This window comes from Topomyia yanbarensis, chromosome 2, assembly GCF_030247195.1.
Source record: "Topomyia yanbarensis strain Yona2022 chromosome 2, ASM3024719v1, whole genome shotgun sequence".
Lineage (NCBI taxonomy): Eukaryota > Metazoa > Arthropoda > Insecta > Diptera > Culicidae > Topomyia > Topomyia yanbarensis.
The window spans coordinates 55294104-55870819 of NC_080671.1; the positions used below are offsets into that span (position 1 = coordinate 55294104).

At 37.8% G+C, this 576716-nt stretch overlaps 3 protein-coding genes across 3 annotated transcripts; 1 reads left to right on the top strand and 2 right to left on the bottom strand.

Moving 5' to 3' along the window:
- Positions 1 to 14846: 14846 nt before the first annotated feature.
- LOC131685319 (leucine-rich repeat-containing protein 15) lies at positions 14847 to 478320 on the bottom strand. The gene is made up of 13 exons (XM_058968963.1): positions 477327 to 478320; positions 108834 to 109556; positions 62968 to 63170; positions 51807 to 52132; positions 50002 to 50145; positions 49752 to 49856; positions 34739 to 34865; positions 34262 to 34458; positions 33995 to 34150; positions 16639 to 16785; positions 16379 to 16535; positions 16160 to 16288; positions 14847 to 16048 (listed from the first exon to the last, which is right to left on the bottom strand). The coding sequence occupies exons 3-13, from the start codon at positions 63164 to 63166 to the stop codon at positions 15876 to 15878; spliced, it is 1860 nt and encodes a 619-aa protein (XP_058824946.1). The 5' UTR covers positions 63167 to 63170; positions 108834 to 109556; positions 477327 to 478320; the 3' UTR covers positions 14847 to 15875.
- LOC131679476 (uncharacterized) lies at positions 82703 to 83410 on the top strand. Its single transcript, XM_058960207.1, has 3 exons — positions 82703 to 82819; positions 82933 to 83274; positions 83336 to 83410. The coding sequence occupies exons 1-3, from the start codon at positions 82703 to 82705 to the stop codon at positions 83408 to 83410; spliced, it is 534 nt and encodes a 177-aa protein (XP_058816190.1).
- Positions 128189 to 128650, bottom strand: LOC131679478 (uncharacterized). The gene has a single exon (XM_058960209.1). The coding sequence runs from the start codon at positions 128648 to 128650 to the stop codon at positions 128189 to 128191; it is 462 nt and encodes a 153-aa protein (XP_058816192.1).
- Positions 478321 to 576716: the final 98396 nt, after the last annotated feature.

The following is a 576716-nucleotide window of genomic DNA, read 5'->3' on the forward strand; positions in this document are numbered from 1 at the left end:
AGTTCACCTGCAACGACCTTCCACACATCGCTCGTCTACACCGGGTAAGACGGCGGGCTTGGTATGACTCCGGATCCAATACCGAGGACAGCCTTGCTCGCAAGATAAAAGTCGGCGATAACCCCTGCGCAAACTGGCTAAGTACAGACAGCTAGTTCACCGAAGATACTTATATCGTACTCAAATCTTCACCGACGGCTCCAAAGCGGATGACGGTGTAGGAGCGGGGATCAGCGACTTGGGAAGTAAGATCTCCTTCCGCCAACCTCTCTCCTCCTCAGTTTTCTCGGCGGAAGACTCACCGACACACTGAAGATCATATTTGCGGACTCGCTCTCGGTCCTGAGGGACGTCGCAAGTGGGACCTTTCAACATCCCTTCGTTCAGGTCATCGAGGTCACACTTCGTAACCTACTGGCCACCATCTGCTGGATTTCGTGCTAAAGTGGCATCATGGGTAATGTAGACTCCAACCGCCGTTCAGCACTCGACGGTAGATGGGCCCGCACTCAGCTTCCACATGAGACAACTATTGATATCATAATTTCCTTGATGGTGAAAAAAAGTTTTTTTTTCAAAATTTTAAACTGTAATTTATCTTTATTTCATTGTCGAATGAACACTAGGTAAAAGCCCTAATAAACAATAGTAATAATAAAATAATATCCTTCAACCTTAATCGATTAGTAGATACGCGGAGACGGTATATATCTTCCATGAACATCAGCCGCTTGGTGAGTTGTCCGTTTCGGATTTCCTATGTCGGAAACATTGAAATCATTCATGGTTGGCTGAATCGCGGAAGCTCACCCGGAACTTAATTAACACTGATTGCTAAGATAATTTACTTTTGTCTATTTTTAATGTTTCCCCGTTTCCGGTGGATTGAGAAAACAATTTTCGAAAATGAATTTAGATTTTTTTCGCTTTTCCCTGAAAAATAGCTGTTTAAACCTTATCTATCCGAAAGTGAAATTGAGGGGGCTTCTTTCAGTTAATTACAGTACAATTAAATGGTTCCTACCGAAAATGAACAAAACCTATTGCGACACGAACGACCTTCTAGCTTCGGGGAAGGAAGGAAAGGGCTGACAAAAAACAAAGTTGATTGTCCCTTATCTCTCTCTCCGTACTCAGGTGAGTCGGGTCGATCCAATTTTTATCTTGATATACTTGAACTCGAGCGTAAAAGTGTGACGATTTCCCACTTGGCCGAATGAAAGACGATCCTATCCCCCCATGCATCAGGTTACTGGAGCTGTCAGGGAAGTCAGAATCTATAAATATCTTCATTGCACTCAATACCAATCGTATCCTACAGGTATTTGATGTAGTCACAAGTCGAGTGGATTACATAGCTTAGTACAGAAGCACACAAAATGCCAGTACCGGGACGGGTGTCCTGGCGTCGCACTATGTCGTTGAGTTGGACATAACCTGGAAAAAATAATTTTAGATTCCCATAATTTTGCAGTTTTTGGTGCTTATATAATTGGTTGAATAGAGTATTGATTGCGGAGGAAGATAAATCGATTTATGTGAACAGTTAACGATTTTTGAAAACTGTATAAAAACCATTGTTATTTTTAACCATTTTCATTTTTTATTAACGACTTTCAAAAAGGTAGAGATTAATAAGTAGGGGAAGTTCTGTTTCACCATGATAGTACTCAAGTGAGAGCAAGGATGTGAAACATATTCATCGGAAAACTAGAAGTGACAGGGTCGCTTAAAATCTTATGGACTAATCTTTTGTCTTCTGCTAGCAGGAGGCTTAGGCAGAGTTACTACGAATCGTTCAAGTCTACCAACATGTCTTACGGTAAAGACTGACTTGTCCCTCTTTACCATGAGAACCGACAATTTGAGCTGTACTCTAGATAAGGGTTCAACAGGTTTTTATCATTAAGTTTATACTAGCTATTCGATTTATTTAATAGAAGCATTTTCACTCTCTCTAATATGTACGATAAATGGTAACTCGTGTATAGTATGACAATCAAAGCAGATATGCATTTTTTAAAAACATCATATTCATGAATACTGAATCCCATGCAATTGTATTGTACACTGAAAATCGCCTGCAAAGTCTGTCGCTCCATATGATAAAGTTTCGTCACGGCATGTGTAATGAAAAGGAACTGGTTTGTTTTTCCTTTGAATATTGCATTTTTGAAGCTGCCTCCCAAAAAAATTTAAAAAAAACATAAAATAATTCAGCATCCACTAAGATCGAGTTTTCATTAAAGTTAGGAAAACTTGCCCGACTTTTCTATGCAGGATGCACACAGTGCGTCGGCAGCGAAGTAGACTGAATATGCGTCAGCTCGATAAAACTCAATATATTCACCCGAGTGGTGCTAAAATATGTTGAATGGAATAGCGTTTCGGAAAGAATCGGTACCGAGTTGAGTTGAATGAATGAGGGATGACTCTTGGCTCTGATATATTCAGGATTGCAATTTATTGTATTTCACTTGATGACTGTTAGCAGATCTACTTCTAACTTTTGATATTAGCATCGATGATATTTGGTTAAACTTCTTTGTGACGACGAATGTTTCGAATTAGATGAAATTTCGATCATGAATCGACCAAAGGGCCGAAGTCACAATGATATCGAATCGAGAAAAATAGCTTTGAATATTCGGTTCAGAAAATTAAATCGTATTTTAACAGTGTTTGCATACTGCGCTTTCAAATGTATTGAAACACTTTGAAACAATACTAGTTTTCGGAAGCATAACTAAAATGTTTTATATAATAACGTTTTCGTTGATAAAATTGAAAACAGATTATTTCGCCGAGTGTTGTTATGAAATGTTGATTAGGCCATTTTCGAGTCGCCCTCTTGTTTTGACGACTCTCAATTTCGCCCTGCAGTGTCGCCAAAAAACAAAAATCAAATGTGGCTTTCGCCGTGCTCGCTGGAGGGGAAAATTTGTTATTCCCCCTGGGCGTAACAAGCACTTGGTTTTTGTTTAGGGCGATTCTGTTTACGGACCTTGTAAACAATGATTCTGTCAATTTCGCCTGTATACACTACCTTAGAAATGCAGAGGCGTAACCCGCCTGGCATTTTGTTTACAGTTGAAAGTCGAATGCGCCGTTTTGTTTTTTATTGATTTTCATGTAGTGTGGAATATTTATAAATGAGTTTTTATATTTTTTATAAAGTATTTTTACTCCTCTTTCAGATATTAATCAAATCTCTGTTTGTGTACATTTGTTAGTTTCGCCCATTTGTCGGTTCACGATCGATTTCAACAATTGCATTCAAGAAGCGTGTGATACATTAAGGACTTAGACCTCGGAGACCCTTTTTGACGTATTTTTTAAATATAATAAAGTATTGTAAAAAAAAATTAAGAGATATGCTGGAAAATTTTGTGTTCTTTTGTTCTTTTCTTGATTTTAACAATGCAATGGCGATAATTCATTGGTGCTGGTCTCGCTTGTCTAGTCTAGATACAGGATTATCGGCAGGATTAAAATTCATATCAACCAGCTCCTGCATTATGTTTTGTACGTGGCGGGTCAGGTGGGAAGAAAACGGTCGGTCCGCCTATATTCTTCCTACAATTAACAGAAATACCTTAATAACAAAAACCACCAGAGGAGAATCAACCTAATTAAAGTACTGGATAAGAGACTATTCCACACAGAATATATTTGAAAAAGTAATTCAAAAGACTACCCGTATATAGAAATAAATCCTCTTTTTGAATCTTTTGAACTATTTCCAAACTATTCATATAATGCTCACCATATTGGGAAAGCTTTTGATATAGGGTGATGAGCCTATTTTGGCACCATTAGGGAGAGGGTCGCACTATTTTTTGAACAACTTTAAAAGAAGCCATAATATCTATAACCTTTCTCAGAATAAAGTATCAGCAACGACACGACCTGAAACTTGATGAAACAAACTGACGAAAAAGTGCGCCAGTTATTTACCGCCAGTTACCTCTACATTGAGTCACCCCTCGATAAAGATGAAAACAAAGTTCTCGGGCAACACTGATGGAAATCAACAAACAAGTTGTCATGCAAATTACCTGGTAACGGCAACGGACGAAAAATTATTTGTCCCCAAAACAAACGTAAGTTTACGAACATTTTTAAAAACGGCTGTTCCACTCTTATATTATTAATTTCAGTTTCTGCATCTACCTCAGGGTATAATAAGCACTGAGTAAATTTATCTTGGGGTGCAGTTCGTTGTGACCTGTACCAGTTTTTGCAAAAATGGAACAACTACTCTCCAATCGAGCATCATGTTCTGCGGGGAAAAAATCTCGCTTGTGAAGGAAATTACGAATCTTAGACTCCGTATGGTCAAAAATCTCACCTGGTCACACGCAAACGCTAATGCCTCAAATGCTTATCGACCGCTTCATAGGTTTTCTGCTGTTCTGACGGTCTAAACACTCAAAAAGCTTGTGCAAGCAATAGTAGTGCACTTCTCTATATAATGCGATGTGATTTATTACCCAGGATTAAACTCATTTCTAAAAGAGCTTAGTAATACGCGAAAGAACTTGCTGATATATAATGCATCACTGTGAAATGCCTTCCCGCTCTCGACTAAGACGAAACCACCCGTTTCCCTTTTAAAAGCTGCCTTAGCAGACTTTATTAAACATAACAGTGTTGTGTGGTTTTGAGATTTTCATCTCATTATTAAGGGCCGATTTCTTCATCCTCACTTAACTTTTAAACCAGGTTAAACGCACCAGTAAACCAGGTTTCAAAATTGAGAGAAGGTGAAGAAATTGGGCCTAAAACATGTATCTTCCTTGCCCTAAATTAAACACATGTAATCAGTTTGTCGCCAAGCGTAGTATTGAATGGTCTCAGACACGCCAAATAATACCAAGTTCGGGACAAGATGTTCTACTACCTGATTATAGTCACGGTTATTTAATCGGTATTCTGCTAAACAGTTTACATCCGGTGATCATTACGGCTTCAGCTGTTCTGTTCCATGAAAGGTTGTAAGATAGCGTAAGACTTTTAAGGAGACAAGTATTAAGCGATTGAATATAGTGGATAATAATTACGTTTATTTTGTCTTGTTAATTCATGAACTCATCAGAAATATTCCTAAGGCCTAGCGTGTACTAGCTGTTACTCTCTAAATTCATCGGTAAAAATAAAACCAAAAATCTATTTCGTCCTTAAGGCTAGTTTACAGTTCGGAAAACATGTCACTGGATTTGGGTCCCTGTGTATTTTAAATGGAGTTCGGGATTTCAAATCCCGTGGCGGAAAATGAGTCTACACAAACATCACGGGATTTTAAAACTTTCCACACAAAAATCCGTCCGGGAACAATTCAACATAAAATATTTCCGACGGAGAAAATAGTATTTTTATAAGGTTTGCAATTCGTTGCAAGTTTGATACTGTTTGTATTTTTAAGAAGCAGAAGAGTTTTTTATTTGACAGTTGGAAAGATCTTGGCGGGAAATTTTCCCTGATCAAATCCCGACACAAATCCCGTGACCCATTTCCCGAACTGTAAACTAGTCTTTACGACGTTTCTATTCCTTTTATTTATCTCCATATTCTTGTCCGCCAATTTATCAGCATAATGTTCTCCTGCTCGGTTTAGCCAGTAGGATACTGGACAGTTATCGGGGTTCGCTTCCGACGATACGACTGGCAGAATTATTTAACCGAACAGTTTTGGTTGCTTTTTAAGGAGTGTGGTTTTTGTGTGACAGAAACTTGAGTCAGTTTTAAAACTACAATTTGGAAATGATTCAATTTCAGTCAGTTTGTGGTTTCAGTCTCAATCAAAACTGGCATCACTCCGTAACGGGATGGTTGCTTGCACTATTGAATGAACAAATATTGCACAACAGCAATACAGTGCCTTCGAGTAAATAAAATTTCATTTAGGAGTTTTCTCGACTAATGTTGTTATTGATTGATAGATGTGTTGGAGTTGATATTGGGATGGCGCTATCTGGACCGTTGTTATCGTCATTTCTTGTGTATATGGACTTGTTTTTGAAAATTTCTTAAAATTGTTTTAGGAGTCCACGTTTGTTGTTTGAAGTTGGGGAGGAGGTCAAGAGCGGGAATAAAATTGTTTTATCATCGTTCCAGAACCTTGACGCTAGACTATTTTGATCTATGTTGGCAACTGAACAAGATTTTGATAATCCAGAGCGTTTTGTTGATTCAAATGGAAACCAGAGGCGAACATTTTCTTGCACATTTTGCAGCAACATTCAGACGACGTGGCCCTTATCGCTGTGGAAGTTGGCGTCACATGTTATGTATTTCCCTTACACTGCTCAGTGCTCATAGTGAAGTTGAAACTGTTTTGAACTCGCAGGGCATGCACATGATTGGCTTCCTCCGGATTTCCGAGCCGGGCAGTTGCTGCACCATATTACTGATTATGTTCGCCCCGTTGCTTAGTCGTTACGGTTTTTCCCAACTAATTCGCCATATATATTTTCAAAGACTTATTTCAGTGTTAAGCGAATCCGGCAGTAGGCATGGGCAGCACAGTCATTTGATTGAAGGAATTTCACGCATGTTTTGCTCAACGAAGTCCGGTCGATAATGCAACAAAACATCGGTTCTTCTTGGATATAATCATTGCTCTGCCTACCAAAAAATCATATCCTTGGTTTCCCCGATGTGTTTAATTCATTTAGCTGGCGAGGGAAGATATTTTGAGTTCAGGAAGCGATTTGTCTGTCAAAACAAGTATCGATCATTCAAGGGTGCTGAAAGCAAGATGAGTCTGAGTAAATAGCTAGCTCTAGATAAAAAAATCACTTACCTCTAGAAAGCAGCGCTAATTTTGCAGTTTATTACAGAATATTCTTTTCATCTTTGTAGCCAACGTTTATTTTGTTTCTTTGTTTTTGTATGCGTAACCAGGGGCTGCAACGGTAGCTACATATGAGCATAATCGTTGTTAGGAAAAAATAACAGCTTCATTAGTGCTGCTAGTTTTATATATTTTCCAACCACATATCAAATTTGACATTACCAGTTACCTGAGTCACTGAGGGGTAGTCAGATTTGAGATACAGTTTTGGGAAGCAAGTGTCTAGTCGTGTCGTTGGTATCAGTGTACTGTTTCTTAAACATCTATATAATGCTTATTTAGCAGAATTGCCTCAATTTTCAGCGTAAATAAAAATAAATGTTCCATTCTGTGCATCTATTCCCACCTCAACGATCCAAATATCGCCTCATGGGTGTGCCAATTTCCACCTCATCGAAAAACAATCTAGTTGAAACGCAATGCCTCATATTCCATTTGCGTCGATTCTAACTAGGTATCCAGATCATGGACGCCATCGTGTGATTTGTAAAACGAATCATTCTGCTATTTTCAGCCGATCAAAACAAACGTAAACCTGACACACATCAATGAAACTCATCAGCTGTTAGTAGAAGAGCGCCCAGAATTGCGCACGCAGAAAAAAACCATTCGAAGGTTAGCAACTGGAATGACAAGTTTCACATCACACATTGCTTTCTCCCGTTCCGAATTGTATGTGCAGATGAAAATAAAATATCTGCAATCAACAATTAGTTGAATAACTTGAAATAATTGATTACTTATACCTGAATTTGCATTACATTATATCTACAAGTTCATGTTTTGGTTTGGCCGCACTGGTGATTCTTTTCTGTATGATGGATGCAAAAAGTTGGTTTTGATTGTGGTAGTGTATCAGCAAAACATGCCGATAATAGGAACCCCCGTATTTGGTTTTATCCTATTATAACACTAGGCCTATTCTAGTGTTTGACGAGTGATTTTAAAGTGAAATTATCGTAAAAAGGTTCTCCAGCTAAAATAAAGGTATGTATCAGTGCAATGTTTAGTATATTTGTGCCGGAATAACGAGATATGAGGCGGTAAATGCTGGCTCGTAAGTGTTTATTTTGCTAAGCGCCGTTGCATCCAGTTTCGGTTCACTACGTGAGTGAGGCGGATTAGTAGGGTGATGAGCCTGTTTGCGCCATGTTTCTATTATCACCCTACCCATTTGAAGCCGTTGGTTAGAGCAGTGTCTGCCATCTTTGTTCAACGCATTGAGTCAAGTGGTAGCGCAACAATAGGGGCACTCGATTCGAGTTTTCATTGTGCTCAAACACGAGAATTTTACTGTTTTCAACGCATTTGTGTTATTATATTGGTTCTTAACAACGAAGCAAAGCGGTTGATGTAAATTTTTACGCATTCTATTGATTGTAAGGCAAGAAATTATCGAATTAGTGAGGCACCTTGCTTAGTATGGTGAAAATAGGCTCATCACCCTAGATATTTCAATAAGGTGATTTTGTTTTAATTAAAAGTTGTATTTAGAGGATAGTTCTAAATACATATGAGCACAACAAATAAAGAATATAACTTGAGCTTATTTTTTCTCACCTGTTTTAGCCAAATCGATAGCGTCATTATCTCATATGCTTGGTTCGAAACCAAGGGGTACGAAATAGGGTCACAATAGGGTCTACTGTCATAATATGCACATCACCCTATTGCATTCATTTTAACTCAACTATTAAACAGTTTATGCACTAGCTGATGGGAGAGTGATCACAGCAACCTGAACCTTAACCGCTCGCAATTCTATCGTTTATTCCTTCTTTCATTATTGGCCGTCAATCGTGTAGCTTTTTGTAGCTTCTGTGGGAATTTTCCGAAGAACGTCCAGTTGGTGATCAGTTCGCCCAATAATGTGATCAGTGAAAAACAAGCTCAATCTTACCTCGAAAACATCTCAAATACACCTTGCAATGGCAACGGAAACACGGCAAGAAAAACGGATATTTTTATTTCATCTGTGTCGGACTTACTGATTGAACAATAAAGAATTAATATTTATTTTCGTTCATTTTCCAGAGCATTTTGATGGTTCACGGCACCATCTCCCGGGTTCAGCGGATACACAATCAACCAACCATCCAATTGTTAGCTCAGCGCTCGTTCGGTCAGGCTCAGATGGTGGGATGCTATTACTGAGCATTCTGTCAATATATGGTTTAAACGGTTGCAGCTGTTTGCGCTCTTCTTGGGCCATAGGGTAAGCACTCCCGTGCCATTATTTGAACAGTAAAATTTTATTTTATTTTGTTCCATTTTATATTTTCTGCGTATTCGCTCAACACGATTATCGGTTAATCTTTGCTATCGCGGATGATTTTTATCGTTATTGGTCTTACTGCATTGTTTGCTTTACTTATAGGAAGGGTGCAGGATGGTTGAAATATCCAGGTTTAATTATTTCGTCAAGGTGCTGTGTTTTATATTGCAATAACTAAAAGGCTGTGGGAGAAGGGACAAAAAGCGCAATAAAGGCAAAACAAAGTAGGAAGTGAATGCTGTATGCCATTTTTATTGAAAAGGAGGCTACGAATCAATAAAGCTTTCCAGCACTGATTGAACGGTGACAGCTCTCTTACCCAAATTAATTTTACTCCAAAGTTACGTGGCTATCGATAATACGCGACGTTAGAAACGCGAATGAAGAGTTTGATGAAAGGCAAGAAGCCTAGTTACTGGCGCTGGTTCGTTGAGGGACTAGCGAGAGAAACATCGATGAGCAGTCTTTGGGGCACGACCCGATGTTTGCGAAACCGAAACAGTACACGAAAGCGTGGAATAATCAAACCGTTGGATATTTGATTTCGCCAAGAAGTTTGTCTGGATTCCGCCCCGGCACAGAAGATCTACCGCGCCGCGTCCCCTCACGATAACGCGAACGAAACACATTTTTCGATGGGGGAGCTCTCACTCTTTTTCTTGTCGTGAACCAATAAAACTCCAGAGCCAGACAGAGTCCAATTCAACTTGTTGAAGAATCTGCCGGACTCGGCTAAGAGTCGCTTGTTGAACTTATTTAATAAGTTTCTTGAGGCTAGCATCGCCCCACATGATTGGAGACAAGTGAAGGTCATCGCCATCCAAAAACCAGGAAATCCAGCCTCCGACCACAATTAGTATCGACCGATAGCAATGCTGTCCTGTATCCGGAAGTTGTTCGAAAAAATGGTCTTGTTTCGCCTGGACAATTGGATCGAAGCAAATGGCTTACTGTCAGATGCACAATTCGGCTTTCGCAAAGGCAAAGGGACGAACGATTCTCTTGCGTTGTTCTCAACCGAAATTCAAATGGCCTATACTACTATCAACATTCTTTCAGAGAAGCTACACCAGCATGGTCTCTCAGCGACTTTAAAAAACTTTTTTTTTCACGATTTAGTTACATGGGCCTTCACCAGGGCCCATGTCTAAGCCCCCCGTTATACAATTTTTAAGTCAAAGACATTGATGAATGTCTTGACAATTCCTGCACGTTAAGGCAATTTGCAGACGATGGCGTGGTTTCTGTAATGGGACTCAAAGCTGTCGATCTACAAGAACCATAACAGAATACCTTGGACAAATCGTCTGCTTATGCTATTAAGCTAGATATCGAATTCTCCACGGAGAAAAGTGAGCTAGTTGTATTTTCTAGGAAGCGTGAACCAGCACAACTACAGCTTCTATTAATGGGACAAACTATCGCTCAGGTCTTCACAGTAAAACATCTAGGGGTCTGGTTCGACTCGAAAGGTACTTGGGGAAGTCACATTAGGTATCTGAAACAGAAGTGCCTACAAAGGATCACTTTCTCCGTACAATAACCGGACCGTGGTGTGGTGCTCACCCAGAAGACCTAGTTAGGTTGTATCAAACAACGATACTGTTGGTAACGGAATACGGATGCTTCTGCTTTCGCTCCGCTGCGAACATACATTTCATCAAACTCGAAAGAATTCAGTATCGTGCAATCGACCCATACGGTGAGTCTCGAAATCCTGTCGGGTGTTCTCCCGCTGACAAATCGATTATGGGAACTCTCATACATATTGCTCATTCGATGCGATATCTTGAACCCGGTGGTGATTGAAAATTTCGAAAGGCTTGTTGAGCTCAATTCTCAGACCCGTTTCATGTCCTTCTTCTTGCAATCCCAACCGAGTGTATTTCATAAACACTTCCGATCTACTGTTTCCTACGACACATCCATGAAAGCCGAGATTTGTGGAATTCCAGATCATATACGTCCGCAAGTGGTTCCAAACATTTTATATAAAAAAATCCGAGAAGTCGACTGTTCTAAGATGTTTTATACTGACGGATCCAATCTAGAAGCAGGGGCGGCGAAACTCTTTACGCCCGAGTGGGTAGAAAGCATATGGTGAGGGTTCCATTACTAAGGATTGTTTCCCTTTTCGCAATGCACACGCTTACATTACATTCACATTAAATCACGTTTGTTTATGCAAATGATATTGTGGTACATCGATGTTTTCAAATGTGTGTAGTGCGATATACATGCGTTGTGCATCTAAATTTTTTGAAATGGTTCAAAATTTCGAGTGGGTAATTACCCACTCGGTTATTTTCGAGTGGGTAGTACTACCCATACTACCCACGCTTTCCGCCGGCCCTGTCTCGAAGGATCCACTTTTCGATCGAAAGTTCACCACCTCATACAAACTCACCCTACTTCAGTTTACGTCGCAGAAAAAGCTGCTATTCAGTATACTCTTGGTGTCATTGACACATTATCCGCAGACCATTACTTCATCGTCTCGGATAGTCTGAGTTCTATTGACGCTATTCGCTCGATAAAACATGGAAAGCACTCCTCGTATTTTTTAGGGAAAATATGGGAGCCACTAAGTGCTTTATCTGACAAACCTTTCCCGATTACCTTGGTGTGGGTCCCTTCTCATTGCTCCATTCCGGGCAATGAGAAGGCGGACTTAGCTAAGCTGGGTACCCTAGAAGGTGACGTTTAGGAAAAATCAATTTGCTTCAGCGAATTCTTCGGTATTACTCATTAGAGAATCCTCGAAAGTTGGAAAACTTTGTGCAGCAGTGGGAAGCTAGGAAGGTGGCTACATTCGATAGTCCCTAAAGTATCGACGAAACCTTGGTTCAAGGGGATGGATGTGGGCCGTGACTTCATTCGTGTGATGTCCCGACTCATGGCAAACCATTACACGCTGGATGCGCATCTCCGGCGTATTGGGCTCGTGATTAATGGTATCTGCGCTTGTGGAGACGGCTATCACGACATCGAACACATTGTCTGGGCGTGCACCGAGTACAGTTCCGCCGGGTCTCGGCTAAAGGATACCCTGCGGTCTCGAGGAAGACCAACCAACGTCCCGGTTCGAGTTATACTGGCAAGCCGCGATCTCCTCTATATGTCTCTCGTATACACCTTCCTAAAAACCATCAATATACAAATTAACTGTCCCTTTCATTTTTCTTATCTTTCTCAGAAGTGCCCTCTTCCGCCTGTACTATACATCCACGATGGTTTTATGCAACTCAAAGGGGACACAAAACGTCTCTGCGAATGAGCCAACAGACCTACAGCACGAACATCACACGTGCAACTCGAAGTGTTGCCGATCTACATCTGTGCCGTACTACGAAATCGTCTGAAGAAACCTCTGCTGTCTTGAGAAGGACCACCCAGCGTACCAGTACATGATTCTTCCTGATGAAGGCCACCCGAGTCTGTAAAATACTTTGATTAATTTAATCTGATATGTTCGACTAGCGAACCCATCCTGCAATGATCATAGCTCTCAGACATGATCGTCAGAGGAACTCACTCTCGCAACACACTTGTACTGTATACACTGTACAGTAGTAGTGAGATAAGAACGGTGATAACCGAAGGAATATATGATAGCGCACACGAGTATACCAGAATCAGTTGCAATAAAATTATCACCTCGATCGGTCCTGTTTTTAATGTACCCGCGATCTTTCACTGAAGAAAGAAAGTGTCCGTGTAAATTCAACATAGAACCGTCACGTGTTGTTCGATTAAGAAGAACAGGAGGTTTCATCGTAATCAGTGTTAAATCGAAGAAGATACAGAGTCTGTAATATATACCGTTGATCTCCCGATGCCTAAAACTGAAAGTTTAGGGTCATTCCACGCGAAGTGATCAAGGCACGTGTAATCGACCTTCACGGATTTGAACCAAATTTGGAGGATTTGTTCATCTAGGGTCAATATATAAAAACCCAATTTTTTGTGTCAATTGAACCACCCCTCGGGCCATGAGAGCACTCCCCTTTTTGACAAATTGCCAAATTGGTTGTGCTGCTCATCGTTGACCGCTATGTGACAAGGCGGTTGGCGGTTTGTTATGGTCCAGTGACGGACCACGGCATTGAACAGACGCCCCGAGTAGTTTTGTTTTTCCGGAACAGTTTCCAGCCATAATAACAAGTGCGATGAAGTGCGCGTGTGCGACGGTGACAATCCCGTTCGAAAAGTGCCGACCCGTGGTTCGGGTACTCGAATGTTTCGGTGTCGGGTCGCCGGAAAAGGAAGCTAAGCGCCAAGGAGCAACTCGCTTTCGCGGCTAAGTATAAGGACCCAGGAGATGCTTTTCCGCTCTCGCTGTGGAGGATCAGCCGAATGAGCCAAGCTCTCCTTTACAGCTAAACGTCAAGTAGAGCGAAGCAGGGTGGCCAAAGGTGTCCCTTGGGAAGTTCACTGCGGTGACTTCTGAGATCTCTCGCGGGGAGCGAGTAGATCCAGCGATAATTCGCCATCGTCGCTAGGGAGGTTCCAACATAGGTGCCAAGCTCATCTCCCTAGCTAAAAGTCGAGGACCGCTGCCGGAGCAGCCAACGACACCAGCAGGAGAACGCGGCCGTTGTAGTCTCGGCCGATCGGAAGAAACCGTCCGCCTTCCCAACAGCAGCAGTTCGCCGAGCAGCGCACAGTGCAGGAAGATGAAGTGAGGAATACAAGTCGGTAAATTTAGTAATTTATTTGTTTACTTTTGTTATTTGTTGTTACGAAAATTCGAAATTCTGTAGAGGCACCTAGGCCGCCCTGAGAAGAAGGGTCCGCTGGGCAAACAAGAACCCGGGTAGTGGGCAAACCCCTACTTACATCTTTCCAGAAAAAACACTTTTTAGTTTATCACACCGAAAACACTATAAAAAGTTGTCCGTAATATGTTTTCAACTGTGGCTCAAAGGAAAAACGAAGTTCCTAAATAAAATTGTGTAGTCCAAAATTAGCAAAATGAGCCCTCAAGATTTGTAACATTTCCAGAGTGTATATGTTCTTTTAACGATTTAGAACACTAGATTTCGAAAATTAAAGATGTAGCCGCACAGCTTGGCCCGTAAAATGATCCAGATTGCTTAACCCTATCGTATTTCTTCAGAATTTTTTCATCCTGAAGCGGTGCAAAACACCCCTGTTACTCTACTCTTCTCTATTTTTCCTTGTTCATAATATATCATTGGAGCGCAAGAACCGATAGATTCTGGAATTATGCTTTTTCTGCGAAAAGGTGGTATTTTGCCAGCACCAAGATTATGTTGGAAATAAACAAACCATTTTTTACAAATGAAAATGTTTACTAACTAAAAGACCACGTGCGACCTTTAAAAACTGATAAAATTTGAAAAGTTTTCTTGGGCGATTTAAATGGATTGGTAGTTTCCTATAAAATTGTACATCAAATTCTAATTTTAAGCAATATTTAAATGTTTATTGAACCACCTTGTGTCAAACATGTGAACCGGTTTCATTGTTAAACTTAAGTTTTCAAACAAACCTTCTTGTTTTAGAGATGCTGTTTTTTTTGAATAAAATTGTTCTGCCGAACACACAGTGAATTTTCCTAGTTCAGACCATTTCAGAATCTTTTAACAAAATAGACTGATTTGCACTGATTCAGTTTTTGACGAAGCTGACTACATACACAGATTAGAAAACCTTTCCCTCTATGGATTGTCATCAAAATCATTCCGAGAATTTCTTACAAAAATCTTCTTTATTGATATCATCAAAAGTACTGAATGAACGGGCAACCTTAAGCTTAACAATTCGTTACTCTGATATCGAACCTATCTCTGCGCTATCTTGATACTCACACAATTTATGCATATATAAAGCCCGCTTTGTATGAAATCCTCCTTCGCCACACTTCTTCGCTTACATAGGGTAGTGGCTGAGATTGTATCCTGACTGGAGGGAGGGGGCCTCTACTCATTAATCTTGTGCGAACCCAACCAACAATTCCCTTATGCTCTAGCACCCGACAACAGGGAGCTTCCTTTTTCCTTTTCGCTTCTATCTTTGAACATTAGACTATCGACTAAAACACCACAATCGGAGTTTTGTGAGAGCTGGGGAGCTCTCCTACTAAAACCGTTATTTGCCTTGAGAAAAGTGAGCGAAAAGTGGGAGTGTTACGAGAAGTGGCGGAAATAAAGAGGGGGTACTTCTCCCTATTACTTGTACGTACATCTATTTACAAATTGTCTCACTTAAGAAATCGTTTGTCATCCGCCTTCCTCGTGCGTGGGCAGAACAACCATTAATAGCTAATTACAATTACTCAAGTTTAGTCGACGAGGCACTCACGCAATCACGCTCACAGACTCACACCCACTCTTTCCAATAACGAGAAGTGGGGTGGGATTCTTACAATAAATACAAACTTACAGACCATCTATGTACACAATACTACTGATTACTTCTTCTGTCTGTCGACTCTTAGTCGTCAAGTGGTGCGCGAGGGTCGCATTCCTAGAATACGTCCTTCTTTTTGTTGTTTCTTAAAATACCACGGAGAGGAACGGTCCCGCCTCCGGAAGTACTGCTGCTGCTGCCGCCCATGCTGCTGCTGATAGTAATGGCACTGGATGGGGTGCCAATGCCCACTATCGACGTGGATGAAGAATCGTCACCGATGATGGCAACCGTTGTGATGGCGGTCGCTGCTGGTCCGGAAGTACTGGGACCATCACAACCAGGTTTGCCAACACCGTGCTCCGTTCGTTAATCGAACCGTTCGATGACGTTGGCGGTCAGTTTGCCGGGTGGCGGTGGTGGAGGAGGGATGCACATTTCATCGATCGTGCAAACCCGGTCAGTGTACGGAAACTTGAAGTTGATTTCACTGCCTGCGGTCAGCAGTGACGTCTCGGTGCCATTCTTTTCGAGGGTGGAATCTGGAAATAACGGGATAGCAATTTTTTTCGTTAATATATTTCTGTTGTGAAACAGACGCTTCGTTAGAATAACAAGAACAATACCTAAAGGGATTGAAACTGTTAGCTTACCTCTTTTCTCCTCGTGTGTGTAGTATCTTGCCCGATGTCTCGAGAGGCAGATCGCTGTCGAAACTACAATGATGGCCAGGACGACGAACAGAAGCAAACCGCAGAACGCGAGCACACTGGCACTCCCAGCTGTAAAATCGAAAACATAAAGTGAATTATAACCTTTGCCTGTCCCCGACACACCATTAAAACACTACTTCACAGTGTGGCCTCCCTTACCTTGCTCCAAAAAGTTGTGCGATGTGCTTGCGGCATCATGGTCCTCGTCTACAATCACCTCCATGCAATCCTCGATGGCAAAATGTTCCAGGTCATCAATCGGTATACCTCGCAGGCGCTCCGGCAGAAAGCATTCCGGTTTCTCCCTCCACGGCAGCTGAAGGAAATGGCAAATGAGATTGAAAATTCGATGACATGACGCAGTTGTAAAATTAAATTCACGAAATGTTCATCATCAGCAGAAATGGTCAGTTTCATACCTCGTTGGCCATATCGATGATGGCACCCATATGACAACGGTCACATATGAGGGGATTATTGTCCATCCGTACGTCACCGATCCGGGCCAATTGGGGGGCGTAGCGGTCCTCAATTCCGGACAGTTGATTGCGAGAAAGGTCCAACAGCTAGAGGTGGGGGAAAGAAGACGAAAGGGAAAATTATAGCAAGTGATAAGAGAAGGGATTCCATTAAATTTCTGTATGTAGTATGCAATCAGTTTGGTATTCAGTCAACGAAGGAATTTGTACGAATAATCGACCCATCCGCGATTGAATAGGATATTTTCAGCGGGTGATGTATCGCTACGTTCAGACAATAGCATAAAAAGAGACACATTTACTGCAGCATTGTCAGAACAATATGCAATCCCAAATGCATACGCGCTTAGTGCCGTCAGACTAGAGCAAGAAAACCTTCCAGAATGCATCACAATGCATTCATCATAATAATGTCGTCGATTTATCGTTGGAGCTCGACTGACTGCAGTGATAATATTCCGCGCATTGTATAATACGTGAATTAGGGCGACCATAGCAGGCGAGTAAAAACCCATGACAGTCGAGGAGAACCTCTCCCCTCCGTTATCTCTTGCTCGAACTGAATATCATTCGGTTAATTCAATTCGATCACCGAAAACTTCTTCGGATTTACAACGCGATTCTTGTTGCACCACAATTAGTGAATGTGTCCAGCTGTTGTCGAATAAATCGGTAATCCTCAACTTAGCGGATGAAACGAAATATTTTTATATTGTCTGCGAAGAACCTGCGCGTCATTGAAGGAAAGTAGAAACATCAACGGTTCCAAGAAACTTCTCTGGGATATTCTTGACATAACAATAAATATAGGTGCCTGGCAATCTCCAAGGATAACCATTACCTTTCGATCTGTGACCTACGATCAAAGCAACTGCCATAACTACCCATGATATCAAAAGCGGCACAGAGAATGGATGAATCCATCTCGAGGTTTATAATTTGTGTAAAAAATAATGGCATGTTCAAAGGATATGTGGATTAGAGGTATGCGCCGATGCATTTTTAATCGGCGGCGGCGTAAGCGACATTTTTGGTTGGCGGCGTTGACGGCGTCACGCCGTTGGATCCTATCGGCGGCGCACTCTGGGACGGAATAAAAAAAAAGCCGGACATTGATATTTGCGTCGAACCTATTGGTTATGGCACTTTGATGTCTTCGGAAAGGTTTCTTTATTTTTTAAGTAGTTTAATATAATGTTAGAAAAATTTTATTTAAGGGGGTATATACGCAGATAAAAAAAATAACTTTGCAAGTTGTTGCCAAAATTGATAGTCATGTATGGAAAGTTTGTAGACGATATGATTTTATGAAACTTTGTAGAAGTAGCGGAATAGCTATCTGTTAAGCGAAAAAAGTTATTGGGTGAAATTGAAGTACATGTCGGAATACCCCCTTAAAAAGTGGGAAATTAAGCAACTGTAAAACAATTTTTGTTGCGTTTCAGGAAATTAATTGTTGTTGTCGTTTCATTGTTTTTTGTTTCCATTTAGTCATCTTTACCGTAAGCCCGGGGATAATTGACAGCTCCCATATATTGAGTTCATAAGCAAATTTTGGGGTGATTTGGTGATGTCATGGCGGCTCGAATGGAGCAAAATTTGAAAAGGGCTCATCCCATTTATTATTTTTCATATCTGTGGAAAATAATCAATTTAAGCATTTCTACCATTTCTTTTTGCTGCTAGAATTCTGATAAAAACACAAATTCTGTTCAAAACGAATTGTTAAGCTTGGTGGTGATGTATTTTCATTGGCCAAAATGTTTTTCATTTACATTTCTCGAGATAAAAAGCACTAATGATTTAACGATTTCAAATTTCACACAACAAGAAAACCAAAACATGTTTAGGAAGGAAGAGAGCCGGTTGTTAAAAATAACGACTTCCAGCTAAATATATAATAAGATTTATGTAACTTTGCTGACGGTTTTCAGTTAGGGATAAATTTATTCTCTAATAATAGTTTTCTTTATTCACATTTTGAAATAAGCTTTTTCTAAATGTTGTTCTAGCCACATTGACGGCGTTCATAACACACGTAACGAAACACGCTTTTCTCTTGAAACTTTTTCGTTTCGTTGTTCGTGGTACTCATATAGAGAAGGCATACTAGCGCCACCATCAAATCGGTGGTGCATATATGAAACAAGCACTATCTGTCAAGTTGTCCCTGGGTTGTTTACCATCGCTCTTTTAGGATCCCGCAGATATCAGGAACCCTAATACGAGGCGTTTTTATTGGCATTACTGCGCAGAAATGTCACTTTTAATGATCGTGTAAGGACACCTTTCAAGGTAGACACATTACTTCATTTTCTAGGATGGTGTTCACTTTTAGTTCTTGTAAGTACAAAATCGCCACGATGATAAGGAATACGATTCCCTGGCACTACATTTTCTTACAACGTACGGTCTGCTTCTATCTTGAGTGCAAAGTGTGCTCGATGTGCTGGAATCATACAGATCTACACCCTGACGAAACCTAAATATACAGTTACTATCAATCATAATCATTCCACGACTTGACGTGTTAGCTCCTGTTAGGTTGAAACTGATCACTAAACAAGTCTGATTGAAAATGGTCTGAGTGTATCTCTACTTTTCGTAGCACCTGCACCCCGCCCTCCAGCAGTTCTCCAGCAGTTCCGGGGACCAACAAATTCTAATCCATTGCATACATTCGATACACCGAATCAATTAAATTACTAACATCCTGTTATGTGCTTACTCACAGATCGGCATCGTGTTGTAACTTAAGAAATGGTTGTGAACAACTCCCATCTTGGGCACTTCGACAAGAACGAATTTCACATTTCCGGCCCATATTGTTTGTTTTGGTTTGCATTAGATTAAAAAGACCGTAACGTTTTCGGGTGGGTGCGGAAACTAAGTAACGCATTTAGCTCTGTGTCAAAATCTCTTCACTAACGCCACCGATTTGTAATTGAAATCAACCGTTTTTTCTACGAGTGATGAAAATTCATCTCGTGTTACGTCTTATTTGTCTGTGATTCCGGGCTGGTGCAACTGACACTGAAAATCTTTCTTGATCACACGATGAATAATTTATAAGACTAGAAATCTTACCCTCAGCATCTCCACATCTGTGCACCAGCGTCGCGAAAAGTCAAGATCACTTTGCTCAACTATTCTTCGAGAAAAAAATTTAAAATAGGTCACGATTCAATCAATTATAAATAAACCTCGCATTGAAAATAATTTTTGTGTTTTCACAAAACTAGTTCACGCAAAAAAGATGGCATTATACTGAAACGTTTAGTAGGTGGTTGTGTCTGAATATGTTTAATATTTTTATGATTCTAATTCATAACTCGATGAAAAATTGATTTGTATTAACTTTATTGACTAAAACAGTCAAGAATTGAACGACGTGCAACGATTTTCGTAAATTCTCGTCGTGTTATCGTCAAATTTTAGTCTTGAGCTTACCGTTGGATTTTTTACACAGAGTCACGTGTCTTATAGTTTTCTAAATTATTTCACGGACATGAATTGTGGCTAGGTATTGTATTTTGCTCAGCGCAGTTTCATTTAATTCCGAACATTTCTCTGAATTTTAACAAAGGAATAACAGGGTTACAGGTCCTAGTAATGTCTTTGTATCTAATGCTCGCGCCTATGAGACTGGTTGCTAGCAGTTGTACACCGTAGCTCACATAGAAATTTCAAAACCAAAAAGCAGAGCGAATAATCCATGAATAATAGTCTGAGTTCCTTGTAATTGTTTACGTAAGTATAATAAGATAATGTGGAAAATTAATTATTTCATGAATTACTTCATGAACAGTTTCACGAACTCGACTGGTGAATCGTGTGTAGCATATTAGGAATTAAGAATCGGTTAAAAAATCAATGAATAATACACTGCGTTCCAGTGAAATTGATTACGTGCAAAGATTAGGATCAGGCACATAATTGTAAATTTCAGGCACATATATCTTGAAAGTGGATTTTTTTTTAATTTGTGGACCATTTCACGCACACGAATGGTGAATTGAAACTTATATGCTCACAATCATAACCAGTTGACGAAGCAAGAATGGATCTTTGAATTACATAACGAGTGTCGTGTAATGGTTTTCTAGAAAATATCAAAATTATTTTAATTTTGTAATCCAATTGACGACTACTAATACCAAATAATGATCAAGATGCGATAAATCATCAATCAGTTAACGTCGTATATTCGGTCCATAGACAATGTTCCTAGATTTGTGGATAAAATTATGAGTCAACAATTTTAGAGTTCGCGAATTATCGGCGCGGGAAACATGCATCGGCGGCGCGCCGCCGATCTACCGTTCGGCGTCGGCGTACGTGATTCGGCGGCGGCGGCGGCGCGCAGGTCTAATACGGATATCAGTTGCAGGTGCGGTTTTTCATCATTTCGTAAAGTAGGTGTGTGTGACTGAATTTACAGCACATAGATTTTAAGATATCTGACATAGTTACGCCTCTAGTTGGGATAAGCTAGTATGGCGACGTACTCTGCTTGAGAGTTAGTTTACCTCGGAGTTTACGTTGCAGTTATGGTTGCAATCGGCCGTATCTGAAATCTGGACCAGTGAATAAAATGAAGACTCGTTGAAAAAAAAGTCCTAAAGGAAAAAAAAACAGTACAATTCAAGCGTTTTCGTCGACATCCCAGGGCACCAGGACAGTCAGTTCAGTCAGTCAGTTGTACTACATGTCCTAAAATCCAGAATGTATGGTCAACCTACGTGATTTTTTTTAATGGCCACACTTTAGAGTGTGTATTTGCGAAGACTCGATTTAAGAAGACGCAACTCTCAACCACTGAGTGATACTGAAAACAGAACCTCCTGCGATGTAAGCTGGTGTGAGTCTCATTATCCGTACCAGAGCTGCAAATTTTCAACAGGTAGTTTTGATCTTGAAGGAAAGACAAATCTCAAATCATGCCCTACTATGTTCAATTTGCAGTCTTTAGTTGGCATCATTCATTCAAACAGCCGAGCTGCTCAATCATTTTCCAATCATTTTCAATTTCATCGACCCTGGGTATCGACTAGGTTTTTCAAGCGAAACTACTCTGAACATACTTCTTGCTGTTCATGTAAGCTTGAAAACGCATAACATTCCAACATTTGACCTAAACTGGCATCTACAGAGCACATGACAACTTTGGTTAGTGAATGAAAAAGCATCAATTTGAAATGAAGACGTACGGTTTGGTCATGAAAATCCCGCCAACTTGAAAGTGAATGATTAAGGGAGGCTTTGATTTTGAATCACAGTTGGGGTTGAATTGAACTAGAAGTTGGCATTTGAAAATGAAAATTTGCACCACTGATCCGTACACACATACACAGTTGCTATCAATTTGATCTTTTCGCATCAAAGTTAGCGCTGCCGTCAGCCGTATACTAGGGCTCGTCGCGGGAGCGGTTATTACCTTTTTTTATCGCAGTTGTTAAATGCTGTTTTATATTGAAGATTTTATTAGATATATGTAAAAAATGGCTAAAATATATTCCTTTTTTGTTAGGAAAAACTTTGCCACTGCGACCACTATTCAGGTTATCTTTTGTGGCTGCCCCTGTTTGCTCTACATGTTACAAATTGCCCGAATCCAATGTAGTTGGAAGCGAGTTGTTTGTTTGCACAATGGCAGAGAATATGTTCAGAGCTTGTAGTTACAGAATCGACAATTGTCATCTTGACTTTTGCTAATTTTTTTCAGATGATACTTAACAGGATAATGTCCCGTAAATAAACCTGTGATTATACGTAAATCTTTTCATTTTAGATTCATCAGGGTTTTGGTTCTCGTTGTATCTGGATGTATAAATTACACAGCTTGTCGAGCGCCTTCTAGGTTACGCCAGTCGATTAGTAGTTGGTATGTTGCCCTAGCCGAAAGTTCTAGTTTGATGGCATAAGTAGATATACCTAGACATGGTTCCGGTTCAACATGATATGTTTGATGAACTTCGTTACCATGGATTCCTTGCTGGCCAGGTACCCAGAATATCATTACTTTAGTCCGAGTTGCCAGTTATTGTAAAGATGTGATACACTTCAAAACCAGTTTGGACTCACATTTCGTCGATCTTAATGCTAACAGTGCTGCTTGGCTGTCTGAGGAGATTGCGATTCTCGCATGCATGATGTGGTTTCGTTTCCTATAGAGCAAGTATATATTGCATATACCTCTGCCTGGAAAACTGTATGCCATTTTTGATATTGTACCTTGAGGTACTATGGGGCCCCGTACTTCCCATATTTGACGTTCTACTATGTGGAATCAGGAATCAAAATATATTGGCTTAAATGGCACGTTCCCCGTATGAAGTCGGGGATTTGTGCCTTGCCGTGTGTTTTCATCATTTCCTGAGCGGGAGGAAAGGACAAAGAGGTGTGGGGAAGTAGAATTGGAAGGCTAAGAAAAATAACCGCCCAAAAGCAAAAACAAACAGTTGGTAAGTTAAACCACAGATAACAGACGTTTAGGCTAGAACAAAATTTCTTCAAAAACCTGTGTAAACTTTCAAATTGATATACGTTGAAAATCCGTGTTTCACTATTGCCATCTGCGCAACTGTTTGCTACACGTGTTTGACAGCTGCACTCTAACTGCATTGTAGTGATCACTGCGCCATCTGCAAACGTTTGCCAAACATGTTTCAGGTGTCTGATTTATTCGGAATTTCAGCAGCGGGTATTTACACACGATTCAAATCGAGCCTAAACGTCTGTTATCTGTGGTTAAACTCACAAGTAGTTCAACTCGCCTGCGAGTAAGCCTAAAGCTCTTTACCACATTGGATAAGTAAATTTAGTATGTCTCTGAGTTTCAGTCGTCAAAACATGGTTTCGTCTTCTTAAGGACGGCCGAAAACTCGAAATTGCAATTGCGCTACTACTGGGTAGTTGCATATCAAATGATATGAGATTTCGTAGTCGGATTCACAAAGATCACACGAAAAAGACTCAGCGGAATGAATAGTTTCCATGTGATAATTAAGTTTGCAGTGGCCTGTTAAAGCCCTGGTCAGCATGCCGCAGCGAAGCTTCGAAAAATGTAGGAGATTTTTCGAAACCACTGGGCACGGTTGTTCTAGAAACGCCTTTGTTTGGCGACACGTTTGTAGATTTCTCCAATAATTGCGGCGCTCGGATGAAGCCCAGATCCGTATTTTTTCTGTTATCCAACTTGTCGAAATTGGCAGGGTGCGCTCAGGACCAACGATGTCAATCACTGAACCTGCCCTGGCCAGTAATACCGGAATGTCAGGGCACCCAGACAAGGTAAATAATATTGACAATGCTTAGTTCTTCGATTTGGGTTCGGCACGCGATCACTAGACCGTGATTTGTCTGAGCTAAGGGCCTTGATTGCAGCCTGACTATCGGAGCAGAAGTTTATAACTCTACCGGACAAACTCAGTTGAAGGGTCGATTGTACTCCGCATATAATCGCTAAGATTTCTGCTTGGAATACAGTACAGTATCTACCTAGTGAGTGAGATTGTTCCAATCTCATTTCACGACAGTAGACACCAGCACCAGCACGTCCTTCCATCAGAGAACCGTCAGTGTAACAGACCAGTTGCGTTTGTTATTGTCTTTCCATATAGCCAGACAACCACTCCTCTCGAGAGGGAATCTTCACATGGAATGTCCTGTAAGGAAAACTACATGTGAGTGTAATATCGCTGGGAGCAAGAATATCATTTGTGACCACCAGTACCGTCTTTACGCATGGGCACACTGGGCCAGGGCCACGGGCCCCGAGCTTGTTGGGGCCTCCAACTTAGAAGGAAAAAAGAATCATTTTGAAGGCTATATTCCAAAAAAATAGTAGCACTGAATTATCATGTGAGTAACAATGGATCAGTTGCTCGGATTCGTACATTGCACTTTATCTCATGTGCAGTGTTGGGAAATTATCAAAAAATCAAAAATCGGTAACGCATAAAATTACTACTGATTCTCTTACTCGATATTTATTATCAGCAAAATCACGGATGAGTTTAGCAATACAATGAAAATGTGAAATCCATTACGCCTTCTTCGATCTCATCATCGTGATAAGTTTTTCTTTCACACGCACTCATAAAATCATCTAAAGAGAAAATCAATCTCACCAATTATCAATGATGTATGATATTGATGATTTTATTATGCGCATAAACTGCTATATCAGTTTCGTTTGCCATTTTGCAGTAGCTGCGATTGAACAACTAGAGCTAGATATAAAGGGAGATGCGGGAAGTTAATTAGAGCCCAACACATTTGTTTAGGGGAAAAATATTCTCGTATGCAGCGAACCAAAATATCAATTTAACGTTAGTACAAATAGTACATGTCCCTATACTATTAAACATGTTTGAGTGTTAGGATTTTAGTTGACCAACAGGGCTTACATCGTGATCGCCGAAGCCGCCAAAACACTAGAAACCCGGAAACTTCACACGGTTTCTCTGCTTTAGGGAGTTTGAGTGAGTGTAACACCGACTACACCAGTGTAGTGCATTGTCAAAAACGAAAATGTCATTAGCTGTGTCTTCTACTAATAGAGCCTACAAAATACGATGAGAGCGTTTAACCAGAGACAGATCATCCAACGGTGAGAAAATTTGTTCACGATTTTTCAATAAAATTTCTTCTACTCAAATGTGTAGCAATCACGTGATGATTTTATTTTGGTTACCGTTGCGTGAACAGTTATGGGTGACAACGGGCACATAAAATTGAAAACGAGAATACTAGATCAATATCGCTCTCTGTATATCAAGTTATAAGGTTTGTGATGTCAGGTGGTAATAATGAAAACGATTATCATCGATGATTTTTTTCGACGGTGATCATTGATTTTTAATTTTTTGATTATGATTATGACAACACTGCTCATGTGACGTTTAAAGAGCACCAGACAATCAAGCGGAATGATGGTAGCGCTAAGAAACGAGGCACTGCATGACCAGAATGGTATTGGACAAATTCTAACGTCAATCCAACATTTCGATTAGGGATGTCCGATTACGATTCGATTAATCGATGAATGGCTATGGAAATCGAATAAATTTACTTAAAATGTTTACTTTTAAAATACCTTAGGAGAATATAGCTCAATGCGTTAGCTCAACGGAGTCGAGGGTCTTTTCCATATTTACAGGTATAGACAATGAAAATAACAAAAAAACGAATCTTAGTGGCTGTTCGTCCGATTTGAGTTGTTGTGCTATATGAACCATCGGCAGACCGTATTTGGTTGGAGCTCCACTTCTTGCTCCTGCGACTCACTCATTTCGATAGTTCACCAGTAATCAGTAATTGTAAACCATTTAGTTTATGAATAGCACTATACCTAACATTGATAAGTTTACGTTTCAATTTCCTCTCATCAGTATTTGACACTGATTTAACTTCAGATTGTTTGCACCCAGCTTGGGCTAAGCTTTTTGTTTAAATTGGTGGGAGTTCGTGATAGACTTATACCACTAATCGTATTCGTTTCGAAAGGCACCAAGCAAGAACGGCAACCAACAAGGTGGTAAAATTTGCACAAGGAAGCTGTGCAGAAAGGGGAAGAGAAAGATTTCGAAATTCGGTACACAATCCTTGTTAGGCAAGCGATCCGCGCTTGGGGCAAATTTTCATTCTCTCGTCACATCAGGAATTGTGAAGGCACAAATCTACATGAAAACCTCTAAAAATGACTCCTGGACTTCTTGAGGTTTCCTAATATTTTTGCGGCCAGAATAGGCGTTTTTCACTCGTATTCTGATACAGAGCCAATTATTTTATTATTGTTCGACACTCCGCCTTATTAAAATATTTCAGACCGTCAGAATCAGAAATCAGAATATACTGGCTCAAATGGAACGTATCCCGTTAGTAGTCGAGGGTTTGTGCCTCACGGCAGCGTGCATTTCATGTGATTCCTATTTCGACTGTTTTATATGACTGGTATTAAAATGAATTTTTTTAACTTAATTTTTTTTCATTTATATTTGGGTTTACTTTTCGTATAATATTGTACTCTAAGTGATATAGCATTTGCTTTTCGTCTTTGATGAGCTTCGTTGGATGGTTGCAGTTGTGTTTTCGTCTGATTATGAATGAACTGGTAATAGTTGTGGTAAAGAATTATTGAAATGAATTGTGTTGGCCATATATATATAGCATCGAGTAATTTTGATGTTTCGCTATGTTTATTTGTTTACGTAATAATGAAGGTATTGAACATATGTACTTTCGAAAGCTGAAAAGGCTAATTATTGTTATCATTTAATTTTTTTTCTTCGGTCTCTTTCTGAACTGAGTGCCTATCACCAACATCAGTTAGGCGGCTCTACCATCAAAACCCTGGACATGCCACTCCACCGGCGTCGTCGTTGAGATACTAATTCGTTGAATATGAAACTATTAATATTGCTTATAACGTACTTGTTTGCTACCTTCGCCTCTCCGAACCGTTCACTATAAAAGAAAGCACGAAACTTCTGTTAGAATATATAACAAAAATCTACCTCACCAATAATTTGTGCATGACGAGACACTATTTCAAAGAATCGTTCTATTCCTGCAGCGAAAAATGCGAATATCTAAAATGAATGAACCTTGAATCGCGCACTTAGATTCGACATAATATCGCTTGATTTCAATGGCTGCAGTATTTAATATTATCATCTCTAAAGATAGTTGAATTTTGATTGAAAAAATGTGGCTTTTTTAAAAGCTGGTAATTGACTTTTTCCAGCTGCACGTCATCAAGAACAGTAAGAAATTGAGAACAACATTGTATAAATCAATGAAACTTTTGTGATTGACGTAGTCGTCATCTATAAACAAGTCGAATTTTATTAGCATATAGCCAAACTATTTTCCTTGATTGGCTTAGATTAAGGAAAATTATTGAATGAATCGTCGACATTGTAGTGTTGACGTTTAACTCGCTTTACTCCATCATTCCTCATTATTAACGGAGGCACTCTTCAGTCTCAAACGACGTCTTACAACGATGAAGGTCAGATTATATCATATGGGGAGGGAATAGCGCAACTAGAGATCGAACTCCCATAAGCGCATAATCAATTAAAAAATAAATCTTAATATGGCATAGACGGCTCCTTGATGCTAGGGATCATTTTTTAACCATCATATTCTACAGCAGTGTATACCTGTTCAATTATAGGGCCCCCTCAGCTCAGTTATGCCCACGGGCCCCGAGTGGTCTTAAGACGGCCCTGGTGACCACAATTGTGTATGACTGGTAGCAAGATCAACATGGTTACTGTTTCAAAGCCCAGTAACCTGCAGTCTGTATGCACATGAAAGTGCTTCTTGTTTGATAATGTATGTGTAATGGTTTGATATTTAGATATTAACCCTCAAGAGCAGCAGTCGCAGTTGTGGTGAAAGCACCAGTCAACGCCATGAGCGCCATTCTTTGCAGATGGTTTAGCTTTGACTGGACTGTCATCACCTCTCCCCTCTGCCACCACACAAGGCATCCGTATGACAGTATTGGACGTACAATTGTCGTGTAAATCCAATAGATGTATTTAGGTTTGAGACCCCAGGTCTTTCCAAAAGTTCGTCTGCACTGCCCGAAGGCCATGCACGCTTTCTTGACTCTGAACTCAATGTGAGCAGACCAATTCAGTTTGGAATCCAATATGACTCCAACGTATTTGACTTGATCTGCACACAGTAGCTCAGAATCAAAGAACTGCAAGGGACGAAGCCCGGTTGTTATTCGTTTCTTCGTGAAAAGAACCATTGAAGTTTTGCTTGGGTTAACTGATAGTTTAACTTGTCGACACCACTGTTCGACAGCTCTACCTGTTGCATTACGTGAAAGATTGTTCCAATGCAAAGTTCAGTAATTAGTATTTGGTAATCGTCATCAAACCCGTAGGTTGGAAATCCAAGCTCATTGAGTTTCTTCAACAAGTTCCATAACAAAGGTGACAGAACGCCACCCTGAAGACAGCCGCAAATACTCAACTTCCGTATGTCAGCCTGTTGCAGTGACGAGCAAAGTATGCGGTTACTAAGCATTGCGTTTATCCAACCCGAGATACATGCAGCTATCCCATGACCGCGCGTCGCTTCCAGAATAGACTGGAAGGACACATTGTCAAAAGCACCCTCAGATATTGAGGGAATACAGCCAAGCTAAATTGCTTGAGCAAGAAGGCTTTCTCAATGTTTTAAACAACATCGTGAAACAGAGTGATCGTGGATTTCCCACACTGATATGAATGTTGCATTTTGTTCAGTGGATATTCAACTAAACTAACGTTCCTGATGTGATGATCGATTATCCGTTCCAAAACTTTCAAAAGAAAAGAACTTAAGCTGATAGGCCTAAAACTCTTAGCTTCTTCATAGCTTGAGCGTTCCCCTATGGGAATAAATTTAACAGTTATTTCTCGCCATGCTTTCGGGATATACCCGGTAGCAAATCTGGAAAGCATAATCTTTTTCAAGACATGTTCGAGAATATCAAATCCCATTTGCATCTTTTCCGGGTGATTTGTATGGAGCAAAGCTGCCCACTTGCCCGATTCAGTGGAAACCAGTGTGCGTGCTAACGTCCACGAGTCCGAATCACCAGAATGAGATCTGTGAACATTGTTCAACTCCGGATCGATACAACCTGGAAAGTGTGTGTCGAAGAGACAATTAAGAACATCTTTTTCGTCCGTCACATAAACACCATCTCTGGTTTTTAAGGAGTTCATCTGAAAATCATTCGATTTCGAGGGAATTTTATTTAACCTGCTAGCTTCGTTCAGACAAGAGACATTAGTGCATAGGTTTTGCCTGCCAGCTCGCTCTGCAGATCTAAGACATTTCTTACATGCACTACGAGCTGACTTGAAAGCCCTGGCATCATCGCGCACATTAAATTGGATTGGAAATTAACAAATATTTCAGATTAGTAGAACATAAAATTCTAGACAACTTAGAAATAGATGGAGAAATAGCAAAATAGATAGGAGTCGTGACAGTTGCCACAAAAGAGAGAGAGATACAGAGAGAGAGAGAGAGAGAGAGAGAGAGAGAGAGAGAGAGAGAGAGAGAGAGAGAGAGCGAGAGAGATGGAGGGGGAACGTGCGAGATAACTGCTGTTAATGTGAAGAACCAGGAACGCATGCTTGTTGCTAGGCACCGACGCGCTTGTTTACATTGAGAAAAAATGGAATTCGAAATTTTGAAAATTCAAGCGCACAACAAGAGTTTTCGCACATTTTCCTTCGGTCATCTGCACATTGGCAGAAAACTTGAAGTTTAGTTAGTAAACGATTAAAATGCATTTGATAAAGTGTTTTAAAAATGAGAAGAAGAAAAATAATAGTGTTTCGAAAAGAAACCCCAAGTTAAGAGGTATAATATTTTCGTACAAAATAAGAGCTACAGATGGAATTCCGTTGAAAGCTCAAGTAGATTGTAAAGGAAAATGTTTTAGCTTCCTCAAGTAGCAGTTTCGTGGTACACCAGCAAGGTTAGTGTATTGAAAAACGTATTTTTATATTTGCTCATGTCAGATACATGGTTAGGCAGGCGAGAGGGGTGTGTGCGGCGTAGGAGCTATGATGTCGCTCGCATCTATAATGTCCTTAAGTGCAATGATATTATTTTTTAATATTATGTGATATTTTATTCCATACATGATGCAAGTTGTAATTTTTGCACCATGATCAGTATAACATAACTCTTGCAAAAGAAGTCAAATTTTCACTAGAAATCTGGGATTAAAAAATGAAATTGCTTCGGTGATATCATGAGTATAACTTGAGTATGAAATCTATTATTTCACTATAAGGTCGATGACTTTGTGAACTCAGTACCTATGTAGTATCGGTTTTCACGGTAAAGAGAAACAAGTCTGTTTTGTTATTGGTGTTGGTTATTCATAGAAATTTGTGGTTCCCACATTTGTTTGAAAATTAAAGGGTTGTGTACAGGACACGACCACGGTGACATTAAAAATATAGCTTTTTTATCTATCACACATATTGACACACGCTCTTGTTCACTCGCCTGTTTTCATATGTTACAACTTGCTATATACCCTCCCCATTAAAACATAATTTATTGAAGGTCTTTTAACGGTAATCTATTAATTAATCAAGTATCTCACTAGGTGATTGGCATTATTTGGCTGATCCATCTAGTAAAAATAGGCTGGTCTGTCCAGAAAATATATTCAAAAGAAAAGTTCCATATTGAGAGCTGTGATGAGGAAACCCACGCCCGCCAACGGAAATATACAGATTCTCCATAAAATATGAAATTTCATTTTCCATTTAAATTTTCAATAATGTACTAATGAACTTAAGTAAACAATCTTAAGTGTAAGTATTTCTTGATCGATTAGTGGTGGAAAAATGAAATTATTTGATAAATTACATTGTTATGCAACGTTCGCACTACCAGTTAAAACGGGTTTTTATGCTATCTTGGTGACATTTTTCTTGTTGCTAATTATTAAAACGTGTTATAACTCTGTAGTGTAAACATTGTATTATTAAACCAATTCTGCAGCGTTTCATGTTATATAGGTGTTTTATGTGGTAATAGGACTGACATAATTATATCTTCAGTACAGCGGTTTGTTTCATAATTTAAAACAGATTTATTTTAAAATTTAAATTAGTATACCCAACCGTATTTGTTGTATACCTTAAAACGCAATTAGAACTGTGTTTTAAATACATAGGGTAGGACAGATATTCTGTCTGGTTAAACTGGGAAAACAATTTTAAGTCCAGTAACGCTTAAGACATGGCTTGAATTTGAATCGAAAAAGAACACCCGCTTCAACTGCTGCTGGGACGGTAAGTTCTGTTTTAAAATTTTCCGTTGTGTGCAGTACGAAACAAAAGTGTTTGAAATTAGAAAACAAAAAGTTCTGCTGGGAATGTGATTGTTTCCGATGCAATTACACTCAGATTTTTCACGCAGGGGATACAGGCCGTGTAAATGAAAACCGCGTAAATTAAAAAAAAAACGCGTTAATGAAAACCGCGTAAATTTCAAAATCCGCGTAAAAAACCTGAGTGTACTCTCCTATATAAAATACTACGCTGCTGAACAGTGCAATAACTACAGAAGCACGTTGTCAGATGCCTTACTGATAAAAAACATATAACCGAAATATGAAACATGAAAACCAATTGGCTCTTTACCCTACGCAGCTACAGAGCGCCGTAAACATGGATTAACAAGTTACAACGCACACGCATGCATAAAAATAAATATATTTTTTTCAAACGCAACACTCTTAAGGTTCAAGTTACCTTTTTTAAGCATGTGTTAGAATTGAACGCTTGGTAGTGTGCGTAGGAAAATTTGTGTTCAGCTTTCCCACCGGATTATCCATTTAAAGCTTTTTAAAACTCTAAAAGAAGAATATCAGTCGATTTATTAGATCATCACGATTCAATTCATGCAAAATACCTGCTGGAAAAACCATCGGCTTAGCTAAATGGTGCTTTTGAAAAAGTGGCTGTGATTTTTTCATTGCGCAGTTGTGTTGCGTACCCCAGCTCGGTGTGGTAGTGTGATAAAAAATCACAGCCACTTTTTCAAAAGCACCATCCAGCTAAGCCGATGGTTTTTCCAGCAGGTATTTTGCATGAATTGAATCGTGATGACCTAATAAATCGACTGATATTCTTCTTTTAGGGTTTTGAAAAGGTTTAAATGGATAATCTGGTGGCAAAGCTGAACACAATTTTTCTTACGCATACTACCAAGCCTTGAGGTAACTTGAGCCTTAAGCAGCACACACCGTATTGAATTAAATCCAAACCACCCCGCCCACCCACTTTGCAAATCATTCTGTGACACCATGCTGGTACCCGACAAATCCGCACACGGCCACCGCTGCCGAAAATGCATAGCGTCTACCGCTTATTGTAGTGCCCAGACGCTGCAGCCATAATCTTACCCGTTCGACATAAGAACAAAAACTGATTCAAACGGGTACGCGTCACCTCTATTTATAAACTAACCGTATATGGTTTAGTCACTTAGGTGCGAGTGTGTGCAAATGCCAACGTTACCGAAAATCGATAGCGCTTATTGCATCGCCCGGAGACGACGTTGCTCGTGTGGGATAAGAGCAACAACTGATTTAAACGGACATGCGTTGCTTCTATTTATGACTTTTCGTGTTTCATTGAGCAACTAAGCTGCCCTCTTTTGACGGCTGTGTCTGAGAAATCTGCCTCACGAATGGTATTTTTCCCGTTTTTGTGAACTTTTTAATTTTACCAATTTCCAAAAGTCTACTTTTATTGGGGAGATATTAAATTATTACCAATATTTAAGTTAGGTGTTTCTGAATCGGTTGGTGTATGAATGATTAAAATCCATCTAGTAATATCGGAGTTATAAGCGTGCAAACCTTACATAGTTTCGTTACATGGGAGATAGTTTAGATTTTAGAATGACACCTAGCCCCAGATAGTGGAGTAAGACATTTTTAATGTCAAAAAAAAAACAGATTTATCTTTGTAGACCCACATACCCTATATAGATGGTTTCAACTATTTTTATGCATCGGTAGAAAATATATATTGCGTCAAGGCAACCACTTCCCAATATTTGTAGTAATAGCTCCCCATTTCAAGCGATTTCGCCGGATCGGAAGTGTGTTTGTGCAAGGGAGAGGATATGAATGATAGATTTTTACTTTCGCTGTTTACATTAGAGAATGTGAGTAATGCAGGTTGCGAAAAAGAGTTTGCAAAAAATCAACACGCAGCACTTTTCTATTGAAATAGCACAATATTTTGCAGGTAAATACTATTAGGTATGATTTGTGGTGGCTTGAAACGGTGCTAGCTTTTTGTGAACTTTGGGAAGTCGCTGTGGGACAAAGGTTGATGGAGATGACATAATTGGTAGAATTTTCATAAAAACCGATCATTAAGAAGTATTATCAGTCGCATTTTATTGTAATGCGCGTCAGTTGAAGTTATTGTGTTCAAATTGACATAAATTAGTAAAAAGTTAGAACGGAATGGTCAAACTTATGTATTTTTAACATTAGACTAAAGGGACAATAAGAATGCACCGTGACTGAAATTATTATGGTTTCGGGGGAGGGTTAACCTCCAAAACCTCCCTTGGCTACGCCACTGTACATGCTCTCGACCTCGTGAATATGAGTCTAATTCTTTCCGTTTATGTGCGCTTTAATGTGTCATAATGTACAAAAAAATCATCCAACGCTGACTGCCAAAATTCATGACCTTTCAAGCATTTCCACCAGAAGAACACTCACCTGTAAATGCGCCAACGGTTGAATGATCTGCAGCGTGATGTTGTCGATGTGATTTCCGGAAAGATTAAGAGCCCGCAGCTGTTTGAATGGTCCAAACAACTTCATCGGCAACGGGCCCATGTCGGCAACCGCCAGAGTGGAGACATTCGGGATCATCTGGTGAAAATGGAGCGGTACAACAATAAGAACAAATCATCGGAATATGTCACGAGATGGGAAAATGGGATTAGCCGTACAGTGGAAAAAAAGCCGGATGTGATAAATTACCTGAAAGGTTGGATTCACTTCCATCAGGTCCAGCTGCAGATTGCCGCTGATGTTGAATGTTTGCAACTTTGCTAATGGCTCCAGACAATCTGGTTCAATGCGCGATAATTTATTGTACGATACGTCCAGCTGTGTAAGGTTCGATAGATTCTCGAATGCTTTCTCCGATATTTTTGCTAATCGATTAAAGGAGAGATCTGGAAAAAATGAGTTTGTTGTATTGTTTATCTGTTTCGAATACATACAAAGAATGAAAAGGGTTCGGAAAAAAATTAACTGTTAAATTGAACAACAGGTTTGTCTAGTAAAAATAATCTACAGAGAATCCAAAAACTCGAAAGAGATAATCACTTCTGGCACACCGTGTCGGTCGTGATGGAAAATAATTTCCAAGATAGATGCAACGGAAGGCAGATATATTCAATATTCATTGCACTTATATTTTCCGGGAAAAAAAACAGATTGTTGTTTACGTACCTAGAAAGTTGAGTCCCTTCTGATACTCGAACAGTTTGTCGACGACGACTGACAGCTGATTGCCATCGAGCCGAAGCACCCGCAGTCGCTTCAGGTCCTTGAATTCCGTGCGCACAAAGTAGGTGAACTGGGGGCGGTAGAGAGAGAAAAAAAAGAAACTGTTGTTAGTGTGAAAAATTCATACGGCGAGCAATTTCACTCAAGAGCTTCCGCGCTTCGGTCGTTTGGAAGCTATTAGGTGAAGAGCTTTCGCGTATTGAGTTTTGATAAATAATTTCTGCTCTATCTGGAAAATGGATGAGAGATTTGGTGTTATTGTCAACAAGTTCGCCAATGGGCAGGAGCAGCAAGGTACAGTTGTGATTTCAATTGTACTGGAATAAGGTCGCTTTGTTCAATAGATCATTAGTTGATGCTCTGTTCTAATAATACTTAAAATGAGCAGATTTTGTTTGTTTGCTCAAGACAGTTTCGTATCCAAAGACTTGAAGATGCTTAGTGGAATTTGTCGATGTTTTAAAAAAATGTTCATAAATGTATATTTGAAATATATAAAAATCTAAATCAAAAACAAGAAGATCTAAAAGATTTAACACCCTACGCTACAGTGATCAGTTGTTTTAAGAAAAAAAAGCGGGACACGCTCAAGAGACTTATTGAAGATGTACAAATTCGAAATATTTGTACAACTTGTGTAAGACTGAAATACTTTTCGTAAGAATTCATGACCTGGCTCATATTGGAACTCGAAAAGGGCACCTTGTCAATCAGAATAAACTAGCTCAATTCGCACGTTTTCCACGTAGTTACAAGATTACATAACACAACTCAAACTTTTATCAGTTTGTACAATATGCATGTAGAATAGGGGTATTGGAATAAAAATCAGCATTTGGTAAATGCGGGAAACTTCCCGGGATGTTTTACCACGCGGGACAAGACCTCAAAATCCGGCACTGCCCCGTCTAATCCGGGACGTCTGGTCACTTAACTCTACACTAAACGAAAAATCGTAGTTTATGTACACTAAAGTGAGAAGAGGAAATAAGAAAGGTTGGAGTAGGCTATGGCCGAAGCAAGTCGTGAAAAATTTTGACACATAATTTTCTTCCGCTAAAAAATCTAAGTTTTTAATTTATTTAATTTGTTAGTTTTTACCTGGTTTTTAATAAGCGAAATGTTACAAAAACGGAAAAATCTGTTGATAAACATGTGTTGATTGCACCGCTTTAAGTATATTGGTTCTGATGTAAAGTGAAATGATGCAAAAATATCAAAATAAATTAGTATTGATAGTGATAGCTTGAAATCGGGAAACAAGGAATTGCAACATTTTGGAGTTTGTGACTGTGCCACGAAGAGGAAACATCTTTCACTCAGAGCGCAAGAGTTCTCTTTACTGTTAAAATCGGCCATGACGATTATCGGGTGAGAAACTTCCAGTTATTATCTTATTGTTTCACTAAAACACAGGATATTCTACATTTTGGACATAAAACGTATGTTTTGCGCTGGGTACATGTGTCCTTTTTCGCATATAATTCTTGAGAACGTGACGCAAATGATTGATACAGTTGGATTATTATCAGTACATCTCATTATATGTATTACCTACAAAATTATTTTTAGGATTTTGTTTGCGTATATTATATTACATTCATCATCCACATTATTTATATGGTATATTGAGCTTGTTGGGTGGAAATAATAAGCCTTTTAGCGGCTGTTTATTAATTAATTATAAATGGTTGATCACCCTGAAGATCATTTGTTAAATTTTCCACTTTATACTTTTTCTTTATTCTAGAGAGTGAGCACAAGCGCAAGGCTGATTAGCCAGGACAAGATGAAAATACCTCTGTCCCATCTCAAGAAGCCTGGACCAAAGGAGTGACATTAACCCTCTTGGCAACGTCACTCCCAACCTTCTACTAAATTCCTTTAAACTGAAACGGCTGGTACGGTTGTCCTCGTTTCTTCATCATTCAAGACTAAAATTCGCTCGTTGGTTAAATGATTCATTAAGTGGATCATTTAATTACCGTTTAATTTTGAGTCATCTTCAAACCCAACTCTGCACAGGAGGACTGTCTGTTTTAATATGTGTATTATATTTCAATATACTGCAAATATTAATATTGACAAGAAAAACACTAAAGCATAACTTTAGTGTTTCCGAGCGAGTAAAGGCGCTTTATCCTAGGCTTATTAGCCAGGGCAAGGTGTAAATACCTCTGCCCAACCCAAAGGACCAAAGGAGTGACAATAACCTTCTTAGCAAAGTCACTCCTAACGATTTATCATATCCCCTTCAAACGGAAACGGTTGGTACGGTTGTCCTCGTTTCTTCCTCCTTTGAGATTCGAAATGATTCGTTAATTAAATTATTCATTATTTGAATAATTTAATTGCTTTTTAATTTTGAATAATCTTTAAACCCAACTCTGCACAGTAGGCCGTTTTAATATTTGCGACATATGAAAATATGCTTCAAATATTAATATTGACAAGAAAAACACTATAGAATAACTGTAGTGTTTTCCAGGATGCTTTTCAATACTGGCTGTGTAAGGGTTAGAATAGAATAGAATAGAATAGAACTAAAGTGACAAGAGGAAGTAACGCCCATCGAGCGACCCCTAAGTCAATTCCTAATCCCATCAACTTTGAACCAAATCGAATAAGTCTAGCTACCGGACTACGTGTTCGAACTATGTATGGAATTCTCCAACAATTAACATGAAGAAGTTACTAACAGTTTAACAACTTTTCCCTAGATTGATTTGCAACCCTCGAAAAAGTTGTAGAAAAATAAATTATCTTTCTTATTTTTACTTTCAGAGATAAATTGATGCATATAGTGCCATCTAGCGGTGAAATGCAAGTTGGTGGGCTTTCTCCATTGTAAATTGTTGAAAAATCCTATACGAACTACGAACACGTAGTACGATGATCGAGGTTCTTAAAAAATCTTATGAATTCTTAAGAATTCAACTTAATTTTCAGTCCAATTTTTGACTCAGGCTTTGTATGTTTACATTCGTATTGATTTACATGTCGTTTAAATTTAATTATTTTTTGTGTGTATGTTTCGACATTAATTTGATTCAGTTGAAGTCCTTTAGAATACAATCAATATGGATATTTTCGAAATGGTTTTGACGAGGGTGCCGGAGGACAATGTTTAGCACCATTTTTAAATCCAAGATGGCTACTTCCGGTTTAACGAAATTTGCTTTCAGGGGGAGGGGTGGTAAAGGATTCAGCGTAAAAAAAATATTTCTTTGCGATTTTTTTTAGAACTTTGTGTGAAGCGAATTGATCAAAGCTTTTGTACATTATAGTGTATTATTTCAATAAGATGCTGTATTTTTTCTAGGCAAAACTTTGGACAAGCAACTCGGTGACGAAGCTTTTTGTAGAACGTCCCTAGAAAAAAATATTTGCGGTGTTACCTGCCATTCAAAAACTACTCAACCGATTTATTTCAAACTTTGCATACACATTCTATGTAAAAGATATCTAACTCCTACGTTGAGTTTTTGAGATAATTTTTCGATTAAGGTGGTGTTTACTAATAAAAAGGCGAAATTTTTCATGAAACAAAAAAAAAATGAGTAAAAACCCCTTAATTGAAAATTTGTCTTAAAAACTCTACGTAGGGGTTAGGTATTTTTGCCTTTCTCATATAAAGAAAGGCTATGCAATCACTGTAAAAATCGACTTTTTAACCGAGGCCCGGAGGGCCGAGTGTCATACACCATTCGATTCAGTTCGTCGAGATCGGCAAATGTCTGTGTGTGTGTATGTATGTGTGTGTGTGTATGTGTGTGTGTGTCATTTAAACTCACACAATTTTCTCAGAGATGGCTGAACCGATTTTCGCAAACTTAGTTTCATCTGAAAGGTATAACGCTCCCATAAGCTGCTATTGAATTTTTAGTTGATCCGACTTCCGGTTCCGGAGTTACGGGTTGAAGAGTGCGGTCACACAGCAAATTCCCATATAAACTGGTACCACCATGATGTTCAAATGATGTAAAACATATTAAAATTGATGTAACATTACTCTAGTTTGCGGGTCTGGATCACTAATGATCAATCAAAGCAGCTTTGACCAAATTGGCCACCTATGACAGGTCATGACGCCCCCGGGGAACTCGCCAAGCTCCTAAGCTAATATCACACCCATTCCCCAACGAATTCTCTACCGATTTTTACAAACTTGATTTCAAATGAAAGATACAGTAATGCCATTGACTGCTGCTGAATTTCATTCGGTTCTGACTCTTGCTTCCGGAGTTACAGGGGTGTTAGTAAGGATACACTGGAATTTCCCATATAAATCGGTACAATCGTAATACCTCAGAGGCTAAAAACTATTGAAATGGTCACCAAATAACTTCTAATCGCAGATCTAGATCACTGATTGCCAATCAAACATTCTTTGAATATATTGCCTACTATCGACGATTCCGGAAGTCCGGAATTCCGGGCATATTCCACAATTAAAGTCAAATCGGTTCTTCGGTGATGACTGAACCGATTTTCTCAAACCAAGTCTCAAATGGAAGACAAAATATGCAGTTGAGTATTGCGTCGCCGCCCCCCTCCCCCCCTCCGTCTTGCCCTTACACCTCCATCCTTCATCACTCCCCTCCCCTTGGACCACCCTCACGCCCGCATTTCCTTCATCCATCCCGTATACCGAAATAAGATGAAGGATTTCTGACGCATCCTCCACTCCCACTCTACTAACCCCCCATTCCCTCCACTTTCAAACCCATTCCACCATCATTTCAAAATATAATCACATGAAAATACTATTGAACTCATGCTGATTAAGCTAAATATTATTCTTTTGCCTTTCTCATATAGAAAGGTTATGCAATTGTTCCAAAAACCGACTTTCTAACCGACTCATAACATTCGACTCAGTTCGCCGAGATCGCAAAATATCTGTGTGTATGTATGTGTTTATGTATGTATGTATGTGTGTATGTGCGGATTTGTTAACAAAATGTCCACATCGGTTTCTCGGAGATGACTGAACCGATTTTTACAAACTAAGATTCAAATGAAAGGTATAATATTCCCATAGGTTGCTATTGAATTTCATTTTCAACCGACATCTTGTTCCGGATTACGAGTTGAAGAGGATGGTTACAAAACAAAATTTGTTGATTTGTCCACATCGGTTTCTCGGAATTTTCTGAACCGATTTTGACAAACTTGATTTTAAATGAAAGGTCCATCAGCTGCTGTTGAATTTTGTGTGGATACGAGTTCTGGTTCCTGAATTACAGGGTGATACGTACGATCACGCAGCAAATCCCGATTCTAACGAATTCTCCGATGAATGTAAAAAGGTGATTTTTTTCAAAATGTAAACACAACTGTTGAATTTGTAGATCTAGGTCACCAACAGTCATTCAAAGTCTCTTTGGCCACACTGGCCACCATCGACGGATCCGGAAGCATCCAAATTCAGAATAACGGTTATATTGGTTTCTCAAAAATGGCTAGACCGATTTGATCAACTTAGTCTCAAAGGAAAGGTGTTGCGTCCCCGGAAACTGATATTAAATTCCATCTCCATCAGACTTCCAGCTCCGGAGTTACGGGTTGTGGAGTGCGATCACATAGAAAACTCCGATTCAAACCGATACCGCGATGAATGCAAAAAGGTGCTCTTATATATACTTACCAAGTGTAATAAGAATGAAAAACATTACCATAATGTTATATTGTACGAACCAGCTACTAAATCATAGTTTGGAGAAATGAGAAAGGCACAATTGCACCTCTAGGTGGATTAAAACAGGTTTTTAAATAGAATGTTTATGCAAAGTTAGAAAAAAAAATCGGTTGAGTAGTTTTTAAATGGCAGGTTACACCGAAAATTATGTTTTTTCCAGAGACGTTCTACAAAAAGCTTCGTCACCGAGTCGTTTGTCGATATTTTTGCATAGAAAAATTACAACATGTTATTGAAATAATTCACTGTAATGTATAAAAGTTTCAATCAATTCTCTTCACGCTAAGTTTAAAAAAAATCTCAGAAAAAGTTTTTGTTTCATACTGAAACCTTTGCAACCACCGCCCCCCCACCCCCGTTAACACCATGCGACGCAATGGGATGTACACGTCCTACTTAGTTCTACTAAATTTTTATTTGATTTCTAGTTAGCGTTGATGTCTAAATAAGAATTCTTTCTTTTAATCTACTCTTAGGGATGTAAGGAGTATAACTAGCACAAAAATTATGTGAATTTTTTAATTGCTTATTAGTTATAAACAATTAAAACTCGTTTTTTACAATAAATTCAGTTGTGCCTGAACTAAAAGTCCTAGAGACCCAAACATGTTTTTGAAAGTATCTCAAACATTGAACTAAATAATATATTTTTTGCAGAATTTTTCGTAGGTCAGTTTTTTCGAAAAAAAAATTATAAACATTTTAACGACATTCAATTAGCTAGAGATTACTGGGTAGGAAAAGTTATGAAAATTAGAGCCATCGTTACCAGGACACATGTTAGTGAACTCGGGTGATTCGTAGTTAACCCTTTCATGCCCAACTTTTTTCTAGTAGATGTAGGGTTTCAAAACTATTTTTCCTTGAAAACGGATGGGTTAAGAAACACGAAAAGCCTATTTTCATAAAGATAGGTGCTTCCATGGCAGTGCTAGAAGTTGGTCAATTTTTACCTTCTAATGCTCAATACAATTCTCCTAGAATAATTACAATAGTCCAATTATGTGGAAAATGTAACCAACGACAGTCTAAATTGATAAGTTTTGTCAATTTTCAATAATATTGCACTAAAACGAAGGTATATGAAAAAATCATTTTCCGTCGTCAACGTAAACTGTTCCTGGCAGCACTGCTCCATCGGAATCCAATCAGACTAATTGCAATAACTTCAGTTCTAGAGCTGATCCTTTTAACTGTTAATACTCAAATTAAAGGAAATAATCACATTAATGAACCTTACTTGTTTTTGTGAGTAAATCTCGTCTCAATCAAAAGTTATAGCTGTTTAAAAACGTTGTTGTCCACAAACAATATGGGTATGAATGGGTTAAACTCCCTAAGCTCGACCCTCATTAACAGAAGACAAAGATTAAGCCCGTACGATATTAAGCCTGTTCTAATGACCCTGCCACTTCTAATTTTCCGATCTGTTTACTTCACATCCTTGCTCTCACTTGAGTACTATGGCTCTAATTTTCATAACTTTCCCTACCCAGTAATCTCTAGCTAATTGAATGTCGTTAAAATGTAAAAAAGAAAATGTGACTAACATAGTCGAAATAAAAAAGGAAAAAAAAATATATTAAAATATGCAAAAATGGGGTTTATTATTATGTTGATCTATAAAAAATTCTGAAAGACAGGGATAACTTCTCAACTAGCATAACAATAGATTATGTGGTTTTTTAAGTCTTAGGTCGCTGATTACGATTCTGATAGCAGAATTTGAAAATTCAAAATGGCGGCTACACAATGACAGTCATTTTTTTTTACGAAATTTGCGAATTTTGTTACAAAATTCGAAATAATTCGAAATTTCGAAAATTCGAAAGAATTCGAAAATTCAAAATGGCGCCTACAAAATGGCAAACCATTTTTACGAAATTGATAAATTTTGTTACCCTCGATTCACGGTTTTTTTTGGGTCGCATAGTCATTATACTGGATCCGAATTTTGCATTTTACATCAGAATCAGCGACCCTGAAAACCGATATAAAGCTAAAAATAACAGTATTAACAATGAAAAAAAAATTGTCTTGACGTTTAGGTCCAGAGGTCTATGGTGGATGCTATTTTGAAATCCAAGATGGCAACTTCCGGCTAAACAAAATTCTGTAACTTATTCTGTATAATTGTTTTCGAGTAGACTTGATGAATATTTTCCGAGATTTTTTCCTTAATTCCTACCCTTGGCTTATAACAATTTCTTGTTAGGAATATATTCCCGTAAATGGAATCTTCTTGTGCAAATTTTGCATCTATAAGTAGTGTAAAATGTGCTAAAAAATACTACGAATTTGGCTTTATTTGTCAGTATGTATGGAGTTGAAGTTGTATCATGTGTATAGCTTTACAAAAATTATAAAACGGTTTGTCATATGATTTGACTAGATTTTCTTCTATTTTAATATCCGATTAGTTATCTTCAAGTCGTAAAACGTAAACCACAAACTTTGACAAATATTCATTACTTTAATCTGTCATGATTTCTGGACTAATCACATAAAACCCCAAACAACATCGACCTCTAATACCTATTCGTCACCTCCATTTCGAAAAAAAACTGTGATTGGATTATAGAATTTCTCTTAACTTAAACGCAGAAAAAAGATTAGTAGGTTCAATAAAAATATGGATTAAATTCAATAATAAAATTATTGGTCCGGAGACAAATTATTTATTTATTTTGAATTCAATAAAATTTATTTACTGTTTCAATAAAAAATATTATCACATTTTTTAATAAATATTTTATTGAAATTAAAACAAAATTACTGAAATTAAAAATGATTTTATTGAAAACGAACCACTCATCCAAACCATTCCTAGAATAACCTTAATGATTAGGGTTTTCCGAACTTCGTTAAACCGAAAGTCGTCATTTTTAATTTTGAAATGGCGCTAAACATCAACCATCTACGCTCACTCGTCAAAGTCATTTTTAAAAAATTCCTATACTGATTGTATTGCAGAAAATTTTAATTAACCGGGAGTCGCCATCTTGGATTTCAAAATGGCGCTTAGCATCGACTTCTGACACCCACTCGTCAAAAAATTCCCGAAATTACCCATATTGATTGAGCTATAGCAAATTTCGTTAAATCGGAAGTCGCCATCTTTGATTTCAAAATGGCGCTAAACATCGACCATCGATTCGTAACGACCATTCCAAACATATTCCTCTTGATTGAGTTATAGTAAATTTTGCCGAACCGGAAGTCGCCATCTTGGATAACAAAATGGCGAAAAACATCAACCGCTGACACCCCCACTCGTCATAACAATTCCGTAAAAAAGCTTCTTAAAAAACGCTTAAAAACCTTTCAACATCTTATACGTTGGGAACTAAACGGACGTAAACATGCTAAATAAATACATTATGCGATGATACTATAATTGTTCCACTGACATTAAGTCTTCTTTCTTCACAATACATACATTGTCACAATTTCAGACCACCAGGCCAGAATATAAGAGGAAAATAAAAACTTACCACCATTTTCAACCAAAATACTACTCTTTTCGTGGACAATTTCATGCAACATTAACTTCTCATTTTATCTGTGCACTACTTAACTAAAACTAAATAACGTTAATTCACAAAATATTTCGTGCACAAATCTGCCACAACACCAATTACTAGCAATTTTTTTTTGCTCAAGTGAATTTGACATGAGCAAAAGCTGTTCTGTTTTTAACAGTGGCGTAGCCAGAAATTGGGTTTGAGGGGGGTTTTGATGAAAATCGTTACTTTTTCGAAAACGCTAAAATTCAATGTAACTTGGATAAATTAGTGAAAGTTCAGGAACAAAATTAGTCTAACAGATGCTTTTTATATTTTTTTTTGTAATATGTCAAAATCAAAGTCAAAGAATCCAAATACAAGGTGTAATTTTCAAAGTTCAAAAACTTTTCTAACGGTCAAGATCACATAATTTCGAACGCTGAAGGTTTAACAACTTCGAAAAAGCTTTCCAACATAAAACGCTCATATTGTAATATAATAATTTAAATTTGAAAACTCCTAGAAGTGATTATGGAAAAGTAACTCTTCAAAAATTGCACAAGATTTGGTGTCTTCAGGAAAGTTATTTTTTATATTTTTATTTTGGAGGCTTTCAGCTTTGAGCTGGTTCACCTTCAAGCAAAGTTATTAATGGCATTTTAAAAATTTTTGTAGAAAATATGAAGGCTACATAAATGCAACATATCGATATAGAAAACAATATTCAAGAAATTTTCTTAAAGCCAGTTTTTTTCTAATAAAACTTTAGAGACTACCTTGAATAGAATTGTATTGCTTGTACACAGCAGAAGAGATTTATCAATTACAGTAAGATCAGAATAATACGTTTTAAAAGTTTTGTATCCTAGGGGCAGATCATTTCTGATGTATTTTTTAAAATCAGCGAAATTAAATGCATTTCTTTCCGTCAAAATAGAAATTCAAAACCCTACAAAAATTTAGCCCTACATTCAGCAAAACATCGCACAAAGTGTATCATCGTAGGACGTTTGTTAAACAAACTTTTCTGCGAGGGAGTTCAAAGTTGATGCAAAAATGGAAATGAAATGCAGTTAATGCAGAAGTTAATAATTTGATACAAATTTGTTATACATTCCTAGAGTCATCTGCCCCTAGTTTGCATCACATATGGTGGGTGTTAAGTTAGACCGGGCTGAGTCGCAAAAACCTTAAAAAGAGATAATCATAAGGCTGGATAAGTAATTTTTTCAGCTACATTCGGCTTTTAGCTATTATGAAATATGTTACAATGAGCAAGAATTATAGCAAAAATTAATTTCAAATTTTAGTGTAAACGATGCTGCGATTCAAACTCGTTTTTCTCGAAATCAATACCATGCCACTTAGCCCGGTCTGACTTAACACCAACCATATAGTCTAATATATTTCAATATTCTGAACACACGGTCTTCGTCAAACTTAGTTATGGAATGTCTTCAATAAAGTTTTTCTTTTCATTTTGATTATAGGGGCGTTAACCATTGGGTTCTTTTTTCAGGTTAGAAAAAATTCCAACCTTATGTGTGGGGATTGGGAATCGAAGTCAGGTGAGATGCGTACACGGCAATCGACTTACCAACCACGCTTTGCCCGCTCCATTCGACAAAGTTGTTTGAAATAGCATTTTCGAAGCTTTTGCTGAAGGCATTAACTCTCGAACTAAATTTGTTTGAAGAAAATATACTTCATAATTACTTCTAGGAGGATTAACCTACAAAATTATTTTATTAGAAGATGTGCTGCTTTACGTTGTAATATACTTCGTACAATACTAAACATCAAAAGTTGAGAGTTCCGAAATAATGTGATCGTGACCGTAAACATTTTTTTCGAGCAGTAATTTTACTTTTCTTCAGTATTAAAGCTCGCAAATCCAAAACGAATACAACATTTTATTACACCATCCAATTGAACACTCAAATATACACCATTTATAGCCACTAATTTGAAATATTTTGAAATTTTATTATTTATCATGCTGCTTAAAGGCTATTTATATAATTGATTACACAACAAAAATCAAATGCTCATAAAAACCATTCATGACCAAACGGAAAAAGTAATTTTTCCTAATTTTCCTTCTATTTTTCACAATATAGTTATCGTTGTAAATCACAGTGAGGTTTTATGTCAACTCTACGCATTCTCAAAAAAAATACATTTTAGCAAAAATTTAAAATTATCCAATTTTTCGGTGGTTTGTTTTAAAGACAATCAAATTTCGCTTCCCATTTGACGCATTGTCCCTAATTCATATTTCGGAACATCCCTTCAAAAAGAACTCATGATAATTTGACAACTATAGGACCCCGGCTAAGAGTTCAGTTACATGATCGAATTCCCACTGTTTTCCAAAAGTCCCCATGATGTCAAAAACAATAAATTCTTAATGTAGTGATCAGACAATATCCTTCCAAAATTTGTATTGTGCCATATTTAATTAAATGAGTCAGCTTTAATTTTTTTTAATCCAAATATTTTGGTTGGGGGGGGGGTTTCAACCCCCAAACTTCTCCCCAACCCCATGGCTATGCCACTGGTTTTTAACAATGTTTCTGGTTATAAAATTCAGTAAAGGTTTTTCTTATTAGCCGTGCTAAATTTTCACAGCATATATATGTATATTATACACAGCTCCGAAATAACAATATAGCATTCTTTAGCTATTTGGTTGAGAATGCTGTTTTCTCTCCTAAATTCAACCGCAAGTTGAAAATGCAAATTTTATTTTTAGTTTTTGTTTTGCTGGACTTCATTAGAAAAATAAAAACTGAATTTTAACTAAATCGCTTGTTATTTTTAGGAATTTGTTGTTAAATTCAACTAATTTGAAAACAGAAATAGGATTTAGCACTAGTGCTGATTTCTATCTTTACGTGTAGTAATAGTATTGACATATTTTATTGGAACAGTTCATGCCCAGATCAATAGTGATGTTTTACTTCGAATTCTGTGCAGGTGTCACATATATCTCCGTAGTATCGGAGCGCAGTAGCGATTTTCAAGAAACAAGTAAAATGAGTGAAGTAAAATAAATCTGCGTAGCCCGAAATCACGTAAAAAGAGCATCCAGTGTGTTGGAATCTTCATAGTTTTGCTTCTTCATTAAATTATTCAAGTTTTCGAAGTGCTGGTAACAAAATAATGTTCAAACGTCCTGCATGAGAGCCAAGTATTTTGCACGACTGCTGTAAACCAACTAATTGAATATATTTCACTCTAAATATCTACTATAACTCACGATCACAAAAGGAAACAGTTATTTTATACAGGGTGTTTGGTTCATGATTAAGAACCTCTCGAGGAGTGATTGACTATCCTATTTGGAGAAAAAATCGTTCTACACATACCATCAATTCTCAACCGTTACAGAGTTATTGAACTTTTCGTGTAACAAACATATTTATCTTAAAATATCTCTAACTCAAAAAGGATACTTTGTATTTTAAATCTTTTAGTTCCATTGGAAAGTTGAGAAAATTTTCTAATGAATGGTGTCCTCATACCTTTCAGTTAATTAGTTTTAATTACCTTATAGTTGTAAAGCAGTTAAAAGTTGAAGTTTTTAATGAGGTTTTTGTTGATTTTCTCAAATTAATGAATTATGATTATAGCAATATCAACTATCCAAAAGTTTCATAATTTGTTCTTTAACATCATATTCTTATCTCTTCTCGTTTTTTTGCAATTTCATTACTAAACTTTTCCTGTAATCGACTGGCAAGTGCTTAAAAGTATCTAATCTGAAAACTATGGTTTATATTGTTATTTCCAAGGTTTCATTGGAAAGTTGATAAAATTTCCTTTCGATGTATGTATAAATATCTTTTAGTTAAGTGTACAAAATGACTTTTTACTAGTAAAATATCTTAAAAAGGGCGTTTTTTGAAGAGTTTTGTATTATTGTTTATTTGGTGCCCCTTAACATTCTCTATCACTTGTTATTTGAAACTTTATCCATATCGCTTTTCATTTCGCTGCAATTTAATAGTTAACACAGCATGACCTCATCACAAATGTAATGGGTTCGAAACCGTTAATTTTGCATATGAAACGATGTGATAGAAACGATTTTGCGTTGAAACAAAAAAGAGATAATTGAATGGAGTCAAAGAATTGTAGAACATGCTGAGACGCATTAATTCCATGATAATAATGGTGGGTGATGTTTATTATTTACTATTTGAAGGAAATAACGAAAATGCTAATAGTAACACTAATTTTTAACTAATGTACTTTTAAAAGCATACATTTTTCTCTGCCAAATTCTCCTGGCTTTCGAATGAAAGAAGAAAAGGTACAATAAGTGCCATACTTTTTCAATTCGAGCTAGTATTAGTGAAAATGAGATAAAATATCCAAATTCAACAACCCAAACACATGAAAACAAGAAAAGTTAAGTGTATCATGCCAAAAAACTAATTATGAAGCTCTTCAAGACTAACAATCTGAATTATTAAAATGATGATGTTAACTATTAAGATTTTCAAGAAATCGATCAAAATTGTTAAAATCGATCAAAATTGTTAAATTTTAAATAAATTACTTTAAAAAGGTTCTTTAACCTCATTAGCTGAGACGTGTGAGGACATCATTCAATGGGAAATTTTCTCACCTGTCCAATGGACCTATAAGATTTCAAATACAAAGTATACTTTTTGAGTTAGAGGTATTTTAAGGTAATTAAGTTTTTAACACAAAAAGTTCAATAATTTAGTAACGGTTGAGGTTTGATGGTAAGTGTAGAACGATTTTTTTTCTCCAAATATGAGAGTCAATCATCCCTCGAGAGGTTCTTAACCATGAACCAAACGCCCTGTATCTTGTTCTGGCATAGCTAAAACTAGCATCGATTTAATATTCTGAAGTTTCAGTGATGCTGTTCAGTGTTTTGCATAAAGTTGTTCTATCAAACACATCGTATGGGAACAAGAGCTTTTTTGTAGAGGTTATACCCTAATACAAATATGTATTTGGGTTAACACCTTACAGTCATTCGCCTCTTTTTCGGGTTAGAAAAATCTCTTTTTGAAAAATCTCTTTACGTGCGGGGTTAGTTATCAAACCCAGGTGAGCTGCGTACAACCAACCACGCTATGCCCCCCTCCCCAAACATGAGCTTCTTCAATTTTGAAAAGTGAGAAAATCTCTGTTATTTTTTTCTATTTATCATAGTTCTATAAAACTGACATTTTTTAGAATACATAGGTACTATTTAAACCAACATGTAACCCTGACCTTGGTTTAATAAATGCATGGGTAACTTTAGTCTGAACAACTCGCTCGATTTTTAATTAGCCAAGTAGAATCAACAAAAATCTACCTTTGACAGTTAAAAGCGTTGTCAAGCTTTACTAATGTCGTTTTTGCTTGAAGCGGAACTGAGTTAGTTTCTAACTCGAACTGCTGTCAAAATGTATGAACTGACAGCGGTTGGGGTTAGAACCTGACTCAGTTTCGGGATCAATCGAAAACGCCATAAATTACACAACATTGCTGCCATATTATACATGAATGACTAGAATACGTAACGATATAGTATAATAATATTGATAACGATTTCTGAAATTTTGAATTTTAACCACCGTTTTCAGTCAAATCCTCGTATGTGCAGCACTTCCAACAGAAGCACCCACCACAACTGGCTGAACACAGGCACTTGGCACCCTCCAACAAATCCTACTGTGGTCCATTATTCACAACCAAAAAATCTCATAAAGCGACTCACCTGATTTTGGCCCAAATCCAGCTCGGAGAGATGTGTCAGCATATTGTACACCTGCGGGTTCACGTTCAGCAGATGGCAGCCTCTAACTTTCAGCACTTTCAATTCCTAGCGGGGAGGGATTCCGGCAGCGAATGTAATAACAATATGAGAACATGAACATCATTATATATGCAGTTGGAAATGTCACCCGAGCGGAAATTAAACAGCACTCGTAACGCTCAGATACACACACACACACACATACACCCACCTGTACGTCCTTGAAAACCTCCGGCGGCAAATCCTCGATGGGATTACGGCTCAGATCCAGATACTTGAGTTTGGCCAAGTGCAGAAATAATCGCGCGTTCAGTTCGTCTATCGAGTTGTCCGCCAGGTTCATTGATTTTAGGCTCTGTGGATGAAAGGCGGAAGCGTCAAATGAAATACAAATATCAGATGAGGTTATGTTGATTTCGCTTGGCAAACAGTCAACTATTTGCTGAGCGAACGGAAATGGAAGAGTAGATGTTGGATATGATTTACGGTTGCTTTGTCAGTATGTAAACTAAAATCTTACCAACAGTAGAAGATGTCTACTATTTTCATTCGTGATACCTACGGCTCAGAACTTATGTGGTGCTTACTTAATGGAATTCTCCATTTTTATGGGCATTCACGTATTCAAACGAGAGGCATAATAAAAATCCTCAATCAGAGTTTGAAATTTTCGCACTCGTGAACAGAAAGAGGCGATATTCCAACTACTTCGACTAGCAAAGCCATCATCCTTTTGTGGTAAAATATGCGATGATATTTTCGCGTACCAAATAAAATAGTAGAATAACTAATGTTTCCGCGAAAACTACATAAATGAGTATCAATATCTATTCTATAAGAATCACAAAATACTGTAGAAATGTTAAAAAATAACTGCATGATAAAATGTATTAATTGTTTTCCCTTCACTTATTTTATCACGCCGCGAAATTATCACGCTTTTCTTCTGCATTGTCAGCAATTTTCCGCAACTTCTTAAACAACGAAAAGTTTGGTCCCTTCCTACCAAGGAAGAAAAATGAGCGATAAACTGCTTGTCGTTGAAATGAGTCCATATTACAACTTCTGACTATAACCTTTAAATAAAGCGCTAGACAAATTTACTACACCGTTTATTAAATTTGAATAGATTCAGAAAAAGCAAAAAAACGGCTGCCCTTCGCAGGCAGAACCGTTGCGTATCGTTGCGAACTTTTTTGTTTGTGGAAAGAAAAACTTGTTTGGCAGTTTTGTTTTTCCACAGTCACTTTCGGTCGCTGTGACTTGCGAGCCTACTTTTCATTTTTCGAAATATTCCGAGGGTAAAGTGAAAAGGGTCGTTCTCGTAAAATTTAAGCACCCATTTGCCAATTTTACACTGGATGAACAGGCCGAGGGATGCACATTAAACATAATTGTAATCAATATGGAACGAACAAAAAAAAAACTACCGGCAATCGTGGCCAGTGTTCCCTGGAGCAATTTTTTCCATCGATAATTTTATTGGAATGAAAAAATAAATTATGGTTGTACAATATTGTATCGTGACCCGATTCACGTACGTTGTAAAAGCCTTTGGGAATAGTTTGTCAATACTGATTGTGATAATAATTCCTTCGCCGCAACTGACAGCCCTGCCAATCGATGCCACCAGTAGCGGTGAAACCGGTTTGGGTATCGTGAATTGCGAAATTAAATTACACCGAGCATAAGGATCTTAAATATTTTGCAGCACGGTATAGCAGTTTGTTTTTTTCAATTCACATTTTCCGCCACTCGAAGATAGAGCGAACCATCATGTGATGGTACCTTCACTCTCTGGCAAGGTACCGGGTGCAATTTAGCAAAAAATAATATTCGACTTCAGAAGAAATTATCATGGGAATTCGACTGCTATTTACATTTTTACGAGTCTACCGACATTGCTCCGGCATTATTTGGCTACTATTCTAGATGAGCACTCGACGACCGGGGCTCGTTCGGCAGCGTCAGCTTGGAAAACGGGAGCTGAGTTTTTCTCGTTCGTAAAACACTCACCTTCAAATGGCCGAACGTCCCGCTGGCAATCCGTTCCATCCGATTCTTTGACAGATCCAGTTCCAGCAGGTTGTCCTGACCGCGGAAGTTGTCGACGATAATCTGGGTGATGTTGTTCCGGGAGAGGTCCAGCGTGCGCAGTTTGACCAGACCCCAGAAGGAGTTCATGCCGATGGCCGGCACGTTTGCGTTGGTGATTTTCAGCACTTCCAGCTTGGAGAAGGTCTGGAAGATTGGTCCGATGGTGAGCGAGTTTTTCGAACCCCGAATAAGAATTACTTCCACTTCCCGGTCGATGTCCGGCACTGGAATCGCTTTCCATTCAACTGCAAGAGAGAGAGAGAGAGAGGAAATGGGGGAGAAAAATTGGATTTACTGTTATGTTGATGGCATTTCTCTGGGCTGTGCTATGTGTGCTACTGACTGGAACTATATGGATCTTTTCCCCATAAGCTTAATACTCGGAAGTAATACACCATGAAGTGGCTATAAATTAATTTCGGGTCAATGCGAAAAATGTGTAATGGAGTTGTTTTTCTAAAAACGCTCAATATACCCATTAGTGGGCTGTGTTTGGCTCTCGATTAGAAAGTGTGAAAAACTGTGGAAAACTGTTTGAAAAATATCTTGTTTTCTTTATATAGGAGGCCCTCAATTCGTCTGGAGTCTCACATTTTTAACGTTTCATACAAAATAAATGGATAGTAATCGCCAAAAGCTTTGAAAAAATATTCTGAGGCCCGGAGGACCGAGTTTCACATACCAAACGATTCAGTTCGACAAATTGGGACAATGTCTGTATGTGTCTGTGTCTGTATATATGTACACTAATGTCATGTACTTATCTCAATAATAGCTGAACTGGTCTTAACGAAACTAGTTTTTAAAAGAAATGCCTAACGTGATAATTTAACGCTTTTATTTTTAATTTTTGGTTGTGTTGTTACTTTCCGAGATATGGACCATTTTATCAAAACGCCACATGTCTTAAGCATATGACTTTCGAGCAAAACAATTTAGTTATCGATAGGAAAAATTAATTGTAATACTATTCTAATAGAAGATAAACAAGTAAAAGGTAAAGCACCAATTAATCTCGAAAAAAAAGCCTTAAAAATAGTAAACAAACTGAGGCTACAACTGAGAAGGTATCGATTGTATTCGCTACAAGAATATGAAATAATTTTGAGCGGCACAAAATAAGCATAACTAATAGTCAAAACCATACTTTGCATGAAGGACATACTAGCAAATTCCCGCGAATGTCGTTTATTATTCTTCTAACTACTACAAAGAGAAGCAAGTAGGTTTATTACGAAGAAATAAGAAGTACGAAAGAGAAAATTTACTAATTTAACACACTTAATACACAAAATTAGAAAGACCAGTTGCCTCCATATTGTGAGTGAAATGACTGTTGAGGATAGGATGCCATTTCTCCCAACTTTCCCTATTTTTAAATGCTAAGAATGTTTCCTTTAAAAAAGTTATAAACTGTAATTATCCCAGTGCAACTTCAAAACTTTATTTTCCCATAGTGCCAATAATGTCCAAAACTTGGGATGGGTTCTGGATTCTGCCAGATGCCAAATAAAATCATTAATCTAAAAAACTGTTCATTTCATTCAACTTTTCAGATTATTTTAATGTATGAAACTGATTGCAATAAAAAAATTATAAAATTATATTTAAATCAAAAGAATTAAATGATTAAACAGATTAAGTGCATAAAACCAATAAAATTTAATATTTGATGTATATGAAATTGAAAATTGATAAAGTTTTTAAAGCCGAATAAATAATTTAATAAGCTGAGTTAATTTTCCAAAGAATTATAAAATATTATATTCTAATATTGTGTTATAAAATGAATGAAGTTATCAAATTGAAAAAGATGTGATTGGTGTAACCCGTCCGGGTAACAATTTAGCACTGGTTGGAAATACACCATTTTTTGGGTATACACTCCGTAGAGTGTATTTGTTTACATGAAATTATGCTCACCGCTGTTCGCATTTAGTTATAAATTTTCGTCCATTTTTGCGTTTGTGAATGGTTTGGTTTGTGCAGATAGGTATAGTAATTTTTGTTTGACATTTGTGAATAAGTAACATAGGGTTAGCTAGGCTACAATTCTCCCTTGCTGTCGAAAAGTGTGCTGCATTCATGAAACGAAGGGTGTCAGCGACGGCGGTGGAAGGCTGAAGGTTAATTTACATCTTGCAAGCGGGGGCCATCGTAGTTGATCCAGTTAGTTTCGGACCACGTTGCTGTGCAGGTCAGTTTTGTTTTCGGTGATGACCAATTCGTTGTTGGAAAAATCCAGCCCGCTAAATAACGCGTGTGTGCGGAAGCAAATTCCCGCAAAAGTTCCGGCTCGTGGTTCGAGAACTCTATTCTGGTATCGGGTGGCCGATTAGGGGAGCTAACCGTTAAGAAGCTACTCGCTTCCCCGATTAATTATAAAGGACCCAGAAGACGTCAAGCTGCTCTCGCAGTGGAGGATCAGTCGAACGAGCCTTGCTCTCCTCCACTGCTAATCGTTAAGAAGAGTGAAGCAGGTTGGACATCGTAGGTAGGTAGGTCTCTGCGTTGTCTACCAGGGCCATTCACGGAGAGTGGGTGGTCCTGGCGATTATTCGCCCGGTCGCTAGAGAGGTTCCTACAAAAGAGCCTTGCTCACCTCCCTAGCTAATCGCTAAGGACAGCTGCCGGAGCAGCTAATTCCAGGAGAGCTCGGCCGTTGTTGTACCGGCCGGTCGGACGAGACCTCCCCGCCTTTCGCCCGCAGCAATGAGTCAAAAGCAGCAGCAGCAGCAGTGAAGTGGAGAATCGGAGGAAATAAACGCGGTAAAATTTATTAATTTATTTTGTTTGTTTACGCCTCTCTTTACCTACGAAAATGGGATATTCCGGTAGGGGCACCTAGGACGCCCTGGCAAAAAGGGTCGCCGGGCAATCAGAACCAGAGTAGTGGGCAAACTGCTACTTACATTTGGCGCACAGCGCAAAATACACTGAAAAAAAACATTTTCCACATCTTGGAAAATATTTTTTTTCTTCCGGTGTGTGGGGTGGTTCTACTAAAATTGAAAATTTTTCTAGAACAGTGGTGAAATTTCTTCCGTAATATTTTTCCGCGGTATTGTTTATTTATTTACAGTTTTCATATTTTGTTTTGATATTTTGCTTTTTGTCCAAATCGTTGAATTGTATTGCTTGTGATTGGTCTGCCAGACGAGTTGTTTGAAGGTTGTTGTCTTACATTTTGTCGTGGTGGCCAATTGCCTTGTTCTCTCGATTCGATTTTAGACATTATTAGTGCAATTCGTTTTCCTGAAATTTTAAGGGAATCGTTAGTGGGCGAAATATCAGAAAATTTACCTGCATGCTTTGTGTCTTGGTGATTTTTTCCAATATAGCGCGTTGAAGAAATTCATTTTCATTTCTATGAGCTGGACTTTGAGTTGATATCCCGAAGCATTGTTATCTCTCTTGATGCGGGTGCCCCGCGGCAGCGGCGTCTTCGGAGAATTTTGTCGCATGAGCGGTCGACTCGGAGCGAATTAGTCCGCACTTTTACGCGGTGACGTAGCGGAACAAAGGAGATCTGCCTTGGTAAACTACTAGCAATCAAGGAAGATCTCCAGTATCGGTGCCCAAACAAGGAGGTACCGAACACGGTTGCTTCATTGGGGGTCCTTCATGTTATCCGGAATTATGTGGCAGGGGAGGTCAATTAGGAAATTTCGGAATTGTTGGAGGAAGTTCATGCAATTTATGACAGTCATTTCAGTGACGAACAGGCAGCACTTCCTCCCGACAACCAACAAGGGGAGGATGGAGAAATTTTGGGAGATTTGTTGAGTACATACGTACCTGCATTTCTACAGGGATCCTTCCGATAATGAAGAATCTCTTTTCGAACAGCTCGTAGGAGACGATCTGTTGCGTGTCTTGTGCGAGATGAGGGACGAGATTCAACAGTTGCGACAGCAATCCAACGGTAATAAAGCTCTAGCGTCTCAGGGGTCTGATGCTTTTTCAAAAGCTACTGAAACGCTAATGAGCAGTACTGCTTCACTGACAACAATTTTGTCAGTTTTAAGAAAGACGGTTCAGGAAGTTGTCTCACAAGCGAGTAAAGGCGCTATAACCTAGGCTCATTAGCCAGGACAGGGCTAAATACCTCTGCCCAGGAACCAAAGGAGTGACATTAACCCTCTTAGCCAAGTCACTCCCAACGATTTATAAAATCCCTATCAAATTGAAACAGTCGATACGGTTGTCCACGTTTCTTCCTTATTCAAGGTTCAAAATGGTTTGTTGCATAAATTCTTCATTAAATGGATAATTTAATTGCCGTATATTCTTGAATCATCTTCATTCTGTACGCTGCACAGTTGGCCTGGCCACTTTAATAATTGTGTAACATAGCATATGTACCACAATCATTAATATTGACAAGAAATATTGTAGGTGAACATCTGCAATTTTCCAGGATCCCTACATGCATTGGCTGTGTATGTGTAGCCTAGACTAGACTAGGCTAGACGGTTCAGGAAGTTGTCTCACTTCGTGAATCCGTCAGTGAACTTCGGGCACCAGTACATCAGAAGGAAAGTGCTCCTGAGATGGATCTGCAGACCGATCTGTAAAATTTGCGTTTGATGGACGTATCAATCAGTCCCGATCAATTTGTGTTGAAGGGAGGATTCTTGGGTCAACAAAATCTATGTCCATCACTTCCAATTGCGAAACCGAAACAAAACACCAGATTCCTAGCCCCGTACCAAACTCAGAACCAGCCTTACGTTCCTGAATTGACTGAACAGCTGGCTGGACCATCCTATCGGAACTTTTCGATATCCACCAACGCGGGAAACGGATCAATGGCAGCCCCAAGGAATTACTCACGAAATACGTAACGCGTTGTTGATTGGAAGATTCGGAAGTATGCTGGAACTGACGAAGGAACGGGACTAAATGAATTCTTGGACACCGTAGCGAGTTACGCTGCGTGTGAACAAATGTGCGAAGATGAACATTTCAATTCTGCGATTCATTTGTTCACTGGTATCAAGCTATGCGTGCGCAAAACCGATACTTTAACTGGAACCATCTTGTTTGCGAGCTCAAGGTAAATTTTGTACATCCTGAGCTTGATGCTACGCTCAAGATGGAGGCTCTCCAGCGCCCGCAGATGCGTAACGAAACTTTCCAGGAATATTTCCTGGAAATGAAAAAAAATATTTCGTGCTATGATGGTTCCAATGGCACCGAGCGAAAAACTCGACGTGCTCAAGCGGAATCTGAAAGCCGACTATACACAAATGCGAATTCTCAGGCCAGTAAACACGCTTTCAGAATTGATGAGTCTTGATAAATCGATCGACGCCTCCAAGACGCCGATTTATTAGAAAGTTTTCGGTTCTTCTCGGGAAGTTGCTGCTTCTTCTGATAATCCTCCACAAAACAAACAAAAACAGAATCAACGAAACCAAAAGCGAGGTGGACAGTATAAAGGCAACGCATGATCCAAAACGTTTTGAAACAAGAATGCCCAACCGGCCGTTTTTAGTTCCTGACAGCTAGAAAAAGAAATAGCAATCAGGACGGCAAGAATCTCGAGGGAAACCATCAAAACCAAAAACAAGTCGAACCACCGCAGAAACCTCTAATCTGTCTATTTGGTGGAAAAGCATCGTCCGCCCATGCTCAGCGTCTGCTACAGTTGTGGAGACGAAGGACACGAATAACAAGGTTTACGACAGTTTTCAGCCAGCTCGTGATGACGACTATGATAATTCGTTGTCTGTCAAAACAATCGTCCTTGATGACCCTTTCGAAAACCGTCCATTTGCAATTGTCGCAGTGTTTGGCAAATCCTTCAAAGCATTGCTCGACAGTGGTAGTAACGCCACGATAGTAGCTAAAAAGCTATACCGAAAGTTTGGAACGACCATTCGAACTACGTTCCGTAAACGGTCAATCCTTACCAATCATTGGACAAGCGTATCTCCCGTATACTTTTCAAAATTTGACAAAGGTCCTATGCACTCTTATAGTAGAGTATCTGACCGTCAATTCCATTCTAGATATGGACTTTTGGCGCGCCTTTGGGATTTCTCCTGCGGTACAAAACTGTGCTCTGCTGAACTTAGGTCAGGAATCGGAAGACGATGAAGAAGATGAAGTACCGCGTGAGTCTATACTCACTTCGGAACAGTTAGCGCGCGTAGAAGAAGTAAAGAAGTATATCCAGGCAGTAGAGCCCGGAAACTTAAGCCCAACCTCATTCACAGAGCACAGGATTGTCATCAAAGATGAATTCCAAGGTGCGGCACCCGTTTGCCGATATCCTTATCACATAAGCCCAAAGAAACTGTCTGAGGTCTGGGAAGAAGTTGACCGATGGCGGTCTGTGGGAATTACCGAGGAGATTGGTAATATTGTGACTGTCACGAAACGAGACGACTCAATTCGCCTCTGCTTAGACGCTAGACCTCTCAATGAGCGTACTGTACGGGATGCATACCCTCTGCCCCACCCTGAGTTTATTCTTCAGACAGACGCTAGTGACGTAGCCGTCGCTGCTGTTCTGGTACAGGAGTATCGAGGGTGAGAAAGTAGTTGCCTATTTTTCGCACAAACTGACTACTCCCCAAAGGAACTTTCATGCAACTGAGAAGGAACGTCTGGTGGTGATAATGGCGGTTAAACACTTCCGAGGTTACCTGGAAGGTTATCATTTTCGACTGATCACTGATTCGTCAGCGATTACACGTGTAAGTAAATGTAAATAGGGGTTTTGCCCACTACTCGGGTTCTTGTTTGCCAGCGGACCCTTCGTTTCAGGGCGGCCTAGGTGCCTCTACCGGAATTTCGGATTTTCGTAACAACAAATAACAAATGTAAACAAACAAATAAATTACTAAATTTACCGACTTTTATTGTCCTCCAACTTTCCACTTCACTGGTGCTGCTGATGATGACTCACTGCTGCGAAGGAAAGGCGGGCGGTTTTCTGCGACCGGCCGGGACAACAACTGCCGAGTTCTCTCTATTTACGTTGGCTGCTCCGACAGCGGTCCTTAACAATTAGCTAGGGAGGTGAGCTTGGCTCTTTTGTTGGACGACGACGTTGGTGACGAATCACCGGATTCCCTTGCTCCCCTCAAGGAAAGTGTTCTTCCCAGGTGGAGCTGTCGTCCTACCTGCTTTCCTTTCCTTGACTGTTAGCTGCAAAGGAGAGCAACGCTCGTTCGATTTATCCTCTGCAGCGAGAGGGGCGAGTGCGTCGGATCCTTAACGGTTAGCCGGGAAAGCGAAAACTCCTCTGCACTTAGCTTCCCTTGGCACCACAAGTATCACGAGCGCCCAAACCACGGGCCGGCACTTTTGACGGGTATCCTTCCGTCACATACGCGCACTTCACAAAATTGTTGCTGTGGCGGTCAACTGTCCCGAAACTGCGTATCGAGGACGTCCTTTCTTCACCGTGGTCTGTCACTATCTTCCAAACTCGATGGCCACCTTCCACCTCGACCGAGAACAAACACCAACATCAAAAAACCGTACCGCCACATAGCTGTCAACACCTATGCGCAGCATAGCCAGTACACTTATTTCAGCAGTAGGAGAGCGGTGGCCTATCTAAGCCCTATGTTTATATGTTTATACGCAAATGTTTAACAACATTTTATACACCTATCTGCACAAAAATAACCGTTCACAAACGCGAAAATGAACAAAAATTTATAACTAAATGTGAACGGTACAAAACAGTGGTGAGCGTAATTTGCGTAAACAAATACACTCTACGGAGTGTATAGCTAAAAATAGGTATTTTTCCACCCAGTGCTAAATTGTTACCCTGATGGTTTACACATGAATACTGAAGACTAAATGAAAAACCAGTTCACGTTTGAGTCGTTGGAGTTTAGAATTACAACTCTACGACATGTCTTTTGAGCACTGGAAAGGCAAGGACAATGTCGTTCCTGATGCGTTATCTCGGGCCGTAGCAGCCGTTTCAGCTTTGTCCACCTAAGACTGGTACTGTTTGTTTTCAAGTATGTAAACTCGAAAGTTGTTCCGTGCGACTCGTGGTTCAGTTGGAAACTCGTCCCAGCGCCCGAGCTCCGTCAAGATTTGATGCAACGTACCCACAAAAATTTGCTTCACGCGGGATATGATAAAACGATCCACGAAGTGCAGTTGCGATATTACTGGCCTCGTATGGGATAGGAAATACGAAAGCACATTCGAGAATGTGGGACGTGTAAAGATATAAAAACTCCTTTCGTTCCAGTCCAGCCCGAAATGGGTCAGTCGCGTGCGACTAATGCACCATGGCGAATGGTTTCTGTGGACTACATTGGTCCCCTTCCAAAAAGCAAACGTGGCAAATGTCTTCAGCAAGTACGTCATGTTAACCCCAGTTCGTAAAATCGCTAGTACGTCACTCTGTGCGATACTGCGCGAACAGTGGTTCAATCGCCATGGTAGCCCGGAAATTCTGCTGAGCGACAATGCCTCCACTTTCACCTCGAAGGAGTTCAGTCAATTCTTAAAAGAAAACAACGTCAAACGTTGGTTGAACTTCCGATATCACTCGCAGGTTAACCCAGTGGAGCGAACAAATCACTCGATAAACACTGCAATTCGGAAATTCGCTCGAACCGAGCAGCGCAACTGGGATGTCCACATCACCGATGTGGAGCGCATCTTAAATACTACCGTTCATTTCTCCACTGGTTTTAGTCCTCATTTCATTATACACGGGTGTAAAATGGCATCTGCCGATGACTTCAGTAGGATTTCCGGTGAGGGTGATCTAGAAACAAGACACCAAGAGTTAGACAAAATCCGGGAGATTGTGGTCAAAAATTTGCCAAAGGTAAGCGAGGCGATTCGACACCAATAAAACTTGCGACATCGAAAGTTCGCCAAACCTTTTGAAAACAGTCAAATGGTTTACCGTCGAAACATGAAGTTATTGAATGCACTCGAGTCTTACAATGCTAAACTTGGACCACATTACTTACCGGTAAAAATTTTCCCCAAAAAGGGTGCATCTTCCTACGAGCTGGAGGGTTTAGCAGGTAAAAATCTGGGAGATTGGCCAGCAAATCTCCTCAAACCAGCATAATAAAAACTTTTCCATGTCGTCCGTGGGTATACTTTTACATGGATTACTCACTTGGGAGTTTTCCAAAAACAGTCGTCAGTTCCTGACGATAACATCACGGACTTCGGTCCGAATAAATTAATTCTCTGTCCTCTCTATATTATGCAAGACCAAATCTACCGCAGAGAGGATTCTGGTAACCCTCGCATACATTTTCTTCTGTGCCTCGCTACGGCTAGGTTAAAATAAATGATATACTAATTCTAAAGCTAGGTACTGTTCTTTTTATGCACCTTCGGCCAAATACGGACTTTTCGTACAAAATCGAGTGTTCGTGATATGGAATACTTACGGAATGTTACAATGGAGGATAGGATTACGGAAGTCGTACACACCTAGAAAAAATAGTGTAAATTTACGTCTCCTGACCCTGACATATACGAGCATCAAAAATGGCTTAGTTTTACGTTTGATTTTAATTTTACATGACGTTTAATTTCGTAAATCATGTAGTTTTACTCCACATACAGCGTTTGTTCTGAATGGTAGGATGTGTAATTTTATGTCATTGCGCATGTAAAGTATATGTTTCATGTAAAACTGAATGGAACACGGTAATGTTCCGTAATTTCGTAAATTACGGTTTGTTGAATTGTGTCATGCTTTCAATTACGTCAACGATAAAATTCAGATTTTTTTGGAGTGTAGGGTTACTGCGCCCTAATTCATCTTAGCTCCTCTATTCATCTCACTCATTTGACCACATTAGTTAGAGCAGTGTTTGCTATCTCCATTCAATGCAGTAGCTTAAATGATAGGATGCATAAGGGTACGGTGTATTCGACTTTTTGCTTCACTCAAACGCGAGCTTTTTTAAATTTTCCATGCAAAAGTTTTAACTGTACTGCTTCTTAGAAACGAAGCAAAGATGATGATACCTATTTAAGTGCAATCCAGTCACTCTAAGATGAGTTATCAACAAACTAGACGCATCCTTTCATATCATAAGTTGAGTGATTAATCCTTCTAAAAGTGAGATAGAAAATTTATTTCCCCAAATAATTTAGCTAGAAGCTCGCAGTCTTCAGTCAAGTTCTAGAAAATATTGTTTTGAATAACTTTACTGAAGATATTAAAACTCTACATAGCAACGGTAGTGAGATATGTAGGGTTGCTTGAGATAGACCCCTTAGAACAGTTTTTCTAATATAACATTTTACGATTATTTTTTATATTAAAAGGGTCTTCTACAAAGTTGTTAAGAGTGATAAAATACACATGTTTGATGAAGACAATGAATCTGTAGCTCTTGAAACAACAAATTGTCAATTTTCGAATATTTTTAGGTCAAATTATACCTTAAGCAACTTCCTTAATCGCAGAAATTCGCAGATGGCTTTGATTACAGTTGAAAGTACTAACTTTTTGCGAACTTTGACTTTTCGGCGGGTTTGACCTATGATTATGGATGTTTTCCTTGAATCTCTATTTATTCATTGCAAATTAGGTTAGGGTTTCTCCAAAGACACACGTCGTGTTGGCGGAATCAACCGAACTCTGAGTCGATGGGTTTTCCATCCACATAGTCTTTCTAAACGAAAGGAATCTCCTTGCGGTTGTCAGAGGGTAGCAAGACACATGTCTGCTGCATGGGAATATTGATTGAAATTCCAGAGAACTAAAACGAAAAATGAGTGGTGACTAGCAGATCGTACATATGTGGGCATTCGATAGAAGTAATATGAATCAAAATGTGCAGCTCAAATTCAATACTACCTGAGTACAAAGCAATTGATTTAACCTTCTATCTAACAACCTCCACATTTCTGAAAAGGACAAAGGCACCGTAAGAGATTTCCTCAAAATAACACAAAAGGTCAGAGTACAACAAAGCACCCGGCATACCTATACGTAAAACCGACAAACCCAACCCCCAGTTGAGTCGGCTAGACTTCCGTTGTCAAGTTGTCAAGGCAAATGACAAAGGCTTATAATGATAGATAAATCCTATTTACTAAATAAACTCACCTTTGGAGCAGCTCGTCTGGTAAAGCCCTCTCTGATCAAGGCTACATTCACAATCCGACGGGCATCGTTTAAGGGCCTGGCTGTCGGTGAACTGCACACAGGCGACCGTTAGCAACAGTAGCAGAAGGATGGCGAAGGTTGATTTGCTTCGTGCATCGGTGCTTCTGCTGAGGGAGCTCCTCGTCAAGGATGGATCCATTTTGCTGGAACGATAATAAAGCGAAATAATCTGTAAGAAAACTTTATTGTGGCTACAAATGGAAGATTAGTTAAGGCAACAACGCTGCTGGAAGTTTTGCGAGGAAACAAGTGGTTCAAACATTGAATGGGGGAGGGATTAATCCTCATTGATCAAAAATGAAGTGAAATATTTGGGCGAAGAATCTATAAATTATAGCAATTACAAATATTTTCAGTTAAGATCGCACGTTTCACATAAGTGCCACAAATAAAGCAACTAATAAGCTATGAATTGCATTTGAAATTAGGTATCTACGTCAGCTCTACGAATAACACTTACAACTGTTAGTGCTCAAATGAAAGGTTGTAGTCCTTTTTGTTGTAATTATCTTTGTAGACCAATCTTGCCTAAATCAAAATTTATAGCTGTTTGAAAACTTCATTGTTTATAAACAACATGGACATGAGCGGGTTAAAAACCCCAAATCCAATCGGAAGAACCTCACAGTAGAGACATTGTGACGTTTTGATCGCTTTAATCGCCTCTAATAAATTGAGCTCCGATTGCGGTCATCAAAGTCTGTGTCTATGTGCGGGCTGATGATTGCAACCAATTTACGCAAATGATTTCCAATTAAGAAGGCCTTCAGGGGGCTGAGCAATAATTTTCCTTCGAAAGCGCCTCGATGCTGACGACAAACGCACATATTCATCACTTTGAAAGGATGCTTCGAGAGAGAAAGAGAGCACGAATATCTTGACGGGATTTTCGTACCCTTGTCATATAAATGGAAGAGATTGCAATGGGGGAGGGAAGGGGATGGTATTCGTTTAGATTGTGAAAGTGGCCTCATCCAGATCGCGATCGTGATTAATTGAGCAAGGTGGCGGAAATCCTGTTAATTAGCATAATTGTCTCGCAATCGACCGCGTTTCTTGGCTACGAAGAATCATCGTTCAGTAAGTAATGCATAGTCGCACTCAGGCGGGAACGTATTTTCGCGTTTCCCAAAAAAGAATAGAACATATTTTTGGATAGTTGAAAAGGGTTTTCGATGCGATGTTAGATTTTGATGAGTAGGAAGTGTGGGGAATCTAGCCGATGTGCACCAAGCTTGAATAAAATTTAAATATATCTATCCCACAGGAAGCACGCAATGACAGCACTGCTTCACATAGCTTCAGAATCCTCCAGACTAACAGAATAAGCTATTACAAGCACTCCCAGAATTATCATTCGGTGGCAGAACAAGCTTAATAAGACTCGAGATTGTGCTGAATCTCACTTGTAAACGCTATGATTCCTGGAACCGCATGTTGCTCTGACTTCATGCATACAGAAAATGAACATGGTGCCTACATGGCCCATATTTTCACGTATTTTCTACTTAGCCTCACATCCATATTTTAACGTCAAGTCTGTGGCATGTCGAAAATACAAGAAAATCCTTTCGCTTTAACTACCCTGAAAACGGTAGCCTATAAAGATGATGGAAGTATTCGCGCATAAGCATGGCGAAGGGGCAAAACAGACAAATCCTTTCTGTGCGGGTGTTTGCTTCGTGGCTGTGTCATGGATGATTACGATAGCGTACATGCACGTGAAAACCAACCACGAAAATTGTTGGAGATTCTCACCAGCAGCAGCCTGCCCAAACTTACAACACCAAAAATTACGTATCAAGTATGGTGGTTGTATCTTCGGGGGAGATAAAATCCGACAGTTGCAACATACTGAGATAATCAGGTATTTTGCTGTCCTTCTACAATGTCAGGTTGGTTGGATGCATGCTCATTCAAAGCAAAAGGTCATATTATTTTTATATTCAATCTGATAGCAGCCTTTTTCCCTAATTGAGAAATAAACTATGTTTTCTCCACTAAGAAGAATATTGTTTAAAACCATATTTGTACGTAAAGGGCACAAAACTTGGCTAAATTAATTATAGAGATGTGTTTCAAGCTCCTCTCATCAGAATCTGACACTAACTTAGTGACAGGATTAGGCTAGTGTCGGACTGACGCTAGCTCCAAAACCGATTGTTTGTGTTTCCGAGTCCTGCGTCCCGCAAGAAAAATATAGCATAATCCATATTGCAGTTTCGGTTCCAATAATTTTCATCAGCTTAATCATAACAGCTTCTCTTGTGGGACGCAGGCAGGGCCGCCGAGAGGGGGGGGGGGGGGACCGGGGTGTTTCCTCCCGGGCCCGGAGTTCTGAAGGGGGCCCGGATTTTTACCAGAAACTAAAATTTTGACAAATACTTTTCCGACCAAAATTTATTTGAGAATGCAATTAAAACTTCAATATCTTGTGCATGAGGTAACTAGAATAGCGAAAGTTCTAAACTACTGCATATTTGGTATCAACTATGTTTATCCCAACCTAATTCTCGCATCGAAACGAGATCAGTCTCGAGCGGGCATAGCGAAATTTGTACATTGAATGTCATGTACGCAGCTCACCTAGGTTCGAATCCCAACCCCGTACACAGGAATAGAGATTTTTTATAGAAAGATTCATAACCTGAATGAAGAAGCGAATGACCTTAAGGTTAAAATGTCTATAATCGAAACAAAAATATGATCAGACTTGTAAGAGTTAAACAATTAAATGGTTTGATTAGAAGTCATGAAGTTGTCTTCAAATTTCGCCAACATGAAATCGATATTTTTGATCTATTCAATTCCAATCTTCGAAAGCGCTGGATTAGAATCGACAGTAATTATTGAAAGAAAAAACCCTGCTTAGGGTTTCCACACCGGTTTTTGGGGGCGAACTCCGTGTCTTCGTTCAGGTAAATCCGAATTCGCCAGGATGCCTTTTTCTCTATACCAGGAATCGTCCAGCACCCAGTCCTCTTAAACATCATCCTCGGGTTGCAGGCTGTAATTGTTAAGGACCGTCTCTTCAATGGATCAATGTTCCTTACAAAGATTCTCGAAAGAAACTGGAGTGTGATTTCACACCCTGTGTTTGTTTACTGAGGAGTGAGCGTGAGATTTTGAACGTCGCTTCCTGAACGTACCGATCTTATTTTTATTTTTGATCTATTTACTAGAAATCAGTTACAACATTCTTGTAATATATTTTAAAGTGTGCACACCAACACAAATGAAAGATTTTTCCTGTTTTTATAGGATTATGAATGTTTTTAAAAGCAGCATAGCGTAAAATCCAACCACAACCCTTATTTGAAATTTGATCCATGTTTCTCATTTTTTTCCATTTTTAATTCCTACATGGATTTTTTTTATTTTGTTAAAATTTCATTGATCTATTTTTTCAAGTCGTGGATTATATTTGTATTTCTACAATTGTAAGATTCTGCCTTTCTTATACTTTTATCTTATCCATCTTTTCACGTTCCTTACTTTTGCTTTTTTTTTCTATTGCTATCATTATCACTTACTTTAATTTATAGTTCCCTCTTTGTTATTTCATTTTATTCGCAATTTTTCGAGAAAATTCTTCTCTCTTTATTTTATTTTTCTTATTGTTTCATATTTTAATACCATGCTTTTTTATTTGTTTATTTTGTCATTCCATCTAATTTTTATAATTTGTTTGTTTACTACATTTATTTTTATCATAGCCTTTTTCTATTTCCTTTTTTTATATTTTTCACATTTCATTTTTTACCTTTCTCCTATTTTCTTCCTTATTTCTAGTTTTTAGCTTTTCGTTTTTCGTAGTTTTATTTTTTTTCCCATTGTCCATTTAATATAATTTTATTTATTGTTTATACCTTAAATATCTTCATATTTAATTCGTTATTGTTATTTCTTCATTGTTTCCATTTAACCTATTTTGAAAGTACTTTTTTGTTGACCATTTTCCTATACGTTTACATTGAATTTTTTTTATTTTCCTAAAAAACATTTGATTTATCTTTTTTGCCACTATACGCACTTGTTCTTCACTTTACATTTAGTTCGTTGTTTGAATTTCAAATTTAAATTCTAGTGTTTTTTTATGTTCTTTAAATAATTTAATCCAATTTATTCATTTTCTTCGTGTTAATTTTTCATTTTTTTGATTGTATAGTATACCATGTCGGCTTTTTCTACTATTTTTTGTTTTCCATTTTGTCTGTTTGCTCCGTTTTTGTTTAATACTTCCAATTTTCTTTACTTTTTCGTCTTTTCATCATTCCAATTTTCCAGTTTTTAAAAATTTTACGGATAGTCCATTTTTTTAAATTTCTCTATGATTATTTTATTCTTGTCTTTTATATATGCTCCTTTAATTTTATGCATTCTTATAGTTTTATTTACTTTTTCTATTGTTTTAAATATTACTTGTTTTAATGGTAAATAAATTTTATTATTCTTGATTTATCGAGTTATTCAGTTTTATGCATTTTTTATATTAATGTTTGTATTCTTTTCAGTAGTTTTTTTTCATTGACATTGATTCTTAAAATTTTTCCAACTTTCCTATCGATTTTTCATTATTTTCACCATTTGTTCAATGTTCGACTTCTTTAATCTTCGCAATATGTTTTTCTAGTTTCCTGTTTTCTTTTATCAATTTTTTATAGGTTTTATTTTGGTTTTTCTCGATTTAACATTTTTTGACAATTGACATTTATTTGTTTATTTGGTTGATTTTGTTGTTTTTAGCAAATTTGTACATTCTTTTAATATTTATTTTCCTATTGTTTTTATCTTTTGCTGTTCATCTCCGCTTAGATATTTTTAATTTTTTTTAATTGCTACATTTTTAATCTTTCCATTTTCTTACTTTTATAAATACTATTGACAAAAATGGTGCTTTTCAAAGTCGCCAATACTCTCGAAGAGGTATTAAAAAACTCCCAAAGTATAAAAAACTCTACGTTCTTTTTTTCCTTCATTGGCACTTCAAACAACTAGAGCTAAAACCTGGTACATAAATATAAAATTTCAGTGTACTATACATAATATCAGTGAACTCCAATGGATTTCAAACATTAACTTTTTTGTACTCAGGCAATACATAGTGGTGGGGGCCCGTACGTTGGACCCCCCGGGCCCGTATTTTCTCTCTGCGGCCCTGGACGCAGGACTTGGGGTTTATTCAGAAACACAAATAGTTTTTTGTTTTTGGAGCTAGCGTCAATTCGGCGCTAGCATAAGCCTGAACAAAAGATCACGATTTCACGAAAATAGTGACCAATTTCTAGAAATTGTGAGTAATAAATCTCATATTCATGAATCTATTTGTGTTTCCAAAAAACTAGTTCGCCTCGACTATATACATGGCGTTACACTCGAATGTTTGGTTGGGTTACTGTTGTTGTTCCCTGGTCATGTTTTTGTTATGATTCTTGTTCATAATTTGAGAATACATAGCCGCCAGTTACATGATATTCATGATTTCAGCAGCTAATTCGCGATTTTTCTGATTGCTCAACACGTTACCTTGCTATTGTATTCATAAGTTTACTATCAGGTTTTTCTGTCAGATTGGCGGGATAATGATTCCAGGATTTTAATCGCGCATTTCGTAATTTCTATTCACGTTATCGTCATATTTTAGTCATGTGTAGAGTGAGTCATATTCATGATTTCAGGTTCCTAGTCACGGGTTTTAACATTTTTGTCACGTGTGGTTCGTGTTCATGATTTCAAGATCGTAGTCACGATTTTCGAATTTATATTCACGTTATCGTAATATTTTATTGTAGAGCTTGCTTTAGAATTTGACACGTGAAATAATATGGCACATGTTCATGATATCGGCAGTTTCAAATGAATAACGATGTTCGAGGTTCTAATAGTTTTCTCATATCTTCCTATTACTGGTCACTAGCAGCTTGGCATCTCATGAAGAAGTACACAAAACAAAAAAAAAACAAAAAAGATTCCGTGATTAATACTCCAAATTTCGCGAAATAATTCACGTGAAAATTTCATTACCATGTTGCATTAAATTGAAAATAATTAGAAATATATTCGAAATATTACAAGCACACAAAATAGATTGCAAATCATGTGCTAGGAATCATGAACTAGTCCACGAATACATGAATAATATTTCATGATTTTGTGAGCTATTTCACGATCAAGGACTATCATACTAGGTATCATGAACCAGTTCACCAATACATGGAAAATATTTCATGATTTTATGAACTATTTCACGAGCATGGAACCACGAACCAGTTCCCGAATACATGAACAATATTTGGGATGATCCATAAATGACGAAACTCTGCGCCCCCTTGTCCCCGCAAATTTTTAAAAAAATCTATTCTATTCCCCTTTAAAAAAAGCTACGTAGCATGACATGACCCCTTACCCCCTGTCGTCACACATCATCACAAAACACAAAACTCCCTCCTCCCCCATATAATGCTACGTCATTTATGGATGATCCCTTTGATGATTTTGTGAACTATTTCACGAGACAGAACGGTAAATCGTGGCTATTATACTAGGATTCATAAACTAGTTCACGTATACATTAACATTCTTTCATAATTTTGTGCTTTATTTCACGGGCAAGCGTGGTCATGACTATTGTATTAGTAATAATGAACTAGGTTACGAATTCAGAAATAATATTTCATGATTTTGTGAATTATTTCACTATTTCGTGACTAATATATTAGGAATCACGAATTGGTTCACGAGGATTGAATGGATTCATGAATAAAATTCCGAGTTTCGTGAAATAGTTCACGAGAAAATATCCGAAATGTTTTGATTTTGTGAACTAATGTTCCTCAATATATGAATAACATTAAGAGTCAACCTTTGGTTTTTTAAAATAATGTTCATTAAGTTATGAGTTAGTTCACGTACAGAAAATCGATTTGGCGGAAACAGTGACTGAAATTTACAAAAAAAAATATTTCCAATAATAAAAGCACTATGCTGTTTGCTGAAGGGTAATTGAACATAACATTAATTATAAAACAAATGATTTTTGTTCATGTTCCTGTTTTCGTAACGTTGAAACGTGATTGTTTAAGAATTCATGGCACTTTATTCACGATTTTGGGAACAATTTTTTTCCGTGTAATGTAGGGTTCTGATGAGCGGAACTCAAAACCCACCTCCATAACTACTTTCTGTTAGTATCAGCTGACTTCTAGCTGACATAATTTAATCGAATTTCACATTTCCATAATGGTAAAACATGATGATGAGTTATGTTCTACCATAGACCATGCGGTAGACTTGGGTACAACGCCCTACTCCTACTTAGCAGAAGGCAAAGAATTCTTCACATTTCCTTTCGATCATGTCCATATGAGCCTGCCTAGTCCTAGTTTTCCGTTCTAAGTTTATAACTGATTCACTTTAGAATACCTATCCGTCTTTCAATTTCGTTGCTTTCGTTTCTCTTAGTCTCAAATTTGTCGAAAATAGCCAACAAAATCGATACATTATAATTATTAATTCCTTACGAAATTTCGCATCTTTTAGTGGCTTCTGAAACCTGAAAAACAGAATGATGTGAACTAGTTTTTTTTTTGGAAAAGTGACTGTAAGGAATAGATAGTACCGCGATCAATAGAAAAGATGTGTCATGAAGGAAACTATTTAGTCTCACGATAGAAAACTCATTTGGGTGCTTGTTTGTTGAATGGCAGAATCCTGCTTCACAATGTTGGTTGGCGAAAACTTAAATTTCATCGATTCTGTTGTTTTGCTTCGCAAACCTCAAATCAAAGCCATCGGTCAAAGGAATTGAAAATACCCAAATCTAAACTTAAAAGATAAAAAAATTGGTGGGTAATGTCATAGGCATAACCGAAGTGAAGTAGAATATACTATAGATTCTTACTACAAATAGGGTGACAATACCTGACGAATGAAAGTCGTAAGATAATCGCGCTCTTCGCTGATGCAAACTCGATTGTACCTTCCACTCGAACATCCTTGGCAGAATTTTTTCCAGATTTTCAACAGAAAAATATCGCGTTCAATTTCTGCAGTTTATTATGAACCAGTTTTTCAAAATTTTGTCACTAGTCGTATTGATGTGTTCCGATTTTGATGAAAATTTGTGCATATGTGAGATTGACTTCGGCCAAGTATTAAGATCCTACTTTGAGGAGAAGTGGGGTAAAACGGGCATTGAAAATTGGTCCGAAGAAATAGAAAAAAAATCTTTCTAACTCTGGTTTACCTTCATGAAATTCTGTATAGTTTTTCTGAAAGGGCTTTGAAAGGGGTTGAAAATAGTATATAGCTTTTTGATTTATAATCAATACATTGAAAAGCATTCATATTTATCTTGAAAAAATGACAATTTTGATTTTTTTGCGATTTTATTAAGTTAAACCAAAGTTAGAGAGATTTTATAATTTCTACCTATTTCTTCGGACCCATTTTCAATGCTCGTTGTACTCCACTTCTCTCAAAGTAGGATTCTAATATTTGGTAGTAGTTCATCCCACATATGCACAAAACAAACGCTGAAATTTTCATTAAAATCGAAGCACATCCATACGACCTCTCGAACAAAAGGGTGCCACCTTTTGAAAAACAGTCTCTTAGAAGAAACCGTGTATTTCTTTCGTGAGTTCTTTCTACACTAACCAACCAAACCTGGAAGCTGATTTTGAAAAAAAATTCAATCTTCAACTAAGCGAATCAGGCGAAACATCTTGAGAATATCTGCATAGGACAGTGATGAAGTCTTAGGCATTAGCTATACATCATTGAAGTACAGCACAAACATGAACGGTGCAAGGTGCCTTACTTGGGGTATACTTGACGTGGAAGTAAATGCTGGCGCCTAGCAATTGTCGTTGATTCCAAATTTCTGCATTTCGGCATTATTATTATAACGTGATTCACTTAATCAAAAGTAGTGGATAGGTTGGGTAAATGACATCAGCTTTACTGTGACGTTCCATGGTCTTTGTTATGTGCGATATCATAGGATGTTAGGCACATAAAGTTAGTCGCTGTCGGACGTCCAGACATAAGGCCATATTGATCATCACTTAGGCAATGCTGGGAGTAAACTCGAAGAGGTTCGATGATGAACAGCTCGAACAACTTCGAGCACAAAATTATTGTTATTGATGGCTTCTTTATTTTCCATTTTTGGACTGGAAACATGTTCGCAGATTTCCAGCAAAATGGTGAAATGCCACTGGTGAGAGATGTCCTTAGATGGAAATAAACTACGTCACTAACTTTTCAGAAGTAGTGAAGGAAATCCCTCGGGTCCCGAATTCAAAGGCGATTTAAACCGTGAAAAAGTTCTCGTAATTGACGTTTTATCGAAATCGACAGCCCTCCGAGATTAGTCCACGACCAGAACCAGTTCGATTGTTTCTTACATTTTTTTCTATTTTCAAATTTTAAATATGTTTTAAAAGGTTTTTGGCATAGAGGAGAAAACCCAGGACCTGACTGACGTTAAAAGCCAGGGTATGTCCTGCGAAACCATGACGTCTGGTCACCCTAAATACAAATGCTGCAATATATTACGACCTTCTGAAATATTGCATTAAACCAGTTATTTCAGTTTTTCTAATGGAAATACCACAATATCGGGGCCCGCAGGGTTACAGTGAAACACATTTTTCCACGAATTAATTTTGATACATGTTAATTTGGGTAGTGGTAAATAGTTTTACTCTGTTGCGACCTCTTTTTCCCAAAAGGAAGTTGTCTTTAGTTGAATTGTTCGGTTGGGAACAGAACAAAATGCTGCATTCATCTGTCATTTCAAATGGGTTCAGCTATCCAGCTATTCGTATAAATTAATAACACTTATTTTAACAATATCCGATACGCTATCTGTCCAGTAAGAATCATTAATTGTACAATAGACCAATGCGGTTGACTTTCGATTAATATGAGCTGAAAAGCATAGTCTCTGTTAACCCCATAACAACCCAAGTAACAATTGTTGTTTTTATATCACGCTACAAGTGCAATCTAAGGTTTATGAGTGACTATAAAACTAACATAAAACCTAAATTGTTACTAGGGAAATAGCGGGCCCGTAGCGTTCTGGTGGCCGGGTTGGCGCCCGCCAAGTGCGCAAACTTTGGAGGGCGCTGAAATCGTGATCTTCTTTATAAAATAAGTGAGGATTAATCATGAAATAAGTCACGATAGGAGTGCAATTTCCACTATACACACTAAATTATTGTACGAAAGCCAATGTAAACACCAAAGCAGCACACAACTGGGACTCCACCAAAGGCGCTAAAAGTTTGCGCTACGGTCCTGTCGGTCCCATTCAGATCTATTCACAATATTTTGTGTTGACCTTAAATGAAAAGTAAATAAACAACGAACGTGTTTGAGTAGCACAACACAAAAATTTCCACTGCAAAGACTTCAAATTAAAAAATATCCAAAATTATTGCAAACTACTTTATCGTTAGTTTATTCAGTTTTATAGAAACACAAGTGGAATTGACAATAAGTGGTCATGGGCAGTAAAGCAGTCTTCCTCCTTAACCCTTTCATGCCCAACTTTTTTCTAGTGCATGTAGGGTTTCAAAACAAAATTTTCCATTAAAACGTGGCGAATGACCCTGTGCGGTTAAAGCCCAATAAATAAATAATAATAATAATAATTCCTTTAAAACGGTGAGTTCAAGAAACTCGAAAAACCTTTTTTCATAAAGGTAGGTGCTTTCCTTGCAGTGCTAGAAGCAGCTCAATTTTTACCTTCCAATGCTCACTACAATTTTCCTAGAATATTTACAATAGTCCAACTGCGTGGAAAATGTAGCCAAAAATAGTCTAAATTTATAAGTTTTATCAGTTTTCACTAATATTGCAACATAACGAAGTTATATGAAAAATTCATTTTCCGTCGTCAACGTAAACGGTCTCTGGCAGCACTGCTCCATCGGAGTTCAATTAGACTAATTGCAATAACTTCAGTTCTAGAGCTGATCCTTGTAACTGTTAATACTCAAATGAAAGCCAATAGTCACATTTATTAGCCTTACTTGTTTTTGTGAGCAAATATTGCCTCAATCAAAAGTTATAGCTGTTTAAAAACGTTGTTGTCCACAAACAACATGGGCATGAATGGGTTAAAGCTGTAGCAAAAATCGTGGAGTAAGCTAGATCAATTGTCATCTAGAAGTTAACGCCATGCCATGCTGCGGAAATTGAAGTCTTCTCGATGCCGGGAAAAGTTCCACAATATCACCAGTGATCAACGTATCCTGCACTAAGTTTAATCTCTGGTTGGAATGACACATGAGGCTTTTGACGTTCCTGGAAGCGTTGAAACTCTTTATTTTATCTAAAATTCCAAAAACCAAGAGCTGTTTGCTTCGGCTTGGTATTGGAGCTGATAAATCGTTACAAGTAATCTCATCTGCCTATAGTTTTTCACACTTCTAAGCCAAGCGAGCATAATGATTTGTCCATGGTGAGTAGCGTAGCCCTTTTTAGTATTTCTGTAAAAAAGTAACAAAAGCGTTTTTTAAAGGCATGCTTCAGATTTCTTGAACGTTGTTTGTACGCGGGGCATGGTTGTGTGGACTCTCTAGCCAAAGGTTATCTAGCACGAGATGGAAGGACACACCATTTTGTCCCGTCCAGTGTGATTGCCATTCAAAATCTTTGCTCACCGGAGCAAGGGTTCTTGAAATAACTAATGCCGTGTTTCAGTATATCCACGCACGACAAACTCGAATCGGTGACTACACCGTTGATCTCAACTTTCTTAGAGGAAATGTAAACGTGGTAGTCGTTCGTAAAAGGCTTGTCGCCAGTAAGATAATTTGTTTGGTTTAGACAGATTATCATAATTCTGAGTTTATCTGTGAGAACTTTCGATCTATCTGCTACGACTGAACCTTTTTTCGTCAGTTTTTGCGAAAGAATTAGGATACTTTGCGGTTTATTTTTGATTCGAAGAAGATCAGGTATGGTACGACCGAACTGAATGTGTATGATTTTAAACGGAAAGTCGGAGTCTTTGATGACGAATCTTGTTCGATAACTATTTTACCAAACCTTTAAACGGAAATAGGTTTTGGAAAGAGCTTTGTTTTAGTCGCAAGTGCAAAAAGATCAATGGATAATATCTGGGACATAACCGAATGTAGTGATGGCACTTGAACTGGTCATTCGAATGTAATGATATGCACCGTATTCAACAATCTACACTGCCCATAAAAGCATGAGAGTCCCATATTGAAAAACTGCAAGCCGAGAAAAACGCTGTTCAAAATTTACATTTTTGTTGAGCCTTATGGATGGGACAACCATGTTTTGGTATTTTTTTCGATAGTTTCTGAACGAACCTGGTAATCTTATTTGTGCATTATGATTCAGTGGTGATACACAATACAATCCAATAGATAACTCATTTTCGACAAAAATCCATATGGGACTCTTATTCTTTTATGAGCAGCACAATGCACGTCACAACTACTAAAAAATGTCCCCCCAATATATTTGTTTTGATATACAGATATAGCGCATCGAAAAAATCCCTAAACAAAATTTGAGCTCTATCGAAAAAAAAGTCTTATAATGTCATGAAACATCGAGATCTGGTGTAATCTCATCTCGAAAAAATGCCTTTCTGGGACATGGATTTTTTTAGTTGAGATGCGTCTTGAGTTCGGGAATGCAGCTTTTAATTTTTATATCTTGTAGATATTCAAAAAATGTCCAAAATCTGGTGATTTTGAAAAATTGATTTTATTTTGAAAATTTAAAAGTTTTAGAGAAAAAAACCCTTGAAATAATCACGAGACGACTGGTATGATACAAGACCTGCGTTTCGTACTTTTCCAAGACATTTTGCATCAAAACGAAATTAAAAGCTGACTTCCCAAACTCCAAAATTTTACTAGTTCCTTAAAGGCTATCTACGAATACCATTTTTATTTTTCGAGGTGACATTAGATCTAGACATTTTATAACAATCTAAGACATAAGATTCCGTGGTGTTCTTTTCACGGTTGAAAATTTTCACCATTTGACCGCTAAGCGCTACACCTTAATCATGCCTGATTGAGCTGAAATTTTGGATACAGACTTTTTTCGAGGTGTCGGGTTATAAAATTCAATGGTTACTTTTTTCCATACATGCTATTGGCACCCTAATATACAGTCTCCTGAATAGAAGCTTACATTAATTGAACGGCAGTCAAACACGAGCAAATTTTGGTCGATTTTTTTTTGGAAATCGGTACTTTCGATATTTTTACAAGTTTCCAACCTTCGGAGATAAACATAACGGTTGGTGAAGGAACAAATATTCAAATAAGGTCTTTGTATTGGTGTACGATAAAGATGGATTGAATTGCTTAAAAAATTGTTAGTTCAGTAAACTGATCAGATAGTCTTGGGAAACAATCCTGTATCTGCTGCCTTTAAATGCCTAGGGTTAACCGGTATCTGAAAGTCTCCAGAAAAAATTCTCCATCCGTCACCTTCAAACACCTAACTTCGAACGATATTCTGCATCGAAACTATATTTGAAATTTTGGTCAATTCGCTTCACCCAAAGTTCTAAAAAAACTCCTAAAAAAGTTTTTTTTTCAACCTGAACCCCTTATCCCTCCCTCCTTAAATAATTTTATTTGGAAGTCATGTAAATAGCTAACATTTATTGGTTTGGCAGATGATTAAGAAACTTGCTTAACTTTTATTCTCCAGTGATGATTATTCTGCTCCTTCGACATTTGAATGAGGAAATACCACCAAATGAACAAAATAATCTAATTATGACATGCATGCAATCCTGTAATATAAACAGGCTTCAAGTAGATATGTTCGCCAGTGCGTCGATTTTTCACCGACACAAGGGTGCGTCATCACATCCGTAAACAATAATGCGTCAAAAGATCCGAAACAATTCTTGTGTCACAACGTCTGAAAGAAGTGCTGCGTCATAATGACCGGAATCTTATGACATTGCGTTATGAAATCCGGGTTGATATGACACACTCATAGTTTCGGTTATTATGACGCATAGGCACCACGACATAACATCCTAGGTCATAAGCTGAGACGAGACATGCAAATAGCAAAAAATCACAGCCAGTTCATTTAAACTATGTGAGGCAAAAAGAGAGGCTATGTGAGACAAACGATAGAATGAACAGAAAAAAAAAGAAAACATCTTTCGGCAAGTCTTGTCCCAGGTCATAAGGTCCCAAAAGAGGGTCTGGGATATTGTGACGCAGAAGGGGTGCGTCGTACAATGACGCAGTTCTTATGCGTCACGTAGATTGAAAATAACAACTAGACCTTATTCTACGATTTTTTTTCTAGTACTTATTTGTAACCATGATTTTTGCAAAGATATCCCTAATAATACTCACAAATATTTCGATGAAAGGTAAAGGAAACTGTGCCACCTTCAATTTGAGTGCTCGATTGATGGTTCTTGAATCTAGTTGAGAAATTGTTTTATGGTGTTACAATTCAGTCATGGGACTATTTTATTAATGAGGTATGAGATGGTAACGAAATATTACAAAAAAGGAAGGGAGCATTAAAATCATTAAAAAATTTGCCATTTTTTCACAACCGACTATTCACAAAGAAAAATGTCATAGTATCAAAATCAACGGCTTTAAATTGTAGGACGAGAACGGTTTTTCTGGTGGGTTGATATACCTTATTAAGGCTACGATCGTATATGAGGATAATTTTATGGTATGAATAACCACGATTCCATACGAGTGAAATTAAATGTAACGTAACATACAACGAGCTTCCTTACTACACGTTGATCAGCTTAAATATCATAATCGTCCAGTTGAACTAACGTCCTGATGGAATTCCTCACGGTGGATGATATGCACATGGGTGCATATGCCCTATATAAGCTCAGCTGCACACCCATAAGGGTGTATTGATTGATTTGCCATAGAATGATGAATCGAACATTTTCCCATAAAAGAAACGATTTTCTAGAATAGCTATAGTCACTTGAAGCTCAAAAACCGACATCAAACGCATTTTCCAAGCATCAAAGCAATGCCTCTTCACATCTACCGACAATGGTGACCACCAACCGACACCGGGATGAAAGATTGTCCATCAGTCGATTCATCTCCAGTGAACCGTTGTCGGTGGAGAATTCTTTTTCCGTTCACTCTGCATACACTTTTCAGTTACTTTAACCCTTGCATGTTGAATATAGATAACAAAAGGTAAGCAGGATCCAATCACTTCTCGCCCCAGGTAAAATTTTGCCGTGAAAGTGTTATATCGGATACATCGATTTATTATTGCTTTATTTAATCCGTTTCTGCGACAAATGAATAGCTATATTTACCCGGAAAATGATCCCACTACAGTGGCCCCTACACTGCGAAATGTAATAACGGCTTGATATTACTGAACATGTTATTACTTTCTCCTTCATGATGCCGATCATATGTGATATAATGGCAGCTTTATAGAGAAGTTTGATTTTTTGTATGTTGTGTACTCTACTCGTCAGTAACTGACACCAAATTGACACCAGTTAGAAACTAATTGAAAACATTTCATACAACATATGTGAGCGCATAAAGCACAATTTGCATCATTCAGAACCGTTTCAGTGACGGTTCAATACCGTGCATGGGTACCAATATTTCTCCACATATTTCATATACGCGCATTGAGGCTTGAGGTACTGTGCCGGACAAGTGTGAATATGCGCCTTTAAAATGTAGTTGGGGCAACATTGAGATCCGTGCACGATACTGAATCGGCTCAAACAGGAGAGATGTGAAATTTGCTTGAAGCAACTGTCTGGTCCAGAACGATGTCTTGGGTAGTCAAGCACAGAAGCTTTGGTTTGTTGACGAGAAAGCGAAAACGAATTCTGTTGGCTTGAGAGTCGAGCGTCCTGGAATTATGTGAATTTTGTTTTTGGACCTTTCTGTAATCTCCCTGTAATATTCTAATCACTAATTATGCAGAGTATTGAGAGTCGACTAGAAATACTTTCAAAATATAAGCGCGTCTTCCTGGCCAGGACGTGGAACACAATGACTTTGTTTTGGGAAAGATGGGGCCAATATTCGGACACACAATCAAAATATATATATAAAGTTTCATAGATGTCACGCTAGACAGCTTGCATGTTTATCGAGAATTAAAATAGAGACATGGAAGCTTGGCAGAACGAACTTCACCACATTAATTATAGGTTTCCTAAAACAACAAATATCAACGTAACATGTGTAAATTTTTTTCGTGGTTCTATATCTATAGGTAAATGTCGAATAGTTTATACCCGACTCCAGCGCTGTAAAAACAAAACAAAGTCAACCCCCAAAATCCAATCAAGCGGCATTATTCGATCAACATTAAATCATATATATTTTCTACTAATCTTATCCAAAAAATGTACCACACTGCGTTTTTTCTTCTGCCAGTTGCAGCCACAGTTGGATCCGGAATTGCATCGTACTACAATTCGCGTGGTGCAGCAGTACCAATCGTAAATCCAAAATGAAATGTAAAATGACTGATGGAACGTGATTGGAAAACTGACTGGCACGGGATCGATTGTTAGTCACCGAAAACGGTTTTACCTTTCGCGGGTGAGGAATGGTTCTCGAATCCGTGGGAAATGTATTGAAAATTTCATAGGCGAAATGTGTTTAAAACTATTTTCGTTTTTTTTTCTTCTAAAGTTGGGTCTTTAGAAAACAAAAATAATTTGATAGAATATATAAATGCATTTTTCTACGTGTAAGATAACGGTGCAAAGATACAGCGTTGCAATCCTGCACAGCTCCTTGGAAAAATCATTAATATGGTCCGTGCAAAATTTCAAAAGCAGCAAAACACCGCAAATCCTACAAATAAATCAAAATGAAGTTATAAAACCACATTTCGGGTTCCTTATTTTTGGGATCTTCCAAACCTTAGTGATAGTATTTTCATGACTTAAACTCTTTTCTGAAACGTATGCCAAACACCATGAGGCTTTTCGTCATCTCTACTGAAAAAATAAATCCGTAAATTGAATGAAAATGATCGTACAATGCACGAAATAATTTGCCGTTTTCTACAACGAAGAAATTTCGTATATTGTAAATAATTGTATATTTAGTTCAAGTTGCACGAAAGTTAACGTTGATAACAACGGCCGAGATACACGTGACAATTAGAACGAGTGCCTCGAGGAAATCTCTAGGTTCCGATGGTATCCCGAAGGAGATCTACCCCCTACACAATATGCAGAAACACAACGTCATCTACAAAGTAGCCTGTTTGAGTGGTGACTAGCGCTATATAGGAATTCCTAGTAACAATTCAGGTTTTATGCTAGTTTTATAGCCACTGATAAAACTTAGAATGCACTTGTAGCGTGCTATAAAACTTCAAATGTTACTTGGGAATGACTACTACACAGCTAAAAACTCACATGTATGGACATCAATCACTTGTAAACAAACTGGCTAAGAGACTAGCAGAGATCCACGACTATGCTGATAGCGTGATACAAGATCTCAAAGAGAGCACAGCTCTAACCGCACATTGTATCTCACATCAGTGCCGATTCGCTCTAAATGATCCACAGGTCGTCGATAACAGCTACAAACCAGCGCTCTCCCCATCGTGGAGATGTGCCACATCGTCACTACTTCTCACACGGTAAACCGCCGGACAGACGCCGACAATTTAAACAGTGCTTACTCTAACATTCTTGCATCCATCAATGAATTGAGAGTGAGAAAAGACTTAATTTCCATCGCTCTCCAAAACCAGACACCACCCATGCATCCATAACAAGTAGCTAGAAAACCATTATAGAGGAATTCCACGAAGATCCGTCCGAAAATATTTAAAATCGTAACCGACCATCTTAGATTCATTTGAAACATTACACGTTTGATCGGCATGGAAGACTAAACATTTTCCACAATTAGAAAGATTATGTTGACTCAAAAGCAATTTTTTAAAAGGGCGTAAACATTTCTACGTGCATAAATTTCAACATTTTTTTAAACAATTACTGTATTTTATACAGCAAAACTTTCTGTGAGAACGAGTTTTAGCGAATGAATATTTATGTACAAAAAAAATATACACTGAAACAAATGTTGTGTCATTTTTCACAAAAACAAAAATTTGTGTTAAAAATTTAAATGGTAAAAAAAACCATTTTTCTAATTTTTTATATTTTGTCAACCAAAACCTAAGGGGAAAAGAAACATTTTGAATATAGTCGTATGATGGAGAACTTATCAGTAAATAAATGCTTCCAACGATAACTTTATACATGTTTTAAAATGTCATACTAATTGACATACAAAACTGTAATTTTAGTACTGAATATAATTCTAAGAATCATTTTAAATCAAAATGCATTTAACAAAAATCTTTCAAAATGCAATAATTTTCGATATATTTGGAATTTTGTCCCAGCGAAACAGATAATTCGTGTGATTATGCCATTTTGAAAACTTATTTGCGTTACCCCATCATAAAATGTCAAAAATTTAATGTTTATCGTATTAAAGGCGTAAAAGTAACTTTTCAGTGTATTTGGATCATGGAGAAACTTTCAATAAAAAAGATTTTCTAGCAACAACTTTTGACATATTAAATTAATTCATACTATTTGCAGTCAAAAATACAAAAATATCATTGCGGATTCACCCACTAAATTTTACAAACAACGCTCTCAGTACACCATCTGCAGGCGAGTAGCGAAAAGTGCTTCCTATACGCCAAAAAGGCGGGTTGAAAGTAGCAATGAATTCTGCTTGTAAACCATGTGACTCTCCTGTTAATGGGATCGATAAAATTGTATGTCGTGGCAATTGTGGATCGGTTTTTCACAGCAGTTGCATTCCTGGTATGCAGCGGTCTGTTCTGGATTGTCTGAATTTAATAAGAACTTGTACTGGCTGTGCGATAATTGTGCTTGCAGTTTCAACAAAAGGAAGGAGCAAACATATTCCGCTGCTTCCACCGTGGACACTAAAAAAATATGCGAGGCGGTAGATAACCGAGATGAACGCAGTCGTGTCTTATCTCTCCAACCGCATTGAGTCACATCCGTTTGCTGCGCGACGAAATTGCACAACTGAAAGGAACAATCTCCAATCAAGCACCCAGCGATAGCAAGGATCGCGTTATCTCAAAGCTGAATGAGCAGCAGCAGATCCTCAACAAAGACTTGATGAACGAGATGGCTGCTCTACGACAAGTCTTTGTTGAACTCAAACGACGATTCACCGCAAGATCTCCTTCAATCGGTCCCGCTCCCAAGCTCACACCACCGACGGTCGAAAAAGTGGTCACATCTTACCAGGGGCCTCTGACAACGGAAATTAAGCGACCCACTTTCGTTGCTCCAGCACCGACAGAGCCGGATATAGGCAGACAATGTCGCCATCGTTCCCAAAAGCCTCGAGAATATCCAGACCAAGACAAATCAAGAAGCTCACTTCTTAAACGAACACAAACCAACTGCCCAAATAATGAGCCCGGTGAAGCAGAAAGCCGGAAACAGCCCTCTACTAACCCTCGACATCACTCTAAGCGGATTCCCAATAAAGCTAAAGAGTCTAATCTCAGACTAGCCAACACGGCATCAATAGCACAACAACAACAACAACAACAACAACAACAACAACAAAAACAACAAATGCAACAACAACTAACGCCAACCAGCCCACTCACACCGACGCCGTCCGACGAACCACCTACCAGACCGATAAAAATGACCGCTCCGCCACCTTCCTCCACAGCAGCTACTCAAAGGGTGGAAGAATCGGCCGCTTCCGATACCCGGCACACTTGCGGGTTATCGTGCAGGCAGACCGCCCGCCACTAAAGCAGGACCATTTTCAACCAATACCTCAAACCCTATATCAGCCCACCAAAACGCTCACAAACACGACCACCGGCCAGCCACGGGCTCCCGGCCGGCATCCCAATGGAAGCCCCAGGGAAAGACCGTCTGGAACGACGCCACCCAACAACACGGATCCCTCGCCACACCCCATGCGGTCACAGGAAGAGCAGTCTATCTGTCCACATACCAAATATCGCACAACGCTTGCCCCAACTGGGCGCAACAACAGACAGTCCGAAATAGATAGCAGCCTGGTTAGGGAGAACGCTTTCAGTCTTGTACCGGCCCTGTCCGGGGAAGTCCCGGCCATAGCTGATGCGCCTCCGGCGGCTGCCGGTACAGGGGACCCGACACCATCCCGGGTAAGTCGACCTCATATGTTACCCACCCACAAGCAAATGACTGCCCCTGAACTCCTTACAGGCAACAACCAACATTCTTCATCTCCGGGAGGAGGCCTATGTTACCCAACGAACCCCTACCGCAACCAACCAGTAAGAGAGATGACTCTCCCCAACTACGTGGACCCTTTCCTACACCCCATGCGGTCACTGGAAGAGCAGTCTGCATGTCTGCCCACGCAGTATCGCCAACACAGTATATCAGAACCCAATGCCAAAAGCACAGTTTTACGACCCTTAAGCCCTATTGCTGGATGTTCTGGGCATCCAATGCGGTCCACAGGAGGCAGCCCCAAGAAGAGACAACCAACTCAATCTTCACGGACCGCTTGCCACACTCCCAATGGTCACCGGAAGGGCAATCCCCCCATCCGCCTGATTACGACTACATGAAGAAACGCACCAACTCTAACAGCAACAACTCTAACCGTAGACTGTTTAGGGAAAAGGTTCTCTCCCCTGCATCAGCCCCGTCCGGGAATGTCCCGGCTTTCCCCGAAGAGCTTCCGGGGGCCCGGCTACCCCCGGGTAAGTACTCCACAGCCTTTCGATCATCACGAACAGCTCAGCTCCCCAAGCTCAGCTTCAGAGGAAACGACCGTTCAACGCGACAGGTGTACCTTGGCGATACAGTGGAATGTTAACGGGTTACGAAATAATCTGGGCGATCTGCAGACAATGATTGATCGGATGGATCCTGTCGTCCTTGCCCTACAGGAAACACACCTGTAAAATAACATCAACCCATCCTCGTGGTTGGGACACCGCTATTATTGGGACTCAACCTTCGGGGACAATATATACCAAACTGTAGGACTGGCGACAAAAATCGACGTTCCATCCGAACCCATCCAACTAGACACCGAGTTATTGGCAGTTTCCCGGAAAATTAAGTACCCTACACCATGCGTATCGCTGTATATTCCCCAAGGAATCAGCCAAGTTGGTGACAAACTCAATCGACTGATCGACCACCTCCCTGTTCCGTGGCTAATCATGGGCGATTTCAATGCTCACCACTCTGCTTGGGGTTCCAAAAAGTGCTGTCGACGTGGAAACAGTATTCTTGAGGTGATAGAGAGCAACAATGCTGTACTCTTGAATGACGGCAGTGTCACATTTCTACGTGGCCCAACGACATCGTCAATTGACCTGACCGTTTGCTCTGGCGCTTTAGCCAGGGATTGCTTCTGGTCAACAAACAGCGACATGTGTTGTAGCGATCACAATCCGATTAAGATATCGTTCAAACAGGTCCCTCCATCAACCTCGAGACGTAGACGCTGGCTCTACGACAACGCTAATTGGAACGACTTCGAAGAAAACTTCGCCAGTAGATTTGAATGGGAACGGGCATATGACCCGGACGAATTGACCGACCTTTGTCTTACAAGCAGCAGAGTCGAGCATTCCACGGACCAGCGGCGCCTCCTCGAAAAGAGCGATCCACTGGTGGAATCCGCAAGTCGCGGAGGTGATCCGTAACCGACGGAAGGCACTCCGAGTGCTTCGAAGGACAGCCACCAATCACATTTTCTGGGAAGAAAGGCACATCGAGTACTGTTTACGGACGGGTCCAAATTGGACCAAGGAGTTGGGGTGGGAGTGACCGGTATCGGAGCAGATCTTGCCTTTCACTTACCCCCACAGTGTTCCGTCTTTTACGCTGAAGCCGCAGCTATTGCCCTAGCCTTGACGAGAAAGCCCGAAGACATACCCGTTCTTATTTTTACAGATTCCCTGTCCGTAATCTCTGCCATAAGTTCAGGAGACTCATCGCATCCATATGTCCAAGCTATCGAAGGTTTGTGTGACCTTCTTACAACCATCTGCTGGGTTCCAGGACACTGCGGAATCCCCGGGAATGAAGATGCGGACCGCTTAGCCTCTACAGGGTACCGTGTGCGGAGACTGATCAGTAAGGAAACTCCTTCCGCTGACATTCTCGAAGAATTCCGAAAACAAGTGGAGAACGACTTCATATCGCACTGGAGAAGTAGTCAAGGCCACTTCCAGAAGATCAAGGGTAAACTAGAGACATGGACCGACCGGAACAGTCGACTCGAACAAAAGATCCTGTCCCAAAGAGTTGAGGGATAAACGTTAAAGCGACCGAATTATTAACAGAAGGGAATGTAAAAAAAGAGAGTCACTCATTGCAGATATGTCTTTTTGAATAAAAAGTCTAGAAATATATTCTACATTAAAAGTGAACAGATGAACCCGGAAGTACTCACTGCTAGGTGCATTAAAAAGGCGCTACTGGTTGCCCCATTTTCTAGCTTCCATCAACGCTGAACCAATTGATGAATTGACAATGGACATTTGTATTCATACGACTCGCCGAATCGCTTTTATTTATATATTTCGTTATCAACCATTATTGTCTGCAGCCACACAGTTGAAAAACAATTTCAATCCATAAGGTCACTTTCAACGAGGCTCGAAAGGATAATCAAAAATACTTGGTTGGTTGTTGACTGACGGATGAGAGCTGAACGACAAAAAAACAGGAAATTCATCACGGAGGATGCGTTCGTTTCTTTTTTTGCTGTTTGCGTTTTTGCTGTTTAAAGAAAATCGAAAAGACGGAAAAAGTTTTTCCGCTGCCCTTGAAAAGATTCTTTTCGAAAGATACTTTTTGTATGGAGCCTGGAAAAGATTTGCGAAGTTAGTTAATCGGGTTCGGTATGCCCTCGAGCGGAACCGCCCCGGTCTGAATGGGGACTACTGTATACAATTTGAATTTACTCGAATAAAACAAAAAAAGCCATAAACCGATGCAAAAAGGGAAGAGGCTGATGCTTGAATCGTCGAGGAGAGCCAAGAAGTTGGCGAAGCATGGGATTACAGCGTTATAGCGCACAACCAACAGAGATAAGCGAGCAAAACAAACAGAGGGCTCTGATGGGGAACCGTCATCTCACCAGAAGACCAGAAAAGGTTCAACAAGTTGAGGAAGATAATATAAATCTTGAGATGAAAATGGGTGGCCAACTTTTTTTTATTCCGCAACAAATTGTTAGTGTTGTTTTTGTTGATGTTGGTTGCTTCGTTCGTTTCTGCTGAGTTTTATTCGATTCGTGGATCCACGTCAATAAATTTTTCATAATTTGTGTTCAATAAGATTTATGTTGATGTTGAGTAGTGATTTTATGCGCAAATATCTCGTTAGTAAGCGTAATCTACTACAGTGTAGTAGCGATGTAGTTGGGGGAAGGATGAGACTTCAGATGAAGGTCGGTTAGAAATTCTGGAATGAAGCTGGTACAGAAGAAACAAATTGTACCACATTTTTCAAACAACTGAAATATGCTTTCTCTTCAATACAGTGTGCAGTTTATCACGATCGTTTGCGATGTCCTGCAGCGGATTTTTGCTGGTTCTCGATCATCCATTTTTTATTCGACTATTAGTGCAATAAATTTGCATTCGTTGCCAGTCGAACAGCAACCATAGCCCGAGGCAATGAACGATTTGTTGTTCGCTTGTTTTCTAGTGTTTGAGTTTGTTAGGGCGGTTTTAAACCTAGATGGCACAACATAGCACACGATCGAAATGGTATTTTTTGTTTGCCACAATCCCATCATATTTCTGTAGAATTGTAGTACAAAAACATTACGACACGGGTGTGGTTTGGTTTTTATTGAGACAACAACGGCTCCAGGGAGGTAAAACAAGATGTTTTCCAATATTTCTGCTGTGGTATCTAGTGACTCCTAGCAGAGTGACAGATGTGACCGTAGAATTTTGGGCTGTGAGTGTGAATTTAAATGAAACATGCTTTGTTTTTTGAAATGAAATATCATTTGCTCAGCAAAGCATTTATCCAAACATAAAAAAATAGCTTGAGTGAACGAATCATTTCGTGAACAAGTCTCCCGGCGATTAGTGAAAAAGTGTGGTTAACAATAATAAAAGTTAGTGGCGTTGTCCGCGATTTAAACAGAACTAAGTGAAGGTAAATCAGGTTTAACTCTGCTGAAATCTTCGTGAAGAGTGTTTATGCGTGTGCGCATTATCTCCTTCATCATTGACACCGCTGGAAAAAGCATGAAAAACAGGACTGTGAAAACATCGCGGTTAATCAAAAGTTGGGTTTTTTGTGAATTGACATAGCTACATCGAGAATTGTGATATTGGAATATGTAGAAAATATACGAAATGAAGTCTGTGGGCTTTATAAAAATCAGCGCGATGTGATAAACAAATTTGTGTGACGTTAGGAACTTTTTTACATTTTAACAACATTCACTTAGCTAGAGATTACTGGGTAGGGAAAGTTTTGAAAATTAGAGTCATAGTCGGTTCTCACCAGGCCCGTGCGTAGAAAATGCTCATGGGGAGGGTTTTGAGGTTTCTACATTTCTCATAAAAGAAATTGAAGGTTTTTATGAGACCTGGAAGGCCGAGTATTGTGTCCCAATCGACTCATCTCAACAAATTGGGTAAATGTCTATCATCAAGAAGGAATGGAAATGGTTGGTGTTAGTGTCGGATTGGTTTGAAGTAGTTAATCTGACTAAACTTAAACCTCTTGTACCTTGCCATCCTCATCCATCCGGGGCCACTGTTACACTGAAAAACATTGTTCCTAAAATCTTGCATAGAGTACCATGAATTCTAGAACATTCACATTTTTTCGTTTCGAAAACAGGACTATGAACAAAAATCATGTGTTTTATAATTATGTTCAATTTCGCTTCAGTAACGCCCTCATAACGCTTTTATTAGTGGAAATATTAGTTTTTGTGTTGTGATATTCAATCACGGTTTCCTTGTCATTACCAAAACGATTTTCTGTACGTGAACTTCTTTATGATCATTTCTCTCAGTTGACTCATGATGATATTCATAGATAGTTCGAAAAATCAAAACATTGTGGATATTTTTTCGTGCTCAATTTCACGATACTCGGAATTTTATTCATGAATCCATTCGATCTTCGTGATCTAATTCGTGATTATATATTAAACACAACTTACAATTCGTGCACCTGAAATAGTTCCCAAAATCATGGTAAATTATTCACGTACTCGTGAACTCGTTCATGATTTCTAGTATAATAGTCACGACTGACCATGCGTACCCGTGAAATAAATCACAAAATTATAAAATGTTGTTCATGTCGTGAACTGGTTCATTTTATCTAGTATAGTAGTCACAAGTTACCATTCGTGCTTATGAAATAGTCCACGAAGCTATCAAACATTATTCATGTAATCGTAAACAGGTTCATGATTCCTAATATATTAGTCACGATCCAATATCCGTGCTCGTGAAATAGTTCCCAAGTTCATTACATATTATTCATGTATTCATGTATTGGTTCATGATTTCTAGTACATGATTCACGATCTATTTTGCGTGAAGATAGCCCTAATCATATACGATTTCATGAAACATGGTAATGAAATTTTCATGTGAGCTAATTTCTCAAAATGTGGAGTAGTAGTCGTGGAATCATTCTTATTCCGTGCACTTTTTCATAAAATATCCAGCTGTCAGCGATCAAGAATAGGTACGAGCTGTAGATATAAAAAAAAATATTGGGACCATTATCGTTATTCATTCGATGCGGTTCAGTGTGATGTCTGGATAGAACACGAAAACTGTCCTGAGCGCCTCGAATCGTGTTCGTAATATACGCTATTGAAGTATCTCAAAGGCGCCACGCGCGCGCCATCTCGTGGTGAGCGCGTGCAATAGCTTGGGTCAGCTGTATCATTGTAGCTATGATTTACCGCCAAAATACTGTTCTTTATTTTTGTTGTTAATCAAAATTTTATCACAAGGTTGTGAAAAAAAACTTTCTTGTAAAATGAATTTGGTTATAAAAAATCACTTTCAAGCCGTAAAACTAGATTCTTTTCGTCGTAAATCTATTAATAAGGGACATCGCCTTGTAAAAAGTTTTCATGTGAGTGGTGTGATTGAAGAACGAGACGAACATGGGACTTTTATTAATGGGACTGTTCTTCGCGAAACACCTGGAGCTGCCAGTACACGAAGAAATGAAAATTTATAATTTCCGAAAATAGAGGTGGGTATAGGAATTACGTTTCTGATGTAAAATAAATATGTAGCGAGAATTCCTATGTTGTCAAGTATAACAATAATTACAATACTGTTTCAAGAATTTTAAAATTTCTATTATTTTACAGGTAGATGACGACAGATCAATTAAAAATACTGAATGCACATGCAAAGCTGGAAAATTTTTCTGCAAACACGCTGCTGCAGTTTGCGTGTATGTAAATGAAGAAAATACTTGTTCCAAAACTGACTTGCCAATGATATGGAACAAACCACCAGAGGCTCAACTAAAAAGATACAGCAAAGGTGCGACGATTGATGAAATTCTAGCGAAGAAGGAAAACAACAATCACATCTAAAAAGAATGTTTCAAAATTCGAGCACTTGAAAAATATTGATGCAATTCTTAACGAGGAATGTGCTTTTTCTGCTATGGTTGCAGCAGAAACTGAATTTTTGATTCCAAACCAAGAAAGGGAACGAGAGAAAAACAGAAGAGAATTTGAACTGCGACAGTTGTTGTCGAGCCTGCTGGAACAACAATTCAAAGATGATTTTAACGTTTATCGCGCCTTTCAAGTTCAACAAGTTGACCACATGATTCTAAAGTTTAATCCGAAATCTTGTCCACAGTCTTGTAAAGATTTTTTCGAAAACAAAATTTCTGTTGATGGTGATAAGTGGAAATTAATTTGTTTTAACTCAATTCGCCAGTCCAAAAGTTCTGTTTGGTTCAGAGAGCGGTATTTACGTATTACTGCAAGTAAAAAAAGTCATCAAATCAAGACGCGAAGAGAAAGTTTTGATGCTTTAGCCCAACAGTTTAAAAATAATCGGTTTAAAAGCTTTTTGACAAAATCTATGCGATACGGATTGGACATGGAACCTTTTGCTAAACAAGAGCTGTCAAAACAGCTTCAGGTTGACATTCACGATGTAGGTCTGATTGTCAATGTCAAGCAGCCCTTCTTCGCACGTAGTCCTGATGGTGTTATTGTAAATGACAAAGGTTTTGAGATTATTGAAATAAAATGTCCATCCTCTTGTGAAAATTCTCCTATTTTTAATCGCAATAATGGAAAATCTTTTATTTCATATTTATATGCCGATGAAAATAACAACCCAGTATTAAAAAAAAGTCATATGTATTACACACAGGTTCAGTTATCGTTGTATGTAACACATGCGAAAGTTTGTAATTTTTTTGTATTCTCTACAAAAGACTCTGTGTTGCTTAGAATACAAAGAGATGAAGATTTTCTTTGTGAAGTTGTGCCTAAAATAGAGAGTTTTTATTATGAAACATTTTTACCACTTCTTTCTGTTAGCATATAAACAAAGAGATGAGAGGAAAGAGAAAGAGAAAATTGTTTAAATTAAGAGAAATTATATTTTATAATTACTTTTGGAAAAAATTAAACAAGTTATAAATAAAATTCTGAGAACTTTTATTTTACACGTTTTGTTACAACATTGAAATGAGCATTTAATAACTTTTCTATGACATTGAATCTTTTTCATCACGAATTAATGGTTCTTTTGTGTTAGCGAGGCAGCATGCAATATGCATAATTTTATCCATTTTTGGTAAGAGCTCAATTGGCACGTGTGACAAAATTTTAAAAATTTTTATTCGTTGAATCGCTCTTTCAACATGAATCCTTACACTGGCAATTGCATAACCTTCCATAACTTCCTCCTTACTAAATTGTGGATCAAAAGCAAACGGTGGCATAACCAAAACGCACTCGCGTTTCAACAGCTCTGATTTTATTTGGGGAAATCCTTTATCTGCCATTATTTCATCTCCTGGCTCAATCAATTCAAGGAAACCAGAATCATTTACAATGTACCCATCTGTTGCTCTTCCTCCATACCCTTTTGAGACAAAAGTTATCATTCCCGATGGACTGATTCCCACTAAAAATTTTATAGTAAAACTAGATTTATATGACGAATACATCAATACACGTTGATCACTATCAGGAGGAGTGTCTGTGCGCATTTCTGTGCAATCAATTATGGCACGACAGTTTGGGTAATTTTGAAATGACTTTGGCATAGTACGTTTAATCGCTTCTCTACTTGGCCAAAAAACCCAGGTATTAATATTTTCAAAAAGCGTCTCCAAAACTGAGTAAAAAATTTGCGAGGCAGTTCGCCCTGATACGTGAAAAAGAAGTCCAATTGCGCCAAATGTCAAACCAATCTTCATTTTCATAAGGAACAATAATAATCTGTCCTCAGCTTTGAGCGTTCTGTAAAATTTTGGTTGACCACTTTTTTTCGGGCAAATGAATTCCAATAAAATTGCAAAAACTTTTAATGTTATGCCCCCGAATTGCTTTATAGCACTGTCATCCTTGATATCAGAAAAACCCATGAACCCTGGTCTCGTTGGTTCTTCGGGACCAACTCCAACAGTCTTCTTGTCCCGAATATTAGGAACAATGATTCGTGTGTGTGTTGGAGGCTTTTTCACAGGAATGCAAGTTTGGGTAGAAGAGTCACAACTAGATTCACTGTTCCAAGCAAATAAGATTCCGACACTCGAGTCATTGTCAAAGTCGACTTGTGGATCAGTCTGCGTTCCCATTTCTATTGCTAATGGTGCTGCTGGTGGTGAATTTTCTGTTGTGGAATCATCAAGGTTCGACTCACTGTTTTTATCAGTACCTGGAATAAAATGGATCTCACATGTCTGGAATACGGAAAGGAAATGCATAATTGTTGAAAAACCCATGATGTTTTACCTGCATTGAACATTGATTTTGTAAAATGTTCTAGTTTTTCCCTTCTTCTCGCTAGCCTTTCACTGCGACCAGACGTGCTTGGTTGCTTGCGTTTGTAAATGTCAGGAACTTTTGCGCGGATCTTCAGATTTTGACCCACCTTCAAAATGCAAACTGCATATCTCGGATGTTTTTGATGGTTGCCACGGTTTTCCATTAACACTGCAAATTTTAAACATTCAGCAACAAAAAATAGAGGAGAAAAAAGATGTTTGGCTTACTCAATTCGACGAACTGCAACTATCCACTGATTCCGGCGTGTTTGTTCCCACGGTTTGGAAGGAAATTTATAGTAACTGATCCTGGGGACTGAATAACCGCGAGAATTGCATCCCACAACACAACAATTATGCCCACTTTTCTTTTTATGAGACATTTCTAAACAATCTAAAGGTACAAAAATGTTTGCAAAATGCGTTTGCTTACTTTTGTTATGACAGCGCATATGTAAATTGACCCAAGCTATTTGCGCAGTGGGCCGCTAGTTGGCGCCACCGGAGATACTTCAATAGCGTATAGTTTACAGAATAAGATCCCGCTAACAATTTTATGGTCCAGTTCACCTTGTCGCGTTACTCCGAGTAAAAAACCAATAATAACCAAAAATACCAGATCGCGATAAGACGTAGAGAAATTAAGAATACCACGATGAAACTGAAATCATGTCACATTGCTTCACGTATCAAATTCGAAAGTAAGGTCTAGAATAAAATATCAAGGTAAGATGAACAAAAATTACAAAATTCGTGACTGAGGTCCTGAAATTATAAACATAAATCACACAACTCGTGACAAAAATATCAAAAAATCGTCACTAAGATCCAGAAATCATGAACATAAATAAACATGAATCCCTACTCGTGACTCAAATATCACAACATAAACAGAAAATATGAAAACCAAAGTTCCTGCAATCATGGACATAAATCACATTATTCGTGATTGAAGTAGTCAAAATCGTGATCAGGATCCTGAGATTATGAACATGAATCACGTTACTCATGACTGAAATATAAAGTGAATAGGAGATAAAGTGAATAGAAATTACGAAAATCGTGACTAAGATCCTGAAATCATCAACATAGATCCCGCTACTCTGACATAAGAATCCTGAAATCATCAAAATCGGCTGTGTATTCCCAAATTATGAACAAGACTCATAACAAAAACTAAACATATCCAGCGAACAACAGTAACCCAACCAAACATTCAAGTGTAACGCCATGTTTATAGTCAGAGCGAACTAGTTTTGTAGAAACACAGATAGTTTCATGGATACGAGGTCTAGTATTCATAATTTTAGAAACTGTCACGGTTTTCGTGAATCGTTCACGAAATAGCGATCATTTTTTCATGAATTTATAAACGATTTTTTTCCGTTTAGGCACAACTTCAGTGGGGATTGTACTCTAGCTCTTTTTATTTTGTGTTAATCGTTCATGTTTTTTTCGAATGATGCTTTTTCTTGCTTGCTGTCCAACCTTCTCGGTATATCTGACCTGCTCAGGTCTGCTGCAAATTTCGTCATCTGTTGAGACACGAACCGATCCGGAGGTGTCGACCATAATGATTTATATCTCTTTACAACCACCTTCCCAGGGTTTCTTATCCTTCTTGGTGCTACTCGTTCCTATTCATTTGATAGCTGCTGCTGAGAATTTCTCGTTGGCGGTATTTCTGCCGATACCGATAACCATTTTCGCGAGTCATTTAGCTGTCAGTCACTCCGACGGAAAGATCATCGGCTGTAAAATTTCTACAGATAACGATATCTCGATTTTCTCTGATTGATTGTACTCGAATGACACGGCTCACTATATAATTTCATCCCTGAACAGGAAGTTAATAAATTTTTAAAAGTAATTCAAAACCCTCATGTGAGGGGTTTGAATCTCTAAAACCCTCACCTTGCGCACGGGTCTGGTTCTCACGGTAAAGATGGACAAGTCTGTCTATGCCAGGAGACATGCTGTGAACTCGAGTGATTGATAGTTTCGCTGCCTAAGTTCGACCCTCACCAGCAGAAGACAATAGTTAAGCCCGTAGGATATTAAGCCAGTTCTAATGACCCTGCCACTTCTAGTTCTCCGATCTGTATACTTCACATCCTTGCTCTTACTTGAGTACTATGGCTCTAATTTTCATAACTTTCCCTACCCAGTAATCTAATTGAATGTCGTTAAAATGTAAAAAAGAAAATGTGACTAATATAGTCGAAATAAAAAAACTATTTACAAAATGTGAATTTCTGTCCCTTCCTAATTATACAGGTTTCAACCATAGGATCTTTTACTACTTTTTACGGTTATGAAAATCTCTATTCTATGTTTATCCAAGTTACTTAGAATAGTGAAACTTTTTTTGTAGTTAACGTTTCAACCTGCTAATTCTTCAGCCATCTTCGGAACTAGTATAATTACAAAAGTACAATTAATTCCACAATTCTAAAAAAAAATAATTTTAAAGTACCACTTATATTCAAGCCTGTTCACTCCACGCTCACGGTACAGCCTATATAAATGCTTGCCATGTTATGTAAACCGTATATGTGAAAATATATGTGACTATTGTCGTGAATAACGACTTAGCTTTCAATATAGGGGCCCCTTTTCAAAATTTCGGAAGAAAAATGATGTAATGGTTTGAACGCTTATATCTTTTGTTGTACTGAATGGATTTAATCAATTTCTTCGGAATTTTGTCGAAAATATTTGCATTAACGTTGTTATAAAATTTTGGAATATGTAGGATATTCATTATCAACGGAAAATAGTGTTTTGAAAACGACTCGGAAAAGTGAAAATTTTCAGCCCATCCCGCACAGAGCCGTCAATATGGTGCACCAACCGAACAATAAAATAATGAAAAGTTTTAAATATAGGTCCACTACATGTTTGTTCCTATGATTATTCGTATTGGGTTGCTTGACGAGAGAAGTTGGTGGGGGACAGCCGGCATATTCGTTTTGGTTATGCCATTAAAAGCCGGACGGAAAGGAAAGGCTCATGCACGGCACGAGAACGAGCGAGAAAGCGACAGTAGTGCATATTAGCGAAAGCGTTACGTACATTTTGAACCTTAATAATCTTCCTTCTACTAAACGGATTGCTAATCTTGTTTCATAAATCGGAAGGAAAACGTTCAACGATTGCTACCGATACGTTGTTTGCTATGTAAAATTTGTTTAAATAGTTCAAAAACTACTTTAAATGAGAATCAGCGCAGCTTTTCTCAAAGCCGGACGTGTGTAATACGCAGTGAAAAACGGACGTGCATGATAGGTATTAGGTCGTAAAAAGCTGCATCGGGCGACTAATTAAATCGGCTACCACCGGAGAGAAGAAGAAAAACGTTTTGCAGCAACTGATGCGCACTCTATCGTTCGGTTAAAGAGATCGCTAAAGCCTCTCGCGTTTCTTTTCGGTTCCATTCGGATCTCATTCAAATCGATCGCTAGGTTTGGCAAAATCGACCCGCTGGTTTGATTTTGCAATTACACAGAACAATCAGCACAAGGGGAGGCTGAGCAAACCTGATGGGAAACCTTACTGTTAAAACGAGATGGTATTGAGGATCAGTAGCGTTCTTTCGATAATTGTCGGATAAAAAGCGGACAATAGCTTCGAGATCATGCCATGTTATCGCGTTTCTCTTGAACCGTTTGATTGGAAGCTGTGATCTCGATCAGTTCACTAAAGGAGCCAAATCCACGCTGTAGTGCCGTATCGTGGAATAGACACGGCCAATAAGCTTAGATGGTTTAAAAGGCGATTAGTGCCAAGGTTTAGTCCTGTAGGAGAAACGTGCTCAGTGACATATGGTAAGCCGCTACCTGACGCTTTGTCGGTATATTCGGATAATTGAAGGTGACGCCCGTTCAACAGCATTAAACCCAGCACTGTACAACGTAGGTTTTTTTTCCTTGGCAGGTTCCAAAATCGACGATCAACGACACAAGGGTGCCTGTCTACACGTGGCTCGTCATTGAGGGTTGCGAGTCCAATCTGGAAGGGCGCGCAACGAATTATCCTCGCGCCTTTCAACAGGCCCCTCTCACGCAAACCACGTGCGTGAGTGCGCTATTTTCCGCCCGTGTGACGCCAGCGCATCGCCCCACCCCCTTGTGTCACATCAGTCTATCGCTAAAGCATCGCGCAAAGTTGCGCAACAACATACTGCCATCCGAAAACGCAGAACATCGCACCGGATAGACCACGCGCCACGCCATCTGTGCGCGAATTGAACATCCGGCGGCTTGTCGAGCAGTGTCATCGCTATACCTCCGAAACCGCTCATTCAGCACACGTCAGCTGTCTGCGTATACTACGGTTCAGCATAAAACGCCTCTTTATATCACTTCCATCGATCAACTGCATCAGTAATATCAGCAAACACGTGGTCATCCCGACCGCGAATCACCGCATGAAACACTGTTTCACCGGAGGATGCTATCAGCGAACGACATGCAGAACGTCAGCAGCATTTAGCTTTCGCACCAGCATGTAAGGTCAAAACTATTTTAAATTTGTAAAACCTAGTCTTAAATTAACCTGTACAAGAAAGATATCAGTGACGTCACGTAGGAAGCACAGGCCTTAGTCGAAGATGAATATATCGAATTGCTCTTCCGATAATTTGGTTCAAGATTTAGATTATCAATTCCGCTACTTTAACGATCACTAAATATCCTCTCGTCGAAGGTTTGAATTTGGTCCATTGCAACAATTTTAGATTTTGCCTCTCTTGGGGAGCTTTTGAGTGATTTCGAGTGTTTGAAACACTTTTCAACCCGCCCTAGATAGGAGCCTCAGCCGGGCTCGCAAACAGCCGCAGCAACCTCTTCTTGGCGAAGAGTGGCGCTTAAGTTGCTGCTGGTTACGCAGTTCAAGTACATTCGTTACAAGTGAATGTGGCAGCCCTGGCACTAAGCGAAAGCTACAACAAAACGAATGAAGAAAATATTTTCATTTATAGCACAAAACGGATGGCCTTCCATCTGCACCGAAAAGTTAATAAAAGGGATCGCCTTGATACAAAGCGTGCTCATTCGGTATGAGCTGCAAAAGGGGAATGTGCGTATGTGTGTGCGCAGTAGAAACAAATCGTCGGCAAGGTTTGAACCGTTTCAAAAGATTCTCGTCTTGTATCACCATAGTTATCTACAAACCGTCCTTATTAGGACGAATACATAACGGCAAAACTAGTGGTGGGTAATGTCCGGGACATAACCGCGGTGTCGATGTAGAACTATTCGTTGGCGTATCATATTAAAATTCTGCTTATGACTAGTTGTAGTGAATGTCCTGAACGTAACCGGGGATTTTTTCTAGGACAATTATTTTGTGTGAAAGTTTTCTGTATTACCTTAAAAATCCTGACTAGAACTTGTTACTTTCACTAGTATTTCGCTAAATTTAATTTTATTTATTTAATATTTTATGAGAATACAGTATTAAAATTGTTTTACTGAACTAATTACCGAACAGGATGCTATTAAAATCCACAGGAAACTTTTACTGAACCCAATGAATCGTACTTAATCTGTAAATTTAGCCATTCGAAAGAGATACAAGCAGAATTTTAATATGATACTCCAACGAATAATCCTACGTCGACACTGTGCTTATGTCCCGGACATCACCCACTAATAGTTTTTTAACAGAAATTTCCATTTTTTTGCGTAACTTCAATAATGCACAATCCTATGTTGAAATTTTTTTGACATCAAGACAGTGTTAAATGATAAATGATAATAACTAAACTAGCTAAACTAAACTGAATAATGAAATTTTTGCACTATTTGATAGACAATTTGAGCTAATTATCGCAATTACGTTCAAAGTATGCATAATTAGCAAGGATGATGGGAGTAATTGCATTTCATTAAAGCTTTAGAAATCGATGCTCTAGTTGGTTATTCGCAGCTCGCCAAAATACTCAGTTTGCAACGTAAACCACACCTTTATTCGGTTTCGCTAGATACAACATTCAAAGAAAAGCAATTTTTCGTAACACGTAATTTATTTCCGTATGCTTGGAAAAATATTCCGATTGTTGTTTCAGGAGGTTTTAATATAGACATTTCAAAGCAGGAAAACATGAAATTTGTGCATTTCATGAATGAATGCCTCAAGCTTCGTCTTATCTCTGATCCCTCACAAGCTACTACACTTGGAAGTACATGCATTGATTTAGTCTTTTTTAAAAATGTTAATGTAGAAAGCCGAAGATATATTTCGTACTTTTTAAATCACAGACCAATACTTTGTTTCTGACGGCGCCGGTGGTTGAGTGGTAAGCGTGACTGCCACTCATTCCAGTTGGCCTGGGTTCAATTCCAGCCGAGGTCGTTGAGATTTTTCTGAGGTGAAAAAATCTGTGGTCGCGTCTTCCTTCGGAAGGGAAGTAAAGCCGTTGGTCCCCGGTTCATGAAACTGGTGGATCAATATCTAGTCCACGTAGTGGAATCACCTCTCTGGTGTCGGTAAAGAAGAAGTATATCCAACTTCAATACAACTCTACCAACAAAAAAAAATATCCTCCTCCCGTGATACCTTGTGGAGTGCGCAGTAGTATATACGGCCTCTAGCAAAAGCAAGTATCGAACTAACCATTCCTTTCCTTTCCTTCCGCGATCTACGTTCGGGCCTGGCCGGCGCCGGTATTGATCAGAAACACTTTAGGGTTACCAGGAGTTGCACATTGAAAGATGTTTCGCTAATCTCAAGCATAATTATCTACTGATTCCCTGTGCAACTTCAGCTAATCCCGATCGACAACGGAGTAGCAGCCAGGTGTGGTCGCACAAGCTCAAGCTCGCAGACCAATACTTTGTTTGATTGATCGAGCCAGTGATTTAATATGTAATCTGCAATATACAACACATTAAAATTATAACCGGTTGACGACCTACACCTACACCAATCATATCAGAATCGCCTTCATGAACAACAGCTGAGCCTGAGCATAGTGAACAGAAGTCAGCAGCATCCAATGATCCAGCGCAACACCATCAACACCAACGCCGAAACCAAAGGTTCTTTTCAGAACCACCATTATTACCATATCGAATTATTTGAAAATTTCCCATTCAAACGTGATTCCGTTGAATATCATTAACGTCTCGAAGTGAAGTCACGACGCTCCGGTTATGTCACAGACATTACCCACCCATTTTTGTTCTCTTTTCATCGAAAACTAAACCAATGAAAGTCATAAACAGCTCAGAATCAAATTTCCCAACTGTTAGCATCCTGATACGTGCAAAAAGTATCAGTAACGAATTTGGTACTCATTTGGCATATTACCCAGGTTACCTGTACATTACCTGCATCAATACTCATTTTACCAAATAACAGTACTATAAAACTAAGGCCTTAAAGCAGTCTAGTAACAATAGTTGTGAATAGCAGTTCAAGAAAAATATGGACACCGAACTTTAGATTCTGGACTCTTCATTCTCGTCGCTGGATGATGGACTCTTGGCGCTGGCCTCGAATTTCTGTACTCTACACTCCAGACTTTGAACCATGGGGTCTGCTATCTAGGACTTGATCCTTCACTCTGGTATATGAACTTTTGGGCTCTGCACTCGGGTCTCTGGATTCTGGTCTCGGGGTTTGTGCTATGAACGCTGGGCTCTTGACTCTGGGCTCTGAACTCAGAACACCGGGCTTAGTATTTTGGCCTTAGGACTCTAGACTCTGGAATCTGGGCTCCGAACTCGTGACACTGGGTTCAATATTTTGGGTTGAGGACTCTGAACTCTGGTCTCAGGATTCTCGTCTCTGGATTCTGTACCATAGATTCTGGAATTTGAACTCTGGATGCTGCACTCTTCACGCTAGGTTCTGGACTCTGGAGTATGTGCTGAGGACTCTGGGCTTAGTATTTTGGGATAGGAACTCTAGACTCTGGTTTTTGGTCTTTGGGCACTGGACTCTAGGTTTTGGATTCTTAGCATCTGAACTCTGAACTCTTGACTATAAACTCTGCGCACTGGACTCTGCTCTCGAAACTCTGGACTCTGAACTCTGAGCTTTGTCTTCGGAACTCTGTGTTCTGATCGCTGCACTATGGACTTTGGACTCTGCATTCTCGACACTGAACTCTGTATTCTGAACTCTAGACTCGCCTCAGTATTTTGGATTAAGGACTCGCGACTCTGGATTCTGGTCTCTCTCCTCGGGACTCTGGGCTGTGGAATCTGGAGTCTGGGTTCTCTCCTCGGGATTATGGGTTGTGGTCTCTGGGATATGGACCCTGAATAAAAATATACTGAAAAAAAATCAGTTTGGACAAGGAAAAGTTTTTTTCAAATAACTTTTTTCCTTAAAAGTGCACAACTTGAATTTTTGACGGTAGATAGGTAGGGAAAATAATTGCCTATCTTGGAGCAAAATTTCATCTAAATCAAAGATGGGATTGTTTTTGTAAATCGACTTTAAATATTCAAAATCGATTTTTTTCAGTGCAAAAGTCAATATAGAATTTTTTCAATATTTTTATTCAAAAATTTGACTAATTTTGTGAAAATGACTTCTACAAGTTTTTTGCAGGATGTGTCATTTTTAGACTTAGCCATTTGATAAAAAATGGTGAAAAAAGTTTGACCCTTTTCAAAACATAGTCTAGATCATTTTTGGAAAAACAAAGTATGCAAAGTGGCTTTTTGTGACAAAGTCTTTATGTACATAAAGTTTCATTAAAATCTGAGAGGGTGCTGCCAACTTTGAATACGATTTAGCGCGAAATTCGTCACCTGCATAAATAATTATCTGTTGTTTATTATCGTAGCAATCAACAGCGGGCGAGAATTGCCTTTAGAAATTTTATCGCAAAGTCTTCTGTATAATATCTTCTATAATATTTTCGTGTTATGATTTTCTTGATTATCTACTAGACGAAAATGTATTACAAGTTAAATTAATTTTGGAATTTTCGTTTCGACTTCATCTCATCAGAATCCGACACTAACTTAGTGACAGGACTAAGCTAGCGCCGGATTGACACTAGTTCCAAAAACGGAGACACAATTTGTGCTCCTGAGCAAACCCCTAGTTTAATGCCATAGCTAATTTAGTTATAGTTTTTGTGCTCTTCACGCGCAAAGATGCTTTTAAACAATTTTCTCCTTAACCCATTCATGCCCATGCACAGTGGGGCCGGGACGGTCAAAACCTCCAAAATTTGTTGTCGATTTTCACACCTTTTATATTTTTTTCTAAATGTACATTACCCAAAGCTGCATTTTTGAGTTAAGTGATTGAAAAATATAAGTGCTACATTTTGAACCGTACAAGGTCTTCAAAATCTGTAAGAATTTGAGTGACAAAAAGTTTTTGTTTATTATAATTCATCTCGCTTTAATAAGTATTACAATGTCAATTAAACAACACATATAGGCGTTTGTAATAGAAAATCATCTCAGAAATTCAATGGTGTATTTCGATTTGAGAAATAATGAGTATTTAAAAAGTTACCAATAAAATCAATGTAACTATGTTGTTTAACGCGGACTTATTTACATTCAGAGTGTCATCTCTTTATCGGTAAAAGCGTGTTGAAGGATCTCATCTAGTACAACTGACGTAGAATTTTATCTAGTTTTCAAAAATCATAGTGCCATCTTGCGCCGTTTTGCGCCGATCGTTGATATTTGGACATTTGTAAAATTAGTTTTTTATGGAGACACATGGTATTTTTTTTTAATTTCATGAAGTTTTGCATTATTATTCACCGGTGGATTTCTTTTTCTGAACGCTGCTTGTAAATTCAGGGTTTGGGGTGATTTCCTTGATACAAATATAAATACGCCTTAACCGTCTTGCAACTGTGACTCGTGTTTCTACATTTTCGCAGTTATCTGCAGCATAGAAAAATTCAAATAAATACAAACCAACGAGGCAAACTAACTGCAACTATTATCATATCTTTCCATGAATACTATTTCTTTAGTAGGTATTGGTTGTTAGCTTTACTGGCGATCGATGTATGGTAAACACGTGAGTGTGGGAAGTGTTCTTTTTTACCCGATTTTTAGTTATTGGCCAGTAGTGCAACATTTATTTTTCAAGTGCAAACTCCCTATTGAATCTATTACAATTAACAATCAAATTCAAAATCTCCCTCAATAATTCACTTCCAAATTAATGAGAGTTTCATGCAAAAACGCTCACGCCTCTATTTCAAAGCATACACATACAGTGCAAAGTATGCTCAGGATGTTTTCGTACAAAAAACCAAGTCAGTACCCACAAGGAGAGATATTCATATCATCATTGGAATTGAAAATCAATGGAAAAGTATTGAGCGGCTTAGCGGCAGTACTCATCGTATGAGAAACTGTGAATAGAGCATAGTAGGGCATGATTTGAGGCATCTTCATTAAAATCAAATAAACCTGTCATCTTTTAATAGCTTTGGCGATAACTATAAATAAATAAACCAATGAAACAAAAATTTCAGGCATTCTTTCAAACACCTTAAGATATGCTATCTTTTATAACTATTCTAAACGCATACGTTCAGAAATTAGTAAATGAGGATTATCTCTTAAAGATTTGTGTAGGGATGATTTTTTCACGATGGTATTCAGATTGGACTGAAGATCTACAAACAAATGTATAAAATTACATCATTTTTTATTCACCAGATTTCGATAAATTGGAACTACACTATCTAACTCGTTACTAAGGACTACCCTAGGAAATCAAAATGTTTCTGTTCAATTACAAAGTATCTGTTTTGAGAAGTAATAAAATTCACTTTGGCCAAAATAAAAAAAAACTTTTAGAACCACCCTAGGCTGTCCCATTTTCATTTTAGCGTCCTGATTTATTCAAAATCGAGTTCGGTGCACCAAAATTACGCTTAGAAGATATTTTCAGACATTTTAAACTACTTTTGAGGTTTTGTCCAGCTTTTGTATGGAGTGGATCCACTGTGCCATGTTGTTTGTGGACAACAACGTTTTTAAACAGTTATAACTTTTGATTGAGGCAAGCTTTGCTCACAAAAACAAGTAAGTCTAATAAATATGACTATTACCTTTCATTTAAGCACTAACAGTTACAAGGGTCAGCCTTAGAACTGAAGTTATTGCAATTAGTCTGATTGGATTCCGATCGAGCAGTGTTGCCAGGAACAGTTTACATTGACAACGGAAAATGAATTTTTCGTTTATCTTCGTTATGGTGCAATATTTTTTAAAATTGATAAAACTTATCAATTTAGACGTTTTGGCTACGTTTTCCATGCAATTTAACTATTGTAAATATTCTTGTAGAATTGTATTGAGCATAGGAAGGTAAAGATTGAGTAGCTTCTAGCACTGCGAAGGAAGCACCTATCTTTATGAAAAAAGACCTTTCGTGTATCTTGATCGCACCGTTTTCAAGGAAAAATGATTTTGAAACCCTACATGCACTAGGAAAAAGTTGGGCATGAAAGGGTTAATGGAGAAAAACAAAATTACCAAAATTGTTCTCCACTAAGGAGAAATAGAGTATACTAGCTAATACCCATCACGCGTTGCTGCGACTTTCAACGAAATAGGAGGAAAACACAATTTGTTCAAAAGCGCCATCTGACTGCAGATAATCCCCAACCAATAGCACATAAACACGCTCCATAACAAATGCCTACTATGTATAAATTTTTACGGCAATCGATTAAGCCGTTTAGGAGTCTATAAATCATATACATACAAACATTGACTTTTATATATATATATATATATATATATATATATATATATATATATATATATATATATATATATATATATATATATATATATATATATATATATATATATATATATATATATATATATATATATATATATATATATATATATATATATATATATATATATATATATATATATATATATATATATATATATATATATATATATATATATATATATATATATATATATATATATATATATATATATATATATATATATATATATATATATATATATATATATATACAGGGTGAATCTCTCGGGGGTGATAGACTGCCATATTTGGAGAAAAAAATTGTTCTACACATACCATCAAATCTTAACCGGTACAGAGTTATTGAACTTTTAGTGTCAAAAACTTATTTGTCTTAAAATACCTCTAACTTTAAAAGTATACTTTGTATTTTAAATGTTTCAGCTCCATTCGAAAGGTGAGAAAATTTTCTATTGAATGGTGTTCTCATATCTTTTAAGTAGTTAGTTTTAGTTACCTTTTAGCTGTAAAGTAGTTAAAAATTAGTGTTTTTGAGGAGGTTTTTGCTAATTTTCTCGAAATAATGAAGTATGATTATAGCAATATCCATTATCCAAAAGTTGGGTTTTAAGACGATTCATAATTTTTTCTTGGACGTCATATTTCTATCTCTTCTCATTTCTTTGTAATTTCATTACTATACTTTTCCTGTAACCGACTTGCAAGTGCTTAAAAGACTCTAATCTAAAAAATTTGCTTTATATCGTTATTTACAAGATTTCATTGGAAAGCTGAGAAAATGTCCTATCAGTGTATGTACAAATATCTTTTAGTTAAATGTACTAAATGATTTTTTACTAACGAAATAACTCAAAATTTGTGTTCTTTGGAGAGTTTTTTAGTTATTCAAATTATTAATCAACAAAATTTATCGTTACTATTGTTCATTTGATGCCCCTTAATGTTCTCTATAACTTTTTATTAGACACTTTGTCGATATCTTTTTTCATTTTGCTGCTATTTAATAGTTAACACAGCATGAGCTCGCCACAAATGTAGTGGGTTCGAAATCGTTTTTTTTGCATATGAAACGATGTGATAAAAACGATTTTGCGTCGAAACCAAAAGAGATAGGGGAATTGTGGGAAAAACCGACACTGTGGGTAAAACCGACACCCCACAACTTTTCCTAGAAATCAAATTTTTATTCATTTCATAATGATACAATATTATTAGTACGTTTATTTAAAGCATTTGAAGAAAAATTGGCTTTACGTTAGTGCGCCGAATGTCATAAAAATTAACAAAACATACGACAGCAGCGTTCATACTCGTCTGGATGTAAAATTTCGTTGGTAGATTTAAAGGTTTTAACCGAACGAAAGCTTTTCAAATCACCCCATTTTTCAGTACCTATTATTATCGGCCTGTCCTATGATCAACTAGGTGCATTGAAGACGAGTTTGAAAAATTCAATATTTTTAATTGCTTTTATAAAAAAATGTGCGCTGTTGGGGTAAAACCGACACCCTATGGTTAGGGTAAAACCGACACCCTGTTAAGATGGTTGTGTATAGTTGCGATTCATTTCAAAATACTGGGGATCTTTGTGACACTTCAATTAGCCTATTAGAACACTATAGTATTAGCAGAAACACACAGAAATACTTTTATTGTGTTTATTTCTTGTAAGTCTCTTTAAAAATCAAAAATTGGAATTTTTGCTTATCTGATTCTAACGAAGCTTTTGCTATTTCTGCAAAAAGGTCATCAAACCGAATTTATAGTGTTCTCTTGGTTTGTCATAGACGAATTTTATCACAATGAGACAATGATATTATGTATACTCCAATAGATCGTTGATGATCAGAGTCTGAAAAATCAAATCTGAAAAAGATAGTTTTACTAAGAAGTGTGTGTGTCACTCACAAGTGAATGAATCCAATTAGCAGAACGTAGAACGCTTGAAAATCTTCTCTTATAAAATAAAATGACACTGGAGGTTGCAATGATGTGCGCAAGGATTATTTGGAAATACTCATATCAATAAATAATCCTATAGCATAAAATACTCTTATTTATAGTACTACGCTTTCGAACTTTCTTCCCCTCACTACATGATAAAGCAATAAAAAGCACATATTTGCATCATACATACTCACACTTTATTAATCAAGCATATATCTCATGTTTAATAAAGATAAAGATTTTAATAAAGTGGAGAGAAAATAAATTAAAGGGGGTGTCGATCTTACCCCTATGGGGTGTCGGTTTTACCCGCAGTGCTTACAAAAAGTCACTTTGTTTTCCAAGTTTTACAACCAATATTTTTTAATGAAATTAATTTTTTGAAGTGCTGAAAAAATTAAGTCTTGTTAAGAATTTTCTGAAGAAGAATTCTGCATAAAAATTATAATTTTATTGGTTTTGTGGCAACTTAGAAAAAGTGTTAAGCTTAAGGTGTCGGTTTTAACCATAATTCCCCTAATTGAATGGAGTCAAAGAAAGAACTGTAGAACTTGCTGAGATGTATTATTTCCATGATAATAATGGTGATGTTTATTATTTACTATTTTAAGGAAATAAACGAAAATGCTAATAATAGCATTAACTTTAAACTAATTTACTTTTAAAAGAATACTAAATTTACTTAACTGAAAGGTATTAATACATTTTTCACTGTAAAATTTTCCTGGCTTTCGAATAAAAAGAAAAAAAGTACAATAAGTGCCATAATTTTTCAATTAGAGCTGGTACTAGTGAAAATGAGATAAAAATATCCAAGTTGAATAACCCAAAATCATGAAAATAAGAAAAGGTAAGTGTATCATGTCAAAGAACGGACTAAGCAGCTCATTAAGACTAACAATCTGAATTATTAAAATGATGAGGTTAACTATTAGGATTTTCAAGAAATGAACGAAAAATCGTTTAAAATTGTTTAATTTTCAATAAATTACTTTGAAAAGGCTACTTAAACTCATTAGCTGAAACATGCGAGGGCATCACTCAATGCGAAATTTTCTCACCTTTCGAATGGAACTAAAACATTTAAAATACAAAGTATACTTTTAAAGTTAGAGGTATTTTAAGGCAAATAAGTTTTTTACACTAAAAGTTCAATAACTCTGTAACGGTTGAGATTTGATGGTATGTGTAGAACAATCTTTTTCTCCAAATATGGCAGTCTATCACCCCCCGAGAGATTCTTAATCATGAACCAAACACCCTGTATATATATATATATATATATATATATATATATATATATATATATATATATATATATATATATATATATATATATATATATATATATATATATATATATATATAACCGACACCTTATATATATATATATATATATATATATATATATATATATATATATATATATATATATATATATATATATATATATATATATATATATATATATATATATATATATATATATATATATATATATATATATAGATAGATAGATAGATAGATATATTGCAATAAGAGGCGAAAGACCCTAAACCTTTATAATCAAAATAATAAAAAAGTATATTACAAGGTGTTTAGGATTTGTCAAAATTTCGTAAAAAATATTTTTGGTCAGAAAAGTTTTAGGAGGGGCTTTAGCCCCCTAGCCACCCCCCCCTCTGGTTATTTGTATTTGTATTTCATCATACTTGCAGAGTAAGGGATTACCCTTATAAAATTTCTACAATCGGATTCCACGTTGCTCACACCACAATCCTTTTCATAAAAAAAATAATTCTAAACTATAAACTAAAAACAGACATGTGAAACCGTTACGTGCCTGTTATACTTCTGTTTTCCGAAAATTTTGAAAAAATAACCCTTATATTAGATAATTCGTCATTAATAACGAAAAAATACTTTCTTTGAAAACTTAATGAAATATCTCATTCGAAAACTAGTGCTACAATTCCATCATGCTATAAGGGCACGTCGATTGCAACACGAGTCACTTTCTCCTCCTAGTTTAGCTATGCTAAGTGAATGTTAGTTCGAGCACAAAGACGCCTTATTTCAACGGTTACCTTGAGGTTAACAGAACAATTTTCCCCCTGACAACCAGTCATTAATTATCCACAAAATTGGGGCGATTTAAAAACAAATTACTTTTCTCTTGACGCTGAAAGAGGCAGTGAAAGCTGGAAAGATACATAATCCTGGTATTAGCCAGGTAAAATCCCCTCCCTTATCATCACTGAGCCGCCGAACGACGAAAGTGCTCACCTTTCACACCCACGCCACAGCCGGAGTATTCCTGACTAGTATTCAGGAAGAAAATCAGATGTGCGGGGGGGGGGGGCAAAATTTATAGCCATCCATCAAAGTGACGGCTAGCGTAAAGATGTTTACGATACCAAATTTGCCAATATTGTGTACAAGTGGTTCAATTTTCTCTGTGCCTTGCCCGGCTTATTATTGGCGAAGGTTGGTAATTGGAAGTTTTTTTTATAGCTAATGAAAAAGGGAAAAAGTAGGTTAGCTCAGCAAATGAATGACTTTGATCTCTGTCCTTCAACTTACAAAATTAAGAAAGCAAATTAAAAAAAAATTTAAATGAAGAAGATTTGACATACTTTGAAAGTTCAAAAAATTCGAGAAGCGCTAACAAACTTAATATTAAACAAACCCCATAAATCGAATCGAAATAATAAAATATTTTCTGCGAATTTATCACATTTGGTGAATTTTTGATGAAATCAAGCTTATCAAAGTGAGTTGCTAAAACTCCTTTGCGATAATTAGAGTTAAAGTGGAGCAATTTCACAAAGTACCATGCGTTCCCATCAGCTTTGTTGATTGGAAAATTACTTCAGATATTGTATTTCTCTGTCTCTCCTCATCCATCGAGATGTGCGTTAATTCAACTAAAATCTCCAGCTACCTCAACATTGTCGTAAACCTATCAAAAATTACCCTAAATTACTACACCTACCTTCCAACTGCGTACGGTTTTCCAATCCAATCCCGGCGGTAGTTTGTTCGTTAATTAAATCGCCGTTTAACTGCACAACCAGCACGTTGCTCTTTGACTGCGTTCACTGGCTGAAAATCCCATTCACACCCGCACGCCGGCAGTTGCAGAACCAGAACGGGATCAACGCTGATTGCTCTCCGGCGAACTCGCAAGCAATTACCGGGCTGTACCCGGTATAGGAACGTGCTCACGATCACACCGATAGCAATAGCATGTGAAATTCACTATTCACTACAGTCGTCAGCGCCACGACGATTCGTAAGCTATACCGGTGGTAAATGCCCAGTCAGTGCAATAATTAAAGTGCCCACAATTTGGCACACGATTGATCGCTGGTTGGGTTCTTGCACCGAAACCAGGTGGAGGTTGCTAAATTTTGCCGGTTACTGAGCTTGGTTCTCTAATTCGAGGGTGTTGTCGCTGCACGGAATCGAAATCGATGCACGTACGGTAAGGGGGTATATAATTGTACCGAATGGAATTGATGAGTTGCGCCAGGAACAGCGATTGTTACTTTCAATTAGGTGAGCAATTTTGCCTCCTCCAGCTGTGGCTTCGTGTTGTTGGGTTGTCAGTTGTGCCGAGAAAGTCGATTTATGTACAAAGTTAACCAACTTTTCCGATGATTTGTGGTCCGGACAGATTTTCACGTTAAGCGTCACTTAATTGATGTTGGTTGCTCTGAAATGGGAAAAGCAAATTTGCGCTTAGTTAGATTAGTTATTGAGTGAGTTATTGAGTTGTATTTGCTATTTTGAAATTTGAATCTCTCGAACAATTCATCACTGTTAAATCGTATGCCTTGTGATACCGTTCAGGTAATTGAAGTAGGATGATCTTCCCCCACGATGCAAACTCATTGAAAAGGTGAACCAACCTCCCTCTCACAGGTATCACAAAAATCTGCAAATTGAAATGGAAGTATCATCCAGTGATGCTTTCCGCACAGTGAACTGCTACTTGACCTGCGGCAGTTCCGATTCTATAGCCGAAAAGGGACAACGTATTTGTGTACTTTCCATAATGAAATGGCTCCTTGTTCACCTGGCAGAAGTGGTGCCCCAGAGAAGTGGATCAGCGGACAGGATAATTGTTCCGAGCCATATCCGGTGCAGCTCTCCGAATCCGACCGGTGAATGCACCGAGGGTGCTATTTGGGCAATAAGCGAGTCCTCTTCGTGGATACGGCCGCACACACATACTCGATGCCACACCGGAACCATTGAATTCAATAATAATAACAGAGTGGAATTGTAATTAAAGTTAATGGTATAGAGATTAAGTTTCTATGGATTATTATGTCATGGGCAGGACAGAATCGGATAAGTGCGTTTATTCTGCAGCAGCAGATGGCAGTTGAAAGAGGTGGTGGTGGATCAACCGAGACGGCTGTAGTGGAACTTTTCAAATTAGATCTTTTTCCGAAGTTCACGAGAAATAGTTTAGCAAATGAATGACGTTTGTCGGGATGAGGGAGGGGGATCAGCTTCATTAGGAGTCCTAATTATTGAAGCTTCGTTGGGTGGGTCAGAGTTAAGACGAGTTCGCGAAATAGATTAATTTTGTCATGAGAAGCGTTTTTTTAAAACGTTGATGAAAAGACAATTGAGATTAGCATAATTTGGTTGAACTAGCTTGTGTTAATGAAAGCTGGTTTTATTTTTGAATATGTAAAGCTTTCCAGAAAAAAAATTGCAGGCATTGACTTCTGGTTTGTAAGTTATTATAAATAAGCGACTTCAGCATTTAGCTGTATACTCAGCCGAATTATTGATTCATGTTCGCCAACCGTTCTGTGCTCGCTATTGATTTTTATTTTTATTGATTTACACTTAAACCTCGAGGGTCATTCACCTATTTCTGAAAGTAATATACATTTTAAAGATACTAAAAATTACAAAATTATCAATGTATCATGTTGGGTACGACGGACACAGTAGGGTAGGGAAAGATGGACATATTTCTTACGCCAATACAAAGCAGAATGCCGTCGAATTGCATACCCATGGGCTTTTTTATCGCTACATTGTTGTCACATCTCTTTGTGATGCAACGCACCTTCCTTTTAAACATCTCTGATATGTGCGTGTCAATGCCTTGCAAACTGCGCGCACCTTTATCGATTCGTGCATGACTCAACACAACCCTGAACTGTCATCCTGCCAGCCGATTGTGAGTAGAAAGGAAATTGCAAGTCAGCGGTCAGTGAAAACAAACGGTAGTGGAAAATAATAGCAATTTTAAAAGTTAAAATGAGTATCCTGCCTAAACTTAGCTTTAACACTAAATCACGCAGTATCGGGCCAGTTAGTACAGTTTATTTATTAACTTAAAACTACATGCATACAGAAGATAAAATTAAAAATTGACATCATGCCATAACTTAACCCTAAATCTTATGTTATTGGAACTAAATTTAGTGCGAAGATAGTACGGGCCGTTGTGTTTAGTACGGATAGATTAGCAGCAGAAGAAACTAAACGTAAGTACTTGCTCTATATATACGTCAAATCTAATATTAATTTGCATTTATCCCCGGAGAGATTTTATAACTTCTGTCATCAAGTATATTAGTTACAAAAGCGGAACCTATTTCTATCTCCCTCCCCAAGATTTAGGGGTTTGACGGTATTGCAAACATCATCAAGCATCAATTGATTTAATATGGGTATTGCATTACGCCTCGATAGTGGTGCATCGAGGAAACCGAGAGGGCTTATGCGCCTTTTTTGATATATGTTTCTTCATACTCTGCACCTGCGCATACCAACGCTAAACCACTGGTCTATGCGCGGTGGTGTGGCCGACTGGCGGATCGACGTAAATTGACTTTTGCTGTGTGCCATGTTTGCGAATATTGTTCTATTGGTGGTATTCGAGGACGGGGCTCACGGAGGGAGTCATTGTGTGTCCATTTATCGATCGACTTCGTCATCATGCATATGGTCAAGGCTTCTGTCTGTCACGTTACATTTTTACGCATATTTCATAAGATAAGTAAGCAAAAACAATAAAACCATATTCTATCACAACTGCACATTATTAAGGTCACTAAACCGCACATTTTTTCTACAGAAAGTTTTTTTCTATCATGAGCCGTTTTCACTTTATTGTCATTTTGATACGTCTGTCACGTTACACAATTTTCGCAGTGAGTTTGGAGGTTGCCCGACTAAATAGAAAAAGTCTGTTCCGTTGGCCCCCAAATTTGCATAAAAACAGTTTTAAGTTGAAGCTTAGAAAGCAAGGAATAATTTGAAATATAGTTTTCCTGAAGTAAAACTTTGTTTTCGATTTTATGGAGTATTCTTAATGATCTGTCACGTTACAACCAGAATCTGTCACGTTACAGTTCTGAATTTTTATTGAAGCAAGGATATCAAGACAATCGTACACAAATCATCCTTAATCTAGGAACTGAGTACTAACGGGAAATTTCATGTTTAATTTGAAAAACATATTGGTTTTGATGAACAAACGTGAAAAACTTTTGAAAAGGTCGTAATTTCACGAAGTAACATATTATGTCGAAAGAAAATCCAAAATAACTTGAAAACATCTGCATTTTGAAGGATAATTTTTCGTGAGCATTTTGAATTGAAAACCCATTTTGAAATACATTCTATAACTAAATTATTTAAAAAAAATTAAATAAAAATTCAAAATAAAAAGAATTATTGAAATAAGTTAAAACTTTTTATTGTTATTTTCTCTACGATGCAATTATATTTTAAAGTTTTTTTATTTGCAATTAAATTTTAAACGTGTTAAGTTTTTTGCGTTTGGTATTTGTGAGTAATTTATTAAAGGGCGTATTTTCACTACTAGATATTTTTGTTGAAAAAATCAAAATATTTCGAAAAAAATTTCTTAAGAGCATTTTGCTTCGAAATTATATTTAGTATTAATATTGTATAAGAAAATTATATTTATGACTGGCAAATACCAAGAAATTTTGAAGAATACTTGAAGTTAAAAATGTTTTCTTACTAATAACTTCCTAATAGTGCAATTATAGTTTCATTAGTTTCCAGGCTTTTGTTAACAAACAAAAACATTGTTTTTCTGTAATTCTATTTTCATTTTTTTTAACAATATATTTGTATTTTTAACATTTTTTGCTTTTTTTTTGAAAAATTTCACCAAAAAATATTCACACACAACAACTAATTCCCTAGAACTCGCTATCATATAGTTTTGCTGCACAAATGGCGATTTTCGAAAAATATATATTGAAAGTAGTGCATTTTTTTATTAACATACATGTAAAAATATTCCAAAAACGTTCTGAAAGGTAACTCTTTCCTGCCATCTTCTTTCCCTAATTAGCTTTTTAAACATATACAAATTACTGTTTGGAAAATGACTCAGATTAAAACTAACACATGTAACCGTTAACCATAAAGCAGCCTTTTGTTGTTCGCTTCTAATTATTCCCAATGACAGAATATCTTCTAAATCTGCAAAGACTAGACCATGAATATTTTTAATAACTCTAGCACACCATTCCCAAATTTCTTTGGAATTCGGGCATCTTTTGATACGATGTTCGTTCGTATCCTCTTCCCCACAAATATCGCAGCTCGTATCAACAATCTGACCTATATTATATGCCTTCAATTTTGCTTTATTTGGGTTTAAATCATTTAACAGCATGAACAACATTGATCGATCGTTAACATTTAGATAGTTATATGAAATGTTAGACCATAATACATCCCAGTTCATTTCAGCGTATGCTTCTTCAATTTTTGGTTTTATCGTATATTTATTCAGAAAGAGCGAGTATAGCAACTTGGTTGAATCGAGTCCATTAATTGTTTTGATTTCATTGGCGTTTTCTAACCATTCTTTCGCATTTCTGCCAAGAGCTCCAGGATATTTAAAAGAAAGCAGAATTTTTTACTGTTTCAAGATCCCATCACTGTCCCGATGATAAAGCATATTCTTTATGAACAAGGCTTTTGCCTTGGATTCAACTTCTACCAGTTGAATGCCTCCTTTTGGATAATCTAAATACAATTGCTCCCTTTGTGTTTTAAAAATAGATCCTTTCCAAACAAATTGCCCAACAATTGATCGAATATTAGCGATATGCGCATTAGTGGGAGGAAATATTTGCGCCAAATACCATAATTTTGATAGTGCATAACAATTGATCCAAAAACTCCTTTCTATTAGGCTCAGGTTCCTGCCACGATGTATGTTAAGAAGATATTTTATGTTGTTGATTACCGTTTCATAGTTAACGTTGATCGTAGTAATCCAGTTTTTGCAAAATGTTATTCCAAGAATTTTTAAACAATCGACTTCCTTTAGTAAGTGTGGACCACAACACAAATTATTGATCCTCATATAACCAGATTTTTGAAAATTATCGCGTAAATTTGAGTGGGTGGCGAAAGAATGAAGGATTTGCATTATCAAATCAAATTCTTTGTCAGAACGGATAAAGATATGTATATCATCAGCATACGCAACTATCTTGATGAACTTATCGTCTACAAGCACACCAAGCAAACTATCGTAAAGCTGACGCACCAGTGGTTCAATGCACAAAACAAATAATGCCATGCTTAACGGACATCCCTGCCGCACTGAACGATAAATCTTGAAATCTTGAGTGAGAAAACCATTGACAAGCACTTGCGAAGTTGCGTTCTTATACAGATTCTTAAAGCACTGTATCAAACTTTGTGGAAAATTGAATTTTTCTAACACCTTCCAAAGAAAGGAGTGTCGAATATTATCAAAGGCTTTTTCTAGATCTAGACTAATCAACAAACCTTTGAATCTCTTAGATTCCATACTTTTTGTAATTAATTTGCGTATATCTGAGAGATTGTTAACGCACGAACTGTTAGATAAACATGCAGTCTGACCAGGACCGAGCAGATCATTGAGAGTTTTTTTCAACCGATTAGCGATTATTTTTGCAAAAAGTTTGTAGTCCGTATTTAAAAGACTTATAGGTCGGTAATTGTCCAAGGAAGTCACTTCACCTTTTTTTGGGATCAAGGTAATTATTCCTTTAGAAAACTCAGTGGGCGGGCATACGTTACCTGAAAGGTAACTGTTAAATAATTTTACCAAGTCATCTTTGAATGCTTCAAAATGTGTCACATAAAATTCATAAGTTAAACCGTCAGCTCCGGCATCAATTAATCGCATCGATTCAACTAGTTCTTTTAACTCTGAACAAAAATTGTTGCAGACTGGGGAGCTATCCGACCGATCAATGACGCAATTAAAGTCACCACCGAGAATGTTAATTTTAGCATTGGGTTTGTTGAAATGAACTGAAATATTGTTTGAGAAAAGTTCCCTTCTTTCTTTTTTGCGATTGCTTCCCGAGTGACCGTAAACATTTATAAAATTGATTCCATTGATCACAACCGAAGATATTCTGCCATTTGGGTCCAAAATAGGATGTGAAGCTGTAAAATTTTTCCTAAAGAGAATAGCTGTACCTGCACTACCTTTGTCATAGTTAACGATGGCGTTATGCGAAAATATGAAAGAAAAATTTTCGAAACATGCTTCTTGTATGAAAATTAGGTCTAAATCAAAGTTTTGAATAAAATCCTTCAAAAGCGATTTCTGTACGTCTGATTTAGAACTATTAAAATTAGCTGATCCTATTTGTATACAAAACTGCATGTTGCTCAAAGAAAAAATTCCAAACTCATGAGTTATCTTTTGCCCTCTCTAAGCTCACTTGTTTTCTTTGCCTTCGTCAGTTTGACCGATTTCACACGCGCTCTGGTGACGTTTGCTTGCGTTTTCAGTAGACTAGGTATTGTTGGTATTGTTACTCCCATTGTCTTTTTCAACTTTAAATTCTTTGAAAGAGTTCTTGTTCCCAAGGATCTGCTCACCTTTTTGTAACCAAGGTCTTCGGATCCTGACGATGCCTCGCCAGTTTCACCAGCTCTGTTGAGAGACATGTTATTCCTTACCCGCTTCCTGTCATGGCTAACCTCCATCCACTGCTCGTTCTGTTCTGTCTGGACCTTGTCTGTGCTTTGACTGTGACTGTGACTGCATCCTCAATGACCGCAGCTACATTTGGATTGCTTACTCCTGCATCCGATGCCTGCTTGACTCCAATCTCTTTGGGATTCTGGACCTGGTTGATATTGATTTCCTCCACCAATGCTACGACGCTGGTTGCCGCCTTTTCTACTCCTAATGCCTTTTTCTCCGCTGCGCTTTTTAATGCTTCAGCCTGCTCTGCACGCTGTCTGGGGTTAATGGTTCCAATGACGGTCATTTCGGTTTCATCCGTTCGCGAACTATTTGTACCTGTACCACTTGGCGAGCCAGCAACCACATCCTTGAAAGATGGTCTTGTTAATATTTCGGCCGGTTGACGCCGTCTTGGACACTCTGCTTTCTGGTGCTCCAAACTTCCGCATATAAAACATCTGTTCTTCATCCACGCGTAAAAAACACGTGCTTGAAAGTTTCTCACGTGCAACGTTGCAGGAACTTCGCTCATGATTTCCATATGGATACCTCTCACTCCAGACCAAATAGGGAATCCTGACTCGAGGGGATACTTCTCTCGAACAAGCCGCTGAATTTTACCGAACTTGGCCATCACAGCAGCTATTTCGCGGTCTTCAATTTCTGGTGGCAAATTGAACAATCGGACATATTGGAAGGAACTGGTTGCTGAAGACAAATGAACTGTGAGTTTTTCTCCATTCTGGTACATGAACGTAACTGTCGACGGAAATCGATCCAAGGTCGCTTGAAGCAAATCGTTGGTTTTGAACTTTACATAGATGCTAAATTCACTTTGGTCGTTGTACATGCAGAGAAGATTCTCGCATGTTAACTTTAACGTTGTCTTTAAAAATGAGAAAATCTCATCGTCCTTTGGTTCCGAAGAACCCTTCCCGAACTGAATGCGCATGCAATTTACTCGAGCACGCGGTAACTCCATCCTAACCTTGCTTTTACAAGTTCCGATTCGATCTACAATAAGTGATCGACGAGGCAGCACTAGTGCTCCCCACAAAAGAACACAATAGAAAACACACAATGGTTGCTAAGTCAGGTTTTCCTTTCGATTTCGTTTTCAAATTCGTCTATCTCGCACGACGCCTGAATCCAAACTGCATTCAAGATCTCATACGCCCTTTTTAAATATTACTCTTGAATAAAAATTGTTTGTTTAACATTGAAAAATACTCAGTCTCCCATATACATGAAACGTAAAAGGTTTCATCAGAATCAAAGATGATCACCAATATTGACGCAATTGAATCAAACTTGATAAAATTACTTTACAGCAGAAGAAATCTGTCACGTTACATAAGATAAACTGTGTTTTCTTAAAAATTAATAAAACTTTAAAGTTTTCACAATACACCTTCAAAAAGTAGACTCAAAGTAGTAAGAAAAAATGCAGGTTAGACATTGTATGCATGCTGTTGATGTGGCCCACAAAACTTTTTTGAATTTTTGATCTGTCACGTTACAAGTTATTTGGTTTCTATTACTTCACAACAGAAAATAAGCAATAATCCATACTCATCAATTTTTTTCAAGCAATATCATCAAATTTAAATTAGACTACGATAGAAAAATGTGGTAGCAAGCAAAATATTGAAAATATGAATTTTGTTTACCTTTTTATCTCATAACGGTCTTTTAGTCACTTTCAGGTCATGCAAGTAGCATTAACAAACTTTCATAAATGACAGACATGAAATTTTTTTCTGGGATCACCATTCAAATTTTTTAATATTAGAGGTTATATACATACGGAAAACAAACAGTTTGACGCAAAATTTGATAAAAAATAATTTCGCCTGTGGTTGCTATTTTCGGAGCCTTGACCATATACTAATTAAATTAATTTAATAAAGTAGAATAAGTAGAAACCTATTAGTTGTAGCTTTGTGATAATCGTAGTTTTTCGTACAAGTGTACAACTGTTATGTGCTAGTCGTATGTCTATCTATGTATGTATTCGTCTGAGTATTTGTGACAGTTGGGTCAGGGAATGGATGCAAAACTGACGTATATGATAGAATAGTGGTTAATACTTCTGGTGATCAATCTGAGCATTTGGTTCTATTCATTCGGAAAAATCGGGTTGGATAAATTAGGGTAAAATAAATTTACCGCCGCACGTGAGTCATCCATTCCCGGCCAGCATAGCATGATAGCATGATGAATAGCATTGTCGTTAATGATAAATATACAACATTTGCTGTATTTAGACGAGTTTGATTGCATGTTACATATGTTTTTCCATTCTACTTCATTAGTCTGTTTCTTTTGTACATCTATTGGTTTGCTTTTCCATTATTTATGTATACCAAAATAGTATTGTTCAATTTATACACTTCTAGTCAAGCTCTTTGCGTCTTTTTTCTTTATTCGGCATGTTATGATTCCTTTTATTAGTATATCCCCAGCCAACATTTTGATTCACTTTAATAAGTTGCAATTTGATTAACTGCACTCTTCAACGACATGAATTGATTGTATAAAATGCACAGTTCTCTTCTATGCGAACAAAAGTGGATGCCATATACGTACAACAAATCGGTATAGTAGAACTATGTGATTTACGACGAATTTTGATCTCATCAGAAGCATTATACAATCATCTAGCTTTTCATTTTGAGTTTATATATGATCAACTTTACAATCACACATGAAGGTTTATGCAGCTTAAGGTCCCCAATATGGTAACAAGGAGTATTTTTTAAAAAATAATATTATGAAAATAAAAAATTAGGATGAAATTTCCATAATTCTGTTATAAGACACAATTACGCCCACACTGGTAGATATGTTTTTCATGGGTGAGGTTGGAGTTACTGGAACATCAATTATTAAAATTACCTGCTACGATTTACTTCCACTTTCGAACCTGAGATCTTCGTATTCCCAGCATAGCCGCTATGTACTCATCTATTTATACATTGTCAAGCATTATATTATATTTGATCATTTTTATCGCTTTGTGATTACGATCAAAAAATACCATAATCCAACATAAATATGGCACTCCAATGATACCTTCTATACCTCAAATATTGAACTAGTCTGGCAAAGAATTTGTGAAGTGCTGTAAGGAGATAACTATTTTTTGAACGATTTTGCAGTTTAATCCAATTGCAAATTAATTTCTATACAATGTTTCAAAATTATCTTTATTATTCCGCATGTACAATTTTGTTTTAAGTTGTAGTGGACTAATAAATAACTTCAAGTCAACATTGTAATTCGATCACAGATTTGCGTTTTATGTGAACTTGTTACAACAAAACATAATTTTTGCTTACACTATTTGTAATTTTGATTTAGTTTGTCGTTATTTGTAATTTATTGTAAACTTTTATATACGATTGCTGGTTTGCTGGGTCTCTACTATACGCTATCTATACTCACATAGGTACAAACGTTCGTGGCCTTCGCGATAACACAAACCTGGCCACAAACGCGACCATGCAATTGCAATAATCCACATATACTTACGCCCGCGATTTCGCCTACATGACAACATCCCGGTAGTTAAGTAAACGTTGCATCTTTAAACTTCTAAACGCGATACATTCAACATTAACCCACCACTCGCGCGATCATGAAACGGTCACGTCCGAAAGTTTTACCAGTCTGGACTAATGCCTTCAGTTGAACCAATAAAAAAGTGACGCTCTTCACTAAATAACACGTTCCATGGTAACATGACCTGGAACTCAAGTTTCTCCATAGGGAAACGGACTACCATCTGTACCATACACTAAAAATTAAGCATCAGATTCACGGTCCGCGCGCGATCAAACAAAAATACACACTACGTCATTATAAAATCGAAGTTATACACGCGAAGTCACATACACGAGACAAACACGTTAATATACAAATGCTTGAGCCCTTCGCGATCATCCCCGGCATCTACACCCGCGATCTAGTAAACATGATGGCATCCCAATGATAAAATGAATGTCTCAGCTCCTATAAATTTCTAAACGCGGTCTCAAGCGTGAACCTAAAAACTCCCGCACTCGCACGACCATGAATCGGTCACTTCCGGATGTTTCCATCCTTGATATCAGCAGACAAGGTCCATGCCTTCAATTGGATCAATTAAAAAAAAGAAAGCTCTCATATCCACTGAACACCACGTTACATGGCGACATGACCGAAGACTCTAGTGATATGGGGTAACTTACTCCCTGTTAGAATGTGAATTGTACACCAAAAATTAACTATCAGAATGAAGGTCCGCTTGACCATCCAAGAACGCACGCGTATATAGGAAATGCCACACGGTTACAAAATCCAGTCTTGTAAACGCGAAGTCACATGAACGCGAGCACACGTGACAAACACGTTAACGTACGAACACTTAAGCCCTTCGCGATTAACAACGCACACCTACGTTCTCGATCGCACAAACTTAATAACACTCCGGTAATAAGGAGAACGTTTTAGCAGTCACGAAGTTTGAAACGCTGTCTTAAACACGAACCTACAAACGTCCGTTTTCGCGCGCTCATGAATCTGTTATGTCCGGGAACCATTACTCTCTGACCTAATAACTTAGGTCCATGCATTCAGTAGGACCAAAATAAAAAATAAAGCACATATCCACTAGACAACACGTTCTATGGCGACATCACCGGGCACTCTAGTGATATGGAAGATCTCACACTCTTCTAGCATCTTAGCACTCACGGTCCGCGCGCGATTATCCAAGAACACACGTGAATATGCGAAAGGCACACGGTTATAAAATAGAATTTATACACGCGAAGTTACATACACGTTAGCATACGCGACATACAAACGCACACGCGATCGAACACGTTAACTACAAATGCTCGAGCTCTTCGCGATGATACACGCGATCGCGAGTCCCTACGCCCGCACATACCTGAACCGTACAATGAATATCACGTTCAGAATCACGGCCCGCTACAATTAGCCTTAAGCAGTGTTTTAGTGTGTGCCATTCGCCTGTCTCGTCTGCAAATTGTAGTATGTGATTCTGACGGGGAGCCCTTCCGAGAACCTAGCTCTACAGCTCCAGTAGGAAAACTCTCGGAAAAAGCGGAAACTATTTCTATCTGTTCGATTGCTAGCGCAACATTTTATAAAATCCGTTTATCGATCGGGGGCTCTAGTCGATATGTCAAAGTAAGGTGGCGGTCAGGGAACTTCCCCAGCAAATAATGCCGGGATTGAGCTGGGACATATGTAAGAATCCGGATAACAGTAGGATGGTAGCGTGTGATTCGTGCGAGCAGTGGTTTCATTGCGCCTGTGTTAGTGTGGAAATACCTTGAGGTGGCGATTCAGCCGGCGCATCTACACCTAACACAGACAATGAACTGATACCAAAGCCCGGAACCGGCCAACGGAATCTAATCCTGAGCAGTACGTGCAGAAACAATTGGCGGTGATGCAGGTGGGCTTTGAACGCATTTTCAAGGAGAAAGATGATCGGCATCTGAAGGAGCTCAGAGAACAACGAAAGAAGTATGAACAAGTGTTGAAAGACACGTAGCAACGCGTGGAAAAACGAAACTGAATTAGCTAAGTGGCGGTGGATTAACGGTGAGTTCCACTGAAAATCAGCCGGTACAGATGGTGTTTAGTGGATCCATTGGTAATCAAAACCCGCAGTTGTTAGGCAGCAGGTTAACAGCGATTTCCATCAGACACAGCAAGTGGTAAGCGGAGGACCAACGACAGGGGCGATCGGAAAACAGCACTTGCCATGGACTTTTGGAACTGGACCGACAGCAAGTTCGAAGGAAAATCCACTGCCGCAAATTAATGTACACTAGGTGAACCAGGGCGGTGAGACTCTAGCAAATGGGTCGATGTTGCTAGAGGAGCAGCAGGCATTAGAGAAGAAGCATATGGAGGAGCGAAGCTGTCTTCTACAACGGCATGTGATGTTCGGCGGAGAAGCATCCGGTGGAATCGGACTGAATCCTGAGGCGACAGCAAACGAACCGAACCGATTGATGCTCTGACGATTGATAAAATATTCATTTTTCTAGCACCACTGCTGTTGGTTGTCCATTTATACGCAATTTTGTTTTAATCCTCTCTTAATGTATCTAAAACGTTAATCTATACTAATTGGTCACTTCGCAAGGTTTTGAGGGATAAATTGAGGCTTATTTTGCACATAATAAGAAAATTTAAAAAATTTGCATATAATTAGAACGTCAAAAGCAGTGATGCTATGAAAAGTGAAATTTTCATCAATCTTCAGGGCATCAATCGGTTTTTGCTTAATAAATTTTCCACAAGTATCAGATCGTTTTGCAGTCTTCTAGTCTTTGTTTCCTTGATAAATTTCCTATAAAAATCAAAAATCTACTTATTTTTAGGAGGTAACGGGCGACTCTTGGAAGAATTAATTTGCAAAAGACAATTTCCCCATACGAAATCCCATGTAAACTTTAAACAGTGGGCGCAAAAATATAGTTTCACCGATCGAACTAAAAATTTGCAGAGTTGTTCTGAGAGCTAAATGGGATCCAAAAAGTTACTCGGAGCCAAATTTTATTTTTTTCATATAACCATGTCCCACTCTAGTGGCCACCAGCGGGAATAAGATGAGTTGGTCTTACTGACCTTGAAGATCTCCGGTGTTAATGACCTCCTAGAGGTTTATACGATTAGGGATCTTTCTCTTCCAAAACAGTGGGTCTCAGTCTCGCAGTTGGCAACTAAGTACAGCTATCTTAAAGGTTTGCCATTGAAATCCTATGATGGTGTCTCTCGACGGATCCTTATAGGGATGAACAATTGCCGAATGGGTCACGCTCTGAGATGCGTTGAACGTGGTGATATTACTTACTTACCTTACCGTTCAGGCCAGAGCCTTGTTGTCTCTTGCTGTATACAGAAGCCGTCCCCGATCAGAACGACATAACAGAAAGCTATCAAATTTATATCTCATGTTGATATTTATTACTCACTGTGTTATCTTTGTGATATCCCAATCAGCAGGGCAAGCAAACATATATCAAGTTTATATCTTCTGGTGATATCATTGGACTGCTAATATGATTTAATGTACGCATATAACGATGATGTTATAATAAGTTATACATATGTTCTTCCACAATTATCTTTGAACACTAACGGTACACTGTAAACCGGGTAAATGACCATTTGGATAAAGCCCCAATAAACAAATCAATCAATCGACTGGGAATGATTATTACATTACACAAATGACCGTCTATTTACTAATACGCTGAAGTCTCTTTTCATGCGTTATTCAACTTTTTTCCTCAACAATTTCTCGAATTTTCTTATTATCTGTTATAATATTCGCAGTTGATAGATTGCACTACCGTAAAAGATTTATATGTATAGGAATTTATTAGGTTTAGATATTTGTACTGGTTTGCTCAATCTTCCCCATATTAAAAGTGCTAATAACAAAACCTCTTGAAATTTCAAAAAGCAAACCTCGAAACTTTGGCATTTGTTTCTTTCAGAATCATAAATAACATTTGTCGCATTCTCCGTTAAATAATGTATGTAAATTATCCGCTCAATGTTACCATATCGCATCGACATTATTACTAAAAATCGTGTAAATCATGTTAACGTACAAGAAAAGCACCGAAGCGCACTATTCAGAATCTAAAAATAGCCCCAATTTCCTAATCTGCAAAGATACTATAAAGCTATCCAATCTATCGTAATATAGGCAGCTGTAGTAGTGAGTAAAACTACCTGAAAACAAAGCGTATGGTACAAGGAAAACAAACAGTCCTTAGGCTTTGGCAAAGTTCAATGTGTGCGTTCTGGAAACAAGATGCATCTATAATCGTTTTGCCCTTGACGGATGCGAGGAATATTATACTAACATTAAACATCAGTCGACAGCAACGTCGTTGGTTCATGCAGAAAACATCCACATAAAACTCAGAATACCCAGGTTCAAATCGCTATAATCCACAAATAACCATCAGCGTGTCATATATTCGAAATAACGATCAGCCAGCATGTATGCAATCATTTGACCAAACTATAAAAAGCTTTTGTTACATGAAGCTTTTTGCTGCCAAACGAAAACGCCTTAATGTATGCTATATTTTTCTTCTCTATTCTATTTTTAGACCTGCACGCTAAATTTGTTGATACTATACAATTAGGGTTCGTCGCGGTGCGGATGTGGGCGGTAAATGGATAGTCCGCACCGCAACCGCAAAAAAATAATAAAACCGCACCGCTTACCGCAACCGCACTACATTTACCGCACCGCACCGCGCGGTAATGCGGTAAATGCGGTAAAATTCTGTATTTTCGAAAAGAGTGTTAAAAATTATTCATTTTTTTTGTACAACCAAATATAATAAAATATTATTTTTATTTACACGAACATTAACTTTGACAGACTCCTCAGAATGTAACATTTATTAAAAAAAATGTCAACTTTGCAAGTTTTATTAATAAAATGTCGTACATTTTGAGATAAATACTTTCGAAACAAGGTAAATATTGGCATAGCACTGAAGTCCTATGAAATGTAGCTGTATTTCATCATTGTACATACAAAAACGTTCTTCCGCAGCAATTAATAGGAAAACTTTTAATTTAATTATCAGAAATCATTCTACACATAACATAACAGGAATCCAACCCATCTCAACCGGTACAGAGTTGTTTAAGGACATTTGAAAAACTGCAAAAGATGCGCGATTTGAAGCATACAGCAGAAATGTTATTACGAATAGGCAGCAGAATGTTATTACAATTTTAGGAACAAATTACCTCAAAACACTTACTTCGTATTTTTCAAAAAATGGATGTATTCTTATTCAAATACTAAAATTGCTCCCTTAAAATTGTATGAGTAGTAATTTTCTAATAGCTAGTTCGAAAGTTCTACCTTTTGATGTATTTTTTCAAATATTTTTGCATAATGCCAATGGCAAAAACTTCAATAGAAGTTGGTAGGGGTCAAAAATTGTCCAAACTGTGCAAAACTTGGCATCTGGGCTAACTTTGACATTTGTCACAATATTAAGGGAGGCTTTGAGAAACACAAAAAAATCGAAATACCCTACACTAACTTCGAAAGCTTTGATTTCAAAAAGTTACAAAATACTCCTAACTGAAAAGTATTAGTTGTTAATTTGGTAGAAAATATTCCCAGTTGGTCGAACAATTGACGTATGCGAAAAAAAGTTATGTAAAAAGAGTCTTAAAAACGGACTGCAGAAAAATTTATTGCGAATTTACACAGACGTATGCCAAAAGAGATAAAAATACGATGTTGAAGAACGAATGATAAGGTTATCAGCCTAATTTGGACCCCTCCTTATTTTGGACGCTTTTCAAACATTTGTCTCCCTTACTGCTGATTTCTCCAAATTCGTTTGGTTTGATGATGATAATTACATTCTTTGGATTGTTTATAAGTCTTAAGACTTTTTTAAGTTCATCTTTAGGTTCTCCAAATTAATCAAAATTCACAGTTGGGAAAATGTCATCGTAAACGATTCATAATTCCATAAATTGGATTTGACAGTACAATTCAATTGTTTTCCAATAATTTGATTGTGCATTTAATATATTTGAAAAGGTTCGTAAATTTTTCAAAGTGTTGTAAGAATAATGACACTTATAGCTTATAGATTTTATTTCTTAGTGAAAGATTGTTTTATCATATTAGAATAAACAAAATGTAAAGTAGCGATAGGTCAGATTATATTCGGATTTCTTTTCAAATCATTGTCAAGTCCATGGAAATTAGAGCAATTAAATATTTATTATATTTCCCTACTGTAAAGTAATAAGTTGCTTCGTTCTTAAATGGTAAAAGTCAAAGTTTTAATTCACTTTTTAATGCAGACTTCATCAATTATTTTTTCAAGTGCGGTTGCGGTAATACCGCGCGGTAAAAGCACATTTCCCGCACCGCATCCGCGAGAAAAAGTGTCTCACCGCACCGCAGTTTTTGCGGTGCGGGTGCGGTAAATACCGCGCGGTTGCGGTAATTACCGCAACCGCGACGAACCCTATATACAATAGGTAATACAAGCTATATTGGCCGTGGGAGAACCTAACAAAATTTCTTATAATTCTGATAGAAGCCTATCACAGGTTGTCATATTTTTGACCTACGAGATGAATTTCTGTTATGTTTTGTGTTACTTTACCAACAAACGAGACCAGAGTTATTATACAACTTGTTATCATAACAAAGTAACACAGTATGTGATAATTTTATTATTTCTTTCTGATCAGGCTCACAGAGGACGTATATACTTTAAAAAAAAATTATATCTCATTTAGCTTTAACTTTGATAAAATCATATCAAATTTTGTTACAATTTTGTTATCATTAGCCAGGTTTTTGTTTTATTTTTTGTTATTTTAACATCTAACCAGCCGCATTTATAACAGGTTCTGTTTCAAAATATTTTTGAAATAAATAACTCCAGGTGTTATAAATCAGTTATGTCCTTCTGATCGGGGATCTCCACTCCACTCGGTCCATTGCTGCTTGTCGCTAGCCTCGCAGTCTTCGAAGGGTCTGCAGGTCGGCCTCTATCTGGTCGATCCACCGTATTCGCTGTGCGTCCCATCTTCTTGTTCCTGTAGGGTTGCCCTCAAGAACCATCTTCACCGGGTCGTCGTCTGACATTGTTACGACGCAAACGTCCTATTTTTGCGGTATGCGCGATGGATGGTTCATCCAGCAGCTGATGCAATTCATGGTTCACGCCACGTTCCGTCTTTCATCTGCACGCCACCATAGATGGTACGCGTCGTTCAAAACTCCAAGGGCGCGTTGGTCTTCCACGAACACAGTCCAGGTCTAGTGACCGTAGAGGACCACCGGTCTAATCGGCGTCTTGTAGATAATCAACTTCTTGCGGCGGCGAATTTTGTTCGACCGGAGCGTTCTCCGGAGTCCAAAGTAGACACGATTTCCCGCCAAGATCCGTCTCTGAATTCCTTTGCTGGTATCATTGTCGGCGGTTACCAGTGAGCCCAAATACACGAATTCGTCGACCATCTCGATTTCGTCACCGTCAATCCGAACTCGGGATGGGAGCTTCACACTATCGTCTCTAGAACCTCTTCCTCTCATATATTTTGTCTTCGAAACATTGATGGCAAGTCCAATCCTGCTGGCTTCAGCTTTCAGTCTGATGTACGTTTCCGATATCGTCTCAAAGTTCCGTGCCATTATGTCAATGTCGTCGGCGAAGCCAAGAAGCTGGACGAACTTCCTGAAGATCGCGCCACTCGTGTCTATCCCCGCTCTCCTTATTACACCTTCTAACGCAACGTTGAACAGCAGGCACGATAGACAACCAGACCGTGCATTATCTGCCATAGCTGATGTCGATCGATTGTGTGTCGATTTTAAATCGATGAACAAATTATGTGTGGGCACACTGTTTTAGCGGCACTTCTGCAGAACCTGCCGAATCGCGAATATTTGGTCTGTGGTGGCGCGGGAACCCATGAATCCAGCTTGGTAGTGCTCCATGAACTCCCTTGCAAATGGTGACAATCGACGGAAAATAATTTGGGAGAGGACCTTGTAGGCGGCGCTAAATAGTGTGATCGCGTGGTAGTTGCAGCAATCCAATTTGTATTCCTTTTGTTAGATTCGGCAAACGACACTCCTCCGGAAGAATCTCCTCCTCCCAAATTTTGGCGATTACCCAGTGCAGCGCTCTAGCCAGTGGTTTCACCACCGTATTTTAATAGCTCGCTAGGTGGTTGATCTACACCGGTAGCTTTGTTGTTTTTCAGCCGACCGATTTCCTCCTTGACTTCTAGGAGATCAGGGGCCGGCAGTATATCGTCTTCTGCGTGTGCTCCAAGATCCGTTGCCATACCACCTTAGTCCTCTGCTGCTTCACCCTTGATGTGCTCGTCATAGTACTGCTTCCACCTCTCAATCACCTTACACTCGTTCGTAAGAAGGTTGCCGTGTAAGTCCTTGCACATATCGGCTTGCGGAACGTAACCTATGCGCGAACTGTTCAGATTTTCGTAGAACTTCCGTGTATCGCTTACGCGCTACAGTTGTTTCATCGCTTCGCTTTTTCGTTCCTCCTATTGGCGCTTCTTTCTCCGGAGTACCGAGGTATGCCTGTTCTGTGCTTGTTTATGCGTTCCACATTCTGTCTCGTTCCGTGCTGCAGCATCCTCGCCCGTGCTGCATTCTTCTACTCTATTAACTGCTTACATTCGTTATCGAACCAATCGTTTCCTAGATTCGGAATCGCCGTACCTAGTGCCGTTATAGCAATACTTCCAATGGCGGAACGGATCTTCTTTCAGCCATCTTCAAGAGTAGCTGCGCCCAGCTGTAGTGCTGCTTCCAGTCGCTTTGCGTACTGTTGGGCAACCCCAGCGTCCCGAAGTTGCGCGATGTTGGGCCTTGGCGTCCGACTACGATGAGTGTTGTACACCGTCGAGAAATTTGAGCGCATGTCTACTGCAACTAGGTAATGGTCCGAATCTATATTCGCAATGCGGTAGGTACGATCGTTGGTGATATCAGAGAAGAATCGTCCGTAGATTAGAACGTGATCGATTTGGTTTTCGGTGCGTTGGTCAGGTGATCTCCAGCTGGCTTTGTGGATATCTTTGCGGGGGAAGAAGGTGCTTCGGACTACCATGCCACGGGAGGCAGCGAAGTTCACGTATCGTTGGCCGTTGTCAATCGATACGGTGTGCAAGCTGTTTGGCCCGATATCCGGTCTAAACAATACCTCCCGTCCTAGCTGAGTGTTCATATCACCGATGACGATTTTCACGTTCCCGGTGCGAACAGCCGTCGTACACCTCCTTCAGCTTCGCATAGAACGCTTCCTTCTCGTCGTCGGGTCTCCCATCGTGTGGGTAGTGTACGTTGATGATGTTGTAGTTAAAGAAACGGCCTTTGATCCTCAACTTACACATCCTTGCGTTGATCGGAGTCCATTCAATCACGCGTTGACGCATCCTACCCAGCACTACAAAGCCGGTTCCCAGCTCGTTGGTAGTGCCACATTTCTGGTAAAAAGTAGCCGCCCGATGCCCGCTTTTCCATACATTTTGTCCTGTTAAACAAAGTTCCTGCAGTGCTACGACTTCAAAGTTGCGTGGTTGGAGTTCGTCGTAGATTATCCTGTCGAAAGCTGGAAAGCAGAGTGACCTGCAGTACCATGTTCCGAATTTCCCATTGTTTACGCACATTCAAACGTCTGTAGAGCTGTCGGATTTTATGACGTGGGAAACTGTTCGGTTCGCGGGATAGTAAACTCTTAGTCACATTAAATAAATTCACTAGGTTTATTCAGTGGAATTAGGCACTTATCGTAAGTCCAAACTGTTCAGTATGAAACGTTGCACTGTTCTGTATATAATTCATTTTCTTCTATATTGGTATAAGGTTTGTTACAAGCTGTTGGGGATAACTATTGATACTGATAAACTATGAATAATGACTCACTGTTCTGATTGCAATTTGCACTATATATAGGTTGCTACAATTATTAGATGAACACAACTGTTCTGCTCAGGAAGTGAGAATATTCTAGAAAACTGACTGCAGTGTGAGTGTTGAACGCAACAAACTCTTCCGTAACGCCTATAGTAGTTGGTTCATTATGCGATACCTAACTGTCCTGTACTACAGTGAAGTCTCACTTCCTCGAACTTATACAACCCTAAAGCTGGCGCAAACACCCATCGTAGTCCTTATTTCGTCGCGTAGGTCTTTGCCAATTGTTCCAATTCGTATTTTCTTCTGCATTGTTCGTAACGGTTAGTTTTCCAGGGTGGCTTGTTGGGCCTTCCACAACCCCTTGTCTCGCCGGAGGACCATCGTGTCAGTTCTGTTTAGAGTCCCACGCTGACACTAGGACGATAGATCAGCCGCACCTGACATGGAGAACAGACGCTCGGATGAACTAACCAACCGAAAAGTGGAGGCCCCCTTCCCTATCAGCATATGACCATGGTCCCACCGGGGTTAGTTACCCGATCTTTCCTATGGTTACTCGTACCCCACCTGGCACCGCAGTAGTAAAGTAGAGTACACTAAAGAGGGAAAAGCGAAGTTATAAGTAAAGTATAGAATTAGGTAAAAGTGAGTTGACAGTGCTGGAAAGAATATAACTTTGCCGCCAAGAAAGAAATAATATTTAAAATTAGTAAAATGACCAATGCAACTACTTTAGCTGACTAGCGAAGATAATAACTATCTAGAGTGGAGCAGGAAAGATATTAAAACTGATTAAGAAATATAATTATAGTTGAAGCTTTTCTGGACAAACATTTTCAGTGCACGCTCCGTTTTACAGCTCCAACTAACATAAGGTAGACGAGCCCTTACTCATCTTATTAGTCAGGATATTACACTTTTTCGTTGATAACTCGACTTAGAGTGACTGGATTGCGCTTAAATAGGCATCATCATCTTTGCTGCGTACCTAAGAAGCAGTGCAGTTAGAATTTTTGCCTGGAAAATGTAAAATGCTCGCGTTTGAACAAAGGGAAAAGTCGAGTACAACGTATCCTTACTCATCCTACCATTTGAGCTAATGCGTTGAATAGAGATAGCAAATACTGCTCTAAATAATGTGGTTAGATGGGTAGGATGAATAGAGGAGCTAAGATGAATTCTTAGCAATTTCGGAAACACATTTCTTGTCTCTTTAATAAAACTCATAAATCATTTTACTTGCCGTTACCCAAATAGTGTTAATTCCGTCGGAAGCAATTTACCAGAATCCTTCCCAGAAGATTACCGCTTTTTGGTTCAAGCATTTTAAAAATCAACCTTCAATCCACTTTAATTTCGAGTCAATTAACTTCCGGGAAAACGTCGGCATTCATTTCCCGAACACTTCGTCTGCCCGTTTTCCACAACACCGCACACCAACCACCACCTTCCCCTCCAGTGCCATCCCGTTGGCAATAGCCTGCGCCGCCATTAAAAATTATTATCATTCAGCAACGTTTATCAAATCAAATAAATCATATTTCCGAAATAAATAAAACGCTGCTCCTCGCTGCTACCACAATCAGCTTCTACAGGATTGTAGCATGGAACAACAAAATCGTGCCCCTCCTCTTTCACAACAGAAAGGGAAGTGAGCAGAACATTTCATTTCCTAGCGCCCTTCCGCTCGAAAGCCACGAGAAAAAATTCCAATTATGACTGCACTTTTTTTTCTGTTTCATTTGCTTTATTTTATCATATTTATTCTCAATTGATTTGTCCCGGTGCCCGTGGGGGCGGAGAACTATTTTATTGCTTTGTTCTGCGGTTCGTTGTTGGGGTTTTCTTTCCTTTGTTCCTTTGGCGCTTGGTTTCGAACATTTACGCCCCCCTCCACCCAAATATTTTAACAATCGTTTAGAAATCCGCGTTGTAAATATTTTGCAGCGCCGATGAAAAAAGTGAAGTATAACTGAATGGTTCGCCATAAAATATTACCGCGCCGCCCGCCGTTCGGGTTCCGGTAGGGGATAGCGTTGTTCCCGGAAATTGGAAGTTACGGTCATACTGTACACCTTTTGAAAATAAAAAAGGCGTTTGGCAAGTGGCCAGAGGGTGAAATAATAAAATAATTGCTATTTACATTTCTCGGAATTAAACGAATAAAAATTGGAAATGAATAAAATTGGCCACACAAAATAAGTTACCAGCTATATGTTTATATTTTGACAACACTGCTTTATTGAACTGCCTCTCCAAACCCAAACCCCCATTTTTGTTTTTGACCCTTTTCATGAAGTTTTGAGCAAATGTTTAGACACTCTCGCCCACACTGTCGTCAATTGAAGATAATGTCAATTCACTTTTGAGGTTTGCCTTCCCGATGGCCTAAAATTACTAAATCATTACTACCATCTTCAGATCTTTCGAGGGGAATTCAGCAAGTCAATATGAATCAATCAAACAACAGTCTCCCGTATATCCACTGCACATGGAAAAGGGGGGGGGGGGGGGTGAAAATGCTTAATTCTTTTATGGCTAGTCTGCGGAGATTGTACCGGAATTAACTTGACATCCGATTTATTAGGTGCCGGCGGTCGTCAAGAGCTACCATAAAGGGGGAAGGCGGCTGTTTGAGGGGCTCAAGTCCGGGACGAAATAGATTTACAGCCCGTACGTGATTGGAAAGCTGCATGGTTATTTTTTCGGTGGGGTTGGGGGAGAGCGAATCTCGTTTTTGTCGTCCAGCCAGAAAATCGCTCCGCTGTAAATGTCGAAAAGGATTTGCTCTGCGGATGTTGGCTTATTCTGCACTATAGCAGCTTTTTTGTGGGTTTCTGTCACATCACAACCGCTGTCATGCTTTTGGGGGGTTTATTTGATTTATTTCTATTACCGGCGTTAAATTTACGGGAATTTTGTATTGTTCTAGGGAATTGTTTTGCTTTTGCAATTCAGATGAGATTTAGGTTTCACAAATCATCATGCACTTCACTGATTATATATCTGCTGGTGACTACAAGATAGTTTTAACATTTCGAATCGCTTTTGGAAAAAAATGCTTAATATATGCAGAAAAACTTACTGTTACTCAACGATATCAACCAAATCATCCATCGGAAAAAAATCGTTAGATTTCAATTTCAGATAGCCATCTTGCTCCACAGTATCTTACATCTAAGCGCATGCCACTCGATTAAGTTTTACTGCTCTACGTTTGCCAATTTCCTGTTTGTTTTGTGGGAACTTGTTTGGCAAACTTCGCTCCCCAACTCTTTTTTTTCGTCGTTCTTTTATGATGGGTTTTCAGAACTTTTCCCGCAAACAACGTGCAGTGTTTGATTTTGCATTGGTAAACAACGACGGAGTGAGTGAAAATCAAACTAGCTTTCTTTGTTTAATTAATTTCATATTCAAAAACAAATGCTTCGATGATTGCCAGTGGAGAATTGCATTAGAATGTGCGATTCGATAAAAAGCGATTACATTTCCGCATTGCGCTGGTCTTTCAATGAAATAGCGTCATAATATTCATGTCGCAATAATACGACATGGCTTCCGTTATAGAGATACATCCCACTAGGGATACTATCAATTTCGTTAACATCACACTCTGTTTTCTGGGCGAAAGAAAGAAATCGTGTTTTCTTCAACGCCCATGCCTCATGATTGTACAAAGTAACAGGGAGTATCAGCGATTTGTATAAAATATATTTTGTGTGCGTCTGCAGTCCACCGGCTTTAGCTGAATACAACAAACTATAGAAGATAAATGTTCCCAGATATACGAATTCGTCGACAACATTATTCCGTAGACCATTGACCGTCATCGTTAGACTGTCTCACTCTCCACCAGCTAGCAAGTACCTCATCTTGTCAGAGTTTATGATCGGTCAAAGAATCTCATACTAACATGGTTTCTATGTTTATGCTCAGGATAGTCCTTTAAATAACTTTTATCTACGTAGTACCGTACAATGTTTAACATATATTCAACTACTGCAGTCTGATGCCAACGAAAACATCGGTTGTGAATAACAAAACGAAAGTAGTTATGAAGTTGGCGTTCAAACTTCCTCTCATCAGAATCCGACACTAGTGACAGGACTAAGCTAGCGCCGCATTGATGCTAGCTCTCCACACGGAGACACGATTTTTGCTCCTGAGAAAAAACCTAGTCAAGCGTGATGTTCTGAAAGATAAGATGTTATGTTTGAGCTGAAATGAAACGAAGTAATATGCCGATAAGGGGGTCCTCTTATATAATTTTTTTTTTTCGAGAGTTGTCTTACTGGAGCTGTAGAGCTAGGTTCTCGGAAGGGCTCCCCGTCAGAATCACATACTACAATTTGCAGACGAGCCAGGCAATGTCGCCCACTAAAACACTGCATTAGGCCAATTGTAGCGGGCCGTGATTCTGAATGTGATATTCATTGTACGGTTCAGGTATATGCGGGCGTAGGGACTCACGATCGCGTGTATCATTGCGAAGAGCTCGAGCATTTGTACGTTAACGTGTTCGATCCAGTGGCGGTGCGAGATGTTTTGCCGCTCGGGGCCAAAAATAAATTCGCCGCCCCTTTTATAATGAATTTTCAAAAGAGTTCGATTTTTTCCCACCTTTCATATAGAAATGATATAAATATGATAAAAGTATTAGAAAATGTCTACATGAAAATGAACTTTTTCACATTTTGTCACTATTTTTTCATGGCTGTAGTGCTGCGCATAAATTTCCTCAGAAAAGGTGGCGCTACGACTCCGCTCACATGTTCGCACCGCGCTATTGGTAGAATCCTCTATAAAATATAAGATACTAGCTAATACCCATCGCGCGTTGCTGCGATTTTCAACGAAATTGGAGGAAAACACAATTTGTTCCGAAGCGCCATCTGGCGGGCTGATAATCCCTATCCAATAGCACACAAACACGCTCCATAACAAACGCCTGCTATGTACAATTTTTTACAGCAATCGGTTAAGCCGTTTGGGAGTCTATAAATCATATACATACAAACATTGACTTTTATATATATATAGATGGATTAGTTATAATTACCCTAAATGTAAAATCAAAGTATGAAGTGCAAGATTGCGAAGTACTATAAAGTTCCCATTGACTACATCACAATAATTAAAAAAAAATTAACATGTTTTCAAAACTTACATATTTAAAAGCACTAATCAATGAATGGGACAAATCATTTTAAAATATAATTCTTGTGAATTACTGCCGATTAACCAGGTCTTTTTTAAATTCTCTAGCTAAACGATCAGAGGAACTTTATATACCTTTAACCCCATTAAACCCATTTTTATCTATAACTATGAGTTTAGGCTAAGGCAAGACTAGCTTATAAAATCAATTATTGTGATTATTAAATTTCATTTCAGCGCTAGCATAGGTATTATTCGTAGAACTGAAGTAATTGCAACTTGTCTAGTTAGATCCCGCTGGAGCAGTGCTGCCAAGGACAGTTTCTGTTAAGGGCGTAACATAAATTTTTGATATATTTATAATGACTCGAATTATTATTGAAAACTGATAAACCCTATCAATTTAGACTGTCTTCGACTACCTTTTTCCATACAATTTGATTATTGTAAATATTGTAGGGGAATTGTATTGAGCATCGGATGGTAAATTTTGAGCAACTTGCACCACTGCGAAAGAAGAACCTAAAACAGATTTTCATACTAATTGATCCCCAAATTTTTGATGAAACATTGTTTTGGAGCCGTATATGTACCAGGGAAAAGTCGGACATGAATAGGGATAGTGCTATAGTGATTTTGTACTTTTCAAGTGACCTAGAATAGGTTGTAGATCTCATCAAATGCAATTCAAAATAATGTGCGAAAAATTGTGTATTCCCTCAAAATCTTGATAAATTGCAAAAAGATTCGTATTTTCCGGACCTTTGCCGCCAAAAAAAATTCTACACTGTCATTTTTTAACTGATTTTCAATTTCTGTGTTCTGAAGAAAAGACTTTTCCAACGGTATGCTAAGTTATGTTCTTTCGTTTAAAATACTCTGCGGGTTTGGGACAACAATCAATATTTTGCGATTTTTTCATGAAAATTAGAAAAATTACTCAGCATTCTTTTTTTTATTAAAAATTTAGAGAGATTTGGTTTTGCATTTAACGATCTGTTTATCTCCACATTCGGTTAAAATTAATTTTTGTTTCTCCAAATTAGATACTTGCTAGAATGAACTCTTAAGGGATTAGTGAGGCAATGCGCGCACTATGGGATCCTATAATCAAAACTTCCGTTGTTTTTCCTAATTTTAACTTCAAAGTATACAAACATACTTTTAAATGTATACGTAATAGAGCAAAAAAATCGATTTTTTGAAAAAAAAAAATTATGAAACCGTCCCCTTAAAGGCTCATGCGAGCAAGTTTAGAATTTGGAAAAAAAAATCAATAAAATTGGCATTTTTCAACTGATTGTTATGAAAAATACCGCATTATACTTTCAACAAAAGAACATAACAAATGACTCGTGACTTTTTTCATTTCGATTATAGAAGTTTTAACCTTAAGATCATTTGCCTTTTCGGGTTAGAAAAATCTCTTATGAAAAAAATCTAACCCTATATGCGGGGTCGGGACTCGAACCCAGGTGCGCTGCGTATAAGACAATCGATTTACCAACTACTCTACGCCCACCGCGTAACTAATTTTTTAGACCCGAGAAAAAGTTTTTTGCTATAAATCAATATATTAAGGGTATATTACTTTGATCAAACGTAAGTTTGTATTGTATTTGACCAGACCTGCAACCTTTTCTGGATCACTTGAAAAGTTACATTCTTTTTTATTTTAAGGTACCGTGTAATTATTCATTGTAGTACAAGAGTCGATAAATTTGTTAATAGTATTTGTAGTATTTTTATACTAATGATAAAGTCGCCGAATGGTGAGTACTTTCCAGTATTCGACAGCTTCTAGTTCGTGCCTCAGCTTTCTAAGAAATTGCTTGTCACAAATTGAGTCCTATATGCTCCCAAACGTCCCTAGGTGAAAGGGCGGCCAAGATGCGTCTGTCATATTTTCGAATTTACATAAACAAACTAACAATCGTCACCATTATCTTAGTGACCTAGTGACCGAACAATCCGAATAATCCGAATCATAATTGAATGTATTTTAGAATTCTAGGTTTTTCGATCTTGGACCGCCAGTTCCATGGACGCCCACCGCACGCGCATCTCCCTCAATTGTGCACCGCCAGCGAGAGCGGGGCATGCCCCGAAGTCGACAATTTATTCCAGGTCATAACTTTAACATTCGTCATTCCGCACTACAAGCCCAGTTCATTGTAGTCTGCTAAGTATACAACCACGCTGATAACCTTCCAATGTCACCATGGTTATATACTTCGTACCGTTCGTCATATGTCTGCGCCATTCTCCATTTTCTACTGTGCTGTCGAGTATTGAAAGCAAAATTCTTCTCAAAACAAACCGAGCACTCGATATCTTGCTTCCTACAACATCCATGCCTCATAGCCGTACAGAGCAACAAGGAGTATCAGCGATTTGAATACAGCAAATTTTGCGCGCATCCTTAGGCTGTGAGACTTTAGCTGACTACGTAAACCACATTCGCAGCAGCAACATGAATTTTTCTTTCGCGGCTAACATCGGCCAACACGACTGCACGTTCTCTACCAGCTACCATGTACTTTGTCTTGTCAAAGTTTATAGTCAGACCGATTCTTGCAGCTTCCCTTTTAAAAGGCAACAATGCCTCTTCCACTGCTCTGCGATCAACGCCAATGATGTCGATATTGATCGCAATTCATTTCGTTTTACTGAATCGTATGTCGCCGTGCAATCCACAAACAGATAGCGAGTCCGCAAGTTGTATTCCCGGAATATATCCAGAACTTGTCGCATTTGGTCCGTCATTGATCGTCCTTCTCGAAACCCGCTTTGATATTCGCCGACAAAGCATTCAGCCAACAGGCGCAGTCTCCTCAACAGAACATGAGCAATGCACTGGATTCTATGGTACGGCAATGCTATATTGCTCTCTCGCTCAATTTCTGTAAAGTCATTACGTAATAAATTTCGACTCCATATATTTTCCATATATCCACGTGCTTTACAGAGACCGAGCGAGAGACAATAGCATTGTCACACATTAGAATCCAGTAAATTGGAATACGAGGACTGCCTTGTAGGCGGCACACAGTGGGGCACAATGCAATTTTCTACGCTCAAACCTTTTAGCGCCCTGGGTGTGTATCCTAGAGGATTAGTGTCTTCAATAAAGGATCTTGGATGGATATGAGCATTAACAACTTCGGAATTGATCTAGATAAGTAGAAACTGATATTGATCAATTCTATCTTTTGACACAGGCGTTCTATGAAAAAACTTTCTTCGGCAAACTTGTTTGTATTGATATTTTTTGTATATGTACCGAAGACACTTTTGCATTATAACCTATGTAGATGGCGCTACATGACATTAAAAAATACTCGAGAAAATGAATTTTAACATTTTTTTTATCAAAAATCTCTGGATTAAAACATTTTATTCCAAAATCTTCGAAAATACACAATAATAAAAAAAAAGTTTCTAAGAGAGATAGATATTATCACGACATTGAAAGGGTGGTTTCATCATAAATATTTTAAAAAAATGTTCCACAAAATTTGTAATAACCCATGAACCGGCTAGAAATTTGTTTGTGACGAGTAGAGACCTTTAACTTTATGACCACGAAGAGAAATAAGTGGGACAAGGTGGGGTTTTTCTACAGGCACATAAAATAAGGAAAAAAATAAATAATTCAAGTGAAATAATTCTAGTTCGCTTGAAAATTTTTGAGTAATCTAAAAACAGCAAATATTTTCTTGCTTTTGAATTCAAATATGATATTTCGGACTGAGAATAAATTTATAAAGTAATTTCTAAAGAAATTTTATTCAAACGCCGGGTACGTTTTGTCTTCCCAACGGCCTTATCGTTTTGAAGCTCACCGATAATCTTCCGTCTAGAAATCAGTGAACAAAAAATGTTGGTTTGTTTACCCCTCGCTAATCGTCGGTTCCAAAAAAAAAAACAATCGGTCGAAAAACGTACGCTACCGCACGAAACTAATCTTCTATAGAACACTTATTAGACCGGTTGTTTTATCGACTATGCTGAACCAACGTACCCGATATACGTTACAGGAAAGTTAGAGACATTAAAAGACAAACAAGCTGTTTACCGTAAAAGTTGAATAACTATGTAGCAGTTGAGCTTTGATAGTTTTGACGCCAAATATGATTCTTTATCACCCCTCGAGAGATTCTTAACGATGAACCAAACACCCTGTATATGATAGAGCTTCCTGGTTTAATTCCAACAAATTTGTCTGCATATGCCCACAACTTCAAGTGCGCTCGGAAACTCATCTCAGTTGAATCTTTTGATACTGAGGAAAATGTGTACAGTTTTGTTCGATCGCATCCTTCAGTCCCCTCCGTCAGTTACCTTTTTAATCATCCACAGACGCGAAAATGACGTACATTCAAGCGTTTCACCGGCACTTGGTTTTTATCGAGATTAATGAAACGATTATTAAAATATTAAAATTTTTTGAGCAGGAAATGCCTGATTTTGCCGCTCGGGGCGCTTGCCCGCTTCGCCCCGCCTTAGCGCCGCCACTGGTTCGATCGCGTGTGCGTTTATATGTCGCGTGTGCTAACGTATATGTAACTTCACGTGTATGAATTCTAATTTATAACCGTGTGCCTTTCGCATATTCGCGTGTGTTCTTGGATAATCGCGCGCAGACCGTGAATCCAATACTTTATTTTTTGGTGTACTGCTAAGATGCTAAAAGAGTGTGAGATCTTCCATATCACTAGAGTTCCCAGTGGTGTCGCCATGGAACGTATTGTCTAGTGGATATGAGTTTTATTTTTTTATTGGTCCTACTGAATGTATGTTATTAGGACCGAGAGTAATGGTTTCCGGGCGTGACCGATTCATGAGCGCGCGAAAACGGACATTTGTTGGTTCGCGTTTGAGACAGCGTTAGAAACTTCGTAAGTGCTAAAACGTTCTCCTTATTACCGGGGTGTTATTAGGTTTGCGCGATCGCGAACGTAGGTGTGGGTTGTTCATCCCGAAGGGCTTAAGCGTTCGTATGTTAATGCGTTTGTCACGTGTGCTCGCGTTCATGTTACTTCGCGTGTACAAGACTGGATTTTGTAACCGTGTGGCATTTCCTATAAACGCGTGCGTTCTTGGATGGTCACGCGGACCTTCATTCTGATAGTTTTTGGTGCACAATTCACATTCTGACAGGGAGTAAGTTACCCCGGTCATGTCGCCATGTAACGTGGTATCCAGTGGATATGAGAGCTTTCTTTTTTTAATTGATCCAATTGAGCGTATGTACCTAGTCTGCTGATATCAAGGATAGAAACATCCGGAAGTGACCGATTCATGATCGTGCGAGTGCGGAAGTTTTTAGGTTCACGCTTGAGACCGCGTTTGAAAATTTATAGGAACTGAGACATTCATTTTATCATTGGGATGCCATCATGTTTACTAGATCGCGGGTGTAGATGCCGGGGATGATCGCGAAGGGCTCAAGCATTTGTATATTAACGTGTTTGTCACGTGTATGTGATTTTGCGTGTATAATTTCGATTTTAAAATCATGATGCGTGTATTTTTTAATGATCGCGCGCGGACCGTTAATCTAATACTTAATTTTTAGTGTATGGTACAGGTGGTAGAAGAGAATCAGTTTTCCCATATCACTAGCGTTCCAGGTCATGTCGCCATGGAACGTGTTGTCTAGTGAACATGAGCGTCATTTTTGGTGGGTTCAACTGGAGGCATTAGTCCAGACTGGTAAAACTTTCGGACGTGACCGTTTAATGATCGCTCGAGTGGTGGGTTAATGTTTGAGACCGCGTTTGGAAGTTTAAAGATGCCACGTTTACTTAACTACCGGAGTGTTTTCATGTAGGAGAAATCGCGGGCGTGAGATTGTGTGGATTATTGCAATTGCATGGTCGCGTTTGTGGCTAGGTTTGTGTTATCGCGAAGGCCACGAGCTTTTATACCTATATGAGTGTAGGTAGCGTTTAGTAGATATACTAATAAAAGGAATCATAACATGCCGAGTAAAGAAAAAAGACGCAAAGAGCTTGACTAGAAGTGTATAAATTGAACAATACTATTTTGGTATACATAACTAATGGAAAAGCAAACTAATAGATGTACAAAAGAAACAGACTAATGAAGTAGAATAGAAAAACACATATAACATGTAATCAAACTCGTCTAAATGCAGCAAATGTTGTATATTTATCATTAACGACAATTGCATGCTGTTAGACTTTCATCATGCTATGCTGGCCGGGAATGGATGACCCGCGTGCGTCGGTAAATTTATTTTACCCTAATTTATCCAACCCGATTTTTCCGAATGAATAGAACCAAATGCTCAGATTGATCACCAGAAGTATCAGCCACTATTCTATCATATACGTCAATTCTGCATCCATTTCCTGATTGAACTGTCACAAATACTCAGACGAATCCATACATAGATAGAGATACGATTAGCACATAACAATTGTACACTAGTACTAAAAACTACGATTATTACAAAGCTACAACTAATAGGTTTCTACTTATTCTGCTTTATTAAATTAATTATTAAATTAATTTAATTAGTATATGCACGATGACGAAGTCGACCGATAAATGGACACACAATGACTCCCTCTGTGAGCCCCGTCCACGAATACCACCAATAGAACAATATTTGCAAACACGGCTCACAGCAAAAGTCAATCCACGTCGATCCGCCAGTCGGCCACGCCACCGCGCATAGACCAGTGGTTTAGCGTTGGTATGCGCAGGTGCAGAGTATGAAAAAACATATAACATAAAAAAGGCGCATAAGCCCACTCGGTCTCCTCGATGCACCACTATCGAGGCGTGATGCAATAACCATCCTCAAGCAATTGTCTGTCAGAGGTTCTGTAGGACTGATATACGCAATATGCTTGATGATGTTTGCAATACCGTCAAACCCCTAAACCTTGGGGAGGGGTTAAGGGGGTCCTCTTATATAATTGTGCAAAAAATACCTAATGTTTGATAATTTTTTTTGCCTTTCTCCTATAGAAAGGCTATGAAATCGCTCTGAAAACCGACTTTTTAAACGAGGCTCGGAGGGCTGAGTCTTTTATACTATTCGACTCAGTTCGTCGAGTTAGGCAAATGTCTGTGTGTGTGCGTATGTGTGTGTGCGTGTGTATGTATGTATGTGACCAAAAATGATCAAATCGGTTACTCAGAGATGGCTGAACCGATTTTTTCAAACTTAGTCTCCAATGAAAGGTACAACGTTCCCATAGGCTGCTATTGAATTTCATTTGATTCCGACTTCCGGTTACGGAGTTACAGGTTGTAGAGTTGAATTCACATCTGCTTCTCAGAAATATCTGACTCGATTTTCACAAAATCACTCTTAAATGAAAGCTAGAATAATCCTATTGAACGCTACAAATTTTCCTTTGAATCGGAGTTTTGGTTCCTGTGTTACGGGTTGAAGTATGTGGCCACATGCGAAATTCCCATATAAATCGGTAATCAATATACGTATAAATGATGCAAAAATAATTAAAATGAGTGACAAACTGCTTGAAATTGATGGCCGATACTCTTATACGTTGAGTTCGGAAAAAGAAGTTGTACAAGTTAGGAGCGTCCGACAAGCTTACATCGTGGCTACGCTCCTATCTTACGCACAGAACACTTTGTGTGAAATTGGACTCTTGTATATCTGCTCCGTTTACCAATAGATCAGGTGTACCGCAAGGCAGCAATCCAGCAGGCCCACCACTTTTCTCATTTCTTTTTTAATGATGTAGCAGTAGTGTTAGGTTCCGGGTGCAAGCTCATATTTGCTGACGACCTTAAGCTGTACTTAGTCATCCAGTCAGTCGAAGACTGCCGCCAGCTGCAAGCACTTTTGGATCGCTTTGTGAAGTGGTGTCGAATTAATCAGCTTACCGTAAATATTGCCTAATGCTCCGTGATGACGTTCCATAGGAAGAACGATCAGTTAATCTTCGATTACAGTATCGACGGGGTTGCGCTACAAAGAGTCAAAGAAGTCTGTGACCTGGGTGTAATTGTTGACCACAAACTGTCCTTCAATTCTTACATGACCAACATAATTGCGAAAGCAAATCGGCAGTTGGGATTTATTTCGAAGATTTCACGGGATTTTACGGATCCTTACTGTCTAAAATTCCTATACTGCGCATTGGTTAGACCAATCCTCGAGTTCGTCTCACCGAATCCGCATCATCTAACTTGGTGTTTAAAAAGAGTTCAGAAAAGGTTTATACGCTTAGCTCTTTGGAACTTGCCTTGGCGGGACCCGCAAAATTTACCACCGTATCGTGACCGTTGCCAGCTGCCAGGAGACTTTAGAATGTCGTCGTAGTATCCAGCAAGCTACTACCTTGGTGAAAATCTTAAATGGAGAATGTGATGCGCCTGAACTGCTGTCCCGCTTAGATTTCCGATTAGCGAGGAGAACACGAGATACATCATTATTATTGCCGAGGTTCCATCGGACATCTTTTGGATTCCATGAGCCACTGTCTTCAATGATTCGAACCTTTTCTCTTGCTGACGCTGCTTTTGAGTTTGGTGACTCCTCGAAAATATTTGCAAGCAATTTAAGAAGATTGCGTTTACTGTCATTATTATGTGTATTAGTAATAAGAAATCTGACATGTAATTTTACTTCACTTTATACTTTAACCTTACGAAAAGATAGTGGTTTTTACGTCCATTTGAGGGTAGCGCCTGGTAGGAGGAGGCCAACTCAAACGGACTTTTTCCACTCGAATCATTTAGACTATAATGTCCGATGATACATAAATAAATAAATAAATAAATAAATAAAAAGTGTGTCTTCGTATCTGTGTATGTCAATTGCGCATCGGTTACTCGAAGCTGACCGAACCGATTTTCTCAAAACATGTCTCAAATGGAAGATGTAATATGCAGTTGGGTGTAGTATCACCCCCCCCCCCCCCTCCCTTCCCCACTTACTTTAACGACTCCACCTTTCATTAACCCACCTCCTTGGCTACCATCGCAACCGAATTGGGGCATTGCAAAAAAAAACATTCATTTTTAAAATCTCAAATGCCTCCTATTGTGACGAATAGCAAAGTAAGCTCAGATGCCAAATTTCATATCATTTGGACAATTTTAGACCTCGGCCCACCTTCTTTGAAGTTGTTGATATTGGTTCCATGGAAAATACAGTGTGTACCACATTTATACGTTCACCCTAATTCTTCTGAATATTTTTTTTCTATTCAAACAAACTGCACCAATTTGTTAGCGCTTGTTGTGAAGCTTAATCTACGATATTTCTCGAAATTTTGAAGCCCTGGTGTGTTTTGTTTATTTGTTACGGTAGATTAAGCGAAAAAAGTGATGCCCCATAAGTTCACCTTTGTTTTTTGCCATTCTCATATAGAAAGGTTATGCAATCACTCTGAACATCGTCAACCTAATCCCGGTCTAATTTTTTTTTTGAATAATGTAGGCTCTCTGTACTTTAACAGAAGCGTAGTTAAGGGCATGCGGTGAGTTATTACCACCACACTCCCCTCCACCACACATCACCGTTCTCTTAACCCACCTACCCTCATCGATAACCCCCCTCCCCTCCTTCGAGGAAACTTTCCTAGTTCCTCCAAAATAAACTTCCTTGGTGGGTCTGTAAAACTAGTGAAAAAATTTGGTTTGAAATGATTTTGTGTTTGAAAATTACTTTTAAATGAAAACTAATTTAAAATTTGTTGTTAACAAAAAATTTGAAAATATTTGGCGGGCTCCGAACCCCCCCCCCCCGAACGCTCCTCCAGGATCCGCTGCTGGGTTCAAGTGTTTCAGCTTCGCCACATAGCTTCTCAAGTTCGTGGCTGTCGATCCATTGTATGTAGCTGCAAATCATACTGAATATGTAATGGACATTTCCACCATTATCTTGAACATAACACGCCATGGAATCGTACACGAAAAAAACTAGTCATAAATTCATCAACAAAAGGTCACGATTGCGTGAACTGAACCTTTTACGAGAACCATAACCAAGCTCCTGAAATTATGAATAATAAACCTCGAATTCATGAAACTATTTGTGTTTTCAAAAAACTAGTTCGCCCCGAATATATACATGGCGTTACATTAGAATGTTTGGTTAGGGTACTGTTGTTATTCCCTGCACATGTTTAGTTTTTGTTGTGATTCTAGTTCATGATATGGGAATACACAGCCGACAGTCAAATGTTGTTCATGATTTCAAGAGCTTATTCGCGATTCTTGTGATTTCTCATCACGTTATTGTGCTATCTTATTCATAAGTTTACTATCGCATTTTTCTGTCAGACTAGCGGGATTAAAATTCATGATTTCAGGATCTTAGTCGCGATTTTTGTGATTTATATCCATGTTAACGTGACATTTTAGTTATGAGTAGACTGATTCATGTTCATGATTTCAGGATCTTAGTCACGACTTTAGATATTTTTGTCACGAGTTGTGTGATTTGTGTTCATGATTTCAGGATCTAAGCCACGATTTTTGTAAGTGCTGTTCATGTTATCGTAATGATTTAGTCATAAAAAGAGTAATTCATGTTCATAATTTCTGGATCTTAGTTATGATTTTCGTAAATGTTTTTCATGTTATCGTAATATTTTATTTTAGAACTTACTTCCAAATTTGACACGGAGAGTAATATGACTAATGTTCATGATATCAGTTCATGATATCAGTTATCATGGTGTTCATAAATTCTCTTCGCCTAATTGTGATCTATTATTTTTTGGTTACTATCGGTTTTTTCCGGAATAACTGGAATATGAACCGTATCATAAAAATGTAACTGATTCGCGATATCTTGTTCTGTGCAATATGTCACGCGCACTATTTGGGATTCTCAGCGCAGTTTTCGTTTTCTATTCAGACATCACCATGAACTTTATGAAATGAATATCGATGTTTGAGGTCCTAATACTTTTTTTATATCTAATGCTCGTGTCTATTACTATGGTCTCTAGCAGCTGTGCATTTCATAAAACAGTGCATGAAATAAAATTGATTCCACGAAAAATTCTGCAAATTTTGTGAATGAGTTACCAGGCCAATTTCATTATCATGTTGCATGAAATTGTAAATGATTAGCGATATCTTCTAAATATCACCAGCGCACAAAATAGATTGTAAATCATGTACTAGCTCTCGAATACATGAATAATATTTCATGATTTCGTGAACTATTTCACGACCACGGATATTGAATCGCGACGTATATTAGGAATCATGAATCAGTTCACGAATACATGAATAATATTTGATGATTTTGTAAACTATTTCGCGAGCACGGATATTAGCTCATACATAATATACTAGAGATCATGAACTAGTTTACGAGAATTGAATGGATTCAAGAATAAAATTTTGAATTTCGTGAAATAGTACACGAGGACATATCCAGAATATTTTGATTTTGTGAACTAAGGCATGAAAATCATCATGAATATGATTAATGTTCATAAAGTTGTGACCTAATTCGCGTACTGAAAGTCGCATTAGAAATGACTTGGCGGAAACCGTGACTGATGTTCACAAAACAAAAACAAATCGCTCCACTAAAATATGCGTTATGCTGGCGTTATTGAAGGGAAATTGAACATAATTATAAAACACATGATTTTTGTTCATGGTCCTGTTTTCACGTAAAAACGTAACGTAGCGTAACGTAAAAACGTGATTGTTTCAGGATTCATGGCACTTTATTCACGATTTTGGGAACAATTTTTTTGTGTGGTTTGGACAAATGAGAAAGGCATAATTGCACGACTAGATGGATTAAAACAGGTTTTTAAGACTTAGAATGACTTAGATATGTACGCTATTCTGCAAAATGTTTATTAAGGTTTCATCTATAAGATAAAAATTTTCGAGTGTAAGGTATCAAAAATGGCGTCCAAAATGGCAGCTCCAGAAAAAGGTGTTTTGAAAACCGACCTCATCTGCGGGCACGATACAAGTCGTAATCCATCGTCTACAAGCATAGGCGTGCGCAGCCTTTTCCATTAGGGGGGGGGGGGCTAACAGATTCAAAACTTTCAGTTATGACCTTCATTATCAGTTAGATTTCTGGTATAAGTTTGATTATGAAACAGTTATTTTATTTTGTTATTGAAATTTACGCTGTTTCATTTATTTTATAAATCTAGAAGAAATTAATATTACACATTCTCAACTTCATTGAAATTTTGTTTTTCGTTAATTGTAGCTTTACGGCCATTACTGCAATTGTCCGCAACACCAAATTTATACTCCTTTGGAATATCTCAGTGATCTTTGACAACATAAAGCCTCTGTCCCGGAAGCTGTTTCAAGTTAAATTTGACATACGTCTCATCAGCCTTTGTATTCATTAAATGTGTTCAGATCCTGAACATACGTTTTTCAGACCCGCGATTTTGGCCGTAATGCTTTGCTTAACGGTCCAGTTCTATTGCTTGATAGACCTGTACTTGAAGAAAACTTCCCACATCCATGCCCGAAAGTCCTGGATTAGCTTTGAAAGCCTTCATGAAGTCCTGACGCAGTTTCCGGCACCGCTTCGACAACACGATGGCACCTTCTGGACAGCAGACAAACATTACTTGAAATCTGTTCGCACTGCACATATCGCTGTCGGTTCCGACAGCATGAAGTAACAAGTTACTTTAAGCTTGTTCGGACATGCCGTACTCAGGTGATCCACATTTCCAATGCCAAAAGATCCTGACTCCTACGGTAGCAGACAAAGGGTTAAGTCGCAGGTAAACTCTAAGCTTGCTCATATGACCCTTTCCACGCTTTTCTAAACTTTCACCATTCAACTTCTTGCTCTCCCTTGAGTACTATGGCTAATATTGAAAAATATACTTCACCTTCCAGTCCCTTGCTAATTAAATTCCGTAACAACTATAGGCTTTAGGCTTAAAAAATAATTTGATTCTACTTTTAATTTTTTAAATTTTATTTTATGATATCTACTTTCAGGATAATATGTGCATTCGCACCAAGATTTTCACCAAAATATTACAATTATACTTTATAAAAGAATCTCTATCTATAGGTTTGAGTGAATCTCTATTGTATTTATAAGAAACTAGCTAATACCCCTCGCGCGTTGCTGCGACTTTCAATGAAATATGAGGAAAACACAATTTGTTCCGAAGCGCCATCTGGCGGGCAGATAATCTCCAACTAATAGCACACAAACACGCCCCATACCAAATACCTACTGTGTGCAAATTTTTACGGAAATCGGTTAAGCCGTTTGGGAGTCTATAAATCATATACATACAAAGTTTGATTTTTATATATATAGAAATGAAAACTAACAAAAACTTCTGAACAACTCCGAGAATCAAGTTTAAAATAGTTTTTCTGTAGGAAAAAAAAATATTAACACTTTTCGAGGTGGGTGTGACTGGTCCAAAATACATTTAGAAAACATAGTTAGGAAAGAAATCAATTTTTTTCGTAAACCAGTGCTATTTATAACGACCGAAGAATCCGGGTATTTGATGCAAACCATGCAATATGGGGAGGCAAAATCGAAAATTGCATCAACTCCAATTTAATTCAATTCTTTACTGAGTATTAATATAAACTGTAGCTAAGAAGAGTATCTCGGAAAAATATTTAACTTAACTGTGTAATATGGATGTCTAAAGATAAAAATTATGAAAAATATACATATCATGTGCATTTTATCAACTGTACGTATCTTTGCTGAACTTTATATGAAACATATGTTGAAATATGCCATTTTAAAGCTAAGAACGCCAGCTTTGTGATTAATTTATTAGAAATGCATATATATCGTATTGATATGAAGTTATATGCAAAATAACCATTCAATGTCCTAAAATATCCACAAATTGGATCCGGCAAAAAAGGCCTCCAATGTCCCCCTTAAACTTTCGATGGGGGATGCAAGGTATCTTTTAACTAATAGCGTAGATTTTAGTTGCCCTAATTTGCCCTAAGCTGAGAACACCTCACTTGAAGTTTTATTGGCTGTCTCAACTACTAGACCAGAGAAGGATAATTCATGTTTCATTTCATTTCATACATGTTTCGGTTGTGTGTTCCATATTCCACAATTAAATGAACGAGGATTACAATTAGAGCCGATATATTGAAAAGATAGCTGATCTGACTACATTTATGCCATACAACATTACTGTGTAGCAACAAATGGTACTGAGTTGTACTGAAACCCCCAAGTTACCGTTAACACGATAAATCGTCGCTGTTGTGCTATCTTATGACAAACGCCATTTTGGGGTAAATTGAATTAGATAGCACTTGTCCAAAATATCAAAAAAGCGGCGTTTTCTGAATTTTGACATTCTGTTTAGTTACTGAGATACTGCGAGAAACGTGCTGAGAAATTTTAATTTTTTCACTTCAAATGACTGTGTCTGGGTATTGGCTCAAGTTATCTTGATGTATAAGATGTTTTATGTGTAAAACTATCTGAGAAACACACACACACACACACACACACACATAAATACACGAATTGTGAGAAAAATGCAGTTTAAGTTTTAAACTGGAAATATAGCATATTTGGAAACACTGTAACCAAAAATAACGATTTTTCTAGATTCCCTGACTCATTGCCTTCAAAATGCATCTCACCGATTGTTTATAGACCGAATGAAGCCAAGGATATGAATAAAAGTTAAAAATTGATGATTTTTTTCCATGGAAAATTTTCCATGCACGATTATTACACGTCATAAAAATTTTGTCATCAAATCACACCTGTGATACGTGTTAGCGCGACTTTTGTTTACATTTATATTAAAAATTTGCAATCAATTATATTCTTTGAATTGTTTAAACCATTTATACGCTTCAAGATATTCAATCTCAAACTTTAAAAATCGTTTTTCTCGAAATGTGATAAATGGCACTTGTCATAAGATAGCAGAACAGCGACGAAATGTGTCCTAATACTTGAAATTCTTATATTAATGAGCTTCGGATTCGTTAAAAAACAGTGTTTGTGGCCAAGAAATTTTTTAATACATTCTGATAGTCTTAACTATTTCGTTTTCATGATACTGGTTTATATAGGATTCATTAATCTGTATCTCCGGAACAAGAATTCCAAATGAATCAAAAATAATCGCAAGCTATAAATATGAAGAAGATATATTTGCATACAGTACTGGCAAAAATAAAGAATACGCGCTATAAAAATTTGCATTTCAACTCGTAAATCTGTACCCTTTCATAATTGAATCAAACGATGTTCTACACATATATATTTTTTAGTTGGATAAATGAAGTACGTGAATTCATAACTTCAATACTGATCATTTTCGTGCGTTTTTTATTTATGTAGTAATAACGGTCATATTGAATGTGGCAAATAAAAAGAATACAATAAAACAGTTCTCGCGATTAACAGAAGATGGCGCACCACTTATAATAAAACTGACATTTTCACGCAAATCTGCTGATCAGGCTTCCAGACGCTCTCATTTCAGCTTGCATTTGATGATTTTTGAACAGTTTGTTGGGTTTAAATTTGTTTTTTTGTCAGTGAATATGAAGATCGAGCTATCAGTTCGGAGTTTAATCATTAAAGACCGCCAAAGCGGCGTAAGTATTTGCGCAATTCAGAAGCTCTGGAAGAAGTATCAGGAGCTTGGTTCAATTTGCGATCGAGTAGGGCGCGGCCGCAAACGCTTGATAACTGCCCGGGATGATGCCCGTATCGTCCGAGAAGTCACGAAAAATCCAAGAGCTACAAGTAGAACAATCAAAGAAAGTTTGTCATTGGACATATCGGAAAGGACAATCCGATTGAGACTGCAACAACAAGGGTAGAAGAACAAATTTGCATCCCGGCGACCACTGATCCGTAAAATCAATAAAATCAAGCGTTTGGAATTTGCGAACACGTACGTCAATAAACCGATTTCGTTCTGGAAGAAAGTTTTGTGGTCGGATGAAAGCAAATTTGAGCTTTTTGGAACCAAGCGACGATCCAGAGTGTGGATTAGGAAGAGGGAGGAGCTGCTTGACAAGAACGTACAGAAGACAGTTAAGCACGGTGGGGGTAGCATTATGGTGTGGGGGTGTTTTGCTTGGTCCGGTGTTGGGAATCTAGTGCAGATTGACGGAATAATGAATGCTGTTAAATATATCGAAATATTGATGCAAAATTTGAAGCGTTCAGTACGAGATATCGGTTTGCCGAAGGATTGGATCTTTCAACAGGACAATGACCCAAAGCATAAGGCACACAAAACGATGTCTTACTTCAGCCAATCTCGTATAAAATTACTGGATTGGCCACCACAATCACCTGACCTGAATCCGATTGAAAATCTATGGTCAATCCTTGACCAAAAAATGGACAAAAGTACAGTGACAAACAAAACTTTGCTTTTCGAGGAACTAACAAGAACGTGGCGACAGCTTGATAATCAATACCTGCAAAACTTGGTTGAAAGTATGCCTAGGCGTCTCCAAGCAGTTATCAGTGCGAAAGGTGGCCACACAAAATACTAACGCCTAATATTTTACAGTTTTATTTAAAAATCTCAACATGTATTCTTTTTAATTGCCAAGTAAAAATTTAAATAATATTTTCATTTAATTTTCTTGAAGTAGAAATCGAATTAAAACAAAGCTGGTAATTGCAACGTGGTAGCTTTCAATATGAGTTGAAATTCAGAAGAATAAACGAATTGTAACGAATTTGTATTTTGTATTTTTTTCATGGAATTGAGAAACTTGTGTACTGTATTCTTATTTTTTGCCAGTACTGTAGCAATCACCTGAGAGAGCGACATTACCTTTAAAGCCCATTGGTCATATCGACATTGAAATAATCACCAAATAGCCTAAGCACTTCACACATTTTTCTATTTACTTCTATGTAAATAAATAAATTAAAATACTTATCTGCCTCTTTCGCGACTTTCATTCTCTTTTCGTCACTATCTTTTTGAGGGGTAAGCACATGAAATCTGAGTTTTTACTTTTTGATTTTTAAGTTTTTCGTACCGCTTTAAAGCCAAAAATCCCATTTTCGCTAAAAAACATTTTATTGTAAAAATAGGTATAGTAATAATTTTAACAAAAGGTCTCGTAGTTACCTGGAGAATGATGTGAAGAAGAACTGCGCAAAATTTCGAAACGATTGTTCCAGTAGAATTTGAGTAATAATGCGCACCGCATTTTTTTTGAAGGTGCCTTCGAAGAAACAATATCACTCGCACAATGAAAATTTAAGCAAATATTGTTCAAATGTTGCATCATTATGTGGAAAGTGAATGAATTGACTAAAATTCTTTGAATCGCTAATATTTTCTTTGAAAAAAAAATAAACTTGCATACTTTACACCAAGCCCCCCTTCCTCCTTTAAGGTTTTTAATCCTGGATACGTCCATTATGAGTAATAATGTAATTAATAATGTACAACATGAACAACTCAAGCAAGCTTTTCGTGAAAGAATATATTTTTCGCCACCTGGTTGTATGGAACCTTCCCATACTGCCGTGGTAGAATGCATTAGAGATTTTCTGTAAGCCATTTTTTGTTACGCTCCACACACATATTTTCCTCGATTGCATAACTTCAGCGAGAACAACGCTTTCCCCCCAAGTCGACGACGCCTTTCAGATTGTCTACTGATCACTCTAGCGAATCTCTCTCCTGCGCGCTACATGCCCAAAAGCTTTTCGTCGTAAGCATGCATGGAGTTATTTTCCATTTTCTTTTCTTCATCATAGTATTTAACAATAAAGTAGTATTTTGTCAGAAGTTATATCAAGTTACATTTTTGACAAGTTTGTAATCGACGTCAATTCCGAAATCTTTCATGAAACCAAGAAGCATGTGATTATGGTTTCGTTTCTTCGTACACTGTATAGAATCGTATTTTCGAGTACATGCTTCAATTTATTTTTTAATTTTATTACCAGGGCGCTAGTAGTATTGTCATAAGGCAATGGTTCGTCGTTTGTCTTCTTGTAGCCCGCTGGGGTAATCACAGAAAAAAAAAATCTGCTTGCTAAACAGAACACGGAAGAGTACCTTATAAACGATATTGAGGCGCGTTATGTCTCTATAATTATCACAATCGAGTCTGTAGATAAGCCATATGCGGCCATCCAACATTCAGATTGCAGTTTCTTTTCCAACCATCATCGAGATTACGTGGGCGACCACTTCGTGCCGTTTTTTCAGCTCCTGAATTTTACACTGCCCCTAACATGCTAGTCTATAATTCTCAAGCCTTATGCGCCCTGTCATGATCGTCATGATTTTTCAGCGACTTTCAGCTCATTACACTGTTTCAACATATAACCAGTGTGATCAATAAGCTCCTAGTCTGATTTTTCTCATCTGTGGCTCGTTGGCACCCCACATCAAACCAGTTTGCTCACCTGTTATCTGATATTCATGTGACTGCTGAACTGATCGCTTTATGAATTTGATGCTACGCTATGATCAGGCAATCTCTTGGTGGTCGTTCCTCAACACTTTTTGTCTTAAAGGCGGAATTATATATCTCATGCTTTCCATGAAATATGAAATATAAAGATATATTTTTTGGTATTCACTATTAAACTATGTTTATTAATATGAGTATTTTTTCAGTTTCCTAAAGGAATGTTTTCAGATGTTTCAGAAGCAATTTTTCTATAAATGAAACTTCAATATATGGGTTATATGCTAGGGCAAATAACCCAATATTTATCATCATTTTGTATTGCTTTTTCAGTAAAAATATAACAAATTACAATAAAAACTATCATTTTTTTATATGCTCCACAAAAACCTTTTCTCCTATTTCTCCTTCGTATAAAGAAGAGTTCTTGCCAGTGCCACGAAATTTCAAAATCAGTTACCTATTTCTGCTTGCATTTACCGAAACCGACATTCAGATTCAACGCCTCCCTCATTCATTCACTTTCCAACTGACTGAAATTTCATGCAGAATCGAATGCTTGAGTGCAGAGGAAATATAAATTCATTCACCAACAAAAGCATTCATTTGTTATTATGTCGACAGTTTGAAGTCAGAAGTTAGCATCTTCTACATTTTCGAGCATAAGTGAACTGCGTAATCTATATTTGGTGCACTTTTGATCAATAATCCCTCTCAGAGCTAGCATAGAAATAAAATTCACTTTGCTTCTGAAACCGAACATGTCCGTACCTGAAAGCGCTGCGTCGGGAGAACGAATGACGATGGAAACGAGCTAAAAATTTCATTCATCGCTGCGGGCATGAATTGAATTTTGTTTTCTTTCAAGTTCATGCAACGATGTCAGTTTTTTTAAGCTCTGGTTCTTGCACAGTTTTTTCCTTTTAGCGACATTTAATTAGCTAGAGATTACTTAGTAATGAAAGTAAAGATATTGAAATTTAGAGCCATAGTACGCAAGTGAGAGTAAGGATTAAATATTTACAGATCGGAAAGCTAGAAATGTCTCACGGCAACAGCAGAGTAATCCTTCTTTACCATGCGAATCGCCATATTTCCTATCTGTATAATCCAAATCCTTTCATAGCTAGAATTTTTATAATTTTGCTACTTAGTAATCTCTTGCGCACGCCAATGTCTACAAGCCGAAAACCAAAACGATCTTGGATTTACATTTCATAGAGGCCGCCCTAATTTAAAAATCATAAAAAAAATCATAACAATTCGTTATAGAAACAAAATGGCAGCCACTTGAAAATAAAGTATCGCTTGTATCATGCGAAGATTTTTTCGCTTTGACCGGTTATAAAAAAAATCGTTAATGATCAAAATATTGCGTTTTTGTAGGTTACAGCGCCCGGAGAATGTTGTAATCTTTTATGTGGGTAAAACGCGAAATTGATTGGATGAAAGACGAGTTCAAAGACGAGAATGTCTGCAGAGCTATAGCTTGAGCTTGTGCGACCACCCCTGGCTGCTACTCCGTTATCGATCTGGACTAGCTAAAGTTGCACAGCGAATAAGTAGATAGTTAATGCTTGGGAGTAGCGAAACATCTTTCAATGTGCAACCCCTGATAATCCTAAAGTGTTTATTGATCGATACCGGCGCCGGCGTAGATCGCGGAAGGAAAGGGAAGGAATGGTTAATCCGATACTTGCTTTTGCTATAGGCCGTATGTACTACTGCGCACTCCACAAGTATCACGGGAGGAGGATATTTGTTAGGATTCTATTTCTTCTTTACCGACACCAGAGAGGTGACTTCACTTCTTGACTAGATATCGATCGATCAAACTCATGGACCGGAAACCAACGGCTTTACTTCCGAAGGAAGACGAGACCACAGATTTTTTCACCTCAGAAAAATCTCAACGACCTCGGCTGGAATTGAACCCAGGCTAACTGGAATGAGTGGCGGTCACGCTTAACACTCAACCACCGGCGCAGTCGCAACAAGCAGTGGCCAGAATTTGGGCCCAAAAACTGTACGACACCAGGTGCAGACGAAACTTAATGAATGTGTTTTAATCGACAATAAAACCCTCGCGAAAGCCTATTTCAAACAAATCTTGAAGCTCATGTTACTGACTGATTTAAAATCGCTCCGTTAAGTTAGCGAATTAAATTATTATTTTGGCACGGAAGGCAAAACCGTTAGTTAAGAATATGTGTACCGGTTATTTTCAAGGAATAAAATGTTATTACCTTTGCTTCATCAATCATCATTAGAATTTTTTCTAATGATGAAGCAAACGCGTTTACCCTATGTTCCTCTATAACCCTTCGAAAGATTATTAACCATCAGCCAAACCCTGTACAATGAAAATCAACGAAAGCTGGGAAAGCAAAAACCTGTTTCCTGCGTGAAATTCCATTGTCATAAATTGTGACTCTAAGCTCGAAATTGATGACGATATCAAAGCTAGTAGTGTAACGTCGCAGAGTAGGGACACAATTTCACGCACTATTGCTCGGAACTAGCTGGTTTGAGAAATGGCACCCACCCACCGACCGTCGTAAAAGTCGCTTCTTCCAAGCGATACTACAATCGGGCGAATTACGGTCTGTGCACTATTTCTTCCATTCTTTATGGTGGGATCTGCATGTAGTTTACCTAAAGCTTTTCGTCTGCCCTGGAGCTTGCATCACAAGCTGGACAATCTCCGACACACGATGTAAAACATCCGATCTGAAACCTTCATAAAACAGAATAAATACATTGGAACACCTTGAAACAATGTAATATTAAGAGTTTCTATCACCCCGACCCATCTGATGTCACATTCATCATTGGATTGTTTCCCAGAAAATGAGGGCGGGTTGGAAAAAAGATCTCAAAGCAGATGAAAGTATCCTCATTTCGAGACGGTACATTTTTATGCTCGCTTCAAGTTTAGGAGCAATAAAACCCAGCTCTCTAGAAGTAACAGTCGTGAATCGAGATTTACGATAATCGGATAAAGTATTTGCATAGCCTTATTTTACATACATCCGTCGTGATAGGAGATCATGCTAGATTGCACTGTAAAAACAATTATTGTAATGCATTCATTGTCTGTGAGGTCAAACCACTAACAACATTAAAACTTTAACTTCTTTTGACTAGCAAAAAAGAACTCTAATTCATTATTAATTATTTCCAACCATTTATTATAACAAATATTGCTTTTATACTCACATTTCATTCTCGCGTGCATCAACAAAACACTGTACTAATGCAGAAAATGACATACATTAAGCCTGATTCGTTGTAAAATTAGATAAATGATGACAGATTACCACCTACAATCAGCTCACCGGTTGGTATGCATGTCTGTATGTATGTATGTACAACCGAACGATATTCATTAGCCGGAACCTAGCGGATGCTCTGTCGGAATCGAATGGATGTATTGTAGGTAGGGTGATGAGCCTATTTTCACCATACTAAGCAAGGTGCCTCACTAATTCGGTAATTTCTTGCCTTACAATCAATGGAATGCGTAAAAAATGACATCAACCGCTTTGCTTCGTTGCTAAGAACCAATATAATAACACAAATTCGTTGAAAACAGTAAAATTCTCGTGTTTGAGCACAATGAAAACTCGAATCGAGTGCCCCTATTGTTGCGCTACCATTTGACTCAATGCGTTGAAAAAAGATGGCAGACACTGCTCTAACCAACGGCTTCAAATGGGTAGGGTGATAATAGAAACATAGCGCAAATAGGCTCATCACCCTATATCCCCTAGCGCCTTCAAATGGTCGCTCGTCATACTCATAATCATCATAAACATTATCACAGCTTTCTCGTAACAGGCCGGCCGCCGCCCACGATAACAAACAATGACCATCCGAACTATGCGGCCAACCCACACTCGGTTAATTGATGCATGATAAATGTTCTGCTATGCTTTCGCAGTGATGGTGCCATGCCAGGTGCTAATTTCCACGCGTAATAATTTGCGGAAAATTGGACGTTCAACTGATGATGGTAGAGTAGGTCATCAATAATGAGATGGGACGCACATGTATATGTATTTGGTGTTCCCGTGGGGGTACGCTAACTGGGTGGGATTCGACCTATGAACGGGGGTAGTGTGGTTGCTGATTGTAATTAGATTTGTCGGGATAGCTATGATAATTATTTAATGAGGAACGCTTGTTGCTTCAGTTTGAATAAAAATGCGTGGTAATCAGGGATTCCGATTGCATGATACTTTTTCTAGGATAGACGTATACATTAGTAAAATAATTTCCACGTCCGAAGCCTCGTATGTCAGCGGTTCTAAACATTTTCCGTGTCACGGACCCCTTCGAAATCACCGGCTTATTTGTCTTAGCGACTTTGGAGCATGTTCCGCCTGGTTACAAAACTGGCATGTAGGAATCAAAACCAAACGAATGCACGGCGCTAGGTCGTTTAGGCGCACTTTAATTTTATTGCCATCCGTAGATTCAGGATATTGGTTTTAACGTTGCCATATTCGACGCCACGCTGCCTGTTGTTTTTCGCAATGAAGTTTTTTGCCTAGACTAAACTTTTAAACGTTATCTATACACAGTTTCTCACGTGGTGTAACTGTATGTATGTCACTTCTTCGAAATTAAGATCACTTTTAATATCAGTTCAACTTTATGTACTGTAGATCAAGGAGAATTTTTTTAAAGTCAATCAAAATTATATTTTCCCGCTTTACAGGCTCTTTTATTATCTGTTGGTGATAAATTTCGTTGCGCAGCTAAAGGTGACGATATAATACTGTTTGCGAAGGTCGATGTAGTTTGGTATCAATATATTATTTTCTGTTCAAATTTAAATTTCATTATTCAACCGGAACAAAATATTCAGCTTCTAGGACCCCCAGAAACCTTTTTACGGCTTCCTAGGGGTCCGTCGACCTCAGATTAAGAATCACTAGCGTATGCCATGGCATCAAATATATGATAGTGTTTGGTTCCAGAGACTTCAAAGTTTTATCAGATCGAATACTAAATTAGAAAATGTGTGGCTCCCAAAATTCTCAAAAAAAACAACATCTTAATCGTTTTATAAGTAAAACTGTGCCTTTTCCATTACTATTATCATGGCTTGTTATAGTCAGTATAATTACCACAATTCCGTGGCCATGTTCCAAAAACTTGTAATTGGGCCTTTCTCATTTCTGTAAACATATACTTGTGGAAATATCTATTACAGTCTTAGTACATCTTGCACCAATATACACACTCAATTCAGTTCGGTAATTTCCGCACAGCTGAACAGCAGAGGTGGGAAAATACCGGTTGAGTACCGGTACGGTAAACCAAATTTTCACAAGTGATTATGTTTCCTTTACATTGTGTGCAGTCTTATCGTTGGTTGTGTTTATACGAGACACGAAAACCAAACCGAGTTTCGTTTACACAGCACCACGGTTTGGTTTTGATTTTCGTTTACCGGTGCACGAGTATGGGAAGGAAACACGAGAATAACAAAACCAAACTTCGGTTGTGTATTCGGGTTGATGTTTATCGACTGTGCTAGTGCTGCTAGTATTTTTATTAAGAATTCTAAACAAATTTCTTTATAATATAAGGTATCTTTTCGGTAATTGAAAAAATGTCTTCAGACATATTTCTGTTAAAATAAATTATGTTTGTGGTCATGAATGGCGTTCCTTAACTCAATATTGCGACATTTTCATAATGATTTATCATCAGGAAGTTTGCAATATGGGTATGTTTGGTATGGGAAACTGCCCAAAAATCGAAAGTAAAAGGAAATTTAATAGCCTCCGCTATTTTTATACCTATGATAGCAGATCAAAATTTAAGATGACGGTATATTCAAGATATTCTGTCATCTAGAATCACGCATCATGGACATTTTAATTATAAGAAATATGTCAAAAGATCGCAAATTGATGCCTGCCGTCATTTAAAATCTGAAATGGCGAGCTATATTCAATACTACTGGTGTTCAATAACGTTTTAATGGTAAAAAAATATCATGAAACAAGGGCATTTTTGATATCGAAAAGTTGTGTAGAGATTAAAAATTGTTATTCGTCGTCATTTTGCATCCCAATATGGTGTTATTTTCACGACGATTTAGCATTTAAAAGCATGCATATTTAAATAGGCATATATTTCCAAGGAAACGAAACTTGAATTGCGTCGTAAATTAGAAATTCAAAATGGCGGCCTATTCATGATGATTTAACAACTAGCATGGTTATATTGTGGACCAATATCCACATTAATGATTGAAGGTCGTTTTACATGTTTTGTTGTAATGAGACAGACAACTTCGTGATTGGACACAATGTGAACAAATTTTTTTTATTCAAATTATTGCGCAACATTTTTTTAAAATTTAATTGTTCTGCAGTAGATTGACAGACACACATCGACTGGTATCGCCGGAAATATTTATTCCTTAAAAAAACTTTTAATGGCGGTCTATAAAATGAAAGTGTTTTTGCTATTCGTTAGTTGGTTGCTGTTCTCAATGAATTAAGTTTTTTTGTAATTGAATAATTTAGTGGTAGTTTTCTCTAAACTCGAATGTTCGCGACCAAACCTTCTAGATGTTTCAAAACGATGTACAGTAACAGCGAAAATAACAGAAATACGTATTACCAGTAAATAGGAAACTAATCGTGAGTTTCTCCCCACTTGCGTCTGATTGCTTACCATATGTAAATAACACACACATACACGCAATTGCCTCTGTGCAAGGATAGATGTATCAATACGATGCGCCGTAGCAGTAATAATAAGGATATATCGTCGCTGTTGTGCTATCTTATGACAAGCGCTATTTTGCACATTTCGAGAAAAACGATTTTTAAAGTTTGGGATTGAATATCATGAAACTTATGAATGGTAGAAACAATTCAGAGAAGACAATTGTTGCTTCTACCTATTATGTATTAATCTGTCAAATATTATGAAGATCGGTTGACTATGTTGCGAGTTTTCACTAAAAATGTAAACAAAAGTCGCACTCACACGTGTCATAGGTGTGTATTGATGAAAAAATTTGTATGACGCGTCATAATCGTGCATGGAAAATTTTTCATAGAAAAAAATCACCACTTATGAACTTTTATTCATATTTTTGGTTTAATTTGGTCTATAAACAATCGGTTAGATGCATTTTGAAGGAAATGAGACAGGGAATCTAGAAAAAATAGTTATTTTTGGTTACAGTGTTGCCAAATAGGCAATATTTCTAGTTTAAAGCTAAAACTGCGTTTTTCTTCCAATACATGTATTTTTCTTTTGAAAATTATTATGCCATTGTGTTCCTACGACATTTTTACACATAAAAGCAACTAAAACTTTATTATAACTTGAGCCAATCCCAAGATATAATGATTTGAAGCAAAAAACTCACAATTTCTAATCACTTTTCTCGCTATATTTCAGTAACCAAGCAAAATTTTAAAATTCTGGAAACGCCATCTTGTAGAGATTCGTTAGACGAGTAATGTGGCATATCTAACTCAGTTCACCCCAAAATGGCGTTTGTCATAAGATAGCACAACAGCGACGATATGTATACAAAATGCGATTGTGTACTCGAGATTATTCGCAGAACCAGCGCAACCAGACGTGGATTAGATCTCATTGATACGACTATTGGCGATATAAATACAGACCACTTTGAATGCATTGAGTGTTAATGTGAAGTTCCAAGTGATTCAAGTCATGTTTAATTGATTTAATTAATTTTATTGATTTCATTAATTTAATTGATTTTATTGTTTTTGTTATTTTATTGACATCGCTGATTTCATTGTTTTCTTTGATTTCAATTTAAACAATTGTTGAACTTTTAACAACTGCTCAGAACCAGCCATTTCGATATTATCCCATTGACCCTCAACAACTAATTGAACCCAATTCAGTTGTCTATTCGGCAGCACTGCAGACGAATTTACTGCTTCTTCTTTCAACCGAAGCACCGTGTACAGAAAAAAACAGGCTCGGTTTTCTAAAGCCAAACCGAAACCGCTGCTGAGAATACATCAACACAAGTTGAAATTCGTACACACCTGTAAACGGTGCTGAGTGGCTCGGTTTGGTTTTATAAACTGAGAGTCGGTGGAGGTTTTTCTTTCGTTTACCGTGTGAACGAAATCCAAACCGAATACGATGTGCATCGCTCGTTTACACGTGTTGAGATTTTGAGAACAATACCAGTGTATGTACGCACCGGTTGGTTTTCTTACCCACCTCTGCTGAACAGTTAGTAAAATTTTTCGACTGATAACTCAGCAAAGTGACTTAAATTTAATTTATTTAAACGTCACTTCTACTGATATCTCGGCAAAAAAATTGTTAGCTGAGTGCTCGGCTGTGTAAAACTCGGTAAAAGTTGCGAGAGCAAAATTAAGTGTGTACATGTTGGCACAAAATTTTGCGTCAATTTTTTCTCAGATTATATCAAATTTCGAAGTGTTTATGCAGGTGAAATGTGTAGACTTTTATCGGGAACCGAGATTTTCGGTGCAATTTTAAAGATTTTCGGACGTAACTTTATGGAATCACTCCAATTCCATTTTCGTGACAAAGTGATTACAGCAAATTTGCATGAAACTGAATTACTGAGTTGGCTGCTCAATTTTTCTTAAGAGGGTATACTCATTTTTGGAAAAAAAATATTTCCTTTAACAATACATAGGTGTATGTTTCTTCTGCAGTCTTTTAAATCAGAATTTTTGAAGTAGCTGTGCTGAAGATACCTATGGGTCATTCCACGGCAGATTTACAACCAAAATTTTGATTCCTTCCAAAATGTTTTCTTGCATTCTTTAGCTTAAAATAATTGACACGTATTTTTTGCTTTGGATGAAAATGATATTTTTTTCAGGTTATTAGTTTTTGAACTTTTGAAGTTTAATAAATTGAACATTTTTCAATCACTGATAACTCGGAAATAATTCGATATATGAAAAAAATGTTAAAAAAAATTGCGTTTTCAAATAAGTTTACCGAAAATTTTTTACAAAAAAATTATATTTTGTTATATAACTTATGAAATTTGTAATTATTTGAAACAAATTGATTTTTTTTTAAATATTAAGAATCATGTTAAAAAGATTGTGTAATAATTTGGGAGTGGATATCAAAATACTTTGCGAGATATTTCAATTATAAACTTAAAACAAGGGCAACTTTACACTAAACGCCCAGTAATAGGCCTGTTATAATTGAAATATCTCGTAAAATACTTCGAATTCCATTCTGAAATTTTTACATAGTGTTCTTAATGTACTTATGTTATCAAAAAAATGTTTTCAGGGCGATTTAAAAAAAATTATTTGGTTCTAACACTTCCACCAAAAAAGTCACATACAGTTAACTCTCTCTATGTCGATATTCTCTATGTCGATATATTTCTCTATCTCGATTATTTCGTGGGTCCCTTCAGATCGCACGTATAAAAACTCCTCTATGTCGATATTTTCTCTATCTCGATATCTCCCTATCTCGATGTACCTAGCTTTATATTTGCCTGCATTATTCTCTCTTTGTCGATGTGTTTTTTTTTCTCTCAGGACATCACAAAGCATATACATAATGAAATAAGAATTGGCGATCAGGGCGCTAAGTCCTATATCAATATTCTGCATACAGGGGCAGTAAAGACATGATTTGGGGTAAAGTGGATATTCAATATGTTTTCCTACGAGATTTTGTAAAATGAATTCATCTTAATCTGCATATATTGAGGTTTTCTAGAAATTATGCATTTTTGGGTTCAAAGTTTTGACTTTTACGTGCTATAAGAATATTTAAAATGTAGCCGTCTGTAGCAAGGAAATCATACTTTCGTGGTCAAAACAATTTCAATTAGGGGAACATGGGGAGACTTGACCAAGTGCAGAATTCTATTATTGGCTATGACGTGTTCTATTAGGCTCTTAAAAAATTTTCAAGAATATTTTTATACTAGTTTCTGTCCGTTAAGGTAATTTTAAAAGTTTGGAATGAAAAAATCTTTCTTTATAGAAAAGATTCCGTATTTAATAAATTTGCGTTAAATGATGTAATTTTTAATCAAACTTTGTATGGACATATCTACTTGCATAATAATTACTTCTAACGTACTCATACATTATTTTATACTTTATGAACTAGTGAAATTAAATAAATCGGAACATTGAAATAGTTATTACTAAAATTTGCACGAGATTGAACGCAATAACTCAATCACGTCAATCAATCACGTCACAAAAAATCTCACATCAAACATCAGTCTATTTCTTGCTGTACTAGTAAACAAAGTTAGTAGTAATATGGCTGATTTCGTGACGTGTTAATATGCAATGTAAGCAGCACAGTTAATCCTTAAAAGGAAATGCATTAAACACAGTCGAAATTTATGAAATGCAATGTCATTATTTTTTGTTCTGATTTTTCAAAATTCTCTTGGTCAAGTCTCCCCAGGCCTTGGTCAAGTCTCTTCGCAGTGGGGAGACTTGACCAAAAAAGACGATCTCAGACAAACTTTTATAACTTTTGAAAAAGTAAATTAAAAATTACGCAAAAAATTATGAACACGAATCCTACCTTTTTACATTATTTCTCAATGACTTTGGAAGGATTGAAAACTTTTTTAGAGATTTATGCAGGTTTAGCTGAAAACCTGGTCAAGTCTCTCTATGTTCCCCTACATGTGGGGCAGAATGATAAATTGCAAATAAGGAATTCCTTCTCAAATAGCAAACTCGATGTTTTGCAGTGCGTGTGCACTTTACCTCGTCGTCTACTACCCTACTCCCCCCAATACGAGCATCTATCTTCATTTCCCGGCAGCATTATGATGTCCTGAAGGAAAAGTTGTCTCAAAGAAAATCATTGTGTTCTATATGTCGATCTCTCCCTATGTCGATGGTCCCTTCAATATCGACATAGAGAGAGTTAACTGTATTTGCAGACTATGAGTCATTCCACATCCGATTTACAACTTCAATTTTGATTCCCTCTAATTTCTGTTTGCTTTCTTTAGCTAAAAATTATTAACATGAATTTTAAGCTTTGGCTGAATTTTATATGTTTTTCAAGTTATGAGTTTTGGAAGCTTATAAAATATTTTATTAAATTTCATAAATTTAATAAAATTGAGCATTTTTCAATCCACGATAACTTAGAAACTATTAGTTTAGTGGGAAAAAAAGCAATAAATAACAAAAGTTGCGAACGGATTTTTTTTAAATATTTGTTTTTGTTATGTAATTTATGTAATCTGCAAATGATAGAAGCCAAAAATTTGGCGCGGCGCGAATTTTTTTTTTAGCTTTTAAATAATTTATGGTCCAACTATAAAAAAAAATCAATTTGTTTCAATTAATTGCAAATTTCATGTTTCATAACAAAAAAATTTTCTATGCGTAATTTTTTTTGTAAATTTTCATTTGAAAACGCAACTTTTTTTATTTAATATTTTTTCCATATATCGAATAATTTCCGAGTTATCAGTGATTGAAAAATGTTCAATTTATTAAACTTCAAAAGTTCAAAAACTAATAACCTGAAAAAAATATCATATTCAGCCAAAACAAAAAAACGTGTCAATTATTTTTAGCTAAAGAATGCAAGAAAACATTTTGGAAAGAATCAAAATTTTGGTTGAAAATCTGCCGTGGAATGACCCCTATATACCCTTTTTTCGTCTAATATAGAGTCACATTTTTTTACTTTTTAGCGATATTCAATTAGTTAGAGATAACTGAGTAGGGAAAGTTATGAAGATTTAGAGCAATAGTACTCCAGTGGGAGCAAGGATGTGCAATATACAGATCGGAAAACTAGAAGTGGCAGGGTCATTAGAAACAGGCTTGAATTTGAGTGTTTCGTGTTCGACTCGTCAGTATTAGCTTGCATATATCGTCTAACTGGCAGCAAGTTGATGTCAGTTACTGACGAGTGAAACACGAAACATTCAAATCCAACTTCTCTAAGCGAGATTTTGTGCCCTTGAGCGCAAATTCGTTCATAATTTTTTTGTCTAGGACGAAATAAAGGTTGCAATGAGATGAGTAAAATGAATGAAATGAATAAAATAAAGTATTGAATGGAATACAAAAATATGTAATATAAATAAAATAAATGAAATAAGTACAATAAATAAAACTAATGGAAATAATAAAATGAACATAATTAATAGAATTGATAAAATGAATGAAAAGGTGAAAAACATTGGCACAATAAAAAAGACCAAAAAACAAATCAGTGTCAATTGTTGCTACACTGTAACGCGTATGACAAAAATATAGTTATATCAACTGTTTGTTCAATGCATAAACTCTGATTGTAATCTTCGCCAATTTACTTGTACAATACAAAGCACTCAAATGAATCATGTACACCCAGGTTTTTTTACGCGCGGGATACGAACCGCGTAAAAAAACCGCGTTAATTGGAAAATCCGCGTAAAATAAACTGCGTTAATTGGAAAATCCGCGTACAAAAAACTCTCAGCAAAAGACTTAGAATATTTTTGGAAGTTTTTTTTGCACGGATTTCGCAATTAATGCGGTTTTTGCAAGTCCTTTTGAATGCAAAAGATTTAGACTTCTTCTGAAAACAATTCTAAGTCCTTTTAAATGCAAAGAATTTTGGCAGTTTTTATTTTGCGCGAATTTTTCAATTATCATGGTTTTTGCAAAAAATATTCCAAGTCCTTTTGAATGCAAAAGACTTGGAAGATTTTCGGAAAGATGGAAGAGACGGGTCTGGAAGATTCCTTATGGCCCGCACCCCAACAATATGGGTATTTTCGGAATAGTCTTGAAGAGTAGGTGCCAGAAATTGATCTTTGACGCCATCTTGAAATCAAAGATGGCGACTTCCGGTTTAGCGAAATTCGCTATAACTCAATCAATATGGGTATTTTCGGAATGGTATTGACGAGTAGGTACCAGAAATAAATAAATCTGCACCTTCCCCGCAAGGTTTTCCATGAAAAATTGATTTTTGGCGCCATTTTAAAATCCCAAATGGCGACTTCCGGCTTAGCGAGATTCTCTACAACTCACCCAAGTAGCACGCTTTGTTACTGTATAGTATTTGTAACTCTCTTGGTAACAACTATGTTATGGAAAAAGCGCACTTAGTTTGTATGTTGTGCAACATGTTCCTAATTGCAGCAAAATAATGAAAACAATAGCTGTGCCATTTGTCGAGTACTAGGTAGTTGGACAGCTCTGTTTTAGGGTGGAAATGCTAACAAAGAGGTATTTGCTACTTGTTAGACTGTTTGTGCAAGTTAGCAAAGTTTGTGATTAGTTTCACAACTGTTATTGATGTTGGCATACTTAACACTATTTGCCAGCTCTCTAGTTACATAGTTGCACAATCAGTTTAAAAACCCGTGGAAATTCTTTTCAAATATATCCAACAATAAAAAATATTGTGTAGCAGTTGTGCAACATTTAAAACTTTCAACAAGTTGCAATTGCTACTTGGGCAATCAACATGAGTATTTTCGGAATGGTTTTGACGAGTAGCAGACAAACGGTTGGAGTCATTTTAAAATTCTAGATGGCGACTTCCGGTTTACCGAAATTCCCGCATGAAAAAATCTGGGCAATCATCTAAATCACCTTCAAATATAAGATCTAATCATAAACCAGCAAAATGCAAAATATTTTTATGTGTTCATCCAGAAGAGTGCGGTGAGAATGGAAGAGAGAGAAGAAAGAGACGTATGTTGTGTGAGTTGGGGGTTTGAATTTATTCAAATTAAACATATTGCTTAAATTTGAGTAAATTCAACTGTTTAATTTAAACTATTTGTACTACAACTTCAACTTCCAAAAATACCAATATTGATTGGGTTATTGCGAATTTCGCGAAATCGGAAATCACCATCTTGGATTTAAAAATGGTGTCAAAATCAATTTTTGGAACCTACTCGTTAAGATCATTTCGAAAATACTCATATCGACTGGGTTATAGTGAATGTGGCCAGCCCGGAAGTCGCCATCTTGAAATTCAAAATGGCGTCAAACATCGATCTTTGTCTCCAACTCGTCAAGACCATTCCGAAAATATACCAAATTTCTCTAAACCGGAAGTAGCCATCTTTGATTTCAAAATGGCGTCAAAAATCAATTTCTGGCACCTACTCTTCAAGACCATTCCGAAAATACTCATATTGGTGGGGGTGCGGGCCATAAGGAATCTTCCAGACCCGTTTCTTCCATCTTTCCGAAAATCTTCTAAGTCTTTTGCATTCAAAAGGACTAATATAATATTTTTTGCAAAAACCGTGTTAATTGCGAAATCCGCGCAAAATAAAAACTGCCAAAATTCTGCCAAGTTCTTTGCATTTAAAAAGACTTGGAAATTTTTTTCAGAAAAAAGTCTGTCTTTTGCATTCAAAAGGACTTAGGATATTTTTGTAAAAACCGCGTTAATTGGAAAATCCGCGTAAAAAAAACTCGTAAAAAAACCGCGCGAAAAAACCGCGTTAAAAAACCTGGGTATACTGAGTTATCCGCCTCCTCTTTACTAATTCGGACTTCCTTTGAAGCTTCAATTGAAGCGTTCTCACCATATGGCATAACTGTAAACTTCACTATGAGTTTGAAGAAACATTAAATCTCCATCGAGAGTTTAGGGTTCTTTGGTAACCTTTTTGCCGAATCTAATTTGTGGATATTTTTAGATTTTGATGTATTATTTTCCATAAAAGTTCATACCAATACACTGCCGTTATAAGCATATTTGTCCCATATTCTACGGGATTCCTTTTATACATGGGACAATTATGTTTAGAGCGGCAGTACAGAGAATATGCATTTTCAATAATAATATTGTCACGAAACAAGTCTTCAAATGAGACATTTGAACAGATGTTTCATTCAAATTTCAAGAGTTTAAGGAGTTTGAAAACGCACGTCGAATGTCCCTTTGCAAAATTTTCGTCTTTATTCATCCATATTACTCCGTAAGTCAAATATTTTCCTGAAATACCCTAGGATTTCCTCGATTATAGTATATATAAACGCTCAGAAAAGAATTAAATTAAATTGGGTCGAGTCTATGAAGTTTTCGATTTTCGGTCACATGACTTCCCGTAGTGCAACGTTTCGAAAAAATATCCATTCATCTTCAGGGAAAAGCATTTGCAAATTTTCTCAGGACTAAAAATATATTGTTTGCCAATTTGGATGTAATATTATATATTTTTTCCTCGAGTAGCTCCGCTCTACATAAAAATGTTAAAACTGTTTATAGGTAATCAGCAGACAAAAAATAAGTTTGTCTTCCCAAACCTTGGATATGGGCAAATATTTCAGATGAGTAGAAGATCTTATGGTACAAATTAGAAATGGATGAAGCAAGAGCAAGATAAATGTGTGTCGTGATAGTTGCCAAGAATACTAGGAGAGAGAAAGAGAGAAAGGCGCGTGTGAGGCATGGTGGATTATGGTTAGTGCTGTGGTATTATTTTTATAGAACTTATTTTAATGTTACAAATCTAGCAATCTTGCAAAAGAAGACAAATTTTCACTAGAATTTTGGGAAACAATCAGTTGCTATCGGTAATGCCACGAGTATAATATGAATATGAATGACATGAGAAATCTATTACATCACTACAAAGTGGACTACTTAGAGATCTGTTTATTCATATATCATCCACTATCTTTCTCACGGCTGGAAGCAACGCATAATCGAAGGGGTAAGTACATCAGCAAAGGGAAAAAAATCACTTTGCAGTAAACCTGCACATTATTTTGTACAAGCTAGGAGCGTCCGACTAGCTTACGTCGTGGCTACGCTCCACAGTGGTTTAAAACGCGAAAAACGTGATCGTTTTGAATAACTTCGAAATGGTTCGTTGAAGCGATATACAACCTTCGGAAGAATTTGTGACAATGAAACGCTCCTTCTTTCTAAATAAAAAAATTGTTGATTAATCCTCCTATAAGTGAGATGCAAAATTTATTTCTCGTATAATTAAAGATAGCGAGTTGAAGTATTCGGCAAAGTTGTAGTAAATTCATTTATAAGAAACTTTACCGAAGGTGAAAATGTCCTATCTTTAATGGTTTTTAAGGTATCGAGCATTATTTGAGAAAAGACCGGAAAAATCATTTTTTTCATCATAACTTTTTTTAAAGATTTTTTAGAAGGCCAAAATGTTCTACAGAACTGTCACAATTAATGAAATACATAATTTTTGTGAACAAAGTAATAAATTGTGTTGAACCGTTTTTGAGATATTCACGTTTTTTGTTCGAAATACGGCCTACTTTGCTCTCAAATAACTCATGAACGGGCAAAAACGGGCAGACCACTCAGTATGGGTTTGAAAGTAGAAGAAAAATGCTATAAGAATCTGAACAAATCCTTTGTATCCGATTGTATCCAGGGCTCTGGTAGCTAGAGTCGAAAAAGATGTTTTTCTAGTCTAAAATCATGGTATGAAACATATTCGGTGAAGCTGAAGAGATAAAGTGGTAGTGTCTTCGGAAAAGTTTTAGAGAATACTCTTACAAGAAACATTGCCGAAGACATCGGCTTTCTATATTTACTGGGTTTTGGATAAAGTGAATTGTTCGGTGGTAGTACGGGTAATACGCTGGTTAATAAGCCAGTAGTCGTATGGTCAAGCCCTAATGAGAAAGGATTTTTAGTATAAGTAGGCGGCACATAAACCCTGACATTGGCTTCAAAGTCTGTCGACAGAGAAGGTCAAGTTCCACAATGAAATGTAGTAGTAAGACTTGGACCATCAATATAGGATTGATTGTTCGTGTTTGCGAAGAACGAATTGACGGATGAATTTGCATTGGTATATAAATGAAAGAGGAATATTCTTATAGTAATTCGTTTACTATTCACCATCGGTATTACACTCATCCGCATCAGAATCTTCGTCAGAGTCGCTTAAATCCAACATGAACAATGCATCTGGGTCGAATTGTCGTTTTGATTTGTTTGCGGTATTCAATTCCACCTAGATGAAGTGGCATTTTTAGTAATGTTGAATATAGCAGCAGTATCATGGTATGGTTAAGTTATTATCATATATTTTATACTTATAATCAAAATGAAAAACACATTTGAGTATATTTATATGCATATCACTGACAGTTGACGGGATAATATATTGAAAAATTCACATATTATCTACATTTATGCATACCTGTAACCGATGACATGACTTTTGCAAAGTTCAGTAATGTACGCTGCCGTAACACAACACGAATCGCAACTGTTTCACGTCACACTTGATTAAAACTGCAAATTCAAATTAAGTAAACAAAACTGTTTTTCTGCACACAAAATCTGACACAACACTAGACAGCGATAATGCGACACAAGTAATCAAAGCATGCGAGATTACCAAATGAAACCATTTTTAAGGGTTTCCATAAATGGTGCACCTTATCTAAACAACCAGTAGAGATAGAAAGCCGATGTCTTCGGCAATGTTTCTTGTAAGAGTATTCTCTAAAACTTTTCCGAAGACACTACCACTTTATCTCTTCAGCTTCACCGAATATGTTTCATACCATGATTTTAGACTAGAAAAACATCTTTTTCGACTCTAGCTACCAGAGCCCTGGATACAACCGGATACAAAGGATTTGTTCAGATGCTTATAGAATTTTTCTTCTACTTTCAAACCCATACTGAGTGGTCTGCCCGTTTTTGCCCGTTCATGAGTTATTTGAGAGCAAAGTAGGCCGTATTTCGAACAAAAAACGTGAATATCTCAAAAACGGTTCAACATAATTTATTACTTTGTTCACAAAATTTATGTATTTTATTAATTGTGACAGTTCTGTAGAACATTTTGGCCTTCTAAAAAATCTTGAAAAAAAGTTATGATGAAAAAAATGATTTTTCCGGTCTTTTCTCAAATAATGCTCGATACCTTAAAAACCATTAAAGATAGGACATTTTCACCTTCGGTAAAGTTTCTTATAAATGAATTTACTACAACTTTGCCGAATACTTCAACTCGCTATCTTTAATTATACGAGAAATAAATTTTGCATCTCACTTATAGGAGGATTAATCAACAATTTTTTTATTTAGAAAGAAGGGGCGTTCCATTGTCACAAATTCTTCCGAAGGTTGTATATCGCTTCAACGAACCATTTCGAAGTTATTCAAAACGATCACGTTTTTCGCGTTTTAAACCACTGTGCGCTCTTAGCACAGAACGCTTTGTTTGAAATTGGACTCTTGTATATCGGCTCCGTTTACCAATAGATCAAGTATACCGCAAGGCAGCAATCTGGGCCCACTGCTTTTCTCACTGTTTTTTAATGATGTAGCAGTAGTGTTGAGGACTTTACGGATCCGTATTCCCCAAAATCCCTATACTGCGCATTGGTCAGACTAATCTTCGAGTTCGTCTCGCCGGTTTGAAATCCGCATCACCTAACTTGGTGTTTAAAATTGGAAAGAGTACAGAAAAGGTTTATACGCTAATCCTGACCGTTGCCAGCTGCTCAATTTGGAGACATTACAATTTCGTTGTAATTCGTTGTTCGTATTTAGTTGTTCGTATCGTAATTTCGTTGTTCAGCTAGCTACTACCTTGGTGAAAGATTTAAACGGAGAATGTGATGCGCCTGAATTTCTGTCCCATTTAGATTTCTGATTAGCGAGGAGAACACGTGATACACAATTATTATTGTCGAGGTCCCATCTGACATCTTTTGGATTCCATGAACCACTTTCTTCAATGATTCGAACCTTTTCTCGTGCTGATAATGTCTTTGAACTTGGTGATTCCTCGATAATATTTGCAAGCAATATAAGAAGATTGCGTTTACTGTTTTTATTATGTGTATTAGTAATCAGAAACCTGATATGTGATTTTACTGAATTTTGTACATTTAACCTTGCGAAAAGATAGTAGTTTTATGCCCATTTAAGGATGGCGCCTGGTAGGAGGAGGCCAACTCAAACGGACTTTTTGCCACCCAAATCATTAAGACTATAATGTCCGATGATAAATAAATAAATAAATTATTGAGTGAGCTGCGTACAAGGAAATCGATTTACCAACTACGCAATGTTCGTCCTTAAATTCGACATGTTATAACTTCTAAAGCATTTAAAAAAGAAGCTTTGTGTGTTTAAAAAGATATTCTTGAAAGAAACCTCAACAACTTTGATGAAGAAGTCAGCTTATTTATTTTACAAAATAAAATATAATTGAAGAAATTCACGTCTAGGAGGATTAATCACTGAAATTGTTACAACAAATGACAGCCGTGCGTTTTAGTAAGTCTTCCGAAAACACTATTGATGTAAGCTCCATATTTTTTCAAAAAATTCCGTTTTTTTTCCAAAACACACGATATTAGCAAATGTTTCAATATATAAAGTTGTCTATTTTGATAATTCAAACCTTTTTTTCGGAACATACCAAACTTGCTATGATGATATTTTAAAAGTTATATGAGTGAATTGGCTTCTAAGGGGTCATCCACATTATGTGTTTTCTTCAAAGTGGATGACAAAAGCTTACTCTATAGTTTTGCCGAAGGCATGATCTTAATACTTGCAAGAAAATTGGTTAATATATCTATCTTTTAAACTGATAAAAATCTGAATATATCTGACTTTGAATTTTTTTGATCAATTACTTTACTACACCATATGAAAGGGCTTTTAATGTCCACAAATTCCTCGGAAGACCACGTTAACTCAAATTTAACAATTTCAGCTTAATTAATATATCACATGATTTTACCAAAAATCATCTGTGCGTTGCTGACAAAACAGTTGGGCAGTTTCAGCTCAACGAAGAGCTCTCCAAACGGAACAACAACAGTTTTGTGGTCGGTTTGTTCAAATGGGAAAGATACAGCGATGAACACTCCACCACCGCGTGTTTTACGGACTACAAAAGCTTACGATCGTTTCTATAAACAGCATATGGATCGACAAAAAGCTGACGAGAATGAATCCTATTCCCTGATCAGGTCTCGGTGAGAACAATTAGGTAGGAATGGGGAAGAGGAGATTGCTGGCAAAACTTCATCGATTTGTGTGCGCTGCCCTCGCAAGGACTAGTAATAAATCGTCAGTTTATTGCACGTGTCTGTGTCAAAAGTTGAGTCCTCACATTCGTTCTCATCATTAGTATCGCAGAGATTAGCCATGCTTCGGATGCGACAGTTCGAGAATACTTCCACATACTCGTTACGTCATCCAAACTCAAACAAATCCGAGCAGCGTTGTTATCATGCTACCTGAGTTGGTCCAAAAGGAGCTTTTCGACTTCGACACAATTCCTACCGAACGAGGCGCCGCAGAAGCCTTTGAGCGTAATGCGCACCGCTTCGATCGCCTTATTTTGGCAGCGGTCACAATATATGGGGGATCGGCACGTCAAAAATTGAATAAAAATACCAGCTCATCAGTAGCTATGCTGGGTTGTTTGACACTCCTATGAACCGAAATGCGCAGGTTTTTGGCGTGGAGATGCAGATCGAGAGATTCAAACTCAAGACAATTTTCACTGAGCACACAATATACACCAAATAAACAATTAACCATTTTAAATCGCATGACTTTACGGAAGCTCAAACTCAAACAAAATTACTGTGCGAACAAATATTAACAGCGAAAAAATCAATTTAAAGAGGCACAAAACACGTAATATAAACAACTACAGCAGTGTTGCCAAAAGGTTGCAGTTGTACTTGATATAGAAAATATTTAAGAAAATTTAAAAAAAAATCAATTTGATGTTAAAGATCTAATTTTTCCTTCTTATTTTGGACAATTTTTTGTTCTAGCTACTGCCATAAATTGGGCGATTTCCATTTATTTGGCCTAACTAGAATGCCGGACGACAACCTGCTCATGATAATCCTAGAAACTAATCCAACAAGTACAAGGAGGAGGGGTTGCGTAGCGAGCAAGATAAATCGACCAAGTGGACCTTGGTTCCAGCCAGGCAACATTGTTAGTAGTCTGTACCAACCCGGAATTTGTCCTGTACGCAAAGCATCGGATGCGAGATGTACCATAACAAGAGTCCAAGTACCCCAATGAAATGTTATACCAAGGCTTCACTTTGCTTTGGAAAGCAATAGATAAAACTGAACTGATTGCGACAACACCCAACTCAATTTTTTTTTGTAAATCAAATTACCTATTTCAGAAAATCAGTTAACAAAATGACCACACAACCAGTTTGCTGGAAGGATTATCCACGTTGATTAACAATCAAAACATGTACTCGCCAGCTGTCATAAAGAATACAATGCAAGGCGCCCCCGTAAAAGGCTTTCCACGATCAATCAGCGTCCCATTCTATTAGTCGAAACCAAACAGCGCCATTGCGAAAAGGCAGATGGGCTAATTTATTTATCATACCTGAGCAAACGAACAACCTCCACCACCCAATATCCGTTCTTTTACGCCCAACCGGACAGGGTACAGGACAGGACACAACAGCTTGTACCTCGTCACAGCGAGTCACTGTAAAGCGTAAATGAGTCACTTTCGCCGGTGCCGTTGTTTGCACATGTCCTCTAATGACACCGGCAACGGCCTGCTATCGGCCGACCATCGGCAGGCCAGCGGACAAAGCCAAGCCTAAATGGTCAGTCAGTGTCAGTCCGGGGTCTCTCATATTTCACCGTGCTGGGACTAATTATGATAATGACCGCACGTTCATCAGTGAGCTGAAAGCGAATGGACGCCGGCCGGTGGTACGCCGGAATGGTGATGTTTTGCGGGACCGGCTCTGGGAAGCTGAGGATTCGTAATTGGTCTTCTATTTTTAATTTGGTTGAATTACTGTCGTTGAAGTTCCTGAAAAGAATTATTCGTCTATCACATCTAGTAGGGCTTTAAATTTCACAGTCGGATTCAATCTTATAAAATCGAGTTTCATCGATCTTTTAACAGTTTTGTAATTGTTTGCTGGTTTCACTTTCTATATACACCCTGAACTTGGTGATATTAAACCTGCCCGCCACTTTTCCACGCATAATGGCAATAAACCATATATAATAACATCCCCCGTGGTCTCCAGCCGTAAATATTGCTTTATGGCTTCTCGTATTATCATAAAACACCCGTTAAGTCACCCATCCACGTGCAAAATGTGGCAGGAGAATTGCCAACGTTTGCGTATCCAGGCGGATGATGTATCAAACCTGACAATCGCTTGTTCAAGGGTCGGGGATAATAGTAGCGGTGGAAAACACTGTGTGTGTCGTCTTAGAGTGAAACCTATATCTTGGTTTGTTGATATTTAGAAGACATGTTTTGAATAAGAACATTATAAGAAATGTGTGACCTGACGCGATAATATCGATTGACATCAGAATATGCTTGTGCGTGTATTTGTTCAAAGAGCGGATAAAATTTCAAAGAGACGCTGAAAAGTAAACCGGGTAAGGTAGCCTCTCTAGACCCGCTAAAACACCTACTCTTACCGCCGAAACTGATTCCTCCCGGTACTGCGTTACGGTATTACTTCGGAGAGGGGTTATTTTATGTGCATAGCAACCACGCTAGACCAACTACCTCGTAGTTAGTTCCTTCAGTAACGTTAGAGCACCACTCCTCGGCACACCACAAGTTTTCGACCAACCGTACAAAGTAGGTCATTTCTGCATGGCAGTGTGAAAACTAACTGTGTGTCGAGAATTAGCGTTCTTCCCCTATTAGGATAATCTGGACGGCAAGCTACAAATTTTCCAATATACTGAACCCTTTGACTCCCTTGTGCCATTCAGCACAACAACTTATTGAACCCTTTGGCCCCTGTCTAGTGCTTTACAGCACCGCAACTTCGCTAAGCCCCTAATTCCCTTCACCTGCCATTCAGCACCACTTCCTCATTGAGCCATTTAGCTCCCGACTACTCGATCTAGTCCCCGACGGTGGACCTAACCTGCTCAGAAGGAGAATTCCCCGGCGAAAGAAGTTCTTCCGAAATGGGGCCAATCAGCCGGTTTCGAGGTCGGCTTAGCGATTCCGGTGGAGCAACGCGTCCGGTTCGCTAGTGCTCCGACGATGATCTATCCGAACCAAGTACCATCAACTATTGATGACGAGTTTTGACCCGGAGACCTGCTAATATTTCAGCGAGATGGAGCCAGCCGTACTGTAAGCCCACTTGTCATTTGAGACCGGTGTCATCCTACATTACTCAGGAAGTAGAACAGAACACGCCGTCCAATTCGCGATCCGTGTCCTGTTCATTGTAAGCTGGTTGCTACTGACGTCGATCCTGATATGCCGGTTGACATTCCGATTTGGCTAGGGCGTTTTTATTGATAAGATCTTTAATTACTAAAATCTTTTTTACAAGTTTAGCAAATCTCAGTGCCGCCCAAATCGCACCATATCCTAGCAAGACTCCTATACTTACAGTAGACCCATGGCGGGAGGGGGGTTATACCTCTGAACTGCTGTCCCTGCTGCCTCTTGTGTGTTCGTGTGATCTTCAAGTAATTTCCTATACCTTTCTCAGAGATGACTGCGCCAATTTTAACAAAGTTATACTCAAATGAAAGGTGTAACATCGCCATAGGGTGCAATTGAATTTTATTTTGATCGGAGCTCTGGTTCCGGAGTTACGGATTGGAGAGTCAAGTCACACAACAAATTCACATTCTCGGTATCGCCTTTCTATCCAAATGACGCAAAAATTATAAAATATTTTCTAACTTGCTGGGATTTTTTATTCTGGCTTACCTACGGCCAACTAAACCCTCTATGACGACTTCGGTCACCTAAAATAGAACCGGATGCTTTGAGGAAGTGAAAATGCCTGAATTAGACACATATGTCTTTCTCTGGATTGACTGATTCGATTTTCATAAACTTGATCTCAAATAGAAGGTATAATATCATAACTATTACTGAAATCAAATAGAAGGTATAATATCATACTATGCTGTTGAATTTCATTTGGATCGGAGTTCTGGTTACGGAATTATGACTCGAAGAGTGAACTTTTTTGCTTTCTTCATATACAGAAAAGCTACGCAATCATTCTAAACACCAATTTATTAACTAAGGCCAACAGAGTCGAGCCCCATACACAATTCAACTCAGTTCATTGAACTCGGAAAGTATCTGTGTGCGCGCATGGATGTGTGTGTATGTTGAATAATGTCACTCAATTTTCTCAGAGAAGGTCTAACCGATTTGCACAAAATTAGCTTCAAATGAATGGTACAACGCAGCCATAAGTTGTTGCTATTGCATTTTTAGTTGATCGGACTTCTGGTTCCAGAGTTACGGATTGAAGATTACGGTCACACAACTAATTTCAATATAAACTGATACCACCATGATGTCCAAATGTTGCAAAAGGTAATGGGTATAACATTTGCAGGTCTAGAACACTACGGACCAATCAAAGTAGCTTTTGTCCCATTGGCCACCCATGACGATTCTTGATGTTCCAGGGAACTTACCAAATTCGTAAGTTAATGTCTCACCTACTTCTCAGCTTATTCATTACCGATTTTGACGAACTTGATTTCAAGTAAAAGATGTGACTTTTAGCTCAGGAGTTAAAGGTTGTTTAATGCTGTCTCAAAAAAAATTCCCATATGAAGCGGTACAATACTAATACCTAAGAGATTCAAGCCTATTAGGGACCATTCATAAATTACGTAACGCTTTTAGGGGGGAGGGGGGGTACGACAAGATGTGACAAGTTGTGACATAGGCGGGAGGGGGTGTTAACTAGATCGTTACGTAACATGTTTCCATCGAAGAAAAAAATTTTTTTTCTTGGAATTTGTTACGTAACAGGGGAGGGGGGGATGGAAAAATTTGTGACAATTTGTTACATAGGGGGAGGGGGGAGTCAATTTTGGGCAATTTTTGCGTTACGTAATTTATGAATGGTCCCTTATTGAGACATTCGCCGAAACGTACACGCCGCACCAACTGGTTCCTAAATGCCGCTGTAAAGTTGCCAATAAGTTTTTGGTGTAACTAGCACTTGCATTTGCTATTTGCGCTTGAAATTAAGTAATGTAGCGGTAATAATAAGCCTCTCAATTTGGTTTAAATGTAAGGACAGTTTTCAAAACATAATATGATTCACCCAGCTCAGTATAATTCAAAAATTCTTTTGATCACAGAATTGATAAAATTGGTTAAATAAGTTAAACTTATTTAACCAATTTTATCAATTCTGTGATCAAAAGAATTTTTGAATTATACTGAGCTGGGTGAATTTGGCACCACTTGCACCTGGTACAATCAACCTGTACAAAACGTTGCATAACGCAGGGCTGTTTTTTGAAACAAAATGTGTTATCATTCAGCCCGTCGTCATGTAAAATCGCGATATTATGACATATGGGCTAAGCGCGGTGTTTTTTGGAGTGCGGTCGTTGCTTTCAATCGGGAAAGGCCGCGTAGAATTTTAGGGAAATGCGTTAATACAATGGACGTCAAATAACTTCGATCTGCAGGTCTAGTTAAAGGGTGGCCAATCAGAAATACTTGGAATATATTGTCCACCATCAATAGTATCGTAGGCCCCCTTTCGATTTTTTTTTCTAATAGTCAGTTTGCTTTATTTATAAAAACCATGCGCACTTCAAAAATAGATGAAAGGAATTTAATAGATGAAAGGAATTTAACAAAGTGGTATTGATAAATATTTTGATGTCACAGGGAAGACTACTGTCTCTCGGACTCAACGACTCCCTTGATTCGACGAACTCATCAACAAAATCGTGTGCCAGATTTTTCCAGACTTTTTTTTTTCGAAAGTGCGATTTCGTTTCAAAACACTTGGCAACGCTGTTCGCAACATCATTCGTGCTGAGCGGCCGGCGCGAAGGTGTATTCGTTTGCTCGGCTTGTTTTCGCTCCTGATAATGCTTCTGCGGTGAAAAAAAACCTCCGAGAAGCGATTTTTCCGGTCGTTACACTCCAGGAATCTATTTCCTCCGGCGTATTCCATAGTGTCCGACCATCCGACGATCCTTTGGACATTTTTCCAGCGAATAAACGCCCAAAACACGTCCCGAAATGGCAGAAATTTGGGGATTTCACTTCACACACGACCAACCGACTCACTTGATCAGACAGAACTCCGTCCAAATTTGTGGTTAGCATGTAACGATAAATTCGAAATTCCACATTAAAGTATATTGTGGCAGTTGGATTTTCGGCCATTTCCTATATATCTTGAGAGAAATTGTCAATAAATAGACTTTTTTTACTGCACGAAGAAGGTCTAGTGCGAAGTTTTTTTTATCGTTTGCTATTGTGATTCATGCCAATTTCGGAATCATTTCTCAAAGTGAATTTTTTCATTTGAGTTTCAGTTGTTAACAAAGTTGTAGACAATTAAATTATATCTATCAGATTCTCACTTTTAATGTTGTTGGAATGTCTAAAGCACCATCCAGGGGTATAAATGTGAACTAGTTCAAACATACAACCTGTGCTTTCACGAAAAAATCTTCCAAAAAAGTGTCTCTAGACTCCCGGCGGATTATTTTCAAATTGGTTCCAAATGAAAGAAGATAGTCCATTCTTTCATATACTAAAGTTTCAGAGATGTTGAATTTTTTTGCATAAAGTTGTTGAAAAAAGACACTGTGAGGTACGTCGTAGTCAGGAAAAAAATGTCTCACGTATTCCCACTCTGTCCTATACTTTCGGTAAAATTGCCATGCTTTTTTAGAATAAAAAATCGAAAATTGCCATGCTTTTTTAGAATAAAAAATTGAAGAACTTCCCAAAATTTAAAAACTTAGACGATGTTTGTTAACATTTCTAATAGTTAAGAAAAATTCTCTACTGAGCGCATTATATCTTGAAAAAAATACTAGATTGAATGAACAATATATGATTTAAACAAAAAATTGTGATTTTAAGTGCTTAAAAATGGCACACATATTATTTTCGTATGTTAAAATTCGCAATCCCTACAATTTCCCCGAAGGCGGAAAATGTTTATCGAAGTTCAGAAAAAAATTCAAGACAGTGTATAAATCCTGGTAGTTTACGGATCTTCCCTGAAGATTATTGTACACAATGTTTGTAGGCAGGGGCGGATCCAGATTTCGATTTTGAAGTGAACATTGTACAATTCATGATAACTTCATTTAATGGAAATCAGTGAAAACTTTGGTTCGAAATTATGTTGAATTTAAAACTAATTTTAAATTGAAATTAATTTAAAATTTCTCAACAAGTTTAAAACTTTCAAAGGGGTCGGGACACTAACGACCCTCCCCTTAGGTCCGTCCCTGTTTTTAGAGCGTTGATAAATTTCGAATCACTTCGCGGGAGTTCGAAAATCGCCATTGTGTTTCATAGAATTTTTATTCATAGTAATTCACTTGAAGTTCAAAAACTTTCATAATATTTGTAGAATCCCCTTTCTAGGATTCAGCAGAATATTCTTAAACATGAACAGTCCTTCCCGTCTTGTACGGGAAGCAAGACCTACGGTTTGGTCCACGTCTCCGAACCGAGGGTCCAGATCCAGACACTTGTCTGGGTCTAAGCACCAAGTCTAGGCTTGGTTAAGGTACGAACCGAAAAAAGTTGTTCACAAAATCATGAATTCTGGAACAATTACGTCACAGAAAGTTGTTTATAATCATGTTCACTTCCCCTTCAATACCGCCCGCATAACGCTTTTATTAGTGGAAATACAGTGAAAACCTATCAATTTTAATATGAGGCTGACCAAATCGGGTCAAAAAAAAATCTGTGGTGCACAAAATCGGGGGCTGATAAAATCGGGTCTTCAATGTATTTGTTTTTGTTTTGTGAACTTCAGTCACGGATTCCGGCCTGTTATAACCATATCGATTTTCTGTACGTGAACTGGTTCAGAACATTATTGTCATTATTCATACAACTAAAGGTTGTTTCAGTCTAGTTTCTACCTCTGCCGCTGTCAGACCTACAATCGAGCCAAGTGAACAACAGGCCTCTCGATCTAGTGTACATTGTCTCGAGAACAAAGGAAGCATCGGATTATTCTTGTTACCATTAGTAAAGTTGACGAAAAAGCTCTACTCCGACCAAACAAAGCGGTCGTTGACTTGAAATTTTGTTCAACGCGCCCGAGTTTTTGTGAAGTGGAATGAATACCTTTTGAAGGTAAAAATGCAACTTAGGCTTACGGAAGTGTTGTGCCTTCAGTACCTTCATCTTCGCAGTGCAGTGTTAATATCATTCAACACGTTAGCACAACCTGATCTGATTGCTGATAAAAACGGGTCTTCGCTGTATAATAATAATTGTTCATATTTTTATTTTTACATTTGTAAACATATAAAAGATCCACGGCTTCGTTAAGCTACCGCTATGAGCCGTGTCAAATAAACGAATAAAAAAAACACTAAAGGTTGTTTTATGATATCATTAATAGATTTAGGAACATTAGTTCACAAAATCCAAAATGAGCTGGATATTTTCTCGTGAACTATTTCACGAAACTCGGTATTTTATTCATGAATCTATTCAATCCTTTAGAAGTAATTCATGATTTCTTATATATTAAACACGATATTGCATAGGTATTGATCCATGCTCGTGAAATAGTTTACAAAAACGCTTTTAATCCACCTAACAGTGTGATGAGACATTTCTTATAACTCTTATCACTCTCTTCGGATATTATATCGTTTGAGAACATTTAGAACGTGATGCTTCGCGATGTTTTTGATAACATATATTACATGGGATAGTGGCAGGACTCAGAGAATCGCTCAAATCAGCATAGGACAACATCAGTGCTAGAAATCTCAAACCAAATCAATGGGAAAGCGAAAAAATGGACCATAAAATATCTAAATATCTAAATTGTGGTGGGAAAACTAAATTTATATATTGTACTGAACCAAAAAAATCGATTTTTTTTTTAATCGATTTGAAGTTTATACTTTACTCAAATTTCAAACGCGACTGAGAACTAAAAAAAATTAATGAAATCGCAGCTCCTGATATCACGCTATCTCTGAAGTGCATGCGTGCATAGTTCCAAATTTTACTTCGACATCGACTTTTTCTAAAGGTGACTTCCCAGTAGTATCCTTGATTTGAATTATTATCCTAATGCCAAAGAACAAATAAAAACCTCTCGAAAACGAACCGTTTGGGAAAATCATCATCATTACTGGAATTTTCATTTTCACAAAACTTTTCGATAACCTTCCGTCACTTGCGTTAATGCACTGGGTGCACAGTGCTCTGAAAATCTAGCGAAATCGTCTTAGGGCACCAGCGGGTCTAATTCAAAGCTATCTGCGCGGCGAGTTAAATCTGTAAAGAATACTAAAAATTAATTTCTATTCCATAATTTTCAGTTCAGCAATTCGAGAGATCGTGCTCACCGTAAGCCATGAAAAATAGACTACGTTGTGAAGCGATGGTCACTATTTATTAAAAAATCACGGTTAAATATAAAATTAAACTATTAAAAAATTTCAAATAGTTTATAATTTTCACAAACTTATTAGGAAAAATTGCTTTCGTAATATTGTGTAGAAAAAAGCTGAAAATTTCAGTATTTTCTCTATCTGCAACATATAAACAGTTACGTATACCGATTAATTGGTATACGAATTGGAATAGGTTCGCCAAATTTTGGAAGAACCCCTTGAAAACTACCTAAAAATTGTTGTAGTTCGATGCAATAAAAAAATCCCCAAAAGTGAAATATACCTATTAATGTGAAACACAGTGAATAATACATGCAATAAAGACCCATTTTTATCAGTCTCATGGTGTATTTTAGGCTGACAAAATGGGTACATTGACTAAATCGGGCAATTTTTTTCTTTATAATAAACTGAAGCTGTTAAAATATTCTTCCCGCCCCTTGATGTAGTCTGATAACTATTTCTGATTATGATGAACTTTTTACTTTACATATTTCTATCTCCATGATAAGGAAAACGTGCTCAAGAAAGGATTTACTCGAATTCTGTCTTGTTCGTCTGCTAGAGCCCATCAAACAGATGTTCATATTTGGCTGATAAAATCGGGGTTTTAATGTATTATAATAGATATTCAGCATTCGAAGACGTTTCTTGTGAACGAGTGTAGAACGACTTTGTTTTAACTTACTGGAAGTCAGCGGTGTAGCCAGAAATTCAGTTTGGTGGGGATTTGGTGAAAATCGATCTTACTGTCCAAACGGCATAATTCCGAAACCGTAATTTTTGAAGTTTTAAATTTATGCAGAATTAATTTTTCAGAAAATAGTTCAGAGTTCGTGTTTTTAGCGAATTTGTTGAGACTTTATTGTAGTCATGAATATTAACCTGAGAAAATTTACCATAAATACTTCTTGGACGATATACCATCAAAATTATTTTATCAAATGATGCGCTGTTTAACGTTTGTAAAACTCATTGAAGATACTAAACTTCCGAAATTGGCGGTTTCAAAATGATGCTATCTTGACCTTAAATTACTGTTTTTGAACATTTGACCTATACATATAATTGGTCATACTACAAAAATCAAATGTCCATCAAAATCGATCAGGACCTGCTAGAGTCGAATGGAAATCGTCATTTTTCATAAATTTCTCTCTACATTCGGAAAGTGTTATCCTCGTTATTAATCATATTACGTTTTCGTCTCAACTCGACGCATTCCCAAAATAAAAACCTGTCTTAATCCACCTAGTGGTGCAATTGTGCTTGTCTCATTTGTCCAGACTACGATTCCATGGCTGGTTATGTTCAATACAATGGTGGAAATGAATATTACATGTTCAGTACGATTTGCACATACATACAACGGATCGACAGCTACGATCTTGAGATACTATGTGATACTGAAACATCGCTTGACACCAGCGGCGGATTATGGAGAAAGATCCGGGAGATCCGGGTCCTGCCGAAAATTTTCAACTTGTTAACAAATTTTAAACTAGTTTTAATTTTAAAGTAGCAACCCCTCACTGCATATTCTCTCCGGGCCGGTATCATTGACGACTTTTAGAGTGATTGCATAACCTTTCTATATGAGAAAGGCAAAAATGTACCAAAGTCCAAAAAAGTCATTTTTTGTCATGCATTTTAATGTTTCATGCATTTTAAAGTCATTTGGCATACAAAATACAAATTTGATTTTGAAAAATTTTCATTTCAGTTTATATGGGAATTTGCTGTGTGATTGCACTCTTCAACTCGTAACTCCGGAACCGGAAGTCCAATCAATAGAAAATTCAATAGCAGCCGATGGGAAGGTTGTACCTTTCATTTGAGACTAACTTTGTGCAAATCGGTCTAGCCATCTCTGAGAAACAGAGGTCAATTTTTTTCCACATATACACATACACGCATACAGACATATACATACACACAGACATTTTCCGATCTCGACGAACTCAGTCGATTGGCATATGACACTCGGCCCTCCGGGTCGGGATTGGATTGACGAATTTTAGAGTGAATGAGAAAGGCAAGAACATTTTTAGCAAATGTTGAAAGTTATGCAATGTTTTGGTGAGCAGTTCTATGTTTCATAGACATTAAATCAATTTTAACTTCGATTTCTATTAAATAAAGACCCTTATTACAGTACATCTCTACAAAAGCGAGCTCAATTTGAAAAGAAATCTGAGGATTATGATTGATTACAGAACTCTGGAATTTTCTATTGGAATGTTTTCAGGCAGGAATTTGATATTGATGCAATTAGACAACTGTGAAATCAAGACCAATAGATCAGTTACATTTCAGGACCCCATTCCGACAATTTATCAAAAGTCCTCATGATGTTTACAACAACAGGTTATCAATCTACGGATCAGATAATTGTTATTGTATTATTGAATTAAATCAGTCAGCATCAATAAATTTTCAACTTCAATCCAATATTTTTTTTTGGGTGTGGTGGGGGAGGGGGGTTGTATGGTGTTAAACTCCAAAACCTTCTCTTAGCTATGCCGTTACTTGGGGTTATTTATTTCGCTTTTCTTTTTTCGATATGTTTCAGATCGATCCGATGGTTATAAGTTAGAAAAATTGCAGTCAGAAGGTTCGCACAAATGAACATTTTTACACTGATAAGTTATCAAGTTCCTTCCAGACAACTTGGAAGTGTTCGGTGATTATTTCTAGCGGTTGTAGATAAAAAAATGAAATAAAAAATTCGTTTTATCGAAATAATGTTTGGCTTATTTCAATGGATTATTACTATATTGAACAATAAATAGCCAACAAAGAGTAAGCAACAAACAACAACCCATAACTTTTAAAGTATTCAAAATAGATATTTGAAGTCTTCAGTAAAGTTATTCGCAAAAGTAAGAGCTATAAATTTGCTGAAGGCATAATTTAGATATAATCACTTCCAAGAAAATTTGTGAAAATATCTCACTCATAGGGGGATTAATCAGCAACAGCACAATACCAAAAGAAAGGGCATATTACCTCCATTAAATTCTCCGAAGATACAATTGACCTAAAATAAGCCGTTTTGGCGTTAATAATAGATTATATGTTTTTGGTCATATTTCTGGCAATGGGAAATGATAAAAATCTTTCGTCCGTATTTAATGTTTAATATCTCTTTTGATAATAGTCCGATTTCAACAATCTATAGCTTGTTCGAAAGGTATTCGTTAAAGCTGTCTAAAAACATATAAATTGTTATTCTGTCATGTCAGTTTCGGCAGATAATTGAAAAAAACTGCAAAAAACGCCATTTTTACGCATTCAAACATTCATATCTTGGAAACTAAACATCAGAATCAAAAACAAATTAATAGCGTTCATACTGTTTTTTAGTTCTTTCATTTAAAATTGGTTTGGATAAGATCGGTTCAGCCATTGCTGAGAAACACGAATGAGAATTTGTCCGTTACATACACACACACAGACACACACACACACACAGACATTGTCCCAAATCGTCGAGCTGAGTCGATTGGTATATAAGACTCGGCACTCCGGGCCTCGGAAAAAATCTTGAAAGTTTGAGCGAATTCTATACATTTCTTTTATAAGAAATGTAAAAACATATATTATTCATATAACAGGTTCATGATTCATGAGTCATGACTGACCATTCGAACTCGAGACATAGTTCACAATTTCTTAAAATTGTATTCATGTATACGTGAACTGGTCCATGATATTCCTAAAACAATAGTCACGAGTGACCATTAGACCTCTCCACATTTTGAAAAAGTTTTGAAATATACATCGGTCAGCTCAAATTCTTATTTTAGGTGTGAATTTAAGAACTTTCACCAAAAATGGCTTAATTTGGACATGATTTAGAGGTGTCTCCAATCAAAAATCGTGTTTTTGCTAGGTTTCTATAGAAAGATCACTTATACTCTGATTTAATAGGCCCTACATTCCCACATATCGTCAAAGGTTGTTCCTTAGACATATCTTAACATGTTTTAACAGAGGAACATAGCTCTAATCGCAATAGAAAATTTGTTAATTAGATTTTTATATAGAAAAGAATACCAAAACCAAGGAAAATTAGTAGTCACTGACCATTCGTGCTCGAGAAATAGTTCACGAAATCATAAAATACTTTTCATGTTTTCACGCAGCCTAGTAAAATAATCACGACAAACAATTCTTGCTTGTGAAAAAGATCACAAAACCATGAAATATTATTCATGGATTCGTGAATTAGTTCATGATTAGTTCTTCATTCTCACCGTTCCGGTCATTCTTTCTCTGTCTGTTTTCCAGTGGACACGTTCATAAAATGGCTGAGTTTACGTCAATAGTGATTTTTGTGATAATATTGTGATCCTAAAAGTGAGATTTTTCAACTAAATTCTATTTCTGCTGAAAGAAATAGGTTTAGTTATGGAGATTGCCATTATGAATATTTTTCCTGAGTACATGAAGTCTCTTCTAGTAATGCTTAACAAGTTATAGCTCGTTATATTTGGATGACGACAGAAACATTTTTTTACAATATATAGCATCCTAAGGAGGAAAATTGGGTAAACACCAACATTTCTCACTAGGACGAAATTTTTTGGTAAAATCAGCCTTTGCACTTGAAGGGCTCAAATCCTTTCTTGTTACTTGGGTGCGTTTCGACTTCGTCTTTTCAGATTTCTGAAGAGACGAAGTGGAAACGCACCCACGTTACAATGCACCTAACTAGAGACTGAGAGATTGCAGGTTCGATTCCTGCTTGATGACATACCTTTTCCCAGTGTGTCCAATGAAAGGTGAATTGTCACTGTTTCCGTTTCATTCTTTCTGTCTATTCCCCATTAGACACGTTCCGAAGAACCCTGTAAAAACATTTGTTGGATTCATAATCGTAATCCACAAAATGATGCAAAAGGCAGGACTGCCACACAATTCTGATTTTAGTAAATGGAAACGTAAAAGCTTTTACTCACTATTTTGAAAAGAAGTAATTGGGAGAGTCTACAAACCGTATTCAGGCAGGCCATATAGTCACACCTTGTTTGGGAAAAATGCGTACCTGGAATTAAATAGAAAGTATTGTCGCCATTAGATTCTAAAAAGAAAATGGAACACGGTTTAATATAGACGGATTATGGCCATTATATAGTCAATTTTTCATTTATGACTGCCATGACCTGATTAATGATATAAATATCAGAAATTTCATACACACAGATAGAACGAATCAACTGAAATCCCATTAAATCAAACAACACCTTCTGGTCGGAGCTAGTTATTTAGCAAACAGATTGTAGGCGTATCTTTCCTCCGCGCCTACTTGGTTACCTGCCGCTGAAATTGGTACTGATTTGCTTTCAACGCCACCTTTAATGAAAACAAAAACAACCTGAGCAGTTTACTCTAGCTCAGTTAATAGAACCAAAATATTGGTTCTAATTACACACACAAAAATCCCACACTGTTTGATTCAAAAACTGATTCCCAGGGCGGTCATAGCTGTCAATTAGTGGAATATGAAAATCAATAACCGTAAGGAGTGCTGCCTATCCGATAGCACCGCGTGTTATCGACAGTACGCAATGCTGAGGAGCTATAGGTATAGGGTTTTGATTTATTAAACATCCCCTACTGAGTCGAGACCAATCAGTTTCGTTGTATAGTGTTCGAATCGGACGTTAGGAAATGCTCATTGGAAACGATACGGTTGAGCATGCGAATCCTTCACATGACGGCGCTCGGTCTGTCGGTTAGTCGAAATACGGTTTCCTAATGGCCATCGCGTGTTCTGTTTTGCTGCTGATGCAATTTTTGATCCAAAGTCAACAGTGTTACCGAAGATTCGACGAGCCCAGGCTGGGGCCTCTAATTGAATAGTTTTTTTTTCTGTTGGGGAGGGGATGTTTTGGTTCCCCCCTCCCCCTTCTTGCCCGGGAGCTGTTTGAAATTTGATTGACGTTACGTTCGTCGGTGTTTTGTTTTTGAACGCTCTCCAGTGTTGATGTTTGCATGAGCAGCCTAACGCTCACCGCTGATCAAAGCCTCGGGTGGGGTTTTGCTCCATCTGCGCAGCGACGATGGTGATGGATTGGCTTTCTGGCACCTATCGTGATGAAAATCCTCGCGAGCTCGATAATAACGTTAGATGAGGAGGCTGGTTAGAGCCGGACAGATTTCAGTGTTGATTGATGGTAAACTTTCGGCGAGCAACGCTTTTCATGCTAAGCTGTTTTACCAATAGCCGTTTTCGACCTGGTATTAAGTTTTTTTACTTTTGAAGGTGTCGAAGTTAGGTTTTATCTCAAGACTTGGTTTATCCTAACTGTTCAGTGTTATTTTTTCTCAGTGAAGCTATAGAAACAAGAAAGGGCTAACAATTATTTGAGCTATTCGGTTTCAATGTTCAAACTCTTCTATTTTTGAAAACAAATCACGTTAGATGTTAGCTCCTATTTTTCGCTTATTACTCAAATCAATTAGAATAATTACTATCCGCAGGCAAAGCATGTTGAAGGTAAAATGTCGTTTCAAATCAACTTCGAGTAAGCGTAATAAAAAATCTCATAGAATTTTGAAAGCCTTTATAAATCCAACTGCATTCTTCAGTATGTTGATGGAGATGTGCATTATTTTGTCCCAATCGCATTACTTACAACGCATCTCCATTGACAAATGATTTTAAAAGCACTATGCTATATTTTATTTTTCTTCGGTGGAGACAAATTTGGGAAAAAACTAATTTTTCTTCACTAAGGACGAATTTCGCGCTAACTACTAGAAAAAATGTTGGCAGCACCCTCTCAGATTTTAATGAAACTTTCTGTACATGAGAACTTTTTCCACAAAAAGCCACTTTGCATACTTTGATTTTCCAAAAATGATCTGGACTGACTTTTGAAAAGGGTCGAATTTTTTACCAATTTTTTTTTTCAAATGACAATTCCTACAAAAAAATGTCGTATGAGTGATTTTCACAAAATTGAAAAATGTTCAAATTTTTGAATAAATATACAGGGTGTTTGGTTCATGGTTAAGAATCTCTCGGGATGATAGACTATCATACTTGGGGAAAAATTGTTCTACACATACCCTCAAACCTCAACCGTTACAGAGTTATTGAACTTTTTGTGTAAAAAAACTTGTTTGTCTTAAAATACCTCTAACTTTAAAAGTATACTTTATATTTTAAATCTTTTAGTTCCATTCGAAAGGTGATAAAATTTCCTATTGAATGGTGTTCTCATATCTTTTATCTAATTAGTTTTAATTACCTTTAAGCTGTAAAGTAGTTAAAAGTTAGTGTTTTTGAGGAGATTTTGCTAATTTTCTCGAAATAATGAAGTATGATTATAGCAATATCCATTATCCAAAAGTTGGGTTTAGGACGATTAATAATTTGTTCTTGGACGTCATATTCCTATCTCTTCTCATTTCTTTGTAATTTTATTACTATACTTTACCTGTAACCGACTGGCAAGTGCTTAAAAGACTCTAATCTAAAAAAAAATATGCTTTATATCACTATTTGCAAGATTTCATTGGAAAGCTGAGAAAATGTTCTATCAGTGTATGTACAAATATCTTTTAGTTAAGTTTACTAAATGAATTTTTACTAACAAAATAACTCAAAATTTGTGTTTTTGGAGAGTTTTTTAATTATTCTAATTATTAATCAACAAAATTTATCGTTACTCTTGTTCATTTGATGCCCCTTAATGTTTTCTTTTTATTTGACACTTTGTCTATATTTCTTTTCATTTTGCTGCTATTTAATAGTTAACACAGCATGACCTCGCTACAAATGTAGTGGGTTCGAAATCATTATTTTTGCATATGAAACGATGAGATAAAAACGATTTTGCGTCGAAACCAAAAGAGATAATTAGATGGAATCAAAGAAAGAACTGTAGAACTTGCTGAGATGCATTATTTCCATGATAATAGTGGTGATGTTTATTATTTACTATTTTAAGAAAATTAACGAAAATTCTAATAATAGCACTAACTTTAAACTAATTTTCTTCTAAAAGAATACTAAATTCACTTAACTGAAAGGTATTAATACATTTTTCTCTGCAAAATTTTCCTGGCTTTCGAATAAAAAGAAAAAAGTACAATAAGTGCCATGCTTTTTTCCATTAGAGCTGGTATTAGTGAAAATGATATAAAAATATTCAAGTTGAATAACCCAAACTCATGAAAATAAGAAAAAGTAAGCATATCATGTCAAAGAAGGAATTATACAGCTCTTCAAGACTAACAATCTGGATTATTAAAATGATGAGGTTAACTACTAGGATTTTCAAGAAATGAGCGAAAAATCGATTAAAATTTTCAATAAATTACTTTGAAAAGGCTACTTAAACTCATTAGCTAAAACATGTGACGACATCACTCAATGCGAGTTTTCTCACCTTCCCAGTGGACCTAAAATATTCGAAATACAAAGTATACTTTTTGAGTTAGAGGTATTTTAAGACAAGTAAGTTTTTAACACAAAAAGTTCAATAACTTTGTAATGGTCGAGATTTGATGGTATGTGTAGAACATTTTTTTCTACAAATATGACAAGCAATCACTCCCCGAGAGATTCTTAACCATGAACCAAACAAGTATTGAAAAAATTGTTCATCGATTCCTACACAGAAAAAAATCGATTTAAAAAATTTAAAGTCGATTTACAAAAAACCCCATCTTTGATTTGGATAAATTTTTGTTCCAAGATAGGTAATTATGTTCCCTACGTACCGTCAAAAATTCCAGTTGGGCACTTTCAAGGTAAAAAAGCTACTTGAATTTTTTTTTCCTTGTCCAAACTTTTTTTGCTTTCAGTGTATTTTTAACAAAAAACTAAACCAATGAAAGTCATAATCATCTCAGAATACAATTTCCCAACTGCTAGTTGCCCGACGCATGCAAAAAGTATCAGCAACGAATTTGGTATAGCATCTCGGACTGGACTGGAACGTTCAACGGAGATCTGGTACGGGAACACTTAGCGCACGACCAGACCACATGTTTAATATCGCGATAACCGCCACCATAAGCGCAGAGACCGCTCTCCACGACCCCAATATGCCTGAGATGGGCATTCTACGTATAATGATTGTACATGACCCGAAATATCACTCGAATTAAGTCATGATCCTCATCCATTCTCTTGGACCAAGGTTTGTTGATACCTTTGGGATTCCTGAACTTCTATCGCTCTACGAAATTTCCTAATTTTCGAGCGTCTAATGAGAAGGAATATTAAAAAACTCGTTGAAGCTACGTGATATTTCATAAATATCACCTTCTAATGCCTAAACGTCCACCTTCTCATTATCATTGTAGTCCAAGTGTCCGCCTTCTCATTACCCGGAATGAAGCACTGCGATGTTATGATTTTTCAAATACTCAAAAACTCCCATGTTTTCTCCAGGAATTTGAAAGAGTGCTTTCCATGCTCCATCTAACGGAGAGCCGCCTGTAACTGTAACGATGGGGGCATGGTCGTTGATAGGTAAATATAAATCCATCAGTTTTGTGGGAAGAATGTTGGCAGCACAGCCTCTTTTATGATTGCACTCAACACTACTGTCATAATAATTAGTATAAAAGCGATGTATTTGACGAACGTTCCGTGTATTCCAATCACAGGATGAATCGAATACACAAGCTAGGCCCTAGCCACCAGACGAAACATTGTTTCTCTGATGATCCGTCCGTTAAGCCGTTGACGGACCGGTGCCAATAATCGCGTTTTTTAGCGTTCATCAAGTTTTTCATTTGTATTTGTAGCGTCGCGTATATTAGGAAAAATTCGGACGATCGCGAGTCCCTTTCGCGTACAATTCTAAGCAATCTTTGCCCGCCACGAAGTAGGAGACTGACCACGGTTGTTCGCGTCGGGTACTCGTTTCGTCTGACCTTTAATCGTAGTGCAAATGTACTGTGTAAAACCTGGGGGAAAATGTAGGGACTAAAATATAGAGACACTTGGGGTTTTTGCTGTCCCATGTGGAAATTCCTGCTAGTTTCTAAGATTACCGAGACCAGGAACCACTTACTTCGGTTTTAGAACAGCACCCTTCAAGGGACACTCTCATGCCTTTACGAGCAAGCTTAGGAGAGAAAACTGATTTTCCTCTTTCGGAAACTTATAGGCGCATTGAAGATGTTCTCACAATGGGAAGGTCAGACTCTCACTCTTTACTGTACAAGGAAACGTAGAAATTAGTCTCTCCACAGTAGAAAAAACTTTTCATGATTCTCTCCGCATTCTCCACAGCGTGCCTTGTTTCGACAATAAGCCGTTGTAGGCTCAATTGTTTGCAACAACGCACTATGGGTCACAAGAGCGGTTTTTCGGTACAAAAATCAATAACTCCCAAACCGTTCATTTTAGAGAAATTTTGTCTGAGAGAATATTTTTGGAAATTAAATTGGGTTTCTTTTAAAGTAAAATGTAACTAGGGTGGTCCTCTCGAACATTCTCTTCGAAAAAATATTTTTCGAACTAAATGGTGTAGCAAGGTACTTACTTCAGCAAAGTTGTAGAAAAATGTTTTTCAAGTAACATTGTCAAATGCATCAAAGTTATAGTATTATCGGTTTTCATGCTATAATTATTTTTCTTCTTTAACCTAGGGTGTTTCTGAAAAAGTCAGTTTTTTAACTATAACTTTTTAAGTAGTTAGTCTATCTTAATACTCTCTATGAAGCAATTTTAGTACTTTTCATTGCACATATTTTTGCTGAAGAATGTGAATCGATATCATTTTTCGTTATCGAGTTACGATCATTTTTTTAAATAAAAATGATAGTTTTCAATGTTCTCTAACTCAGAAGGTTGCAAAAAGCAGCAGCTAAATTTGTACTTATTCGAAAGTGCATCAAAAATACTATCAAATATCTCAAAATCAACTTTTGCTTTTTTATCCTTCAGCGAAAAATGTTGACATCAACATTATGATCAAATGACATCAGCTTACGGTTGTTTTAACCCTTTCATGCCCAATTTTTTTCTAGTGCATGTAGGGTTTCAAAACTATTTTTCCTTGAAAATGGTTGGGTCAAGAAACACGAAAAGCCTATTTTCATAAAGATAGGTGCTTCCATGGCAGTGCTAGAAGCTGGTCAATTTTTACCTTGTAATGCTCAATGCAATTCTCCTAGAATAATTACAATAGTCCAATTACGTAGAAAACGTAGCCAACGACAGCCTAAATTGATAAGTTTTATCAGTTTTCAATAATATTGCACCATAACGAAGATATATGAAAAAACATTTTCCGTCGTCAACGTAAACTGTCCCTGGCAGCACTGCTCCATCGGAATCCAATCAGACTAATTGCAATAACTTCAGTTCTAGAGCTGATCCTTGTAACTGTTAATACTCAAATTAAAGCCAATAATCACATTAATGAGCCTTACTTGTTTTTGTGATCAAATCTCGCCTCAATCAAAAGTTATAGCTGTTTAAAAACGTTGTTGTCCACAAACAACATGGGCATGAATGGGTTAAGGGCCTGGTCATCGCCATTTAGCACCTGCTTTACTAGATCAAAAAGTCGAGTTTTTGAATGATTTTTTGAGCTTGTCAAGCTTGTACACAAATATTGAAAACGTTAGGCTCAGCCAGATATTTATTTTACTATTCTACATAACTATTTTATTATGATCGACATCATCATAATTATTATAATCACAATCATCAACATCATCAGCATCGTCGTCGCTATAGTTATCTGAATTGTGTTTCTTTTCCCAAAGATTAAGTTTCCTTTTCCTTTTCAAGCACAATTCATGCACTCGTTTTTTGGACGGCCTATAATTTTGAACATTATATAAACAGTATAAAATGTAGAGCATGTTACTTTAAAAAGCGAATGAATTAAGGATTACCCTTCATTCTATTCTGAGTAAGCGATGAATTTCTGTGAATGCTGGTTTGAGAGAAAGTACATTTTTTTGGAACTGTTAACAGCTTCTCAAAATATTTCGAATTTTTATCGAGCACTTTCGTTTCAATTTGATGACTGTCTTTCCAAAATCGATCAAACCTTTTACATGTTTTAATTGCTACAGCTTTTGCATTCCGAGCGAAATTCTTTTTTTCATTTTCTCCCACATCAAATGATCTCATAATTTTCTCAAACCCAGCCTTTATTTTCTTTCTATTTTCGCCTTTGGTCACTTTCCAGAGATCGAATGATTTTCTTTTATCCATTTTAACGGATAATAATACAAAGCACTACACGCGTTCATCAAAGCAGTCGTCGGCTACTGCGATTCGATACATGAATGGGATTGATACCAATTAAACTGTCACGACTCGTGGTGTTGTTGTTTATATATGACAACGAAGGACAAAAAAGCAAAAGTTGATTTCGAGATATTTGATAGTATTTTTTATGCATTTTCGAAAGAGTACAAATTTAGCTGCTACTTTTTGCAACCTTCTGAGTTAGAGGTCATTGAAAACTATCATTTTTATTTAAAAAAATGATCGTAACTCGATAACGAAAAATGATATCGATTCACATTCTTCAGTAAAAATATGCGCAATGAAAAGTACTAAAATTGCTTTATAGAGAGTATTAAGATAGACTAACTACTTAAAAAGTTATAGTTAAAAAACTGACTTTTTCAGAAACACTTTAAGTTAAAGAATAAACATAATTATAGCATGAAAACCGATAGTGCTATAACTTTGATGCATTTGAAAATGTTTCTTGAAAAACATTTTTCTACAACTTTGCTGAACTAAGTACCTTGCTATACCATTTCGTTCGAAAAATAATTTTTCGAAAAGAATGTTCGAGAGGACCACCCTAGTTACATTTTACTTTAAAAGAAAGCCAATTTTATTCCCACAAATATTCTCTCAGACATAATTTCTCTAAAATGAACGGTTTGGAAGATATTGATTTTTGTACCAAAAAACCGCCCCTGTGACCCATAGTGCAACGGCAGTTCATTCCTCGACGCACAAAAAACGAACAGGTAGACTAGCCCCGTCCAAAAGATTAAAGTTTGGAAGAGCAGATTCAGCGAATGGTTCGAAATGAGGCTAATGGAAAATAAGTTGTTTTCATATACTCCTGGATTTTTTGAATGCAATTGCTTGATTGAATGCAATTGCTTGCGAACCAGAATTTCCACTGGCCGAAGCAAAAGGTTCTTGAAGGAGCGAGCCCCATACTTCGCAATTAAGGCCCCTGTTGGAGAATACACCATCAATCTCTACTTCCCGGGTGGGTACATAGACAAGATACTTCTTCCTACACGGTCAAGTGGTATTTAGTTAAATCTCGCATATATCGATGATGTTAAATGCACACCAAAAAAATCTGAATTTTATCGTTGACGTAATTCCAAACTTGCCACAATCTAACCAACCGTAATCGACGAATTGAAGGAATATAACCGTGTTCTGTTTAATTTGACACGAAACATGTTCTTTCCATGCGCATTGTCATAAAATTACACTCTTCAACATTGTAAACAAACGCCATATGTGGAGTAAAATTAAGTGACTCGCTAAATTAAACGACACGTACAATTGACCCTTCGGCACTCGCGCCAAATTTTGTAACACGAGCACTCGCGCGTTGTACTTTGTACAACACAGATAGTCTCTAGAATATTTCGTGATCCGTATCGTATGGAGCACTACTATCTTCTGCAAACTTGGGCAGTAGATAATGGCCTTTCGGATGGGCGAATTAACATGATGGAATTCTACCGCCAGGCGGCGCTAATGAGCATTAATTTTTTTCGATCTACTGTATCTAAAGTGTCTGATTTTTCAGCAGAAATGTGTCTTCGGCAATGTTGTTCTGGTGATCAAAGCCTTCGAGGTGGTATGAGAAATAGTTTGATATTCTGCTACTACTTGGCGCTAGTGGCCATACCATTTTTGGCCTACTGTATCTCGAATTCTTGGTTTGTTAGCAGGACGGTATCTTCGATATAGTTGCACAAGAGATAAATACCTACAAAACGAAACACTGAATTGTTTGGGATTCTGCCACTAGGTAGCGCCAGTGAGCATGCATATTCATGATTTCTGAATCGCAAGATTGCAACTATTTAGAAGTATGATAATATAATTCATGTAATAAGTGAGCTATACTATTTTCGAATCAAATCAGTACATTGAGGAAATTGAAGAACAATTGAGCGACCGAAAATAAAAATCGCAAGAATTGAACATGCTTCGCAAAACCCGCTTCTGGGGGTGGGTGTGGCGTAGTTGGTAAATAGATTGCTTTGTACGCAGCGCACCTGGGTTCGATTCCCGACCCCGCACATAGGGTTAGAAATTTTTCATAAGAGATTTTTCTAACCCGAAGAGGCGAATGACCTTAAGGTTAAAACCTCTATAATCAAAATAAAAAAAAACCCGCTTCAAACATATTAGAATATAAAAATCGGAAATAAACATCAATCATAAAAATCGGACAGAAATTCTTCAGCATAAGAATCGCTTAATAAGTTCTCACCCGTAAAACTCGGCAAGGATGAGCCTCCAGTATAAAATTCGTTTGAAAATAAATAAATCGCTCGTAGGAACATCCGTCTATCTTGATGTTCAAGATTAAAAGTCGGCTAACAAAAACTACCGTAAACCGGGGTGACTTTGATCATCGGGGTGACTTTGATCACTCGACACTTTTTTTGTAGATCGCTTATTAAACCAGAATAGTCTACTGAATCATTTTAATTTGAAATGATTTTTACTCTAAACTTATAAAATATTGATTTGTTATACATTTTGAGTATATTGTTCGATTTTGTGTACAAAAACTACAAAAAAACGAAATTTGACTTTACCTGATTTCTACGAAGCTTCGTAAAGTGTCTATTTTTATAAAACAAATAAATCTCAGATTTGAGCAAGAGTAATAAATTACAAGCGAGTTTTTATTTTCGTTTAGATTGGGATATGTTTAATTTAGTTTTAAGAGTTTGTTTATTTTTAATACATTTTTTGTGAAACTAGTTGGCAATTATTTCAAATTATTTTAAGTTAAAATTCGCAACATTTTTTTATTGTTCAATATTCCAACGTGTTAAAATGGATGACACTTTTCGTACATTGATAAAACACTGAAACAAAACAATTTTAGTAGTTTTAAAGGTTTTCAGAATTTTTTATTCAAGTTAAAAAAAATTATACGAACTTTGGTTACTCGAATTTTACAGTACATTGAAATACTTTGTATAATACTAATTAACATCTATTTAGCAATGAGTATCCTTCCAGAATTAGTTTAAACAATCACTGGAATGAAAAACATTGACATCAATAACTTAATGTGGGTGAACATGCAGGTTATCAAAGTCACCCCGGAACACGAAAACGGACTTCAACTTGAAATCATTTTTGAAAAAAAAAATAGCTGTGAACGGCCAATTTTAGATAAAACCATCCAATCTTATTCTCCATACATCAGTACATGGTTTAAAAATATTAAACTTGAAAAAAATGTGTTGCGTCTAAAAATATGTAATGATTACTTCGAAAAGTGATCAATGTCACCCCGGTTTACGGTACTTTGTAAGAATCGGATATATTTTTTTCCGGTTTTTTTTACTGAAGATTTTTTTATCCGACTCTTGCAAAGGAATCCGACTTTTATGCTTGAAGTTCATCTCCGGTTTTTTTATTCTAATATATTTGAAACGGGTTTTACGAAGCATGTTCTGTCCTTGCGACTTTTATTTTCGGTCGCTCAATTGTGCTTGTTTAGCATTTTTTTTGTACTTAGGAAGGTTGTTTCATTATTTCTGTGCATGTTATAGATTACCATCGTGAGTGGTTGATTGGTGTTACAGAAATGGTACACATAAGTTTTACGACATCCAAATCTTAATTTCTCTGCGTACATATTCCAAAATTATAAATGAATAAATTTGTTTAGTTGAGTTAGAGGAACGTCATCTGACAATTTATTGAACTTATTTTCGGAATATCATCGATTTATTCTTTACCTAGGTGATATTCACCATTTTGTGTTTTAGTTCGAAGAGAAAATAGAACAACGACCTTCCAAAGAGACAGGAAACTGAGATACAGTGGATCGAAAAAATTACATGCTCAAGTTCGCTAGCGCCTCCTAGTGGAAGAATACCATATTATTCGATCTACAACCTCGAAGTTTTTAATCACGTGAGCAACTTTGCCGAATGCACTTACTCGCTAAAAAATCAGGAATTTGAGATACATTAGGTTGAAAAACTGACAAGCTCACTAGCGCCGCCTAACGATAGTTTTCTGAAGCAGCCGTTATACCACCTCATAGGTTTTGATCTGCTTAGCAACTGCGTCGAAGATACTGACTTTCTAAAAAATCTAGAACGTGAGATATAGTAAGCTGAAAAAATAACATGCTCACTGGCGTCACCTAGCGGCAGAATTTTATATCAAACTATTTTATCTTCTTGGTCTTTTGAACAAGTTTGCTGAAGGAAGTAACCCTCCGCATGATCGAGATCACGAGATATATATTGAACAGAATATTGTTTGGTCGAACTTCCCACATCGCGCGTTCTATTGGTCTGGTTTCATCAAACAATTTCAGATTGTATTGTTGCACTTGAGGTATATCAGTGCACACAAATGAGTGTATCTTGTCTAAAACATGATTTCTGAGGAATACATAGTGGGTTGGCATTGATAATTGTCTTTGCAACTAAATGATAACGGAAAATCCCAAAGTGTTGTACAAAGTACAACAGCGCGAGTGCTAGAGGGTTAAAATCAAACGTAAAACTATGTCATTTTTTATGCTCGTATATGTCATGGTCAGGAGACGTAAATTTACACGATTTTTTCTAGGTGTGTGGCTTATCTTTGCCCTCATTCAAGTTCGTTATCAATATATACCAAATTCGTTACTTATACTTTTTGCATGTATCAGGCAATATTGGATTCTGAGATGATTTTCATTGGTTTAGTTTTCGATAAAAATACACTGAAAAAAAAACAGTTTGGGCAAGGAAAAGTTTTTTCAAATAATTTTTTTCCTTAAAAGTGCCCAACTTGAATTTTTGACGGTAGGTAGGGAACACAATTACATAACTTTTTTGTAAATCCACTTTAAATTTTTAAAATCGATTTTTTTCAGTGTAGGAGTCTATGAAGAATTTTTTCAATATTTTTATTCAAAAATTTGACTAATTTTGTGAAAATCACTCCTACAACATTTTTTGTAGAATTTGTTATTTTTAGACTGTAGCCATTTCAACAAAATTGGTTAAAAAGTTTGACCCTTTTCAAAAGACAGTCTAGATCATTTTTGGAAAAACAAAGTGTACAGAAAGTTTCATTAAAATCTAAGAGGGTGCTTCCAACTCTGAACACGATTTAGTGCGAAATTCGTTTAACCTTTACAGTACCAGGTTAAAATTTCTCCGAAAATTTTGTTTTAATGTTGCTCTCATTTCGTCAATTTTTGACTGAATTGGATGGAACCGGCTTTAAAAGATCTGGAATTTAGTCCAGTTTCTATGAACCGAGTAGCGTTCAAATCCGTAGACCGGTTCCGGAATTAATCCGAATTCCCGTGGGGTATATCCGGCATCCCAGTGGGGTGACGGACGAGTTTTGAAGAAACCTCCCATAAATTTAAATAATTGTGTTTTGAAATATGCTACATATGACTATTTCCCATTGATCCTTCACAATAGACATGAATTGGACCAATCTTGACCACCGGAGAACTGTTCCGGGAGAACCTAAGAAAATGTATATATTTTTCTATCATTCCAGCGATTTGGGCTTTATACGAAATGCGAAGTTCTTCCAATCATACGGTTCTACAGCTCCCTCAAGCTATGGCCATTCCGGCACCGGTTCCGTGCGGATGGACATTTGACGATTTTGAAAACCAAGATGGCGGCTTCCGGTTACCACAAAACAGTGAAAACCACCAGCAATATGGGTGTTATTTGAAAGAGGATGGTCAGCAAAATCCGAAAATTGATAATTGATGCCATTTTGAAAACCAAGATGGCGATTACCGGTTATCACAAAACAATGAAAAGCATCATCAATATGGGTGTCATTCGAAAGGGAGTGATCAATAGAAGACAGAAATTGATTTTTGACGCCATTTTCAAAACCAAGATGGCGGCTTCCGGTTATCACAATGCAGTGCAAACCACCAGCAATAATGGCGTCATTGTAAAACGCCAGCGATCAGCAAAAGCCAGAAATTGGTTTTTGACGCCAATTCAAAAACCAAAATGGCGGGTTCCTGTTCCAAAGAAACAGTGAAAACTGTCATGAATATGGGTCATTTGAAAGGGGATGGTCAGCAGGAAACGGAAGTTGATGATTAACACCATTTTGAAAACTAAGATGGCGGCTTCCGGTTTCCAAAAAACAGTGAAAACTACCATCAATATAGGTGTCATTTGAAAGGGATTGGTGAGAAGAAGTCCAAAATTGATTATTTATGCAGTTTTGAAATTCAAGTTTGCGGTTTCCTGTTACTGCAATACAGCGAAAACTATCATCAATATGGGTATCATGAAAGGGGTAGTCATATATTGATTCTGACGCCATTTTCGAAAACCAATATGGTGGCTTCCGATTACTACAAAACAGTGAAAACCATACTAAGTATGGGTGTCATTTGAAAGGGGGTGGTCAGTAGATGTAGTCAGTAGCTTGGTTGCTTCCAATAACAAGACCATATAAGCCAATCACAATGCAAGCCATTGTTATAAAAAGTAGCCTCAATAGGTGGGGAGAAAATCCCGCGCAATGTACACGAAATGTTAGCAACAAGAATCTGGCTACTCCGCTCTTCCCGTCCAAATCGTTTCAATCAGATGGCTTGATGGTCCCTCTCAATTCTATGTATGGGTCATTCCACGGGCAGTGATCAAGGCACGTGTAATCGACCTTCACAGATTTGAACTAAATTTAGAGGAATTGTTCATCTAGGGCCAATATATAAAAACCCAAATTTTTGTGTCAATTGAATCACCCCTCGGGCCATGGGAGCACTCTCCCCCCCCCCCCCCCCCGTTTTGACAAATTGTCAAAACCCTTGATTTCCTTTTGAACATATCACCGGTTCTATTTACTCCAGAACCAAACCGTAAGATGGGTTTTGAAGAAAATTGTTCAAGGAGTTTAGAAAAAATATTAGTTTTTGGCGGCAGTGCTGCCAACTATACGATTTTTTCAGCAAATCAGAGATATTTTGAAGCAAAAAACGATATTTCCCATATAAAATCGCAATCGCACAACAATAAAAAACCAACTTGAGTATTCTGAGTTCACACATAATTTATCGTGAAGTAGAAGAGAAATGATGAAAAACTACGTTTTTGGTTTCCTTTTAACAGATCAGGGTCAATTTTTATGACCGTTTGAAGATTTTCGCAATAGTGACCAATAAAAATGGATTTTATATGAGAAAGTGCGAGTTCTTTCTTTCAAAACAGTTCATCTCATGATGCACTCAAATTATATTGAGATTATAAGTGTTTTTATGTAAAAATATCTGAAAAACACGATGGCATTAGAATCTTCAAAATTAAAATATTTGCGATAAGAGAAAAATAACTTTTAATATTTAACTGAAAAAATCACATAGTTGGCATCACTGCCACGAAAAGTTAATATTTTTTCTAGGCTCCTTGAGCAATTTTCTTCAAAAACCATTCTATAGTAAATAGAACCGGAGATACAATCAAAAGAAAAACAAGGGTTTTGGCAATTTGTTAAAACGGGGGGTGCTCCCATGGCCTGAGGGGTGGTTCAATTGACACAAAAATTTGGGTTTTTATATATTGGCCCAAGATGAACGATTACTCCAAATATAGTTCAAATCCGTGAAGGTCGAATTCACGTTTGCATCTTTTTGATCACTTCGCGTGGAATAAGCCATGAGGATAGATAAAAATACATAAAATGTATTGTTATGTGTATAATAAACAAAACATTTAGTGGACATAATTAATATATGTCCTGAAAATAGAGCAATAACATGAACAATGAAGAAATAATGAATATAATGCTCATGCTGCTCGTTACTAATATAATCAAAATTTCATGCAGTGTTGATATCAATCAATGAAAAGTGTCAGGTATAACACAATGGAAAAAAATGAATGAAATCAATATTATGAATAAATCGAAAATTATTATTATAATAATAGCATAGCATAGCATATACGATTGCACAAATCGTAGGTGGCTGTACAATGATCAGCTAATATTTAATAAGACATTCATTATACTATATCGCAAGAAAAAAGATTTGGGATAAACACGTTTACACTAGACTGCCCAGAAAAATAATGAATTTTTGAAAACTCAATCGGCCCACCCCTGAGTCAATTTCTAGTTCCGCCAGGAGTACTTGCTCCAAATTTGAAGCAAATCGGACAAGTCTAGCTACCAGAACAACATGCCTGAAGTTTGTATGGGATTTTTCGACAATTTATATGGAGAAAACTCACTAGCTCGCATTTTGACCGCTAGGTGGCACTGTATGCATCGAATTATCACTGTAAGTGAAAAAAAAAGATAATTTTATTCTCTACAACTTTGTCGAAGACTGCTAGTTAATCCGGCTTTGTTAAAAGAAGTCATTAAACTTTTAGCGAAGTGATGTACGATTCAGTTTTGCATGGGGCTTAGCAGTGCATGGTAGTGTATCAGTACTAGGTTCTAGCAAACTAAATATTTTTGTGGAATAATGGTTGGATTTAGCTGAATAGTATGTTCGGAAGAATTGCAGTGCATAATACGAGTTATGTTTTGGTTAGAAGTTTTTAGTTCCACCTGTGACCACATAGACGGCGCCAACACTAACTTTTCAACGGAAGCCGCCATCTTGGTTTTCAAAATGGCGTCAAATGTCCATCCGTACGGAACCGGTGCCGGAATGGCCATAGCTTGAGGGAGCTGTAGAACCGTATGATTAGAAGAACTTCGCATTTCGTATAAAGCTATGAACCCAAATTACTTAAATTTATAACAATATATATAACAATTACTTAAATTTATGGGATGTTTCTTCAAAACTCGTCCGTCATCCCACTGGGATGCCAGATGTACCCCACGGGAATTCGGATTAATTCCGGAACCGGTCTACGGATTTGAACGCTACTCGGTTCATAGAAACTGGACTAAATTCCAGATCTTTTAAAGCCGGTTCCATCCAATTCAGCCAAAAATTGACGAACTGAGAGCAAAATTTAAACAAAATTTTCAAGAAAAATTTTGACGTGGTACTGTAAAGGTTAAGGAGAAAATTGTTTAAAACCATCTTTGCGCGTTAACGGCATCTTTGCATTGGCTTGCTACGCCAAACCAAATCATTCGATTCCACTGGTGTTCATCAGCTTGAAAATGAACTCATTTATTGCGGGACATCGCGCTTGACTAGAATTTTGCTCAGTAACGCAATTAGTGTCTTTGTCAATCCGGCGCTAGCTTAGTGTTGTCACTACGTTAGTGTCGGATTCTGATGAGACGATGTTGAAATGGAAATTCCATAACTGATTTTAATAGACTAAACATAGAGGTGAAAATTTGAAAATTAAACTAGATCAAATAGCGGAATAAGGACGCAAAACAGCAAGATGTTCTTACATCCGCGAGAAAAATTCGCAAATAAAAATGCCATTATTTAAATTATTGTATCGTGTTTAATACCGATAAATCGATTTATCGAACTGAGCTGCTTAGTGTCTGGAATAAGAACCATATGCTACGCAGATAAAAAAATAAGCCTACCATTACCAAAAGAATGAAAGCACGTTTGGGTTCTTCAGTAAAGTTTATGTTCGATTTTGCACCCCACCACCTGAAATTCGATTGACACTCAAATTCTCATGAAAACGTTGGCGCGAAAAAAGTGAAATATGAAAATCGGTTTCAATCTCGAGTATTAACGTGGAACCGAGGAAAAGTCTCCTACTTGTGAAAAGTTGACAAAAAAGAGCTTTCACGTTAATTTGGCCATAGCAATGAATAAAATCTTCGACGTGGATCGTGTGTCCCCTAACCTTGACAAGAATGGCGCAAGACAAATTCAAAGTGTAAACCGAAAACTTGCAAAGATGAACATGTCGATTCTGTTGGTCTTAGGCAAAGATACCGAGAAAAGGTAATCAGAAGAGAAGAAAACAATATGAGGGGGGAGGGGGCGGGGAAGAGACAGACAAACACGTCGTCATTCGTTAAATTTATTCTAACTAATACCCAATCGAATGATTTTTTTTTTCTTTTTGTCTGTATCAGCCGTTCGTTTGGAGCAGCTTCTGCCATCTTTGTTCAACGCATTGGCTCAAATGATACTGTGGTAATTGGGGCACTCAATTTGAATTTTCGTTACGCTCAGATACGAGCATTTCACTGTTTTTGAGATCATTGGTGTTATTATATTAGTTCTTAAGAACGAAACAGAGATATCGACGCCAATTTATACGTATTCCATCAATTGTAGGCCGATTAATTAATGACATAATGAGGAAAACTCTAATAGGGACAAAATAGATAGTTGACCCTATTTTGGTTTGCAAAAAAGCACAAACTACGATAAGAGCATGAGTGTGAGCATAATTTTTGTAATGATCGATTGAAATTACTGGAACACACTAACTGACGAAAATGTGGATAGGATTATTTTCCAAATTTAAACATTTTAAATTAGAACTAGAATAAACATAGCCAAGACAGAATATTTCAATGATTTTAATTTCCGAAACCACAATTTCTACCTTATCTGTTTACATCAAATACATCCGTTTTTTGTGATACGATGTTTAGCGCAAATTGCTTTTTCGTGCGAATGTTGGGAGGTTTCATCAATTGAGTGTATGCTGATTCGTGTTGCTCAAATGCTCCATCAATTCAGGGTCTCTTGAATTGACATCTGAAAAGTTCCGAACTATGTAATGGAGATTTCCTCTTTGCCGATTATGAGTAGAACACTATTTCTGCCACAGACTGATAAAAGTCATCAGAGAGTATTCATTCATTATACGGCAAATATGCCGAACAGTAGACTTATTTACTTTTATTCTATTAACAGTTATATTGACTATGACATTGAAGTTTCTTCTTGCCTACCGTGTAACGTTATCTACTGCTTCATATTTACTATAAGAAAAGCTACATTGAAATTATACCGGCACCTGCTTCATTTCGGAAGATTTGCATTATTTAAATATTTCCCATCAGTACACTAAAGCAATCCTGAAGCTATACAAAACACGACGTTTTATTGCGGAAATAATACCATCGTCAGCTGCAACAAATAACCAAACAAGTAGGTCTCGTTTCTCTATGACAATTTCGTGGAAAAATTTCTTCCGGCAGTATCATTTGACTAAAATAAAATCACTTCGGCGCAAGAGATGTGCAGATACGCCCATCTGAGGAGCATTTTGTGTTCCGGAAAATTTCGGAACGTACTTCAGTTTATTGCATGAGGCACTCTCGCTTGTCGGCTGAGCCAGACTTTATTGTATGTATGTACTTGATATGCTGACTTTAATAAATTCATTATTTTAAGTGCCTAAAATTTTCCGGAACAAAATCTAAGTCAAGCTATTCAATGTAGAGCACGAGAGCATATTTGCACTCCACTGATCTCTTGCACAAAATTTCAAGATACTGTGCTCGTAAACCTCTTCATTAATGTCCGCATTCACTACTGGTGCATCGTTGTGTTAGGGTGTGTCATTTTTTTTAAAAGTTGTTCTTAGCAAGTAGAAACTCTCCAAATTGAAACTAGCTCGCAGTATTTAGCACTTGGGTTGATGTGATACAACCACCTTTTATACAGAGGAACTAACATAAGCATGCTAATGATATCGCTTTGTAAGATTTTCATTAGGCTTTAAAGGACAATCTATTTTATTTACTTGGTAGTGTGATAAGACCTTTCTTACAAGTTGTTTTCATAAAATAATTTACCATAAAACAAATGAGATAATAAATATATCGCACCACGTTATTTTGTTGGTATTTCAATTTAAGTAAAATAACGACTTGTAGTGGAGATGATGCAAAAGGTCAACAAATAATTCATTTTTTTGAAGTAGGTGCCAGTACCTTATTTAAGACATCTGTTTTCCCCCAACAGGGAAAACAGATCGAAATGGTTAGTTGGGCTAGAGTCCCAAGGGTTGCAGGTTCGAGTTCTGCCTTTGGAAATATTTTGTGCATATAATTGTTTTCGTTTAACTCGCCATTTCGATCTGTTTTTCCCGTTGGATACCACCAAAAAAGATACAAGAAGTAACTTTCCCATTCACCAGTGGGGATTCCAGGGGCTTCCGGACACCCTCCGAAAATTTTTAACTTGTTGAGAAATTTTGAATGAGTTTCAGTTTTATATTGCTTTCGAACATAAAATCATTTCAAACCAAATTTTACCATCAAAACTGATTTTCAGTAAATGATGTTTTGACGCATAACGTATTGTAGAATGTTCATTTCAAAATCAAAATTTCGGACCCTTTTGAAATTTTTTCTGAATTCGCTCCTACCACCCACACAATATACATTGATAAAAATATCACTGTAACACCTATTCATTTTACATAGAGATAATACCAATCAGTGAGTGAGTGAGTGAAACTAATTTTTTGTATCGTCAGACTACTGTCAGCGTATGATAGCACTTTAAACGTGGCGTGCAAAGTCTGAGAGTAGCCCATTGTCCCTTAAATTTGCGCAGATATTTGAGACCACAAAAGGAACTCAATAAAATAAGTTCTTTCTAATTAGGAACAAAACAATGTTTCAATACAACCACGAGTCATTATAACGTACAGCTAATTAGATTACAACTTAGTAGTGATTTATTATTTTAAAAAAGTATGATGCACCCTATTTTTCTTTCTCAACAAGAAATAGACTTGAAAAAAGTAGCAAGGGAATTATCCCTGTCTTGTTCATTCTGAGCGCATGAAAATTATGTAAATTTGGCTGAAATTGTTCGGGAAATTTTCGCTTTAGTTAATGTTTCGAAACTAGGGCAATAGAAGACACAATGTTTTGGTCTGGTTTGGTTTGGCAGTACTACAGGAAGGTACTGCTCTCACAGGCCTATTATATAGTATGCTCTAGAATCAACGGGGAAGGAAGCTTAATAGCAGCTTGATTGGCTGCAGTTGTGACAGGTGTTGAAACAGTTATTTTTTTCTTTTTCTTTTGGGCGAAAATTAGGCGAAGTTTGTCAAAGTTTTTGTGGAAAATTTAAAGGCATAAGAACATCCGGTTTGCATGATTAAATACGTTTATTATTCAAAACTTCGCAAATAAATTCAAAATAGCGGCTGCACGTTAGAAATTTCTGTCTAAGGTTCCAGAGTTATGAGCACATTCAAACATAAAATTAGATTAAAAATCGACCTACCAACCGAAGTCCGGAGGGCAGGGTGTCATATACCATTTGATTCATTTCGTCGAGGTCGCAATTATGTCTTCTTTAGAGAGCAGAAAAATATTCAAAAACATCCTTAGTAGGAACAAAATATACAAAAACCAACAACGCAGGAAACGGGTTTTAGCAGCACCCCGACCCACTTGAACAACCAAACTTGTACGGATTCCTCCCCGGGACTACCTTACGGTATTACTTCGGGGAGAGCTTTTTTATTTGTACAGCACACTTCAATCCAACTAGTTAGTAATTGGTTCCTTCAGTAGGGTTACAGCATTCCTCCTCGACACATTACCAGTTTTCGACCATCCACATAAAGTGGTAATTTCTGTATGCCAGTAGGAAAGCTAACTTTGGGTCGAGACTTAATGATCTTCCCCTACGAGAACAATCTGGGTGGCAAACTCCAGATTGTCTAATTTACTGAGCTCTTCGACTCCCTTGTGCCATTCAACACAACGACTCGGATCAGGAGCGGATTAAAAAAACCTGTTTTAATCCACCTAGAGGTGCAATTGTGCCTTTCTCATTTCTCCAAACTATGATTTAATAGCTGGTTCGTACAATATAACTTTATGGAAATGTCTTTCATTCTTATTACACTTGGTAAGTATATATAAGAGCACCTTTTTGCATTCATCGCGGTATCGGTTTGAATCGGAGTTTTCTATGTGATCGACCTCCACAACCCGTAACTCCGGTGCTGGAAGTCGGATGGAGATGGAATTTAATATCAGTTTCTGGGGACGCAACACCTTTCATTTGAAACTAAGTTGAGCAAATCTAGCCATTTTCGAGAAACCAATATAACCGTTATTCTGACTTTGGATGCTTCCGGATCCGTCGATGGTGGCCAGTGTGGCCAAAGAGACTTTGAATGACTGTTGGGGACCTAGATCTACAAATTCAACAGTTGTGTTTACATTTTGGAAAAAAAATCACCTTTTTACATTCATCGCAGAATTCGTTAGAATCGGGATTTGCTGCGTGATCGTACGTATCACCCTGTAATTCAGGAACCAGAACTCGGATCCACACAAAATTCAACAGCAGCTGATGGACCTTTCATTTAAAATTAAGTTTGTCAAAATCGGTTCAGAAAATTCCGAGAAACCGATTTGGAAAAATCAACAAATTTTGTTTTGTAACCATATTCTTCAACTCGTAATTCGGAACAAGATGTCGGTTGAAAATGAAATTCAATAGCAATCTATGGGAATATTATACCTTTCTTTTGAATCTTAGTTTGTAAAAATCGGTTCAGCCATCTCCGAGTAACCGATGTGGACATTTTGTTAACAAATCCGCACATACACACACATACATACACACATACACATACACATACACACATACATACATACACACAGATATTTTGCGATCTCGGCGAACTGAGTCGAATGTTATATGAGACTCGGCCCTCCGGGCCTCGGTTAAAAAGTCGGTTTTTGGAGCAATTGCATAACATTTCTATATAAGAAAGGCAAAAGAATAATATTTAATTAGCTTAATAAGCATGAGTTCAATGTTATCTTCATGTGATTATAATTTGCAAAGGTTGGTGGAATGCGTTTGAACGTGAGGGAATGGGGGTTTAGTAGAGTGGGTGTGGAGGATGCGTCAGAAATCCTTCATCTTATTTCGGTATACGGGGTGGATGAAGGAAATCTGGGCGTGAGGGTGATCCAAGAAGAGGGGAGTGATGAAGGAGGGAGGTGTAAGGGCAAGGTGGGGAGGGGGGGGGAAGGGGCGGCTACGCAATACTCAACTGCATATTTTGCCTTCCATTTGAGACTTGGTTTGAGAAAATCGGTTCAGTCATCACCGAAGAACCGATGTGACTTTAATTGTGGAATATGCCCGGAATTCCGGACTTCCGGAATCGTCGATAGTGGACAATATATTCAAAGAATGTTTGATTGGCAATCAGTGATCTAGATCTACGATTAGAAGGAATTTGGTGAACATTTCAATAGTTTTTAGCCTCTGAGGTATTACGATTGTACCGATTTATATGGGAAATTCCAGTGTATCCTTACTAACACCCCTGTAACTCCGGAAGCAAGAGTCAGAACCGAATGAAATTCAGCAGCAGTCAATGGCATTACTGTATCTTTCATTTGAAATTAAGTTCGTAAAAATCGGTAGAGAATTCGTTGTGGAATGGGTGTGATATTAGCTTAGGAACTTGGCGGGTTCCCCGAGGGCGGCATGAACCGTCATAGGTGGCCAATGCGGTCAAAGCTGCTTTGATTGATCATTAGTGATCCAGACCCGCAAACTAGAGTAATGTTACATCAATTTTAATATGTTTTACATCATTTGAACATTATGGTGGTACCAGTTTATATGGGAATTTGCTGTGTGACCGCACTCTTCAACCCGTAACTCCGGAACCGGAAGTCGGATCAACTAAAAATTCAATAGCAGCTTATGGGAGCGTTATACCTTTCAGATGAAACTAAGTTTGCGAAAATCGGTTCAGCCATCTCTGAGAAAATTGTGTGAGTTTAAATGACACACACACACATACACACACACATACACACACACATACACACACACATACATACACACACACAGACATTTGCCGATCTCGACGAACTGAATCGAATGGTGTACTATACTCGGCCCTCCGGGCCTCGGTTAAAAAGTCGATTTTTACAGTGATTGCATAGCCTTTCTTTATATGAGAAAGGCAAAAATTCGGGACGGGTTCGAAATTTAAATTTAAATTGAAAATTGTACTATACGTAATACGTGAAAACATCATCATGTCTAACAAAAATACTTTTAACAGGCCAACGAGGGTATCCGGGTACCCACAAATTGAAATGCTCATAACTATGGCTTCCTTTAACCGATTTGGACACTTTTAGATGTTTTGTATTCAGGAATTCGTCCACTTTTTGTTTCTGTAAAATTGAATCGGATGAATGGATCTGGTTCTTGGTAATCCGGATTTTCCGGAGTAATGTTCCAATACTAGGGCATGATTTGAAAATTTTAATAATGTCCTAGCCATATGAGTCTCAAAACTCTTCAAATTGTCTCGGAAGTCTGCTATTTATTGTTACGGCACCCTCTGGAAATTTGAAAAATGAAATTGGAATGGAATGGCCATTCACGGCCCCACGGGAACCTGCTCCGGAATGTGCGCTCCGGGATATTTTATTTGATTTTCACCAAATAGTTCCAAAACCACAAGATACAGCCTACTGATGCAATTCCAAGAATTTTAATACCCGTATTGCAAGTATTCCATTGAAGTTCACAAATAGTACCCCAGTACTGGAACCTGTTTCCGGAAACCCGGATTACCGGGAACCGAATGAAGTAAACCGATTCATTTTTACAAAGTCCAAAAGTGGATGAGTTCCTGAATCCAAATCACCAAAAAGTATCAAAATCTGTTGGAAATTGCCTTAGTTATTGGCATTTAAGTTTTGTGGGTACCCTGGTACCCACGTTGGCCTGTTACGTAGTAAAAAAATTCAGGTGCCCCTCCTCACTCCCCCCCCCTTACTATATCAACAATATTATTAACCCAAAAGCTTGACTTAGTGAAGTTGCAACAATTTTTGAAATGTCGTAAAATTTGTAAATTTTCGTAAAATTTGTAAATTTTCGTAAAATTTGTAAATTTTTGTTAAAATTTGTAAAATTTCGTAAAATTTCGTAAAATTTCGTAAAATTTCGTGAAATTTCGTAAATTTTCGTAAAATTTCGTGAAATTTCGTAAAATTTCGTAAAATTTTCGCAAAATTTCGTAAAATTTCGTAAATTTTCGTAAAATTTCGTGAAATTTCGTAAAATTTCGTTAAACTTCGTCAAATTTCGTGAAATTTCTTAAAACTTCGTAAAATTTCGTAAAATTTCATGAAATTTCGTGAAATTTCGTGAAATTTCGTAAAATTTTGTAAAGTTTCGTAAAATTTCGTAAAAGTTCGAAAAATTTGTTAAATTTTGTGAAATTTGAAAAATTTCGTAAAATTCGCAAAATTTCGTAAAATTTGCAAAATTTCGTAAAATTTGTGAAATTTCGTAAAATTTCGTAAAAAATTCGTAAAATTTCGAAAAAATCTCGTGAAATTTCGTAACATTTCAAAAAATTTCGTAAATTTTTGCAAAATTTTCGAAAATTTGTAAAATTTCGTAAAATTTGTAAAATTTGCGAAATTTTGTAAAATTTCTAAAACTCTTAAAATTGAGAAATTTAGTAAAATTTGTAAAATTTCGAAAAATTTGTAAAATTTCGTAAAATTTGCAAAATTCCGTAAAATTTGTAAATTTTTGTAAAATTTCGTAAAATTTGTAAAATTTCGTATAATTTGTAAAATTTCGAAAAATTTGTAGGGTTAGTAAAATTTCGTGAAATTTCGTGAAATTTCGTAAAATTTCGCAAAATTTCTAAAATTTCGTAAAATTTCGTAAAATTTCGTAAAATTTCGTAAAATTTCGTAAAATTTCGTAAAATTTCGTAAAATTTCGTAAAATTTCGTAAAATTTCATAAAATTTCGTAAAATTTCGTAAAATTTCGTAAAATTTCGCAGAATTTCATAGAATTTCGTTAAATTTTTTAGAATTTCGTGGAATTTCGTAGAATTTCGTAGAATTTCGAAGAATTTCGTAGAATTTCGTAGAATTTCGTAAAATTTTGTAAAATTTCGTGAAGTTTCGTAAAATTTGGTATAATTTCGTAAAATTTTGTGAAATTTCGTAAAATTTCGTAAAATTTCGTAAAATTTCGTAAAATTTCGAAAAATTTGTAGGGCTAGTAAAATTTCGCAATTTCGTAAAATTTCGTAAAATTTCGCAAAATTTCGTAAAATTTCCTAAAATTTTGAAAATTTTTGCAAAATTTGTAAAATTTCGCAAAGTTGCGAAAAATTTCGTAAAATTACGTAGAATTTCGGAAAATTTCATAAAATTTTGTAAAATTTCATTAAATTTTGAAAAATTTGTAAAATTTTGCAAAATTTGTAAAATTTCGTGAAATTTGTTAAATTTCGAAAAATATCGCAAAATTTGTAAAATTTCAAAAAAATTGTAAAATTTCGAAAAATTTGTAAAATTTTTAAAAATTTCGTAAAATTTGTGTAATTTTGTAAAATATGTAAAATTTCGTCAAATTTGTAAAATTTCGTAAAATTTGCAAAATTCCGTAAAATTTGCAAAATTCCGTAAAATTTGTGAATTTTTGTAAAATTTGTAAATTTTCGTAAAATTTCGTAAAATTTCGTAAAATTTCGTGAAATTTCGCAAAATTTCGTAAAATTTTGTAAAATTTCGAAAAATTTCTTAAAATTTTGCAAAATTTCTTAAAATTTCGTAAAATTTGCAAAATTTCGTAAAATTCGCAAAATTTCGTAAAATTTGCAAAATTTCGTAAAATTTACAAAATTCCGTTAAATTTCGAAAAATTCCGTAAAATTTCGAAAAATTTCGTAGAATTTCGTAAAAATTTCGTAAAGCTTCGTAAAATTTCGTAGAAGTTCGTGAAATTTCGTAAAATTTCGTAAAACTTCGTAAAATTGAGAAATTTAGTAAAATTTGTAAAATTTCGGAAAATTTGTGAAATTTCGTAAAATTTGTAAAATTAGTAAAATTTCGTTAAAATCAGTGTTTTAAATAAATCATACTTTTCACACCAAGGAGCCTGTTTCCAAAGGAGCAGTGGAAACCAATCATTGTTATGCACGTTTCTGGGAGTGAGTAAAAAATCAAAGCAATCCAAGTTGGTTTTGACTCTTAGGTTTTCACTCCTGGTTTTGGCTCCTCTTGTCCACTGCGGTTTGTGATTCTTGTTCTGGCGCCGCTTATAGACCGAATTCTAGTAACCTGTTTTCACTCCTCAGGAGCCAAAAACCATGAGTGATGAAATCATGGATTTTAATGATTTGTCAAACTATGGTTTTATCAACGCCTGCTGATTGGAGTGATTTTTGAAACAATGTTTAGTTTTCGATAAAAATACACTGAAAAAAATTCAGGTTGGACAGGGAAAAGCTCTTTTTAAATAACTTTTTTTCTTGGAAGTGCCCAACTTAAATTTTTGACGGTAGTTAGGGAACATAATTATCTATCTTGGAACGAAATTTCATCCAAATCAAAGATGGGGTTTTTTTGTAAATCGACTTTAAATTTTTTTTAAATCGATTTTTTTAGTGTAGAAGTCGATGAAGAATTTGTTCAATATTTTTATTCAAAAATTTGACTAATTTTGTGAAAATCACTCCTACAACATTTTTTGTAAGATTTGTTATTTTTAGACTGAAAAAAATTGGTAAAAAGGTTTGAAACTTTCAAAAGACAGTCTAGGTCATTTTTGAAAAAACAAAGTTGTTTTCGTGACAAAGTTCTCATGTACAGAAAGTTTCATAAAAATCTGACAGGGTTCTGCTAACATTTGTTCGAGTTGGCACAAAAATCGTCATATTAGATCATTTATTATTTTCAGAACTCATACACGAATAAACGGAATAAATTGCACAAAATAATAAAATAGAAGAAATAAAAAAACATAAAAAATTACAATATATACGCGAACGGAGGTCTTAGTGGAATGTACGTAATGTTTCAAAGATTTTCTTCCATTTAATTCCACTATGTATGAAACATAGTGGAATTAAATTGAAGAAAATCTTTGAAACATTATAAAAAATTAGAAAGAGATGTGATGCCACGAGTACAATATAAATATGGACTATAACGAGAAAGCTACTAGATGGATTACTTGGTGATTTATGTTTTCATATACCATCCAACATAAACCTCACAGTCGAACGCAACACTTAATTCAAGGGGTAAATACCACAACTCAGGAAAAATTTTGACTTTGAAGTGAACTTACATAACATAGGTACATAACTGTTTGAGAAACAGATCAATCATTATTTAGTAGATTCACAAAATGTTTAAGTAACTAAATTCCTTGAATCACGAAAATGTGTTTTCCTACCACGATGTGGGAAACTGGTTTAGCATGTCGTGCTTCAACAAAATCAATCATATCTTAGAAAGTTAAAACAGATTAAAAGCATTAAATTATCACGTTAGGCCTTTCAAAACTAGATAATTACATCACATTAGTGCTCGTACAAGTCAATTGGTATATGGAACTCGTCTATCCGGGTGTCGGAAAAAGTTATCAAAGTTTGAGCGAATCCTTCATATTTCATTTATAAGAAATGTAAAATCGGACAAAAAGAGACTCTAACAACTTACGCCTAACGCCAACTAGGCATGTGCTTTTCTATAATAATTTTTGATGATAATATACTATACAAATAAAGAAAAAAATGACTTAAAAACTATTTGCCAGCGGCACGTAGAAAATGTTGCATACGCATTAATAAACTATAGTGAATTTTACTCCACGTTGATTGTGTATCTGATATAACTCGCTCTTTTATTCCGTATAATAGGATCCATTTCTTAAAATTTCATAACTGCGTAAAGATGGTATTGAATATTGACAACAGCGGCCCTACAAACCGGTCGGTATCTTACATTATATCTATTTCGACAGAACCGGCAACAAGTGCACATTCTCCATCATCCACATCAATAAGTTACGCAGTATCGAGAAGCGGAAAAGATGTGATTTTTTGCTACTTTGCTCGGCCTACGGTTTCCTGCGTTGTTTGGGATGAATTTTTCATTACGAAATTTTCCCCGAGCTCGTTTTAGTCCGGTCACGATTTTGCCTCCAAATATGCTTATTTCGGTGTCATATGTTGAACGTGCTATCGCCACCGTCTGGGTCTGCCCCGGGGTCGCCCGTCAAAACCCGTCGAAAGGTGCTCCGAGTCGGGTTCAGCTTATCAAAAGAGGTGCAAATGATAAGGTTCCATGGTTCCCCGGTTGGCCCGAGGTTAGGTCGTCGGATATAATGACGAGCATAAAATTTACATGCCGTATCTGGTGAAATCAACAGTGGATGGTGGATTTCGGAAGCAGGCATTAAAAACGGTAATCATGTATGGGATTTAACAAAAGTTAAAGGCTAGTTTGTTGGAAAGTCAAGTGACGACGAGATACCGAGACGGGGTTGGTTACCCTTATAAAAATAGTTCTGCCACACTGTACAACAAAAAGACAATTGATGACAGATTACAACCAACTGATCTGAAAGACAGTGTACTATAAAAACACGCTAAACTCGCTACAACGTCTCATAAAACTCGATATCGTGGGCGCCAGTTTTACAACTTTCTAACCCTCAGATTTATCAACGTGAAGCACGCACGCACTTCTCTGTTCGGGGAGGCAACAAACTGAACCGATCCGGCGGCTACGGTTCATCGCCTCGACGTGGCGGTTCATGCCGAAATAATAGAGGGATAAAACAGAGAAATTGTTATGATTATGGCAGCCATCATCAAAATAATGACGAGTGAGTATAGGTGCACGGTTCTGACGGAGCACATGATTAAAGCAATCTCGTAATTCGGTTCGTTTTTCATGTGGACTCACACCGCACCACCGGTTCCGTCAGTCGTCGTTCTCTAAAGGCAGAGCAGGGGCTGTTAGAGAAACGTATGATCTCATCCGGAGCTTTTTGGATTTTGGCACAGAGGCTTTCGGTACCATAGTAAGCTGGTTTTGATTTGGTTTTGCTCGCAAGCAAACGACAGTTCGCCATGGTCAGAAATAGCCATTTAATCGAAAATGCCTCGCAACGGATCCAACGGCAACAAGTAGCTTATTTTCTGAAGGATGGAGAACAATCTGGGAAACGATTTTCCGCCGGGTACCTTTTCTCGCGAGATCGGGGAAGGCCAGCTGGATATTAAATGAGTTCTATTAGGCGGCAGACAAATTGACCGAGTTGATAGAAGCTGCTGGGCAAGAAAAATGTGAAACTGGATCCGGACAAGGAGGTCGGAATGCGGAGATTTAATGTTATTGGAAATATATTGTTTTAATTTTTCATGCGTAAGAAATTTTGCCTGACATTGGGGAGTATTAGGACAGGATCAACTATAGGTGGGTAGCTCTGGGTCAGCGAAATAGATTTTTTAAAGTTTTTTGGTAGGGAGCAGGTTTTAGGTTGGAAATTGGGATGACTCGGTAATAATTTTTCATGAACCCCTCGCTGATCAACACATTAATGACAAAAATGTGCTTTCAGTATGGAATTGTTGATTTGACACTTCGTTAAAATCAACTAAAATGATAATTATGAATTACTTATTAATGTTCAATATACCGTGTAAAGTACCCATTCATGATTCAGTCAATTGTCATTGTGCTCCCAGTGAAATGGTTTCTAGGGACAAGGCAGGCTAATTAAAACAGTTACTGTGAATACTGCGAATCTATAATGAAGGCATATTTTTAAGACCAAAAGCGGAGCAATTGTTAGCATGAAAACTTTTTTGATTCATTCATTGTGCGTCTCTATTGAAGCTTGGTTCCACTCCTTGCAAAAGCTGGCTAAAACTTTAATGTCATCTAAGGATAATTTATGGGTTCCTTTGCATAAAGGCTCACTGAATGTAATGTGAAACCAGGACAGTATATTAAGCTGTGTTTAAAAGTAATTTGCAAGTATGATGTGTTTTTACACGTATTGGATAATTGCTTTTGAAGTGTATGTTTAAAAGAACTTTCTTTACTCATCGAACAACGTTTTTTATTTAGTCTGTTTGTTTGGTAAGGCATAGTACCATTACAGCTTCAAGGTGCCAATATTTGCATTTTACATTTTTAATTTTTAACACCACCAAGCCACGAAAATAGTCAGTACGGTATTTTTAAATCACGTGACCAATTTTGGAACCAACGAATTTTTAGGACTCTTTAGATTACTGTAGAATGAATTGAATTTAGATTCGACCAATCTTCAACTTTCTACAACTAAAAAAGTCGGAGCAAGTACTACTAAAAACAGGAAATTGCAAATAGGCAAGAAGAACTTAAACTCTAGCGTGATGACCCATGCATATTAGTATGTTAAATTCTATGTATTGAACTGGGCAACCAATTCTAGTACATTGTTCATAATTTCATATGGAAGGAACTACAATATCTTTACAAAATTGCATATAATACTGAAAGTTACAATTTTTGGCAATATTTTGAATCTCATAGCTTTTTTTACAATTCGTATATTTGATAAGGCACGTTTGCGTTAGCTTAAGGGACCACTTCAACGAAAAATACCCTGAAAGATAAAAGTCTAGGAACACTGCTGGTTGCTTTGATGTTCGATTTCTCGTAGCAAACAAAATTCAAGCGTTTATTTGAGAAGGTCCTCTTATGTGTTAATCTACAGCTCAGTGTTGGGAAAATCATTATCAATGAAAGTTCATTCCAGGTTCATTCGCGAATTAATCTTTCCCAGAACATTTCCAAACAAAAATCTGTGGAACCAAACATCGCATCCGAATATATCATTCTTGAGACAAATATTTAATGGTTCTTTGAATCGAAGTTCGCGCGCGATCTTCTGCCTCAGTGAAACTCTTGAAAGAATGCAACCCAAAGCAACATCGCAAAAGAGATATTCGGAAGCGAAAAACGCTTTTAGTGATGTGCACATCTTATCGAAAATATGATTGTATATGAAACTTCCATACTGGACCATACAAACAACGGGTTGTTAAAAAAACGGTCACCATACCAGAATTTGCTTTTTTCCATATATATTTTGACAACATACCATTCAAGCACCATACCATAGTTTGTGGATATTTTAGATCTAGCGATGCATAAAATATTAGGTGGAAAAAGAAATCTCTTCTCTTTCCCATTTTAATTCTGTCGATTGGTAAAAGTTTTATTTTTTTACACGCCGGCTTTTGGAGAAAGCTTCGTTGAAACTAAAAGTAGACTAACGCTTTATCTCATTGAGCTGTCGCCGCAATATTGAAGGAAAAGGTTTTTTGTATTATGTTAATCTACAGGTTTTTGGAAACTTTGGAAATCCCTCGGGAATCACTTGTTCGAAGATCGTGCAAGATGTTTTCATAAGGCGAACTTTTTTCTATATCTTTGCCGATATAAAAGTTCGCAGGCGATCTTTTCTTCTTCCGATGTTTGCTTGAGCCGAATAATGTTCCCAAATATCGGCACTCTTGAAGTTCACTGACGATTTTTTCCCTAGCGATATTTTATATCAGTGAACTTTTTATTAGAAAATCGGCAATGAAAAGATTCTTTTGTGAACATTGATATTTTGATTTGTTCCCAACACTGCTACAGCTAATATCTATTACATACACAATTATTGGAGATTTAGTTAATATTTTGATAAATTGTTTGCATCTTCCATCATACGAATATATTAAAAAATTTAACTGTCTGTGGGTTGCATACAGTGTGTTGTAGTCAAGATATATTTGATCTTTAGAATGAATAAGATAATACTCATACAAAAGACAATGAAGTTTCAGTTCGTTTTTATAATATGCGTTCAAAATAAGTTATATCTTTTCGAAAAAAGCAAAGCGCTACTCCCTTTTTACATTAGTTTGATAGACATACCATACCTGGGACAATGAATGCCAATCGAATGGACCTATTTGATACAAGAGCGATCTTATGTTCTGACCAGTGAATTGCTTTATATTCCCAACCCTCTGAAATGTTCGCTGTTGTCGTCACAAAATTTCACTATGTTCTAAGAATATTTTCGTTTTTGACATTGCACTACTCTGGTGTAATCTGTGATACACTCACTCAATCTTGGATTGGGTGTAATCAGTCTGTCTTTTTTTTCTATACTACACCGGTGTAGCACCGTGCCGTCGTCAAACGACGAGATAACATAGTTCTCACAAGTCTCCATAGCTCCACGCGAGTCCAAGTCTATTGGTGACATTTGGTATTCGTATAAACCGTTGATCGGATATCTTAAAATTCGCCTTGTACGAATTCATTAATCTAATGTCTAATACCATTATTGCTAACAATCCCCTGCATCAGGTTATCAACACGTTGTAGTTCCCTTCAATGGCCATTATTATCGCTCGTATACGCGAATTTTACAAACAATCCAATATGAAGAATAGAAAAAATTGTCCTTGAATTATAACATTTTACTCTATTATTAATATTTGTCTATGTTATGTGTAAATACGCGGTGACTTTCAACCAAATAAAATATCATAGAGAAGGAATAACAAAATCTATTTGAATGCTGTTGCAATAAATAGTGATCAGGTCAATTTCGTACAGAGTTTAGTTTTTCTAGGCAATACTTCCACGGCCGGCTGTTTGGAGTTCAAAGTAACCCTTTCCGTTGTTGGCATTTTGAAAGTACTACTGTTTTGGCAGACAATACCCCATGCAGTGTGATCCCCCTTTTAGATCCTCCAGAAGTACCCGATAAAATACAGCTTTCGAGTAAATTCATAACACTAAGGAACTCTTATTAGATAATCAGCAGTCAAACATGATGAAGTCACAGTCTATAGAGAACAGTTGCGCAAAGAGTGAAGTCAAAAAAGCCTACCTATCGAGCACAATTGGAATACATCTCATATATCTCTGCAGCAAAGTTGGATTCTAATTTTGCTCGATAGGTAGACTTTTTTCGGCTTCACTTTCTGCACACTCTTTGCGTACCTTTATACTAGGGCCTTTAGATGAAGTCAGTGAACAACACGCCAAAATTATCGTCACAACGCAACTACACCAGTGTAGCATCTTGCGATAGCAAAAATGCTATAAGAAACTACTTCCTTGATAGCGTATAAAAATTAGATGACCAAATTTTCACTAAGTCATCAACTGGATGATCTCGACAAAAGTAGAAATCAAACACTCCAGAATTTTAAATTCGGGCATCGTCGGTTTATTGAAGCTGACGACAGATTCTCAGCAACAGATCCACCCAAGGAACATGACATGGGATAGCTTAGAAGCAATAAAGTCGCTGACAACGATCAACTACCATGTACTTTATTCAAAGGTCTAGAAGAGGTATTGGTGAAACCCTGCATTGGTTGATTCTGAAGATGATTCTGTGAGGAGACTTTGCCGAGGGATATGATGGAATCATCGAGCGAGCCATCACAAAGCTGAATGTTACATATTTGCTACGGTGTATAACCAATAATAATTATGCTAATCCCTTTTCAATTAGCTTTCTGGATACATTGTTTGACATGAAAATTTCATCAACAAGCATGCGAAATTATTGCTAGTTGGCCTTGAGAAAAACTTTTCCGATGCGATATTGTTGCCAAAGGCAATGTAAACAAATGGTAATTGTCCTTTTTTGTTTCGGAGAGGAAATTTCGTTTCACTGGCCGTCTTTGTGGATACTCCAGGTTGGGACACGTTCATTTTATTATCGTGAAGGGATCAAGGTAAGTTAAATATCATCAATACTAGTGTTTCGAAGATAAACGGTCCAAAAGAGAGTAGGGTTTGAGGATCCCATATTGTTTGATCAGTACTGAGCTCTGCATCTTTGGGACAGGATATCTTCAAAACAGACGAGTACATCAACCTGTTCTCTATTTCTTATTGTTTCTTGCCATTTATTACAGGGATCAAGGCGCTATGAATACGCTTTTCGTGATAATAACTTAGAAATAAGCGTTTTTGTGAGAGTATCAGAAAGCCACAGTTGACTTTGAAGTGTCCGTTAAAGGTGCCATTTTTTCTATGTTTTTTAATGTGAATTTCTTAAAACTAGGGGATTACACATTTCAATATTATTTAGTTTTTATATAATGAAACTAATGAAAATTACAGTTAACTTACACAAATACAAGAGAGGATAATATAATTTATTTTTTTTTATATCGTCTTTGGTGTGAAACACCATACAGACTACTGCTTAACCTAAAACAATTTAAACTACTTTGCTACACATTTCGAAACAAATCACTTAGAACACACAAAGCAATACACATTAAGAACATTGTAAAATTTATTAGGGCTCCCAGACGTCGAACTGTTCGTGGAATTCCCGAAAACAAATTCCGCGCGGCCATGTACTCGGAGATAACGCAATGCGCTTTAACTTCACATCGATCCCAACCTTGAACGATATAAACGGCATTAATTCTGCATCCTTCCACTCGGGTACCAACTTTTTTACAATGATAGAATCAATTCCTAACGCTCCCGCAACCATATCGGCGATTACTTTCTCACTAACGGAGTTCTTGATTCGTGTGAAGAAAAGCCAGCAGAGCGATGAAACAGAAATTTTCGAGTAGTGCGAAACTGTCGAAACACTACCGGTGCCTTGCTGTAGTTTCGTAGAAGACATCAGAGATGACTGAGCGGGGGGAGAATTAATTTGCACGAAACGTAAACGGGCAATCTCAGCAATAGAGTCCTGAATATCGTTTATTTGTTGCTTTGTTTTGGTAAACTCCTCCAGACAATTTACGCTATTTTCATCCGTTTGTGATTTTGCATGAACAGCTACAGATGCAGGGCGGATTGGTACAAAACCGTCAGCGTCGGACAACGCTTGCCGTTTATCACGGAAAGTTTCCAAATGTCGAACGTCGTTCATTATTTAAATACATGGTGTGCACATCCACCAAATATTTCGATGTTTGTTACAGCTGACGACCTCAGGAACGGTTAGCGACACACAGTCGGCGTGATATTGGTCGGGACAAAAGCCTTCACAAATGATTATATTCTCTCCTGGCACTATCACAGAGGCACACTTCTTGCAGATCATCGTTACAGTGTATGTGAGTTATGGCGATCCGTTTGGAAATTGTAGACTAGTTGATTTTGGACGGCAAGACACTAAAACTTCGATTCATTGACTAATATCCGTAAATATTCTTTCGACGTGTCGGTTTAATAAATAGTAATGCGACAAATTTCACTGAAATTCCGGAGCGGTCCACAGGCACGATCAGTACACGAAAAAAAAGTACGATTAGGGGGGGGTGGTCATTTTGTGTGTTTTTTGTATAGTAATGTACTTTAGGATTTTTAGAAGGGAGATTATTGGAGCAATTAATTATTAAGGGGGGGGGGGGGGGGTCCAGCGTAAAAAACAATCAGTTTTTTGTCAAATTATTTTTGAAAAATGGGTGAAGCGAATTGATCGAAGCTTTTGCACATTATACTACATCGTTTCAATAACATTCTGTAATTTTTTCATGCAAAAATATCAACTAGCGACTCGGTGACAAAGCTTTTTGTAGAGCGTCTCTGGAAAAAACATGATTTGCGGTGTTACCTGCCATTCAAAAAATACTTAACCGATTTCTTTCAAACTTTGCATACACATTCTATGTAAAAAATACCTAACCCCTACGTTGAGTTTTTGGGATAATTTTTCAATTAAGGGGCTTTTTACTCATAAAATGGCGAAATTTTTCTTGAAAAACAGCGATTCCGCCATTTTATTAGTAACAAACTGATTATTTTTGCGGTGAAACCCTTACCGGACTGGAAAATACGTCTACTCGCTTCGAGTGTCACCAAACGAATGATGTTAACCCTCTAGTGCCCAAATTTTTTTTTGGATTGAAAAAACTTTTGGAAGTGGGCCTCGTGATGAGAAAAACGAAAATAATGTTGAAAATTCTTGGATGTAATGGATTTTACATTAAGGCTTTAAAATAGAGGCGGAGTTGGGCACCTGGGCGAATAAAAAACAAAAACTTTTTTTTCTTCTAGTTGCTTCAATATAAGCGAATACAGATGGTTTCTTATATTTTGAACCCCACCAGAACGCAAAATACCTAAACTGTAAGGAGTATTTCTTTAGTGCTTTGGTTGTTTATTTTTTTTTTTCATTTCGTTTATTTGATAGGCACAAATGCGTTAGCTTGGCGGTGCCGAATTCTTTTGTTTTTACATTTTGAATATCTTAAAACTAGGAGGTTACAATGTTGAAATATTTTTTTTTATAAAAGAGAAAAAATTTACAGCTATCTTAAGACTAGAAAAAAAATTCTATATATAAGAGAGGGGGCAAAAGATTTTTTTTTATGAAAAATTTTAAAACAAGGAATTCAATAGTAATAGTTTTTTAGGAAATATTTACAGTTATCTTAAAACTAACAATATAGTTTGGTACACAAAAGGGGGAACAAATATTTATGAAAAATTTCACAGATGTTTTAAAACTAGGGATACAATTCTATTTACAAGATGGGGGACAATAGTTTTAACAAAGAGTAGAAATTACAACTATCTTAAAACTAGGAATACGGAATACAAATTTGATTTTTTATCGGATACTTATGCTTGGTCATTTCCAAAATCGGTGTAGAAGTAGTTGTATCAAGGACAGGGGAGAGAACGCGTAGATGGTGACCGGTAGAGAAGAGCAAAACTTGCAACTTTCAGGCAAACGGGAGATCAGCGAAACAAATTTGCGCCTCAGTCTAGTAGGTCGGATTGGCGGATGGTATTCTTCGGACCCGCGGGGGATCCGTTTGGTTGTTTAATTATTGACTTCTAATTTATAGTAGGGGAGTCCAGGGTCCGCTGGCGATGGTTTCACTTATCATGTTTTATGTTTTTCATTTAAGAAGATCGTGTAAAAGTGAATGCATAAAAGAGCGGACTGTTTTCTGCATTACAGAATTTTAAATATGTAACGCGGAAATCTCGCCAATTTACGACTGTACGCACAATGATGCCACCTGGCCACTTTTGATGATAAAGTATGGATGGCGTGCGATGTTTTTTGAATAAAACTTTTAATTTCGGAGCAATATTGGATACATATTTTTATTTCGCCATTAGGTTGTCCCTTTCCACGTTAGACTGGTCCAAAAAATTGTGATTTTTCAAAAGTTGATTTTTTTTTAAAATTCATAAATTCGCTGAACCGATTTTCATGGATTATAGGTCAAATAAAAGGTATTTAAGTGTAGTTTCAAGAAAAAAATATTAACTTTAAAAAATATTGAGTTTTGTACGAACAAAATACGCATTAACTGCTTTTTATTGATTTTCACTACGAGGGTCCTTGAATACTCCATACTTTTATATTTTTATTTGAAAGATCATTCAATTCTACACAACATCTTCAAACATTTTTTTAACCAGATCTAGAGGTTTCGGAGATATAATTTTTTGAAAATAAAAAATCTATGTATACACCCCACATGCATGGAAACGATGTAACCGCATGGTAGTTGACCATACACTTCCAGCGAGTCACAGCAGCTGTGGATAAAGAAATCTAAGATTTACTTACAAGCTGGGTACAACATTCGTTTCAACCTGGGGGTTGTACATTAACCACGTAAAAAAAATTCAGACATTGCAGACCCTCGCATTCAAAATATTTTTACAAGGCTTCATAAGATAAGAAGAATGCAAAGATATTGATGCCAATTCATACGCATTGCATCAATTGTATTTCTGGTACTTAATGAAATTGTGAGGCACCCTTCCTAATACGACTAAAGTAGGCTCTTCACTCTAATACGCTCGAAAACTTAATACCACTTACAACGTGTACGAAACAGAATTTAATGCAACATATGCAACACACATTGGAGAATGGATTAAGCAGTACTTGAAGTGCAGAACTAGAGACAGCGCCATATGTCTAATACAAAGGGAGAAAAAAGATTCCGCCAACTAGCCCCAGACTCCCTTAAATATTATTAAATGATAAGAATATCCATATTCTAACTGCAACATTCACCCAAAGTTTTTAAACCATATTTTTGCCTTTCTCAATAGAAAGGTATTGCAATTGCTCTGAAAACCGACTTTTTAACGGAGGCCCGGAGGGCCGAATGACATATACCATTCGATTCAGTTCGTCGAGTTCGGCAAATGTCTGTGTGTGTGTATGTATGTATGTGTGTGTATGTGGGTATGTGTGTGTGTATATGACCAAAAATGTCACTCATTTTTCTCAGAGATAGCTGAACTGATTTTGACTAGTCTCAAATGAAATGTGCAACGTTCCCATAGGCTGCTTTTGAATTTCTAATGGATCCGACTTCCGGTTCCGGAATTACAGGGTGATGAGTACGAACACGCAGAAAATGTCGATTTTAATAAATTCTGCAATGAATGTATAAAGGTGAAAATTTTTCCAAAATTTGACCACAACTGCTTCGATTTGTAGTATTAGGTCACTAACATCCATTGAAAGTCTATTTGGCCACATTGGCCACCATCATCGGTTCCGGAAGCCCCGGCGGAAGTATCTAAATTCAGAATAACAGTCACATCAGTTTCTCGGAGATGGCTGAACCGATTCGACTAAACTTGGTCTCAAATGAAAGGTATTGCGTCCCCGTAAATGGCTATTTAATTTCATCGCGATCCGACTTCCGGTTCCGGAGTTACAGGCTGTGGCGTGCGATCACATAGCAAAATGTGATTCAAACAGATACTCCGATGAAAGCAAAAAAGGTAAAAATTTCGCTAAAATGTCTTTCAAACAACTTAAATTTGCTGTCCTAGGTCACCGACGGCCAACCAAACTTTCGTTGACTACATTGACCACCATAGACCGTTCCGGAAGTGCCCGGGAAAAGCGGCCATCTTTCAAAATTTACGAACTCACATCAGTTTCCCGGAAATGGTTGGGCCGATTTTCACAAACTTAGTCCCAAATGATAGCTATAATATCCCCACAGATGTCTATAAAATTCGTACGGATCGCTTATATGGGTCCGGAAATATAGACTAAATCGTCCGGCCACATATGAAATTCCCATATAAGTCGGAACTCTAATTTTTTTTTTCAAAGGGAAATTTCAGAAATCGAATTCGAATTTTTGATGCCAAACATCTTTAAAATGCATGGAACGTCGAGATTTTATGTTATCTCGAAAAAAATTTTTTTCATAAAAATCGACTTTTTGGGACTTTGCCGATTTCGCACCTTTTTTCAGTTCAATATTACCGTGGCTGTTTTTTCTTTTTCAAAATTTAGAACTCGAATAATGATTTATTTTCCTGTATATAGTTGTCATATGATGTATAATAATAAAATGTAATATATGCATTAGGGTGTCCCAAAATGACATCATGTTAAAAAAGTTATCGGGCTCACTTCTTAAATGAAAGGATAGGGTATTGGGACCACTTTCTTCTTCGGAGTGAGTTTGCTAAAACGCTTCCCACTGGTGGCACCTTTGGATGGTCCGATTTTGGATAAAATTTCAAATTTATGCCTGTTGAAGTGGTCCTGAACTGTCTTAGATTTTTTTCAGCATTTTTTAATTTTTTTGGAGATCCAAACGGAGAAGTTTGGTTAGTTAGTTTTCACAAATTTAGAATTATAAGAGCGGCAGGGCCATTAAAACTTAGTAAAAAGTGAAATTTTTGGTGTTTTTCAGTATTTTTTCTTCAAAACTGGGTATCTAAAAAATTTTAAAAGTACAGAAAACACTTTATATAGTTGAGCTGAATTCAGGGGCGTAATTTTGCTGAAGAAAGTTGCGAGCTGTGGCTAATGGGGTATGATTTATTTAAGTTTTTGTTAGATAACATTTGACATTTTTAGCAGTTCCATAAAAAAAATGCTGTTCCAAAAAGTAAATCAGTTCAAATGTGCTTTGACCACACATTGTTTTTCGAAAAATAGAAGAAAAATTATGAAAAATGATGTTTTCTGTACGTCTTTAGTATGTCAGGACGAGGTTTAATGAGCATCTGATGATTTTTTTGTAACTTAAATTATAAAAATAATAACTTTGCTAATGACGCCAAGTCTCTAATTATTTTTTGAAGAGTTAATTCTCCATAATTACTTCTAGAAGGCATCTTCAACAAAACGATTGTGTCCGAAGATGCGCTGTATTCTGTTGTAAAACTTTTTCGAGGATATTTGCCCCAAATTTGACTATTTCGGAATTATGTGATCTAAACAGTAAATATCAATTTTTCAACCTCACTCTTCTGCATTTCTCTCCACTTCAAAGTTCCTAACATGAAAATAAGACTTTATATATAAAATGTAAGTACGTTAATCAATTCAGCCTTCAAATATACGCCATAACTTGCCATTAACTCGACATATTTGTTTGATTTTAGTGATTTTCAAACCAGCTAGGTGGATTAGTATAGAAAATATTTTTTAAAAAAAAATCGTCAAATGCTCATAAAAACCGATTCTGATGTACTAGAGACAAGCGAAAAACGCCATTTTTCATCATTTTCCTTTTATTTTCCGAAAAATAATATGCGGACTAAGCCCACTTAAGCTGTTTTATTTTGTAGAACAGTGTTATTTTTTTATGAATATCATAAAATGTCAAAAGGTTATTTAACAAAAATGTAAATAACTTATACCCCATTGGCTGTAGCTATACACTTTCTTCAGCAAAATTACGCCCCTGCATTCGGCTCAACTATATAAAGTGTTTTCTGTACTTTTAAAATTTTGTAGATACCCAGTTTTGAAGAAAAAATACTGAAAAGCACCAAAAATTTCACTTTTTACTAAGTTTTAATGGCTCCGCCGCTCTTATAGTTCAAAATTTGTACAAACTAACCAACCAAACTTCTCCGTTTGGATCTCCAAAAAAATAAAAAATGCTGAAAAAGTATCTAAGACAGTGCAGGACCGCTTCAACAGGCATAAATTTGAAATTTTATCCAAAATCGGCCCATTTTTCAAAAAATCAAAAGTCGCCACCAGTAGGAAGCGTTTTAGCAAACTCACTCCGAAGAAGAAAGTGGTCCTAATACCCTAACCTTTCATTTAAGAAGTGAGCCCGATGACTTTTTTAACATGATGTCATTTTGGGACACCCTAATATGCATTTAAAAGTTTTTAATGAATATAAACAACGCACACATTCTCGTGATTCATGATTGAGAAAGGCACAATTGCACCGCTAGGTGGATTAAAATAGGTTTATTCAGCTAAAATTGCACATAATGCTAGTTTCGGTACGATAAGTAGGGGAAACCGGGGCTAGTTGGCGTTGTTTTCAGTTTTGAATTTTTATCGCTTTGATGTAGGAAGATCTTGCCAAAATAGAACGCGCGGCATTCGGGGAGTGGGCGTAGCGTATTGGTAAATCGATTGCCTTGTACGCAGCGCACCTGGGTTCGGGTCCCGACCCCGCACATAGGGTTAGAAATTTTTCCTAAGAGATTTTTCTAACCCGAAGAGGCGAATGACCTTAAGGTTAAAACCTCTATAATTGAAATAAAAAAAAAAAAAAAAAAAAACGCGCGGCATGAAAATGTGAGTATGCGACAAAAACTAAGCAATCAAATGGAGATTAAATTACTTCAAGGGTCCTTTTGGAACGCGCTAAATTCCTTTTCGAGAAAACTGTATATTAACCGACATTTGCTATTATATTTCAGTTTCAATACCCCGGCATTTTGACTTTGACTCGTACTCCCTATTCAAAAGCAAATTTTCGAAATTCTTTATGCAATTGCTCAGAATAAATGTCTCCTACATTGCCGAGAATACAAACGAAAAAGATTTTCTTACTTTGGAGTGAATTCAAAAAATAAAAAATTTTGATGACTTTTTTTGCACTGTAAAAAACCGTAAGTACCGCCAACTTGCCCCGCGTACAGCACTGCCAATTAACCCCAACCGCATATTTTATTAAAAACTATTTAAAAAATAACTTTTGTGTGTTGATAGATGTAATATCTATACGGATACTGAAAGCTCTTTTAACGCGTTATCGAAAAATATAATCATTCGGGAAATAGTTTGAAAATCACACTAAATAACGCAAAGTGTTAAAAATTTAGAAAATTTACTTGGTATGCTCGAAAACACAATATCATCCACAACTTTCACCAAATAAATCGTTTTGCAACAAAACCACATTGGATAACGGGTTTCACATAACTTGAGGTACACAAGAAGAGGCAGCGCTATATGTCTAAAAGAAACACAGAAAAAGGGATTCCGCCAACTTACCCAACCGCCAACTAGCCCCGAGATCCCCTAATCACTAAAGACTGCAATTTTTCTTTTCGCTCAGGTGCCCAACACCGCCTCTAGGCGGGCAAAGTATTTTACCAAAAAACCTAAACTTCCGAATTATTCCACTAAACCAATTCACATCTACACTGTACAGTGAAATGCTAGTAACAGGCTACTCAAAAATATTTTTTTAGTTATTGAAATTTCCAAAAACAGTTAAAATTTGTTTAATGAAGATTACCACTAAACACAAAATAAATTTTTTTCCACGAATTTTAAACTTTGAGCTTCAAATGCCTTTGACAGAAAGCTACGAATATTCAAATAATGTGTGTGTTTGAAGGGTGTGGGCGTTGGGAAGCAACATACAATCATGTTTTAGTAGTTTTATTTAGATTTTTATAGAGACCGCCTAGAGGCGGTGTTGGGAATTAGAGGGTTAATGCATTAGAATAGCTCTTTTTGATTAAAAAATCGATGAAGCGAATATTTAAAATCAAATTTTTACTTAATTTATATTTTAAATAATAAAAGCAATATAAAATTTGAAATTTAAAAATGAACAAAAAATTGTGAAGAAATAGTGAATTCGTCAAATATCATTGAGAAGGTCATATTATATAATAGGATAAAAACATCACCATGACACTAGATAGACTCTAATTGTATACGCGAATAAACAACTGGTCACAGTCGGTAGCCCTGAAGCACATAAATTCTGAGGGCTGGTCTGGTGGCCAAGTCGGTCTGCTATACACTGATGAGACTTATGGTACGCATTCTAGCTGTAAGCAATTTACTAGATTTACTAAGGCAGTGGTAACGGAAAATAGTCCGCAGAGCACTGGTTTGCGCCAACGCACAGTGGCGTAACTAGACCAAATTCCTGGCCAAAATTATTTTGCACGTTTTGAAGCCTTATTATATCTCAAACAGCAGTAAAAAGTGATTTCTTACAATTTTGGACAATATACGAATAAATAATTACCGCATTAATCCTCCTAGCAGTGTAGTGAAAAACAAACATTTAAAAAAAGTAAATTACACTTCAATGTTGATTTCTTCAAATTTAACGATGTTATTGGGGATGCCGGGTGTCAATTAGAAGGTTTCGTACTTAAAGGTTTTGATTTTATGAACGTAGCCCCACAAATTAAAATATTTTTTGCTCATAATATTTCATAATTTGCAATAAAATTGAGCTAGTGCAATAAATTTCTTCCGCCAGCTCATCTTCTAAATTACCAAACTTATCTTAGATAAATATAGAAGGAAATTGTTTCAGAATTTGAGAACGAGATTTTCTTATGAGCCTTTTGATGCTTCTATCGGTATCTAGAAAATAACCTCGTGGATGGTTCATAAATAGGATACTTATATAAATCAAAATTTTTTAATATGCCAATAATGAACAATGAAATGAAAAGATTCAAATTTTAAACAAAATTCCTAATACCATTAGTCTTGTCTCTAGATGCTTGTCAGTAATCTACATGAAAATCAGAATAAACTTTCTAATTAATAGACTATGTACGAAAAAAGCATTAATATACAGTATTAAAATTCATAACAGATACAACCTGAACAAATGACGATTTACCAACATTTAGAAAGCAACTTGTGTGCGTGACTATTCATATAGTAAGATTCGGGTTAGTTATATTTCACATTCTACAATAAGCAGAACGTACATGCGATTGTAAATATAATTGTCATAATGGATTGCATAGATTAATGAACAAAAGGTCTTAATTTTTATTTATCTTGATTTAAAAAAATATCCACATCACAATAGAATTGAAGAAACTTACGGAGACACTGAATCATTGTATACCTTCATACATAATCTAATCTAATCAAATTGAGATGTTTAGTACAGCCTCAATAAAGGCTTTGTTGCTTATTTTGCCTATATTTTGGCATAAACATGCCATTTTCAAACTGCTGTAAAAGCGGCAATGGAATTAATTGGGAATGTTTTTATCGTGAAACGGAGAGAAGAGAGCCCAAATAACCGTGTCGTTTAAACGGATCTGCCCGACAATACCCGACAAGATACTTTTTCCACTGTCGAATTTTTAATAATATTGATAAAATTTGCGCATTTTGAACCCAACTCAAAAGAGGAAAAAATGTAACAAAAATAGATGTTCTTTGGTCATGTTGTTATGAAAATCACGATTTTATACCAGCTTTGACTTTGTATACTTAGTTTTTTGGCGATATGAAAAATTGTGAAACAATGTAATTCAAAGTTAGAAAATCCGTTAGAAGTTCACCATTTTCAAATACTCACATACAACAATTATCAATTGAAAAACTTATTTTTCTGTTGTCATTCATTAGAGTGTGGTTTGAAAAACTATTTTGTCGAAAAAAATTGGAAAGAACTCCAAAAATTATGTTTTGCTATTTTGGCCAGGATTTGGTAGTAGTTACGCCACTGTGCAACGCTAGATATTATATTTGTTCATTTTTCGATCTGTTTTTCTGGCGGTTATCACTGCCTTAGTGAGATTGGTGTTAACGATACTTCTTCAAAATAAAAAAAATGCGAGAGTTATTACGGATCCCCTGAAACCAAGTTTTTGCCTATTTTAGAATTTTGCCTTTCTAACAACACTTTATGGTACTTAAGACAAGGCCGATGAAAAATAAAATAAGTAAATGAATTAATCAACATCAGAGATAAAACATGTTCAAAAATTGGTGCAATTTCGTGGCGCTATTACTTTTCAATACAGTTGGAGGACAGAAGCATTTTAAAATTTTTAACATTTTGTTACAGTTACAGTAGTAATTCAGTCTAGTGTTGCCAGAATAGATGTATCCAAATGTAAACTCTAGCCTCTGTTTTCAACAGATCCTAGGCTTGTACTACGACACCAAGAATCCTTCCGGGTTGATGTATAGTGTACTTTCTAATATAATGGACACACGTTATAGTGAAATCTCAATAGACTCAGCACTACGAAACGTAAACTTGGCACCAAAAATCAAACACCCTATTAACCTTGAACTTGACCGTGTTACCTCCTCCCCCAACAAAGCCACTTCCAGTAGGGAGGGTACCACACCACACCGAACGCAGTTAAAACAGCTGAAACAGAACGACCGCTTTGTGTCCCATCGCAAGCTGTGACGATGCCCAACAAACTGGAACGAACGAGTGTCTGATCGCATCGACAATGGCAGCGGCGGCGTGGCGATCTGCCACTCAAATCTTGGGTGATTAAAATAATTGATGATTTGTTATTGAGAGGAATCGCAGCCAGTTCGTAAAATTCCCCCGTTCCGCCGTCTTAGTCTCTAGCAACCCATCGCACAAATAAGAACAGTAAGCAATAATTTATGTACTTTTTCCTGCCTTCGTAACCATCGCCTTAAATCGGCTACATTTTTCGCTGGATCTTTGCTGCGAAACGAGTCAAACGACCGATTCAAACCAGCAGCCGGCAATTATCTGCCTCATCTTTATTTATGTGTGCCTCCCGTCCGGTAGATTGGTGGCTTCGGGGACTTCCGTTTCAGTGGTCCCTTGCGCCTACCTGGGTTGTCTGGAATCAGACTCGAATCCCCGGTCACGATCCGTGGGAACGAACCACGAGAAAACAGCAGCAAGTGGCAAACCCTCAAATTTAAGCAGATCGATCGAAGTTAGATTCGGTTGGTGCCGAAGGAACAAGTTTTTGGCGCCTTCGTTGCGAATAAATTGACTGCAACGAAAGAAATGGCACGGGTGTTTGCAACGGATCAAGCACACTTTAGTTCCTCTTGGAGCACGTTCACTATTTCAGCGTTCATTGAAATAAAGTGAGACTCTTCCAAATTCACGCTTCAAATTATTTTCCGGAAACGGCTCAAGATAAGTTATATAATTATCCGCCTTCGGGTGGAGAATAATTCAAGCATAAATCACAATATTGTCACTAATGTGCCGTGACTGGCTGAACAAATCTTGTACGGTTATGCTTGGGTGGCCCTCTAGGCAAAAATTGCTCTCTTGAGAAGCGAGCTCTAGCGTGACATTGTTAGTCTGGGTTTCGGTGAACCAACAATGGCACTAAATCTCATCCACACTGGCAGCTGGAATCTGGAAATTCCTAAGCAAGAGGCATCTCTTTAATTGGATTGAAACACGAAACAAAACCTTTTCCGTCGAACAAAACCGATTACCTGACTGGGAGGTTAAAAAAAACGTTCCCCGTTTCGTGTCGCGCTGAGACAGCTTTCTCTCGAAAAGGCTCAACAGTCGGACGTGGACACTATAATTAGATGAACACAACAATGCCACGTCATCGCAACGCGCTCCGGTGCGACACACACACACAAACCAGCGACCGAGTCCCAAATTCGCACCGACGACGGAGGCTTCTTTCCGCACGAGCGCAGGGATGTGCACCGTGCTCGCAAAAGGATACCGCAAAACATGCGAACAATGCAAACTGGCTGGCTTTAGCTGTCCTCGAGGGTGCCTTATAGGCTCTTATTGTGTCCTCTGGGTGTTTCATACGGGTGACAGTCGCATGTTTTGTCCCCTCAGCGGAAGTTCGCTAGCTAAGTTAACATGAGTTCCGACGATAAATTGTGGTATCTGGAGCCTATTTTAATCCTCTTAGTCCAGGGTGGAGGGGGCGCTCTATTTCATTGATTACTGACTTACGAAGCGTAAAATATTCATCCTACTATTTGAGACAATGCGTTGATCAGAGATTTCAGACTGAGTCATGTACAGGATTTAAAGAGGTGTCTGAATTTTAAGCACCTAGCAAATCAAAATGAGGGTAGCATCTTGGAACTTTAAGCTTTCAATATGGGCAACTAGCTAATACCCATCGCGCGTTGCTGCGACTTTCCACGAAATAGGAGAAAAGCACAAATTGTTCCGAAGCGCCGTCTGGTGGGCAGATAATCCCAAACCAATAGCACACAAACACGCTCCAGGAGAAATGCCTACTATGCATAAATTTTGACGGCAATCGGCTAAGCCGTTTGGGAGTTCATAAATCATATACATACAAACTTTTACTTTGACTAGATATAGATAGATTACCACAACCAAATATGCCGAACAAAATCAGAATATTCTGCCATTGACAAGATGTCACTGAAACTGAGGAATTAAAAATTATAATTTTAGGAATCAAATTGGATAAATATGAAAACTACATTGAATTTGGTTCAATCAAGAGTAGGATAGATATCATTAATAACATGAGCTCGGAAAAGTATGATTATACTGATATTTACTTAACAAATAATGAAAGTTTTTGGAAAACATAGCTTATTAAGGGTGTTGAATAGAAAATGAGAATGATTTCAACGCCTTTCTGTAATTAATGTAAAGAGCGTAGATTTTTTTCTCTCCAAGAGAACTGCTCTCTGGACTCCCTAGAAATGAGTAGCATGTTTCTTTTCGCTCGGCTGCTGTCAGTTCAATCGAAGATGGTGTCGAAACAGCAAGCACTCCGCGAGCGTGTTGTACGGTTTTACGAAACGCATGGTTATCGTGGAAAATGGTTTACGGTAGACCACTTTCGAGACGAAAACGTGCCCGTGAGTACAGTTTACCGGATCCTGGCATCCCTGAGCGTGGAGCGGAAGGTCGATAGCGGCCGTCCGGCGAAGATAATGACGAAGAAGAAGATGGAAGTGTTGAAAAAGCTGACAACAAAGGAGGAACGAGATTGCGTGCGTTTATCGGACGAAAATATCACTGCTCCCATACCTTCACTCACCGAACCCTCAAGATGGAGGACATCACCTGTCGGAAGAAGACCTGGTCTACCGAGTACACGGGCGAGCAGATAGCGATCGTGAAATCGCAGTGCCGGTCGATGACGAAGAACTACCGCGAGACGTCGTTCGTGCTGGACGACGAAAGCTACTTTCCGCTCTCGAAGACCCACGTTCCAGGAAATGACAGATACTATTCCAGCGACAAGTCGGCCACACTTCCCGAAGTAAAATATAAGTTTAAGCATAAATTTGAAAAAAAAAAAGTTATGCTGTACATCGTCACATCGGGCAGAGGGATTTCAAAGCCGTGGTTCAAGCCGAGTGGTCTGGCCATCAATTAACAAGTGTACTAGGAGGAGTGTCTTGAGAAAATTCTTCTGCCGTTCTTAAAGGAGCATCACGCGGATAGGAAGTACGTCTTCTGGCCAGACAAGGCGTCTTCCCATTACGCCAAGACGCTGAAGTATCTTGAGCAGAAAAAGGTACCGTACGTGCCGAAAGAAAGGAACCTGGCCAACTTGCCCCACACAGAAAAAAATATTTTGTAATTTTAAGTTTATTTTCATGCACATATTTGGAGCATGAATATAAATGTAAAATTAAGTTCCACCAAAAATTCTTCAACGAATTTTATTATAGTTCTACAAGTGGATTGAAAATTACAGTTTCTTCAAACGAAAATCAATGCACTTCAATGTATTTTTTACACGCATATTACTGTAAAATGAATGACATGTAACATTACACGGATGAAAGTGTAAAATTGTTTGCTTTTTAATGCTCCAAATGAGTGCATTGATTTTAACGTAATTTTCAATCAAAGTTTTGATTCAATCTTTGTATGTTTACATTCGTATTGATTTACATGTCGTTTAAATTTCATTATTTTTTTGTGTGCAATGCTGTCTCATTGAGGATTTTTTTGGCTCCCTCGGTGCCCTAATGTACAAAAATAATCGGCAGGCGAAGGATACGAAGCAGGATCTGGAATCGTATCCGGAAAATGGACGTCAGTGCCGTCCAGCGCTCTTGTGAGAGCATCGCGACTAAGTTGCGTCGTACGGCTGACCAGGGCCGCTGCTCCAATATTCATTGACTTTTTTATGTAAGAAAAAAAATTATGTTTTTAATAATAAATGCTTAGTTCGTTGAAAATTTAACTACATAACTGAAAAAAACTTCATTTTTAATTGATCACCCGTTACATATAGAGAATCGACTTACAAAACATAAAAACTAAAACTATGATACTAATTTCACTAAAAAATATTTTAAAATTGTGACCAGTATTCCCATATGCACATCGCACACAACGTTTGCAGTGGTTCTGTGCTCATATTATACCCACACTTCATGTACGAACTCAAACATGCTATTTCGTACCTAAACACGTGCACATGTTCGCCTGCACAACCGAGCCCCATGTACGTACACGGTGTGCGTACACATAGGTTCGAGTCATTAGTTTCCTATTTCTCATCATCAGTAGCGTTGACTCTTTTTGTCTTGTGAAAATCGTTCTCGTGTACGCACTCGGTGCGCGTACACGGATGTTTGAACTAGAGTTTGCACACCGTTCGCTTGGGTTCGATGTTCAAGGCGAACCAGCACATCGGGACGAAACATGTTTGAGATTGAACGCGTGCACGAAATGTTGTACACAGGTACGAAATTGTCAATGTTCATGGGAAGTCTGATTGTGACTATCGCTTCTCTGATTTCATTTCAAATCTCATAAGGTATCTAGTGGTGCAATTTAACCTTTCTCATTTATCCAAACTATGATTCCATGGATTGTAAATGAATCATTGTAAATTTGACAATATCATACTTTGTTATTACACTTAGCATCTACCGTATGTGTAAAATGGTGTGCTGTGTCCGCGAAATTAGAATCTCTTACTACTGTTATTGTTGTCATTTTGAAAGAATTATTCTCCATTAGAAGGTACAGCGTGCTCTGCAAGATATTGAGCTGTTAAGGTATGGTCAAATATATTTCTAGCAAAATTGTCTCAATAACGACAAAAGCACATTTTATCTAATTACATGAAAAAAATAATGTACTACGTATTGGTGGTATAAACTAGTTCAACCGATTACGCAAGTACAGTGTCGATCTTTTTTTTCGAGAATTGTCCTACTGGAGAGCTTTAGAGCTAGGTTCTCGGGAGGGCTCCCCGTCAGAATCACATACTACAATTTGCAGACGAGACAGGCAATGTCGCCCACTAAAACACTGCATTAGGCCAATTGTAGCGGGCCGTGATTCTGAATGTGATATTCATTGTACGGTTCAGGAATGTGCGGGCGTAGGGACTCGCGATCGCGTGTATCATCGCGAAGGGCTCGAACATTTGTACGTTAACTTGCTCGATCGCGTGTGCGTTTGTATGTCGCGTGTGCTAACGTGTATGAACTTCGCGTGTATAAATTCTATTTCATAACCGTGTGCCTTTCGCATATTCGCGTGTGTTCTAGAATGATCGCGCGCGGACCGTGAATCTGATACTTAATTTTTTGTGTACGGTTCAGATTCCAGAAGAAAGTGGGTTCTTACCTATCATTAGAATTCCCATTCATGTCGCCGTAGAACGCTTGGTCTAGTGGATATGAGCTTTATTTTTTTTTTTTTTGGATCGGTCCAACTGAATGTATGGACCTAAATTGCTAGAATGAAGGCTAAAGATTTCCGGACGTGCCCGATTCATGATCGCGCGCGTTTGCGGGTTCGCGTTTGAGACCGCGTTTGTAACTTCGTAAGTACTAAAACGTTCACTCAATTGCCGGAGTGTTATCAAGTTTACGCGATCGCGGGCATAGGTTTGCGTAGATGATCGCGAAGGGCTTAAGCGTTTGTATGTTGAGGTGTTTGTCGCGTGTGCTCGCGTGTATGTGACTTCGCGTGTATAAATTCGATTTTGAAACCCTGCGGCCATTCATATATTTGCGGACCGTCATTCTGATCTTTAGCTTTCGGTGTACGGATCACATTCTGACAGGGAGAGAGTTACCCCATATCACTAGAGTTTTCGGTCATGTTAAGACGTTCACTATCATCATCTTTGCTGACCCAGCTGAAGGTGGGTGTAGAATGGCAGTATAGGACTCGAAAAGAAGAAATAAAGGACAATATATGAGAGACGTAATATCATCACATGAAAGACATACTTTAGTACTTCAAACTCTACCAATACTTGAATAGCCAACCACCACACATAGCACATCCTTTCTTTTTTTATGTCGCTAACCGTGCATTGAAGAATGCCTAAAACTCTGAACTAGGCCCCGTCGAGTCCAGTCCGTCATCTGTCCGTCTCGTTCTGTCGTGTCTGGGGCTTCCAGGTTACATGCATTCACCAGACGAGACTAGCTTATGTCAGCTTAATTGTGCACTGGTTTCGTAGAATCGAGGCGATCATCGAAAGGATAGATCCCACGAGTGAATGCACTTGGCCCAGTCACCTGTCGAGCATTTGTATATTTGCGAGTTTGAATGTTTACGTGTGTATGGGAAGTGTTGTGTGTTGAGATATGTGTGTTACCTGTAAATAATAAGTTAATACAAATAATATTTAATGTGTTAAAATAAGACATGTGTTATATGCTACTTGCAGTTTTTGGTCGTTCCTACTTATCTGATTCAATTGAGTATGAGAGTACATCTCAATTCTTCTAAAACCTGGCGACGTCTGATGGTAGCGAATAGTCATTGTTGGCAGCAATGTTACCCTTTTTTGATGAATGAACTCGGAGAGGTCATCATAGGAATGTGACGCATGAGACCGAAAATAAATAAAACAAAATGAAATAAAGAGAAGAGTTAGTATTATTATTGAGTATTATTTGAACAACACACATGTAACATGCAATAAAACTACTTGGAATCGTCTAAATGCCAGAAAATGATATATTTACTATTAACGACAATTGCATTCCGTTAAAAGTTTCTCATGCTATGCTGACCGGGAATGGATGATTGATGTGCGTTGGTAAATTAATCGTACCTTCATTTATCCAATCCGAATGAGTCGAATCGAATGCACGAATTGAACACCGATAAAAAGTGATCCAAAGAAAGATTACCCACTATTCTATCATATAAGCCAGTTCTGCATCCATTCCCTGACCCATATGTCACAAATACTCAGACGAACACATACACAGATAGACATACGAGTAGCACATAACAATTTTATACTAGTACTAAAAACTACAATTATTACAACACAACACAACTAATAGGGTTCAACTGTTATTTTTTAATGCGCCTGTGCTCGTTGACGAGGTCGACCGATAAATTGACACACAATGACTCCCACTGCGAGCCGTGCTCAAAAAGACAGCCGTTAAGCTGTTGAACAATGTCTGCAAACACAGCCCACAGAAAACGTCAATCCACGGCGACCCGCCAATCGGCCACGCCAGTGTGCACAGGCTCTTAGCTGACTGTTAGTTTGGGCTGGTGCAGAGTATGAAATAACAAAAAAACATAAAAAAGGCCCATAAGCCCTCTCGGTCTCCTCGATGAACCACTATCGAGGCGTAATGCAATAACCATCTTAAAGCAGGTGTCTGCTCAAATATGCTTGAAGATGTTTGCAATACCGTCAAACTCGTCAACCTAGGAGAGAGGATTACGCAAGTACAGTGTCGATCTATATTTATAAACACCCGGTTGTTAAGCAATCACGATTTTACGGACTTTTGTACTCAAATGTAAAGCAAAGGGCAGGTATGGGAAAAATACATTCGAAATTCATTCATCTGTATTCATCTTCTGATACATCTCATGCTACCAACTGTTGTGTTTGTCTCACGAAGTAAACGCCAGGAAGTATACACTGAGCTTGTCGCAAAGCTCATTAGCGATAGCAGCTGTGCGGCACTCATTTGACTCCCGTTCGTTCTAAGTCGGAGAGCCTTTCATTCTCAATATTTTCTAAGAATGATGTTTGGATGTGAGTGAATCAGATTGGAATATTATTGTTTTGGTTTGCGAGCCACTCGATGAGTCTAATCTTGATTCAATCATCATATCCAATCATTGAATCGTTCAATCGGTTCTCTATCCTTTGTAGAGGTAATAAATGGGTAGAAGTGCAAAGGTAAAATAGCTCAAGATGCAGGATTTTTAATTTTTACATACGCAAGCTTATCGTTTAACGGCTAGCGTGACCTACAAGTTACTGACTTTATTTCTTCTGTATCATGTTGAAGTACTTTTTACTATTTCTTGAGCGTTTTTTCAAAACGTCATATCTGCAATGAGTTACTCTCTTTGTTTACTTTCTCTTCTGTTAATAATTCGGTCACTTTAACATTTATCCCTCAGCTCTTTGCATAATACGCTAGTTAAAACCACCGTCTTTCGATCTGTACTGTAAAATAAGTATAAAGTGTTATAGTGACGGCGTAAAAATCGAAAGAGAAAGTAAACAAAGAGAGTAACTCATTGTAGATATGACGTTTTGAAAAAACGCTCAAGATTTTAGTAGGGGAGCCGGGGGCAAGTCCGACACCCTAAGCGCAATCATTTTTCTAAAATACCACGAAGCTCCAAAAATTGTATATTCTGTGCATAATCCTTGTTTAGGTGGTTCTTAACAAGATATAATTTTTTCAGTGTTTCAAAAAATTGGATTCATTAGAAATTATTGGTTGCCAAAAGAAGAAAATAACATTTTAAAAACGCTGCGGGTAAGACCGACACCCCGAAGTGGCAAGAGCGACACCCTTGTTAGCTTTCTTTTTGTCCATTTTTTTTATTAAAAATGTGTTGTGTATGTATGATAAAGTGTAATTATGTGTATATGAGTATGTGTGATGCAAATGCATGCTTTCTGGAATATCATCGCGTAGCAAGAGGAAAAGCATACGAATGTGTGGTGTGAATAAATAATGTTCAACACTTGGTTTACCCCATTAATCTTTTCTAGCTTTATTACCGCTTGTGAAGCCATTCTAAGAAGTAAGATCCGTTCTGCAAGAAGAATATATCCCCTGTTACTAAGATTCATTCACTTAGAACAATACTCTTTTGTAGTGAGCTATCCGGTTTGTGTTATGATTTTTCGGAACTCTGTTGATCAACAATCCGGCAGAATAGATTAGAATGTGCGGCAAAATACTGGTAATTTTCAAAGCTTTTGTGCTAAAACCTTAAAATGTTTCAACTAAAAATAACACCCAAGTGCGCATCAACTCTGCTTTCGCATATTTTGTTTATTTTGTGACGTTGGATGAATCTATATGGCATATATGTGTCTCGAAATACTCAAAATAATCGTACTAATGATATCCTGTTATTATTGTATGATTTAAAATTTGATATCTGGGAAAAGTTATGGGGTGTCGGGCTTACCCACGGTTAGGGTTCGTCGCGGTTGCGGTAATTACCGCAACCGCGCGGTATTTACCGCACCCGCACCGCAAAAACTGCGGTGCGGTGAGACACTTTTTCCCGCGGATGCGGTGCGGGAAATGAGCTTTTACCGCGCGGTATTACCGCAACCGCACTTCAAAAAATAATTAATGAAGTCTGCAGTCTGCATTAAAAAGTGAATTAAAACTATGACTTTTACCATTTGAGAAGGACGCAACTAGATTTATTTTCTGAACGAATGCTTAGCAATGTCATTATTAGAAACATCTCTCTGTCAGAACGTTCGAGTTTTATTTATTACCCTACAATAGAAAAACATGATAAACATTTAATTGCTCTAATTTTCAAAGACTTGACAATGATTTGAAAAGATATCCGAATATAATCTGTATTCGACCTATCGCTACATGATTTTTTACATTTTGGTCATTCAAATATGATAAAACATACTGTTACTAAGAAATAAAATCTACAAGCTGTGTCCAATGTGATTTGGCACCATAATTTTTACGACATATTTTGAAAACTATTCATTTTATACTTCAAAGAAAAAATTTACAAAAGAACATTTTCAAATACATAAAACGCAAAATCCAATCATTGAAGAACAATTAAATTTTACTGTCAAATCCAATTACAAGATGCTTCATTTCTCCTTATTCCTCTTGGCATTCGAGGAATTATGAATCATTTTCGATGACATTTTCTCAACTTTGAATTTTGATTAATTTGGAGAATTTAGAGATGAACTAATGATACGACTTAAAAACAATCCAAAGAATGTAATTATTATCATCAAACCAAAAGAATTCGGAAGAATTTTTTTTCGCATGCGTCCATTCTTTGTCCAACTGTGAATTTTATACCAAATTAACAAATAATATTTTTCAGTTAGGAGTATTTTGTAACTTTTTGAAAGTAATGCTTTAGAAGTTAGTGTAGGGCATTGCGATTTTTTGTGTTTCTCAAAGTCTCCCTTAAGGTTTTCATTCATATTGTGACAAGTGTCAAAGTTAGCCCAGATGCCAAATTTTGCATAGTTTGGACAGTTTTTGCCTTAATTGAAAATTTATCTCGGGTTAGGTATTTTTACATAGAATCTGTATACAATTTTTTTGTGAATATTTATAAAAAAAATTGTAGTTCTAGTCGGTACAATACTCAAAGATAATCTGTATACAAAGTTTGAAAGAAATCGGTTAAGTAGTTTTTGAATGGTAGGTAACACTGCAAATCATGTTTTTCCAGAGACGTTCTACAAAAATATATATTTTCATAAATGTTACATTCTGAGGTGTCCGCCAAAAAAAATTTTCGTGTAAATAAGAATAACATTTTACTATATATGGCAATACAAAACAAATGAATAATTTTTCAGCACAATTTTTAAAATACATGATTTTTACCGCATTTACCGCATTACCGCGCGGTGCGGTGCGGTAAATGCAATGCGGTTGCGGTAAGCGGTGCGGTTTTATTATTTTTTTGCGGTTGCGGTGCGGACTATCCATTTACCGCCCACATCCGCACCGCGACGAACCCTACCCACGGTGTCGGACTTGCCCCCGATTCCCCTATTCATTAATCTGTCTATCTTTTGTGCAGTTAAAATATTATCGTTACAGTTGAAAACTGGAACATCCTATCAGCGACAATTTTTTTCTCTTTTGTTCAATGCTAATTTACGACGTCGGGAGTAGTGTTTTCCATTGCTAAAAACAAAAGAAAATACGATTGTGTCTGGTTGGATTTTCCAGTTTTCAACTACAATCACAATATTAAACAGTGGCTTTGGATATCATGACGCACATGACATTCAAGGTTATAAAGTTCAAAAATAGTGTACGAGGTGCTATAACGACCAAAGGGTAAATTTGAAAAAAAAAATGCATCAAAACATCTAAAATGATCCCAGCGGAACATACCTGTAAATTCAATTAAATCCTAGTCAAACCAGCCACAATCAGTTTTAAATGAAGCAATGAGCCGCGATCGGTTGTTTTATTTGATTCGAAATTCTGACAGAATCCTCAAGCCAGCTTAAATTCTGAATGTGCTTTACTGGAATGAAACCAGCTTCTTCGGTAACTACCGATCGAGCCAACCCCATATAGTTTAAAAACTCTTTAATCGCGTATAAACATCCTTAATTGCTAAATTGGACAATATCTTTTGACAAACTGAGTTTTATTGGATTCTGAGATGATTATGACTTTCATTGGTTTAGTTTTCGATAAAAATTCACTAAAAAAATCAGTTTGGACAAGGAAAAGTTTGTTTCAAATAACTTTTTTTTCTTGAAAGTGCCCAACTAATGACTAATTTTGCGAAAATAACTCCAACAACATTTTTTTAGTAGGATTTATCATTTTTAGACAATAGCCATTTGAAAAAAATTGGTTAAAAAAGTTTGACCCTCTCAAAAGCTTGTCTACATCATTTTTGGAAAAACAAAGTATGCAAAGTGGCTTTTTGTGACAAATTTCTCATGTACAGAAAGTTTCATTAAAGTCTGAGAGGGTGCTGCCAACATTTGTTCGAGTTGGCGCGAAATTCGTCATATTATAAATGGATATGTCATAAAAGGTGGATGAACTGACCTGACCATTAAAACGTTTCTGTTGGAAAAGCCTTTGCACTCCGTAACACAATTAAAACTACTTTTAGAAAAATACTAAAACAAGGTGGCTCAATATCATCAATATCAAGTATATCATGTAGAGCTTTTTTTCTCGGCTTGCTTTTTTTCATTGTAGGAATTATCAACTCTCCAAAACAAGGTTTTTGGATGCGTGGTACGCAGTTTTTGAACACACCCTTTTATTTTTACGAGCACTACATTCATTTGCTTTCACACATAAATAACGAGCATAGTCCATTACAATAAATCAAGGAGTTAACATGATTTTGTGAAAAAAAAATTTTGGCGTAAAGTAGCCCCCATGCGGGGGTGACTTTACGTCAATTTTAGCTCTTTAAATTTCACGTTCAATCTTGATTTTCCAAAAGTTCTTTTCAATGGCTTTGGGGGTACTTGTGCCATATGTAAAACATCGAACAGTTTCAAATTTGAAGTTGCGTGATCGTAGTTCTTGAGTGTAAAAAACGTTCTATTTTTGGCGTAAAGTAATCACCGATGACGGTATTTCAAAACCCACTCGTCAAACTCGTTCCAAAAACAAAGAAAATTACAAAAATATTGATATCCGTCATTATCCCGACGAACTAGTTATGAAAAAAAAAAAGTTCAACAGACGTATTTTTGATGTCAATACGTTTTTATGTACAACGTATCCAACACTTAAATTTATTTAGCGCAGCTCTGTCTACAAATCAATATAATCTTAATCTATTGCTTTCCGAATGCGACGATACTATCTCAAATCATTCCCAAAAGTGACGTCGAGTCCTTGCCTATGAAGCAATGATTATTATAGAAGTCATATGTCACAGACACAGTATTCAAACTGTGCTATATTTTCATGTAATTTCCCGGCTTATAATCACCAAAAGGCTTCCTACAGCTAATTACTACAGCTCTGCGTAAACGATGTATACAGCGCCTCATACTTATTATTGGAATTACATACAAGGAACCCTCTGAATGAGTAAACAAATGCATTCGATGAGTGAGGGAATTTTGATTCATCCAGAATTGAAGTCCTGTCTGTTTGCTGACGTACGGTTCGTTTCAAGTATTTTTTTAACCACTCACTTATATAGTACGTTCGCTGACCGTTCGGAGTGCACAAACATGGTGGTGGAGAGAGGATTCATCGTATTCTCTCATGGTTCGTTGTTCCATGCTCACTATGATGATTGTGTGCGGCTGAACCAAGGATGAATGGCTATCAGATGCAATCAAACGAATGAGTGAATTTTCCCATGCCTGGCAAAGGGACCAACAAGTTAGCGCCATTAGCTAGAATACCTCCGTGAAACCACAAATCGGATTTCAGGAGAAATTCCACCGCCGGGGAACTCTCTGTCGGTGTTGAGTAGTGCGCTACGTATCATCGAGTTTGGGACGTCGGGCCGCCAGCGAACCGGATGTCAGGCTTCACCGGAATCACCGGACCGGCCTGGACACCCTACCGGGTAACTCGTGAGTAGGCTGGATCCATCGCCGGGGATTAGAGCGAGTAGATCGCACAACTAGTAGTGGGTCGTTGGGACGCCAGTGAAGAGGGGAGCAGAGTTGCTCACGGAAATAAATATCGATAAAGGGACAAATCTACCGCTGGGGAACTTACAGTAGGGTAGATTCATCACTGCCGGATAATATCCGTGTAGATTTCGATAAATAATGGGTGATGTTACGACTGTCGTTGGTACAGAGGGGCATATTCGGCTTTTCAGTCAATAAATAATATCGAACACTACTTTTTTATAATGTCCAAACATTATAAACATTAAAAAAAGTAGTGTTCGATATTATTTATTGACTGAAAAGCCGAATATACCCCTCTGATTTCGAATAAACTGGGAGCTAAATGGCTCCAAGAAGCGGGTATCGATGTTGGGAGAAATACCTCCGTCGAGGAACTCTCAGTCAGAGTAGGGCGAGTTCCTCGCCGAGGACTATCCGAATAGTTCGTGATGAAGCTGGGAGCTGAATTATTCTCGAAAATAGGAGCTAAATGACTCATGGAATCAGCATCTAAACAGCTCACTGGGAAGAGATGACTACGAAAAAGAAGCTCAAGTAACCAACGAGGAGCTGATAGTGGTGGAAAAAGCATTGAGAACCAAGAAGGCCACGGGACCATACGATATCTCCAACGTGGCTCTGAAAACAGCAATCCGAACAAACCCGGGTACGTTTAGGACCGCGTTGCAAATGAGTTGCACTTCCGCGACATCTGGAAGCGATAAAAGCTTGTGTTTTTAACGAAGCCAGCCTCCTGAAGATCCTTCAGCATACAGGCCGATATGCCTGTAGGATAAAAGCGGCAAAGTGCTTGAAAGAGTAATCCTTAACAGGCTTACAACATACACGAAAAGGGAGTATGGTCTATCCGATATGAAGTTCAGGTTCCGCAAAGATAGATCTACTCCATACGAATCGTCGAGCAAACTATAAAGGCTGCGCAGAAGAAAAAGAGAAGAGAAAATCGTTACTACGGAGTGGTTAAGCTAGACGTAAAAACAGTGCTAGTTGGGCTGCAATTGTCGATTCGCTTCACAGACTTAGAGTTTCCGAGTACCTCCGTAGGATTCTAAAGAGCTACTCCAGAACCGGCAACTGATTTACGAAACTGACGCTGGAAAAAGAAGTGTAACCATAACAGTGGGCGTTTCGCGGTGTCTCATACTCGGCCCAACTCTTTGGAAAGCTATATATGGTGAAGTGCTGAAGCTGAGCCTCTCCTGGGGCGTGAAGATTGTCGGTTTTGCGGACGACGTGGTGCTCCTTGTGATCGGCAAATCACTAGAGGAAGTCGAAGTACTCGCCACGGAGGCGATAGATGCTTTGGAAACAACCGCAACCGAAAGGTAGTGCAGTAGGCGAGAATTTCGGTTGGAGAGTGTATCATCAATTCAAAGTGGGAAGTCAGACAACTGAGAGTGATGATAGACGATCGCCTAAGCTTTTATAGACACATTGACCACGCATACGGAGGGCCGTAAAAGTGTTATTGACACTATCTTGGATCGGCGATCAGCAGCAGTAAACGGCGAGTGTCTTCACATCAGTGGTCAGATACGCAGGACATGCATGGGTGATGGCACGAAGAGGAACACATCTCGGCTAAACAGCACGTTCAGGCTGATGACCATGCGGGTTTCTAGCGCGTATCGAACTATCTCGTCAGAGGTAGCCTACGTGATAGCTGGAACGATTCCCATAAACTTTCTACTCTAAGAAGATAGCGAGCGAGTGTTATAGGGATCGAGGTACAAGAGGAGTTCGTAAACGAACCCGAGCTGATACCTTAAGCAGGTGGCAACATCAGTGGGATAACCCTGTAAACGGTAGATGGACCCATCGACCAATTCCATGCCTGTCAGGGTGGGTGGACAGAGCGTACGGTGAAGTGAACTTCCACATGACACAGTTCTTGTCTGGGCATGGCTGTTTAAAGAAGTATCTGAATAGGTTCGGCCACGCGAGATCGTCGTACTGCATCGCTTGCGTTGATGCAAAAGAAACGCCGGAGCAGGTGATCTTCGAATGCCGGCGATTCAAGCACTAGCAAAACCAAATAATAACCATTGTCGGTGAGGACATTGGCATGAACAATATTGTCTAAATAATGTGCGCAGATAAAGAAAAAGGGGGACGCGTTGAACGAAACAGTCGTTCAGATCATGTCTGCGTTGCAATGGAGATGGCGATAGGAGTAACGACTAGCAGGGCTGTGGGTCGTCGATGCACCGATGAAACAGAAGTTACATTCTAACCGGAATCGCTAGACAGACTTTGGCACTTGACAAGTCAGTCTGCTGAAGAGAGATAAAGTAAACCGCCGGGGACTATTCCGAACGCACGCATCGTCGACGATAGGACGTCGGGGCACCTGAGAACCGGAAGTGATTCTACCACTGGAATCGCAGGTCTAACGGATCAGCATCGAGATAACGGTCTCGAGAGAATTTTCGACGTCAGGAACAGGGTTGCCAAAATTAAATCTGTATTTTTGTCCTTAAAAATCTTTTCATCTGTATTTATTCTTCGAAAAATCTGTGTCGATATCTGTATCGAATCAGTTGAGTCGTTTAACCTGGATTTTGCTGGATTCTTCTTTATTTAAATACTTTTGTTGATATATAATATTATATACATTAGGTCGACAAAAAATTGAGAATTAACAAAGTCACAGAGCATTACAATTAACGTTTCTGGAAATAGACTTCACCCAGGCATTTACTGGGTGCTAACCTGAATGTATTACAAACCTTTACCTCTCAAAAGTAAATATATATTTTAATATAGAGGGCTAAGCTGAAAGAGACACAGAGGATGCATTACTCAAACAGAAAAAATTATTTAAAAAAAAAGTTTTTGTAACATCATTTCTCAAAAATCTGTATATCTGTACATACACACAAAAATCTGTATATCTGCACATACAGATTCTTGGTCTGAAAATGGCTGAAAAATCTGTACAAATGCAGATTATTCTGTATTTTTGGTAACCCTGGTCAGGACACCTGTAAACTGGAAGGCATCTTCCACCCAGAATCGCAGGACCGACCTCGGCATCTGCCCGGGTAGCATCGGTTTCGGAACATCTTCCACTGCTAAGAAACTCTTCGTCGGTCTAGGAAAGATCCACCATCGGGAACTATTCCGAGTAGTTCGTAGCGAATCGCCGGCTTGAATCATTAGGGCACCAGTGAACCGGACGCAATTCTCCACCCGGAATCGCTGGACAGACCTCTGAACTCTGCCGGACCGCATCGAAGCAAGAATAACGCGTCCGTTAACGGTTTCGAGAGATATTCTTTCGTCAGGGAACTCTCCGCCGAGATAGGCTAGCTCCACCGCAGAATAGCAGTAGTGGAGTAGAGAACACGCCAGTTTCCGTGACTCCAAAGACAAGCGAGGACGCTTTTTCTGCCAATTGGAACGACGCCATTCAGCAGTAAGAAAGCTGGACTAACGTTGTAGGTCGGAGGGAGAAATACGGGAAACAGCAATAGCGGAAGGAAGAGAGAAAAGTTGAACAGAAGAGGAAAGAAGAACCCCCGGCTCGACCGACAGCGCCAAAGGGAGAAGTCGTGCTCGTCAAAGCCAATAACACGACGATGTATGCAGCGCTATTCAACAAGTTCAGAGAAGATCCGGAGCAAGGAATTTGGGGGAAAACGTGTTAAGAACCAGACGGCCAAAAGGCTCTTCGAGTTGACAGGAACGGGAGATCAAGCTTAGCAAGTCAATGGCTGGCGCCAAACCCTGAGGGACGCGTACCGAGTCGAGATGGCGAAGATGAAGGACCCGTCAACGCAAGACGAAATGTGCCAGGGACGGGAGAGGTAAAAAATTTCGATGTTGAAGTGAACGTTATACGTTAAAACTTCATTCAATGAAAATCAGTTTTGGTGGTCGAATTTGGTTTGAAATAATTTTGAATTTGAAACTAATATGTTTAAACTGTTTTAAAATTCCCCAACAAGTTGAAAATTTTTGAGATATGGACAGGAGTCCGGGCCCCCGGACTTTCCCCTCTGGATCCACCACTTTGTCCGCCACTGTTGAAGATAATCGTCGAGGGTCCTTCCCGAAGCAGGATCCAACTACCGACACCATACGGTGAAGATGAAGGATCGAACATGGGCGATCAGTAAGTGACTAACAATAAGCTCGCTGAAGCCTTGAAGCAACTGAAACTAAAGAAAGCCCCCGGTCCGGGTGATTCTGCTGAATCCATGGAAGCCACCTGGCGATCCGGCCTCGTATATGCCCATATGTCAGCTGGATTAACTCGAAAAACTCTTGGATAATCATCCTTAACAGGCCGACGAAATGCACGGAGGATAAACGCGAACTGTCCAAGACGCAGTTCGGATTTCGCAAAGGATAGTGGAGGTACAGGAGATCAATACTACGCTGTGGTCACGATAGATGTGAAGAATGCGTTTAACAGCCATCGCCGCAGCACTGCACAGAATGAGGGTACCCGACTATCTATGTCAGATTCAGAAGAGTTACTTCCAGAGCAGAGTGCTACTGTACGAGATGAGCGAGTGTGCGAGTCACAGCGGGTGTTCCCCAGGGCTCCATTCTCGACTACGACTACCCCGGAAAGTGAAATAGTGGGTTTCGCGTACGTCGTGTCACTAACGGTGATGGATGAGACACCTAAAGAAGTGAAGGTGTCAGTGACAGGGACAATAGACGCGATTGAGTACTGGATGACCGAAGTCAAGCTACAGATAGCTCACCACAAGACGGAAATGTTGTTGGTAATCGATCTCGGAGGGTACGTGGTTGCATCGAAGTATGCGCTGAAGAAAATTGGGAGTGATAATCGAGGACCGGTTTAGCTTCAACAACCACGTCGACTACGCCTGTGAAAAGCCGACGAAGGCACCGAACACAATAGCGAGGATCATACCAAACGTCAGCGATCCGAGAAGTAGCACGAGATGTCTGTTATCTCGTGTTTCGTCATCGATACTGCGATATGTGGATCCTACATGGTGTGTGGCACTGAAGAGCTAGTGGAATAGCGAAGGGCTGAACAGGACTTTACGACTGATGGCAGTACGAATCGCGAGCGCGTACAGAACAATATCGTTGGAGGCAGCACGGGTTACTGTCGGGATGATTCCCATCCGCATCACCCTGGCGGAAGACATCGGGATGCGACAATTGGAGAAACGCCAAGACGTAAGGAAGATGGTGAGAATCGATTCGATGTCGAGGTGGCAGCAGGAATTGGATAATACGGAGAAGGGAAGGTGGACCTACCTACCTAAAGTAGCTGACACAGCTTCTGCCCGGTCACGGCTGCTTCGGGAAGTATTTCATCGGTTCGGGCACACAACGTCACTATTGTGCCTGAAGTGTGAGAACGTCGAGGAGACACTGGAGCATGTGGTCTTCGACCATTCTATGTAGTGTAACCCGAGACAGTTGGAGCCGGAGCCTAAATCAATATTTAGCGGATGGCTTCAGCGCCACTCCCGAAGGAGACCATTCGCCTTGTTCGGTTTGCCCAGCTATTGAGACCCCTCCTACGGGCGGGTACTATTTGTTTGTGAGTTCTGGCTCCAGAATGGTCCAACTGGACTCAGGTAGCTTGATTACCAGTCTGAAAACATTCGCTAGAAATCAAAAACCGTATACAAAGAAAGCCTCAGACCGGCATAATAGATTAGCTCTAACGCTTTTTATCATCACGGGCAAAGATCAACTCAAACACAAGGTCCCCAATCGTGGCCGATTTAGGAAAGGTGGAGTCGAAGGAAAAAGGAGTCAACTCTGCTCGCTAAAAGAACGGAAACGACCGAAAATCGTAAAACTACCTACACCAGAAAATACCAAAAAATAGTTTACTGCAAAAAAACTGTTTAATCACTTCAACTCATAATTCGCTTACAAAAAAATATTTATTTCACATTTCGGGTCTCGAACCCAGGCCTTCCAACTTGCTAGCTAATTTCCTCGCAGCGCGCTAACCAACATGGTCACTGCCTATCCTGTCTTTCTTCCTTCCCAAAGCATATCAAAAATCTAACTACCTAACGTGGTGTTCATCCGAAAATGTGTGGCTCAACTTACGGTGCGTGCATATACAGTCGGCGTGTTTGCGTGTAATACAGCGATTTCATCACTGACCTAGGATTTTCACGGGGTGGGAAAAATAAAACCGTCGAACAAAAAACTGATAATCGGGTTTCCAACCCGGGCTTTTTGAGCTTGTCACGAAAACGCTGTCACTTAGCTCACTGAACCGGCATTTGCGGGTTTAAACAAAATTGATCATGCGCATGTCAAAATGAAAATGGGTACTCACACTACCATGGTTTTAAGTGGGTCGCTCGAAGATCCAGTCCGCTGGAGACGCTGATTCGGTTGCCACAAACGATTTGCCCGGTCGTTTGCTGGCAGAGTCTGACCTGATGGAGGTCAGTGCATTACATGTTTCCCACGTGGGTTGATCGCTAGTCGGTGCCCAGCAACTGGACGTATGCTGGCAACGACGCTCCTCCCTAGCTAGCGCGAATTTGACGGTCGTCGCTCTTCCGGATGGTTCACCGGGAACTTTGTAGCAAGATGACGGGGTCAGAAGCGGTTGATGACGGATGATGATCGGTGTGACGGGATCCTGCAGCTTTAAACCTGCACGGAAAACACGCATCCAACTACAAGTTGGAATTAGAGCACGCACTGCACTGGCCACCATTTGCACCTTACCTTAATTCGGGAATACCGACTCTAAACTACTGCTTCGATATGCGGGAAGCCACTTAACTTGTACGAGTTAGAACTGGGAAGGGAAAACTAATTACTGGCAAAACTGATATAGAGAATCTCACGATTTTTATCTTTTACCTATAAAACCGCACCGAGGCGCGAGAAAAAACTAAACCACTCCTGCCTCTTCCACGATCCAGAACAAAGTGAAAAATCAGACCTTTGGAGTCCTCAGTTTAAAGCATGAGTCATATCTTCGTGACCGGAACTACGCAATCGTTCACGAAATTACGCAAGTTTCTCCGAAGCCCTTTTGTATACGGCTTCAATTTCTTTTGAATATCCCCAGACCTCGATCTTCTACCACCAAACCCCGGGCCCTGCCGAATGGCTTTCAAAACCCAGAGACAAACAGTTTCCCCTCCACTATAGCTAATTCTGTGGTTAAAGGGCGCAGAAAGGGTGATCTCAAAAGTGGGGCGACGCTTGCGTCGCGACCACCCGCCAAAAGTAACTCGGCTCCAACCACGACTGGATGCGGTGGGTGCTCAACCACTCATCTGACAGTTCATTCGAAGGAACTCCAACCAACGACTCACTCTCATTCATATTTCGGGAGAAATTACAGAAGCTTTTACCTATTTATGCTGAGCGGACCAGTAATTCGAGGGGCCGTTCGATATTATTTACATTCATATCGTAGTACTACATAGTTCCGTAGAGAAGAAGGGTGAAAAAAGAGTAAAATATGTTTGTAGTGGTTAGACACGAAAGTGAGTCGTGAGTCCCACGCATTGTCAATACACTACAGGCCAGGCTTCTTCTTTAAACCTTACTATAAAAAAAACCGCGGACTCCGTTAAACCCCTACAAAAAGCAATAATTCCGAAAGCAGCTCCAACGAAGCGAGTCTGGATCGATTCTGTTAAGATTTTATGATTTCAGCAATAAAAGCTCCCTAGCCCATTCGGAGCGCCAACAAGCACATCAGGATCGATGCCAGTAACAGCCTGATTATGGCATACTGGCAATAGTGAACGTCATTGGATAGGACATATATCAAGAGGGCTACTTTGGGCTGACAGGCGTGCTGTACTACTCTCTGAATAAGGAAGGATGATACCGACTTGAAATGGCGAGTGGGCTGATAGCACGGTTGCCTTCATTCCGTTAGAACCTTGGAAGGTATCTTGGTACATTCAAAACTCGTCACGAATTAGTAGGGGGTACTAAGCTCGTATGGACCATTCCCTATTTTACGCTGATCCGGCTCAGAATACTACTCTCCATGAGGGATAGTGTCGACCGTAGCATGACCTCCCTGCTTGCATAGATAACCATGGAATCACAAGAGACGACTACGTACAACGAGCGGAGATAGCGGCCCAGAGATGGGACCTAAGAAAATGGAGAAAGAACAAGAAACCCACACATATGGAATAGGCGCGACGAATCCGTTCGCCAGAGGTGATTTGGTGAGGTCACCACCACCACCAACAGCTGAAGCTATTCAGCAAAGGCAGGAAGTAGCCGCAACAACCGCAGCAGCAGCAGTAAGAACAGAGCGGAATGAGCAATACCCCACAGAATTCGAAAGTAGTGACAACGTCGTGCTTAGTGGAGGAGCTTCACAAGTTTGAGGACGCGAGAAACAATGTCCATAAGGACAGGAAAGAGACAGGTTCTCAGAAGCCGAAAGACACTTTGTGTCTGCCGTGAAGGAGTATGACACGGCAAGGCTGAGGACCAATGTAGCTGACCGAGCGTAGGCACCGACTACGGATGCTATCTTCCTTGCCACCGCCCCCTCAATCAGGGGAAGGAGAGGCTGGTTGGGGTGGAGACTGGCTCCAAAGAGGGCAATAACCTCGCCAGGAGCCGAAAGACCAGGTGGGTTCAAGAGGTAGATGCGCGAAGGAACGACGCCACTCAACAGGGAGAATGCTGGACTACCGTTGTCGGTAATAGCGGAAGTAAGAGAGTAAAGCGAAGCAGAACCACAGGCTCGTTAGAAGGCGTCAAAGGCGGAAACGGTCCTCAAGAAGGTCGGAAAGGATCTAGATTTGAGGGTTTTGGGTGAAACGTGATAAGATCTCTGTGTACCCAAAAAGGCAAGATACTCTTCGAGTTGAAGAGGGATCCCACGATTAACAACTCGACTATGCAGGAGATTAAGACCAAATCACGTGATGGAGATGGGGATTGTGTTCAAGAACCTGGATAGGATCATGACGGTAGATGAGCTGAGAGATGCACTGAAGCGACAATATAACTGGGCGAGGTGCACATGATGATCCGGTAAAAGAAGGGATACGGAGGAACTCAGACAGCGATAATTCGTCTACTGGTAACCGCTGCTAACAAAGCGCAGAAGGTAGGCAAAGGTATGATAACAAGCGAAGAAATGCTTGAAGTGTTTGGGCTCTGGACAATTAGCAGGGGCTTGCAAAGGCCCGCATAGATCCGGGATGTGCTGTAAATGCGACTAGACGGGCCATCTTGCAAGACAGTGCACGCAGAGGCTGAAGTGCATGTTTTGCACTGCAGCGGACAAAAACGACCATCAGTTGGGTGACTTCAAATGCCCTACCTACAAGAGGGTGACTGCACTCCAATGGTAATGGAGTTAAACCAGATAAATCTGAATCACTGTGACACTGCATAGCAACTGATGTGGCAGTCTACAACAGAAACTATGTGTGTCGTTGCTTTGCTTGCAGAACCGTATCAAGGCCCCCCTGATAACGGTAACTGGATGGCGGATAGATCTGGAACGACTGTGACTGTGTTATGTGCAGATTCCCCATTCAAGAATTGATAGTTCGCTCATATGAGGGCTGGCTGATCGCAAAAATCAACGGCGTCTTCGTGTGTAGCTGTTACGCTCCTTCAACGTGGACAGTGGGCAGCTCAGTTTAAAGCTGAAACAGTTAACCGAGCAGTTGATCTGTCGAAAGCCGGTAGTCATTTTTGGTGATTTCAACGCCTGGGCTGTGGAGTGGAGCAGTAGACTAGCCAACACAAGAGGGTGTATCCTGCAGGAAGCTCTAGCGAAGTTGGACGTACTATTGTGCAATGCATGTTTCGTTGGCACATTTCGGAGAGACGGGAGGGAGCCTATCAACGGCGTCATATTCTATAGTTCTTCACTGACGGAAAACATGGAGTGGAGAGTATACGAGAAGTATACTCATAGCGGCCACCAGGTGATTCGCTACTCTATAGGCCAATAGAACAATATGGCAGCACGAAGAAGATGACCGGTGAGCGAAAGTGGAAGACGACAAAGACCTTTTCGATAAAGACCTCTTCGTGGAGACACTTCGGCCGGGAAGCGGGACCGATAACTTGGGTGCGGCTGATTTAACAAGCAGGGTTGTGACGCCACAATGCCGTGAAAACTGGTGGTTTCAAGAGGCTAGGGCCGCTTTTAACCGTACGGCGTAGAAGAAGGAGCAAACACGAAAAATCGGCAAGTGATTAACGGTAAGCTCGCAGAAGCATCGAAGCAACTGAAATCAAAGAAATTCCCAGGTCCAAATGGAATACCAAACGTGGTGCTGAAAGCTGTGATCCTGGCATATCCGGATGGTGCTGCAGAAGTGTCTAGATGAAGGTAACTATTCCGAAAGGTGGAAGGCACAGAAGCTGGTGTTGCTGCCACAACCAGAGTAGCCACCGGGTGATCCGGCCTCGTATAGGCCTACATATATGTTTGTTGGATACACTCGAAAAACTCCTGGAAAGATTTATTCTTAACAGGTTGCCAATATGCATGAAGGGCGAGCGCGCACTATCCTAGATGCAGTTAGGATTCCGCAAAGGAGCATCAACGAAAGAAGTGCAAAATGAATTTGGCAGCGCGACATAGAATAAGGGTCCCGACTATCTATTGTAGATCTGGAAGAGCTACTTCCAGTGCAAAGTGCTATTGTGCGAGATGAACGAAAGGCAGAAATCAATGCAAGTCACAGTCAACCATTCGACCGTTCATTCCCGGTCCAACTCTTTGAAACGGGATGTATGATAGAGTCTTGACAGTGCGGCTGCCCAGGGTAGTGAACATGGTGGGTTTCGCTGACGACGTGTCACTAACGGTGATGGGTCTCACCCATCTCCACTTGACGAAGTTGAGGTGTCGATGACGGAGGCAATCGACGCAATCGACAGTTAGATGAACAGGCTACAGATAGTTCACCACAAGACGCAAGTGTTGTTGGTCAGCTACTGTAAATCGATTCAGCGGACGCAGATCGACGTCGGAGTATGCGTTATCGCCGGGATGATCCCCATCTGCATCACCCTGGCGGAGGAAATTGGAATGCGACACTCAGAGAAACACCTGAAGCGTGAGGAAGATGGTAAGAATCCATTCGATGTCGAGGTGGCAGCTGGAATGGGATAATACGGAGAACGGAAGGTTGACCTACCGGCTCATCCCAAACCTGCCGGCGTGAGTCAATAGAAAGCAACTGACACAGCTCCAGCCCGGTAACAGCCCGAAGTGTGAGAACATCGAGGAAACACTGGAGCATGTGGTCTCCGATTATTATTTGTAGTCATGCTTGGCGAAAATAAACAAACAATGTCCAAGGTTCGAAGCGACACACAGGGAGACGCTTAAATCGGAAAAAAGCAACGTAAACATGCGGAACGCGGTCAACATAGTGGTAACGCAGATCATGACCGCCTTACAGCAGAAATAGAGTGATGAACAGTGAGCAACGGTTTCCGGAGAGCAATGATCGCTAGGACACTCTTCACCGGAGTAGGCTATATTCACCGCCGGGGCTAGTCGAGTAGACTGCGTCAGACTACCGCGTATGGATCGTCGTGGGATCAGGAATCTGGATGCTACGTTCCACCCGGAATTGCCGGACCGACCACGGTACCCTACCGGTTGGCCCGAGAGAAACAAAGCGGAGATCAAAGGAGTATCGGTATCGGGAGAACTTCTAGAACTTCAAACTAGATTCACCACTGAGGTCTAGGCTGAGTAGACCGCGACGAGCCACCACCAGTCGCGGGTCATCGGGGCACCAGCGAACAGGACGCCTTGCTTCACTGGAATAGCCGAACTGACCTCGGCATCTAGCTGGATGATTCAATTTCAGGAGACCTTCCCTCGACCGGAAAATCTCCGTCGGAGTAGGCTAGATCAATCGCGAACAAATCGGGAGCTGAACGGCTCATCGAGGAAGTGGTGCTAAATGGCATCGGACAGGGAACCAAAGGGCTCAAGACCTTGTGGTGCTGAATGGCACAAGGAATACGAAGAGCTCCGTAAATTGGAGAATCTATAGTTCGCCGCCTAGATTATCCTCGAGGAGAAGAGCACTAATTCTCGACCTACAGGTAGCTTTCCTACTGCTGTACAGAAATGGCCTACTTCGTGTGGATGGTCGAAAACTGGTACTGTGTCGAGGAGGGATGGTGTAATCCTACTGAAGGAACTAACTACTAAGAAATTGGATTATAGCGAAGACTACATATTAAGAAGACTGATATCTCTTTCCTTCCCCCATACAAACGAGAAGCGACAGAGGTTACAGCGCCTCTATTGTAAGAAGGTAGGAAGCTTAATGTAAAAATGTATAAGTGTGTGTGTGCATCACTATGGAAAGTACCACCTTTACCCGCAAGTGGCGTTGCTGTTACTGTCTCCGGATTCTGGACAGAGTTGCCAGTCTTCTTGATATGCAGTCTTCGATTATAGTGTGTGCAATGCACATAAAAACCCTCGAAGAGCAATCCGTGCAAGAGTAGTTGTTTTAGCGGGTCGGGTGGCTGCCCAACTCCGTTCCCCGAGTCGTTGGTTGTTGAACAAATTTTCTGCTATCTAAAAACATATAGTCATTGTTTAAATATACTGCATATATTGTAAATAATTTCATTCTCGTTATTCCTCGCAAACAGATAACTCACTACCAGGATACTTTGGGTTTCTGTACACCTGTTGGCAACCATTTCTCATAGTTTGTATTTAGCGAAAGCCGTTTTCATGAGTACCAATGAATTATGTTAGCCGCGCGCTCCGATAGGCAATTCAATTACTCGGAGAGTCTGGGACGTGACTTGAATAGACATGAAAATCAACGTTCTTACCACACGAGAAAATCTACGAACGCGAACAACCGACAGACGGATGCAGGAATGTCTTCAAGGAGGAATGAGAGTGTTTGCAGTTTCAGCGAGGAAATGTGAATCTTACGCATCATTAATTAACTTGTCGAAAACAAATAATTGCTCTTTTTAAAAATACACGGAAGGACAAATCGATAACGAACAAGAGCCCAAAAATCAATTCGACTATTAGTGCATCAGAACATATGCCTTTAGGTGGAATATTTCAGAAAATCTAGCATCTGGTATTTAACGTTTTGAGTAGTCAAAGTGTGGGTAGGGTAATCTATGAACGATCTCTAAATAAATGAAAACTTCGTCATACATTCCCAGTACCCCACAGAATGATTTCATTTTTCTCCCAAAAGTCAACTTATCTCAGCTATCGAATCAATTTTTGACATTAAAAATGTCTTACTCCACTATCTGGGGCTAGGTGTCATTCTAAAATCTAAACTATCTCCCATGTAACGAAACTATGTAAGGTTTGCACGCTTATAACTCCGATATTACTAGATGGATTTTAATCATTCATACACCAACCGATTCAGAAACACCTAACTTAAATATTGGTAATAATTTAATATCTCTGCAATAAAAGTAGACTTTTGGAAATTGGTAAAATTAAAAAGTTCGCAAAAAACGGGAAAAATACCATTCGTGAGGCAGATTTCTCAGACACAGCCGTCAAAAGAGGGCAGCTTAGTTGCTCAATGAAACACGAAAAGTCATAAATAGAAGCAACGCATGTCCGTTTAAATCAGTTGTTGCTCTTATTCCACACGAGCAACGTCGTCTCCGGGCGATGCAATAAGCGCTATCGATTTTCGGTAACGTTGGCATTTGCACACACTCGCACCTAAGTGACTAAACCATATACGGTTAGTTTATAAATAGAGGTGACGCGTACCCGTTTGAATCAGTTTTTGTTCTTATGTCGAACGGGTAAGATCATGGCTGCAGCGTCTGGGCACTACAATAAGCGGTAGACGCTATGCATTTTCGGCAGCGGTGGCCGTGTGCGGATTTGTCGGGTACCAGCATGGTGTCACAGAATGATTTGCAAAGTGGGTGGGCGGGGTGGTTTGGATTTAATTCAATACGGTGTGTGCTGCTTAAGAATGTTGCGTTTGAAAAAAATATATTTATTTTTATGCTTGCGTGTGCGTTGTAACTTGTTAATCCATGTTTACGGCGCTTTGTAGCTGCGTAGGGTAAAGAGCCTATTGGTTTTCATGTTTCATATTTCGGTTATATGTGTTTTATCAGTAAGGCATCTGACAACGTGCTTCTGTAGTTATTGCACTGTTCAGCAGCGTAGTATTTTATATAGGAGAGTCACTCAGGTTTTTTACGCGGATTTTGAAATTTACGCGGTTTTCATTAACGCGTTTTTTTTTTTTAAATTTACGCGGTTTTCATTTACACGGCCTGTATCCCCTGCGTGAAAAATCTGAGTGTAATTGCATCGGAAACAATCACATTCCCAGCAGAACTTTTTGTTTTCTAATTTCAAACACTTTTGTTTCGTACTGCACACAACGGAAAATTTTAAAACAGAGCTTACCGTCCCAGCAGCAGTTGAAGCGGGTGTTCTTTTTCGATTCAAATTCAAGCCATGTCTTAAGCGTTACTGGACTTAAAATTGTTTTCCCAGTTTAACTAGTCAGAATATCTGTTCTACCCTATGTATTTAAAACACAGTTCTAATTGCGTTTTAAGGTATACAACAAATACGGTTGGGTATACTAATTTAAATTTTAAAATAAATCTTTTAAATTATGAAACAAACCGCTGTACTGAAGATATAATTATGTCAGTCCTATTACCACATAAAACACCTATATAACATAAAACGCTGCAGAATTGGTTTAATAATACAAAGTTTACACTACAGAGTTATAACACGTTTTAATAATTAGCAACAAGAAAAATGTCACCAAGATAGCATAAAAACCCGTTTTAACTGGTAGTGCGAACGTTGCATAACAATGTAATTTATCAAATAATTTCATTTTTCCACCACTAATCGATCAAGAAATACTTACACTTAAGATTGTTTACTTAAGTTCATTAGTACATTATTGAAAATTTAAATGGAAAATGAAATTTCATATTTTATGGAGAATCTGTATATTTCCGTTGGCGGGCGTGGGTTTCCTCATCACAGCTCTCAATATGGAACTTTTCTTTTAAATATATTTTCTGGACAGACCAGCCTATTTTTACTAGATGGATCAGCCAAATAATGCCAATCACCTAGTGAGATACTTGATTAATTAATAGATTACCGTTAAAAGACCTTCAATAAATTATGTTTTAATGGGGAGGGTATATAGCAAATTGTAACATATGAAAACAGGCGAGTGAACAAGAACGTGTGTCGATATGTGTGATATATAAAATTCATTTGCACGCTCTTGAAAAAAACTATATTTTTAATGTCACCGTGGTCGTGTCCTGTACACAACCCTTTAATTTTTTTTTCAGCCTTTATTTGCTGTTGTCCCACCGGTTTCCGTTCTTATCGAGGCGGAAAGCTTTCAACAGCAGGATTTTTTTTCCGAAACGAAAGCTCTCATGACCATCAATCTTGATACAGTGCCACGATACCACCGAGGCACGCAACAAAAAAAGGGATGAGCCCGGTTCGCAACGCACCAGCAAACGTTTCATTCAACACGCGTGACTTTGTTCCGATTCGTTCTGGTTTTATTCCAATTTGTTTCAGGTTCGATCATGCCAGGATAAACAAAGAGAGAGAAAGAAAAAAAACAACAACCCAACGCAACGGCAGCTAAGCGAACCTGTTTGATTGTATAATAAATCAAGAGGCTGTTGCTTCCTTCCGAAAGACACAGAAGGTTCGTTGGTTGAATCCATCTCGGCGGCAATTTTATTCGAAAAGACGGCAGCTGAGAAACTTCGCCGGGAAGCAATGGCCAATAATCCCTACAGCATACGCCGCAGAAAGCCATGAATGGTACCGGATAATGCGAGATTAAAAATTCGTTTCATTTCACGCGCAGTCAGTTGAGAGTTGATAGATAAGACTCTGCGTTACGCGTTGATCCAACATCCGGAGGAGCTTTACCTGGGATGGGAGCACCCAAAAAAATTCTTCCGTGATTAATAAGAAAATCGAGCTTAAAGTCACGAAATAGTGAGTTAAAAATCAATAAATCATAACGCCGTTCATGATTCAAAATTCGCATCTGGCCAGTGAAGTATTTGGTTGTTGTCCTTGCTACATCAGGTTCAGGAATCGTTTTTACCCATTCCATTGCACGCTATGGATGGTCCGGTAGCAAGATTTGAGCTTTATTGAACAAATTTGAAACAGATCTTGTTTAGAGTAGGAATAGATTCAGGAGTGGGGCTTTGGGAGTCATTTTCCTTCATTACCCTAATGTACATAAATAACATCATTTGTGTTGCTATACTTGTGCACTAATTTATTTGATTACGACTATAGCATGATCTACGAGTCAAGGTGAAATTCTGTCTATATTTGATAATATTTAAAATATACAACCATATTTAGGTATCTAACATTACAGAAAAAAAACCCTTCCTTTCCGGTATCAGCTTGGACATTAACTTTCCGTCGATTGCTATCATCATCTTACACCGCTGCGGGTTTAATTTGGCCCGCCCTGAAAACTTGGGCTCTCCGGATGTTGCATCAACTTCTTCTGCTTTGATCTTTGTTTCGTGTACCGACCAACATCAACACTACGATCTGGACGTTGGTTTATTTATTTTAATGCTTCTACGGGTCGTTTGTCGTCTCGTTCTTCAGCCTCCGGTAAACAGTTCAGTTGAATAAGAAGCAACTTTACGGTTCACTTCTTTCCGTGTCTTACGGTTGCGTCCGGACTAGCTTCTGTCCTGTCCTGTTCTTTGCAGATCGGTGAAGAACACGTTATTATAAAATGTAAACTGTCGAATAAGATGTGGCTGTTGGAGGCTGTGTATGTTCAAACCGCAAAGGGCAGAGGCAGAGAGGAAGAAGAACTCGTTGCGAATGCATGCGTGTTGGGGCAAAAAATTCAAGATAAACAGGATAAGCAAACTGAGTGTCAAGTTGGTATAACTGTGGCTGTGGCAGGGAGAACACGGTATAACTGCGAGGATGTTGACGGCATCTGATATCATAAAGGCCCGAGGACAAACGAAAAAGCGGCAAATCAGCGACAAACACTTCAATCGTGATTATACTCGGTCACTTATAACACGATGGTCGGCACCAAGAAGATAGATGAATAGGTTTTGTGGGCGCCTAAGAAGATGGTGAATCGGATGGAAGTAGAGTGTTGAGCCTATTTTCATCCTATTGATGTAGTTATTTGATCACGTTGCTTAGAGCAGCGTCTGCTATTTCTGTTCTGCAGATTATTGACTCAAATGGAAAGATAAAATTCATATTTTTTTTGTCACGAGTATTTCACTTTATTCATATCGATTTCCTTTTCATAATATTGCTTATAAATAAAACAAAAACACTGATATCAACTTATACGCAATCCATCGATTGTAGGCCCAGTAACTATCAACATTCTGCCTAATAAAACCAAAACAGGTGATTCACCGCAGATAACTTATACAGCAGGACGAGATTCTTCTGCAGCTAATTAGACTGCGGCGGAGAAGGGTTAATTGAGCAGCTCGGCATGATAGAGGAAACATAATTTGTTCCTAGTAAACAAGCTTGTTCTGCCTTTGGGTACAATCTTAGGTAATTGAAAGTTTGATGCACTGAAGGTGTCCGTCGTGAGAGACAACCTGCTTCGGCAACGGTTTCCAACCTCGGATATGTGTAATTTATGCTGGATTCTTCAAACGCACTGTTTAGTTCACTGTTTTCTATTTTGTTAAGATTTATCAGCTTTATTCTGCTTTGTTGCCAGCGATACAACAGAAAAAATAACATCAATGTTCGACATGTTTTAGATTAAATTCAGGAGGCCTCTATTCAAGCACCAAAATATCGACCAATGCACTTGTTAAACTTAACCCTACTCAATTTCACTGTTAACTTCAAATTGTGCAAATGTTCACAGATGAAATGTCACACTTTTGGATTTACTCAAATAAATTACCAATCTGTTTGGGCGTCTCGAAACAATAGAAATCCTTCATGATGGCGAAAAGTCGGAAAATAAAAATAAGTAGGATCATTCACCAAAACTAAGTGCCAGAACAAAAGAAGGTGTTGTTAAGTGCCAAAAACTAGGTTGGATAATTATTAATTGGATTATAATCAACATGCAAATTGTCAAGAAAATTTCATATTTTAAACTCGAAGACCACTGTAATTTAAAAAAAAAACCTATTTTAATCCACCTAGCGGTGCAATTGTGCCTTTCTCAATCATGAATCACGAGAATGTGTGCGTTGTTTATATTCATTAAAAGCTTTTAAATGCATACATTACATTTTATTATTGTACATCACATGACAACTATATACAGGAAAATAAATCAAAAATTTTGAAGAAGAAAAAACAGCCACGGTAATATTGAACTGAAAAAAGGTGCGAAATCGGCAAAGTCCCAAAAAGTCGATTTTTACAAAAAAAATTTTCGAGGTAACATAAAATCTCGACGTTTCATGCATTTTAAAGATGTTTGGCATCAAAAACGAATTTGATTTCTGAAATTTCATGGGGTCCCCCCTTTGAAAAAAAAATTAGTTCCGGCTTATATGGGAATTTCATATGTGACCGGATGGATTAGTCTATATTTCCGGACGCATCCAAGCGATCCGTACGAAATTTTATAGACATCTGTGGGGATATTATCAGCTATCATTTGGGACAGTGTTTGTGGAAATCGGCCCAACCATTTCCCGGAAACTGATGTGAGTACGTCAATTTTGAAAGATGGCCGCTTTTCCCGGGCACTTCCGGAACCGTCTATGGTGGTCAATGTAGTCAACAAAAGTTTGGTTGGCCGTCGGTGACCTAGAACAGCAAATTTAAGTTGTTTGAGAGACATTTTAGCGAAATTATTACCTTTTTTGCTTTCATCGGAGTATCGGTTTGAATCACAATTTGCTATGTGATCGCACGCCACAACCTGTAACTCCGGAACCGGAAGTCAGATCGGGATGAAATTAAATAACCATTTACGAAGGCGCAATACCTTTCATTTGAGACTATCGGTCTAGCCATCTCCGTCAATTTTGGTTGAATCGGTCTAGCCATCTCCGAGAAACCGATGTGACTGTTATTCTGAATTTGGATACTTCCGCCGGGGCTTCCAGAACCGATGATGGTGGCCAATGTGGCCAAAAAGCCTTTGAATGGATGTTAGTGACCTAATACTACAAATCGAAGCAGTTGTGGTCATATTTTGGAAAAATTTTCACCTTTATACATTCATTGCAGAATTTATTAAAATCGACATTTTCTGCGTGATCGTGCTCACCACCCTGTAATTCCGGAACCGGAAGTCGGATCCATCAGAAATTCAATAGCAGCCTATGGGAACGTTGTACCTTTCATTTGAGACTAAGTTTGTCAAAATCGGTCCAGCCAGCTCTGAGAAAAATGAGTGACATTTTTGGTCACATACACACACACAGACGCACATACACACACATACATACATACACACATACATACACACGCTCAGATATTTGCCGAACTCGACGAACTGAATCGAATGGTATATGCCACTCGGCCCTCCGGGCCTCCGTTAAAAAGTCGGTTTTCAGAGCAATTGTAATACCTTTCTATTGAAAAAGGCAAAAATTTTACCTTTTTACATTCATCGCAGAATGCGTTAGAATCGAGATTTGCTGCGTGATCGTACGTATCACCCTGTTATTCAAGAACCAGAACTCGGATCCATACAAAATTCAACAGCAGCTGATGGACTGACATTTAAAATCAAGTTTGTCAAAATCGGTTCAGAAAATTCCGAGAAACCGATGTGGACAAATCAACAAATTTTGTTTTGTAACCATACTCTTCAACTCGTAATCCGGAACAAGATGTCGGTTGAAAATGAAATTCAATAGCAACCTATGAGAATAGTATACCTTTCATTTGAATCTTAGTTTCTAAAAATCGGTTCAACCATCTCCGAGAAACCGATGTGGACATTTTGTTAACAAATCCGCACATACACACACATACATACATACATACATACATACATACATACATACACATACATACATGAGGACACTTGATCCTTGGGGATATTTGATTCCCTGGTCATATCTTATAATCTATACATAAAAAGTTATCACAACATAGAGAGAAAATGTCGTTTATGTTGTTTAAAAAACAACATAATGGGTTGGAAAAGTTATATAATATTTTGGAAAATCTGTGATGGATTTACTAGAAGATCTTTTTACCAATTTTTTGGACGGTTATATGAGATCGTCGAAATAATTATATATGAATATATGGCTTTTGATTAAAAACACGTTTTTCGAATAAATAGTACATACATACATACATGCACACATACATACGCACATACAAACACACATACACACAGATATTTTGCGATCTCGGCGAACTGAGTCGAATGTTTTATGAGACTCGGCCCTCCGGGCTTCGGTTAGGATGTCGGTTTTTGGAGCAATTGCATAACCTTTCAATATGAGAAAGGCAAAAGAATAGTATTTAATTACCTTAATCAGCATGAGTTCAATGTTATCTTCAAGTAATTATATTTTGAAATGTTGGTGGAATGGGTTTGAAAGTGGAGGGAATGGGGGGTTAGTAGAGTGAGAGTGGAGGATGCGTCAGAAATCCTTATTTCGGTATACGGGGTGGATGAAGGAAATGCGGGCGTGACGGTGGTCCAAGGGGAGGGGAGTGATGAAGGAGGGAGGTGTAAGGGTAAGGCGGGGGGAGAAGGGGCGGCGACGTAATACTCAACTGCATATTTTGCCTTCCATTTGAGACTTGGTTTGAGAAAATCGGTTCAGTCATCACCGAAGAACCGATGTGACTTTAATTGTGGAATATGCCCGGAATTCCGGACTTCCGGAATCGTCGATAGTGGACAATATATTCAAAGAATGTTTGATTGGCAATCAGTGATCTAGATCTACGATTAGAAGTAATTTGGTGACCATTTCAATAGTTTTTAGCCTCTGAGGTATTACGATTGTACCGATTTATATGGGAAATTCCAGTGTATCCTTACTAACACCCCTGTAACTCCGGAAGCAAGAGTCAGAACCGAATGAAATTCAGCAGCAGTCAATGGTATTACTGTATCTTTCATTTGAAATTAAGTTCGTAAAAATCGGTAGAGAATTCGTTGGGGACAGGCACGTAGCCAGAGGGGGGGCTAGGGGGCTAAAGCCCCCCCCGAAATTTTTCAAAAATAAATTTAAAAAACCGGTGACTTTTAACAAAACTTGTTGCTTATTTGGTTTGAACAAATTATTGAGAAAAAGTTAAAGAAGGCTATTTCTAACCACCGAAGGCAATGGTCACGAAATTCAGTGTGCTTTATGCTTTTGCTCGAGCCAGTGCGAAGCGAACAACAAAAAAGTAACTTTTATATTGTGTGCCTTGTCTGAAGAATACAAGAGACTGTTACTTTAATTGTAGCTGTAATAATCTGTCGAGATTAGTGATCAGCAGAAGCAAGAATTGGTGCTCCAGCCAAATGCGGTGATTATAAAATTATTGATCATTCGCATCCTGAAGGTGTAAATAGAGATTAGACTTTCGGAAACCGGCTCTATCCAGTTCTATCATGGCAGGCATTTAGCGCTCAACAAATTAGTGCAGACGAAACCATTCATTTCGCACAACTTAAAGCACAAGGTTGTGTGTGACAATGCTATAATTAAGATCCTTCTGTATATGGACTATGAGAAAATGAATGTTCCGCTACAAGATCGGATACCGCTTACTCGCAGATTAATGTCACATTTGGGAGAAATGGAATCTATTTGGAAGGGCAATTATTGAGGGCGAAAAGCAAGGAAGATATTCGCGAACATAAAGGCAGCAACTACGATGATGACACGGAAATGTACAATAGCGAGATAGAAATGAACTACTCCCCCCCAAGACATAGTTGGTGAGGAAAAAAATATTTCCTCGCCTCGTAAACAGGTTTCCACGTGCAATGGCTAAGCGCTTGCGCGAGATCTGTAGGACAACCACATAAACTCGTTATATTATTTTTATTGTTTACATAAGGAAATATATAAAAGACCCACGACCCAGTTTGTTATTTTTAAATGATAAGTTTTTGAATTGCGCACAATTTTGAATTTCTGTATTAGGTCAGTGCACACTGTACACTCTGTTCTCTGTACACTACTCTGCGCTACACAAAAAGTATTTCAATTTATCTGAGAACGATTGAGCCGAGAATAGAATTTTCATTTCGCGTCATTTTAACGCAATACCATTTTTATTAACGCTTCATTTCATTGTTACGAGTAATTCGTTCCGTACTAATACACTGTTGATCCGTAAATCCGTGATATCTTCGACAAACGTGCAAAAAAAATTCTTTTAAAAGTGGACCGGGCAAAAAGTGGTAAAATAATAGGCAATCACGAAGAGGGACTAAAATGTTGGGACTGATTGAATCTATAAGTCAATAAGTTGGGATAACAGTTTCGATTTCATGTCTTAAGTATGTGACAGTCTTTCGTTCCGTTTTTGCTCGTCTTGGAATAAAATGAGAGAGATAATCTTAAATAAGAGAGCAAAGAGAGGAAAAAATCAACCAATCTAAATCGACTCAAGATCACTCTTCTATCTTTACTATACACTCAACACGAGTTCTTTCCGAATTGCGCTCTGATCTTCTCATTTCGTCTTCGTTGCGTTAGGTGCAACAACTTTAATTGAAACTTTTTCCCAAATAGTGATAAAACAAACATGTAATCAGACAAACATTACAACTTTCTTCAAGAAATCATACATCTCCTCCAATCTTGATGATGATTGAAAAAAATCAAGAGCTAATTATTTTTATTCACAAACAAACCTATTACTAAACAGATTAGTGTTCATATTTGTTTAATGAATTGGCAAAGAGTTTTGCAAAAGTTTTACAGGAAACGGATAATTTGCTGTAATTTAAAACAGACAACTCTAAAAGAAAGCCTCGGCAAATTAGGTGCAAGTGCGATGTGTTCTCTTCCATGTGTCGGAAGCAAGTGATGCTGAAATTATTATCTATGTTTATAGTCTCTAGTTATATTGGTGTCATCAATGTTATATTTACCAAATTTTATGTAAATTAGAAGCATTGAGTGATCAGTGCTAAGTAATTTTCTTTCGATTTGTGAATAGATTCTGAGCAGTTTCGCTCAGTAGATTAAATTCTGGGTAGTTTCCATTAGTAGATTAAATCATTGAAATATATATTTGACATTGTCCAAAACCCCATGAATTCCGAAATAAAACCTTCAAATAAATAAATAAAACCAAAATGTTCAAATATAATATTTACTTAATCTAGGTAATCTTCTCAAGTTACAACGGTTTTGCAAGATTGTCAAAAGTCAATAGAGCTAAGGCATTCTTGCTTTGTAGTGAAATCAGTAGTTTTTGCACTCACTTTACATTTTGACTTTTACTATAGTTTTAGGGATCTAGGAAAATCAGTCTACGATATTTTTAATTCATAAGTACAATGATATAAAAAGTACCTAAAAAGAATCAACTTAAATAGATAAAAAGATAGTTATTCTGAGTTGCCTGATAATGTTGTCGAAGATAGTCTTTAACCCATTACCTATGAGAGTCAAATGAAAAAAAACATGTGTTTTTTTCAGGATTGTTTTGATTACGACATGATCAGTATCATTTAAATTGAAAATTTCATAAAGTCGAGTTAACGCAAACTTCGGATGAAGTCAAAGAGCTAGTAATAGTAGAAAGAAACCTGATCATGAAAATAGGAGTTGAACCTATTTTCTGCATCTACAAATCGCCTGCCTTATCAGAAGATTTGAGGCAAATTTCGACATTCACTTTGTTCGGACATTCTTTGCAACGGTAAACTTTGATTTCACACTGATATATTCCTATTCATGGGGACAACCTTGACTTTGGTTTCGTTCTTCTGATTAGCAAATGCGTGTAAAGTTTCATGAGACGGGTTTTTGGATATTTTTCTACTCATTCCAATTTAGCGTCTTCTACAAATTGTAAAGGTGTATCGAATGTGTAGCATTTTCAAGCAGCGTAGCATGCAGCGTAGCATTTTCAAGCAGCCCTTAATACTTTGAGCTCTTGACTATTCATTTTTGTAACTAGAGAAATTTCTAACTTGTAAATCAAAAATAATCAAATTTAATTCGTCGATGCACTATAGCCTTTCTTGTAACAGGCAACATATTATTAGAGTTTTTAGTGTCTATTGTCTTATTTTTGGAATTGTTTTCATTAAGAACTTTTCATAATTACGTTCAGTTTCCAGTGATTGTTTCAAGTCATCAGAATTAATACATTTATGCAATAATTTTTAAGCCCCTCCCGAAACAAAATCCTGGCTACGGGCCTGGTTGGGGAATGGGTGTGATATTAGCTTAGGAACTTGGCGGGTTCCCCGGGGGCGTCATGAACCGTCATAGGTGGCCAATGTGGTCAAAGCTGCTTTGATTGATCATTAGTGATCCAGACCCGCAAACTAGAGTAATGTTACATCAATTTTAATATGTTTTACATCATTTGAACATCATGGTGGTACCAGTTTATATGGGAATTTGCTGTGTGACCGCACTCTTCAACCCGTAACTCCGGAACCGGAAGTCGGATCAACTAAAAATTCAATAGCAGCTTATGGGAGCGTTATACCTTTCAGATGAAACTAAGTTTGCGAAAATCGGTTCAGCCATCTCTGAGAAAATTGTGTGAGTTTAAATGACACACACACATACATACACACACAGACATTTGCCGATCTCGACGAACTGAATCGAATGGTGTATGACACTCGGCCCTCCGGGCCTCGGTTAAAAAGTCGATTTTTACAGTGATTGCATAGCCTTTCTTTATATGAGAAAGGCAAAAATACCAATTTGCTACCATACACTCCGCTGTAAACACTTTGCGAATAGTAAATTCATCACTTCGAATAATGACTCGTGTTTTACATTTTCGTACCCTAAATTAAGTAAAAACGATGGCTATTTTTCTTACAACATTGAATCAATACACCAGTCAACGTTTAATGCTAAACGCTAGGCGATGTTCAGTCCATTGAATTTGAACCATTTCAACGAAAAATATCACACTCCTGGCGAAAGATAGATAGCGCGGACTGTCCAAGATGCAGCTCGGATTGCGGCAAGGAGCATTGAGAGTGTATGCCATTCAGACAGTGCTCAAGAGTTCTGAGAAGGTATCTAAACAGAAGTGAAGACGAGATTGCTGTAATCACGATAGATGTTAAGAATGCATTTACCAGCGCCAGCTGGGAAGCCATCGCTGCAGCGCTGCACAGAATGAGGGTTTCCGACTATCTACGCCAGATCCTGAAGAGTTACTTCTATAGCAGAGAGCTGCTATGAGAGACTAGCGAAGTGCAGAAGTCAATGCGAGTCACAGTGGGCGTTCCTCAAGGCTCCATTCTTGGTCCAACTCTTTGGGACGGGATGTACGATGGGGTCATAATTCTACGGCTGCCCAGGAAAGTGAAAATCTTAGATTTCGCGGACGACATGTAACTAACGGTGATGGGTGAGATACTTGAAGAAGTGGAGTTGTCGGTGAGGGAGACAATAGACACAATCGAGAGCTGGATGAACGGGATCAAGCTGCAAATAGCTCACCACAAGTTGTTGGTCAGCAACTGCAAAGCGGTACAGCGGATGCAGATCACCGTTGAGGGCACGTGATTGTATCGAAGCGTGCACTGCACAGTGGCCCCAAAGAGCAAAAAAGGGTTTTTTTAGATTGCATCAAAACTGTTGACTTTAGCAATGTGGTGTCTTCGAGAAAAAACTCCCCTTCTTTCTGTCTTATCGTATTGATGATTAATCTCCCTAGTAGTGAGTTACGAAATTTATTTTCTGCAATAATCCAGATAGACAAACACTTACTTCAGTAAACTAGTGGAGAACTCACTGCAAACATTTTACCTGAAGACTCAAACTCTCTAGCTTTTATGCTTTTTGAAATATAGGGGAATATTTGTGAAAGGCCCCTTAAAAGCAGTTTTTTCATCATAAGCTTTCTTCTAGATTTTTTCCACTATATAAATGTTCTAGAACATTGTTTAGGCTGTTAAACTGCATTACCTTGCCAAAAACGGAAACTTGATATCGCTAGCATGTGTGGAGATATTAACGTTTCGTGATTGAAAATAGCTCTTTTTCCAATACCGATAACTTTTAAACGGGCAAACCACTCGGTAAACAAATTAAAGTGCAAGAAAAACACAACAAATATTGGAAAAATCAGATCTCCCCAAGGCGGCCCTCTATGGAAATACTCGAGTTAAAGTTTGTCTCATTCCGTCATCAAATGCATGTTCCCCTATTTACCATTTTGTTGCACTTGCGCCATTGTTATGAAGTAGGCGCAACGGAATTGTCAGTTTCTAATGTCAGACGTTAACTTGTTAAACAGCTGTAACTTTCGATTTACTTATGACGTGCCAACAAAAGTAAGAAAGGCTAATTATTGCGACTTTAACCTTTCATTTCAGAGCTAATAGTAATATATAGTAATGTAATTGAACTAATTGTAATATAATGTAATGTAATGGAATGAGACAAACTTCAACTCTAGTATTTCCATAAAGGGCCGCCTTGGGAATATCTGGTTTTTCCAGCATTGGTTGTGCTTTTCTTGCACTTTAATTTGTTTATCAAGTGGTTTGCTCGTTGTTGCCCGCTTAAAAGTTATCCGCATTGGAAAAAGAGCTATTTTCAATCAAGAAACGTGAATATCTCCACACATACTAGCGATATCAAGTTTCTGTCTTTGGCAAAGTAATGCAGTTTAACAGTTTAAAAAATGTTCTGGAACATTTATATAGTGGAAAAAATCTAGAAGAAAACTTATGATTTAAAAACTGCTTTTACGGGGCCTTTCACAAATAATCCCCTATATCTCAAAAAGCATAAAAGCTAGAGAGTTCAAGTCTTCAGGTAAAATGTTTTCAATGAGTGTCTCCACTAGTTTGCTGAAGTAAGTGGTTATCTATCTGAATTATTGAAGAAAATAAATTTCGTAACTCACTACTAGGGGGATTAATCATCAATTCGATAAGACATAAAGAAGGGGAGTTCCATTCCAAGAAACTTTCTCAAAAACACCACATTACTATAGTCAACAGTTTTGATGCAATCTCTTTGGGACCACGGTGCACTGTAGCAATTTGGAGTGATAACCGTCGACTGGTTGAGTTTCAACAACCACGTCGACTACGCTTGCGAAAATTCGGCGAGGGCAACAAAAGCAATAGAGAGAATCACGCCAAACGTCGGCTGTCCGAGAAGCAGTATGAGACGTCTGCTATCTACCATTTCGTCATCGATACTTCGATATGGGGTTCCCTGGGGTGCTGCGCTGCAAACCAAACGGAGCCGTGAAAAACTGAACAGGACATTCCGGCTGATGCCCGTACGAGTCGCGAGTGGTTACAGAACAATATCGTCGGAGGTAGTATGCGTTATCGCCGGCATGATCCCGAAAATGCATGGCTGAGGACTAATCCCAAATGTGACAGCTTGGGTGCATAGGAAACATGGAGATGTGAACTTACATTTGATGCAAATTTTGTATGGGCACGGATGCTTCCGGAAGTACTTGCACCGGTTTGGACATGCTTCGGCACTCATTTGCCCGGAGTGTGTAAACGTGCAAAGACACAGGAACACGTGGTCTAGATTCGGAGAAGTTTTCGTAGGGTGTGATAGTTCACAGTATCGTTGAAGAGATGTGCCACGACGAACATACCCGGGACGCTGTCAATAGAGTGGTTACGACCAGTTGAGTAGTACGCAACGTAGAACCGGGTTCGAGTCATCTGGGCGCCAGTGATACGGACGTCAGACTTAACCGGAATCGCCGGACCGACCTTAACACCCTACCGGATAGCTCGTGAGTAGGGTAGATGCACAGCCGGGGATCAGACCGCGTCGAATAGCTAGCAATGGATCATTGGGGCGCCAGTGAACCGGAAGCTACGCTCCACCCGGAATCGCTGGATGGACCTTAGCACCTACTGGCTGGTCCGTAGAGTAGGCTAGGTCTATCGCTGGGGCTACATCGAGTAGATCGGAACAAAGCGGGGAGCTAATTGACTCACGGAAACGAACATCGGCATCGGGAGAAATCTACCGCTCGGTATCGGGAGAACCTGTCTCGCCTAGGAATTCTCCTTCGGAGTAGGCCAGATCCATCGTTGGGGACTGGACCGAGTAGTTTGCGAACAAGTCGGGAGCTGAACGAGTAAGTGGCGCTGAATGGTGCGAGAAGAAAGTTTCGGTGCAGAGTGGCACAAGGGAGCCGAAGGGCTTGGTAAATTAGACACTCTGATGTTTGCCGCCCAGATTGTCTTCGTAGGGGAAGAGCATAAAGTTTCGACCCACTGCTAGCTTTCCGACTACCATGTAGAAATTGCCAGTCTGTGTTGATGGTGAAGAACACACCACCATCGAGGAGTAGTGCTGTAACCCTACTGAAGGAACTAACTGCTAAGTAGTGGAATTAGAGTGAGTGTTATACTCATAAAAACCCCCTCCCCGAAGTAATGCTGTAAGGTAGTGCCGGGGAGGATTCAGGTTTTGGGCAAGAGTAGTGGTTTTTGGCGAGTCGGGTGGCAACACAAACCAGCTCCCTGAGACGTTACAGTTTAATATATTTTTTCCTGCAGCCTCAGGGCTTTTTTGGAAGTTTTTTGCTATCCTCCAAAAACAAAAAAAAAACAAAAAAACACACACAGTCGATTTGTATATGAGACTCGGCCAAATAACAAATCTGAATTGAAACTAAGAAAATTTTCTGAACTATATATGAAGATATAATAGCTCATTGAGTTAAAACTATCAGCAATAGTCTAGAAATGTCTCACTCATATACATACTAATTTCATAATAAATCCAGTGAAGATAAATTTTCTGTATTGTATTGTGAAGATATTTTTGTTCCTTACATGAGAAACTATCAACGGTCTTCTAGAAATGTTTCGCTCACATACAAATAATTTAAGGTTATATCATTCATGGTTATTCACGATAGATTTAAATTCTTCCACATAATTGTAATTTTCAGTGTTTTGTAGTACTTGCACTGACTTTTTAGTCGTAGAAAATTCAACTTTGGTCGCATCTAAATGCAGTAGTAGTAATACAGTAGTCTAGATAGCCCAAAAAAATAGTAGTTTGCAATCTTTTCTAAACTGCTAAGATGTAACGAGATGGAAATTTCGCTTTCGAGGTCTGGTTATTAGAGTGTTGAAATGATGATTGACATGATCCTATATCACGCCTCTTGGTTTAGAACAGAGCATATGAGCATAAGGTGTCATGTTTCTTCCTTCGAACCTCTTGCTCTCGTGTACATATTTATTACCATTTATTACCGCATTTTTCCCGAAAATATTAAACATTAGATAGTCCTTCCTGAGTTTCAAAAGAACTTGATAGTGTCCCCGATACTCGGACGTAACACATCACTCGATCCATAGTCGATTTGATCAAATATGTCGGTTTAGCTAGAAACCCACATTCGTGTATTAGATCCCATAGGTGATCTCAATCGATTGTATCATATGGGGCTTTGAAATCTATAAATGCAACATTTTTGAAAGACTAGTCTATAATTGCAACATTTTTGAAAGACTAGTCGAATCGAAAATATTTCGTTTGTTGTGATGCATGCTCCAGTAAAACCTGCTCTGAATTCCCCATTTTTCTCTATGGGCAGCGGTGAACACTTTGTAGGTGGCATTCAGCAATGTGATTGACTGGTACTTGCAACAATCCAGCTTATCACCTTTGTTATAGACGGGACATGTGTACTACTCCCTCATTATTTTATATGAAGAGTAAACTGAACGAATTTCTATTCGTAAGGTTCTAGCCAGCAATAAGAACGTAGGGAAACGTATATCTACAAAAAACAAACACGGACATTTAAAAACTACAGCCATTTTCAAAATCTCTCTCGATTTAGCAGAAGCTTTTACTAGATCGAACAATCGACTAACAATACATATGCATACTATGCTTAAGTATGCTTTCCAAAATGTGATTTTGTGTAAAGGTTTGGGAGAAAAGTTCTTCATTCAAACATATAATGAAGAATTTTGCTCCCAAACATTTACGGAAAAACACCTATAATTCTCACAAGCTGACATCAGCAGCCTGGTAAATATAAACATTTGAATTGTGCGTTCATTTCCCCGGCAAGCAGTTTATCGTCTATTTATTCTTCATTAGTGGGAGGGTAACCAAATTTTCACCTCTCAAGAACTTGCGAAAAGCTACGGACAATGCAGTATGGAAGCTCCACCTCAACGGCATCCCTTATTATTGAAAGCCCAGGCAGTTTAGTAACTATAATAACATATCGGAAAGAATGAAATATTCAAACCAACAGTCAGACTATAGAAATCATCAATGGGGAAACACGTGGCTGCAACCATGCGGTAGCATGCGGCTAACCGACATTTGTGATTTCTTACCTGTTTCACCATTGTGCTGTATGATCGGTGTAAAGTCAGACCGGACTAAGTAGCAAAATCTCAAAAGAAGAGAAAATGATAGGATTGAATCAAAAATTTCTTCTTCAGCTACATTTAATTTGCGCCAGATTTGAAAAATATTATCATTAGCATGAATTATGAAATGAATCCGTTGCGGATAATACCGTAAAGAATGCAAAGATTCAATCTTTGTACACGTTTTTCTCTGTATCAATGTAATATCGCTTAGTCCGGTCTGGCACAAAACCGACATCTTGCATGCGCGTGCGCTTTGTATTCATTTTCACTGAAGTCAGAATGGACATACGGCATTTGGTAAAAATGCGGCTGCAAATATGGGTATTTCATCAACTTTACTAAAATATGAATAACTCAAAAACGAAGCATCGTAGCTATGTAATGTAAGCGAAAGAAAAATTCTACACAAAGCAAGCTACAATCTTATGCAATAATATGGGGTACTTTTGAATAAAATATCTGAGATATTTTGGTTCGAACTAGAAAATGCTAGCCGTGAGTAATCATCAAAATTTTAAAATTTTAGTTAGGCCAAAAAATAGCTTAATTCCTTGCGCAACTTTACACGAGAGGGATTGTTGATATCTTTTACGTAAAAGTTTTAAAAATTCGAGAAAGCGCCGCAGCCGATCCTGTAACCTTTCGCCTTAATGGATGAAAAATTCCACCTGAGTCGAAAAAGTACCTCCAATCGAATATATCGGGACTTTTATCACACGTTTGGTATACAATAAGGATTGGGATGCTCCAAACGATATTGATTCATAGAGTAGAGCGAAAGTTAAGCGAAATCAACATTATCACCGTCCAGTGGCGTAGCCAAGCGGGGTTTTTGGGAGTTAAAACCCCCTCCAAACGAAATTAATTGGATTGAATATCACAATAATAATTGTCTGATCAATTCTCAATGTATTGATTCTTTTAAGCATTATGGGGACTTTCGGACAATTTTGGGAATGGGATCTTCTAACTGATGTCGTGGAATAGCACGATTTATTTTTTGAGCCGAAATCGTTCTTTGGAAATTTAACTTGTTCACAAAAGTGCACAGAAATATATTTTTTTTATAAAAATGGAGCATATTTATTTGAAAAATAGTTTAAGAAGCCAAAATATTGTTTACGTTGTATTTTAGTGATATCTGCAAGTTTGTAGAACATATTAAATTAATCAATTAAGATTTTTAGCATGGAAAAGTCGAAAAACTGATTTTTAGGTCATATTTAAAAAAACAATTTTGCCTCATGAATGAGGTTTGATGTCTGTGGTATCTCTGAAGAAGTTATTCAAAACATAATATTCTACAACTTTGTCGAAGACATCGACCCTCTAAATTTTTTTTTTTTGATTTTTTTCGCTCGGGTACTCTACTTTAGTCCACCTAAAATATATTCTATTTTAAAAGTTACATAATAATATTGTGAACATATCCTACGAAGAAATGCTGGCTCTAAGATGACATCTAAGGCCTCAAATAGGTTTTGTCCCACCATTTATAGATTGGTCCCACTGTGCATAGTTGCCAAATTGTATAAATATCTTTTAAAACACCTGCATGGGAAGACTCCAATAGAAACTCATCCCGGACTTCGGTAACTGATAATCATTACCCTAAGATTTCCAAACAACCTAGAGCTTTGAAGAGATGTACCGAAATATGAATTTATGGGAAGCAAAGTTGGAATAGGCTGAATGCCTATGAAACATAGAACAGCTTACCGAAAAGTTTAATAAATTTTAACATTTTCTGATAATGTTTTTTGGTGAAGTTGAGATCAAGGTGAGTTGAAACGAAAAATTAATGACAAATTATGACAAATGGTGCTTTCCGTTTGTCTCTAGAAGGTCAGGATCGATATTTATGAGAATTTGATTTTTATTGTATTATCACTGATATGAATGACTAAAATAAAGGTTCGATAACTATTATTTAAGGTCAAGATCACACCATTTCAAAACCGGCAACCTTGGAGGTATAGCATCTATGAAAAATTTTGCAAACTAGAACATAATTCTCCTAGAAGTAAATTATGAAGAATTTACACTTCAAATGAAATTAGTTTGTGACAAAAAGTCTTCACTAAAATTTTCGAGAGTGTTATTTCAAATAAATTTCTTGAAGACATGAATGCTGCGTGCCTTCAGGGTATCGAAATATGGTGGGCTAATTTTGAAAGAATATCTTGAAAATAAATTATTTTGTATGAAAAATCTCACATAAATAATAATATTCACATTTTGTTCAAGGCATAAGTTTCTGAAGCTTAAAATATTAGTTATTTAAAGAAAACTTGATCGTTTATAGCTCGATATGCTGCATACATGTAGCATCCATACCTGCAACAAAGTTGTTCGCTGACTACAACTTTGATAAAGTAACGAAGTTTTTCACTTTTTTCTCCATAATTACTTTTAGGAGGATTAATCACTATATTATATCAGAATACGCGCAGATTTATGTTGAAAAACTTCTTCGCGATTTTTGAACCTCCTAAGATGACGGTGTCGGAATTATGTCTTTTTGACCGCAAACAGACTTTTCGAGCATTTATTCCACTCTAAAATTTCAAAAACATAGCAAAAAAGAATGTTATCTGTGGAGGTGCGAAAGCTGTTCTATATTAATTTATTTTAGTTTATATACTATTTTATCAAAGTTACATTAAATGTCAGCATTTTCGAAAAATCCTCAGATTTCACCAAAACCCCCCACCAAACCGAATTTCTGGCTACGCCACCGTCACCGCGCAAAACTCGATTCGAGAAGCTCGTTCCTCACCACGTAAAATGAAAAAAAAAAAACAACGGCAACATTCTTTCTCAAGACTACCTTTTTTCGACAATCAGTCTTTCTCAAGACTAACGGGTGTTCAAAAAAATGAGGATTTTTTCAGTCATGCAGTTAAACAACAAAAAAATAAAAATTTCAATGAATTCAGTATTTTTATTAAAAACATAATGTTTATTCATTAAATTCTTTCATTCGGCCAGAAGACGTACCTCCCATCCGCATGATGTTCCTTCAAGAACGGCAGAAGAAGAACACTCCTCCTGGTACATATGTTGATTGATGGCTAGACCGCTCGGCTTGAATCACGGCTTTTAAATCACTGTCCGATATGGCGACGTTGTAGAGCATAACTTTTTTTTTTCAAATTTATGCCTTAGCTTATATTTCACATCGGGGGACGTGGCCGATTTGTCGCTGGAATAGTACCTGTCATTTCCTGGAATGTGGATCTTCGAGAGCGGGAAGTAACTTTCCTCGTCCGGCACGAACGACGTCCCGCGGTGGTTCTTTGTCATCCACCGGCACTGCAATTTCACGATCGCTTTCTTTTTCTTCTTCTTCGTCATTATCTTCGCCGGACGGCCGCTACCAGCCTTCCGCTCCACGCTCAGGGATGCCAGGATCCGGTAAACTGTACTCACGGGCACGTCTTTGTCTCGAAAGGGGTCTACCGTAAACTTTTTTTTCCACGATGACCACGCACTTCGTAAAACCGTACAACACGCTCCCGTAGTACTTGCTGTTTCGACGCCATCTTCGATTGAACTGACAGCACCCGAGCGAAAAGAAACATGCCACCGATTTCTAGGGAGTCCAGAGAGCAATTTTCTTGGAGAGAAAAAAATGACGCTCTTTACTTTACTTACAGAAAGGTATAGAAATCTTTCTTATTTTTATTGAGCAGCCTATTATTTCTATTCAATCAATCTTTTTCAAGACTAAAACATGTTTAAAACATAAAGAAATATTTGATTCTTCCAACATGTCTGGGTGCTCCAGGAAAAGACGTGTGCTAAATATCAAGAAAAAACGAAAAAGGGCAACTTCTCCACCCGGAAATTCAACTGATTTCAGCAACTCATCGATGTTTTATCCGAATATGAAGCAGAATTATTTCTCCGCATTGTGCATAATGCCAATGAGAAGAAACACAGATCTCCTCCGCCGATTACAGTGATGGTCTCCGAGCCTTTCGAATAAGCTTTTGACGTTCATTTCGGATGTGAAAGCTTCTTTTCAGATTGGTCGAAGAGGAGAAAGTCAAGTTACACGGAGAAGTTATATAAATTTTATTCACATGATTTGAAGACAGATAAACCATTCCAGCTGTCTTGAAAGGGATGCCGCAAGAACAAATTTGGACGACGGCCGCAAGCCTTCTGAAGAAAAATGCTAGCGGCACTAACACGCCAGCTCACTCTGAAATTACTTAGGAGCTTTATTTAATTCATTTATACTGCAAGTTAAAAAATTGAAATTATTAGTAAAACCAAGATTCCAAACCAAAAATTGTCATTTGGTTTCAAATATATGATCTGTGGTAATAATTCACACACAAAGTAGGCTAGTCTGCTGAAAGAGAGCTCAGGAAGTTTCAAATGCGCAAATTGTCGCGGAAATCATAAATCCAATTTCTGGGCATGTCCTACTCGAGAAAAAAATATAAATTCTCGTACCAAGTAACAAAAGCAATAAATTAAAAATTTATCCACTTATTCAGGTACACTTTAAGAAAAAATGTTTAAACGTATAAATCCGCTTGAAAATAGAAATACAACTTCTCTACCTAAACTCTTCTATCTTCGACACGCTATCTTACAATGGTGCGTCATCTTATGCTTCAGTGGCAGGTAACATGGCTCCAGCATTACGGAACGAATTTTTTGCAACAATCGATGTTTCAATTGATGACCGCAATGTCAAATTCTACCTCCGTGTTTGAAGCTTTACCTCCATGATTGAAGTTTTTTGCTGCTTTCATTTTAAATTTAAAATAGGAATGCTTGTTTAACTCGCGTCTCGTGTCAACTTTTTGAGGGTGCATATAGCCATTGTGTCCTACGGGAAATCGGTCGAAATTTTTCGTAATCGATGACTTTAACGCAAATCACCAATCCTGCAATAATACTCAAAAACAATTTCAACGGTAAACTAATTTTAAATGATTGCTCTGCTGGTTATTATGTTTTGTTTCCAAATAGACCAACGTGATATTCGTTTGTAAGGGATTATTCATAAATAACGAAACGCTTGGGGGGGGGGGGGGGGTTCGACAAATTGTGACATGTTGTTGGCGTTGGCGTAAAAAAATGTTTAAATCTTTAATAACTTCGAAACAAATGAGTATTTTTACATACAGTCTCAAACAATATTATGTGATTTAAATGCCGCCATATTTGTCTGAAACATCATTGGCACGATAAATCACAATGGAAAAAGTTATATTTGAAAAAAAAAACTATATTTAAGGGGGTTTCCATAGAAAACGCTTTATGAATTGATAACCTTTAGTCCTACAAGTTCAAGTTGTTCAACAAAATTCTTCATTGCGAGCATTTCTAAAACTTTGTCGAAGACACCTACTTTCTACCTCGTCAGCATAAAAAGTGAATTTTCTTAGTTCGACTATAGTAAGCTATGCCTAATTTTAATTTTTATCAGAATATGGGGAATATCCTTACGAACAATTCGTCTAAAGACACCCGAATATATACGATGGTTTGGCCTCTAATGAATTAAGTTCACGTTTTTGAGGTTTCCGACCACTGTGGGTTGGTTTCACTAGCGCGCATGCCACCACCCAACACCTCACTGAAAAAAATACTATTCGTTAACTCACATTTTTAATAATTGTTACGCCTCAAAGGCTGGCTGTTACATGTACCTGCAAGAGAAAAAAGAGAAAAAAAAACAATTGTCAATATTTTCATCAACACGTCAAATAAAAATGAACAAAAAGAATGACTGCCCCAACCCCTGTCTCAAGTTGTTTACAACACAGAAATATGTAACAAATGTCCTGTTTCCACTCTGTCTCCTCTTTGGCTTTCATAGTTAAAGAAACACAAATAACAAAAAACGGACAAATAATATCGCACACACCATTGATGCTTCCGGTACACTTTCAACTGTCACAACTTTACCGTTTTCGAAACTAAACACCGACCGGCGACGACGGACGCAAGCACAAAGGCAAGCTCCCACGCTCGTCGTATCTTTTCCCCCTGAGGACATCAGAACCATAAACTTCCGGCTGCCAGTCAACTCCTCTTCCTATTGTAATAGCCTCCCTCTAGCTAGCTTGAATACATCAGCAGGGAGCAATGTCCGACTTGGTTTTTTTCCTTCCTTAATTTGGCTGTGCGTAGAAGAGCAGACAGAACCCTTTTATTTATTTGCGAAGTACGTTATCACCGATGAACGGGGTCGGTCCTGGACTTGGGTTGAAGTGTTCGTTGATAGCTCTCTGTGCTAACGACTATCCGCCCCCGCAGTGTTTTCCGATTTGCACATGCAATTCGTAATTATTTACCAAATCGGTGTTACTGTTCACGAAGCGGGATGGTATTTTCAGTGACAGTAACATGTTTAGTTTTTGGTTTTTAATTATGATATTAATATGCTTTTCAATAGTTTAGCACTCAACACGACAAAAGAATAATATTGTCAGAAAACGCAAAATTGATGCATTTTTTCAAGATACTCTTTCCCCATTAGTTTATTGATTTAATAATTGATTTCTTGTCAATAACAAGAAGCAGTACTATAGCAGGTCCGCCACAGATCTTTATTATCAAGTCTGGTTTATCCATATCAATGAACGAATGAACAATAACAACTATTAACTTACAAGTACGGAGTACAATCTTTTCAATGCTACAATTCAATTTCCAGGACATTTTATCCCCGAACGACGGTCAACTATGATTTTCCTAATCAAGTCGAATGACTGGATCCAATCTAACCAATTATCATTTTTCAAATCAGAATGAAAAATAAATTCGCAATCAAGGACCAATTTTGACGCTCCTTTAGTTGGTCTGGTACTACCAGGCTAACGCACTGATCTCACAAATCAGTCGTCCTATGTTTTAGTACCAACCAGCGTAGGTCTTCAATTTCGGTGAATTTATCCTACTAAACCTGCCATAGATCAGTACGCCATAAATCGCCTGTTCGGTTCGTCTAAGTAGCAGGCCAACTTCTGGAACGGGAAGTAGCACCCCAGGGTTTTGTTTGCTACCGCTCTGGTAAGACCAAAATTTGAAAGTAGGTATCATCTGTTTACAACGAAAACAAGCTCGGTACGGGTACGGGTGTCCAAATGTAATTACACAAATTGGAACACTTTTGCACTCAGCTCGAGCCACTGGGCAAAAGTTTTTGGCATCCCGTCAACGCAGAACTCGAAAAAAGGTTTTGCCGAAAAGAAGAGCAGCAAAAAAAACGAATTCAACACAAAACGTAAAAATTATGCTTCCCCTGACGACGGTGGAATCTCGGTGTACGCTCTGGGAAACATTAGCACGTATGTAGAAGAGCCGCTTGCCGGAATCTGTTCCTTGTTTGGTTCTTTCGATGAAAAAAAAAATCCATTGTGACATTAGTCGGCATCGGCACAAAGAAGGAGAGGGTAGGAGAAAGTAGACCAAAGAAATGCCACGGTTAAAATTGTGAGAAAAGTTTGCTGATAAATAATTATTCGTGACGCTTTGCGCCAGTGCCGGGGCTGGGCCACGCAGCCAGCCAGATAGGAAAAACCATTTTTGGCCCGACGCCCGGCACCATTGTTTATACGCCAATTTGTACCGCGGGGCAGTGGCTAGTGGCAACAAAAAAATATGCTGGCATTTACCAACTGAACGGTGCAAGCTTTGCGAGAAGTTTAAGTGGAAAGTGACTTTGTAACTGAAATTTTCCGGAGAAGTAGTTTAAATTCTCTGCGATTACGGTATGATTAATGGTAATTTTTTTTAAAGATGATTAGTTAGTTGAAGATCTGTAAATAAATTAAACAAAAGAAACAAATGAAATTGTTGAAAGGAGTCACGAAATTTTGGTTGGCTCATTAGTACTAAAGAGATTCCTTGCTGTCCTGATTACGAAGCTAATCAAAAGCAACTTGCCATTTGAATGCTAATCGGTATCTAATCATATCGAGACAATCACTTTACGAAGGATCGCCTTTTCTAACAAATGTGATTTACATAACGACAGCAAAATAAAATGGGACTCGGATTTGTTCGAACTAAAATTAATCAGTTTCCTATGCAGAATAAGGCTGACAAATACAGCCAGATGTGAGACTTGACCTTTTGTTTCGACACACTTCACAATCTTAGCGTAGAGTACTAATATACAGGCTAGTGACATGAAGAATCCTTCCTGATCCAATCATGAAGTTTAGCACACGATGACTGTCTTAAGAGACAAACGCCCTAAATTATTATCACCAGATCAGTCCTGCTCGAATTAAGTTATCAAATTTAGTCACGAAATCGATTCGGCTCTCTCCTCATCTTTCTAACTAACTTCAACATCTTCAGCCCCTACTGCCTACAGTAGATATTCAATTAATATTGTAGGGGCTGATATGGCTAGTCCCTCTTGCTGCACCCGGGCTAGTCTGCCGAGAAGGTCTGATCCGATAAAGTATGCTGCTGCAATCTCGTCTATCGGCTTTATCACAATCACAATCGAATCAGGAGGATGATGCCCTACCATTCGATACCGTCTATTTAGTGCCTGTCAAGGCTACTCGAATCGATTAATTTGCGGTTCTGCTGTCGGTTTGTGTTCGGTCGGACCTACCGACTGACCGTTCGACCGACCGACCGATGGACGGTTAGAAACGGGCGTTTGTGTTTATCTGCACACAAACGGTAGGGGAGAGTGAGGACACTTGATCCTTGGGGATATTTGATTCCCTGGCCATATCTGCTAATCTATACGCATAAAGTTATCACAATATGAAAAGAAAATGAAGTATTTGGTCGTTGATGATGTTTAAAAAACAAATCTGATGTATTACATTTGGTTTGGAAAAGTTGTATAATATTTTAGAAAATATGTGTTTAAATCCATCTCGAAGATCTTTTCACAAATTTTTTTAACGGTTGTATGAGATCGTCGAACTAATTATTTATGAATATTTTCAAGTATGATTACTTTCTAAGGGCAGTTGCCTAGAAAAAACACGTTTTTCGAATAAAAAGTTTCACCATACATGCAAAAAAATTAAATTATGTTCAGATCATACAACAGATACCTTTGATTCCTGTAACAATGGGTATTCTTGATCCCTATCATTAGTTCTCTCAAACACTTCCGAAATGTATAGAATTAGAAAAACATCATTTTCATAACGTACCTGGAACTAATTAATGATCTATAATGTTTTTTTCCGTGAACAAATGATGGTATAAGTAATTGAAGGTTGAAAAAGCCAGTTAAACAGTATTGATTTACCGCAAATACTTGTCTTGACTTTCTAGTGTGGTTAAAGCTTGTCGTGCATCTAAAAAGGTAGTCTTATTATTTAATTTGTCAGGATAGGTGGTTAGCTGAACTTTCGTATCTATAGGTCTTAGTGGGCTTTGTTTCTTTAGCCCTAGTAGGCGGGGGATCAAGTTACCACACGTTTTTACAAAAACCTCGTTTTGGCATGATTTTCAAAACTGTTCATATTACTGGCAGGACATAGTTTTTCGATTTACACAATATTCACAGCTCTTACAATTTGAATTGTCTACAAGATGGCAAATTTTGCAATTGAAATTTTTATTTCATTGAAAAGTTATGAGTAAAAAACAAAAGTGGGATCAAGCGTACCCACTCTCCCCTACTCTCCGGGTATATAAAACAGTAGCAGTATATTATCTAAACTTTACCTTCTCAAGTAAAAAAACGCAATTTCAAGGTACACTTCGTGACTAAATGTATAGAAAACTAATGCTCCTGAAATTCGCCATTTTCTTTCTGAGCATTTTTTTCGTTTCAATATGGCACATTTAGTACAAATTGATTAACGAACAACAATTCATGACGAAATTATGAAATTTGATATGCATGACAAAATGCCCTAGAACCCCAGCTTCTCGTATTCTGGCAAAGATCACAAAGATTCCGCATGATTACTAAGCCAATATAACTCTAATGTTGTAAATTTTAGGAACTCATACTTGGGATAAAAATATGTAGTGTATTTCATAACCTAAGCAACTTTGCAAAGGTTCAAACAAATATAAGAGTTATGGTAATCAATAATATTTGAAGAACTTGTGACGAATGAATAAATTGTCAAAAATAAAACACACTGCCGATTAATGGAGCAATTGTTTAACCTTTCTACAACAGAAAGGCAAAAAATGCTTTCGAACTTGACCAGACATGACTTCACTCGCGACTTCCCCGACTTGTTCTAAAATCGAGTCCACACGGTAGTACCAACCGAGACCGGTGCGGTAGTGGATTTCATCTACAAAATGCAAAAAATCCATTCTACCTTAGCCTGGAATAGTAGGGTGTTGAGCCCTTTTTCGCCATGTTTCTATTATCACCCTACCGATTTGAAACCGTTGGTTAGAGCAGTGTCTGCCATTTTTGTTCAACGCATTGAGTCAAATGGTAGCGCGACAATGGGAGCACTCGATTCGAGTTTTCGTTGCGCTCAAACACGAGAATTTCACTGTTTTCAGCGCATTTGTGTTGTTATATTGGTTCTTAACAACGAAGCAAAGCGGTTGATGTCAATTTTTTCGTATTCCATTGATTGTAGGCCGAGAAATTAATGAATTAGTGAGGCACCCTGCTTAGTATGGTGAAAATGGGCGTTTTACCCTAGTAGGTACGAATCGGAACATTCTCCAAGCTGCAAAAGTACAAACTAGCAAGAAAGTGAATAAGATGTAGAGCGTGACAAAAACCTGCTGACAGAGCGGAAAATGAGCACCCGAGCAGGCGGTTCCTGTTCTGTACGGTAAGCGACAGGTAGGTTGCGCCTACTTGAAATGGCAAGTTTTGAAAAGAGTTATTTAAAGTTGGAAATTTTTTGAAAATTGTTCGTGTCCCGACAACATAATATGGACGAAGGTTGATTTTTATTGAGTAAAGGGTGTTAGAATCAACAATTGGCCAAATTGAATTCTTTTAAACTTTCATCTAAAAAATCTGAACGCCTCTCGATTTGAAAGCCCAGCCAGCCTTTTTGATGGTATATTCAAGTTGCAACTGAATAATACGTGTTTAAATCCCAATAAAAATGGCTTAATTTTGACATGATTTAGAGGTGTCTCCAATCAAAAATTGTGTTTTTGCTATGTTTCCATAGGAAGATCACTTACACTCTGATTTAATAGTCCCTAAATGCCCCATTATAATCAAAGGTTGTTCGTAAGACATTTCTTAATATATTTTAACAGGTAAACATACCTCTAATCGCAATAGAACAATTGGTAGGTGGATTTTTATATACAAAAGTATATCAAAACCATGGAAAATTAGTAGTATTTTTTCTTGGTTTTTATATTCTTTTCTTTATAAAAATCCAGGTAACAAATTCTCTATTGCGATTAGAGGTATGTTCACCTGTTAAAACACGTTAAGATATATCTAAGGAACAAGCTTTGATGATGTGTGGGCATGTAGAGACTATTAAATCAGAGTGTAAGTGATCTTGATATGAAAACATAGCAAAAACACGATTTTTAATTGGAGACTCCTCTTAATAATGTCCAAATTAAGTCATTTTTGGTGAAAGTTCTTAAATTCACACCTAGAACAAAAATCTGAGCTGACCCATGTATATTTCAAAACTTTTTCAAAATGTGGAGAGGTCTATTGTACATGAACAACATTATTAGAGGTACGCTGAGCTAATACGTGTATTCGAACCTCGATTTTCTGTCATCGCCTGTATATACAGGGGTACTGACTTGAAGTTGCTACGTTCAATGTTATATCTTGTTTCGCGAAACATACGCTTCTGCTTGATTACGGTCTGGAATATAATCAGTATGTTATGTCTAGCATGGTGAAATTGGCCATGTTCAGCTCCATTTGTACACTTGGTAATATTTTACCTCTAGAACAGGTAATTTTAAGGGTAATTTTGAAAAGCCAACAGTAATATTGTTTGACCGCATTAGGACCATTCGTTTTCTGCTCGTAATCGACACCCATTTTTGTCAACGTTCGATACAGTTGGTTAGAGCACGATATTTTGCTTCTGTGGTACAGACAAAGTGACAATTGCTAGCTTTTGCTGTCAGCAAGGCGAGAAAGTAGCAGATACAGTAATATTCTTGTTTAGGAATATGAAATCAAAAAGATTTTCAATTGACATAAGTTTAACCCATATCGTCGCTGTTGTGCTACCTTATGACAAACGCCATTTTGGGGTAAACTGAGTTAGATATGCCACATTACTTGACGAAAAAATCTCTACAAAGTGGCGTTTTCGGAATTTCGACATTCTGCTTGGTTACTGAGATATAGCGAGAAACGTGCTGAGAAATTTTCAATTTTTTGCTTCAAATGACTGTGCCTGAGGATTAGCCCAAATTATCGTGATGCATAAGATGTTTTTATGTGTAAAACTATCTGAGAAACAAAATGGCATAATCATTTTCAAAACAAAAATACACGAAGTGTGAGAAAAATAGAGTTTTAGTTTTACACTGGAAATATTGCATATTTGGCAACACTGTAACCAAAAACAACTATTTTTTCTAGATTCCCTGACTCATTTCCTTCAAAATGCATCTCACTGATTGTTTTTAGCCCAAACGAAGCCAAAGATATGAATAAAAGTTAATAATTGATGATTTTTTTGTATGGAAAATTTTCCATGCACGATTATGACACGCCATACAAATTTTGTCATCAATACACACCTATGACACGTGTGAGTGCGACTTTTGTTTACATTTATAGTAAATACTCGCAACATAGTAAACCGATCTTCGTAATATGCTAAATGCTAAATGTGCTAAATGGCGCTTGTCATAAGATAGCACAACAGCGACGATATGGAAAAACACGGGATAGCGTAGTTGGTAAATCAACTGTCTTGTACGCAGCTCACCTGGGTTCGATTCCCAACCCCGCACTTAGGTTTAGAGATTTTTTCAAAATAAATTTCTCTAACTCCACAAAGACGCGACCCTAAGGTTAAAACATCTACAACAAAAAACAGATAGTGTTTTCGTTTTTTGGAGCTAGCGTCAAACCGGCGCTACTTTGTCCTGTCACTAAGTTAGAGCCGGATTCTGATGAGAGGAACTCGAAACGCCTCTCCAATGACAAAGAAATTACAATTACTACTTTAATTGCTATTGTATAAATACCGCAATTTTTCACCCAACCTCTATAGTATTCCGACCCCTCTCTTCGGGCCTGATTCCAACTACTAGAATAATGACTGCTTCCCATTTAACTCCCTTCTCTAATTATCGTAAGCCAGTCTTCAAATGTAAAAGCGATTTTAAATCTGAGAATAGTATTGTTTCAATATTAATATGTTCCTGCAAAGCCTTTATGATGTTCAAAAGAAAAGATTTCCAAAATATTCATCAGACAATACCTGCGCTAAATATTTGACAAAATTGTTCTTTTTCACTAATTTCATATCCCGGAAGTCAGCTATTTTTGTCCTCGTCCCTTATCACTTATTTTTTTTATAGAGAGCAGTGCTATCTTCGAAAATGATTTACCTCGGTTATGCAACTATTTTTTCCGATCTTATTTTAATGCAGATTATTAAGCAGTCTTCATTTGTTCAACACGAATAACAAATGTTTTATTTTCATATTCATTGATTTACTTTTAGTCCATTAAATCATCATTATATTCTTTTACGAATTTCGCTAACAAATGTTGGCAGCACCCTCTCATATTTTAATGAAACTTTCTGTACATGAGAACTTAGTCACAAAAGGCCACTTTGCATACTTTATTTTTCCAAAAATGATCTAGACTGTCTTTTGAAAAGGGTCAAACTTTTTTTACAAAAAATGGTTGTAGGGGTGATTTTCACAAAATTAGTCCAATTTTTGAATAAAAATATTGAAAAAAATCTTCATCAACTCTTTCACGTTTTAAAAAATTTAAAGTCGATTTACAAAAAAACCTATCTTTGATTTGGATAAAATTTTGTTCCAAGATAGGGATTTACCGTCAAAAATTCAAGTTGGGCACTTTCAAGGAAAAAAATTATTTAAAAAAAAAAACCATTTCCTTGTCCAAACTGATTTTTTTTCAGTGTATTTTTATCGACACCTAAACCAATGAAAGTCAAATTCATCTCAGAATCCAATGAAACTCAGTTTGTGAGAAGATATTGCTTAATTTAGCAACTAAGTATAATTTTATTATGCTATTAAAAAAATATTCCATTATTACTTTTTTATTTTCTTGTTTAGTTCTGAGAAAGGATCGGGGAAAGAAATATTCACCACAATATTATGTTTTGAATTTCACATAATTATTTATTTATTTTTATATATGTTATATTAAAACTAACTTCATGCATGCTATTTTGTATTATTTCTATACAAGGAAAACATTTCTGGTTCATCTTCTGAATTAGAATACCTTTTCGCCTCTACTTTGCCACCAGAAATATGCACAAAACTGTGGAATTTCTGAGTGCCAGATATTGTTTTGGCGATTTTCTTATACTGTTCAGTAGATATGTAGCAGAAATTTAATTTTGTGATATTTTTATCAGTTTTCTCAGCTAACGAACGGTCAACGAATGGCGATGGTCGCTTCTTAAAGACCAGACTTCGCGAACCAAAAATAACGATTATTGTGCGCCTAAACCTGGCATATATGAAGGACCAACTCCCTATTTGCGTGGAAGGAATGACACCAACCAGCGTCAAAATGACGCTCGCATCCGAAGGACTACCGACCGAACCCGACCATCTCCTGCGGATTTTTATCGAATTTTATCAGGAATATGGGCTGAAATCAGACGAAGCAGTAGCAGACCACTCTTATGGAAAATTCTTGCCAAGCGAAAAAACTCGCCGCCTTCAACAACTCCGCGAAGTTTTTTTTGCATAAAAAAACACTTATAATCTCAATATAATTTGCGCGCATCCTGAGATACACCGTTTTGGAGGGAAAAACTCGCATTTTCTCATATAAAAATCGATTTTTATTGGCCAAAACTGAGAAAATCTTCAAACGGCCATAAAAATCGACCTTGATCTGCTAAAAACATACCAAAAACGGAGTTTTTCATCATTTCTCGTTTACTTAACGAAAAATTATGTGTGAAATCAGAATACTGAAGCTGGTTTTTTTATTGTTGTGCGTATGCGATTTTATATGGGAAATGTCGATTTTTTCCCTTCAAAACGGTGTATCTCAGGATCCGCTCAAATTATATTAAGATTATATATGTTTTTTATGTAAAATGTCTGAGCAAAACGATGGCATTAGAATTTTCAAAATTTTAATATTTGTGTTGAGAGAAAAAATAATTTTTAATATTTAACTGAATAAATCGCATAGTTGGCAGCACTGCCGCCAAAAAATGATATTTTTCTAGACTCCTTGCATAATTTTCTTCAAAAGCCATCTTTCGGTTGGATTCTAGAGTAAATAGAACCGGAGATATGATCAAAAGAAAATCCAGGGTTTTGGCAATTTGTCAAAACAGGGGGTGCTCCCATGACCCGAGCGGTGATTCGATTGACACAAAAATTTGGGTTTTTATATATTGACCCTAGATGAACAATTCTTCTAAATTTGGTTCAAATCCGTGAAGGTCGATTACACGTGCCTTGATCATTTCGCGTGGAATGACTCATATGTCAGACCAATTTTGGAATATTGCAGCGTAGTATGGAACCCATACACTGTCCTGTACGAAGAACACATCGAATCAGTCCAAAAACAATTTTTTTGTACGCACTTCGTAAACTAAGCTGAACGACATTTCTTCTTCCATCGTATAAGGGGCGGTACACAAATGACGTAGCTTTTTTCTGGCGATTTTAACCCCCCCCCCCCCAACGCAACGCGACCGGGAGATGAAAAAAATTACATATGTTTTTCAATTCTTTTAAATATATGTCCTTACAAAATGTTTGACGACTTATAAACAGCAAATTGCCTACAAAACAAGCTCATTTCATGACAAATATAGTGGGGATAGCTTAGAATTTTACATGAAGAGAAGTTCGTAACAATTACTTTACGCTTGTCCGGACACGCCGTAGACTCAGGTGATTCGCATTTCTAAAGCCAAAAGATCCTGACTCCTACGGTAGTAGACAAAAAGTTAAGTCGCCGGTGAGCTCTAAGCTTGCATATTGTAACCCGCCAGGGTAACAATTTTGCACTGGGTGGAAATATACCCTTTTTTGCGTATACACTCCGTAGAGTGTATTGTTTACGTAAAATTATGCTCACCGCTGTTCGGTACCGTTCACATTTAGTTGTAAATTTTTGTTCATTTTCGCGTTTGTGAACGGTTTTATTCGTACAGATAGGTTAGATAATTTTTGTTTTACGTTTGTGAATTAGTAACATAGGGTTTAGGTAGGTCTCCGCTCTCCTCTCGCTGTAAAAGTGATTGCTAACTATGCTGTACCATGGCAATGACAGCTATGCGGCGGTGTGTTTTTTGGTGGTTGGTGGAGTGAAAAAGGCGGCCATCGAGATAGAAAGAAAGTGACGGATCACGGCAACGAAAAGACGTCCAGAAAATTATTGTTTTTATTTCGGGACAGTTTCCCGCCACCGTAACGAACGTTCAGTGCGCGTGTGCGACGGTCGATTTCCGTCGAAAGTGCCGGTCCGTGGTCCGGGTGCTCAATTGTTTAGTGGTGCTGGATCGCCGTCGGGGGAAGCTAATTCCCAAGGAGCTTTCGCTTCCCCGGCTAACCGTTAAGGATCCGACGCACCCGCCCCTCTCGCTGCAGAGGATAAGTCGAACGAGCCTTGCTCTCCTCTGCAGCCAACAGCCAAGGAGAGGGAAGCAGGTAGGACAACGGCTCCACCTGGGAAGAACACTGTGGTGTCTTCTGGGATTCCTTGCGGGGAGCAAGTGAATCCGGTGATTAGTCACCAACGTCGCTAGGGAGGTTCCAACAAAGGAGCCAAGCTCACCTCCCTAGCTAATTGTCAAGGACCGCTGCCGGAGCAGCCAACGACCAAAGGAGAACGCGGCCGTTGTTGTCCCGGCCGGTCGGAGGAAACCGCCCGCCTTTCTGCCAGCGGTAGCAGATCACCAGCAGCAGCAGCAGTTGAGAGAGTAGCGGAGAATAAAAGTCGGTAAATTTAATAATTTATTTTGTTTTACTTTTTTTTCTTGTGAAACGAAAATCCGAAATTCTGTAGAAGCACCTAGGCCGCCCTGAAACGAAGGGTACGCCGGGCAAATAAGAACTTGAGTAGCGGGCAAACCCCTACTTACAATATATGATCCTTCCACTAAAATAAAAAAAAATGCTAAAATCCCCCTAAAATGCTACGTCATTTATGCATGACCCCTAAAGCACGTTGCATGCCCATTAACATACAAACACTCAAAGAACGCCGCGAATTTGCCACGCTTTGCTTTATCAACGACATTATTTCTCAAAGTGCACAATCCGCATCATTTCATTAGTTTAGTTTTCGATAAAAATACACTAAAAAAATCAGTTTGGACAATAAAAAGTTTTTTTTTCAAATAACTTTTTTCCTTGAAAGTGCCCAAATTGAATTTTTAACGGTAGGTAGGGAACATAATTACTTATCTTGGAACAAAAACTCCATCCAAATCAAAGCTGTTTTTTTGTAAATCGACTTTAAATTTTAAAAATAGTTTTTTTTAGTGTAGAAGTCGACGAAAAATTTTGTCAATGTTTTTATTTAAAAATTTGACTAATTTTGTGAAAATCACTATTAAAACATTTTTTTGCAGGATTTGTCATTTTTAGACTATAGCCATTTGAAAAAAAAATGTTAAAAAAAAAGTTTGACCCTTTTCAAAAGACAGTCTAGATCATTTCTGGAAAAACAATGTATGCAAAGTGGCTTTTTGTGACAAAGTTCTCATGTAGAGAAAATTTCATTGAGAGGGTGCTGCCAACATTGGTTCGTGTTGGCACGAAGTTTGTCTACATTGTATTGAATTTCGAATCCCGTGTTTCACCAGAACGAAGAGGTAAGGAATAAGAAAGTCGTTCACCTGCCGTTTGATTCAATTAAACCTAACAAACACTCCCGCCTATCGGCTGTCCGGAACTGAAGATGTTTTTTTTTACAAACCAAGAATCCCAAAATCAATTTAATTAAAGATAAATCTAATTCTCGGCAGCAGGCTGCCCAGAGCAATAAACACATGACAACACTACTGAGAGATGCAAAGATCATATCACTTATCAAGGTGAATCTAGATTTGTGTATCTCTGTAATTCCTTCCCGTGGCAAACGTGGAATCCATAATAACGTTTGCTACACTAACATTATTGGCATTTCAAAGTATAGAACTCTCGAAACGTGCACATTGAAGATGGATAGCCACTCTCAGGCCCCATTCGTTGATTCTCTGTGCAATTTCGTTTGTGCTGGTCGATCCGTACTATTTAGATTTTTTTAATCGCGAAATTATTTTGGTTAGGTTTGGTTAGTTAAGAAAAATTGTGGCGAAGGTGACATCACTGGATAAAACTGGGCTCATCTGGAAAAGTAATTTTATTTTACCGTGCATCTCCACCATATTTCATTTCTAATAGAATGCATTCCCAGGTAGGCGCAGCATATCGTCGGTGCATACCGTACTGTAGCAATCGGAACGAGATACGGTTTAGTGTGCAACAATATACTATGTATGTATCAAGATGTTTCGATTTCCAGACCAGACTTCGTTTTTGCGTTTTCCGGTATGAGCAAAAATCAATTGAGGATGAAATGGGGCACAACACGTAGGGCTATTGGGAATCAATGCTAGAGCATGAGTCAGTACGTACATGGGCGGGGCCCAACATAAATAATATATTGTGTGAGCCGATCGGCGGTTGAATGACATCAGCACAGATTGTCAGGCACCGGCGGAAGTTAGTTACAGGTTGATCCTTTTGCCTGAGGTTAAAATGCTTTTTGTGCAAGCTGTCGTGAGGAAGCAGTTTTCTTTCTGGTTCTTTGTGGGCTATAATAATTTGTCCCATGTATGTTGGATGAAAGCTTTTCGGATAGAGGCGAGTCCTAACTCGTTAGAAATACTTTTGAAAATTAGATTTCTACTAACAGAGGATGAATAGCAGCGGTTTACCCTGAGGAAAACGCTAATTAAATTTTCAAATTTTATATACGAGCACTTTCTTTTGTTGAAGTTTCCAAATGTATCTGTTACTTGACAGACAGTGGTCATTTTATAGTTGAACATGCAGCGATACGAAATTAAATACCATCTGGTAAAATTGATTTAAGCTCTTTTCAACCAAAACCGGGTCTGAAATTGAAACCATCAAAAGCTGCATGTCCAAAACCGGCATTAGCTGCAAGAAAACACCTTTCGACAGACAGATAATTCCACAATCTGCCAATCACGATTCGCGTCAATCAGAGTTGTTCCTTCAAGCTGCAGTGTTCTTGATGCACGCACACAACACAACATATGAAGACCTGCCGAAAATGACATTCAAATTACCACTAAACATTCACTGTTCAGCCAAACACTGTCCTGTCCGATTTGTTGAAGCTTCGAAAGTCGATCACGCTTTCGGTTAGGTCCCCCCACCCAGTATTGGCACAAAGCGCACATTACATTCGGGCACACTGCAGACAATGGGGAATGCCCGAGAATCGATTCTTTCAAGTGGATCCAATATAGGGAAAATGCCTCGAGAATCTATTGACGTAATTTGAAACCTCACCAAAAACGGATTGCGCCTTTGTCTTGACGTTGCGAGTAAACCTTATATCCTATACATGTGTATGGCTATGATCCGCCCTACTGCATACTCGATAAAACCCAACCGAGAACCGAGTCTGTCATGTCACGTCAAACTCGAGAACACAATACGATACTGTTTTGTCGGTTTCAATTTCATTCTGCCATGCGAAACCCGTCGATGGAATGACACAGCGAATTGACAAGCCCTGGCAAAAACAGCTATTGAAGACCTATCATCCTCGATACGCATTGCCCTGATGTGTGATAGTGTAAACAGAAAAAAAATCGGTGCTGAACAACCTTCTGCACGCATGTTGAAAGGATGGGACCAGGAGAGGGATATCAAAGTTTCAAAAAAAAAAAAACAATCACAGGGTAACGGTAGCGAAAAAGGAACAACATTCCAGACCGAGTACCGAGGGTTTGGCAGGCGATGTTTTTTATCCAACAGGACGCGACACCAATCGAACCGATATTCGATGGAACCAACATGGTCTACTCTTTTAGCAAAGTTGGCGGCAGGTTTGCATGATGCGTGTCCTGTCGGTACGTGGTGCGGTGCGATTCTACGAAATCGCTCGAAAATGCTCTTGATGGATTACATTCCACTTAATTGTGATACAAGTCTTCAGCTGAGAGTGTCGACGATAATCGTGTGCGATTATGGTGGGAATTGTGGTTGTGAATTGTCGAGTTTCGGATGGGAATTGTGGACCGTGCATTTGGCCCTATAATGTATTGCAGTTCACGGCAGTAACATGTTTAAGCTGCGGAACCAGATCCATCTGAATCATTCTTGATGGTTTTCTACCAAAATAACAAAATAGGATTAAGCGTTTTTAATTAGTCTCATCAGTAGCTGGCACCGTCTTGGCAACCAGTTAGAGATAGAATCCGAAAAGTTGCACGTCAGGTGTGAAAGCCTAAAGCACTATTTGCACCTATCCGATCCGATTCAGTAACGGTTCAGTACCGTGCACGGACGCCAATATTCTTTCATACAATTAAATGCGAACTTTCACACTTTTATGGCACGGCACCGTCCTGGACAAGTGTGAATGCTCGCATTTGATTGTATGAAAGAATATTGGCGTCCGCTCACGGTACTGAACCGTCACTGAATCGGATCGGAAAGGTGTAAATTTGGCTTAAGCAAGGCCGGCCGGGAAACGTTTCTAAAAACAAGCACTAAAGTACAAGTTGCACAGAGGTTCAAAACATGCTTTTGTGGAACTTTATTAGATGGTGTTAAAAGAATCCATATTTCCGAATTGACACGTTCTACAAAGTTTATGTGTATAAAAAGTGCCAACGTTTTCCTTTTATAAGGAATTGATCATAGTAGGCTAAAGAAAATCTAACTTTTAAATGGGATAGCGTACGAGGTCTTCGAAAAAGCTATAGAGGAGAATATTTTAATAAATTCTGCTGAATATATCGTATCGTTTCCCTGTTGCTTACACTGATCGATTTATGGGAGGTTTTCTATAGCGAACTCCTTACATTCTAACCTTACATGTGTATATTCCGAAACATTTTTTATTGTCACAACTTTGATGACGGGAACAAATCGCTGCGGATTGTTTGAAAGGAGTTGTGACAACTTTTTTGTGTTTATTTTTGCCTGTTTTTAAACCTGTATAACTTTACTATGAGCAAAAACTATATTTATATCCTACATTATCCTGAAAGCGAATCGCTGATGAATACATTTGTCCATGATCACCCGTTTAGAAGTTATACACTGTCAAAATCTTTATGTCCGGCCCTCCTGAAGTGTTCAAATGCGCTTCCGCTTGGCATACCAAAATAAGGTAGGGGTCATTCGTTCTGTGACTCCCGGACCGATTGGTATATCTTTCCAATCCATGCAAAGTAACGTTGAAAAGAATAGTGCTATTCCGCTGTCAAGATTATCTTGTACATTCTCTGTTGTACTGTTGGCCAACCAGTGAGCAGTGAAACAGTGTTGTTTTCTAGAAAGCCGGCTGGATACCGTTATATACACAAGTGAATGGCTGGCGTCCAAAAGAGGATAACCCACATTTTTCCCGAAATCGATATTTTTGCATTTTTAGATAGTTCAAGGTAATCTACGTGTACTGCCATTTAAGAATCTTGAAAATAATTTTTAGATTTTTTACTATTATTTTTGAGTGATTTTTAACACCCCCCTCCCCCATCATAGCATTTCGTCACAAACCTCTAAGTACCCCCTGGTAATTACGTAACTTAACGGTAACTCTCTATTTCCCCCCCCCCCCCCTTCTAACCGTAAAATTTAAAAAAAACTAAAAAGCGATGCTGGTTTTTCCTCTTTAAAAAAGCTACGTAGCATGCACATGCCCCCTACCCCCTGTTATCACACATCATCACAAAATACAAAACTCCCCCCTCCCCCATATAATGCTACGTCATTTATGGATGATCCCTTAGCAGTCAAAGTTGACCATGGAGGTAACCCCAGTACTAGCTGGTGTCCAAAAGGGGCTAACCCCACATTGAGCCTTATGGAGATTCAAGTTTTCTCGTTCGTTTTCCGAGGTTATATAAAAAAGTAGTCAATCGATTCGCAATCAGTAAATTTTGTGTTGTATCTCACATATCGGTGAAATGTTTTTAGTTGGATTGCAGTGTACGTTGACGTTTCGGCCCACACAGTCGTTCCCGAAGGTAAGGGCCGCTCATACACTTGCTATGTATGGCTTTTTTCGAACTAATATATATTTCTTGCACAAATGTAAATTTTTGGGCAAATTTTTTTTTTGAAAACTCCATGAAGGTGGCATTTCTCTACATTGAATGTTCACCTAGGGAATTAGGAGAAAAACGGTACATTGTGGTCGGAAAGTTAAAAAACGTTGAATCAATTATTATCTTTCGTTATAGAGTTATGGTATCTTCGGAAGAGTTGTTGTATGGCACTTAGCGCTTTATTTGGTTGAACTACACTAGTTCGGAATTTAGTCGCTAGGGCGGCGCTGTTATCAACTTTTTGATGAAGCTAGATAGAAATATGGTGTATTCAAGCAAGTTATAGGTGCTATCATTCTAAACATATCTTCTGAACATGCAAACTTTGTAGGTCCGGTACGTTTTGCGATAGAGAAGGTTTTAATTAAAATATTTACTTACAGGTTATGTTTTCAAAAAATGTATGATATTTCAAAACCTGTAGGACCTACGAAGTTGGTGTCTTCAGAAGGTATACTCATAATTACCTGATATACAACTTTGCCGTGGACGTGGACGTTCCATTAAAAAGTTGAGAAAAGCGCCGCCCTAGCGACTGAATTCCGAACTAATATGAAATTAAGCGCTAGATGTCACACAACAACTTTGCCAAAGATACCATAGCTCTAAAACGAAAGATAAGGAAAGGATGTGTGAATTGTGGGTTAGCCCCTTTTGGACTCTAGGTACCCCCGGGGTTAGCCCTCCGAATTACGAAAATGCTCGTGAATTGAAAAATAGTACATATAATGATCTTATTTTTTCTAGACAAGATGGGTCAACGAACTATTAATAAAATAATGTAATTTTACTATAAAAACAAGGTTAATTTGGAAATGCGGAAGTTTTCCATTTCCTGTAAAAAATGCAAAATGTGGGTTAGTCCTTTTTGAACGCCAGCCATTCAAGTTAAGTAAAGCATAATATTACGCTTCCCATTCAGCTTGCCATGTGCAATATGCCTGTGCTAAAATTAGTTCCTCTGACAATGGCTCGCCTCAAGGTGACATGGATGTCGAAATAAATTCGACTCCCTGGCTTCAGGTATATCAATAATCGGCCACCGGGCCTTACGTGTGCTTCTTCCGGGTCAAAGTGTTTGAATTTATTGCAGAGTTCTGACAGAGCGATATTCGACCGCGACAGAAATATTGAAAATTCGTAGTGATAAGCTTTGGGTGGTGGTAAATAGTTTGAACCAGGCAAATGCTATTGCTGGCTACGTGTCCTTTACGTAGAAGTACAGAGTATATGTACCATCAATTCGAGTTGAAGTCTGCGGGGTCGTTTCCGATTCGAGTTCGGAGCTGACATAAAAAAAACCATGCTTCAGCCAGTGAAGATACTTAAGTGCAAACGTTTGCATCAGTCGCAACTTACGGAAAGAGGACATGTGTTAACTCAGACTTTTATCGGGCGACCTTCGTCGTGTCTGCCCTATCTAACTACCCTATCTTTGAGAAAGTTCGTCTACTTGTTCGCCTTTTTGTGTAACGGGTCATGAGCTGTACTAATTGCAAACAACTGGGGGATACAGCCTATCATTGTTGCAATAAGGTTCGTTGAAGGAAATGCAGTGGGAATCATGTGGAAGATGCCTGTGGAAAGGATGTTGAAAGATGTCTCTACTGTGGGAGAAACCCACATGATCTCCAGACATGTCGCGCGTAAAAAAGGAGAAACTTCAGCCTTTCCTTCAGGGACGCTCTAAGCGATATTTTGCAGAAATGCTAAATGCTGGTGGCGCACAGTGGGGCAGAATGCTACTTTCGACGCTCAAAACCTCTAGCGCCCTGGGTATGTATCCTGGAGGATTAGTGTCTTCAGAAAAGTATCTTGGATAGAAATGAGCATTATTTTGACAACTTTGGTTTTGATCTAGATAAGTAGAAATTGATCTAGATCAGTTTTATCTTTTGACAGACGCGTTCTATCAAAAAACTTTCTTCGGCAAACTTGTTTGTTTTAATATATTTAGCATATATACCAAAGATACTTATACTCTATAACCTATGTAGATGGCGCTACATGACATTTAAAAAAAGTGCTCGAGAAAATGAATTATTCCATTGTTTTATCATTGGATTATCATTTATCATTAGATTGAAATGTTTTATTCCTAAATCTTTGAAAATATACATTATTAAAACAAGTTACAAGGAGAGATAAATGTTATTATAATATTTAAAGGGTGTTTTCATCATAAATAATAAAAAAATATGTTTTACAAAATTTGTAATAACCCACAAAGTGGCAGATGGCGGCAGCTGGAATTTTGTTTGTGACTAGTAGAGACCTTTAACTTAATAATCGAAGAAGAGAAAAAAGTGGGGCAAGCTGGGGCTTTTTTCGGCAGACACGTAAAATGAGGAGAAAAAATATATCATTCACGTGAAATAATCCTTCTCTTGAAAATTTCTGAGTTATCAAAAAAAAATTGAAATTATTTTCTTGTTTTTTTTAATTCAAATATGATATTTTGGACTGAGAAGAAATGTATAAAGTAATTTATAATTTTTTTTTATTCAAATGCCTTTAGTTTTCCAAATTGTAGTTCAGTCATAAGGCAGTAATTATTCTCTGCAAGAAATGTTTCGTAAGAACGATTTGAATTAGTCCACTTCCGCTGAATTTTTTAATACTTACAACAGCTTTGCTTACTTTTTTCTTTCAGCATCACTTTCAAGATTCCACTTTTTTCTCAATCTGCTTTGATACATATAAATACCTTTTACTCCAACATTCGATGTTATGCTCGTTAAACATTTCAAAGATAGTTTTCATGTTTTTGCGGAACATTTCGTACATTTGACAATTTAACCACGATAAACCAAATCAGTGCAACGGACAAATCATGACAAACTGGCAGAATTAGCACCTTACATGCTCGTTAGAAAGTTTTATAAAATGAGTTTTACTTACGCAACTTCACACGTTTCTTCTACTGCTAATAAATCAGCAACTCGTTTTAGAATATATGAACTTATTCTTATTATTGTTATTTGTCTTATATATTTTTATTTTGCATGGCCTTAAACTAGCTCTTAACGTCTACCAAGATTAGAGTTTCAACAAAATTTCAGCTGCGGGTGCCCATTGAGTAATGATTGCGGAATTCGAAAACTGGCTATTTATCGTAGAAATACATCGTTTTCACCTAACCTCAAGGTCTGTAGGTAAAAAGCCCCAGCTTGCCCCACTTTTTTCTCTCTACTAGTCACAAACGAAAGTCCAGGTGCCGCCATCTGCCGCTTCGTGGGTTATTACAAATTTTGTGCAACATATTTTTGTAATATCTATGATGAAAACACCCTTTAAATGTCATAATAACATTTATCACTCCTTGAAACTTGTTTTATTATTGTATATTTTCGAAGATTTAGAAATAAAACATTTTAATCCAATGATTTTTTGATAAAAAAATGTAAAAATTCATTTTCTCGAGCACTTTTTTTAAATGCCACGTAGCGCCATCTACATAGGTTATATAAGTGTCTTTGGTATATATTCTAAACAAATTAAAACAAACAAGTTTGCCGAAGAAAGTTTTTTGATAGAACGCGTCTGTGAAAAGATAGAACTGATCTAGATCAGTTTCTACTTATCTAGATCAAAACCAAAGTTGTCAAAATAATGCTCATTTCTATCCAAGATACTTTTCTGAAGACACTAATCCTCCAGGATACATACCCAGGGCGCTAGAGGTTTTGAGCGTCGAAAGTAGCATTCTGCCCCACTGTGTGGCGTAGGCACCGGTCTCTATGAATATCTATATTGACTTGTCAACTGACGAACGCGACTCTGATGAACCCTAGGAGGAAACATCTGCTGGACTTGGATTCAATAGAAAAAGTAGAAACATTTCCTCTCCCAAGCTTCGTTGTAAAGGCCAGAAAGTGTCTCTTCAAGGTCCTCCTGAAACAACTACTCGAGGAAGTTCTGTTGCAAAACCAAAGCAAGTAGGCCCCGTCCCAGAAACTTAAGCTAAGAAAAGGATCTTCCAACGCTTTCTGGGACATAAAAAGCCACAAGTGTTCCCATATCTCAGCTAGAAAAAGAGAATAACGTTGACCTTCTAAAATCCTCTGAATATTGCGGACCGTATTTTCACAGCTTTAAATATTTCCGGCCCTCTTAAAAACATCTTAATAAGCTTTCTCCCCGCAGTAAGAAAATTCTTGATGCAGTTAACTGCAAAATAACCGCTCCTTTTAGAGCACTTTTAGTAGCGTTCCTTTTAGCTACTTCATCGAACGAAGTCACGGATTTGAACACTGTTCTACAGTGGAATTGACGTTATCGCATGCCAAAGTAGAATTAAAGGCAAAAACCTTTTCATTGCCTCCACCTATATTCCCCCTAGATTCTTAGTTGGCCACTGACGGCTTTGACATATTGAAGAAGTCCTCCCCGCACCGAGGCTAGTTTTAGGTGATTTTAAATCCCACGGTACGGCATGGGGATGGCTTCATGATGATAATCGATCAACCTCTACCTTCCTGGCTGGCTTGATTCTCGACACCACGATTCTAGCTGAACGCGAACCAGACGCGAACTCTCATGGACGACCGGCCTCCCAACCCATAGTGGGATAAAGAGTGCTCAGACGTATACGCGGAGAACGAAGCCGCCCATAAGACCTTTCGGGACGACGGGGTACCGCTCGCTATCGACGGTGCATGAGGTTAGGCACGCTAATGGAGAGTTTGATCAAAAAGCTAAGTAGTGAAGTTTGCTGTTGGAGACGAACCACTGCGACCAGTATTTAGATCTATTGTGGTAAAAGCAGTGAAGTTGCTGGCGTCGGTTCGTTGACGGGTTAATGAGGGAAACATCGATGAGCACTCTTTGGAGCACGACCGGCGCTGATATGATGTATCAATAAAACCCCAGGACCAGACAGTATCAAATTCAACTTGAGGAAGAATCTGCCAAAATATGCTTGTAGAATTTATTTAATAGTATGTCATTGCTATCCAAAATCAGAAAGACCAGGCTCCGACCACAACTCATATCGACCGATTGTAATGCTGTTCAGTATCCGGAAATTGCTCGACAAAATTGCCACAACCTAATTGTTTCGCCTCGACAATTAGGTTGTGGCTTAGTGTCAGACCTCAGCAAGGGAACGAACAATTTCGTTGCGTTGCATTCAACGGAAGGCCACTTAGCAAAAATATTTTAAAAAATCAAAACCAAATAAAATACGTTATTGGTGTTTATTGTTTATCACTCTTGGTAAAATCTGCCCACGTTCCCCTAAATGATATGAATAAAATGCAAAAACTCTCTTAAATTAAATGAATCCAAACAATGAAATGACTGAAATAGATAAAATTAATTATTAAAAGAAATTAGACGAATTTGAGAACCATTGTTTCAGAAAATTCAGAAATAGTTGTGAAAAGCCTATTATTTGAAGAATGGTTCACCAGCATTCGAAGACGTGGCCAATAATTATACAATGCACTTTCTGGTGTTTCCATTTGTTCTGCTCTTACCTTTTCGTTTTCGATCTTCTTTTTTTGACGGCGTCGTTTAGGATTATCTAGTGTTTCAAGTAGTACGTCCAATTCGTTTAAGAATTCAAGGATGTGTTTTTGATTCCAGATTTTCGAAAATAATATTTATTTCGTATCAAGTGACCAACGCAACAATGCGATGGTTCCAGGTACCAAAATAATATTTTGTTTCTTATTCTTGCACAAATGGTTTGTACGAATTGATAATAATGTAAAACGCACAGAAAGGGATTTTAAACAATGAGAAGCGTAATACAAAATAGAAAAAAAAATACTGAGATGAGATCACATGTGCTTTCAATCTACTTGAACAGAAAGCAGTGAATGCGAGTAGTGAATGAGACAAGTGAATAGTTCAAAGTATTCATTTGCATAGAAGTAAATAAAAGGGAATGTGAAGTGTCTAGGATGCTTCGGCGATTATTTTATTGTCGATTGAATAAATACATGTTAAGGGTAAAGCCGTCCATTCAATTGATTAATTCTGTCTCTTTCCAATCATCCTTATAGCTTGCGATTTAATTTCGTTTTGTTCGGAATTCTTGTTCCGGAGATAGGGATTATTAAGTCCTATATAAACTAGTACCATGGAAATGAAATGGTTCAACCCAGAGCTCTGAAAAATTGACATCACCAGTGAGTTTGAAAGAGGAAGGAAATTCAAAACACCATTCTGCGTGTGTTTTGAATTTCGTTTTAGCAAAAAAAATTATCTTCAAACATCCTTATTACCCTCTTAAGGCAATTATTGTTCGAAGATACTAAAGTCAAAAGTATATACAAAGTTTTAATAGCTGTATTACTCTTAAACCACAAAATTGTACAAACGAACTTACCAGACATCAAAATGCTGAAAAAAATCGAAAATTGCTAAGTAGCACTTCAACAGGCATCAATTTAAAATGTTACCAAAAACCTTTTTTCAAAAAAATCAAATGTTTCCATCAACTCACTAGCGACTGAATATACCAAATAAAAAGTTTTTTTTACTCATTTGTATACGTGGAGCCACGTTACGTGTATTGCAAGAAAAATTAGCGCAAAACTTTATTTGGGCAAAATTATACCGAGTAATACCGAAAAGGAAATATTTGTGAACTGTACACGGCTGAAGCATGAAGCAGTTTATATCGTTACGTGCTGCTAGCAGAGGCCATTATTTTCATTCGTGTTTGGTTTCAGTTAATGTTATGCACCGAGCCACATATCTTGAACAGAATGAAATACTGCCAAGCAACCTTGTCGGCAGTGTTGCCACAAATAAGTCTGTACCGGGAGTTGAAAAATCTTTACTTTCTGTACTCTTATATAGAAAAATCTGTACCGGATTCTGTACCCAAACAATAACAAGGTTGTTTTAAAAAAGTAATTTTTCTTATGCATATTTTTCTTTCGGGGAAATCAAACCAGACATTCTGACTCGGTTGAGCTGGAATTCCGCAAGAAACCAGTTATAATTCCCGATGAGTTTGACTCGGTAATGTCAATATCAGCTCCAGCTTATATTCTCGTTGACATTGTTTGCAACCAAAGGTGGTCAACAGAGCGGCGGCGAGAAGCTGAGTGGGGCTGGTAATAGCAATACGATGCGAGAAACCTGCTTGCAGGAATTCAAATGGAGCAGGTCAGAGTATACGTATGCACTCCGAGAAGATTCGCTCGGCTTTCACTTAGACATCATGCCTTTGATTTGCTGGAAGCAGGTTTCTCGCATATCGCATTGTAATGTCAGCTTCAATTCAAGCTCAATCAGTACCAGCTCAATTTTAGATTCTTGCCATCACTGCTGTCTAACTCAACGTTTACTGTTTACTGGGATGCATTGCAGGGTTAAATTATTTTACTTTGCTGTCATGTAAAAAAATCTGTACCGATCTGTACTTTTTTACAAAAATCTGTAATCTGTACCGTACAGAATCTGTACCAAAAATGCTTCAAAAATCTGTACCTTTCTAGATAAATCTGTACTTGGGGCATCACTGCTTGTCGGGTGCCCGGGGACTGCTTATCAACACCAGGAGAGCCCCCAATTATTAGGATACGGCCACCTCCGTGGACTCCGTGCGAATAATCGGGCCCAATTGGAATAAATATTTCCGAAGAATATTTTCTTTGCCAAAAAAATTGGCCCGTATCAGCGCTATCAGATCATGCAGGGGAATTAAAATATGAAAAGTTGCACCAACCGCGTCAGAATCGCATTCATGAGCAACAGATGAACCTGAACATAGAGAACAGAAGTCAGCAGTATCTAACGATCTTCGAATCCAATGCATCACCCACCAGCACAAACGTCCATACGAAAGGTTCTATTCAGAATTATAATAATTATAGTAAAGAATAATTTAAAAATTTCCCGTTCAGACGTGATTTCGTTGAAAATTAGTAAATTTTAATTAACAGACCGAAATGTAGCCGCGACACTGCGCTTAAATCACAAACATTACCTACACAACTTTTTTATGTGAAAAATCTTAGAATTGTATAAAACGTCAGATCTTGTATCATCCTGTAAATGATTTTTTTTAAATAAGCAGTAGTTTTAATTTTCAAACTAAGATTTATAAAAAAAATCATTTTTTGTTGCTTTTCGAAAAGACACCAGACATTGACAATATGAATTGTCAATGTCTGGTGTCTTTTACCAAATTCAAGTCTCATTTTAACTAAAAAAATGTCCATATCCCAAAAAGGCATTTTTTCAAGATTACACCAGATCTCGATGTTTCATGACACTATAATCATTATTTTTACCGCTTGAGCTCAAATTTTATATAGGGACTTTTTTCGATGTGCTACAATTTTGGAGGCGTGTCTGGTTTGACAATTCAGGATAATCATAAATATTGACAACCTACAGGATATCAAGGCCAGTAAACTGAGGAGACTGTGATCTGGTTGGAGGATTTTTAAATACCGTGCATTAGATTTAAATCACCAATCGAAGTGCCGTCACTACATTGCGATTATGTTCTAGACATTATCAATCCAACTTTTTGCACATGACAATAAAAGAAAGATGCTGATTAAGGTTAGTACACATACTTCGAAGAAAATCGGGTGCATCCATTCATACATCAATTATATCTCCCGCAATTTCTGTCTTCTTTCGTTTTCTATAGAGGATTCGTTATCAAAGACTCCGATTTCCTGCTTGAAATCATACACATCTAACTTAGTCGGACAATACCTCAATATTTTGATACAAGACCAATTTTTCAAAATGGCGTAATCATTTGTACGCGCATTAATTTCAAGTTTTCTTGTTCGATTACTGTATTTTGTTGAACTTTCTGAAAACGAGTTTCAGGGAATGAATATTTATGTGCGAAAAAAATATACACTGAAAAAAATGTTGTCGTTTTTCAAAAAAAAACGAAAAATTTGAGTTAAAAATATAAGTTGCAAACAAAACCCATTTTTTCTAATTATTTATATTTTAAAAACAATAATCTAAAGAGAAAAGAAACATTTTGAATGTGATTGTATGATGGAGAACTTATCGGTAAAAAAGTTTTTCTAACAATAACTTTATACATGTTTTTAAATTTCATACTAATTGACACATTATCATTACAGAATATAATTCTTAGTCTTATTTTCAATAAAAATGTATTTAACAAAAATCTTCCAAAATGCGATAGTTTTCCGGATATTTGAAATTTCGTTTCAACAAAAACTGTTAGTTCGTGTGATTATGCCCTTTTTAAAAGTTATTCGCGTTACCCCATCATAAAATGTCAAAAATCTAATGTTTATCGTTTTAAAGACGTAAAAGAAACTTTTTCAGTGTATTTGGATCATGGAGAAGCTTTCAGTAAAAAAGTTCCTAACAATAATTTTTGACATATTTTTATAATTCCTACAAAATACAATTTTATTTTTAAATATGATTTTAAACGCCATTTTAAATCAAAATGATAATAACAAAAATTTTCTGAAATGTAGTAGTTCACGAGATATTTCAAATTTTGTTTTAACAACACAATTGTTTTGTTTTCTTACGACCTTTTCAGAAGTTATTAGCGTTTCTCTATCGACAATAATACATTTTTTAAAAGGCCCATAACATTTACTGTAACTTTCTCTTTGACGTCAAGGTGATATTGTAAACCATTCGAAAGCTATACGAAAACAAATGAGAAAAATATTCTGTAATAAAAATTACAGTTTTGTATGTCAGTAAGCATGAAATTTAAAAACATGTTATTGATAGAAAAATAGTTATCGATAGAAAAAATTTTTACCGCTAAGTTCTCCATCATACAATCACATTCAAAATGTTTCTTTTCGCTTGAGGTTTTTATTGACAAAATATAGAAAATTAGAAAAAATGGTTTTTTTTACAATTTAAATTTTTAACACAAATTTTTCTTTTTGTGGAAAATGACACAAATTTTTTTTCAGTGTATATTTTTTTCGCACATAAATATTCATTCTCTCAAACTCGTCCTCAGAAAGTTTTGCTGTATAAAATACAGTAATCGAACAAAACAAAAATTGAAATTAATGCACGTAGAAATGTCTACGCCCTTTTAAAAAATTGCTCTTGAGTCAAAATAACCTTACTGATTGTGGAAAATGTTTAGTCTTCCATGATGATGAAATGTGTAAAGTTTCATAGGAATCCAAGATGGTCGATTAGGATTTTAATTATTTACAGACGGATCTTCGTGGAATTCCTCTTAAGCGCTAAGCGAGGGTGAAGAAATCGGCTCTTAGAATTCTGAAGATTTCGAAAGAAATGACGTAAAATGTTCAACGGAAAATAAAGGATGATGATAACTCGAATGAATCACGTTACTGGCGACTAGCGTTTTATGAAGGACTACTGCATCTACATACTCGCTGATAAAGTTAAAATCGACGGTGTAGTCACCGATTGGAGTTTGTCATGTGTGGATTCACGGAAGCATGGGGTTGATTGTTTCAATGACCGCTCGCTACATTGAGCAAAAATTTGGAATGGCAATCGGACTGGATGGGACAAAATGGTGTGTCCTTTCAAACTCGTGTTGGTTAGCCTTTGGCGGGATTACGTTGCGTTTAAGTACGTCTACTTCGACAATGATGGTTTGCCGGATCGGCTGTTTATAACGCGCAAATTAGTTAAGTTAGCGAAAAGGTTTGGAGTGATAATTTCGCAGAGAATAATGAGGATGATTCTTGCATTGAGAATGCTAAAAATTGTCCAGAGAATCCACTTTATCATACCCCGCGCACAGTTCCGAAGAATCTGAAGGGTTGCATTAAAAACACTCTTGGCGCCATTGTTGTTGTTCGATGATAGGAAGGATGACCGCTTTGTTTTTAATATGAAGAGATGGCTTTTTGATCACGGTTTTCATACGATAATAACTACATTTTGTCTAATACCAACGTTTCGAAGGTCTACGCCGTCATCTTCAAGGTAAAAACCAGCCCTTTTAGTAATAATTTGCTACACCACTCACCACGACTAATCATCTCTCTTGGCTCAGGAAGAGTGTAACTCTGATGACGTGGGTAGTGGGGGGGAGACAAAGCAAAAAAAGATTCCGGTATGGGAAGTTTTACTTAGTACCAGGCGTTTGAGTCTTCCAAAAGACGGTTTTAGTTCCATAGTCTTCATCAGAAATTATGAGCTTCTGTGCTTACTAGATATCTATCGGTACCAGCCAGTTGTTCAAGCGTTCACGCATGACGTGTGACTGTTTGAATGTTAGTGTCCAACTGGCATCGATGTGGTTTAGACTTAACTAGTTAGCATTAAGTTGTTGCTAGTTACTGACGAGAAGAGTTCGAAACACTAAAAAATCAGACTTCAAGTAAGTAGATCCGGTAGCATGACCTGTTCGATTTGATTCAAATTTAAAGTAGACAGTCTCCATTGGGAATACGAATTGGCTATTTTTTGTCACTGATTAACGGGTGTTCAATAAAAAATGAGAATGATTTCAATACCTTTTGTAATTAAGATAAAAAGCATAATTTTTTTCTCTCCAAGCAGGGATGCCATTATGCCAGATTTATTTGGCACAGCAAGAGGTTTTTGCAGCTTTCAGACAAAAAGACGAATCTATCATTCTGCCAGATTTTTAAGTTTTAGAATCACACATACACATTTTGGAAATTTATGCCAAATTTCGATGACTTTGAGTTTGCTGTCAAGTGCCAGACTTTGCCAGGCATTTTTAGTTGAACTGCCAGATTTTCTTTGAAAAATAGTGGCAACCCTGCCTCCAAGAGAATTGATTTCTGGACTCCCTAGAAATGGGTGGCATGCTTCCTTTCGCTCGGGTGCTGTCAGTTCAATCGAAGATGGCGTCGAAACAGCAAGCACTCCGCGAGCGTGTTGTACGGTTTTACGAAACGCGTGGTCATCGTGGAAAAAAGTTTACGGTAGACCACTTTCTAGATGAAAACGTGCCCGTGAGTACTATTTACTGGATCCTAGCATACCTGAGCGTGACGCTGAAGACTGGTAGCAAAGAAAAAGACGATTTTATGAAGAATAAACATTATGTTTTTAATAAAAATACTAAATCCGTTGAAATTTTTTGTTTGTTTTTTAACTACATGACTGAAAAAATTCTCATTTTTTATTGAACACCCGTTAGACAATCTGGACATTTCGCTGAATGATGATTTCGGCTACTACAATATCAAGATTTTCCATTATTCAATTGACCAATCGATAGAAAATATTACGCTTCGATGTTTTGGGGTGATATACGATATTCCGCTCGTTCCGTCGTTTTTATTAATTTGCACTCCGATGCCGCGCATAGAGACTAAGAAGATTGGTTGGAATAGCAATCGGGTAGAGACATAAGGAAAATCAATTCATAGATTTTATGCACATGATTGTGGTTATAACAGTACCAGAATGCATTTTTAATCGTTCTCTACACCAATCAAATCATCATTCCTGAAACACTGAACCAGGCATATGGAAAAATGATTTCTTAAATGGGGAGGAATCAACCAGGCCGGGGAAGTAGAGAAATTAATTGAATACTACTCAACAGCAATTTCGTGTCTGCATATTTATACAGGAAAGTATCTATGAAGCAGTAAACCACTACTCTCGACAGTTTTGATGGCCAATTTGTATATCAATTGAGGGAAATATATTAATTATGGCACACGAAATCAACTTAAGTAGAAGTGCAAATTGTGAATGCAAACACTTTGCACAACGGATTGTCGTTTCCCCATTGCATTGGCGAGCTGAATTGTGGCGAAGCTTCGGATACTTCGTTCCAACAGGAAGACTATCGTTCCTCGCTTTATTTCTGGCAATGTTTCCGTTTTAATTAGAAAACTCAACAAAAAAACCCGTTCTATCACATTTGCAGGAAAGATGAAACTTTTCAATTTGAAAATAGCTCAACTCTACAAGATAAATGTTAAGTTGAATGATACTAGATATTTCGATCTTTTGTTTAAGCCCCATTGTGTTACATTTGTTTTAGTTTCCCGTTTTAGGGCAATATTAAACCCCACAGGTATTTTTCAATTTTAAATCCACTAATCAAAAATGAAATTGAATCATGATCTATTTCCTTTTGAATAATTACTATGTCAAATTAGAATGCAGATTTCCTACCTCTATTCACTTTGTTTGATGAAACTTATCGAGCTAAGTGATTCGATGTACATTCTTCATTGTAGTTGTGAATGAAGCACTCGGTATGTCTGAAAAAAACATCAACCATTCTATCTCAAAACCTATAAAGGCATAAAGCAGGACCCTCCATGAATTTCTCATTGAATTCACACTCACCGATCAATGAAACGTCATTCACGAGCAGTTCCAAATCGATGCAATCACTTGCTCTTTCATGAGAACCGTTTTGTTGAATCACAAGTGTTTATTCGACTTCCCTTTGATCATCATTGTACATATGTGCCTTGCCCCGTGTGCCCTGCTGTGATACCATTTCAGCCCCTCTTATCTCTCCGCACGGTTGGTCGTAATTCTCTTCGCTAATGTTTATTTAAATCCCATTTTCATAGAAATAACCCATTTTCATAATGAACAACCAATGCTGTTTTAATGTTCCCCTTACCAAACGAGACGTCCTTCTCTAAACGCGCATAACCACGCGACTCGAAAAAAGATAAATAAATTCTCTAGACATCACACCAGGGATTCTCCTCATCATCCGGAGATTCTTTCTGTTTGTCTGCACCTTCGGATGCTGCCCGGCCGGATAAACATAAACAATTTCGCTTTTTTTTTTCTTCCATCTCTCATTTATTTTCACAGAAGATTGTATCGAATTCAGGCAGACCGCTTGAAGAACATTAACGCGAAGGAATGATTTAGTTATGCTTTTTAGAACTGCGTTTTTACTGCAGCCAGCCTCTCTCCTGTTGTTCGCATTTCCGTCCTCGTCTCCTCACATCGTTCGCATCCGTTGACGTTTAGCTCTCGGAAATTCAATCTAAAAACTATAATTTTTATAACTCAATTAACCGTGGGAAACATCCCGGCTGCATGCCTCGTGGCGGTTGTTGGTGACTGTGGTGGTTGCAAGACGATGGAGTCGAACGGAGAGAAGGGGGAGAATAATGTCCCATCTTTTCTGATTGCTACTGTTTTCACGTCTGTTGACAGTATCCATAAGCTTTTTCATTGTCTATGATTCTTTACTCTGCAGGCAGCCGCAGTCGCATTTTGTCACAGTTCATTTGAAGAATTTTTAACGTGGGATGTTAAGCAGACGTTGCATCGGGGAGGGAAAGGCAATAGAGTGGAGGTAATAGAGAGTGAGAGAAAGGGGAACCCTAATGGGTTATCGCTGGCAGCAATAACATAAATGTTGGAAGTTATCTCATACTGGTGTTGATACGTTTTGAAGTATGGGCGATGACAGCCGCACGTCGGCATGATAATGTCAGATTGTGTGGGGATCTCAATTGTTTTGAAGTTGATTCAAAATTGTCACTTAAGTTTATTGTCTCAGTACGAGTCAGCAATTTTTGTGATGTTCATTGTGATACTCGACTTTGTAATAATGTTGAGTACGAACAATAAGTTCCAGTCTGTGAAAAAAGATTTTAAATGGCGCCATATACATACAGCCCTTTGCCGATCCCATGGTACTTATTCAAATGTTACTTGAAAGGGCCGACACAGTGGTGCTTCTCAGTTTGCTTATCCATAGGCGTGCGTTATTAGGCTACGCCATTAGGCTATACTAAAGAAAGTTTTTATTATTTTTTTTCGAAATGAAATATACCACACACGCCATCGGTTACCACAATTGTTGTTGGTTCATTTTGTTAGCATATGACATGCAATTTTCTGTTTTAAAATATTTTTGGACAAATATCAACCGCGACTACGTTGTGAAAATCTCATTCGTTTCAGTTTTGGTAATTTTTGGCCATTTTTCCGAGCACAACTGGAAAAATTTCGTAAATAACGCACTCAATGTAGATCTCTAGCTCAACAGTTTTTTGCTGTTTATCGGTGTACATAAGAGACTTGACGTAGTACCTTTAAAAACATTTCAAGGACGTCATATCACTAGAACGAGGCCTATTCCTATTCAATAATTGGATCGCGGCAACCTCCGTATGACTTGTTACCTATCTTGTTTAAACCAAAAATCCTCAAAATCTTGTGTAAACAACAGGAACCGGCTCTCGACCATGTATCCATATAACTCGCCAGTGATGTTGACGTAGCCTTCATCAACATTTTTGAAGAACACTGAGCCCCGGAAACCATTCGCGAACAAATTGCATCAAACAGTAACTGTTTTAGCATGCAATGGGGTGTCGATCTGTATCGACTGCTCATCACTCCAAATAGGCAGTTTTGTTTGATTACTTACTCATTTAATCAAACATGAGCCAAGTCTGACAAGATAATTCTTTGGCAACAACCTACGAAAACTGTTCAGATCAAAATAACTAGATTGTTGCACTATATTGTCGTAAATATTCTCAATTTGGTATATATTTCCGTAAAATGGGCGAATTCTACAAATCACGAAAAAATGGATCTCATAAAAGAAGGTCCGTACTACTTGATCTGTGATCAAACATATTATTACATTGTAAGGGCCTCCCTAGTGTACCATGCGCTACATATCGATTTTATTGGTCGAAAATCTAGTACTTATTAACCATAAGCACTAGATAGTCAGTGTAGGTCGTCAAACGGTGGAATAAAAAAATTCTCACAAGTTTCCTATCTCATGCCTCCACGCGAGTCTTAGTCTATTGATGACATTTGGTCCTTAGACCGGCGATGACTGGGTGCTATCAGCCTTCTGCCGATAGTAGCAGAATGAGAGGGTGCGAACAGATCTAGTCGAGAAAAAATTGCCGTAAAAATGAATAGTTGATCGGAAAATGAGCCCCAATAAGACATTAATCTGACTAGTATCGATGATCACGGGTCAATACGTATTGAAAATTCGCCGCGTCTGTTTTTATGAAACTAATTTCAAGCTCCGTTAACAAGCCCGTGAATCAGGTTAATAATCCTTTATATTTATTTTCAGTGTTCGTTATTATCGCTCGTATACTTTTATTCCACAAACAATCCAATATGGAAAATAAGAAATACTTTCCTTGATTTATAACATCTCGCGCTATTTTTACCTGTATAATGTGTTATCACTCGGTAGTTTTCAAGCCAATAAATATATCGTAGAGAAGAAGTAGCGAATTATGTCCAAATACTGTTGCAATAAATAGTGATCCGGCCCATTACACAGATAAGATTAGCTTTTCTAGGCAATACTCCCACGGTCGGCCGTGTGGAGTTCAAATTGCTTTTGTTTAGGAAACATAGAATACTCTCGGTAGTCGGCTACCCAGAGTTTAAAAAGAACCAAAAACTAAACAAGATCTTCTCTTTTTCGAGTCATCGTGCACTCGAAGACTAACTAAACAACTACCTAATAAAATATGCTTTACAAGTCGCATCGCTTGCTTGGAGCGAATCCTAGACCTGATACCCTTCCAAACTACCAACTCCGCGACACCTATGGAAGAGTCTGATGAATCGTCGTCCTTCCGTTAAGTAGGTGGAGCATCAACACTTCCTGTCTACCTTATCCCTTATCCTTCCCCGTGAACGATGGAGATGGGGGCGGCCGGCAATGATGGCTATCATGCTGTTGAGGTTTTAATATGGGTCGGATTGGTATGAATTCCTACTTACCATTTCCTAAGCAACTCTTATTAGATAATCATAAGTTTTAGTGTAAACAAAATTAGGATGACCCTCTTGATTTTCGAAATGAAAACATTATGTCCTGAACAAAAAATGATAGGAGAATACAATCTTCTTAAAAAATGTAAAGAGATCATTTCTGAGTTACTTTGTTGAAAATGTCAACTCTATTGGCTACGGTTTTTATGTTACAGCGTTTTTCGTTGTTTCATTTGAGGCAACTGAAAAAACTTGTCCACACTTTACCATGAGAACCTACAAAAAAAAGTTGCGTAAGTCCACCGCTAGAAGCCAGTCGACATGGAGAATACCCACTATCTCGCATTTTCCTCTCTAGGTGGCACTGTGTGCATCATATTATCACTGTAAGTGAAAATACGAAAGATAATTCAATTGTCTATAACTTTGTCGAAGACTGCCAGTCAAACCGGCGTTGTTAAAAAAAGTTATTAAACTTTTAACGAAGTGATGCCTGAGTCAGTTTTGCATGGGGCCTAGCAGTACATGGTTGTGTATCAGTACTCGATTTCCGCGAACTAAATATTTTTGTGAAATAACGGTTAGATTTTACTCAATAGTTCAGAAGAATTATAGTAAACAATAACAAGAATAACAAGCTTGCAAAAATACAGAAAGATTTTGTATCCGGATTTAATTTGCTGCATTAGTTAGTTAATGTTGCTAACTAGTAAACTTAGTTTGGTAGCTGAATTAAATTTTCTCTTCGGATTCAACCAAACAAAAATTAGTAACTTAGATGAACGTATGCTTGTTAGAGTCATTGGCAGCTGCAGGATTGTGAACTGAGAGAACTTCTCTTCATGCACCCCTTGACATATAAAATTCAAAACAATTAATTTAATTTAATTGATTTATTAGACTAAAAGAAAGTCAATGAATATGACAATTACACATGTTTTTCGTGCTGGCTTCTGATGCTTCTGGTGAACTGTCAATTCTCAACCTTCATACATGATTGAACACTTATCATTTCACTCAGACAAGTTAATGCGTATCGCCCACGCACACCTTCCCTAGTTGGTCAAATAAACACAAAACAAACAAACAAATTAGTTTGATCAGTCCAAAAAAATGTCAGCTCGATTGGCATCAACCGGCGAATACGTGTTTCCGTACAATGCACAGTGGTCCAGATCGCTAATTTAGGAGGAATTTTTACTTTCTGACAAACCTGTATAATTTAGCCGTATCATGTCTTAGGATGAATTTGTGTACTTTAGAAGATGCTTCTTTTTATTGGAATAGTTATTAGGGTGGTTCTAATTTATCTAAAATACGAAAATAAACTTTTTACTGATGAAAGATAGAGCTCCACAGTCTTCCACAAAGTTGTAAAGTAATTTATTTTGAATAAATTTGTTGAACATATTAAAGCTCTATCTCTTTTAGTTTTTGTTATACAAGAAATTTAAAAAAAAAGATTAGGGTTTTCCTGAAAAAAACGTTTTTTTAGTATAACTTTCGTATCTTTTACTTTTTGTTAACACAACCTTTGAACAGCTTATTGAAAACTTCAAGCCGAGTATTTTTCTCCAAGACACCAAAGGTCTAACTTTTTTCTTTAAAAAGTTGTGGACACTTTTCGTTAAAAAAATAGCCTATTTCAAGGCTCAATATCGCTGATGCGGGCACCTAAAATTGAATTCTGTTTCCACCACATGAAAGACCATACTTATTAGTATATTTGAGCAAAAATTGGCGAATACGATATTTTTTTTAAAATTTGCAATTTAGATTTAAAGTTTGTAGTTTTGCAGGTTCAACGCATTAAAGCATTTACACACATATCGTTGTATTATGAAAAAAGCCACTTTCAAATATCATTCTCTCATCGCAGCAAGCTTTGCATAAGTGAAACGACTGTCAAAAAAGGTTTCTGATTTTATTCGTTTTAAATAAAACTAGTAAATATGGATATTAGTCGAAGAGAGTTGGCGAATTTGCTTATTGCTGGTAAAAAGACAGATGAACTGCTTAAGTTCATTACAAGTAGTAATCCAAATGTAAAATTGAGACTTGTTAATGTTCGAAAGAAATTTTATATTTTGTTAAAACAACCTTTGAACAGCTTTTAGAAAACTTCAATCCACGTTTTTTCATAACTCTGAAAGTCTAACTTTATACTTTCAAAAGTTATGGAAACTTTTCGCTCATAAATAGCCCTTTTTCAAATGTCATTATCTCTGATTGGGGCAAATAAAAGTAAGTTCGGATTGAACCATAGAAAAGAACATACTTTTAAGTATATTTGAGCAAAAATTGGAAAATATTATTTTTTTTAAGCATGTAATTTTAAATTTACTAACCAAAGTTTTAAATTTTATTGCATAGCGACATAAAAGAAATTGCCTAAAGCCTTTGTATTTCCTTTTCTGTTTTGCTTACATATCAACAATACAGAATGTGTTCATTAAAAATAATTTGGCTATGACAACAATTTATGATTTATATAAGGAGAATTTATTCAATGCCAATTAATTCAAAAGTAGATGCATTGCATTTTCAGGTATATCCAGCGGTGCTCGTTGAATTCGACGTTTACATTTAAGAGAAATTATAGGATCTGATGAAACAAGAAGTCTCTTGAAAACGTCATCAAGATTGACGAGTCGATCGAATTTGCGTGCGTGGAATTCTCGGAATCTGCGAATACTTTTATTCCTGGTTTCTTGAACTTCTTCACTGCACATACCTACTGGCAGCATGTTATGTTGAATAATGCTTCCTCCATGGACCAGGAGTTTATGCACGGTTGGTGAGAGAGCGTACCAACCATACAGGCGTACATAAAGCAATCGTGTATCTTCGGCGTAACTCCGGTAAGCATCCGCGTTAATTCCCAATTTGCTGTTGATGATTGTTAATAGCACATACATACGTTCTAGCAACATTTCGTCCAACCCGGTTTCTTCTGCAACGACATCTCGGTTTCTGAAAAATTTTCGAGCTGTGTTACCATCGTTAGAATTTCCGCCACCTGGCAAAGGTTCGCTAATACGAAGACCTAAACGGTCACGTAACGCTTGTCGAATTTTTATTTGTCGTTCCTTAAGCTCGCTGGTATTTTTGCCTACGCGCCAACGCGGTTTTGCTAGAGCTAAACGGTAAGCAATATTCAATAGTAACTCCATTGCTCGTATTAATGCATGTAAAGGTGAAAAAACATATAAACTATCCGGTGGATCGCTGGCTTTCAGTAAAGGATCATTCAATCGCTTTCCGGAGCGTTTGCATATATAACACGCTTGAGACGGTGTGCCTGTTACGTCATTCACTACCTTCGTATCAACCATGGAAAATATGAAGCTTGAACTAATCGGAATCTTGCGCATATTAACATTTACTATAGTCGGGACTAATTCATCGATTTGCTTGTTCATCGCGGCAACTTCATCCTTTGTTAGTTCAGGATTTTCCTTCTTGAAAATTAATTTTACTGGTCGGCACAGGGATACTGAAGATGGAAAATCATTATTCCAAAGAATGCAATCTCTTGACTCATCTTTCCGGCGACTAACTACACCTAAAGGTACTATAGATAGAGCAAATATATGCGAATCGTTATACTCGAATAGTTCTCCATTTTCATCTTCGTCAACGCACATTTGCTTGTATCTATGTTCAAGTGGAAAAGAGACTGTCAGTCAAAGTTTAGAAGAAAAATAATGTTGCCTACCGGGAATGGTTGCTGCTTCCATCGCAGCCCCACTTAAAGATAACAAACGTATTATCCTCAGGATGCAGTGGTAGAACTCCAATATTCAGAAACGAGATGAGTCGTTCCACGGTATGGTTAACAAGAGCTTGAAGGGGAACATACGCACAAGAAGGCTGAACAGAAATTCCTGAAAAAAATTGTTGATTCAGGGACGAATCTTTGAGAATAGTACATACCGATCGGATAGCATAGTTTCTTTTCTTCTACTATTTTATTATACGCGGGATAAATGTCCAAATCCTTCTGCATAACTGAGCTGCGTATGTTTTGGTACTGCGCCTTAGAAAAATCATTTTCACAAATAAATCTAAGTGCCTCCTCCGCAGTAAACGCTTCTGCAATCGGGACAGCCATAGATCCTAAATTCTCTACGGTAGATCTGACGGGACTTTTCGACAATTGTTCGATTTGTCTGCCAACTAAACGGAAACCAGTAGAATTAGCGTTGACGGCTGACGCTAAACCAAGTTCTTCCGTGGAATACTTATCGCGCAACTTTCCTAATCTTTTTATTTTGGCTCTGCGACATATTTCGGAAAATGGTTTCCTCTTTCGGCCTTTACCTTTACCTTCGACTTCGAATCTTAGCTTTCCTTCAAGCCACACAAAATTTTCCAGCTCAAACCGAATTTGCGTGCGCTTACTCCGAATCCACAACCTTCTAAATTCCAACATGAAGATTTTTATTTTCTTCCGAGCACTAACAAGTCTCAATTTTACATTTGGATTACTACTTGTAATTAACTTAAGCAGTTCATCTGTCTTTTTACCAGCAATAAGCAAATTCGCCAACTCTCTTCGACTAATATCCATATTTACTAGTTTTATTTAAAACGAATAAAATCAGAAACCTTTTTTGACAGTCGTTTCACTTATGCAAAGCTTGCTGCGATGAGAGAATGATATTTGAAAGTGGCTTTTTTCATAATACAACGATATGTGTGTAAATGCTTTAATGCGTTGAACCTGCAAAACTACAAACTTTAAATCTAAATTGCAAATTTTAAAAAAATATCGTATTCGCCAATTTTTGCTCAAATATACTAATAGGTATGGTCTTTCATGTGGTGGAAACAGAATTCAATTTTAGGTGCCCGCATCAGCGATATTGAGCCTTGAAATAGGCTATTTTTTTAACGAAAAGTGTCCATAACTTTTTAAAGAAAAAAGTTAGACCTTCGGTGTCTTGGAGAAAAATACTCGGCTTGAAGTTTTCAATAAGCTGTTCAAAGGTTGTGTTAACAAAAAGTAAAAGATACGAAAGTTATACTAAAAAAACGTTTTTTTCAGGAAAACCCTAATCTTTTTTTTTTAATTTCTTGTATAACAAAAACTAAAAGAGATAGAGCTTTAATATGTTCAACAAATTTACTCAAAATAAGTTACTTTACAACTTTGTGGAAGACTGTGGAGCTCTATCTTTCATCAGTAAAAAGTTTATTTTCGTATTTTAGATAAATTAGAACCACCCTAATAACTATTCCAATAAAAAGAAGCATCTTCTAAAGTACACAAATTCATCCTAAGACATGATACGGCTAAATTATACAGGTTTGTCAGAAAGTAAAAATTCCTCCTAAATTAGCGATCTGGACCACTGTGCAATGGCATCAAATCAAAGAACATTTAAAATTAGATACGACGAAATCTAGGCAATTCTGAATATAATTAAATGAAGACTACTTAACCCTTTGCGACGCGATTTTTTTTTTCATTGTTAATACTGTTATTTTTAGCTTTATATAGGTTTTCAGGGTCGCTGATTCTGATTCTGACGTCGAAAATGTAAAATTTCAAATGGCGGATCCAATGTGGCGACTGTGCTTGGCTAAATTTCATTTTTTATGTTGGCCTAAAACGTCTTACAAGGGGGTTTTCTGGGTCGCTGATTTTTATTCTAACGTCGAAAATGTAAAATTAAAAATGGTGGATACAGTATGGCGACAGTGCGACCTAAAAAACCCCGTGAATCGAGTTTTATATTGGCTGCAACAAAATGTGCCAATTTCGTAAAAAATGCTTGCCATTTTATAGGCACCATTTTGAATTTTAGAATTCTGACATCAGAATCGTAATCAGCGACTCTAAAAATTCTCATAAATCGAGTTTTATGCTCATTGTAACAAAATTCGCAAATTTCGTTAAAAATTAAATTTTAAAACACAAAATGATCAATTTAACATGTTTTACAAATTTGCACTTATCACCAAAAAAACCAATGCTGCAAAACCAATGTTCTGAGCTCCAACACTACCCACCATATAAATATGTTTTTGTAGGCACCCCCAGCAGCCAAAACCCGGCCATTCCGATACTCTATTATTCCAAGAACAAATCAAATGCTACCACAGATCGCTGAAGTATGTCGACCCATAACACAAAATGCGCTTATATTATTTACATATACTATTAGCTATAAACAAAATATCATATCTACAAGTATGCAGAATACCTTGAGCCGATCATTCACGGGCACAACATGGAAAAGTCAAAAAATGCCAATTCTGAAGCTAAAATTGCTAAAAAACAACGATTTCAGCTCACAACACAAGTTTAGTTCGCAAAAAATGTTAGCTTCACATTCTTATTAAAATTCGAAATATTCACGATAATCCTAATAATATGGGTATTTTTAAAACAGGCTTGACAAGTAGATGATGAAAATTGACAATTGGAACCTTTTTGAAATCCAAGATGGCTACTTGAGCAATACTTACGATAAACCTAACAATACGGTTATTGAACCCGTCAACCCCATCCCGAATATACCCACATTGTTGCGGCTATAGAGAACTTCTCTAAACCGGCAGTCGCCATTTTGCATTACAAAATGGCTCATGACATCGATTCCTATCATGCACTCGTCAATCCGATTCCAAAAATACCCATTTTTTGGGGTAATACAGAATTTTTTTAAACCGGATGTCGCCATCTTGGATTACAAAATGGCTCAAGATATCGATTCCCGTCAATCCCCATTCCGAAAATTCCCAAATTGCTGAGGTTATAGAGAATTTATCTATAACGGAAGTCGCCATCTTGGATCTCAAAGTGACTCTTTTATTAGTAATAGTTAGCTAAGAATATGTAAAATTGTATATAACCTCTTACTAAAACTTTTTTTACGAGCTTGGTTCGTTATTTCGAATTTAGCTCGTAAAAGAGTTACGTAAATTGAATATTACGAAAAAAAACAGTTCGTAAATGGAGGTTTCAGTGTACCTATTTGAGTTCTTAGATAGCGTTATAGCTAGGTTTCTCTGAAAAATATTCACAATATAATTCTACAATTTCTGTTTTTTAGATGGTTAAGATCTTCAGCAAAGTTGTAGAATACCAAATGTCTAACATTTTTGTTGAAAACATCACTTACATACTGTAGATCAATTCCTTGAGCCGCAACTGCTGTTCCTTGGCAGTTCAACCTCAAAATTTGTAGTTTTAACTTTTCCGTACCGTAACCGCTACTGATCAACTCAACACGCTTCACATACCAGCAGGTGCATGTGAGAAACAATATTTTGCTAACAGCTAACATCGTAAATAAATTAAAAATAATATAAATAGAACAATGCACAGTGTTTCAAAACACCTTTTTCACGATCAAAATTCAATAACTCCTGAACCGTTGGATTTGAAGATTAGACTTCTTCGATGAAGTTTCTGGATATAATTAGGCGCAACTTTTGATATAATGAGTTAAGTGATTAATTCACGTGCAAGTGAGATAGACAATTTATTTCCCCAAATAATTTAGCAGAGGTGGGAAAATACCGGTTGAGTACCGGTACGGTAAACCAAATTTTCACAAGTGTTTATGTTTCCTGTACATTGTGTGCGGTCTCATCGCTGGTAGTGTTTATACGAGACACGAAAACCAAACCGAGTTTCGTTTACACAGCACCGCGGTTTGGTTTTGATTTTCGTTTACCGGTACACGAGTATGGGAAGGAAACACGAGAATAACAAAACCAAACTTCGGTTGTGTTGCGGTTGTGTATTCGGGTTGATGTTTATCGGCTGTGCTAGTGCTGCTAGTATTTTTATTAAGAATTCTAAACAAATTTCTTTATAATATAAGGTATCTTTTCGGTAATTGAAAAAATGTCTTCAGACATATTTCTGTTCAAATAAATTATGTTCGTGGTTATGAATGGCGTTCCTTAACTCAATATTGCGACATTTTCATAATGATTTATCATCAGGAAGTTTTCAATATGGGTATGTTTGGTATGGGAAACTGCCCAAAAATCGAAAGTAAAAGGAAATTTAATAGCCTCCGCTATTTTTATACCTATGACAGCAGATCAAAATTTAAGATGACGGTATATTCAAGATATTCTGAAGAGATCTGAAATGGCGAGCTATATTCAATACTACTGGTATTCAATAACGTTTTAATGGTAAAAAATATCATGAAACAAGGGTATTTTTGAAATTGAAAAGTTGTGTAGAGATTAAAAATTGTTATTCGTCGTCATTTTGCATCCCAATATGGTGTTATTTTCACGAAAATTTAGCATTTAAAAGCATGCATATTTAAATAGGCATATATTTCCAAGGAAACGAAACTTGAATTACGTCGTAAATTAGAAATTCAAAATAGCGGCCTATTCATGATGATTTAACAACTAGCATGGTTATATTGTGGACCAATATCCACATTAAAGATTGAAGGTCGTTTTACATGTTTTGTTGTAATGAGACAGACAACTTCGGGATTGGACACAATGTGATCAAAAAAACAGCAACATTTTTTAAAAATTTAATTGTTCTGCAGTAGATTTACATACACACATCGACTGGTATCGCCGGAAATATTTATTCCTTAAAGAAACTTAGTTTTTAATGGCGGTCTATAAAATGAAAGTGTTTTTGCTATTCGTTAGTTGGTTGCTGTTCTCAATGAATTAAGTTTTTTTGTAATTGAATAATTTAGTGGTAGTTTTCTCTTAACTCGAATGTACGCGACCAAACCTTCTAGATGTTTCAAAACGATTTACAGTAACAGCAAAAATAACTGAAATTCGTATTACCAGCACTCAGTAAATAAGAACCTAATCGTGAGTTTCCCCCCACTTGCGTCTGAGTTGCTTACCATATGTAAATAACACACACATACACGCAATTGCCTCTGTGCAAGGATAGATGTATTAATACGATGCGCCGTAGCAGTAATAATAAGGATATATGTATACAAAATGCGAGTGTGTGCTCGAGATTATTCGAGAATCGCTTAACCAGCGCAACCAGACGTGGATTAGATCTCATTGATACGATTATTGGCGATATAAATACAGGCCACTTTGAATGCATTGAGTGTTAATGTCATGTCATGTTTAATTGATTTAATTAATTTTATTGATTTCATTAATTTAATTGATTTTATTGTTTTTGTTATTTTATTGACATCGCTGATTTCATTGTTTTCTTTAATTTCAATTTAAACAATTGTTGAACTTTTAACAACTGCTCAGAACCAGCCATTTCTATATTACCCCATTGACTCTCAACAACTAATTGAACTCAATTCAGTTGTCTATTCGGCAGCACTGCAGACGAGTTTACTGCTTCTTCTTTCAACCGAAGCACCGTGTACCAGCCCCCTGCTAGGCAGCCATTTTGTCCTAGCCAACATCTGCCTTTGTTAAAATCAAAACAACCCAATGCTATTGCACGGGCGACGTGGGCCTAGATGCAGCTAGGCCCATCATATGTTGACTACTGTCAAAATCGGTATATCTCCATAGCGGATGACAGGAGTGACACCCTCCTGCCGTGTACAGAAAAAACCAGGCCCGGTTTTCTAAAGCCAAACCGAAACCGCTGCTGAGAATACATCAACACAAGTTGAAATTCGTACACACATGTAAACGGTGCTGAGTGGCTCGGTTTGGTTTTGTAAACTGAGAGTCGGTGGAGGTTTTTCTTTCGTTTACCGTGTGAATGAAATCCAAACCGAATACGATGTGCATCACTCGTTTACACGTGTTGAGATTTTGAGAACAATACCAGTGTATGTACGTACCGGTTGGTTTTCTTACCCACCTCTGTAATTTAGTTAGAAGTTTACTGTCTATAGCAAAGTTCTAGAAAATGTTGTTGTGAAGAACTTTGCTGATGATACTAAAGCTCTGTATAGCAAATGTAGCGAGATATGAGATATTTAACGGTTTGGTTCGCGTGGATGATGGTTCTTCAAGATTACTAGGCACATTTTGAACATTTGACTTGATATGGTCCCAATACTTTGGATAGTTCACTTAAATTTTAAATTCAATACATTGTGCAATTGAATGATGTTTGCTTTGGATTTGGGTTTAAATTGGTATGAGTACTTTGGTTAATTGACTTAAGTTTTAATGCATTGTGCAAATTGAATGATATTTAATTTAGATTGTATGTAATGAACCATAGGATACTGCATCGGTCTGGATCTAGTTGAATTGATAGCAAAAATAATTCAATCTGCCAGTCGCCAGGGTATCCCTTAGCTTCTATCCACCACCTGAAGCACGCGCCGTGTTGCTATTAGATTCGTCAACAGAATCCAAGGTTTCCAAGCTACAAATTGCTAAGCATAAAAAATTGCAGTCTGGAGTCAAAATTGAACTAAATATGATAGGAAAATTTAAGGGTTATGATTGATTTCGGAACTCTGGAGTTATTTATTTCGTTTTTATTTTCCGAGATATTTTTCCGATGGTTATAAGTTAGAACATTTACAGTCAGAAAGTTCGCGCAAATGAATTTTTGAACCGATAAGTGATCAATTTTCATCTAGACAATTTGGAATTTTTCGGTGGTTATTTCCAGCGATTGCAGATATAAAAATGAAGCATGAAATTCGTTTTATCGAAATAGTGTTTGGCTTATTTAAATGGTTTATAGCTATATTGAACAATAAATATGAGACAAACGGTAATCCACAAACAACAAGCCATAACTTTTGAAGTATTCAAAATAAATATTTGATGTCTTCAGTAAAGTAATTCGCAAAAGTAACAGCTACAAATTAGCTGAAGACACCATCTCAATACAATCACTTCTAAGAAAATATATGAAAATAACTCACTCGTAGGGGGATTAATCAGTAAAATCACAATACAAAAAGAAAGAGCATATTGTATTCAATAACTTCTCAAAAGACAGTATTTACCCAAAATTTGCCGTTTTGGCGTTAACCCATTATTGCCCAACCTACTATATATAGTAGGGGCTAAGAATAACTCCTATTACTTAAGGAATAACGCAGAACAGGCATTATCAATGAGTTAATATTGTTCATATACTCTTACAGAATACGTTTAGAGAAGTTAGAGTGGTTAAACCGGTGTTTATATTTTGTTTTTATTCAATTTTCCCTTAGGGGGTTACACATTTTTGTCATGATGAAAAAATCGTATTTTTGTAAATTAGATATTCTCAAATTACATACGCTGAGGAAAATTTTCTCAAAATTTCATTAAGATCGGAATACCAAAACTTGAGTTACACCGATTCATAGACCGCTACCCATCGACCACTCGTAGGCGGTGCGTAGTGTTTGATACGCTAGACCGTTGACTCGCTGCAGAGACAATGAAACTCGATTATCTCGGAATTGTATTTTGTTGAAAAGTTCATTCGCGGCGACCACGATATCTCAGGAATTAAGTAATCGATCAATCTGAAATTTTCACTGGTTGTTCCTTATTATATCAGCTACTCTTAGTAGGAAATTTCACTGGAATGACCACATCATTTTTTCCAATCGGAAAACTCAATTTGTGCTGCGTGTGAAAAATAAATTGGGCAATAATGGGTTAATAATAGATTTCATTGTTTTGGTCTTGTTTCTGGCTATAGGAAATGATAAAAATCTTTCGTCCGGATTTAATGTTAAATATCTCTTTTGATAATAGTCCGATTTCAACATTCTACAGCTCGAAAGGTGTTCGTTTAAGCTTTCTAAAAAAATATAAATTATATATCTAAGTCGTCAATTTTGGCAGATAATTTCAAAAAAAACTTCAAAAGCACCATTTTTACACTTTCAAGCATTCATATCTTGGAAACTAAACATTCGAATCAAAAACAAATCAATAGCGTTCTGTCTGGTTAATAGGCCTTTCATTTAAAAGTGGTTTTGATAAGATCGGTTCAGCCGTTGCTGAAAAACACGAATCAAATTTTATCCGTTACACACACACGCACACACACAGACATTGTCCCAAATCGTCGAGCTGAGCCGATTGGGATATAAAACTCGGCCCTCCGGGCCGCAGAAAATTTGAGCGAATTCTATACATTTCTTTTATCAGAAATGTAAAAAAAGTTTAAAAATCCATTGAGTAGATGCTTTACAATTTATTCCCAAAAAGTGCTCAATTTTTGGCCTCGCGAGTAGAAGACCCCCTTAATATATCATGGCTAAAACCTGAACTACTAGTCTTAAAAAGTATGACTTTGTTGATTCTCATTCTCCACTTTCTCTTAATATAAATCAAATGTTCCCCTTCTTGTAAACAGAGCTGTATTCCTAGTTATAAGATAGCTGTAAAAAATTTTATCCTAGATCTAATATCACAAATTATATCAAAATTGTGATCTCCTAGTTTTAATGTATTTGAAATGTATACAAAAATTGACACTCTCAAGCTAACGCAAACGGGTCTATCAAATAATCGAACTGTTATTTAGGGAGGATCCATAAATGACGTAGCATTTTTGAGTGATTTTAAACACCCCCTCCCCCATCGTAGCATTTCGTCACAAACCTCAAAATACCCCCCTTGTTAATGCTACGTCATTTATGGATGATCCCTTATTATAAGGCATCTCCTGAACAAATTATACTCAAAGGCTTGTGCCGTAGTATTAACCCAACTAGGAAACTGTGTAATGCAAAATTCAGTTCCGGAATTATTTTCTAATCAAACAAAAAGCGATGAGCTCGAAGAGCAATGAAATAACAGTGGCTACAGAAACGAAATCGACAGGCATACAGAAGTTTCGTTCTAGCGAGATTGAGCGAGTTTATGTTCCTAACAGGAAGTTCTCAATTGATACCAAAATCAAACTACAACTCGTTCCACCTGTTCGAAACGGTATTGAACGGAAGCCCAAGACAATCAATAAATAATCATTTGTATACAAATCAATCATGAGAAAGATTCAATTAATAGAATAGAAGTACTGACAGCACTATGCCACATTCAACTACTCTTCCTGACGTGGTGTGAAGCTCGAAGCAGTCTCCCATCCACTTGTCTCAAACAAATACACATAAATCGAAAACTCTGCCTTTGTGAGACCGAGAATTAATTCATGATCGACCAATGAATTATACAACAAACCAGACGAAACAAACATACCACAGACCCCAAGTTTATCCGGTGGTCTTTGTGTTTTGTTCCGCTCGAATTTGTCCTGCTCAAAGCCATAAATCAAACCCTCTTAAAGTCACACATACATCAGAGAACATAAAAGTTTTGGAATTATCATCCCGGCAAGTGGTACACCCTCGAGTTTTGAAGCATCAGCAAACATGGAATCAATAAATTTTGCAAACTCTAATCCCAGCACTTGGCAGCGGGACCGACAACTCCGACGTGGTCGGAGATCCGCAGCACTGTTTTTGATGTCGAGCGGTTTTTCCGTCTCTGAATCTGGCATGTCAAGTCCTGGGCGAAGAGGCCGTCGGTCGGTCGGTACCTCGGCTTGGCAGGAAAAGGATGACTTCCAAGGAGAGAGAAAAAAAGTTTTCAACTTGGTTGTTGAACGAACAAATCATATCTGCAACAGTGAGTGGTGGGCTTGGTGATTGGGTAAGTGGGTTAGCTTCTGGTAGTGACGAGTTCGAATATTTCTATCGTTACAAATATTACGTTATGTTTAGGATTGAGTGCAACTGCTGGATGTAGATTCCTGACGGATGAGCTTTGTCTAATCAAAGTGTTCGTTGTACCAAATTAAAACACTACAATTCCTTCACACATGTATCAAAGCGCTAGCGACGAAATTGAATTTGAAATTATCGCATAACATCGGCATCGGACCGGTAAATTCACGGCTTAAATTAGACGTCTCATCACGGTGCCAAATTACACATCGGCGGATGAAAAAGGGGAAATTGCTAGTTATTCTAGCAAAAAGAAATTTTATCCACCCGTTCATTGCGATCCGCTAGAAAGCGTTTTCATCTATCTCCAAGATTTTCTTCATCCGACGTGCAAATACATTTTCCGACTTTCCGGTTCGCGCAACATTTCCTCGGGATGAAGCCTCCAGTCAGCGGGTCTGATTGCCCGGAGGGATTCGCTTTGTGTGTTCCATTGCGAACGGGTTCATGCGGTGGCTTGTGGACTCGCAGTGGAAGCAAACTTTTCCTCTCACAGACGATGGAACACACGCCGCCGGAATAAGTTTTCACTTCGCTGAACTTACTTGTGATATTCTAGCTCACGTCTGTTGTTGCGAGCAGCGTTTGATGGATTGACGTTGTGGGATCATCAAAGTCTGAAAGAGACAGAGCTGCATTAGAACGAGCCTGCGGCATTGGGCTGGCTACGAGGATGGAACATGAATTATGCCAAGGCTAATTACGGGTGGAATTGCACAAGTTTAACGTTTGTTTGAATCGATGCGCAACGTTTCACAAACTGATGAAACGAATAGAATTTATGAGAATGTGACGTTAAATGAAATATTTTATAATTGGATGCTAAATTCATCGGATATAAAAATTTTCTCTACTCGTCATTAGCGTATATAAATTTCGTAATCAATGTAACAAAAACGAACAACTATCTGTTCTCGCCGTCAGGAATCAGTAGCGACTGGCTCAAATGGTGCATTCCTCATTTCGATCGGAGATTTGTGCATTGCCGTGATTTGTCTTTTCCTGATTTCGTGATGCGAAGGATTGGGAAAGTGGTAAGTTTAGGGATAAGGACAATACGGAGGTATTCTTCACTCCCAAAGAAATAAAAACACTTCTCGAAGAGCGGATGTAACACTCCGGAGGGAATAATGAGATAACAAAACGACGACACCTCCGAAGAGATAGTATCATTCAAATACGGATTAAACTATAGCTCTTTTCCACACTGGATTGGGAACAATAGCATATCCTTGAGTTTCAGCTCTCTTTACATAGGTTCATCTATGTATGGAGAACCAAAAATCCGGATACGCAATTGCATTACTGCAGTGCAGTTACATATCAAATGATGTGAAGCTCCGTAATGGGATTCACAAAGATCACATGAATAATACTCAGCACGCTGAATAGTAGTCAAGTGATAATTGAGTTTGCAATGTGCCCTGACTAGAAACTGCAATTGTGTTGGAAAAATGCAGTAAACTCATTGACATTTTCGGACTCCGGAAGAAAAGTCTTTGTTTGAACGCAAATTTGTATGCTCTGCCAATTGTTGGATTGTTCGAATGCAGCCGAAGAGCGAATCTTGTGCTTTATCGAACTTATTGACAGTGGTAGAACTGGTTCTGCACCAACAAAGTCAGTCGCAGCGCCCACTCTAGCCAACTCGTCCGCCCAATCATTTCCAGTAATGCTGGAATGACCGGGTACTCATATAAGGTAGATAGCATTTGAAATGCTTCGATTTTAGTTCGGCATGCTATCATTCATTTCGATCAAGAATCTGCTGAACTAAGTGCTACTAGGGCATCTTGAGGGGTGCGCGATGGTAGGCATAACGGACGTTAGGCATAATGGACGTTAAGCATAATGGACGATTGGCATAGTCTACAAAAATATGTAAGTAATCGCGAGGCTCTCTTTATTGTAGAGTTTTCAACCTTACGGACGTTGTTTTTCAGGATAGAAAGAAAATTACGCTTAGTTATACTAAGTCTTCGAATAACTTCAACGAAAGACTGTAAAATAACTATAACAATAGACTGCAAAATAAAAAATACCATGCGAGATATTTATCCATTACAAGTATAGAATTCTTTTCTATTTTGTCCGTGGATAGGCTGAATACTTCTTCCTATAAATGATCAGTGTTAGTTCAGGTACATATCCCGTTTATCCACCCTATTATATGTATTACCAATACAATTGTATCCAAATCCAAAATTACGGACAATATCAGCATTAGGTCTTTTTTGTTTCGGTAGCTCGTCACTGTACACGTCAAAACTCTCCCTCGTATCAGACAGTTTCCGTAGTTCTATCTTTGATGGAAGATAATTAATATAGAAGCAACAATATTCGTTTAACGAATAACCAAATGCATCATTCTTTTGTTCATAAGCTGTTCTGAAAGGCATATATTTTCTTCTGGGACCATACATGTATGTTCTAACTAACCTACTTTAATTGGCATCATCCAAACCGTAATACAAATTAAATTGATTTAAAGAGAAGTGTTGAGCCTATTTTAGTCATGAGCAATTTGTCGGTTGTACGTCGAGAAATTAACGGAAACGCATACCAAGCATACGCACAATGGATCCACTCCATACAAAAGCTGGACAAAACCTCAAAAGTAGTTTAAAATGTCTGAAAATATCATCTAAGGGTAATTTTGATGCGCTGAACTCGATTTTGATTAAATTAAGACGCTAAAATGAAAATTAGACATCCTAGGGTGGTTCTAAAAGTTTTTTTTTAATTTCGCGAAAGTGAATTTTATTAACTTCTCAAAACAGATACTTCGTAAGTGAACAGAAACATTTTGATTTCCTTGGGTAGTCATTAGTAACGAGTTAGATAGGGTGGTTCCAATTTATCGAAATCTGTTGAATAAAAAATGATGTAATTTTATAAATTTGTTTGTAGATCTTCAGTCCAATCTAAATACCATCGTAGAAAAAATAATTCCTTCATAGCTTTTTTTTACTTATTTACAAAGTATGCGTTTAGAATAGTTATAAAAAGTAGCATATCTATGAATGCCTTAAATTTTTATTGGTTTATTTATTTATACTTATCGCCAAAGCTATTAAAAGATGACAGCTTTATTTGATTTTGATGAAGATCTCAAATCATGCTCTACTATGCTCTTTTCACAGTTGCTCATACGATGCATACTGCAGCTAAGCCGCTCAATACTTTTCCATTGATTTTCAATTCCAATGATGATATGAATATCTCTCCTTGTGGGTACTGACTTGGTTTTGCGTACGAAAACATCCTGAGCATTTTTACCATATTCCTGCCTATACTTTGCACTGTATGTGTATGCTTTGAAATAGAGGCGAGAGCGTTTTTGCATGAAACTCTCACCAATTCGGAGGTGAATTATTGAGAGAGATTTTGAATTTGATTGTTGATTGTGATAGATTCAATAGGGAGTTTGCACTTGAAAATAAATGTTGCATTGCTGGCCAATAACTAAAAGTCGGGTAAAAAAGAACACTTCTCACACTCACGTGTTTACTTTACATCGGTCACCAGTAAAGCTAACGACCATTACCTACCAAAGAGATAGGATTCATGGAAAGATATAATAATAGTTGCAGTTAGTTTGCCTCGTTGGCTTGTATTTATTTGAATTTTTCCATACTGCAGATAACTGTTGAAATGTAAAAACAAGAATCTTAGTTGCAAGACGGTTAAGGCATACTTATATTTGTATTAAGGAAATCGCCCCAAACCCTGAATTTACAAGCAGTGTTCAGAAAAGAAACCGGTAAATAATAATGCAAAACTTCATGAAATCAAAAAATACCATGCGTCTCCATGAAAAAACTCATTTAACAAATATCCAAATATCAACCTTCTGCGCAAAACGGCGCAAGACGGCACTATGATTTTTGAAAACTAGATAAAATTCTACGTCAGTTGTACTAGATGAGATCCTTCAACACGGTTTTACCGATAAAGAGATGACACTGTGAATGTATACAAGTTCGCGTTAAACAACATAGTTATAATGATTTTATTGGTAACTTTTTAAATACTCATTATTTCTCAAATCGAAATACACCATTGAATTCCTGAGATGATTTCCTATTAGAAACGCCTATATGTGTTGTTAGATTAACGTTGTAGTACCTATTAGAGCGAGATGAATTAGAATGAACAAAAACTTTTTGTCATTCAAATTTTTGCAGATTTTCAAGACCTTGTACGGTTCAAAAAAATGTAGCACTTATATTTTTCAATCTATTGACTCGAAAATTTGGCGAATACAGCTTTAGGTAATGTACATTTAGAAAAAAATATAAAAGGTGTGAAAATCGACAATAAATTTTGGAGGTTTTGGCCGGCCCGGCCCCACTGTGATACGGTCTGATTCTTTTATTTGAGCAAAAATTTCAGCAAGTATGGAGCAGAATAAAATGTTGATCGAGTTTGATCAGCTTCCACAATAATTCTAATTACAAAAGAAATACAAGCATTTACGCTCTTACCACCTGAAGCAATCACCGCCAAAAAAATAATTTCATACATGATAAGTTATGCCTAACGTCCATTATGCCAAACATCCTGTTTCGTCAGATACCTGCCCTACGTTGTGTTCTCTAGGTTCGGTTTTAATCGGGCGTAGAGGCCGACTACTTTCATTGGCAATAAATCTCAGGAACCACTCCAGGGAAGCAAAACACTTATTTCGACGATCAATACATTTATTCACATTAAGCCCAGTGACGGGTAAAACATTCAACTAAGCCCTAGACGGGTGACTTTCTACTAAGCCCAAGACGGGTAACAATCTACTAAGCCCAAGAAGGGTTGAAGACCAACCGCCTAGAGCGGTGGTAAGACTACGACTAACTCGTGATTTTTAGTTCAACATATAAAATCTTTTCTATAAATCAAAATTATTCTCAGCACGACTGGCAACACGGACGATGTATGCTGTCGTGTCTCACGTCTCATAAGTTTATCTCACCATCCTTAGTGAGATTGTACTCACAGATGCCTGTCCAGTTCGATCGATGATGGCGGATGATGACAAGCTGAAGGGATGGTCGATAAATGAGGCTGTGCCGCAACACATCCATTATGCCTAAAGTACGTATACCAAACGGCCGTATGCTTAACGTATTTCTGCTTGATTGGGTACACCCCTGTCAGTGCAAAAATAGATTGGTTTACCGAAAATTCCCTGTTGAAGTGCCGATTTTAAGCAGCATTTTGATAAATAAATTAAAAATATTGAAAAAATACATAAATAACAAAACAAAAAGTGGATAAAAGAAAAGAACAGAATTAGGATGAAATAATAATTAAAGCTAAAAATTGGAAAGCAATGAGTAAAAAATATAATAATGTTAAAAATAGAACAAATGATCAAAACTTAGAAACATATACAAGTGAAAAAGAATAAAATAATGAAAAATTGAAGGGTTGAAATGGCACAAAATAGTACAAGATAACAAAGTCAACAAAAGATGTAAACAGAACTAAGATACTCAAAATGAATAATTTAGGAAACACAAATGTGGATAAATGAAACTCGGCAGACTAATTAACAATTAATGAAATAGAAAATTGTTGAATAACGATAAAAATACTGAAAAACGGCCAAAGCGGTAAAATTAAAATAAAAAACATCTATAATATAATAATCGAAAGTTGAAATGCAGAAAATGGATAAAATTAAAAAAGCGTCTCAATCAAAAAACAATAGGATGAAACATTTAAGAGAGGAGATAAAATTAATTAAATGTTTAAATATTCTAAATTATACAATCAACAAAAATGAATATAAATAAAAAGTTATTTGAGAAGTTTAAAATGTCAAAGTAAAAATTCAAATAATATGAAAAATGATAATGGCACGAGTGCAGAGAAACAGAAAACGATAAAAAGTAAAGAAATTTGCAAGTGGTGGATTAAATGAAACAAATTAATAAAGGATAAAATAGTAAAGAGGGAAGAATAAAAAAATGAAGAAATTTTGGAAAATGAACAAAAATCAGTGTATGGAAAAAAGCCTAAAAACATGAGAGTGGAAAAGAAATTTGCAATTTAAAATAAAGTTAAAGACATGCAAAATAAAAAAAAAGTGAAACATGTTTCCGAATGGAAAAATGACGGTAAAATAGAAGAATCTAGGAAAATGACGTATAGGAAAGTAAAAAGATAATAGACAGAACTTCCGCTCGGACGGGACATCACGTTTGACCAGTCGTTCGATTGAAATACAAAGTGTGTCTCCGGTTTAAGGATTTAGCGTCAAGCCTGCGCTAATCTATTCCGACAATAAGTTAGTTTCGGTTTCTGATGAGTTGAAATCGAAACGCACCCATGACTTTGTTAACTTAGAATTTGTGCCCTTTACGTACAAAGAGTGGTCTCACCAAAAAATTTCGCCCAGGGGAGAAATTTTGGTGATTACTCAATTTTTTCTCCTTGGCGGGGAAATACAACCAAGCAAAAAACTGCCAAACACAAAATTGTGGAATCGAAGATTATATAAAAAGTAAAATTCCAGAGCAAGAAGGGAAAAGCAAAACAACGTGATTAAATAAAACAAACAGATAAAACAGAAATGAATAAAATGTCAGAAATAGTCGAAAAATGATTAAAACAAGAAAACATGGAACAAATCACAAAAAATTCAACTAGCAGAAACTATATGACAAAAGTAAGAAAATGGGGTGAATTAAAAAACAAAAAAAAACTGGAAAAAAGCAAATAAAATAAAAATATGGAGCAACATAGAAAATCGGAAAACGTTGAATGGAGATAAATTTAGGAAATATTGATAAGAATACATTATATGCAAAACCCTATATGCTAGAAACGGGAATTCAGTTACAAAACAGACCAATTTCAAATTTAAAAAAGAAACATGGAATAAAATGTGAAATGGAGGAAATTCTCAGATGGATAAAACAGAAATATAGTAAAAATAAAACTATAGAAGAAAAATTGACAAATACATCGCAAAATTGGATCTAATAAAAAGAATGTTAGAAATTTGCATAAAAATAAAAAGTTAATAAATAATAAAAACACCATGGATCAAATTCGAAAAAAGTTTGCGGTTGGTTCGAAATAAATGCTGCCATTAAAAGCACCATGCTCGCCATAAAATTTGCTCATAATTTTCAATTGATACTTTTGAGATTCATCTAGTAGTTAAAAATTGAAGGATTTTAAATAGTTGAAAAAGTCGGAAGTTTGGTCTTTATTGGTCTAACAATTGTTGTGTAGATCCACCGAATGTACTTGGGTTTGAGTACCCAGGATTTGTCGGAAGCCCGGCTACGTTGTCCGAAGGCCATTCCAGCTTTCTTGGTTCTGATTTGATCTGTCCAATTCAGTTTTGAATTAAGAGTTACCCCAACGTACCTAATTTGATCTACGACAATAATTTCAGAGGCGAAGAACTGCAACGGAGGAGCTTCGGTTGTAATACTTCGCTGCGTGAAAATAACCATGGATGATTTATTTGGATTAACTGATACTCCAATATGAAGACACCATTGTCCAACAAAACATAAGTCCCTTTGCATCAAACCACAAAATGTTGTAATGCAAATCTGGTGATCATTATATTATTATCACCAGTGAAACCATATTCCATGAAATCTAAGCTAACCAAGTCTCTTCAATAAGCCATTGGCGACAAGGTTCCATACAAGTGGTGACAGCACACACCCTTGAGGGCATCCGCAGACGACTCAGTTTCCTTATCTCTATTTGTCTTAATGATGCACACAGATGTCGGTTACTAAGCATTGCGTGCATCTAGGTTGTGATATGTAAAGGTACTCCATGACCGCTTGTTGTTTCTAAAATGGATTCAAAAGACACATTGTCAAAAGCACCTTTAATATCGAGAAAAAATCCTAAACTTCACTGGTTTCGAAAAAAAGCTTTTCCAGTGTTGTAGACAACATTGTTTAACAGGGTGGTAGTAAATTTCTCCCACTGATATGTGTGTTATGCTCACCCAAGCTAGCATTCCGAATACAGTGGTCGATTAAACGTTCCACTGATTTGAGAAAGAAGGAGGTCAGACTTGTCAGTCAAAACGCTTTGTGGCGCGGTCACCTTGGGTATGAATTTGACAGTTATTTCCCACTACGCTAATAAAATGTATCCTGTCGCACTGTAAGAACTTTTTTCAAAATATGCTTTAAGCGTTCATATCTTTTTTGAAGTAGAACTGGAATGATTCCATCTTTTCCCGGAGACTTATACGGAGCAAAACTTTCAATCGCCCATTTGATCGATTCGATTGTCAAAATTTTACGAGAAAATGCCCAAGTATCAGAACTACCTGAAAAGAACTCAGGTGAAGTCGTCAGTGATGGTTCCGTTCAGCCTGGACAGTGCGAGTCAAAAAGACAATTGCGTATCTTTGTCAGACACGTGTTCACCATTAGCAGTTCTAATCGTACTTACATGAAAGACTTTCGATTTCGAAAGTAACTTACTTAAACTATTAGTCTCGTTGAGACTTGAGACATTTGTGCAGAGGTTTTTCCAACCACTTCGTTCAGAGGATCGGAAGGGCATTTCTGTATGGTTTGCGAGCCATTTCTGTATGGTTAAATGCCTCCGACCCGTCTCTGCGTTTGTTATCCCAAGGTTCTACATAACTTTTTCAGTCGAACGAGTTCGGTATTCTACCAAGGTGTTCCTCTAGAAGCGTTTGTTTTTGCCACGTGGAGATTCAATCGTCGGAAGATACCCATGAAACCTAATTGTCAAGCGCCCTTCGGAGAGGTCCCAGTTCGTACATTTGGGATTATGATATGTGGCTATATCTAGCGAGACGTTTAAAAGATCGAAGACTATGATAATGATGGTTCGAGCTTGTTTGGTACGAGTTAGTTTGCCAACTCATGCATAATACCGTCTGAGCAGAGAGTTACATCTAACACCTCTTACCTGTTAGCTCGTGCAAAGATTGAGCGATCTCCTATATTAAGTATGCGTAGATTTGTACTACTTACGTATTCCATCAATTCGGCGCCTCTCAAAATTGTATCTGAGCTACCACAAGTTATGTGGTGGCCATTTGCATCACCGCCTATGAGGAGAAACCCATTTCTGTCACAGTCTGATACAACCCTTTTAAGATTAACAGAAGGTGTTACGATGTGAAAGTAAACGAAGTGTTATCGTAACAAACACTTTATTAAATAATACATTTAGGATGTCTAACGTCTCTGCTAGCCGGTGGTATCGGTCACATCCGGTTGGATGACAACTGCTACTTGAAAACTGTCGGTTGGCAGCTGTCGGTTGACAACTGTCGGTTGACAGGCGTGAGCGTGCGAAGAATAGGGTCGCACTCCAACAGAAGGTGATTATTCAGAATACGGCAAAAACAATAGACAGCACAAATATCGTGAGTTGGGAGGTCGGATAGAAGACATGCGTCAATAGCACTATTAACAATTATACATGAACGAGGCATTTCCCGTGGATTTGTCATGTCATTTTTGTTGAAAGCTACGAAGACAAGGTTAAGTTGCTTTCCAACATGGAAATACGGTTTTTGAACCAAAGTTATGGAAGCTTTTCCTTCCTGCACAAGGCGGAGTAGATTCAAAATTGATGTACGTTTATGCTGAAGATTAATGTGTGCTACTCTAACCATTCTCGATCACAGCACTACACATTTCATCATCAGCACTTGTTGTACAGCCACTAGAAGATACCAAACACGTTGGCTTGTAATCGTCTTTAGCAAACCCCGAAATGGGTATTAGCGACATGACCATCATTTGAATCCCACGATTCGCGAAGAAACAAACGTCCACGGTGTCAGAAATTCGCGTAACACTGCAAGGGTAAGACCCATGACACTCCATGCGCGACTGACCTATTTTCGACCTGCCAGCTATTCAGTCCTCGACACGCAGAAACACCTTGACTTGAGGAATCTTGTTTTCAGTCGCCACTTACGACATAGTAGCAGTAACCCAGTGGATGAATTCTTGGTTTAGAAACTTCAACCCACCGGATACCAGACGGCCTCTAGGCTGGTTTTGTTCGGAGAAAAATAATCTGTTACCAACCTACCAGTGGACACCAGGCACAGCTGGCGTTAGTCGCCCTTACGATCTAAGACATGGGAACAGAAATCCAGTAGGTCAATTCTTTGCTGAAAATTCAGCCATCGGATACCACACGGTAGTGTGGTTCTACTAAATACATTTTCTGTTATTAATACTGCTTACAAACAATCACTTAGGGTCTTCCTGTTTTAAAATGCTTAAGTAATCATTCACACAAGCGCTCAATTACTTGGAAGTTGCTCCATCCGCCGTAGCTCCCATGCTCCGTACTTGGGTTCCCACCGAGACATTGTATCGGGGAGAGTAAAAAATACCACGTCCAGGCACCAAGCCGCTAGAACATAAACAAACATACCTCGTCATTAGCGCACATAAATCTCGTAATCGATGTAACAAAAACGAACAATTATCTGTGCTCACCATGTTTCCTTCTACTAGCTGATGAGTTCAGTACTGTCGTTGGCTGAGGTTTCAAGCCACATGCTGCGACTCGAGATGAGAACAGAACAGTTCCACTTGGGGATGTAATGTCTGGCTGTGGAAGTGTCAATCGCTGATGATGCGGTGCTTTATTTCTTTTAATCATGATAAACAAGTTCCCATAGAAGTTTTCCTCTGCCATTATACGAAATAAGTTCAGCCTGTTATTAATGACGAATCCGATTTCAATTAAATCATCCTTTTCGAAGTATAAGGACCGAATTTTGTGGTGGGACAACCAAGTTTGGGTTTGATTAACTATAATTTGCCCCTTGCCTTGCCCGATCCGTTTCGTATATGATGGTTATAGACCAATGATGAAAGAAACAGCAAGATCGTGTTGAAGTCGATGGAGCAACCCCTCAATTAAGCTTAGTCCGTCTCCGAAAGGTCGGAGGGAACGACTGGGTAGCAAAGTTAGCGAAGACACCCTAATTAATAAGTAATCAGCGCCGCTGATTATCTTTCGCATTTTGCAAAATATGATGAAAAGTTTTGCAGCGGAAGTGTTAAACCTCACTCACGTCACCCGCGGAGTACCAGAGAAACCTAGGGTATCATCCACCAGCTTGATTGCAATCAGCTAGAGGTTTGTGCAAACATCAATAGCAATCAAGTTACAGCTCTCGACCAACTTTGTGCGAGCGATGGTTTTCATTGTAAACTGAGAAGGAACGACGATTGGCCGGCCGGTTTGCTTCCAGCACAACAGTCTACGCGAGACCCTGGCAGAAGAAAGGAGTAACTATATTGCAGGTCATCAATCATTGTGCCAATTGATGGTACCCTTTAGCCCCTAGGGGAAGCGTAACGAGCATCGATTGCAGGATGATTGAATTATTCGGATTGTGTCGATTGATAAGGAGCAAACCAGGTGGGGAAGGGTGCGATGATGAGTGAAGATTTTCGGTAGGGGTGCTGAAATAAATGTGAAATCTGTTCGACATGGACTGGGTAACGAGAATTGATGGCACGTTTATTTTAAAAGATCCTTCAATCTGTCGTTATATTGAGCATCAGATAGCACAGATAATGAATTCGATACCGGAATTAACTCTAACTCGAACAGTACACCCAAAGCAATGAATTGGAGGATTTTTCTTGTGGTATTAAATTGTTATACCATTCCCAGGAGGCATCTAGTAGCAATAATCAAAATTTAGTACGACTATCCTTCATTCGGATGAAACTTTGTACATTATTTCGGTATGCAACATGATGCCACCGGTCTAGAGACCCTCTCGGCTCAAGACAAACTTTCGAAAAAAGCGTACGTGTTTGTAGTATAAAAGTAGTATAATACTACTTTCATACTACAAATACGTACGCTTCCTTCGATCCGGTCACAAAACTTGATAGTTCCTAGATCTCCTAGAGTTTTTATATAGCAACAGTCTTTCTTAAGACTGCCCATAATTTCTACTCACTAAGTCTTTTTCAAGACTAAATCGTTTTTCAAGAATAATTCAACTAAAAGAAATATTTAATTCTTCCAACATGTCTGGGTCCTCCCAAAAAGGACGAGTGCCAGATAAAAAAAAAACTGGAAACTTCTCCACCCGAAAATTCAATTGATTGTAGCATCTCATTCGATATTTCTTGTGACGTGAATGATATTTTTTGGAGTTTTTAGAACCGTGAAAATTGATCTTTTTATTGGACACACTGAGAAAAGATATGTTCTCAAGCAGGAATCGAACCTGCGATCTCCTCGTCTCTAGTTGGATGCGTTAACAACTCCGCCATCGAGGAACTGTGATGATTTCATCACAAATTCCCAACAGTATCGTGATCACCACAACCCCAATACCTACTAATGAACCCACCGACCCCCAATGTTTCCTATAAGCAAGTCGTCACCACCCCCTCTCTTCGATCGACCAAATTTCTCTCGTTATCGATTTTTAGCTTCAGGCTTCCCGCTTGAGATATTAATATCACTGTTTGCGTTCCAGTTCAGACATCTGCTGATAGGCTTTGACTTAAATATGTTTCTCCATAGATCTATTCACCACCAAAGTCTGACGATGTCTGAGCTAGCTCATGGGACGCAAAAAGCGATCAGACTTCCCATGCATATCGTCAAGTTTGTACCTGTGTACAAAAATTCGTGCAACGCGTCTAACCTCAAACATGCTTCGACGCGATGTTCAGGTTCGCCTCGAACATCGAACCCAAGCGAACGATGTACAAACTCTAGTCCAAGCATCCGTGTACGTACACCAGGTGTATACACGAAAACAATTCGTATAAGGTAAAAAGAGTCTACGCTAGTGATGGTGAGAGTGAGAAAGAGAAAACGGATGCCACGTACGTATGTGTATGCACACCGTGTACGTACATAGGGTTCGGTTGTGCAGGCGAACATGTGCACGTGTTTAGGTAAGAAATAGCATGTTCGAATTCGTACACAAAATGTTGGTTTAATATGAGCACAGAACCAGAGCGAACATTGTGTACGATGTTCATTTGGGAAGACCAGGCATTGCATTTATCGCTCATATGAGTAAATGCGCCCGGATAGTTTGCTACTACGACAATAAAAACTCACATTATCATACGAAAAGTTATTGGCACTCACACATTTTCTCTGGATAAATAAAACAGCCGGAGAATGAAAGAATGAGTTTATCACGGTATCCTTTTTTCGCTCGCTGCTTTCCTGTCGTTATTCCAAAACACGAAAAAACAAGTCTATTATATTTCTTTGCCGCTTTTCTTTGTAATTAAGTGTATTTTTTAAAGTTTTTATTGATTTCCTCAAAATTAAAATTTTATCACCTTCTCCGGTGAGAAGGAAAAAGTCAAATAAAGTTTATCCGGAAAATCATTCTGACGCTATTTGTGGAGACGGAGAATTTTGCGACTCATCTTATCTCGGAAAAGTTGGACCTCGGATAAGCTTCTTCTCGCGTGAGTGAGAGAGAATTACAATGCCTGGGGAAGACTAACAACGCTAAAAATATCTCCACAGCATCACAATGCAGCGGAATTACGCAGGAACTTTTTTAATTCATTTTTATCGTATGTTCATAATTCGAAAGTGTTAGAAAAAGCACATTTTATGTTCCGCGTGCGGCTACCGTGGGAATATTGAAGACCAGCGGTTCTTAACCTTTTTCGTACCACGGATCCCTTCGAAATCACCCTGGGTTCCTGCGGACTCCCACGGGTAAACATCGATCTTGTATGCTATCAATATGTTATTTTCAGTTTGTTGGGAATAGGATTTGAAATTTCAATATTCACTCGGAAAATATATTTTTCTTCACGACCCCAGGTTGAGAATCACTGTTATAGACGACATGGGGGTAGAATCAAAAATCTGACCCAGTGTCGTCGATGCCCAAGCTTTGGAGACGGAACAAAAACTTGTCATTTAGATTCCAAATCTCGACAAACATATGATTACGGCCTAAAAGTCAACTGTCAAAATCCATTTTGAATGGAAATTCCGGACAAACCGTTACACGCCAATCACAGATGTTGGTAGTAAACGAAAGAGAAAAGTTTTCTCTTTCATAAACTGTTGTGAACTATGTTCGACTGGTAACGGTTTGTCTGGAATTTCCATTCAAAGTAGATTTTAACAGTTGGCTTTTAGGCCGTAATCATATGTTTGTCGAGAAATGCATGATTTGTGTTCATAACTCCAACACAAAGGACGCTTATCCGGCGAAAGAAACCACAGAAAGTTTCAAATGCGCGGGTTCGGCATTGTAGCGAAAACGATAAATCGAATTTCTGGATATGTCTTACTAGAGACAAAATTACAAATTATCGTTTAAAATGACAAAAGCAACGAAGAAAAATTTTATTAGGTACACTTAAAGAAAACAAGGTTAAAAGTGTGAATCGGCTTCAAAACAGAAATACAACTTCTCTACCTATACCAGGATCTTCTATCATCGTCACACCATCCTACAATGGTGCGTCATCTTATGCTTCAGTGTCAGGTAACACGACTACAAGAACGATGACTACCATGCCTCCAATTTCGTTTTCACACAACGCTTACTTTTCTTCAACAAAACTAGGTAGCATCACGGAAGAAAAATTGAATTTCTTGCAGGAATCAATATTTCGATTGATGACTGCCATGCTAAATTCAACCTCCATGTTTGAAGCTTTTCAAACTGAGTGAGAATTTATAAATAAATTTGTATTGAATTTAAAATTTAAAAATGGCTTCAAATAACACGGGGCCACAGTGATTTTGTACTTTTCAAACGACCTAGTATAGCTAGTAGATCTCATCAAATTGAACATCAAAAAACCTGTTTCAATTCACCTAGTGGTGCAATTGTGTCTTTCTCATTTATCCAAGCTACGATTCCATGGCTGGTTATGTTCAATACCATGGTGGAAATGTACATTATATATTCATTAGATTTGCATATATATACAATGGATCGACAGCCACGATCTTGCGATGCTATGTGTCGACACTGAAACATCGTTTGATTCCTCACTGCATACCCCTAACTACATCTACATAAGTCCAAAAAAGCCGGAATTAACTTGACGATTTTCAGAGCGATTGATTAACCTTTCTATATGAGAAAGGCAAAAATGTGCCAAAGTCAGCAAAAGTCAATTTTTACCACACAAAAGTGGCTACCCTTAACTGTTGGCTAAGGAAGCTAGTTTTGCCCCTTTGTGGGGTTCTCTGGTGATGAATAACCGACACCACATATTATGCCAACCTGCCTCCTTTGCTCACCTTTTCCTGTTAGCTGTGGAGGAGAGCAATGCTCGTTCGTTTATCCACCACAGCGAGAGTAGCTGGTGCTTTTGTATTCTTGGCACTTAGTCGGGGAAGTGAAATACTACACCTAACTAAACTAACAAAACCGTTCTCATATTTGGAAAATGTACAGCTATCTTTCAACGCCATGAAAGAGTGGTGTGCAGTAAGTTTAGCAAAAACATAAGACTCTACGGTAATTGTGAGATAATATTGGTAATGGAACAGTACGTATTTGTCTCTTTTTTTGCTCAAAATAATAAAAGAGCGATTGAAGTGCTCTAAAATGTCGAGCAATCGCTTTGATTCAAATTTCTGTCTAGTTTCACTTATAATCCACCATCCCCCAGATCAGTGAAAATCTCCGGGTCAAAGGCACTCAGAGGTGGCAACCCTAACTCATATCTAATTAAAAGTGGCCTTTTTCAAATTTTGAGTAATTTCTACTCATATCTAAGTAAAGGAGGCTTTTTAAAATTTTGAGTAATTTCTACTCGTATCTAACTAAAAGTATACTTTTTTCAAATTTTAGTAATTTTCAATTATATTCATGTAAAAGTGGAAAGTGCGAATTGTGAATATATTTATACTCATATCTAATTAAAAGTGAAATTTTTCATATTTTGTGTAATTTCTACTCATATCTAATTAAAACTGGATTTTTTTCAAATTTTGAGTAACATCTACTCATATCCATGAAAAAGAAAACTTTTTCAAATTTTAAGTAGTTTCTATTGATATCTACATAAAAGAGGACTTTTTCAAATTTTGAGTAATGTCTACTCATATCCAATTAAATGTGGACTTTTTTCAAATTTTAAATAAAGTTTTACTCATATTAGTAAAAGTGAACTTTGTATAATTTTTAGTAATTTCAACTCATATCTAATTAAATAGAAACTTTTTCAAATTTTTAGTGATTTCTACTCATATCTAAGTAAAAGAGGACTTTAAAATTTTGAGTAATTTCTACTTGCATCTATTTAAAAGTGAACTTTTTCAAATTCTACTACTCATATACTAACTTCTACTCATGTACAATTAAAAATGGACGTTCCAAATTTTTAGTAAATTCTACTCATAACCACATAAAAGTGGACTTTTCCAAATTTTGAGTATTTCTACTCAAATCCACGTAAAGGCTGGGTAATGCGTAAGACAGAGCCTCTTCCCAGCAACTCCTTTCCCTACCTCCCCGTGGTACTGGTCGGAAACTACGAGAAACCTTAGGGAAGATCGGGTAACCAACCCCGGTGGGAACTTTGGTCGTAGGCTGACAGGGAAGGGGGGGGGGGGGGTTGCTGCTGCAGGCCTGAGCGCCTGAGCGTCTGATCTCCAGGAGGAGCGGCTCACAACAGCGTCTGTTCCCCATGTTAGAGGCGGCTGATCATCGTCCGACTGCCAGTGAAGGACTCTAAGCTCAACTGTGCACTATGGTCCTCCGGAAAGTTAGGGAGTTGGTGTCAGGCCTTGCGAGCCAGCCGTAAAAAACCAATTGCAGCGAAAAGTCAACAAGATAAGAATGCGAACCCATACCAATGGCGACGACCACTGCGACGAACAGGAACTAGCAATTGGAAGCTCGGAACGTGGAACTGCAGATCTCTCAACTCCATCGGGAGCACCCGCGTACTCGCCGATGTTCTCAAGGACCGCGGGTTCGGAATCGTAGCGCTCCAGGAGGTATTTTGGACAGGATCCATGGTGCGAACGTTTAGAGGTAATCATACCATCTACCAGAGCTGCGGCAACACACATGAGCTAGAGACAGGTTTTATTGTGATGGGCGGTATGCAAAGGCGCGTGATCGGTTGGTGGCCGATCGACGAAAGAATGTGCAGGTTGAGGATCAAGGACCGTTTCTTCAGCATCAGAATAATAAACGTGCACAGCCCTCACTACGGAAGCACCGATGATGACAAAGACGGTTTCTGCGCGCAGCTCGAACGAGAATACGAGCGCTGCCCAAGCTACGACGTCAAGATCATCATTGGGGACTTAAACGCTCAGGTGGGCCAGGAGGAGGAATTCAGACCGACGATTGGAAAGTTCAGCGCTCACCAGCTGACGAATGAGAACGGCCTTCGACTCATCGATTTCGCCACCTCCAAGAACACGGCCATTCGTAGCACCTTTTTTCAGCACCTGGAGATCACCGCTACATACGGAGTCGCAAATCGAGCACGTCCTGATCGATGGACGGCACTTCTCCGACATCAGGACCTATCGTGGCGCTAACATCGACACTGACCACTACCTGGTGATGGTTAAATTGCGCCCAAAACTATCCGTCATTAATCATGTACGGTACCGACGGCCGCCTCGGTGCGATCTGGAGCGACTGAAGCAACCAGATGTCGCCACTGCATACGCGCAACGCCTCGAGGCAGCGTTGCCGGACGAGAGAGAGCTCGACGTGGCCCCTCTAGAGAGCTGCTGGAGAACAGTAAAAGCAGCCATCAACAAAGTAGCTGAGGACATTGTTGGGTACGAGAAACGGAGACGACGGTACGATTTATTCGACGAGGAGTGCAGAGCGGTTTTGGAGGAGAAGAATGCAGCACGAGCGGCCATGCTGCAGCATGGAACCCGATAGAATGTGGAACGATACAAACAGAAACGGAGGCAGCAGACACGTCTCTTCCGGGAGAAAAAACGCCGCCTGGAAGAAGCGGAGTGCGAGGAAATGGAACTGCTGTGCCGTTCTCAAGATACACGGAAGTTCTACCAAAAGCTCACCGCATTCCACAAAGGCTTCGTGCCGCAAGCCGAAATATGTAGGGATAAGGACGGGAGCCTGCTGACGGACAACCGTGAAGTGATCGAAAGGAGGAAGCAGCACTTCGACGAGCACCTGAACGGCGAGGAGAATGTAGGTACAGATGACCAAGACAACGGAGGATTTGACTACGTCGGCGCAGTTGAGGACGGGAATGAACCAACTCCCACGTTGAGGGAAGTTAAGGATGCCATCCAACAGCTCAAGAACAACAAAGCAGCTGGCAAAGATGGTATCGCAACAGAACTCATCACGTTGGGCCCGGAAAAGTTGGCCACTTGTCTGCACCGGTTAGTAGTCAGGAACTGGGAAACCGAGCAACTACCGGAAGAGTGGAAAGAAGGGGTGATCTGTCCCATTCACAAGAAAGGCTACCATTTGCAGTGTGAGAACTTCCGAGCGATCACCATTTTGAATGCCGCCTACAAAGTGCTATCCCAGATCATCTTCCGTCGTATATCACCTAAAGTAAATGAGTTCGTGGGAAGTTACCAAGCCGGCTTCATCCATGGCCGGTTGACAACTGACCAGATCTTCAACGTACGGCAAATCCTCCAGAAATGCCGTGAATACCAGGTCCCAATGCATCACCTGTTCATCGACTTCAAGGCGGCATACGACGGTATCGACCGCGTAGAGCTATGGAAAATCATGGACGAAAACAGCTTTCCCGGGAAGCTGACTCGACTGATCAAAGCAACGATGGACGGTGTACAAAACAGCGTAAGGATTTCGGATGAACTTTCCAGTCCATTCGAATCTCGACGGGGGCTGAGACAAGGTGATGGGCTCTCGTGTCTACTATTCAACACCGCTCTGGAAGGTGTGATGCGACGAGCCGGGCTCAACAGCCGGGGCACGATCTTCACGAAATCCGGTCAATTTGTATGCTTCGCGGACGACATGGACATTATCGCCTGAACATTTGGAACGGTGGCAGACCTGTACACCCGCCTGAAACGCGAAGCAGCAAAGGTCGGTCTGGTGGTAAATGCGTCCAAAACAATGTATACGCTGGTAGGCGGAACCGAAAACGACAGGATCCGGCTAGGAAACAGCGTTACGATCGACGGGGATACCTTCGAGGTAGTGGAGGATTTTGTCTACCTAGGATCCTTGTTAACGGCTGACAATAACGTGAGGCGTGAAATCCGAAGACGCATCATCAGTGGAAGTCGAGCCTACTATGGGCTCCAGAAGAAACTGCGGTCAAGAAAGATTCACCCCCGCACCAAATGCACCATGTACATGGTTCTCTACGGACACGAGACTTGGACCATGCTCGAGGAGGACCTGCAAGCGCTAGGAGTTTTCGAGCGACGGGTGCTAATGACGATCTTCGGCGTTGTGTGCAGGAGCTCGCTGCACTTAAAGGCGAACCCAGTATCCAAAAGGTGGCCAAAGCTGGAAGGATACGGTGGGCAAGGCATGTTGCAAGAATCCCGGACAACAATCCTGCAAAGATGGTGTTCGCTAATGATCCAGTTGGTACAAGAAGACGAGGAGCACAGAGAGCACGATGGGCGGACCAGGTGGAACGTGATTTGGCGAGTGTTGGGCGTAACCGACGTTGGAGAGCTGCAGCTACAAATCGAGTATTGTGGAGGCAAATTGTTGATTCAGTGTTATCATGAAATTGATGTTGAACTAAATAAATGAATGAATCCACGTAAAAATGAACTTTTTCCAATTTTTGGGTAACTTTTACTCAAATCCAAGTAAAAATGAAATTTTTCCCTAACTTAGTGACAGGACTAAGCTAGCGCCGGATTGACGCTGGCTCCAAAAACAAAAACACAATTTGTGTTTCTGAGCTAACCATAGTCATGCGTGATATCCCGGAAATCGTTTTTGGGAGTTAGCGTCAATCCGACGCTAGCTTAGTCCTGTCGGTAAGTTAGTACCGGATTTGGATGAGACGAAATCGAAATGCGAATTCCATAACTATATAGTTATAGGTTTTGTTTCCATAACACGCAGATGTGGTTAACAATAATTTTCTCGTTAGTGGAGAAGAAAATGTTTTTATCTAAATATTTCTCCACTATGTTCAAATGTAGCATTGGGATTAAAACCATGTTTTTGACGTAGGACTACGTCTTTGTTATCGATATAGGGGTGCACGTTGCAAATTCTACAAAAATGGTATGTAACGAAAAGTGGTCCAATTTTAAACGCATGTAATTCAGCCATCTCACGACAAATTTTCAAATTTTTTGCGCATATCGCCCCGAAATACTTCTAAGAATAGATTCCAATAGATAAACCCAAAGATTTGTGATATCATGGCATTAAAAATTTAAATAATGAACAACCCAGTCAAAATATCGCGCATTTACACGCAGAAGATAGCGCTTCCCTAGTCCAGCACGACAGATTTGTGTACCTAGCGCGCTACGCTTCTATGAATGACGTCATCATCGACTATTTAAACGGACAGATTTCGCCGAAATACGCTCAGTTGCCTGTTGAGCGGCAGGCGAAGCAGATCGCTGCGCTGTGTGTTTTCACAGCCAGTGTAGCTGAGTTAGAAGTCCGTTACACTGCTTGTGTAGGTACGCTACCCAGTGAATGCGAATCAGCTTGTCCGTATGCTATCTTTTGTGTTGTGCTTGTTTCCAGCACACTTTTGTGTATAATTATTCGTACACAAAATAGTTTGTACATGCGAGCTCCATTTGCAAACACGGTTAACATAGTGTCGTGGTATTAGTTGTCTCTTTCGCTCTACCCATCATCATCAGCGTTCATTCATATGGCTTTGTGCGCTTGGGTTTAATGTTTGAGGCGAATGTGTAGGTAGGTGGATCTCATTTGTTACTAAATTGCACAACGAAAGTTTATTATTTACGTTCGATCAATTCATTGATTCATTTCCCCATCACGTGATTCATTTCCACTCAGCTTATAGTATTTTGATTCTACTAGTAGGTACATCTTGTCCATATATAAAATTGTTTTCGATTCTTGTATATTTATAGTTTCGATATATGATTAAGACCACTGCATTCGCTATATTTGTATGCGTACTTTAGGAAAGTTACAATAATGGCAAAATATAACTAGAATGCTTGGTCTATACATGAAATGTGATTATGTTGTCTAAAATTTGATTTTTCTTCACTGGTCCGGGTTTTTTACCAATCGAAAAGTTTTTACAAGCTAATCTTATGCTATAAAGATTTAGTTCCAGATATTATTTTGGTCACAGTTTTCTGTCTTCTTTCCTCAGATCTTCTTAAATAAGTTTGATCGGATTCGATCACCTACTACAAATGAATTGATCTGGTAACAAAGAAGGTTTGGTTCAATATGTAATATTCGATGTTGATTGGTTGTAATTAAACCAAACGTAAGAAATGTGTTTGATTTATTATTACTATAAATGTACAAAGAAAATAAATATTTTACATTATACACTGCTGGCCAATAAAATAGGTGTGTGATAGATTATTTTGTTTTTCCCTCAATTACGCATACCAAGTTGCAGCAGTCTCAATCACACCTACCGCACACAGAAGCCTTGGGATCTGTCAAGTTACTAGTGAGTTGTTTGCGCTGATTATATTTGCAATATTTGTCAATTTGCAAAACAAGACTACCGCAGGCCTTTTCGTGTGGTCAATATAATAGGTGTGTGTAATATATTAACGTGTTATTATTTTACATAATTCCATTATACGTTTTATTTGGTGAAGTTTGAATTCTGCGTGTTAATAAATGTATTTTAATGTTGAATAAGTCAAAGATTTGTTATAGAATGGGTCGAGCATCTCACTGTACTCAAGTGGAGCGAGTTTTGCTGAGAAATTTTGTTCAAGAAGATAAGACGTATAAATAAATCGCGAATACACTGCGGCGTTCCGAAAACTTCGTTACAAAGGCCTTAAAATCTTTGAAAAATGGAAACATGCAAAAAACCCAAGAAAAAATCTGCAGCAGCTGACCATCATATTGCAATTTTAGCGAAATCTGATCCATTCGCGTCATATAAGTTCAATTCAGCACAAATTGGAAAAGGTGTAGGTCCGAGAACAGTTCGCTGTAGGCCGTAAAATTCCACTCTTCCAGAAAGTATTGCTAAGAAGGTTCCACTATTTCGAAGCCAAAGCCTTTGAAGAAAAATACAATTTGCTTTTCAACAGCGTTAATGCGCCTGGTTCAGAAGGAATCAAAAATGGTGACATATCCTTCGGAGGGACGAATCAAAGGTAAACCTGTTTTCCTCCGATGCACAACGAAACGTTAAACGTCCAAAGTGCAAACAGTTTGATCTGCGACACACGCAAAATATGGTAAAACACGGAGGCGAGAACAATGAGGTTTGGGGCTTGCTTTTCGTGGAATGGCGCAGGTCCTATTCTTCGCAACGCCACTATAATGGCAAGATTCGAATGCAAGGCTAAAGGATGGACATTAGAGTGGGACATGGTTATATGAAAAAATAAAATTTCGCTCCGAGTAACTTTTTGGGTCCCATTTAGCTCCCAGAACAACTCTGCAAATTTTTAGTTCGATCGGTGAAACTATATTTTTGCGCCCACGGTTTAAAGTTTACATGGGATTTCGTATGGGGAAAACGTCTTTTGCAAATTAATTCTTCCAAGAGTCACCCGTTACCTCCTAAAAATAAATGGATATCTGATTTTTATAGCAAATTTGTCATGGAAATAAAGTCTAGAAGACTGCAAAACAATCTGATGCTTGTGGAAAAAGTTATTAAGCAAAAACCGATTGATGCCCTGAAGAATGATGAAAATTTTACTTTTCATAGCATCACTGCTGCTGATGGTCGAATTATATACAAAATTTTTAATTTTCTCTTTTTATATACAAAAGAAGACTCAATTTATCCCTCAAAACTCTTGCGATGTGGCCAAACAGTATGGGAAAATGATTTAGACACATTAAGAGAATATCAAAACACAATTGCATACAATTGGACAACCAACAACAGTGGTGCAAGAAAAAATGAATATTTTATCAATCGTCAGAGCATCAATTGGTTTCAGCTTAATAACTTTTTTCTTAAGCATCAGATTGTTTCGTAGTTTTCGAGACTTTATTTCTGTGTCAAATTTCCTACAAAAGCCACATAACGGTTTATTTTTAGGAAGCAATGGGCGACTCCTGGAGGAATTATTTTGTGAAAGTTAATTTTCCCATATAAAATCCCATGTAAACTTTGAACAGTGGGCGCAAAAATATAGTTTCAGGGATCAAGCTAAGAATTTGCACAGATGTTCTAGGACCCAAATGGTTCCCAAAAAGTTGCTCGGAGCTGGAATCTATTTTTTGTCCCACCCTAATGGACATCCTAAAGGTTATCATGCAGTCCTATGCCAAAGATAACGTGCCTTTACATGACAGTTTCAGCAAGATATTGACCAAAAACACACATCGAAGTATGTAAAGGAATGATTTCGGGATAATAAAGTGAGTATAATTTCGGACCATGCCGATCTCCTGTCATCAATCCCGTAGAAAATTTACGGAATGTACTTAAAAAGAAGTTATTCGATCGAAATTTCACAAATAAGGATCGTTTGTGGGAAGCAGCTTAAAAGGAATGCTATCCTATACCAACGGAAACTTATCAGCGTTTGAATGACTCAATGCCAAGACAAATGGATGAAATTTGGTTGAATAAGAGAGCTTACACAGGTTACTAGTTGTTAAAAATGTTGAAATCTTAAAATCATTGGATTTGAAAAATTTTAATGCAATAGATTACAATACACCTATTTCATTGACCAGGTACTTTTTTGGATTTCATGGAGAAGAAAGAGTTACGACAAAGCATAACATTTAATTTACAAATAAAAGTGTTTTTTTTTCATATTTACGACTGTGCCTAACTATAAAATATTTGAATATAAAAATGTTTTTAGAGAAAACTCAAAATTTCATGTATTTTTATCTCACACCTATTTTATTGACCAGCAGTGTAGTAGTATAGTCCTACGTCTACAGCTCGTGCAACCCCATAGGGCTGCCCCTTGTAGTTTTTATAATAATTGAAAATGGAGCACCCTGGCGTAGCAGGAGTGCACACGCCTAGCTTACACCTTGCAGGTATAAGAGTTCATGTGAAGCTTTCATTATTTGTTGAGTTTACATTTGCGTGATTACATTTATCCCCTCGAGCTAGCGTATTGAGATGAATATGGCAGCAGTAGCTCCATGCTTCAATGCTGGATTGTCCTTCGATACGACAGTGACCTACAGTATGAACTTGACCACCAAAGCTTAACTATGGGATTCACTGCAATAACATATGATCAGTGAAATAAAGTTACACAGCGACACTTCTTCGTGTGAGTGTGGGAGTGTTTTTTTCAATTAAAGCATTCAAACCACAACTCACATTGCACGCTTCGTTAATCACAAACTATAGCGTCACCGCAAATACCCTCGCACCTTCGAGCCGTGAAAAAAGACATTATGCCTCTTTCCATCGTGATATTTGCACACCTTTAAAAGCTTATATTTCCCCCGGGGGTAACCCATTTTGCATTTTGTCATTCTATCTCTCTCTGCCATAGAAAAGCAAACTTCTCATATTCATCCATGTGACGAATGATTCCTACTTCTGCCTGCATAGTGGGCGAAAGGAAGCCCATATCGAAATCAGCAGACACTCCAAAAGAAGTAGGTAATCGACGTTGATAGGTATCGAAAAAGCGGGACACTTGATTAAGGAAACTGTCGCCGAAAAAAAGAATACCCTACGAATCATTTTACCCACTGTGCGATGGGTGCGGACTGCGGTGCCAAGCGGCCAAAGTCACGAACCCATCAGACTGTGAATGAATCAACAGCACACGTGCCCCCTGATGCATTAATTTTGTCACTATTTTTCTTCCATTTCCCGTCCGACTAGACGGTTACAGTAGAACACATCCACCTTTTCTACATAAATATTAGTCCTATGTGTGCCATTGTAATAACGGGCTCGCTAGTTACAGTATGCAGTCAGTGATTGCCCATCATCTTCCATTTCGGTTGCAGAGTCAGTTGTCAACAGTTGCGACATAGCCGACAATGGTCGATAGTGTTGTCATCGTGTGCAAGGGTAAGGGTTCTGAATAGGCAAATAGGTCACGTTTAACCCTTTCAGTTTGATTGGATGGATGTTTGCACATTTGTAAGGTTGAATTGATTTTTTTTAGTTAGTTAATAATGATGATGCATAAATAAATAATCAAAATAAACAGCGTAAATTGTAAGTCAAAACAAGTTGAAAAATTTAGCTAGAGGACACAGCGGAAATAATATCAATTCCGGTTCAACACCGGGCCATGAAATGGTAAACCACTCACATCAGAAGGGTCCAGCCAACTATGAAGCGACCGGTAATTAGGTTCCCCTGAAAGCTGAGCAAACATTTGCCAAAAACCAATCAATGATTTTGTGCTATATGTAGGTACTAGGTAGGTCCGCGGCGAGTGGTCAACCAACACACACGGAAGCACACCTTTACCACGTAGTCAATGAGCCATGGCCCAAGCGGCTGTTGTCACCCTCTTCCGTGTGTTCCATGCGTGAACCGACTGACTGGCATCGCAATGGTAATGGAGCATGGCCTGCTTGTCAGAGCCCGTTCTAATGAGGTGTGAACATTAGAGTGGGACATAGTTATATGAAAAAATTAAAATTTGGCTCCGAGTAACTTTTTGGGTCCCATTTAGCTCCCAGAACAACTCTGAAAGTTTTTAGCTCGATCGGTGAAACTATATTTTTGCGCCCACGGTTTAAAGTTTACATGGGATTTCGTATGGGAAAATTGTCTTTTGCAAATTAATTCTTCCAAGAGTCGCCCGTTATCTCCTAAAAATAAACAGATGTGTGATTTTTATAGGAAATTTGTCAAGGAAACAAAATCTAGAAGACTGCAAAACGATCTGATGCTTGTGGAAAATGTTATTAAGCAAAAACCGATTGATGCCCTGAAGATTGATGAAAATTTTACTTTTCATAGCATCACTGCTTCTGACGGTTTTATTATATACAACATTTTTAACCTTCTCTTATTATGTACAAAAGAAGCCTCAATTTATCCCTCAAAACCTTGCGAAGTGGTCAAATAGTATAGATAAACGATTTAGATACGTTAAGAAAGCATTAAAACAAAATTGCGTATAATTGGACAATCAAGAGCAGTGGTGCTAGAAAAAATGAATATATTATCAATCGTCAGAGAAACAATCGGTTTCTGCTTAATAACTTTTTTCTCAAGCATCAGATCGTTTCGTGGTTTTCGAGACTTTTTTTCTTTGTTAAATTTCCTATACAAGTCATATAACGATTTATTTCTAGGAAGTAATGGGCGGCTCCTGGAGGAATTATTTTGTAAAAGTTAACTTTCCCATACAAAATCCCATGTAAACTTTAAACAGTGGGCGCAAAAATATAGTTTCACCGATCGAGCTAAGAATTTGCACAGTTGTTCTAGGACCCAAATGGTACCTAAAAAGTTGCTCGGAGCTGGAATATATTTTTTGTCCCACCCTAGTGAACATGATTTTTGTCCACGAAATATGTTGTTAAAATATTACAATAAAGTTCCGAGTCGGACTGTGGCTTCAGTAACATTCTCTTAAGTACCATGCACTCCCATTTAGTTAGATTTAACAGAGATTTGAAATAATTACGTAAAGTATTAAGGTTGCACCATTACGTAAACCGGTTTATTAGAAACATAATGCAACTACGACCACAACCTCCGCTTCCAGGGCTTTAATACACCGGAATGAAATAATCCGCATTCCGACTATCCGATAAATCGAATCAATTAGCACAGGATTCACAGCTTTCTGGTTGATCTTCATTGGAATGGAATGCATAACATGGCGCCATGTTTCGGTTATTGCGCCCATTAGAAGCACTTAATAGCCACGGAGCGCGGTGATAGTGATGCGGCGAACCAATTTCAGTGACCTCGAGTCAATAATGATTCCGATAAGCAACGACGTATGAATTTAACCTGTTGCTTCGATCAATTATCCTCAATGTTTGTTTCCTCACCCCTTAATTAGGATCGGTTTTCGGCGGGTGTTAGGTTGGGTGTTAAAGGACCAGCGGCGATCACGCGTCGTTACCAGTGTGGGGCACTGATACTGACTTGGCGGAAGTTCGACGGTGATCCTGCACCATATCACACCGAAGCATAAATTCTTTGATTTATGGCACTGATTTAGGGTTTGAAATATGAAATGAAGTTCGCAACGAGTGGACATTTTTCAAATGGGATTTATGGCTTTGTCGTCTGCCAAATTCGGTGCTCGGCCAGATGATGGAACAAAGTTGCTGCTGATTCGGGACAAAGTGTTCGGGATGATTGCTAAACTAACTGCATTTGGGGCAGCATAAATCGAATTAAGCTGTCGAACTGGGCGATAAATTTAAAAGTTTTGTTAAAAGATGATTATGGTAATAGCAGGGATTGGGAGAACAGATAACCTAATGAATGGATTTCTGCTTCAGCCGAAAAAGCTAGTTTTTATATCAAATCTTTCGTGCATCTAAACTGTGCAAATTATCTAGGAGTTTTTTGGACCAGGTAAATGCTATGCGCATTGTCGAATTGAATGTCATAATATGCAAAAGTCGCTTAGAATCCGTACACGATAAAAAAAATCACACTTTTAAATTTACTACCTTTGCGAAAGTTGTGGAGGGCAGAATATCCATAAATTTTGCTGAAGATATCTTTTCTCTGTCATTTACAATTATCGATTTATGAGACGTTTTCTATGGTATCGGTTAATACAAATTTTTACGTCTTCCATTTTGATTTTTAAATTCTCGCATTTACAATGTGCAGAGGTCTTTTTTATAATGATATACTAAACAACATTGCCGAAGAGACTAAATCGCAGTTGCTTGTTTGAAAAGAGTTGTAACAGTTTTCTGTACTTATTTTCCTCGTTTTTAATCCTGGCAAAAACTATAATTATATCAGACATTACTCTGAAAGAGCTATCTTTTTCCTTCGAAACGGGGATGGAGCCATTTGTCCGAAGAAATATATTGTTGAAATCCTTGTCTCTGACTCTCCTGAAGTCGCGTGAATGGTTCATTGAACGAGTAGCCACTGGTGCTCTAATACGCTTTCGTTTGATTTTCAGAGCGGTGCGCACTGATATTGAATGATTATTGGAATGGCAATTTTTATTTTTTTTTATTATGATGCATATTAACTTCAATTCGTTTTTATAAATCACAAAACCTTTTTTCTTCATTTTGTCTGAAATACACTCCATATTGGATCGATCCTCTTGAATTTCGAAAAACTGACTTCAGATTTGTAATCAGCGCAGGACCGTCTTAAGACCATGTAGGGCCCATGGCCACTATTGAATTAAGGGCCCCTATCATTGAACGGGTTTAAATAGATATATAGTAGCATGGTTCGCCAAGCCACTCTACGACTCTTCCAAATTTTAGCCAAGCAGACTAACAATTAACTTTGTACGGGAAAACCATCAAAACATATCTAGACAATACATGGTTATAAATTTCACTATCAGGTGACATTGTACACAAAAAATGATCTGAGGATATCTGACAATTTACTGGCAAGTGACTCTAGCATGCACAGAATTTCCAAAGAAAAACATATTCCTGGACACTAGAGTGACAGAAAAAAATGACCCCCATCGGCCCACCCCTGAGTCGATTCCTAGTCCCACCAGGAGTGGCTGCTCCAAATTTGAGCCAAATCGAACAAGTCTAGCTACCGGACCAACGTGCTTGAAGTTTGTATGGGATTTTTCGACAATTTACATAAAGAAAACCCACTTTCGCACATTTTCCCCGCTAGGTGGCACTGTATACATCAGATTATCACCAAAAGTGAAACTTAACAAGATAATGCTATTATCTACCACTTTGTTGAAGACTGCAAAGCGATCCGACTCGAACAAGAAAAGTTATTAAACTTTTAACGAAATGATGTCTGAGTCAGTTTTGCATGGGGCCTAGCAGTACATGGTAGTGTATCAGTACTAGGTTCTAACAAACTAAACATTTGGTGGAATAATGGTTAGATTTAGCTCAATAGTATGTTCGGAAGAATTGTAGTACATAATACAAGTTATGTTTTGGTTAGAAAATTTTAGTTCCACCTGTGAAATAGATGACGCCAACACTAACTTTTCATCGGAGAGAGATAGAAATTAGGTGTCTTTTACAAAGTTGTAGAACAAGCCTTTTGCAGTAATTCTTCCAAGCATCTCGATATTTTATGTCTCTCCGTTGAAACGTTAGTGTTGGCGCCATCTATGCAGTCATAGGTGGAACTAAAATTTTCTAACCAATACATAATTCGTATTATGTACTGCAATTCTTCCGAACATACTATTCAGCTAAATCTAACCATTATTCCACAAAAATGTTTGGTTTGTTAGAACCTAGTACTGATACACTACCATGTACTGCTAGGCCCCATGCAAAACTGATTCAGACATCACTTCGCTAAAAGTTTAATAACTTCTTTCAACATAGCCGGATTGACTAGCAGTCTTCGACAAAGCTGTAGACAATTAAATTATCTTTCTTATTTTCACTTACAGTGATAATACGATGCATACAGTGCCATCTAGCGGTGAAAATACGAGCTAGTGGGTTTTCTCCATGTAAATTGTCGAAAGATCCCATACAAACTTCAGGCACGTTGGTCCGGTAGCTAGACTTGTCCGATTTGCTTCAAATTTGGAGCAAGTACTCCTGGTGGGACTAAAAATTGATTCAGTGGTGGGCCGAGTGAGTTTTCAAAAACTCTTTAATTTTCTGGGCACTCTACTGGACACCCTAATGTAGAGTTACTTGCTAGCAAAAAGATTTAAACAAAGATTTCTAAAAAGAGATATATTGTAATGGCCATTGGAAAGATAACAGGACATTCGAGGGCTAGAAATAAAAGATATGGCGGGGTGTTTCTCTCAATAGAAGTTGTATAATGTAACAGTAACCTGACAGAATTAACATGTGGTAATCTGACATTCATAGTTGCATGGCGTTGTTTGAGTATGGTGAGTGCTTTGGCCAAGGGGGAATACTGAAATAGGGTGGGTTTACCATTAACCATTTAAACGTTTTCTTGAGCAGAAAAAAATCTTTGCATTCCGTGATGGATTTAAGATAGATTTCGTAAACAAAGCGCGAAAATTACTATTGGAGGAATTCCACGAAAATCCGTCCGAAAATATTTAAAATCGTGACCGTCCATTTTAGATCCCTTTGAAACTTTACACGTTTGACCGGCATGGAAGACTAAACATTTTTCACAATCAGTAAGATTATTTTGACTCAAGAGCAATTTTTTAAAAGGCCGTAGACATTTCTACGTGCATTAATCTCATTTTTTTTGCTCGATTACTATATTTTATACAGCGAAGCTTCCTGAGAATGGGACTGAATATTTCTGTACGCGAAAAATATACAATGCAAAAAAGTGGTGTCATTTTTCACAAAAACAAAAATTTGGGTTAAAAATTTAATTTGAAAAAAAAAACCCCATTTTTTCCAATTTTCTATATTTTGTCCACAAAAACCTAAAGAGAAAAGTAACATTTTGATTGTGATTGTTTGATGGGGAACTTATCGGTACAAAAGTTTTTCTAACAAAAACTTAATACATGAAATTCCATACTAATTGACATACAAAACTGTAATTTTATTACAGAATATAATTCGAAACATCATTTTAAATCAAAATACATTAACAAAAATCTTCTAAAATGCGATAGTTTACGAGATTTTTGGAATTTCGCTCCATTAAATTCAGTTAATTCGACTGATTATGCCATTTTTAAATGTTATTCGCGTTACCCCATCATAAAATATCAAAAATCTAATGCAAATTCCCAAATGGGAAAATTTTGGACGATGCCAAATTTTTTTTGTGCATAAGGACACATACCTTACATAACGTACGGTTTTGCCTTTCTCAATAGAAAGGTATTGCAATTGCTCTGAAAACCGACTTTTTAACGGAGGCCCGGAGGGCCGAGTGACATATGCCATTCGATTCAGTTCGTCGAGTTCGGCAAATGTCTGTGTGTATGTATGTGCGTCTGTGTGTGTGTACGCGAACACAATCTCACTCACTTTTCTCAGAGATGGATGAACCGATTTTTACAAACTTAGTCCCAAATGAAAGGTGCAACGTTCCCATAGGCTGCTATTGAATTTCTAATGGATCCGACTTCCGGTTCCGGAATTACAGGGTGATGAGTACGATCACGCAGAAAATGTCGATTTTAAGAAATTCTGCAATGAATGTATAATGGTGAAAATTTTTCCAAAATGTGACCACAACTGTTTCGATTTGTATTACTAGGTCACTAACAGCCATTCAAAGTCTCTTTGGTCACATTGGCCACCATCATCGGTTCCGGAAGCCCCGGCGGAAGTATCCAAATTCAGACTAACAATCACATCGGTTTCTCGGAGGTGGCTAGACCGAATCAACCAAACTTAGTTTCAAATGAAAGATGTTGCGTCCCGGTAAATGGCTATTAAATTTTATCCCCAACCGACTTCTGGTTCCGGAGTTACGGGTTGTGGCGTGCGATCACATAGCAAATTGTGATTCAAACCGATACTCCGATGGAAGCAAAAAAGGTAAAAATTTCGCTAAAATGTCTCTCAAATAACTTAACTTTGCAGTTCTAGGTCACCGACGGCCAAACAAACTTTCGTTGACTACATTGACCACCATAGACGGTTCCGGAAGTGCCCGGGAAAAGCGGCCATCTTTCATAACTAGCAAACTCATATCAGTTTCTCGGAAATGGTTGGGCCGATTTTCACAAACTTAGTCCCAAATGATAGCTATATTATCCCCACAGATGTCTGTAACATTTCGCACGGACCGCTTGTATGGTTCCGGAAATATAGACTGAACGGTCCGGTCACACATGAAATTCCCATATAAGCCGGAACTCAAAATTTTTTTCAAAGGGGGGACCCCATGAAATTTCAGAAATCGAATTCGTATTTTTGATGCCAAACATCTTTAAAATGCATGAAACGTCGAGATTTTATGTTATCACGAAATTTTTGCCTTTCTCATATAAAGAAAGGCTATGCAATCACTGTAAAAATCGACTTTTTAACCGAGGCCCGGAGGGCCGAGTGTCATACACCATTCGATTCAGTTCGTCGAGATCGGCAAATGTCTGTGTGTGTATGTATGTGGGTGTGTGTGTGTGTGTGTGTGTATGTGTGTGTGTGTCATTTAAACTCACACAATTTTCTCAGAGATGGCTGAACCGATTTTCGCAAACTTAGTTTCATCTGAAAGGTATAACGCTCCCATAAGCTGCTATTGAATTTTTAGTTGATCCGGTTCCGGTTCCGGAGTTACGGGTTGAAGAGTGCGGTTACACAGCAAATTCCCATATAAACTGGTACCACCATGATGTTCAAATGATGTAAAACATATTAAAATTGATGTAACATTACTCTAGTTTGCGGGTCTGGATCACTAATGATCAATCAAAGCAGCTTTGACCACATTGGCCACCTATGACGGTTCATGACGCCCCCGGGGAACCCGCCAAGTTCCTAAACTAATATCACACCCATTCCCCAACGAATTCTCTACCGATTTTTACAAACTTGATTTCAAATGAAAGATACAGTAATGCCATTGACTGCTGCTGAATTTCATTCGGTTCTGACTCTTGCTTCCGGAGTTACAGGGGTGTTAGTAAGGATACACTGGAATTTCCCATATAAATCGGTACAATCGTAATACCTCAGAGGCTAAAAACTATTGAAATGGTCACCAAATTACTTCTAATCGCAGATCTAGATCATTGATTGCCAATCAAACATTCTTTGAATATATTGTCCACTATCGACGATTCCGGAATTCCGGGCATATTCCACAATTAAAGTCACATCGGTTCATCGGTGATGACTAAACCGATTTTCTCAAACCAAGTCTCAAATGGAAGGCAAAATATGCAGTTGAGTATTGCGTCGCCGCCCCTCCCCCCGCCTTGCCCTTCCGCCACCATCCTTCATCACTCCCCTCCTCTTAGACCACCCTCACGCCCGCATTTCCTTCATCCACCCCGTATACCGAAATAAGATGAAGGATTTTTGACGCATCCTCCACTCCCACTCTACTAACCCCCCATTCCCTACATGTTCAAACCCATTCCACCAACCTTTCCAAATTATAATCACATGAAGATAACATTGAACTCATGCTTATTAAGCTAATTAAATATTATTCTTTTGCCTTTCTTATATAGAAAGGTTATGCAATTACTCCAAAAACCGACTTTCTAACCGAGGCCCGGAGGGCCGAGTCTCATATAACATTCGACTCAATTCGCCGAGATCGCAAAATATCTGTGTGTATGTATGTGTGTATGTATGTGTGTATGTATGTGTGTATGTATGTGTGTATGTATGTATGTATGTATGTATGTATGTATGTATGTATGTATGTATGTATGTATGTGTGTGTATGTGCGGATTTGTTAACAAAATGTCCACATCGGTTTCTCGGAGATGGCTGGTTACAAAACAAAATTTGTTGATTTGTCCACATCGGTTTCTCGGAATTTTCTGAACCGATTTTGACAAACTTAATTTTAAATGAAAGGTCCATCACCTGCTGTTGAATTTTGTGTGGATCCGAGTTCTGGTTCCTGAATTACAGGGTGATACGTACGATCACGCAGCAAATCCCGATTCTAACGAATTCTGCGATGGATGTAAAAAGGTGAATTTTTTTCCAAAATGTACACAACTGTTGAATTTGTAGATCTAGGTCCCCAACAGTCATTCAAAGGCTCTTTGGTCACACTGGCCACCATCGACGGATCCTGAAGTATCCAAATTCAGAATAACGGTTATATTGGTTTCTCGAAAATGGCTAGACCGATTTGATCAACTTAGTCTCAAACGAAAGGTGTTGCGTCCCCGGAAACTGATATTAAATTCCATCTCCATCCGACTTCCGGCTCCGGAGTTACGGGTTGTGGAGTGCGATCACATAGAAAACTCCGATTCAAACCGATACCGCGATGAATGCAAAAAGGTGCTTTTATATATACTTACCAAGTGTAATAAGAATGAAAGACATTTCCATAATGTTATATTGTACGAACCAGCTATTGTATCATTGTTTGGAGAAATGAGAAAGGCACAATTGCACCTCTAGGTGGATTAAAACAGGTTTTTTTTTAGAAATCGACTTTTTGGGACTTTGCCGATTTTGCACCTTTTTGCCTTTCTCAATAGAAAGGTATTGCAATTGCTCTGAAACCCGACTTTTTAACGGAGGCCCGGAGGGCCGAGTGACATATACCATTCGATTCAGTTCGTCGAGTTCGGCAAATGTCTGTGTGTGTATGTATGTGTGTGTATGTATGTGTGTGTGTGTGTATGTGCGTCTGTGTGTGTGTGTACGCGAACACAATCTCACTCACTTTTCTCAGAGATGGATGAACCGATTTTTACAAACTTAGTCCCAAATGAAAGGTGCAACGTTCCCATAGGCTGCTATTGAATTTCTAATGGATCCGACTTCCGGTTTCGGAATTACAGGGTGATGAGTACGATCACGCAGAAAATGTCGATTTTAAGAAATTCTGCAATGAATGTATAATGGTGAAAATTTTTCCAAAATGTGACCACAACTGCTTCGATTTGTAGTACTAGGTCATTAACAGCCATTCAAAGTCTCTTTGGTCACATTGGCCACCATCATCGGTTCCGGAAGCCCCGGCGGAAGTATCCAAATTCAGACTAACAATCACATCGGTTTCTCGGAGGTGGCTAGACCGAATCAACCAAACTTAGTCTCAAATGAAAGATGTTGCGTCCCCGTAAATGGCTATTAAATTTTATCTCCAACCGACTTCCGGTTCCGGAGTTACGGGTTGTGTCGTGCGATCACATAGCAAATTTTGATTCAAACCGATATTCCGACGGAAGCAAAAAAGGTAAAAATTTCGCTAAAATGTCTCTCAAATAACTTAACTTTGCAGTTCTAGGTCACCGACGGCCAAACAAACTTTCGTTGACTACATTGACCACCATAAACGGTTCCGGAAGTGCCCGGGAAAAGCGGCCATCTTTCAAAATTTACGAACTCACATCAGTTTCCCGAAATGGTTGGGCCGATTTTCACAAACTTAGTCCCAAATGATAGCTATAACATCCCCATAGATGTATATAAAATTTCGCACGGATCGCTTATATGGGTCCGGAAATATAAACTAAATCGTTCGGTCACATATGAAATTCCCATATAAGTCGGAACTCTAAGTTACTGACGAGGAGAATCCGAAACACTAAAACAAAAACCGTACGTTATGTAAGGTATGTATGTGTCCTTATGCACAAAAAAAAAATTTGGTATCGTCCAAAATTTTCCCATTTGGGAATTTGCATAATTTCAGGCGTTTGGGTCTTCAAACCATAAGACAGTTTCGGTTCATATTCTTCGTCAGCAAACAGAACTTCTGTGCTTACTATCGAGACATCACTCGGTATAAGCCAGTTGTTTAGTGTTCACGCAAGACGTGTGACTTTTTGGATTTTAGTGTCTAACTAGTGCTAATTTGGGTACTAGCTTAGATACATCGTCTAACTAGACACCCAGTTGGTGCTAGTTACTGACGAGGAGAATTCGAAACACTAAAACAAAAATCTAATGTTTATCATTATAAAAACGTAAAAGAAACTTTTTCAGGCTATTTGAAACATGAAGAAGCTTTCAACAAAAAAGTTTTCCTAACAACAACTTTTGACATATTTTTATAATTCATACTATTTGCAGTCAAATATATAAATTTTTTGAGCATGATTCAAACGCCATTTTAAATCAAAATGCTGAAAAGAATTTTTTTTCGAAATGTAGTAGTTCTCGAGATATTTTGAATTTTAATTTAAGAACACAATTATTTTATTTTATTACGACCCCTTCATAAGTTATTTGCGTTTCTCCATCAAACACAATAAGTTTTTCAAAAGACCCATAACATTTCCTGTAACTTTCTCTTTGACATCAAAGCGATATTGTAACCCATTTGAAAGCAACCTGTATGCAATCAAAATATGATCGAACTATTTAGTTTGATCACCAGACCCTTCCATTGAATAGTATTTTGATTGTTTTCGGATAGCGCCTTGACGTCAAATAGAAAATTACCGAAAATGTTATGGGTCTTTTGAGACACTTATTGTTGTTGATGGAGAAACGCTAATAACTTCTGAAAAAGTCGTAATAAAACAAAGAATTGTGTTGTTACAACAAAATTTAAAATATCTCGAGAACTATATCTCGGAAAATTTTCGTTATTAGCATTTTAATTTAAAATGGCGTTTAGAATCATATTCAAAAAGAAAATTATATTTTTGACTGCAAATAGTATGAATTATAAAAATGTTTGTTTGTTGTTAGGAAAACTTTTTCATTGAAAGCTTCTCCATGATCCAAATACTCTGAAAAAGTTCATTTTACGTCTTTAAAACAATAAACATTAGATTTTTGACATTTTATGATGGGGAAACGCGAATAACTTTTAAAAATAGAATAATCAGTCGAATATATATTCTTCGAATAATATTCTGTAATAAAATTACAGTTTTGAATCTCAATTAGTATGGAATTTAAAAACATGTATTAAGTTATTGTTAGAAATCCTTTTTTACCGATAAGTTCTCCATCATACAATCACAATTAAAATGTTTCTTTTCTCGTTAGGTTTTTGTTTGCAAAATATAGACAATTAGAAAAAATAGTTTTGTTGCAATTTAAATTTGTAACACAAATTTTTGTTTTTGTGAAAAATGACACATTTTTTTCAGTGTATATTCTTTTGTATATAAAGATGCATCCCCTGTAACTCGTACTCAGAAAGTTTTGCTGCATAAAATACAGTAATCGAACAAAAAAAAATGAAAATGATGTACGTAGAAATGTCTACGCCCTTTTGAAAAATTTCTCTTGTATCAAAATATTGCAACTGTCAGAGAAAATCATGGAGATTCATAAACCGAACGCAACTTCAAAGTTTCGTTCGAATCGACGATGGTCACATTTTGTGGTCGAGGGATTTCCAATGGAATCCCTCTCTTGTAACGACATTTAATTAGCAAGTGACTGGAAGGTGTGAAATCTTTTTCAATATTAGGAGCCATATTACTCAAGAAAGAGCAAGGATTTGAAGTAAGAAAGTTTAGAAAAGCGTGGAGTAGGGTCATATGAGCAATAGAGTGGGACACGGTTGCATGAAAAAAATAAAATTTTGCTCCGAGTAACTTTTTGGGTCCCATTTAGCTCCCAGAACAACTCTGCAAATTTTAAGCTCGATCGGTGAAACTATATTTTTGCGCCCGCCGTTTAAAGTTTACATGGGATTTCGTATGGGGAAATCGTCTTTTGCAAAATAATTCGTCCAAGAGTCGCCCGTTACCTCCTAAAAATAAATAGATGTCTAATTTTAATAGGAAATTTATTAAAGAAACAAAGTCTAGAAGACCGCGAAACGATCTGATGCTTGTGGAAAAAGTTATTAGTAAAAAACCGATTGATGCCCTGAAGATCGATAAAAATTTCACTTTGCATAGCACCACTGCTGCTGACGATCAAATTATATGCAAAAATTTTAACTTTCTCTAATTATGTTCAAAAGAAGCCTGAATTAATCCCTCAAAACTGTTCTGAAGTGGCCAAACAGTACAGATAATTGATTTAGACACATTTGGAGTAGATCAAAACAAAATTTTTAATAATTGGACAACCAACAGCAGTGGTGCTAGAAAAAATGAATATTTTATCAATAGTCAGAGCATCAATCGGTTTCAGCTTAATAACTTTTTTCTGAAGCGTCAGATCGTTTCGTGATTTTCGAGACTTTGTTTCTTTGTTAAATTTCCTATAAAAGCCACATGACGGTTTATTTTTAGGAAGCAATGGGCGACTCCTGGAGGAATTGTTTTGTGAATGTTCATTTTCCCATACAAAATCCCATGTAAACTTTAAACAGCGGGCGCAAAAATATAGTTTCAGGGATCGAGCTAAGAATTTGCACAGTTGTTCTAGGACCCAAATGGTATCTAAAAAGTTGCTCGGAGCTGGAATGTAATTTTTGTCCCACCCTAATGAGCAAGCTTAGAGTTTCCCGGCTACTTAACTCTTTGTCTTCTGCAATGCAGGAGCCAGGATCTTTTGGCATTATATGCGAATCACCTGAGTCTGCGGCATGTCCGAACAAGCGTAAGGCACTAATGACTTATACTGTCGGAACTCAAAAAAAAAAGAAAAAATCCTATTTCTTGATTATTTTTAGTAGTACGGTTTTCTCATGTTCAACCTGAACTTGTTAACACCGAGACTATAGTTACTAAAGTTGGGTAACATAAGGGTGAAAGTTGTTATTTTGGATGTTCCATCCTTTCTGTAGGAATAGAAACAACGGTTCTTTATAGTATTTCCCCTTTTTGTACGAATATTTTGTTGAGGTAGGTTACATTTTTGTTAAATCATTCAATAGACGTTTTGTACACTCGTTTATTAATTACAATTTAATTAATTAAATGATACATTTTAACCCATATCAATCTACCTCTTCACATTTTATTGTCCTGCTGTGTGTCTAAGTTTAATCTCAGTCGACGTCACTTGGCGATTCCGAACTGCTTTGTTATCAATTAATCGACATGGGATATAGATAAAACAATGCCAGTATAAACTTAAAACTATAAATGACTTTCAAGTCAATTTTTTGCCATTTTTAGCAACGCACTGAAGAGTGCGATATTCGAAAATATTCGAGTGTGCCTTTTTTCGGCGTTGGTATGGATTTATTTCGGTCTTCAGTGCGGGGCCCCCAAAATGCCCATGCGTAAAGACGGTACTGAATCAGCGATGTCCCAAGCAAAATATTAACAATTCCTAATAATTTATCGGAAGTTGAGATTGACGCTTTTAAAGTTTAAAACTCATGATTTTTCAACACAGTATAACATAGAATCTCTTTGAGAAAGTTCCATGAAAATGTTTCATTTCTGAGCGATATTATGATCTATTAGATTTACGTTTCAAAGGTCCATCATAATAATACAAAGTTGATAGATCGACAGAGTATTGAGTTGGCTCGTAATTTTAATAAGGCTTATCGCAAGATACATTCTGCCAGATTCTTCCAGACTTGCAGTTGATTGTCAAGCCACTCATTCGGCACTGGTTAAAACGATTCACAACTCGTTCGAACCCCTTATCCAAGCAGCTAGTTGACGAAATCGGTCGAAAGATATATACGAAAGATATCTGTCTTAAGAGGTTTAACTTTAGCATACCAGTAAGTTTTGCAAAATGTTTTGATTTGTAAATACCAAAAATCACTTCAAAGATTCGAACTCCAAAAATAACCTACGAAAACTATTTGAAAACAGGGTTTAGTGACGCCGCTCACCACAGCTCAAAATAAGTATTCCTTAACTGCCATTGAAGTTTTCACTTAACACAAAGCACTTACCAAGTAATATGTTTAATCGTTTGTAGTATTTACCTGCGAAGATAGAAAAAAAGTTGCATGTTAATGATTTTTGTTATCATTTAACTATGTGTTTGTTCTGTAGACACTTGCATCGTTTTAATCGGAAATTGTTCGTGACCATGGTAGCAGTTATAATTCCTAATCCGCCAAAAATCTTTGAAATCTTATCAGATTCAAGTTATGGGATTATGGCCAGTTCCGGGAGATTCGCAGAATCTGTGCTGATGAAAGTAGTCTATATGGTATTTTTCAACATCATACCAACTAGGTGGTCAAATTTTATAAGATTACAAGTTTATAATAAATGTGTTATATGGAAGGCACCGCTCGCTTTGCATACTCGGAAGACTCCCTTTTTAGCCGTAGGTGGGCCATGAATCATTTTGCAAGACATCTGAATTATAGAAAACATATAAAAAAATTGATTATTTATATTTTAAGTAAAGCGGGACAAAAATAATGTATATTTCATACCCGAGAAGAATACGAAATGTCTCCATTGTTTATTTCCTGTACAATTTCAAACCTATCATTCCAAACAGCTTAAAACGTCCGCGATACCGACATTACTTATCTGCAAAAATCTCTACAAAGTGACGTTTTCAAAGTTTCGACATTCTGCTTGGTTACTAAGATATAGCGAGAAACGTGATGAGAGATTCTGTGATTTTTGCTTAAAATGACTGTGTGACACTAGTTATTTCGATGTATTAGATATATTACTAAGTAAAATTGTCTGAGAAAAACAATGGCATAATCATTTTCAAAATAAAAACACACGAATTGTGAGAATTTTAATTTAAGTTTCAAACTAGAAATATAGCATATTTGTCAACATTGCACAGAAGAGTATTCGTATCAAAAAGCTGGCCAAAAGTAGTAATATAATTTGTTCTACGGAAACGATCCGGTAATGAATGGAAACCAGTGTAATAAGATGTGCTAAGAAGTTTTCATATGGAATTATATTGTAATTATGTTTGTATGCATCTTAAAGTGCGGTTCCAACTTTCTGTAAAAATGATTCGAAAGCGTTATTTCGTGCAAAGGAGACCGTTATGCTGCGCGTGACTTGTGTTGCGTCTATTTAGTTCAAAACATATCTTTTACAATATTTGGAACAAACCACTCAAATTTTGCACAGATATTCTCAGAAAGTAGACTAATTGTTTAAAAATATTGAATAAGCAATTCTAAAATTGCTTAAATAAGTGGTATGAAACTGAATAATATATCGTTTTGTAAAATGCGTATAAAACACAAAATGGCAGAAAGTGGCCGCAATTTTGCTCTTGATTCACTTACTGGGATTGTTCGCTCAGTGGACTGTATACACGCATCAGGGACAATTTCCGTAGAATTCTGGGCGGACACTTGAACCGAAAGGAGCACTAGCACTTAATAAAACTTTCAGGGTACTTTTCACATTTATTTACTTAACCTTTGATCTTGTTGAAAGCTAGAATTAAACTGATGATTTCTGTCTCTATTTAACACAAAAAAGGACTCCATCAATCGCGCGCGTAAAATTCGTGCGCTTGTTTTTGCCCACTAAGGGGTTGTCGCGTTGCTCAGTCAGCTTCAAGACACAAACGCGCGCAGACGTAAAGTCGGTTGAGTGATTTTTGGCGCAGATTAAACGGCTTTTTGCGTGTTTATTGTAAAGATACGCGGTTTCTCTAAACCCGAAAATAAGTGGATGGTGGCATTGTGGCATTAGTGAAGTGGTAGATGGTTAAAAGGCATTTTGTTGCATTAATTTTAGCTCAAGAAAGTTGGAGTTTCGTATAAGCAACGGTGGTGGAAAACGAAAAAAAAGTTGCCGTAAGAAAGAGAGTGTGTACAGCTAGGAAGAAAAGAGCAGGAAGATAAATATTGAGAAGTGAGATATCAACGTGATATTGGTGTGCGTATATTGGAGGCCTATTTGACAGACTTCCGAAAAGCTAGCGCGGCAAAAAGAGAGGGAGAGTGACGTCGCGCATATTAGATTGGACTTTCCTATTGGAAACGGGGCTAGGCTGGACGCGTGTCGGACAGGCTAGTAGGAACAGAAAGGAAAAGGTAGGAAGAGGAATCTCGGTAAGTAGTGTGGAGAAAAGTTTCATTCCAATTGATAATCCGTCGTCCCATATGAGTGTAGCAGTATGAGTAACTATAAGGCGATTGTGATGGGCAGAGAGGAGCAGATCCAAGTGGTATTTTTTCCTTCTATAGAGAGGGCCCTAATAGGGTGCTTGCAGAACGCATATGTATTGGTGAGCCGTTGGGCAGGCAAAAATGACAGTTGCATATAATGTATATGGAGCGGATAGATTGATTTTTTTTAAATATTTAATTCACAATTTTAAGAGCAAATGTGAGAAAATGTAATGTATTATAGGAATCACAATTAAATATTCATTGGGTGACATAATGTTTTCTATCGTTTGAACCGGATACGCGGACAAAATAAGTAAAGCATTGCCAATGCTATGCTTCATACCCATGGAAACAACGAGCATTCCAAAAGATTTTTGCAGAAAAAATGGTTTTTATTTCAAATTTGTGAAATATCTTGTGCATCGAGAGTTTATGCATACAAAAAAGTTTCTAGACTTGAAAGGTTTCAAGGCCTATACGACTCAAGGGGGGGGCGGTGTAAGGGTTTCGGTATACAGAAAACACTTTTTGCGATTTTTTAGAAATTTGAGTGAAGCGAATTAATCAAAACTTGTACATTATCGTATTTCATTTCATTAACATGCTGTAATTTTTCTATGCAAATATATCAACAAGCGAGTCGGAGGTGAAGCTTTTCGTAGAACGGCTTTGAAAAAACACGACTTGAAGTGTTAACTGCCATTTAAAGACTACTGAACCGATTTATTTCAATCTTTGCATATACATTCTATGTAAAAAATACCTAACCCCTACGTTGAGTCTTCGAGATAATTTTTCAAAAGTTTTGCTCGATTAGCTTCAGTTAAATTTCTAAAAAAATCGCAAAAAAGTGTTTTTTTTTCATACTGAAACCCTTTACCCGTACTCCCACCCCCTGATACAAGTTTTAAACATGTTGAATTTGGCTTTCTTATCATAAATAGTAGGGTGAAATTTTATGCTATTTCAATGCATATTTGAAAAATGTAATTTGTAAAAAATATAAGTTTTGTTTTTATAGGTGAACAAATATGATATCTGAAGTGAGTGTCAGTAGATTCCACAGGAGCAAACCAAATGTTTCTTACGTTTACATGCTTGGGTTTGGAAAATTTGGTTTGATACCAAATCGGTCTACTTCAGTACATTTAGTATTGTACATTGCCCTACGATTGAACCGAGCAGTTCTGGACAATTAAACGCCAGCGAAAAGCGAAACCATACTTCCTCTTCACGATTGTCCTTTTTGCAATCATCAACTACACACGTTCTAAATGCGAGTTTATATGTAAAAATCTTCAAATAATCCTTTGTGTTTATTGCCATATAATCACAGATTATTATTATGGAACTGGGTGGATTTATTGTTGAGAAGAATATCATTTTGCTCGAACTTTTAACTTGCTGCATGGAACGTAAACATGCAATGTGTGCCCAACAGATGCTTTGACTGTGTGTGTAGCAAGAGCCCTATTCACCAGCTGGAAAAAAGAGATAGCTCATTCAGGGCGCATTGCTTCTCGGATGTGCAATACAGATTGTTGATAGCAGACTATATAGAGAATAACGGGAACTGCTTCCATATGTATTGGGGAGAGAACTATATGGAGAAAGCTTTGAAGATACGGAGAGGCAGCGAGAAGGTAGAAAAGGAAATACTGCAAGCAACGGGAGAGCTTTTTAGAGTGTCTATCGGCATTTTTTATAGCGAAACAGACATGACGAGTGTGGTACCGTTAACGATGGTGGGATGCTCTCAACTAACGCCTGATCTGAAGTTATTTCACAAAAGCGATAGGGGGGAGGACGTTTTTGGTTGTTTTACCATAAACATAGCAGGCGAGCAAAACGACTGTAATGAAGTATGTATGTATGCGAGGGAGGAAGCAAGGGAGGAAATCTTCCGGCAGTATGAGTGCAAGTTGAATGAGAGGTCAATCTTGGTCAGGGAAGTAAATTCTGGGAACGATTTAGAGGAAGCGATAAGACATCAATTGTACTGGATCGAGGAAGATAGGGAAAACATTGCATTTAAGCTCGCAAGTTTGAAGAAGATATTGGGAAATGGTGGAAATTATAACTCGTCTAATAAAACCAATAATATAGCAACATGGGAATATATTGCGAAGGTTTTGGAGGTGAAAATCACCGTCATGCAGCATGATTATTGGGACGAAGTAGTGGGATGTAAGGACTGTAAACAAAAGGAGATAAAATTATGGCTGAAGCATGGGGAAAAAGATTCGTATGGCAGCGTTCTCGAGGTAGAAACGAATCATGATCGAATAACACCTCAATGGAAATATTGGGAGGATGGAGCTATAACACACATTCAAAGAGGACAGAATAACGTGGTTGAGTGCATTGTACATCAGATACAACTGCTATGCGTGGAAAAAGAGAAATTGGGAGGAGATACAAGCACTATCAGAATGTATAGACAGTGGCTGAGAGAAGTAAAAGTAGGAAATGGTGTAAAAAAATGGAACAACGAGGAACTAATAAGGAGGATAAGCGTCGCACTGAAAACGACTGTGGTAGTCCGCAATCTTGATGGGTCACATGAAGAAATTGGAGTAAGCGTTACAGGAAATAAAATAAATATGGTCTTCAGCGGTTTAAACTATGACAGCTATCACAAGAAATGTGAGATAGATAATGGGATAGGAGAAAAGCCATCGGGAGGGAGCACATACGGGAAACAGTGTGGAAAGAGTTTGAAGGTTGATGGCAAAATGGTACCAAAAATATGTAAACTGGATAGGTATTATCTAACCAAGGAGTTCAACTCTCGGAACACATTAAGGGTGAAGGAAATCGAGAAAGACGGTAATTGTCTGATAAGAGCTTTAGTAGACCAACTTACTGATTCGAAAACAGATAGCACGGTCGAAGAGAAAGTCATAAAAGAGTTTAGAGGAATAATAGCTGATTATATCAATGAACATAGGGATCGATTCGAGCTATTTTTGACTGAAAGCCTGGAACAACAGGGGTTCGAAAGTTTTTTAGAATACGTTAGAAGAATGGGCACTTGGCTAGGATTCGAGACTATAGTGGCAGCAGCGGAAATATATGACAAATTAATTATTGTTTACCAAGAGGATAACCGAAGCATGAGGATTGGATCGGAAAAAAACAATGAGGCGGACATAATAAGAATTCTATATACTGGAGGAGCGGTAAAAAATCATTATGATAGCGTGGTAGAGGTTATAGAAGAGAATAGCAATCGAGAAGGAAATAATAGTAGCATGAATACGAATGAAAGCGAATGTAATAGTACCGAGGAAAACTGTAACATAGGAGGGGTACAAACCGATATGCCAGATATGCAGCGGATTGAGGAAGAAACAAGCAAAAAAATTACTCAGAATGTAAATAGACACATGAGTGATGAGAGCACGAACAACCAAAAGGACGAACAGATGAACAAGGAAGGGAGTACAAAGCAAATGGAAAAGAAAAAACGAAAAAGGGAGGAGGACAGCGATGGAAGAGTTACATTTCATAGTGATGGTCCCACTCGGAAGGAAAGTAGACAAGGTCTGCAACGGATGGTCGGGAATGGTTGTGGCAGCTGCACCGAAGGTGTGAACGGTGATAAATCGGAATATACAAAGGATGTTAATAATCTGGTAAGATTGGGCTCATTGAATGTTAGAGGATGTAAAAGACAGCATAAAAGAGAAGAGATAGACGAGGTCTTGAAATTTTATGAGGTAGATATCGCGGCGTTGCAAGAGGTAAACACTGATGGAAGTATTATTGAAACGAAAAACTACAAGTGGTTCGTTGTAAGAGAAGGACAAAATAAAGCGAGAGGATTAGCGATTTTAATCAAGAAGGAGGCCAATATAGTAATAGAGGATATTAGAAATATAGGAAAATCAGCCATTTCCGCGAGATTGAAGGTGGAGGGCGAGCTGGAGCTCATAGTAGTGAATGTACATGGTCCAAACAAAAAAGCCTACAATTTCTTGTCCAATGTAGGAGCAGTGGCGGACCAGAACTATATAAGGGATAAATTGGTAATAGTAGGGGACTGGAATGCACAGATTGGTAGGAAAACAGTGACGGAAGAAGATTGTGTATATGTAGGGAAAAAGTTGGGATTCAACAAAAGTAATGACAATGGTGAGGAGTTCAAAATGTTCCTACATATTCATAAACTAATAAATATCTCATCTATGATTGGTACCAACGTAAATTCAACCTGGCAGGCTAGAGGTAAAGAGAGCCAAATAGATCACATAGTAAAGCCACTAGACGGAAAGGTAAAATTCAGATTTATTAGAGGGTTATGGACGAGAGTAGATACAGATCACAAACTGTTATTGGCAGCAGTAAGAGTACCAAAGAGAATCAAAATACACGCCAAAGACAAGAAAATCATTGGATTGGATGCATCAGTACTCAAAGAAGAAGCAATAATGGAGAGATATCACGAGGCACTAAGCAGATATGAAATGAAAATTAATCTGCAACAAGTGAACGTAAGCGAAGCGTATCAGGCAATCACGGATAAAATGAAAAAATCAGCAGCAGTCGCATTGAGAACCTCAAAAATACCCTTGACTCCGAAAAGGAAAACAGCCTTGAACCGGCTTCAAAAGGCGATGAATATAGCTAATAAATACCCTGATATGCTCCTCCACAAATGGAAGGTAAGAGACAGAAAACAAGAGGTTCAAGATGCTATAAGAGAGCACAACGAAAATACCATTAAGGAATTCTACATGAAGCTAAACGATTTCGATGTAGCAGTCCGAATACGAAAATCATATCTGTTTCTGAAAAAGTATACTCAGAAGAAGAAACCGAGAAATGCCTATATCCCGACTAGACTATGGGGAGACATACTGAAGGAAAGTGAGGGTCCTAGTTTACAACTACTAGACAAGCAGGACACATGTCCTATGACTGAACCCCCTACGCAGGAAGAGATGAGCTCAATAATAAGGAAATCGTGTAATGGAAAATCGGCCGGAGCAGATGGTATACGGATGGAGTATATTAAATATGCGGATGAAGAAACTTTAGAGCAGATGGTTGGAATTTGGAGGAGAATTTGGTTGGAGAATGATATGCCAAAGGATATGACAGAATCCATTCAGATACCCATACCAAAAGTAAGCAGACCAACAAACGTAGATCAGTTCAGAAGAATCAGTCTCTGTAATGTAGGATATAAACCATACGCAAAGTGGCTGAGGAATAGGCTGAAGGAGTTTACGGGAGAATTAGATCTGTATCAAGCAGCATTTACAGAAGGTAGGTCGACAGATGACCAAATATTCATTGCCAGACGAACAATGGAAGAATACTGGAACGCAGGTAAAAGCATGATAGCAGTTACACTGGACATCAAGAAAGCATTCGACAACATTAATCTGGAAAGACTGAAAGATGTGCTGTTAGGGATGGAAGTTCCATCGCATCTAATTGATAGAGTGTTAAACTGTTTGAGGGAGGACAGGGCGAGAGTGCGATGGCAAAACCAGTTGTCGGAGGAAGTGTGCAGGGGCAAAGGCATAAAGCAAGGATGTCCCCTATCACCGTTCTTGTTTAATTTGATAATGCAGAGCGTCATCCGGAAAGTTGCAGAAAGCGTTCCAGAGTTGCATATGATAAGAGAAGGTTCCCTCAAAATACCTTGCATATTGGCATTTGCGGATGACTTATTAATACTTGTGGAAAAACAAGACGATTTGGAGAAAATTATCCAAGCGGTTGAAGATTGCTTAGCACAAGTAGGGCTGTAGATTAATAATAATAAAAGTCAAATTCTCATAAGAGTGCCAAACCCAGCTGGAGATCCACCGACAACAATGATACTGAATGGTAAACCATACGAGGTGTGTGACGCAATCAAGTACTTGGGGATCAATCTAACGAGAACACTGAATCGACCGGCAACTGTAAGACAAAGGTGCGTCAATGCAGTCAAGGCAGCAAAAGTGATCGTTGAGTTCTGTAAAAAATTCAAACCTTCGTGGGAAATAGGACGCCTTATATATAACACTGTAATATCACCAGCCATGCTATACGGTACAAAAGTGTCAACCCTAACAAAAAAGAACAGACAGCAATTAGCAAAATATGAAAAATTGATCATAAAAGACATATGGATAAATTGTAGGAAAAAAGGCAATGGATGCTTTAACGTAAGAAAAGAACTCAATGGCAAAACAATTAATCGGAGAGTCAGAGTAGGAAGGCTACAATACTATGGCCATATAATAAGAAGAAAAGGAAAACACCCTCTGAAATTAGCGTACAAAATGGAGTTCAGGAAAAAGAAAGAAGGCCGACCCAGATATACATGGAAAGATTCACTAAACCAGGACGCCAGCAGGTTTAACGAGATGGATTGGGAACAATGGGAGACTCTTGCAAAGGACAAGGCTAAACTCAAGCAAAAAGTAGAAGAAATCTACAAAAGAGAGGACAGCGAAATCTCTGATGGAGAAGAGGATGATAGTTGAAACAGTGCTGATAAAAAGGATACGAAGAGGAGAGAAACAGAAGTGTTGATAGGAAGAACGAGTAAAATAGTAGCAAATGAGAAGAATACAAAGGATATTATAGATTTTAAATATTCTAGTGTCAGGACATTCGAATGATGTGTGGGAGCGAGGGAGAGGGAGCGTTGCGGAATGGGCGAGAATGTATATCTGCGAATAGAGAAGAGACTTAATTAAGATTCCTACATATATGAAGAGAGAATGAAATAGCGAATGATGATGCATGAGAACTGGTTTTTACTGTGTGGAGTTGTACAAAGCATAGAACAAAAGGTAAGTCTTAGAAGAATTGTAGAGTAATATCAGCAAAAAATCTAAATGGTCAGGAATAAAAAAGGAGCATATAGAGAAGTTAGATATGATAGATACAAAAGGAAGCAATCGCAATGTCATAATGCCACAAAACAAAACAAAAAAACAAACAAATTCGATAAATAAGTACCTAAAGTATCTTGAAGCTGGCCCTACTTGAACCTTTAAGAATACATAATAAACTTTACATTCCCAGCAGTATATACACTACATTACTCCTCATTGACGATTCAACGGTAAAAATGTACGCATATATTTCCACAGACACAGATTTCGCTGATCAGTTCTCAAAAGTGCATCGATTTGGCTGTCTATCGATTGATAGACCGACATTTGACAAACACAATTTCAGGCTGAGCATGGGCGCATCGACAGGGCAGACGTAGATCGGCAATAGTCATTATATACACTTCACATATTCCATTAAATATTTCATTAAAGTTTATTTTCACAGCATCAATGGTATATAATATTATATAGCATTATAACTTATACATAAATTAGTCCCAACAGTCATAATTGGCTGGCATTTAGAATATTTTTTGTAGCCAACAGATGTCGGACTTCATTGATATACAGTAGTCAAACTATTATTGTAATAAAATAGACCATCACAGGCCTCATGAATAAGTTATTTTAAGTTCGCATTATAAGGGAAAGTTATTTCAATGATATTCTAATCACATTATATGAACTATGGTTAAAACGTGTTTTAATTTAGTCATGTGTGCATGCGAATTTTTATTGTTGCAGCTACTTCTATTACTGCTGTTTGACTCTAGCATGGCAGAAAAAGGAACACGCATCGAACTCAATAGGCAGAGTAGTTGGTATAATTATTCCGTTCATTTTTGTCAAATGCTACCATATCATAAAATATTTACTATATTGATTACTAAACTATGGCTATGACATATTTATAATTGTGTTTAAACTCAAGAGTCTGTAGTATTAAGTTATAAGCGCCGAACTCGGACCACATTTGCGACGGAGGATGGATTATAGGGCCAGGATTACCAGCACGAAGACGGCAATCAATCTGGTTTAGTATAGATTACGTGCAAAGAGAATGAACGGCTTTTCCAATAACCCTATGAATAAACACATTATCATTATTTCCAGCGCACTCTATTTTAGACCACTAACCCATTTCAAATTAACTGCGCTCTCAGTATCCATTATATATTAGAGGAGTTGTAACACATATTTTTAATATATATTTTCATTCTATTAATTACATTATGCCAATTACTAGATTAATTATGTTCACTTTTGTACAACATGCATATATGTTTAATGATGCTTACTCAATATTAGGCATATATCGTCGAGCTGCAGAATACTATACTTGCTGATGGCAACCGTCTTCGCAAGGTATTGGATTGGGAAAAAGGAGCAATGATGCATTCAAATCGTAGCTGCAGTAAGTTGTATACGCAGATAAGGAGAGAAATATGAGACAGGAAAGTCGCTGCCAGTATCTAGTCCGATTGTAGATAGTATAGTATAAACTTGTTAAATGAATCAAACTTTTATTAATCTGATATCTTATGTTCTAAGTAATTTTGATAAAAAAATTAAAAAATTGAGAAGGTTTTATGCCTACGGGAGAAGAGGCTTAAAAGGAGCAGCACTCCCGCGGGCTTTTCCCTTACTCCATAAATACAACAGAATTACTAAAATCAGATTTTTATTACTGTGCTTCATATCATTCCATAATAACTCATATATTAATTCAAATTACATTATATTACAAATGATATCTGGGAAGGGGCTGGGGCATCAGGGTATCATACGAATTGAAGACTGGACGAGGGAACGTGGGTAGCCAGCCTGAGTCACTTGAAGGAAACTTCAGAAGGTCCGATAGCAGTTTGACGCGCCCTTCTCCAAACAAACCATCAGGTGGGTTCAAGCACGTATAGCGAATTTTTTTACCCTTTGGCTGGATGTTATTGTTGGAAGAGGATCTTTTGTCCCGCGGTATGCGCGTAAGTGTCTCTGCTTACGGGGCCGCCCAATCCCCGTTTGTTCCCTCTTCAGTAACAACAGTAATGTGAAGGTTAAATGATAATCAATTTCGGAGCTACGATAAGTCTACCCGCATACACTGGAAAAACCTTGAGCTGATGGTGGCTTCAAAACACATCACATCACATCACATCACACTAAGGGGTTGTCGCGTTGCTGTCATCATTACGGTAGACACGCAAGGGGTGCATCAATTTTTATTACACCGTTCATTCGAGATGTCGGCTCGAACAGGGACACTGGTATATTTAATGGTATTAAAATTTGAGGTGAGAAATGGTGAGAACATAAATAGAGATCACTTTATAATACTAACATATTTGGGAAATATTGTGCAATATATTCAGCTCAATTATACCTGTCATATTCATTGATATATGCGGTTAATTTCGATTTTAGCAGATACTTTAGGACTAGCCGATAGATAATACTGGTTCTTGGATAAACGAAAGTAAATATCTTGACTTTTTGGACGAGAATTTATCGCTTTTATTTTATTTTAACTCTGATGGTTACTGCTGGATGCAAATGAAATAAATAAATCAAACAAGGCTTCCAAATTGTGTTGTCGCTATCCAAGAAACCAGTCATGTTTGATTAGAAGCTATTGCACGAGTTTGAAGTTTTCGCTTTTGGCCAGCTTTTTGGGTCAAATACTCCTCTGTGCATTGTAACCAAAAATTACTATCTTGTCTAGATTTCCTAGCTCATTTCCTTCAAAATGTATCTAACCGATTGTTTATAGACGAAATTAAGCCAAAGATGTTAATACAAATTAATAATTGATGTTTTATATGTATAGAGAATTTTCCATGCACGATTATTACACGCCATACAAATTTTGTCATCAATACACACCTAAGATACGTGTGAGTGCGACTTTTGTTTACATTTTTAGTAAAAACTCGCCATATGGTCAACCGATCTTCGTAATATTTGAGAGATTAATACAGAATAGATAGAAGCATCAATTGACTTCTCTGAATTTGTTCTGAAATATTCAATCTCAAACTTTAAAAATCGTTTTTCTCGAAATGTGCTAAATGGCGCTTGTCACAAGATAGCACAACAGCAACGGTATATAATCACTTATCAAGCTCTTTATCCTACCAATTGAGTCAACAAAGCTGCCACTAGAGTGATGAACCATCCATGTGACATGTCAACAACCATAATCACCTTTTCAGAATGTTCGCTTGTATCGTTCCCTCCCTTTCACATCAACTCAACTGACACTGACAAGGGTCTTGCCGGTTCGTTTGAACTTACATCCTCATCCTAAGAAGTGACAACTTTATTGTGACAGTTTCGACACCTGATCGAATCGAGCAGTTGATAATTTGACACCGTCAAAAAATTCAGACCGAATTCTGGTTCAACTGTTAACCGATAGCTCATCGTCGCACACCCCTCCGCACCCTCCTCCACAGCACAGATTTATTAGACGAGCTGTCATGGGTAAGCTTTATTAATACGACACCATCATCAACCTGTCACTTGGTCTGGTCCTCTTCCAGGGGACTGAATATCTTACACTGTTCGCCACAATCAAATTCAAAGAAGGTTCTCCATCATAATTGACTGCTGAGCAAATATAGGACATGGCACCGCTTGAAACCTTTTTCAGGAACTTTAAGTTTTTTGCAATACCTTTATCATATCGTTTATAAATAATTCTATTTTTAGTTTCTTGAAAATAAGATGTAATTTCTTCATAAAATTGTTTTGAAGTTTTGTTTTCAATTATAGAGGTTACTTAGGTTCATTAGTCTCTTGTTCGGGCAAGGAAAATCTTTTTAGAAAAATTAATAACTCTGTGTATGGGGTTGGGAATCGAACCCAGGTGAGCTGCGTACAAGGCAATCGATTTACCAACTAAGTCATGCCCACCCTCGTAAACTAGTAGCATCTTTATGTTTGAGTTGAAACTTTGACTCTAGTCAAAATTATTGCCCCAGTCATGGCAGCTACAACCAAATTGACAAGATCATTTATTTTAATCTTATAGGATGTTGAGCGATTGTTAGGCTCAAAAATAAACTTTTTTCAGAACATCGCTAAATTGGCTCCTTAAGTTTTATGTCAAATATGACCTTGTTCTGCTGCTTCTGGTTTCACTATGCTATATTTATCCTAGGTGAAGAACAATTCAGCTAAAAACTTTTGTTTATTGACTAAAGAGAAAATTATTTTAAACCACATTTGCGCATTAAGAGCACAAAACCTACAACTTTATTAGTTATATAATTTGTGTTTCGACTTAGTTTCATCAGAATACGACACCAACTTAGTGACAGAACTAAGTTTATTCGCCTGATTTCTGATGTGACATCACGCAGGACTAGGGGTTTGCTCAGAAACACAAATAGTGCTTCCGTTTTTGGATCCAGCTTCAATCCGGCGCCAGCTTAGTCAGGTCACTAAGTTAGTGCCGGATTCTGAAGAGACGAAGTCGAAACGCAAATTCCATGACTAATTTGTTTCTGGTATATTCACAAGATCTTTTTAGTTTATATAAGTACAATAATTGAAAAATCGGAAATGGAAACGATGACTTCAGTAACAATGTAAGCATCCTCTTGTGCATAAAAAATCCACAGATATAGGTATAGTTTGAAATATAAGGGTCGAATTTATAACCAATTTCCTATATATTTTCCAATATAAACTTGAAAACCTTGAGTGAATTAGAGCTCTCGGAATTTTTTTTATTTCGATTATAGAGGTTTTAACCTTAAGATCATTCGCCTCTTCAGGTTAGAAAAATCTCTTATGAAAAATTTCTAACCCTATGTGCGTGGTCGGGACTCGAACCCAGGTGAGCTGCGTACAAGGCAATTGATTTACCAACTACGCTACGCCCACCCCGGCTATCGGAAAAAACTCATAATTGGTATACGATTTGTGGAGACAATCACCATTTGGATTAGCCGTGTTCCGAAAAAAATGTCAAAATTGTTAGCGGTCCAGTGCATAGTCTCTTTCATCACAATGCAATTGGAAGAATAAAACCTAATGTATTAAAATGATTTTAACTAGGTAAGATTTTTTAATCCGTATCGCACACCGTTATATTTCTCCACCGTTCTCCAAAGTAAATATTTTTTGCTTGATGTCGATCCAGGTTCTAAATAGAAAATAATTCGCGAGATTCGAAATGAAAAAAATGAAATCTTCCTAGGAGTTTTTATCTCACAATTCGCGATTTGAAATAAAAAGTAAAGAACAAGTTTTAATGACCAATTGATTCGACGATTTTAAATCAATAAATACCATCCCTATAGAGATAGGAATTACTGGATAGGATTCTAATACATTCACTCATTACAGCTTACACAGTGTAAATGTTTCATCAACCTCGCTCACTCATGATTCAAGTAACATGTCATCGGCGGCGGCGTGCTCCATCGCCCTCGTCGACGTAATCAGGAATGACAAATTTGGACACGAAACACGTGCTCTGTTACCCTGATTAGCTCCAAGACACACGACGACACACTGACAGGAGGTGTATTGTACATGTCAAACAAAAGTGGCACTCAGTTGACTTACCCCACCGCGGTGCATGCGGTGGTGACAACGACGTCGTCAGTTGGAAAACGACACGCTTTCTCTGGATTTGCTCTTCCAATCCCGTCGCGGTAATTCCTTTTGGAGTCGTTACTGTTAATGTGATTTTCTCATCAACTAAATGTTCAAAATGTTCCTCTTTTCATTAAAAATTAGATCTTTGGGCTTTCAGGATTGATAAGTGTAAAAATTTTGAACTTTCATAAAAGACTCCACCTACATACGTATCATTTAGGGTTAGTGTTGTTAAGTGGGAAATATTTCCTTTAGTCAACAAAATCACTTTTTATAGTTCAATAAGCAGCAATAAACTAATCTGGTTTCTGGTTTATTAGCATCAAATCATGGCACAATGGCGTAACTAGACCAAATTCCTGGCCAAAATTATTTTGCACGTTTTTAAGCCTTATTATGTGTCAAAGAGTAGTAAAAGGTGGTTTCTTACTGTTTTGGACAATATACGAATAAATAGTTATCCTATTAATCCTCCTAGCAGTGTAATGCAGAGCAAAAATTAAAAAAAAATCCGCTTAAATTTTGATTTCTTCAAATCTAACGATGCTATTGGGGTGACGGGTGTCAGTTAGGAGGCTTCGCACTTAGAGGTTTTGACTTTATGAACGTAACACCACAAATTAAAGAATTGTTTTGCTCTTAATAATTGCTTAATTTGCGATCGAATTAGGTTAGTTTTTCTTTAGCGCAATAAAGTTCTTCCGCCAGTTCATTTTCTAAACTACCAAATTTATCTTTTTATTTATTACCCAGTGCTCTGAATGTCAACGTGAAGAAATTCAAGCAAGCGCGGGTAAACGGTGGGAGTAACTATGACTCTCTTAAGAAAAAAAATAAAAACTTATCTTAGATAATCATAGCAGAAAAATGTTCCAGAATTTGAAAACGATATCTTTTTGTGAGTCTTTTGATGCTTCTATCGGTAACCTCGTTGTGGATCGTTCAAAAATAGCATATTTACAAGAATCAAAAAAAATTAATTTACCAATAATGAACAAATTTGATAAAAAAATGATTCAAATTGTAAACAAGATTTCCTAATTCCGTTAGTCTGAGGTTTGTGAGTAATCTCAAACCCTCTCTGTGCCGCACTCATGTTTCATCAATTCCTATACAATAAATATTACCGCGTCGGACACTTGTCTGGATCTAAGGACTAAGTCTGGGCCTGGTTCAGGTCCGGATCTGATAAGAGAAGAAGGGGATGGGCTAGATACAGGAACTGCTCTGGATCCCGGAACTGGTCCGGATCTGAGCACTGGTCAGGATTCGGAAACTGATCCGGATCCAGGAGGTCCGGATTTGGAAACTACCTAAAGATTTTATTTCGCTATCCAACCTAATGGGAGCTCAATAAAAAAATGAGAATTATTTCAATACCTTTCTGTAATTAAAGTAAAAAGCGTAAATTTTTTTCTCTCCAGGAGAATGGCTCTCTGGACTCCCTAGAAATTGGCATGTTTCTTTTCGCTCGGGTGCTGTCAGTTCAATCGATGATGGCGTCGAAACAGCAAGCACTCCACGAGCGCGTTGTACGGTTTTACGAAACGCATGGTCATCGTGGAAAAAAGTTTACGGTAGACCACTTTCGAGACAAAAACGTACCCGTGAGTACAGTAGCGGCCGTCCGGCGAAGATGACGACGAAGAAGAAGAAGGTAGCGTTAGTCAAGCAGAATCATTTGCTTCGCATAACAACTTGAAACATGTCGTCGAAAGTAATGACATTTTATACAGTATCCCAACATATATATATATATATATATATATATATATATATATATATATATATATATATATATATATATATATATATATATATATATATATATATATATATATATATATATATATATATATATATATATATATATATATATATATATATATATATATATATATATATATATATATATATATATATATATATATATATATATATATATATATATATATATATATATATATATATATATATATATATATATATATATATATATATATATATATATATATATATATATATATATACATGTAGATAGATAACGACAGTATTAAAGTAAAGTAATATGACCTGGTACCGTGTACTAATCCAGCCACAATCAAACAACCTTAGATAATATACGGAGAAGTTGATTCCGTTAAAGAAGATACATAGAGGAACTTCTTCCCAGGTCTTTGCAACGGTGTTCGGGTGGTGAGAAAGCGTCCGACAAAACCTTTCCCCTCCTACTAGAACATCCACTGCAAACCAGTTCAAGGTATTGCATATTTTTTTTACTTTTTAACGACATTCAATTAGCTAGAGATCGGCAAGTTTTCAGTGGTGATCTTATGTGACCTATCTTTTGTCGGTTCTCACGGTAATGAGGGACAAGTCTGTCTTTACCAGGAGGCATGTTGGTGAACTTGAGTGATTCGTAAAAGTGTTATGCTACCTAAGCTCGACCCCCACCAACAGAAGACAATAGACTAGTCTATAGGATATTAAGCCTGTTTTTAATGACCCTGCCACTACTAGTTTTCCGTTCTGTATACTTCACATCCTTGCTCTCACTTGAGTACTATGGCTCTAAATTAACATAACTTTCCCTACCCAGTAATCTCTAACTAATTGAATGTCGTTAAAAAGTAAAAAAGAAAATGTGATCAGAGCCGTAGCATGCGGTTGGCCAGGTTGGCCTCCGCCAATGGCGTCAGCCTTAGAGGGGTGCTGAAATCATGATCGGTATTTAATTTTTGTGAGCATAAATCATGAAATAAGTCAAGATAATTTGCCATTTCCAAGAGAACTGAGCACTGAAAAGGTAGAACATGTAAAGTAAACACTAAAGGGTTCCAAAACTAATGCTGTTTTTGTTAGAGGAGGATCTGAGTCAGGCTCTAACTCTAATTGCTGTTTCAACTGACTGATCCTCCCATGGGGATCATCAGAGTGATACTCTTCTAAGAGAGCATAATGATTTGTCGTTGTGAGTGTGCTACCTTTTTTAGTTTTTCTGTAAGAGTGCTTACCCGAGCAAACGAAAAGCCCATAATGTCCCCATGGTCATGGTCCAATTTCACCCCCACTGCATGGTGTTTTGATAGTGTTTTAAATGGGGTCAACCCATGAAAACACCATCACCATGGTCCGGTAAATCCCATATAAAATACATATTTTGGTGTATTTATGGGTTATAGAGACCATTTGATGGTGTTTTGATGGTTGTGAAACTTGGCACGGACCATATTCATGGTCTTTTCAAGGGGTTGTATGGTGTCTGAACCCATGAGAATTTGCTCGGGTAGATCGTCTTTAATGGGAACGCTTCAGATTCTTAGAACCCTAGATCATATGGACTCTTTCATAATAGGCATACATACTTTTCAGCATTCTCAATGCAAGAGTAATCCTCACGATTCTCGGTACAGCAGCCGAACAGACAGGCGATTCTTATCGATCGAAGAAGGCATAAGGCGTTAGAAGGGACAGAATTTTGTCCCATCCAGTGCGATTTCCATTCAAAAACCTTCGATCATTGAAGCAAAGAGACCTTGGAACAGCCCACCCCACGCTTCAATAGATCCACGCAACAATTTCGAATCGGTGACCCCACTGTCGATCTCAACTTGGTAAGCGGACATTTAAACGCGGTAGTTCTTCATACAAGCGTTGTTGCCACTAACGTCCTTTGCTTGCTTTAGACAGAATATCACAATTCTGAACTTATCTGGACGACCTTTTGTGATATATGTCACTGTTGAATAAGCCTGCATTAGTTCTTTCAAAATCTTTACAATACTTAGCGGATTATCTTTTGTCCGAAAGAAACTCAAATATGGTCCAACCGAGTTCAATAAATGTTTTTAAACGGTAAGTCAGATTCTGGGGTTTTTCAGGAGAGTTTATTTATGCCCGGACCTAAAACCTGGCGCAAAGTGAAAACTTAAACAATACGAAGCCAGCGACAGAAATTACGGGAGATATAATAAATTGAAAGACAAGCCAAAGGATAGTAATGCAAACATGTGGGGATCCGCAAGGGATGACATTTCCAACGGTTTTCATACGAAACTGTTTTATCAACTCATCAAAACTTTTTATGTGTTTACTTATAAATGAGGAAACATGTGACGGCATTGTAACATTACTTTGACTCTCCCAATTCACGAAAGAAATTGGTGCTATCGAACTGAAAAACCTGCTTTCGAGTTTGTGTCTGTGAAATGTTATAAAACGTATGTTGTATTCACTATGTCAAATTATTTAAATTTTTACATCTGCAGTCTTTCTCCGAGCGGATTTATGTTCACCACGCCAAATTCGCCGACAACACTACTAGCACTGGAAAATGCTTTTGTGGTCACTGCCTCAGGAGAGCGGAGTCATTTCCATGTACACACAAAATCATTGTTCGAAAGTCAAACTTAAAAGAATGACAAAATCATCTCCAAAGGGTAGCAAAAATGAGACTTCGCCAAAGGCACCGTATATATTAGTGAAAATAAAAAATGAAAAAAGTATTGCATACCTATAATCAGCGAAAATTGGTCACGCACCCAGGGCAGAGTGCTACGCGCTAGTACTGTGATCAGTATTTACCGTACAGACGTATTTTGACTTAAATGTTTCTAATTAATGACTTATATATATTTTTGGACACATAACAAATCTCGTTAAATTTGCGGCAACATACTCGATTGGGTTATTTTCACCATACACAGTTCGGTGAATGGGGGTCCATAACATAGTGGGGTTACGTAGAGCACGGGGAGGCACAGACAAACTAATACTGGACAGAAGATGTGGGCTGTGTGACGTGATGTTACCCGACAGCAAGTCGAATACTAAAATTCTCTGCAGAAAGATGTGCCGGGTCTCCAAAATCTGCAAATCAAGCAACATACATCGGTCTGTGTATGGCGGTAATCTGACGGGATCGTTCCATGGAAGCTTCCTGAGAACGAATCGCACGAAACATCTTTGTACACGCTCTAATCGGTCACTTTGAACCAGGGGCGGCGAAACACTTTACGCGTGAGTGGGTAGAAAGCATAGGGTGAGGGGTCCATTAGTAAGGATTTTTCCCTTTTCGCAATGCACACGCTTACATTACATTCACATTATGTCACGTTCGTTTATGCAAATGGAATTGTGGTACATCGATGTTTTCAAATGTGTGTAGTGCGAGATACAGGCGTTGCACATCTCAATTTTTTGAAATGGTTCAAAATTTTTAGTGGGTAATTACCCACTCGGTTATTTTCGAGTGGGTAGTACTACCCACTCCGCCAGCCCTGCTTTGAACGGCCTGATATGGCGCCCACACTTGCACAGCGTACTCCAAAACACTTCTAATCAGAGGCAAGTAAAGAGCCTTTAGTGCGTAGCAATCGTCGAAGTCTGCAGTGTTCCGTTTTAGAAAACCTAGCATCCCAATAGCTTTGGCGGTTGTTGCAGTAATATGGTCGGAAAAACTCAGCTTACAGTCAAAGAGTACTCCCACGTCACGAAAAGAATTGACTCGTTCTATAACTCGTCCTTGTAGGCGATATTCACAGCGGCTTAGATTTTGCAAACGTCCGAAACTTACCACATTGCATTTTTTAACGTTAACTTCTATGCCATCAAGATACACCACTCTTGTACCATGCAGATGTCTTCTTGAAGCATTATAGAGTCGAGTAACGTAACTATGGTACGGAAAACTTTAAAATCATCAACGAACATCAGTTTTCCAGACAGATCATTAATGAATAAAATAAAAATGAGAGGACCTAGATGACTGCCTTGCGGGACGCCGCTGGGTACAGTAAACATGCTTGACCGCGTTTTATTTATCCAAACAATGCGGACCGATCAGAGATCTATAGGAGTGCAACCAATTAGTCAGCCAAGCTTGAAATCCTGGTCGCTGTAGTTTCCGGATTGCGATGGTCTGTGGTACTTTGTCAAAAGCCTTTGAAAAGTCGATATGAATTGAATCCACCTGCTGGCGATTCTCGATGACAGGAAACAACAACGATTGAAGATGAAGCGCACCGGAAGAGTTAGTGCTTGGGCGCAGCTTTTTATCAACAGGGGCGATAGGCAAAAGGCATCCTGAGCTTTCAAGACGTCGGCCTGACTAATAACAAGACGAGGTAGATTTATGTTGTACGATGGCAGCATTGCTAAATACTCTTCCGAGGAGGCAATACAGTCGCTATTGAACACATCACGAAAGAAATCAGCGAATAGATTCATGGCCTCAGCTGGGATGATCAGGATGAGCTGTTACCAAGAAAAACGTCAGTTGGTGTACGGGCAGTACACCAACTGACGTACAGAACGTTTTCTGCTATTCACGAAGGCCCAAAACGTTGATGGGTGGTCATGGAGACTACTTTGCACTCGATTCATATACTCGCGAAAAGCGTCGTTTCTGGTGGTTTCATACTGCTGCTCGGTTTGACGAAGTGTTATTTTGTTAGCGTCGGATTCATGGCGGCAATTCGTTTGCGATGCTTTCGTAGAGTGTTTCGTAAGCGGCGAATTTCAGCGTTCCACCACGGGTGCTTGTGGTCCATCCTCTTCTTGATGCATTTCACAGGAACATTGTGGCGGAGTATTCCATAGGCAATGCTGTAGAAAATCGCGACAGCCTCGTCTAGCTCATTGCAGCACATTAAGTCACTTCAGTTGACCGCAACAATCAATGCGGAGATTTCATCAATGTTGCAACGATTAAATTCAAGGTTAACGGTCATCAATTGACTGGAAAAAATCTTCTCCTACATTAGCGCGTACATCCATTAATCCAAGGTTTGTGGTGAGGATCGTTTTTCAGTAAAGCGCTTGGAGGTTCAAGCAGCTCAATTACATAGATGTTGTTTACGAACGCAAGCTCGAGTATCCTTCCGTTCACGTTCGTAAGTGAGCAGATCTGGTACAGACCGGTTGCAATCATAGACTCCGTGACAGCGTCTTCTTGTTCTGACGAGACGTTAAGAGATAAATGGCATTTCAAATCACTGTCAAGCGACCACTGAAGATGAGGAAAATTGTAATCACCGATGATGAGAACACTGTCGGAGCTGATGGCTTTGTCGAAAATATTATAAATTGAATTGGCGTGCGCTTTGTACAACTCTGGGTCGCTATTTGGCCTCAGGCATATACAGCAAATAAATATAGACTGATGCGGAAGGGTAATACGTACTGGGATTTGCTCCAAATTTTCAACTCCGCTTAAGCTCAGCACACTGATAATATAAATTCGTAAATATAATGAAATCGATCATACAATACACGAAATCATTCGTCGTTTTCTGCAACGAAGTATTTTCGTGCATTCTAAATAGTAGGTTTCGTTCATTTTATGAACAAGAATGGCCGCTTGGTGAACGAAATCTTTCGTAAATTTTACACGTTTAATGTATACTGCACGAATGTTATCGTTGATAACGACATTATTTTTCGGGAATGAAACGAAATGTTTCGTTTATTTTAATAAACAGTTGTGTAAATTACAAACGATTTCGTTGGTCGCACGAATTCATTTTGTACATCTTAGAAAAGTTTTCGTATTATTAGTCTCTTATTGTTTTCAGTCAATCATTTGGGATCGATATTTGACAACATCGATTTTTTTTTTATTTAAAAAAATCGATCTGGTCAAATCGATTTTACTATGGTACGAAGAAATGGCCGCTTGGTGAACGAAAATTTTCGTGAATTTTACTTATTTAGGTTACATTGCATGAATGTAATCGTTGATAACGACATTATTTTTCGTGAACGAAACGAAATGTTTCGTGTATTTTAATAAACGTTTATGTATATTACAAACGATTTCGTTTGTCGCATTCGATGTTTTAGGATCAATTTTTGACAGCGCCGATTCTTTATTAATTAAAAAGATCAATCTGGCAAATTCGATTCTATTTCAACCTGCTTATCATTATTGAGTACTAGAAAGATTACGGTATGAAGAAATGGACGCTTGATGAACAAAAGTTTTAGTAAATTTTACTTATCAAGTGTACATGGCAAGAATGTTATCGTTAATAACGACATTATTTTTTGTGAATGAAATGAAATCATTCGTTTATTTCAATAAATGTTTTTGTATATTACGAACGACTTCGTTGGTCGCACGAATTCATTTCGTTCATCTTAGAAAAGTTTTCGTTTTTATTATCTTTTTATTTTTTCATTCGATCTTTTGGTTCGATGTTTGACAACACCGATTTTTTTAGTTAAAAAAACAGATCTGGCAAAATCGATTTTATTGTGATATGAAGAAATGGTCGCTTGATGGACGAATGTTTTCGTGAATTTTACTTATTTAGTGTAGGGGAGAGAGGGTAACAGTGGATCAGCAGGAACTATGAAACATTCGCAATAAAATCACAATGCATGATCGCAATCGTCTAATTCCCTCATATTTCACAATTTCTAATTCTTTACACGTGTTGCTATATTTTGGAAGAGATCTGCTAACTCTATCTCTTTTAATGGATATTTGTTTGTTTTGTGATAGCCAGAGTAAATTTGCAATGATAAACATTATTCCATCTATATGAATTACCATTCATTGAATAAATGTTTAGTCTATTGCTATTTATAGCAAATTTTATGCTCAACATTTGCCGCGAACAAAGTTTTTTGGTAAGTACTCATGGTTCTGTGTGATTTCACAATTTTCATGAATAGACCCATTGGGTAACTGTGAAACGATGGCGTATGGGGAACAGTGATTTTTGTTTGTTTTTGTGGTCTGTCTCAAAATGTCAATGGGTTCCGATTTTCCACACTAAATACTACTCATATAGTGCAAAATTAGTAAATTTGGCCAAATTTTGTAGAAATTGTCTCTTATTTCAGGATTGCAGCTAATATGTATATATGGTGGTTCGATGTTACGCGATGATATAGTGGATTCTTTCGTAAACAAACGATTTTCGCCTCAATATAACTTTAATTCAAAGCGTTAGGATCATTCTTCGTCAAAACAAAAGAATAAAATTTATAAGTAGAATATTTCACTATAGATGACATCGTGTTTCATAGTTCCTACCCATGGGGCACACTGATACATTTTACCACCAACTGTTTATTATCCAAAAAATGTTATTTCCCGTGAATTTTACCAGCTGGAAAAAATATATGTATTAGTTAACAACATAGTGGCACTATGTATCACTTTTGATTACACAAATAACATGTATTATCATCAAAATTAAATTGTAGAAAAAATGTGTTTCATTGTTACCCTCTCTCCCCTACATTGCACGAATGCTGTCGTTGAAAACGACATTAATTTTCGTGAATGAAACGAAATGTTTTGTTTATTTTAATAAACGTCTATGTATATTACGAACAATCTCATTGGTCGCACGAATTCATTTCGTTCATCTAAGAGAAGTTTTCGTATTTAATAGCATATTCTTTTACATTGCTCCGGCAGAGAAAAACTCAAAATTATTCATGCAAAACCATCGAGCGATGGCTCAACTGAATCCGTACTGCTCCGGATTCTGGATCAACTATAAGCGGAAGAGGTTTAGAAAATCTTCCTGAAACCGGCGGACACGGATACGGCTACTAAATAGCCAGATCGAGACCGTCGTGAACATCAACAATTATCTGACGTATAGCAACAATGATTCCATATTCTACCTCTATTGAAGCTCTGTTGACGTTGACGGTTCGACGAATGGTGCTCGTAAATATTATAAAGATGTTCGTGTATAGCAGCGAACAATTCGTTTGCCGAACGAAGCTGTTTCGTAATAATCCAACGAAAGTCGTTTCGTGGTTTTCACGAAAAACTCGTAATAAAAAATAAATGTGTTTCAATAGAACTACGAACGATTCATTATATGTACGAAAAATTCGTATATTTTATGAAAATTATCTGTACGAAACTAATGCATTGCGATTTACGAATATATTCTATCAGTGCAGAAAATCTGGAAGGTAGTTCTTCAACGCTATGAGAACGCCTCCACCACGGCGCAGATGGCTAGATGCTGGGTTGCGATCACATCGGTATATTACATAGTCCTGCGAAAGTTATGAATTGAATACACCATCGCGCTGTCATGTATCGGTCAGAACAATGACGTCGTAGTCGCTGGAGGAGAATGCCTGCGAAAAAGATTGCGGTTTTCGTTTTCATACCCCCCACGTTCTGATAGTACACAGAGAGAAACTGTTCGTGATGAGTGTACCGGTTGGGGAGCAGGTGCAGCAGAAACCGTCGGTGTTGGAGCGGACTCGTTTGTCGATGTATCACTTCTATTGTCATCATAAGCTGAAAGGCGATTCGCGATCGACGGATGATCGATATGAGAAGGAGGTGATGGCGATGAAATACTTCCTCCAACCACGATAGTAGTAGGCCTGTTGAGATGACTACACACGATGTGATGAACACCTTCACCTACGCAATCGTTGTGCTGCAACCAAGTGTTATTGAGTGCAGGAGGGACAAAACATAACTGAAATACTCGCCTCTGGCGAGAGCCAGATGACTCCCACCGTCCAAGATGCAAAGCATAAAGTTTATTCCATTGATGGCGTTACTGCATTGGGCCTCCCGTTTTTTAGTTGATGTTGATTGATAAATTCTCGGAATAACCAACCGGCAGGCCACGATGAAGGATCCAAAGCTTACTACATGATCCAAACCGACTTTGAAGGACACGAAAGACATGCATTGCTCCTTGGGACAGACAGACAACATCTGCGGGTTCTATTGTAGATAGGCACCTGGATACGATTTTCTGCGCACCGCCTCGCTGGTCAAAGGGGCTTAGACTAGACAAGTATAGCCAAAACTTCCTTGGTGCTGTTGCTGATATGATAGATAGAACTGACAAGTCGCTCAAACCAACTCACTTCGTTCCCTGCTGCATGCTCGGGTTAGGTTCTACTCGACGACGTTTTACACTAATTCGAGGCTAAATTGGAATGTTCGACCGACTGGAACTATCGAGAGATGAGACCGCTTGTGGTACATTCGACGTAAGGTTATCGATTTTCTGGCTCAAATCCGAAACGAAAGCTCGGAAGCTGCTGAAGCTGGGCTGGCAAATCAGATTGATTCGAATTTGGTGATTGTAAGCATTGTTGAGAGTCCGCAATATAAGAGCGAATGCTACGTCCGTTCAGTTCGTCTCTGCAAGTAGGACAAATAAATATCGCTTTGGTTTCAGTGAATGAGATTTAGATGGCGCTGCAAGCGATAAGTGGAATGTATGGAAGATAATTTGGTGGGCCAATTTACAGAGTGATGTAAACAATAGTACATCACAATTGGAAAAAAAATCACTATTTTTTCAACAGTTTCACACTCTAATTGCGCCAACTAACACATCACTAAACAGGAGGATCATTCGATGAATAACTGGCTTGAAAACGTTATGAAAAAACACTCGTACAGAAACTGTCTGATAGTCAATAGGGCGACCAACTTCAGAGCATTCGAGCGCACAGTGGCACGACAAGTGACAAAACCCCAAAAATTAATGTCTTGTTATTCTTTTTTTTTATTTCGTTTATTTGACACGGCTCATAGCGGTAGCTTAACGGAGCCGTGGATCTTTTATGTGTTTACAATATGTAAAAAATAAAAACAAATATTATTGTTTGTCCGTTGGATCTCGTGCGCGCAACTTTTTATTGCGCAACTTTTTATCTTTCGCGGCTCGCCTACTGCGTCATGGAGACCGTTTAATTCTCTCCTGTCCTCAACATCAAGGTCATCATCGTTAAAAGTGCCTTGGTGCTCACGACCAGATGTTCTTTCCTGCTACTTGCACTTACGGGTGACCAATGTAAATCCGTCGTCATTCTTATTATCTTCATCACCGATGTCACTTACAGTTGTTTCAGGGGTGCTGGATGCTGCTTTGGCAGTTGTCAATATGGACTGAACAACTGCCACAAATTTGGCAACCGTTTGTGGTTCAGGTATTGGTATTGAAAATTGTTTTTTGGGTTGGTTTGCCGTTGATGCGTTGGCAATCGGTAGAGATGCATTCTCCACTGTATCTTCCGCGCAAGGTTGTCCGTGGTGCGCTGTCTGATTACAATACTTGCATGTAAGAGTTTGCCCCTCATGGGTGCATAACGTAGTTTGATTAATAGTAGCTTCGTGGGTTTTGAGTTTTATAGTCAAGTGGGAGGGGATAGGTTTTTCGATCCGCATCCTCACCACAAGAACACCGTTAGGTGTACCCGGGAAGAAAGTTCTCCATGTATCACGTGTAACGGATTCTACTTCTCCGTACTGCGACATGTATTTTGCGATTAGATCAGGAGGAGTGCGTGGTGATAGGTCATGTAATTTTACATCTACATAGTCTTTTTCTATATAAACGGGAATCTTAATTCCAACTTTATCACTTTCAGCCACGTGCTTCAAGTTGTCCTGTAAAACGAAACATTCGGCTTGCGCTAACGTGTTGAATGATATGAGCACTACATTGCGAAGATGATGATACTGTAGATACATAACCTCCTTGAGCTTTAGCTGCATCTTCACCTTCAGCAGGTATTCCACTTCACGAAAACTCAATCTTATTGAACAGAATTTAAAGTCAACGACCGCTGTGCTGGGTCGGAGCAGAGATTTCTCGTCAACATTTCTCATGATGGCAAGAATAAATAAAAAGTTTCCTTTGTTCTCGAGACAATGCACACTAGATCGAGAGGTTGCTAGTTGTTGTTCACTTGGTTCGATTGTACGTCTGACTTGGGTAGAAGTAGAAAGTAGACTGTCCATTGTTATTCTTTTGTAAATATTTATTTTATTTTGCTCCCAGATGAAAAATATCTCAAAATATTACCATAATCGGATGAAAACTGAATTTTTCACATGTCGTTGAAGCAGGTGATGTCTAGAATTTCTGTTCAATTCAATTAATAGGAATTGTTCGTACCTTCGAACTTCAAACGGCGATATCACAAGAATTACACGGTCGATTTGAGTAGTTCCGAGTTTTTGGAAAGAAGAATAATATTTTTGAACTATAGATTCGAGCTTTTTGTGCAAAAATGATTCACGTTTGTTCTGCATCAAGGAACAGCAATTGAGAAATTCTTTATCATATATCGATATGGAGACGCCCTGTACCTCATAAAGCTACTTACAAATTGGTTGCCTAAAGAACATCATTTTACTGGTAAATTAATGATTTTTACTAGTTTTGTCAACCATTTCTGCTATCCGATGTGATTGATTACTATTATTTACGTGCATATTATCCCTTAAACGTCCAACGCGTTCAAATGGGTTTATATAAAAGTAGTCGAAAAAAAGAATTATGGAATTTCAAAGCTGATAGCAGAAATGGATTCAGTGACCCAAAATTAGTTAAAACCCCGAATATTAGCCACATAAACCATTTTTTATAATTTTGTCGCAACTTTATATGAATAGGTGCCACTGTGGAGCGTGAGCATCATGAATGCAGTACCGATGACGACATGGACTTGAATGAATACGCTAGAGAAGACAGACCGAAAGGTTCCTAAGGTGCGGTAGACAACGCAGCTAATGTTTCACCACCATGCAAGAGGATCTTAACACGCAGCAGCAAGCTGCGTCAAAAAGACCCGCTGGACAGGCATTTTGAAAATTAATTTTAATTTTTTTCATGTTGTAAAAATTATAAAAGACCCATGGCTCAGTTATGCCGTGTCAAATAAAAAAAAGAAGAAAATAATCCTGAGAGGAATTCCATAGGAAAATTCTAATCATAAACATAACCTTTCTATATGAGAAAGGAAAATCGTAGGAGCCCGAATAAGGATTCCATCGGAATGCAAAGCAGGATTATATCAGAAATATGGGAAATATTCAAAAAGAATCCTGGAACGAATAGATCATAATCGACGGGGCCGGTGGTTGAATGGTAAGTGTTATCGCCACTCACACCTGTTGGTCTGGGTTCAATCCCAGGCTAAATCGTCGAGGTTTTTTGACAGTGAGCGACGGAAAATAAACGAGAATAAGAAATATCAGAATCCCAAACAGGTTTCGTCATAATTCTGAATTGCACGTGTCAATTGATGTGGAAATTTTTTAAAAATTGTTTTAAACCTTTACGGTTTCTTGTACACGTATCTGCAACAGCTTAATGTGGAAGGCATGTTCCAATATTTGACCACTTTATCTTCATAAACTTATACTACTTAGTGAAGAAACTTCAAATGTTTGATATCTCTAGCCAATAGAATGTTGTCAGTAAAAAAATAAAATCAAAATGGAACATTTCTAAGTCAGGTATATTATGACTATCAAGAATTCACCAAGAATCTATTCACTTATAATAAATGTAGGCGAATTTCAATGGCTTCGTTAGTGACGTGACTCGCAAACTTCTTGCGAACTAATCCGATTTAGATCATTTGCTTTGATTAAATTTACAAGTAGGAGTGCTTCCTCGCTTTTATGTTCCAAGATATGTCGAAGCTTTCTAGGAATAGGTCACACCATAGGTACCGAGATTTATGATCCACCGTGTGACAGTAACAGTAACTTATACTTCTAGTTTACTATTAGAGTGACAGCAACCTTTACAGCGAAAGGAAGCAGCGATAAAATATGGATGGACCTGGCTCTGTCACCAAAGAAAGCTCTCCGCTTCATACATACAAAGTACTGCATAATGAATGAGCCAAGTGAAAATTGAAAGAGATCTGGTGTAGCAAGACTAACTTTTCACATACAGCACATCCAACTTCATTAGCATCGTTCCGGCAGGCGACATCAATGGTAATTTCATTGTGGTGACCAAACAAAAGTAATGGTTTTCGGTTTCGCCACGTGCCCAAAATCTGAAAGCAAGCACAATTTTCCCCAGAGTACACCCGCCTCGGGTCTTGTATCGGAAATGGGACTGACCCCAACTCGCACCTGGTCCCGCTGCAGCAGCAGTAGCACCAAATCTGCTATATGAGTAAGCTTCTTTGGCCAATTCTTGACCGTAACAAAGCCCGCCGCCCCCAGGAGCTGCACGAACTCGAAGAACAACTTGTGTGCCCCCGGAAAATCGGCTTTGTGGTTACTGCTGGTGGTTTGACTCGGAAAAGTTTCACTCCGGTGTGCTGTCTGTATCGTATCCTTGTTAAGGGGGAGACACGGTATACCAGCTGGGAAAGTCATCCACCGCATGGTACTTTTTTATCATACGGGTTCAGAATTATATTACCCTGCTTGGGAGTGCAGCATCCCTTCGTTAGAAGAAAAAGCGCACCCATGCTCTCAAATGTCAGTTGCTGATCCTAAGTAAATACTTTCAACTTCGTGACAAATGCATTTTTTAAGAGTTTTGTGTCTTGTGTAATTTATTTTTAGCAAACGACGAGACAAGTTTTAAAGCTCGCATAAAGAGCTACACAAAATTTAGTGCCTTTCACCCACTAACATCATTACACGAACTGTGGAATGCGCCTTATAATCTAAAAACAGCAACCGCACAAGTCCACATTCAGCTCTACTGTAAATCAGCGAAGTGAGTTTAGAGTTTCTCAACCATAACCGCATATTAAATTTCTTTTTATTGTCTGTGGTAACTGCTCGTGACCCAAATGCTGCTCAGTTGCTCTTGTTGTTTCGTTCTGTGAATAGTTCTTACTGTCTACGCTCTAGTGGATTTGGTTTTAATTGTTTTCAAGCTTTGAATTTTAATGCTATTCTTAATACACTACTATAGGCTTTGACACAAATATTTTAGTTATTTTTGTTGTTGTTCTAAAAATAATTGAAATGGTTAGTTGAAACTTTTAATTTCAGTATACATTTTCAGAAAATTTTTATTGTGTCTGATTCATAATACATACTTAGGATTTACAATTCATTATCAAGAGTTCTCCAAGCAGGTGAACCCTCATCAATCCGGGCTTGGTATTTTTATCAGTACGCCACCATAACTATCTCATCTATCAGAACAAGCATTTCCTTTTATGTAGAAGAAAATAAGTATCCTCTTTATATTATCCTCATAAACACAGATTTACAACATAGGTTGAAGATTCCATCTTAAACATATATCAATTTTCCCACCTCATCCCTTGTGACCCACCATCGACCACGGTCTGTCAGCACCAGCACAACGATTAAATTTTCTCTGGCATCCTTTCAAGTTACTCCCAAACCGCGCCTTGGAATGTGCCGTGTGTGCAAGAGCAAGATACTCCTCCTACATCCACGAAACCAACCAAGCAGGATTCCATGTTCCAACGGCAACCAGAAACGTAACTTTCCAACTCCTATACTTGCCGGGTCCCAGACCTTCCTTCCAGTTAGTTATACACATTGTCTTTGGGTTTGACTTGTAACGTTTCCGACAGTTCCTTAGGACCGTATTCATGCGGTGCCAGGTGCCTTGAGAAGGAACTGTTTCGGTACTGAGCAAACGCACATACACACACACATTTTCACACGTGCATGTGCGATAGGTGGCGGTAATCACCTCCTTTCGCTGGGGAAATATTTGCTAGTTTAATTTCATTTAGGCGCGTGGATAAACTTTGAACAGTTCTCGGGAAATGGGATGATTTAATGCGGGATAACTTTTGTCATTACTCTCTAACCTCGGAGCAATAACGGAATATGAGTCTATCATTTGGAATTGAAATATATTTTGATCAGTTCATAGTTTGGATGATGTCGGTGTTTAGGTGCGGTGGTTTTCACTGCAGCCAATACAGCTGATCTAGACGTTTTTTTATTTCGATTATAGAGGTTTTAACATTATGGTCATTCGCCTCTTCGGGTTAGAAAAATCTCTTATGAAAAATTTCTAACCCTATGTGCGGGGTCGGGACTCGAACCCAGATGCGCTGCGTACAAGGCAAACGATTTACCAACTACGCTACGCCCACCCCCTGCGATCTAGACGATTCTCACATGTTCAAGGTGAGTTTAGATCTTCCTACTTCGAATATACAATTGCGCGCGGTGAGCCAAAGCCATCTTAGTGACCAGACGCGTTTCTGGAATAAAGTTTCTATTTTTACGAATCTTAATTATTTCCGAATAAAATGAGTTTCAATCTATAACAAGTTAAATTTATTCGTCAATCAATTGTAGACTACATTATATAAACATTAATTGCTTATATACTACACTGTATACTATTCCTATGTACTATGATGTCGCAAAGAGTTGAAAAACTGTTTTAAACATGTTCGGGGCATGGTAAGGTCAATACTTTCACAATGCTCGTTATACACAGCCAGGGCCGTCGAGAGTCGTGTCGGGCCCCAAGGCTTGTAATACTGGCGGACGCTTTAAAACCTAAGCCCTCTAGTTCATCATGAATTTGTACCTCTTCAGCTATGAGAAACTCGTGGTCCGTGGTTTCTCTTAGTCGCCGGTTGACTCATTGCCACATCCACAGATAGCATGCCAGACAGGTGATTTTCGACAGCTTCCTATTCCGTGGTATCCAAATCGGCTTAATATCCATAGTTACGAGTTTTTTTTTAATTTGCTGTGAGAATATGTAGGACCCGACAACAATGGATGAACTGAACTGATTTGATTTCTTTATTTCGCATATTACACTAGTTTACAAATTTTGAGTTAATTGCATAAAGTTTAGAAAAAAGGTGTTTTCTAAGTCAATTTCGGGTCGCTGAGCACGAAAATCATATCCAGGGCAGGGTCCGCTAAAATCATAAAATTTCCATTTCGCTCAATGTGCTATAGCATCAACATTTTCCATCCGATGTTAGCGATATTACGCTTAAAATTAACGTAAACACATTATTTGTCATCTTACATTCTAAAAGGTCCAAAAAAAATTGTTTCTCGGTAAAAAAAATCATTTAAAAATGAGTAACTTTTAAAAATGGTCAAAAATGCACTTTGGTCGCTTGCAGCACTAAAAATTTTACATATGATCGACACATATTATATGTTTTTGGAAAGAGAATCTCGGCACCTTTCAACCTGCATATCGACTAAATTAATTGAATGATTTTGACACGAAATATTGACTAAAAACTACAAAAAGTGCTCAAAAACGAGTTTTTTGACAAAATCGCTTCTTTGAACAAAAAAATGAATATTGTTTTCGTGTTCAGCGACCCAAAATTAGTCTAAAAAATACTTTTTCTTGATGCTTCATTTTTTTGTAAACTAGTGTTATAATTGGGTTCTTATAGTAATCACACGCATCTTTGGTAACGCCCAAAATCACCGTTCTATCTCCACACAATGCATTTTTTGAGGAAAATTTCCTTGAACGTGCTATAAAAATACAAAAATTATCCATTTTAACCACCGGTTAATTAACGTCAGTCTACCTTCTCATCTCGCCCAGAGTAGAAACGAAAATTCGTTCCGCTATAGATACACGGCAAAAACGACTGCTATTTTTTGATAATGTCCTGTAAAACCAGCTACTCGGGAAGTGAAACAATTACTAATCGAGTAGATTGTGTTCAATCCGGGAGAAGTTAAAGCCCTGCAAATGCACCAGACATTAAAAAGCACAACCAGAATAGGCAAGGGCTCTCGAGAGATGTGCTTACATGAATTATCTCCACACACCCCTGACATCGTGATTAACAAATTTATGTCAAGATACGGAGAAGTGGATTCCATAACAGCTGAAACTTCGAATTTTCCCGGGTGTCCCTAACGTTGTTCTTGTTGTGAGAATGCTTCCATACAAACCAACTCCTTCATACGTAACCATTTTATGCGAATCAACCGAAAGTGGGACGTTTCATCAAACAACACTGATTATGCACCCATGGTAGATTCCTACGCGCGAATTCTACAAAGACACTTCACCGCGGAAAACTTTGTGCAAAATAGCTAAGAAAAGCTCACCTACTATAACCGTAAACAGCACGCAGTTGTCTTATGCCAAACCACAAACGGTTACAAAACCAATATCTACGGATCTGCCAGGAACAAATATTCACTCAACAAAAAACAACGTCAAGTGTCTCCAAGCCAACAACCGACACCACCAGCAAAGCGAACGTAGAAAAGGACGGATGCGTTTGTCCGTACGCTCGCACGCTTGACGCTGTTTGACGCTCTATTACATTCTTCGAAAATACTTTGAATTGGCTTCTAAATATTTCGTAATATATTCCGTCGATTCAAACAATGAAACTCGTTTTTTTTAACTTGTACACAAAGTAGAAAACTCCCTTAAGAATTACTATCGCTAATTTTATTACTCTTTTATGAATACCGGACGTGTTCGCCCATCTTCCGGGTAGAAACGCGGGCCCTCAAATGCGACCCGGGCCCCAGGGCAATTGCCCTGGCTGACCCCCCCCCCCCTCTCATCGGGCCTGTACACAGCCATCATCTGGTTTAGTGATCCGAATTTAGCATAATCTGTACGGTGATAACCTATCGCGAACAAATTTCTATTGCGTAATTGACGAGTAGGAGCATATAAATTTAATTTTGACAATATGTAAGATGAGTCAGTACGCTGCCTGACGGTATCGTTTAGAAACGAGATCATAGCATAGTCACGACATTCTTTCAATGTTTGAATATCTATCAACATACAACGTGCTTCATAAGATGGAAGAGGGAATGCTGTGCATATAATAGAAGCTGCTTTTGGATTGACTCAATTCTCACTTCGTGTTTTTTTATGAATGGTGACCAAACAATACTACAATATTCTAAAATAGACCAAACATATGCTAAGTAAAGAGTTTTAATTGTGTAAGGATCTTGAAAGTGATATCCGAAGCGTTTTATAAAATTAAGCATATTACTAGCTCTATGAAGAATTGGTTGTAATGTTCCACAAATTTTAATTTTTTGTCTAAGATAACTCCTAAATCTCTTATTATATCGCATTTCTGAACGGTTTGATTACCTAATGTAATTGACACGAAGGTTGTGATTTGTTTTCTGCTAAAAGTTATGAGATTACATTTTTTAACATTTAATTCCAGTAAAAATTTACAACACCATGTATAAAAGATTTGTGTTTCATTGTGATAAACATTATAGTCGTTATTATTTCATATTTCTAAAAATAGCTTCATATCGTCCGCATATATGAGAATTTTAATGTTTTTTTAAAATAATAGAGATGTCGTTGACATATAAAATGAAAAGAAGAGGTTGTAACTGTTAACCTTGAGGAACGCTCGAACTAACTTTAATTATATCAGATTTCATCTCATAAGATTTTACTATTTGCTGGCGATCTGTTAAATACGACTTAATCCAATTGAGGAGTCTCATCTCGATTCCCCATTTTTCAAGTTTGAAAATTAACATGGGAATTTTCAGTATATCGAAAGTTTTGCTGAAGTCAGTGTAAAGAGCTTCTATATGATTTCCTTTATCCATAGCATTTAACGAGTAATCAACAAATTCAAAAAGCTTTGTACTAGTTGAACGGCCTTTAAAAAAACCCATGTTGTGAATTTGTTATTTTATGTTTGACTTGGTTGAAAATGTTTTTATTTATGATGGATTCGAAAAGTTGTTTGGGAAAGCAAGACAGAATGGCAGTTCCACGATAATTGCGAATATCAGATTTTTTACCCGATTTATAAATAGGTATTAAAAAAGATTTTATCCAGTCATTTGGGAAAATACCAGATACTAGTGACTTATTGAACAGCCCGAATAAGGGTGACGTGAGCTCAGTTGCTAAATTCTTTATGAAAGTAGGTGTAATTCCATCAGATCCTGAGCCTTTAGTGGCATCTAGATCATTGAGACCAGACAAGATATCTTGAACATTAATGTAACTGACACCAACATCCCATGAATAATCAGGAAAATAAGAAAAATATTCAAAGTCACGATCATTGTCTGAATAGTTAGAATAAGTTTCTTGAAAAAATGTTGCTAAGAGATTACAAATATCTTTTCAAGTTTCACCCTCTTTCCCATCCAAAGACATTTTTGATGGGAAGTTGCATGAATTTAACTTAGTTTTGATGTAATTAAAAAAGTTTTTTGGGCACTACTTGATCTCATTTTCAGTTTTTGCATTATATACAGTTAGTGCCGAAGAAATAGCCAAAATTAGTTGATCACGAATGTTGAGGTATTTTTCCAAATTATCCTGATTATTGTGTTTCCTGTAAATTTTGTGAGCTTTTTGCTTTCGATTTTTCAAATTAATAATTTGCTTGTTGAACCAAAATGAATTTTTGGATGCATGATTTCGTCGTTTTTTCGTGAGTGGAACTTCCTCCTGTATTATTTGCCATAAAATACTATAAAAGATCTCAACTGCACATTCAATGTTCTCTTGATTCTTTGAATAGGACTGCCAATTAATGGAATTATGATTCTTGTGCACAAAAATAGAGAATTCTATTGCTGCGTGAATGGTTTCATTTTTCCATAAGGAAGAATGAGATTCATCAACACAGAAATCTTCATTAATGTTTGTTAATAGCAGATCTAAATAACGATTGTGTTAATTTTGTATGTGGTTTATTTGATTGAGTCCTAGCAATGCAATTTTCTCAAACATATATTGTAATGTTTCGTTTTCACCAACGACAGGAAGTAGAATGCTCTAATTTTCAGAGCCAGGAATAAAATCTAAGTTGCGCTGATTAATATCACCATAAATATGAACTTCAAATTCTGGAGGAAAATTAAAGATTATTTCTTCAGCTGCTTGAAAGAAAATCTCAATATGTTGCTTTGCAAGCTAGATCCGGTGGAAAGTACACTGAGACAAAAATGTGGATTTCATCAGCAATATATGCTTTAACCCATACATGTTCAAATTCTTTGAATTTTGGTGAAACAATAAGATCGGAATTACATATAGATGAAACTGCGATGAGAACTCCTCCGCCTGATTTTCTTTAGGTTAGTCGTAACTTATGATCATCTCTAAAAACATTATAGTCACTACCAAAAACCTCTTCACTTTTTACATCCTCATTCCAACTTGTTTCGGTATCTAGAATTATCGAAAATGAGGAGCCTAATATATTGTTATGGATATCGTTCATCTTTACGGCGCTCCTCATTCTATTAAAATTTTGACAGTAAACCAAAATTTCAGTAGCTTTCGAAGAAGTTGGTTGTGATTCGTTATGCGTAAACATATTATCTAAAACTATTGTACTGTTACCAGCTGCGTCATGGTTGTCCTGGTCTGCCTCCGAGAAGTGCGTTAAAATTGGCGAAAACACGAACGTTCACAGGAGCAAGATGAACAATGATATTGATTGTTATGGTGATTGCTGTTAAGACCATTGTTGTTTCTATTGTAGTTGCTGTTTATGTTGTTGTTGCTGTTATTTCTGTTGTAGTTGTTGTTGCTGTTGTAGTTGCTGTTTCTGTTGTAGTTGCTGATTCTGTGATTGTTGTTGATGTTACTACTGTTAATGTTGTTGTTTCTGTTTCCGTTGTGATCGTTATTGTTTATGTTGTACCTGTTTCTATTGAAGTTGTTGATGGTATTATTGGACTTGTAGCAATTGTTTTTGTTGCTATTGTTGTTGTTCCTATTTTGGTTGTAGTTGTGATTATTGTTATTGTTATTGGTGTAATTATTGCGGTTCCTGTTCTTATTGCACTTGCTTACTTTGTTGTTGTAGTTGTTATTGCTGTTGATATTGTTGTATCTTGTACCCTGTTTTCTTCTCGATTTTTTACTCTTTGTAGCTTTCTCTTTCTCTTTTTGTTGTTTAATACGACGCTGTTTACATAAGTCATACTTCATTCGGAATTATTTCATTTTGACAGTTACTTCGATTTTCACCAAACCCCACAAACCGAATTCTACACCTATTCCCATTCGTGCGATAGTTTATATTAAAACCCTTTTTCCTAAATTAACTGGTATCAGGAATCAGAATATATTGGCTCAAATGGCACGTTCCTCGTACATAGTCGGGGATTTGAGCCTTGCCGTGTGTTTTCATCATTTCCTGAGCGGAAGGAAAGGACAAGGAGGTGTGGGGAAGTAGAATTGGAAGGGTGGGAAAAATAACAGCACAAAACAAAAATAAACAACAGGTAAGTTAAACTCACAAGTAGTGCAACTTGCCTGCGAATAAGCCTAAAGCTCTTTACCACATTGGATAAGAAACTTTAGTATGTCTCTGAGTTTCAGTCGACCTAACATGGTTTCGTCTATATAATGACGGCTGAAGACTCGAAATCGCAATTGCGCTACCGCTGGACAGTTGCATATCAGATGATATGAGGTTCCGAAGTCCGATTCACAAAGATCACATGAAAGAGACTCAGCGCGCTGAATAGTTGCCATGTGATAATTAAGTTTGCAATGGCCTATTAAATCCCTGGTCAGCATGCCGCAGTGGAGCTTCGAAAAATGTAAGAGATTTTTCGAAATCACTGGGTGTGGTTGTTCTAGAAACGCCTTTGTTTGGCGACACGTTTGTAGATTTCTCCAATAATTGCGGTGCTCGGACGAAGCCCAGGACCGTATTTTTCCCTTATCCAACTTGTCGAACTTGGCAGCGCGGGCTCAGGACCAACGAAGTCAATCGCTGAACCTGCCCTGGCAAATTCGTCAGCCCATTCATTTCCAGTAATACCGCAATGTCCGGACACCCAGACAAGGTAGATAGTGTTGACAATGCTAAGTTCTTCGATTTGGATTCGGCACGCGATCACTAGCTTGGACCGGGATTTGTCTGAGCTAAGGGCCTTGATTGCAGCCTGACTATCGGAGCAGAAGTTTATAACTCTGGCGGACAAACTCAGTTGAAGGGCCGATTGCACCCCGACAAAATCGCAAAGATTTCTGCTTGGAATACAGTACAGTATCTACCTAGTGAGTGAGATTGTTCCAATCTCATTTCACGACAGTAGACATCAGCACGTCCCTCCATCAGAGAACCGTCAGTATAACAAACCACTTGCGTTTGTTGTTGTCTTTCCATAAAGCCAGACAACCACTCCTCTCGAGAGGGAATCTTCACATGGAATGTCCTGTAAGGAAAACTACAAGTGAGTGTAATATCGCTGGGAGCAAGAATATCTTCACCCCATGTAACCATTTGTGACCACAATCGTGTATGACTGGTAGCAAGATCAACATGGTTACTGTTCCAAAGCCCAGTAACCTGCAGTCTGTATGCACATGATAGTGCTTCTTGTTTGAGGTGTATGTGTAATGGTTTGATATTTAGAAGTACCTCAAGAGCAGCAGTCGGAGTCGTGGTGAAAGCAACAGTCAACGCCATGAGCGCCATTCTTTGCAGATGATTTAGCTTTGACTGGACTGTCACCACCTCTCCCCTCTGCCACCACACAAGGCATCCGTATGACAGTATTGGACGTACAATTGTCGTGTAAATCCAATAGATGTATTTAGGTTTGAGACCCCAGGTCTTTCCAAAAGTTCGTCTTCACTGCCCGAAGGCCATGCACGCTTTCTTGACTCTGAACTCAATGTGAGTAGACCAATTCAGTTTGGAATCCAATATGACTCCAACGTATTTGACTTGATCTGCACACAGTAGCTCAGAATCAAAGAACTGCAAGGGACGAACCCTGGTTGTTATTCGCTTCTTCGTGAAAAGAACCATTGAAGTTTTGCTTGGGTTAACTGATAGTTTAACTTGTCGACACCACTGTTCGACAGCTCTTAATGCCTGTTGCATTAAGTCAAAGATTGTTCCGATGTAAAATCCAGTAATTAGTATTTGGTAATCGTCAGCAAACCCGTAGGTTGGAAATCCAAGCTCATTGAGTTTCTTTAACAAGCCGTCAGCTACTAAGTTCCATAAAAAAGGTGACAGAACGCCGCCTTGAGGACAACCTCAAATACTCAACTTCCGTATCTCAGCCTGTCGCAGTGACGAGCAAAGTATGCGGTTACTAAGCATTGCGTTTATCCAACCTGAGGTACATGCAGGTATCCCATGACCGCGCGTCGCTTCCAGAATAGACTGGAAGGACACATTGTCAAAAGCACCCTCAATATCTAGGAATACACCCAAGCTAGATTGCTTGAGCGAGAAGGCTTTCTCGATGTTGTGATGTGAAGCAGAGTGATCGTGGATTTCCCACACTGATATGCATGTTGCATTTTGTGCAGTGGATATTCAACTAAACTGACGTTCCTGATGTGATGATCGATTATCCGTTCCAAAGCTTTCAGAAGAAAAGAACTTAAGCTGATAGGCCTAAAACTCTTGGTTTCTTCATAGCTTAAGCGCCCCCCTTTGGGAATAAATCTAACAGTTATTTCTCGCCATGCTTTCGGGATATACCCGGTAGCAAGACTGGTAAGCAAAATCTTTTTCAAGACATGTTTAAGAATATCAAATCCCTTTTGCAGTAGCACGGGAAGTATTCCATCTTTTCCGGGTGATTTGTATGGAGCAAAGCTGTCAACTGCCCACTTGACCGATTCAGTGGAAACCAATGTGCGTGATAACGCCCACGAGTCCGAATCACCAGAATGAGATCTGTGAACATTGTTCAACTCCGGATCGATACAACCTGGAAAGTGTGTGTCGAAGAGACAATTAAGAACATCTTTTTCGTCCGTCACATAAACACCATCTCTGGTTTTTAAGGAGTTCATCTGAAAATCATTCGATTTGGAGAGAATTTTATTTAATCTGCTAGCCTCGTTCAGACTAGAGACATTAGTGCATAGGCTTTGCCAGCCAGCCCGTTCTGCAGATCTAAGACATTTCTTATATGCACTACGAGCTGACCTGAAAGCCCTGGAGTCGTCACGCTGACGCCGGTTCCAAGCTCTTCTCATATCCTTCTTCATTCTTTCAAGCTCAGCCCTCCACCAAGGGGTTCCCCTAGTCGATTTAACAGTACGAAGTGGACAAGCTTCTTCGTAGGATGCTAATATGAATGAATTAGTCGTATCCACGACGTCATCTAAGTCGTCTAGTTGACTGATTGTTGGAAAATATCCATGAAATTTAGTCACCAAGTTTTTCAAAAAGAGGTCCCAGTTTGTAGATTTAGGATTGCGATATGTCACCACATTGAAGGTGACATCAAAATGATCGAAAAATATATATTTTTGATCGGATAGAGACGGTTCAGTTTCATTTGGAACCTGCCAATTTCCCAGCTCATGCAAAACTCTATCAGAGCAAAGTGTTATGTCTAACACCTCCTCCCTCCCAGACCTCGCAAAAGTTGGTCGGTTTCCCACATTCAGAATATGGAGATTTGTACTACTTATGTACTCCATCAGTTCAGAGCCTCTCAGATTGATGTCTGAGCTGCCCCAAATGATGTGATGAGCATTCGCATCACTGCCGATAATGAGCGGAAGCCCATTTCTGCTACAATATGATACAACGCTTTTGAAATCATCAGAAGGAGATGATTCGTTATGCGGTAGGTATGCTGAACAATATATATATTTTTTGTCTACGTTTCCGACAATCAGTGTAACTGTGACCAGTGCTGAGATCCATCACGGTACTGATGGCAAACCTGCTAGACAAAAGAGAATGAAACGGTTAGCAGTTAAAGCAGAAAGCGATGCTTATTGAGTTACGGTTCTCATTCCAATAAATTGACAACAGTCAGACGGTTCCCTTCGGAATCTCTCACTCATTGGAATCATTATTGAGAAGAAGGGAAATTGACCGTAGTTTTATTAACAATATAAATACGGTTATGACGGTCATCTTATTACAAACAACGAGCTAGAATTAACAAACAGGCGGTTTCACATAAATAGCTATGCATAAAAGAAACTGAAAGATGGAGAAAAAATCAACAAAGCACCGCATGCTGCCTGAATACAATACACTGATAATATTTCGTTTACTATACCAATACAACATGAATGGTACTCAATCTGTTTATCGTTTCAATGCGTTCTCTCTCTCACGGCTTCTGTGAGAGATAGTTAACTGACACACTATCCGAGGGAAATGGAAATCAAATAACGGTCATTTTTGTGGTGATACGGTCACTTCACATTAACCGTCACAATTCAAAGACCATCGTGAGATTGCACAGCACTGACTGTGACAACACAGATCGCGAGTTGTGAGCTCCGATATGAGACACGAAAAACCGAATTCTACACCTATTCCCATTCGTGCGATAGTTTATATTAAAACCCTTTCTCCTAAATTAACTGGTATACTTTACAATTTATATGTTGCGGATTGAGAAAATATAGGGTTGTTCAGTTTTTCTCCAACACAATATTACAAAAGCTCATTAAACAAATTTCCCTAATAATGTTGTGAAAATTATAAAGTATTTGAACCTTTTTAATAGCATAATTTTTAATAAACGGAGTAGAGACCGTCGGTCCACAACGCAGTTTATTTTTCCTAGCTTGTAGTGAGCACGATCTTTCTAATTGCTGAACTGAAAATTATGGAATAGAAGTTAGTTTTTGGTATTCTTCACAGATTAAACCCGCCGATAATCGCGCAAATGACTCTGAATGAGACCCGCTGGTGCCCTAAGACGATTTCGCTAGATTTTCAAGGTTATCGAAAAGTTTCGTGAAAAAGAAATCGAAATCGATATCGACTACTATGCACGCTTGCACTTCAGAGGTAGCGTGATATCAAGAGCTGAAATTTCAGTTCTAAGTTTTCTGAGTCCACTGTCGCATATAGTATGTGTAATCAAAAACAATAAACATTAAGTTTTAAATGTTTTCAATCGATATAATATCCGAAAAGAGTTATATAAGTTATAAGAAATGTTTCATCGCACTCTCAGGTGGATTAAAACCTTTTTTTTATTTCACAAACAATTTACGACAAATGTTTACGTGTGATTGAAGTGTTTGAACTTTAGAAAAATGCAGTTTTCTAGGGTGGTTGTGCTAACTTTACTGTAAAGTTAGCACTACTATACCAATTATTTTCAAAAAAACGAATGCAACAAATTTTTGAATTTCACAATTAATTTACGACAATTAATTCATGTGTCATGGCTCACTTTTTCGTAAGTGGCAGTGCTAACTTTATGCACATCTAGCTTCTTTCGTTATAAAGTTATATAATTTTTTACTAAAAATTAACTATTTTTGAGCAAATATTACAAGATATACAAAAACATCGTATCTGCCATTTTTGGTGATCTATACCACAAAGCATGATATTTCATATGACAGCAACGGTATTAAATGTTATGTGCCCTAATCGGTTAAGTAGTTTTGGAATGGCAGGTAACACCGCAAATCATGTTTTTCCAGGGACGTTCTACAAAAAGCTTCGTCACCGAGTCGTTTGTCGATGATTTTGCATAGAAAAACTACAGCATGTTATTGAAATGATATTCTATGCTGTACCAAACTATTGATCAAATCGCTCCACGCAAAGTTCTAAAAAAATTCGCGAAAAAAAATCTTTTCTTTTCACGCTGAAATCCTTAACCCCCCCCCCCCCCGCCTTAAGGTGCATGTGAAATGGTTTGATATTTTGAAGAGCCTCAAGCGCAGCAGTCGGAGTCGTCATGAATGCACCAGTAAATATCATGAGCGCCATTCTTTGCAGATGGTTTAGCTTCAACTGGACCGTCATCACCCATCCCCTCTGCCACCACACAAGACATCTGTATGATAGTATTGGACATACAATTGTCTTCTATATCCAATTGATGTGTTTAGGTTAAGGTCATTCGCCTCTTCGGGTTAGAAAAATCTCTTATGAAAAATTTCTAAACCTATGTGCGGGGTTGGGACTCGAATCCAAGTGCGCTGCGCACAAGGCAATCGATTTACCAGCTACGCTACGCCCAACCTCATATTTTAACTTGTCGAAACCACTGCTCGACAGCTCCTACTGCTTGTCGCCTTAAGTCAAAGGTTACTCAGATGCAAAGCCCAGTAATTAGTATTTGGTAATTGTCAGCACACCCGTAGGTTAAAAATCCAAGCTCATTGAGTTTTCTCAGCAAGCCGTCGGCAACCAGATTCCATAGCAATGGCCGTCACCCTGAGAACAGCCGCGAATACACGACTTCCTTATCTCTGCCTGTCTCAGTGAAGAGCACAGAATGCGATTACTAAGCATTGCGTTTATCCAATCAGAGACACATGCAGATACCCCATGACCGCGCATCGCTTCCAGAATAGACTAGACACATTATCAAAAGCACCCTAAATATCTAGAAATATACTTCAGCTAGATTGCTTGAGCGAGAAGACCTTTTCAATGTTGTAAACAATATCGTGAAGCAGAGTGATCGTGGATTTAACACACTGCTTGTTGCATTTTATGCAGTGGATATTCAACTAAACTAACGTTCCTGAGGTGATGATCGATTAACCATTCCAAAGCTTCTAGAAGAAAAGAACTTGAGCTGATAGGCCTTAAACTCTTAGCTTCTTCATAGATTGAGCGAATGAAGGAATGAATGTAACACTTATATCTCGCCATGCTTTCAGGATATTCCCGGTAGCATGACTGGAAAGCATAATCTTTTTTCAAGACAAGTTCATCTGAAAATATTTCGATTCTGAGAGAAATTTATTTAGTTTAGTGACGAAATGGAGGATGTTCAAGTTTTTTTAAAAGAAATAATTAAAAAAAAATGTCAAATTTAAGTTGAACAATTTTCATCCTTTACTACGGATTAATTTTTACACGATGCTTCATCTGTATATTATAGAATAAGTGATAGATTTATAACAATGAAGTTTGAACAAGTGCAGCACCGTCGAAAATAACAAACAATCCGCCTTAAACGTAGCGTGGCATAAAAATACAAGGCCTGTTATTCGTGCTTCCCGTGCTCCATGTTTGTTTTGTTTTTTTGTTTTGCAACGCAATTTAAGACGGCATTCAACTCCCTGAAAGCATCCGGCAGCTACTGAACTGTATCCGTTCAGGAGAAGCCGAATGTAGCCCGAAGCCTTTTGAGTATTGTGCCAAGGGAAGGCAAATGAATGTCTGTCTGCCTTTTCCAATCAAAAGTATAAAAACATCCGCTCCCTGCAAAACCTTTTTCTCTTTGATTTATACCCGCAGCAGTGTTTGTGGGAGGGTTTGTTATCACAAGCACAGCATGCATGCCTTCCGACGGGTGACACACACACGATATTGGCGAATCTTTTATAAAAAAAACCCCACGTTTCAACCGAGTTGATTTAATTCTGTGTAACCGAAAGCTTTTTCGATCGCACTCGGGTGGTGTGTCTGTTTCAGAACAGTAACTCAGCGGATTGTTTGAGTAGCGCGAGATTAACAATATACGAAAGGAGCAGCTTGCTTTGATTTATCGGCTGAAATATAAAAAAGGAAATTCGTTTCATGTTGTGGCATGCTTAGGCATTGCGTATGTCATGGCTGGGGAGCGATGGGGGGTTCGTATCTCCAGCGAACATACGAGATTCCGACGAGACCCGTTAATTTGAAATGATTCTCGTAATCGGATTTGCGCCGTTTTTAAATGAGATTTGCATCATTAACCAGATTTCGATTTTTCGATGACGTTAGCGTTCTGGTTTATTTATGCCTATACAAATTTATTGTATCTATGAAATCAGATGATTCCAAATCCAGAATATGTCTATAGGAAAGCTTTCATGGTCAACATTGTTCTAGGGCATATAGGATTCCAAAGCAATTTTCTCTTAATACTGTTGGAGTCAAGAAATACGAAAAATCTGATTTTATCAAACTTCTCTCGCAGTGCTGCATACTGTTCAACTTTTAACTTCCGATGCGCAATGTAATTCTTCTAGAATAATAAAAATAGTACAATTTCATGGAAATGGCAGTCGAAAATATTGATAGGTATCGTTTTTTTATTTTATATTATAATGTGATACAGGATTACATAATTATGGAAATGTTGGATTTCGGTGTTTCGGATTCATCTCGTCAGTAACTGACACCAACTTGGATCCAGTTACTAGATTCGAAATACCAAAATCAAATTTTCACAGTTAGGTGTTGTGTTAGTATTTTTTTACAGAATGGGCTTTATGTTTGAGATGTTTATAAAACCATTTCAGATTCACTGGGTATCAGGTATAAACTACTGCTGAAAGAGAAGATCCTTATATGGTTACTAAAAGAAACGAACTGGGTCTGAGAATGACCTGTATACCAACCAATCACCACCTGATTCACACAAGTATGCCAGTCACGCCTAAAATGACAAACACATCCTTTGCCTCAAAAGAGTCGACATTTCGACGACGACGGCGACGACGTCCATTCAAGTGCCCCGCATTGACATCGAAATTCGATCCAGCCCGGAGCATCAAGTAGAACTCGGCCGTTGATGGAACGACCTAACGCAACGCAACGCAGGGAAGCTGTTCGAAAGCCATCGGATCTGAGAGTACTACAGTGGAATTAAACAGGATTCCGACTCAAAAGACTGCCGCAGCAATCAGGCTGCAAATCAGCTTCTGGAATAATGCTCCCGGCTGACGGAAGTTGCGCTTGAAGCAGGATAGCCAACCCCTCACGACCGAGCGCCGGGTTTTTCCACCAACCACCCGCGTCAATGATTGCCATCGTCAGCAAACGCAGGACGGTTAAATCCCACTGGGATATTTGAATATACCGCGCAGTGGGGCGTCTTTGATTATTTGGTTCAGTGAATACGTGAAATTTGTTCAAAGTCTTCACGATTTTCACTATAAACACATTTTTGCAATCTTTAAGATAATTTTGAAAATTGTAATAATCATATTAATACTGAAAAGTGTCAAGTAAATACGCATTTATTGAGATCCTAATTCGTCTATTTTTTAGTAAAAATGAACGAATTAAATTAATTTCTGATACAATTTATGCGAAGCAAAATTTTTTTTGTGTGTTTTACACAGATTTCGAAAAAAAATCCTAGCTTGTAAAACTGCATACAACTTGGCGGTAATTCATAACTCTCCGAGCTCTCGATCGAAGCAGTTCGTTTTCTGGTGCTGTGCATAAAGTGAACAAGAATATATATTGTCAGTGAAGGTCAACTATTGTTTGAGGCAGTCTTTGTTCGCCGGTGCCCAGGCTGGTGAAGTGAATACCAGAATTGCCGGACACGCCGCTATATAAGCTAAGTATTATTTTTCTTTCTTTCGCTTCCCTTTCCCCGATCGGTCTACTTTTCCCTTTCCCCTGAATACAAGTTTCATCTCTCGTTTACACCACGTGCTATCCTCGTGCCTAAATGGCCGAGGGCGAAGGAACATTGGATGGGAATGATATTCCCATGGATTTACCGGATAAACCCGATATTACTCCCTCCCCTGATTCCCCCAGTCCTCCCCGTATTAAAACGTACCCAGCCAGTTCAAATGGACCCTGGGTGGTGTATTTCCGGCCCAACACGAAATCGCCCAATATTCTAGAAATATCACGGGAGCTGACTGCTAACTACCCGGCCGTAGCTCAGATAACACGTGTTCGAGCTAATAAGATACGCGTTTTAGTGAATGACCTCGACCAGGCAAACCAGATTGCTCGCAGCGAGCGTTTTACGAAACAATTCAGAGTGTATGTGCCTTGTAGGGCAGTGGAGATCGATGGAATAGTCGCCGAACCGGGTCTAAAGTGCGAAGACCTGTTGAAGTACGGGGTTGGCTGCTTTAAGGACCCTTCACTTCAAAAGGTGAAGATTCTGGAATGCAAGCAATTGTATTCCGCAAAAACAGAAAATGATAAAACAACTTATTCTCCGTCAGACTCGATTCGGGTGACTTTCTCCGGGTCTGCTCTTCCCAACTATGTCCTCCTGGATAGGGTTCGCTTACCCGTTCGCCTGTTTGTACCGCGGGTAATGAACTGCGGCAATTGCAAGCAACTGGGCCACACAGCCACTTATTGTGGCAATAAAAAACGGTGCGGCAAATGCGAGGGAGAGCATGAGGATGACGCTTGCGGTGGAGAAACTGAGAAGTGTATTTACTGCGGGGGCCCTCCGCATGCTCTTAAGTCATGCCCGGCGTACAAGCAGCGCGGGGATAAAATTAAGCGCTCCCTTAAGGATCGTTCGAGGCACTCTTATGCAGAAATGCTAAAGAATGCTTCGCCATCTGTCCCTTCCGAAAATTCCTTTGCTCTTTTGGCTGGCGTTGAGCAAGAATCTGACGACCCACAAGAGGGAACATCATTGGTTAACCCAGGGGAATCCAGGAAGAGGAGAAATCTAGCCTCCCCTACATTGCCTCGTAAGGGTGCCAAGGTGTCGTCCACTCAGAGTGCGCCATCTACAACCAATAAATCCAACGGAAGTGATGCACAAAAGCCGAAGCAATTTGCTCCAGGACTTGGAAATATTAATTCTAACAAGGAGTACCCACCACTTCCAGGGACACCAAGTGTCCCCGTTTTTCAAACAGATGCTCAGTCCAGTAACGGTCTAATGAAATTTTCTGACATAGTGGACTTAATTTTCACAGCTTTCAATGTTACTGATCCTCTTAAAAGCCTTCTGATACGTTTTCTCCCTATAGTGCAAACATTTTTGAAGCAGTTGACTACTAAATGGCCCCTCCTTGCAGCGATAGTATCCTTCGATGGCTAAGTCATCGAACGAGGTCACCGATTCGATCACTGTTCTACAGTGGAACAGCAGAAGTATCCTCCCGAAAATCGATTCCTTTAAATTTTTACTAAATAGTTTAAAATGTGATGCTTTCGCATTATGTGAAACTTGGTTAACTTCCGATATAAATCTCAACTTCCACGACTTTAATATAATTCGTCTGGATCGAGAAAACCCCTATGGAGGAGTACTTTTGGGGATCAAAAAGTGCTATTCTTTCAACCGAATTAACCTCCCTTCGACACCAGGCATTGAAATTGTCGCTTGTCAAGTTTTAATTAAAGGTAAAGACCTTTGCATTGCTTCCATCTACATTCCTCCTAGAGCCTCGGTAGGGCACCGAACGCTTTGTAATATCACGGAATCCTTACCGGCACCGCGGCTAGTTCTGGGAGACTTTAACTCGCACGGTACGGTATGGGGCTGTCTTCATGATGATAATAGATCAACATTAATCCAAGATCTTTGCGATAATTTCAACATGACCATCTTAAACACGGGAGAAATGACGCGGATTCCTACACCACCAGCACGCGCAAGCGCGTTGGATTTATCGCTTTGCTCGACATCGCTACAGTTAGATTGCATGTGGAAGGTGATCCCTGATCCCCACGGTAGCGATCATTTGCCTATCGTGATTTCAATTGCTAACGGTTCAAGACCATCGAAAACAATCAATGCCTCGTATGACCTCACACGGAACATTGATTGGAAGAGTTACGTGACCGCGATATCCGTTAAAATCGAATCCACTCAAGAACTTCCTCCGGAGGAAGAGTACAGGTTTTTGGCTGGCTTGATTCTCGACAGTGCGAATCAAGCTCAGACTAAACCAGTACCCAGCGCGAATACCCATGGACGGTCTCCCACCCTGTGGTGGGATAAAGAGTGCTCAGAGCTGTACGCGGAGAAGTCCACTGCATATAAGGCCTTCCGGGAAGACGGGTTACCCGCTAGCTATCTACAGTACGCGTCGTTAGAAAAGCGATTGAAGAGTCTAATGAAAGCCAAAAAACGCAGTTATTGGCGCCGGTTCGTCGACGGGTTAACGAGAGAAACAGCGATGAGCACTCTTTGGGGTACGGCTCGACGTATGCGTAACCGTAATAGTACCAACGAGAACGTGGAATATTCAAACCGTTGGATATTCGCTTTCGCCAAGAAGATCTGCCCGGACTCTGTCCCGGTACAGAAAACGTGCCGCGCCGCGTCTCCTCCCGATACCGCGAACGAAACACCGTTTTCGATGGTGGAGTTTTCACTTGCTCTCTTATCATGCAACAATAACGCCCCAGGGTTAGACAGAATCAAATTCAACTTGCTGAAGAATCTGCCTGACACTGCAAAAAGGCGCTTGCTGAACTTATTTAACAAGTTTCTTGAGGGTAACATTGTCCCTCATGACTGGAGGCAAGTGAAGGTCATCGCCATTCAAAAACCAGGAAAACCAGCCTCCGACCACAACTCGTATCGGCCGATTGCAATGCTGTCCTGTATTCGGAAGTTGTTCGAGAAAATGATCTTGTTTCGCCTCGACAATTGGGTTGAAGCAAATGGCTTACTGTCAGATACACAATTTGGCTTCCGCAAAGGCAAAGGGACGAACGATTGCCTTGCGTTGCTTTCTACAGAAATCAAAATGGCCTATGCTAACAAAGAGCAGATGGCATCAGTCTTCTTGGATATTAAGGGGGCTTTTGACTCAGTTTCTATCAACATTCTGTCAGAGAAGCTGCACCAGCATGGTCTTTCACCAATTTTAAATAACTTTTTGCTAAACCTGTTGTCTGAAAAGCACATGCACTTTTCGCATGGCGATTTAACAACATCGCGATTTAGCTACATGGGTCTTCCCCAGGGCTCATGTCTAAGTCCCCTGCTCTACAATTTTTACGTGAATGACATTGACGATTGTCTTGCCAATTCATGCACGCTAAGGCAACTTGCAGACGACGGAGTGGTCTCTGTTACAGGGTCCAAAGCTGCCGACTTGCAAGGACCATTACAAAATACCTTGGACAATTTGTCTGCTTGGGCTCTTCAGCTGGGTATTGAGTTCTCCACGGAGAAAACTGAGTTGGTTGTTTTTTCTAGGAAGCGTGAGCCGGCGCAACTCCAGCTTCTATTAATGGGTGCAACGATCAACCAGGTTTTCACATTTAAGTATCTCGGGGTCTGGTTCGACTCTAAAGGTACCTGGGGATGTCACATTAGGTATCTGAAACAGAAATGCCAACAAAGGATTAATTTTCTCCGAACAATAACTGGAACATGGTGGGGTGCTCACCCAGGAGACCTGATCAGGTTGTACAAAACAACGATATTGTCGGTGATGGAGTACGGGTGTTTCTGTTTCCGCTCCGCTGCGAACATACACTTCATCAAACTGGAGAGAATCCAGTATCGTTGCTTGCGCATTGCCTTGGGTTGCATGCATTCGACCCATACGATGAGTCTCGAAGTGCTGGCGGGCGTTCTTCCGCTAAAAAATCGATTTTGGGAACTCTCATATCGATTGCTCATCCGATGCGACATTCTGAACCCGTTGGTGATTGAAAACTTCGAGAGGCTCGTCGAGCTTAATTCTCAAACCCGATTTATGGCCTTGTACTTCGACTACATGGCACAGAACATTAATCCTTCTTCATATACTCCCAACCGTGTTCGTTTCCTAGATACTTCTGATTCTACTGTATTCTTCGACACATCCATGAAGGAAGAGATTCGTGGAATCCCGGACCATATACGCCCGCAAGTGATCCCCAATATATTTTATAATAAATTCCGAGAAGTCGACTGTGACAAAATGTTCTACACTGACGGATCAAATCTCGATGGGTCCACTGGCTTCGGTATCTTCAACAATACTATCACCGCTTCATTCAAGCTCAATGATCCCGCTTCAGTTTACGTCGCAGAGTTAGCTGCAATTCAGTACACCCTTGGGATCATCGACACTCTGCCCACAGATCACTACTTCATCGTTTCGGACAGCCTCAGCTCTATCGAGGCTCTTCGTGCGGTGAAGCCTAAAAAGCAATTCCCGTATTTTCTGGGGAAGATACAGGAGTCCTTGTGTACGTTATCTGAAAAATCTTATCAGATTACCTTTGTTTGGGTCCCCTCTCATTGTTCTATCCCGGGCAATGAAAAGGCCGACTCATTAGCAAAGGTGGGCGCCTTAAATGGTGACATATACGAAAGACCAATCTGCTTCAACGAATTTTTTAGTATTTGTCGTCAGAGGACACTCAACAGTTGGCAAACCTCGTGGAGCAATGGTGAACTTGGACGATGGCTACATTCGATTATCCCAAAGGTATCAACGAAGCCTTGGTTCAGGGGGATGGATGTGGGTCGGGATTTTATTCGTGTAATGTCCCGACTTATGTCCAACCACTACACCTTAGATGCACATTTGCGGCGTATTGGGCTTGCGGAGAGTAGTCTGTGCGCTTGTGACGAGGGCTATCATGACATCGAGCACGTTGTCTGGGTATGCGCCGGGTATTTGGACGCCAGGTCTCAGTTAAAGGATTCCCTTCGGGCCCGAGGTAGACCACCCAATGTCCCAGTCCGAGATATGCTGGCAAATCGTGATTTCCCCTATATGTCCCTTATTTATACTTTCATAAAAACGATAAATATCCAAATTTAGCCCCTCTCTTTTATTTCTCGTTTTTAGAAGTTTCCTCTTGCCGTGTGGAACCGATAAGCTTCAGACTGCCACTATGTAACCGCCGTCGCCCTTATCACTACGGAATCTGAAGCGAGAGCGACTCGAGGTACGAAGGATTCCCTTTGAAGGATTCCCCGCGGGTCCGAAGAATACCATCCGCCAATCCGACCTACTAGACTGAGGCGGAAATTTGTTTCGCTGATCTCCCGTTTGCCCGAAAGTTGCAAGTTTTGCTCTTCTCTACCGGTCACCATCTACGCCTTCTCTCCCCTGTCCTTGATACAACTACTTCTACACCGATTTTGGAAATGACCAAGCATAAGTATCCAATAAAAAATCAAATTTGTATTCCGTATTCCTAGTTTTAAGATAGTTGTAATTTCTACTCTTTGTTAAAACTATTGTCCCCCATCTTGTAAATAGAATTGTATCCCTAGTTTTAAAACATCTGTGAAATTTTTCATAAATATTTGTTCCCCCTTTTGTGTACCAAACTATATTGTTAGTTTTAAGATAACTGTAAATATTTCCTAAAAAACTATTACTATTGAATTCCTTGTTTTAAAATTTTTCATAAAAAAAAATCTTTTGCCCCCTCTCTTATATATAGAATTTTTTTTCTAGTCTTAAGATAGCTGTAAATTTTTTCTCTTTTATAAAAAAAATATTTCAACATTGTAACCTCCTAGTTTTAAGATATTCAAAATGTAAAAACAAAAGAATTCGGCACCGCCAAGCTAACGCATTTGTGCCTATCAAATAAACGAAATGAATAAAAAAAAAAAAAACTTGGCGGTAATTCGCTGTTTTTTTCCTGGTACTTCTAAATTAATGTAATTTTACAATATTCAATTAATTCAAATATCAACATTTCAAAGCTCAATCCAACCAAACCCCATGCTACGGTGAGCGAAATCAGTCGACAGGCCGCATAACGCTGGGTGCCCCTTTCAAGCGTAGTTTCATTGTTTCATATCGCATCATTACGAGACGGCATCCAGCGACGACAGCTTGCATGGCTTCGGGCTTCTTCTCTGTAGGTAGGTAGGTAGGTAGGTTGGTAGGCACCGGCATCCGTCCTCATGCGGCGTGTTTATGCAAACCAGAGATTAGTTCGTTTCACGGGGCGATTTCCCATAATGCAAAGTGCGTACGTCGTGAACTGCACTGGGAATGATATTATTAAGCTTACACTGTCACAGATAATGTCGGTTGTAATGTGGCGTATAAAACTGCCCTTTTGAGGATATATAGGATATCGATCAATGAAGGAAACACAAAGGGACGAGTAGGCAAATGATTAGTTGATCAATTTAATTAAATCAACAAAGTTTATTTCCTTGTTGTTTATCGTCCTTCTTTGTTTGCACTGAGTATCAATCACAAAAGCCAGTAAAGCGAGTTCATAGCTGGACTCTGGATAGTGCACCCACAGCACGAGTCAGTTGATTTCCATGCAAATATAATCATTATAACTGGTGTAATGCACATAAAGTACTGTTGCCCCGGAACAAAAATGCATTATGCTTGTATTAGACTGTAGAAATTTGGAAATTGTATCGATTAGTTCAATGTTATCAGAGTATTGGTATTAAAAGAACCTTGCACCAATCCACAAGAAAAGGACACAACTCGTATAAATGTTCATTTCACTTATTTCAATTTCGCCGGTAGCATAGCATGTTGAACTGCATTACAGGTAAACTTCGATATAACGTTCATCTCGGTTAAAAAATTGTACGCTATATCGAAGCATGCAAAATGCTCACAAAATTGTTGTTTATGGTACTTTATTTAGTAGAATTTTGATAACGCGTAGCTAATTTTGAAAATCTATCCTACTTAGCAGTGTGAAACAACTTTTCTCATAAAAAAATAATAGTGGTTCCATAAAAAGATGCCACAATTAATTTTTTTGCTTATATGATTTAAATGTATTGAAAATATTCTTATTTTGATTCCTTTCCTAATTATTAAGTTATTAGTCATTGTTATTCTGTCTGGGCTTGTAAAGTGTTTTTTAATATCCCCACCGTCTGCGCCACATCAAATAAAAGCAATTTATGAACTTTAATCGTTAGAATAGACTAGAGTCACTTGTATCCACGATTCAAGAATTTCTGGAAATATATCAGTCCGCTAACCGGTTCCCTAAATACCCCAAACCGGTCGTAAATCGTACACAGTGGTCCGTTTAACTACACATATAATCTCTCACTTTTATTTATTTGTTGTGACCAGAGCTTTCACCATTCATTCAAATTCAATCCGAACGAACCACAATACAGTTCAGTAAAACGCTTGTCTTCACCCCAACCGAATGAATTGCCGTTATGGATACCGAAGCAACAACACAAGGAAACAGAAACAGGAACGAATATATCCACACACGCTTGCATAAGCACGTATCATTATAATGATGAACAGTTGTGAGTATCATTGAGAGAGAGGATATCAGTATTCTCTTCTCTCTTGAATAGTGGTTCCTCTTTGCTTGGTTGATTATTTCTCGAGTACTTTTTCAAATGGACGTAAGTAACAATGAGAGATTCTCTTTGAGGTCTTTCTCTTCTGTTCATTACTCGGCCATTTCAACATTTACTACTCTACTCTTTGCATAATATTGTAGTAAAAACCGTCGGCTTTCGATATGTACTGGAAAATTAGTACAAAGTGTTGTAATGACGTCGTAATAAACGAAAGAGAAAGTAAACAAAGAGAGGCTCTCAATGTTACTTACGTCCATTTGAAAAAGTACTCGAGATTTAGTGAAATTGGTTCAGGAACATACAAGCTGTTGAACCATTCAGATTCATTGTGTAATGCTGAATCTGAATATAAAATTCTTCTGGCCATATTAGCGGTTTTCAGCGTCTTTCGCTACGTCAGTTAAGAACATATGGTTTGTGGAGCGGACATTAGGCAACAGGTACCGCTTATTGGATTCTGCTGAGGTTTGAGGGGGAAAAAATTGAACTTGTGTTCACGATGCATTATAAATATAGGGAAATCGTGGATATTCAAACATCGATATGCATTTATCAGTTTTTTGGATGTTGGTTCCTCAGACGATTCAGCCCAACACATATAGGTTCATTTTTTTCTAACATTGTATCTCTAGCTTACGAATATTTGGAATTTTATAATCGTGAACTAAAACGAAGTGGTTATAAGCTTGGTTATAAGTTATTCGCATTTAACAAGGACAATATATGTTTCAAACTATGATGTACTACATTCTATTCCTAAATGTTGTACAGACAGGTTAAATGTTAACAAATATAATATTAACCACGAATTCGATGAGCAAGATTTATGACTCATGATTAAATTGGATACCTACTAACGGAGTGTTTAAAATGTACGGCATATTGTGGAATATTTAATAATCAAAAAAATACTTCGAGCTTCGTCTAAAGTTGAGCAGGAATAGAAAAATTACACATGCCTTTTAATCTTTGGGAAGAAATTAGTATCCCGCTTTAATGCTTTAGTGATCTGAACAGATTAGTTCGCTGCAATTATTCCGAGCTTGGCGAATAAAGTTTTATTCGGAATATCCTCCAAAGGAATCTTGACAGTTGACTTTAATGCCTTTATTCTAAGTTACCCGAGATTTTTATTGTAACCAGGCAACCAAAAATGTTTTCAAATATTGTTTAAATGGAAAAAAATCACACCATATTTTTTTCCTATTCCATCAACATTTTTATCCTATCATTCAAAATTTGTCAACTGGTTAATAAAAACTTGATACAATTTAACAAATTGCATTCATTGACATTTAAATCAAACATGATTTACGAAATTCATAGTCATGTGAAATTAAAATTAAATCTAAAACATTTTTGATGCTCGTATATGTCAGGAGCAGAACACGTAATTTTTTACGATTTTTCTAGTTCTGTGTAATACTAAAAACCCCTGAGTTGAACTTGAACAACGACTGGCTTATGAATATTTAAAAATATATTGTATTCCATAAGACAAATTGTTTTTGGTTTAATAATTGGATGTCTTCCAAAACTCGTTGAAATGTAATATGAAAAAGTATTCTGCGTATTAATGATTTTTTTCAGAATTGATAATTTACTTTTTCAAAAGTTACAAAAGTTTTTCTGTGATCGTTTTTTCTGGTCAAGTCTACCCACCGCGGGAGCCTTGACCAAGGCTTGGGGAGCTTGACCAGAAGAATTTTAAAATATCAGAACAAAAACCAATGGCATATAACATGCTGTTAACTTTTCTTCCCATATTGTTGAGGTTCTTAGTACTAGTTAAAAATATAAAACGATTGTATTTCATGAGCTTTGATTTTTTTTAATGCATTGCTTTTTTGGATTAACTGTCCTGATTACATTGCAGGTTCACGTGTCACAAAATCAGCCATAAAAATCATTAGTGTATCTATCTGTGGTGTCCTTGAACGATTGATTGAAAAAAATTTCTCTTCTTTTTGGAAACGGGAATGATTTTTCCAAAAAAAACACCATTTTCACCTGAAAAAAATTATTAACAAATCCATAAGATTAATATGAAAATTTTGACGAAAAAATGGAATCGTTCAAGGACACGGCAGTTAAATTACGAACAAGCAAAAATAAAGTTTTGAAATCCGTTGCAAACTCTTTCGGTACTCGGCAAATATCGTGATAATCGCGTTTAAAGTTTCAAATATAAGCGTAAGGAAGCAAGATGAAAAACGAAATGAAGAAGATGAAAAATTAGCTGATGGGATGGAAACAAATATAAAAAAATTAAGTACCAAATGGAACACGTTATTAATAATTGTTGAATTTCGTGCTTGGTAAAGTCTCCCCATGTTCCCCTTAACCCTATTTGTATTTTCACAATTCGACAGATTCAATAGGTTGAAGACAAAACTAAAAAATATTGCATATGAAAAGCGCACAGAACATGTAGGTACCTGTCTCGAATAAAAATAATAAAAGACAACAAACACATTCTCGTTATGAGCGCTGTTCTCCGGGGCAGCTGGGTGGCATCATTTTTCGTACCTACATTCGCACCCAGCAAGCAAAGAGAATCTGGGTGCCTATGTACAGCTTGCTATGGAGAACGAATGATGCACAGCGGTTGATATCTCTTCGAATGGGAGAGAGAATGAGTAACGGGTACTATTACGCTATGCTCATATACCTACACTGTAGAACAGCAATGATTCACCAGCCTCGGTGGTGGTGAACCAAAGCCGTCAACTCCGCAGCTCAGTGGTGAATGGTTCAATAGGGTGTATGTTCGTGAAGCGAAGAACGAATGAAGAGTGTTCGTTCTTTTTCAGCTGATTCGTTTTCCAAGCTCTGGTTGTGACACATAATAGGATTTGAAAACAATCTTCGATTCTAGTAACCGGATTCAGGAGTCTCAGAAACCAACAATAAAATTTTGATAAATATCACTGAATTCCTCGTAGATCATCAAGGGGACGTTATTTCATGCGTCACATGATGGCAACATCAATGCAAAACAGACAAAATAATCATCTAGTCCAAAAAGTGAATTCAGGAATATCCGAAATCATAGTTAAATGTGTCGGCATTGCTTTCAATGTGATTCGTAGATCATATTGTTGATGTAATTTGATGACCCAAATAACGACAATGATTAAAAGAATCTGTAATCCAAAGAACCGAATTCGGGAATTTCAGGAAACGATTGCATCTGATTGTCATCAAATATTATTGCATTTGACATGCTATTTTTGTGGCAGAACATGCCATGGAATTAAAACATTGTCATTCGGCCCCGAGAACCAGATTCCGCAGTCCCGGAACCAACCAACAATGGTCACACCAATATTATTAATTTTAGTTTTGATCTTGTATTATTTATTGAGATAAATTAATGGTTTTAAAAAATTACATCATACGCAAATGAAATTGGAAAAAATCGCTCTCGTGGCCTTCAATGAAGTAGCCAATTGCTAACGTGCTCATTAATAACCCAATCAGTACGTTTTAAAATTGTTTGTAACAAATTGAATTCATAAAATATGTAATACATACGTAATTGAAGAGAAATTTGGACCTTAAAAATACATTAAAAAATATGTACGTTATATCGAGTGACGCTATATCGAGGGTACGAAGATTACCTGTACTACTTTTAGGTTGATAACCAAGAATCGTTATAGCATATATATTTTAGATTTTAGAATAACACCTAGCCTCAGATAGTGGAGTACGACATTTTTTATGTCAAAAATTAAATCATCATTTTTACTGCTCATAGCTAAAAATAAGCGATTGATATTGTATTCATTTATCAGCAGTCAAAAAATTGTGAAAGCAGTTTTTTTTTTTATTCATTTCGTTTATTTGATAGGCACAAATGCGTTAGCTTGGCGGTGCCAAATGCTTTTGTTTTTACATTTGGATATCTTAAAACTAGGAGGTTACAATGTTGAAATATTTTTTTTTACAAAGGAAAAGAAAGTTTACAGCTATCTTTAGACTAGAAATAAGATTCAATATACAAAAGAGGGCCAAAAGATTTTTTTATGAAAAAATTTAAAACAAGGGATTCACTTTGATATACAAGAGGGGGAGTAATAGTATTTTACGAAATATTTTACGGTTATCTTAAAACTAACAATATAGTTTAGTACACAAAAGGGGGGGAACAAATATTTATGAGAAATTTCACAGAAATCTTAAAACTAGGGATTCAATTCTATTTACAAGATGGAGGACAAGAGTTTCAATAAAGAGTAAAAATTATAGCTATCTTAAAACTAGGAATACAGAATACTAATTTGAATCTTTTAACTAAAACTTATGCTTGGTCAAGATATTCAAAGGGTGGCTTATTTCCGCATCAGTGTAGCAGCAGTTGTATCAAGGACAGGGGAGAGACAGGGAAAGAAGAGCAAAACTTGCAACTTTCGCTCGAACGGCGGGGGGGGGGGGGGGGGGATCAGCGAATCAAATTTGCGCCTCAGTATAGTAAATCGTCGAGTACCGGATTGGCGGATGGTATTCTTCGGACCCGCGGGGAATCCTTCAAAAGTCATCGGACCTCGAGTCGCTCTCGCTTCAGTTTCCTTCTATGCAGGCGTAGTGGTAAGGGCGATGGCGGTTACATAGTGGCACTCTGGAGCTGATCGGTTCCACAAGGCAGGAGGAAACTCTAAAAACGAGAAATAAAAGAGAGGGGCTAAATTGAGATATTTATCGTTTTTATGAAGGTATAAATAAGGGACATATAGGGGAAATCACGAGTTGCCAGCATATCTCGGACTGGTACATTGGGTGGTCTACCTCGGGCCCGAAGGGATTCCTTTAACTGAGATCTGGCGTCACAATACCCGGCGCACACCCAGACAACGTGTTCGATGTCGTGATAGCCCTCGTCACAAGCGCACAGACTACTCTCCGCAAGCCCAATACGCCGCAAATGCGCATCCATGGTGTAGTGATTGGACATAAGTCGGGACATTACACGAATAAAATCCCGACCCACATCCATCCCCCCGAACCAAGGCTTCGTTGATACCTTTGGGATAATCGAATGTAGCCATCGTCCAAGTTCCCCATTGCTCCACGAGGTTTGCCAACTGTTGAGCGTCCTCTGACGACAAATACTAAAAAATTCGTTGAAGCAGATTGGTCTTTCGTATATGTCACCATTTAATGCGCCCACCTTTGCTAATGAGTCGGCCTTTTCATTGCCCGGGATAGAACAATGAGAGGGGACCCAAACAAAGGTAATCTGATAAGATTTTTCAGATAACGTACACAAGGACTCCTGTATCTTCCCCAGAAAATACGGTAATAGCTTTTTAGGCTTCACCGCACGAAGAGCCTCGATAGAGCTGAGGCTGTCCGAAACGATGAAGTAGTGATCTGTGGGCAGAGTGTCGATGATCCCAAGGGTGTACTGAATTGCAGCTAACTCTGCGACGTAAACTGAAGCGGGATCATTGAGCTTGAATGAAGCGGTGATAGTATTGTTGAAGATACCGAAGCCAGTGGACCCATCGAGATTTGATCCGTCAGTGTAAAACATTTTGTCGCAGTCGACTTCTCGGAATTTATTATAAAATATATTGGGGATCACCTGCGGGCGTATATGGTCCGGAATTCCACGAATCTCTTCCTTCATGGATGTGTCGAAGAATACAGTAGAATCAGAAGTATCTAGGAAACGGACACGGTTGGGATTGTACGAAGAAGGATTGATGCTCTGTGCCATGTAGTCGAAGTACAAGGACATAAAACGGGTTTGAGAATTAAGCTCGACGAGCCTCTCGAAGTTTTCAATCACCAACGGGTTCAGAATGTCGCATCGGATGAGCAATCGATATGAGAGTTCCCAAAATCGATTTTTTAGCGGAAGAACGCCCGCCAGCACTTCGAGACTCATCGTATGGGTCGAGTGCATGCAACCCAAGGCAATGCGCAAGCAACGATACTGGATTCTCTCCAGTTTGATGAAGTGTATGTTCGCAGCGGAGCGGAAACAGAAACACCCGTACTCCATCACCGACAATATCGTTGTTTTGTACAACCTGATCAGGTCTCCTGGGTGAGCACCCCACCATGTTCCAGTTATTGTTCGGAGAAAATTGATCCTTTGTTGGCATTTCTGTTTCAGATACCTAATGTGACATCCCCAGGTACCTTTAGAGTCGAACCAGACCCCGAGATATTTAAATGTGAAAACCTGGTTGATCGTTGCACCCATTAATAAAAGCTGGAGTTGCGCCGGCTCACGCTTCCTAGAAAAAACAACCAACTCAGTTTTCTCCGTGGAGAACTCAATACCCAGCTGAAGAGCCCAAGCAGACAAATTGTCCAAGGTATTTTGTAATGGTCCTTGCAAGTCGGCAGCTTTGGGCCCTGTAACAGAGACCACGCCGTCGTCTGCAAGTTGCCTTAGCGTGCATGAATTGGCAAGACAATCGTCAATGTCATTCACGTAAAAATTGTAGAGCAGGGGACTTAGACATGAGCCCTGGGGAAGACCTATGTAGCTAAATCGCGATGTTGTTAAATCGCCATGCGAAAAGTGCATGTGCTTTTCAGACAACAGGTTTAGCAAAAAGTTATTTAAAATTGGCGAAAGACCATGCTGGTGCAGCTTCTCTGACAGAATGTTGATAGAAACTGAGTCAAAAGCCCCCTTAATATCCAAGAAGACTGATGCCATCTGCTCTTTGTTAGCATAGGCCATTTGGATTTCTGTAGAAAGCAACGCAAGGCAATCGTTCGTCCCTTTGCCTTTGCGGAAGCCAAATTGTGTATCTGACAGTAAGCCATTTGCTTCAACCCAATTGTCGAGGCGAAACATGATCATTTTCTCGAACAACTTCCGAATACAGGACAGCATTGCAATCGGCCGATACGAGTTGTGGTCGGAGGCTGGTTTTCCTGGTTTTTGGATGGCGATGACCTTCACTTGCCTCCATTCATAAGGGACAATGTTACCCTCAAGAAACTTGTTAAATAAATTCAACAGGCGCCTTTTTGCAGTGTCAGGCAGATTCTTCAGCAAGTTGAATTTGATTCTGTCTAACCCTGGGGCGTTATTGTTGCACGATAAGAGAGCAAGTGAGAACTCCACCATCGAAAACGGTGTTTCGTTCGCGGTATCGTGAGAAGACGCGGCGCGGTACGTTTTCTGTACCGGGACAGAGTCCGGACAGATCTTCTTGGCGAAAGCGAATATCCAACGGTTTGAATATTCCACGTTCTCGTTGGTACTATTATGATTACGCATACGTCGAGCCGTACCCCAAAGAGTGCTCATCGCTGTTTCTCTCGTTAACCCGTCGACGAACCGACGCCAATAACTGCGTTTTTTGGCTTTCATTAGACTCTTCATTCGCCTTTCTAACGACGCGTACTGTTGATAACTAGCGGGTAACCCGTCTTCCCGGAAGGCCTTATATGCAGTGGACTTTTCCGCGTACAGCTCTGAGCACTCTTTATCCCACCACAGGGTGGGAGACCGTCCATGGGTATTCGCGCTGGGTACTGGTTTAGTCTGAGCTTGATTCGCACTGTCGAGAATCAAGCCAGCCAAAAACCTGTACTCTTCCTCCGGAGGAAGTTCTTGAGTGGATTCGATTTTAACGGATATCGCGGTCGCGTAACTCTTCCAATCAATGTTCCGTGTGAGGTCATACGAGACATTGATTGTTTTCGATGGTCTTGAACCGTTAGCAATTGAAATCACGATAGGCAAATGATCGCTACCGTGGGGATCAGGGATCACCTTCCACATGCAATCTAACTGTAGCGGTGTCGAGCAAAGCGATAAATCCAACGCGCTTGCGCGTGCTGGTGGTGTAGGAATCCGCGTCATTTCTCCCGTGTTTAAGATGGTCATGTTGAAATTATCGCAAAGATCTTGGATTAATGTTGATCTATTATCATCATGAAGACAGCCCCATACCGTACCGTGCGAGTTAAAGTCTCCCAGAACTAGCCGCGGTGCCGGTAAGGATTCCGTGATATTACAAAGCGTTCGGTGCCCTACCGAGGCTCTAGGAGGAATGTAGATGGAAGCAATGCAAAGGTCTTTACCTTTAATTAAAACTTGACAAGCGACAATTTCAATGCCTGGTGTCGAAGGGAGGTTAATTCGGTTGAAAGAATAGCACTTTTTGATCCCCAAAAGTACTCCTCCATAGGGGTTTTCTCGATCCAGACGAATTATATTAAAGTCGTGGAAGTTGAGATTTATATCGGAAGTTAACCAAGTTTCACATAATGCGAAAGCATCACATTTTAAACTATTTAGTAAAAATTTAAAGGAATCGATTTTCGGGAGGATACTTCTGCTGTTCCACTGTAGAACAGTGATCGAATCGGTGACCTCGTTCGATGACTTAGCCATCGAAGGATACTATCGCTGCAAGGAGGGGCCATTTAGTAGTCAACTGCTTCAAAAATGTTTGCACTATAGGGAGAAAACGTATCAGAAGGCTTTTAAGAGGATCAGTAACATTGAAAGCTGTGAAAATTAAGTCCACTATGTCAGAAAATTTCATTAGTCCGCTACTGGACTGAGTATCTGTTTGAAAAAAGGGGACACTTGGGGTTTTTGGTGTCCCTGGAAGTGGTGGGTACTCCTTGTTAGAATTAATATTTCCAAGTCCTGGAGCAAATTGCTTCGGCTTTTGTGCATCACTTCCGTTGGATTTATTGGTTGTAGATGGCGCACTCTGAGTGGACGACACCTTGACACCCTTACGGGGCAATGTAGGGGAGGCTGGATTTCTCCTCTTCCTGGATTCCCCTGGGTTAACCAAAGATGTTCCCTCTCGTGGGTCGTCAGATTCTTGCTCAACGTTAGCCAAACCAGCATAGGGATTTTCGGACAGGACAGATGGCGAAGCATTCTTTAGCATTTCTGCATAAGAACGCCTTGAGCGTTCCTTAAGGGAGCGCTTAATTTTATCCCCGCGCTGCTTGTACGCAGGGCATGATTTAAGAGCATGTGAAGGGCCCCCGCAGCAAATACACTTTTCAGTTTCTTTGTCGCAAGAGTCATCCTCATGCTCTCCTTCGCATTTGCCGCATCGTTTCTTATTTCCACAATATGTGGCTGTGTGGCCCAACTGCTTGCAATTGCTGCAGCTCATGACCCGCGGTACAAACAGGCGAACTGGTAGGCGAACCCTGTCAAGGAGGATGTAGTTGGGAAGAGAGGACCCGGCGAATGTCACCCGAAGCGAGCCTGATAGAGAGTAGGTAGTCTTACCTCCCTCGGTGTTTGCGGTATACAATTGTTTGCATTCTAAGATCTTAATCTGTTCAAGAGAGGGGTCCTTAAAGCAGCCAACCCCGTGCTCCAACAGTTCTTCGCATTTCAGGCCCGGTTCGGACACTACCCCATCGATTTCACAGGCCACACAAGGCACGTATGCTTTAAATTCCCGCGTAAAGCGCTCACAGCAAGCAATCGCGTTTGCCTGGCCGAGATCATTCACTAGAACACGTATCTTGTTTGCCCGAACACGTGTTATCTGAGTTACGGCCGGGTAATTAGCAGTCAGATCTCGAGAAAGTTTTAAAATATTAACCGGTTTCTCTCCGGTCCGAAAATATACCACCCATGGCCCAGAGGAACCTTCTGGGTACTGCTTTATACGGGGAGCAATGCGAGTATTAGGGGGATCAGGGACTTCCATGATTACATCAGATGGTATTTCGCCCTCGGCCATTTAAGCACGAGGGCAGAGCGTTATATAAACGGGAATGTGTCTTATTATTTGATTACAAGGTAGAGTAAAAGTAGGGAAAAGGAAAGAAAGCAAACGAGGGAAAAAAAATAAAGCAAAACTTATCTGCAAACAACGTCGATTGTTCCGCACCAGCGAAAACAATGTGCTGGATTTACTTTCGGCACCAGCAGAACGACAGCTAACGAACGAACAAAGGATGACCTTGACTCACTAAAATTTACACACCGAACACCACTGTGAAATATAACGATCCGTTCCGTTCAAAGGTTGGGAGACGTATGTGAAAGCAGTTCTTATCGGCGCTTTGATTGCCGGGTACTGCTCGACCGGTGAGCGAGTATAATATTGTGTAATTAGCACCACCCACTGACGTGAAAAAGGGAAAGGGAGTGCTATAGCCTCCCATTTTTATGGTATATTTTTCAAAATCGATGGGCATACGGAATGGAAGCAGTAACTGAAGTGAACTAAACATTTGACAAATCGATTCGCTATTACAAAAAAGTTTTATCTCTCTAATTCGTGTAGTTTTTCGGGAATAAACAACCACTTTGTTTGTAAATTTAATAACGGCTTGTAGTCTTCAGTTACAATGACAAAATAATATTTAATTAGCGTTATTGATCAATTTTAAACTGCATTTGAACGTTAAGGGAACAAAACCTATAATTAAACTAATGAGGAATTCCACGAAGATCCGTCCGAAAATCTCTAAAATCGTGACCGACAATCTTAGATTCCGATAAAACTTTACAGGTTTAACCGGCATGGAAGACTAAACATTTTCCACAGTCAATAAGATTATTTTGACTCAAGCGCAATTTTTTAAAAGGGTGTAGACGTTTCTACGTGCAATAATATATTTTTTTTTGTTCGATTACACTATTTTATACAGTAAAATTATTTGAGAACGAGTTACAGGGAATGAATACTTCTGCACGAAAAAATATACACTGAAAAAAAATTGTCTCATTTTTCAAAAAAACAAAAATTCATGATAAAATTTCAATTTGCAAAAAAAAAATCATTTTTTCTATTTTTTGTATTTAGTCAACAAAAACCTAAAGAGAAAAGAAACACTGTAATTTTATTACAGAATATAATTCTAAATATCATTTTAAATCAAAATGCATTTAACAAATATCTTCCAAAATGCGATAGTTTTCGAGATTGGATTTGGAATTTTGCTCCAACAAGAACAATTAATTCATGTGATTAAGTCCTTTTTAAAAGTTATTCGCGTTACCCCATCATAAATTGTCTAAAGTCTAATGTTTATCGTTTTACAGTCATAAAAGAAGCTTTTTCAGTGTATTTGGATTATGGAGAAGCTTTAAATAAAAAAGTTTTCCTAACAAACAACTTTTGACAAATTTTCATAATTCATACTATTTGAAGTCAAAAGTAGAATTTTATTTCTGAATAGGATTCTAAACACCATTTTAAATCGAAATTCTTATAACAAAAATTTTCTGAAATGTAGTAGTTCTCGAGATATTTTAAATTTTGTTTTAACAACCCAATCGTTTTGTTTTATTACGACCTTTTCAGAAGTTATTCGCGTATCTCCATCAACAGCAATTAGTTTTTCGTAAGGCCCATAATATTTCCTGCAACTTTCCCATTGACATCAAGGCGATATTGTAAACCATTTGAAAGCTATATAAAAACAATCAAAGTGTTATTCAACCATAGGATTTGATGATTAAACTATATAGTTGAATTATATTTTGGTTGTTTTCATGTGGCTTTCAAATGGTTTACAATATCGCCTTGATGTCAACGGGAAAGTTACAGGAAAATTCTACTTTTGACTGCAAATAGTATGAATTATGAAAATTTGTCAAAAGTTGTTGTTAGGAAATTTTTTTTTAAAGCTTCTCCATGATCCTAATACACTGAAAAAGCTTATTTTATGTCTTTAAAACGATAAACATTAGACCTTTGACAATTTATGATGGGGTAACGCGAATAACTTTTAAAAAGGAAATAATTACATGAATTAATTGTTCTTGTTGGAGCAAAATTCCAAATATCTCGAAAACTATCGCATTTTGGAAGATATTTGCTAAATGCTTTTTGATTTAAAATGATACTTACAATTATATTCTGTAATAAAATTACAGTTTTGTATGTCAATTTGTATGAAATTTAAAAACATGTATAAAGTTATTGTTAGAAAAACATTTTTTTTCTAATAATTTCTCTATTATGAAATTATATTCAAAATATTTTTTTTTCTCCTTAGGTATTTGTGGACAAAATATAAAAAATTAGAAAAAATAGGTTTTTTCGCAATTTAAATTTATATCATAAATTTTTGTTTTGTCATTTTTCACAACATTTTTTTCAGCGTATATTTTTTTCGTGCAGACGTATTCATTCCTTGTAACTCTTTCTCAGATAGTTTTACTGTAGAAAATAGTGCAATCGAAATTTTTTTTTTTTGAAGTTATTGCACGTAGAAACGTCTACGCCCTTTGGAAAAATTGGCCTTGTATTAGAATACTACAATTACCAGAGAAAATCATGGAGATTCATAAACCGAACACAAGTGTAAAGTTTCGTTCGAATCGACGATGGTCATATTTTGCGATCTGCCGGTTTCTCATGGAATGCTTCTAGTAATGGAAAGTTTAAGTGAAATATAACGCAGTGCATCTTGCATTGTCTTGCTAAGCCAAACTGAATATTTCGATTTCACTAGTTCTCATCAGCTTAAAAATGTCCTTTTCTTGTGGGACATCACGCTTGACAAGGTGTTTGCTCAGGAACACAATTAGTGTCTCCGCTTTTGGAGGCAGCCTAAATCCGACACTAGCAAAGTTCTGTCACTGAGCTAGTGTCAGATTCTGATGAGACGAATTGAATTTTTTTAGCTTTTTTCCAGGAATCTCATTTGCTTGTAGTTGTAAGGTGGTGGTGTTGCCACAACAAAGGAATGTCACAGTCGCACTCTTTCTGAGCAAAAAGATCATAATATTTTGTAGTCAAGAAAAGATAATAATACTTTGGGCACTGTTTGTAAGCGGAGCTTGGTAATAGATCTTGTGCACTTTCCCCACAATAATAGGCACGCTTTTCAGTATTCCTAAGCCAGGTAACCATCAAAAATTAGTATATGATGTGAAGTAGGATATTATTTGGATTTCGGATGTTTCTTATAGCATCTTGGCATTTTGTATTCTAAACTGTTGTTAATCAGTAATCAAAAATCTAAAAATCTATTAGAAATTTTCTTGTTAGTAAACAGCATTTCAATGCACAACAGCAGTAAAAAATGTGTCTTTAGCCCTCAAAAATGTAAACTATATCGTCACTTTAGGGAGCATCGTCATACGCTTCTTCTTGATTGTTTTTATCAGTGAGAAAATTGAAAGCTCGATTCTATTTCTAACTGATAGATCGTTCAAACTAAAAAATTGATTGTAACCAACCGGGCCTCTGAGACCGCTTGCCTTTTTAAGGGTCAATGGCAGCCGTATATTTTGTCAAAAGTGGCTCTAGCATTTAAAAACAATTTGTGATCACGCCTTCGATCTCTACTTTGTGGGCAGGCATGTAGACACGGTAGTGCTTTATAAAATACATGTTGTCAGTAATGTCATACGCTTGCTTTAGATAAAATATCACAATATTGAGCTTATTTGGTTGAACTTTTCAAAAATCTGTCATCTGAATATTGCTCTGTCCGTTGTTCCGAACTCTTTGGACTGCTTAACGGATTATCTTTGACCCGAGAAATAATAATATATGGTCTGACTCAGTTTAATGTGAATGATTTTCAACAGGAAGTCGGTGTCTTCGGTGACAAATCGACATTTATTTTACCATCCGTTAGGCCTTTTTCATGCAAGTTCATTTATGCACAGGCCCTGCATAAAGCGAAAAGCTAAAGAGACAGACAACAAACGGCTAAAACTTTTAATAGCAGCATATCATAAAAAAATCTTTGTTTTACTCGCTAGTTCAAAAAGAATGCCATGACGGCGGTTGGACTGGTAATTCCACTCTAATAATACATACCGCAAACAACAATTCACGAATCAGATCACAGCTCCTAAAATTCATCTTCTCAGTCTACTGGTCTTGATATGAAGACTACTGACTAGGCGCTTCGTCCGTTGTCTTCAAACGCCTAGCGAATGATTTCACGAATATACAAATCAAGAAATATTATATTTATTAGTGAAGGAATAAATATTAAAATAAATAATTTACGAATTGTTCTACGATAGAGGCGGGTCGAATTTTTTTATTAATTCGATTATAGTTTATAGTTTATAGTTTCGAGTTTTTAACCTATGGGCTATGGCCTCTTTGTTCGCGTTAGAAAAATCTCTTATTGGAAAATCTATCCCTATGCGTGGGGCTGAGAATCGAACTCTGGTGAGCTGCGTACAAGGCAATCGATTTACCAACTACACAGATAAAAAAGTCATGTAAAATTATGCTAATTATACTGCACATAAAGGGAATGCGACCAATAGTGTAACATTATGCGAGTGATTAGGTTTACATTGGCCACAAATCGTACTATAAATAACTTACGTATGTATTGGTGACGATACCGACATAAAAAAATCGATCCAAGCGCATTGAGTTGCGGCTCGTGCATGTATGTGTATGACGCAGTTAGTTTTTCTCTCTGCTCAACACCGTTTCGTATAAAATCGTGTAAAAATAAGATATTTTACCTGAAAGTTGAATGAATAGCGCGAAGGTCTCGAGCAGAATAATGTAAATTTCCATAGGAACATACAGATTTGCATGATTTTCAGGGGTCATTTTATGTGCATGATATATAGCGTAAATTTATTCGTGAAACATAATTACACGAATAGTTTTTCTGCGATATCAGGAAATACGCTGAAGTTAATTTTCATATTTTTTGCTGTGTACGGTACGCTATTCCCACCGCAAGGGTTGAATTATCTAAAAATTCGTCTGCTTAGTTAACCGATCTGTTTGTAGTCTCCCGAAAAGAATGTTCCGTCGGTCGCCTCGAAACATCTAGCGTCGACTGTATTCATACAGTCTTCTCCGCTAAAGTAGCAAAAAGTCTTAATTTCTTAGTATTTCTATGATATTTTTGAATATTTTCAATGGATTTCAAAAAACATTCTTTTCTAATTTGTAGCCTGCATTAATTGCCATCAATTCATGTATAAATATGTTTATATCATCGCTTTGAATTTAATGTTATAGGTTGAATAAATGTTTATCTCGCTTGCTTGCCGCGCTTCCATTTATTATCGTGTGATTAAGCAACAAAAGCTGCAACAGACATGTTGGTCCATGTAGGCTCGCGCCAACGCCAGTTGATTACGCCTTCGAATCGTTTTTTCGAAATCCGTGCGCGGCGACATTCGGCGTGGAATAACTCAGTCATATATTGCGGGTGCTTTTTCTCGGCTGCATGTTGTTTGGTAGTAGTACACGTTGCATTTTCGACCGAAAAAGAGGTCCAGAGCATCACCTTATTTCATTTTGTAATAAAAAATTGTTTAAAAAAATGGTAACTTTTCGGATCGAAGAAATCACGAATAATCTGTGCCTAACGACAATTTCATTGGTGGTTAGTTCGTTAAAATCGGCCAATTAGGTAGCTTTTAGAATTTTTTTAAATAAGAATGCTAAATTCAAATAAAAATATTACGATAAAAAAAAATCACAAAGCTTATCTAGATCTTGATTGTGAAATATCAAGTACCGGTGAAAAATTGATTTTTATGCCGAAATTGTAATTTCACCTAATTGGGGTGGTCCGTTTGAGAAATTTTGACTCTAATGTATCTCTTTGTGGAAGCGCTTTTTCACACAAATTTGTCGGCAAATTAAATTGTTTTAGACGGTTTTATTTACGTAAACCGAATCTACGCGCTAGGAAAAGAAATCCCATTTTGTTGCAAACATTGCTGATGCAAAACGTCACCTATATCGAGCATATCTCCGGAATTTAGTAATGTTTTAAACACTTGTATCCGTGCTGTTCAGCGGAATGTTATCACTTATGAAGGGTGCTACAATCAAAAACTGGTCAACTTTATTTTTTGCCCATCGTGCATTAAAAAACCTGCGCAGCATTATGCCTACTGTTTGATTTTGACGTTTGCTCTTCAGTTGTGAATATGGCATCGAAGCAAGAGGAGTAATTATGTAAAATTTTGCTCGAGCATCACGAAAATCCGAACAACCCGCGCTAAATTCGCGAAATTGTTGAAAGTAAATTAACTGTCACCAACGTAATAAAAGTTTTCTGAAAACGTTGGTCGACAGCCAGAAAGTCTGAGTCGAGGGGAATCGATAGATGAATGCCGCAAAAACGACGTAACGAGTGGGCAGCTGTTTCAAACGGAACCCCAACTTCTCCATCTGACAAGTTGCAAGCAAGCGACACTCTTATGCAACCGGGAATCGAGTCTAGTCTAGTCTACACATACACAGCCAATACATGTAGGGATCCTGGAAAATTGCAGACGTTCGTCCACAATTTTTCATGGCATTATTAATGTTTGCGGCACATATTGAATATGACACAATCATTAAAGCGGCCAGGCCAACTGTGCAGCGTACAAAATAAAGATGATTCAAAATTATACGGCAATCAAATTATTCATTCAATGAATAATTTAATCAACGGATTATTTTGAACCTTGAATAAAGAAGAAACGTGGACAACCGTACACAACCGTTTCAATTTGATGGGGGTTTGATAAATCGTTGGGAGTGACTTTGCTAAGAGGGTTAATGTCACTGCTTTGGTTCCTGGGATGGGACAGAGGTATTTAGCCCTGTCATGGCTAATGAGCCAGGTTATAGCGCCTTTACTCGCTCTTCGTATGCAACCGGGAATCGAGTTAAAAAAAACGAGCCGACCTACAAGAAGGTGGTGACTCCATATCGTGACTATAAGCAATACAAGTCGGATAGAGAACGATCGCGGAAGCTGTACATGAAGACAATGGCGAAGTTAGATTTCGTGGTATGGGATGACGAAACCTACGTCAAAGCAGACTTTCAACAGCTTTCTTGACAGGAATATTAAACGTCACTGTCGACTTAAGCTGATTGTGTTTTTTATAGATCGCGATCGATTTTTAATTTGTTTTCGTGTCGTAAGATATCCAAAATTTCGTCTAAACGTTGTCGGTTCTCCGGTTGTGTCTGAATATTGTGTTACCGTAAACATTAAGTTGAAAATCTGATCGAAATTTGAGGATAATTTGTGCTGTGCCAGTTGCTTCTATATTATCTAGCTACCTACGTGCTGCCGAGTGTCGTGTACAAACAATAAGCGGATAGTTCACCCTCGCCGTGCTGCTGTTTGATTGTTTTTCCTGTGCCTAGTATACTGGTGTGAGTATGGAGAAAAATTGCGCTTAGTGCAACCAGTTAATTACTGGGATCGATTCAGTTGCTTGTCGCGGGTACTGTGGTTGCTCGTTTCATATGGCGTGTTCGGGAGTTTCTCGTGCTCTTTTTGGTTACTTCACGTCACATCATGAAAACTTGGATGTGCGATGCTTGTGCGGATTTGTTTGAAAATTCGCATCTCCGCTCAATGACGAAAGCAACTGATAAGCAGTCGCCACTGGCGTCTCTCACGGGTGCAATAAACAACTTGCAGACAGAAATAAAGCCGTTGTCTAGACCGATCCCATCTATTCCGACACCAGTAATCAACCGCTGCGCCCCAATCGAACTTCGTCGAGCTGCTAAACGGCCTCGTGGACCCGACCTGGCGCAAAACGCATTAGAATGCCAGTCCGGCTCAAACCAGATCGGGGAAAATGTTGTTTCCGTTCCAATCTGTTTAATACCGGTAGATAAGTTTTGGCTTTACTTGTCTCGTATAACAGCGGAAGTAACAATTGATGAAATTTCCGCTATGGTACGGGCAAACCTGAAAATGTCGCAGAACCCTGAGGTGGTCGAATCGGTAGCCAACGGAAAGGATATCAATAGCATGACCTTCGTTTCATTCAAAGTTGGTTTGGATCTTGAATTGAAAACTGCCACACTGGATCCTTCGACTTGGCCTGAAGGGATTTTGTTTCGTCAATTCGGGGAATATCCTTTTCCAAAACATAACGCCAGCACCTATAACACCGAAAGGAGTCGGAGGACATCACTAGCTGTGTGTAGCGTTGGATCAATGCGTTATATTATGGATGGTGGGTTCCCATCACAGGCGAGTATTGTAACATTTTTTATACGACCCCAACATTCATTCACTCCGTGTTACAGCATGCTCCCCTTTCGGACGACGACGCCGCCCGCTGCTCCAACGCTTCACTCGATGCTGCTGATCAGTCCGCAGCCCGTAGTCTTGAGGATAGTTTTACAACACGCTCTGGGGATAATACTGTTTCGCAAGCTAACGCGAATGATTAACGGACCAGCTGGAGCCAATAACAAGCATTGAGGAAGCCCCCGTGCCTCCCGATTCAGGAGAGCCCCCCACTAGTATCCGTGTTTACTACCAAAACGTACGCGGCCTAAGAACTAAAATAGACGCATTCTTCTTGGCCGTTTCGGAAGCTGAGTACGACATAATCGTCCTAACGAAAACCTGGCTAAATGCCCAAATATTTTCCGCACAACTGTTCGGACATCAATTCACCGTTTTTAGGAATGATTTGTCCCCCTTAAACAGCCTCAAGACTCGCGGCGGGGGTGTTTTAATAGCAGTATCGACTAAACTTAACGCTTACATGGATCCTGAGACCATTTCCAATACGCTCGAACAGTTGTGGGTCGTTGTTGACATACCGCAAAACGCACTCAGTATTGGCGTTATATACTTGCCTCCCGACCGAAAATTTGATACGGTGAGTATCAATGAACAAGTGGAATCGTTGGGTTCGATATCCGCACGATTTAGTCTTCATACTCCCGCTTTTCTATTCGGTGACTATAACCAGTCGAATATTTATAGGCGTTTCTTTGAGAGAGACATACCATATGTCGACCCTCTACTCTCGCATATGCCGGTTGCCAGCTCCGCTCTCTTGGATGGGTTCAATTTACATGAATTCACTCAAATCAACAAGTTATTGAACCGGAACGAACGTTTGTTGGATATTGCTTTGCCGGTCACCGCAATATCGTCGTCCATCGAGTCCTTGATTGATATTGATGCTGATCACCCGGCTCTTAGCGTGGAATTCAATCTACCCACTCAAATCATCTTTGAAGAACCTTCCATTTCGAACTCTCTGGACTTTCGTCGAGCAGATTATACCGCATTAAATGCTGTGCTTTTAGTCACCAATTGGCAATTTATTGAATCGTCCACCAGTATTGATGAAGCTATGGAGTGCTTCAGTGCTGCTGTGGAGTATGCTGTTTCCCGTTCCGTTCCACCTAAACTGCCCCCGCAGAAACCACCGTGGTCAAATCCAAGATTACGCGCTCTCAAGCGAGCGCGATCAGCTGCCCTGCGAAAGTACTGCAGTTCCTGGTCGCCGTATTGTAAAAGACAATTGAACGCCACAAGCAACCAGTATCGCCGCTACAATCACTTCCTGTACAATCGTCATGTCAAGCGGACTGAAGAGAACCGTGGTCGGAACCCCAAACTTTTTTGGTCGTTTGTCAATTCCAAAAGAAAAGAAACGGGGTTGCCATGCTCCATGTTTTTAGAAAATATAACTGCTTGCACCGAAACCGAGAAGTGCAAGCTTTTTGCAATGCACTTTAAACAAGTATTCCATGATTGTTCCGCCACGCCGATACAGATAGAAAAAGCAACGTGCATGATGCCGTGTGATGTGTTTGATTTCAGTATTCCGCGTATAACAGACGACATGGTAGTAGCTGCCATGCAAAACTTGTAACTATCGTTTACTGCTGGCCCTGACGGTATTCCGTCGTCTGTGCTGAAGCGCTGTGCAGTTGCTCTTTGTAGCCCGCTGGCTAGGCTGTTTAACCTCTCGGTTCAACCAAGTGAGTTCCCTGCACGCTGGAAGTTTTCCCACCTGTTCCCAGTTTTTAAAAAGGGGGATAAACGTAATGTTTCCAATTATCGAGGAATTACTTCTCTATGTGCCTGCTCAAAGCTTTTTGAAATAATCGTAAACGACACTCTGTTCGCCTACTTCAATAGTTACATAGACAGTGAACTGCCTATGATCGCATATCAGTCCCATAAAGATAGGAAATTCCATAGAAAACGGGACAACTATGCGATCATGGGTAGTGAACAGCATGGCTTTTTTCCAAAACGCTCCGTAACGACTAATCTTCTGCAGTTTACCACGAACTGCATACGAAACATGGTTTCCGGATGGCAAATCGATGCCGCTTATATGGACCTCCAGGCAGCTTTCGACCGCGTGGATCATGTAATTCTTCTTAAAAAATTGGAATTACTTGGCTTCTCAGCAATGGCCGTTGCTTAGTTCAGGTCATACTTGACGAACCGCTGTGTACTTGTTCAAATAGGTTCGACAACATCGGAAATGTTCTCAAGCCAGTACGGAGTTCCACAAGGTAGTAACCTCGGCCCGTTACTGTTCTCGTTATTTATAAACGATCTCTCTTTGCTGCTTCCGTCGGATTGTCGTTTCTTTTATGCGGATGATACGAAAATTCTTAAAATCATCAAGTGCCTATCTGACTGCTTGGAGCTACAGGGTATGCTGCATTTGTTCGAGGAATGGTGCAAAAAGAACTTTATGTGCTTAAGTATCGCAAAATGCAGCGTGATTTCCTTCCATCGGAAAAGTTCGCCAATCGCGTATGACTATCAAGTTTGCGGAAGCTCTTTAACGCGGGTAGAGCACATCAAGGATCTTGGCGTCACTGTGGATCGTGAAATGACCTTCAAACTTCAATACGATGATATTCTAGCAAAATCAAACCGACAATTGGGATCCATCTTCAAAATTGCAGCGGAGTTTCGAGATCCTTTGTGTTTAAGATCATTGTATTGTTCGCGTGTACGCTCCTTGCTGGAATCTAATGCTGTGGTATGGTGCCCTTATCATGCTAACTGGATTGCCAGGATTGAAGGTGTTCAATGGAAATTTGTAAGGTACGCTCTGCGTCAGACCGAAGACTGCTGCCGTCTGCTAAACATCGAACCGTTGGAGGTACGACGGATCACCTCACAAGCTTCCTTCGCTGCAAAACTAATGACGGGCGACATTGATTGCCCTTCTCTGCTTGTGCAGCTACATTTGTACGCTCCAGAGTGACCTCTTCGTCGCCGAAACCTCCTGTCCCTGGAACCTCGGAATACGCAATACGATCAGCATGACCCGCTTCGATTCATTTGCGTGCGGTTCAACGAATTTGCAGATTTATTTGACTTTAATATGTCGTCCAACGTGTTTCGTCAACGGCTACTTAACCATTTTCGTGTTGTTCGCCATAATTAGCTTTTAAGTTTTTTTACTTATTAAGACAATTTGTCAGATGAATTTAAATGCTCACAAATTACAAATTACAAAATTACGTCGACTGGAAGAGAAAAGGTGGCAGAAAAAAATGGTCTAGAAACCGCATAAAATGAAATTTCGAGGTTTGCAAAAAAGTGCAATTATTTGGAAGAGCGAAAGATGAAAAATCAGGTTTTTGAAAATACCTCGAACTTGGGAGGAAACTGAAGTGAAAACATTATTTCTGATCAGTAAAAGATTGGTTACACGCAACGTTAATATTACAGCAGTTACTATGTGCAAATTATACTTGCAAGCCATTATTTTGAAAAACTAAAAAAAATTAAAAATTAAAAAGTACAAATCATCGTACAAGAGAACAATTTTTACTTCGAAGTTAAATTAAATTAATTCAATGCATTATTAAAAGCGATTTCATAATGCTTATTGTTACGTACGTAGTAAAACAACCAGTATTCAAACTGGTATTGTCACGAGTCACATTTCCATGACAGAACGAAACACTAACGGGAATTGTACACTGGGGTACAAATGTACCCCACGCCAGTTTTGACTCCTACTTCCACGAAGGCCAAAAGCAAATTGTCTTTACCACCTTTTCCTGCTCTTACTATGAACTCTAAATTCAATTATGGTTAGGGTCCCAGATCGGTAAATGCCGAATTGTCGTCTTCACACAGCTCCGAGAATGGCGTAGGGTACATTTGTACCCCAGTGCAACGTTCTAGGGTAAATAAATTTTTTAACCGATTTACACACATTCTTGTTTTTATGTGAATTTTTTACCCTTTACTAGTATTTCGACAATGACTTACAGTCTTTTTCAGTGCTTGTGTCTATCTAGACTGAGTTTACTAAGTCGCCAAAAAAATGTTCAAAATTGTTTCCAAAGTACCTGTTTCAAAGCGAGGAAGGTCCTGCTATAGAATAGTACATTTAGACCGGTAAAAATATGAAATACCCTTTTCAGGGCTGGCAAAAAAGTGACTATAGAATATGCTGGGATATTTTCCATCATCATTTCAATACCTCAAATTTGCATTCAAAATAACTGTTTGAAACGTATTCCACTATTCTACGTTTATATTTCGAGCATTACCAATCCTTCTTACTTTATTTCAGACAATTCCAACGACCTCAAATTATTCGAAAAATTTATTTTAATTTTTTTCGCTCGTTAGTATCAAAATATTTTATTCAATAACCTGTGACTGACTGTGTTGAACCCGAGTCAATTTTAGCTCTATCGATTTTCGTGGCCATGTACGTCATCCATTTTTGGGCTGCATCCAAACAACCTACCAACTGTTTGTATATATTTATTCGGCCAGTTTAACCTCAATGCAATATGCCACTAAGCGGTATTGAGTCAGTCACCTCACAGCAACCTGCTACTAAGCAATTTGATTACAGTTCACCATCCATCATCGTACCTAATATGTACAATGTACAGCCACAGTGAAAATTTCGAACCGAGTACCATAGCGCCACTCGCTGGAGATTACAGACCACAAACGAACTGTGTATAATCTGAGTAATACAGCATGCTCAAATGTTTGCCATCAGCGCTATGCAATCAAATTTACAGCGCATCGGTCAAATGAAAACCATCAATTTGCGGTATGATGGGATGGGTGTGGCAACATCCGGCCCCCAATCGGTCTCCTCTCTAACCCGTTCGCCAGCAGCTCGGAGAACTGTCCTGAGGTTTCGATTAGAATTTGCAATCATTCACGCATGGTCGAGCATCATAATCACTATCACATCATCCACATCACAGCGAAGCTGGAGATTGGTCCCAAAGAGGTCATCTATGTTTTCTGTATCCTAGTTTCGTTAAAAGAGACAGAAAAAAACCAGGTTATGCGACTAAGTGTTAATCCTTCGTCCATTCCGCCAGTTCCGCTCGAAGGATGCGACGGGAATTTCATTCCATATTTAATTTCCCCCAAGACGTATTTTATTTCCGTATAACCCCCCGTCAGGCATCGGTGCGTAATCGTTTCATTTCCTAGCTCTACAACATCTACACAGAACGATGGTTGCTGGAACTAGAGCACTATTTGCGCTACGCTGTGCTATGACATGGAAACACTACTTCCATTGAACGTACCATGGCGACAAATTTCACCAGCTTGCTAAGATGAACGTATTTTGCTGCGAAACCGGAACGGACAACGCCTTGGAAACGTAGAGTAAGTGTTTTAGTTCCTTCCGCTCAATCAGTTTCCCACTAAGTTGAGGCGGTGGTGGTTTCGGTGGTGATGGCCGCGGTCGCCACCAACCCTCCGGTGTTCTGATTCGCATCGCTTGGTAGAACCGCTAAATTCAACTGTTCTATCTCCGATAGTAACGATTAGTCGGCGGAACGCTGCATCATCCTTCCAATGAATGGCAGCTGCTCATCATCGATTGCCTCAGGTTATGTACACTTATCTTCATCGTTCTCGTCGGAGAATACAGCTTCCCTCCCGATACTCGACGGACGGGTGGAAAATTATGTTTTGCTCTCGTTTCTGCCTTAAAGTGGTAATGATTGGCAGCCCCACCCCAACGGGTTGGGTCGAAGTGATCAGAACTGGAACTCGGAGGAGAAGGGGGGGTTTCCAGTTCATCTCAAGGCTTCATGACGGAATGGTGAGCGGGGGGGGGGGGGGTTCAGTTCCAATCAATCGAAACGAGTCGAGTGTTCGCCACCATACGAAAGGGAACGAAACAGTTTCTGATCAGTGGAAGGAATCTGTCGGGAGAAACGCGATGATGCGGAAACTATGAAAATTTGACAAACCTTGGATTCAGAGTCAGTACCGACTACACTGCTGCATGAAAGATTGAGATACAGAGAGGCCGCTTGGTAATTAGATTGAAACGTTACGGTAATTAGCGAAACGGACATCCGTTGGCGGGTTTGTGCTGCTGTTAGTACAACATGGACATTTGCAAAATGTTTAGCTTGTTGCTTTGGTCATTAGTTCCGCAGCAGTCGGTATACATTTTGTACCCACTACTGGTTGCACGGCGGAACAAAGTAAAATACATAAATATTATGCGAATGTTGCGCATTGCCGGTCGCTACTGATACCGTCAAAGCCTGACCTCGGTATAAAATATGAATACACCCAAAATAAACCCGGTAAGAACCAATTGCATATTTGCAAGAATTTTTCGCCAAAATTGCAAGCACTTTGATAAAGTGCAATACATTTCAGAAGCATTCTTACATCAAAATAAATAAATAAAATAAATAATCAAGCAGGAAAACGTCTAGAATATAGGACCAATAACGAATCAATGTTAGACGTTAGTTAGTTCTGGTGTTCGTGGTCGTGAATTAATTCACAAAATAATAATATATTTTTTAGAGAACTACTTCACGAAACTCGGAATATTTTTCATGAATCCTTTCAATCGTCGTGAACCAGTTAATGATTCCTAATATATTAGTCATGATTCAACATCCGTACTCGAGAAATAGTTCACGAAATTATGAAATAAATTTTATGTATTCCTGAGCTATTCCATGATTAATATTCACGATTGACCATTCGTGCTCGTGAACTAATTCACAAAAACGGAAAACATTATTCGAGCATACGTGAACTGACGCATGATGCCTAGCGAATCAGTCACAACTAACTTTCGTACTCGTGAAATATTTCACAAAATCATAAAATATTGTTCATGTATTCGTAAACTGCTTCATGATCCCTAGTACAGGTTTCACGATCTATTTTGAGTGCTAGATATCCCTAATATTTTTCAATGTCATGCAACTCTGCATATAAAATTTTCACATGAACTGTTGCACAAAATTTGGATTTTGGAACCACAAATCGTTTTCGTTTTATAACACTAGATTACAAATTTTGGGGTGATTGCATGAAGTTAAGAAAAAAAAGTGTTTTCTAAGTCAATTTTGGGTCGCTCAACACGAAAATCATATTCATTTTCTTTTTCAAAGAACCGTTTTTGAGATTTTTGAAAAACGTGTTTTTGAGCACTTTTTGCAGTTATTGGTCAATATCTCAGGAACAAATCTTCCGATTAACACAATTGACTCACCATTCGAAAGGGATGTGCCCATTCCAAAAATGTATAACATGTTTCGATTTAATATCAATAATTTAGGGTTAAGAGCACTCATTTTAAGTTGATTTTTCATAAAAAAATAATTCGGCAAAAAAAATATTTTGAAATCTTATGTGACAGAAAAACTTCTCACGTGAATTTTAAGCCTAAGATCGCGAAAATCCGATACAAGCTGGTGATGTTATTAAGCACCGAGTGAAAATTGTTCTGTTTCTCACATTTCTCTTTTGGTCTTAAATAAGATTACACTAGTTTACATGAAAAATGAAGTTGCGAGAAAAAGTGTTTTCTAGATTAATTTTAGGTAGCTGAACGCGAAAATAAGACTCAATTTCTCTTTCAAAGAAGTTCGAGTTTAAAAAAAAAGTTTTTCTTTTGATTCCTCATTTTTGGTTTTGCTCTGTTTTTTATTAATATGAAAAATGCTTTTCATATTTTCAGAATCTTAAGTGACAGATTTTTACAATTTTAAGCTAATCGTGATAAGCTAAAAAGAAAGTTATTTTCTAAGTTAATTTTGGAACGCTGAATACGAAAACAAAGTCCACTTTTTTAAAGAAGCATTTTCAAGATTTCTTCGAAAAAGGTGTTTTGGGCACTATTTTAGTTATTTGTCAATACCTCGTTCAAATAGGATCCGATCGAAACAGTTCGAAAGGTATTGGTATGCCCTTTCCGAAAATGTATAATATGTGTAGATCAAATGTACATTTATTACGATTAAAATCGACCAAATTAAAAAAAAGCCTAATGTTCGACCTTTTTTAGAAAAATGCATATTTCTAGTTAGTTTTTTAAAATAAATCAAGGACATAAGAACATTCTTTTAAAATCTAATGGGATAAATAATCTTTTTGCATAAATTTTAAGGCAATGGTCAGAAAAATCTGATGAAAAATGTAGATGGTATGAAGCACTGAGTGAAAACTGTATCTTTTTATTTTTCGCGCAATCATATTTTTGGCTGAAATAATCTTCTATATTTGATAGTTAGCATATTATCTGCCATCTTAGATTCTAAAAGGTCTGAAAAAAGATTTGATCTTCTGTAAAAAAATCAATTAAAAATGAGTAACTTTTAAAAATGGTCAAAAATGCACTTTTTTTAAAATTTGGACGCTTGCAGCACTAAAAATTTCACATATGATCGACACATATTATTTGTTTTTGGAAAGGGCATCTCGGCAGCTTTCAACCTGCATATTGACTATATTAATTGGATGATTTTGGCACGAAATATTGACTAAAAACTACAAAAAGTGCTCAAAAAAGAGTTTTTTGAGAAAATCACAAAATCGTTTCTTTGAACAAAAAAATGAATATTGTTTTCGTGTTCAGCGACCCAAAATTAGTCCAAAAAATACTTTTTCTTGAAGCTTCATTTTTCTTGTAAACTAGTGTAACTCACAAAACCAAATCCAGCAAATCATTCACACCCTTATGGTCCAGTTCATATTATTACGTTTCAGTAAAAAATTCGATGGTAATTAACCGTTGTGCGTCCGACGCGGTACCCGGGTACCTTTTTAAGTTTCAATATATTAAATTCCTATGTTTTGTCCATAGCTGTAAATTGAAATTTTGTGACATCTTAGAACTTCACTAAGTCAAGCTTTTGGGTTAATAATATTGTTGATATAGTAAGGGTGGGAGTGAGGAGGGGCTCCTGAATTTTTTTACTACGTAACAGGCCGACGTGGGTACCCGGGTACCCACAAAACTAAAATGCTCATAACTAAGGTAATATCCAACCGATTTCGATACTTTTAGCTGTTTTGGATTCAGGAACTCATCTACTTTTGGACTTGGTAATAATGAATCGAGTTACTTCATTCGGTTCCCGGGAATCCGGGTTTCCGGAAGCAGGTTCCAGTGCTGGGATACTATTTGCGAACTTCAATGGAATACTAGCAATATGGGTATCAAAATTCTTGGAATTGCATCAGTAGGCTGTATCTCGCGGTTTTGGAACCATTTGGTGAATTGACCCCGGAACGGACATTCCGGAGCAGGTTCCCGTGGGGCCTTGAGTGGCCATTTCATTCCAATTCCATTTTTCAAATTGCCATAGGGTCCCGTCACAATAAAAGACAATTTGAAGAGTTTTGCTAGGATATTATTAACATTTACAAATCATATCCTAGTACTGGAACATTACTCCGGAAAATCCGGATTACCAATAACCAGATCCATTATTCCGGTTCTATTGTACAGAATCAAAAAGTAGACGAGTTTCTGAATCCAAAACATCTAAAAGTGTCCAAATCGGTTAAAGGAAGCCATAGTTATGAGCATTTCAATTTGTGGATACCCGGGTACCCTCGTTGGCCTGTTAAAGGTGTTGTTTTTGCTGGACACATAACTGTTAAACATAATCATGAGTCACATTACTCCACGTGTTAAATTCAAAAATGCACTCAAGAATCAAATATCACAATAACGTGAATGAAAATCACGGAAATCGTGACTAAGATTCTGAAATCATGAACATAAGTCATACCACTATGCCATGAAAATCCGATACGAAACTCGGGAATAAAATTTCACGGTAACGTGAACATAAATTACAAAAATCATGACCAAGGTCCTGAAATAATGAATATAAATCGCGCAAAAGTAAACTCACGGTAACGTGATTAGAAATTAGAAATTGTATAGGGAAAAACAACAGTAATCCAACCAAATATTAAAATGTAACGCCAATACTATATTATTGGTGCGAACTAGTTTTTTGAAAATACAAATATTTTTATGAATATGAGGATTAGTATCAATAGTATCAGGAACTTGGTCACGATTTTCGTAAATCGCTCAGTTCACGAAATCGTGATTTTTTGTTTATGAATTTGTGAACGGATTTTTTTAACTGCAGATGCTAGTTACATCATTCATTCACACAGCCGCACGCTCAATATTTTTTCAATAATTTTCAATTTCATTAGTCCTGTAAATATTTCTCCACTGCACAGTGGTTTTTTTCGCCAAAAACGTGCGAAAACGGTAAATCGTGCAGCAATGATGTCTTCTGGGATGTTTATGATGATCCAAAACATTCATTTATTTATAATTAATTAATATCAACAGACACAGTGTGTATTTAAAAAGTCAAATTATAATCTGCTACGTGGAATGTGAAGATCGAACTCGGATGAAACTCTGTTGAAGGTCCGCTGCAAACCAATGATGGCACCGTTTACTCCATAGTTAGTCCGGCGAAGAGGTAATCGGAGGAATAAATTATTGCGAAGGGCGCGAGGGCTAACGTTCATATTTATCGCACTGAGAAGCTCGGGGCAGTCAATTCGATCTTGCAAAATATCCGAAATCGTCATAGCATGGAATAGATCCTGTCGCACTTGCAATGTATCGAGTCCAATAAGCAAACCCCGGCTTTCATAACTTGGCAGCTGGTGAGGGTTGCTCCAAGGCAATCGACGAAGGGCAAACCGAATAAATCTGCGCTGTACTGTCTCAATTCGATGGACACCGTTGAGATAATGAGGGTTCCAGTCTAGAGGTGTGCGCCGATGCATTTTTAATCGGCGGCGGCGTAAGCGACATATTTGGCCGGCGGCGGCGGCGTTGGCGGCGTCACGCCGTTGTACCCTATCGGCGGCGGCGCGCCGGCGTGTGTCGGCGTGACGAATATTGACGCTTATGTAATTAAAAAAAATCTTGGCAGTACAATTCCTTTCCAAAATTTTCGGTTTCTATTGTAACAGGCACATACAAACAGACGTTACAGCTTGAAGAAAATTCTAAAAAAAATCATCGCCCACAATTTACTAGCGACATCTGTTGAACACATTGCACAAAATGTAATTCTCGCAACCACAGTGATTTTTAACACCCCCCTCCCCCATCGTAACATTTCGTCACAAAATTCTATATACCCCCCCTGATAATTACGTAGCTTGATGGTAACCCTCACCCCCTCGTTGTCCCCGTAAAAAATCTAAAAAAAATCAAATGTTAGTTAGATGAAACTGGTAAGATTGTCGTGACATCAGGTTAACCCCTATTCCCCTTTAAAAAAGCTACGTAGCATGACATGACCCCCTACCTCCCTGTCGTCACACTTCATCACAAAATACAAAACTCCCCCCTCCCCCATATAATGCTACGTCATTTATGGATGATCCCTAATAGTGCCCACCCTCCTTGCGAAATGCAAGATAATAAATGAAAGGTGGAACTATTTTTACAGTTGTAAAATTTGAAGAACGAAATAGAAAAAATGTCGATGTCGCATACTACGATTTCGCATGAAATATTGATTGCAATTGACAAATTTGAAGAATGCAGAGTAACGACTGTATTTCAACGACCCATAATAGTTATTTATTGTTCTATATTTGGGAAATTAAGCAACGGAGAAACATTTTTTGTTTTATTTGAGGAAATTAATTCTTGTTGTCGTTTTATTGTTTTTTGTTTCTATTTAGTCTTCTTTACCGTCGCTCTTTTAGAATCCCGCAGATATCAGGTACCCTAACAAGAGGCGTTATTAATGGCATTACTGCACAGAAATGTCTCTTTTAATGATCGTGTAAGGACACCTTTCAAGGTAGACACATCCCAGTTAAGCTCAGCCGGAAATGAACCGGAATTCTGACTGGTTCCAATTCGTATTCCTGCTACAGCGACACAACCGATTCTAGTTAGAATCGGTTGTGCCACTGGATCCCGTGTACGAACTGGAACCAGCCAGATTTCCAGTTCAATTCCGGCTGAACTTTACTGGGATTACTTCATTTTCCAGGCTGGCGTTTAATTTTACTTCTTGTGAGTACAAAATCGCCGCGATTTTGTATAAGGCATATAAGGCATATACGATTCCATTGCACTATATTTTCTTTCATCGTAAGATTTGCTTCTCTCTTGAATGCAAAGTATGCTCGATGTGCTGGAATCATACAGATCTACACCCTGACGAAATCTAAATATACAGTTACTATCATTCATAATAATTCCACGACTTGATGTTTTAGCTCCTGTTGGGTTGAAACTGATCACTAAACAAGTCTGAATGAAAATGGTCTGAACGTATCTCTAGTTTTCGTTGCACCTGCACACCGCCAATTTCTCCAGCAGTTCTAATCCATTGCATACATCTAGTTAGATTCGATACACCGAATCAATTAATTTACTAACATCCTATTATGTGCTTACTCACAGATCGGCATCGTGTTGTAACTTAAGAAATGATTGTGAACAACTCCCGCCTTGGGCACTTCGACAAGAATGAGTTTCACATTTGCAGCCCATTTTGTTTGTTTTGGTTTGCATGAGATTAAAAAGACGGTAACGTTTTCGGGTGGGTGCAGAAACTAAGTAACGCATTTAGCTCTGTGTCAAAATCATTTCACTAACACCACGCTCGCTGATATGGCGCATTTTTGTAATTTAATTCGACCGTTTTTCCTACGAGTGACGAAAATTCATCTCGTGTTACGTACTTTTCGTCTGTGATACCAGGCTGATGCAACTGACACTGAAAATCTTTCCTGAGTGGGGCTAGATCACACGATGAATAATTTATGAGACCAGAAATCTTGCCCTCTGCACCGCCACATCAGTGCACCAACGTCGCGAAAAGTCAAGATCACTCTGCCCAACTATTCTTCAAGAGAAAAATTTCAAAATAAATCACGATTCAATCAATGATAAATAAACCTCGTATTGAAAATATTTTTTGTGTTTTTACAAAACTAGTTCACTCAAAAAAAGATTCCATTATACTCAAATGTTTAGTAGGTGGTTGCATCTGAATATGTTTAATATTTTTATGATTCTAGTTAATAACTTGATGATACATTGATTTATATTAACTTTATTGACTAAAAAAGTCAAGAATTGAACGATGTACACTAGGGGCAGATCACTTGTGATGCATTTTTAAAAATCAGCTAAATTAAATGCATTTCTTTCCATCAAAATAGAAATTCATAATGTATTTGGCGTTGCGTGTAAGACGTCAAAACCACACAAAAAATTAGACTTGCATTCAACAAAACGTCGTACAAAGTGAATCAGCGTAGGACGTTTGTTAAACAAACTTTTCTGCGAGGGAGTGCAAAGTTGATGCAAAAATCGAAATTAAATGCATTTTTTCTAATTTGATGCAAATTTGTTATACATTTCTAGGGTGATCTGCCCCTAGCATGTGCAACGATTTTCGTAAATTCTCGTCGTGTTATCGTGATATTTTAGTCTTGAGCTTACCGTTGGATTTTTTACACAGAGTCACGTGTCTTACAGTTTTCTTAATTATTTCACGGACATGAATTGTGGCTAGGTAATGTATTTTTGGTGCTCAGCGCAGTTTCATTTAATTTCGAAAATTACACTGAATCTTAACCAAAGAATAACAGCGTTACAGGTCCTAGTAGTTTCCTTGTATCTAATGCTTGCGCCTATGAGACTGGTTGCTAGTAGTTGTACACAATAGCTCACATAGAAATTTCAAAACCAAAGAGTAGAGCGTATAATATAAATTGTAATTGTTTACGTAGGTATATTAAGATTATGTGAAAGATTTATTACTTTAGGAACTATATCATGAACAGTTTCACGAGCTGGACTGGTGAATCGTGTCTAACATATTAGGAGTCAACCACATCTTGAAAATAGAAGCGTTTTTTTTTAATTTATGGACCATTCCACGAATGGTGAATTATAATTTATATGCTCGCAATCATAACCAGTTGACGAAGCAAGAATGGATCCATGAATTATATTCCGAGTGTTGTGAAATGATTTTCGAGAAAATATGAAGACTTTGTTAATTTTATGATCTAATTCACAACCACTAATACCAAATAAAGATCAATATGTGATAAATCATGAATCAGTTAACGTCGTATATTCGGACCATAGACAATGTTCATAGATTTGTGGATAAAATTATGAGTCAATGATTTTCGAGTTCGCGAATTGTCGGCGTGAGAAAAAAAAGCGTCGGCGGCGCGCCGCCGGTTTACCTTTCGGCGTCGGCGTTTGTTGAAATTCACCGGCGGCGGCGGCGTGGCGCGGCGGCGCACAGGTCTACTGGACCACTGTGCATTGCAAGCACCGATATCCAGAATCCAGTTTTGCGAAACATTACACAGTGAATTAATAAGCATTGGATATTAGTCGGTAAGTCGAAAGAAATTATTATCTAAAAAGAGCACAGTGAAATTATAACAAATAAACATTAATTGCCGAACTTTAGGCATCACAGGAAGGAGAGTAAGATCTACCGTCAGGTAGCAGATTACCGTCGGTGTAGGATAAACAGTAAACGTAAGTTCAACGGAATTATTCATGCGTATAAAACTAATCTATATTATACTGTAGGAAATTTGTAATCCTCCTAATAATACATATTGGATTCACAAATTCGGATTTCTTTGTATGTTGTATGAAGGTCGAATCTGCTTCTTGGTTGATATTAGTAGATCACAGGTCTTAATACTGCTGCCTGCTGATACGGCTTGAGATATAAATTTGACATCTCCAACAAAGTTGCAGAGAATTGATGGCTCTAGAATATTGCAAAAGGAAATATCATTCTATCTCAACTAGTTCTTGAAATAATGTATACAATTTGGATGTTTTAGGACCACCCTAAAACTGCTTCGGCCAAAAAAAGCAGTTTGTCAATCACAATAATTGTCTCTAAGACATAGAATCTCTAAATTTAAATATGAAAGCGTGAAGCATTGCTTCCTGCTAATTTCGCTTCCTGGCCCACTGTGCATTGCTAGCAGCTCCTCATCAAAATTATTACCGCCGGTAATAAGCTGTTGTGAGCTCAAGCAGTGCTAATCTACCGCATTTTTCCCGCTGCTTACTAGAAAGACCCTTCGAAAGTGTATCGTAAAGTAGCGTTGCAAAAAATATTCAAACCGAGCAAATTGAAAATGAATATCCCCATAATTAGAGCCGGTAGTGTACGTGCGCTTGAATATCGAGTGCAGATGTTAGAGTTGGTAGAACGAGAGAAAATTTCGAAAAGGAAGATATTACAAATTGTTCGACCGGAAAGGATGGATGGATCGAGAAAGTTTGATAAAGTATGATAAATGCATTTGCTTCTGCAGGCCTGGAAATGGAGCGAGCTCGAACAGTTTTTAAGCATCGAAACCATCCAAGAAATTTCTCCTACTAACTAACGAAATAAGGTTCTACGATTGAAATCAATTTATCCTGATTCAGATTTTTTCGTCCGCCTCCTTTACGTCGTTCTCAGCTATGCAATTTCAAAATTTACACAAATATTAAAGTATGCTCATCTCCTTGTCTAATATCCAAGAAAAGCTAACGGCATATGTTTGACTGCGCAATTTCAACATTCATTAGCCATTCTGTCAACACGAATCGGGAGCTGTTCAAGCATAAATTTCCGTTTTTGGCGATTCTACAAGTGTACACAGTGAAGGATCCGGCTGGAATCAACTGGAGCGAGCCACTTTTCTATAGTCGTTGGGATTAATGAAATTTCATAGATTTTATTTAGCAGAAATAAAAAAAAGAAAGAGACTCTTTCATCCCGTTGAGGATCAGACAGCTTCGAGTCGTGATGGGGACTAGATTAAAAATAAGCCTTCATCCTAGGCATCGTCATCATCTACATCATCAACGTCCGCATCCAGCAGATGTGACAAATGGACGGCCGAGAGGTGGGAGACGGACTGAATGAAATTGTTAATCGTAGGAAATTCCCAACATCAAATAGCACCGTCCGTGTCGTCGTCTACCGGAAGGATACCATGCCGTGTAGTATCTCATTTTGATCCCGGGCTAGAGACGGATCCAATTCGTTAAATTGACTCTGGAAGGCACTGATTCGAGAATGTGGAATCAAGCGAAAAATATTAACCCCTTTTAGCTTGAACGCCGGATTTGTTTGTCTTCAAAAGGTTTGAATTTTTTATTGGGCTGTACGAGAAAAGTTGGGTTCAGACGAGCGAGTTAAAAAAGGAAACAATAGAACCATCTCTGATAAAAGTGCTGCCCACGTCCTAAAACATTGTAAAGTGAAATTGCAGCCCTTGAATTCAGACATCGCCCACGCCACTCGCGAAATTAAATTCAACCAGCTCTACCCTGGTCAAGGTAAAATCCGTGCACCTAACGCACTTTCATTATGCGAAGCGCCAGCTGGTGAAACGTTCCGTGACCTACTTGAACGGCCACCCCTCCCCCCATCACGTTTTTATTCGTTTCAAAAAAGCAATCCACCTTCGCACCTAATAAATTAAGTGCAACTCAACCATCATCATTACCATCATCCTCAGCCATCATTTGGTCGAACGGACGACGAAAGCGGAAAGTGTAAAATACCGCAGCAATCCTGGCAGCAAGGAGCAGTGCAACGTTCTGCAGGTTAGCGAATGCATCCTTTTCCGCGGCATCGTTCTCTACCAACCACCACGGTAACGCTCATCTAGCAAAGTGCAGGCAGCCTGGTTCACTGTTCGACTGTCGGACCCCAAGCTGCTTAAATTATAAAGCACTTGAGCTGCTGTTTCTAAGGTGAGGTGGATTGCTTCTTATTACAGTCATTGTGAAATAAAAAAAGATGAACGTGGAAAATGCAGTGGTGGGAATTAATTAAACAAAAGCAAGTGGGATACCCGGAAAGTTTCTCTATATACGTAAAATCCGAATACCTGCCGATTGCCGTTTGTTGGTTACAGCGTGAGTTTTCCCTAGCGAAAATTGCCGGTGGTGAGTGTGAGATGTGGTTCTAGCGTACCTGGAACGGAAGGAGAAAGGAAATGGAACAATTATTCATGTTGGTTACCGCGAGCGCTTTTCAGGAATTGCATGCTAAGTAAGAGCAAATACCCTTCCCTCCACCCCAGCAGAGATACACTTGAGTTGATTTTCATTTGAGCTGTGTAGTATAAACATCATCACTTACACTGTTGTTGTTTCGGCAGCTCTCTCAACAAACATAATAATGTTGATTATATGCACAATAGCCGTAGGAAGCATTATTTTCAGATACGGTTTTGATCATACAGGATAAAGGTCAGTTTCAGATATCTGGCAGGTTCACACGAATTCAAATCTGTGATGGTACGAATCACAATGCATTATAGGATTAAGAATAATTTTGAACGGGTGTAGGCTTGGAAAAAAAGTTTTAATTCAAAAAGAATCAAAACTAGCAGTATCGTCGCTGTTGTGCTATCTTATGACAAGCGCCATTTAGCACATTTCGAGAAAAACGATTTTTAAAGTTTGAGATTGAATATCTTGAATCTTATAAATGGTAAAAACAATTCAAAGAAGACAATTAATGCTTCTATCTATTCTGTATTAAACTCTCAAATATCACGAAGCTCGGTTGACTATGTTGCGAGTTTTCACTATAAATGTAAACAAAAGTCGCACTCACACATGTCGTAGGCGCGTATTGAAGGCAAAATTTGTATGGCGTGTCATAATTGTGCATGGAAAATTTTCCATAGAAGAAAAGCATCAATTATTAACTTTTATTAATATCTTCGGCTTTATTCGGCCTAGAAACAATCGATGAGATGCATTTTGAAGGAAATTGAGCAAGCAATCTAGAAAAAATAGTAATTTTTAATCACAGTGTTGCCAAACATGAAATATTGTCAATTTAAAAGTAAAACTGCATATTTCTCGCAATACATGTATTTTTATTTTAAAAATTATTATGCCATTGTGTTCCTCAGACATTTTTACATATATAAACATTTAAAACTTCTACATTACTTAAGCGAATCCCAAGATACAGTGATTTAAAGCAAAAAACTGACAATTTCTCATCACGTTTTTAGCTATACCTCAGTAACCAAGCAAAATTTCAAAATTCTAAAAAGGCCATTTTGTAGAGAATTTTCAGATTAGTAATGTTGCATATCTAACTCAGTTTACCCCAAAATGGCGTTTGTCATAAGATAGCACAACAGCGACGGTATGTGCTGTCATTGGCTATTGTATGGCTAAGTTGATTAGTTATATTCATCTGAGAAAAAAAATCTCGTTCATTTGATCGAAGAAAAAAATAAATAAATGATCTCAAGTTCAAATTTTTTGCAGTCAGTGTACGGCGTATGGCATCTACGTTCCGAAAAGACCAAGCCATAAGAAATCTTCAAGTTCTGTGTTATCACTTTTTTAAAAACATTCTCTTCTGCATTCAAAAGGATTTAGAATAGTTTTGCTAACAATTTCATGCAAACTAGTCAGGCAGGAGGTGTTTTTTGGAAGCGTTTATATTTTTGTGAGGGTGGTCTAACTGGAGCTGTAGAGCTGATTCACTGAAGGGCTCCCTGTCAGAATCCCGTGGTTCTGATTGTGATATTGAGTGAACGGTTCAGGGGGTTTGAAATAGGGCATTAAATTTTTTTTTTTGAATCCTCGAAGGCTTCCCCCTCTCACATTGTGATAAATGCCAAAGTAAGCTCAGATGCCAAATTTCACATCATTTGGACAATTTTAGACCCCCGCCCACCTCGCTAGAATTTTTTTGAAATTGGTACTATGGGAAAATATGGAGGATTAAATGCTATAACTTTTGAAGTAGCAATCAAATAATTACAATTTATACCTCTTTTGAAAGGAAATAATCTTAGTATTTGAATGGAGATATTTTTGTTTCTAGTAAAATACGATAAAGTGGGGTACTGGGTCATTTTGGCCCCAAAATCCTCTATTTTTAATAATTTTTCTGCTCCGTGATGCAAAAAATGATATTTGTAGAGTAAATGTCAAAAAGTTTGATGTTTCTGAATTTTACCTCTAACGTTTTTATTTTTGTTTTATTCCTCAGCATTCTACACGTTTAACAAGTTACATTTTATGAAAATTTATTGAAGAATAATGGAGATATATGCATGAGAAAATGATAAAATTTAATATGAATGACAAAAGGCCCTATAACCTCAACTTCTCGTATTCTGACTAAGTTCAAAAGGGTTCCGTTCGATTTCTGAAATTTTTTCCCATTAGAAAAACTACAAAATATGTATGATTTGCATCACGGAGCAAAAAAATCATTAAAAATGTGGGATTTTGGGGCCAAAATGACCCAGTACCTCACTTTCCATTATTTTCCTAGAAACAAAAATGTCTCCATTCAAATACTAAGATTATTTCCTTTCAAAAGAGGTGTAAATTGTAGTTTTATGATTGCTACTTCAAAAGTTATAGCATTTAATGTATTTTTCCTCCATATTTTCCCATAGTACCAATTTCAAAAAATTTCAAGCGAAGTGGGCGGGGGTCTAAAATTGTTCAAATGATGTGAAATTTGGCATCTGAGCTTACTTTGACATTTGTCACAATATGAGAGGGTGGCCCTTTGAGAATTCAAAAAAAAAATTTTTTTGGCAATGCCCTAATGTGAAAACTTCATGATCGTGTGGGAACGAGCGTTTGTATGTTCAATTTTGAGATCGCGTTTATAAATTTAAAGGTGCGAAAGGGTATTCCACATCAATTGAATCACGAAAAAAAACGCTGTAGAAAACTACCTAGTAGGCTAATCCTTTTCAAACTTTCATATAATAAAATATAACCCATTAGACGAATTTCGCGCCAACTAGAACAAATGTTGGCAGCACCCTCTCAGATTTTAATGAAACTTTCTGTACATGAGAACTTTGTCACAAAAAGCCACTTTGCATACTTTGTTTTTTTTTCAAAAATGATCTAGACTGTCTTTTGAAAAGGGCCAAACTTTTTTACCAATTTTTTTTCAAATGGCTATAGTCTAAAAATGACAAATCCTACAAAAAATATTGTTGGAGTGATTTTCACACCATTAGTCAAATTTTTGAATAAAAATATTGAAAAAAAAAATTCATTGACTCCTACACTGAAAAAAAAAACGATTAAAAAATTTAAAATCGATTTACAAAAAAACCATTTTTGATTTGGATGAAATTTTGTTGCAAGACAGGTTGGCTACCACTCCAGGACAACATTTGAGTAATCGCACGAAGCTAGAAGATCGTAGAGCCCTCGTGATGCTTCAACAGAGAAAGCTAACGCTTTTGTAGACACTCCTTGGTAGTTTACAGTCCCGGTAGTCATGAACGGCGCACTCTGTTTACCACATGAGCAGATCGCTTGCCAAATCATATATTTATTGGCAAACTTTGAAAGTTTCTTCTGCCTTACTTCCTACGGAATATCAAACTTGTGCTGAGTGGTAAACGACAGTACATTAAGGTTTTTTTTTACACGGAGGATACATACCGTGTAAAAAAACCTTGCAAAAAATTGGGGTACTTTTAGAACGGGATTGTTGACTGGACGTCAGATATCGCTGTTCACGGCCATTTTGAAAATCATTTTGATTTTCACATCAGCTTCAGACATTTCAGTATTGTCCATATTGATTGGGTTTTAGAAAATTCCACTGAACCGGAAGTTGCCAGCTTGGTTTTTAAAATGGCCTTGAACATCGATATCTGACGTCCACTCATCAATCCCGTTCCAAAAATACCCATATTGATGGCGTTTTAGAGAATTCCACTGAACCATCTTGATTTTCCAAATCGCTTCAGACATGGACATAGAAAACTTGATCAAATATCGTCGCAGTCTTTTGCCTTCAAATAGACTTAGAACATTTTGCAAAATGCACGGATTTGTTGAGAAATCGATTAAATATTTTGCAGTTAAAAGGACTTATATTTTTTTTGCGAAAAACCGTGTTAATTGCAAAACCGTGCAAAATAAAACCGTGCTTATTGCAAAAAACCGCGTAAAAAACCGTGCAAATAACCGTGTAAAAAACCTTAGTGTGACCGGAAGTGCGCCTTTACGTAAGTCTCATCATCCATGACGACACAATGAGGCTTCGTCAGTTTTTTGCTGCGACGCACTTTGTACGTATGCAGTCCCTCCCGGCTCTCTGAACGAAAGGCTTGGACAGATTCAACTTTTTGGCCACATCCCTGACCGAATCATTGGGAATCCACTTAAACACTTTCACTACACGTTTGTAGGGTAAAAGGGTATAATACGCCACACCGGGGCTAAACGCCCCTCTTCGATTCCCAGAATTCCTGAATTATCTAAAAAGTAAAAATGACTGATAACAGTATCGTTTCATGAAATCAACGTACTAAGTTAGTTTGGTATTTTTAATATGTTGCAAAACAACAATATACACAAAAGTTTAAAAAGAGCTACTTTTTATGTAAGCTTCCACTTTTTCCAATAGCATTACAACCAATTAGAAACAGTCGGATTCGATAGAACTATTTCAAGTAGTTTACTTGAATATTATAGTTACTATCTTAGTTTATAGCTTGGCTTAAAACTATGTGTGTGTAGAATTATTCATTTATTCACAATAGCTCATCACCGGCCAAAATGCCCCACTCATTGTTGTGGGGCATACCGTCCTCTTGTTGTGGGGCATATTACACTTTCACCGGGGGCATTTTGCCCTGGGTGAAAGAAAAAACTAGAATTTAGACATCTTTAAGAAATGTTTAATAGTACTTGTATCAGGATGTTTTTAATAAAAAATGAAACGGATACTAATTTCTAACTTATATGACAATAAATTAGAGTAGTTAGTGAGAATATCATAGGGTCGAATGGTGAAATATAGCTATTTTTGCTTAAGGGGGGCGTATTATACCTGTTTACCCTAATCCTGATCACTACCAGAACAGCTATTCTGACCGCATTTCTCCGTTCGATGCTTTGGTAGTAACGTTTAATCACACGACTCACCGTTGACTGCACGATTCCGAGTTGTTCTCCGATGTCCCGATGAGAGGGAGTTGAGAATTTTCCAGGTACTTGCGCACGGCACGACATTGCTTTTTGGGTAACTCCATTTATTCCAATTTTTGAAAAACTGACAGCGAGAAAAATACAGGAAAACAATACACTCTAATCTACTTCTATACAAATTTTAAAGAGAAAATACCCAATGGGTTATTTTCTAAAGCGTTTTTTCCGTGATGCAATTTGATGTGAGACACCCTTTAAACCATTCACTTAATCACCGGAGTACTTCCATGTTTGCGAGATCGTTGGCGTAGATGTGCGTGGTTGATCGCGAACGTTTCGAGCGTTTGTATGTTACTATGTTTGTATGCCGCAAGAGCTTATATGAAACTTCGCGTGTATAATTAAATGGGATTGTATAGCCGTATGGTCATTTGCATATTCAAGTGGGTTCTTTAATATTCGCGTTGACCGCGAGTCGGACGTTTAATTTTCAATGTACGGTTCAGATGCTAGAAGAAAATTCCCGGCGAATGTCACCCTGAAACTTGTCGTCTAGTGCTTATGAGCATATTTTTTTGAGAATGGTGTAATTAAAGGCGTGGACCTAGACTACTGGGACCGAAAGGAGAAGCTTCCGACACTGACTGATTCATATTCGCGTGGGAATGCGAGTTTGTAGAATAGCATTTGAGATCGCTTTCTCATGAATTCGATGGTGTTAAAAAATTCACTTCATTACAGGGGCGTATTTATGTATGCGAGTTTGATGGCATAAGATTGCGTGGATGATCTCAATTGCATGTTCGAGTTCGTGGCCAGGGCTGTATTATCGTGCTGAACTCTAGCGATTGTATTTTAACGGGTTTAAAAGCAAGGATGTGCATGTCACGTGCCTAAATTTGTTTATATAATCACACACCTAGAAAAAATCGTGTAAATTTACGTCTCCTGACCATGACATATACGAGCTTAGTTTTACGTTTGATTTCATTTTTACATGACATTGAATTTCGTAAATCATGTAATTTTACTCCATATATGGCGTTTGTTCTGAATGGCAGTAAGTGTAATTTTATGTCATTGAGCATGTAAAGTATATGTTTCATGTAAAATTAAACGGAGCCCGGTTATATTTCATCATTTTGTGAATTACGGTTTGTTAAATTATGTCATGCTTACGTCAACGATAAAATTCAAATTTTGGTGTGCATGTAACCGATTGTATATTATATAACCGCGGTTTTAAGTATATGGTTCGGATCAGGAAGGGAGTGAGTTTCCTTATATCACTATGGTATCCATCAATGGCGTCCTATGACTTCCAATGTACATGAATTTGTGAGCTCCCCCATCTCACTGGAGTCTCCAACTACGACACCTCGAGGCCTGTTGTTGCCTAGTGTATATAAGCTCCGTATTGTAGAACAGGAGCTTCCGAAGGAGTACGATTCTTAATCGCGCAAGAACGGGCATTTATATGCTGGCACTTAAGACCGCGTTTATAAATTGATAAGTGCTAACATGGTGACTCAATCGCCGGGACGTTCATATGATTGCGCAATCGTGGGCTTAGGTATGCGTGAATGATCGCGTTTGTGGCCTGGTTTGTACTATCGCGAAAAACTCGAGTGTTTGTATGTTAGTGTGCGTATTCTTTATATCACGTGGCCTTTTCGAATGCCGCGTATGCTAGCGTATACTGATACATATCTATTTATGGGCGTTTGAATATTTTGGTGGGCTTTTGGGTGTTGTCGAGAAAGAAGCATCAAAAGAAGAAATAACACTAACTTAGTTAACGGACCAAGCGAGCGCCGGATTGACGCTAACTGCTAAAAACGGAATCACAATTTGTGTTCCTGAGCAAACCTCTAGTCAAGCGTGATGTCTAGCAAGAAATGGAGCTCATTTTTAACCTGATGCGAACTAATGACATCGAAACATTTGGTTTGGCTAAGCAGGCCAATGCATTATGCTATATTTCCCCTTATTAGAGAACAATTTTGGTAAAAACTATTTTTCTCCATTAAGGAGAAAATTGTTTAAAACCATCTTTGCGCGTGAAGAGCACAAAACCCATAACTAAATTAGTTATGGAATTTGCGTTTCGACTTCTTCTTATAGAAATCCGACACTAACTTAGTTAGTCACCCGATGCGGTGAACACGTTGGAAGTCCAACAGATCAACTAAAATCCTAAAACTCCAAAAAATTGATTAGTATAGCAGTATTCCTCGTACCTTAACGATTAGTGGAATGAACAATTTTTTTTCCATCATACGGGAACGTTTTTCCTAAAAAATTGTTCAAAAAAATCTTATCTATAAAACAAAAAATTTCACATAAAACGGAATCGTTAAGGAATGCGAAAAATTAACCCATTATTGCCCAACTTATTTTTCACGCGCATCACAAATTGTGTTTTCCGATCGAAGAAAAATGATGTGGTCATTCCAGTAAAATTATTTTTGCACTCAAAGTAGCTGATGTTATAAGGAACAACCAGTGAAAATTTAAGATTGATCGGTTAATCGGTTCCTGAGATATCGTGATCGCCGCGGATGAACTTTTCAACAACATACAACTTCGAGATAATCGAGTTTTACTGTCGGTGCAGCGAGTCAACGGTCTAGCGTATCAAACACTACGTATCGCCTACAAGTGGTGAATGGGTAGCGGTCTATGAATAGCTGTAACTTAAGTTGTAGTATTCCGATCCTAATGAAACTTTGAGAAAGTTTTCCTCAGCGTACGTAGTTTCAGAATATCTAATTTACAAAAAATCGATTTTTTTCATCCTAACAAAAATGTGTAACCTCTTAAGTGAAAATTGATTAAAAACAAAACATAAACACCGGTTTAACCACTCTAACTTCTCTAAACGTATTCTTCAAGAGTATATGAACAATATTAACTCGTTGATAATGCCTGTTTTGCGTTATTAATTGAGTAATAGGTGTTATTCTTAGCACCTACTATATATAGTAGGTTGGGCAATAATGGGTTAATTTCGAGAAAAAAAATAAGAAAACGGGTTGACTAGTTTTTCGGGGATGGTGAACACGTCATTTTTGAAAAAAACTACATTTCGTATTGGTTTTTTTTACCAAATTTCCTCCTTAGGGTGAAATATAGCATAGTACATTTCGTAACTTTTAATCTATTGCTGAGGTCTCTATGAAAATTTGGGAAAATAGTTTCAATGAGTTATACTTTCAGATAAAGTAATATTTTTTTCGATTTTTGGAAAAATAAGGGGTATGCAACCCATTAAGCACTATTAATGCAACCCAATATAGCACTATAATAGCACTAAATGCAAATGAAAACAAACATGATTTAATGACCCTTGAAGCATTTATGCGTTATATCAGCTTTATATACGTATACAGAGCTGGCGATAATACTACATTTCGGTCGCGCCTGTATGCATCTAGGAAACTAGGACAAACGGATTTGATATTTCATCGAACTTTTTTCTTCATCAAACAATGTTCCGTATCAGATTTCAAAGAGTTTGGAACAGGAATGTATTTTTACAGAGATAGGCGGTTTGAATCTGGGTCTGTGGCTTTCGGCTGACATGGTCCATTCTCGTTGGTTTGGACTGGTTGGTGTGTTCCTACTTACAAATCAATAGATCAATTCGCTTGGATGACATAGCAGATAACAAAAGAGAACTGGAGTAAGACAATAGGTGATTCAAATCGAACTTTTTTCGTGATGACTTAAACGCGCTGACAGGAAATCGTTTCATAAGAGTAGATAAACTCCCAAGCAACATATTTTGTTGTAAAAAAATGTTTACAACTAATATTAAAACCAAATTACGTGTAATAATCCAGCTGCAGTGAGCATTTTCTCAACTGTTTTATCACCCCAAGGCGGAGTCTATTTGTAACATGTCATGAGAACATACGCAGTATTGCAAGTCAATTTGCCCGCCTAGTTTCAAATCGAGTTCAATTATGTTAGGAAAATTTTCGGTGTTAGAATAATACGATGTTATTTTTCGCAAGATAATATTGAACTTTTGGAAGCAAATATTTTCCTCTTCTATATTTAAATTTCACCGTCGCGTCTAGATTTACTGTGAATTTTCCAATTTTACGTTTATATTTTCAATGCGCCCTCAAATAAAATCAGAAATTGATGAAAATATAACAATTAGATAGTGCACTCCAGGCAAATGACGCAGTTTTCGAATGCGCCTACCAATATGCAATTCAAATATGTTGCGAAATTTTATGAAAGCATGACAGAAGAAAAACAACGAATAATGATGCACTGATGACGCCATCTCGTCGTTGTTGTAAATTTGTTTTGTTAAAGTGTCGGTAAGTATTTCACAAGTTTGCGAGTATTTTATTCATTACATAATACTTATTGCAAACAAACACTAACAGTTGCTCTCCACTATAGTACTGAGTTACTTTCAACCAATAGTTATCAAACATAATAAGGCTCCACCCACCAGGTATTATTTAAAGTCGTTGGTGTTAATGAGGAATTCCACGAAGAGCCATCCAATTTTGTAAAAAATTGTGACCGACCATCTTCGATTTTGATGTAACTTTTTACGTTGCGCCTATGTGGGAAATTAAGTATATTCAAGAGATAATCAAATCATTTTGTCTCAAGGGCAACTTTTTAAAAGGGCGTATGTGTTTTTGCGTGCACTACTTTCTACAAAATATTGTTCAAGAACCATAATTTGTACAGCAAAACTATTCGAGAATGCCTTGCAGGGCATTCATTAATCTATTTTAAACAAATATACGCTGAAAAAAATGTACCGATTTTCAAAAAATTTATAATTTATATTAAAAATTGAAATTAAAAAAAAAACATTTTTTTAATTTTTTATTTTTTGCCAGCGAAAACCTAAATAAAAAAGAAACATTTTAAGTCTAATTTCATGTTGAAGAAGTTATCAAAAAAAAAAGTTTTTCTAACAATAACTTTATACATGTTTTTCAATTCTGTACTATTTTACAGACAAAAATATATTTTTTTTATCGATTGTGATTCTAAATGTCATTTCAAATGAAAATGCTCTTTACAGAAATCTTCGAAAATGTAATCGTTTTCAAGATATTTTAAAGTTTGTTTCGACAAAAAGTAATAATTCGTTAAATTACGCCCTTTTCATAAGTTATTCGTGTTTCTCCATCAACAATCGTACGATTTTCATAATAGTCATAATACATTCTACAACTTTCCTCTTTACACCATGACGGTATAACGAACCATTAAAAAACTACAGGAAAATGATAAAAAATTTATTTGACTACATAGAAATTGAATTCTCTAAAAATGTTGTTTTCAGCGCCAAGCTGATAATATTCGGATAATAGTTCAATTTGTACGTTATTTAAGTCGCACATTTAAGAATTAATCTTTATTCTGGAGAAACCATAGGAGGACGTAGATTTACCTGCCAATGTTTTCTGAAGCAAAATAGATGATACCTGTATGAACCATGTATTAAAACTTTCCTATATTTTACATTGAAATAGGTTAACACATTAAAGAGACTTAGTCAGTACGGTGTTTTGGTGTCAACAAGAGCAAATTATTATGGATATCAATAAAGTAAGGTGTTGTAAGCCATTTCCTAGTAAACGGTGTTCATCGAAGCTTCTCAAAGTAACGCAAAAATATTATTGAAATTTTAAAATCCACAGAGTGTAAAATTCAATTGGATGAGTCTGTTTTTATATGTGATACTTGCAGGTTGCAGGCATGCAATTCTGACAATATAAAATGTCTGCAGTTACCGAGCATCTACACTACAGAACCACAATCATCACCTTCAGGATATGATCCAGTAGACATACCATCGGTTACATCAATCTTCTCAGCATCTACTCAGGAAAGCGATGTGCAGGATTATTCCAGAATACATAACATTGAAATATTCAATAAAGGAGTCCTGGGAATCAACGTTTCACCAATAGCAATAAACAAGCTTCAACAAGTCAATTATTCCAATAGTAAATATTCGAATATTTCACATGGAATACGAAAACATTTATTCGGGTTTAATGTAGAAAATGATGAACTGGAGTTATTAAAAACGAAAGCTGCTGACCTTGATGATATAATTTCTCTACTGAAAGAGAGATTTGCAGATTCAGGATGTTCAAGAAACGATCAAGTGAGGTTATTGTCTATATTACCAAAATCTTGGTCAAATCAAAAGATAATGGATGAATTTCATGCAAACAAACACATTGTATCGCAAGCTAGGTTGTTAGCAGAAGGAAAACAGTACAACAACAAGAACAACAACAACGAAAAGATGGTTCATACTTTGGATTCACAAACAAAAAACACGGTGTTGGAGTTTTATGATAGCGACCAGATTAGCAGAGCCATGCCTGGGCTAAACGACTATGTTTCTGTGAAAAAGGATGGTAAGCGTCAACATGTACAAAAACGTCTGTTAATTTGTTCATTGAAAGAAGCTTTTAATAGGTTTAAGGAATTTAGTGAATTTACTATTGGATTTAGTTCATTTGCATCATTGAGACCGAAGAATTGCAAGCTATTAGGAAGTTCAGGTTCTCATAACATGTGTGTTTGTACGATTCAAGAGAATATTATGTTAATGCTCCATAGTCTACAAAAATATTCTTTCGAAAAAGATTACAAGTTGTATTTCGAAAAAAATGTTGTGTAGTGCATCGTCAAGATCAAAAGATTGTTATCTTCGTGAATGTGACCGCTGTCCAAATCTTTCAATGTTTGAACACAATTTTTCGGAAGAATTGGAGGCACGTTGTGTTGGAGAAATAACTTTCGAACAATGGGTTGCTACCGATAGATGTAATCTAGAAACACTCGTCAAACCAGTTGATGAGTTTGTAACATATTTTGGTGAGAAGTTGGAAAAATTGATAACTCATGATTATATAAAAAATCAACAGTCTATTTTTTTTAAATGAATCAAAGTCGTCTTTAAAAATAGGCGAAGTTTTAGTAATTTGTGATTTTTCTGAGAATTATTCATTTGTTTTGCAGGATGCTTCTCAGAGTAGTTATTGGAACAATGATCAAGCTACAATTCATCCGTTTGTTATTTATTATATGGACTCTGGAATAATAAAAAAATTAAGTTTTGTAATAATATCCGAAGTTCTAAAACATGATACAATCGCGGTGCAGGTATTCATTTCAAAGTTACTAACTTTTCTAAAACCAAAAATGCAATTAAAGAAGGCTATATTTATGTCTAATAGAGCTGCTTTTCAATACAAAAAAAGAAAAATTTTTGCTAGTCTTTGTAAATATAAAACTAATTATAACATTGATGCTGAGTGGCACTTTTTTGAAACTTCTCATGGAAAAGGACCCTGTGACGCAATTTGCGGGACATTGAAACGAGTGGCAAGAAATGCGAGCTTAGCAATAGCACACGAACATCCAATCACAAGTGCAGAAGAGTTATATAAATGGGCTAACCAGCAAAGTAATGAACAATTAACAAAAATTTCGTTTTGTTATGTTTCACAAGAAGAATACGAACAGGGAGCAGCTGAATGGAGTAGCCTGTATCAGAAGGCAAAAATGATTCCAGGTACACAGAAATATCACTCTTTTGTTCCTATTTCAGAAAATAAAATTGCCGCGAAACTGTTTTCGAATGACGAAACACCAAGTATTTTTAGCATATATAAACGAACAAAGTGTTAAGGTGTATATAGAAGATAGGAATAGACCTTTCTCGTCCGACCTAACCCTCTTTTTTCTTATTTTTATTTAAAAGACTACACATTTTTAAGAATATTTCCGCTAAAATGAGACTTTTTAGAGCTATCGTGATTTTTTAATGATTTTTTTAAATTTGAAAAATGCAAGAATGTTGAGTATTTTTTTCACCTTTGCAAGAATGGTGAGACTCAAAATATGTGTTTGGGCAGCACTGTTTTGTATATTTTTGCTTGGCTTCCTGGCAACGCGGCCAATGAAGTGGTGAGTCGCGGTACAAAGTTCATTGGTTATGTAAACAAACTAAAGTGAACCTCTCGGTGGAGAACGTTGCATGGTACTGTTTAACCTCACTTTTTTGACAGTTCAAAGAGATTGTTTACATGATCTTGGAATTTTTGTTGATTCGATCATAGTATGAGAAACCTGGTTTGGTTCGCTGCCAAATGTTAACACTTTCCCAACAAGGTCGCTCAGCTGTATTTTTTAATTGATGTCGGCATCATACATTGTTCCGTTAAATTTAACATTTTTACTTTTCTTGTACATGATTCATTGAAGAAGCAAGGAATTTCTAGACAAACATTTGAGAAAGGTCTACTGCCAAATGCAAACAAATCGAATTTTGATGTTCTCTATTAAAATCCTGGGAAAGAACCTGTGGATAGATGTTTTCTTTTTCTTTTTTCTGTTCATTTTATCTCTTGTCTTGCATAGCCACTCTTTCTTCCTCACATATTTTAAATGGACTGGCTACATTTGACAGTGCCCCCTGACTGCATTTGACGGTTCGCTTTGGCTGCATTTGACAGCTCCCCCTGGCTACAATTGACATTAGGTTTTTTCGTATCCACACGTTCCGTCCCAGTTAAAAACTATCTATCTGGCCATGTACATAAACATAACGCAACAATGGATTATGAAGAATTTTGATAATGATTTTATAATAAATTATAAAAGAGCCCGGCTGATATAAAAGTCCTAACTAGCAATACACTTATTATAAAATTATTATAAAAGATTATTGTAACTGATTCCAAAAGGATTATAAAGGCAGTGAAATACGTACTCAATGAATAAAGAGGTGTGTCTGATGTAAACAATATGCGCAATCAAACTAAATAAAACAGTATTCAATTTTTAAATAGAATTGTAATGAATTCGACCAAAACTTCTTTTGCCTTTTTCTCATTTTCAAATGTTTGGGTAGAATTTAGATTATTTTATCGTTGTTGCGATCAATTTCGTTTGGTTTGTTTTGTTCACAATGTTAGTCGCAGAGCATTTTGGTGATCTATGGCAATTGATGACCTTTACACCCGATACCAGGTCCGCTCCTGTTGCAGCTGTTTCGCCCTGTCCGGCACCGAGTCAACCGATGGTCCAACCTGCGCCGCACTCATCTGTCGCTATGTCAATGGCAGGGACTTGGATTAAAGGCCAAAATTTCAGCTACGGTTGGTGGTGTTGCTGAAATCGGTTTGCCTTCGGCCACGTTGGACATTCGGCTAACGGAAATATTCAGCGATTCCAATTCGAAGGAAGCAGCGCCAGTAGCAGACTGCTTCGGTTCAGCAATACGCTCCGGTATCGGACGAAGCTAACACTCCGACAGGACGAAGGTTTCAACGAGGAGCTCAGGCATAAGTAGCAGAGTCAGTGCACTTCCTGCTTGTCGAGTGAACAATTCCGACGAAACCACTGCCGCTCTCGCCAAGTTTGATCACCGTAATAAGTGCGACGTCAGCGGTATAGTGCCAGAATTAGTCGAGAACAGTGCCAGGACTGACTTGCCAAGAGAAACAAAATTAAATAGCAATGCGTTTTTAAAGTGACCATAGTATAACGTAGAGGCTTTAGCCAGATGATTTATTCAGCAGAATAAGATAGCAAAATTACCCAAAACATAAGACCTCGCTGCCGAAGTGAATCCACACACAATATTGGAACGCAGCGAAATTCCTCACAATGAATTGATCTCGTTAGGTGAAATTCCAGGAAGTACAATTTTCATAGCACAATTTAGTCGACCGAAATTGTAGTCCTCAGTCGAGAGAGAGACTGATAGAGTAGCAGCAGCTAGGAATTTTCTTTCGAAAGCTAGCAGCGGTTTCGCGTATCCTGCGCTAAGTAGAGAGCGTTAAGACAGATCTCCGAAACATGTCAAGTGCTATCAGATGAGAAAAAACGTCGCATCTATGACCAGTACGACAAGGACGGTCTGCTGACCAACGGTTCCGTCCGGTACCACCATAACACACGGCACCGACGACACATATATATTCACAACATACTAATTACTTATCCTTCCGAAAAAGTAAATAAATTGACTATGCAATTTATCATTCGCTGCCTAGTTATTTCCTGCCAATTTGAACACGACAGCAGTTGCAGAAAGCTTTATTGCGGTGCAAAAATGATGGCAATTCGGGATATAATATAAATTTACATATAATTTCTCCTCCCTGATATTCTTCCAGAATGTATAATGCTCTGCATTCTTATCACTCCTATCAAATCCTTCTTACTCCTTATCATCAGTGCCGAGCACTGTTTTGCATTTGCCGGCTAAATCAACGACAATGCGATAATCGACGATACTTTTGCTGTAATGGAACTTGAACATGAATAATAAATAATTGTTCCATTCGAAAGCGATAACCTTGTTGTCCTCATGTTTGCAGCTATCATACGCTGGTAGGCATTCTGACCAATGGAAACGTTTTTCGGTATGGGCATTGAACGATCATTTCAACAACTTATCATCGACCGAATTCGTTACCTATAAAGCTCAGGTAAACTTCACCACCTAAAAATGAGTAATAAATCGGATCATCTTGTTAGGACTTAACCCACGAGCAAACAAACAAATGTGTACAAATCCTTATCCATCATCCAGAAAGCAACCGTTTTATAGCCCAATGCTTGATCTTACGATTCAGCATATGCCACCGGGTTTTGCATCCAGCGCCGATTGGTCAATGTATGAACCAGGGGTGACATTACGCATCTCGAAACGAAAGGTTTATTGTATTCAAGCTTGTGTGAAAAGGTCGATTCGAATTTGTTGCATAATGTGGCACCAGGTTCCCATTGTTCCAATCCTCATCCCTCTTGAGTTGATAGTCTTTCAAAGAGCATCGAAAGTATTCAAGTAATGTAAATTTTAAAAGTCCATGTAAACAAGTCTTAGGTAAACAAGCACACTGAACTGTCAGAAAAGTGAGGTTATACATTTTCATGCAATGCTCTATGTTTTTGACAGGTATATGAATGAATCATTTCAGCATCAGTGATGCCAGGCCTATTTAAACAATAGCCTGCAGTGAAAATATAAAAGTCTGCAGATTGCAACAAAAATCTTCAATAAATTTGACATAGAAATGTAGTATGTATATATTTTAAATGATCAAAAATGTTGAAGGCTTGTGTATAAATTGGCTGGCATAGGCTTTGTTCTGCTAAATATTTGTTATCTGCAAAACATCTGCAGTGAAAATGAAAAATCTGCAGATTTCCTAAGATATATGGAGATCTGGCATCCTTTTAGTATTCCCCACAGGAAATTCATCCAAATGGTGTAAAAATACGGGGAAACAAGGCAAGATAGGTATTCAGAATATGGGGTTAAATGAGCAGCTTGCACTATTTTTGATTTTTTCAATAGTTAGAGGTACCAAATCATCGCGGCAATCGGCAGTAACGAATTTTGGATAAAAAAGGAAGCATCTTATCATATAAAAATTTTTGACGAGAAAGGTCTATTGTATATAATAGGAAGAAATAAATTTTAGTATAAAAAATGACCGATAGTGATTTTATAAATCGGACCTATAACTTGTAACATTATCATCTTATCATCTTGGTGTCGAAAGGTAAGTTGTAGAACTTATCAGGACTATTATGAAAATCGTACGATTGTTGATGGAGAAACGCGAATAACTTATGAAAAGGGCGTAATTTAACGAATTATTACTTTTTGTCTAAACAAAATTTAAAATATCTTGAAAACGACTACATTTTCGAAGATTTTTGTAAAGAGCATTCTAAACATTCTAAAAAAAATATATTTTTGTCTGTAACATGGTATAGAATTGAAAAACATGTACAAATTTGTTGTTAGAAAAACTTTTTTGTTGATAACTTCTCCATCATAAAATAATACTTAAAATATTTCTTTTTTAATTTAGGTTTTCGCTGGCAAAAAATAAAAAATTTAAAAAAATTGTTTTTTTTTAATTCCTATTTTTAATATAAATTATAAATTTTTTGAAAATCGGCACAATTTTTTTTCAGTGTACATTTTTTCACAAAGATTAATGAATGCCCTGCAACTCACTCTCGAATAGTTTTGCTGAACAAATTATGGTTTTCGTATTATTATTGTTTGTTCATTGTGCATGCAAAAACACATAAGCCCTTTTAACAAAAAGCTCTTGAGTCAAAATGGTCTAATAACCTGTGGAAGTCATGGAGACTCATAAACCAAACATAGCTGCAAATTTTTGTTAAAATCGGAGATGGTGGATTTTTATGGTCGGCCACTTCCCCGGGGAATTCCTCTCTTGGTAACGAAAAACATTTGATCGTGAGCACGAACACGGCATGACTGATTAGAGATGGGCAGACTAGTTCTGTAAAAAAAACTAGATCACATGAACCTTTTTTCGTTCAGTTGAATTTTTAATAGTGTATAGTGAATGATTGTCGAAACAATCTGATCTGGAAAGGCCGGAAGACACATGCAGTTTAATTTTTGAGCGAAAACTCTCGTTGAGCGTTTGCCTAAGATTTTTTCTATTCTTCTTGAAGTTCGTTCTTCGTTCAGTTCCAAATTAAGAGAGCATCCAGGATAGTTTGTGGGACGGTAGGTCATTTCATTGTCATTCGTTCGCCGTCCCTTGAATTTAGGCTTTAGGTGAACTGACCAATTCGTTTCCAAGCGAATTAAGTAAGTACTACTGTGCCTTGAAAAGGAACTCTCGTTCACTCTTACTATTTGAAGAACCAGTTCTACTGAACCGATCGCGAACGGATTTCCCATCTTTACGTGAATGATAAAAGAAAAGTAAATTAACATCAAGATGCAGTAGGCGACCAGATAAGTGTTTCCCCGCCGCGAAAGAAGCTATAGAAAGCAGCGCGTACGAAATCCGACGAACACTCAATAACATTTGGTTTTGTGTTCAGTTACATTTTGTAAATATATAAAACACTCCTTTAAGACACCGCAATGAGCCGTATCGAATAAACAAATTATAAAAAAAATAGTGATTTCATACAAGGATGGTGTTTGATTAACTAGTCACCAATCCCTAAATATGAACCGTGTTAAGAAATGAGCTTCCAAAATTCTACGCTTCTAAATGACGCATTCTTTTGTGACGTTACAACGATTTGACGAATCTTCATTCGACAAATATGTTATAACTTTATCAAATGAACGCTTACAGATTCAGAAAGTAAACAAAATTGCACGAAAGATTCAATCAACATAAACTGAATATACTGGAAGAAGATTATGTTATGACCAATAATGTAAAATGACTTTACAACGCGTCACAAATTAGAACTTTCAACGCATTTCAATAAAAGTCTAATCATCAAATTCTAGTATATTCAGATTATGTTGATTGAATCTTTCGTGAAATTTTGTCTATTTTCCGAATCTGTAATAAGTTTTGATGTAGGCGTTCATTTGATAGAGTCATAACATATTTGTCGAATGAAGATTCGTCAAATCGTTGTAAACGTCACGAAAGAATGTGTCAAATGTATTAATTTTTTGAAATCGTCTATAAGAAATATTTTGTCAGAAAGGCGTGCCCCTCCTTTGTCAGCCAGCTGGAGTCGCTTATGTCAATAAACGACTTGGGATTACCAGGATTGAACGATCAATAACGGAGTAGCAGCTAGCGGTGGTCGCGCAAGCTCAAGTTCAAGCTCAAAAATATTACAAGAATTTTTAATTATATATAAATATGTGAAGTAGAATGAAATGATAGAGAAAAAAACTGCAAATTTGATTCTATTCGCTATGTCCGCCCCATAAAATATAGTAAATATGACTCTGGAAATACATTCAAAAGTTATATCAATTATTATTAAATATTTACAATGTTGCTAAAAACGGAATCCATTTGTTTCCAAAAATGGAACTTATTTGTTGCCAAAAATGGTTGGCATGCCCCAACGGAATTTTACTGTAAATTACCTTAGAAACAATTGTTTTTACAAAAAATTATAAATGAAAATGTTTCAAATATCAGCAGAATCGACGATAATTTCGGAACGCTCTTTTTCAAACAGTTTTGTGGTGCCACTGATGTTTTCAAAAACATCAGCAATAGTTTTTTTCAGTCAGCCCCTATCCGCATTGAGTGCCTACGACCGCGATGCCAGAGAGGCGACTTCACCCATAGATATCGACTCATCAACACATGGACCGAGGTCAACGGCTTTACAACGGAGGAAAATGTTACCAAAGATGTTTCACCTCAAAAAAATCCCAACAACTTTGACTGAGATTGAACCCAGACCCACGGAGGTGAGAAAGTCACGCTTGCCACTCAATCACCGGCGCCTTCACTTTAGCTATATTTGTCAGCAGTCGGTTTCTCTTTATAATCGTGACATTGCTATGCATGTCTTCGAATATCTGAAATCACTTCCAGCAATTCTTCCATCCCACCAATCTCATTATCCCTCTAATCGGCTTAGTGTCACCATCGTCGATGACACCGTCTTGGAATAAATACCTTGTAAACACGAAAAAATCCGCTCCACTCCGACGATACACTTTCAGGATCACAATTGCTTTATCTCTGTTGCTCACTTTATCCTGCCTCGAGTAACACTTGGCAGTGTAATATTTCATATTTCGAACACTTCACCACTCCACATTGTTCCAATATTTATTTTTTGTATTTTCCACTCACACTTCTCCCCGAGGTTAGCGGCTGAAATAATCCGATCAGCAATTATCGAATTACAGCAGAAATTTCCTCCTCCCACTCTGAGACACCGGTCGCTGTAACCGTACACTCACTGTTTCACACTCTTCCCGGCGCGCGCGTTTGGTGGTCCGGGGCACCGGATCCCGATTTTGTTTCACTTTACCCTGCGTTCGTCACCACAAACAAACTGGCTATCCTTAATCACCGGGTGCTAGCTCTCGAACTTCTTCGGTGCAAAAACACTCACTGCACGGTTGAAATGAAAAAAAATATGCCCCTCAGGATATCCTTCCGGCTCCTCTGGTATTGAAACAGAAGCGAACCAGATCTTCGAATCAAAACAAATCACCGTTAATCCAATAATCACCGTCTGAGCTGTGCATGCCGTGGTACAGTTGCACTGAGCTTGATTTATTCCCTGTAATATTGCTCCCGGCCAACCGAATGCTGTTCGGCACAACTGGCACCGGTGATGGTTTTCCTTATTTTCATTTTCCGCTAATATGCAATCCACTTGAACACTTCGCTACTGCTCCCTTTCTCGGCTTCGGGACATTTAGGCCGCGAGGGTCAATGGCTAAAATTTCACTAACACTTAACGACTCCCTTCGAGACGGTTGAGACGTGAACAAAGTTCGGTCCTGTTCCTGTCGCCCCCCGGTGACAATAATTTATCGAGAAGTAAAACAGCTGAACAATTCGTTCGAAAACACGAAACGACTTCGCGACTACTTACGCAAACCGACGTTCTGAAGAACAACAAAAAAACACGACCAAATCCAATCGCAGTCAGAAGTAAACTGAAACCTAAAGAACGAAGGGCAGAATGATGCTGATGGGTGGTATAGTGAATCAAAATCAAAAAAGCGAAAAACATCGAACATAATAACATAGAAAAATACGTGCCAACTTGATCGGAGTTTCGTCGGAGGTTTGTGACGGTGGGAGCACGCCGAGCGCAGAGAGCATAGAGAGCAGTGTGTCGAATGAACGCAAGAGAGCATAACATCAGCATGTTTGGTTTCGTGCACAGACAGATCGGATCGCGGGACAGCCTATTGGGAGCATAGAAGCATAGCATAGTGGGATTTTTTTTGTCCCTGTTCATGCACATTTCGGATTCAACCCCTAATTTAGAAAATAAACACTGTTTCGACACACAATAGCGCTGGCTATGTAGACTGACACTTTCTTGGTCCTGAATCCGGATTTATTTATTGCGATGGTTTGCGCAAAACTAACCCCTGATGGTGGGGGAACTGGAAACGAGAACGAACGGTTCGCAAGGAGGGATGATAGTGCAACTGCCTAAAATGTGCATTGCGCATCCGAAAGGTGTTTGAAATATGTGCCGTTATGGTTGGGTGGCAGAAGTGCTCAGCTGTCGATGAAATACCCTACTTGTTGATGAATGAAGTTGGATTTTGGCCCGGTTTTTTCTGAGCTTCGGAGGTGGTTAACTTTGTTTTGAAAAAATTGTAACGAGTTATTTATATTTATGATTGTGATGATCGAAAAAAGAGCAGATAAAATATGCAGTATCGAAAACGCAATCTTTTTCGACCTACGAGGTGTTTTCAATAGAAAAAAACTACAGCATCAAAAATGTTTGGTGTTATTCAATTAGGGTGTTCATGAACTATTGTATGAATGTGAATTCACGAAAATCAATGATTTACGAAAACTAACAAGGTCAATTATTGCTCAAACTGACGGATCAAAAGCCGATGCTGACATGTCAAAATTGTGAAAATACGGAACATCGCGGAAAGTCATATATAAGTGTTGCTAAGAATCATCGAATACTATCGAAATCAGCACATTCTCGGCAACGATTGGACCTGTTACCGATAAACCAAGCACCATAGTACCATCAGTGAAGAACACTACACAAGTAGAGTCCAGAATCGTAATCCGCTAGTACAGAAAGCCAACAAGGAGAAGATAGACTCAAAAATCCCAGGCAACGCAGCAATTATTCCTTGTCAATTAGAAGGATCACCAACGGACCGATTTTTTGTTTTCTATGAAATATTTTATATCACATTTTACATCGCCAAATGATGCAAACCGATAAAACAAATTCGTAAATAGTCTGAATGTCTGCAATCACTAGATTCGTTTCATGATGCCGTTTCGGAAGCAGGATCGGGCATTTGTCAGCATCCTCTACAAACTGACATTTGCTCAGTGACCCTTTCATTCGTAACATCCCAAGTTCACCTGGACATAAGCGACCATTCATAAATTACGTAACGCGAAATTGCCCGAAATTGACTCCCCTCTGCCCCATGTAACAAATTGTTACAAATTTTTCTATCCCCCTCCCCCATTACGTAACAAATTCTTTCAAAATTTTGTTTTGTTCAATAAAAACATGTTACGTAACGGTCTAGGTCTAGTCTAAGCTTATTCCATCTTCCCCATATGTCACCACATGTTACAACTTCTCGGACCCCCCCTTCCTCCTCCCTAAACGTATTACGTAATTTATGAATGGTACCTAATATGTATAAAGAGCTGCGTATCGGCCGTATCTTATCCACCAGGTATCTCCCCTGAACAACTTAACTTCTTCCGATTAGTTATGCTGCTGTGTTAGATAGTAAATGGCCCCGGATTCTATCGGTTCTCCAGCAATTTTCTTCCTTATATTTAATACAAAACGTCTTCGTAGTCTTCGAAGCGTAATCCTAAAGTGTTTATTGATAAATACCGGCGCCGGCCAGGCCCGAACGTAGATCGCCAAAGGAAGGGAAGGGAATGTTAGTCCGATACTTGCTTTTACCAGAGGCCGTATATACTACTGCGCACTCCACAAGTGTCACGGGAGGACGATATTTGTTAGTAAGTATAGGAAAGTTGGATTCTACTTCTTCTTTACCGACGCCAGAGAGGTGACTCCACTATCTTGACTAGATATCGATGCATCAACTCATGAGCCGGGTACCAACCGGCTGTACCTTCCTTCCGAAGGAAGACGTGACCACGGATTTTTTCACCTCAGCAAAATCTCAACGACCTCGGCTGGGATTGAACTCAAAGCAACTGGAATGAGTGGCGGTCACGCTTACCACTCAACAACTGGCGCCGTCCGAATGAGCAGATCTAGAATTGAATGATTAAGTACAGTGGCATGGTCTTTTCAAACCAATGGACATTCACGCATCATGTTCCACAAAAATTTCGCGCCGCTGATCCATCGAATTGATGGCAATATATTGAAAACTATCTCCCATTTCGTTCCCTCGCCAGCAACGTTCAATGTCGTTCCACTCACTCAGGGCCCTCGTTTCGAGAATTTTACCAACTCTGGATGCCACCAATTGACTGTAGCGTCGATGATCCAACCTAAGCCAACATACAACATTTCGCGAATCAGTCCAGAAATATCGTTCTGAAATATTTAGGAGGTGTGATTTCATGATATTGTTTGCCAGGCGATCCCCTACTACTACTGCTTGCAACTCTAAACGTGGTATAGACAGGTACCCCCAAGGGAGAAACTCGCGTTTTTGATCCAATTAACTCTTTTCGACGTGATTTTTTTTTCATTGTTAATACTGTTATTTTTAGCTTTAAACAGGTTTTCGGTATCGCTTATTCTGATTCTGACGTCGAAAATGTGAAATTCAAAATGGCGGATTCAATATGGCGACTGTGCGACAAAAAAAAACCGTGAATCGAGTTTTATACTGACTGTAACAAAATTTATGTCGTAAAAATTAGTTGCCATTTTGCAGGCGCCATTTTGAATTTTCGAATTCTGACATCAGAATCGTAATCAGTGATCTCAAAAACCGCATAATCTATTTTTATGTTAGTTGAGAAGCCTCTCAGAATCTTTTTCTTTTATAAACCAACATAATAATAAACTCCATTTTTGCATATTTTGAGTACAGAAATTCCGAAAGCAAAACTCGGCCAAGCAGCCCCGGTCTCCCCTATATAGAAACGTCGTTTCTCCAAGATATTTTGAAAACCGGTATTTTACTTCAAAACTCTTGGGCCCCTCCCAACATTTTTTTCTGGTTACGTGCTTAGCGTAACTGCGCTCTTCAACCCGTAGCTCCGGAACCGGAAGTCGCCGCTTTGGAAATCTAGCGACCTCCGGAGAGTTAAATAAAATTCAATGGCAGCCGATGGGAATCTTGTACCTTTTATTTGAGACTTGGTCACATACACACATGCACATACGAATACACAGACATTTTTCGAACTCAACGAATTGAGTCGAATGGTATAAGAGTTTCGGTCCTTCGGACCGGTATTAGTTTAACGATTTTCAGAATGACTGCGTGACTTCAATATGAGAAAGGCGAAAAGGTGCGAAATCGGCCCTAGTCGATCTTTGTGGAAAATTGTTTTCGAGATAACATCACATCTCGACATTTCATGCATTTTAAAGGCATTTGGCATCATAAATACGAATTCGATTAATGAAATTTCATGAGATGGTTCCGGCATTACATATGTGACCGGACGGTTTAGTCTATATTTCCGGAATCGTATATCCGATCCGTACGAAATTTTATAGCAATCTTTGAGGACAGTATCTCTTTCATTTGAGACTCATTTTGTGAATGTGGCCAACGAGACTCCGGAGGAGGAAGGGACGAGTGAAGGGTTAATTGCAGGTATAACTAACTGGATTTTCAACCTCTAGTTCGATACTTGGTTTGCGAAAATCGGTTAAGTCATCACCGAGTAACCGCCCCAATAACAATTGTGGTTTTATGATAGTTTTATGGTCACTGATAAAATTTAAATCGTTCTTGTAACGTGTTATAAAACTTCAATTGTTACTTGGGGGATGTGACTTTAATTCAGGAATGCGCCCGAGTCCCGGGACTTAAGGAATTGTCAATAGTGGATAATAACTTGAACGAATCTTTGATTGGCTATCAGTGATTCAATAGATTTTGAACCTCTAAGGTATTACGATTGTAACGAATGAGGAATTCCTGTGTGATCGTACTAACCTACCCATAACTTCGGAACCAAATTCAATGGCAATCAGTGGGAATGTCGAATCCATCAATCGAAATCAACTTTATAAAAATCGGCCAAGAATTCGCTGAGAAATAGGTGTGACATTTACTTGGGAATTTGGCAAGTTCCCCGGGGGCATCAAGAACCGTCCTAGGCGACCAATATGATCAGATTGGTCATTAGCGATTTTAATATGTATTGCATCATTTGGACATTATGGTGGTACCAGTTTATAGGGGAATTTTCTGTGTGACCACACTTTTCAACCTGCAACTCCGGATCCAGAAGTCGATCAATAAAAAAATCAATAGCAGTCGATGGGAATGTTATACCTTTAATTTTAGACTAAGTCTGTGTAAATCACCCCAGGCATCACTGAAAAAATTAGTGATATTTTTTGACACACACATACAAACATTTTTGAATATCGATGAACTGAGTCGAATCGTATAGGAGACTCGGATCTCCGGACTTCGACTGGATAATTGATTTTCAGAGAGATTCTATATGAGAGGGGTAAAAATGGCAAAGAATGATCTTTCGAGTGATAATCAGATTTTCGCGATTCTATTTATGTGTTTAATTTTTTTGATAGTTTAGAAAAACCACATGGTGAATCACTCTGTAGCTACTAAATCCTCAGATTAGGGAAGGTAATTTCGTGCGAACTTACAGGAACTATGTAATTTTCTAAAAAATTGCTTTGGGAAAGTTCAGAAATTATCGAAAAATATTGCTAAATATGACATAACTGCTACGGTGTAGGGTTCCAAAACTAATTAAAACTATCACTGACAGCACTGCTCTAGCGGGATCTATTCAGAGTAATGGAAATAACTTCAGTTCTCTGTATGATACTAAAAACTGTTAGTGCTCATATGAAAGATACTAGCCGCTGTTATCAGCCTCTCTGGTTTTTGTGAGTTGGAATTATTTTTTGTAAATTTTTTACTTTGCAACGATATTTAGGTAGCTAGAGACTACTATGTAGAGAGAGTAAAGAAAATTTAGAGCCATAGTACTGAAGTCAGAGTAAATATATGAAACATACAGATAGGAAGACTGGAAGTGGCAGGGTCATTAGAGACAGGCTTAAAATCTTATGGACTAATCTTTTGTCTTCTGCTGGCACGAGTCCAGGTTGTGCTGTGTTACTACGCATCGTTCAAGTCTGCCAACCAGGGCCGCCGAGAGGGGAGGGGGACGGGGTGTTTCCCCCGTGCCCGGAGTTAATAAGGGGCCCGGACTTTGAACAGAAGGAATGATTCTGATGAATAATATTTCAATAACAATTTATTAAAAACAGTGCTCGGTTGGTTTTTTGATTCGAGAATAACTTCACAAATCAAAAAATTAACATTATGCTATATTTCTCCGTAGTAAAGATCAATTTCAATACAAACTATTATTTCTCCATTAAGGAGATTGCTTAGCACCATCTTTGTGCGTTAAGAGCACAAAACCTATAACTAAATTAGAATTTGCGTTTCGATTTCGTCTCATCAGAATTCGACACTAACTTAGTGACATGGACAGGGAATATAGCATAGTGCATTGGCTGGCTAAGCCAAACCAAGTTTCAATTTCATTAATTCTCATCAGTTTCAGATTTCCTTTTCTCGAGGGACATCACACAGGACTAGGAATTTGCTCAGAAACACAAATAGTGTTTTCGTTTTTTGGAGCTAGCGTGAATCCGACGCTAGTTTAGTCACTAAGCTAGTGTCGGATTGTAATGAGACGAAGTCGAAACACAAATTCCATTACTAATTAAGAAAGTACATGAAAATCTACGAAGAGAACGATTCATAGTAATTTCTCGTGTATTATCCAAATACACCCAAAACGACGCGCTCAGATTTTCTGTTTTTGGGCTCACAATCTCATTCCCAAAAGCAATCCTTTTTGAACATTGAGCTGTTCGCGCACATTTCGAGATGAGCGCAACGCTCACGAAAAATAAACTGTGACACACACTCACACACAAGGAAACTTTGTTAGTATTTCGTTTCGTATCTTTCTTCTACACCTCACATGCCCCTCACCCAACCACAACAAGCAATCTCATCACCATTGCTGCTGCATTGCATTTTGTTTTGTTTCATTCTTTTCTCCGCTGCTATAAATAGCTCGTGACCTGAAACTTCTAGTAAAAAAAATCTGATATCAGATTCTAGATTAGAACCGACAAACCTCTATTCGGTAAAAACACCTCTTTACTACCCGTACCATGACGACACACTGGTGGAGTAGTTAAATGGCATATATGAGATTCACGCTAATGATGACTGAGATAATAACGTTTGCCTCCCCGCCGCCGCGTGGGTATTTCAGCATCGTTGTCATTGACGCATTTTGCTTTGTACCATATTTCCCCGCTGTTATTAATATTTCGTTTGTATGTATGTTTTGAGAACTGCCCTACTAGAAAAAAATATCAACGGGTAGCATCAGGACTGGAACCGTCAAACATCTACTCGCTAAAAAGCCTACTTTACTCCTTAGGCCATAACGACACATAATGGGTAGTCGTTCGAATGGACTATATAAACTTCGCATCATTGCAGCAGCGATCACAAATGGGACAGCATGGAGACGATGGTTTGTGTTATTCAAGTTATCTCTGCACTGCATGAGACAACAGCGTGTAGCTATGGGGTACGATATTGTATTGCACAAGTATGAGGTTGGTTGAACACTAACGCATCGTTTGGGAGCTTTTCGCTCACAATTCGAGAGCGAAAAAAGCAGAATCAATTCCGCTCTCGAAGATTCGTTTTGGGTGTACATGAACCCGAAAACAAATTTTCCTCTTTAACTGACTTGCTCAATTAAAGTAATTTTTTACATTTTTTGCTTTTCGTCGGAGAAATTTTATATTCTTTATATAATCTAGAACTCATTCCATTTTTTTCTTGTTCTATTGTTTCAAATTTTGATTTTCTGCATTTTTTTCTTTTTCTTCTAGGTCTTTCAATCTGTCTATTTCTCCATGTTTTCTTGTTTTACATTTTATTTTATATATTATGCTTCATATTTTCCTTTCTATATATATTATACTTGCTGTTTTTTTTATTTTTTATATTTCTCCCACTTTCTTACATTCATTTTATTTTAATGTTTTTCCAATTTTTGTGTTTTATCCATTGTTTCATTTGTCTTTTTTTGTTCATCCGTTTGTTCCACTGATTCAATTAAATTTTTTGTATTTATTTTACTAAATTTCAATCCCCACGATTTCTTTTGCTTTTTTCACATTTTTTCAATAAACCTATTTTAGTATTTTGTCCATCCGCTTTTTTTCCATATTTTTCATTGTAAAGTCTCTCTACTTTTCTTAAAATAGTAATTTGTTCTTTTTTTATTTTAGTTTTTATAATTTTGTTGTGAGTTTTCCTGCACTCCATTTATCAGTTATGAAATTTATGCTTTTCTTTTGTATTGATTTTTTTCCAATATTCTTCAATTTCTCTTTCCTTTCATTTTTTGCTCATTTGCGCGAAGTGTACACCAATCTACGTGGTGTTGACGGTTCAAAGGGACCAGGATCGGACGGAATACAACCATGTTTCGTCAAGGAATGCTCTTCATCGTTAGCTGTACCGATATCCATGCTTTTCAATCGCTCTCTCGGTGAAAGTATTTTTCCCGCCAAGTGGAAGGAGGCTTTAATAACACCAATTCATAAGGCCGGTAACGTCCATGACGTCATAAATTACAGGGGAATTTCAATCCTGGGTTGCCTCCCAAAAGTTTTTGAAAGTATGCTGTTAGATATTCTCTACCCTGCAGTAAAACACATCATCACTACAGATCAGCATGGGTTTGTTAGAAAGCGCTCAACAACGACGAACTTAATGAGCTATGTGTCAACGCTGATTGATAAATTAGAGAAACGACAACAAATTGATGCAGTGTATGTAGATTTCTCTAAAGCCTTCGATCGCCTTCCTCATCAGCTAGCTGTTGAAAAGTTGAGGCGAATCGGATTTCCGGACTGGTTGACCAATTGGATCTTCTCGTACCTTACAAACCGCAGTGCATCTGTGCGACTTGGAACTGTACTTTCAGACTCATTCGACATCACATCGGGTGTACCTCAAGGGAGTCACCTTGGACCTCTTCTCTTCGTGCTCTTTGTGAATGACATTTGCAGCGAATTGACATCGTGTAAGGTGATGTACGCAGATGATCTGAAAATTTATCGCATCATAACAACTCTGGTAGATTGTTATGCACTTCAGATGGACATAGATAGGATCATGAGTTGGTGTGATAGAAACGGAATGACTATAAACATTCAGAAATGCAACATAATCACATTCACACGAATACTCTCGCCAATTACGTTTGAGTATGCAGTGAGCGCTGCCCCAGTAAAACGAGTTTCATCAATCAAGGACCTTGGTGTTATACTTGACCGTATGGTACGTTTCATCGAACACTTCAATGCAGTAACTGCTAAAGCCTATGCAGTACTAGGACTCATCAAACGAAACACCCAAGATTTTAACGACGTCTACTGCCTGAAGGCACTGTACATCAGTCTGGTACGCAGCATTCTAGAGAATGGAGTTATCGTCTGGGCCCTGTATCACACCGTACACATTAATCGCATAGAACGGGTGCAAAAGAGCTTCGTCCGGTATGCCCTTCGACGGCTTCCCTGGCGAAATCGTTTTGAACTACCACCGTATGAGCATCGTTGTGCTCTTATCAACCTGCCTACGCTACGAAACAGGAGAGTTTTTCTGCAGCGACTTTTTGTGTTCGATCTTCTCGCTGACAACATTGAATGCCCTCTGCTTCTCGCTAAGCTGGACTTCAACGTTCCTGGTAGGTCTCTGCGGAGAATGGACTTCTTTCGGCGCTCTACTCATCGCACGCAGTACGGCCAGAATAACCCAGTAGATGTTTGCTGTCAGCTCTTCAATAGCGTTTTTCATCATTTTGACTTTAACTTAAGTAGAGAAATGTTCAAATTGAAAATAGGTTTAAGTTAGTATAGTATCTCACTCTGTACGAAAATTTATTAATTCGAAGACAATATATTAATTTGAACAATTTTGAATTTTACGCTTTACATTTTGTTCATTTAAACATTTCTCCCGTTTTATTTTGATCTTTCTGGGTTTTGTGCATGTTTTCTGTTTTTTTTTTATTTCATCTAATTTTAAGCGTCATTTAATATAAATTTATTTATTATTAAACCCATTTACTTTCTTAGTTTCCTCTTATTTTTCTTAGCTGTAATATTAATATTTTTCGCAATTCGTTAAACATTTCCAATTTTACCTATGTAAACCATTATGATTTTAAATGCTTTCGATGATCTCACTTTTGTCAGTATTTTGGCTATTTCCACTTATTCCTGTTTTCTATTTTTATTACATTTCTTATAAAAAATGTATAGAATTCGCTCAAACTTTCAAGATTTTTTCCGAGACCTGGAGGGCCGAGTCTTATATACCAATCAACTCAGCTCGACGATTTGGGACAATATCTGTGTGTGTGTGTGTCTGTGTGTGTATGTAACAGACAAATTCTCATTCGTGTTTCTCAGCAATGGCTGAACCGATCTTATCCAAACTAATTTTAAATGAAAGAACTAAAAAACAGTATGAACGCTATTAATTTGTTTTTGATTCTGATGTTTAGTTTCCAAGATATGAATGTTTGAATGCGTATAAATACCGTTTTTTGCAGTTTTTTTTAATTATCTGCCGAAATTGACAATATAGATTAACAATTTATATGTTTTTAGGCAGCTTTAACGAATACCTTTCGAACAACCTATAGATTGTTGAAATTGGACTATTATCAAAAGAGATATTTAACATTAAATGCGGACGAAAGATTTTTATCATTTCCCATTGCCAGAAATATGACCAAAAACATGTAATCTATTATTAACGCCAAAACGGCTTATTTCAGGTCAACAGTATCTTCGGAGGATTTAATGGAGGCAATATGACCTTTCTTTTGGTATTGTGCTTTTGCTGATTAATCCCCCTATGAGTGAGATATTTTCACAAATTTTCTTAGAAGTGATTATATCGAAATGATGCCTTCGGCAAATTTGTAGCTCTTATTTTTGCGAATAACTTTACTGAAGACTTCAAATATCTATTTTGAATACTTTAAAAGTTATGGCTTGTTGTTTGTGGATTACTCTTTGTCGCCTATTTATTGTTCAATATAGTAATAATTCATTGAAATAAGCCAAACATTATTTCAATAAAACGAATTTTGTATTTCATTTTACTATTTACAACCGCTAGAAATAATCACCGAACACTTCCAAGTTGTCTGGACGGAACTTGTTAACCTATCAGTACAAAAATGTTCATTTGTGCGAACCTTCTGACTGCAATTTTTCTAACTTATAACCATCGGATCGATCTGAAACATATCGGAAAATGAAAGCGAAGTAAATAACTCCAAGCAACGGCGTAGTCAAGAGAAGGTTTTGGGGTTTAACACCATACAACTCCTCCCCCCCCACCACACCCAAAAAAAATATTGGATTGAAGTTGAAAATTTATTGTTGCTGATTTAATTCAATATTACAATAACAATTATCTGATACGTATATTGATAACCTGTTGTTGTAAACATCATGAGGACTTTTAATAAATTGTCGGAACGGGGTCCTGATATGTAACTGATCTTGGTCTTGATTTCATAGTTGTCTAACAGCATCAATATCAAATTCCTGCCTGAAAACATTCCAATTGAAAATTCCAGAGTTCTGTAATCAATCGTAATCCTCAGATTCCTTTTCAAATTGAGCTCGCTTTTGTAGAGATGCACTGTAATAAGGGTCTTTATTTAAAAGAAAGCGAAGTTGAAATTGATTTAATGTCTATGAAACATAGAGCTGCTCACCAAACAAATGCACAACTTTCAACATTTGCTAAAAATGTTTTTGACTTTCTCATTCACTCTAAAATTCGTCAATCTAATCCCGACCGGGAGGGCCGAGTGTCATATACCAATCGACTCAGTGCGTCGAGATCGGAAAATGTCTGTGTGTGTATGTGGAAAAAAATATGACCTCTGTTAATCAGAGATGGCTGGACCGATTTGCACAAAGTTAGTCTCAAATTAAAGGTACAACCTTCCCATCGGCTGCAGTTGAATGTTTTATTGATTGGACTTCCGGTTCCGGAGTTACGAGTTGAAGAGTGCAATCACACAGCAAATTCCCATATAAACTGAAATGAAAAATTTTCAAAATCAAATTTGTATTTTTGATGCCAAACGACTTTAAAATGCATGAAACATTGAGATTTGATGTAAACTCGAAAAAAATAATGTTTGACAAACATTGATTTTTTGGACTTTGGTACATTTTTGCCTTTCTCATATAGAAAAGTTATGCAATCACTCTAAAAATCGTCGATCATACCGGCCCGGAGGGAGTATGCAGTGAGGGGTTGCTACTTTAAAATTAAAACTAGTTTAAAATTTCTTAACAAGTTGAAAATTTTTGGCAGGACCCGGACCTCCCGGATCTTTCTCCATGATCCGCCGCTGGTTTCAAGCGATGTTTCAGTATCACATAGCATCTCAAGATCGTGGCTGTTGATCCATTGTATGTATGTGCAAATCGTACTGAACATGTAATATTCATTTCCACCATTGTATTGAACATAACCAGGAATCGTAGTCTGGACAAATGAGACAAGCACAATTGCACCACTAGGTGGATTAAAACAGGTTTTTATTTTGGGAATGCGTCGAGTTGAGACGAAAACGTAATATTCAGGATAACGCTTTCCGAATGTAGAGAGAAATTTATGAAAAATGACGATTTCCATTCGACTCTAGCAGGTCCTGATCGATTTTGATGAGCATTTGATTTTTGTTGTATGACCAATTATATGTATAGGTCAAATGTTCAAAAACAGTAATTTAAGGTCAAGATAACATCATTTTGAAACCGCCCATTTCGGAGGTTTAGTATCTTCGATGAGTTTTAGAAACGTTAAACAGCGCATCATTTGATAATATAATTTTGACGGTATATCGTCCAAGAAGTATTTATGGTGAATTTTCTCTGGATAATATTCACGACTACAATAAAGTCTCAACAAATTCGCTAAAGACACGAACTCTGTTACTATTTTCTGAAAAATTAATTCTGCATGATTTTAAAACTTCAAAAATTACGATATCGGAATTATGCCGTTTGGACAGTAAGATCGATTTTCACCAAACCCCCACCAATTGTAAAATTGGTATTGTAAAAAAACGTAAGGGCAATACTTCAATGCTGATAGGTGGGACCGAAAAAGTAAACAATCGCCAAAGGGTCGATACTATCATTTTGTCAATTTCAATAGCAAACACAAATTTTAATTTAATAATTTCAAATACTTCATGAAGTTTTGGGTTTCGATCACTGAATCATGCAATCTAGGATGTAAAAAACACAATAGTTCTTAAATAGGAAATAAAACCAAGTCTGGAAATATTCACTGTTGATTTTCTTTGAATGGTGTCACTGCTAGTATCGCTTTTTTCAAGAAAAAAGCGTTGATTGCTTAGTTCTCAGTCGCGTTGGAAATTTGAGTAAAGTATAAACTTCAAATCGATTAAAAAAAATCGATATTTTTGGCTCAGTACAATATACATAACTACTTTAGGAAAATTCAGTTTTCCCACCACAATGCATTGATTGAGGAATTTAGATACTTTATTAACAGAGCATTAGCAATAATTCGTTTGTATGTCTATTTTATGGGTCATTTTTTCGCTTTCCCATTGATTTGGTTTGAGATTTCTAGCACTGATGTTGTCCTATGTTGATTTGAGCGAGTGATAAGAGTTATAAGAAATGTCTCATCACACTGTTAGGTGGATTAAAAGCGTTTTTCCTTCGATCTATTACTCCATTTCACTTATTCAGTTCTAAAATAGTTCATTAGAAAAATAATTTGCTAATTTCTTTATTTTATCAAAGCTTTTTTATTTTTATTTATTTATTCCATGGTAGTTCTTCATCATTTCTTCTATTTTGAAATATTTCATTTTTCCTGTTTTCATTCTTTCCATTTTTAATTTTGCTACAAATTTTTATATTTCGAGCATTTTTTTTAATTTTTATTTCTACGTCTAACTCAATGGATCCATTTTGTTCATTTCGTTATTTGTTTGCTTTTTTGTAGCCTGGTTTTTTGTTATATTTATTTTTCTTACTTTCATTTTTCCTGTTTTGCATGCTTATGATATTTTATTTTTCATTTTGTCATGTACCGTAAACTGGGGTGACTTTGATCACTTGATTTTTTTTCCTAGATCGCTAATTAAACCAGAATAATCTACCGCATCATTTTAACTTAAACTGATTTTTACTCTAAACTTATAAAATACTGATTTGTTATACTTTTTGAGTATATTGTTCGGTTTTTGAGTACAAAAACTACAAAAAATCGAAATTTGACTTTATCGTATTTTTACGAAGCTTCGTAAAGTGTCTATTTTTTTATAAAACAAATAAATCTCAGATTTGAGCAAAAGTAATAAATTACAAACGAGTTTTCATTTTCCTTTAGATTGGAATGTGCCAACTTTTGTGTTAAGAGTTTGTTTATTTTAAATACATTTTTTTGTAAAACTAGTTGGCAATTATTTCAAATTATTTTAAGCTAAAAATCGCAACATTTTTTTATTGTTCAATATTCCAACGTGTTAGAATGGATGAAACATTTTGTAGATCGATAAAGTACTGAAATAAATCAATTTTAGCAGTTTTAAAGGTTTTCAGAATCTTTTATTCTAGTTGGACACGAATTATACGAATTTTGGTTACTCCAATTTAACAGCACATTGAATACTTTGTATAATACCAATTAACATCTATTTAACAATGAGTATCTTTCCAAAATTTGATTAAACAAACATTTGAATGAAAAACATTGACATCAATAACTTAATGTGGGTGAACATGCAGGTTATCAAAGTCACCCCGGAACACGAAAACGGACTTCAACTTGAAATCATTTTTGAGAAAATAGCTGTAAGCGGACAATTTTAGGTAAAACCATCCAATCTTGTTCTCCATACATCAGTACATGGTTTAAAAATATTAAACTTGAAAAAAATGTGTTGCATCTAAAAATATGTAATGATTACTTCGAAAAGTGATCCCGGTTTACGGTACCCGTTTTTCATTATTTTAACTATTTTGCAATATGTTCCTATTTTTTCATTTTAAGCCTAATTTCCTTTTTATTTTCGTTTAGATTGTTTCATTTACTCAATCTCTTTTATGTTGTTATTTATTCAAAACATTTTTTCTGCCATGATTTTTTTAATTTTGGATGTTGGTGGGTTTTTGACTATTTGGTTGTCATTTATCTTTTTCCATTATTTTAAATCTAACTTTTCAGCTTTCTCGCTTTGTTCCATTGTATCTACTTATTATTTTTTTCTCGCTTGTTCCTTGTTCATTTTTTTTCTTTGCCTCTCTAAAAAATCTACCTCCATTGAACGTTCTTTTTGCTGTTTTGTACCAAATATAAAAATGAGGCAAAATCAGTTCTCGCTGAAACCGAAAAAATCAGCTACACCATCGAGCAAATGAGATGCTGTATTATCAGAAGCTAATGATATAACACAATAACTTGGCCGAATCTGTAGGTGAAACTGCACAAAGATTTGAAAAAATCCATGCAATACCGACATCTGATAAAAATCGGCTCGTTTCAAAATCACTAAAAATTACTTAGGGATATTTAAAAGGTTTTCGATGAAAATTTGGTCGACTTAAGCTTGACGCATTTCTTTGAACAATATTCAAAGAAATCTGAAAACCTCTAATTTACCTGCGTGCGAAAAGATGCCTCTTTTTTAATTTTGACATTTACACTTCAATTATAAAAGTGTCATTCAAGCAAGAAGAGCAACACAGCGAAATTTTGCTCGCGTGTCACCTGAATCCGAACTACTTGAACGCTGAGTTAGCGAAATCTTCAAAAGTAGCCAAATCAAATGTTTTCAAGCATTTGAAGCTGCCGAAGTTCGCACAGAAATATCTGATTCAGCTGGCTTTTTGTGCCTGTGGTTTAAAAAGCGATATTTTCATTACAAACGAGTCCTTCAACCAGGAAATATATGTGCATGAAAAAACGTTTGCTACCTTTCGTGAAGCAACACGATCGTTCTATGCTAGTGGTATGTCGGTTCTGATGGTGCACAAGGACAAGATCCATTCCTACACACTAGGGCTCGGCTCAATCGATCGTCAAGTGGAACCTGTAAAAGACCCATAACTGTTTAAGTAAACTGACTGTGGCGAACAAAGTGGACGAGCTGGCTGTATGGCAGTAGTTAAAAGACTCTTTATCGAAGGCTTAACTGAATATCTCGGTATTTTATACTAAACGAGCTAATGAAAAAAAATACTTTTTTAACCTTCCGGCAGTCGCTCTAGTGCACTGAGTGCACGCTGCTCTGAAAATTCATCGAAATCGTTTTATGGCACCAGCGGCTGCTCGTTCAGTGGGCTATAAGCGCGACTTCCGGAGGGTTAATAAAAAATAATCAATTTACATGCATTCTTGTTTGACCAAATTTTGATCATATACTGCGCCGGTAGATGAGAGGTAAGCGTGACTCCCACTTAGCCCAGTGGGTCTGGGTTAAATCCCAGCCGAGGTCGATGAGATTTTCTGAGGTGAATCTGTGTCACGTCTTCCTTTGCAAGGGAAGTAGAGCCGTTGGTTCCGGTTCATGTGTTGATGACCAAATATCTGGTTGCGGAAACACCTTTTTTGACGAGGATGACAGAGATTCAGCCACTCATTGCGGACAGAGACCGACGGAAAATAAACGAAAAAAAATTGAGATAAAAAAAAAACATTTGAATTTACAGCACTCAGTGTATTCTACTACAGTTCTGTCACAAAAGTTTATATGCGCTATACTTAAATGCATAGAACTATCTTTTCAATTGTTTCGAGCTTAACCGTTTCTGTGTTCGAAAAATCTACAATGATGGAGGTGGCCCTTATGCTGGACCCCTGGGCCCGTAATTTCTCTCTTCAGCCCTGCTGCCAACATGTATTACGGCAAATATACTGTATGGAATAAGAAATTTTCTCAAATAATACCAAGCGTTTTACGAAGAGAGGCTCATTTGCTGTGCGTGACTCCAGACCGACATTTCGTAATTTTCTGAGTGTTTCACGAGCAGAGTCTTAGTTTACAAAGAAAATTTTCACAATTTGATAACGGTGATGAAGTAATGACCTGCCCCTGATATATTGTCGAAAAATGCTGAACAAAACTGCATTTTGATAGTTCGATTCCTGTCCTAACATAAATTAAGTTTTGCTTTTTTGTGTTTCGAGCTCATCTCGCCAGTAACTAGCACCATCTGGGTGTCTAGTTAGACGATGTATCTAAAACTAGTATCCAAATTAGCACTAGTTATGTAACTAGTGCTAATTTGGGTACTAGTTTTAGATACATCGTCTAACTAGACACACAGATGGTGCTAGTTACTGACGAGATGAATTCGAAACACAAAAAAGCAAAACTTAATTTTCGATTCCTGTGTTGAATATACACTCTGTTAGAAAATGTAACACTCCAAACAAACATGTTGTACAGAATAAACATGATTTCAGATTGTTCAGCATCGTACTCTTGCAATAAACAATCGAATTTAATCAAGCTAAACTAAACACCTATTAGGTACTCCATTGGCGAAATCGACTATGACATCCAAAACAGAATAATAACATTCTCTCGCTACATAAAAACGGCAAATGCCACGTTCGACAACAGAACTCTACATATCTACCGCAAGCAACACATGTGTCCACATGAACGTATACGGCAACCATCAGTTCATTAATAATGCAAAGATCATCAGAGCATAAATAAAAGGCAACCATCGAAATTTGGTTCACCACACTCTGGTGGCGGGCGGTTCACAAAGAAAACTCTTTCTCACTTGTTTGGATATGGGCTTTGAACGGGGGTGGCACAAATTCATTATCTACTCGGAATCACGTTCCGGCATCCGACATAGCGCTTGGTCGTAAACAATGACGAGGCTATCTTGTAGTATTTAGGTATTCCGTACCTCTAATAAAACCGTTCATTCTTTCACCTCCGGAGTGCAGCCGGTACCCGAAACGAGGCTGTACTATGTTACCGAAGTGTTTAATTTCAGTTGAGCTACTACAAAAGTGAGCGTGTTACAAAAATGGGAAAGTTTACGATACGCTAGATTGTAAATGGTTTGCACCTACATTTCACCTCACCGGTAATCATTCGTAAATGATCGTGCTATTTGAATCATGAGTGCATCAGCATTCCGAAACATATTCTCGCGAACTGACTTCAAGAAGAGCCCACACCAGGCCTCTCCTCACTGTGCACCGGCAGCTCTCCTAACACATGTAGTATCAGCAGTCCTCGGAAGGAGTTTATTAACTTTATAAGTCTTTTATTATGACGCATTACGTGATATTGCTTCATTCGGGTGCTTTTATTGGGCTGTTTCATGCATCCTTTTCCTGGCTCTGGCCAGTATTTTCTGGTGCTCTTCGTTCTTACGAAACGAGTGAGCAGAGCGTTGTCTTGCTGTTCTTCCTGGGAAACGAACGAGTGAAAGGTTAGAAAGTAGCCACTTCGCTTTGCAGCCAATATCACCTAGAGCTTCCGATGGGGTCAGAGACCTACTTATTTATTATCCCCGTCGTTAGGTGGAAATTTACGATTGGTCCAGTTTATTTTAAATTAGCAAGAAATTCGACTTTAATAGAAGTGGTAGTCTTGTTTCCTAGCTACGGAGGTTCGGTGTGCTACATGAATTCTATTTCGACAGATACATACACATTAAAGAGGCATAGTTCTTATGATATCATATTAACTCGGGTATACTGAAGATAGTGGAACTATATATTATAATATTTAACCCTTGTGAATGCAAGCTAAAATCCTAACATTAAAGGGCAAGCCGGGCCTCTCAGACCCGTCTAAATTCAAGCTCCTTTTTGCCGTTCTCATATAGAAAGGTTATGCAATCGGTCGAAATTTCGACTTTTTAACCGGGACCCGCAGGGCCAAATCTTTTATACCATTCAACTCAGTTCGTCGAGATCGTAAAATGTCTGTATGTGTGTGTATGTATGTATGTATGGATGTATGTATGTGGCAAACAATCTCACCGATTTTTCTCTGAGGTGGCTGGACCGATTTGTACAAATTTAGACTCAAATGAAAGGTGCAGCCTTCCCATCGGTCGCTATTGATTTTTTTTATTGATCCGACTTTCGGTTCTAGAGTTACGTGTTGAAGAGTACAATCACACAGCAAATTTCCATAGAAACTGATACCACCATGATATCCAAATGATGCAATATATATTAAAATATGTGCAACATTACTTGGCTTTGCATGTCTAGATCATTAATGACCCACCGAAGGCACTTCGACCACATTGGCCATATGGCGGTTCTTGATGCCCCGGGGGAACTTACCAAGTTCCTAAGATAATGTCATACCTATTTCTTAGCGAATTATTTACCGATTTTTTCAAACTTGGTTTCAAATGAAAGGTACAGCACTCTTATTGGCTGCTGTTGAATTTCTAATTGATCCGACTTCCGGTTCCGGAATTACAGGTGATGAGTACGAACACGCAGCAAATCCCGATTTCAGCGTATAAGGCGATGGATGTAAAAAGGTCAATTTTTTTCCAAAAGGCGAGTACTCGGAAGATCACGTCGACTGTCGATTGGTTCTGAGCTCCATTTCGTTTGAACACGACCAATAAATGTTTCTGGGTTGCTATTAGTTTCTTCTGATGCATAACCGGAATACATATTCATATTTTTCTGCATCAGATTCATCGTCGAAGCAATATCATTCATATCGTCTTCCTCGCTTTGCAAATCAGTTTCGGAATCGTCGGCTGTTGAATTTGCTCGAATTTCTTCCATTATTTCAGATTCTTTGAGACGATTGAGAACATGGGCATATCGTCTTATAGCCATTTCAATTTTTTGTTGCTTTTAGATCCTACAATTTGAATAATTACGACAACTATAATACAAAGAATAGACAACAAAAATAGACAATAACGACAGAGTTAGGTTATGTTGTATCCAAATAATTGTCAAGTAGACCACAGTGGGTGGAATAAAAGTATTTACCCAAAAAAATATGACACACGTCATTATCGTATGCTATTTTTACATTTCTAATGAAAAAAATGTATAGAATTCGCTCAAACTTTCAAGATTTTTTTCTTATAAGAAAAGGTAAAAAGATAAAATCAGTCAAAACATGAAAAAAAAAAATTCCTGCTAATATGAAGATGAACTCATCCAAATGTTTTTTTCAGATAAATATTAATGTATAAAACCCGTGGTATACCTAGTAAATATTGCATGCACACCGGGCCTGCCAGGCCCGGCTTGCCTTTTTCTGCATGTAAAAAATTCAAACATAGCTGCGCATCACTCCATAGATGAAAATTTCACAATTCTTAATTTTTGTTATAGATTTCAAAGCTATTTATCAAAATTTCCATGCCCAAGCTTATACTCCATACACATTTTTTGTAACTAAAAAATTGTAACGTGCCGGGCCTCTGAGACCCGGTTGCTTTTTTGAGGGTTAAAACTCAGCTATTTTTAAGGCATCATATCATAAGATTCTATTTCGCGAAATATTTTTTTTACATTTCATATAAAATAAATGCGTAGGATTCGCTCAAACTTTGGAAGCTGTTTTCAAGGCCTGAAGGGCCGAGTCTCATATACCAATCGACACTGCTCGACAATTTATCGGTATGTTCGTGTGTCTATATGGGTCGTTACGCGCGAAGTGATAAAAAAGATGGAAACTTGAAATCGAACTTCACGGATTTTAACAAATTTTGGAGCAATTTTTTTAAGATTTTTTAAGAAAGATATTGTTGAAGGAGTCTAGGAAAAATATTAGTTTTTAGCGGCAGTGCTTCCAACCATGCTATTTTCAGGTAAAAATTAGAAGATTATTTTTCTCGCTATACATAGATTTTAATTTTAATTAAACTCTAATTTGGTCGTGTTCCTCAAACATTTTTACATAAAAACACTTCTAATCTCTATATAATTTGAGCCAATCCCGAGTTCCACCGTTTTGAAGGAAAAATCTTGTATTTTACCATATAAAATTTAATTTTATATGGTAAAATACAAATATTGTCAAAATCTTTAAATGGTCATAAAAAACTATCCTGATCTGCTAGAGATAAAACAAAAACGTAGTTTTTCGTCATTTCTCGTGTACTTCACGAAAAATTATGTGTGAACTCAATATACTAAATTTGGATTTTTATCATTGTGCGCTTGCAATTTTATATGACAAATTGGATTTTTTTAACTTAAAAACGGTATACCTCAGGATAAGCTCAAATTATATTGAGATTACGATGAAATTAGAATTTTCAAAATTAAAATATATGTGCTGCAAGAAAAATGAACTGCAATTTTTTAACTAGAAAAATCGAATAGTTGGCAGCACTAGACTGCCGTTATAAGCTTAATTGTCCCATGTTCTATGGGATTCCCTATATACATGGGGCAATTATTTCCTTCGAAAAGCAACTTGCAATTTTAAAGTAAACAAAAAGAAAATCAAAGATTTTACCAATATGTCAAAGCGGGGGGTGTTCACATGGTCCGAGGGGTGGTTCAGTTGGTACAAAAATTTGGATTTTGATATAGTGGCCCTAAATGAACAATTCCTCCAAATTTAGTCATGTGATTATCTCAACAATGGTACTGGTGTCAATCCAAAGGCCGAACGTAACATTTTAACGCTATTAATTTGCTTCAGGTTACATTTTTTTAGTTTCTGAGATGGGGCAATACGGTTTGCATTTTAATATAATACTTAGCTTTTAAGTTTTTTACTCATTAAGACAATCTGTCAGCTGAATTTATATTCTAACTCTTACACAGTATTGAAAATCATCCTAGAAAACACTCCAGTTAATCCAAGACCAAGGTCAAGACCAAGACCAAGACCAAGACCAAGACCAAGACCAAGACCAAGACCAAGACCAAGACCAAGACCAAGACCAAGACCAAGACCAAGACCAAGACCAAGACCAAGACCAAGACCAAGACCAAGACCAAGACCAAGACCAAGACCAAGACCAAGACCAAGACCAAGACCAAGACCAAGACCAAGACCAAGACCAAGACCAAGACCAAGACCAAGACCAAGACCAAGACCAAGACCAAGACCAAGACCAAGACCAAGACCAAGACCAAGACCAAGACCAAGACCAAGACCAAGACCAAGACCAAGACCAAGACCAAGACCAAGACCAAGACCAAGACCAAGACCAAGACCAAGACCAAGACCAAGACCAAGACCAAGACCAAGACCAAGACCAAGACCAAGACCAAGACCAAGACCAAGACCAAGACCAAGACCAAGACCAAGACCAAGACCAAGACCAAGACCAAGACCAAGACCAAGACCAAGACCAAGACCAAGACCAAGACCAAGACCAAGACCAAGACCAAGACCAAGACCAAGACCAAGACCAAGACCAAGACCAAGACCAAGACCAAGACCAAGACCAAGACCAAGACCAAGACCAAGACCAAGACCAAGACCAAGACCAAGACCAAGACCAAGACCAAGACCAAGACCAAGACCAAGACCAAGACCAAGACCAAGACCAAGACCAAGACCAAGACCAAGACCAAGACCAAGACCAAGACCAAGACCAAGACCAAGACCAAGACCAAGACCAAGACAATGACAGTACCGTGAACAAAAATCATGTACTTTATAACTATGTTCAATTTCCCTTCAGTAACGCCTGTATAATGCTTCGTTTTTATTTTGCGTACTTCAGTCACGGTTTCCGACATGGCATTAGCGAATTGATTTTATGTAGGTGAACTAGTTCACAAAATTATGAACTTTGTTGTGATTTAGTTTACAAAATAAAAATAGTTTTTATGTTTTTTCGTGGACAATTTCTCGAAACTCGGAAAATAAATCATAAATTCTTTTAATTCTCGTGATCTTATTCAAAACTCGTGAAATAGTTCACAAAATCATAAAATATTATCCATCAATACGTGAAACGATTCACGATTCCTAGCATATTAGTCACAACTCACAATTAGTGCCCGTGAAATAGTTCATAAGAAATATTATTCATGGGTTCGTGAACTGGATCATGATTCATAGAACATTAGTCACGAATTATCCAGGGTACTTGTGATCTTTAGAAGATATTCCTAATCATTTTCAATTTCATGCAACTCTGTACATGGTCGTGAAATTTTCACGTGAGTTTTTTCAAAAAATCTGGAATATTATTCATGGTATCATTTTTGTTCCTGAACTATATAGTTGTGTCATGCTGCTAGCGACACATAGAGATGGGGTAAAACGCACCCCCTAAGGAAATATGACCATAACTCAGCTGTAGAACATAAATTGGGAGAATTTAATTAATGATATCGTTTAGCCAACATTTTCCTCTGTAATCGCAATCATAACGCTTTGCAAAATATTCAAAAACGCGAAAATAATTCAATTCTTCAAAATCATTAAAAATTACCTTTTGAAAAATAAACGGGGCAATACGCACCTTTGCGGTGGTAAAATGCATCACAACAACGGGGCATAATGCTCGGCGAACAAGCATGTAGTTTTGTTTTCTGACCAGATTTCACAAAAGTGTGCCACAAAATAGCCTTCGGTTATGCAATTAGTTGGTTTTCAGAACGATTTTTCTTTTTTCGATTAATAAACCAGCAAAATCAAAGAAGAGGGCATTTTTCCCTCGATGGAGCAGCGATATAAATTTAGCAAAAAGTGAACTATTTAGTAGATTTGTCATATATAGTGCCACAGAATAATGAGCTACGGTATAAATAGTACTGGAATGCACTGATATAATAGTAAAACAGCATTTATAAAAGCTGTAAATCCTTATTGCACGAGCCACAATAATCACATGAGAAGAGCACGTTATAGTATATTGTTTATTCCTCGAGCTGCTATTGATGTACGGTTATCAAACTTTGACAGTGTATGTTTATTATGGTGGACTTACCCTTTTCTAGAAATTTTCAGCTGTTTTCGTAATAAGCAAAGGGTGCATCTTGCCGCGGGGGTGCGTTTTACGCCATCTTCCCCTAATAGGTACGAGCAGTAGATATAATAAAACCACGAATTTCGTTATTCATTTGATAAGACTCAGTGTGATGTTCAGACAAGAAACGAAAACTGCACTGACCATTAAAAATGCATTATAGTGCCACAAATCGTTTTCGTGATATAGTTCACAAAACAAGATACCGCGAATTATTCACACTTTTATTTACCAGCTCATATTGACATGTTAATTCGAGTAAAAAAATCGATAGTAATAAAAAAAATTATATATCACGACAAGACAAAGAGAAATTACGCATTTCATGAAAAAAATGCTGATAACGTGTACATAAGTTAACATTTTCCACATGTCAAATTTGATAGTAAGCTCAAGAATAAAATATAAGGATAACGTGGATATAAATTACGAAAAACGTAACTAAGATCCTGAAGTGATGAACATAAAGCACACTACTGTGACTTAAATATCAAAAATGGTGACTAGCATCCTGGCATCATTAATAAAAAATCACTATCCGTTACTAGAATATCACGATAATGAGAAATGAGAAATTACGATAATCGCGACTAAGCTGATATCGTCAACTTCCTTTCACTGCACAGTGGTCCAGAATGCGAATTTAGCAGGAATTTAAACTTTTTGCTAAAATTAAATGACTTAGCCTTACAACATGTTTGGCAAAGTTATTGTACTTTGCCAGGCCCTTCATTTTATTTAAACCGATGCTAGGGTGGTTCTAAATTTAGTAATATTTAAAATAGAACTTTTTAATGGTTTGAGGTAGAGCTTTACTGTCTTCGATGAAGTTGTACAGCAACGCATTTTAGACAAATTTACTGAAGACATACAAGCTCTAGCTTTTATATTTTCCATTGCACGAGAAATTCAAATGTAAGCTTTAGGGTGTTCCTTAAAAAACGGTTTTATTGCTATAGCTTTTGAAGTTTTTATTTTACGCTAAAGTACCCTTTGAACAACTTGAAGATTATTTTGGGGCGCATAATTTGCTTTAAAACACCAACTATTTAACTTTTTTGTTTTAAAGTTACAAAAACTTTTATATAAAAAATATAAGTGTTTCAAATAAAATTATCTTCGATTCGGGCACTGAACATTAAATACTGTTGCTTTCACATGCAATAGCATGCTTTGTAGTATAGATTACCAAAAATGGCAAATGCGATATTTTTAATATCTTGCAATATTTACTCGAAAAATAGTTTATTTTTAGTAAAAAGTACATATAACTTTCTAACGAGAGAAGCTAGAGGTTCAATATATTAAGACAAATTGTTCTCCTGAGTAAAGCCATGTCAAGTGTTCCGAATTTTTCGAAAATTCACCGATCTTCATGAGGTATATTTTATTGTATAGGGATTATGGTGAATAGCTTTTGGTATAAATATTTCGTTAAAATTCTTTTTTTTCTTTAAGATATTAACCCTTAATCTTTATTGCATGATAAAATTTTTAATTTTATATCTCAAAAACTACTAAAGATAATTCAATGAATTTTTGTACACTTATGAAATGATATTTGCACTATCTTGTAAAAATGTTTTTAATCTATAATTGTGTTAATAACGGTACTTTACATTTATTTTAAATTTTCAATTGTATTTTTTCTTGTGTTCTTCACGCTAAAAATTTTCAAAACGTATGTCAAATTATGCGACAATCTTTCATCTTCAATAATCTGTATTGATAATTTTTCATTTTTGTTTCTATCGAGAGTTATAGAGGATTTTGTAACAGTGCGCTCTTTCAACGCACGGCCCACTTTGATGCAACCCGCGAGAACGTTCATATTGGCAACGTCGCACGTCGCTACGTCAGAATGCGCATCGCGTGGGAAGTGCGCATCGCATGACTATAAGAAACCACATCTCTCGATTAGCGCAAAAGGCCAACTTTTCAATACGGATTATCGAAGGTCATTTTTTCCGTTTATTTTGAGATGCGTTAAATTTTTTTGACCGAAGTGCACAACAAAAATTATAGTTGTTTAATATATTTATTATTATTATAATTTAATGTTACTAACAATTAACATCTTTAAAAACACTTTTGTTGGTCAAAATACATCTACGTTATATCCAAATTCATTTTTAGTCTGCAACATTAATATATGAAAATTGAAAATCTTATGCCAACAGCATTTAATTTCACGTTTTTATTTTCGCGTGTGATATTACTTTTAAACAACGATGTGTCTTTTGAAAAAAGTTTACATAAAATCTGTTGTTCAATCGCATCGATGTTGGGGTTTTTTATCACTATTGCTTCTGTTAATTCTGTTAATTGGATGGTTCTCCAAGTTCTGGTAAGATATTATTTATTTTTGTCGAATTTCATTTAATCAGCAACGATCTTTATTTTAAAATCATCGTTATAGTTTTCCGCATGTACCTGTTAAGTCATCGAATATTCCAGTTCCATTACTTTGGAAAACACCATAAGAAGAAAAATTAAACGTTAAATTTTCCTATATTTTAAACACGTTAACCCATTACTATAAACATGGGATGTAAAATTGAAAATTTAACGAAAATTGCGTTTTATTCATGTCCACATATATTTTCGTTGTATTTTTTGCGCCCATTACGACATATGCTACACTTGTGTTGACCAATATAATTTTTAAATTTATCAGTCCACATGGATGCCACAAAAACAAGATACGACGAACATATTTATGAATTTTTTTACAAAATACATCATTCGTGTGATCGACCCATATTTATAACATAAAACAATCGAATTATTTTGAGCAAATATTGTCTATCTTGAGATAATATAGCATTTTGCGAGTTGTCTCTATATGGGAAACACCCAAGTGCGATCGAAACAAAAACAAACGTCAAAACGTTTTCTCACTCGCACTGATGCAAATGAGCGCGCAATTTAACGCACGACCCGATGGCGCATGGCTGAAAAGTCGCTATGTGGATTTAAGAAAAGATTCGCAATATACCGTGCTACCTCTCAGACAGAACCAACTGGAAATAAAACGTGGTGAAGTATGTCAATTTGCAAAAAATATGTCAACGCATGTTAAAACATGCCCACTGCTCAACTTTGCTCATCGGCTGGTAACATCCGAGTGCACTTGTCCGAGGTATTGAGTGACAGAAAATTAAATAACTCCTGAACAATATAATAACGCTAAAGAGCAAGTAAATTACACAGAAAACATCACTTTCAATTATCCATAAAGAAAAGCTTGTCTTTTTGCTTTCATTTCAGAGATGCCATTTTTGAACATGAGATACGCTCCTTCAAAGCGATGCGCATTAGGACGTTGCGACGTGCGACGTTGCCAATATGAACGTTCTCGCGGGTTGAATCAAAGTGGGCCGTGCGTTGAAAGAGCGCACTGTCACAAAATCCCCTATAACTCTCGATAGGAACAAAAATGAAAAATTATCAATACAGATTATTGAAGGTGAAAGATTTTCGCATAATTTGACACATGTTTTAAAAATTTTTAGCGTGAAGAACACAAGAAAAAATACAATTTAAAATTTTAAATAGATGCAAAGTACCGTTATTCACACAATTATAAAATAAAAATATTTTTATAAGATAGTGCAAATATCATTGCATAAGTGTGTATAAATTCATTGAATTATCTTCAGCAGTTTTTGAGATATAAAATTTTCAATTTTATCTTGCAATAAAGTTTAAGGGTTAATATCTTGAAGAGAAAAAGGAATTGTAACGAAATATTTATACCAAAAGCTAATTACCATAATCCCTATACAATAAAATATACCTCATGAAGATCGGTGATTTTGCGAAAAATTCGAGGATCACTTGACATGGCTTTACTCTTCTTCAAAATAGCTAAAAGTATTTCTAAAGTGATCTTAATGAAAAATCAAAACTGCAAAAGATATACAAAGAAAACCATTTTTTAAGAAACACCATAAATTTTTTTAGTAAACTTCTTGTAAAATGAAAAGTACACGACAACGAATTTCAGCGTCTTCGCCAAAGTTTTTTAAAATTTCATTTTCTGCAATTATCTGGAAGACAGCGAAACTCTTTCTCGAACCATTAAAAGTTAATTTCCTGATTTAAACAAATTTAGAACCACCCTAACCACTATTTAAAATAATAGAAAAGTATTGTAAAGTGCAATATTTTATCATAAAAACGAAACTACATTTTTTATATTGTTCACCGTGAAAGTAATTTAAACATATTACAAAGAGTCAATTCATGCAAAAACCAAATTTTTAATATAAGTTTTTCAGTTTTCATTTTTTCCAACCTATCCCTCAAAGGTTTTTCAGTTTTTGAAGACGAATATTTTCTTCTAATACATCAAAACTCTAGCTTCTATTGTTCAGAGGATATAAGCACTTAATATTTCAAAAATAGATTTTTTTAAATCAATTTTATGAAATTTTAAAAAATATCTTTTTCGTCATTTTTTGCTCAATTATAACTCTAATCATGACCTTATTTATAGTTCTTAAAGAATTATCTTTTATTTGCCCCAAATGAGTGATGTTGTTATTCCAAACAACCCCATTTTTGGCGAAAAAGTGCTCATAACTTTTCAACAGAAATCGCTAGATATATGGTGCCATGAAACAAATTATTCGCCTTGAAACAATCGTAAAGTTGTCTGAAGACTACTTCAGTTTTAAATGAATACAGCAAAAGTTATTGGGATAAAACTGTATTTCGAAGAAACACCCTAAGCTCCGACTTTAAATTTGTTGTAAAATAAAAAGTATGACAGATAGTGTTTACATGTCTTCAGCAAACTTTTCCAAAATTTGTCGTTCTACAACTTCGCTGAAGATCGTTTGGCTCTAGCTAGAATGATTAAAAAGTTAATTTTTTGATCTTGGTGAAATTAGAACCACCCTAACTGTTGTTTTAACAAAAAGAGGGGGCTCATAAACTACGAAAACTTCTCCAAAGACTTAATAAGGCTAAGTTGTTTAGTTTTAGTAAAATCTGAAAATTCCTGCTAAATTTGCATTCTGGACCACTGTGCACTGTCGGCTCATTTAGTTGATATAGTTTACACAAACCATTGCATCCTCAAATTATGAACAAGAATCATAACAAAAACTAAACATAAACAACCATAGGAATCCAACCAAACGTACGAATGTAATGCCTTGTATATTTTAAACGCTTGATAGTTTTTTGGAAACACAATAGGTTCATGAATAAGAGCTTTATTATTCATAATTTCAGGAACTTTGTCACGATTTTTTCCGAAACGGATTTTTTCCGTGTCCGAAATTCCATTTCCAAACTGTTGAAAATACTTGCAATTTATATCAAACGAGACATCCTTCTAAACTTATCATCGATTTCGGCAATCGATCTGATCCATTAGGCCCTAGTAGGGCCGCCCTACGATTGATGTACATATCTGTGCGGTATATTTCAACTGATGCATTGCTGAAACGGACGAACAATATTCGGAACAACCTGCCGTCACCGCTGCTAGAACGCAACGGTGCGGCGCACATCTGTCCCGACGCCAGTAACACGCAATTGCATACGTTATTATTCCTCGCTGTTGTATTTTACGATGGGTATGCGGATTTATTGTGTCTCAACCTTTCCTGACACAGTAGGTATGTCCCATATAGCAGCATTTAGTAACGCTCGTGCCTGCCTGTTCTTTGTTATACCCCCTTCGGGGAAGTTATTTTTTTTTCTACTGTAGCCCAATCCGGTGGACATTACGAAACAATGAATTGAAAATCCTAAACTTGATTCCGAATGTGGTTGGTCTCGCAGGGACCAGGGTTCTCCCCGGCTTTGTTTTCGCACACGAAGCTAAATTTGTCCTTTTATTGTTCACTGCTGTGTTCCGTTTTATTTAGTTTCGACTTTTCGGGGAAGACCTTCGTGGCCGACTGATGCTCACAGGTGGGACGTGGAGAAGATTATGATTTGGGGATTATAAATTTAAGTAAAATTTATGTGCGCTCAGTTGTTGAAAGTATGAACGGCTCGACAGGATGGTGAAGGCCGCTCTTCCGGAAACTTGTTTCGCTTGTATGAGCGAAGAAGGTTCTGGAGACCACCCACTGAGCGCGATTTGGATTGAGAACCGTCTACTCGCTCACGGCTGACTGTGATTGTTTAATTCGTCCTGCCTGGGGTGTAAATCGTTGCCGCGTGATTGGGAGGCGATTTGTGCCATTATTGTTGTCGGTTAAGTTATGGAATCGAATAATGAGGCAAAGTGCTGTTAGGAAGGGAACGCTATAATTATGATGATGTTTGGATTAAAGCTATTAATTATGCTATATTATGCAGTGTGAAACTGGAAACTATGATTAAATCGGATCAGTCGTAAATGGAGTGTGTTTCTGTTTTGGAAGTTTATTATCAGTAGACTAAAATGCGTCGTTTCAACACAAACGTAAATAGCCACACATAAATAATTTCCATGTTATAATATAGGGTCAATTTTAAGAGCCATTTGCTTATTCAAAATCTAACATAAATCAGTGAGTGCAATGGTTATCATGTTTCAACATTCGTTATTATTATAATTTAGAATAAAATTCAATGAAAAAATACTACCTTCGAACTCGAACTAAAATTTTAGTTCTACACTCTCCTTAGTTTGTATTGGAAAATATAATTTCTTTTAGATGAAACGAGTCGTCGCAGCCAATCGAAAACTACTCTTTCTTTTGCTTTATACGATTTAAAATTTCCCTGCTGAAAAGTGACAGCAGATCAGCAAAACAAATAATTAGGTTAAACAATCCAACTTATGGAAGTCGAACATCGAATCAACCTTTATCAAAAGTTCTACAAAAAGAAAAAAAACTGTAACTCAGTCTACCATTCAATAACACGTTCCTCGGATAGTATTCAATTGCAAAAGTTACACCCCACCCGCACTCCGGCTGATTTGCACCGTTGAATTTACTGATTGAAGAAACGCATGGGGATAAAAGTCTGCACAAAATAGGATTAAATTTTCCGGTTCAAAGGAGCAAGCCACGCTACTGTGTTTTGCTCATCGCATTCAGCAGAAGGCAAAAGAAGATCCATTCAGAACGTTCAGATTGGCTGACGCGTTTTTTTTTTCGTTACATATTTCCAGCAGTAATGATGCAGTTTCCATTTGCTACCCATGAACACTGGTTCTATTTCGTCGGTACGATAAGCTTGCTTAAGAAATCTAACCTTGGCTAGAATTGAATCGATAATGCATTTTTAAATTTGATGTTTCTTCAGTTCATTCACCATGGAAACCGTACCGTCGGGAGGGCTACTGTACCTACAGATAATACGTCACACACTCTAGAGTGCTTTGAATTGAGAAAATTTCGCCCTTCTGTTTTGCGGGAACCGGTTCCAACCCTTCAAAGGATCAGACAACGTCGAAGCGAATATGATTAGGAATGATAGAATAGCTGTGTGTGTCTATGTATGGCTGTATGAAAGAGAGGGGCAAAACTGTCATTTGCATATGTGCTAATGCCATCAAATGTTTGCCGTGGAAATTGCAAATCGTGTCTGTTTTGTTCAGGAAGGTACCTATATTGTGCTTGTGCTAACGAAAATACTGTTTGATTTTCGTAACTAGGCATTCATTCCAATAAGAGTTTCCGGTTCCTATTACGAAGCAAGCCGTATATTGGATTACCACAGCATGGACAAATTGTCCTACACTGAAAAAAAACGTTTATGAAAGTTTCTGAAATTATGAATAATAAACCTCGTATTCATGAAACCACTTCTCGACAAACATATGATTACGGCCTAAAAGCCAACTGTCAAAATCCACTTTGAATGGAAATTCCGGACAAACCGTTACGCGCCAATCACAGATGTTTATAGTAACCGAAAGAGAAAAGTTTTCTCTTTCATAAACTGTATTGAACTGTGTTCGGCTAGTAACGGTTTGTTCGGAATTTCCATTCAAAGTGGATTTTGACAGTTGGCTTTTAGGCCTTAATCATATGTTTGTCGAGACTTGTGTTTTAAAAAAAACTAGTTTGAGACAAAAATATACATGGCGTAACATTCCAACGTTTGGTTGGGTTACTGTGGTTTATCTCTGGAGTTTTTGTTAAGATTCATTTTCATAATTTGTTAATGAATAAAGTAAACCAACTGAAGGAACGGACATTTAAACGATTTTCATGATTTCAGGACCCTAGTAAAGATTTTCGTAATTGATATTCATGTAAACCTATTATTTCATGCACATGTTTTGTATCGGATTTTTCTAACAAAGTAGTGTAATTTACAGAGTGCGCCAGCTGGATGTATCCTTTTTCTACATTGAACAACACCACCATTTTTCAGCCGATTTTCGCAAGTAAACAATTTTTTTAGGATATTTTATGGCATTTGTTATAAAACAGGTTCTGAATACAACGTCGATTAAATAACCACTCCCATTTGACACATTTGAAGCTTCTCTTTTGCGGGCACTTTGCGTGACATTGCACAGTGGTCCAGGAAGCAAAATTAGTGGGAAACAATTGTTCCCGCATTCATCGTTGGATTTAGAGATTTGGTGTCTTAGAAACATTTATTGTGCATGATAAACTGCATCTTTTGGCTGAAACGGTTTTAGGGTGGTCCTTAAAATGTCAAAATTGTAGACGATTTTTAAAATTACTTCCTTCTCCAATATTCTAGAACAATGAATTCTGAGTAATTTTGTTGAAGATGCTAACTTTTTATCTGAAACCGATTTCATTTTATAGTTTATCATAACTTAGGGTGTCTCTCAAAAATCAGTTTTCTCCGTACAATTTTTTAGTATGATTTTTTTCACAACTGTATTGGAGATCAGAATCTAAAGCTTGTACTATAAGTTTGTAACGCCGGAATTATCGGCTCAACTACACATCTATACACCGGAACGTGTGCTCCGCCAACGAAGCTTTTTGCTGTTGGAACAACGGAACTCCTTGTATAGTGGTCATGATCCGATTCGCTTTCAACGTGTCATCTGCTACCTTCAAGAACCGGCGATTTCTGACTTGTCAGATATTTACTGACGACATTTTAATCTGTATTTTTATTTGCTGCCTTTTTATATTTTTACATTTGTTTACTTTATTGTATCAGATTGTTTTTGTTATGTTTTTGCCTTTCTCATATAGAAAGGTTATGCAATCACTCTGAAAAACGTCAACCTAATCCCGGCCCGGAGGGCCGAGTGTCATATCCCATTCGACTCAGTTCGTCGAGATCGGAAAAAGTCTGTATGTGTGTGTATGTATGTATGTGTGTGTATGTGTGTGTATGTGTGTGTGTATGTGTGTGTGTATGTGTGTGTGTATGTGTGTGTGTATGTGTGTGTGTATGTGTGTGTGTATGTATGTGCGTATGTGTCAAATAATGTCACTCATTTTTCTCAGAGATGGCTGGACCGATTTGCCCAAACTTAGTCTCAAATGAAAGGTGCCACCTTCCCATCGGCTGCTATTGAATTTTGGATCGATCGGAATTCTGGTTCCGGAATTACGGGTTTCAGAGTGCGGCCACACAGAAATTTCTCATATAAACTATAGGAAAAATTAAAAATAGAATTTTTATTTTTGATGCTAAATGTGTTCAAGGTGCATGAAACGTCGAGATTTGATGCAAACTCGATAATAAATTTGACGACAATTCACTTTTTTGGATTTTGGCACATTTTTGCCTTTCTCATATAGAAAGTTTATGCAATCACTCTGAAAAACGTCAACCTAATCCTGGCCAAATTTTTTTTCGACTCTCATAAGGTTTCTGGATTTTAACAGGGGCGTAGTTGATTGTTTACGGAGAGGGGTTACACCCCCCCTCTACTGTTCACTTCCCTCCTTTAAAAATCTCCTTAAATCACCCCTCAGACCACCACCCCATCCAGCCCTCATACCCCTCCCTTTCAACCCCATCATCTTTAAACCACCACTATATCACAAAGCATACCAATTTAAGCTCGGGAGTCGTTCGTTCATGGGACTTTCGCCCTCCTCACATACCCACCCCCGCATGACAAAATGAGTTAGCAATCAGATAACATTGATCTAATGCTGATTAGGCTAATGGAGTATTATATTTTTTTATTTCAAGTGTTCCACCGTCGACACGTAGCTCATCAAGTTCGTGGCTGGCATGCCATTGTGTATAAGTGCAAAGTGTACTAAGAATGTAATGGACATTTCCACAATTATGTTGAACATAAAAAGCCTCCGTGCCATAGTTTAGAGAAATGAAAAAGGCACAATTGCACCGCTAGGTGGATTAAAACAGGTTTTTTCTCTATTTATTGTTAAGTGCTGCATTGTGTATCCAATTGAGAAGGTGTGGGGTTTTTATGCCAATATGGGAAGGATTAATGTTTCACTCAAATTGGCTTTTCGCCATCCCCCACATTCATTAAGACCAACTAGGTCAGATGAAAATGAATAAATAAATGAATAAATGTTGATATATAACGAAAAAAACAAATATTCCGACCATGGTTGCCACTATTTTTTAAAGAAAATCTGGCAGTTCAACTAAAAATGTCTGGCGAAATCTGGCACTTGACAGCGACCTCAAAGTCATCGAAATTTGGCATCTATTTTAGTTTTCATAGAATCTGCATCAATCGATTTTTGTAAAATTTGATTACCCAAATTTCTAAAATGTGTATGTAGCCAACTTCTAACACATAAAAATCTGACAGAATGAGAGATTTGTCTTTTTGTCTGGAAGCTGCTTAAAACTCTGGCTGTGCCAGATTAATCTGGGCTAATGGCATCCCCGATTCCGACGGAACTGGCAGCGGGTGGTAATACCGTGAATACCTTCACTTTTTGATATTGTAGAAATTCGCAGTAAGCTGACCAAACCCGATCAACATTTTATGCTGCAGTGTTAACTATTTTTTGAATTTATTTTGGATTTAAAAAGCTATTTTTTACCATGAGGAAAATCATTTGTATTTAACCATAATTTTTTTTTTATTGATGATTACATAGGGTGATGAGCCTATTTTCACCATACTAAGCAAGGTGCCTCACTAATTCGGTAATTTCTTGTCTTACAATCAATGGAATGCGTAAAAATTGACATGAACCGCTTTGCTTCGTTGTTAAGAACCAATATAATAACACAAATGCGTTGAAAACAGTAAAAATCTCGTGTTTGAGCATAATGAAAACTCTAATCGAGTGCCCCTATTGTTGCGCTACCATTTGACTCAATGCGTTGAACAAAGATGGCAGATACTGCTCTAAACAACGGCTTCAAATGGGTAGGGTGATAATAGAAACATAGTGCAAATAGGCTCATCACCCTACATGTATGTTGAAACTCCCCAATAAGAAAATATTTGATTTGAAGAACAAATTGGCATTCGGTCAAATTGGCATTCGGCCAAATTAGCATGCGCCCCATTAACATTCGGCCACATTGCCATTCGGCTAAATTTCCATTCGGCCAAATTGCCATTCGGCCAGATTGCCATTCGGCCAAATTGCCATTGGGCCAAATTGCCATTCGGTCAAATTGCCATTCGGCTAAATTGCCATTCGGCTAAATTGGCATTGGCCAAATTGCCATTCGGCCAAATTGCCATTCGGCCAAATTGGCATTCGACCAAATTGGAATTCGGCCAAATTGGCATTCGGCCAAATTGACATTCGGCCAAACTGACATTCGGCCAAATTGGCATTCGGCCAAATTGGCATTCGGCCAAATTGGCATTCGGCCAAATTGGCATTCGGCCAAATTGGCATTCGGCCAAATTGGCATTCGGCCAAATTGCCATTCGGTCAAATTGCCATTCTGCCAAATTGCCATTCGGCCAAATTGCCATTTGGCAAACTGCCATTCGGCCAAATTGCCATTCGGCCAAATTGCCATTCGGCCAAATTGCTATTCGGCCAAATTGCTATTCGGCCAAATTGCTATTCGGCCAAATTGCCATTCGACCAAATTGACATTCGGCCAAACTGACATTCGGCCAAACTGACATTCGGCCAAACTGACATTCGGCCAAACTGACATTCGGCCAAACTGACATTCGGCCAAACTGACATTCGGCCAAACTGACATTCGGCCAAACTGACATTCGGCCAAACTGACATTCGGCCAAACTGACATTCGGCCAAACTGACATTCGGCCAAACTGACATTCGGCCAAACTGACATTCGGCCAAACTGACATTCGGCCAAACTGACATTCGGCCAAACTGACATTCGGCCAAACTGACATTCGGCCAAACTGACATTCGGCCAAACTGACATTCGGCCAAACTGACATTCGGCCAAACTGACATTCGGCCAAACTGACATTCGGCCAAACTGACATTCGGCTAAACTGACATTCGGCCAAACTGACATTCGGCTAAACTGACATTCGGCCAAACTGACATTCGGCCAAACTGACATTCGGCCAAACTGACATTCGGCCAAACTGACATTCGGCCAAACTGAGATTCGGCCAAACTGACATTCGTCCAAACTGACATTCGGCCAAACTGACATTCGGCCAAACTGACATTCGGCCAAACTGACATTCGGCCAAACTGACATTCGGCCAAACTGACATTCGGCCAAACTGACATTCGGCCAAACTGACATTCGGCCAAACTGACATTCGGCCAAACTGACATTCGGCCAAACTGACATTCGGCCAAACTGACATTCGGCCAAACTGACATTCGGCCAAACTGACATTCGGCCAAACTGACATTCGGCCAAACTGACATTCGGCCCAATTGGCATTCGGCCAAATTGGCATTCGGCCAAATTGGCATTCGGCCAAATTGGCATTCAGCCAAATTGGCATTCGGCCAAATTGGCATTCGGCCAAATTGGCATTCGGCCAAATTAGCATTCGGCCAAATTGCCATTCGGCCAAATTGCCATTCGGCCAAATTGCCATTCGGCCAAATTGCCATTCGGCCAAATTGCCATTCGGCCAAATTGCCATTCGGCCAAATTGCCATTCGGCCAAATTGCCATTCGGCCAAATTGCCATTCGGCCAAATTGCCATTCGGCCAAATTGCCATTCGGCCAAATTGCCATTCGGCCAAATTGACATTCGGCCAAATTGCCATTCGGCCAAATTTCCATTCGGCTAAATTTCCATTCGGCCAAATTGCCATTCGGCCAAATTGCCATTCGGCCAGATTGCCATTCGGCCAGATTTCCCTTCGGCCAAATTGCCATTCGGTCAAATTGCCATTCGGCTAAATTGCCATTCGGCTAAATTGGCATTCGGCCAAATTGGCATTCGGCCAAATTGCCATTCGGCCAAATTGGCATTCGACCAAATTGGCATTCGGCCAAATTGGCATTCGGCCAAATTGGCATTCGGCCAAATTGGCATTCGGCCAAATTGGCATTCGGCCAAATTGGCATTCGACCAAATTGCCATTCGGCCCAATTTGCATTTGGCCAAATTGGCATTCGGAAAAATTGGCATTCTTCCAAATTGACATTCGGCCAAATTTATTGAAAGAGTGAATGTCGCTTTGCCGATATTGGAAGTCGGCTGTGCCGACTTTTATCGCATCATAAACGTTTCTCTTCTTGCATTCAAGCAATTTAGAACGACGGAACATTGTAAGGGCCCACTACTGGGAGTCTCGTAGTCTAAAAAATCCTGATTTAATTTTGTAGAAAACATGTTTCAGGACTGTTTGAAATGTAATTAATACGTTGTATTTGTATTTAAAATTTGTGTTCATCTGACACTAAGTCTTAATGAACTAAACTAAAAATAATTAACCTAATGTAACAGCAAACGGTGACGAAATTGTGATGAATTACAATTGAGGTCAAAGTGCTCGACAAGCTCGTTGAAGCGACGAACCATCGCTAAAATCGGACTATTAGCAGCGTAGTTGGTGTTTCGCATTTCGATGTGTAGTAATGTCCGAGGGCGAAGAACACGGGTTGGGGCGTAGAGGTTGATTTGTCCAATGAGATCGGGAACATCATACTCAGCCAACAGAAGCTTTGATATGAAAATGGCCTGCGAAATATGTCTACGTTCTTGCAAAGTATGTAGTCCTAATAGTCTGCAACGGTTCTCATAAGGTGGCAGGTTCAACGGATCATTCCAAGGCAATTGACGTAAAGCATATCGTATAAATTTGCGCTGGACAGCTTCAATCCTTTCACTCCACGTTGCATGATAAGGGCACCAGACGATGTTTGCAAATTCCAACTGCGAGCGCACCAGTGAGCAATATAAAGCCTTGAAACACAGAGGATCCCGGAATTCGCTAGAAATTTTGAACATAAAACCTAGAAGTCGATTTGCTTTGTCGATGGTCGCTGACATGTGATTGGTATAAGTTAGCCTTTCATCGAGAATAACACCTAGATCTTTTACGTGGTCAACGCGTTGCAGCTGAGTTCCGGCAATGTTGTAGTTAAAATTAAGCATGTCTCTTGTACGATGAAAACTGATGACAAAACATTTCGTAACACAAAGGATCAATATGTTTCTTTGACACCAATTGTAAAATGTATCGATGAGACACTGTAACTCACGGCAATCGGCTTCATTCCTTATCACAAGAAATATCTTCAAGTCATCGGCGAAAAATAGTTTCCCTCCACGCATTAGAACAAAGACCGAATTACAATTTGGATTTCAATGGCATATTGTTACTTGTGCTTCGTAGACTGTCACCGTGAATTATCAGGCCAAACGTAATACATGATTAAATGGAGTAGTCAAACAAATCCTTCACCCATGCGCTTACGATTTCAAATGAGATGAGATGAGAGCTCTAAAAGTTTAATGATAGTTCATTTTTCTATTCCGATTATAGAGGTTTTAAATTTAGGGTCATTCCCCTCTTCTTCCGGTTAAAACAATTTCATTAGAAAAATCTCTAACCCTATGTGCGGGGTTGGGATTCGAACCCAGTTGAGCTGCGAACTAATCTCTAGATTTACCAGCTACGCTATGCCCGCCCCTATAGTTTAAATTAATAACGGTAAATATTAAAAACGAATAATTGTGTCCACATTTTGTGTATTTAATAGTAACTCAGTGATAAACTCTCTTAGTAGCTATGTTCACCGATCTGTCAGCCAAGTTTGGCATCTATTTACGTAAAGAAAACTTTGAGTGAAGAAAGGCGAATGAAAATCGAACTACTTGAAATATTTACGAAATCATAAATAACCAGACTTCCGAAATAAACATCGGACACAATGTTCGCTCTGGTTCTGTGGTCATATTAAACCCACACTTCGTGTACGAACTGAAACACGCTGCTTAATACCAAAACACGTGCACAACCGAACCCCATGTACGTACGCGGTGTGCGCACACATAGGTTCGTGGCACCAGTTTTCTCTTTCTCGCTCTCATCATCACTAGCGTTGACTTTTTTGCCTTGTCAACAAACGCACAGACTTAGCTCTATATACGCAGGCATTATACATACACTAAAAATCAGCAACTATAAAACTGACACCACCACACACAATTATAGCAAACATTCAACAGCAGAGTTAGCAGACAAACCTTAGCGCTTTTTCCCAAGTATTTACCCAAAAACGTTAGTTAATTATAACCCAGAAAAACTTCATCAGATACAGTGAAGTGCAAAATATGCCAGCGACGGCAGTGAGTAATATTGTACAATAAGTTTTTAAATATTTGTAACAACTACAACATACGACTTCCATAGCCACTATTTGATGCTGACAAAATATTAGGACGGTTCACTTTTTCAACAAATCTTAACATAACAAGAAAACAACAAAATTTTTGTGAGTTTAAAATCAATATTATCTTTAAAATCAACAATTTTCATATGTACACTCTAGTAACTACGTACTCTTTTTAGAATCCTTGATAAAGGTGGAATAAAGCCATCGAAACGTTGGAAACAATATAGTTGTTTTCGCTATCTAATTCACGACTGATAAGCCGAAAATACCCTTTTCAAATAAGTTCGACAGTCAAGAGACATTTTCGACTTGTGTGTGTCCTTCTCGTGTACGCACCCGGTGTACGTACATGGATGTTTGAACTAGAGTTTGCACATCGTTCGCTTGGGTTCGATGTAAACCTGTCGATGCTCATAGGAAGTCTGTAATTAACATCGCGGATTATTTACAAAAACAACCTTAATCACATCGTGAAGTACAAAGAATTCTTTGTTGGTGTCAAAAGTTTTAATGGTGAATATGCGTTAGACCCGTCCTGCTCCATAATTTCTCACCCTTGAGCAAGGTATTCTTCACCCTCAAACAACGGTAGGAAACTATGAGGCCAGATTGCAAAGTGTTAACTCTGCTTAACTGCTAACTGCGGATATTAGAAAGCGGATGCATTTTCGAGAAATGCTCACCTATATATTTAAAGTTTTAAATGATTCTTTTTAACAATCCAATAGTCATGTCTTTGGTTTATTGGTCCTAGTAAATTTGCGTCTGAAAAAATATATGTCGGAAGGACAAATTATGCTTCATAGCCGTTTCAAATGTATTAAAATGTAAAATTTGGCTATCAGCTGCAAACGTAAAAATCGGACTGAGGCTCTTCGCTCTAAGTGTCGGGTAAAAAACTTTGGCCATAAAAGCGGACAAAAACAGCTAATATAATTAGAACGAATTTTACGAAGTACGTTGAGTCGTTCCGACTTTTATTACTGCTCGTTCAAATATAAGCAAAAAGAATTGCAATTTTTTTAATACAAAGCTATAGCGTTTTTTATGTTGTCAGAACGAGATCTTGAAAATTACAACCCCTTACTTCCGTTGACCAGTTCAGGCTAGAGATATTGATGTCAATAATAATCAAGGATTGCCTAAAGCCTATAACCAAATGTTTGCTCTAAATCTCAGCATGTGTTACCCATTCCATGTTGAATGAAATTGCTAAGAATAATATTTTGTATCGATGTTGATATACATACCGATATAGGGTCCAACACATTCAATAACCGCAACCAATTCCGCTCTGGGGCATTATAAACACCATCCATTCGTTTCAATCACAAACAACACATTTCCGAAACCATAAAGTTTGTTTTCTTTTCAACTTTTGCTAACGAAGAAGTGGGCGAGGGGGTTTGTAACAAAATTCAATCAACGAAAAACTGCTCTTCATTATTTCCTCGTCGTCTGTATTGTGTATCCTGGCCGGGTACCATTCATTTATGAGCAAACAAGCAGTAAGGTTGTGGTAGGTACTTCCAACAGGATCGCCATGGTGTAGAGTAGAGCATCAAACCATCTCCTTTCCTCGTCCTTTTCCACCCATAGACACCACTCAGAATATGGAACATTAAAAATTCTCCCACTTCACCAGCGCAACCGTCGTTCTGCGACCAGTTTTTATGACTTTTATTTTTTTTTGGCTTCCGTTCTCTGGTCCCTATCAGATATTCAATGTTGCTATAATTCTTTGTTAGATTTATTGTTCTGTTTCTGGTCGGTGTCTACGAGCACTAGTGGAGTAGATATGTACTGTTGCGTTTCCCCTTCGAATTGTATCAACATCATACAGCTGTGAGCTGAATCATCAGCTTTCATTTCATATTCAGGACACCACCCAGCAGCGAGCGGTTGACAGCTTTGGTTTGGGATGGACAAGGACAGGCCACAGGAATAAGCGTCGACAGGCAAAAATGGTAATATGAACTGCCAGTCCAACTGCTCAACCAATCATGAATTATGCTTCTTATTGGAATGATGAGTGATGGACGCAAGGGAAGCGTAAAATTCCAGCTGAACAATATACATTGTGCTGAAAGTGCTGGAATGTGAGCCTGATGCGTGAAGCAGAAATCTCAGAAAGGCATGAAAATTAATCGTTTGTGTATGGTACTATCCAAATTGGTTGATTAAGTGTAATGTAAACTGAATTTTTATGCCCATATTACATACTCATTCAGAAAAAAATTCAACGGGTCTCAAAAAAGAGCATGCCATTATTCTGCGCAAAATAATTCCTGTTTAGTGCCATAACTCATCCGGTATCGCCAGCGGCTCATTGTACCTTCCGCAAAAAAAAACACATTACGTGTGTGATTAGACAAAGGCCGGATGAAAAACGGGCTTCGACATGATAACCGACCACATAAAAAATAAATAAATGTAACTCCCCAAGACAAATTGGCCGCCAGGAATCAGGCACGAAAATTGCTAATCTCGAGTAGTCCTGCAACGGCAAGAAAATAAGGGAACCACATCAGAAGCTCCCGGGAAACAAAACCCCATATGCTGTCCCGAGTCCTTCTAAAGAGATGTTTACCCTCGCCCGATCGGTCCTGCATACGTCAGCTTCATCCCGTACCGTTGCGTTGTGTGGTTGCTCAGCCCGACAAAGAACAGGAGCACACGGGACAAGTAAAGCGTGAAAACGAGAATAAGCCAGGCGATATCTATCTTGTTTATCGTTCGAATTAATGTTCCTTTTTTGTCGGCTGCGAACCTGCGACAATGTCATCGTGGGCGTCGTTTGTCGTCGTCGTCGTCGTCGTCGTCGTCGGCGGCGCAAGGATCTTCGAGACAATGTATGCATGATTGTGGGTATGTACACGTGTGCCTGGTAGAATAGATTATTGGAACAGATCATAAATACACATTGATAGAGCACGGTAGCTGCATGCACGCGTGGAGGACAACGCCACTGTGACTCTTTCGTCGTGAGGAAAGGATAACGCAAGCTTCTCTTTTGAAGCCCCGCACTTAGGTCCAGAATGTTGTATGGTGGGGATACTGCAGCCGGTTAGGTCGTTTGGCAATCTTTGGAACAGCACATGGGATGGGGTCTGTGTTGTAGGAGAATAGGCAGAACGGGTTTGATCTTCGATAGCGAACGTGTGGAAATGATAGACTCGTGCTGGCACGCGTTTATCCAATTCTCCGTGGGATTTTGACTCATGCTTCCAGATTGTTGGTATAAAGTATCAAACTTTAAAAATCTGTGCGCGCTTCTCATGTATCTGTGTGGTACATAAAATAATTATGTTCGGTTCGTCGAATCTCATTTTTTGACTAGGGGAGTGTCCACGATTGCGGACCACCTGCCATTTTTGAAGGGTGTACACTCAGGTTTTTTTACGCAGGGGATACAGGCCGCGTAAATTTCATATATATACTGACGACATAAAAACTTTTAAGACCAGACAAATGTTTCTTTCGTTTACTGATTGTAATAAGAAAATTGGAAACGATATCGCGAATCTAATCCGGGAAACGTTGGCAAAATGCAATATGCCTTTCATGGGCTGCCGAGGACAGAGATATGGCAACGGACGAAACATGAGTCAACTTTTCTTGACTCATTCAAAAATGTTGCAATGCATTCGATTGTAGTCATCAACGATGGAAAATTCACGAAGGAAACATTTCCTCTTCACTACACAGCTTCTCTGACAAGTCCTCCATCTTTAGAGTTCGGTGAATCAAGGTATGGAAGCAGTGAAATTGTCGGCCGGTATCACTAAAACTTGTCCCGTTCTTGTTGTCGAACAGCTTTTTCAACGCTTCCTTCGTCTTTTTCGTCATTATTTTTGCCAGACGGCCGCTACCGGCCTTCCGCTCCACGCTCAGGGATGCCAGGATCCGGTAAACTGTACTCACGGGCTCGTTTTCGTCTCGAAAGTGGTCTACCGTAAACTTTTTTCCACGATTACCGTGCGTTTCGTAAAACCGTACAACACACTCGTGGAGTGCTTGCTGTTTCGACGCCATCTTCGATTGAACTGACAGCACCCGAGCAAAAAGAAGCTTGCCACTCATTTCGAGGGAGTCCAGAGAGCTATTCTCTCGGAGAGAAATAAAATTACGCTCTTTACTTTAATTACGGAAAGGTATTGAAATCATTCTCATTTTTTATTGAATACCTGTTATAGACATTTTTGGTAAAATACATTTTTTTAAGAAAAATTTGTGGACTTTCCATGGGGACCTGTTTTAAAATATCGGTCTGCATGGTAGCTTTTAATTATATTATCTTCTTGATAAATCAGCTTACGTCTTGGGGTGTTTTCGTGATAAAAAATTCAGAAACTCACGTCTTTGGAATGCTCGAGCCGAAGAAATGGTAGTTAAACTGAGTCGGTTGGCGTTTCCGCGTGAACGTAACGATTGAGCATTTGCTCGGGTTTAAAACCATTCTGTTTAGATCACACCACGTACTAAAGCTGTCCAGTTCCCTCTGAAGAAGCTCGGCATCGGTTTTATCCCGTATTTGTTGAAAAATTTTCATGTCGTCAGCGAAAGAAAGGCGGGGTCCTTGTAATGTGATATTGACGTCTTAAAGTAGAAAAGGAATATTACTGGACCTAGAAGGCTTGTGGTATGCCGGATGTGGCGAAGAATGGTGCAGATAGACAGTCTTTAATGCTGATTTGGAGTTGCCTTCCATCGAGGTAGGAACGTAACCACCGCAGAAGTTGTCCATGAATGCCGAGTTTGTCCAGCTTCGCTATTGCGATATCATGGTTGATTTTGTCGAAGGCCGCAGGCAGATCCATGTAAATAGCATCGGTTTGCAATCCGTCAGCGAATCCATCCATTACATATGTTGTGAACGAGAGCAGGTTTGTCGTAGTCGATCGTTTGGGTATGAAACCGTGCTGGTCATCTTCAATGTAGTGTTTGCAGTGAAAGAAAATAGGATCTAACACAACCAGCTCGAACAGTTTTGATACGGCACTTAAACACGAGATTCCCCGATAATTGTCAATGTTCGATTTGTTTCCTTTTTTATGCACTGGAAACACGTGCGCTGCTTTCCAGCAGGAAGGGAATGTACCAGTAGTGAGTGATAGCTCGAAGACTCGCCGAAGTGGTTCAAGAAGCCCGCTGATGCACTTTTTTACAAAAATCGAGGGAACACCATCTAAACCCGGGGAACAAGATGCTTTCAGTTTAGCATATGCTGCAAGAATGGCAGCATTATCGACACAAATTCGGTTGATGGTTCGTCCTAGAGAAGGAGTTAAATTAGCGGCGGCAGCGACTTGTTGTGGTGGCAGGCGCTCGTTGGAAAAAACGCTTGAAAATTTGTCGGAGAACAGTTGACAAATTTCCTTAGTGTCGGTTACTAAAATTCCATTAAACGACATACAAGATGGCAAACCGGATTCTTTTCGCTGCTCGTTAACATACTTCCAGAACGACTTGGGCTTGGATTTCAGTTGACGCTCGACGTTTCGCTGGTGTCTAAAAAAGGCGCGTCTGCTTTGTTGTTTGTATTCGTGGTTGAGTTGAAAGTAGTGATTTCGTAATGCAAGTGTCTTATGCTTCGAGAATTTTTTAAAATTTAAATTTTAAATCGTTTGGCAGATTTTAAACGTCTAAGGACGGTTGATTGCCAGGGAGGGTGTTCATCGGTACTAATTGTTCGTTTTGGCACATGGCGGTCGATAAGGTAGTTAAGAATACTAGAAAACGTCATCGCTGCTTCATTTGCGTCGTCATTGTTAATATTTTCGTCACAGTCTATATCCAACAGCGTGCTAACGATGCTGTCGTAGTCAGCGTTTTTAAAATCGTAGACGATAGAGCTTGAGACGTCTTCAAAATTCACTCCTAGGTTACCAGCGAATACAAGATGTAGTGGGGGATGATGACGCACCTGCTTGACTAAAGGAGTCGGTGCAGTGCAGCAGTACGGAGCGTAGTCCCGGGCACTTACAAAGGCAGAGGTCCAATGTACGTCCATTCTCGTTGGTGACAATATTAATTTGCCGAAGTGTTGCGCTGCTGTAGTTGTCCAAAATACAACTGGCATTGTTAATAAGCGCAGATTTTTCGATATCCAATCGTAGAAAACCATTACTTGCCTGGCACCACGTCAAGCCTGGTAAGTTGAAGTCGCCCAGTATAACAATATCATCAGACGGGGCGGCGATCGAGGCGATAAAAGAAACGGAGGAAAGATGTACATCGATCAGGCTGGAATCACGAATTCTGTCAGGTGGAAAATACACAACACACAGGAACAGATTGCGATCGGCAAGTTTCACTGATATCCACACTTGCTCGGAGCTCGCCCACCGGTCATCGTTGATCACTCGGGCTTTTATACCACGGCGAACGGCGATAAGCACACCACCGCCTGATGTCTTGTGGCTGTTGAGGGCATTGCGGTCACAGCGGTACCCGACCAGAAGGAAATAACACAATTATAACTCATGCTGATATTTTGTTACGAAAAATTTCCTATCAAATTTTGTTATAAAGTAGAAACCGTTAGGTGTTAAAATAACAAAAATTCTAACAAAAAATTGTCTACGAATATCACATTCATAACAAATGTTGATAGCAATATAACACGATCATAACAACTTGAGATAGCATAACTGACCCCAACATAGCTTGTATTACTTATTGTATAATATCAAAGATTTTAGCGTGCACGTCTAAAAATACAATACGAGAAAAATAAAGCATACATTAGGGCGCTTTTTGCTTTGGAGCAAAAAGCTTCATGCAGCAAAAGCTTTTATAGCATTGCCAAATAATTGCATACCTGCTGGCTGATTGTTATTGTGAGTATATGACAAGCAGGTTATTATTTGTCGATATTGCCGCTTTGAACCTGGGTATTCTGAGTTTGATGGGGAAGTTTCCTGCATGAACCAACGACGTTGTTTTCGACTGAGGTTTAATGTTAGCATAATATTCCACGCATCCGTCAAGGGCAAAACGATTATAGATGCAGAAGACGTTTCCAGAACGCACACATTGAACCTTGCCCAAGCCTAAGTGCTGTTTGTTTTCCTGGTGTCATACGCTTCGTTTTTATTCTGTTTCAGTCACTAATACAGCTGCCTGTATGACGATAGACTGAATAGCTTTATAATATCTTTTCAGATTAGGAAAGAGGGGCTATTTTTAGATTCTAAATAGTGCGCTTTGGCGCTTCTCTTGTACGTTAACGTGTTTTACCTGGTTGTTGGAAATAATGTCGATGCAACATGGTAACATTGAGCGGATATTTAACGTAAATTGTTTCACGAAGAATACAACAAATCTCATTTAGGATTCCGCATAGATTCAAAGCAACGAATGAGTTTTGAGGTTTCAAAATAAATCTCTTTTAGGGATTTGTTATTGGCATTTTTGATATGGGGAAGACTAAATAAACCAGTACAATTTGATTTCAATTCGCGTTTCTTTCATTTGGACTGCTTGATACTTCCTGCATATTCTTCGAAATAAATTTTATAGGAAAATTATAATCTTTATAAAAATGCTCTTTGATAACTTCACGATTTCAAAGCTTTTTATAATAATGGCTTTAACATTTAAATCATACGCCTCCTACTCGAAGTTATGTGTTAGAAGAGTGTCTCAGAAAATAGGAAATGTCATCTCTTAATCCAACTGAAACCAAGTAAGACAATCAAACACCTCACTGACAAGTTCTCCGACCACTTGCATCTAAAACTTGTCTATACTCAAAATGCGGAATTTTGAAAATCCAAATAGAAAAATCAAAAGCTCCGAAAATTCGCTTTAAAAAGACTACTTACTGTAACATCATCGTTGTATGCGTACATTAATATCATATTATTAATCCAATGATAGCACCAGAAGATATAATCTTGATATAAGTTTTCTTGCATTCCTGATCGGTATATCATAAAGATAACACAGAGAGCAATAAATATCAACATGGGATATAAATTTGATAGTTTTCTGTTATGATGTTCTGATCGAGTAGACATCGAATGTTGAACCAAAGACCTGGCGAGACAGAGTACGGTTGTCGAGCCACGTCTCGGTCAAGGCGATAACGTCGTAACAGCAACCCGTGGTCGCGAGCAAATAGCTGTCCGTTGATGAATTTAAGCCACCAACATTCTGGTAGTAAACCTCGATGTTGTTGGAGGACGGATCAGGTACAGCAGAGAGCGAAGCCATGTTGCCGTGTAGGAAGATGCTTTCGTCAATCCCACGAACAGTATCGGAACGGTTCACGGTCGCCTGGTCGACTGTGGTGAGGGATTCGAGGCATCCCGAATCAACTGCGTGTCGCCCCAAAATGCGACTATCGTCGTCGTCGAGAGAGATGGTTGGCATCTGATAATAAGATGTCGGAGCAAAAGGCAAAAAACTGGAAGCGAGGAATATATCAGCGCTTGAAGTGTTCGGAACAGATGTATACTTGCGGCAGGTTGGAAGACCCTTTCACCCATCCCAAACACACAGCACCGGGACGACTGATGATCGCTGGTTGCAAGTGCTCGACTGTGGCGGGGGGATCGAGGGCTTCCATAGTGTCAACTGCGGTGCGTCCCAGTATGCGTTGAAACCCAATGACGGAATGCGGAGAGCAGCAACGGGGTGGTAGCAGCTCACGGCGAGAGTCGTATGATGAGCTAGAATCGTGAATCGGTTCAACCGTTGTATCGATACAGTTTGTATAATACTTGCCGAGAAAGGCGGCTTGGAAGACCCTTTCTCCACCCACACATACACGACCGGGACGACAGCTGAACGCTGGCGGCAAGGGCTCGACTGTAGTGGGGAGATCGAGGACTTCCATTGTACCAACTGCGTTGCATCCCAGTATGCGATCGGCATCGATACTCCTTCACAAGGGCGGTGTAGCTTGTTATAGTGACATGGCCAATCGTTGCGGAGTCCTCTGCAGGACCATAGATGGGCCGGGTTGCATTAGAGAAGTACATGCTTCTTCTGGAGGCGGTGGAAAATAAGTCGGCGGACTCCAAGTGTTCTGGGTATGGCTGTCTTCAAATTCCTTGAACAGTATGCCTTGCGGCCATGTGTCGGGGTTAAGAGCTGCATCACGGTACTTTGGGTGAACTTTGAAGGATATGAAGTTCAAAGTACTGACGTCTATGCTTTTTTTAACAAGCGGAATAAACTTTATCTCCTCGTTAAAATTTAGTCCTTCTTTAGACATTTTTTCGACAGTGTTTTTGCCAACGCTAGGATGAAAGCGGGAAAGATACATCCAGATCAACGGCGCGGGAGGTGGAACCGTAACAATGTTGCTATTATCGACTAGCTTTCGACCACCAACAAGAATATTGCTCGAATCAGGGCCATCCTCGCGACAACGTTTCTGAAGTGGTCGAGAGGTACCGGAGTTTGGCCGGACTGGAGTAGCTGTTGACACCTTTCTAGCGAGGCGCAAAATTTGCTGGTTATTTTTGGATAACTCGGCCTTTAGTTCAGCACAGACGTCATCCGTTTTCCCAGCGATAACACATCCAAGTGAAGAAACGGTGTCGCGAAAGCGAGCAAACTTCATCAGCTTGACATATTCATTGCACATCCAAAATAAATTTGGGTTTTCCGCAAGTTTTTTTCAAAAACGTAAGTTGTTTCCCACATTGCATATGCACCACGTTTTTGCAAAAACCCATACATTCGATAAAGTCGTCATCCGATTTGACGGTTTTCGCGCAATGATCGCATGCACTTGCCATAATGCGTGCCGATCTGAAAATGCGAGCAATGAAATATAGATGGCGCTGCGTTCGGTGGAAAGTTTTGGTGGTTAAGTCACATAATTTCACTCAATTGCGTTCTTCGCTGATTTTTTCGCAACACAAAAGCGAACAGGAGACACTTTCATACTGCACAATAACAATGTTAAAACAAAATACTGAGTCGATTAACACGAAAAACAACGATAAAAACTTCACAAATCTCGTCAAAAAGTAAAAATAGTTGGAGCGATTTATGTAAACAACTAATCGGTAGGAATACACTGAACCAAAAAAGGAATATCAGAATAACGTATTTTGTAGGATTTCTTTCACAATTAGCCAAATATTTTTCGGTTTATGTCTTCAAGAAAAATGCTGCATCCTCGAAAATTTTACTGAAGTCTCGAACCAAATTTGGTTGAAAAGTAAATGACTACTTGCAGGAGGATAAAAGGCTTTTTGAAGCCTCCAAATTAGTCAGTTTTGAAATAACATGATCATTGATAACACACTTAAACCACCATTTACGAACTCTTTTTTTACGTAATAATCCTCTGTAAGACAAACAAAATGGAGATTTTCGGCAGAAAGGTAACGAGTAATTGACAGAAATCGATGCATTAAATTTATTTTGATGTATGAGATAGTGACTTCCGCTTGAACAAAATTATTGATGTACCTAACATTATTAGTATTTTCAGAATGGGGTGCAAGAGTTGATGTCAGAAAACGGCTTTCGATGCCATCTTAGAAACTTAAATTCTATGATTTCAACAATATTGGTATTTTTAAATTGGCTGAGTAGATTCCAGAATCTGCAAGTCAATATATGACACAACTTGTGAAACTGTTCAACCGGGCTAAACTGACTGGACAGTGGGATGAGTATAAAAAGACTCTCTCGGCATATAACCTAGAAATTGGAAAATCGCGAAGAAAGAGTTGGAGGCTGATGTGCGGGCGGGTTGAACAAACTCCCGTCATTGTAAGACTACAAAAAACTCTCTCAAACGATCATACAATCGGGTTCGGTAGTGTGAAGAAGGACGATGGAACTTTCACCATTGATTCCCAAGAAACACTTAGTATCATGATGGAGAAACATTTTCCTGATTCGTTTCCCTTTAATAATATATAAACGCAGAATCAAATTGAAGCAGAGCCTGACTCATATGAAGCTAGTACCGAAGCTCACGAAATAGTCATAGAGGGGTTTGATATTTACACAATAAATTGGATCAACTCAATGCTTACAAACCGTGAAATAACTAGCACGCTTGAAAACACGTCACTGACTATGACAACAAATAAGGGATGTCCTCAAGACGTTCTTCTATCACCCATATTGTGGTCATTGGTTGTAGACGAGCTATTGGAATCATTACCTGAAATGGGATACGAAGTGATTGGATTTGCAGATGATGTTGTAATACTCGTGAGGGGAAAATTTGACTATGTTATGTCAAATAGAATGCAATCTGCACTGAACTTCACTTCGAAGTGGTGTAAAAAGGAAGGCTTGAGCATAAATCCCTCCAAAACAATCATAATCCCATTTATTCGAAAAAGGTAATATTCCAGATCAACACTTTTGCTCAACGGAACAGTAAATGAAATGTCCTCTGAGGTAAAGTATCTGGGATTGATACTCGATAAAAAACTAAACTGGAATGCGCACATTGACCTGGTTATACGCAAGGCAACTAGTGCTCTTTGGGTGTGCACTAGAATAATTGGTAAAAAATGGGGTCTCAGACCAAGTATATATCACTGGTTATACTCTACAATAGTCGAACCAAGAATAACACATGCTTCGCTAGTTTGGTGGCCTAAAACAAAAGAGACATCAACTCAAGAAAAGCTAGCTAAACTTCAAAGACTTGCTTGTGGAGCGATGACCGTTACCATGCGAAGTACTTCGTCAAAAGCATTAGATGCAATGTTTCATCTACTTCCACTACATCAGGTCATACCACTTGAGGCGGAAAACAGCGGAAAATAAGTCGTCATAAACAATTATTATCGGGAAATTTAACAGAACATCTTGCGGTTTTGAAAGATTTTCCCATAAATAACCTCGTCATTGCAAATGAAGACTGGTTGCATGCGATGCCGAACTTTGAAACTACAAAATTATGGAGCCTGATCGGTCAATCTGGGAACAAAGTCTCCGCCCAGGCTCAGTTATTGTCTTCACAGATGGGTAAAAAATGAACTATTAGACAGGATCCTGTATTACAGGACCAGAAATAAACGCTAGTATCTCCATTAGTATCGACAGTATTTCAAGCAGAAATATATGCCATTCTAGAGTGCATTTACGTATGTCTGAAGCGAAAATACCAGTATGCAAACATCTGCATTTTCTTCGATAGTAAGGCTGCGCTCAACGCATTAAGGGCTGCTATATGTCGCTCAAAACTAGTATGGGAGCGTATTCTTGCCCTCCGACAATTGGCAGAGAAAATCATGTTAATTTATACTGGGTTCCAGGACATTGTGGAGTTACAGGGAATGAAAAGGCCGATGAACTAGCATGAAGAGGGTCTTCCACTAATTTTATCGGCTCAGAACCATTCTGTGGAGTCTCATCGAGTGCCCTCAACATGGAAAAGTGGAAAATTACAGCTTTAAAAAACAATTGGAGTAACCAAACTGGACTACGACAACCAAAGAAATGTATCTCAGCCGACATCATGTCATCATGACAGGACTATTTACCGGACACGGTCTGAGTAAATATCATCTTACAAAATTGGTAAGCTTACAAACGATACATGCCGCGTCTGCGGATCTGAAAGTGAAACATCAGAGCATCTGCTCTGCAAATGCAGTGCATTGATACAACGCAGACTAAGAGTACTCGGTAAAGGAACATTGGAGCCGTTTGATGTTTGGACTGCAAATCCCAAGCAGGTAATAAACTTCATACGAAGTGGTGTGTCTAACTGGGAAGAGTGTGTATCTCAATAACGACAATCACTCATCAACAGTGATATGTTATAGTAGCTAGTACACTTAGGTTAAGGAAGGGGCGTACCACAATAGATCTAAATATTGGTCGCAATGGTTCGTCTCCAACAAAAAAATGACACAACTTGAAAATTGAAAATGGTGATTTTCAATTGCTGTCTACTCGACAAAACCTGTACTAAAAGTACCCGTACTGTAAGAATTTTAGTAAATATTACACAACCAGAAGTCGCCATCTTGGATTCCAAAATGACGTCACAACCGTTCTAAAAACACCCATGTTGTTAGGGTTTTGAATAAGTTTGTTCAACCCAAAGTCGCCATCTTGAATTTCAAACTGACGTTCGGAAGTCGCCATTTTAGATTTAAAAATGACGTAAGACATTAATTTCCGACATCTACTTGCCATACCTGTTCCAAAAATACCAATATTGTTAGGGGTTTTAGACAATTCTTTTCAACCGGAAGTCGCCAACTTAAATTTCAAGCTTGCGTCCCTCATCAATTGTCGCCATCTACTTGTCGTTCCAAAAAGATCCATTTTGTTCAGGTTTTGAAGATAAACACAAAGGAAAATTGAATATTATGTCATTTTAAGTGACACCCACAACTACTCACAATTAATTGCGCCTTCAAACGGCGGTGAACTGCAATAAGCATTCCGCCACCGGTTTTCTTCAGACTACAGCGCAAATTCGTTAGTTGGGTCCCGACTGCGCCCCAACTAGCGAGTCGAATCCGTTAATTGGGGCAAGTGACAGCTGACAAAAATTACCCGAGGAAAACGGTGATTGTTTGTTTTCTTTAGATAAATGGCTAACAGAAATATTTAGCGGTTCACGAAAGCTGGCTGTTTCCTGCCAGTTTAAAGTTGATTTTTGTGACAAAGTATCTCATTTTTTTTTTTTTTTTTTGAATAACTCATTCACATAAAACAGGAAATGGATAGGGCATCGGAAAAAACCTGTGTTGCCACTATCTATCAAATCATTAGATAATTTGATTGAATACATCAGAGATGACATCCAAGAAGTTAGCAACTAACACTTAAAGACACAAACTAATTTATACTGAATGGAAGAAGCGCATCATCTAACACATTTATTTCATTAAAAACATTCCGGAATAAGAAATTAAAAAATAAAGTTCAATTAGATTTCAAAGTATGTTTTTTTCTAGATGCCACATAAATCAACCAGTGAGCCCCTTGAAATCGACGACTTTAAAACGTCAATCACTTTTTGACCTACAGTGTTGACATAAAAGTGTCTTTTAGTTGGGGCATACCCCAACTAATGAACACCCAAACTAGCGAACCCCCAACTAACGAATTTACGCTGTATAAGGACCTTGGGAAAACCCTGTCAGAACGACTTCTATCAGCCAATCATAATCGTCAAAGCTGTTTTTTTTCCTGTTCACCTCGCACCTTTCATTCCTATTCAAATATTTTGGTTCATCAAAAGCATCCCCGTCGTCATACATTCGAACCTTGGGCCACAGAGTGTTCAATCCAGGAAGAACGATTTCAAGCAATCGATGACCGTAATCGTTATGCCAAGGACCAGTGTGTTTGAAAATTGAATTTTTGTGTTTGCCATGTTGGGCCAATTCATCCGGCATGGTCGTCCTCGTGTTCCTCCTGCGTAAAGCCTTTCCCGGATCAACATAGATATATGTGTATGCATGTGATGTCCTGTCGTCGCTGGGTTGAAATGTGTGTCCAATATTGGTTGGTGATAGAAAACGATACGAACGATGAAAGTGACCTATCAACTAGCTGGCCGCAGAGAAAAATTTGCAATGTCGAATGTACCGTGTAAGAGTCATCAATTGATACTGTTTAGAATAATGGTCACGTGAAAGTGGTTCCGTAAAAAAACATTTCTTAAAAAAATGTAAATTCGGTGATACGTTGTTAATTTCAACATTATTGACAATGATCACCGATTCGGCGAATGGACCCTGTACGGTAGTTACTGGATGCTCTTAGCAATAGTTTTATGACCGATGTTAGCATCCAGGAGGAGAACGATCGCTGGTGCCTAAAAGCCAATTTGCCGACAAGATGGAACGATCCCATATTAATTGTCGTCCTCGATGCAAATGTGTAGCGGAAATGACGAAAGCTTTTAACAGGTTAGCCGATTAACCAATTGGCTTAGCGATGCTTCTTTCTAACAACGGAGGCAAGTACGGCACCAGAAATAGCCTGGAGAATGAGAATTCAATGATGATAGTAAAAAGAAAAATATCACTTGCACCGTTTTGCACTTCCTGATTTCCAAGGACAATCATTGTCGCATTGGACCATCGCATTGCAGGCCTCTGGTGCGGGTTGGCACCACACCGAGTTTGCTAGGATAATGTTGTTGAACTCGAACTGGTTGGTTTGTATGACAGAGCTGTTCTATTAGTCTATATTGATTTAAGATATATCTCGCCGTATCGAGTCCCTATATAATATTAACTTATACCACGTTCACACTACAGAGGTAAAACACGTTATAATAATTAACAACAAAAAAAAATGTCATCAAGATAGCGTTAAAACACGTTTTAACTCGAAGTGTGAACATGGTATTAGTCGCAAAATAATAAGTTATCACAATATCCATAGTTTAGCTACCAAAACGTGTCTATGAAAACAAAAATCAAGAATGTGCAAATTGATATGGAAAAATGGTTTAAAATTCCAAATATGACTCAAACCAATGCTCAAAGATAGAGATAAGTGAGCGAGTTTACTGCAAGGTAGTATGAGTGAGTGCAGAATCTGATTCTACTGCCTTATAGGAAACCACGTTATTTTCAGGTCAAGCGAATTATAATACATTAAAATATACATGGGGTGCTTGCCAACGGATCCGTTTATGACTCGTGAATTCCGATTTAAAACTATCTATAATTTACATGTAACCTTTGCTTAATAAGCTTCATATTTGCTGGATATCTATAAATTCCAAATTTGTATAAAAAAGAACATTTGCATTTTCAATGTGACCGGTCATGACTTGTACACAACTCTTCAATTTTTTGCTTTACATGCCTGAATAATGCACATCAAATCACCATCAATGATATAGTTATCCTTGATCCATAAACCGATAGGTTGGTGTAGTAATTTAATCATTGAATTAAAATACTAATTACAAAAAAGCTCACCTCACGATGGAATGAAATTGAATGATTACGGTTCAGGCTAACGTAATGAATTTTTTTAATTAATATAATATTCCCAACCTTTGCCATTATCCCTGCCACCCGAGGATTGATGGCATTCGATATGTAAACACACCCACACACACAAAGAGACTCTGACACACAAACGAATTTACGCAGTTCACCGAGCGACATGTCAGGGATATAAAAGCAGGACAACGAATAATTACATTTTCGCCAATTACTCACTATTCGAATATCGCTGATGGTGAACGATACGTGGTTACGTATATCTGCACCTTATGAGCTGATGAGGATGGGGAAATCAAAAACCCCAAGAGCCACCGAAAGTGGTAGATCCCGATAACCGATCAATGCAGCTATCATATTCGGAAATAATTTCCCTCATGTTGCATTGAAGATTCGCTTTAAGTGTTGTCGATGCAGCGATGAAATTCCGAGCGGAACCAATGAGCGGTCACGTGGTCTAGATAATCTCTTGCCTATTCTCGAATTATTCCAATTAATGAAATGTTTGGGAAGCAATGGATCAGCATGCAAGGATCAAAACAGATTTTACAATGTGAAACAATATGTCATCCATGGACCAAATAGGGACGGTTAAAATCCTCTATGATCCCCAAACGCGTTGTTTTGAATATGTCATCGTTAGTGATGGTGTAAACACAGACTAACAGACATAACACTTAAAAACAAAGCTTCGCTTGCTTTAACGGTCATTTTAAATATATTTGTAGTTGGGACTGTGGCCACATTTGAAATTATGGCGCCACTGACATATGAACAACCATATGGGGGATAGATCACTAGTTAAAAATTGCTCCCAAACCTGAGGGGTAACCCACCAGTAAATGAGTCTTTGGGACCGTGAACAAAAGGTGGAGCTAGTGCTCTGGGAAAATTGTCGGAACGATGTTTTTTGAGGGAATTCCCTCATAGTGTTATGTCTGTTAGTCTGTGGTGTAAACCCAGATGAAAAATCAAGTACGAGTTCATATATTCGCATTGCATCAACAAGCATATTTCAAAGTAAAAATCCCCAAACCCACAAAGCGCGTAAAAATATCTAACTAGAAAGCCGGTAAGACTCAAAAGACAGGTTTCACTAACAGCCATTCAACCAAACATCAAACACAAATCCACTTCCCACAAATCGATTACAATCGCACCCAACCGAAGCGACCGAACTTTCGTTGTAAGGCAATAACACAAAAAAGGCACACTTCGATCGGACCGGCAACTCCGTTCATCCCCAGAACAAACTGTATCAATTTGATATGGGTACGGGAACCACAACCTCAACACGTTTCCACCGTGCAGGGGAACCTTCGACGTAATCAAACCGTATGACAGTAAACTATGCGAGAACATTTCGCCCCCATATCTAACATCAGCTAATAATCCAACTGATTTCCGTAATCTTCCTTTTGTTTCCCTTCGAACGCGAGGTGGGACCAAAAAGCTAGTTCCGACGAAATGAAATAGAGTGAGGATTGAAGATCAATCAGCTACCGCAGATTTGGCTCAACCCACGCGGGAAAAACCTATTGAATGTTGGTCATCGGTATCATTTGCTGCGCTCTCTCCGGATTGACCGAGTATAGAGGTTTTTGTAAGGATTTTAACTGCTACTAAGAATTCAGAATAGAAAAACGACGATGACATCGGCACTAACTGGATTTGGGATGTTTATACAGCTTCACTCCTGTACGTTCCCTATGGCGAAATGACTTCAATATGAAGAAATCGTCTATTTTAGTTTGAGATGGGTTGAGATTTCCTGCTCCGGGACTAATTCAAAGTTTTTAATGAATTTCTAAACACAATACAAGACCCAAAAGTCGACATACCCAACCTATTAAGGCAGCGGCGGATCCAGAGGGAGGGTTCTGGGGTCCGGACCCCTCCCGAATTTTTTTAAGTTGTTGAGAAATTCTTTCTATTTTAATTCGTTCTAAACTCCAATTCATTCCAAACCAGATTCGACCATCAAAAATTAATTTAGTTAAATGAGGTTATTACATATTACGTATTGTACAATGACCATTTCAAAATCGAAACTTCGGACCCTCTCCGAATTTTTTTTCTGGATCCGCCCCTGAATTAAGGGGTTACACCACTGTACAGCACGAAAAATTAGGCAAATTTCGGGAATTTTTCTTGGCGCTATAAAGAGATGAATCGAGATTTTGTTACATGGGATTTATAACATAAATATTGAATCACAAAAAAAAAATCAAGTGATTCCACCACAAGATGGCGGCTGTGCATCATTTTCCCCTATGTGTGTTTTTAGAAGGGGTCCACGACCGGAAAACTATCTCCCGTAATTTTTTACCTAGAAACAAATACTTAAACTTTTCTGATTCCTGATGACAATAGCAAGCTACGTATGTAAGATTTTTTTCGAGTTCAATCCACCTTACAGTGTGATCAGACATTTCTTATAACACTTATCCCTCTCTTCGGATATTATAACGATTGAGAACATTTACAACATGATATTTTGCGAGGTTTTTGATAACATGGGACAGTGGTAGGCCTCAGAGAAACGTTCAAATGAACATCTTCGGATATTATGTCGATCAAATTAGCATGGGACATCATCTTTGCGAGTAATGTCGAAAGTCAAAACAAAATAAAGGTAAAACGAAAAAAGACCTTTAAAATAGGCCAACTGTCCACTTAATACTAATGCTTTGTGAATAAAATAATTAAGGAAAAACTGATTTTCCTTTTAGGGACTAGGTATGTGTGCTGGCCCAAAAAATGAAAAAAAAAATATTGCGTATACTTGTAGTACATATCATTAATAGCGTTTATTAAAATTTCCATGGCGATTTGAGAACTAGAACTGAAATTGCAGCTCTTGAAAACACGTTGCCTCAACGAGATTTTTTCGATATCGATTTTTTCTGAAAGTGACCTCATAGTGAGCAACATATTTCGACTTACAATAGACAGTGGTTGTAAAAAGGATTTTTATTTGAACCATCAACACTAATCATAATGGTTAAGCCACAGAGAACAGATGTCCATCTTCAGAATTCAACTTGTGTAAAAATCTCTAACGGTTTCGAAGGTAGTTGGGATATCTAAACCAGGTGCGCTACTGTCGTCATGTTTTTTAGTGGCTGAGTTCGACTGAATTGACAGCGGTCAGTCAAACCATTCCGCAACCGGTTCGGACTTCATAGTGGATTCAGTATGGAATCCAGGTCAAATGCATCAACCGATTGAGTCGGAATCGGTTGTTTCCTTGAAGCCAGAATCCATTCAGGATTCTGAACCGGTTCCGGAATGGATTTGACGGATAGTTGAGATAGATTGGTGTGTGACGGCGCTAGTGTTTTATCGTATATAAATTCAAATGTTTACACACATTTTATTAATATATTTGTTCGATCATGGATGTTTGTTCTCTGTGGTAAGCCTTTGATAATATTCACAGAAGTACTTAGTAATATTCAGACCTGACTGAGTATACTAAAAACTTTAATTGTGTTTTCTCTAAACCACATTTTTTTCAGTGGCCGAAAATATAACTCAAAAAAAATATTTCAGTTTTCTAGTTTCGATGGACTTGTAAATTGAAATACAAATGATCGAGCGTTTTCGGGTTTTCGATTTTCTCGCTAATAAAACGTCAAAAAACAGGCTTTTGATTTCATTGAGTCTTAGGAACAAAGTCTCTTTAGTTCATGGAGTTCAAAGTCTCTTTAGGTCACAATTTTAGCTTGCCTTTTTGAGTGTTAGAGAAAATAATTCAATTTTCTAATCTTTGTCGATTCGCTACATATATAAACCTTTGACGAGGTGTCCTGCTATACAAGATCGAAAAAATCGAGTTTTTTTACTTATGGCGATGGATAAATCACAACAATATATATATAGATTTATTAAGATTCTAACAAACATTTTAACCATTTCTGTGTCACGTTAGTATCAAAAATTCATGTCAAAAAATGTAATTTCTAGAAGACTGCGGAAAAACGGGTACGGTGCAGCAAACAAAAGGTATACTTTCTTATGTAAATTGGCAATTTTGTTGTTTCACTGATATCAACCGTAACTATTAGCTGCACTTTTCCAGTAACGATATATTCCTTTACACCACCATTTTGTGAAGTTTTTCAAGTAAAATTTTTATTTTAGCTTCCCAAGTGTGTATATGTTTCTTCTCCTTTCAAAACATCTCGAGAGCAAGCCTCTTTTTTGTCTCCCAAGCAATCCACCTCCTTAATTGTGCCTATTAATTTAGGGCACTTTTTAACATAAATTACCCAAACAAATGAACGAATGGAAGAAGCTTCACCAAATTTTGAAAAAAAAACCGTGAAATTATTCTTTTAACTAACTACCAAAAATGGTGTGGATCGATGCAATAGACAAAAGACATCCTCAAAAATAATCCCCAAGTAGTATTCGAAGAAGTTTCTTATGGACGAGTTTAAAATGACTTTGTTTCCACTTACTTGGAGCCATTTAATTCGTTTCTTGTTTTCCGAAATATGATCCCGATTGATCTGAGGGTCATAAGTTAGAAAATTAGCTGCCAGAATATACTTGTAAATAAAAGATTGCACATTGACAAGTGATCAAGACACAATCAGACAATTTGAAATTGTTTGGTGCTTAATCCTAGCAGTGGTAGGTAGAAAATATGTCCTGATATCATCCTTTTCCGGTTTATCGAAATAAAAGTCGGCTGGTATATTAAAACGGATCATTACTATATTGAACAATAAATAACATGCTATAACTTGGTGTCTTCATCAAAGTTGTTCGCAAAAGATAGAGCTATAAATTGGCAGAAGACATCATTTCAATATAATAGCTTAAAAAAGATCGATGGGTAATGTCAGAGACATAACCGGAGTGAAGTAGAATGCACTTTAGGCTGTTAATGTGAATGCTACATGACTATATTCTGATAGGTTATATTAAAACCAGCCATTCCGTTATTTCTAAAGGAAACACCGAAATATCGGTACACGTACATCGAAACCTAAAATATTCCAACATATTTATCCTCATATGGTAACCCTGAAAAGAGCATTAAATAAGAGTGAATCAATTCATTTGGCAACAGTAGAGAATCGTATATACTTGTACGGTATTTCGCTATTTCCATTAGAAATACCGAAATAACTTATTTTAATAAAACCTTTCAGAAATTAGTAAAATTTCCAGCATTCGTATTAACAACTTAAAATGTATGCTACTTCATTTAGCTAAATATGATCATATTTCCTTATGAGGCGCGTTTTACCCCATGTTTTCATAAATAATAATAACGCGGGAAAAACCCATTGAATGTTGGTCATCGGTATCATTTGCTGCGCTCTCTCCGGATTGACATAGTATAGAGCTTTTTGTAAGGATTTTAACGGCTACTCAGAATTCAGAAAAACGACGATGACATCGGCACTAACTGGATTTGGGATGCTAATACAGCTTCACTCCTATACATTCCCTATGGCGAAATGACGTCAATATGAAGAAATCGTCGATTTTAGTTTGAGATGGGTTAAAATTTCATGCTCCGGGACTAATTCAGGGAAGTTTTTAATGAATTTTCAAAACACGAAAAGAAGACCTAAATTATCGACAAATCGTTTTACAAAGAAGACCTGCCCAGCCTATTTTGTAGTGAACCAACTTTAGGAGCCGAAGTTTTTGTTTTGCAAATTTTAGATAGGTCACTGGAAATTGGTATAATAGGGAATAGTTTAACGATGAAAAATCATGTTCTACAATGTGTATAAATGAAAGCAATAATGTTTTGGTGAATATTGAAACTCATCTCGCCTCTGTCATTGAAATTTGCGGAAGTGATTGTGTTCGTAATTTTTACATCAAATTAGAACATTTTTTTACTCGAGAGGGTCTTTATAATAAATAGACTACGATCTTTGTAGAAATAGAAAATCAATCATAAAAATCAGGCTTCACAAAAAAATTGGTTTCATGAAAAAATTCAATAATCTTTGCCTGAAAAATGGTCTACTAATAATTGATTTTCTATGTCGGTAGTCTATTTAGAATAGTTCTTATGCCATTCAAAAAGAGCTGAATGTGGAAAATTGGCTCGGTAATTTTTTCGTAATCACTTTCGACATTTTTAAAGCAAAGCACTTTCGCGAAACTATGCATTATGTGACCCCATTATGTGATCATTTACCACGTATACAGGACACCTGCATGATGCCACCAGGGATACGAGCAACCCCACTGAAGATCAGGTGACTTTTGGTCGTATGCTAACAGGGAAGGGGGACAATGAAAAGCATCTGTTCGCCATCTTAGGAGCGGCTCTAAACAGCATCGGATTCAGAACGGGCTGCTGAAGGAGAAATGCGATCCTCGTCAGCTATGTCCAAGATGGCAGCCCCATCACGAGGCTAGGTGTCGCTGCTATGGTAAGCCACGAAAAATGTAGCTATCGATACAGGATGGAACTGTTTTTAAAGAAAAAAATTATATTACGGAAACTGATTGTAAACTCGAGATCAGCATCATTACTGAGCTAAGGGGCCCTATAATTTAACAGGTAAAACTGATGTGGGCTAGAGAGTAATGATTCCCAGCATAACGGAGCAATTTCTACTCCATTATACTTTGAGATGCATTTTTTTGTGAAATTTGTGTCAAACATGTCGAAATTGTTAAAAAAAAATCACGCGAGAGTATAAATATATGCAGACGAAACACAATTGCAGATTTCCATCACTAGGTGGTTTTGTAAATGCGCAAGTGCTGTCTACAAATTCAAGATGGTTTAAATATCATCTACCATGTGGTGGGGAACGAAAAAACTCAAGTAAGCTGTGAACAGTGTAACTGACTTACCAACTACGCTACGCCCTCTCCACACGCTGTAATCTGACCGTCATAGTTGTAAGACGTTATTTGAGGATGAAGAGTGCCTCTGACAAGACGGGGGAATGGTGGAGTATGGCGGGTTAAACGCACATTATCTGAACGTTGCGGACACTGGTAAACATTTATTCGTACACACTTCATAATGTGTAACCCAAAACAAAGAGTACTGCTGTTTGTAATTTCTACGGAATTTCATGTAGTTTTCACGCTTTATTCTGAATTTCTCAACATGGCGGCTATCTTATCTAATATCTTGATACGATCTATATTCGGTGAACTGAAAAGATAAAGTGGTTTATTCAGCTTTCGTTGTGTGTTGGGATGCGCTATCCTATGAGCCGTATGGTGGAATCATAACCGAGAACGATTTTAAATATAAGTAGGCGGTGCATTAACCCTGAAATCACCTGCAAAGTTTACCAACACAGGGAGTCAAGTTCCACAATAGATCCAGGGCTTAGATCATCAATATAGGTTAGCTTGTTTACGTTTGCTATGAATGACTTGGCGGATAAATTTACATTTTTATGTGAAAGAAAAAGCAATTGCCTTATAGAAATACGTTTATTGTTCGCTATTGCAATTACTGTAAATATAGATCAATCAAATAAACAAACCAGTTTAACCCTAGAACGTTGCACTGGGGTAAAATATACCCCACGCCGTGTGAAGACGAGAATTCGGCATTTACTGACCTAGGACCGTAACCATAATTCAATTTAAAGTTCCTAGTAAGAGTGGGAAAAGGTGGTATAGCCAGTTTGCTTATAGCCTTCGTGGCAGCAGGTGTCAAAGTTGGCGTGGGGTACATTTGTACCCCAGTGTACGGTTGCCGTTAGTGTTTTGTCAGGTTTCATGCTGTCAGTGGAAATGTGATTCGTGACAATACCAGTTTAAATACCGGTTGTTTCACTACGTAAGTAACAAATAGTATTATATATTCGTTTTCAATCATTTACTCAATTAATTTAATTTAATTTAATTTTGAAGTGGAAAAAAATCGTCCTTATTTTTGCTGATTTTTATTGTTTTATTGTTTATTTTTAATAGTTTTTCACAATAATGACTCGCAAGTATAATTTGCGCACAGTATCTGCTGTAACAGTAACGTTGCGTGTTACAAATGTATCACTGATCAGAAATATTTATTTTAATTTCCACCCCATTTAGTGGCATTTTCTAAAACCGGATTTTGAAACTTCCGCTCTTCCAAATAATTGCATTTTTTCACTGTTTCTAGACCATTCTTTCAACTTTTAGAATCATTTGATTTTTTTCAAATCGGTTGAAAATTCGCAAAGTTATAGTAATTTTTGTGAAAAAGTCAAAACCACGATTTTTACAATTTTTTTGTTCAAACCAATTTATGTATCATTGATTCGATAAATTCCGTACTTTCACTCACGCATCTGTTTTCGCAATTAAAGAACGAAGAAAATGATGTATTATACATTTCTTTTGTTTGCATTATTATCTGCGAAAATTGCGATCAAACGCGTGGGGTACATTTGTACCCCAGTGCAACGTTCTAGGGTGGAAAACGCAAGTGCAACGTTCTAGGGTTGATTGCATATAAACTCTGACCTAACACTATACAGTGGCAATGCTAAACAAGTAATCAAAGCATGCGCGATTACCAAACGAATCGCTTTTGGTAGGTTTTTCATAAATGAGGAACCGTCTCTAATGTCGTTTTTGAAAACGATCATAGCAAACATACGCGTCGGAAGCGAAAATTTTTTCACTCCCGTCGTTTCTCTTAATTTAAAATTGAAAACAGAAAAAAAGTGCCAAATGTTTAACTTTTTATCGCAAAGTGCTAGAAAAATGAAAACATACCGCAAACCGGGGTGACATTGATCACTTTTCGAAGTAATCATTACATATTTTTAGACGCAACGCATTTTTTTCGAGTTTAATATGTTTAAACCATGTACTGATGTATGAGGAACAAGATTGGATGGTTTTACCTAAAATTGTCCGTTTACAGCTATTTTTTCAAAAATCATTTCAAGTTGAATTTCGTTTTCGTGTTCCGGGGTGACTTTAATAACATGCATGTTCACCCACATTAAGTCATTCATTTCAATGCTTTTCATTCAAATGTTTGTTTAAACTAATTCTGGAAAGATACTCATTGTTAAATAGATGTTAATTAGTATTATACAAAGTATTTCAATGTACTGTAAAATTCGAGTAAGCAAAATTCGGAGGAACTAGAATAAAGGATTCTGAAAATTTTTAAAACTGCTAAAATTGTTTTGTTTCAGTGTTTTATCAATGTACAAAAAGTTTCATCCATATTAACACGTTGGAATATTGAACAATAAAAAATGTTGCGAATTTTAGCTTAAAATAATTTGATATTATTGCCAACTAGTTTCACAAAAAATGTATTAAAAATAAACAAACTCTTAAAACTACATTTAACATATCCCAATCTAAAGGAAAATAAAAAACTCGCTTGTAATTTATTACTCTTGCTCAAATCTGAGATTTATTTGTTTTATAAAAAATAGACACTTTACGAAGCTTCGTAAAAATCAAGTAAAGTCAAATTTCGGTTTTTTGTAGTTTTTGTACCCAAAAGCCGAACAATATACTCAAAAAGTATAACAAATCAGTATTTTATGAGTTTAGAGTAAAAATCAATTAAAATTAAAATGATTCGGTAGACTATTCTGGTTTAATAAGTGATCTACGAAAAAAGTTTCGAGTGATCAAAGTCACCCCGATGATCAAAGTCATCCCGGTTTACGGTACATGTTCCACTCAACGAATAACTGGCCTCAGTGCGTCATTCGAATGCGGCAAAACGTTGGTGCCTTCGTGAAGTTCTCCAGCTCGTCAGTGGTATTCCGGTTGAAAAGTAAATGTCAGGTTCAATACCCGCATCTAGACCTACTACAATTACCATAGTACGTGATCGAAGATTGTCATGACTGCTCGGCCGCGGATGGAAGCCACACGGTGATCCAGTTAAGAACAGGAAGTCGAATCGTCGGAAGAATTAGTTCACTATAAGCTGGAATTCGTATATGAATGATTTCACTATAAACTGTAAGTACACGGAAAAAAATTGTTCCCAAAATCGTGAATAAAGTGCCATGAATTCTGGAACAATCACGTTTTTACGTTACGAAAACAGGACTATGACCAAAAATCATGGCTTTTATAATTATGTTCAATTTCCCTTCGATAACGCCCGCATAACGCTTTCATTTGTGAAATATTTGTTTTTGTTTTGTGAACTTCAGTCACGTTTTCCGCCAAGAACTAGTTCACAACTTTATGGACATGATTCATAAACCCAAAGGTTGACTCATGATTTTTTTCAGTTATAGGAAAAATAGCTCACAAAATCAAAATATTCTGGCTATTTTTTCGTGAACTATTTCACGAAATTCGGGATTTTATTCATGAATCCATTCAATACTCGTGAACTAATTCATGATCCCTAATATATTAGTCACGATCCATGCTCGTGAAATGGTTCACAAAATCATCAAATATTATTCATGCATTCGTAAACTGGTTCGTGATTCCTAATATATTAGTTACGATCCAATATCCGTGCTCGTAAAATAGTTTACATCATGAAATATTATTCATGTATTCGTGAAGCGGTTCATGACACCTAGCATAATAGTCACAACTTGTTATTCGTTTTTGTGAAGAAGGTCACGAAATCATGAAATATTAATTATGTATTCGTGAACTGGTTCATGATTCCCAACATATTAGTCACGATCCAATATCCGCACTTGTGAAATAATTCACGAAATCATGAAATATTATTCATGTATTCGTGAACTGGTTCAAGATACCTAGTATAATAGCCACAACTTATCACTCGTTTTCGTAAAAAAGTTCACGAAATCATAAAATATTATTCATGTATTCGTCAACTGGTTCATGATTCCTAGTACATGATCTACGATCTATCTAGTATCTATTTGCGCGCTTTTGATATTTAGAAGATATCCCTTATCATTTACAATTTCATGCAACATGGTAATTAAATTTTTACGTGTACTCTTTCACAAAATTTGGAGTATTATTTGTGGAATCATTTTTGTTCCATGCACTTATTCATTTGATAAAGTTCATTGTGATGTCCGCACAAAAAACAAAAACTGCACTGAGAACCCCAAATAATGTGCGTGATATAGTTCACAGAACCAGATATCGCGAATGAGTCTTATTTTAATGACCCAGTTCATATTGTTACGTTACTTCGAATAAAAAAACCGTTAGTAACCAAAATATAAGATCACAATAAGGCGAAAAGAATTTACGAATACCATGATTAAACTGCTAATATCATGAACATTAGTTACATTACTCTTTGAAGATAACCTCTAAAATAAAATATCATGATAACATGAACAGAAACAACGAAAATCGTGACTAAGATCCTGAGATCATGAACACAAATCACACAACTAGTGACAAAAATTTTTAAAATCGTGACAAAGATCCTGAAATCTTGAACATGAATCACTCTACTCATGACTAAAATATCACGATAACGTGAATGGAAATTACGAACATTGCGACTAAGATCTTGAAATCATGAACTTTAATCCCGCTAACGTCATGAGAAATCACAAGAATCGCTAATAAGCCCATGATTAGTTTTGTAGAACATTTTCAACTTCTGAAAAATCTTGGAAAGATTTTTTCGGTACTTTGTCTAATAATGCTCTGCATCTCAAAGATTTTTAAAGTTAGAGTATTACAACCTTCGGTAAAGTTTCTTGCAGAAGAATTTACTACAACGTCAACATCAACTTGCTATCTCAAATAATAGGAGAAATAAATTATGAATCTCACTTATAGGAGAAACTTTTGACTTTAAAAGATTAGGCGTCCCTATGTCATAAATTCTTTTGAAAGTAGTATATCGCTTTCGAAGTTATTCAAAACGATCACGCTTTTGTCGCGTTTTAAACCACTGTGCAGCGCCTGCTGGCCGGCCAGTCTAGATCCACCGCCAGGGCTAGATGGAGTACATCGGGACGAAGCTCAGAGCTAAATGGCACACGGAAACGTACATCGGTATCGGGAGAAATCTACCGTCGGCGAATTCATAGTAGAGTATCCAAAATGGGAGCTACTTGGCTCTCGAAACAGACATCGGTATCGAGAGAAATTCCGCTGTCAGGGAACTCTCAGTCGAAGTAGGGCATTTCACCGTCGGGGACAATTCGATCAGATCGAGATAAGGCAGGGAGTTGAATTACTCACGGAAACAAGAGCAAAATAGCTGATGGAATCAGTATCCAAACAGCTCACTAGAACGAGAACTAAATGGCGACATAATAGATGGAGACAAGAAGCAAGAGAACTCTTATAGTATTTTGGTAGTTCATTTTTCAGTGACATAAATAAGCATAAATTAATAAAAATTTATTGATAATTGGAGGAGTTATAGCTTTTTTTCCAAACCCCTTTTGTATTTAAGAGGTTTGCGGTGATCACGATTGAAGACCAACAGATCAACTCAAATCACAAAACTCAAAAATTACATTAGTATATGAGTATTCATCGTACCTTAACGAATAGTTGAATAAATAATCCTGAATTCGATAACATTTTTCCTTAAAAATAACTGTTTTAAGCACTGAAAATTGTATTAAAAAACTCTCATCTACAAAACAAAAATTTATGCATTAAAAAAAAATCGTTAAGGCACGAGAAAAATTAATTACGATTAACTGAAAAAAAAAATAATAAAATCGGTTGAGTAGTTGTTCAGTAGGGTGTCCCAAAATGACATCATGTTAAAAAAGTCATCGGGCTCACTTCTTAAATGAAAGGTTAGGGTATGAGGACCACTTTCTTCTTGGGAGTGAAATTGTTAAAACGCTCTCTACTACTGGCGAATTTTGATTTTTTGTAAAATGGGCCGATTTTGGGTAAAATTTCAAATTCATGCTTGTTGAAGTGCTCCTGAACTGTCTTAGATTTTTTGCAGCATTTAAAACTTGGTAAAAAGTTTAATTTTTTGTGTTTTCCACTAGTTTTTCTTCAAAACTAGGTATCTACAAAATTTTAAAAGTACGGAAAACACTTTAAATAGTTGAGCCAAATATAGGGGCGTATTTTTGCTGAAGAAAGTGTATAGCTACGGCTAATTGGGTATAAGTTATTTAAGTTTTTGCTAGATATCCTTTTGATATTTTACGCTATTCATAAAAAATAACACTGTTCTACAAAATAAAACAATTTCAGTGTGTTTAGTCCGCATTTTGTTTTTCGCAAAATAGGAGGAAAATGTTAAAAAATGACGTTTTCTGCTTGTCTCTACTACATCAGAATCGGTTTTTATGAGCATTTGACGATTTTTTTTAAATTATTTAGTATATTAGTGGGGTTGAAAATCATGAAAATTAAACAAATATGTCGAGTTAGTTGCAAGTTATGGCATATATTTGCATGCCGAATTGATTAACGTATTCAGATTTTGTATATAAAGTCTAATTTCCATGTTAGGTAACTTAGAGTGAAAGAAATGCAGAAGCGTGGGGTGATTGTTAAAAAACTGATCTGTACGTTTTAGATCACGCAATTCTGAAATAGTCAATTTTAAAGGCTTTGTATTTTCGAAAAATTTTTACAACAGAAAACAGCGCATCTTCTAGTACAATAATTTTGGTGAAAAAGCCTCCAAGAATTATGGAGAATTAACTTTTCAGAAAATAATTAATGATTTGGCATCATTAGTAAAGTTATCATTATTTTTATAATTCATGGTACAACAATTCATCAAATTCTAATTAAACCCGATCCTGACGCACTAAAGACAACCAGAAAACGCCGTTTTAAATCATTTTCCTTTTTTTTTCCAAAAAACAATATGTGGTCTAAACATATTTGAATTGTTTAATTTTTTGGAACATTATTATTTTTCATGAATTGCTAAAAATGTCGAAGGTTATATAACAAAAACTTATATAACTCATACCCCATTAGCCGTAACTGTACACTTTCTTCAGCAAAACTACGCCCCTATATTTGGCTCAACTATTTAAAGTGTTTCCTATACTTTTAAAATTTTGTAGATACCCAGTTTTGAAGAAAAACTAATGAAAAACGCCAAAAATTAAACTTTTTACCAAGTTTTAAAGGTTCTGCCGCTCTTATAATCCACAATTTGTACAAACTAACTAACCAAACATTTGGATGTCCAGAAAAATAAAAAAAAACGCTGCAAAAAATCGAAGACAAGTCAGGAGCACTCAACAAGCATGAATTTAAAAATTTACCCAAAATCGGTCCATTTTACAAAAAATCAAAATTCGCCAGTAGTAGGGAGCGTTTTAACAAAATCACTCTGAAGAAGAAAGTGGTCCTGATATCCTAACCTTTCATTTAAGAAGTGAGCCCGATGATTTTTTTAACATGATATCGTTTTGGGACACCCTATTGTTCAGCAATCGTGATCACGGAAAAACTATTTTTGGAAAAACGACATTTCGATAAAATCGAGTTTAAAATTTCAAGTTACCACTACTCGTGGTAGACGAGGCTCGCTTGGAAGCGCTGTAACTTTCGATATATTTCTCGGATCTCTATAAAAAAATTGGGAAAATATTCTCAAGGAGTTGTACTTTCAAATAAAGTAAAGAAAATCGATGCTGTGAAACATAAAAAGGTATGTAAAGCAAAGCAATTACGTGAAAAAATCACCCCAGTGACAGAATGCGAACCTGCAACCCTTGAGACTCCGACCCAATGGAAAAAACCCATATCATCGCTGTTGTGATATCTTATGACAAACGCCATAAGCCGTAAGATAACTGAGTTAAATTTGCCACGTTACTTGTCTGAAAAATCTCTACAGTTTACAAGAATTTTCAGACACAGTAGAACATTGAATTTTCAGACACAGTAGAACATTGATAGATCACGTGTATTCCAATTTTGATGGGGTTCATTCGTATGTCAAGGCCGATTGTAAAATTTCAGATCATGAGACAATTTCAATTTTGCTGGAGAGTGAACCAAACCGTGAGGAGGATAAAGTTAAAATTAAGTGCTGGAAAAGATATTCGAAACAAGCCATGTCTCAACTGGTTTCGAGAAGCCTGGATTTTACGGAATTGAATGGAAATTTGGATAACAAGGCAGCTGTTCTAACTAATGTGTTAAAAGAGTGTACAAATAGTTTAGTTTCTCAAAAGTATATCAATTTAAATAACTCGAACAGCTGGTACTCTTTAGATCTTTTGCGCCTGAAACGTAAAAGGGATAAAAAGTACAAGAAATTTTGCAGAACTAATAGTGAACGTCTTTGGAATGGGTACACACACGCGCGAAATATTTATTCACGAGCTTTGAAAAAGACCAAATGTGAGTACATTCAAAAGAAGATCGATCAACATCAAAACAACAGCAAAGAGTTATGGAAAATCCTAAAGAATTTAATTAAACCTAAACCTAGTTCCTCGCAGTCCATAACTTTTAACGGGGTAGAAGAACAAACTGAGCAAATAATAGCTGAAAAATTGAACAGTTATTTCGTTAACAGTGTGCAACTGATCAATCAAAGTATTGAGCTGGTCAGTGAACCTGCGGAAATAACACAGCCGATTAATATTAACTGTAGATTTGATGGATTTCACCCAATCACTTTTGAACAATTGAAAGATATTTGTTTTTCTTTGGGAAAATCGGCTGGTATCGATAATGTCAATGCAAAAGTGATACAGGATTGCTTTCATGTCATCGGACACGATCTGCTGGACCTTGTAAATGAATCGCTACAAACGGGGCACGTGCCGACAGTTTGGAAGGAATCACTTGTGATTCCTATTCCCAAAGTTACTGGGACGGATAAAGCCGAAGAGTACCGCCCCATTAACATGTTGCACACATTAGAGAAAATTTTAGAACTTGTTGTTAAGGGCCAGCTGATGAGTTATTTGAATAATAATAATTTGCTAATTCCGGAGCAATCGGGATACCGAGAGGGACACTCTTGCGAAACCGCTTTGAATCTAGTGTTAGCAAAATGGAAAGAGAAAATCGAGGTTAAAGAGACTATTTTTGCTGTATTTTTGGATCTGAAACGCGCTTTTGAGACAATTTCGAGACCATTACTTTTGAAAACTTTAGAGCGATTTGGTATCGGAGGGATAGCGCATAAGTGGTTTGAAAACTATTTATGTGATAGAACTCAGAAAACTAGTTTCAACGATTTTGTATCTAGTCCTCTCGGCAATCCTCTTGGAGTGCCGCAAGGTAGTGTCTTAGGTCCTATTTTATTTATTATGTATATAAATGACATGAGGCGAGTTTTACGATTTTGTGACTTAAATTTGTTTGCTGACGACACTGTTCTGTTCATTGCAGCTAAGGATATAGATGAAGCCGTGGCGCATTTGAACGAAGATTTGCATTCCCTTGCTCGTTGGTTAAAATTTAAACAATTAAAGTCAAATGTTGCTAAAACTAAATATATGATCATCTCTTCGACTAATACTAGGCCTGACGTTAACGTTGAAATAAATGGTGAGACTATTGATCGCGTTAGTGAATTAAAATATCTTGGAATAATCATTGATGACAAGTTAACCTTTAAGTCTCACATCGACAATGTCATCAAAAAGATTGCTAAAAAGTATGGTATATTGTGTCGTCTGAAAAATGATTTAACAATTACTAGTAAAATTTTATTATATAAATCTATTGTTTCACCACATATTGACTTCTGCCCGTCCATTTTGTTTCTTGCCAATCAAACACAAATATTGAGGTTACAGCGATTGCAAAATAGAATCATGCGATTAATTTTAAAATGTAACAGCTACACTTCCTCTAGTTTCATGCTAAGCGCATTACAATGGCTCTCTGTGAAGCAAAGAATTTATTACTTAACAATGGTGTTCATTTTTAAAATTATTAATGGAATGCTGCCTCGATATTTGTGTGATCGAATTGAAAGAGGAAGTGATGTGCATAGGTACAACACTAGAAACGCGTCGGATCCAAGAACACCAAACTTTTTATTTAGTAGATCACAGAACTCCTTGTTGTACAAAGGAATAAGTTTTTTCAATTCGATGCCTAGGTATATTAAACGTGCAGCAACATTAGCGGAGTTCAAAACACTATGTATTTCACACGTAAAATCTGCTTTGTAGACAGATTTTTGAATTTTTATATTTTGGAGTTATTTGAATAACTATGTAATACCACGAAGATTGTATTTTTTTTCTCTTCTATTATTTGCATTTAGTCACACTAAGTTATTATATTCGCTATGATGATGATGGATTTTTGTTACTTGTTTATTAAAGCTATTAAAAAATAATGAGATGTCTACAAAAGTTTGAGCCACGCGCGCGCTAAGCAGATAGAGACTAACTTGAAATCGAACATGGTGACCAGCACTAAAAGCTCATCGGGTTGAATCGAAGCTTTTAGACTTTTGTTGTGATCAGGGTCTGATTTGATGATGGCGTTGTGTTGACTTTGCTCGACAATAGAGTTAAGTTCGGTTATTGCTGCAATAGTGGTAATAACGGAGTTAGCTCGTTGAGTATGGGGCTTGATGACTCCTTCTGATAACTACTAGATATCGGGTTCAATTCCTGATCAATCAAGGATGTTCTCGGATAGAAGTATCCCTTGATTGCCTTGGGTTAATGGTAGGAAACTTTCAATAAAGGGGTCTGATGTGGATGATATAACTCGACCGGACTCTGCACTGCCACTAGGCTCGTCACTGCTCACCTTAGCAGGTGGTAGTACCGATGTTTTGGTCAGCCGGGAGGAGTCTTACAGAGAATTATCGGAAATGGAAGCTATTGGGTTCAATTCCCGATTCTATCAAGTATCTTCCCGGAATGGAAATTTTCTTGATGGACCCTGGTTGTTGGCGGAATATTCGAAATGTATCTGGTTACGTTCTTTTGAAGGAAAGCTATGTCTGCAAATTGAACCAGTCCGTTTCTTTTTGTTAACTGGTTTTGTTATGGATCAAAATATTAATTATCTTTTAGATAAATCGTTCAGCTCACACCTTTGTGGGGGTATGAGGTGGGACCATCATCATCATCATCATACAAAGTGGCGTTTACAGAATTTTGAAATTTTGCTTGGTTCCTGATATATAGCGAAAAACGTGATGAGAAATTGAGTTTTTTGCTTTACATCACTGTTTTCTTTGGTTTGGTCAAATTATATTAAAGTATGAAATGTATTTCTATGTCGAAATGGAAATACAGTAGGATTCCGTTTTTGGCAACAATATATTTTTTCAGTTGCCAAAAATGGAACCTTACTTTAAAAGCTTTTATTTTCAATTTGTTACATTATAAATGTTTCAACAACATTAATTATATAAGAATATGAGATATGGAATGAAAGGATAGAAGAAAATCAGCAAATTTAATTTTATTTGCTACACCCGCTCCCATAAAATATAGTAAATATGACTCCCATGTTTGGAAAAAAATCATAAGTGATCAATTATTACAACAAAATGTGTATGAGCATTTTTTAAAAGATTTACTATGAACAACAACAATGTTGCCAAAAACGGAACCCATTTGTTGCCAAAATCGGAACTTTGTTGTTGCCAAAAATGGAGCATGCCAAAAAAGGAACGTGCCAAAAACGGAATCTTACTGTATTGCATATTTGGTAGCTGCTACCAAAAAATACTATTTTACTAGAGTCCTTGGGCAATTTGCATCAAAATACATCTTACCGATTGTTTCTTGTCCAAATAAAGCCGAAGATGTGAATAAAAGTTCATAATTGATACTTTATTTGTATAGAAAATTTGCTATGCACAATAATGACACGCCATACAAATTTTGTTATCAATACACATTTATGACACGTGTGAGTGCGACTTTTGTTTACATTTTCAAAAAAAAACTCAATGTAGTCAACCGACCTTCGTAATATTTGCGATATTAATACAGAATAGATGGAGGCATCGATTGTCTTCTCTGAATTGTTTCCACCATTTATAATCTTCAAGATATTCAATCGTAAACCTTGAAAATCGGTTTCTCGACATGTGCTAAATGGCGCTTGACATCTTACGTCACAACAGTGCAATTCCAGCGCTAAGATGATGTCCCAGGAAGAACACATGATTAACGCATTGGCTCTGTCACCTACCGAAGTTCGATGGGTAATAAACTAAGGTACAAGACGATAGTATAATGCCGACATTGGTAGCAGGGAAATGACCTAGATCAAATGTGTTGGGTGGCAGCGGCGGTTGTGTGTGATCTCGCTTTAGAAGCAGTGGTACAATCACCGTCGACAATGTGATAATCACGTGTTCTTTTTGGGACGTCATCATAGTACAGGGATAACAAAAGGGTTTATGCATTGAGCCGGAGTGCCAAGGGTTGCAAGTTTGAATGCTGGCTCTGGGGTGATTTTTGTCACATAATTACTTTCCATTATCTCACCATTTCGATCTATTTTCCCCGTTGGATATATCCAAAAAAGTTAAAGTATTGATACTTACGTCAGAGCCCAAAAAAAGTTTTATTCTAAAGGCGGGTTTGACAGATACTGATGCATCTTTTTTCTTGGTAATCCACTGTCGGCCAGTCAAGGTTAGGATATGTTGTTTTTGATAGTCTAATATAATTATTTTAGGGAAGCAAACATTTGAAACCAAAAGTTCAAGCTCAAAATAAAAGGTAGACATCAAAGAGCTAAATAAATAGATGAATATGTTTTCCTATTAAAAATATTGGAGTGCGATGAGCGATGCATGTCATTTGGTTATTGGCCGGAAATACGAATGAATAGCCTGCCAGTTTTTGTTTTTGCTAGCGGTAATTTTATTTGCTACTTCATAGAATATTCACGCTTAGTTGAATTTCTTTCTCCAGAAGCAGTCTCCAATATTCCGACTGCAATAAATAAATAACATTCGGACGTTGAATTGACGGAGGAAACCATTTGAGCGATTTGTTCTTGGAGAAATACCGTTTGGCTTACATTTTGTTAGCCTTGCTTCGCTAATCTTTTATCTCTAGAAAATCCCTAACTAGAACCAATAAAGACAGGCCCAAACCTTTCACGAACGAAAAGTCACTTGCGTGACTGAAGGGTTTTCTCGGAAGGTAACAATGGTGATGAAAACTCACATCCCTCTTTACCCTTTTTTTTTCGAGCAGCCTTCTGTGTTGTGAAGATGCTTTACACTACGCTCAGCTTTTTTCCATGCTTCACCGGTAAACATTGTTGGGTACTGATTTTGTTTTGTATATTTTTCTGTGTTAAAAATGTTATTACTTATAATTTATAGTGCTACATATATCTTTTGAAGAGAAGTGCGCATAAGTTTCATATCTCGGTGATATTGTGTTTCCGCATTAAAATCGATACACGATTTATCACCAAACATCTTAACGATTTGAAACAATCAGGTATTGATTCTGATTCAAAAGACTATCTGCACACTCAATTCGGCTCGGAAACTTCCCAATAGACGTGTAATCAGTAAACTTAGAAGCTGATATCTCAGTAAAGTGAGATTTGTTAGCTGATTTTCGGTGAAATATTTTTCGAGTATCAGCTATGAAACGTCACTTTTACTGAGATTTCAGCCAAAAAGCTGTTGAGATTTCGGCAAAAGATGCGAAAAAAGCTGAGATTCGGCAGAAAAAATTAAGTGTGTGGTCATTTTTGATTTGGACTACAAAAATAAATTTAAACTTTTATTTTTAGTAAACCAGAACATATATATCCCCTTAAGACATAACACGCTTCGTCGATAGTTGTAATGAAATTTTATACGAAACCAATATAAAAGTTTCAGTAACCGATTGCGACTGGTACAATAAGCCGAAGGGATAAGGAAAAGATATGCGTGAAAGAATGTTTGGGGTCAAACTTTCTGTCATTTTTAACCCTGCTTTAATGTTCCGGAATGCAATTGTGCGAATAAGGACATCATGTTACCGAAACAACAGCTCTTTCATCAAAGGTAGGTACGTATACTTTGATCCCAAAATTTTGTCGAATATTCCGAGAAAAAAAACTTCTTTCAACACTTGCTCACACTGCACTGCCACGGATGGAACAAGCATGTCATACTGCCACTGTGCAATTTTAGTAATTTTTTTTTTTTTTTGGCATCTGAAGAAAATCTCGCTCCTTGATGTGTCCCAGATGAAAGCAGACATGCTTCTCGAGTTTCTTGCGGGACCTGCACTTGATATTGTACCTTTAGTGGTAGGGTAGCATACCCGGCTGGTTTCGAACCAAGTGAAACAAGCGGGCACCGGGTGCATCAAGGAAGGAGTAATTATTTTGGGTAACTTAAATATTAACATAGTTTACCGATGTACATGGATGAGGAAGTTTGTTGCTTAGTAGCGCTGTAACACAACAAGGATATTCGCGAGGCCGAGTAAGTTCATATAAATAATTTTAACTATGTCAAATTGGAAGCAATTTACTAGTTGAGAGTTTTCAGAAATTTTGTTATCAACATTTATTAAATTCTAAAATTTATGAAAGCTAACTCCCGCTATTGAAGTTCTTCAAAATTTGACTCACTTCTAGTCGGTATGTAATCGAAAGATTTTGTTTTGAAAATGTCAAACGGAAAATTGACTCCAAAAAAATTCACCGAAGCGGTTGCTAACTCATCTATTTTATTGTACATATTGAGAAAAGATGTGTCCTCGAACGGGAATAAAATACATACTTCATACTTCATAATGTGTAACCATAAACGAAGCACACTGCCGTTTTTAATTTCTGGAATACTTTACGTAGTTTGCACATGTTCAGTTCCAATGATTCATTTAGTGTTGTCCCTGGTTTGATAACGGGTGTTCAAAAAAAAATGAGAAGGATTTAGCAATACCTTTCTGTAATTAAAGTAAATTTTCTTATAATGTTTAAAGTCAAACCAAAATTTTAGGGTAGTTTTATACATATATTTACTTCAAAAATCAAAAGGAAAGTTAATCGATGGAGCCTTGAGTGTAAAGTTGAACGCATTTTCGCTTGATGCCCTCCATGAAAGTCTTTACAGTGCTATCCGGTACCAGTTTCTCAGTTTTTATTCTATTTTCTTAACATGTCCTTCTCGTCTTTGACTGTCTCCTTCCTCTTCCGAAGTTCCCGCTTCATCATTGCCCAGTACTGCTCCACCGGGCGCAGCACCGGACAGTTTGGCGGATTCATGTCCTTTGGAACAAAATGAACAGAATTGGCCTCATACTACTCCAGGACACTTTTAGAATAGTGGCATGATGCCAAATCTGGCCAAAATAGCGGAGCTTAGTCATGCTGCTGCAAGAACGGCAAAAGGTGCTTCTCGAGGCACTCAGATTTGTAGATCTCGCCATTTACTGTGCCCTTTGTCATGAAAGGCTCACTCCTCAGTCCGCAAGAGCAGATGGCCTGCCAAATGAGATATTTGGAGGCGAACTTCGACATTTTCTTCTTCTTAAATTTGTCGTCCACATAGAACTTGCTCTTGCCGGTGAAAAACTCCAACCCCGGAATTTGCTTAAAATCGGCTTTTATATACGTTTCGTCGTCCATCACACAGCAGCCATATTTTGTCAGCATCTTCTCGTAGAGCTTCCGTGCCCGAGTTTTAGCCGTCGATTGTTGCCGCTCATCGCGGTTTGGGAAATTTAGTACCTTGTATGTATGTAGTCCAGCTCTCTTCTTTACATTCTGGACGTAGTTCTGCGACATGCCGATCTTTTTAGCCAAATCACGGCTGGAGACGTTGGGATTTGCTTGAATCATCCGCTTCACCTTTCCCTCCGTCTTTTTGTTCTCCGGTCCCGGTTTTCTTCCAGCTCTTTTGCCGTGGTCCAACGTCAATCGCTCCTGGAACCGCTTCAACACTCTAGAGACGGTTGAATGGTGAATGTTCAACATTTTTCCCAACTGCCGGTGCGACAGGTCAGGAAATTCCAGGTGTTTGGAAAGAATTTGTTCTCTCGACTCGCGTTGGTTCACCTCCATTTTCGTTGAATAGAAAAACACGACTTCGAGTTTGACAGCATGTAAACAATACACATCAATGAGAAAGTGTGCAAAATTTGGTTGATTTTTACCCAATGGTAAAAAAGTTATGCCCTGTTGAATGTTTCGCAATAATTTCGTGTTCGCCATTTATTGTCGAAGACTGTATGTAAAAATACTCATTCGTTTCAAAGTTATTGAAGATTTTCACATTTTTACATTTCTTACAAAAGAAATGTATAGGATTCGCTCAAACTTTGACAACTTTTTCCGAGGCCCGGAGGGCCGAGTCTCATATACCAATCGACTCAGCTCGACAAATTGAGACAATGTCTGTATGTGTGTGTGTGTGTGCGTGTGTGTGTATGTGTGTATGTATGTATGTATAAAATGTAATTATCTCAGCAATGGCTGAACCGATCTTAATGAAATTAGTTTCAAATGAAAGGCCTAACGTTGTAATTTGATACTATTATTTTTGATTTTCGATATGTTGTTTACTTTCTGAGATATGGGCGATTTTGTCAAAACACAGCAGGTTTTTTGCAAATAACTTTTGAACAATACGATATTGTCCCACAAACTGCACATAAATAGAAAACGTGTAAAAATACCTTTCTAACAAGCTATAGATTGTCTAAATCCGTACACGAGCGACGGAGATATTAGACATTTTGTATTTTTAGTTCTCGCTTATCAATTTCCACCAATTAAAAATGAGATTGTTTCATACAGAGTATTGCTTTACTGGTGTTTTAGGGGCAAAACTAAACCGATTTTGAATATCGGGGTATGAAAACACATCTACGTGATTCAAGGAATTCGACATTTTGTGAATTACCTTTATAATAAAAGAACTATTTCTCAAAAATCAATATATAAGTTCACTTCAAAGACAAAATAATGCGTTGATAAAGAAACAGTGAGTTCTAGTATTTATTCCTTGGATTAGGCATTGCGTTCAATCATGAGGTAAATGTTGGATGGTATATCAATACACAGATCAACAAGTAATTCACCTAGTAGTGAGATAAAAGATTTCTAATATAATTATACTTGTGGCGTCACCGAAAGCAACTGTATGTTTGAAGCCCAAAAATCTAGCGAAAATTTAGCTCTTTTGCAAGATTTTGGTTATACTGGTTATGGCGCAAAAATTACTACTTACATTATTTATGATAAGAATGTAAGAATCAATATATCATAATAAGGGTCCATTCATAAATTACGTAACGCAAAAATTGCCCAAAATTGACTCCCCCCTCCCCCCATGTAACAAATTGTCACAAATTTCTTCATCCCCCCCTCCCCTGTTACGTAACAAATTCCTAGAAAATTTTTTTTTTCTTCGGTGAAAACATGTTACGTAACGATCTAGCTAACTCCCCCTCCCCCCTATGTCACAACTTGTTGTACCCCCTCCCCCCCCTAAAAGCGTTACGTAATTTATGAATGGTCCCTAATATACTATACAAATAATGTCACTGCATTAACCATCATTTGCCGTTTCTCACACGCCCCCCCCCCATCTCTCTCTCACTCTCTCTCTCTCTCTCTCTCTCTCTCTCTCTCTCTCTCTCTCTCTCTCTCTCTCTCTCTCTCTTTCTCTCTTCTATCGCATCTATCTAGCTATTTCTGTATGCATTTCTAAGTTGTGTGATAAGATCTTCTGCCAATCTGAAATATTTATTAATTGTAATTGCGAAGGTTTGAGAAAACAAAACTATTTTTTGTCTGCTGCTACATCAACTCAACTTTAATTCAATTGTATTCAAAGCCTGTATCTACACTATAATTAAGGAAATTCATGGCTATATCAGAAAAATATTTGGCTTAACTGGGTAATATGAAAGTATGACGATGGAAATTTTGAATTTTGAATGAAATATATGCTCAAAGACTTAAAGCTGAAGCCAGGATTTCGAAGACAAAATACATGAGAGGAAGAGGTTCTAGAGACGACAATGTGAACCTCCCACCCGAGTTCGGATTGACGGTGACGAAATCGAGATGGTCGACGAATTCATGTATTTGGGCTCACTGGTAACCGACGACAATGATAACAGCAGAGAAATTCAGAGACGGATCATAGCGGGAAATCGTGCCTACTTTGGACTCCAGAGGACGCTCCGGTCGAACAAAATTCGCCGCCGCATGAAGTTGATTATCTTCAAGACGCTGATTAGATCGGTGGTCCTCTACGGCCACGAGACCTGGACTATGCTCGTGGAGGACCAACGCGCCCTTAGAGTTTTCGAACGAAAAGTGTTGCGTACCATCTATGGTGGCGTGCAGATGGAAGACGAAACGTTGCGCAGACGAATGAACCATGAGTTGTATCAGCTGCACATTCGTTGTATTGGTACGAACTTTCATGAAAAATAACGGATCAAAGACCAAAAATATCCACAAATTAGATCCAGGAAAAGAAGTCCCCAAAGTACCCACTCTCGATGGGGGATGCAACTACAATGTGTCTTCTAACTTATCGTCGTCCATATTTGGATATACTGAGTAGTTTGAACCATTTCTTTTTCACAATATTGGTCTGTATAGGACTTATTTATCCATATTTCCTACACGAGAATTCCGAACGAAACAATACAAACACGGCTTTTATACAATCGACATAGCCTAGACATTTCACACTATTTACTTCAATGCAAATAAAAACATTGAAATATCTACCTGTCTCATTCTCGAATCGTATTCTCCCTGTCGTTCTCTGTGCAAGGGGCTTGAAAGCACATGTGACCTTGTCTCATTTTACTATATTCAATTGCGCGTTAAAATACTGGACCAGTAAATTCTGTTCTGTACATAAATCTTTTTTCTGGAATATGTGACCAAAAAGTAAACTTTGAATTCGTCAAGTAAAGAAGCATGAAAACAAAAAGAATAAAACCAAAAAAAGATAGAAGCCCTAGAAAGTCCATTGCATATTTATTAGCCTTTTCTCAGCAGATGGGATTTTCAAAAACATTTCAAAACTTTCTGATGCAATGGTTTTCATATTCGTACAATCCGGTTTATTCATTATCTTTATTCAAAAATGTGTTTGGCTTCAAATATATGACCATTTCATTTTAATTAATAATTTCATTCCGCATCTTTTTATTCGTTTTGTTCATCTGCGTTCATTATACTTATTTTATTCGTTTCATTCTTTGGATTCACTCTGATCAGTTTATTCTTTTTGCGCATTTTACTCATATCATTCATTGTTTTCATTGTATGCATTTTATTATTTTTTTCCAGTTTATTCATTTTGTTCAATTTCTTCATTTTAATAATCTGACTACTTTTTCAGTTTTAATCATTTCATCCAAATAATTTATTTGATTCAATTTATTTCTTTATATTAATTTATAACCTTTTACTGTTGTTCAATTTTTCATTTCAATCAATGCATTTAATTCTGCTCTGCTTCTTTTTATTCATTTTATCACTCCAGCTCATTTTATTTATTTGATTCGTTTGTTTTATTAATGCATTTCATTTATTTTTTACTTTATTCATTTTGTTGATCCATTCTTTTTATTCATTTGATCCATTTCATTAATTTGATTCATTGTATTCACTGGATGAATTAAATCAATTTGATTCATTTAATTCATTTGATTCATGTGATTCGTGTGATTCATGTGATTCATTTGATTCATATGATTCATTTGATTTATTTGATGCATTTCATTTGATTCATTTGATTCATTTGATTCATTTGATTCATTTGATTCATTTGATTCATTTGAATCATTTGAATCATTTGAATCATTTGAATCATTTGATTCATTTGATTCATTTGATTTATTTGATTTATTTGATTTATTTGATTGATTTAATTCAATTGATTCATTTGATTTATTTGATTGATTTAATTCAATTGATTCATTTGATTCATTTGATTCATTTGATTAATTTGATTCATTTGATTGATTTGATTGATTTGATTCATTTGATTCATTTGATTCATTTGATTCATTTGATTCATTTGATTCATTTGATTCATTTGATTCATTTGATTCATTTGATTCATTTGATTCATTTGATTCATTTGATTCATTTGATTCATTTGATTCATTTGATTCATTTGATTCATTTGATTCATTTGATCCATTTGATCCATTTGATTCATTTGATTCATTTGATTCATTTGATTCATTTGATTCATTTGAATTATTTGATTCATTTGATTCATTTGATTCATTTGATTCATTTGATCCATTTGATTCATTTGATTCATTTGATTCATTTGATTCATTTGATTCATTTGATTCATTTGATTCATTTGATTCATTTGATTCATTTGATTCATTTGATTCATTTGATTCATTTGATTCATTTGATTCATTTGATTCATTTGATTCATTTGATTCATTTGATTCATTTGATTCATTTGATTCATTTGATTCATTAGATTCATTTGATTCATTTGATTCATTTGATTCATTTGATTCATTTGATTCATTTGATTCATTTGATTCATTTGATTCATTTGATTCATTTGATCCATTTGATTCATTTGATTCATTTGATTCATTTGATTCATTTGATTCATTTGATTCATTTGATTCATTTGATTCATTTGATTCATTTGATTCATTTGATTCATTTGATTCATTTGATTCATTTGATTCATTTGATTCATTTGATTCATTTGATCCATTTGATTCATTTGATTCATTTGATTCATTTGATTCATTTGATTCATTTGATTCATTTGATTCATTTGATTCATTTGATTCATTTGATTCATTTGATTCATTTGATTCATTTGATTCATTTGATTCATTTGATTCATTTGATTCATTTGATTCATTTGATTCATTAGATTCATTTGATTCATTTGATTCATTTGATTCATTTGATTCATTTGATTCATTTGATTCATTTGATTCATTTGATTCATTTGATTCATTTGATTCATTTGATTCATTTGATTCATTTGATTCATTTGATTCATTTGATTCATTTGATTCATTTGATTCATTTGATTCATTTGATTCATTTGATTCATTTGATCCATTTGATCCATTTGATTCATTTGATTCATTTGATTCATTTGATTCATTTGATTCATATGATTCATTTGATTCATTTGATTCATTTGATTCATTTGATTCATTTGATTCATTTGATTCATTTGATTCATTTGATTCATTTGATTCATTTGATTTATCTTATTCATTTTATTCGTATCTTTAATTTTATGCATTTCATGTTCAGTCATTCGTTTTATTTCATTCAATTTGTTAGTATGAGTCAATTTATTCTATTAATCTTATAACTATTTCTAAATATAATCTTAATTTTTATGTAATAACCTAATCTAATTTGATTCGTGTATTTGGATGAAAATTATAATGATTTCCATTAATTTTTCTACTTATTTTATGAATTTAAAAACCTATTGTTTCATTTTTTGCTTTACTTTCTTATTTCGGTCGTTTTGTTGATTTCTATAATTTATTCAGTTTATTCGAGATTTTATTCGTGCAAGACTAGAAACTGTTTTCATCCCACCTCTAATTGGGTGCCTACTTCGCGTGAGTTCTGCAAACTAATACAATAGTGAAATGTGTAAGAAATGTCTCATCTCACTGCTAGGTGGATTAAATCGGTTTTTTTTTTACTTTTTCCATACAAAAATCAGCAAAAGAATTTTTTCTTTCAATTTTTTCCATAAAATTTAGTAGTTAATGGTATAACATCCTTTTGTAAGCATTAAATTCTTTATGACATGTCTATTTGGGTATATATCAGTTTGGGATCTCCAACGATATTAAAAACTTCACATTTTTGCTCCCATGTTTATAAAATCTGAAATATTCAGGTATATGTGAAAATAATACTTGTAATTGAATATGAAACCAAGAATTTCAAAAATTGGGGCAAAAAAACTTAAAATTTTTTTTTCTGTTTTTTGTATGGAAAAGGTAAAAAAACATAAAGTAAACTTACCCTATTCATAGGCTTCTACAGTGCCATGCACCAAACCTTCTTACCTTTATTGTGCGTAGTTTAGACAGTGAAAAAAGTGCCTGTTCATGCATTTTGGTTTGCACCTTTCGTTCTTATACGTAGTTGAAGTTGGTGTAAAAAAATGCAAAAATTTCAACTTTGAAAAGAATGAGTATTTTTGCATGCAGTTTACGATAATATTATGAAGTTTTGATATTTACACATTTGTCTTGAACATAGTTTGCACGAAAAGTCACAATGAAAAAAGTTATATTAAAAAACTAGATTTAAGGGGGTTGTCATAGAAAACGTCTTATAAATCGATAACCATTAGTCATACAAGCACAAGTTCTTCAACAAAATTCTTCACAATGAGAGTTTCTAAAACTTTGTCGAAGACACCTACTTTCTACCTGGTCAGTAGAAAAAAATATTTTTTTAGTTCGGTCATAGTAAGCCATGCCTAATTTAAATTCTTATCAGATTGTGGGGAATATTCATACTAATAATTCCTCCAAAGACACCCTGTGAATATATTCGATGGTTTGGCCTCTAGTGAATTAAGTTCACGTTTTTGGCGTTTCCGACCACTGTGCACTGGCTCGACAAGTTGATGATAAAAATGGACGATTGGAATCTTTTTGAAATACAAGATGGCGACTTTCGGTAGAGCAATATTCTAGATATCATTTTGAAGCTAACAAAATCAGGTCAAAAGGCTGACTATATCGCAGACAGACAAAATAGGGTACTGATAATATCCGGTCTTCACTCTACATGTTGGAAATGGATGATCATTTTGTAATCCAAGATGGCGACTTCCGGTTGAGCAATAGTATTGACAACCTAAGCGTTGGTATTTTTGGGTCGGGCTTAACGAGTAAAAGGGGGAAAATGATGCTGGGAACCCTAATAATATAGCTATTTTTGGAACGGGTTTGATAAGAAAATGACGGAAATCGACGAGTGACGTCATTTTGAAGGCCGAGATCAGCTTCTGGTTGTGCAAAATTTTCTATAACCATAACATCACTAATCACTATAACTATATATATATTATATAATTATCCCGAAAATTCCCTTACTGATGGGGTAATATAGAGTTTATCTAAACCGAAAGTCGCCATCTTGACATCAATTTCCGTCATGTACTCGTCAACTGCATTTCAAAAATACCCATACTGTCTGTTGAGGTTATAGAGAATTTATATAAACTCGAAGCAGCCATCTTGGATTTCAAAATGGCTTCAGACAATTATTTCCGTCATGTTCTCGTCAACCCCTTATCGAAAATAACCATATTGTTGTATTTATATAGAATTTATCTAATCCGGAAGTCGACATCTTGGATTTTAAAATGGCTCCAGACATCAATTTTCGTCATGTACTAGTCAACCCAATTCCGAAAATATCCATATTGTTGAGGTTATAGAGAATTTATCTCTACCTGAATTGCAAAATGGCTCAAGACATCGATTTTCATCATGCACTTTTCAACCCCATTCCGAAAATACACAACTTTTATTTATTAGTAACAGTTAATTAAGAATATGGACGAATTTCGCGCCTACTCGAACAAGCTTTTATTGAAACTTTCTGTACATGAAAACATTGTCACAAAAAGCCACTTAGCATGCTTTGTTTTTCCAAAAATGATCTAGACTGTCTTTTGAAAAGGGTCAAACTTTTTTTACCATTTTTTTTCAAATGGCTTTAGTCTAAAAATGACAAATCCTGCAAAAAAATATTGGAGGAGTGATTTTCACAAAATTAGTCAAATTTTTGAATAAAAGTATTGAAAAAAATCTTCATCGACTTCTACACTGAAAAAAATCGCTTTAAGAAATTTAAAGTCGATTTACAAAAAAACCCATCTTTGATTTGGATGAAATTTTTATGTTCCCTACCTACCGTCCAAAATTCAAGGGCACTTTTAAGGAAAAAAAGTTATTTTAAAAAAAAACTTCCTTGTCCCAACTGAATTTTTTTTCCAGTATATTTTTATCGAAAACTGAACTAATGAAAGTCATAATCATCTCAGAATCAATGCAAAAAGTATCAGTAACGAATTTGGTATAGACTGGACTGAAACGAGGCCGAAGGGATTCGTTTAACGGAGATCTGGTACTAGAATACTTAGCGCACGACCAGACAACATGTTTATTATCGCCATAATCGCCACCACAAGTGCAGAGACTGCTCTCCACGATCTCAATACGCCGGAGATGGTCCTTCTATGTAAACATGACCCGAGATATCACCCGAATGAAGTCATGACCCTCATCCATTCTCTTGGACCAAGGTTTTTTGATACCTCTGGGACTCCTAAACTTCCATCGCTCCACGAAACTTGCCAAATTTCGAGTGTCCTCAGAGAAGAAATATTTAAAAACTCGTTGAAGCTACGCGATCTTTCATAATTATCGCCTTCTAATGCCTAAATATCCACGTTCTCATCATCATTCTAATCCAAGTGTCCACTAGGGTGTCACAAAATAACATTATGTTAAAAAAGTCATCGGGCTCACTTCTTAAATGAAAGGTTAGGGTATTAGGAGCACTTTCTTCTTCGGAGTGAATTTGCTAAAATGCTCCCTACTGGTGGCGAATTTTGATTTTTTGAAAAATGAGCCGATTTTGGGTAAAATTTCAAATGCGTGCCTGTTGAAGTGCTACTGAACGACCTTAGATTTTTTTCAGCATTTTTTTATTTTCTGAATGTCCTAATGGAGAAGTTTGGTTAGTTAGTTTGTACAAATTTTGAATTATAAGAGCGACAGAGCCATTAAAACTTAAAAAGTGAAATTTTTGTTGTTTTTCAGTAGTTTTTCTTCAAAACTGGGTATCTACAAAATTTTAAAAGTAAAGAAAACACTTTATATAGTTGAGCCGAATACAGGGACGTAATTTTGCTGAAGAAAATGTATAGCCACGCCCAATGGGGTATGAGTTATTTAAGTTTTTGTTAAATAACCTTTTGACATTTTATGATATTCATCAAAAATAACTCTGTTCTACGAAATAAAACAACTGAAGTGCGCTTAGTCCGCATATTATTTTTCGGAAAGTAGAAGGAAAATGATGAAAAATGGCGTTTTTCGCTTGTCTCTAGCACATTAGAATCGGTTTTTATGAGCACATGACGATTTTTTTTAAATTATTTTGTATACTAATAGCAACCAAGCGGGTTCGAAAATCACTAAAATTAAACAAATATGTCGAGTTAATGGCAAGCTATGGCGTATATTTGAAGGCTGAATTGATTGGCGTATTGACATTTTGTATATAAGGTCTTATTTCCATGTTAGGAACTTTAAAGTGGAGAAAAATGCAAAAGAGTGAGGTGAGTGTTGAAAAACTGATATTTACTGTCACAGATCACATAATTCCGAAATAGTCGAATTTTGAGCAAATATCCTCGAAAAAGTTTTACAACAGAATACAGCACATCTTCTGACACAATTATTTTGTTGAAGATGCCTTCTAGAAGTAATTATGGAGAATTAACTCTTCAAAAAATAATTAGAGACTTGGCATCATAAGCATAGTTTTCATTATTTTTATAATTTGAGTTACAAAAAAATCATCAGATGCTCATTAAACCTCATCCTGGCATACTAAAGACGTACAAAAAACGTCATTTTTCATCATTTTCTGTTTATTTTCCGAAAACCAATGTGTGATCAAAGCACATTTGAACTGATTTATTTTTTGGAACAGCATTATTTTTTATGAATTGCTAAAAATGTCAAAGCTTATCTAATAAAAACTTAAATAACTCATACCCCATTAGCTGTAGCTATACACTTTCTTCAGCAAAATTACCCCTCTGTATTCGGCTCAACTATATAAAGTGTTTTCGATACTTTTAAAATTTTGTGGATACCCAGTTTTAAAAAAAAAAACCAAAAAAAAGGCCAAAACTCAAAATTCGCCACTAGTAGGAAGCGTTTTATCAGATTCACTCCGAGGAAGCAAGTGGTCCTAATACCCTAACCTTTCATTTAAGAAGTGAGCCCGATGACTTTTTTAACATGATGTCATTTTGGGACACCCTAGTGTCCACCTTCTCATTAACCGGAATGGAGCACTACGAAAAAATTCAAACTAAAGTAATCTGCTATGATTTTCCAGATAAAGCACTCAAAAACTTCCATTTTTTTCCCCAAGAAAAACAGAGTGCTTTTCATGCTCCATCAAATGGAGAGCCTCCTGTAACTGTAACGATGTAGGCATGGTTGTTGATAGGTAAATATAAAGCCATTAATTTTGTGGGGAGAATGTTGGCAGCACAGCCTCTTTTATGATTGCACTCAACACTACTGTCATAATAATTAGCATAAAAGTGATGTATAGCTGTCATCATATGACGAACGTTCCGTGTATTCCAATCACAGGACGGATCGAATACACAACGTAAGCCCTAGCCACCAGACGAAACATTATTTCTCTGATGATCTGTCTGTTAATCCGTTGACGAACCGGTGCCAATAACCGCGTTTTTTAGCTTTCATCAAGTTTTTCATTTGCATTTGTAGCGTCGCGTATATTGGAAAAAAAAATCGGGCGATTCAACGTTCAATAGTCCCTTTCGCTTATAATTTTAAGCAATCTCTGACCACCACAAAGTAGGAGACTGTTCACGGTGGTTCGCGTTGATTGTAGAGCAAACGCATTGTGTAAAACCTGGGGGAAAATGAAGGGACTGAAACATAGGGACACTTGGAGTTTTTGATGTACCATGTAGAAATTCCTGCGAGTTTCTATGATTACCGAGACCAGGAACACCTTACTTCGGTTTTATAGCAGCACCCTTCAAAGGACACTCTCAGGCCTTTACGAGGAAGCTTACCAGAGAAAACTGATTTTGCTCTTTCGGAAGTTTTATAGGATGGCGAACCAGAATTTTCACTGACCGAAGCAAAGGGTTGTTGAAGGAGCGAACTCCATACTTCGCAATTATGGTCCCTACACTATCAATCTCTACTTCCCAGGCGGGTAAATAGACAAGATGCTTTTTTGTACACGGCCAAGTGGTATTTAGTTAAATCTCGCATATATCGATGATGTTAAATGGTTTATCTTTGCCCTTATTCAAGTTTGTTATGAATATATACCAAATTCGTTACTGATACTTTTTGCATGTATCGGGCAACTAGCAATTCAGAAATTGGATTCTGAGATGATTATGACTTTCATTGGTTTATTCTTGGATAAAATACACTGGAAAAATAAATTCAGTTTGGACAAGGAATTTTTTTTATTCATATAACTTTTTTTCCTTTAAAGTGCCCAACTTGAATTTTTGACGGTAGGTAGGGAACATGATGACCTATCTTGGAACAAAATTTCATCTAAATCAAAGTTTTTTTGTATATCGACTTTAAATTTTTAAAATCGATTTTTTTTTCAAGGTAGGAGTCGATGAAGAATTTTTTCAATATTTCTATATAAAAACTTAACTAATTTTGTGCAAATCACTCCTACAACACTTTTTTGTAAGATTTGTCATGTTTAGACTATTCAGCTTTTTGTTGGTGGCTGCGTCCTCAAATGCGCACCCCACTTTGACAAGTCCTCCGTCCAATATCAATTTTGACAAATCAACAGTCTTGTCAAATTTGACAAAACGTGCTTTAGATTCAAATTTTTGATCGCGGTAGGCGTTCACTTCTGCTCTCAACTAAAATTGAACGTCGAATAAAAATATTGTTTTTCAGTTGAAAAACTAAACTGATTTCGGTACGAATCCGCACAGTTAACTGTAGTCCCATTCAACAGCGGCACTCAACTCGAAATATGGATACAGAACATCTGCTATTCAAAACTATTAGCTACTCGCAATCGGCATACAAAAATCGGTCGACCAATAAGGCAATTAATCAGTCTTATAATGTAATTGGGCGATTGTTATTCGGAGGAAAACCAATCAGCGATACTCAATCTAGTCGAAACTAATAAGTCAGGTGAATTGCAACCGATTTTTTCGGTATACGCAGCTGCAGCTGTAGCTAATAATTGTCAATTCTTGGTGCTAAATTTTGCTACAAATTTGTATCCAAAATCAGATGCGAACAAACATTGTTTAGGTCTACTTTTAGGTACTGTATCGTTAAAGATGCTTTTCCTGGTGGTTTAAAAGCAAGTTTCATGTGCTATTATTAGTCATTTCATGTGTGATGAATTTAGGTAAGAGCAGAGGTTCTAATCGCATAATTCTCTCGACACTTTCCAAAAGCTGAGAATCTGCTTATAAATAAAGAAGGATATATGATAGCCATGAAACTCAAGGCTGATGAGACCGCTTGTCAAAATTGACACTGCTGACGAGTTGTCAAAGTTGACACTGTACAGACAACTTGTCAAAATAGAGTGCGCATTTCAAAACGCAGCCACCAGCAAAAAGCTGAATAGCCGTTTTAATCAAATTGGTAAAAAAGTTTGACCCTTTTCAAAAGACAGCCTAGGTCATTTTTGGAAAAACAAAGTATACAAAGTAGCTTTTTGTGACAAAGTTCTCATGTACAGAAAGTTTCATTAAAATCTGAGAGGGTGCTGCCAACTCTGAATACGATTTAGCGCGAAATTCGTCTATGTTAAATTGTAAACAACTTCATACTATATTGTACGCACACAAACTTTTTTTTACGAATTTGGTTCGTAAAAAAAGAGTTCGTTATTTTGAATTTTGTTCGTAAAAAGAGTTACGTAAATCAAATACAGCAAAGATCCGTTTTCATCAGCCCCTTGGTGAATTTTAGACTAATAAAACGGGGCTATTGATAACATCGGGACATATATTTTTCTTTCTTTTTAAGAAGCCGAAGCCCTTAAAATATGCTTCTTTTGTCCCTAGATATAGCCTCATAATATTTCCTGATTATTTAGCTTAAACTTTCCTTAAGGGGGTCTGACAGTTCAAAATTTTAAAATTCTTTTTTGCCTATTTCGGATCTCTAAGATAAGAAAACTATGCTCTAAAAAGGATTTGCTCGAATTCGTCTGCTAGAGCCCATCAAACTACCAACTATCAATTTTCATATAAAGCTGATAAAATCGTTTCAGAAGCTGATAAAATCGGGGGTAGCTTAAATCGGGGGATGATAAAATCGGCTCTTCACTGTATTACGTAAAAAAAGAGTTCGAAAATGGAGGATTCAGTGTATTCATCCTAAGCGCAGGGTCCCCAAATTCCCGAGGCCCCTGGCTCTGGCTCGTGTGCCCATGCGTAAAGACGGTACTGCTGGAAATAATTGTTAGAAAAATCTAATCGAAAGCGACGCAGAAAACCAAAATTCCATAGCCCATTTCGGACAAAGCCATCAATATGAATCACAAATAGAACGCCAAAGATTTGTAAAATTTTATATACAGGGTGTTTGGTTCATGGTTAAGAACTGTCGTATTTGGAGAAAAAAATCGTTCTACACATGAAATCTCAACCGTTACTAAGTTATTGAACTTTTTGTGTTAAAAACTTAGTTGTCTTAAAATAGCTCTAACTCAAAAAATATACTTTGTATTTCAAATCATTTAGATCCATTGGATAAGTGAGAAAATTTTCCACTGAAAAATGTCCTCAAATGTTTCAGCTAATGAGGTTAAGTAATCTTTTCACAGTAATTTATTTAAAATTTAACAATTTTGATCGATTTTTCGTTCACTTCGCGAAAATTTTAATAGTTAACATCACTATTTTAATAATTCAAATTGTTAGTCTTGAAAAGTTGTATAATTTGTTCTTTGACATGATACACTTATCTTTTCTTGTTTTCATGTGTTTGGGTTAATGAACTTGGATATTTTATCTCATATTCACTAATACTAGCTCTTATTGAAAAAGTATGGCACTTATTGTACATTTTCTTATTTTTATTCGAAAGCCAGGAAAAATTTGCAGAGAAAAATGTATTAATACCTTTCAGTTAAGTGAATTTAGTATTTTTTGGAAGTTAATTAGTTTAAAGTAAGTGTTATTATTAGTATTTTCGTTATTTTCCTAAAATAGTAAATAATAAACTTCACCATTATTATCATGGAATTAATGCATCTCAGCAAGTTCTACAATTCTTACTTTCACTTCATTCAATTATCTCTTTTAGTTTCGAAGCAAAATCATTTTTATCTTCTCGTTTCATATGCAAAAACAACGATTTCTAAACCACTGCATTTGTGATGAGGCCATCCTGTGTTAACTATTAAATTGCAGCGAAATGAAAAGCGATAGGGCTAAAGTGTCAAATAACAAGTTGTAGATAATATTAAGGGGCACCAAATGAACAATAGTGACGATAAATTTAGTTGAATAATAATTAGAATAATTACAAAAATCACCAAAAACGCAAATTTTGAGTTATTTTACTAGTAAAAAGTCTTGTAGTACACTTAACTAAAAGATATCTGTACATACATCGAAAGGAAATTTTCTCAGCTTTCCAGTGAAGTCCTGGTAATAGCGATATAAAGCATATTTTTTAGATTAGAGTCTTTTAAGAACTTGCAAGTCAATTACAGGAAAAGTTTAGAAGTCAAATTACAAGAAAACGAGAAGAGATAGGAATATTATGTTGAAGAACAAATTATGAATCGTCCTCAAACACAACTTTTGGATAATAGATATTGCCATAATCATAATTCATTATTTTGAGAAAATTAACTAAAAACTCATTAAAAACACTAACTTTTAACTACTTTACAACTAAAAGGTAATTGAAACTATTATCTGATAGATATGAGGACACTATTCAATAGAAAATTTTCTCACCTTTCCAATGGCACTAAAAGATTTAAAATACGAGGTATACTTTTTGAGTTAGAGGTGTTTTAAGATAAACAAGTTTTTTACACAAAAAGTTCAATAACTCTGTAACGGTTGAGATTTGATGGTATGTGTAGAACGATTTTTTGCTCCAAATATGATAGTAAATCACCCCTCGAGAGATTCTTACTCATGAACCAAACACCCTCTATAGAATCACTGCAGAGTTGTTAATGTCATTCAAATCCAAGTGTTTGAATATGACAGACGGAACATTCTCAGGAGACTAGTTAAGAGTTTTTCCATTAATTTATTTATGAAAATTTTGGGGAGGGCTTTGTATTCAGGAAAAAAAAACAAATAGATAAACACATTACTTTTTTTCAATGAGAAACCTCTTTCTGAACACTCTCAGCCTGTATCTTAATACTTAACACACTATTACAATATACCTCGCATAATTAACCCCCTACACTAGTTTAATTCACTCCCGGTTGAAGACCGCTGTTTTAAAATATCTAATTCAACGCACGCTTTCCCAATCATTGATTTGGCTTGCAGGGGCTGGCAGGAAAATTCTGATTTCTTTCCGTTTTGAACTTTTCATTTACTTTTTTTTGCTTTCTCATGACTTCAAACAAATTGATCATTTTGTCTCCATTATAGTATCATCATACATTCAGCCTTTTTTCGGATAAGAATTCTAAACGGATGCGTCAGGTTGGTACTCGAACCTAGGTCCTAGGTAGCCTGCGTACGCTAGCGAGTATGTTTCTAACTGCGCTATGCCAACCCCTAATTCAATTTACGATCTTCGAACGAATTCCGCTTGCTTATATTTTATTCATCAAACAAGGATGGAGGATAAGTTCGGAAAAGAATTTCCATTCCGAATCGCGGTCAATTGTTATACTAACTCTAAAATCGTGAATAATCTTTTTTCTTTTCAACAAAAATGAAACTTTGTACAATTGAATCTACATTCCGAACATCAAACGAATTTCTTGCATATTTAAACTTTAGTCAGGTATGCAAATGTCTACGCTCTTGACGTGCGGCCACAGACTAACAGACATAACACTATGAGGGAATTCCCTCAAAAAACATCGATCCGGCAATTCACCCAAAACACTAGCTCCACCTTTTATTCATGGTTCCAAACATTCATTTGCTGGTGGGTTACCCCCCAGGGTTTGGGAACAAATTTTCACTAGTGGTCTATCCCCCATATGCCCAGTTAAGCTCAGCCGGAAATGAGCCGGAATTCTGGCAGGTTCCAGTTCGTATTCCGGCTCCAGTGACACAACCGATTCTAGTTAGTCACTGGAGCCCGTGTACGAACTGGAACCAGCCAGAATTCCAGTTCAATTCCGGCTGAGCTTTACTGGGTGCTTGTTCATATGACAGTGGCGCCATAATTGCAAATGTGGTCACAATCCCAACCACAAATATATTTAAAATGACCGTTAAAGCGAACGAAGCATTGTTTTCGAGTGTTATGTCTGTTAGTCTGTGGTGCGGCTCCAACCTCCAAGGAAAAAAATTGTTAGTTGTCGAGATTCGTTGCGGACCCCTCCAAAACACAGGTATCAAGCTGGGCGCACCTTTCGAGCAGCCGTAATGCATAATGGATGGGGAAGCGGCAATTAAAACGGCGACTTAAAAAGGATTAAAAGCACCGTATATATAACCTGTATCGTTGTCGGTCGTCCCACCACGATCAAATCGCCGCTTGTCGGATTGCGGTGGGACGTTTTGTTGTGCCACCGAATTGCACTGCTTGCTGCCAGGCCAGGCCAGCGGGACGATGAAATGGTTTTCCTTCTTCTTTTTTATCCGAGGGCAATCACTGGATGCCAAGGTGCGATTCACGGAGCGTAACACAATAGTTACAAGATCGTGGCACAGTTTCTCATCCGTTTGGGCGAAACATACTACCGCACAATCCCCGGAGCCGGACAAACTTGAAACAAGGGAAAACTTTTCACAAACACAATTATTTTTAACTTTTCTTTCCTAGCTTACTTCCGGCCCTGCTCGGCGGCTAGTAGGAGCAGCGCTACCAGAAATGTTATATTTATGAGAGAAATCATGTTCACAAGAAAATGATATCTGATCTCTTAATTTATAGTTTAAGAACAATTTTGATGGATAGCTGGAAAGTATACTGGGGGCACTTTCAATATAAGGATCGATAGGAATATAACGAGAAGAAGAAACAATCCCAATCCTATCATGATTGTTCGGGATGATAAATTTCTTCAAAAAAAATAGATTGATTGGTTCTGTAACCGGCCAAAACAAGGCTGATGTTCGCACCTATTCGATGACGGTCCTATGTGGTTACTGAACGAAGCCGTCGGTCTTTTATATTCTTGCAAAAAAAAACAATGAAGTGCATTCATCTTTCCGTCAGTCCTCGTTAACCAAGATTGTGTATGTGCGCGACCGATTGTTTTCGAGACGCACTGCATCTCTGGGGTACACGTTCAAGTCATTTTCAATGCTGTCTTGGTGCTCGCCAGTGGCGGATCCAGAGGGGGGGTCTTGGGGGTCTGGATTCCCCCTCCCCCGAATTTTTTTTTAACTTCATGAGAAATTTTAAAGTAGTTTCTATTTTAAATTCATTCTAAATTCTAAAATATTCCAAATCAGATTCGTTCACCAACACTGATTTTAATTAAATGAGGGTGTTACATATTACGTATTGTACAATGAACATTTCAAAATCGAAATTTCGGACCCCCTCCGAATTTTTTTTCTGGATCCGCTCCTGGTGCTCGCCGACGAATGTTCTTCTTTGCTTAGAACTTCAACTTACAGATTACGCATTTGGAATGTATTTCCCCGCTAAGGATGCTAAGTGTGGATTAGGAGGTACTGGACGCAATTTTTGCAGTTGTCATTATTGCAGCCGAAAATTTGGCAACTGTTTGGGATTAGGTGATGGTATTGAAGTATGAGGGCTGAATTTTAATGGTCGTAGCTACTTTCTTCAGCGGCTTCCGTGTGTTGTTTTCCATAGTGTTCCATCGCATCACAGAGCTGGCACGTATGAAACAGTCTTTGATATGTGCATTAGAGTGGCTCGAATATGACATTTTTCAGCACAGCACTTTTCGAGTTCCTTTTGTGGTCTCAAATGCCTGTGGGAGCGGTCGGTTGCTTCCCGAGTTTGCGCATTGAGTTCAAAGTTTGTATGAGATTTTATATGGAGAAATCAATTATTTTGCATTTACGTTAATAAAGATCGCTATTTCATTCACTACGAAAAATCAACTTTATAAAATTACAGTTCAAACCTTGGTTAACAACTTTGTCGAAGAAGATAACTAGCTACGAGTTGTCAAAAAATAGTTATAACGATTTTAAAACTTGTGGTTCAATCCAAATGCAGAAATTCATTATTTCTTCCAACACTGTCAGTACACCACGACACCAATACTTATATAAATGAGAATATAGTCATCGCAGAGATTTGGTACCTTTGAATGAAATGTTCAGAATGAATTGCTGAATAACATAGATGTAGCCAGAAAATGAAAAGAAGAGAGGGGGGGGGGCGCTTGTGTACTCCCCAGTCCCTTTTTAGAATGTTTTGTATAAGACAAAGAATCATTACGTCCTTGTAAATGTAAACGACTGAACTTTCTTAATATTTTGATAGACCCAAATATGAATCATAATACAATCTTTGTTGTGGGAAATAACATTTACAATATTTGGGATTCACACCTACAAATTTATGTGTTGTTTTTGCTTGAGGCAAAAACTAGCAGCAATTGTTAGCAATGACATTTTTTCAGAACGAAATTGAAATTGTAAATCAACTACATGAAATTATAAAAAAAAAACTGTATAAATGTTATAAAGGGCGAACACGAAATTATTGCGACACCGAAAATGTCATGCCAATTTTCTTATAATGTTTAAAATCAAACCAAAATTTTAGGGTAGTTTTATACATATTTACTTCAAAAATCAAAAGAAAAGTTAATCGATGGATCCTTGAGTGTAAAATTGAACGCATTTTCGCTTGATGCCCTCCATCAAAGTCTTTACAGTGTCATCCGGTACCAGTTTCTCAGTTTTTTTTCCCATTTTCTTAACATGTCCTTCTCGTCTTTGACTGTCTTCATGCTCTTCCGAAGTTCCCGCTTCATCATTGCCCAGTACTGCTCCACCGGGCGCAGCTCCGGACAGTTTGGCGGATTCATGTCCTTTGGAACAAAATGGACAGAATTGGCCTCATACTACTCCAGGACACTTTTAGAATAGTGGCATGATGCCAAATCTGGACAAAATAGCGAAGCTTCGTCGTGCTGCTGCAAGAACGGCAAAAGGCGCTTCTCGAGGCACTCAGATTTGTAGATCTCGCCATTTACTGTGCCCTTTGTCACGAAAGGCTCACTCCTCAGTCCGCAAGAGCCATCTGCTGTATTGAGATATTTGGAGGCGACATTTTCTTCTTCTTAAATTTGTCGTCCACATAGAACTTGCTCTTGCCGGTGAAAAACTCCAACCGCGGAATTTGTTTAAAATCGGCTTTTATATACGTTTCGTCATCCATCACACAGCAGTCATATTTTGTCAGAATCTTCTCGTAGAGCTTCCGTGCCCGAGTTTTAGCCGTCGATTGTTGTCGCTCATCGCGGTTTAGGAAGTTCTGTACCTTGTATGTATGTAGTCCAGCTCTCTTCTTTGCATTCTGGACGTAGCTCTGCGACATGCCGATCTTTTTGGCCAAATCACGGCTTGAGACGTTGGGATTTGCTTTAATCATCCGCTTCACCTTTCCCTCCGTCTTTTTGTTCTCCGGTCCCAGTTTTCTTCCAGCTCCTTTGCCGTGGTCTAACGTCAACCGCTCCTGGAACCGCTTCAACACTCTGGAGACGGTTGAATGGTGAATGTTCAACATTTTTCCCAACTGCCGGTGCGACAGGTCAGGAAATTCCAGGTGTTTGGAAAGAATTTGCTCTCTCGACTCGCGTTGGTTCACCTCCATTTTCGTTGAATCGAAAAATACGACTTCGAGTTTGACAGCGTGTAAACAATACACATCAATGAGAAAGTTTGCAAAATTTGGTTGATTTTTACCTAATGGTAAAAAAGTTATGCCCTGTTGAATGTGTCGCAATAATTTCGTGTTCACCCTTTAAGAGCAAACCTTTGAAGCAACAAATAGAATAAGAAAAGGGTTCTAAATGTGCTAATTTGAGAAGTTCTTCACTTAAAAGAAAAAAAATAATGTGCGTGTATTGGGACTCGACCCCAGGTCGGTTACCAATAGTCATGCAAACCATGACTTATCGTGACATTTATAGAGTAGGAACAATTACCTTTATTAAACACATAATTCAGCTAAAAGTTAAAGATGGTGTAAAGGCAAATGTATAAGTAGAAACAACCTTTTGAAGACATGTAGTACAGCTAAATGAATAAAGGTTATAGTATTGGCAACAGAATCATTTATTCAACTCGCAATTCAGCCTAATTGGGATGGTTGAATAAAAGCATTAATATTGCTGCTGCTACATTTGTTGGTAGTATAGTTCAGCTTAGTTTGAACTGGCGAATACTGGATTTTAAATAAGCTGAATAAACTTTTAATGTTTGAATAGTTCAGCGAAAGTTTTATTCAGCTTTCATAGCCTTTAATCTGCATTTAATCAGACAAGTAGTCTTACAGTTCAGCTCCTAATGTTTGTTGGGCCGGTCAGGTAAAGCTAAGGAGCATAAATGTCCTCCGGAAGCTACTGCACACCTCAAACTGGAACCATAATTGCAGATTACCAAAGGGTGTGATCAGCTAATCTCCGTCATCGAAACGTGAAGGTAATGATAGTGACCTTCTATCTTGGCTAAGGAGGGGGTGCATATCTTTCCGAAGCTACTATAG

Coding starts and splice junctions, on each gene's coding strand:
- LOC131685319 (XM_058968963.1), bottom strand. CDS start 63,166: ATGGATCCATCCTTGACGAGGAGCTCCCTCAGCAGAAGCACCGATGCA. Junction 50,146..51,806: donor GGACGTTCGGCCATTTGAAG/GTGAGTGTTTTA, acceptor TTTCATCCACAG/AGCCTAAAATCAATGAACCT. Junction 34,151..34,261: donor AAGTGAATCCAACCTTTCAG/GTAATTTATCAC, acceptor CATTTTCACCAG/ATGATCCCGAATGTCTCCAC.
- LOC131679478 (XM_058960209.1), bottom strand. CDS start 128,650: ATGAACACTCAGCTAGGACGGGAGGTATTGTTTAGACCGGATATCGGG.
- LOC131679476 (XM_058960207.1), top strand. CDS start 82,703: ATGCAACAACAACTAACGCCAACCAGCCCACTCACACCGACGCCGTCC. Junction 82,820..82,932: donor CCACAGCAGCTACTCAAAGG/GTGGAAGAATCG, acceptor ACCCTATATCAG/CCCACCAAAACGCTCACAAA. Junction 83,275..83,335: donor GGGACCCGACACCATCCCGG/GTAAGTCGACCT, acceptor AACTCCTTACAG/GCAACAACCAACATTCTTCA.